Here is a 422,037-nt window from a genome sequence, read left to right as displayed (position 1 = left end):
AATAATGTTAAGAAAGGCCTACTTTATTCATGATATCAGTATCATGATAAGGACTTTCACAAAACAGTTTTGTCCCACTTAGTGGAATGGTCATCTTTCAGTGACAAACACATTCAGTTGCAATGAACTGAAATGTGACTTAGAGTACAAAGTAACCTGGGTGAACAACATAATTGTTTATTTCTAGATTACACGTGGATTTCCAATGTAAACACGCATCATTTTGTGGATAATAGGTATTATGCAGAAACTCTTAATTGATTTAACTATGAAACTTTTTTCATAGATTAAGTCATTTGCAGTAGTAAGGAGTAACACCCAATTATTCAAGTTAGCTCAACAACACATGAAAGGATTAAACGGGCAAATTAAACAGCTATGTACTTTTGGATGTCTTCCTTTGTCAATCTTTCTACTGATAAACAGGCAGACCCTTTTTGTTAAGATGTTATCTGCCTGATCCCTACAGAATTACATAGATTTTCCTATCTCCTGCTGAATATTCAGTTTGTCTCAGAAACAAAAAATGCTGGAAAAACTCAGCAGGTCTGACAGCATCTATGGAGAGAAAGACAAAGTTAATGTTTCGAGTCCATGTGACTCTTCTTCAGATTGTCTTAATGTCAGCAAAAGTGTCTCACTTTTGAAGATCTAATCCCCTTTAAAATATAGTCTTGCCTTTTTGAAGGTAATCAATGACAACAAGGAATGTTCCTTGAACAATACACAGTTCTGTAACATCTACACAGAGACATGCAAAGAACTACCTGTGGTGTTTAATTGGATTGTGAAAGTAGTTAATAGCTCAATGTTGCAGCATTTGGGCGATTTTGTTTTCCAGACACTTATGTCTGTTGGTAGTCAGCAGTATTGATTTGACTGGTATATTTCTGATATTCCCCAGGCAAGGACAGAATCATTTTAAATTTCCCAAGACAGTTGCATAAGACATTTTGATTGCAGTATCTCTCTTCAAAGAACCTGCACTTTAAACTAAGTAATCTAGTATAAAAACAGAATCAGAAGACTGTGAGCTCAGGGCACCTGCTAAATTGGCAGTCAGCGGCTTTTAGCTTCATAGAAACTTAGAAACTAGGAGCAGGAGAAGGCCATTCGGCCCTTTGAGCCTGCTCCGCCATTTATTATGATCATTGCTGATCATCCAACTCAATAGCCTGTTTCCGCTTTCTCCCCATATCCTTTGATCCCTTTTGCCCCAAGAGCTATATCTAACTCCTTCTTGAAAACATACAATGTTTTGGCCTCAACTACTTTCTGTGGTAGCGAATTCCACAGGCTCACCACTCTCTGGGTGAAGAAATTTCTCCTCATCTCAGTCCTAAATGGTCTACCCCATTTCCTCAGACTGTGACCCCTGGTTCTAGACTCCCCCACCATCAGGAGCATTCTTCCTGCATCTGCCCTGTCTAGTCCTGTTAGAATTTTATAGGTTTCTTTGAGATCCCCTTTCATTCTTCTGAACTCCAACGAATATAATCCATCCAATACAATCTCTCCTCATATGTCAGTCCCGCCATCCCAGGAATCAATCTGGTAAACCTTTGCTGCATTCCCTCTATAACAAGAACATCCTTCCTCAGATAAGGAGACCAAAACTGCACACAATATTCCAGGTGTGGTCTCACCAAGGCCCTGTACAATTGCAGCAAGACATCCCTGGTCCTGTACTCGAATCCTCTGGCATTTGCCTTCTTTACCGCCTGCTGCATCTGCATGCTTAACTTCAGCGACTAGTCTACGAGGACACCCAGGCCTCGTTGCACATTCCCCTCTCTCGCATCAACTGTTTATACCAGGCTTCAGCATGAGAAATAAGACTTCACAAAGCAGGCCCTCATACTGTTAGAGGCATTAATGCTGCCTCTGGAGTTGGGAAGGAGTTTCTAACAACAGATGCAAGTGCACAGGTGGCCATCAGCATGTTTTTAAATGTGTGCTATAAAACTGACTGCATTGTAAGTTAAGTATGCAATGTCTACTTTTATTATAAGTATTAAGTATATCCATAAAATATACACAATATATTGAACACTAAACTGGAATAATGTACCCAAAGTTTTATTTATCATTTTATTTAATTTGGCTTCAACCTGTAGCATTGGCACAGAAGAACTCCTGTCATACTGATTATTGCTCATTATTGACTAACTAGGGAGGAGTCTGCATTCTTGCACTGGCAATTGTATTTGTCTAACAATCACTTCAAGTTGGGGCGGTGGGTGGTACATGGGAATATGCAGCAGACTAGGGAATTTGCTTAAAGGTCGATAGTGCATCTGTCGCTTACTTTCAAAGGTAAGTAAGCCAGAAGCATGTATATCAAGAACAAAGAAAATCATCTAATTCACACAAGTTTATTTTCAGTTCCTATGAACCTACTTTTTTACATTCTGTTGGACCCTGGGGCAGTGTCCAAGGGGCTGCAGACCTCGCCAATCCTGTAACCACTGAACCACTGAAGTGTCTGCACCATCCCCACCCCCCCGCTAACCCCAACTTTATATGACAGGGTGATGAAGTTAGTCAACAAGACTGCTGAGAAAACTTGAAGTCCTGCAACTGGGCAGTGAAATCCACCGCCTCTCTAAGTGAAATGTTCAACTTCCAATAGTGGGCAGCTCCATCTGGTGGCCAAAACATTAACATAGTATCATAAGGCATGGTCCACATCACAGAGCTGCCCACACAACAGGTACATGACACATCATCAAGCAAGTACCAACACTACTTGCACTTTAGCTTCACCCACTAGGATGCCTGATTCAAAGATCCATTCAGTTCCTGGGATATTTCCGGTAAAACTGCTGGATGAAAATCAGTTTTACTGACCTAGAACTCCATTTCTCACCGATAGATACATTTGCCGAAGCTGGCTGGATGTATTCCAGGTCTCATCACAGGACCTACCCCCATGCTTCCAAAATTGATCACTTGCTATGTAAAGAGAAAAAAAGACTCGCATTTTTACAGTGTCTTTCATAACTTCAAAATGTCCCAAAATGCTTTCCAACTAATGAAGTACACTTTCAGTGTAGTTGCTATATTAATGTAGGAATGCAGCAGCAAGGTCCCAGTGTGATAAGGGTGAGGTCATCTGTTTCAGTGATGCTGGTTGAGAGATAAATGGTAGCCAGAGCAGTGAAAGATCGCCCCTCTTCTTCCCCATCCATCTTTGTGAAAAAAACCTCAGAGCAGTTGGATAGTGAGCAAACCCAATGGCATGATTGTTGATCACTGGTCTTTATCTCCCAATTTCAATATTTTTATAAATAAAACATACTGTGAAAATAACATTTAAAAATGTTAATGCCTTAATGATTTTTCTCCTGGGTTACTTGTAGCAGTATCTTAGGGATTAATCTTTAATTCATATAGATGCTAGGAAACCCTGTAGGGTTGCCAACAGTAACTGCCAAGGAAGTTGGGAAATGGTGGTAGGGAAAAGGGAGCGGATCTTTTATCCACTTACCTTGCACTAAAGCATTAAGGGGCATGTCAAAGGGAGTTCCCAGCCTATCCTACAAAATTTTACCTGATACAACCACCAAATAAGTTATAGAGAAACCAAGCTCTAAGTATGATTCTGAGCCATGTAAAGCCTGGGATATGTCTTGGAGATAAGGTGACCAAACTGAAAGATGGTTCAGCAGTTCTTTTAGGAACTGAAGCATCATACAGCAGTATTTCTGTTGGATGCTTGCCAGGTCACCATTGCTCCATTGCAAGTATCCATCAGGATAGCCACCATGGATCCACCTGCCCCAACCATGCCAATGACCCAGTCCAAGCAATTTGAAGAGGGGTTGGCACTGTGCTGAGCAGTTGGGCTGGTGGAAAGGAGCCAACAGAAATTTATGCATCACCTTTAGATGATACTGTTGAAGAAGTAAGTTTGGGTTATTTGGCACCGCTGTCATCATTCTCACCTTGTCATTATTTCATTTCATACAGTGTTTTGGGTGAAACATTTGGTGCACTGGAATACAGTAAAGGTCTTCACTCACATCACTAATATTTCCAAGAAAATTCTTAGTTCCGGTACAAAATATAACTTGCAAATGCTAATGGCATATTGGTCTTTATCTCAATGATTGTTATTTAATGGTGAGGAGTTGATGCATCAGTTGTACAGAGCTTTGGTCAGACCCAAACTGGTATATAGCACTCAATTTTGTGTGCTGTACCTCAGAAAACTGGGAATATTCTTGGAGTGGTACAGTCCAGATTTGCTGAAATGATACCAGGGTTTAAAAAATTAAATTATGAAGACAGGTTGTGTAAACCTGGCTTGTATTCCCTGGAGATCAGAAGTTTGAAGGGTAAGCTAATTGAGGTGTTCAAAATGATAAAAGGATTTAATAAGGGAGTTCTGAAGAAACAATTTCCTCTGCTGGGGGATAACCTTAAAACAAGAGGGGATAACCTTAAAATCCGAACTAGGCCAGTTAGTGAACTCAGGAAGCAATTTTTTTTAAACAAAGGATTGAGAAAATTTGTAACTCTCTCCCCAAATGGCTATAACAATTGAAAACTTTCAGACTGAAATTGATAGATTTAGTTAAGTAAAGGTGTAAGGGCTTTGGAGAGTAAACAAGTAAATGAACAGATTAATTATAATACAACAGAATGGCAAATCAAATTCGAAGGGATGAATGGCCTATTACTATTTTTTAGTGATTTACTATTTAATACATAAATGCAATGTGTAGCTTTGTTAATCTGCACTTGTCAAATACAGTCAACTAAACATAACAGAAAAATATAAGTAATTTATTGTCTCAGCAGCGAAGAATAAATGATCACATTTTCATTAATGATGTTGAATACAATTGAATTATACTTTACATTTTGATTCTGTAGTTTGTTAATTGTATATTAATTATACTTAATTGCATGGGAATTCACTTGTGCCCCTATAAATAAATAGACTAAAACAATGGTGCTTGGGATTAAGAGGCATAAATTATTGTAAGGTGTAACTCTGTAAATAAATATTTGTCAGATTATGCAAAGATTGGCTCCAGTTCTATCCTTCATCAACTAGCTTTCTAGGATATATAATGGTTGAGGGAATATAAAAATATTGGCCTATCCAATGACACCCACATCCCATGAAAGAATATTAAAAAAGTTAAAACTTTGGGATAGAAACCCAATGTTTTGGGGAAGAGATGGAAAGTGCTGTGTCTGAAAGTCTTCCTGCTCAAAGTACTATGCCCATTTCCATGAATGCATTCTGTGTTTTAAATGGACAATGGATCTGTGATGGTTGTCATGTTACAGATTTGCCTGAAAGCAAAAAGCCACCTTAATGATATCTTTAAAAGCCAATCCATATAAAAAAATATATCAACTTGTTTTGTAAATTTAAAGGATAAATGGCATGACGAGCAAATTTTGTTTCCAAAAAGCCTGATGTTAATACACTGAATAATAAATTTAAATGATTCCCTTGCTAGTTTGCACTCAGATTGTAGTGATGATACAGTCAAGGCTTAAAATAGTAAGACAGGATTTGAATCCTAAAGTCAGCTGAACTCTCATTCACATCACCAAATTGTGAATACAATAAATTACGTTATAAAATATATATTGTATTAATATATTAATTCACTACCCTGTAATAGTGAAAAATAATAACCTCATGTCATTAACGTACCTGCTGATCCTTCATCATAAAAAATACACTTTTTGTGTCATGTAGGAGCAGAAAAACCTTTTGGTTCTTCACTTGTGTGGTCATTCTTCACATGTAGGTCTAGGTCATGAGTAATAGTTATCTGGATCTACATTCAAAGATATCAATGCCAAGGTCAATCCTGTTTTTATCTAATGTACCAAGAAAGTGTTCTTTCGAATAGGATTTTCCGAGATTGTGATTAGGATGGGAAGTCTTGATTGATTATGTTCCCTTCCTAGACTGAGGAAATAGCAAACACCTTCCCGAGAAATTTAGAAAAAAACGATGTGTGACATTTCTTCCTTCTAATATGGACATGATTTTAATCTTATGATTAAAAGATTTAAGCATAAATGTTGGTGAGGCCTGGGACCTTCAATCTTATCTCCAGTCAGAACTTCAACTACCAACCCCTTACTCATTTTGCAATGGGAAAAATGGCTTAAAAGCTTAAAAAGTTTTGAATATAGAAAAACTCATAACATTTAAGAATAAAGCACAAAACATTCTTTATTTACTTGGGCTGAATACAACAGTAACACAGATTATAGTGGTGTAGAAGGGAAATATGTATATGCTGCTTGCAATACAATGATATAGATCAAAGAAAGGTGCCATTATTTGTAGGAAAAGAACCAAAGACAGTGGTAGTGCAACTTCCCAACTTGTACAAATATGGAAAACTATTGAAAACAAGAAGCAAACAATAGAACTGCAGCAGAAACTATTTACTTTAAAATAATAAAGTCGACAAGTTTTGAGGAAATGTAATCCATACTGCCCTTCATTAGATGCAGTGCAATGTATCAAATTCAATGAATCACGATGAGCATCAGCCTGTTCTTTTGTCCACCGTAAAGCAAAACTAAATTAGTTTTCAATATTATGTGATAATGTTCTGCTGTATCAAATTGTTAACAATTTAGATTTATAACACACCCACACATAAAAGAAATCATGGAGCATTTTCCAAGGAGGGGTGAAGATTGAACAGGAAGCAGAGGAGGAGGAGGATGAGGATAAAGGAAAGAAACCCAAGGCATTGTTGAAGAGAAAGGTTTTTTTTGGAGGCCTTTCAAAGTAGTAAAGAGACAAAGTCACTTCGGAGATGAATTTCACAACCATAAATGCTGAAGGATCAGTCATCAATGGTGGAAAGGAGGAGGTTGCGTTCAGCTGTAAATCAGAGTCAGAGGACTAAAGAGTGTGAGTTGCAACATATGATTGGAGAAGGTTATTAAAACAGAGAGTGATATGGCCAAATGATTTGAAAGTGAGGATGAAGATCTTTAAGTAAATTCACTGGGGCGGAATGAGCCACTAGAACTGGGAATGGAATGGATGATGAGCATACAGGCATTTCCTTTAGAAAGAGGACTCTGCATATAAAATTTTACAATAACTGAAATTTGTGAAGGGCAAAGGTTGGCAGACTGGAGAAGAAAGTATTGTAATAATCAATCCACAAGGGGACAAGACCAAGAATGAGGTTTTTGGCAGTGGAAAGATTGAGGTATGGGTTTAAGCAGGCAATATTCTGGAGGTGCATGCTAGCAGTGACAGCAACAGAGAGGATGTATGACAGAAAGGTCACCTCAGAGTCAGACTAAGGCTGCAAATCATCTTGAGAAAGCAGGTAGCAAGGTTGATGAAATTCACATTAGAGGCACATAAGAGAGACTGAGTGAGGCAGATTCCATTTTGAGCTGTACATTTAAACGTAAGCATTACATGATGCTGGACAGATGGTCAGAGAGATAACAGTCTTGGAATTAGGGTTGCTGAAAAGGAATGGCTAGGTGTCATTGTTACACATTGGTAACTAATTCTGGTTAGAAACTGCAACATATGTGTGTTTGATTTCCGAGGAGAATAAAAGAACTGCAGGATGAGCATGTGGTGAGATGGAGAAAGGGAAACACAGAAGTCCATAAGTTTATTGGATTTATTACCAGAGGTGAAAATGGAGAGTGAGGGTATTGTCAGAGGAAACAACTTATGCTGGAGATGTGTAGTTTGGGTTGTTCTTGCATTCCAAGGTCACCCTGCAATAATGAGAAGATTTAGCTATGAGAGGGGAAATTATGCTACTGCATGAGGTGATCAAGCTAACCATAAAATATATACATTCTGGCCCATGGATTGGAATCCATGGATTTGACTGTCATAGATGATAGCAGTGGGCCCCAGAGTGTCAGAAGTGGAGGCAAGGCAGTTTAATGGGAATTTGACATTAAATATTTATACCAGTGCAAATGGTGGGTCAAAGGAACAGGGGATGGGACCTACAGATAGTATGATTGTAGGAGTCAGAAGTGTATTTGTAGATGGTAGAAAGAGATCATGGAGAGAAGAGAGAAAAGCAGGAAGATGCATAGAAAGGAGATGAAGGAATTGATCGGAGAAGTCTCAGTTGGCCTTCCGCAAGGCATTGCTTCATAAGCTACAGTAGTAAGTGTGGGCATGCTTTGTTCCATATGTGGAGGGTAAAGTTGAGTGAGATAAGGAGACAGGCAGGATGAGGTTCGGTACTGGATAAAGTTACCAAAGATGACTCATGCAGTGCAAAGATTGTAAATTACAGGTTAACCAATCCAAGGCTCAGGTTTTAGCCTCACCCTTTCTAGAACTGCATTCCAGATTACAACCTCAAATGAACAACTCTTGCCACAACTAACAAAAAAGGCATTGGGTATTTTTCCAAAGTTCTAATACAGACTAATACAGGCTGATTTCATCAAAGACAGCAGCTAAAAGATAATCATATAGGTAGATAGAGTATTCAAATGTGATTTGCAATTGAATTTTGTTTAATTGAAACAATTTATCTTTGTATTGGCATACAAATATATAGCGAGATTAGAAAACAGTTACAATAGCAGATGTGACTGTCCTAGTCATCTGTAACATTATTTCTAACATCATATATACCAATGTTACTGCTTTGTAACAGAGAGAACCATGGAAATTATTGTACCTCTGTGCACAAAACACTACACAGTTTAAACTAAAACTCCAGGGTGGTATCTCTACATTTTCACTGCTCATCAGGGAGTGATTTTAATAATACAATATAATTCTAATAATTCAAAATCACTTTTTGCATGTAATATAAAGGAATTACCTAATAATTTGAATTAAGCAGCATTAAAAACATGACAAAGTGAGAATTCAGTGCAAACAATCAAATAAATTGAATTAAGCAACTTTTAATTAAAAAGATTACACTGTAATGCAAAGGTTGCATTTCTTTTTATGTTTATTGTTGAATCCAGTGTTTACAAGAATTGGATATTGAGAAGGGAAGCAGGAATGCAGTTTGTGGGGGAAATAAAAACACGTTACTACTTTATTTTCCATATTGTAAGAAATTGTCTTGCATATGTCTTTAAATTACACTATAAAATGTTGTTATCCTTAAAATAATTCCTATTACATTGGATTTCTCGGTAATAATGAATGGAAGAATGCAGGTTTGATCAACTCCTTCACTGAGTTCCCGGGACAAAACGTTTCGAGTGGGGAATGCCAAGCAGAGGCTGGGACATCTCCCAATGGGATGTAGGGGAGAAAAATTGGCTAGAAAATTCATCACCATACAGACAATTAAAGGAGCCTTTGGCAGAGGTTTAGAAGCAGGTCAGCTTCCCAATGTACTGAAGAATAAGTGTAAATTGTTTAATTTGGAAAAATCACAATTTAAAGTTTTAATTTTGATAGTTGTTTGGAATGAAATTGAATGTAGGACCAAGGCACTTATTGCTTTCATAGACTTGTCTCTCTTGATAATCTTTTCTTGATAAATATAGTTGTATAATGGTGAAGCCAGCCAGTACATCATTTGAATTTATTACAGCATATCCAATAACTTCAACCAATCTTGTCAAATTAATGACAAAGGATGTTATTGTGGACCATTAGACTTGTTACATTTTTGAAATCTATGCCTTCCCACATCAGGTATTGCATGGTTAGATGCTGAGTATTGCTTCTGCGACTCTGTCTCAAACACAATTATTGACCACTGGGTAGGACCAGTTTGAATTTTCCCTTGCCCCAAACCAGCCACCTGCACTTTTGCACCCAGCAAGTTAACTGTCTTGGTTGCACTGTTGTGAGAAGGCACTGGAATGGAGGTCACAAATGGCAAAGTAAAATGGAAGGTGGAGTAATGTTGAACCGCTCAAAAAGTTCCTCTTCAGTTCAGAACAGATCTTCTACTTCACCTCTTGATCAGTTTTGGGGTTTTGTACCAAGACACCAAAGAAAATAAACAGTATTTATATTAGACACATGCTGACATTTATATACACCCTTGACATTCTAGGTAATTTTGTAAGGCAGAGGTTCACTTATTAAACAGTCTTTTGAATTAAAGTTAGAATGCAATGGGAATTCACAACGGTAGTTTGTCAGTTCCAGAAATATGAAACTTCAATGAAGGGTTTTGGAAAGTCAGAAATCTCACCCTGAAACCTGCCCTTTATTACTAATCATTTTCAATTTATTCTGCAATTACCTGGTGCAATTCATTTCAGTTACAGGTGTTTAGGTTTACAGCCAAGTTTACCAACTCAAAGCTTTAATAACTTCAGTGCAATTATTCAGTTGCTTTGACGACTCATGATCCTTACAATGTGGTCCTCAGAGCCTAGTCTGTATAAAATGGATCAGTCCCCTCACTGCGTATAGGATATTAAAAATGATTCAGTTGCATTCTTAAAATAAAATATAAGTAGAGACAGCCGATAAGGTTTGATGAAGTAGGTTGGGAGGAGGCTCATATGGAGCACAAACACAAACGCAGACCATAGGACTGAACATGTGTCTTTGCTGTAAATTCTATGTAGTGTGTTTACTTGTTTTATGAAAGTGTTTTTAAAACTTGAGTATTTAGATCTTAAACAGAACCTTTCATTAAAATGCCAGGTACTATGTCTCTTGAAAATACTAACAATAAAGTCCAGTTTAACCAAAAGACTCAGTCTGCTGCTTGAAAATCTTTGTTAATTTACTTCTATATTTGCTCCATATTGCACAACACATATTAGCTGTTCAATAACTATTACCAAGCAACCACAAGGCATGCCCCAGAGACTCGAAACAAAAAGCATGACGCCAACATTGTGCTGATTGCCAAACACTGAGCACACGTTCACCGTGCAGCATAAAAATGGGTGGTCAACGTGATTCTTCACATTTTTGTTCACACAGAATACTAGCTTGACTAATTTAAAGAGTGAAGACAATAAATAAAACACTAACAACATTGCTTTATTAATGGTGTTCATTGATAAGCTGAAAACAAGGTAACTTCAAAATATTTAATACAGCTGGCCATATTTCCAACCCTTAGCTGCTCCAGCAGTATTATTCTTCTTTCCAATGTAAATTCCTTCACTGCATATTATTTTAAAAATTATATACTTCATGAAATCAGAATGCTAGTAGTTGCAACTATAAAGCATAGAGTGGACAGAGGAGAACTGAACTTGCAATTCCAGAGGCACCCTGAATGAGGCCTTTTTTAAACTGAGTACACTAAATCTAACAAATTAGACAAAGCACTGAACATACTGACTTCTGCCAAGTCTCCATACAATAACATCGGGCAGGTACAATACTTGTTGATTTTTAGAATTATATCCCTTATCTTATTACTAACTTAAGCTCCCATTATCAAAATAACCTACTTATTTATCAGGACATAGCAGCTACTGCTTCACTTGCAAGAGATTATGAGGCCTACTTTCCAATGCTTTGTACCCTGGAAACAACTAAGTTTTCAGCAGAAAAGCAGAATAGTATTAGGGATGTGTATTACCAAATATCCACACCCCATTTGCATTGCCTAGGGATTCAGTGGGTATTTCCTGAGAGGAATTAAATGGTGTCTAACTTTCATCTGTCAATGCTGAATGGATCACCATTTCCAGACCTCTGAAGTGGAAGTTCAACTTTCCTCTCCTCACTCCAGATGCAGTGTGCTGCAAGGAGTGGAGTGGGAAGTATAAATGGTTGATCTGCACTCAAAAATACAGATGGGCTCAAATCATGGCAGGCAGGGCACACTTTGGGGAGCAGTGGGACGAAAACCAGCCCTTATAAGTCCAAGTGTGCTGGAAATGCACAACAGGTTGATTAGCACCTGAAAGAGGAAGATTAATGTTTAAGTGGGTCTCTGAAATTAGAGCTGGGATTGCATTTGAAACAATCTTTCTCCTCTGGATGTTAAATTACCCATTGTGTATTTGCAGCATTTATTGGCTTTCTTCCAGACTTGGTGCATTAACATGCTTTTTTCATCTATAATGGTTAGATACAAATATGTATCTGGATGCAGCACGAGCAGAAATCATAGCGATTTTGCGCAATCATTAAGAATTTGCACTGCTTGTAGGAGGGACTTGCAGCAGGGACTACTGTGGTGGAGAAAGAGCTAAGCTGTATCATATAAACCATATCAAAAATAGAAAATGCATTCCAATTCTACAACAAGAACATGCTGATAAATTAAAAATGCAAATTAAATATTTGATTGAAGAAATGCAATTATCTGGGGTTAGGATATCAGATATATTATCCACTGTTCATTAATTTTAATTGCTTCATAATTACATTTTATCCTTTATGAACACAAGAAGTTATAACCTTAGGCAGTGTGAATTGTTGAGTTTACTTCATTGAATATTTAATTGTAATATTGAGTGAAAAGTGTTTAAAAAACAAAATATCATTCAGTTGTTCTATAAGCTGACTGCAAACTCACCATTGCCTCTAAAAGAATGAGCTGACAAAGCTATAAGAGGCTCCTTGCTTCCTGTAATCTTCATGTATCCTCTCTCATTGAAATGAATTAATACATTTAAAGCCTCGTAAGGGGAGGCAGTTGATTTATATCGAGAAAAGAACTATCTGGAATACAGATAGGAAAAAGTACTTACCTTATTGTATTCTTTAACTTGTTTAAAATTTAGTCTAAAGTGGTATATTCTATGCCTGGTTTCAACCGAATCTATGCTATATTTTGTACACATAAACAAATAGTCATTTTTCCTAACCAAACCAAATCAAATTTTCTACCAATTCTGAATCATATTAAACCAGGTCTTTGGCAGGCACACTGCAGCATCTTTTAAAGATTGTATCTCATTTTGAAACATGTAATTTTTTTTTGTTTTATAGAGTGGAGATATATTAGTCTAGAAATTATACTGTGCAACGTTATTGTATCAATTACTTTATGCACTATTTTAATAGAGACAGTAACCAATGGTAACTGCCCTGATTAAAATCGTGTGCCGAATAATTACATACAACCCCAACCTAAGCTAATCTGTCACAGTGCAATTTCTAGGCTATTAACTACAGATCAGCTGGGAATGATATGAAAACTGGCCCATTAATTCAAAGCATGGGGACTTAAGCATATGAAATAGTCATTGTATGGCTCTCTTAACGTCCCAAATGTACTAAATGAAAAAGGACTGACCTGGGAATCTTCCAAGTGACAATTCATAACATTAAGGCAAGTATGGCCACAAAAACAATGCGAAACTCACACAAAATACCCGAGCAATAACTCCACCATTCTTTGTTTTGTTTTCAATACAAATGAATAAAGTAACACATTAATGGCTGCTACAAAGCTAGATATTTTACCATTCCTTCACTAAGCTGAGCTGCTGACTTTGAAGAACATTTCTCCTTTCTTCATTTTTCTTGTATATTTTTCTCTGATATGACTATTGTGTATAGCAGTTGTACATAGACCCTTTTCAACTACAGCACACAGTGTAAAAGGTTTCAAGCAATAAAGTCCAAAGCATAACTTTGTACAAACCAGCTCCAAATTAATCCCCTTGTTTCCCCCAACCACAAACCCATGCTTTCACAGTGCATAGCAGAGAACACTGGTTGCTGTACTTTGCTTAGAGTAGTATGGCTAAATATTTATATCTGTTTCCAAAGCCCAGTATTCAAATTAATTACAAAAGAAAAGAAAGTCGTCCAACTCATTACAATATCCAATCTATTATAATTCTAGAAAGATCCGAGCAATTTATTGTTTAACAAGAGATGTTATTACTGTGGTTCATTTTATTAAGGAAATCACAATAGAATTCTCAGGTCAAAATCCTAGCAACTTTTATGTGGATATCAATTTCTCAGACCTCACACTGGTTACCTGCTGTAGCACAGGTATTTTTCAGAGATTTGTTTTTTGTTAACTTCTGGAACGCTTTTCCCACAAAATATTACATTGGTATTTAGCCTCTGCAGTCATCCCATTTCCAACATGCATTGTGTGGTTCAGAAGAGGCGAGCTTTCTTCTTAAGCTCATTGCGTTTCCAAAGTGGTAATCTGTTGAACTCCTGGATAGTCATATTAAACAGCTGGTAAAAAACCTCAGGAGCCAGATGCCGCTAAAGGAGTGAAGGATAAAGATAAAAGCAGTTAGTTATGAAAGTTTATTTGCAATTAAATCCAAAAATGCTGAAATCACATTTATTTATCTATAATTAGGGATTTACTTTGCCCCTTTGTTAATACACCCTTGCCATTATTTCCTCTCAAGTCACTGACTAACTCGGTGCCATTCTCTTTCTAAATGCCACTTAATCTGGTGAGAATGCATTTTAGATATTCTGTTCAGTCTTGGTCATCATGACACATTGAGTTGGGAAAACAATGCAGAGATGCACACAGTTGATCAGTAGTGTCAGAGGACTGAGTTCGGAGACAGTCCGGAAAAGGAAGTAGATGAGAGAGAATAATTTATTAAGCAGAGCTTAAAAGGGTTAATCCAGAATGCTACTTTCAGTTAGACCACAATTGCGGGAACAAGTAAAGATTGATATCAGGAAATATGCTTCGAATAAAGAATGATTCATATCTGGAATGATTTTCTTGCTACGGTAGAGAGGCAAAATCCCTGGCATAATTCAAAAGGCAATAAAAATGCTGTGATTTGGGTACTGCGGGTTTCTCCGCAAGTATAAGTAGAGAGACAGAACAGTTTTCTTCATTTTTACTTATCTTTGTGATACTGAACATTTAGTGTCTCACCCCGATGTGAAACACACGTGCTGAACTGAAGACATAAAACAGCACCAACTGCTTGCACGGCACCACCCATTTATTGTTTCTTAATAGACTCCAGTGGCACGAGATTTTCCCATCCAGGTGGTCACATGCTTGAAAGTCAGAGCATTACTCGTCAATTTATTAGTTTAGGATCAGATGCTCTTTCCAAGTCCCAAATAACACCTTTTATTTCCCAGTTCTTTAATGGGTAGACTGTGCTCTCACCTCCAGTCTTGTTCTGTCTACATCTCTTGGTAATTTGCTGCGTCCCCTGTTGGTCACTGAAAGCACTTGATAAGGGTAAATCTTTGAAGTGGAAGTAAAATTATATCATTAAGGAAAATTCAATATGATCGACTCATCTCCATTAAGTACATGTTAACAAGCATCTTTTTTAGGCCCTCTCATTATAACCTACACAATATGACACTGTTATGATCCCTGTAGAGACTGAAAACTTCTAGAAAGATATTAAAATTTCCAGTGGCTGACTGGAAGGATTACACACAAGATTTTACTGTAATAAACAAATAAAAAGCAGCATTGTCTAAACACTATTCTAAACTTCAGAAAAGGTCTCCCTTTTAATTTTTAAAATAACAGAAAATTCCCTTCTATGGTTTTACTTTACTCTGTCTCTTAAGTGAACACTACATCCTCCAGGAACCAGTCCAAAGTGATTCTTGGCTCCTGAGGGCTTTCTTCCTTTCTTTTCCTTTCCCTGCATGATAACCTCTAATACCAGAACTGGTTTTCATGGTGAGGGATGAATTGGAGATTTTTCCCTCTAGCCAAACTAGGGAAATCTTCTAATCTCGTTTAAATCCTCACAGACCTCGATCTCTTCAATTTGAGCGTGAGCTCCCACCCACATTTCACGTGGTGACTGACAGGGCCTGCACATTCTCTACTTAAGGCGCAGGACTAACTGCCACTATCTTTCTGCCCTCTCGCTCTCTCTCTCTCTCCCAGATTCTTGCAGACTGACTGGTCTGTGAGGTTCAGAGATATCATAAGAAAACCCTGTAAGCTGATAGTACAATGGTTTTCTTTGGCCTGTTCTACTCTCAAAGCCCATCTATGTAGCAAGGTGAATCACATGGACCTTGTATCTTGGTGGAAACACTGATTAGCTATCTTCTAAACCCCAAACTCCATTCTACCTTGGAATTAAATAGACAGTTTAAAAATAACAGCCTGACATTCCTAACACCTCCTTGTGACTTGAAGACTAACAATCTATCTACTGTCAGCATAGCTGCCCTGGTCATTGTGTGAATATCTTGCACTTTCCTCCCAGTAAAATAACTGGGCCCCCCTTTAATATTTAACAAAGGCTCATATTCGACTCGAAAACTTAACTCTGTTTCTCTATCCACAGATTGTGCCAGATTTGCTGAGTTTCTCCAGCACTTTGTTTTTATTTCAGATTTCCAGTATCCACTGCATTTTTTTTTATTTTAATGAGATTCTGAGTCTTGATTCAGAATCTATACAAATAGGAGACAAGCATAAAATCTACTAAGCTATCAGGTTATCCAAAGCCAATTTTTTGCCTACTTATATACTTAGGAAGTTATTTTACAAATCTATTTTCAACAGCTTTTCTCCCCTTGCAAACCGGTTTGTCCCCACTCATTCCCTGGCAGTGTGAAGGGAAAATGAATGACTATTTCTAAAAATGATGTACAAATCTAGCATACTTATCACTAGAAAGGGTGACATGATGATACATGTCACTGACACAATGGGAGGATGTGGGCTAACTGTCATTAGCGCTTTTTAAGTTTGAAATCTCGCCTGTGGTATCAGGAGAAGTTCTAAGCAGGGACTACACACTTTCTCCACAGGAAGAACAGAAAACTGGATGGAAAGTTATCCCAGTTGCTCTTGTACACCTAACAGCAGCTGACTCAAAAACAGCACTGATAATAATCTGGAAGGAGGCCAATTTGTCTGGGAAACGCTGTTTGAATTTTCTGTTTACTTTGGTTATTCTTATCACATGCAGGAAGCTTTTACTTCTTTATTTCTTATTTGTTCATAATTCCCGTTAAAGCTGATTTCTGTAGACTTGCCTTTGGCTCCAGCATGTTAGGCATTGAAACTCCCCTGTCCATTCTCGTTCCTTGCACAGTTCCCTCCTGTGTGGGCTGCGAGAAATAGAGAAAGATGGTATGTCAGTTAGAGTCCATAGTGCAAGCATCACTATATTGATACAGAATTATTCTTAACTTCAGGGAATTAAAATGCATGTGGTCTAAGATAAACATTGCAAAGTAAATTTAGGTAACAGAAAAAAAAAGATTTATCTAACATTATTCTATACAATCTTCAGTCCTTCACATCAGGTACAGTGTTAATTAGTTAATCAGAAAGATCAACTAATGCTTTGTTGTAGTTAATAATTAAAATGGCACGATCAGAATTGCTACAGTAGAACTGCAGCATCAATGTTAATTGAAGCTGTTTTGCAACATTCTCCAAGTGCAGTATAAATGTTGCAATTGGATCCCTTGATTATCATCAAGTCTCCATTATGATTTACGTTGATGTCAAAGAAAACATTAACTTCAATTGTATATCTTTTAGGAAAAAAAATGTGATTTTTTTCAGAAATGCTGATCTACATTTGATGAGGTTAATTCACATGATTCCCCTTTTTCCATCAAATAGGCCAACCTTCTGTACCATAGCTCATTTGAATACTGTACACTGAGATGTTACATGGACTGGCAGCTGGTCTACTATTACAGTTTTCATATTTAAGAGTAGCAAAATGTATGAACAAAATTATTGGGTAAAATCCAAACTTCAAAAAAAATTTTAAAAAACATTATGATGTGTATTTTTAAAAAAACAACTGCACTGACTGGGTATGTGTTTGGACTGTCAATTTGAGGAAAAATCAAAATTGAACTGACATACTCAATCTTTACTCTTATCCTGGCCTAGTCTCCATGAAGAAGGCATTGCATATCATAACTCAAATATAACATCAAAATATTGGTTCAGTTAAAACATTTGAAACATTCAAAATAGTTATGTATTTTGATTATACATTTGACTCATGCTTAACACATGCTTAACACATTTTAATAAAGAAATTGTATACATCATTGTTTTTCCCCACTTAAACTAAAAGGCCCTAATGAATATAAAAATGATTGGATTTCATTACAAGATAACCAGGCAAAGAATCATTCCAACTTATCCTGGAACAGTATCTAGATTATTTAAAATCAGATTTTTTCCGTTAGATTATACATTGCTTTAACATGCACAAAACAATGTCGTTGAGGAACATTAGGGCATGTAAAAAGGTAGCATTTCCCTTTTGTAGTCAACATATTTTTGATGTTCCTAAAAGCACCAACGTACCAGGGTTTCTGAAAAAAAGAAAAGGAAAATTATTACTGTGGTGCTCACCAGCAGCACACTTTATGTATGTTATTACTTCTTCTCTAATTATCCTGATGAAAATTTACAAATGAATGCATTAAATGAATGTATTACACTAACTCACTTCTGCTAACAAGGACCTATATGTCTCTATAGGTGGCTCTACCTACAATGGAATGGGTGGTGGCCACAGAGGTTCCTGCCACAATCACTATCAATACTGGTCTATATCCAACCAACAGGCTACAGCAAGGATAAGGAAGCCACACCAGCTTAGCAACACCTGCTTCTGCCAGGCACTCTGCCACCCAGTCAGGTCAAAGGCTGTAAAGGATTCTAAGCCCCAAAAGGTTTGGAGGCCAAGGGCCATCTGGTTCAAATCCAAGCATTCCACCTCTACTCAGCTGTCATCCAACCCGATGCTGGAGTAATTTTGATAAAACTCTTATCTCTTCTACTTCAGAAGAAAATGTATCCCTTATAATAAAATTGGATCAGTCATAGTCACATCAATTTATCAACTTGTAGTGCATTGTCATGAAAATATAATAATTTTCATAATATTATTGTGATTTATTGTAGAAGTGGGTTAATAGTGGGGTTTGGATTAGTTTCTCTGTGTGTGTGTGTGTGTGTGTGTGTGTGTGTGTGTGTGTGTGTGTGTGGGCGGGGGATTTAATTGAATTGGAGACAGCTGGTCTGGAGTTATCAACAAGAACCTAGGTTTGAAATGCTAAATATGTAAATATGGCTGAAGTTTTAAACTGTGGGGTGTAAGGAAAATTTGCATTTTTAGATAATTTAGAGTAGTCTGAATTTCAAAGAGATGGTAAGATGTTACACCTAGCCAGAAGAAGCTAAGCCAAACGATGTATTTGTTTTTCCCAAAGGTAACTGATAAAATTAGTACTATGAAAGATTTACATTATGAGACAAGTAAAGTTGCAAAGACATATTAGAACAACAGAATTTTCATTAAAAAGGGAGAAACATGTATTAAGGAGATGCGGCTGTACATAAGAGGAGAAGGCATTCTAAGATCTAACACAAGTGTGAAAAGCCTCCAGCCTCTGTGCATCAAGTTGCTGTCTCAGGAACTGAAGCTGAGAAAATGCATTTTGAATGTGACTGTCCAGGGTATTGTGTTGCTTTGCCTGGGTCTATTTAGCTATTTGTTTTTACTATTCCCTTAACGGGGGTATAACTGGAAGCCAGATTTATTAGAGGTTTTAGGAGTTATAATAGTAATTTGTAAAATTAAGTATGTGCTTGAAAACTTTTCTTTTGGTAATAAATGTTTAATTTAGTTTTCTAAAATCCTCTGAAGTCATGGTAGTCTTATTACTTCTGATTTCAAGGCACGCATCTCGAAATAAAATACAAATTACAAGACAGTTGTGACCACGTGATCAAGTTTCCCTCATGGATTTGATCCACCACATTATAACAGCAGGAAAGTTTAGGTATGTTTGTTTATTTTCAAAGTTCTAATAGTTCCTAAAAACTTGTGATTATTCACTGATAAGTTGCTTAAACAATGCTGGATCCCATTTCAGTTTTCCAAAGCTCTCCTTTTTTTCTCCTCTCCCCTCAGATCTGGCTAATTATGTCACATGAAATCCCTCTATTTATTGCTTAGTGGAGATATTAAACCATTGAAAATAAACAGTTTAACACCCTTATTAAAATAACAGACAAAGTAATGGATTAAGCAGTTGCACAATTGTTTTTAAAGAGCTCAATTTCAGATATTGATGTGTGAGTTCAGATAATGAGTACTGGTGGGCTAGTTGACCATGGGGTAAATTTTCTGTTGGTGGGGAGAGGTATTATGAATTATGAACAAAGAAGAAATAAAAGCTTCCTGCATATGATAAGAATAACCAAAAAGCTTCCTGAATATGATCTGAATAACCAAAGTAAGCAGAAAATTCAAACAGCATTTCCCAGACAAATTGACCTACATCAAGATTATTATCAGTGTTGTTTTTGAACCAGCCATAGTTAGGTGTACAAAAGCAACTAGGATAACTTTCCATCCAGTTTTCTGTTCTTCCTGTGGAGAAAGTGTGTAGTCCCTGCTTAGAACTTCTCCTGATACTAAAGAGCATTTTATAATGCTCTTCCCACCAGTAGAAAAACCGGTCTTGGGCTGACTGATTTTAAAAAAAGGCTGTCCTGCAGTGGTAATACACTCGGGGTGGCCTTAGCGAGCTTATAGTTGAACTTCTGCCCTCCCAGGGAAAGAAGTCCTGTCCTTGAGAACAGCAAGTCAATGCAATTGGCCAGCAGCTGAGTTGTCTCAGCAGTGCCAGAACTCTGGTGCTTTTGGGATCATGGAGTCTGAAGAACGAAGAGCATGAATGCTGAACTTGCAGGTAAGTCTGGGTTGTTGGTCGGGGAGGGATCAGGGGAGGAGGATGAGGAGTCAGGCTGGGGGGAAGGCACAAAGGGGGTATACCACCTTGGGGGAGGGGAGGTGCCCCCGATGGGTACAGGGCATCCGCCAAAGGAAGTATTCCCCTTCCTTCCCATCTTTTAGCTCGAGATCATGAAAGTGTGGGCTGGCCTTCTTCATTCCACCTTCCCCATTCATCGTATTATGGCATTATGGCGGTAAAGGCAGAATGAGGCTCTTAGCAGCCCATTAATTAGCCAGTTAAGGGCCTCAATAGGCTGAAGGGCAGGTGTGTGGCTAGCTGCTGCCTTACCCACCCACTATATTAATGAGGACAGGTCAGGGGTGGGTGGGAAGGAGGCGGGCCAGCCACCTATTCTATTTTACATTCCTCCCAGTCTGCAAATACGCTGGCATGGAGCAGGATAATCACAGCCAACCATAACCCAGTCCTCATCCAACATCTATGAGCATGCATGTTCCAGCAGGACTCACTGAATAGTGACCAAAGACAGGAATCCTGATTGATTTTGTTGTCCTTCTTCATCTACCTAGCTGGAAATCCTGTTATTCTAATCTCCTGTAACACTGAGCAGTGGCTATCATCTGTGCTGCTTCCAGCTGCTAGGTGGCAGTGCCAAACTGTGTTTAAAAAAAAGGAACTCTAAGGCTTTTACAGTGCATTCCAGGGAACTACAGCTACAGCTTTTGATACAAGCTTCAAGAATAAAATCGCACAAAATACTTTTTTTTTGAAAAAAGATTTTTTTTTTCCCTGCAAACCATAAGCAAGAAACTTTAAAAAGGCAATGTTACAAAAACGTGATAGGCATAAATTAAAATCTAGAAGCAATCACAATTTAAACTATAGGTTTTTATAAGTCAATGAGAATCTATGTGAAAATCAGGAATGTTAATGAAATTCATTTGTTACAGAAAACACAATAACATTTTCATTGGAACAATGTGAGGTACAGCATGCTGTTTGGATGGTGGGACTCAGATATCTGGGGCAACATCAAGCACTTTCTTGACAGGTTGGAAGGAAGACAGTAAGATATTGATTATCAATCAAATACAGAGTGCCACATGCTAAATTCTGGGACCCAGTTGTTTCAGACGTTGATGAGTGTGGAAAAGGAAATGACCATTCAGCCCCATCAAGTCCGCTTCTTCCCAAAACCTTCATAGATTTTAACACAGCTATTGAATCTTGAGGGGAAGTTAATGTAGAAAATTCACTATACCCCAAACATGACCAAGAAAATTCACTCATCCTCAATTGTCATTAAACAACTCTGGCTTCCTGTCTTTCAGGTAGGATTCCTCCCTGATTCATGGCATAGAAACCAGCAAGACCCATGAAATATTTAATCCTGTCCCTATTTACTTAATCTTATAATTACCAATCATATTCCCAGGTGCATAATTAACCAGCTCAGCTTTAATAACAGTGGTAGAAGCCCAGGGCAGACAGAGATTCCATTTTCTGCAATGATATTTGTGAGGAGGCAGGCAGCTGGGCTGGCAAGATGGTGTCACCCATTGGAACTCTCACTCCCTCCTGCCTCTTCACCCTGAGCAACCTAGACATGTCAACATACTGGTGTTCAGGTCAAAACAGCAGTGGGAATGATGCCCAGGCTGGACGTGTAGCCTGAAAAACACCCCAAAATTAAATTGGGCCTCAAAGGAAGGGGCCAATTAACAGAAGGGAAAAACAGTAAAGCTTGAAAATGACCAGTATTGGCTGAACCGGTCTTGTATAGCTGATTGAGGAACTCCAGCAGTATTGGTGCTAATGGTACTGGCTTTTAACAACTTTAAACCAGTTTTTCCTTCTGGAGGTCCTACCAGCTGCATGCACAAAGCATCCAAGCATTGCATTTTCCTATCTCCTCAACCTGGTAAGTACCAAAATCATGCCAGAATTATTCAAGTAACTTGACCTTGTCCTGACCCCAGATCCTCGAGTACGTTTAAAAACACAAATTAGCTACATGGTAACAAAGCAGTAGCGGGAGTTTTGGTCCCAATATAAATTTCAAATCAGATGGATCTGATACATGCATTGCTTGCTTCCAGTTTCTGAATAAATCAGACAATTGATAATACGTAGGTGTGCACTACACCATAATTACTAGCTTCATATGAACTAGCTATGGGCGGAATCGTCCAGATTTGCACAAAGTGTGGTAGCGGGCTGGTAAAAGGACGTTTTACCCACAGGCCACAATGGCAGGCTTTTGTGCTGCATCGTTCCATTCTCGGTGCATCCCACCTCATTAATAATGCATTCCCAGGAAACATACTGGATTGCCGGCAGGGCGGCCTCTGATTCACCTGCCCCGCCGTCACCTCAGGCCTTCACTAATCTAGGCACAATATTTAAAGGGTGCCCCTGCACAGAGCTCCCTCTTTCTTTAAGAGATTGGGGACTGCTACAAAGTCATGGCTACCAAAGTAAGGAAACATGCTATCCTCAAATTTGGCAATGCCTCCCTTTGGTGCCTACTGGATGCAGTGGTGGCCCACCATGAAGTCTCTACTCCCACTTGGGTGAAGACCAGCAAGCAAGGCGACAAATCAAGCATGGGAGGCAGTGGCAGCGGTGGTCAGCACCAATGACCTGCAAAACAGGACAGTCACCCATTGCCAAAAGAGAATGAATGATCTCCTTCGTTCTGCCAGGGTAAGTCACTCTTCTCATTATTCTTAACTCACACATGCACAAACCCATCACACATCCACAGGGATCTCACTCACTGCCAATTCAAGGGGCATCACCATTCACTTTCTCACACACATACACCTTCAACTGCCCTGTGGAACGTGTCCTCATCCTGTCCACGGCACCACTCACCACCCACACATGCCAGGCATCCTTTTTAAACTCTCCATTTGTATTCATGCAGGACAAGCTGGTACACAACAAAATGGAGAGGTCACAGACTGGTGGAGGAATGCCCGACATCAAGGTCCTCACAAACTTCGAAAATAGAATCATCCAACTGGCTGGTGACGATCTGGACCATTCCTGTGCTGATGGTGAGGTCAGCAGTGTTCAACCAAGTGAGGATCCAGCAGTGCAACATCCATCAGGCAATCATGCTGTGAATCAGCCCCGCTGTTCCGCAGTCCCCTGCCACGCACTAATTATCTCTCCTTGTTTTCTCAGGCACATCTGGGAAATAGCTGAGCCAGCTCCTCGACTTAAGCCCTAAAGACACCGGAGGAGAAGAATCTGATGACGCCCTAATTGCAGTCCTGTCACAGCACTCACCCACAACCTCCACCAGCACAGAGACACACACCTCAGTGGGACCTGGTTCTAGAGTAACCTCGGGGTCACAATCTGGTGAGCGCATTGTGCACTCTGATCCACAGCAGGCCAGCGTGCGGCAGAGACTTCCCAGGTTTCTAGGACTCAGAGGACTGCTGGAGGCCAGAAATCTGCTGAGTCCGAGTCAGATGAGGAGCCCCTGGACTCAGTCATACCTCAGTTGCTGGAGCTGCAAAGGCAAGCTCAGGAACATCAGGAAGGGATGTGCGCTGCACTCCTCAGATTGCAAGGCACTATGGAGGAGTCTGCCCGCCTTCAGTCTGAGGTGATAGCACCAGCATGCCAACGCTCCGAGGTAAACACTGGTAGGATGGCAGCCACCATGGAGACCTTGGTCTAGGACATTGATCCTGCACTGCTGCCCGGGCTGAACTCCATCGCTGATGCCATAGTTGGCCTCCAACAGTGTCAACATGAGATGGGTATAGGCCAGCTCGGTCTCACACCAGCTTCCCCTTCTCTTCAAGGAGTCAGCAGGGACCCTTGGGCACCCATAGGGAAGAGGATCAGCAGGTCTACAGCCTGGACCATCCACCAAGGTGACTCTGGGAGTGTCTAGCCCAACCAAATCCCCTCTTTCTGTGACCCCAGCAGCTCTAGCTCCAAAGGGTGAGGAGGATGCCACTGCCACACAGCAGGGCCCCAACTGCCCGCGGATTTCCAGGTCTTGGCCCTCCAGAGGATGCCCACCAAGGTCATCACAGACAAGGCATTGCAGTAGGCAGACTGCCTCCAATTCTGCTGTGGATGTCGGGGGCGCACCAAGACGTAGCGGCAGAGCTAGGAAGGTTAAGATGTAGTTGCACCGCCTAGGCATGGGTGTTAATCATGTATACATAATGTTCACCACGGTAAATAAACTCCCAAGAATGTCTCCTCCTATGGCTCTTTGTTATGATGAGCAGTGTTCTTGTCATTCAGATGTGAAACCTTGGTTCTTGCAAAAGAGGACAACCACCCAGTGTTGGAAGACGATGAATGATCTGCTCCGTTCTGCCAGGGTAAGTCACTCTTCTCATCACTCTCAACTCTCACACTCACAAACACATCACACATCTGCAGGGATCTCACTCACTGCCAGTTCAAGGGACATCACCATTCACTCTCTCACACAAACCTTCATCTGCCCTACGAATCGTGTCTTCATCCCGTCCATGGCACCACTCTCCACCCACACATGCCAGGCATCCTTCTCATTTGGCCTGGCAGCACGCTTCTTACACTCTCTCCATCTGTATTCATGCAGGGCAAGCTGGCATACAATAAAATGGAGTGCAGGAGCAAAATAAGGCAGGTTACTCAGTCCAGGGTTTCTTCACTGCGCAATGTGTTACCTTCAGACCAAAGTGATGGACTGGTTTCACACTGACTGGACACATTAGTGATGCCTGCATATCAATGGTGCTTGTCATTGCTGCCAGAATGTCGTGGGCAGGTGTCACAGTCATTCTCTCTGTGTGCTCTCAGCACCTATGAGGTGGGACTGGACCCCATTTCTTCAGCATCTGTGACTGGTGACGCCATGCTCAGATGGACAAAGGATCAGGTGCATTTAAAGTTTCACAGCTGCATCTCTATGATATGACCCTAATCACAGAGTGCAAGCAAGCTGCCCTCAGCCAGACAGTAGTCAGGCATTCAGAGACAATATGAAGATCTATGGACTATCCTCACTGCATGTCATCATTATCCTCCTGGAATCTAGCGACCATTAAGGCCTCCATTGTGTCTCCATGACATGAGCCTGAGCACAAAGGGCATGTGCGCTACCATCAGCTACACAGAAGTCAAACATTCACAGATGCAAGGTGAGGATGTCAGGACTGTCCTCAATGCACTTTGTCATCATCCTCCATGAATCTTGCAGCTATGAGGGCCTCCTGAGTGCACCTGCCTCATCTGGCCAGTGTGATGTCCTCATCACCAGCAATCTTGCCTTCAAGGACCTCATTATCATCATCCCCTTTGACATCCTCATCAGAGACGACGTGCAGCTCCTCCATCTCCTCCTCAGCCAGGTCCTTCTCCCATTGCAGGTTGCGTAGAGGGCAGCAAGCTATGATGATGCATGACGCCATGAGTGGGCTGTATTGCAGTGCTCCACCGGACATGTCGAGGCACCGGGACCTCATTTTCAAAATGCCTAACGTTTGCTCCACCAATGTCTGGGTCACACCAATGTCATGGGTCGTAATACCATCGCTCTACTGCAGTCTGAAGCTGCCGCACAGGCGTCATCAGCCACATCCTCTGTGGGTAGCCCTTGTCCCCAAGGAGCCAACTTTGCAGCCTCTGCGGACCCTGGAAGGTGTCAGGGTTCTGAGACCTGTTCAGGATGTAGAAGTCGTGAATGGTCCCTGGGAATTTTGCACAGACCTGTGGGATGTGTTTGTGGTGGTCACAGATCAGCTGAACATTCAGTGAATGGAAGCCCTTGCGGTTTAGTAGTTGACTGCTTGTTGCCAGGAGATCTAAGGGCCACATGAGTGCAGTCGATGGCACCCTGCACCTGTGCAAAATCTGAGGTCTTCACAAATCTCAGTGCTCTTGCTTCCTGGCTTTCCTGATCCTGAGTGAAATGCGCAATATTCTGTGCCTTTGCAAAGGTGGCATCCGTGACCTCCTGGGTACACTTGTGCATGGAGGCTTGTGAGATCACGCATATGTCACCTGTGGAGCCCTGGAAGGAGCCACTCTCATACAAATTGAGTGCAGTGGTTACTTTCACGACCACTGGCAGTCGATTCCCTCCATGTCCCTGTGGCGCCAAATCCTGAAGCAGAGGCCATATGCGACCGACCAGTTTCCTAGACATGCGCAGTCTTCGGCCACATTGGTTCTCAGTCATCTGAGTAATGACAAGTGCCGTCTATAGAATCTGGGTCTAGCACAGCGCCTACGAGCGACAGCTCACTGTGGATCGTCAACTGCATGAGCAGTAGACCCTGCCACCCCTTCATCTTGAGGGAGGTGCTCCTCCCTGTGCTGAGCCAGGCGCTTCCGCTGCTCTCTTCTTCTCTGGTCTCTGTAAGCCATACCGCTAAGATACCAGGCTCCATGATCCTGATGTTCTCCTCCTGCAGGATCAAAGAGAGAGACGTATGGGTTAGCATAGGTATACTAAGAATCTCTCTTGGTTAAGTCTGGAGGCCCCTTCATGCATGCAGATGACTGCTGGCCACCACTTTGATGTCATTGTGTAATGCGTTCATTGGTTGTCCAAAACACCACCCTCCACTGCCCCACTCCACTAGACTGATTGGCAGCAGCTTCAGCCACTGGACTGCATGCTGTGCTTTCAGCTCAGGCGCAGGCATTCTCCTAGCCCGCACTGCAAGGATACGCTGTTAACTTGAACCATTATGGATACTAGTCCACACCTTAATAAAAGCATTGCAAGGGGCTGTGAGTGCCTTGATCAGTGACTGCGCCATGGCCACCTTTTACAAGGGGATTGAGCAACTTACCCAGTCGGCCAATTGCTCTGCTGGCCCCAAAAACGCACATTAATTTGCAGTCTGTGCCCAAGGGATGAAATGTTCTGGAGCATTTGGTGGTACTTTCCTCCTTTTGGATTGCTTGTGTGGACAGAAAAGCTTCAGAGGCCCGACTCCAAGCATGTCAATGGAGCTGCAGCTGAATGGAAGAATGCTCACTTTTGACGAGCTTTCCCATGTGCATGGCTGTTTCCCGCACCCCTCATCCTCCCTGTCGCCATGGGCTTGACTATTTCCTTCAGTCTGTGCTGCCTTGCACCCCACCCCACACCCCACCCCTGACCCGCACTGCAGCTCTTGCCCTGGCACCGCACTGAAAGACCAACCGGGAAAAAGCGACTTGCCTGTGCCCCCCGCGAATGCACGGCAGCTCTTCCTCGACGTCCTATGGGCGATGCTCGCGAGCATTGCGCAAGGTTGCGTGCATTCACCTCTGTGTTCCCCTCGAAGTTCAGGTCGCCAGGTACACACCTTTTAAAAGGAGTTATGAAACACGCTGTTCTGAAGTCACGCCGACATGAGCGGTAAATTTGACATGGGGGGGATGATTCCGGCGAGCAGGGCTTATGTACATGCAAATGTATTAAATTGATGTTTCTGACTTGAGGCGGTGGGAAACGTGGCCTGCCGTTGACAGGCGGAGTGGACGATCGCAAACTGGTTTTACAATGGCGTAAAACCGATTTTTGGCCTTCTCGCCACATTGTCCCGCCACCGCCTGCCATGATGCCTCAGAAAATTAACTGATGAAAATAAAAAATCTTATATTTGTTTTTACTCTATAAAGCACTGAATCATTCTGATACTAATCCAGGTACAGCAGATGCATTCATTCTGTGCTGTAACAGCATTTGTTTACTGGAGAAACACAAGGTTTCAAGGAGTACGGACAGGTATATATCCACTTACTATGGGTGGCCTATGTTCAGAGTGATTTAACAAAATTCATACAGATGCTTGGAGTAGAAGTTGACCATGACACTTGAACTATTTTCTGGGAGAGTAGTTTAAACATATCAGCTGGACAGATATGTACAGAAACACAAGGTGAAAGGCATCCTTACCTCTGACGCCTTCGCATACGTCACTGTAGCTGTCATATTGTGTGAAATCTGTGGATTGTGGCTAACAAAACAAGAGGAAAACAGAATCAGCCTTTAAAGGTCTTAACAGATAATTTACCAGTTATTACAGATTGATTATTATATCACCGTACTGGACCATAAAGGCATACAAAGATAATACAGAAATAGTAGTTAGACCAGGGTTGTCTAATAAATTAGCCACTTATTCCTTGTGGCTAACTGCATTTGTGATTAGTAAATAAGAAATAGTAATAGACAGCATTGTGGGGCATGTGATCTCAACACTCATTCGCAAGATATTTGTGAGCGTACTTTAACTTTTTTGTGCATTTGTGCACAATGGCGTAAAACCGAGGTTTTACGCCATTTGTGCAAAATGGTAAGGTGAAAAGCCAAGTGAACGAATGCTTTTTTAATTATGTGAGTTTTACTTGTTTTTAAATATTTATTTGCTAGAATGCTCTTCTAACATGGGTGAAAATGCTGGTGTTCAGCACCATGGAAACATGGAGTGCGGAGGGGATGAGCTGGACCAATTGGCATAACCGAAGCCAGTAGAAGAAACAAGTCCATTCAATACTGAGAAGCTCCAAGAGAGCACTTAATGGCAAAGGGCAAGCAGCATCCAACTACATGCTGAATAGAAGGAGGGGAGGATATCTGGTGCATCTCGTTGCCCAAGTCAACATTCTCTGATAAAGTCAAAGTATGGATCACAACTGTTGAACAAAAACATACAAGCTGCAATAAGACACGCTGTGTCTGGTGAATTCAAACTGGAATTCCAAACTTCGGTGAAAGACTGCAAAGTTTTGCTCAAAATGGTGGTAAATGCTGGTTACATAAATATACATGGTATATACATTTACCTTTATTGTGTGTGTCATTTTCTACTCGAGATTGTGCATGTGCTAAAATGGTGTCTTCACAATAAAACCTGTGGCTAGTCAACTATTTGCTTTGGACAACAATCAATGAGGCACATGTCCAGCATCATCCACAAGCGTGAATACAGTGGGCTGCATTTTCCCTATCGAGACAGGAAACAAAAATCAGGATGGTTTCCAGGTCCCAAACCTGCTTCTGATGTGGGGGTAAGCAGACATTGGGATCTTTACAAAGGCATGGAGGCAGGTTTCCTGTCCAATTAAAGATGTCAAGTGAGCTCTTAAAGCTAGAGGGCCAATCAGAGGCCTTTCAGCTTGAGAGAAGCAGCAGCCTACAATAGATGGTAAGTAACTGAGACAGTGAGTGCAATTTAATGTAGGCGATGGGGATCTCGCCCACTGGTTGAAAGAATCGCCTCTTTTCAAGAAGGCCCGGTGCATTAAGTGCCCAATCAGGCACTTAACTAGGCAGTAGCAGGCCTTCCCCAGGATCAAGGGCCCTAGGGAGACATTATTCCCACCACGAGCTCTTGACCAATCAGAGCCCAGCAGCTCTTCATTGCACAGCAGTGTCACTGAGGAGGTGGTGGCTGCTTCTGGTAATGCACTCACCCGAGGCCCAGGATCGCCAAGGGACCCAGGCCACAGGTGAGTGACGGTGGCAGGGGATTGCAGGATGAGGATCATGAGGGAAGGGGGACAGGGTTGGCAGTAAGTGCAGTGGGTGGCTCAAAGCAGGGCCCCCTCCCCACCGATGCTGGGTCCCTCAATCAGGTACCTTTGAACATGGGTTGTCCCCACTCCTGCCGTGGAAGCCCCCAGACATGGCTACCCACACACCCATGCTACCCCTCTCACCCACCTGCCACCTCACCCAGCTATCTCTCTACCCACTTACCCACCTCACACACCTACCCATTCATTCACTCATTCACTCATCCACTAACATTCATTCACTAACATTCAACTGGACTTTTAAACTTACCATTTCTATTGGGACCTTCTGAACCCAGCTCTCAGAAATGTGCAGCTTCCCTTGGGGAACTCCATCAAAGCAGAGCAGAGCCATGGTAAGGTTGGACACTCCTGGGCGTGTCCGGTATTCCCATGACTCTTCTCCACTTCGATGTACTTACCCGAGGGACGCTGTGCATTTCTGAGAGAGCCGGACTCAGAAGGTCCCAGTAGAAATGTGCAGCATTGTCAAGTCAGGGAAATATTGATCGCAGCAGCAATCCCACGTTCACTGCTTGGAGGATCTGACCAATTGTGCTCAGAGAGTATAAGGTGAGGTTCAGCCAGATGCCAAATGACACCTTGTCTAATGTTATGCTCTATTGACTGTAACAGCCAAAAATCAAGAAGGGTGTAAATGGGGCAACCGACCTGAACGTAGCCTATTCTCACTGGCACATTAGGTTATTATTGGGCCTGGGCTTGGAATACAATTCTGCTTTTAGTCAGACACACAACTGAAGCTTGTTGGAGGCTGGATAGGAAATTTGCTTGTCCGCAGCACCTTTCTTGCTGAGACTGAAAATTCAGTGGCGTATCGAACTAGTCTGCCACCAAGATTGCCAGGTACTGATGCTTTGTTAAGGACTATGCTATTTAAGGATAGCAACACTGTGAGGTTACATTCTTTATTACTGATCAAGAGCCAGTTTAATATTTGATTTCTTTATTTTCTTTATGCATTGTGACACTATTTTACCAATCATGACAAATCACACTAGACCTGAGGAACAATTTTTTGTTTGAAATGTATAAAGCCATGACTGGAGCACGGTTCCTAGAACCACAGAAATTTACAGCACAGAATAAGGGCCCATTTGTGCCTTGGTCCCTGCCCCAGCTGGCTAAAACGTTGCTGGGGAGCCCACTAGGGGAACAATGGCTGACCTGCTGCCATTTAATGGTCAATTGGCCGTTTCTGCCCCTACAGCAGGGTAGCCGTTCTTCCTCGGGTGGGCTGCTCGCCAACTTTTTAGCCAGCTGGAGCAAGGACCACAGCACCAATGGGCTGAATAGCCTCATTTTGTGTTGTAAATTTCTATGGTTCTGGGGAAAGAAAGTCCCACTTGAGAGAGCTGCTGGCCAATTGGATGGCTGGCAGCTCTGTGGTTCCAGCAGTGCCAGGCGGGAGCAGTGGCCACTGCTGGGGCTACAGGTAGCCCCTAGTGGAGACCATTACTGGTGCCAGAAACCAAGGTACGTCATGGGGTGGTGGGCAGCGGGATTTCACCAGGGTCAGGCTGCATGGGGATGAGAGGGGTAGAGGGTCGGGTTTGAGAAGTTGGGTGGGGAGGGTAAAGGGTAAGTGTGATGTTGTGGGGATTGCCTCAATGGGGTCAGCGAACCCACAAAGGCGATTCCCTTCCCTTTCCTGACACCAGCCCACACAGCTAAAGTTGCCGGACTTCCCACATGGTGGCTACCCCCTGCCAAGGGTTAAATAGTGGCGGGGCAGGGTGAGGCCCTTAAGTGGCCGTCATTAGCCACTTAAGGGCCTCAATAGGCCAAAGGGTCGAGTGAGGACCCATCTGACATCTGCACCACTCCTGTAAAATTTGATACAGGTCAGGGACAGGCAGGTAGGTGGTGGGAAGGCCATGTACTGGATTTTACAAACTCTTCTCCTCTCCCCGCATCTTCAAACCCACCAAGAAGTAGTGCAAAATCCAGCCAAATTTGTGGCTGCGCTGGCCGAAATGGAGATCTTCAACTTAATCCCACTTTCCATCTTGGGCTCCATGACTTTGTAGGTTGCGGCACTTTAGTGCAGATCCAATGACTTTTTAAATGTGATGAGGGTTTCTGCCTCTGCCATCCCTCAGGCAGTGAGTTCCAGATCCCCATCACCCACTCAGTGAAAGCATTTCAACTCACCTCTAATCTTTCTGCCAATTACATTAAATCTATGCTCCCTGGTTTTTGATCTCTCTGCCAGAGGGAATAAGGCCTTCTTATCCTCTCTAGTTAGACCCCTCATAATTTTACACACCTCAATTAAATCTTTCCTCAGCATCCTTAGCTCCAAAGAAAACAACTCAAACCTATCCAATCCTTCCCCTTGGCTAAAATTCTCCAGTCCTGACAACAGCTTTGTAAATCTCCTCCTGACCCTCTATAGCACAGTCACATCCTTAAGAATTGAATACAGCACTCTAGCTGTGGTCTTTCTACTGTTTCAGAAAGCATGACCTCCTACTCTTATATTCCAAGCCTCGGCTAAAAAAATCAAAGGGTCCTGAATGCCTTCTTAACCACCTCATCTTCCTGACCTGCTACTTCCAGGGATCTGGGGACCTGCACTCCAATATCCCTTTGTTCTTCCACACTTCCCAGAACCCTATCATTTATTGTATATTCCTTTGCCTTGTTTGCTCTCTCCAAATGCATTACCTCACACTTCTCTAGATTGAATTCCATTTGCCACCCTTCCGTCCACCTGACCAATTCACTGACATCATCTTGCAGTCTACAGCTTTCCTTCTCACTATCATCCACATGACCAATCTTTGTATCAAGTGTAAACTTCTTAACCATACCCCCTCCTACATTTAAGTCTAATTCATTGATATATACCACAAAAAGCAAGAGACCCAGTACCGAGCCCCAGGGAAGCCCACTGGAAGCAACCTCGAATCACAATCAGTGACTATTACTCTTTGCTTCCTGTAATTGCATCAATTTTGGATTCAACTTGTACTTTCCCTTGAATCCCAGGGACTTTTACTTTGCTGGTCAGTCTGCAATGTGGGGACCTTATTAAAAGTCCTGATAAAATCTATGTTGACTACATCAAATGTACGATCCTCATTGGCCTTTTTTGTGACCTCCCCAAGAAATTCCATCAAGTTAGTCAGAAATGAGATTCCCTTAACAAATCTGTACTAACTCTCCTTGACAAATATGTGCCTTACAAATGCCCTCAGAATATTTCCAATAATCTTCCCACCATCAAGGTTAGGCTGATTGGCCTCTAATTACTTGGTTTGTCCATTTTTCTCCTTTAAACAATGGTACAATATTAGTAGCCCTCCATCTCCACACCTATAGCCAGAAAGGATTGGAAAATGATGGTCAAAATCTCCACTGTCCTCCTTTGTTTCTCTTAGCTGCCTGGGATAAATTTAATCCAGGTCTGGCGATTTACCTAATTTCAATGATGCTAAACCTTTTAATATTTCCTCTCTCACCATGTTTACCCATCCAATATTTCACAGTCCTCCTCCTTAACTACAATTATGCATGTCTGCCTCTTTTGTGAAGACAGTTGTACAGTATTGATTAAGAGCCGTGTCTAAGTCTTCTGCCTCCACACAGGTTACCTTTTTTGTGTCTAATAGCCCTGCTCTTTCCTTAGTTATCCTCTTGCTCTTTATACATTTTTAAAACATGTTTGGATTTTTCTTGATTTTACTTTCCAATATCTTTTCATGCCTTTCATTTCCATATGGCAGATAAAAAACAGGCAGTGATGTGAACCTAGAGACGATAAAGGTCAACTCTGAACTGGTCATTAGGATGCGCGTATTTCAAAAAATCAAGTGAGGACATCTTTCATTTCTCTTACAATTTTGGTGAATTTTTTTGCCTTTAATAATGCAAGGAATGTTGGCACTTGAGAAAAAAATGTTCGCATTTCAGACATGCTCTCCGCCATGTCAAACAATACAGAGGCAGTATGGACAGCTGCAACGTAAAGCTACCTCTACTTTTCCCAAAGAATCAGCCAATGCCCAAAGCCCAGATGACTTTTCCAAGTGCACTGGCAATTTATTTTTCCTCCTCTTAAGTCAACCAATGTTGTGGTTTCTCTGAGTGACACTAGTAATTAATACCAACATAGGAAAGTTTGATATGTTGGGATTAGGTCAACTCAATTTCCACAGTACCCTTTGCAGCATCCTACTGGGTATATGTTGCATTGAAACCAGGGTCCCAGAGCTGACACAACAGTGTGTTAATTAATTGCAGCACTAATTCCTCTTCTGTCTGATTTCTTAACACTAAATTGAAGTAAAGGATGACTTATCACTACCCAAGACTTTCATCAGAAGTCATAGGCTCAAATGCATAAGCTTTAAAATTATAAGTCCTATCAATTCAAATTCTAAAAACTGATTAGCTCACCTGGCAGCATATATTGGCCCAACAGAGAAAATGCACAATGTCTTTTACGTGTGGGATAGCTGCGATATGTCAGTGATATATTTTTCAACACTGTGTTTGAATCATCTCTCTCAGGACGGAAGTTTTCTTTTACAAAATGTAAGGATTTGGCATGATCTGGACGTGTGGATCCTAACCTGGGATATTTTTTAAAAGAAGTTCATAAGTTCACCTTGGAACTGTCAACAAGCAGGACTCTTCCAAGAAATCACCTGACCTCGAAGCAAATTGAGAAGGAATTTTTTTGTGTTGAACTGCAAAGAATTTTGGTTAATGAAGCTGGGAGACAAAAAGGCAATCACATGGGAGAGAGGAAGAAAATCTTAATTGTGAACCTTCTTGTTTTGAAGGCAGTCTTGTTGGAGAACAAGCTGAAAAAGCAAGGCTACCTTGACTGTCTCTCTCTCTCTCTCTACCTTGCCTAAAATTATGTATGGCTATCAACCTGTAGCCAGGGAACCCTCAACTGAGTGTCACTGTTCTGCATTTGGACCTGCAAAGCTGGGACCAGTGCTGAGAACTTCCAGGCATCCATCGGAACTAGTGGCCCATCTGTACATGAGAGACTCCAGGTCGACAGCATTGAGACCCTGCGGATTTTATCCTTTATTTTATAACGCCCATCCTCCAAAACCCATCATTGCAGAGAGACTCTATCTGTTTGTCCTTTGTTTGTCTGTGTGTGTGTGTGTGTGTGTGTGTGTGTGCGCGCGCACGCGCGCGCTGGGGGTATTTCTTTGCAAAAAGATAGTTATACTTCCCGATTACAATGTGTGTTAACCAGTACGTGCAACTTGTTAAAAAGACATTTTATTTTAAAATAATTTAATCATTCTGAGTTTTTAAAAGAAGCCAGGTCACAGTCTATTTTCTTCTGGGTACTAGAGGTATAGGTACACAATTGGACCATTTATTTCAGTGGGAAAATTAAACATTTAAATTAATAGTATGACCTGCAGAGTAGTGGGCTTGATAATTCGTGCACTCCTCCCAACCCTGTTGTAACAACTGTTATAAGTTTGTTTCATAAACAATGTAGTATATGTGTGCAAAACACTGTAAACTTATTTGTTCTAAAACTTCCCATAACAATCCATCCTTTAGTCAACATCTAGTTACAAATTTAAAGCTCTACAAACATGCTGCGGACAACTTGTCGCTAATTATTCCAAGCTGGTACATATGAAAACTCCAGAGTTTGGGTTACAATTTTAAAGTTAAAGCAGGACAAAACAAATGGATCAGTCAGAAACAAAGAATACTAGCTGACATTGTTGGCCATTTACATAGAGTGACGCATGCTAGTTTTGTCTTACCCTATGTAGCCCATTTCTTCCATAACCAGGGAGGGAGGATGTTTTGGAAGCAGAGGCATGCAGGGCTGAAGGGGAGAAATGTAAAAGCCACATTAGAACCTTGGAAAGTCAACAGGAGGTAACAAAAGTAATATATTTAAACTAATAGTCTATATTAATAATCTTGGAGCAGTAAAGGAAATAGACAATTCAATAAGAATATGTTTTAAAATTAAATTATATATATTATATATATATATATGTGTGTAGAGAGACAGAGAGAGAGAGAGATATTTTTAGATAGATATACATATATAGGAATGCACATAGGGACCGAGGATGAATTGTCTTTAAAAGTTGAAGGCATGGGTATCCATAGTCACACCTATGTACAGCTTATTCCCCTCAGTTTTTTTGTAGGAATCATAATAGTATTTTAAAAAACTAGTGTTATGGGACTGTGCCATCAGACTGAAAGATTGATAAGCTATCATCCAGAAATTTCCTTTTGGCTTAGGTAAATGTTACCTTTACAAATTATTTAACACAGTAAGATGCATCATGTGGGAGATGATGATTTTGCTGCTGTCAGGTTCAGTCCCCACAGCTGTCCTTGACCTGGACCAGCATACCATCATCCCACCTTGAAACAATTCCCAATCGAAGGCTGCCTGACACCTATCCCCACATTTTATTTAGCTGAGCCTGGAAAACAGTTGGGGGTCAGGTCAAGTCCCTGCAAAACAATGCACCACCTGACATACACTCAGGTGATTGGAGGATGAATTGGCCAAATAATCTTTTCAGTGCAATCACGGTTGATTAATTAATTATTTTTTCAAAGGTTATGGGTGTCACTGGCAAGGTCAGCATATGTTGCCAATCCTTCATTGCCCTTGAACTGATTGGCTTGCTAGGCCATTTCAGAGGGCAGTTAAGAGTCAACCACACTACTGTGCATCTGGAGTCACATGTAGGCCAGACCAGGTAGGGATGGTGTATTTCCTTCCCTAAAGGACCTTAGTGAACCAGATGGGCTTTTATGACATTCAATGATAGTTTCCTATAATACAAACATAGCTGGCCACTTAAATGTGGGACTACGTACAGCTAAAGCAAACTGAGTTGACCCAAATATTACCTAATCCAACAAAAGAACAAATTAAGATTTTCTCTAGAACATTATTTACTGAGCTGGTTCGTGTATTAAAATTCCTTACTTCCTAAATGATCTCATACATTTATTGACTATTTTAACAGGAAGTTATATTCCTGGGTCCAATGTTGCAACGTTAGCAGGAAACAATTTTGGAGGGTGGGTAGAAATTCAATGGAAATCTTTCAAAGATTGGAAGGAAGCATGCAATTTAGGTATTAAAGAACACTGTTCCTTACTGATCAGTGTCTTTTTCTCATGCAACTACTGTTTTCTTTTCATTAGAGGAGAGTACATAGGGCAGAATTTTCCCCTGTCGAGGGGGGAAGTTCAGGAGCAGGCGCGTGCAGGCGCACCTCCGATCGATGCCCCCGATTGGGGGGGCGCTGCCATTATACATGGACGGGCCAATTAAGGCCATCCCAGCGTGATGTCCGCCAAGAAGCACTATGCGCTCCCTGTGAGGGTGGGGGGTGATTCCCTAAGCTGAGATTGTGCTCTTTTGCGCATGCGCATGAAAGAGTGCACTCATCTCCCTGAGGCTAAGTGCTGCCTCAGGGAGATCGGCGCCAAATTCAAAAATGTTAAAAATAGAAAAATGAAATTTCCCTGATATGTCCCCTCATGTGATATGTCACATGAGTTGGGACATGTCTATCACTTTTAATTAAACTTTTATTAAATTTTTAAAAACCTACATGAAACCTCATCCCGCCCGTGGATGAGGTTTCATGCTTTTTCTGAAGCCCACCAGGGCTCCCAGCCTGCCCGCCAACCTTAAGTTAGACGGGTAGATCCTTTAACTAGTGCAATTAGTTTTTAAATGGCCTCAATAGGTCGTTGACAGGTCGGCGGGTGTACAGCTGAGTCGGCTGTGCCCTCACCGACCTGAAAAATGAAATGACGTGGGGTGACGCCGGGAGTCCCGCCTAACGTCATCCCACCCCTGCACGCCGACCGGGAAATCCAGCCCATAGAGTCTAAAGGCAAAATTAACTTTAGAGTTGCTATCTTATGATTATACGAGCTTTTTATACATATTATGTATAAACGCATTTTGGCTATTGAAAATAAAGTCAGCAGCATGCATTCCCTTCATGTGAAGACAATTTTCATTGTCATTATATTCAGGGATTACAGGCTTAAGGCATTAAACCAAAGTGTTTAATAACTGCATTATTTTAAACTGTGAAGAGAGGGAACAAAACCTAGCTTTCCATTATAATTAGAGGCTTAATACTTTGGTTTTTTTTGGTGGGGTTGTAATACTTCATAAAATCCTTTTACCAGTTCTCAGGGAGTTACATGGGGATTACTCACCACTACAACACTCTCAGAAGATTTCTAATTATCAGTGGTTTTCAAAAAGGCAACATGGAACTCTTCATGATGATTAGTATTTGGGAAAATAACAGTTGATATTATGGCTGCTATTACATCAGATACTCTCAACCTAGAACACAAAGCCTTCGGGAGGCTTTAGTTTATGCACTGAACATCAGCAGACATCAAGAAGTTGGCAGGTCATGATTAGGCCCTCTCACACCAACCAATTTATTGTTGGTAGGGTGGAGAGGCAACCTGCTCCAAAAATTCCTGTCAGTGCTAATGATGTAGAATGGCTTGGAGTGATTCAGCCTCTGTTTCAGTGCCATCTTGTGCAGTGTGACTAATTTGGTGTCTCCTCTTGACAGGCTGTTACAGATCACTGAAAACAGCTTAAAACCTATCTCCGCAGGAGTTTGTTTCCTAGGATGGAGCTTATTCAGATGTGGCGCACTGATTATAAGTGGGCATTTTTAATATTAAAAAATCTCATCATTGCCTGCTGCAACCTCTTTAAATCAACTTTTAATAAGGTCTAAACAGCTAATCAAAAAATTCCAACAGTACAAATACTTCTGATGCATTGAATGAATATTAAAATATTCAAGTGATATTAATTATCAGGAAGTGCTTTATATAAACCAAATTGCCTGGAACTATATAAAACATCACATGGGGCAGAATTTTCTGCCTGTCGGGTGGGCTGATCGGGAGTGGGCGCAGGCAGGCGCAGACCCGATTGGTGACCCAATCAGGTCCGCGCCGCCATTTTACATTGGCGGCCCAGCATGACAGGCACCCAGAAGTGCTATGCACTCCCTGTGCGGGGGTGTGGGGGGTGGAGGGAGGAGTGGGGGGGGGGGGGCGGGGCCTGAGCCGGGAGTACGCTCCTTTGCGCGCATGCACAGAGGTCCCTCAGGGAGATTAGTTTTAAGTCCAAAAAGTTTAATAAAGTGGTGAGAAACTGTCACATGAGCTGGGACATGTGCATTAATTTCAATAAAAGTTTTTTGTCAAAATTTAAAATCATTCATGAGACCTCATCCCGCCCGTGGATGAGGTTCCATGAAAAATGGGAAGGCCGCCTGGGCTCTTCGCCTTCCCGCCAACCTTAAGGTTGGACAGGCAGCCCTGTTAATTATTTTAATTGAGAGGTAAATGGCCTTTAATAGGCTTTGACAGTTTGGCGGGCGGGCACCCGAGTCGGCTGCATGCCTGCCGAACTTAAAGTCTGAATGACATGCCGTTGCGTCGGGACACACGGCCGACATCACCACATGTCATTTTATGCCTCGGTGAGCGGGCCTCGCCCCCACTCACTGAGCCAAAAATTCAGCCCATGATGTTTTCATGCAACTTTGTGATATAGTGAAGCTTGGCTGAAGATAAAGTATAAAGAATAGTAAGTCCATTTTTGTAAAGGCCCGGACCAAAGAATTAAGAATCGATAAAGAAGCTATTCATCTCGCACATTTAATGAAAGATTTATATTCTTACAGGCATTTCCTGCTGAATCATAACGATGTCTAAATTGGAGGTCGCCAGAAAGAGCATGAGAGGCTAAGCGGGCTTGCTTCTCCTTTTCCAGCTCTTCCTTCAGGATCAGCTTCCCAAGGCCTGACTGGATCTGGACAATTACAAAAGATAATTCCAAAAATAAACAAACCAGTATTTCTGAACAGTAACTAATGCAGCATCAGTGAGTCCGAGTTATTGTGCGGAGTTTAGCTAAACACTGCTTGGTTTTCCCTGTGGACGATGTCCCTTTTTGAAAATAATTTACTTTGAATTGTTTCAAGGAGCTGAGTACAAACATGAGCAGTGGTATGTTTTGGGCAGGAGTACAAGACAAACAATTCTATTTTGATTAAGAATTCATTTCCTTTCCATTAACCCAAGCAATACCGAAGGCGAAAATTAACAACTTTGGTTGGTGGTAGTCTGCAATGTGGCCTGTCTTATTAGATTCTCAGCTGTATGGAGGGAATCCTTAAATGAAAGGAAGAAAAAGAAAGCCTTGCGTTTATATATCATCTTGTATCTTTCATAACCTGACGACATCCCACAAAGCATTTTACAGCCAAAGAAGTAATTTTGAAGTGCAGCAACTGTTGTAATGTAGGAAACGTGGCGGCCAATTTGTGCACAAGATCCCACGTACAGCAGTGTAATAAATAACCAGATCAATCATTTTAGGTGTTGGCCAAGGGATAAATGGTGACCAGGACCACCTGGAGAACTCCCCAGTTCTTCTTAAAACAAAGCCCTGGGATCTTTTACATCCACCGGAGAAGGCAGACAATAAAGTGCTTTGGAAAATGCTGAGTTTGGTAGTAAATTTTCAGTAAAAACATCACAAGGAGTATACAAAAATATTAATTTGAACCACAGGAAGGGGGAGATGGTACTGGCTACAGATTGTTTAAAGAAAAATAGATAACTTAAAAAAGTGCAAAAAATACATACAAATATGAATAATATTCTTGAACTGAGATAATAGGATTAATATGTGCTGACAAATTGAAAGTCAGCTTAAATTCAGACAGGATTGTCTCATCAACATAACATCAATGGACAAAACAAACACATGCATGGACACAGATTAATGAATTATTAATATTGCACCAGTCACAAAAGATTAGATTAACTGTTATTGATTGTCATTTGCTTGTTTCCTTAACCTCATCAATGTTATGAATGGTAAATTTAGGACATAAAAATACCATTCTTTTAATAATACATTCTAACAAGTTGGTCATACTTTACTGAGTTGCTCCTCCTGGAGTTGCCTACGTCTGAGTTTTTCCTCATCTTCCTCTTCTCGCTCACTCCCCCTCCTCCTGTCCATTCCTAGTGGTAACAAAATACAACTTCAGAGGATTGTGATGATATACTGGCAGGGGTGCAGGCTTGTCCAGGTTTAAAACCAAAGACGGATGAAGCCAGCAATCAGCTTGAAGACTTAGTCCAATTGAGATGGATTTTAGAGAGGAACTAGATCCTAACTCTTAATAACTCTTTCTCCAAAAGAGAGATATATAGGTGGTGATTTTTTCTGATGCATTAATTAGACAGCTGGCAGGCACTGTCATCACACCACCCAGCCACAATTACACCGTAATCCATCTTGGTGATTGGATCTCATTAGCAAAGTGTGGAAAATGGGCTCTCTGAGGCAGCACACTCATCAGGGAGAGTGTGCAATATGTGGGCCGGGTAGGGGGGGCGGGGGTGGGGAATGTACAGGTTGAAGTATTTTCAAGGTGCCAGAGCAGCAGGAGTCTTCCTCCTGGTGTCACAAAAATAAAAATAGGAAAAAACAATCTGGTCCATTCTAAGAGCAGTGGTCCCTTTCAGGGCCCCTGGTTAGACTACTCCAAACCAGGGACTACCCCGAGCCAGGAACAAATGAATGGAACATGTGCAGGCATGGACACCCATTAGCCCATGAAAATTGCATTAAGTCCTATGGTGGGTGTAGAAGCACCATTTAAATAAGGCTCTTGTTTGATCCAGGTGAGAGTGCTGGCTTCCCATTAATTAAATTGTACTTGTCTTGGGCAGCCAATGGGCATAATTGCATTATAACATTTTTGTTTGCCTACTTCCCATTTTCCAGCATAAATGGGGCAGTAGGCATAAGGGAATCACCCATGTAGTGATCCTAATTTTAAAAAGAACACACTTTATCACCAAAAATACGTTAAACCTAAATAAATATACATACCTGGAATATCTTGTGTTCCCCTGATTTCTTCAGGACTTCAATGTTAGGTGCAAAAATCACCAGGAATTCATGAACCCCACCAAAAACACCCTCAACATGCTATTTAGTGGCATGTGCAATTAGAATATTGGCCAAGGGATTTGTGATGAATTTGTAATTAACTCAACTGGACATGTCTCACTGTGCTGAATTATTGTATTTTAGCTGCTCCACAGGTTTGATAACAATGTGTGCCAGGATGAGTCAAGTACAATATTCTCAGGTGTGTAAAGCAGCAGTGAGTGGCAATGTCAGGCACCCATTGAGAAAATGTCTTGTTAATGAAGATGGCAAAAAAAACAAAATATTTTTGTTCTCAAGTTACAGAGCACATCTGAAACAGTTTAAGAATTTAGAGAAAGACTGAGTGGCAGAAACTTATCCTTTTCCTACTGTAATTCTTCATCAAATATCTGAGCTAAAATCTAAAACAGAATTTTTTTAGCCTATACTAAAGACTCAGTAAAGAGTTTGGGCCAAGAGAAAACATGGCTTGTGTTTTATATAAACCTCACCAGTCTCTCTTTCCAACCACATTAATCAGCTGGAGAGACACTGCTGTCATATATTATGAAGGAAATCAGTAGTTTGAAGGAAGTTGGAAAAACTGTTAAAACCATCCCCCACCGAAAAAGTAAGAAACACATTTATGCATGAAGTATTATATTAGGTCAATTTACTGGCACCCAGACAGACTCACAATGATAGTGCTGTATGGAAACAGCCAACCAGATTGCTGAAGACTTTTGAGAAAAGCCTTTGGGCACAGCACACTTTCTGGAAGGCTAATTTTAGAGATATTAATTTAAGTTCCAATATTAAAAATCTTTAAATCCATCCACAGTGCAGAGTGTTGATAACTGAAACCTTTTATCTACACTGATAATGCGAAAACTGAGATGCTTCCTCTTTGAGGGAGATCTATTTGTAGCAGCATGCCTGATGTGAGCTGTGTTCACCTAGGAAGGAGAAACACCTAAAGGACATTAGAGAAAGGAAGGCTGGCCCTGAAACAGATATAATTAAAGGGATAAAAGCAAAAAATTGCGGATGCTGGAAATCCTCTCCGCAGATGCTGCCAGAACTGCTGAGTTTTTCCAGGTAGTTTTGTTTTTATAATTAAAGGGATATTGTTTACACAGAAACATTGTCTGACAAATCTTATTTTTTTTATAAATGCAAAGACAGATAAGTCAGAAGAACGTCATGTCATTTCCAACCTGATAGCATTAAATGCAAATGAAACATTCCAATATAAATTATATTTTTGCGTCAGTTGCATATAAATGGAAAATAGATCTGTCACACATTGCTTTTTGAACTGAATACCCCTTTTAAGTCAGGAATTTAAAAGAGGGGTTAACAGCAACACTCCATCCTGCAGTGCTCACAGATCTCAGCAATGAATTGCTGAACACTGTGTAGCAGTGCTTGTACCTGAGCCTGCACCAACATAAACAGTCAAAAGCTACCTTCAAAATGACCTTCCGCCTCCTGGATTTACATTCTGACAAAATGTCTCACCCAGTTGCTGCACTAATGGATTTCTGTCTTTGGTTGTTCAGCTCACAATTGCAATTGTGAAGCGATCAGTTTAACGAGCGATATTTGGCCAATGTAAGTGTATATTTTTATTTTGATAAATAGCACAGCTTGTACACTTTTAGCATACTGGGTCCAACTAAACTATAAATTAAATGACTATAGCATCGATTGCCATCTCAAGAGAAAGACATTAGAGTTCCAAGGCTGCTTGTCATTTGAACTCACTGGCTCGCTGAGGGAATCAACTGTATTTGGCCAAGGAGCTAAATTCAGTGACATAGGATAGCACAGGGTCATTGTCTGATTCAGCCTCCAGGATAATTAAGAGTGGCACTTTCCATTAAGAACATTTCTGGCTATTTCTTGTGATAGACACCACTTTTGGTCAGTCAGTTCTAATAAGAGCCAGCTAAATGAGAATTTGTTGCACTGTTGACTTCACCTACCTGCACAACATGACTTCATGACACATGATGATGTGGCAATGAAAATGTTGGTCGCAACAGAAAATCCTGTTTGCTAAGTCATGTGAGTTGAGATTTAGTTTTTTTATTCAGAGTATATTTTTTTAGAATGATTAGCATTATCAAAAACAAATGAGAAATTTTGAAATGCTGGAATGTCACCTCAAAAATTTTAGTTTTGGCAAGGTTATCCTGACAAACTTACAATGTTATCTTTTGACCTAAGAAAACAGAAAGTTTTAAAGAATCATTAATGAGCCGCAAGGCCCATTTGTCAGGCTTTTATCATACCTATGGTACCCGGACCTGGCCAGTAGTCAGTCTCCACCTCAGAAGTTTGATCGGGATCTGGAGCCTGGGCAGCTGGGAACTTGGATGACTTGATGATTTCCACGCCTGTCTTGAGTTGTGCTGCCATTGCAGCTGCATCTAGAGTGGCAACCAGTGGGAACTCAGCATGTGCTACTGTGTCTGAAATAGACTGGGGTTTCCTACTAGCCTGCTGTAGGCTTTCAGCACCCTCCGCTAATCAGTACAGCGTTAGTGAAATCTTTTCATCACAAATAAAAATCATATTTGTCTGGCATAAAGTTACTATACTTGGTTTAGCAATTAAATCTTCAGATTAAATACCTTAGAATGGGTTAGTCATAACAGAAAACAAAACAAGTAATTATGGAATGAACTATAGCACATTTATATGGGACCTAATATCGCAGGACTCACTTTTCAGTGCATAATGTGGCTTATATATTAGATTTAGAATTCCTAACACTCCTGTCTGCAAGCCTCAATATTCACTGTGGTTAGCATATGTGATCTTAATACTTTGTCTTAATTTAATTTAACATAGTCATTAATTTTGTATAGCATAAAGCATAGAATTTTTAAAAAATCAATTGACGTTAAAATTATTTACACAAAGCACAATAATCATTACTTTAAGATGCTGGCTGTGTGAAGGCAATTTTCATGTAAGGGAAATCCACTAGCGAAGAGATACACTTGAGGGGAGTGTAGATTGGAAAATCAATATTACAGTGTTGCAGCCCTATCTCCAATTCAGTTTCTTCAAACATGGTCCTTCATTGGGGGCTCAGGGTCAATGATCTTACCTGTTAATGTAAGTGTATTTATTTAATCTAACAAAAACAACAAACCATCTCCAAAATATATTACTTGCGTCCCATTATGTCCATTCCATCCTAGTAACCTATTCATTTGTTTTAACTATCATCTTACTGCTGCCAGGTCTGGCAAACTCCAAATTCTCTGAACTCCGCCACCATTTTTAGCCCTGATGGTGTCCCTCTCTAGGTTCTCTAGATCCATGTCTCTGCATTTAGTCTATCTTCTCACAGTTCACTTCCTTGACCTTGGAAAGCTTGAAAATTCTAGCCTAATCAATAAGCACCAATATGGTTTATGACATAGACATCCTGCTGGTGATCTTGTTGACTGACACATCCCTCTGAAATTCTGTTCTTAAGCAATTTGGTGAACCATCTGTCCTCATCTTGGGTCTCTTCAAAACTTTTGACAAAATCCGGCACTGTACCATTCTAAACAGGTTACTGCTATTTGCTCCTCGCACCAAAGGTATGTTCACGGTTACCTAATGTTAAATCCTCCAATCACAAAGCCATAACAGGAAATCATATTTGTGTGCTGGGGGCAAGGCTGCAGTGCTGATTTTTTTGACCATGCTCTCCTCATAGATAAAGCACTGGATTGGGAAATTTACCCTTTTAGTTTCCTCTTAAATTGCTCTACCTGTGCTGCAGTTGGTGGCTTATTTCCAGACTCTTTTCCAAGAGCTATTGGACTCTTTCCAACATCAGTACTTTATTGAAGTCAGGACTAATTTGAGTTTCCAAATCTAACTCATCTTTTCAGGACATTGAAACTACAGAAATCTATACTGCCCTCAGTACTTTTTTCCACTTAAAACCTTCAGACTTCCTACCTCCTCATCACATTTGCTGAATTAATTAATCTCTTTTTCAATTTTCAGCCTTAGTGGAATACTGTACTATGGGCCTTGGTTTCCAAACTTTTTTTAAAAAAGTCCTGCCAGCCAATTTCAAAACTAATCAAAGGTACATCTCAGTGAATAATGAGGAGTTCATCTGGTCATGAGTAAGAGTCAAAAAGCTTCTAAGTTCAATCTAACTGTGAGGTGTGACACTTTTGCTATGTTATGCTTGGAGGAAACAGGTATTGTTTAGAGCAGCTATTTTTATTTGATTGAGTTCATAATATTTCAAAAACAAAATTCTAGCTGCAAGCTTGGTAAGAGGTCAAAGTGATTGAATTTTGAATCGAAGGTTTCACAAATAGATGTCCGAGTATAAGAGTGAGTTTATCTGCTTGCACTGTTAATGCTGTCTTAGTGATGTGAGGACAAGGAACAGATTTCCAATGCCAATTTAACAGGTTACTAATGCCCCCTGGTGGCCCAGATGAAACACTGGGGAACATGTATGTCTCCAGCTTACAGCTCCATTATCCAGGTCTGTTTCTAAGAGTTTTGGCTACTGAAGGACAACCGCATCAGGCATTGTTTTATGACATAATAATCAGATTTAGTGTACGCAGTGCTATTGAAAGGTCAAGCTAGCAATAAACTGGGAAGAGTTAAAGGAAGGCAGGCTTGGTATTTGGGGGGTTAAGTTGGGAGCATTCCTGATTGTCCATTGTAATTTTAGCAGAAGATCCTCAGGAACCTCATCTGAATGGCATAAATGCTGGCATAAGAGACATGTTGATTTATAGTGTAAATAATAAATCCTTTGAGGCTTATAGTATTTCCACACCACTCTATTAGCTAAATAAGATAAAATCTGCTATTTTTATATTGTGCTGCCAACAGAGATATGTATTTTTATTTTATTGTGGTACAAATCAATCATTACTCTAGTACAGAATGCTGTTCAAAGGAAAAATAGTTGCTGGGAAAATAGGTTGGTTTATCAAAAACCTTTTATTCCTCAAACTGCATCGAGCAAGGTGGTTAATAGGTAGGTAACTGGCATGCCCTGCATCCACCAATACAATGCTGGCACTTGAGAACAGTGGATTTAGGAGGAGGAGAACATTTTTTAAAAATGGTTTTCCATACTTTAGGAGATTCATCAATCCCATGCTTCTATTGGAAAGTCACACCCAAAGGATGAAATCTTACCTCAGTTTTTAAATGAGGGATGGTACCATTTCTGGGTCCTTGACCCTGATGGTTTAAGAGGTCCGCCCGTCTGCCGATCTTTTGGAGGTGGCCAATTAACAGGCTGCTTCTGGGACCCCTGATCAATTAGGGACAGTGGAGGATCCACAAACGGGAGGGCCAATAGGGATGCCCATGGCTGTGGGTGGTCAGCCGTTTTGGCACATTGTCCCTCTTCTTTCTACAGATAAAATGCTAATTTTAAAATTGAATGGAAACTTAATTTGTATTTAGAACTGAAAAAGCCTGATTGAGGTTTCTTTTTAAATTCTTCAAATTACTTGATTTGTTTAAAAATAAATTAAATATTAACAACGAAGAGTTTATATTATTTAAACTTTCTAATAACAATGATTTGCTGCTATCTAAACTTGACAGAATAGAAGCATCTTCTTATTTGAAAGACCTGCAGTTTAAGGAAATTCACGAACAGCATGACTTCAAACAGTACTTAAACATTAATATGAGTGAGTAATCATGGCAGGCACATATTAATGGAAGGGTAAAGTAGAATCATGGTCATGAGCAAAACAATAAAAAGAATTATAAGGAAATAAAGAAATGTGTGTAGTATTTAGTAACTTTGAAGCACGAAATACATGGATGGAAACATGCACACTGAACAATTCTGGTCAAACATAAAAAACAGCTCTTGCACAGTCATTTTCCTCAAAATGTTGAATTAGATGTTGAGTGTTGCAGTTGGTTAATATACTGGACTTTCACCTATGCGACCAAGATATGCATCCAACCTAGATTGTAGGATGAAAATCACCTCCATCTGCTGGCTGCAAGTTCTTGGTGATAATAGACTGGAAACTTCAAACTGGTTCCTAGCAGGTCTGGGTCTAGTTCACAAACTGTCCATAATTGGGCATAAATTTGGACTGAATTAATAACCTCATCAAGGGAGACAATAAGGTAGCAAATGAATAAATGAATAAGAAAATTATCTGGTGCAATAGGGTGTTGACACTTGATCCAAAATGTAAAAGCTTTCCATTCTCCATTACTGATGAAAGCAAAAAAAAGAAAAATGCACTAAACCCTTCTCTTGCAAAAATGTTTTTTAAATTTAATACTCCACCCTGCCCACCATCACATTTTTCGCAGTGTCCTTACTAAATAGACAGTGCTTAGTAAGGCTATAGACTTCTCTAGAATTGCCAATATTACTTGACTGGTGAGAGGGTAGCAGCCTGAACTAAGCTGGATGAAAATATTACTCTTCATTGAAAATTACTGAAATTCTTCACACTAGATTTGACTTCTGGATACTTCTGGGATTTGGTCTTGCAATCATCTGATCATGAAACAAACCAGTTCAACTACCATCTTATCAAGCAGCTAAGATAGCAAGAGTTTCTTAGTATTCAGCAAAGCTAATATCTCAGGAATAACACATTCAATTAGCTATTTTAGTTATCAGAAGTCAAAAACAAAGAAGAAGGGAACTGTACCATATTGCTTGTAGATAGGAGGCTTTCTGTATATATTAGTTCCTTGGTCTGTGGAAAGAAAGTTGTACAGCTTTTTTAATTATTGCATAATACGTTTGAAAAAATGAATCCTTTTCAATAATACCAAGCAAAGCTGAAAAGGCATAACGATCTAATACAAGATGCAACACAAATAATAGCAAACATCAATGTGACATGCTAGTGTCCATCATAGGGGATACCAACAATCAGCTTCTGCAATAAAACAACAGGACAACTTGTGTAGGTACCAACACTGAAAACTGCAAATGCTTCAATATATGAATAATTAGCACAAGGATAATGGCAACAATTTGTGATTGAAATTTCCACATATCACATGAAACTTTATATGCCACAACGAGTTTCTGCTTCTAAAGTTTTTGATTCAAGTACATTCTCAAACAACATCTTATTTTAAATGACATTTATTGAGCACTGCCATTTCTCTGGTAGAAGTCAAAATAGAATTTAATTATGAACGATGCTGTGTAACCTATGCTCTGCATCACAGCTTGCTTGCCAAAGATTTACATAAATATCTTCAGGATTGTTGATGTAAATTAGATTATGAAGAGCACCATCATTATTTGAAATGGGATAGGATGCGGTAGGTTGGTCTACGACCAAGAGAGACTCATTATTACATTAGACAGAATTAAAACAGTGACTTGCAGGCTCAGTGTGTCACTGTGCAGGCTATGTGCCACACTAGATGGCCCCAGCACAGCATCAGGCAGGATCATTAAATGACTGTGCAGGGCTGGTACAACTCTAGGCAGATCCAGTATTGTAAAATGTAGGTTCAATATGAAGCTCGGAACTGTCTGCATGGCACAGGCTGAGGTTACGGCACTGCTGGTTAGGCGCAGCGCAACACAAGACATGGCAAAATTAGTGTGACATTACACCAGGTCAGTGTATCACCAAGCAGATTTAGTGTATCGCTGCGCAGGGATAACGTTATCTAGCAGCCATTGTGTCACTGGGCGGAGTGAGTATGACAACCGATAGCTCAGTTTTGAGGTTTGTTTAGACATTGTATTGAATTAGTCTACATCTTAATCATTAGTAAGTATATGACTGACATCTCTCAGGAGTTTTAGAAGGAGTGCTTGAGCACATCAAAGTCAACAAGCTTAAAGTAGAATGACACAAATCTTATCTTTCCAGCTTTAACTGGGAGAAACTGAGATCAATAAGATACATGATTTTGAATTATCAGTCTACTCTATATTCATTAATAGAAATCTCTCAAACTTGATTGTGAGGGATGTACTTCAATAATAAACCGCTTGAAGCAGAACACTGGATTATGGAACATTACAGCCTCATTGTTGCTGATGCGACAAATAAACATGAAACACACGGAAAACACAATGTGCCAGGAGAGATCTAAAACACCAACACAAGATTCTTTAGTGTGCCTTGTCATCCCTCCAGTTCATCAATTCAGTGCATGGATCTGCCAAGAACTTTGAAATTGGCTTTCAATTTGGAAAATGTATTTTCTAATAGGGAAGTAACTGTGTATTGGAATGGGGAAATACCTAAAGACTTACACTTATGGTCATTTTACGTCATCATTGCCATCTCAGACAGACCATACCCATTACTATATCATCATTTTATTATGTTAATTCATGTATTAATACTGCTGTCTGCAGGTAGAAATTGTTTTGATATCATGTAGTTATATTCCACCAGAAGATATCAGGGCAACACTTAATTTTCCTGAGACAGCCAGAAGAACTGGTCCTTTTGGAGGTCAAGATTTTCTATTTTAAAACTAGACTCTGAGGGATGCAAATTGGACACTATGGCACCAACAAACAATCCAGAGGCTCAACTAAGCCTGACTATTCATTATGTTTTAGTGACTCTGCTTGTAAAGCTGTTTGTTCTCACAGTTCCTTCCTTCAGGTTAAAGAGTTCTCAATTCTCTTGCAAAATTCTCTCCACGTAGAATAACTTTCCTGAGAATAATGAATCCTGATGCGGCTGATACATGTGTTGCCATTTTGGAACTGAGGCATGGAGATCTGAAGGTCCAGGCACAATCCCCAGTCTGTATTCAGGTAGCTCAACTCAATCAGGTGGGGCTAATGGGTGCCTGAAATAGTTTGTGTGCTCCTGAATTTGGGCAGTGACAACTCAGCCAAGATTTCCTTTCCTGAATTCTACCCAACATTTCCACTAGAGCAAAGGTTCCCAGTGGAAGATGCATGTGTGGGAATATCAGCTGAGGACAGGTTTCTACTTGGCCTTGATACCTCCCACAGGGGAATACTCTGCCAACGCTCACCATCTAAGCTCAAGCAAGAATGATCACTGAGAACTATCATGACAAGACAGGAAAATCAGAGGAACACAAAGAAGAATGAATCCAATTGAGACAAAATCTGCTTTCAACAAATAATAATCTGAGTAATATGAAAATAATTTATATGAATAGATTGTGATAGTCATTCTGTGATTTTTTATGGTGACAATAATATCTCATCACATTACCGTCAGGGTCTTAATTTGGAACTTGTCATGAAAATCTTCTCAATGTATAGTCACAGCAAAAAATACTGCATTATACCGAAAGACTATCTTGGCTTGTATTCCTACCTTAACTTCTCAAATAATTATATTTTGTTATACCAATTTTGTGCCTTGCTGCAGTGTATTCCCTTGCATTTTTGTTACTTGTATGATACAAAGTAAATCAGTTTTTAATGAGTCACCATGAGTCACTTTTCCACCACTTGTCCTACAGCTTTAATATCAGCTCCCTTTCACTTCTCTTTCGAGTGTCAAACCTTTCTTCACTACTGTTGTTCAGTCTTAAGCAACCAAAACTGAAATTAATTGTCCTATAGCAATATACCTCTTTCTACAATACATTTCTTTTATTCTTATTAATTATACATATATTAATAAATAATAGCCTTTTGCCATACTTTCTATGTTCATTCATGGAGTGGACCTACAAGAGACCAAAGCATCTGGTAGTCAGGCTACATTTAAATGTTACTGCGATCTATCATAACTGTTTAGTATCATCTGCTTTTCCTACAAACCTAATACATCTTCCCAGAATATATAAATTGTTTATAAATACCTAATTAAATCTGTGTAAACTCAGTTGACAGATCCAGGCCTTTGGAGTGGTTAACGTACAAGCATTGATAGATACTGCCTGTGTAGTCCATTATTTGTCTGATAGACATTGCTGCTATAGTTTTGCTTCATGCTGACCAAGCTCAGTAATATACTGTCAGGTGAAAACATGAGTCTTGAAGTAAAGCTAGACTCGGGGCAGAGAATAGGTTGCTGCTTTTTGCTATATCCAAAAAGGGACAGAGGTAAGATAGGGAATTATAGCTCTTGTTTTAATGTTTGCTGCTGAACATGCATTCAAAACTATCAAAATATTAACAATTAATGGCTGTCCATTACAAAACAAAGAATTGGATTTTTGTTCAAAAATGTAATCTTTCAAGTCCATTTTAGGAATCCCCAGACCAAATTGAATGGGTGTGAATTCCAATAGACATCGACATGCCTTTTACACATATCCATACTGTGAAAGCAGTCTGAGGACTTGTAAGCAACCCACATGTTCTATAATAGGTTAGTGAGTGCCTGTATAGGCTTGCTTCTTAAGTGTGAGCACTGATTTAAAAATTGCATCCAAAGAATCTGTGAGGAGAAATGGAGACAGGACATAGAGACATAGCTATAGCCTATACTGCAACACTGAAACTGGTGTGGTTTAACTCCTACCTGGAAGATGGAAATGTTTGGGGGCCTGAACATAAGATGGTGTTAGAGGCCTGCTCTCTGGGCGAATAGGGAGAGGGGAGTTCCGACCACTGGATGGCTCATTGCCTCCAATAAGAAAAGTAAAGGATAGTGAGAATGGGATAGATTTTTTTTCATTTTACATAGCAAAAACAGATGTGCAGTAATAAAGTAACTAAAATTACTTTACAGCAAAGTAGCTCCAGTTACACTGTAATGCTGTGTTACTTTAACTATCAAGTTTGATACATTCTTAAAGGATGTTACTTTAAAAACCTTTCACTGAGTAACACATTGCAAGATTTTGTTTCTAATAAAATACATACAAAGAAATTTATTTTAACACCAATGAGCCGAAGTGTTTAAACACTTGGACATTTTGGAGTAATACTATAATGCAAGGCTTCAACATCCAATTTGGCTATATAAATATGAAGCACATATTTATATATCAAAGTCAAAATGTATTATAATCTCAGATGGTTAAATAAACTACATTTTATGTGCAATAATTGAAGAGTTTTCATCATATGAATTAGAAGAGGTAATAATTTATAAACTGGATTATCTGAATAGAATGTTCTTCTTTCATTACTCTCTGAATATGCTACAGTTTTGAAAGGGCATCTCTTCAAGATAATTATTCAGTTGGTCTGTATAAAATTGAAGAAAATTAGAAGTCATAATTCGCTACACAAGAAATATTGTAAAACCTAATATAAAAATCTGTATTTGATTCTCATTGTCAGCCTACAAAGTACAAAAAGTTGATTATACACAACATAGCTTGTGAAAAAGTAACAAAGTTGACTTAAATACTGGATGTTACAAGTGACCTTACTGCATTCCTTAAAGAAATAAGACACCATCATGCTCAAAATAATACATAAATAATCCTGAAATCTAATTTAAAATGTCTAAATTAAAGATTATCCTGAGGCAAACAATTACCAAAGATGGGTATTTTTGCCATTCAAGGCTTCACCACAAACCATAGTGCAGATCCAAGGCCAAGCAGTAGAGGTAACTCCAAATGTACTAGTAGCTGCACTGACAATGTTTCCTTAGAGTTGGATTGTCTATTCTGCACTATACCAAGCAATTGCCAGAGAACACCAAGCCACATAAGGAAAAAAGTGAGTTCAAAGAAGTGTGTTTTAAAAGTTTCTTAAAAGAGGTGGAAAAGCACTGAATTTCAAGGAGGGAATTCCACAGCTTAGAGCCTAGGCAGCTGAAAGCATGGTCATTAATGATGGAGCAATTAAAATCAGGGATGTGCAAAAGATCAGAACTGCAGTACCACACATATCTCGGAGGGTTCTAGGGCCAGAGGGTGTTATTTATTTATGGAGGCATAAGGCCATTGAAGGATTTGAAAACAAGGATGAGAATTTTAAACATTAGGTGTTGCTAGGCCAGAAGCCAATGTAGGTCAGTGAGAATGAGAGTTTCAGCAGCAGATGAATTAAGTGTGCAAATAAGCAGGATGTTAGGAAATTATGCACGTGTGGCAACACCGTTCCTTATAAAACACTTACTCAGCATTAAAAGATCTATCTTCATCTTAATCCCTTAAATGCAAAACTGTTTTCCTTTTCAGCAGACATACCATGCAAAGACAAAATGCAACACATGGTTGTTATGTTTTCTGTGTTTGCAAGAATTTGAAAGTAAAAATGTAGGCAATGACATACCTATGTAGAATGGAAGAGCTGCAACAAATGATGCAATAGAGATGGATAAGCAAAATTGAAAAATAAGAATAAAGAAAGCATGCTGCAAACACAGGGTGAAGAGTAACATATTCTGGTTCTCAAACATTTTCTGTGAAACGATATCTAGAATCAGGGCTCAGTGGATACAGTAAATATTTATTCTTTGTTCTAACAAAAGTCCATTCAATCTTTTACATTAAAAACAAAAAACAAGTCTGTCCTGCAGAACGGGTAATTGGCAATAGCACATCATTTTAGAATGACTAATGTACTAACATCGCATATTATACGAAAACAAATTGCCTTCGGGGGTTAAAATTAATTGTACATAATTGGTATCATGAATGGAGTCAGTTGTCTGGCATCCTTAACATTCCTGTTCCAATGACACTTGAGGCCATTCTATCTACGGATCATTCACATATTATTTACAGTATTATACAATCAAACAGGGTCAAAGTCTTTTTTACTGGAGTTGCATGTCTCAATCATTAAATATATTAGATAAAACAGTATTATTATAATCTCTCCAGTCCAGAAATCTATTCTTCGGAAATACCAGTTGTCTGGAAATTTTTTGAGCAGATCCAAGCAACTCATGGTATCATTTTATACAGTACTTTGGGAGCAGAGATATGGAAGATACAGTATTTGGATAAATAAAACAATTTTTGTTACTGATTTATAATGTTTTATCACAGTTTTATGTTGCAGATAAATATTTGTATATACAGTTACTGGTTCACACTCTTATGGTTAGGCACTTTGATTTCCAGGGAATTCCGAAGTCCAGAAATGACACATGATCCCAAGCATTGCAGACTAGAGGGGCTACAGTGTATACGACATAGGGAGCAATGATCTGAGACATATAACTTTATTAAACAGAGTACATTTAGTCAAATTAGTTACCACATTACAGCTATTATCAACAAGACAACTCATTGATGATGCAAGAAAATTGAGTCTGCATTATGACCAGATCAAACTTCCGAATACTAAATTACGTGACTAAAGAATTGCAGTTTTTACAATCTGCCATCCACCTTGAAAATAGAGGCTCAGAAGAAAAAAAATAAGTAAATTGTTTATTTTTAAATCAAAAATCTGTGAGAATAGCAAGATTTGATTACGTGGGTTAGGAATATAATAAAAATTGTTTAAAAGTAATGAAATAAAAGGAAAATGGAAGAGAGAATGAGGAAAAGAAGGACAAAACCAACACGAATAAAGGGCAGGACATTCTGAGGCCCTTCATCATGGCACTGCTTATTGGAAAATCGCAGGTGCATTGTCACAATTGTCCTCTCATTAAACACCCACAATTTTTCAATAAGTTGTCCGCAATATTAGAGACACTGAATGATCCTGTCTTAGTGTTTAAATTTCATGCATTTTGTTTAGAAGTTCATTTTGAAGGTATATTTTAATGTTATAGTATTATCATAATAACAACACTGCACCTGGCATCTCCAGCAATATGTTGCTGCAATCGTTAGTGTTTGTTCTAGCGGCTCAGTGCATTGTCTAAGGGTTAAACAAGGCAGAATGATTCACTCTTGTAGCAAGCTTCATCTACTGTTGAAGATTCTGGATCACTGATGAAACTTTGGTGCACAGTTATATGATAACGTGTTAAAAGAGAAAATGCTGGAAATGCACACAGGCCAAATGCATTTGGAAGAGGAAGAGAGGTTCATTTTCTGGATCACAGCTGAAATTAAATCTACCTCTCTCAGATGCTGACTGCATTTCCTGATGAAATTTGTTTTTTTAATCTAAAGCAGGCTTATCCAACTGGCGGCCTGCGGGCCACAGAAGCCCCTCTCATGCGACCTGCAGCACTATTGTTCAAAAGTTGGGAAGACATCTTGGTAAGTTCAAAATGCAGGTAAGTGAAATTCAGGATTTTGGTGGGGGCTGCTTCTCCAATCATAGGCCGTTCCTATCCCTTCTGAGCCTAACAGCAGCAAATGAAGGAAAGAAACAGTCTCTGATTGGAGGAGCAGCAAACACCAACAGCGGTAAGTCTGCTGAGGGCTGAGGGAAGTGAAGGTGCAGCATGGCTGGAGCCCAGGGAGTGAAGGACCGGCAGATTGGAGCACGGGGAGGGCGAAGTTGCGGAGGGCCCAGGCAGGGTGAATGTTGCAGCAGGTCCAGGGAGAGAGATGGTGCCGTGGTAAATATGTGGGAGTGAGAATGTGTGTGTGTCTGTCTGTCGGTGTGTATGGAAGTGAGAGAGTGGGACTAAGAGAGTGAGTGAATGGGAGAGAGAGAGAGAGAGTGTGTGTGTGTGTGTGTGTGTGTGAATGAGAGAGTGAGTGAGTGTGTGTGTGAGGGAGTTAGAAAATGTCTCTCACAGGGTGAGAGTCTGTGTGAGTGATTGAGTGAGTGTTTGTGGGTGTGGGAGTGAGAGAGTGAGTGAGTGTGTGTGAGTGTGCATGGGAGTGAGAAGAGGGAAAGAGTCTGTGGGAGAGAGTAAGTAAGTGTCTTACTCCCACACACCAGCACATCCCACACCCGCTCAGCTTGTAAGGGTGAGTGAGTGAGCACCCTGAGACTGGAAGTGAGCCGGCACACACACACTGACTCTCTCACACCGGTCATTTTTATTAATTACTCTTCTTTAACTGAACAATTTATTGTCATGACATTGCTTTAGTTTTGCTGAGGAATTGTTTCTTTTCTTAATACCTCAACTTTTTTTTGGAAATTCACTTTATTGCTGTGCCAAACCTTATCTTTCTGAGGTTTGCTCCTTGAGAGAGAAAAAAATGCAAATGTGTCTCTTCTCCACCTCCAGCGAAAAGGTTGGACAAACCTGATCTAAAGTAATACAATCTCATCTTTGGAGATGAATTTTATGAAATGTTACTATTTTAAGTCACAAGTAAAAGAATAACCAAACAGTTGAAATAATATCAAGCCTAAACTCTCCATATACTTTTATTTGACAAAATTATTGCTCTGGTGTTATGGCCATTGGGGAAAGAAAATGTCAAAATATTATCTCAGGCAGAAAAATGAAAACATTATTAATAGTGGCAGCTTAATGTACAAAATAGCCATGATAATAACTTTTAACAGGAAACACATTCAGAAATGACTCTTCATGTTCTGCATCACACTGTCTGAACACTATAACAGTGCCATGCATTTCATACATGTCGGATACACTATACTTTAACAGATTAGAGTAAGGCTTCACAATGTAATAAAGGACGCTGAAATCCCTATGAAGTGCCTCAAGATATTTTACCATGTTAAAAGTGCTATAACAATGCAAGTTATTGTCACTGATATTCAGGTACTTGGCATGAGCTGTTGCTTTCAGTTGTAGGGTTGCGTTGGAAATTGGGAAAAATGTTGTGCTGAACGTGTAAGAACTTCTCTATAATGAAACATGAGCAAGTTTTAAAGGTCAAAACGTATATTTGATTACAACACGCTGAAATATAAGCTAATCTAGAATAGTATTGTTGCTACTTTGTCACAACTATGAAACCTACGGCTGGCAGGGCTGTATTGTTATTTGTAAATATTTTTAAATTAATAAATCTGCCAAAGTGTACAGAAAATTATGAGAGCAATGTAGCTGCAGTTAGAGTCTATTATCCCTGAAACTGAGTAAGTTAAATTTCGAATTAGAACAGCAATTACAGACTTGCATCAACCTGTTACATATTGTGTAATTCTCATTATCAGCTGGATGAACTGAAAATGCGCTCTGATTGTAAAATTAACTTGGATGCTGAAGTTTGGCAATTGCTTTTGAGTTAAAAGGAAACATGTACCTAATGAAAATGATAAGAGTCAAGGTATTTAATTCTTACGTTTACTCAACTGAATCAAGAAATAGAGCCAGGAATGTGCAATATTGCAAATCATTTCACACCCACTTTCTCTGTGTGCCTTATATTTAAATATATACCATGAAAGCTGCTGAACATCATAGACACAGAAACAAAAAAGAACCACAAACAGCATTGAAGATCAACTTATTCGCAGAGATTTACAGAGTTTGTTTCAGTATATGCCCATTGATATTAAATTAATTTAGATTGTAGTGTTGCATAAATTGTGTTGTGATATGTTGTGCATGCACCTTTAAGGCTGCATGTCTTAAACTACTGTCAATCATTACACGCCTTGACAGGATGTGTTCCGATTGTATAATTTACTTGGGTATTAGGACAATGATTTGTAGTTAGTCTGCAAGCAGCAGTGGTAGAAGTCAGGTGTACAGTGCTTAAGGCTCTGAATGAACACCTATATCTAGTCTTATCTTCAAATAAAGAACGCACAATACTGTTTCACCAATCCTTGTGTACGAATGGTACATTTATGTCGAAGAGAAGAACGTAACAAATTGGACTTGTGGTCCCTTAAGTATAGAAGATTAAGAGATAATTTAATTGAAGTGTTTAAACTTATTAAAGGATTTGATAGGGAAGGCAAAATAAAACTATTTCCTCTGGTGTGGCAGTGGGGTGGGGAATCCAGAACAAAGGGACATAGCCTTAAATTTTGAGCTAGCCAGGAAGTATTTCTCAACACGAAGGACAGTGGAAATTTGGAAATCTCTCCCCGGAAAAGCTGTTAAGGCTAGGTCAATTGAAAATTTCAAAACTGAGATTGATAACATATGTTGGGTAATGGTATTAAGGGAGGTAAATAGAATAAATTTGATTAAGTGGTAGTAAAGGCTCCAGGGATTGTATAGCCTACTCTTGTTCTTATGTTAGAAAAGATAAATTTGGGTATTTGCCAACATTTCAGAAAAGAATGCCAAACAGCATTAAATTTAATGTCAAGCAACTGTGAAATGTTGCTATGTGATTTCAGGATTAAGAAAGGATCAATAATCAGGACACCACTCTGGCTAACAAAACCCAGCTTTTACCTACATGGGGCATGACTTGGCCGGAATTTTACAGCTCCCTCAAGGTGGGTTGACAGGCCGGTTGACTGTAAAATGGGGTGCCATGCAATCGACACTGTTCCTCTGCATCTACCCGCCCATCCCCTCCAACTCTACCCATGGTGAGGGAGGTCTCAGGGCCCACTGATCCTTGGTTAATTGAGGCCCTTAAGTGGCCACTTGAGCACCACTTCCTACCAATGCTGGGATTCTACCCATGGCTGAGGAGGCTGGCACCAAGTATCCAGCACAACAGGTGAAATCTGGTGGACCAGTAGCCTGGCAAGGAGGATGCTCCTTTTCAGGTCCCCTCTACACCACAGCCCCCGCTAAGGTATTCCCCTGCCCCATGTTTCCCCTACCACACTAATTGCCTACCGTGGCCCCCACCCCCTTGCTGGGATGAGCTGATCAAGTGCATCGGACTCACCCCCCAGCTTTTCTGCTGGGAGTAGGGATCCTGTCCCCAGTGTAAAAGTCAGCTCCTTGTATTGAAATGGGGAAGAGTCATTTTGAGCAGAGCTACAACTGCTAGTGTGCAGGTACAGAGAACACTACACACCAGTAAAAAGCAGCCCTGCAGCAGATTAGGCCTTTGGGCCAATTAGATGAAAAGCAAAGACTGGGGGCTTATAAAAAACTGCTGAGAGGATCCCAGCGCATTGTAACACAATGCAGTGTCTTAAAATATGCTGAAGTTAAAGGCAACAATTGTTGACTGAAATAAATTGGTGGAAAAAAATGGCAAACTTACCAAACACATTTCCCTCACCCCCCGTCATCATTTTGTAAGGACCGTTCTCTCCGTGGCACCCTGGTCCACTCCTCCATCACCCCCAACACCTCATCTCCTTCCTATGGCACCTTCCCATGCAATCGTAGAATGTGCAACACCTGCCCCTTTACCTCCTCCCTCCTCACCGTCCAAGAACCTAACACTCCTTTCAGGTGAAGCAGCGCTTCACTTGCACCTCCTTTAATTTGGCCTACTGCATTCGCTGCTCCCAATGAGGTCTCCTCTACACAGGGGAGACCAAACGCAGACTGGGTGGCTGCTTTGCGGAACACCTTCGGTCTGTTCGCAAGCATGACCCAGACCTTCCTATCGCTTGACATTTCAACACACCATCCTGCTCTCATGCCCACATGTCCATCCTTGGCCTGCTGAAATGTTCCAGTGAATCCCAACGCAAACTGGAGGAACAGCACCTCATCTTCCGATTAGGCACTTTACAGCTTTCTGGACTTAACATTGAGTTCAACAACTTCAGACCATGAACTCTCTCCTTTATCTTCATCCCTTTTTTAATCCATTTTATAAAATTTATTTTTATTTTTTATTTACTTATTTTCATTTTTATTCGCTGATTCATTGCTTTATCCTTTTTTAATCCATCCTTTTATATCCTTTTTCCCCAGCCACCCCCCGAAAAGGGCCATTTGACATTTGTTCTATGTTGTTCTTTCACAGAGTGCTGCCCTTGTTCTGCTATTAACACATTCTGCCTTCTTACCTTTACGCCACTATAAGCACCTTCTTCAGTCTTCATCACTACCTTAACACTCCCTGAGTAGAATTTCCTGCCTGTTGAGCGGGCTGGCCCGACCCAATTTCTGGCGGGCGGGGAGCCAATCCCCGCCGGAGAATTGGGCCCCGCTGCCATTTTAAAGGGTGGGCCAATTAAGGTCCACCCAGCATGACGCCCACCGGGAAGCACTATGCACTTCCTGTGCATGAGGGGAGGGATTCCCCAAATGCGAGAGTGCGCTCTTTTGCGCATGCGCACGAAAGAGAGCACATCTCCCTGAGGCTAAGTGCTGCCTCAGGGAGATCGCTGACAGCTTTATAAACTTTAAAAATAGAAAAATAAAAAAATCCTTAACATGTCCCCCTCATGTGACAATGTCACACGAGATGGGACATGTTCATAAATTTCACTGAAACCTTAATAAACTTTTTAAAACCCTAATGAAACCTCATCCCGCCGGTGAATGAGGTTTCATGTTTTCTCTAGTTGCCCCTGGGGCTCCTGGCCTGCCTGCCAACTTTAAGGTTGGACGGGCAGGTCCTTCAATTGTTTTAATTATCCTGTCAATGACCTCAATTGGCCATTGACAGGGCGGCGGGCAGACAGCTGATCTCGCTGTGCCCCCACCTTCCTGAAGCTTTAAATGGGGCGGGATGATGTCGGGGGGAACCCTGACATCATCCCGCGTCATTTTCGTGTCAGCGAGCAGGCTCCGCCCCCTGCTTACCAACGGAAAATTCAGCCCCATTTGTCTTGTGTCCATGACATCTTGGTCAATCTCTCCGTAGCTCCTACCTATCACTGGCCTTCTATTCTGCTTTACCTGCTCCACCCGCTTTAAACAGTATAAATTCCATCACATTTCTACTTCTCTTTAGCTCTGAGGAAGTGGCAATATGGACTCGAAATGTTAACTCTGCTTCTCTCGCCACAGATGCTGTCAGACCTGCTGAGTTTTTCCAGCATTTTCTGTTTTTATTTCAGATTTCCAGCATCCGCAGTATTTTGCTTATAATTTACAGATTATCCTTCATTTTGAGCAATACAGCTCCCTGAACTATTATACCATGGCAGCATCCAGTTGCTACAGCAATGGACAAGTCTCAAGTGATGCTCATCCGGAGTTTCACATTTACATTTTTTGATAGTTTCCATAGTTCATCACTCTAAAAGATTTTGTACTTCGCTTCCCAAACTAGTTCCACCTGGGGTATAATGATGTCACAGGGACAACATTTATCCAGAGTGGATTTTGGGTGGGTGGCGATGGGGTTGGGGATGGGAGAGCTGATTGAGTGGGAAATGCACTTGATGACTTAAGTTTCAGGCATGGGGACTTACCACTCCCAGGCCTCAACTAAATATTGCTGGTCCACTTCCTGCCCAGAACAGAGGAAAGACGGTGCAGAGTGAACACCAGCAGCCCCATAGTTTCTAGGAAGTGGCAGAGAAGAGGTTTGGGGAGGGTCATGTTGGAGGTAATGGGGGTTGGGGAACATGATGTCTTGAGCAGGAACACATGCTTATTCTGACCCATAAAGGGCATTCTTTGACTAAGCTGGAGGGCTTTTGCATCCTTCCCACCAACTACTGACCTGATTCAGTTTGATGGGAAAGTTTCCCTGCTCAAGGCCCCAGTTTAAATACCATTGAGGTCCCCTTTAACATATTAATGAGGCATATGTCTAGGAAACCCTGCTAGCTTGTATCCGGGACAATGGTAAAGGGCCATGTCTGGGCAGGAAAATAAACTGCTCATCTATCCGGTTTCCACTGGGCAACTAGGGTTAAGATCAACCCCCATGTCTTTTTTTTTTGTTTACTTTTTGCATTGTTGATCAAACAAAGGTTACAGGCTCCTCCCTGAAAGTAGCCAATGTTATGCTTGTCCACATTCAGAGTGAGTACTCAAGAAAAATTAAACATCACACAACCCTTACATTATTATAACCCTCATAATTCAAAACAATTATACTTATTTTTATAAGCTAAGAGCTTTCTGGGAAGTATTTTAGGACTAAATAAAATGAAAGTAATACCACCAAAAAGCAATTTTCTATATTTGAAAACTCACATCATCATTCAATACACAGCTTGCCACATTATTTCTCAAACATGACAGTACAATAGCTGAGAAATACAAAAGTATCTTTCAAACCTGCAAGAAAGCTCACTGTGACTTGCCATTTAAAATAAACTTATCCATTCTTTTCAACTATTTTCATAATTTTATTTTCTAAAAATTTTTTTTTCCCATTTTCTATCGGTTTTAGAGTTCTGTGACTGGGTTTTTCACTTACCAGGTCTGTGAAAGTGCTGTGGAGAGCGGGCAACTGTGGGTGTATAACAGTGGCGATTATAGACAGGAGAGCTGATGGAGCCTTGACTGGAGGACCTATACATCATTCGATCCCGTGCATCGTGATACCCCTAAAATATATTAAAATATATTTCACACCCAGGTCCGACAAGCCAGATAATTATCTTAATTTTTTTTTTAAATGAGAGCATGACATATGCTGGAATGTTTACACAAAATTCCACAGTGGATTGAGTAGACAATAAAAATAGAATGGTGCAAATGTAATAAGAATGAAAGTTGGATGTGACATAGCCTGCAGTTGAATTCCCGATCCATCATTACCACCATATTTTCCAACACTTGCAGTCTAGCACAACTGGTTGCACCTTTGATGCTCATCATGTGGCATTTAAGATTCAATTCACAACATTATTTGGCACTCATGCTTCATTTCTGAGCAGAACTGTTCAGGCACCCCAGGCACCCCTGTACAAGAAGGGAATATTAGAGTAGGGAGAATTCCCTGAACTTCTCTGATGCATTGCCTACTGGCCAAGCTTTGATTAGCTTTAAATAAGGCCAGGGAACAGGTTTTGAGAAGACTCAAGAACTGAGAGGGGAATAAAAGGGTTCCACAAACCATATTTAAATAATACAAGAGTAACTGAAATGCTTGGGAGATTTTACAACCCATTCTTTTCCGCATAATGCATTTGTGTGTGTAATAATATGATATTAAGCAAAATGGAACAAAGGCAAGCAAATCAAGTTGAGAAACAGTTCAGCCATAATCTAATTGCATGGTGGAACATGCTAGAGGGGCTGAATGGCCCACTCCAGTTCCTAGGTTCTTATATATGCCATCCATCAATGTTTCATTTAAACAGTTCATGTTTCAGGGGCAGTGTACAGCTTTGTGGTAAAAGTCAGTATGATTCTCAGGTCCTATTTCTTGCTGATGATGCTCTAAGCAGCAAACGCCTTTTCACAAAGCAGATGGGAGTCCTGCAAGATTAGAATGACTACCCACAGCATGCAGTGATGGTTAATTACTGTGACTAGCAACAGGACACAAAGCGCTGGGTGCAGCATTGATTGTGAGCGAGCTGGCATGTATAGAGAGTGAAGAGAAGGCAAGGTGAGGTGGGAGGTGAAAGTTAGCCTAAATGCAGGACCAGGGTAGGAGAGCCAGGATCAACTGATGGGGAAGGGAGATGGAGAATGTCAGATTGAATTGAAGCAAGAGGATAGAAAAGTGACAGCTTGGAATGATGGGTAGGGGGAAAAGGGAAACCAGCTTGAACTATAGTTAGCGAAGAGATTCAGCTTGAACAGAAGACAAAAGTGTGTCAGGTTCGTAAACCGGAGAAGAATGTACGTGTGAATGAGAAGAATTAGTGACAGCCAGTGAATCGGGTGGGTAACTAGAGTTTATGAGATATTTTGCACCAGTTTTAAAAACATTACGCTAGAATCAGGGCCCACTCACAAAACTGGTCACATCTCTAGGTTGATTTAGCCACCATTGGGGGTTCCCGCCAATTGTGCCTGTTTGCAGATCTTTGAGAACATTCCAAAAATTAAACTGGATCCTTCAGCTGCTAGAACACTAACAGGCTCGATTTGAAAGGTCTTGAACATAATTTTTAGTTATTAAGAAACTGTAACGTAACTAGAAAATAGTTTGTATATTTTTAAAAAGTCATTTTCAATCATTTAAAATCAGTTCCTCCACAGGTGGCGAAATGACTGTAATTTAAAATGCTTATTTTTTGTGATAAACCCACTTTCAGCTGTATTAATAAAACTTTACCAAGTTACCACTCTTAAATCAATCAAAGAATATTTTTAAAGCAAAATGTTACAAAAATCAAGTTTTACAATGTTGCTTGATTATACCAAGTACCACTCTTAAATCAATCAAAGAATATTTTTAAAGCAAAATGTTACAAAAATCAAGTTTTACAATGTTGCTTGATTATACCAAGTTACCACTCTTAAATCAATCAAAGAATATTTTTAAAGCAAAATGTTATAAAAATCAAGTTTTACAATGTTGCTTGATTGTGCTGGACCATGGCAGATTTTGCACTCGGCGATGCCTACATCCCATGAATGAATTAAAAAAATATGCAAATGAAATAAAGCGGAAATTTGAAGAAAGCAGAACACTTTTCAAAGCTCAATTTAATTGCCTGTTAAAAGGACCCCCAACTACGATCGGCTCCCGACCGCGATTTCACGCTGGCTGGCCAATTAACAGCCAGCCAGCATGAAAGGCGCGCTCAAAGGCTTAGCACTGCTGGGATGGGGGCGGAAGTAGGGCGATCGCTGAAGTCAGCACGGGCATGGGAGAAGCATGGAATGAAAGTTCCCTGAAGGCAGAGAGCTGCCCCAGGGAGCTGAAGAATTTAAACGCGAAAAATAAAGATTTTAAAAACCGGAAAAAAATGCCCACGCATCAGAATCATTCACCGGAACATATATCAGATGAAAATTCTATCCAAATATTTTTAACTTTTTTATTTTAACAACGGAAACCTCATCCCACCCGTGGATGAAGTTTCCTGAAAAATGCAAAAGCCACATGGCCGATTCGCCCGCCTATCAACCGGAACGTTGGACAGGCAACGAAAAATCTCAAGTTATTTACTACTTTAATGGCCTTAAAAGGCCTCTTAATTGTCGGTGGGCACACTTCAGATTCTCGTGCGGGCCTGCTGGCCAAAATATTGCACAAGTGCGCAATGATGTTGGGTCGCTCGCTCGATATCCAATACCAGTGAAAGAATATTAGGAATCTCTACAATTCAATATCCCACTACACACACTATTTCACACTCGAGCGGGTCAGTCATGTGCCGCATGCTGAGCAAAAAGTTCTGCGCTATAGCTCTAACTGGAAAGATCCCACAAAAACTACATTTGAACTCTCCTATTTGGAATTAGGCAATTTCTTTTGAAATAAAGAGTAAAAAATAAAACCATTCCTCTCAATTATAGATCAAATGGGGAAAGAACATTTCAAATATAAATGATTAATTCCCATATGACAAATAGGGCATATTTTTCAGTAAAATTAAATAACTTGCTTTTCCTTTCTAGACAAAATACAAAGACCACGTTCATTGTAGATTTCAAAATACTGGAAAATGCATCACATCAAAAAGCAACATTTTCTGGGGGCTGCTTGTGCCTTCAGAACTAATATCCCCCTTCAAACATTCATGCATTTATGGTTTATTTTCTCCAATACCAGTGAAAGAATATTAGGAAACTCTATAATTCAATATCCCATTACACTTTTAGTCTAATTACTTTAAAAAAAAACATGTCACAGACTTACTTTCAGGTCTGTTTTTGAGTTGTTAGCTTTTTGGAAACTGTTGCTTTGCCTAATTCCCTAGGTCGGCATGCCCACAAATCTTAAATTTCATTTTTTAACTACATGCTTTTGACAAGTGTGAGTGACAAGGAAAACAGTAAACAGCTCTGTGAAAAATTCACAATTAATTATAGGCCCTAATTTCAATATGACTTTGGACATTTCTTTGCCAAACTGTCCTACTCATTTTTCGCAATCTAGATACAAACATCTGGAAACTTTAAGCTTGTATTTGAAATATGCAACAAGTCCCAGATGTTCGGGCGTTCCAAACACATGTTGTTTCAGGGAATCATACAATTTTATTATCACAAGATTCTAGTCCTGTTGCCAGCTGCAATGCTCTTCACCTAATACCACAGCCAATGTTACTCCTTCAGTTCTTGCAGCGGTCCCAAATGGAGAGAAACTACACTTGAACAAACAGCAAGACAAGTAGACGGATGAGTCGTTAAGCTTGTGCTATTATTTTGATTAAAATCTCCACTTGGCCAATTTGGGGTCTTTAAAAAGACTGACGATCTCATCAAATATTATTTTTAATTGAAATTCTGTTATTCAATAGTTTTAAAGCTATGGTTTGCCCTTTTGCAAACTCACAGTACCTGCAACCTCCACCCTCCCACCACCCCTGTGTAACCTTTTCACTTCCAAGTCCATAATGCTCCATTAACACTGAGTTGGATAATTCAAGAAAAGTAATGGCCCCTCAATACTCCCTTAACTTCTTTATGAGCTGAGTTTTTTGTCAACATTACAGAAAGGTAGAAAGCTCCAAGAAATACAGCATTTGTTCTATGTTGGTTAGGAGTCATTGTTATTTTACTCCAGTGAAAAGTGGAAGGATACTGCACAACAACTAGATTGCACTCTTGACCAGGCAAGGGAACACACCAAGTAAAAAAAAAATCTTTAATCAAAACTAACTCACAATGACTCATTTTTATTGAAAGAAAAGCCACTAACAGCAATAGCATTTAAATAGCTTGGAGAGCATTATAGGGCAGGAAGGTTGACACTGAGTAGGCAGAAAACCGGTGAAGCTGGGAGCAGAGGTCAAGAGCGAGGTGCAATGGCTTTGGAAGAGGGTTTCAGAGGGCAGAGGAGGTGAAAGCTTAAAGTCAGCTTTCTTGAGTTTTCCATTTTTTAATGCTACGAATATGTTTTAAACATAAAAGTGGAGCAAGACAAATGGAGTGTGCATACCTGGGTCAGTGAAAGAAAACAAAATGACTTCCTTAAGAGTGGAGGTCAATTTCTGATTGTGAGTGCACAGCTGGCAATGTTCTTCATTGTCTGAACCAAGTACTGATTGTATGATCTATCCTTATCTTTGATCATGTTTGCATTCGGACTGATTGTCTTGTGTGCATGTGGTGTTATGTCCTGAGTGATTAAAGAGGCAAAAATAATAGATTTTCTGTGGCACCTGGTATAGATTTCACAGACCTGTCAATATGGAATGAGAATAACCATCATTTAGACATGAAAACCTCTTAACAATTATGGAAGTCTGTGAAATAGCCAATGGCAGCTACAACCCACTGTGAGTACATGATCATGAACATACTCCTTCAGGAACAACTTACAGCACCAGAGTGATAGTGTGTGGACTCGTCCTTGTGAACCCTACCACCCCCATCAACAAACTACCGAGTCTCAAAGAGTCAGGAATCCAGCTGTCAGTGTTCACCAAATGAAGGTTGGCTTCTTCACATGGAGAAGAAAAAAGGGGAACTGGAAGGGGAAACATGATGCAACTTACTGTTTGTGGGATCTTGCTGTGCATAAATTGTCTGCCACATTTCCCTACATTATAACAGTGACAACACTTCAAGAATATTTCACTGCCTTGTAATTCCCAGTGGCTCATTTAACCATGCATCAACTCACAGTGCCCATCATGATTGTGAGTTTGTGCCTCTGAGTCCCCATATGGTGAGCCCTTAACATTGGATATGTTGCTTGAGAGAATGTTGAACAGAGGATAGGAAAACTGGTTGCAGTGTTCCATGTGCTGAATCATAATTGATTATGACTTTTTAAAATTTATTCATGGGACGTGGGCGTTGCTGCCTAGCCCAGCATTTATTGCCCATCTCTAATTGCCCTTGAGAAGGTGGTAGTGAGCTGCTTTCTTGAACCGCTCCAATCCATGTGGTGTAGATATACCCAGAGTGCTGCTAGGGAGGGAGTTCCAGGATTTTGACCCAGCGACAGTGAAGGAACGGTGATATATTTCCAAGTCAGGATGGTGAGTGGTTTGGAGGGGAACTTCCAGGTGGTGGTGTTCCCATGTATCTGCTGCCCTTGTCCTTCTAGATAGTAGCAGTTGTGGGTTTGGAAAGTGCTGTCTAAGGAGTTTTGGCGAATTTGTGCAGTGCATCTTGGAGATGGTACACACTGCTGCCACTCTGCGTCGGTGCTAGAGGAAGTGAATATTTGTGGATGAATATTTGTAGCCAATCAAGTGGCTGCTTTGTCCTGGATGGTGTCAGGCTTCTAGTGCGTTGTTGGAGCTGCACTCAGCCAGGCAAGTGGAGAGTATTCCATCACACTCTTGACCTGTGCCTTGTAGATGGTGGACAAGCTTTGAGAGTCAGGAGGTGACTTACTCGCTGCAGGATTCCTAGCCTCTGGCCTGCTCTTGTTGCCACAGTATTTATATAGCTAGTCCAGTTCAGTTTCTGGTCAATGGTAACTCCCAGGATGTTGATAGTGGGGGATTCAGCAATGGTAATGTCCTTGAAAGTCAAGGGGCGATGGCCAGGTTCTCTCTCTTGGAGATGGTCATTTGCTGATACATGTGTGGCACAAATGTTACTTGCCATATATGGTCCAGGTCTTGCTACATTTGGACAGGGACTGCTTCAGTATCTGAAGAGTCATGAATGGTGCTGAACATTGTGCAATCAATAGTGAACATCCCCATTTCTGATGCGTATCATTGGGGAGGGGAGCTAAAGAAAGGAGTTTTAAATAAGAGTTAATAATCATACAGTCCCTTAGGAAATACCTTAGATATTAGTAGTACGAGCATGACAGTGTTTATTTTAAGAGTTTGAAGGTCTAGGATTCATGAATGCTCCAAGCAAAGAATGGCAATGTCTATTCCATGGAGACTTATTTGTTTTAAAAATAGATGAGATAAAAAGAAAAATCACAGTGGTACTGAAGTAATGATTCTTTGAGAAATTATAGGCAAAGGATCTTTACTCCCATTATTATTAATGGAGCCATATCACTTCTAGAGCCCCAAACAAAGCAATGACATGCCAATGATACTTTCACAAATGTAATATATTTCACTTCAGTGAAAATATAAGATACAAGTGCTGCAAAAACACAATGAAAGTGCACAGGACTATATGGAATATGATGTGCTCTAATTAATGGGAACTTTGTTGTTAATGGGTATCTGTTTAATGGATTAGTTCCTTCTCTAATTGTTTTATTAAGCCACACTCACTAGCAAAAACGTCAGTCACACAAACTCAAAAAGACATTCGGCCATCACTAACAATTAACTTTGTTTCATAAGTCTTACAACAAAGGATAACATTTTCTCTATCACACACAGAGGTTATAATGAAATGATAAAATACTAATTACAACAAAGACCTCCTGATAACTTTATTTAGAGACGATGTATTGAAAAATGAGGCAACAGAAAATTGCAGGAGTGTCAGCATTTGAAAGGCAAAAGGCTGCTGAAAGCATTGAGTTTCAACCTTTCACTATAATCCACCTTTCCCCCAAAATCACAGAAACTTTATAGTGCAGAAGGGGGCGATTCAGCCCACTAAGTCTGTGCTGGCTCCCTGAAAGAATATTAGTCCCGCTCCTGTGCTTTATCCCCAAAATCTTGCACATTCCTTTTTTTTCAGATAGCAATCAAATTCTCTTTTGAATACCTGCGATCAAACCTGCCTCCGCCATCCTTTCAGGAAGTTTGTTCCAGACTACAACCACCCTCTGGGTGTAAAAACTTTTCCTCACATCACTATTTCTCCTTTTTCCAATTATTTTGAATCTGTGCTCTCTAGTTCTTGATGCTCTCTTGAGTGGGGACAGTTACTCATTATTTACCTGTCCATACTCCTCAGGATCTTAAATACCTCTATTGAGTCTCCCCTCAGCCTTCTTTTCTCCAAGGAAAATATTCCCAACCTCTCCAATCTATCCATATATTATTATTTTATCTTGTCTTTTCTCTTTCAGATGCTGTTGTGCATTTCCAGCATTTTATGTTTTTATTTGAGATTTCCGGCAATGACAATTTTTCTTTCCCCTCTACCATAAGATTGTAAAGTGGGAGAGGGTTACATTTGGCTATAATGCAATGTGTTTTGTTTCAGCATCCAGTAAGAACTGTTAGACCAAACGTCATAATTCTACTGGTCTACTGAAGCCTACACCATTGCATGAGGCAAATGAAGACCATGAAGAAGAGCTGAGAACTGAACATGAAGGGATTTACTGACCTCAGTGGAAGGTGTGGGGGAAAGTGTCCTTGGCGACTGTGAGATATTAGAAAAGAAAAAAAAACATGTAAAGCCATTTTCCTGGTAACATCATATAGAAACTGATTGTATATCTCAGAAAATGACTCACCAAGAACCTCTCAATTTGTTTTGAGGGTATATATTTAGAAACACAAACACTGTGATGAGAAATGCTACATTATAATAAACAAGATGTCAACATTTATGCAATAATGAGATAGATGCAAATCAGCAATGCTGGAGGACAAAGTACATCAATAAAGCATGAAATATTAAATAAAATATTGTGTATATGCAAACAGAGCTTCAACTATGGATGTGCACAAAGCAATAGCTTTCTCATTTAACTGTGTAATTTGATTAATTCAGTTAGTAAAGGGGATTTGTCAAAACACATTTCTTGGAAAAATGCATTATTCGACTAGTAATATGCCTTTTTCTTGGTTTGGATCAGCTGTATTGCTAGTCTGAAACTATCATCCACATTAAAATGAATGGGCTTGATCCAAGATGCAAGCTCCTCCTTCTCCCAGTGATGCCACCAAAGCAGCCAAATTGAAGAAATACTTAAAGAGCCAGGAAATTGCCCATATTGTATAAAATGATAAAAAGTATTTTCATAATTATGGATTTTAACATAAGCATAGGTGAGATATTTTGAATAAATACAAAAACACTCCTGAAAACATTACCTCCCCATTGAACAATAAGTAAGTTCCTGTATTCTTTCTTGTTAAAGAAATCAAAGCTGTATCTTGCTGTATCTTACATTGTTAATTAATATATACTCTTGTGATAACTGTATAAAATATATTTAGAACTTGATTCATAATCCCAATGGATCTTCGTCTTTAGAATCAGTGGGTAATCCTGGGTAATTGAACAAATGATCTGAATACACTCAAACTAGCATGATGCATTAAATAAAAATGGTCTTTGGCAGCTCACCAACATTTCAAAGTAAACATGAAAGCTCATTCACCTTCAAGAATTTCAACACATAAAATAACCTTTTGTCTCCTTGCTCATCCTCTCTACAAGAGGGAATTAATAATGGAGATATATAAGAGGGAACTAACAATGGAGAGATGCAAGAGGGGGTTTTGACATGGAGCACAATAGCAAACTGGTGTTTCCCCTTAGTTAGAAGAACTACTCTGCTCCCACTTCAATTCTCTTTTAGAACATGCAGCATTTCAAAACTAAATAGTTGGTCCAATGGTTGTGTTGCTTTCACTGTACATAAAGGCTCTGCTGTGTGCCATATAAAGCAGGAAGTTCACTGGCTTCAATCAGTACTAAGCCAGCTGAGCTCATATTGTAAGCAGAGTGTTACAACTGGCCTCAGCACCCTTGGCTTAGAAGAGGAAAAATAAAGATCAGCCAAAGTTCTCAATCATGATTGCTATCTAATAAATCTTGTTGAAACTCGTCATTTGATGTTGAATGACAACAGGACTTAGCTGAGCTAAGATGGCCCCTACAATTATCTAGTTTGCCAATGCTCATTATTAAAACCTCCACATGGGGCATGATCACTTTGGCGAAGCACAGAGATCATATGACAGCCGTGGAGCTACATGTTGGTTAGTTGGTTGCCTATGAACTCTGGAAGGACTCAACCAAATATTCTTTCCCTGTGCCTTGCCTTCTTATATTCTTATAAATTTTGATCTTCTGTACTGATACATATGCCTGATAACTTGCTGTGCATTTTGAATAACATAGAGGTTATGTAAAAAATTGTGCTTCGTCTTTGGTAACATAAATTTAAACACCACTAAATGTCCATTTAAAGGTACTTTAACATTTCTGCATGGCTCCTGGAGAGCACTGCTCAAGTGGAGAATCATCAATCTTCCTTTTTTATTTTGTCAATATGCCACTGCTGATTAGGAGCCAAAATGGACATCAGCTGATTATGGGCCACACTGGACGTCCAGTAAGGAAATGCTTCTTTCCCACATCTAGAGCATCCATTATTCTGACCTATGGAAATGTGAATTCTTGCTGCCACTAATATCAAGGAGTTTGGGTCCCATATTTGGTTCTGTGATATCAGCATCAGGCCTTCCACTTTCAGCGTAAATCTGCCATTGTCTTACTATTGGAGTGAACTTAGTATGGGTTCTATTCTTAAGAGAATCCTGGGTAACTAGCACCTCACCACTTCAAATACCAGTGTCATATTAGTACAAAATGTGACTCAGAAGGGAACTACAGTTTCAGGAGACAAGTGCACTTGTTCACTGTATATTTTTGTTCCTGGTATACATTACAAAGACATAGCTAATGCAGATAAGTTAACACATCAGAAGAAATGTTTTTTGACTATTCTTTAAGAAGAGGAACCAATGCTGGGAGCATATTACAGAACTGCTTCTATTTGAAGTGGTTCCATAAAACATTGGAGGTCCACTGCTGCACAGTTTGGACATCCATGATATTATAATCATATAGAATCATCAAATCATGCAGAACAAAAGGATGCCATTTGGCCCATAGTGCATGTTCTGGCGCTTTGAAAGAGCTTTCGAGTTAATCCCATTCTCCTGCTCTTTTTCCATGGTGCAAATTTTTCCTTTTTATATATATATCCACTTCACTGTTGAATATTATTATTGAATCTGTTTCCACCACCCTTTTAGGCAATGCTTCCAAATCATAACAACTCGCTGAGTAAAAAAAAAGTCTCTTTGCTTCCCCTCTGGCTTTTTACCAATTCTCTTAAATGTAGTTAGTGCCCACCTGTTGGTGGAAACAGCCTTTGACTTCTGACTGCAGAATTTTTCTGTTGGTTGATAAAAGTGTGTAGAAAGCATCAAGTGGAAAACCACATCACTGGCATCTAAGGATACACTAAGCACCTGGCCTGTCCACGGTCAGATACAATGGTGACTAATGGTGTCAGCAGCACCTGTTAAGGGGAAGATGCTTCTTGACGTGATTCACTGCCCCTCTTGAGTCAATAGCAGTGTCTCATTTACATTACATTGCTGCCACAAACGTTGGGACTGCTATATGTGATAGGGTTGATTGTGGCCTGTATTTTTGTGCTGGCAGCAAATGGCTTTAAGTGGATGCAAAACGTTATGAAGACTGGCAGGTAGTAGGAGCTTCCAGTTCCTTTAGCGATGGCGCTAGGGAGCTACAGCCAAGGCTTAGGATGGACAATTGTATGTAGTAAAAATGGTAGGTCAGGGGGAGAAAACAACATCTTACCCACAGACTGGGGCTAAGCTTAAAATTGCAAAGTAAATTTTGTCCAAAGCACTCCCAGCAAGTGAAGCTCTGGAGTGCTAAAGAGCAAAATTTACTCCTAGAATATCTCTAGGTGTATAAAAGTACGTGGGGCCTACGTAGAGTCAAGGTGAAGGACATATTTCCCTTAACAGAGAGATCAGTAACCAGGGGACATAGATTAAGATAATTGACAGAAGGTTTAGGGAGGAAGTTGAGCAGAATTTTTTTTAACCCAAGTTTGTTGAAGTGTTGAACTCACTTCCTGAAAGACAGGTAGAAGCAGAAACCCTTTTCTCCTAATTCATTCATAGAATGTGGGCATCGTTGGCTAGGCCAGCAACTATTCCCCATCCCTAATTGCCCTTCAAAAGATGGTGGTGAACTGCCTTCTTGAACTGCTGCAGTCCATGTGGTAGGGACACCCACAATGCTGTTAGGGAGGGAGTTCCAGGATCCTGACCCAGCGACAGTGAAGGAACAGTGATATAGTTCCAAGTCAGGATGGCGAGTGGCCTGGAGGTGAACTTGCAGGTGGTGGTGTTCCCATGTGTCTGCTGTCCTTGTCTTCTAGATAGCAGCGATCATGGGTTTGGAAGGTTTATCACATTTAAGAAATATTTGGATATGCTCTTAAAGTGGCGTAACCTACAGGGCTACATACCAAGAGCTGGATAAAGGAATTAGTCTGGATGGCTCTATTTTGACCGACACAGAAAAGATAGACTGAATGGCCTCCTTCTGCATTGTAAATTTTCCATGTTTCTATGACAGAAAGGATAAGCAGAGGAAATTTACACAAATGCACTTACATCACTGAAAACAGCAATCAGAGGAATTCTCCCCCTCCCTCCATAAGTTATCAATTAGAACATGTCAAAACTGCAAACCAACCACAATGTGTATTTTTCACAGACTAAGAAGAACTCTCAACCTTCCAATAGATTTAGTTATTTTTTTTTGTAATGTAACATTGACCCACATTCTTTCTCATAATGATGTGTAGAAAACAGTCATTTTAAGTACTTAGCTTTTCTCCATTCCTCACACAAGCAACATTTGCCTCGAAGCTGGTGAATTGTGACAGGTATTAGCAACAATCATAAGGATGGTAAAAGCTACAGGTACCCACATTCAATTACAAGTCATTCTGGGCCTGATTTTTAGAGCATGCATAATTATAACCCAGGTCATGCAGCTATTGTGTTTCTGTAGTGAAAATGTTTTAGCTATTTTCAAAAGCCTGAGGTTGATTTTGAAACTGATTGTGGAGTGATGTAATAGGAGTGAGTGATTATAAGTATATGTTACATCTTACCTATCACTGCACTCCTACTACTTCCTGGGGAATTTGCAGTGGCAGGTGTACAGTGCAAGCCATGACTTGGAGGGTTAAACAATGTTAGAAATGATATAAAGTGTTTAAAAAGTGATCCAGAATGCAGATGGAACTTGGCAAACATCTCTTTAGACTGAAAACTTGCTTTAAAAGTGAGATGGTTTTAACAATTGGGAAAGCTCTGTTAGTGTATTGTTTCAGGAGGAAACTCCCCAATCGGAAATAAAATGCATTCTTAAAAAGCAGGCTTTTGTTTTATTTAAGCAGTAATCCTGTTGGCAGGGTCAGTAGAAAGATGCTTCACTTTTTCTACGGGACTCATAGAAATCTGCAGCTCCCCACTTATTTCAAGAGGCCAATTATGCCCATCACGGAAAGAGCCAATTTCAATTATTAGATAGTTTGTGCCCATGTTTTAGACGAGAATGTGAAGATGGAAATGTTATTCAGGTTCCTGCAGATTTCTATTGACCATACCCATCAGGCTTAGAAACTGGAGAAGGTTAATCAAGTTTCATTGTTTTGCACAAGAATTCTTGTGCAAAACAGTCATTTATCACCAACTTACAATTTCACTTTGAATAAGCGAGCCGTTGTCACTTCTTGCGTATTGAGACTGTCAACAAAGAATCAGTTTTTAACATTCGGCATTGAGTGTCAGTCTATACTACTGATCTCTTTACTAGTCTATGATTTCAAGTGCATAGCTTTAAAGTACAGAGATTCCTTTCGTTGACACATGTTCTATAACATTTTTATTAAGCTGCTTTTTCTCGATTTGGCAACCAATGAAAATTGAGCAATTATCTTTGACTCTCTCTTATCAAACACTCATTACTTGTTAATGAGTGTGAGATGTAAAGGGGCTGATTATCATCTTCTTACCGCCCATGTGTGTACAGGAGGCCTAAATAGCCAAGTGGTTATGGTACTGGGCTTGTAACCCCAAGATCAAGAGTTCAAATCTCACAATGGCAAACTATGAAACAATGTAACTTCATCTGAATAGGAACAGATGGAAACGTGTTTGTACTCGAAAGAGTTACAGGAAAGTAATGGCACAAAAACTGTATCAAAAAATATCATCCACTTAGCACCCACCTGACCATTGCTGCTTCCCCAACCTGCCCACAAACCATGGGTGGTAGGTTTTCTGCGGTACTTAAATGGACCATAAATTATGGTCAAGTTAAGCTGGAAGGAAATCTGGAAATGACTTTTCCTTCATTATTTCTGAAGCTCTTAAACCTTAACAGATCCATTAAGTTCAACTATTTGCCACTTGGTGAGCATTCTTTACATTTCCTGAACAATTCAATCTACTGTGTTGTCCCCTCACTTGTTAGGCCCATCCAGTTATGGGGCTGCAGCAAGCATACTACAGTCTGTGCCACGCCAGCCTTCCAGCCCTACAAAATGGCAAGCTGCCCACGTGCAGCACAATTAGTAATTACAGTTTACCTCCTATATTGAAATAAGCCCCAACCATGAAAATGGATCATCATATGACAGGTGGAGAGGACATCTCACCCATCATCACCCATTATCCCAGGTAAGCCAGAATTGAAAACTGACCCCAAAGTGTTTAATGGCACAAATACAGGACAATGGGGAACATTGGGTGGAATTTTACGGCCCCTCTCACCAGCAGGATCTTCCAGTCCCGCCAAAGTCAATGGAGTTTTGAACAGCTTGCCACATTTTCTAGCCCCATTCCCGCTGCGATGCGGCCATAAAATTCCACCCATAGTGTTTGAAACTGACATATTAAGGGCAGTTAGTTGTACTGTACCTCTCCCATACTATGACGCTCATGTCTATCCTCAAAAGTAGCACCAAAATATGGCTCATAAGTGATTAGGTCAGGGCGTTCAATATCATAAATGGCTTTGACTTTGGGAATGGCAGCCAGATCCTTGTAGTCAAGAATCTCATTGTCCACTTTTGCCTGAAAGATAAAAGACAAGGATAATAGATTAAACAGTGTTATGTACATGGTCACATTTCTCAAACTCAGGTAAGGGTATGAGATAACAGTCATCTCATGTCTAACAAAACAGTAATGAACATCATAATTTCAAATGGAATAGGCTATATGTTTTTGTTTTATGCTTTTTGGCTGTATTTTACTTGATCAGTGTAGCAAAGGGACGATGCAAAGTGAAGCTCTACCCACTCCACCCCAACCACTTGCATTCCAGCCAATCTCAGCCTAAGAAGACCACCCTCAAGAGTTGACGTGATGTTGAGTCCATGGCTGGGGAGTTGGAAAAAAAAGTGGGTTTAAACAGCTAAATGGACTGCTATTTTCCCATATATCCGCCAAGCATTGTTTCTTTTTCCACTCATTGGCAACTTGCCTTCAGGGAAAGAAGAGCCTCGTGAAAACATGCCAAATTAGCAACATTTTGCCATAATATTACTGCCAGTAAAGACAGAAACAACATCAAAAATAAAATGTACTAATGAGACATGTCAAATGAAATTGCAGGCTTGTTACTGTTTCCACAGTGTGCAACTGCTGTTTAATTTGCTGTCTGGAAAATCATCTTGCATTTTTTTATTTTTATTTTTCACATCAGCCTTGGCTCAGTTGGTAGAACTCTCGCCTTGGAGTCACAGATTCCATGTTCATATGCTGTGGCGAGGCTGAAAATAAAGATGATGATGTGTTGTTACCTAAACTACCTTCTCACACCCCCTCCTCATCTTATAATCTCTTCTGTTGTACAAACTAGAAATGGTGTCACTACACACCTCCTGCCTTCCTCCTAACTTCCCTCAACCCAGCATTAACCTTTTGCCTTTCTCTTTTCAGAGACCCAAGAACTGGTGCCTCACCAGGTGCGGGAAGCCGCAGTCCATGAAGACCAAGAGAGTAAAGAAGAAGAAGCAAGGTCAGCTGATCTGACACTCACAGCCACCAGCTCAGATACTGGCACAGCATAGCGTTTAGAGGTTAGAATAGAGGCAGGATCTATACATGATGAGTCACTGGGCAAGAGGACTGCAGCATAGGGGGAAAGGATAGTGCTTGTGTCACCTCCCCGCAGGCTGAGGTAAAAGCTGAGTTCTGCTGCCAAGGACTCAGATGCGGAGTTCAATCAGGCAGTGTATAGACAGCGCAGGGTAGCCAGAGAGCTGCTTGTTACTGTCAAAGAGCTGGCTCCAACTCAGCACAGGGCTTCACGTAAAGTTTGGATACCTCCTTGCCAGTGTGGAAATGGCGGCCAACTACATGACAACACTTGCAGACCCAACCATAACGCAGTTTCTGATGACCAATGTCCCAACTTCCACTGCAACACAGGCAGAAGTGACTCAATGGCAGGGTGATGCAGTAGAAGCTTAGACTGAGGTCATGAGATCTCTGCATGTTGCCATGGAAGCCCAGCTTGGTGCCTTGCAGGCTCAGACTACTGCTATCTTGTTTGTAGATACTAGTGCTCAAAGGGTTGCACAGGTTCTCACAGCAATCCCTGCTTAGGTCACTAGTATTTGCTGAGGCACTGCCCTGAGGGAGTTGCATGGCTCCATGGTGCATAAGAAGGATGGTATTATTTGTGCTCCCACCACTGCCACTTTGCCAGTAACCCTGTTATTGCCTCTCAGCCAGCCAGCCCAGACAGCTGCTATCCTTGGCAAGGTTAGGTGTAATCTGAAAGCGGCTTGAAGGTGTCCTGCAAGGCCATTCACAGATGCCCCCATGGAAAGTCATCAGCCTTCCAACAGCCTATCATGTCACTATCGCGCTTCTTAACAGGGTGAGCGGTGCAGGCATGCCAGAAGTTGACAGCGGCGGTCTTCGTGCTGTTTCTTTGAACTCCAGGCTCCTGTAGCCCTGAAACCAATGAAGCTGTGGGACCAAATTTTGCGGCCGAAGGCTGTTAACCAAGTTCAGTCTTATGACACGAGGGAAAAAAAATGAAAAACATACAAAGGATAACAGCTGAGAAATTTCCTCTTCATGCACTATAAGGGTGGTGGATGGAATCCAGTCAGACATATGACAGTCATCCCAAAAATTTGTCAGGATTGAGTCATATGAAATCTTTTAGCAGCTGGCAGCAAGGTTTCTACCCGTGTCATAGAGCCAGTCACAGTGGGGAATAGAAAGTTCTGCAGCAATCTGACAGCAGCAGCAGCTTTAAGGGCCATCCTCTTCCAGCAAGGGTAAAGATTCCAGTTGAAGCAGGTGAGTGATTGCTCTCTCCAGCCAGTTTTTAAAAATTATTTCATGATATGCAGGCATTGCTAGCAGGGTATGCAGGCATTGCTAGCAGGGCCAACATTTGTTGCCCATCCCTAACTGCCCTTGAAGTGAATGGCTTGCTAGGCCATTGCAGAGGGCAATTAAAAGTCAACCACATTGTTGTGGGTCTGGAGTCACATGTAGGCCAGACTGTGTAAGGATGGCAGATTTCCTTTCCTGGAGGACATTGGTGAACCAGATATATTTTTTTTTACAAGAATCAATGATAGTTTCAAGATCACTATTACGGAAACAAGCTTTATATTCCAGATTTTATTAATTGAATTTTTAAATTCTACCAACTGATGTGGTGGGATTTGAATCTGTGTCAGCAGCCTGGGCTTCTAGATTACTAGTCCAGTGACATTACCACTCTGCCACCATCTCAACAATTTTTAAAAGACTGCTGCTGAGCCCTGGCAAGACTTGGTGTACAAGGCATTCCCAGTATCTCGAGCTGTGAAGTAATGACAGAAAATGTGACGTATAATATTCTGGTATTCCAGCTTCACTTAGCTATATGGACCTCTTTTTGGCTGATGGCTTCACCTGTGCTGTGCTGGAAAAACTGGTGTAAGGTCAGATGAACATCTTCCGTAATACTTTTTCTTTATTAGAGGTTTGAATTCAAAAACAAAGAAACGTATCCTAGTTACTCACATAAATTGTGTGGCCTGGTGAGCCAGGTATGCTAGAACCAGGTCTGGAGGAAATACTTTCAGAAGAAGATCGTGTTGGCTGCAAATAAAAAATGAATTAAAAAGAAAAAAAAAATTAGTTTTCTGAAGGTTAACAATTCAACACTGTGTGACAAGACAATCAAGCAATGAAGCATTCTACCATGTAATGCTTTAAAGCACAAATGAGGACAGGTATGCAAGTTGCAGATGTTCAGTATGTTTAATATAAGAACATAAGAAATAGGAACAGGAATAGACCATTCAGCCCCATAAGCCTCCTCCACCATTCCATAATATCATAGCTGATGTTCTTGTGTTGCGATATCCACACCCAACCCCAATAACCTTTGATTCACTAGCCTAAAAAGAAACTATCTACCTCTGCCTTAAAAATATTCAATGACTCTGCCTCCACTACCTTCTAATGCAGATAGTTCCAAAGTTGCACAACCCTGAGGAAAAACATTCTTCTAATCTCTGTCCTAAAAGGGCGACCCCTAATTTTAAAACAGTGCCCCTAGTTCTGGACTCACCCATGAGAGGAAACATCGTTTTGACATCCACCTTGCCAAGGCCATTCAGGATCTTGTATACTTCAATCAAATCACCCCTCATTCTACCATACTCCAGTGGAAACAAGCCCAGTATGTCCAGCCTTTCCTCATACGACAATTCACTCATTCAAGATATCAATCTAGTAAACTTCCTTTGAACCACCTCCAATGCATTTACATCCTTCCTTAAATAAGGAGACCAAAACTGCACAGTATTTGAGGTGCGGTCTCAACAATGCCTTATATAACTGAAGCATAACATCCTTACTTTTATGTTCATCCCTCTTGTAATAAAGGATAGCATCCATTAGCCTTCTTAATTACTTGCAGTACCTGCAAACTAACTTTTTGTGACTCATGTATTAGAACACCTAGGGCAGAATTTTCTGCCTGCTGGGTGGGTGGGCCCGACCCAATCTCCAGCGGGCAGGGAGACGATCCCCGCTGGAGAAGTGGGCCCCGCCGCCATTTTACGTGGGCGGGCCAATTAAGGCCCGCCTAGTGGGATGTCTGGCAGGAAGCGCTATGTGCTTCCTGTGCAGGCGGGGGAGATTCCCCAAAAGCGAGAGTGCACTCTTTCCCACATGCGCACGAAAGAGCGCACATCTCTCTGAGGCTAAGTGCTGCCTCAGGGAGATCACTTACATATTTAAAAAGATTAAAAACAGAAAAATAAGAATTCCCTAACATGTCTCCCTCATGTGACAATGTTACATGAGATGGGACATGTTCATAAATTACAGTAAAACTTTATTAAACTTTTTAGAACCCTGCATGAAACCTCATTCCACCCATGGATGAGGTTTCATGTTTTATCTGTTTGCCACCGGGGATCCTGGCCTGCCCAACAACCTTAAGGGTGGACGGGCAAGTCCTTTAATTGTTTAAATGATCCTGTCAATGGCTTCAATTGGCCATTGACAGGTCAGAGGGCGGATAGCTGATTTTGCTTCCTGAAAATTAAAATGTGGGGGGGGAATGACATTGGGGGTTCCGCCCAACGTCATCCTGCGTCATTTTCCACGTCGGCAAGCGGGTCCCAGCCCCTGTTTGCCAACGGCAAAATCCTGCCCCTAGATCCCTCTGCACTTCAGAATTATGCTGCCAATCTCCATTTAAGTAATGCTCTGATTTTTTGCTCTTCCTGCCAAAGTTAACAACTTCACATTTTCCCACGTTAACTCCATTTGCCAGATCTTTGCCCACTCAGTCAACCTATCTACATCCATCTGCAACCTTTTCATGTCCACTTCACAACGTACTTTCCTACTTATCTTTGTGTCATCTGCAAATTTAGCTACCATGTTTTCACTCCCCTTATCTAAGCCATTGATGTAAATCGTAAAAAGTTGAGGCCCCAGTACAGACCCTTGTGGGACTTCACTCTTCACATGCTGCCAATCAAAAAAATACCCATTTGCATACTCTCTGCATTCTGCCAGCCAGCCAATCTTCTATCCATGCTAATATGTTACCCCCCTACACCAAGCTCTTTTATTTTCCTTAATAATCTTTGATGTGGCACCTTATCAAATGCTTTCTGGAAATCCAAGTACAGTACGTCTACAGGCTCCCCTTTATCCACTGTGCATGTTACTCATTCAAAAAACAACAATAAATTAATTAAACATGATTTTCCTTTCACAAAACCATGCTGACTCTTCCAGATTACCTTGAGGTCTTCTAAATGCCCAGCTGTAACCTCCTTAAGGACCGATTCTAATAACTTCCCCACGACAGACGTCAAGCTAACTGGCCTATAGTTTATTGTTTTCTGCCTACCTCCCTTCTTGAATAGAGGGGTTATATTTGCTACTTTCCAATCTGATGGAACCTTTCCAGAATCAAGCAAATTTTGAAAAATTAACACCAGCGCATTGACTACCTCATTAGCCACCTCTTTTAAGACCCTAGGATGTAGTCCATCGGGACCCGGCGACTTGCCGGCCTGCAGCTCCATCAATTTGCTCAGTACCGTTTCCCTAGTGATTTCAATTTCACCAAGTTCCTTTCTCCCATTCACCTCCTGATTTGCAGCTATTCCTGGAATGTTTTTTTATGTCCTCTATAGTGAACACAGAAGCAAAATATTTGTTCATTTCTTCCGCCATTTCCTAATTATCTACTATTAACTCCCCACTGAGATTGAGTCAAGCTAAAGATCTTCATAACACCCTTTTTCTTTCTGACTTATCAACACCTGAGATGCTGTCATTCAGCATTCCTCAGTGGCACTGGCGGGCGCACTCTTGGCAGCAGGGATCCAGCCAGGTATGGATAATTAGACCTTCAGCCCAGGAAAATGGGTTAAGGTCCGGCTATGCCAGGGCAGGGTGGCTGGAAGTTCCATCCTGCTGGAACATTGCCGCAAAGAAGAAATCTAGTCCATCATGTCATTCAGTGAGTCTGATCAGTAAATTGAAGAGCAGCCTGAAGCTGATAACATCCTTTAAAGAAGATAGAAACTGCTAATTATTTTGACCAGAAAAGTTACATTTGTAGTATGCAACCAACATTGCTTTGACTTTGGCACAATTGGCAGGTATGACTTTAGTGCTGGGCAAAAACGTTTTAATATTGCCATGAAGTAGAGCCATTGGACTTTCATTACATTGTGCTTGATTAGAGTATTGAAGCTTAGCAGTGATCACATTAAACTGGATTAGACCAATGTTCCAAATCCATTTGCTGTTGATAATTTGTAGATCATCATAATAACTAAAGGAAGTATTTGCATGCAGCCACTTCATGCTGCAACCTTCCTGCAAAGGTATCACTAGCTGTCAGTGGTGTGGAGCCACAAGTATTTCACTTGTGGAACAAGGGCTCGTTCTTTTAAATTATTTACTGTCAATCCAGATACTTTGACCACCTGACAGTGTATTGTGAAACAGAAATACATGGCAGAATTTAGTTGTGGCGACAGTGGTCCCTCTTGCTGGCTGGGGAACATATGAACCTGCGAATTAGGAGCAAGAATAGGCCACTTGGCACCTCGAAACTGCTCCGCCATTCAATAAGAACATGGCCAATCTGATTTCTTCACATTTCTGCCAACCCGCTCTAACATTTCACCCTCTTACTTATCAAGAATCTATTTACCTCTGCCTTCAAGTATTCAAAGATGCTGCTTCCACCACCTTTTGAGCAAGGGTTCCAAAGACTCACGTCCCTGTGAGATAAAAATGCTCCTCATCTTTGTCTTTAATGGGCGACACCATATTTTTAAGTATTCTCCCACAAGAGGAAACATCCTTTCCATATCCACCCTGTCAAGATCCCTCAGTATCTTATATGTTTCAGTCAAGGCACCCCTCACTCTAGTAGATACAAGCCTAGCCTTTCCAATCTTCCCTATAAGACAACCCACCCATTCCAGGTCTACTAAACTGTCTAGAAGAAGCCCCACATCTCCTTTCCGCTACTTAATCCCTGAACCATTTCATTCTGATGGGCTCAGGGATAATTAATTTCAAGTGGCTCATTAAAGAGCCTAGTTGCCTTGCTTCTGTCAGTGGGCATGTTTCCCATTTCAGGCCCTTGCTGCCCCTCACTACATGTGGGGACAGCTTTTGCAGTGCCAGGAGTTGGGCAGGTGGCCTCCTGCACAATTCTTCAGACCTGCCCACCATCTTGCCTGCTTCAGTAGGCTTCATTGATATCCACCCGTGGTTTCCCTTCGTCACTTTCCTTCCCTCCTGCTTATCTAAAAGGGTCTACTTTAATTTTTTTCCCTCTCTCATTTGCAATCCTGCCCTTCAAATGAAAAGGTGGACATTTGAACTGCTCACCAGTTGTTGCCAATTGAATTTTGCTTCAGATATTGTCAGAAAATGTGAAATGTTCCTGGATGAATCACTGTCCCTTCAATTTTTCAGCCATCCTTGTGAAGGAAGACTAATCTTTCTCTGAAGAAGGGTCATACAGACTCGAAACGTTAACTCTGCTTCTCACTCCACAGATGCTGTCAGGCCTGCTGAATTTTTCCAGCATCTTCTGTTTTTGTTTCAGATTTCCAGCATCTGCAGTATTTTATTTTTAATCTTTCCTTTTGTTCATCCTTACTGTGGCAAGGCCATGCAGAACTTTAAAAAATTCTGCTTTTTAAAAACGCCACATAAGAAATGTTTAGAAAGGACCAATTGACCTATTTACTGCCACAATTAAAAATGATCTCCACAATTTGCATAGGTTTCAATTGAGACAACTGTAGCGTTCTGCACACATTAATATTTTCAATTGAAACAGACTGTTGAAAAAATCAGAAAATTTGGCACGTGGATTCCCCTTTATGTCAATTAAAACATCAGCTTTCATTTAAACTCTTTGAATTCATGATCAGTTACCTATGCTCAATTATACATTTATCCGGTTAATTACAATAATAGGTCCAAACAAAACAAATTCCAGCTGAGTGTGGCGTTGGCTGCAATCACAGTGCTCTCTTGCCAAATGTTTTAATGACTATAAAACAAACTGTTCTCCTGGCAGACAATTTAGATGTTACTGTAATTTACTCTGCACCACATTGTCAATTCCCCTCGAGATTGTTGCATACTCACGCAGTCTTCACAGCAATTGAGTAAAACATAGTGAGGTATAAAATCAGGTTTGCATGTAAAATCTAATGTATTCACTTTATATGTCAATAAAAATAATAAAAAATATCAACTCCAAACATATGTGCACACCTAATCTAAACAGAACTCTAATGCATTGAGTCATTTCCTCTTTATAAAATCCTTAAAGCTAGCCTAAAAAATATTGAATTATTTATGTTTCAAGTGCTCCACACACTGTAATTATTAGTTTAGTGCATGCCAATTACCTTTCACTCATAATCTTTGTACAATAGTGTTCAAGATAGATTCAGACCCGTAAAACTAATTTAATAGCCTGAGGTGTAAGATTATATTGCTCTGTTGTCAATAAAGTTTTCGCCCATTTAATTTGCTATATAACAGCTCATTTCTTTGCAAATAGATAGCATCATTAGGCCTCAAAGACCTCAATTAGAAAAATTAGCCCTGTAGTTTTACTTTGAATGAGTAATCTTGTCACTGAAAGTTATTGGCAAAGATTTTCAGTGATATATAAATCAAAATAATATTATCGCTGACATGTTGAGTTTACTTGTGTCACTGCTCAAATTTATAGGAATTATGTTGTCTTTTAAAAAAAATCAGTAAATTGACAATTCCCTGACAAGGTTTGCAACACAGCAGAGATTTCATCCATTACTGTATGAACTGTCCTGAAGTCTTACTGGAACTCAAAAATTGAGTTTACAGAGCAGCTTGTCCAGGAACTGAGGCTAGTCAAAACTTATCAACAATAAGATTCTACTACTGTTAATGTAATAATTAATGTCGCACTAAGATGGGTGAAAGAAAAAGGGAAGCAACACTAATTTTGCTACAAATGAGCAAAAATGCCAGATTATGTCACGAATATAAAATATGTGAAAGATATTCAGAGCCTGAAGAGCAGAATAGAATTGGTTCACTTTCTTTCCCCTGTTTGGAAATTAATTTTTGTCTTATTGCTTCTGGCAGTAAAACTGATGGACAGGAAATTGCAATGGAGCTTTGCCCAGGGAGCATTAAAGATTACTGAAAATAGCATTTCAGTATCTGAATAAACCTTTATGTTATGGAATTCTACATGTACCAGTTTCTAATCAAGTGTTCACATTTTTTTGGAGCATTTAAATATACCTTTCACTAAAGCGTAATTTTCAAAAAATTGAAATATGATAAAAGGAATATGGTATGGTGCATACTGACTCTGACTGATATTTTATACAATCTAAGTCCCCATTACATTCACTGGTTTTCTCTTCTCATCCTCGCTTGCTGAATCATTTGGGGGAGTACAACCTGTGACACTTCAACAATGAAAATATCAGAGCAAGGTAAATGAATTATCTAGGAAACTCATCAGTGGATGAAATACTCTGTCACAAAATGAGAGAATCAGACTTAACAATGACTGCTTGTTAGCTTAGGGCTGGCGGCCCGCACTAAGATGAAGCGAGGAAATGTGAACAAGCAAACCTGTTCAGATTGATTTGACTGCATTACTTAGGTGTTACCATTTAACCATTTTCATAAATGAATAATTATTTCAAGACTCCCCTTCCTCCCATAAAAGAGACAAGTAAAAATAATTTGCAACCAACATGTGTTGCTGCTCACAATCCAGGTGGCAGAACAATTTGCTCAAGTTAACCCCTAACTATCTGAGTCAAAGTAGGTAATGTCAACCTGCAGATTATGTGAAATTGGCTGGTATTTTGCATTGATTCATCAATGTATTTTTTCTAAATGGTTGGTAACTCTTGAAGAGGTTTTTTGGCTTCAACAAGAATTAGGAATGGTGGCACTTAGGCAACTTCTCAGGGTTTTTCAGAAGGTAAAGAGAATAATTGGTTCTGTAAAAGGTTCATTGTGAACAAGGGGTGGGTCAGCTAGTGCAATATAGATTTTCACACTAGGTCAACCTGGATAACTCCTTTTTTGAGGGAAACTCAGCTTTGATTAAGGTTATTAAGAGCAGGGTTCATTGCTGTGATCTTACTTGGCTCAGCGTGTGAGCATTTATTTCTTGTTTTAAGATGGCCACTAATGAATATTGAAAACGTACTAGTATTAAGGACTTATTGCCCACAGATTGTAAGGGGAACATCTTGCCCATAAATGCTTTATCACATATTAATCAAGAAACCAACATACCAATGCTCTTATCATAGAAACAGGGATTTAACTTTTGCCAATCAATATGAGTAATAAACATAAGTTGATTAAGTTTTTACTTAATTCTTAACCTGTACTGTGCATTGAGGTGCTAAAACTGTATTATCAGTGCATCTCAAACTTTGAAAGGCTCTAGGTGACTATTCAAATCACGTTCATGGTAGTGCCATCTTGGGCACACAGAGGCTTCTAATGTGGTCCACTGCCAGGATCTCTCCTCTTTTGGTGCTGAGTACCTGAACCAGAATTGGTCAGTCTTGCTCCATACTGGAAGGTTGGCTTATTAAAATATTCTGGTGGAGTTCCTGACACTGAGTACTGGAAGCTGCACATGTGGTGGGGGTCAGAATTTTGTGCGGCAGCAGTTAGTGAAGGCTGCTGGCTACCAGAGCATTGCCATCGCTTTCTTATCTAGTGCAGCCCACAGGGAATTAAGTTATTAAGTTAACGCTGAGTGGTCCTTTATTAATGAACCCAAAAACACACTTCCTCTGGCCTCCCTTAAAGCACCTGTTGGAAATGGGCATTCAGAAACTGAAGTGTTGCCTAGGACTCTTAAGCAACAATCTTTGGGGTCTTAAGAGTGTGGTGCACAATTGGTGCACAGGCAACCCTCACGCTGCTTGCAGTTTGCCCAGGCTGGGGCATGGAATGCCTCACAACCATTGTAGGCCTCAGCACTTTGTGACCAGCTACATGCAGAACCAGAGCCTAATGCACTTCAGCATGTTGGTTCGGCATTCAATTATATTCTCTCCATTATCTTGTCAATAGTTCAATTCTAGAGACAGCATTTGCTCATGCCTCCAAAGACTTATGTATTTGAACAGATAATTAATTAGGTCACCGGTTTCACAATGTTATGAGTTAGAAAGCTTTCACTAACAGTTGTGTGTAATCAAAAGAAAAAATGATCATTTAAATGGTAAGAAGCAGTTTGTGACTTTTACACTTACTCGTTCTTTACCATTCTGAAGCCAAATCATGTTGTCAAATAGTTACTCCTCTTGCATAATTTGAAGCTCTCTCTTAAATTAAATCAAAACCATGCCAAAAAAAAGCCTCATTTGTTGTTTTATTAAAATTCTTTCATTTATATTCCTGGATAATTGGAATATTTGCCAAGAAAATATGGGAGTAGGCATTATATAAAAACATTAATGACTCTGTTAAAATACTGGTCAGAGGAATTTTGAACAAAGACATGAATCCATTTGCATGCTGAGACAAGATAGCACTACTTGACAAATCTGATTAAAGTTTATTTTCCTGTCCCTGCATCACCTCAACAGAAGGACAATGTGGCACAATTTCTTTGTTAGTAATGGAGGATGTGGATGGATATTAAAATATTTTGAGTGAACAGGGCTGCAATTTGCATCGCAGAGCAAGTGCTATTTAACAATGTTAGTAATGGAATTCATTTTTGCCTTTATTGTTTAAAGAGGCTACATATATTTAAAAGTGTGAATGATCTGAACAATAATTAAGATTCTAATTAAAGAAACAATTTGGTTCAGTATTCAGTATGAATCTGTGTGACAGGCCAATATTATTTTGTACACTGTTTCATTGTAAGCTTGTTATTATATTGCTCTATTATGACTTTAAAGCAACAATTAAGTGGCATAAATAACTTGCTAGTTCAGCTTTAGAATTCGGCTGCCAACTGCAGCTTCGATGCTAATAGCAAGATTTTACTGCAGATTAATTTTGTGTCTGCAAGCTAACTGGAGCCTTTCACCTCCATCCCAATTCAATAAAGAAAGCTGGCAAATTTTTAATAGAATATTATCCACGTTCTCTGAAATCTTTCCTACGCGGTTTTTAAAATTACATTTTACTAGTTCCTTTGATTAACACATATTCCTTCTTACAGGACACGTTTATTCATTTTGCAAATTTTATGAGCTTCTTCTCTCCTGTCTGAGATTCATATACAGGTTCTATATCTCAAATTAGGCACCCTCAGGACCAAGGCCACGCCGGATTTCGGATATTGCCGGATTTCAGATAATGCTGGATTTCGGGTCATGCAGTTCGGGCTATGAGCAGTTCTGGTCATGCTGGGTCAGGCGGGGTCAAGGGTCATTTGAAGCACAGGATAGAGTGGCGCACAAAGCCTGAAACTAATCTAACACTGTGCCAATGCAGGGCCTAGCTGAATTGTTCAGGTAAGTTTTTAAAAAAATTTTACTCAGTTAAAATTGATACGTGGAACATTATAAAAATGTCCTGCTTTTGTACACACCAGTTTTTGAATAGCCGTATATCAGATAACCTACCTGTACCAGTATAATTACCATGGAGATACTAGTATAAAACGAGTGACTTTAACTCAAGTACAGATTTTTTTATTCATTCCTGAGATGTAGGCATTGCTGACAATGCCACCATTCATTGCCCATTCCTAATTGCTCAAGAAGGTAGAGGTGCTGCAGTCTCTGTGATCTAGGTACATCTACAGTGCTGTTAGGGAGGGAATTCTAGGATTTTAACCCAGTGACAGTGAAGCAACAATGATATAGTTCCAAGTCAGGATGGTGTGTGACTTGGAGGGGAGCTTGAAGATGTTGTTGTCCCTATACATCTGTTTCCCCTGGTCTTCTTGGTGATAGAGGTCGCATATTTGGACAGTGCTGTTGAAGAAACCTTAGGGAGTTGCTGTAGTGCATCGTGTATGGCATACACTGCTGTCAATCTGCATCGGTGGTGAAGGGAGTGAACGTAAAGGTGGTGGATGGGGTGCTGATCAAGCAGGCTGCTTTATCCTCAATGCCTAGAGCTTTCTGAGTTTGAGCTGCATTCATCCAGGCAACTGCAGAGTTTTCCATCACACTGCTGACTTATGCCTTGTAGACGGCGGACAAGCTTTGAGACGTTGTGAGCTACTCATGCAGCCTTCCCAGTATCTGACCAGCTATTGTAGCCATAGTATTTATATGGCTGGTCTAGTTAAGTTTCTGGTCAATAGTAACACCCAGGATGTTGATAGTGGAAAATGCATCAATGATAATGCCATTGAGTATCAAGGCGAAATGGTTTGATTCTTTCTTGTTGGAGATGGTCATTGCCTGGCAGCTGTACGACGCGAATGTTACTTGCTAAGTCTGAATGTTGTTCAGATCTTGCTGCATGAGGACATGAGCTGCTGAAGTTTACAACTGCCCCTCACCTCAACATGTATTACTTTACACACTGTTAGGGCATTAAAAAATCCTAAATCTGCACATTGAACACCCATGAGAGGGGGACTGCACACCCCTGCAATTCGGATGAGGAAAGCAAACATTTCTATATCAGTGTCACAAATATCGGAGTAAAATTCCAATATATCTCTTCCAAAGAAAATAGAAAGTTAGGAAGGCTGGAAAGAAACTGTTGAAATGCATAGTGTTACTTCTTGGTGTGACCATGATTTCAGATCAATCCCCTTCCCCAAATTGGGCAGCTACAGTTGAATTGTGGTGAAGTGAGCTTTATTTCATTAACACTGAAGGAATTCTAATTCATTTATTTAATTCAATTCTCAAGACGATGTGGAACAGCCTTAAGTAGGCACTGAACCAAGTTTTACCATTGAGTTAGAGGAGGGCACACCTTTTCTTGGCCACAGCCAGGTTCAGGATAATGAGTTTGAGTCATTTCTGTTGGGTTAAGCACTGATCCCTAGCTGCCCTCATGCTGAAGCTGATAAATCACACTTTTGCTCCACTTTGAGGCCTCAGCCTGCTACCAATGCTAAATCAAAGCTGTAATCAAAATCATAGTAAGTAACAGGGTCTCAAAATGTAGAGGAAAGGTCGCTAATCTCCATCCATGTCTTATGAACATTAATGGCGCTCTACTTTGAAATACCAATGAAATGTTAGCATCTCCTTCTTGTCCCTTGCCATGAGATCCATATTATCTAGTATTGCTAGATAGCCAGATAAAGCTAATTCCACGTTTGGGAAATGACTGTATAAACATGAAGCTGTAAGATGACACTTAAAGTCTAAGAGGAGCTGATCAAAAGTAAAACATTATGGTAACCCTTGCACAACACTTTTGATATTGCTGCACATTGGTGAGTTCAAATTGATCATGGTTAGTATCAGGTTATTCCTTTACTGGAAGGCAAATGTTTTCAAAGTAGAAAACAAATAATTGGAGACTTTTTTTTCTGATAATACTTTCTCCTCATTCCATCTAATAAAATCATGGACCCATTCTATTTAACAGTTTTAAAATGATGTTATGTGCAGCATGCAGAGGAAATTTTCCCTGCTTGAAATATGGAGAAGACAAATAGGTTCAAAATAGATGTAAACTGCATTGTGGTTGTCATCATAAATAAATAAACCAGATTCAGCAAATTCATGGAAATAGGATAATGCACACGTATATAAATAGCACTCAGACCATTGTTTATTCTCATATGAGCTCACCCTTTGCTTTTCTTCAGCCCTGGTAGACTTCTTACAGTCGGGATGCCAAACTGTAGAGCCTGTTATGGGGAAATGAATGGAACGTGAACATGAAACTTTACAAAGCGAATGATTAGTTCCAGTAACTGAGCTACATTTGCACTGTGCATTGCATTATTTTACTCTTAGCTCTGTTTGAAATGTTAATACACAACAGAGGAATGACTTATGCAAAAGAAAATGAACCTTACAACAAAACATAAAGTATTTGATAAAAATTGTAAACCACTGTCACCTCAATCATTAAAACAGAGCTGAAAACAAAAGGCTATTTCACTGACATAGAAAATAAACTCCAGGAAGAGCTGACAAAGGTATGAGTGTGGCAGCTATGATGACTGGACTCAGAGAATCTAGAAAATAAACATTGTATTTAAATGACAATTACTGAGTTTAATGTCCTTAGTTTGGACCGGCATTGCTACTGGAGGTTCTTCTTTTTGTCTGGTTGCAGTGCCAAGTATCCTCTGGTCATGTATGATAGGAATTGGTTAAACATCATCTTTTTTGCCAATCTAGAGATTTCCTGATTGAAAAACAAAGGCCCAGATCTTCCAGTCTCCAAAAGATGCGCTACGGGACCCTCGGAAGTCCCAACACAGGGACTCTGCTGGAATTGCCCCAGAAGTTTCAACTTCCAATGGGCAATTCCCCAGCTCCCCAAGACCCTCTAAAAAAAATCTCCAACTCTGAGTTAGAGTCAGAGACTTTAGAGGGTTCTGACTCACTTACCTGGTTAGTTACCCAGAAAATAGTAGACAGAAATAAAAGATGTCTAACTCATGGGCACCTATACAACTGACCACACCGCATTCCCCTCCCCCTCCCCCTCCACCCCCTACTCCCCACTGACTCCCCCTGACCCTCCAACTTCCCCAACCTTCTAACTCCCTTCGACCCTCTGACCCCACCCCACCTCCCCAATCCCGACATTCCAAAGCCCTCCTAACCCTCCAAACTCCTTTGGCCCCGACCCTCCGACTTCCCACTTGATCCTCCGACTTCCCCCCGACCCTCCGACTTCCCCTGGACCTCACCACCTTACCCACCCTGCCACCCTACCAAGCTCGCACCCTACCCATCCTACCACACTCTGTCACCTACCCACCCTGCCACAAAAGAACATAAGCAATAGGAGCAGGAGTAGACCACACAGCCCATCGAGCCTGCTCCACCATTCAATATGATTATAGCTGATCTTGGGCTTCAACTCCATCTTCCCGCCTGCTCCCCATATCCCTTAATACCCTGAGAGACCAAATAACTGTCTATCCCAGCCTTAAATGTATTCAACGATGGAGCATCCACAACCCTCTGGGATAAAAATTATAGATTCACAACTCTAAATGATCTGTCCCTCATCTTGAGACTGTGCCCAAGTTTTAGATTCCCTGACCAACAGAAACAATCTCTCAACTTCCACCCTATCAGGCCCTTTCAAGAGTTTATAGGTTTCAATAAGATCACTTCTATTCTTCTAAACGCCAGAGAATATAAGATCATTTTACCCAGCCTTTCATCATGGGGCAACCCCCTCATCCCAGGGACTAATTTAGTGAACATTTGCCTCCAATGTGAGTATATCCTTTCTTAAATGTGGAGACCAAAATTGTACACAATACTGAAGATGCAGCCTCACCAAAACCCTTTGCAACTCTAACAAGACTTATTTATTCCTGTACTCCAATCCCCTTGCAATAAAGGCCAACATGCCATTTGCCTTCCTAATTGCTTGCTGCGCCTGTATGCTAACTTACCTACCCACACTGCCACCCTATCCATCCTACCAGCGACCACCCTTCCCATCCTGCCACCTGTCACCCTACCCACTTAGTCATTCACTAACACAGTGAAAAACTATTTAAATATCCTAAAGCTTTTCAGTATGTTAGTGAATGAAGACTTACCAAAATATGGCAGCTAGTGCCTAAAAAAGGGGGAGTGGTTCGACTTTCCCTGATGATCTTGCCCAACGAAGAAGGACTCCAAGAACAGTTAGGCTCTGCATTTCCGAAGAGGCCCGGTTTGGAAGTCCAGGTCAGAAATGCAGGGCTCCACCCCAGTGTAAAAAGAATTAGGAGCGGCATGGCAATCCGACAGTGATTGCCACTCCTCGAATGATTCAGCCCATGATAATCTGAATGCTCTGGTCAGCTAATTGCCAAATTTAGGGCAGTTAGAATTGTTCTGTGACATCATGGAGTCACCACTGACCTGAGCTACAGAAAGACCACTGGCAACTGGGAAGATGCAATGATAAGTCTCGGTTGCTCCTGCTCAAAAATGTTTTGGCACACTTATGCTAATTTAGTTGCTGGCTGCACCATTAGAGCCAGCGTCTGATGAACACTAAAGCAGAAACTGTAGCTGCATTTACCTGAATTGCTGAAATATGTTATTAGTTTTTGTTTTAGATTAGTAGCAGTTTGACTTGGAACCAAACCTTGGCGAATATTAGAGTTGAAGGTGGCTGGTATCAGAAGAGGCATTCAGTCACTTTGGATTGAACTCAAATATTAGGAAAATAAAAGCAATGGTCTGTGCTATGACTTATGTTTTCTTACAATGTGCTTCACAATGAGAACTTTCCTTTTGGCATTAGAAACTATAACCATGCCTGTTCAGTATCTGTTATGCCATGCATTTGTGTTTAGGATCTCTCACTAACACAGCTAGGGCTGTTTAAGAAAGACAGTGTGGCATGTATACAGTACTTCATCAAATATAACTCTGAGGCTTCTCGATACACTTTAGATGCAATGAATTACTTTAAAATACAGTGACAGTTATAAAGACAACTGTGTAGCAGTAAGCGCCTGCCCCACAGAACTCATTTCTTGCTATCTTGACTCCATTCTCTCTCCACTTGTCCAGTCCCTTCCCACCTACATCCGCAATTCCTCTGACACCCTACATCATATTAACAATTTCCAGTTCCCTGTTTCCAAGCGTCTCCTCTTCACCATGGACGTCCAATCCCTCTACACCTCCATCCCCCACCAGGATGGTCTGAGGGCTCTCCACTTCTTCCTTGAACAGAGGCCTGAACAATCCCCATCCACCACTACTCTCCTCCATCTGGCTGAACTTGTTCTCTTACTGAACAATTTCTCCTTAAACTCCTCTCACTTCCTCCAAATAAAAGGTGTGGCTATGGTACCTGCATGGGCCCCAGTTATGCCTGTCTCTTTATGGGGTATGTGGAACATTCCTTGTTCCAGTCCTACTCCGGCCCCGTCCCACAACTCTTTCTCTGGTACATCGATGACTGCTTCGGTGCTGCTTCATGCTCTCGTCTGGACCTGGAAAAATTTATCAATTTTGCTTCCAATTACCACCCCTCCATCATTTTCACGTGGTCCATCACTGACACTCCCCTTCCTTGATCTCTCTGTCTCAATTTCTGGTGATAGACTGTTCACCAATATTCATTACAAGCCTACTGGCTCCCACAGCTACCTTGACTACAGCTCCTCACACCCCACTTCCTGTAAGGACTCCATCCCATTCTCTCAGTTCCTTCGCCTCCATCGCATCTGTTCTGATGATGCTACTTTCAAAAACAGTTCCTCTGACATGTCTTCCTTCTTCCTTAACCGAGGTTTTCCACCCACGGTGGTTGACAGGGCCCTCAACTGTGTCCGGCCCATCTCCCGCGCATCCGCCCTCACACCTTCCTCTCCCTCCCAGAACCATGATAGGGTCCCCCTTGTCCTCACTTATCACCCCACCAGCCTCTGCATTCAAAGGATCATCCTCCGCCATTTCCGCCAACTCCAGCATGATGCCACCACCAAACATATCTTCCCTTAACCCCCCCCAGCGGCATTCTGCAGAGTTCATTCCCTCCGGGGCACCTTGGTCCACTCCTCCATCATCCCCTACACCTCAACCCCCACCCACGACACCTTCCCATGCAACCACAGAAGGTGTAACACCTGCCCCTTTATTTCCCCCTTCCTCATCGTCCAAGGGCCCAAACACTCCTTTCAAGTGAAGCAGCATTTCACTTGCACTTTCCTCAATTTAGTCTACTGCATTCGTTACTCCCAATGCAGTTTCCTCTACACTGGAAAGACCAAACGCAGACTGGCTGACTGCTTTGCGGAACACCTTTGTCCTCCCTGTCACTTGTCATTTCAACACACCACCCTGCTCTCATGCCCATATATCCGTCCTTGGCCTGCTGCATTGTTCCAGTGAAGCTCAACGCAAACTGGAGGAACAGCACCTCATCTTCCAACAAGGCACTTTACAGCCTTCCGGACTGAATATTGAGTTCAATAACTTTAGATCATGAACTCCCTCCTCCATCCCCACTCCCTTTCTGATCCCCCTTTTTTCCAATAATTTATATATATTTTTCTTTTCCCACCTATTTCCATTATTTTTAAATGTATTTCCATCCATTATTTTATCTCTACCTTTTAGCCTATTTCGATCCCCTCCCCCCACCCCACCCCCACTAGGGCTATCTGTACCTTGCTCGTCCTGCTTTCTACCCTTAATGTCACCTATTAGCTCATTTCTTAGCTAATATCACCACCGTCAATACCTCTTTGTCCTTTTGTCTATGACATCTTTTGGCAATCTCCAAATCTATCACTGGCCCTCTATCCAGCTTTACTTGTCCCACCAACCCTTACACCAGCTTATATTTCACCTCTCTTCTATTTTTCCTTAGTTCTGTTGAAGAGTCATACGGACTTGAAACGTTAACTGTGCTCCTCTCCACAGAGACTGTCAGACCTGTTGAGTTTTTCCAGGTATTTTTGTTTTGGATTTCCAGCATCCGCAGTTTTTTGCTTTTATGTTAGTGCAGCAGTAAGATCCTACTAACAGCAGTGAGATAAATAGCCAGTCAAAATATTTCTGATAGTGCAAGATGAGGGACAAATGTTGCCAGGAGAAACACTCCTCCCGCCGGTGGGATCTTTCTGTCCCGACAATGTGAATGGAAATTTCAATGGCTCACGCCGCCACCACCACCACCGCACACCCCCTCCCCACCCCCCACCCCACCACCCCCCAACCACCGGAGAACTCGCTGAGCGGGGCTGAAAAGTTCCGGCCTCTGTTTCTCTTCAAATAATTTCAACACAGTCATGAATCCAGCTGAACAGAAGGACAATGCTTCAACTTAACATCACATCTGACACTTTAGCACTCCCTTAGTATGACTCTAAAAGTCCCAATTTTAACTTGGGGAGCAGTTGTGCAGATGTGGCTTGAGACTGACAAATTGTCCAGTCCTCCAAGTGAAGACACAGTACCCTACACTCGGGTAAGTTGTTGGGAGGGGATTTTGGAGGGCTTCATGATCAGGGTGGTGGGGCGGGTAGGGAGGTGGGGAGGTGGTGTGGGGTGGATGGCAGAGCTGGGGCAAACAAGGCCTAACGTTTCCTTGTGGGGCCTAGAGGAGCTGTCTGCTTCACCTGGCTGAAAAAGGGAAGAAAAAGAAATACCACAACTTTTTGGGCCTCTCCTGTCTCCTCTTCCCAACATGTTGGCCTAGTGAGGAAGTTGTGATTCCCCTGCCCAGTTTGACCCTGATGATATCAGTGGAGTCCGATATGAATATTTAAAGAAGGGTCGTGTTGGCTTCTGTTCAGGAAGTGCAGGATATGATTGGAACTGATGGGAAGGTAAGGGGATTGGTGCAGCTAAAATCCGCGGCCATGTTATCTGACTACCCATCCAGTTTCTGCCAGTGAAACAGTGCTAAAATTGGCCCTAAGGGGTCAGCCTAGATATTTTGCTCAAATCCTGGAATATGGTTTCAACTAGTTTAAATATAAGAGTACTACTAACTGAGACAAGCTGTCAATATTTTCAATACACAAACAGTGAACTCTTCGGCTTTTGGGTCTTTCTGAGCCCCTAATCTGATAAAGGTTCCTTTTGACTTTCCAGTAATGGAATACCTGTTTATAAAACATGTGACTTTATTCTACTTTGTTTTAAGAAGTAGCCCACTGTATTTGCTCCTAGTCCTATTCCCCATCTCAGTAGGCCAGGGGCCATAGCAACCTAAAGTTTACCATTTTGGTTTTATGAGTGCAGCCTGAAGCAAAGCACAATCTAATTTTTCTCTCTCCATACATCAGTGCTACAGCTTAGCAAGCCATCATGTCATCTCCACTTTATAATTCCTTTTGAAGATGGTTGTAATTATATTGTTCTAAAAGGAGTTCTACTCCATTTGAAGATTTGATACAAGTTAATAGGCAACTATATGCATGTTTGGTCCCAAGTAACTTAATTTGCTTACCCACCCTGTTTAATGGAACAGGAATCAACTGTCCTCCATGAAATACCATTGGCGGTATTAATCATGTACTTAGTCAGCTCGTGCCATAAAACAATGATGCATAGATTGTCACTCTCAATTAGGGATGGCTGGGAAATGAAGCAAAACAAAAGTGGCATTGAACTAAAAGAACTACTCTACTAAGGTTGTGGTGCTGTCTTGGGGTGGCGAACACTGAGCCTTAGTCTGCAACTTGTCATGATATATCTGACTTGAAAGTGCTCAATTCTGATACTGGGTGACCCAAGCAGGCAATTATTTAAATTCCCAGCACTACTATTCCTTTCCTTGATGAGAAAAAATATTCTTCACTTAAGCATTTTGAAAGGAGCAACATCTTACCTTGCAGGTACATTTCTTCCCCTTCTGTGAACATCTGATTGCATTTGCTGCATCGTGCACAACTCGGATGATAATGTTTGTCTCCTGCCTAGGTGCAAAAGATTGGTCGTTAGCAATCATGTATGAGAAATGTAACATAGGGCAAGGCATCCAATCATATTGGACAAAAGAAGAAGCCATACTTAGGAAAGTTAAACAGTGCCATCTCTCACTTTGATTTATTCAGCAATTCAGGGATGAATGAGTTCATTTCTCTCAGATCTTAAAACCATTCTGTAATTGAAATCACATCGCAGACAACACTTTCCACAAAGAGCTGGTGATGCAACATCTTAGCTGTTCCGCCAATTTGCACAATTCAAACAGACAAGTTACTTGCAACTACAATCTCTTGGCCTTATTCCAGGTTTCAGCTTCATGTAACCATGACTGACAACGTTATGATGAATTAATTATCAACGTGATGCGGTTAGTTGGCTTAGGAATAGTTAGGTGATGAATAAATTTCAAACATAAGCAAAGTTTTAGTCATAGTAACAAACTAAAACTTTTTTGAGGTTTTAGGGCTGATGTGATAAGCAATACAGGGGATGCCAGATGATTTAGGATATTGGTTAGAAGAAAACAATTTTCAGGAGCAACATGGTAAATGCAGAGCTTATTAGGAGCTTAATGAGTTAAGCATTTAAAAAGTTGACAAATCCAGGTGTCCTGTTAGTCCAGAATGCAAATATGGTTCTGATGATGGATCACTGACCTGAAATGTTGGGCTGAATTTTCCTAGCTTTGTGATAGCAGGCTTGGAGATGGGAGTCTGGGAAAATAGGGGGAAAAGCACAGGAAGGCACCCTGATGCATTCCCGCTATGGGAGAACTTTCCTTGGGGTTGCTGAGAAGAGGATCAAATGCCTGCTCCACGGAGGTGGGCAGCCAATTAAAGCTGTTATGGCCCCAATTATGGGCAATTTTGCAGCCTTGCTGGAACTTTACTGTGCAGAGGCCGCCAGCTCAATGAAAGTGGCCTCCCTGTGGCCATCCAGGAGGCCATCCAAACCTGAGGCTCCAGGCCCCAAAGAGAGGATTGCGGACAGGGAAGGCCACACCCGCATCTCCAACCGATCCACCCAAAGGGTTTCCCCTCTGCTCTGAGTTACCTACCAGCTTCACCTCTCAGATTTTATTTAAATACATGCTTCCAAAGGCGTCTCCATGTTGAGGCACCATTGCAGTCGCTGACCTGCCTTAGCAGCGTTCACGTCTCCTGGCGGGGCTGCTGAGCCTCTAGAAGCCGCCAACTCTCTGATTGGGAGCCCACACACCATCCTTAATACAAGAGTGATCCTGCAAGTGGACAATGAGAGGCCACTACCCAGAAGGCTGCTGAACCGTCTTGTTGCCAGCAGGTGCAGGGGTCCCCCTTTTAGTCCTGACCTCAGGTCCCCAAGAGCTGGGGAAAATCCACCCCATTAAATCTGTCTCTCTCCTCACAGATGTGCCAGACCTACTGAGAATTTCTAGCATCTTTCATTTTTATTTCAGATTTCCAGCATCCGCAGTATTTTGCTCTTGGTGGTATGGAGTCATATACACCAGGCAAGGCCTGTGGTTCAACCCTTGATCTGTGTTGAATTACCCTATCTCAACTGGGGCAATAGTTGAGTTGCTGCAATTGACCTCATTGTCTTGGGCTAGACAGGAATAGCTAAACCAGACTTCTCGCTCCTGATCACCATCCAATGATGCCAGCTGACATCTGCTCATGTATGCATGCCATGTGAGATCAGGACTGGATTTGGCTATAATGCTCTTTGCTAATGCCCACTGTCCAGCCTCAAATATGAAGATTGAGCCTTTGTTGAGGCATAGAAGCCGAAAAGACAATGCCTTCAGGTGAAGAGAGAAGGGACAACCAAAAAGGAAAAAAATGGCCCATTTGCCTAGTGAAGCACTGTCAGATACACTGAGGAAAGAGATGTGGCATTGAGTAAAGCAAACACCCAACAGATAAACTGGATGAAGAGATGTGGCAGTGAAGCAATCGTGTCATGTGCTACAAGCATTTTGTTGTCTACAAAACTGAGCAAGTCTTCAGGGAGGGGAGGGAGTCATATTGACCAGCTGCTTTCTGCTCATTCCACCCACAATTAAATTGTGGGCAGGGGTGATGAACTGCAGTGAAACAGCAATTGAAAGAGTTTCAGAAACAACAGAAATACATTTACCAGAATAATTGTGGTAGAATTGCTACTTACAATCCTTATGCCCATCAATATATGCCACTTCTTGGGACTATAGAGGCACTGTATTTACAGTCATGAGTTGGCTTATAGCACAATATTGTGCAGAAGTGCTTTACCCCCATCCAACTGTTGGTCCTGCCTAATGAACCTGCTTTGGGGATAATATAGAATCGAGTTGATTTACTTGCATTGGCCTTTCCAACATCTGTCACTGTCACATTAATGCAAATGTGAATAGGACGCTGTAACTGGAAGCAATGCAAAAACAACATGGGGCATGTCACATATCAGATATTATGATCTTAGAATGTAAATCCCTAAATTATCTTCTAATGTGTTCATTCAACTCTTCCCCTCACATCCTCCTTCCTCATTACCATCTCTGTAACCTCTTCCAGCTCTGTAACACCCCCCAAAGCTTTCTATTCCTCTGACTCTGGACCTTTTGCATCCTTCCCACTGATGCCTTTTGCTGTCTACACCCTCAAATTCCTTCCCTGAACCCAGCTATTTGTCCATCTCACCCTCCTCCTCCTTTAAGGCCTTCCTTAAAATCCAAATCATCAGCTGAGCTTTTGATCACCCAACCCTTCACAGTGTCCATTTTCATCATTCCTCTGTAGAGCAGATGAGGCATTTTTCTACAGTAAAGGCATGTTGTTGTAAGAACATGCAGAACAGATAGAATAGACACCTGACTGCAAGCTACTTTTGAGATTACACAGGAGTATGTTACAAAATACTGAGAGGTGCAATGTGTAAAAACCATGATAGCAAGCCTCAACGGGTCCATCAATGCCCTCTCAACCTCAGGTTACTGTATAATATACTTAGAAACATTGATTTCTGTGTTTTCCTACTTTACAACAGTGATGACATTTCAGTAGTACTTATGAAGTACTATGGAATGACATAAGGTTTGGGAAGTGCTATAGGAATGCATGTATATTCTTTTTTCTACAAGTAATAGTATACCCAATGTATATTAAGATATAGCGTAGTTTGAGCATACAGAATCTACTGTCCTGAATCGCTGACGTGAGGAAGTAAGAGGACACTTAGAAAATCATAATGTGATTGCATGGAGTGAACATGGATTTATGAAAAGGAAATTGTGTTTGATAAATCTTTTAGAGTTTTTTTGAGAGTGTAACTAGCAGGGTATATCAAGGGGAACCAGTGAATGTAGTGGATTTGGATTTTCAAAAAGCATTCAATAAGGCACCACACAAGAGATTATTACACAAAACGAAGGCTCATGGTATTGGGAGGAGGGGGGGGAGGAATTTATTAGCATGGATAATGGATTGGTTAACAGACCCAAAACAGAGAGAGTAGAAATAAGCAGGTTATTTTTGGGTTATCAGGATATAACCTGTGCGGTACCACAAGAATCAATGCTTAGGCCTCAGCTATTTACAATCTATACCGATGACTTATAAGTGAGACGGTGGAATGGAGTGTAATCAAGTTTGTTGACAATACAAAGTTAGGTAGGAAGGTAAGCTGTGAGAAGGATGCAAAGAGGCTGCAAAAGGATTTAGACAGGTTAAGAGTGGACAAGAATGTGACAGACGGAATATAAGTGTGAAGCTATCACATTGTTAGGAAAAATAGAAAAGAGGAATATTTTTTTAAATGGTGAGATACTGGGGAATGTTGATATTCTGAGAGACCTCAGTGTCCTTGTACAGAAACCACAGAAAGTTAACATACAGGTACAGCAAGCAATAAGAAAAGCAAATGGTATGTGCGCCTTTAGTACAAAGGGATTGAAGTACAAGGGGAATAATGTCTTACTTCAATCAAAAAGGGCTTTGCTAAGACTATATCTGAAAAACAGTGTATCATTTTGGTCTCCTTTAGAGGGAAAGTTCACTAGACTGATTCCTGGGATGAGGGGATTGTCCTATAAAGAGAGATTGAGTAGATTAGGTTTATATTCCCTCGTGTTTAGTAGATTAAGAGGTAATCTCATTGAGATGTATAAAATTCTCAAGGGGCTTGACTTGGTGGATGCTGGGAGGATGTTTCCCCTGGCTTGGGAGTCTGGAACTAGAGGTCACAGCCTCAAAATAATGGGTTGACTATTTAGGATGGAGATGAGGAGAAATTTCTTCACCTAAAGGGCTGTGAAACTTTGGAATTCTCTAATCTAGAGAACTGTAAATGCTCAGATGAGGAGTGCATTCAAGACAGTAAATCAATAGATTTCTTAATTGCATAGTATTACATAGGATATACTTCACAGAAACCAGCCATTCAGCCTAAGCAGTCCATAACAGTGTTTATGCTTCACTGGAGCCTCCTCCCAGCTTTTCTTCTTTAAATCATTAATTTATCACCCTTTCACTACTACCATTTTGGCCACTATTACTTGTAAACCAGTTTTGTGCTACTCCTCTCCCTAATCTCAGCACTCGTGTGAAGAAAGCTCAGTTACCCATCAGGCAGTAGATTTGTCGTGTCAGGTGCTAAAAATCAAACATACTACAAAATTTCAGAACAGCGAATCTCAGCTGTGGTCTATCATTAATAAACTATCACATTGCACTACAATCCAGTGAGAATCAGCAAAGCCATTCTCCTTATCTGAAATTTTACCTTCTGGCTGTGAGAAAACTCCCACTAAAATCAGGCAATGTTCATTATGAAAGGGGTTTGTAATGATTGGCCTTTGCTGCAGCATCATTATTAAACAGCCCCAAACATGCTATTAAATGTCCTCACTGATAAATCCTTTATAATACTTTCTATAAACGTAAAATGCCTGAACCAGCTCTTAGGCTGTTGCTCTGGAAACAGTTCAGCTGATTGCATCACTTGTGGCTTTAAACTTAGAAAATATAATAACAGGGTTAAGTCAGGAAAGGCGTTTGCTCTCATTAAAGCAAAGTTTGCTGGCAGCAGGCGTGGCTGTGCTTGTTCTCACTCTCTACAATGTATCATGCTCTCAGCTGTGAGAAAGCTTCCCGCAGCTTTTTTTCCTCACTGCATTTGGAGCAGGCCACTTTGATCCACAGCAATCAGCGCCAAAACAGAATTTCCATTCAGTGTGCACAAAAATATTCATTTAATCTCTTCACTGCACTTAGATAAGGAAATAGAAGTACACTGAAAGGAAGCATTTGAAACCTTCAGTCAGCCATATCATAACACAGATACAAAATAAAACATCCAAGGTCCTGTCCACCAAGTGATAGGATCCCACGTTACCCTTGACAATTCAGTCTAGACAGATGCATTAGAAGAAGTTGACTGAGTACCTTGTAAAACACATTGCTGCTTCTGGTAGATACAGACTGCCCTCGACAGGCTTTTGTTTCACCTTGCATGCCTATTAAATACATGCACCTAATAAAACTCAGTTACCAATGCATCCTTGCTGCCCAACAGTTAACATTTAACTGATTCAAGCTCAGATTTCCCACCTTTGCCCCACTTGCCTTTGCTGAGAGTGAATACTGCTGCTCTCCCATTGATAATCTGGATAAACTACTCCAGGACTATCTAGTCACATGATTGAAGACAAGGGAGACTTAAAGCTTGTTTGTTCACATTTTCCGACACTGACAGAGCTCTATTGACACTGCACATTGCAGGTGTTGCCCTTAATATGCTGGTGGCTTTAATCCAATTGTGGAAATAATTATATTCCCCAGAATCATAGCTCTGTCATGTCCCTGAAATGTAGACTCCAAGCAGCTGCTATTTAGTTTTTAGGTTGACACTATTGTCTCTTGAAAATAAATATTGAAAGAGTAACCAATGTGCTAATACATTTATAAAAGCTGTTTTACTTTTCCATTTTTGTATGCTACCAGACACTCCTGATCACCATGAGCAGCTATAGAATGGACCGAGTTCACATAATGTCTACTTCACATTTCTTTTGCACTTTTAATTAATTTACAGGATGTGGGCGTCACTGGCTAGGTCGGCATTTATTGCTCAACCAAATTGCCCTTGAGAAGGTGATGATGAGCTGCCTTCTTGAACTGCTGCAGTCCCTGCAGCGTAAGTACACCCAAAGTGCTGTTAGGGAGGAAGTTCCAGAATGTTCAGAATGTGGCCAAACAGGGTTGAGTATCAACTTGTAAATCCTTCCAACATATGCCAATGCCAGGGCGGTAAGAGCAGGAGATATTCCTGGTCAGCCACGTGATGGAAAGAAAATTGGAGCCTCTACCATCACTGTCCAGGCTACGACATACATGTAAAAGCGCAACTCAACAACTCGGACTCCTCAGCAGTGGCAGGGGTGGCAGTTGGTGTGAATCAGATTCAATACAGAGTTCAATTCCCGTAACAGATGGGCAAATTTGGGACCTGTGTTTTTGCCCTAGCTGTAGGGGGATCATGGTGCTTTGGGTCGGACCTGCCTTCAGATAAAGAACTGAAAAAGAAGAAAATGGTACATGAACCTCAAACAAGGAAAATTAAAATGTGAGTATCGAAACATTGCTGTCCGAATTGCCATTAGTTTCACAAAAGCAGCAGCCTTAGCCTCTGGTTTGTTTTAGGAACTTTCTGCATTAATTAGTGCATTTGTACATTCAACCTGTGACAGAAAGTTAAGTTTTGTCATTACAAATATAACCACCTATCTAAAGTTGTGATATATGTTCATGATTGTCAATCAACCCCTCTATTTAAAAGTTAACTATGACAAGTTTAAAGACCCATTCCATCAGGCTTTAATTTTTACAGGAAAGTTCTAATAGGTGTCAAACTTTAAATTATTCTCCCTTTCTGACTTTTTTTCTCTCTCTCTTAATCCAATCTTTCTTCCCATTCTTTGTTTCTCCTTCTGTGCCCTGGTTTGGCATTAATTCATTCCCTTTCTCAGCCCTTCCAATCTTTATTTCCAAGTGCTTAAATCTCATTGGTTAAGGAGATAGCCCATTAGTTGCCCCCACTCAAATCCTAGGTGCCCCGTTTCCCTTACTGCATTATTTTTAGCGTGCACTTTTAGTAACTTAGTGAGTAAAAAACTGAGCTGAAGACTGCAAAGGACAGATGCCATTAGATGCCCTGTTCTAGCAACATCTGGCCCATTAATCTGAAAGAAAGGCAAGACAGAACAGCATATTTAACACTGGTCTGTTCCACAAAACAGCATTTGAGATGACACGCTCAGTTTAAATTTCTGACATGTTCAAATCATTTTAAAAGAATCCTTGGAAGCATTTAAGGACAAGAAGAATTTTGAAATGACAACTGTATCACAGACATGCAGCTGGGGTAAGAAACTATTATTTTTGTATTGGGTAACCATGGCAACATTGTTTCTTCTATGATGTAACATTGTGCTAATGTCAGCCAAACAGCATCTCAGGCTTGAGAGATCTTCCCAAATCAAACAAATCTTTGACAGTAATACCAGAAATCCAATAGATTCCAAAGTACAAACATGTCTGGCCCTTTTACTTCTTGCACAAGCTTATAAAATAGCCTATATTAACCAATTTAAAATACTGAAGAGATTACTTTTCAATAGATTATACATCTTAGGAAAACGTTATATATAACAGGCAAGATTGAACGTACAATATTCTCTAGAAAAGATAAGGCTGAATGAAAGGAATTGATAAGGTAGATGTACAGATGTTTCCACTGTGGGGAAAATAAAGACTAGGAACCATAAATATAAAATAGTTATGAATAAATTCAATGGGTAATTCAGAAGAAACATCTATAGTAAAGTGGTTAAAATGTAAAGTGCTATAGTAAGGAATAGTTGATGGATAGCATAGTTACATTTAAGGGGAAGCTAGACAAACACAAGAAAAGGAAAGGAATAGAAAGTTATGCTGATAGGATTAGATAGAGATGGATGGGATGTATGTCATATGGAGCAGGTACTAGTTGGGCAAAATGGCCTTTTTCTGTGTTGTACATTCAATGTAGTTCCACATAATATTGTGTTGCCTAATTAATTAGCAATGAAGTACACATTGACAGTAAATCAACTGTTTTATGAGAACAGATGTATTATACATGTCATACACAATATGTTATTAAACTGTTAAGGTAGAGTCGTGTTTAACCTGATTTATCCCTTTTAGCCACACAGCCCAACTGTGGTCTGAGTAGCACATCGTGAGGTCAATTAGAAATGAATTCCTTTCAATGAGGAAACATTTCCTGTTTGACAGGTGTTTGTAAATTTATAGTTCCTGCAAGGTGATGAGCATAAAATACCTGCCTTCTTATTTTTATGCTTCTAACACTTTGAAGTGCAGAGTCTGAAGTGTGAGGGACACAGAGGGCTAAGTTGGATAGCCTGAAAAATGGTGTGGAGATAACGCTGTGCAATTAATCTGTGCCCATTGTTTGAAATGCAGGCAGCACACCATCTTTATGCTAATTAGCATGATTTCTGCATGTAACCAATGCTAAGCTGCCTTTCATTGGCTGCAAGCATCAAGAGCAGGCCCAAAATCCTAACTTCCTAGCACTTCTTAAAGCTAGAGGTTCAGTGACCTCAAGAGTGGTCAAGGTCTGTGAATTCTGTTATGATACAGCAGTTTTTAAAGGCTGAGTTATTTAAAATCCCAGAGGGAAACTTTAAACAACTGTCATAACCTATATTTTCAATTGGTATGTTTTGAGTTGCAGCTCTAAATTCAGGAATAGGACCACCATTTCTTGAGTGTTTTTTATATCAAACTAAATGAGACATTTATTAATTTACAATAAACTAAAAACATACACATGACTACAAATTACTACTATCAAAACTTTTTAACAAATTCCCAAATTAATCTCCACCAAAGCAACAATAACCAATAGACTTAAACACCAGGCAAAGCGTTTTTCACCTTACGAGTTCAAAGTGAGGTTCCTTTTAATTTGTTCCTTCGCAGACATAGTGGTAGGCTTATGTCTTACATGCCTCTGCCCTGCAAACACAAACTCCTTTCTGTTATACCTTGCATTCCCCTTTGAATGTAAATTCTCATTGTATCATCAGGCCCTTTGAATCTCTTTTATAGTAGCAATTTTACTAACAATATAAACTTTGCTTGGCGTCTCCTAGCTAAGTGCAAGATTTCACTCGCACTCTTGAATGCTCTATTTAACAAAATGCAAATGTACCCTCTACCTTACTGTTTACATCTCAAACTACTATATATCAAAGCACCCAGCCTAGCTGACTTTAATCCAATTAACACACACACAGACTAAACCTCTATTTTAAAAAAATAATTTCCAATAACATTATATACATTAATATCTCTTCATGACAATTCAAATACCACATCCTATAGCAACTACCTCACTAATATTCTTTCAAGGGATCTGGGCATTGCTGGCTGTTGCCCATTCCTAATTGCCACTGAGAAGGTGGTGGTAAGCCATCTTCTTAAATCTCTGCTAGACATCTGATGCAGGTACACCCAGAGTGCTGTTAGAAAATGAGTTCCAGGGTTTTGATCGAGAGACAGTGAAGGAATGGTGATATAGTTCCAAGTCAGGATGGTGTGTGGCTTGTAGGGGGGCCTACAGGTGGAGGTTTTCCCATTCATCTGCTGCCCTTGTCTTTCTAGGTGGTATAGGTCATGGGTTTGGAAGGTGCTGTTGAAGGAGCCTTGATGAGTTGCTGCAGCGCATCTTGTAGGTGGTACACACACAGCGGCTACTATGCGTCAGTGGTGGGGGCGGTGAATGTTTAAGATGTGGATGGGGTGCCGATCAAGTAGGTTGCTATGTCCTGGACAGTGTTGAGCTTCTTGAGCGTTGTTGGAGCTGCACTCCAGGCAAGTGGACAGTCACACTACTGACTGGTGCCTTGTAGATATTGGACAAGTTTTGGGGAGTCAGGATGCACATTCCAAGAGGACACTTGTGATGCAGCCTTGATGGCCCAGTTCTCAACTCCCTTTGCAGTACAAGTAGCTTCCACCAAAAGCCTAAGTGCTGAACTGGAAGCTCAGATTGAAGTCACGCAAGATCAGATTGCTGCCAATATGGATGTACATACCAGTGTTCAAATTGATTTGCAGGCCCTCACAACAGTCCAGCTATCTGTCCTCCAACAGATTACTAGGAACACAGAGGCACTACAATGGACGAGTGTCAGTCGCTCTATGGAGCATGAATCTGCTCCTCTCTCCCAGGTTGATAGCATTCATCCTCCCACCTCTGCCACTCCTCAAATGTCCTTACTATTGCCTGGCAGCCTGCCAGCCCAGACTGCTGTCAGCCATGTCAAAACAGTGCAGTATGGAGCTGGGTCTTCATGGATCAACGCTACTCGAGGTCATCTTACAAGGCAATCTACAATCTCCTTCACTAGGAATTAGCAGGCCTCCATCAGCCAAGCTGTAGCCACTGAGGTAACATCATGGTGGAGCAGTAAGACAGGCAAAGGGGGAGATGATGGTATTGTAGTAATGTCACCAGAAAAGTAATCCAGAGGTCCAGACTAATGCCCTGGGGACCCCTTGTGCCACCATGGCAGCTGGTGGAATTTAAATTCACTTAATTGAAAAAATCTGGAATTGAAAGTTAGTCTCAGTAGTGGTAATCATGAAACTATCATCAATTGTTATAAGAACACATCTAGTTCACTAATGTCCTTTAGGGAAGGAAATCGGCCATCCTTACCTGATCTGGCCTATATGTAACTCCAGACCCACAGCAATGCGGTTGACTCTTAACTGCCCTTAAGGGCAATTGGGAATGGGAATAAATGCCGGCCTTGGCAGCAATGGCCACATCCCATGAGTGAATTTTTAAAAAGGGCACATGGAAGACAAGTACGAAAATGATTAGTTTTATAATGTATGGAATATGGCATGATGTGGTTTTCAATACTTATTCTGTGGTGGCTTTTGTTTTTGCATTATGGCCATGAGGGTGATCTATTCATCAGTAATCAGGGGAAGGTAAGGAGTGTGGGACTGTTGGTGAATGAGGAATTGGAATTGTAGTTACTGGTAACACACTTGAATTAGTTCTTCACGGGCTGTCTGAATGGAAAGAGGCTACTGCAGTTGGTGCCTCACTCCTCACCTCAGCTGCTTATCATATAGCAGGTGGCAAGGGATGGTCCCTTATGATGTTGAGGTTGTGCAGCATGCGCAGACCAGCACAAATCCTGACATCTGCTCTGAGGAATGCTGCAGGCTTCCTCCAGAAAAGTCCAGAATTATTGTTACAGCAAGCCAATGGTCTGCTGTATCGCACTTTTTGTGATGGCATGGCTCTCACTGATTGCATTCTGTGCATATGCGCATGGGTTGAAAACTGGAGCTGTGTGGTCAGTGGTTAGCCCTAGTTACCCAGTACCCACCCTTTGGTAGCTCAAATGCAACTGGCACAACAGATTACCGCAGAATGAAGGCAACATGATTGCTGCCAGGATACAGGGTACTGGTCTGCGTGATTCTCTCCGATGGTCAGATAGCAGCTAGACATTGAGGGAGTAGAATCCCTTTCATTCTGGTACTTAGTAAACAAACTAATATGCATGCAGTCAATGGTATTCTGCACTACGGGGAAGCCTGTAGTCATAGGGAATTCTTGTGCTTGTTTCACCTACTTGTCTCTGGCAAGGGAGATGAAATGTGCTTAGCACTTTTTGAATTGGCATCCTCAGTGACTTTCTTTACTGGATGGCAAACTGAAGGCTATTGCTAATATATCCTAATCCAGCCTAGCAGGAGCCAAACGCATAAAATGTCATCATAATGGGCACTTGCCCACGGTCCACTGCCCGCTGTGAGGTTGCAGTTGTGAAGCAGGTGTCAGACTTCAGTGAGGACATCCTTCCTGAAGCACAAATGTCTCGCACATTGTTCTTCATTAAGGTTCAAGTTGGAGAATTGCTCCCTGAACACACTGGGTGGATATGACCTCCTGCTGAGTGCCCTTCTCCCTCCTCCTCCTCCAGCTCCCCTTCTTCCAACAACTTGTCCTGCTTTTCATGGCCTCTGCTCGTGCTCCCATTCATGCTGTATTCCAAGGGAAGACCTCCCTTGTCTGGGAGCAACTGATTTGTGCAGAAGCCTTGAAGTCAGTAAGAAGTCCTTCAGCACCTGCCACATCATTCCCTGTAGACTTTTACAACTTGAAACAACTATATAACACACCAAACATTTGTAGAATTGTAGCAACATCCAGAAGAGAATCAACCAGTAAATAACCTGTGAGAATTTGTTAATCTCTTTAAATAGTACTGGCGAGGAGTCTTTCCGGCAAATTAATGCATGTTCAGCTGTGTTAGTGTTGTCAGCTAATTGATGCCATAATCTGTCTGCTCTGCTTTCAATAGTTTGGCAATTAAAACAATTCACGACAGAAGTGTGCGCACTCCCAGTGGACGCCATTTTCGTCCCTGAATTACACCTGTAGCAGCCAAACAAGAGACACTCCTGAGCCCAATTTTGTACCCACAATCTTTACTTATACACTAGCATATCTCCCACTGCATAGTTCACGGAAAAACAGAGCTTACACTGGTGCAGTGAGATTAGTTGTTAACCAATGTAAGAACTAAGTACTGTGGATGCTGGAAATCTAAAATACAAATAGAGTATGCTGCAAAAATTCAACAGCTTTCAACATCTGGTGAGAGAGAAACACAGCTAATGTTTCATGTTTGAGAGATTTCTCAACAACCTTTTTATAGGAATCTTAACATTTTCACTGTATAATGCCATAATGTTCAGCATATACTGCTCACCATGTACAATGCAGAACCACAACTGATGAGGGGTCACCAATCAGAAACACTGTCTCTGAATTTTCGAGCAAAGAAGGCCCACCACCAGGACCAAAAGCGAGAGCTGGCCCATGGGATCCTCGGGCAGTATTTTACTGGTGGCGGCCAATTAAGGGGCCAGGCTTGATGGATTGGCTGAACTTTTCCTGTCTGTCAATTTTGTAAGCTTGTATGGTGCTAAGATCCTCAGAGATATCAGAGGAAGGAGGGTCTCTAGGTTAATTTGGTTGCATTGAAACCAATGTCTCAAATGTGAAAGGGCTGCATCTTAACCAACTACACCACCCAATGTACCAGCTCAGACTACAATCACACATCTGAGGCTTTCAAAGCTATCTTTATTGCAAAATTAAAGTACAGCCAATGTCAACAACAAGATAAAGTTCCTTAATGTTACTTTCTGATATTTCTTGAATATAACTTCCAGATTTGCAAGCCAAAAATTCTCAATGGTACACCCTTTCTTAGATCACCTTAAGATGATCTTGCTTTGCTTGGATCTTGCTTTGCTTGGCAGTCAATGATGAAAGTGCTGATAATGAAAAAGGTACAATTGTGATACTCAAAATGGAATGTGGGCAAAAACTGCAAAACATCCCCTGCATGTTTGAACATGCTGAGAGAATAAGAAAAAATAATAACCAACACTCTAATGTTGTAGCTTTGCACTGACCATGGCTTTGTTCACAAAGCATTAAGAGAAGCCTGATGGCAAGGTTTAAAGAACGCAGAGATCATTTCCTAATTACAATTACCATTCATTTTCTAGATATTGGTTTCTGAGCCTCACCTCAAGCAGCAGCATAATCATGGACTTGATACTTAACTGCTCCCTGGTTACAGTAATCTATTCTACCCTAACCATTCTCATGAGGCATTCGCTTAGGAACAAGATTCACCATTTTCTTAAATCAAACATTGTAAGAAAGAAAGGCTAAAGGAAGCTAAGTTAATAAAAAAGTAGATATCAAGGGTACACAACTCCATTATCAAACTTGTAATGATCCTTTCAATTAATATACATTCCAACTGATAGAATTCAAAAAGGACAATCTATTATTTTACTGCATAAAGCATTTTCCTTACAGGTTCTCAGAATCTGTCTTACACACCTGGGACAGACTTTTACAGCCACTCCCACTAGCAGGATTTTCCATTCCCGCCGAAGTCAATGGAGTTTGAATGGCTCACCGCATTTTACGATCCCGCCTCTGCCGGGACAGGGCCGTAAAATTCATCCTCTGGAGTATTTACAAAAATTGCTAATGTATTATGTAACTTTCAAAAGAAAAATCAAAATTAACGAGTTCCTTAGTAATAACAATCATTGAAAGATTCAAAATGTTCTTTTTGTGCTAAAACAGAGAGACAGAAATGGCTTTGCATTTTCTTCCCTCCCTATTTCAGGTTTCCTTGCATCATGGGCCATGCCACAACTGACAGGACAGGTGGGGGTGCTGTTCCAAACCTCTGCAATGCTGCTCTATATTCAATCATTAAGGAAGAGCGAGAGAGCCCAAGGGAAGCTTGGCCTGAGATCCTCACTCCTGCCCAATTGCTGAGCCCCATAGCTTAAAGTGCCAAGTCTTTGTAGGGTAAAGGTTTCCTCTGTGTGCTACATGCAAGAAATTCTAAAGAAGTTTATAAAAAACAGATTCACAATTTCACAACACAGAGGAAAATCTTTCCCCTGAGGATAATCTTGTCCTTCAATCTTGTCACACACATGATGGAACAGAAATGAGCTTTGGCTTTGGGCCACATGCTTCTCCTGGCACGTGATTCTGGAGTGAGCAAGGTCTGAAACAATCACAAACAATGGTGGAATTAACATTATGTGATGTTTTCCTATTTGTGCTGGAACTTCTCTTGTCATTTGCATTTGTTGATATCATCACTATCACCAAACAACTAGTTTTTTTTAGAACTTTTTCCAAACCCAATTGCAAACAGTGTGGCAGGTATGTAATATTTTATGCAACATGATTTCCATAATACCAGGCAGATGGATAAAGTAACACTTCACACTACATTCCCAGTCTATTCATGCCCACAACCATTTTAACTCCTAGTTTTTGGGCAGTGAGAGATCACTTGACTGATTCGGGCAAGAGACTCAGGATTATGGAAATGTCAGGGTCTGATGGCATCAATCAAACTCTGCCGAGGTTTTATGTGCCAATCATGGCAATTACACCAGTGCTCATGGTTAGAAGAGGCTAAATACAATAAGATTTTAAAAAATCAGGTTTCCATGTAGGTCAAGAGTGTGCCTCCTGGCCTCACAAGGAAATTTTGGGTGTCTCCTGCTTCAGGCTTCCCCTCCCCTTCCCATGAATACAATTGCTTGAGACCCACCACTTATTCACCTCACTGGAGGCCAATGCCTTTGGTCTCTGGTGGGGTGGCCTGCTGTCCTACAATTTCCCACTCCTGTTCCTGACCATCTGACCATTCTAATCTGCTTTGAGCACAGGTCCAATGTGAAAAATTAAGGCATAGGTTTTAAAAAGGCTAAGGCCTCATGTCACTTGGTCAGGGGTGCTTCCCAGCCTCCCTGGCCTACACACGCCACACTCATGCTCCAACTACCTAGGCTGAAACTCCAGCACAGTATTGAGGGAATGTTGCACTGGTGGAGGTCCTATCTTTCAGATCAGGAGTTAAACCAATGTCCCATCTGCCCTCTCAGGTGGCCGGCAGGATTTCAAAGACGTGTAGGGGATTTATCCCGTGTGTCCAGGCCAAAATCATCAATCATCATAACAAAAACCGATCTGGCCATTATCAGATTGCTGGAGTGTGCTCGGCACAAATTGGCTGTCATGTTCTTGCATTATAACAGTGACGACACTTCAAAAGTATGTCATTGGCTGTAAAGTACTTGGAGATGTCCATTAGTTGTGAAAGGCACTATATAAATGCAAGTCTTTATTTTTTTAACCTTAAAACATTTGACACAACTGAGTTTGATTCAGTGTGATCCATCCCTTTAAAAACTGCTAGTATGCAAGCACACAGGCAACTTGCTGGATGCTCCATTCTGTTGTCTATTTGGGAGGTAGCTAGTGCTAAAGGAGTTATAAGCTAGAATTGACAGCTGGAAGGGAAAGCCTGGGCAGATTGAAGTGGATTACAATTTTAATTATTGTATTCCCAGTAAAATTTCCTAGAGTTACAGTGAATGATGATGCCAGCTGCCTATACCTGGGTGTACCCAGAGGTTTAACTACAAAAATGAAAAGAAAACTTGGAGAATGGCCTGCAGAACAGATGTGAAAATTCAATTCCTGTCATAATATTCACTAGCCAAGATTAAAATACCCAGACAAGCGGTTGGAGCCAAATGTAGAATAATCTGATTCAATATTTCAGATCTAATCTGTCTATACGCTGCTGTTGGGTTAATGCTTCTAGAATTGTAGTGTTAATCAGGGAATGATGTGTATCTATTCTTGGTGACCTGTGCATTGTCTCTGGTCACCCTTTATTTGACACTTCAGGTTCAGAACACTCAGAATTTGAATGTTGCGACTGTGAAACATCAATATCTCTAACTTCTCATTCCCAGTTTGTGATCTATATCCCTACTCCAAAAATTTCTTCCCTACAACCAACCCACCTCAGCTCTTAACTCACATTCTCTCCCTCCTCTATAGGTCCCTTAATTACCCTTTTGGGTCACTCATTCCCTCCCTTCCCACAAAACATCTTTATTTACTGAAGTAAGTAATTAATTAAATGATGACAAGAAAAAACATGAAACTTGGTTTATGCAGATCTATTTCTCTTTGCACGTAGAGTTTTCATTTTAGAATAGAATAATGCATGTAATGCCACTCCAGTTACACAGTAAATGCAGATGTGTGTCTGAATTGTCTCTGAATGTGCCAACATTCCAGGGAGCTTACTATGACCCGTAGCACGTTAACCCAACAGCAGTGTATAGACAGATTAGATCTGAAATATTGAATCAGATTATTCTACATTTGGCTCCAACCGCTTGTCTGGGTATTTTAATCTTGGCTAGTGAATATTATGACAGGAATTGAATTTTCAAATCTGTTCTGCAGGCCATTCTCCAAGTTTTCTTTTCATTTTTGTAGTTAAACCTCTGGGTACACCCAGGTATAGGCAGCTGGCATTTCTTGTCACCATCTAATTCACCTTCTGCTGATCAACCCCATAGGTTTTTTAGGCACTAGACGACTCAATGCATAAGTTATTCTGCCTCCAATCTAGCTGGCAACAGTGTCATCTCTAAGACATCATGGCCAGGATTTTGCTCTCATCGAGCAGGCTCGGCAGGGGTGGTCAGGTAGCCGAACGCCTCCTGTGATTGGGCCGTGACTGTGATGCTGCAGCGCTGCCTGTGTGTGTGTATGTGTGTGTGTGTGGGGTGGGGGGGCGGGGGTGGTGGGAGGATGTTGAGCAGGGAACTTCACGCATGCACGCGAGTGCGCATAGGAAAAGCTCCCTCAGGGAGATGGCGATTTTAAAAATTAAAAATCAAGTTTTTTAACATTTTTAAATTCACGTCCCCTCATGTGACTCTGTTGCATGAGCGAGGACATGTTATTAATGAAATGTTAACATTTTTATTTAATTTTTAATTGCTGTTGTAAACCTCATCCTGCCCGTGGATGAGGTTTCCTAAAAAAATCCAAAGGCCGCTTGGCCTTTTTGCCTGCCCGCCAACTGTAAGGTTGGATGGGCAGTGAAAAATTTAACTCAATTATAACTTTACTGGCCTTAATAGGCCTGTTAATTGTCTGCGGGTGCGTTGCTGACTCCCGCACCTGCCCGCCAACCAAAATATCGCGTGAGTGCATGGTGACATTCAGGTTGGGCGTGCACCCACTCAATGAGCGAAAAATTCTGGCCCACGAGTTAGGTGAAAAAAATATAAATAATCCCTTCAGTCAGTTTCTTATAGAGCTATTATTTCTGTGAAAATACACGTATGTGTGTTTTATAAAATTCCCAAACTGAATATTTAAGATCAATGCCATATATCTGCAGCACCATTAATTCCGCGACAGGGATATTTAAATAAACTGAAAACACTTTGCACAAAATACTAAATGAAGGTACATCTTAAGTGGAATGCTTGAAGATGGTGTAAAAGGCTTCTTCAAATACTGTTGTTGCACAAGTTAAATCACATCAATTACCAACTCCCTAGTTTATTTTGAAATAAGTGGTGCTTTTGCACATACATTTAGCTTAAAGATATATACAGTACATTCCTTTTATCTCATTCTACACCAAACAACTATTAATTTCTGTCAGCATTCGTTTCAGTCATCTTCCCCCTTTTGCAAGGCGTTTCCATGGTAGCTACACTCTCCTTGGCGCCGAGCTGAGTAGATACACTGTTGTGTCATGTAATCAACTCAAGCTGGTGGGAGAGGAGAATTTAGGATTGGGAGGGGGCACAGCATTCAGAGACAGCTCGTCTGAACCTTCCATCGTCTTATCTGAATACTGAAAAAGGCACAATGTGTAAGCAGCGTCTGAACAATCCCAGTAATAAGACTTTCTGAATTCAACATCACCTCAAATTATTTGTATCAGCCATATTTAATAAAGAGGGAGCTGAAGGTTCCACATTATTGGAAAGGTTTTAGCCTAGCCGATAAGCATATGCAATCTTTCCATGACAACTAGGACTTTTTTTTGTTGTTGGTAATGGATTAAAAACTTTCCAAAATAAAACATTTTAAACTAGCTATTGTATTGACTTCTTATAGAGGGCAAAAAATAGACTGTTCATGGGCTTGCAATAATCTTTACAGTTTGCACACAGAAACACAAAATGTTTCTTTTTCTGCTGAGAGAAAAATAAAATATCTGAATCATACTCAGAATATAAACACTTGGAATACCCGACACTTACCCCTGTGAGAGCCCTGGCCTGCTAATATCTCAGATGTAAATCCCACCAGCTAGTATCGACTTGTTTTGAATCCAGTGTACCGAAATGACTCACAGATGTTGATCAGCCCCCAGCCTATACATACACACCCCAGCTTCAACAATTAGCAGTGATGTGTTCTCACTCTATTAGATGATACGGGTTTGCTTTATCAACATAGATTTTCAAACCAGTTCCAGTAAACATGTACCAACATTTGCTGGAATAGTCCACTTTAAACAGAGGGAGAGTTCAAATCAGGTAGGGAAAGTGTTATTCTTTCATGTAAGGAAAATGATCATACTTAGTACTATGAAAAATAAATTGACATCTTCCCAACAAGCCTCAGTATTACCTTTTTATTATTCAAGTTAAATTTAGCATCAGGAAAAGCTCCTCATGTGAAGGATATTAAACAAATCAAACTTGCCTGTAATAAACAGGTGACATTAATTCTGTCGCTAACCACACAGATAACTGACCACAATGTGAAAATCATTAATGTAGAACATATCTTCGGGTCTCATTGAGCTAATAAGCTCTATCACACATTGCTCTAACTTCTCCCAGTTTTAAATCTGTCCACCCTTGCTAATTGGAAACAAATTCTGCTCTGGAATTTCCCAACTGGTTTTAAATCTGCACTCATGTCTACAATACCTCATGCCTTGGACTTTCATGCCTGATGCTGGAATAAAGAGTTTCACTTTGTCCTGGGATTGAATTTTTCACTGGAAAAATCAGAGGAAGATGCCACACACTGGCATTTATTCATGAACCTGTCAAACTTCACCAATGGTGAAAAGGAGATCTATGTTGTTCCCCACAGAACAATTGAATTCCTTCAATTAGTGGTGGGATGACTCAGCAAACAAGAACAATCATAAGAAATACATTTCAAATCCAGTTGATAAATGTATACGTGATCCAAACAGAATTTCAGCCACAACCTATACACTCCATTGTAAAGAATGTACAACACATCAATGTAATGTCCTCATCCAAGAATAAAACAAGTTCCAATTATCCAACTTAAAATGTTCTGCACAGCTAATATAATCAACCCACTGCCAGGTCTAAACTGGAGGCAACAGTACACTTCAACAATTTGATCAGCTTCCTGTGAAATGCAAGGTTTGTTTCTCTTTATTTCTGGACACTTAAGTGATTAAAAAACTGGCTATTTCATCTCCAGTTTACATAAACTCCCAACCAAACATAATCATAATCAAACAAGTTATACATTCACTCGCACTGGGATTGTTCAAGGGTTCTTTTAAATTGCAATCATCTCATGTTTAAAGTATCACATTGGTGACTTGTAATATCTCATTCTGAAAAAAGCTGTGAGAGCCTACACAAAAATGGCAAACTTGTTTCACAGAAGTCACGTTGTTGATAACCTGCTGCACTTGCTGTTCACAGCAGCAGGGTCGACAGAAGCTACTGGGCATTTCCACATTCAATTAGTCAACAAAATAAAATTGTGTGAATTTGGATAGAAAAAATCCATAGTCAGTTAAAAACAGTGAAACAATAGGAAATTGTATGACATGACAAAGTACCTACAGCACAGAATCAGGCCATTCAGCCCACCAGCTTCATGGCCACAAGCTGTGCTGGTAGGAGCTCACATTTTACAAGTTAAGATAATTACAAAATATAAGTTTATATTCAACTCTTCAAGATCTAAAATTTCTCTCCATTACATTTTTAAATGGAAAAACCATGCCTCAGATGGGATAAAAGGATAATAACCTTGTAAAGCCATTAATTGTATACCAGGTATTTATATGCTGAAATCAATTTTCCAACTAAATATAAAATGAGGTCAAAATCCACTGGGTCTTGTATCTTGGAATAAATGCATCTAAGATACTGCCTAACTCCAGAGGCCAAAAGTAGTAGTGAAGAGTGGCTGGGTGTTTGTAGGTGTTGCCAACCCTCCCCACCTCCAGAGAGAGAGAGCAGTGACTCCATTGACTCTTTGCATTGGGCCTACATTTAAGCATTTTTCAAAAACGCTCTCTGGTTTTCATATGGGTAGGAGGAGCAGGGAGTCCCAGAAAATTGGCCCTTAGGTGTGCCCCATAACCAATTGGCGGCCTTGTATATGTAGCATGTTTATAATGGCTGCCCATGATATGCCCAACCCCATTGGGGTTAGGATCATAGGAATTCACGGTCTTGGGCGGCAGTGCCTTGCCTTCACTCACGGTACTGACTTTGTAAAGGATGGATGAAGAGTCTGTCCCTTACAAAAACCCATAGGTTCCCCAATGCATGGCCGGGACATAGGTATCCAGATCCCAACCTAGCTTTTAGGGAAACTACAGTCCCAAGAAGGTCGAATTAAAATTGGATCCATTATATGGAATAATTGCTAAACTGAATTCGAACTGACTGCATTTCATTTTTGGGAAGCTCACAGTCCAACCTGCCATGGTGAATGCTACAGAATTGCAACCAATATCCCATGAAAAACCTTTACTACATCCAGGTCACAGAGCTGACAGTCACTGTGAAAATGAGGCTTTGCACTCAGCAAAGATTTCATTTATTTCCTCTTAAGTTATTAAGCTGCCATCAATCATTTAAAAAAGGCTTTTGCTTTCTGCCTGGAGGTAATTTTTCTCCTTAAATGTCCGAGCAATCTTCTAGTTTTTGTGCACAGCGTTAGCATATGGACAATGGCTGTCTGCTTTGTTACAGAATCAGATGAAGATGAATTTGATGATATACTACAATGATGAAACAATAATTCAGAACCTTCCATGATTTTCATCACTATTCACAAGCCATTAATGCACTTTCAGCACAGCATCAATTCACATCTTCTACCATAAGTAATGGTTATTTTCTGTTTGGAATCGAAGCACAAAGAAAATTAAATAGGGAGAGGGTGTGTGGTGATCTTTGAGCACCACAGTTGGGTCTGCTTTTAAAACCAAAGATAAACAGCAGGACTAAATGTAGCTTGATATCACCTGTTAAAGATTAAATAAGCCACTCATGAAGTTTAGAAACCAACTGTCAACCTATATTGATTTATGTGTGAAAAAATAACTCACAACTTTCATATCAAATCTCCTGATTTTTAAGAGTTTGTCTCTTGATTTCTGAGACAGTGGGACTGGCATTACAGCTCCTGTACCTATGTCCCTTTGGAAGACAGTGGACCTTTGAGAAGAGAAGAGCACACAGTGACTGTTCAGACAGCTTTTACTTGTGACAATATGGTTGATATGCTGAATGATAAATGCAAATGTTATTTATTTTTCCTAACTTTTAAGATAAAACTGATGAAACATCACAGACCTGAAACATTAACTCTGTTGCTCTCTCCACGGATGCTGCCTCAGTATTTCCAGCAATTCTGTATTTCTTTCAGATTTCCAGCATCCATAGCATTTTGCTTTTGTGATTAAAAAAGGATTTTAAAATTAAACAGAATGTACTATTCTTAATGTACTAATTCTACATTTTCCCCTGAGGATGCCATTTGGAAGGAATGCATACGAATCTAACTTTACTGTTGTTGCTCCTCGTGCTTATTGCTATTTCCATTCTGAGCAAATTCCCTACTGAGTATCAAACAAGAGATAGTTTTATGGTCTTATTAGCACTGAGAAGTAGAATTAGACTGCGAGAAACTTATTTCACTAATAGGCTTAGATTACATAAAGACAGGAGGCTGGATTTTCCATCCTGAATTGGGACGAATCAGAAGAGGGATGCAAAAAAAATGCATTGATGGCCACTGTGCACGTCTGCTACCTCCGTTCCTCAATCTGACAATTTTCCCGAGGATGAGGGGAGAGCAGGCATACTGGTGGTAAAGTGAAGTTGCCTGTCTCATTAATTAGGTAGCTTGAGGTCATCAGGGAGCTCGTTAAAGCTCGCTTTCTGTCCTCTTGAAATTTTCATGGGGGTGGGTAACCGTTAGGAACTCTCTGAAGCTGACCAGATACAGTCTGGTGCAAACGGGAGCAGTAGTGCTAAAACAGTTTCACTTAATACAAAAAAGTGAAAGTTTGGCCATCAAATTACTGTGTAGTAATAAATTTTAATAACAAACCTTTCCTTATCCTGAGTCCCAATTTTCCATTTGCCCTAGCCACTTTGAAGATGAACATCATCCCCTTTTTTAACACTATGCAGAGATGGCAGCCATTGCAATGGCTGGTGATTTGGGCCAGACCTTGGATCATTTCCCTGGTGTCCTCTCCCCTGGCCACTAATTGGGCAGCAGACCTATCACTAGGATCATTATGACCCCCAACCCCTTGAAAATCACACTTCATGGCAGGTTAGAGATGAAAGCAGGTTTGTGACGCAGAATTTAACCCGCCTCCCAGTTCCTGTCTTCAATGGGAAAATCCAGCCCTGGCTGTGGGAGTGGGGAGCGCTTAAACAGACCAGCAATGTGAAAATCACATCACCAGACCTTGCAAGCTGACTGTGAGATCACCTCTCCTCTTGCCAGGGTAAAACAGCAGCCTTAGCGCTAGAGCTACTGCCAGTGACCATTACACTTGGCACAGGTGGGTCTAAGGATCCTCAAGGGTTGACAGTGTTCTCTCTGAAGATATTAATGCAGCTTTGCTTTTACAAGCATGAAGCTTGATGAGAACATCATGCAGTGTGGGTTCCTTTGGGGATCAGGTTGGAAATTTCCTCACTCCTGCTGGTCTGGACTATCCGGGATAAATCCACCCAGCTGAAAAACTTACCGTTATGTGAACTATACGCATTTCAGATGAAGCTTGTGTGGATTTGCACAATTGGAGACATTGACTTTACACATAATTCTGTAAACTGTGTTGGTGTGTGGGAGCTAGGCTGGAAAGATGGGTTCTGTATTCCATTTATATCTAGTCAATAGGTTTTGGCTAAATAGGATGGAGCTAGGCAGTATAGAAGTCTATTTCCCCTAACTCTGGCAGTGTTTAATAGAATCCATGGCAATCTAGTAGAACTTTCCCACACAAATACTGGCTTATTCAAAATTTTGATTTAAACTGAGATGCTCAAATATAGCTGGAAACTGAACCTCACCTTTAGTACCACAACAGTGCATTCTAAAACCTGACTTTATTAAGGTACATACAGTTAGGAATTTTGGTAATCTTGGGAATGATGTAGTTTTTTGCTCAAATAACTCAGAATATTTCATTCTTCTCTATTTTTTCCATCCTACTGTAATGTGAAAAATAATCAGTGTATTTGTTAAATTGATCAGTTTATTTGTCTTTATAAATATTGCAAGCATCAGATGTGGTGTGTGTACTATAAAGTAGAACTGTCCAGTATATTGCTGGAGGTTGCTTGGTAAAGAGATAACTAACTTCATTAAAAAATCAGCAGGGCCATTAATTCAAATTTCCTGCAGTTACACATCAGTCAATAAACTTTACTGTGCTCATAGCATCATAAACCTTTTTTGTCGACAATCACAATGGATTAAATCAGCCTGGATAAATAATGATGCACACTGTTATTAATGAGAAAATCAACCAACAAGATCAGGGCATGAAAATGAGTTGAGAATCTCAAGAATTTATGAGTTGATTTATGCCACTCCACTCTTTACTTCACCAAAATGGCATCTTGCTCTTAGCATCCCCATTATTTTTAAGAAATTGCTAGAATGCACATTAATTGTTCCTTAAACTCACTGGAGAAAGTTACGATTCATAATTAATTGCGTGAGTACCCTAACAATGATGTGATAATTATTTAATGCCAATCAACCTCTCCAGCTCAGAAAGGGAACAATTTAAACCACTGAATCTTATTCCTGCATGTAGCAAATTCTTCTTGAGATTTAAGAAGTCTTATTAATTTTTTCTTACTTTTCCTACTCCTTTTTTTCCTCACTTAATCTAAACTTTCTTTCTCTTCATTTCTCTTGCTGTACTGATTTGACTCTAATTCTTCCTCCTTCTCAGTTGCTCCTCTGTTTCTTTCTCAATCATTAAATCTGACTTTTTTTTTTAAGGAGATACACTGTTAATCCCATTCTTCACTAGGGTTGCACGTGCCCCATTGTCCATGTCATGCCATTATCAGTTTGTATTTCCAGCAGTTTATGACATAAATTATAGTTTATCTGAACAATGCACACCCTTCAGTCAAAGAGAAGGACGATAGAAGACTTGATGCTGCTATTCAAAATCATGCGGGAGATATAGGGAGAAACTGTTCCCACTGAGAGGGCACAGATTTAAAGTAATTAGCAAAAGCGATATGAGAAAAAACTTTTTCAAACAGCGAGTGGTTATGGCCTGGAATGCACTGCCTGAGAGTGCGGTGGAGGCAGGTTCAATTGAGGATTTCAAAAAGGAATTGGACAGTTATTTGAAAAGGAATAATGTGCAGAGTTACAGGGAGAAGGCAGAAGAATGACACTAAATGAAATACTCAAAGAGCCAGTGCAGACACGATGGGCCAAATGACCTCCTTCTATACTGTAACGATTCTGTAATTCAGTAAGATCCAGCCCATTAAGTGATAAAGTAAATCCCACCAAACACTTCATGTCAATCCTCAACTTCATATATTATATTATTATATATTATATAATATCAGAAAGCATAATCATCATATAAATCTTGGTTGAAGGAATGGAAGTACAGAGTATTTCTTAAGTGGTGAGAGATTGGGAAGTGTTGATGTCCAAAGGGACCTAGGTGTTCTTATATGTCACTGAAAGCAAACATGCAGGTTCAACAAGCAGTTAGGAAGGCAAATGGTATATTGGCTTTTATTGCAGGGGATTCGTGTACAGGAGTAAGAATGTCAAGTTTCAATTGTATAGAACCTTGGTTAGACTGCAACTAGAGTACTGTGTACATCCTTATTGAAGGAAGGATGTACTTGCCATAGAGGAAGTGGTTCACCAGACTAATTCCCGAGATGGGGGAATTGTCCTATGGGGAGAGATTGAGGAGACAAAGTCTGTATTCTTCAGCATTTAGAATAGGGGTGGGAATCCCCAGCTCAGGGGCCAGATGCATACATCACCTTTACTGAGTAAAGGTTAAGAGTCACTGTGGGGCTACTTTGTCGAAATACGCAGCCAGAACAGGGGAAGTGCAGCACAACTGGTTCAGGCAGGAGATTCAAGGAGGACAGTGTCCCCCTTCTTATAAACGATATCTGGGTGAGAGGTGTCCCGGGATAGTCCCGGGTGAGAGGTGTGCCAGTCTCTGTTGCTTACCTATCCAGATGCTGTGATAGGCAGGAGGTTTTGGAAGTGGCAGTAATGCAGACCGAAGTACCAGTCATTGTGAATGGCGTAAAATCTACAATAACAAGGCTCATCAAGGAAAAGCAAACTCAGCCATCACATTAAAGCAGTGAACATTTCTGTATTCTCTCTAAAAAGAATTAAATTAAGTTGGTTTTTATGTGTGGCCCGTGACTGATTTTATCTATGTGTGAGTGGCCCTTAATAAGAAAAAGGTTCCCCGCCCCTGATTTAAAAGAATGAGAGGTGACCCCATTGAAACTTTCAAAATTCTTAAGGGGCTAGACAGGATAGATGCAGGAAGGACATTTCCCTGCCTGAGAAGTCTAGAATAAGGGGACACAGTTTCAGAATAGGGGCAAACCATTTAGGACTGAGATGAGGAGAATATTTTTTTACTCAGAGGGTTGTGAATCTTTGGAATTTTCTGCCCCAGAGGGCTATAGAAGCTTAGTCATTGAGTATGCTTAAGACAGAGATCGATAGATTTCTAGATACTAATGACATCAAGGGATAGTGTGGGAAAATGGATTTGAGGTAGATGATCAGCCATAACCTAGTTGAATGGTGGAGCAGGCTTGAGGGGCTGAATGGCCTACTCCTACTCCTATGTTCCTATTTCCTATGTTCACCACTCGAGCCTGCCTTCCACCTCAAATACAAAAATGTTTGCCATATTCAATTTTGCAGAGAATGCAGATTCAAACAAAGGGATAGAGTTTTCACTTTGAGCACAACTAGTGATTCAGATACAAATCATGTCCAAAGGTTAACCATTTTAAAATGCTTTTCCCGAGCTTTCACCTAAACTTATTTGCATATTGTCAAACACCAAATCTGCCATTAACTAGAGCAATATTGCAGTGCTTTAAACCAATCTTTAAGAAAATATTGCTCTAAAAATATAGTTAAGAGTGGTAGCTTGGTAGATGCAACTGAAAATGAGTTTATCATAAAAATTAAACATTTTAATTCACAGTGCCAATCCACCACCAGTCATTAACCCAATTTTATATTCCTGAAAATGACTTCTAAAATATATACAAAACTATTCTCTAATTTGATTGGGGTACAATGGCGAGTTCCTTAGTAAATTAAAAGATAAATTCATTCAAAAGCTTTCAAAATGTACTTATTACTGCCCTTATGCCAAAAAAGGCCAGTTTTTAATTTTTGGGGCCTCCTTAAAGGTCTACAAATGATTGCAATTAGTTTTCTGAATGGGACCTGCTCCTAGCATGATGATTTTTAAAGCCAGCATTAAAGATCATGGAAACTTCAGCTGTGCCAGATGTAGTTTGCGCTTGAAATTTCGCAATCTTTTGCGTTGATTCTGCCAATAGCTGGAGAACTTCTTTTTAAATTTTTAAGTTGTTTTCCTTAGAACAGAGGAGCCCAAGGGGTGACTTGATTGAGGTGTACAAAATTATGAGGGGCCTAGATAGAGTGGACAGAAGTTATTTACCAGGGGACACAGATTGGTACAAGGACTAGAGGGGATCGTAGGAAAAGCTTTTTCATCCAGAGGGTTGTTGGTGTCTGGAATTTGCTGACCAGATTGGTGGTTGAGGCAGAAACCATCAACTCATTTAAAAGGTACCTGGATCTGCACCTTAAGTGCTGTAACCTGCAAGGCTACAGAGCAGGTGCTGGAAGGTGAAATTAGAATGGGCAGCTAGTTTTTCAGCTAGCCCAGACACGATGGACTGAATGACCTCTTTCTGTGCCGTGACCTTTCTATGGTTCTATGGTTCTAATTGTGCCAAAACAAAAGTAAAGTTGAGGGGAAACTACAGATCATTATGCTCAATTGTATTTTGTCAAATATAGCTTCAAATAATACGCCCTGATTGAAATGCTAACTCCAGCTGTTTTTACTATGAGATATCATTACTGTGTATCTCAGTTATTTATTAAGATAATTGATGATAAATAGAGGACGATTACAATTCCCAGTTTAAAACACTTAACAACCCAGTTAAGAAGTTGGGTCTATATAATTTAGAGAAGTGTAGACTTAAACCAGGCCTATAAAATAATGAAGGAACGAGATTGTTGGATATGCTGACAAATTACTTCAGTCTGATCGGTTGGGAAGACCAGGGTTATGCATATAAACTAAAGAATTAGGTTAAATGTTCAGTTTCTTTTCCCAGAGAATAGGAGATCTGTTGAACAGAGTAGCAGCTTGTGCGGTGAGTGATGATTCACTTTGTATGTTTAAGAGAGAGCTGGACTGATTCCTGGCTCAAGCAGAGATCAAGTCAGCCAAGATGTAAATCGTGATTAGTATAAGTTGTGGTCAATGTGGTTTACCAAACTAGTTTTAATTGCTGAGAGGGTTTGGAGAAGAACTTTCCAGATTTTTCTTCCCTAGCTTTTTCTGCAGGTTTTTGATCTGATTTGTTGCAATAAGACACTACAATTCTCAGGGACAGGCCAGGTGAGTCAGTTAGTCTTCCTCTACCCGAACTTAGCTTGAATGTTTCAGCATTATATGCACACTGGGCAGAATTTAATGAAACTTGCCAAAGCAGTTGTGGCAGGAGGGGCCATAGATTTGCACAGGGACAGGCAACTCAATGAAATGATCGATGGGAAGGCAGTGAAGCAGTGAACCCGGATGAATGTGGCAGGAAGCCAATTGAGACTAGAATTGAAGATCAATCTCCTGGACACTGTTGCATGCAGCCCTGGAGAAATATCAAAGGGATGTTAAAAAAAGATAAAAGCAAAAAAAGACAGTTTTTTTCCCATTTTCTTTGAACATTTCTCTTTACTAGATATAAAAATATTCAAAATGAGAAAAAAGGCTTTTGGCTGACAGTCAAGCATCATCCATTTGGGTAATGAGTGTTCTTGCTCTCCGATTGGTGTAGAAGGCAGTGTGTCCAAAGGGTGGATTGTTGGCTAGAGCATGGGGCAAGCCATGTGATGCAACCTCCAGCAATACACTGGCAGCCCTAAGCAGCGAGCGAGGATCACGAGCCAGTGAAAGCTTGTGGTGTTGAAGCAAGGTGTTCCTCCGAAATGGAAGATCAGCCACAGGTAGACCGGAGGAGTTTGGAAAGTTACAGTCTGAGGGGCAAACACTGGAGTGGGAGGGGTTAATTGTACAGGCTGAAGGGCAAACACGAGAGGGGGAGGGAATGATTATACAGGCTGAGGGGCAAACATTGGCACTTTAAATCCAGGGGCAGAACCTGCAAAAGGGTTAAAATCAGATCGATGGAGATCACATCCCCAATATGGTTGGGCACGGTGGAGCAGCAATGTTGAGGGAGGCGTGCATAGGCACCATTATCCTGGAGGTGCAGGAACAGAGGGATTGCGGTGTGTACGAACATGGGTCATTGAAGATGGTAGTGTATGTTGAGAGAGCAGTTAATAAAGCATGTAGAATCTTAGGCTTTATTAATTGAGGCATTGAGTACAAGAGTAAGGAGCTAATGTTGAACTAGTATAAGACACTAGTTAGGCCTCATCTGGAGTACTGGGTCCAGTTTAGGGCGCCATACTTGAAGAAGGATGTGAAGGCATTGGGGAGAAGTAGAGAAGAGAGTCACAAGAATGATTCCAGCAATAAAGAACTGTAGCTATGAGGATAGATTGGAGAGTTTGGGTCTCTTTTTCTTGGAGAAAAGAAGACTGAGAGGAGACTTCATAGAGCTATTCAAGATCCTGAGGGGTATGGACAGGGTAAATAGTGAGAAACTGTTCCCACTCAAAAGAACATCAAGAACTAGAAGACACAGATTCAAAATAATTGGCAAAAGGAGTAAATGTGATGTGAGGAAAAGATTTTTCACCCAGAGGGTGGTTGGAGTCTGGAACAAACTTCCTGAAAGGGTGGTGGAGGCAGATTCGATCAAGGTATTCAAAAGGGAATTAGATTGCTACCTGAAAAGAAAGAATGTGCAAGGTTACAGGGGTAAGGCAGGGGAGTGGGACTGGGTGGAATGCTCTTTCACAGAGTCACTACAGACTCAATGGGCTGAATGCCCTCCTTCTGCACTGTAAGGATACAGTGAGCCCAGGACTGCTCTGGTGAAGACATGACCCTGAAAATCAAGAAAAGTGCAGCCTCCGTTTCAGTGATGCATCCCTGGAATACCTCCTGAATGCCGTGGAGACCCATCACAATGTCCTCTACCCCAACTCTGACCGCAGGTGGCCCATCAGTCTCACCACTCTGGATTGGGAGGCAGTGAGTACCATCCGTGATTCCTCTGACACCTTATGTCACATCAACAATTTCCAGTTCCCTGGCCCCAACCGCTTCCTCTTCACCATGGACGTCCAATCCCTCTACACCTCCATCCCCCACCAGGATGGTCTGAGGGCCCTTAGTTTCTTCCTCGAACAGAGGCCCGAACAATCCCCATCCACCACTACTCTCCTCCATCTGGCTGAACTTGTTCTCACGCTGAACAATTTCTCCTTCAACTCCTCTCACTTCCTCCAAATAAAAGGTGTGGCTATGGGTACCCGCATGGGCCCCAGCTATGCCTGTCTCTTTATGGGGTATATGGAACATTCCTTGTTGCAGTCCTACTCCGGCCCCCTTCCACAACTCTTTCTCCGGTACATCGATGATTACTTCGGTGCCGCTTCATGCTCTCGTCAGGACTTGGAAAAATTTATTAATTTTGCTTCCAATCTCCACCCCTCCATCATTTTCACGTGGTCCATCTCTGACACTTCCCTTCCCTTCCTTGACCTCTCTGTCTCAATCTCTGGTGATAGACTGTCCACCAATATCCATTACAAACCCACCGACTCCCACAGCTATCTCGACTACAGCTCCTCACACCCTGCTTCCTGTAAGGACTCCATCCCATTCTCTCAGTTCCTTCGCCTCCGTCGCATCTGTTCCGATGATGCTACATTCAAAAACAGTTCCTCTGACATGTCCTCCTTCTTCCTTAACCGAGGTTTTCCACCCACGGTCGTTGACAGGGCCCTCAACCGTGTCCGGCCCATCTCCCGCGCATCCGCCCTCACGCCTTCTCCTCCCTCCCAGAAACATGATAGGGTCCCCTTTGTCCTCACTTATCACCCCACCAGCCTCCGCATTCAAAGGATCATTCTCCGCCATTTCCGCCAACTCCAGCATGATGCCACCACCAAACACATCTTCCCTTCACCCCCCTTATCGGCATTCCGTAGGGATCGCTCCCTCTGGGACACCCTGGTCCACTCCTCCATCACCCCCTACTCCTCAACCCCCTCCTATGGCACCACCCCATGCCCACGCAAAAGATGCAACACCTGCCCCTTCACTTCCTCTCTCCTCACCGTCCAAGGACCCAAACACTCCTTTCAAGTGAAGCAGCATTTCACTTGCATTTCCCCCAACTTAGTCTACTGCATTCGTTGCTCCCAATGTGGTCTCCTCTACATTGGAGAGACCAAACGTAAACTGGGCGACCGCTTTGCAGAACACCTGCGGTCTGTCCGCAAGAATGACCCAAACCTCCCTGTCACTTGCCATTTTAACACTCCACCCTGCTCTCTTGCCCACATGTCTGTCCTTGGCTTGCTGCATTGTTCCAGTGAAGCCCAACGCAAACTGGAGGAACAACACCTCATCTTCCGACTAGGCACTTTACAGCCATCCGGACTGAATATTGAATTCAACAACTTTAGGTCGTGAGCTCCCTCCCCCATCCCCACCCCCTTTCTGTTTCCCCCTTCCTTTTTTTTTCCAATAAATTATAAAGATTTTCCTTTTCCTACCTATTTCCATTATTTAAAAAAAAACCCCACTTGAGCTATACCTTGAGTGCCCTACCATCCATTCTTAATTAGCACATTCGTTTAGATAATATCACCAACTTTAACTTTAACACCTATGTGTTCTATTGTACTACTGTCGTTGACATCTTTTGATGATCTGCTTCTATCACTGCTTGTTTGTCCCTACAACCACACCACCTCCCCCACCTCTCTCTCTCTCTATCTCTCCGCCCCCCACACACACACCTTAAACCAGCTTATATTTCAACTCTTTCTTGGACTCGAACTCAAGTTCTGTCGAAGGGTCATGAGGACTCGAAACGTCAACTCTTTTCTTCTCCGCCGATGCTGCCAGACCTGCTGAGTTTTTCCAGGTAATTCTGTTTTTGTAGTGAGTACCAATGCTGCACACAAGAGTTCAGCCATCCAGTGCAGAAAACAGATGAATGATCTCATCTGCGCCGCCAGGGTGGGTCAACCATCTAATCGCTCTCAACTCACCCACTCATAAGCCCATCACACATTCACTGGCATCTCAGTCACTGCCAACTCAAGGGACATCACCACTCACTCTCTCACACACACCCTCACATCTCCGTCTGCCCTCATCACCTTTGGAGATAGCTCCTCATCCTGTCCATGGCTCCACTCAGCAGACATGCACTCCTGGTATCCTTCTCATTTGGCCTGGCATGTGCCTTTCTCACACTCTCTCCATCTATCTATATGCAGGACTCGATCATGCACAATCACTGGGAGAGGTCCCAGACTGGGAGTGGAGTGCCGGACATCAAGGTCCTCACTCTGTTAGAGCTGGCCGGAGAGAGCGTGGATCGTTCCTGCGGCAACGGTGAGATCGGCAGCAAACACCCAAGTGAGGGTCCTGCACCACATGATCCCTCTCTCAATGCTACTCTGAGTCCACTGCTCTGTGTTCAACATGGCTGCCAAGCACTAATAATTTCCACTTTCTCTCCTAGGCACATCTAACACATCATCCTCAGGCAACCTTGACCCCCGGCCCCAGCGATGAAGACTCTGAGGGCAGCGTGATTGAAGCTACGTCTTGGTACTCACCCACACCCTCCCAACTGCACAGCAACACGCACCTCAGTGGGACCTAGAAGTGGAATAGCCTCGGGATCACAACCTGGTGAACACAGCACACAACCTGTACCATAGCAGGGACATCCTTGGTCGCCGGCACTCAGTCAACTACTGGAGGGAAGGAGCCTGCCGAGACCCAGTTAGATGATCAGCCTCTGGACTCAGTCCTCAATCAGTTGGTGGAGCTGCAAAGACAATCATGGGAACCTGAGGAGCTGATGCACTCCTCAGATTAGGACAATGGAGGAGTCCGTCCACCTTCAGTCCAAGGTGATAGCGCCGGCATCACAATGCACCTAGGTCAACACTGGCAGGATGGCGGCCTCCATCGAGACCTTGGTCCAGGACATCGGTCCTGCAGTGCTACGCAGGCTGAACTTCATCGCTGATGCCATAGTTAGCCCCCAACAGCGTCAGCAAGAGAGGGGTGCAGGGCAGCTCGATCTCACTCCAGCTTCCCCTTCTCCTCAAGGAGTCAGCTAGGTGCCATTGGGCACCCAAAGGGAGGAGGACCAGCAGCTCGACACCCTGGGGCTATCCACCCAGGTGGCTCCAGGGATGTCCGGCCTATCCAAATCCCCTCTTCCTGTAGCCCCCACAGCTCCAGCTGCTGGCCAGGAGCAAAACATCCAAAGCAGTCCAGGGACTCCAGGCCTCAGCTCTCCAGAGGACACATGACAAAGTCATCACAGACAGGGCATCACAGTCAGCAGGCTGTCTCCATTACCATGTGGATGTTGGGTGAGCATCAAGACGTAGCAGCAGGTTTAGGAAGGCTAAGAAGATGTCACTGCACAGCCTCGGCATTGGTGTTAATCACATGTACATAATGCTCACCATTGTAAATAAACTCCCAAGAATGTCTCCTTGCCTCAGGTTCCATGTTATGATGAGCAGTGTTTGTGTCACTCAGATGTGAAACCTTGGTTCCTGCACAAGTTAAAGGCAGGCATATCAGTCCAGGGCCTCTTCCCTGTGTAGTGTGCAACCTTCAGACCAAAGTGATGGTCTGGCTTTACACTCACTGAACATATTAGTGATGCCCGCACCTCGAAAGTGCTAGTCAATACTGCCAGAATGTCGTGGGCAGACGTCACAAAAGTTCTGTCAATCTTACTGTTTGCTCTCAGCACCTTTCAGGTGGGGCTGGCCGCCCCCTCCCCCCCATTGCTTCAGTATCTATTACGAGTGATGCTGTGCTCCTGAAGGGGACAGGTGTTGAAGGCTGACAAAGGATCAGTTGCATTAAAAGTTTCACAGCTGCATCTCCATGATATGACCCTGATCACAGAGCGCAAGTGAACTGCGTTCAGACAGACAGGAGTTGGACGTTCACAGAGGCAATGTAAAGATCTATGGAGTGCAAGGTGAGGATGTCAGGACTGTCCTCTGTCCTTACTACATCCCTCATCATCCTCCATGAATCTTGCGGATATGAGGGCCTCCCGAGCATGCCTGCCAATGCAATGGCCTCACTGCAGGCATCCTTGCCTTTGAGGACCTCATCATCGTCATTCTTTTCGAAGTCCTCCTCATTGGAGGAGACATGCAACTCTTCCATCTCCTCCTCAACCAGGTCCTCCCCCTGTTGCATTGGCAGGTTGTGTAGCAGGCAGCAAGCTATGATGATGCATGACACCATTGGTGGACTGTATTGCAGTGCTCCACCGGACACGTCGAGGCACTGGGAATTCATTTTCAAAATGCCTTCCATTTACTCCACCAAAGTCTGGGTTGCAGCATGAGCCTCTGCTGCAGCCTGAGGCTGCCTCAAAGGCATCATCAGCCACATTCTGCATGGGTAGCCCTTGTCCCCCAGGAGCCAGCCCTGCAACCTCTGCACCGCCTGGAAGAAGTCAGAGATCTGAGACCTGCTAAGGATATAGGAGTCGTGGACGCTCCCTGTCTAATAGTGAGCAGACCTGTAGGATGCATTTGTGGTGGTTGCAGACTAGCAGAACATTCAGCAAATGGAAGCCCTTGTGATTCACGTAGTTGACTGATTGTGGCCACAGAGATTTAGGCGCCACATGAGTGCAGTCAATGGCCCCCTGCACCTGTGGAAAAACTGAGATCTGCGCAAATCCCAGCACTCTTGCTTCCTGGCTTTCTTGATCCTGAGTGAAATGAACAAAGTTCTGTGCCTTTGCGAAGATGGCATCCATGACCTCCTGGATACACTTGTGGGTGGAGGCTTGCAAGATCCTGCACAGGTTGCCTGTGGAGCCATGGAAGGAGCTACTGGCGTACAAATTGAGTGCTGTGGTCACTTTCACAGCCACTGGCAATGGATGCCCTCCATGTCCCCGTGCAGCCAAATCCTGCAGCAGGTGGCATATGTGACCGACCAATTACCTAAACATGTGCAGCCTTTAGCGACACTGGTTCCCCGTCACCTGCAAATGCTGTTTATAGACTCTGGGCATAGCGAAGCACCTATGAGCAATAGCTCGCTGTGGATCTTCAGCTGTATGCGCAGGAGGCCCTGCCACCCTTTCATCTTAACAGAGGTTCTCCTCCCTTTGCCGAGTGCCTTTGCTGCACTCTTCTGCTTCTTTTCTGCTCCCTGTAAGCCATGAGGAATACCGCCAGGTCACCAGGCTCCATGATCCTGATGTTTTCCTCCTGCAGGATCAAACAGAGAGAAGCCATTTGGATGGCCAGAGTGTAATGTGCTTCATGGCTGTGCTTTTAGCTCAGGTGCAGGCATTCTCCTAACTTGCACTACAAGGCTGCACTGTTAGCTTGAACCATAATGGACACTGCACCTTAATAAGGACATTACAAAGGGCTGTGAGCACCTCCATCAGTGACTGCGCCTTGGTCACCTTTTGCAAGGGGTTTCTACACCAATTCTAGTCAGCCAATTGCTCTGGTGCCCCTAAAACACACGTTAATTTGCAGTCTGCGCCCAAGGGTTGAAAGGTTCTGGAGCACTGGGTGACACATTCATGCTTTTGCATTGCTTGAGTGGGCAGAAAAGCTTCAGAGGCCTGACTTCAAACTTGAAATGGAGCGGCTGCTGAACGGTCTCAGCTACAGGAAAATGTTCACTTTTGACAAGCTTTTCCAAATGTGTGGCCATTTCCCTCACCCCCCTCCCCTCACCACCACCCCAGCATGTGCTTATGTACTTCCTTCAGTCTGTGCTGTCTTGCCCCCCTGCAATCTCCACTCCACCCCCTCAGCTTCATCTGCACTGAAGCCCTTGCCTTGGCACTGCACTGAAAGCCAGTCAGGAAGAAGTGACTTGCCTGTGCCTCCCCAAATGAGTGGCACCTCTTCCTTGTGCCCTACGGGCAATGCTTTTGAGTGCTGTGCAAGGTTGTGTGCATTTACCTCCGAGTTCCCCTCGGAGTTCAGCTCACCAGGTGCATGCCTTTTAAAGGCAGTTGTGAAACACACCTTTCTGAAGTCACACCGACATGAGTGGTAAATTTGACGTGGGGGTATGATTCCGATGTGACGGCACAATAATGAGATGCCTTAAAATTAAGTTCGCAATGTTGGATGGCAGGAAATGTGGCCCGCCATTGACGGGTGGAGTGGGCGATCGCAGACTGGTTTCACGACAGCGTGAAACTGATTTTTGGCTTTCTCATCCTATTGTCTGCTCACGCCTTCCGTGATGACTGTCGCCAACAGGACTGGACAATTCCGCCCTAAGTCTCAATTAACAATTTTTTGCTGGGCGCTGGTATGTTGAGGCAGGGTTTTCTCTGCAAATTATAACTTTCTCTTCATGAATCCAGATTTGCCAACTCTAGATTGCTGAGCAGCTCTCTGATGCCAGACTTCTGCCTGAGTCAGAGGAGGTGTGGAAGTCCTGCCTCCAGCCAAAAATGGCTGAGGGTCTGCCAACAATGAGATAGCTTTTTCAGAACAGGAGATTCTGGAGAACAGTCATATTTGATTTGAAACATTACTCTGTTTCTCTCTCCATGGATGCTGCCTGACCTGCTGAATATTTCCAGCACTTTCTGTTTTTTATTAAACGGGAAGTGGAGCCTGCCATAGCACATTGCTTTGTTGAATCTGGAGCTTGGAGCCTGAAGCTGCCTTGTTGCCCTTGCCTTGCCTGCAGCCTGAATCACAGTACTGCAACTATTCGGGAGCTATGAAATACTATTATGACAATAGCAGCAATCAATTCAGTATCAACTCATGTAGTACTACAAATTGCAAGGAAACAACTAGTACTACATTTAATAGCTATCACAGATTATTACTGGGGTTAACATGCAACTACTATGAACTCAGAAAATGCTACTGCAATTAAAGCAGCAATCAATCCACAACTTAAGCACAAAGATTGATTTCTAACAATGTTATTACAAACTACTGTTGGAATTAATAATTAAAGCAGCAATCTACAGCACTATGAATTACGCTTGAGGTTAACTACAAAGAACAGCACAACCAAAGGTACCAAGAACCAAGCAGCAAGCAACTCCAGAGACCAGCACAACTTCAACTTCAGGCCCAGGTGCCACATGTCAGACTCCAGGGAAGACTCTCAGACATACAGCAAAGCAGCTTCAGACTCCAGACTTGAAATGTGCTTCGGTAGGCTGCATTTCTGGTTTTCTCTGCAGTCAGCTCTCTGGAGTGTAGATGCTTGAGTGGCCACAGCTGATTGGGTGCACATACCAGAAGGATAGATTTTTAAAAACTTGTGAGGTTTCAGAGCTCTCTTATGTAATCACCAGTGAGACTTCTCATTCATGATCAAGGGCATATACATGTATTAGGTTCCTGCTGTTTAGCACAAAGCGGCAAAAGGAAATAAACATTCATTTCCGTAGTCTGTCCAAATATGAGTTGAGTGAAAATTTACAGATCTTCAGTAGAGACAGTGAAATGCTCACACAGCAGATTTCTGACTATCAAACTTTAAGGAAATATCTCCAAACACGACTTTTCAAAAGTTCTTCAGCTTGCTGCACCTGCTGGTGATTGACATGTCCAGCTTCTCTTGGACTGTTGCTTAAAATGTAGGAATTTTAAAATATTTTAGATATTTTTCTCATCAGCTCACTGCTTCAGCCTTCATTTCCAGCTGCATTAACAGTGGGTTCTCCCACAGGAGTTGGAAATTTCTCCCAACCACTGCAAAAATTTGCCAACAAAGCAAACCTACTTTAAAACTTCATACTTGTGCCAACTAATCACAACGAAGAATACATAACTCCAGCCACACTGCTCCAGTAAATCTGCGCAACAAAGTGGAAAATTGCCCAGGTATCTCCTGACCAGAAAAAGCAGAACAAAACCAATCTGGCCAATTACTGCCCATCAGCCCATTCCCAATCATCAGCAGAGTGATGGAAGAGGCATTTACTCAGCAATAAGCTGCTCACTGAAGCACAGTTTGGGATCCGTCAGACCTCATTACTGCCTTGCTCCAAACATGGACAAAAGACATGAATTCCAGAAGTGAAGTGAGAATGACTGCCCTTGACATCAAGGCATCATTTGACTGAGTGTGGCATCAAGGAGCCCTAGCAAAACTGACGTCAAATGGAATGAGGGGAAGACCCTCTATTGGTTGGAGTCATACCTCACACATAGGAAGATGGTTGCGGCTGTTGGAGGTCAATCATCTCAGCCCACTGCAGGAGTTTAGAAAAGTGAGGGGTAACTTGACTGAAGTATATAAGATCCTGAACGGTATTGACAAGGTGGATGTGAAAAGGATGTTTCCTCTTGTGGCTGAGTCCAGAACTACGGGGCACTGTTTTAAAATTAGGGGCTGCCCTGTTAGGACAGAGATGAGGAGAAATTTTTTCCCTCAGAGGGTTGTGTGACTTTGGAACTTTCTGCCTCAGAAGGTGATGGAGGAGGGGTCACTGAATATTTTTAAGGCAGAGGTAGATAGATTCTTAATAGGCAAGGGAATGAAAGGTTATCGGGGTTAGATGGGAATGTGGAATTCGAAACACAAACAGATCAGCCATGATCTTAATGAATGGCGCAGCAGATTCGAGGGGCCAAATGGCCTACTTCTGCTCCTATTTCGTATGTCCGTATGTAATTCCTCAGGGTAGTGTCCTAGACCCAACCATCTTCAGTGCTTTATCAATGACCTTAAGGTCAGAAGGGGAGTAAAACCAAACCAGAACTTCAATGAGTGGTAATTTCATAAAAATAATTTCACTAACTTAATTAGGGAAAAAAATGATTGAGACAGTTCATGGACAATTCCAACAAAAAACAAATGTTCCAATTTTGTTGTATGCCTGATTTTGGTCAGGAATATATGTTGAATACATTGTGGCTATTACTTCTTACAATATTAATTCTAATTGTACTAATAAATTGAACTTTACTACATTAAAACATTCAATTTATTAATAGAGTTGGTTTGAATCATGTCATTCCCTCAAAGTTGTGTCACCTCAATCTATCCAGTTGTGCTTTTTATGCCTCACAACACTTGTGATACTTTAACTTCTATTGATACAAACTGTGCAACCCTGTCAGAGATTGCTTACAAAGTAAGGCTGTGGGTGACCAGTAAAACAGGTACTACAGATTTAAAAAATGACCAAACTGACTGCTGATATTTCAGGATACTGGAATTATAGCTGCAGGAAACAATGCTGCATTAATTGCCTAATGATTCAGTGAAATATGAACGAAATACATCATACTCGAATCTTAGCAAAGTCTCTGAAGAACAAAGATCATAGTTGCTAAAACATTGCATGGTATAGCAGTGCTACCTTGTGGTTATCTCCTAGTTTTGTTTTTCTTCATATTAGACTATCCGGATGTGGCAAAAATAATAAAATCAGGGCAAAGTAAAGCCAGTATTGTCTTCATTTAATAAATACAACCCTGTGATTACAAAAGAAACATGAAAATGTTGAAGCAGCTATATTGAAGAGAAGATTAATCTCTTAACTTTTAATCTTAACCTTTTCAATGATTTTTAATTAAGAATGCTCCCAAATGAAAGGCTAAGTAATGCTAATGCCAACATAGTGGATCTCTTCTGAGAAGCTCCTTTTGTTATTGACAATTATTTTGTGGTAACCATCACAGGTAATTAAATACTGTAATAGATTTGTAAGAAAGACAAAAGAAATACTGGAAACTCACTCCATATACTTCTCAGCATCTATTAAGGGAGAATATTAGTTAATGCTTTGGATGGAAGTGCTTTGCCAGAATAAAGGTTGCAGACTTTTTTAGTTTGTATTTGAGATTATGTAGCTGTCTTTTTATTCTATTAGATTACTGATAGGCTTCTATGGCAGAATGTTATTATTTCACATCAGTCATGGATTTTTCAATCGATCTGTGGGCTAATTAATGACAAGACAACTGTTCCATATTGCCGGGTCACAGCGAAACAGTGGGCCACATTCTGGATAACTGTCTGTTCAGACCAGAAGAATGGGTTACATTGTGGAATACAATTGATTCAATGGGCCACATGCTGGAACACAAAACTCTTCACAACAATAAGCAACATGTGGGATCTCTTCCTTTCCTCACACAATGTAATGATCTGCTGATAAAGCAAATGCTTAAGGATACAGAAATGAAACGTTAGGGTGGGTATTTGATAAACAGCTCTATTATTAGGGGAATACAACAGCAAGTTTTGTAGCTGAGGTATATCGTGAGCTTTTGGCATTCGATGATTACATAATAGTCAATCCCATCAATCAACTCTGAGTCTTAATTGATGGCAATGATTTCAATGTAAAATATCAAGCCTACACCTGGTCCAAATTAAAGCTGAAGTAAAGGTTTGGTATATTTGTAATTGAGAAAGAGCATCATTCTAATTATGAAAAACACTTGGGCCATTAAGTTATGAGAACAGAGAGACAATAAACCTTCGTGTCGACATCACAACCTAAGTATATGGTACTGGGTTTGTAACCCCCAGATCAAGAGTTCAAATCTCACAATGGCAAACTATGAAACAATGTAACTTCATCTGAAACAGATGGAAACAGGTTTACTCAAAAAGAGTATCACAACCTAAGTACAAAGTGGACCCACCTGAAGCCCCTGTTACTCACCCTGTCAAAGCACATTGGTTCAGAGAGGAGCTTCTTAATTACCATGGCAATGACAAGAATCAATGCCACTAGGTGTGTATTGTAGGTGCCCTATAGGACTAGATTTTCCCAGCAGCTTAGTCATCCCACCACCAGTACTGAAGGCAAGACGTAAGCCTAGGCTGCTGTTGGGACCCAGGACAGCATTTCACCAATAGAGGGGGCCACTGAGGCTGCAGAAAGGAGAAGGCGTCTCCATTTTGAGGTATCCTCAAAGACAAGTTTTTTTAATCTGGAATCTGCAACATTGTATACATCACTGGAAGAGTTCTTACCTCTGTGTTTCCAGGAAGATTGTAAAAAAAATTCTAAAATTGAATTTGAAAGGGGATAAAAGATAACAGGGAAGCTGCGCCTCGGAACCAGGAAAATTACTTGAAAAAAATTCTGTCTGTTATTACAGAAGCAGAGAATATGGGGAAACTTCTCATTGCAGGAACTACCATGGGACCTCTCTCTGTAACAATAGCCCTTTAAAATTATTGACTATTCCTGCTATGGTCAGTGCAATTCTACATTCAGGATGTTTATGCTGAATGTTCCAGCAGTTTTATGCTGGAATGGCAGCAGTCTGCTGACTAAAGCCTTATTCAGCTTTAGGATTTACAAATGCAGCATAAAACACACTAGAATATTTATTATGACTTTTAATGGGTAAATGAAATAACTGCTGAGGTCCAGTACTTAACTTGCTCTTATTATTTAGACTTTTCTCACAGCAACAGATGTTCTCTCATCACTTATTGATATGAAGTCAATGAAAAAGAAATTTATGGGCAATGTAAGATAGGGTGCCGATTCACAATGAACACATTTCATTGGCAATGGTCAATTAATTATCAAATAACTTAATTAAGTAAAATCACTTAAAACCACACTGAAAGAAGTTAGCATCATCCTGTTGAAACTAAACGGAGGCTAGCAGCAACCATGGGAAGGATTTTCCATGCGGGTTTTTGAATCCACCATCAGGCTGCGCAGTAGCCCACACTGCTTGAGAAACAGTGACTCTTTGTGATTTTCCCCAGGGAAGCTAATTAATGGATAGAGGGGCAGGCTCATTGTCCATTTAAGGACAGTGGGCAGGCTCTTGAAGCTGGTGGGCCAGAGGTCTTTGCAGCCTGCTGCACCTTTCAACTTATGTGAGGAAGTAAGGGACAGGGTGTTTCAAAATGGAGGTGCCCTCTTTCCAATTTTTAAAAAATTTAAATAAAAAATGGATGTTGCAGCCAAGCCACCACCATGCAGGGTGGGCAAAGGTGTGGGGGCATGGGCGGCTAGACCCCCTACAGGGTGCCCTACAGCCCAGGCAGACAGGGGGGCCTCTGGGCCCACTTAGAGCTTTGGCTTCCTGGAAGATGAAAGGCGACTGAAAAAAGCCAGTCAGCCTCTTTTAGTGTGTGCCCACCTCTGATCCTGGCCCAGGCAAGGGCTAAAAATCAAGCCCCATGTTTTTGTAACTGTCCTTGTCATGTTTCACTTCCCTGTGTCTGGCAAGCTGTTATAAAAAAACCTTTCACAGCCAAATATATCAAGGCACTTGACATAATAGATTGCTGTTTGAGGTTCATTTGACTGTCGATATATTGGTTACTGACATTGCACAAATAGCCATACCAACCAGTCAGTCTACTTCAGAAACTGCCTTACAATATAAATGGACTGCTTCACTAGCAGATGACTTATTCCCTGTGCTCAATTCTGCTTTCAATCCAGCTGTGTAGTGTAAACCAGCTATGAAAAACAATACTGCCTTGATTAAATAACCGAGTCATTAATTAGTAGCAATATCTTCTATGTAGTGGATTATATTATCGATATTTCCTAAGTGAAATGAATTGATCATATGCTAGCTTGTTTTAAACAATAGTTTAGATGTTATATTTTACTTGACAAACTGCAGAAAACCTCTTAATGCAAGGGAAAATAGCACAATGGGGAGTAACGGTTTCACCACAAAGCTGTCATGAATAAACGACATAATATATATTTTTACAGTATACATAATGTAATGCTTTGTGCATTTAAGCACTTGTTTCATAAAGAGCTCCTTTGAAAGTATAAATGAAATTCCTCAGATTCACTGTAACAGAATATATAAATTTGCACTCAGTTGGGATTTATGCGAGAACATATCTTTACAGGAAAGATGACACCCTGTCTATTGACACAATATGTTAAGAGGCAAGTAGTCCCTACCTCCAAGACCTTTCCTGTGATGAATTTGCCACAGTCTTCGCATTTCACACCAAAGAGATTCTGATAATCCTGTTCACAATAGGGAGCACCATCCCTGTCAGAGGTTTATGGGTAAAAGGGAGAAAGACAAATGAGAACAATATAGAAAAGTAATGTATCAGATTATAAATGACATTTAAAGTTATGCTTTTATGAATTTATATCCTAATGTGATTTAGTATGATATACAAAAGGTTAACATTGATCTCTTAAATGTCAATACCATCAATTTTAACAGGACACACATTTACAAATATTAACAGAAGTTGTTGGGGCAAATATTAAAAAGTGAAGCTTGTGTCCAGTACAGTTTTACTCAAACTTTTTAAAACAATAAAATTAATTTGATCAAGTTATTTCCTTAAAAGTGTTCACAAGACCACAAGATAAATATGGATAAGGAAATCCATTGGTCCATATTAACTCAATTGCATCTCAAAAGGTTTCTGCTTCACTCTATGGAGAACCAGTGCAGGAGTTGACTGTTCCTTGGATGAAGAACAATTTGCTGACAATTTAACTCTGCCAAGTGATTTAGAAAGACCACTGTGTAATACTGTAATTTTTATTTAATGATTTTTTATTAATCTTCCATTCCCCCCATTGCTTCAGTATCTGTTACGAGTGACGCTGTGCTCCTGAAGGAGGCAGGTGTTGAAGGCTGACAAAGGATCAGTTGCATTAAAAGTTTCACAGCTGCATCTCCATGATATGACCCTGATCACAGAGTGCAAGTGAACTGCCCTCAGACAGAAAGGAGTTGGACGTTCACTGAGGCAATGTAAAGATCTATGGAGTGCCCTCACTGCATGTTGTCATCATCCTCCTGGAATCTAGTGACTATTAGGTTGTCTGCTGCGTCACCATGACATGAGCCTGAGCACTGAGGGTATGTGAGCTGCCAACAGCCACAGAGGAGTCAAATGTTCACAGATGCAAGGTGAGGATGTCAGGACTGTCCTCTGTCCTCACTACATCCCTCATCATCCTCCATGATTCTTGCGGATATGAGGGCCTCCCGAGCATGCCTGCCAATGCAATGGCCTCACTGCAGGCATCCTTGCCTTTGAGGACCTCATCATCGTCATTCTTTTCGAAGTCCTCCTCATTGGAGGAGACATGCAACTCTTCCATCTCCTCCTCAACCAGGTCCTCCCCCTGTTGCATTGGCAGGTTGTGTAGCAGGCAGCAAGCTATGATGATGCATGACACCATTGGTGGACTGTATAGCAGTGCTCCACCGGACACGTCGAGGCACTGGGAATTCATTTTCAAAATGCCTTCCATTTACTCCACCAAAGTCTGGGTCGCAGCATGAGCCTCTGCTGCAGCCTGAGGCTGCCTCAAAGGCATCATCAGCCACATTCTGCATGGGTAGCCCTTGTCCCCCAGGAGCCAGCCCTGCAACCTCTGCACCGCCTGGAAGAAGTCAGAGATCTGAGACCTGCTAAGGATATAGGAGTCGTGGACGCTCCCTGTCTAATAGTGAGCAGACCTGTAGGATGCATTTGTGGTGGTTGCAGACTAGCAGAACATTCAGCAAATGGAAGCCCTTGTGATTCACGTAGTTGACTGATTGTGGCCACAGAGATTTAGGCACCACATGAGTGCAGTCAATGGCCCCCTGAACCTGTGGCAAAACTGAGATCTGCGCAAATCCCAGCACTCTTGCTTCCTGGCTTTCTTGATCCTGAGTGAAATGAACAAAGTTCTGTGCCTTTGCGAAGATGGCATCCATGACCTCCTGGATACACTTGTGGGTGGAGGCTTGCAAGATCCTGCACAGGTTGCCTGTGGAGCCATGGAAGGAGCTACTGGCGTACAAATTGAGTGCTGTGGTCACTTTCACAGCCACTGGCAATGGATGCCCTCCATGTCCCCGTGCAGCCAAATCCTGCAGCAGGTGGCATATGTGACCAACCAATTACCTAAACATGTGCAGCCTTTAGCGACACTGGTTCCCCGTCTCCTGCAAATGCTGTTTATAGACTCTGGGCATAGCGAAGCACCTATGAGCAATAGCTCGCTGTGGATCTTCAGCTGTATGCGCAGGAGGCCCTGCCACCCTTTCATCTTAACAGAGGTTCTCCTCCCTTTGCCGAGCCAGGTGCCTTTGCTGCACTCTTCTGCTTCTTTTCTGCTCCCTGTAAGCCATGAGGCATACCGCCAGGTCACCAGGCTCCATGATCCTGATGTTTTCCTCCTGCAGGATCAAACAGAGAGAAGCCATTTGGATGGCCAGAGTGTAATGTGCTTCATGGCTGTGCTTTTAGCTCAGGTGCAGGCATTCTCCTAACCTGCACTACAAGGCTGCACTGTTAGCTTGAACCATAATGGACACTGCACCTTAATAAGGACATTACAAAGGGCTGTGAGCACCTCCATCAAGACTGCGCCTTGGTCACCTTTTGCAAGGGGTTTCTACACCAATTCTAGTCAGCCAATTGCTCTGGTGCCCCTAAAACACACGTTAATTTGCAGTCTGCGCCCAAGGGTTGAAAGGTTCTGGAGCACTTGGTGACACGTTCATGCTTTTGCATTGCTTGACTGGGCAGAAAAGCTTCAGAGGCCTGACTTCAAACTTGAAATGGAGCTGATGCTGAACGGTCACAGCTGCAGAAAAATGTTCACTTTTGACAAGCTTTTCCAAATGTGTGGCCATTTCCCTCACCCCCCTCCCCTCACCACCACCCCAGCATGTGCTTATGTACTTCCTTCAGTCTGTGCTGTCTTGCCCCCCTGTAATCTCCACTCCACCCCCTCAGCTTCATCTGCACTGAAGCCCTTGCCTTGGCACTGCACTGAAAGCCAGTCAGGAAGAAGTGACTTGCCTGTGCCTCCCCAAATGAGTGGCACCTCTTCCTTGTGCCCTACGGGCAATGCTTTTGAGTGCTGTGCAAGGTTGTGTGCATTTACCTCCGAGTTCCCCTCGGAGTTCAGCTCACCAGGTGCATGCCTTTTAGAGGCAGTTGTGAAACACACCTTTCTGAAGTCACACCGACATGAGTGGTAAATTTGACGTGCTGACAATTTAACTCTGCCAAGTAATTTAGAAAGACCACTGTGTAATACTGTAATTTTTATTTATTTTTTATTAATCTTCCATTCCAAACACTTGCCATTCAACATCCAAATAATCTTACTGTTAGCAATGCTAGCATTATAGGACATCAAATTTCAAAATGGAATAAAGAAAGTTAGCCTTTGGATTCTGTGCACCTCAACACAAAGAGTAGAATTAGCACTTACTTGCTGATGTACTCCCCAGTAAGGACCTTCCCACAGGCCTTACACTTGAAGCACCCCAGGTGCCATTGTCTCTCAAGAGCCAGTAAAGCCTGTCCATTTTTAATATCTCTGCCACAGCCTGCACAATCTGAAAGCAGAAAAGAGCCTTTGTGAGAAGCAATTTTGAATGGTAAAATGTGATCTTCATGCAGATGTCTAGACCATATATTTGAGTATCTTACATAATCACCAAAGTCCCTGTATATTTTTCCTGAGAAGTTGAATGCGGAAGAATACGAACAATTCATACATAACTGCTTAACACACTTGTCCTATAATCCTTTGAGCATTATTTTTACGCAAGAAATATCATTCTCATCCAGCTTGTTGGGAGAAGAATTATGGATTTGGGAGGATGTCATTCATTCGGAAGGCTTTAAACTAAACAAGAAGGGTGAGGGATAAACCTTGGGTAGAGGTAGCAATTCAAATTGTAGAGTCGAGATAGGCAAGCAAATTAGTAATATGAGAAATGAGGGTCAGAGAATGACAGGAGTGGACAGAGAGAAAAAATCTAAGAATACATCAACAGTCAAGGCTAGATGTTACAAAGGTAACAAAAAGACAAAACTGAAGGCTCTCTATCTGAATGCACTAGCATTTATAACAAAGTAAACGAATTGATGGCCCACACTGAAGTAAATAAATATGATCTGATAGCAATTATGGAGACATGGCAGCAGGACGACCAAGATTGGGTCCTTAATATTGAAGGGTACATGACATTCAAGAAGAATAGGAAGCTAGGAAAAAGTGGAGGGGTAACACTGTTAATCAAAAAGGGCATTTGTGCAATAGTTAGAGATGACTTGGTTCAGGAGATCAGGATGGCTTGGGTGGAGATGAGGAATAGTAGGGGAAAAAAGTCATTAGTGGGGATGGCCTACAGGCCCCTTAACAGTAGCCACAGTGCAGGACAAAGTATTCAAGAGAAAATATTGTGTGCTTGTGATAAAGGGACAACAATAATCATGGGTGATTTTAATCTAAACATAAACTGGAAAAATCAGATTGGCAGTAGTAGCCTGGATGAATGAGTTCTTAGAATGCTTTCGAGATTGCTTCTTAGAGTAGCATGTTCTGGAACCAACCAGAGAACAGATTATATTAGACTTGGTGTTATGTAATGTGACAGGATTAATTAATGGCCTCAGAATAAAGGCACCCCTAAGTAGCAATGACCATAATATGATTGAATTTTACATCCAGTTTGAAAAGGGAAGAGCAGGTCGAAGACTAGTATCTTAAACTTAAATAAGGGCAACCATATCGGGGTGAAAGCTGAGCTAGCTGAAGTGAACTGGGAAACTAGGCTGGAGGACAGATCAATAGAGAAGCAGTGGCAGACATTTAAAGAGATATTTCAGGGTATTCAGAATAAGTACATTCCTACTATAAAGAAAAAGTCTAAGAGGAGGACCCATCACCTGTGGTTAACTAGAGAGGTTAAGGAAAGCATCAAACTTAAGGAAAAAGCATACAACTCCTCAAAGATGAGTGGCAGGACAGATGATTGGACACATATAAAGACTGACAGAGAATGACTAAAAGGTTAATCAGGAGAAAGAAATTAGAGCATGAGAGGAAGCTAGCTAGAAATGTAAAAACGGATAGCTAGAGTTTAGGTATTTAAAAAGGAAAAGACCAAATAAAGTGAGTACTGGTCCTCTAGAGTGTGACAGTGGGGAGTTAATAGTAGATAATAAAGAAATAGCGGATGAAATGAACAAATATTTTGCTTCTGTATTCACTATAGAGGATACAAAAAACATTCCAGTAATAGCTGCAAATCAGGAGGTGAATGGGAGAAAGGAACTTGGTGAAATTGAAATCACTAAGGAAATGGTACTGAGCAAATTGATGGAACTGCTGGCTGGCAAGTCTCTGGGTCCTGATAACTACACCCTGGGTCTTAAAACAGGTAGCTAATGAGATAATTGATGTTAATTTTCCAAAATTCGCTAGATTCTGGAAAGGTTCCATCAGATTGGAAAGTAGAAAATATAACCCCTCTTTTCAAGAAGGGAGGGAGGCAAAAAAAGGAAACTAAATCCAGTTAGCTTGACATCTGTCCTGGGGAAGTTATTAAAATTGATCATTAAGGAGGTTATAGCTAGGCACTTAGAAGTGCTCAAAGCAATAGGGAAGAGTCAGCATGGTTTTGCAAAAGGAAAATCATGTTTAACCAATTTATTGGAGTTTTTTGAAGGAGTAACATGCGCAACGAATAAAGGGGAGCCTGTAGACATACTGTACTTGGATTTCCAGAAAGCATATGATAAGGTGTCACATCAAAGATTATTATGGAAAATAAAAGTGCTTAGTGTAGTAAATAACATTTTAGCATGGATAGAAGATTGGCTGGCTAGCAGAAAGCAGAGAGTATACGTAAATGGATATTTTTCTGATTGGCAGGATGTGACGAGTTAAGTCCCACACGGGTCTGTATTGGGGCCTCAACTTTTTACGATTTACATCAATGACTTAGACAAGGGGAATGAAGACATGGTAGCTAAATTTGCAGGTGACACAAAGATAGGTAGAAAAGTATGTTCTGGAGAGGACATAAGAAGGTTGCAGATGGATGTAGATAGGTTGAGTGAGTGGGCAAAGATCTGACAAATGGAGTTTAATGTAGGTAAATGTGAAGTTGTTCACTTCGGCAGGAAGAACAAAAAAGCAGAATGTTACTTAAATGGAGAATGGCTACATAATTCTGAGGTGCAGAGGGATGTATGTGTTCTAGTACATGAGTCACGAAAAGTTAGTATGCAGGTGCAGCAAGTAATTAAGAAGCTAATGGAATGCTATCCTTTATTACAAGAGGGGTTGAACATAAAAGTAAGGATGTTATGCTTCAGTTATACAGGGCATTGGTGAGACTGCACCTCGAATACTGTGTGGAGTTTTGGTTTCCTTACTTACGGAAGGAGTAAATGCAATGCAGGCGGTTCAAAGGAAGTTTACTAGATTGATACCTGGAATGAGTGGATTGTCTTATGAGGAAAGATTGGACAGATTGGGCTTGTTTCCACTGGAGTTTGGAAGAGTGAGGTATCTAAGATCCTGAACTGGCCTTGAAAAGGTGGACATTGAAAGGATGTTTCCTCTTGTGGATGATTCCAGAACTAGGGGGCATTGTTTTAAAATCAGGGGTACGCCCTTTTAGGACAGAGATGAGGAGAAATTTTTTCTCTCAGAGGGTTGTGTGACTTTGGAATTCTCTACTTCAGAAGGTGGTGGAGGCAGGATCAATGAATATTTTTAAGGCAGAGGTAGATAGATTCCATCTCCCGCACATCTGCCCTCACACCTTCCTCTCCCTCCCAGAAACATGATAAGGTCCCCCTTGTCCTCACTTATCACCCCACCAGCCTCTGTGTTCAAAGGATCATCCTCCGCCATTTCCGCCAACTCCAGCATGAAGCCACCACCAAACACATCTTCCCTTCACCCCACTGGCGGCATTCCATAGGGATCATTCCCTCCTGGACACCCTGGTCCACTCCTCCATCATCCCCTACACCTCAACCCCCACCCATGGCACCTTCCCATGCAACCGCAGAAGGTGCAACACCTGCCCCTTTACATCCCCCCTCCTCACCGTCCAAAGGCCCAAACACTCCTTTCAAGTGAAGCAGCATTTCACGAGCACTTCCCTCAATTTAGCCTACTGCATTTGCTACTCCCAATGCGGTTTCCTCTACATTGGACAGACCAAACGCAGACTGGGTGACCACTTTGCAGAACACCTTCGTTCTGTCCACAAACATGACCCAGACCTCCCTGTTGCTTGCCATTTCAACACACCACCCTGCTCTCATGCTCACAAGTCCATCCTTAGCCTGCTGCAATGTTCCAGTGAAGCTCAACGCAAACTGGAGGAACAGTACCTCATCTTCCGACTAGGCACTTTACAGCCTTCCGGACTGAGTATTGAGTTCAACAACTTTAGATCATGAACTCTCTCCTCCATCCCCACCCACTTTCCGATCTCCCTTTTTTCTAATAATTTATATATATTTTTCTTTTCCCACCTATTTCCATTATTTTTAAATGTATTTCCATCCATTGTTTTATCTCTACCTTTTAACCTATTTCAATCCCTTCCCCCCACCCCCACTAGGGCTATCTGTACCTTGCTCGCCCTGCTTTCTACCCTTAATGTCACCTATTAGCACATTTCTTAGCTAATATCACCACTGTCAACACCTCTTTGTCCTTTTGTCTATGACATCTTTTGGCAATCTCCACCTATCACAGGCCCTCTATCCAGCTCTACCCGTCCCACCACCCCTTACACCAGCTTATATTTCGCCTCTCTTCTATTTTTCCTTAGTTCTGTTGAAGACTTATACTGACTCGAAATGTTAACTGTATTCCTCTCCATAGATGCTGTCAGACCTGCTGAGTTTTTCCAGGTATTTTTGTTTTTGTTGTAGATAGATTCTTGTTTGGCAATGGAAGGAAAGGTTATCAGGATTAGATGGGAATGTGGAAATCAAAACACAAGAAATTCAGCCATGATCTTATTGAACGGCAGAGCAGACCCGAGCGGCCGAATGGTCTACTCCTGCTCCTATTTCTTATGTCTGTATGTAGTTCCTCAAGATTGTAGAAGAGCTACTGAAAATAAAAATTAAATTAAGCAGCAAGGCTTTCTCACAATACAGGTAAAATAATTCTTAAAGGCTTAGCAATGGCTTAGTAAGTAAATTCTGTGAAAGTTGAACCTTACAGACTAGGAGAGTCCTAATTCAATTAATTGTCTGTACTCGTCTGAATTCAGCCGGGGTGCCAGTAGAGGTCACAGTGCCCTCAGTTAGGAAGTGTAAATTGCCCGTGGTTCTCTGGTGAAAGTGGATATTGTTTATGGAGAGAATGAAGCTTGGCTGAATGATGCCACCCAAGAAGAACAATCAACGTCAAGACCTAATCACAAACTCTTTAGGGAAGAATCTTCTCCCCGTTGGGGGAGGAGCGGGTGCGGGCGGGCACACAGCCGATCGCTGCCCGCAATCGGCTGCGCGCCGGCATTTTACGTGGGCACGCCCAGTGTGACGTGCACCTGGAATCACTGAGCGCTCCCTGTGCGGGTAGGGGCAATAGGCTGAGTCGGGGCCTGCTCTCTTTTGCACACACGCGTGAAAGATCGCAGAAATCTCCCTGAGGCAAAGAGCTGCCTCAAGGAGATTAGTTTGACTTTCAAAATTTTAACAAAGAAAAAAAATATTTAGGGCATATCCACTCATGTGGAAGTGTCACATGAGCTGGGATATGTCTATGAATTTTAATGAAAATCTTTATTTCACTTATAAATCATTCATGAAATCTCATCCTGCCCGTGAATGAGGTTTCATGAAAAATGCAAAGGCCGCCTGGGCTCTTCATCCGCCCGCCAACATTCAGGTTGGATGGGCAGCTATGTTAAGTGGTTTAATTGGTTGTTAAATGGCAGCTGACTCCGGTACACACCCACCGAACTGAAAATTGGAACGACGCACGCCCGACGTCACCGCGCATCATTTTATGCATCAACGAGCGGGCCCTGCCACCACTTCCGAGCTGAAGATTCTGGCCTTAATTTTTCAATTAAACTTTGGCAGGGATGAATAATGTAGATGGAACAGAGACATAGTTTACCTCATCACTAAACCACATGCTGTGAAATTGAGACATGGTCATGGAGGTTTGAGAGACAGACAAACGGACAGACTAATACAGAGAGAAAGAATGTGCATCTGGGTATATACAAGCGTGTCTGTGGCTGCCTTTAACTGTACATAATGGCCAATCTATGAGCACCAATGCAAGTAAATGCATGTTTGGAAATGTACCTAAGCTCAAGCATACACGTGTGTGAGTGCATCGGTTTATGTGAGTCTATCTACACGGTGAAAGTGCACTCAAGTCTCGGCAGTGTGTCTGTTTGGAGTAAGCAGCAGAGCCAAATAGCAGATATCAAAGCAGATCATTCTCAAACCTCTGCAGACTGGAGATTCAGGGATTAGTCCCTGGCAGTGCTACATAAATGTCTTAATATTAATACATTGTTAAAAAACAGACAGCTTCTAGACCATTAATTCATCTCCAGTGGACAGTGCAAAATCACTACAAATCAAATGTCTTGTTTAGATTGGGTTGGATTTGTGCTTATTTTGAACAATAATGGATTCACTCATGCATTGTCTTGCCAAAGTGATTACAAGCTGGATACAGTAATTAAGGAATGAGCATGGAGGCTGAGTTCAGCAATCTTGCAGTCCATTCTAGCTCTGGCAAGGCAGAAAGTGCACAGCTCATTCATTAGGAGCCACTTAATCATTCCTTCATAAATTTTTTTCCCTTTTTTGTTATTATAAACATTTTCTTTTCAATACTCTGCCAGTTAAACAGCTACACTGCCCATCTTATAGGTACTATGCAGTCACTAATCCAAGGAAAATTGTCTTTCGTGCCTTTGAGAGGGAAGATGGGGAGAACATTAGAAAAAAAATTGAAAAGATTTGGTGACCCGATCTCTGGGCTTTGTCATAATTTACCGACACAATGTACCCTGGAGTGGGTTTGTGAATTGATTTACTAATGATTCCCCAAACTTAGCTTACCTCATTGCCAAACATACTATCTACATTGAAAATGAAGGATAATTTAGGAAATAGCTCTCTGGGTTTGTGATATGGCATCTTAATGATGTCAGTCAAATAAAAATGTGACATTATTAAACATTAGCGAATACCCGAAGCCTATATACATTTCATGAGATCCTTAAAGAACATTTAACTTTGGTCATCATGCTAACATCTATATATGCAGCCCAAAATGGAAAGCAGACATAATGAATTAACTAACTCATCACTGTTTCTCAACTATTTTGGATAGACTAAAAAAGAGTTACGGTAATGACATGCCTGCATTAACAATTTGAAATCAGGCATTTTCTATCAAAATTGAGTTGTTGAAATCTTGTTCTAATCATTACCATTTATGAAGCCTGTTCACTTTAATTAAACCAAAAACTGCTGAGCTCTGGTAAACTAATAAGTTTTTAAATTCTATCATTCTAGGCTGTCATTGGTCTTAAACTGGTACTAAATGGTATGAACTTGTATATTTTAACTTTTAGAAATTCACTGTCAAGACCATCCTGTAATGTAAATACCTTTGATGAACTAGCCTTTCTAGGGATCAATAGTTATGATAATGTTGGTATGTCTACTGGAAAAATAGTTTTAAAAAAATATTTTTCTCTCCATACCCTTCAGGCATGACTGGCTTCGACTGATTAAACTAAATGCAACATTATAAAATATGCAATCAATGGATTCAATTCATTTATCATCTTCAAATATCTAGATTTATCATTTGGTGCCATCTATTATTTTCCAAACTTTGCTGGAATCTACTCAGCTATTTACTGATTTCCTCCATTAGATATAATCAATAACAGCATCCTGCACTTAACTGGCACCTTTAACATTGAAAAATGTCCCGGGATGCACCTTCAAAACAAAACCAGACTAATGTGGTTATTGTGTCAAAGGAGGAGATATTAGAAGGGGTGATGAATCAACGGCAAACAGTTTTAAGCTCTGTTTTGAGAATTGCTGTCATTCCTCCCAGACTAGAATCGTCCTTAAGTTCTCTTAGTTTAATGCTTAGCTTAATTTCTACGCAGTGGGTAAACTATTTTGACTATTTCCCTGTCTCAGTTACAAACAGCACATTATTGTTCAGAGAACTATAATTAGTGAATTTTTAGGCTTATCTTTTTTTACTCTAGCATGTGCCATTATGCACCTTTCCTGGGGAACATAACGAACCAAATGTAACATTTATCTGTCAAACTCAAAGCAACAGATCCATAACTGGTTATGTCAATGTCTGCACCAAAATCATTTATTATGTGTACACTAATTTGAACCACAGAGATTATAGTACAGACTATTTCAATGAGAAATGTTTCGTTGTAACATTGAGTATCCAAGACATATTTTAGTGTGATGGTAAAATGAACTCCAGGTCAACACAACTGTCTTCAATATATGGGCAGTAATGTAACAGAGGAAATCAACCATTTTTTATAGAACTCATCCAACTCTCATCCCATGGATCTCATGAGGCAGAACTTAACTCATCCCCACTGATGCCAGCTCAACCATTTAACACCCTGAGGAACATTAATCGGGTGAAGGCGAGGCCTCCGCCCCTTACTCAGGAGGAAATCTCAGCTCAGACAGCTGATGGCCGTAATCTCAGTAGCGCCACCAGGAGTGGGTGTCTTGCGTGTGAGGTCAGAGGAGCGGGAGCGCTTGACGGGGGGAGGGGGAGAGGCGGTCCTCCAATCAGGAAAAGGGGCGCCTTTCCTGTCCAAGGCCCGAGCAGGCTAATCTGCCGTACTTCTCCCCCTTCCCTGACATCCTCCCACTAGTTTCAAAATTGAGGCCAGGTAGGAAGCAGCCCTTAAGTGGTCATTTAAGGGCCTCAACTGCGGCAAGGGTGAGCAGGCTGCCCTAGGACTCGCCCACCCAGACCTCCCCCCCAACAATCCCCATAAAATTGTGGACAGGTTGGAGGTGAGTGGGGCAGCAGCAGATAGGCCACCCATGTAATTTTATGGGCATGCCAGCTTGCAACCCACTTGTGAGGGAACTGTAAAATTCTGCCCTTGGAAAATAAAGTGCAGCAAAAAGGTATCAGAGTAAAGTGAGGCAGAACATTGCTCAAATGTCACATGACATCACATTATGCTATACCTTGGGCAATAGGCATGTTTTAATACTCAGCTAATGCAGTGTTGTGCATTAAAGTTCAAAAGGTCAAAGGCATAAACTAAATTGACAAGAAATAATTCCAAAAATGCTAGTAAATAATTTCTGTATCTAATGGGCTAACCTACTTTCTCCCATAACTAGCAATCTACATGAAATGATCTGAATCGTACCTACTCAATCACTCTACTGCTACCTTAAATCAGATGTATACTGGAGATTGACACATGCTCTAAGGTAAACTATTGCCAGAGGTAAGAATCGGGTAAGTGCAGGCTGATTGTAAAGCTTTTAATGTCACATGAAAAACAGGATAAAGAGTAATTTTCCACATTTCTGCTCCTGGCAGAAAGCATCACAAGCTGAGAATGCAGGCTGGAACATTGGCCTCACAGGACATTGAGCAGGCTACTACTGAAATGTGCTGTTAATGATCATGTCCTGTGCAAAAAGCTGTGGACAATATATTAGGCAACTCACAAACTAGTTATTCATTATTAAATTCATTGCAGAAGACTGGGTCACAAAAACCTCCTGATGGTCTGGTGGGTAACCTCACTACCAAGTGTAGTGCTGAGCCCAGATCCAGTTTAGATTCTGCTGTCTTGGCCGATATCAGCAAGGTGGCAGCGAGAACAACACTATCGGCTAAAGTGTGCCTGGGCCAAGAGAAGTAGTTGTTAGAAGGCTTCCCATCACTGATCAATGGTCTGTGCTGTAAAATGTGTGCATGCAGATATTGGGCAATGATAGTATATTATTGTGATGTCCTCCATGGTCAAATAAGCTGTTGGAACTCACTGTTAAGACCCATCCATTAAAGAAATGAGCATTTGGGTGGAATACTTTAGGAATGACAACAACAATAGAGCTATGCCCCAGCATGGGAAGGCCCTTCAGGAGAAGAGGAAAAATAACTGGACCATATAACCACATTATTCTATACAACAAAGAGCCCAACAAATGGAAAGCGTCACACTATTCAGAAGTGACAAGAAACAGTCAAGAGTCACCTCAAGTTGCAGTCAGTCACAGTTTGGTGCCAGGTAACAGAGGAATAATTTTGAGAGCAGGTCACCTGGCTGGCTGCCTTCTGTCACCAAATGGTAGACAAGTGCGGCCAATAAGAGTGGAAGAAGATATAGACCTGAAAGGTTGGGTGGAATTTTCCATTTATGAGACCAAGTGCGGCAGTGGGCGGTTTCAGCAGCGCCCACCCTGCTGGCCGGAATGGCGGGAACTCGTGCCCAATTCCGCGCTTGGAAGCTTATTAATGATGCACAGGCAAGTATCGGTCCAAAACACCTGGCGTGTCAGGAACTGATTCGTCCACCTGCCGTCAGCTGGTGGGGTCGAAGGTCTGGACACCACATTTAAATGCCAGTCCAAACATAATCTCATTCTCTCCAGCCCACATGTCCCCAGAACACGTGCAGAGATGTCTTCCAGCACAAAAGGTGGCCTCAAGAAGAAGGCTGCACCCTGCTTCAGCCACCAGGACCTCCGGGCCTTGATCAGAGTAGTGTGGGTGCACAATCATGTCCTGTATCCTAGGGATGGCTCCAAGAAGCACACCAGCGTCACTTGCGCAGCAAGAGGATGAATGACCTCATCCACTTCACCAGGTCATCCTTCAAATCCCTCCAATGTCAAACTCTCATCATGGCATCATATGCACTCAAATGACTACTCTCTTTAGGGATCTTACACAACCATTAGTGGGGGACACATATCAACACTCATTCTCTCACCGAGACTTTCACATCACCGCCATCCCATCTATCATATTGCTCACACTCCATCCTCTGGCCCTTCTAGGGAAGGCTCATCACACACAGGGGACATGTCTCTCACCCAGCGTCTGCTCCATCCCTTCTCATCATGTGCCTTTCTTTCTTCTTCATACAGGCTAAGCTGGTATACAACAGGCGTAAAAGATCGCAGACTGGGGGAGGGATGGCCGACATCATTGTCCTCACTGAGTTTGAGGAGGCTGCAGCTGAGCGGGCTGGGAAGGACAGGAATCGCTCCTGTGGGGAAAGGGAGATCGGCCTCTCCCAGCAACCCAGTACGGATCACAGCTCCATCACTTCTTCAAATCCTGACAATCACAGTGACTCACATGCAGTCTTATATGGCTCATGCTCATTAAATGAAACTCTATTTTCTAGCCACGAGAAGATGGAAGCCCACAAGCCAGTCGAGCACCAGTCCGAGCCCCCAGACCACGTCTGAAGAGGAAGCTTTGGAAGAATCGTCACGGCAATCACACGCACCCTCCACCAGCTCAGAGACATAGCCGGTGGGGCACAGCTCTAAATTAGGCTCGGGTTCACTTTCTGGAGAACACCTCACTGACACGTCCCTGCAGCTGTCGGAGGCAGGGACAGCCCAGGTCTCCAGCACTCGGAGGGCTATTGGAGACCAGCCACCTGCTCAGTCCGAATCTGAAGCAGCCGCCAACTCAATGCTGGAGATACAACGACAAGCGGCGGAACATCAGGCAGGGATTCGACAGTCAGCAGACTAGAGCAAACGATGGAGGAGTCTGTCCGCTTTCTGTCTGATGTCATCACTCCGACATGCGAGAGCCTCAAAAGTCGCCATGGGAAGGCTGGCGACCACCAAGGAGACCTTAGTCCAGCAGGTCTTGCCGAATTTGCACTCAGCCCTGCACTCCATGGCCACACACCCTGGTAGGCACAACCAGGATGTAGGTGATATGGGGACGAGGCACCTTGACCTCCCTCCAGGTGCACCATCTCCTGCATGAGTCAGGGCTGGGCCCTCAGGCACCTACAGCGAGGGTGAGCTTCATCTGGACACCCCAGGGGCGTCCTCTCAGGACACTCCAAGGGTGTGCATCTGCTCACAGCCCCCTCTGCCTGTGACCCCATCCACTCCAGCATCTCAGGCTGCTGAGGGTGCATCTGTCCCTGAACAGGTGACCCTTATTAGGCTGGAGCCCTCCAGAACTCAGGCCACAAGAGGACGTCCGCCAAGGTTATCGCAGAACCAGGACATAGCAATCAGCAGGCTGTCTCCACCTCTACAGCGGATGTTGGGGCTGCACCCAGGCGTAGCAGTAGGATTAGGAAGGTTAAGAAAAACTGATGTCACTTTGGGTCACAGATATGCTATGCATGTAAAGAAATTGCACTTTTGTGAATAAATTTGATGGTTGTGAATATTTTGGACAGCTGAAGGCATTGTGATTTTGTACATTGGGATCCTCTTATGTTGAGGTTTATCCAACCTCCCACTCAGTGATAGTGTCCCACTATGAGATTACCATTCCTGTGATGTCAACCTCAGTAGAACTAGTCTCCACACCCTTGTGAGATGTCAGGGAGATGTATTTAAATCTTTATTTGAAGTGTGTGATGTAAACGTTTCTAATCCTTCTTCCTCAAGGAATATCATTGAGTGAGGGCAGCTCATCAGCATTGTTCTTCCAGCAGCATTTGTGCATCCTCAGTGGTAGTAACAGAAGACAAGGCATGCATGGGAGGAGGAGATCCCTAGGCAGATCCACATCTCAGTCACAACAAGTTTGCATCATTAGATGGTGACAAAGCCTTCAAGTCCTCTCTCGCATCGTTCTTGTTCCTCAGTAGTCTCTCAGTTCCCAGAGTGAGCTCACTCACAGGGCCCCACGGACCAAAGCAGAGATCAAGGCCTGGTGATTCATGAACGCACAAGTGTGAATGCAGGACTTGTTCTGGCTGCAAATGGGTGGACATCCCCTGAGATGAAAGAGAATGGCATTGAGGGCTAGGAGATATGTGGTCATATTCCCTCACTTAACTTTACTCTTCATGGAATCTGTCAGCAATTAAAGTAACACAGGTATGTCTCCCACACCTTCCTTCCTTCATGCCATGACCACGCTCATACTGACCCTAAGCAGCCTCCTGACATTCCTGGGCCTCTGGATCTTCATCCTCCGATGAGCTCGCATCCTCCTCCAGTTCATCCTCTGGCAGGGGTTCACCTCTTTTCATTGCCTGATTGTGAAGGGTGCAACACACAGTGATAATGTGGAACCCCTGTCGGGAGTGTATTGGAGTGAGCCACCTGAGCAGTCCAAGCATCTGAAACATAGCTTCAGAAACCCTATGGTCTGCTCGATAAGGGAGCATATGGAGCTGTGAGAAAGCGTTGTACCTCTCCTTGGAACAACTCTGAGGGTGACACACAGGTGCCATCAGCCAGCGTTTCAGTGGGTACCCCTTATACCCAAGCAGCCATCCCTGCAGACATAATGGCCCCTTGAAAATCTCAGACATCTGGGAGTGACTCAAGATGTAGGAATCATGGCAACTCCCAGGGTACCATGCACAAATGTGCAGTATGTGCTTCCGGTGATCATGCACCAGTTGCACGTTGATGAAATGATAGCCCTTGTGGTTTATAAACATCAGGACTGCTGCCATGGAGCCTGTATAGCCACATGGGTGCAGCCTATTGCACCCTTCACTCTTGGGAAGACTGAGATGGTGGCAAAGCTGGCAAATCTTGCAGCCTGGCTAACTTCATCCAGAGCAAACCTGACTTAATGATGGGCCTTCCTGTAAAGGGCATCTGTGACCTCCTTTATGAATCGATGTGTTGTGGACTGAGAGATATCGCACAGGTCCCCTTTTGATCTTTGGAAAGGCCCAGAAGCAAAGAAATTGAGTGCTGTGGTCACCTTCAAAGCTACTATCAGGGGATACCCTCCAACTCCACCTGGCATCAGGTCTTCATGAAGAATATGGCATATGTGATGTACCAGAGCTTGGGACAAGCACAGGCGTGCATGGTATTGTCTCTCACTCATTTGCATATAGGAGACTCTTCTACGATAAACCCTAGGTCTGGCGATTCGCCTCCATTGTCTGTGTCTCTCCTCCTGACCCTCCTGATCATGCTCTGCCTCCAGTTGACCATGTCACTCAGGGTGGCCTCCTGCTGAGGCTGAGTGCAGTCTCCCTCCTTCACTTCCTCCATTGCATTAGGATCCTGACAATGGCAGTATTGAGCCCTGGATCCATATCTGCTTTTGCCTTCTCTCTGAAAGGAAACATGGATGGCATTAATGACTCAAGAGGTAGAAGTGAAGTTCAGAAGATGAAACACATGGAAACTGTAAGGGTCCATAGTTTTTCCTGTCCTACTTGCATTGTGGCTGATGCCACCTTGTCCCTGAAACACTAGCACACACATCGATAGCATCGCAGATATGTAGCATCTTGAGCGCTGCGTGGGATGCTAAAGTTTAATTGAGATGAGTGACCCAACCTAGCTCTCTGCTCCAAGCTCTAATGTGGCATATTAATGACCAGTCAGTTGCTCATGGTCAATGAGTGGATGCCCTTTAGCCCGTTCGGAGTGTCAAATCTGGTGAACACGTGACAGGCCTTCACTGATGGAATTCCATATATGGTATAGCCTGCATTCCCAAATTCTATATTCCTATGTGTTACTCTTGAGATGCAGCAACTGTGATGTGAAGCCACCGAGTTCTGAGTAGCCCCTTAACAGTGCTAATGAAGCCATTGGCTTTCAGTGGCTTTCATCGTAAGGGGGTCTTCCTTCTTTCTTTCTAAGCACAATCCTGTTCACTCTTGTGCCAACAACAAGTTAGAGGGCAACCCCAGAAAGGCCCACTTGTATTTGCCCTTCCCCCTCCCTGCCATTCCACAGCCTTCCATCCCCATTACCCATCTTGTGTTCATCATCCCCACCCTCGCCTCACATTCCACCCCCAGTTGAAGTGCTAGTTTTGAAAGTGTAGTTCTGCCTGACTACCACTGCACAGTGGTGTTCTCATGGACAAGGGTCTCAGCCACTGGCAGAAGAAGACCCCTGCATCCCCCGACCCTGGCCGCAGTACTGGCCACTGTCCAAAAGTTGAGACTTGCATGAGTTCTACAACACAGTGGTGTTCTTCGGGACAATGTAGGCAAACAGCAGACTAAGCCTACAACCCCAGCAGTGTGGCGTTCATTGCAACAAGACTGGTGCAGCACTATGGCAGGTAGGCTACTTATGTCGTATTCAACTCGAAGCTACAGGCAAACTGAGGCTCGATTTGTGTACGTCACCCTTTTCAAATGGGTTTGAGGCTGACATAATTTCCCAATGGTGTGACACAAGATTGGAAAGCGTGGCAAGATTCTGGCAAGCAGCTGTTTTAATGAGTATTCAAGAGATATTAATGAATGTAAATAGCGTTCATGCCACTAATCGGCAGGATAACCGACCTGCCATCGGGAAAATTGCACACTGTTTTCATGCTGGCAGATTTCCAACTTTTTGCCTGCCGCTGGATTCTCTGCTCCCGCCTGCCATAAAACCTGCCATGAGCAAGAAGGGAAAATTCTGCCCGACAACTCTGCTTCTCTTTCCATGGATGCTGCCTGACCTGCTGAATATTTCCAGCATTTTAGATTCCCAACTTCTGCAGTGCCTTGCTTTTGCAAAACCTTGGTTCTGACTCTAAGAATGGCAGGATCTCATGGCCAAACATCAGGGTCCAGCAACCTTCCTGAAATTAGAAATTCAATTTTCCACATAATGTCACTTTCAATCCCTTTGTTTTTCTGCATCAATACATTCAGTTTACTGTTGGTTCTGAAAATTACACACTAGATGGCAGTCTTGGATTATAGGACATAACAATTCCAGTTAGGACTGTTAAAGACAATCGAGGTGAAAGTGGCAGCTCATTCTATACACTGCCCAATTTAAATGGAAAAGAAAATTGGGAAGAGTTCACAACAAGCTATTAATGTGCCATTGATAATTTTGCCCTAGACAAATTTCAACTCCCCTCCTCCAGTCCACCTCACCCCTCAAGCTTTGTTATATGAATCCAACAGAAAGGAATCACGGCCATTTCCCCTTGTGGAATATTTAATTTCTATGTTGAATCAATCTGTTATTTTCCAATTGCAAGAGTTATTTGTAGATGATCAGGAATTGGGTCAACATAATCTAAATCTGGATCATAAACATGTACCATAAAATCATGAATTTTACAACAGTTCAGGCCATTCAGTCTATCATGCTGGGATCTGCTCTCTAAAACAACTTCCACTTAGTTCCTGTCCTTTCCTCCATTCTTTTAACTTTTCTTTTACCAATATTTATATACTTCCTTTTCAAAAGCTATTTTTCATTTTTTTAATGATTCTAAATTTTATGTCCTTTAATTATTGACCCACTAACCAATGGAATCCCTATTTACCTTATCGACAAATACATGAATAGAATGGGAATAGAGGGATACGGACCCCGGAAGTGCAAAATGTTTTAGTTGATGGTCAATATGATCGGTGCAAGCTTGGAGGGCCGAAGGGCCTGTTCCTGTGCTGTACTTTTCTTTGTTCTTTGTTCTTATCAAAAGTTTCGGCATCTCATTCAGATCCCTGCCTCTTAACCATCTTTGTTTTAACATAAAGAGCTATGGTTTCTCTAATCTCTCCTGAAAGCCAAAGCCTTTCATCCCCAGTATCAGTTTAGTGAAATTCTTCTTACCATCTCCACAGTCTTGACATCTTTCCTAGAGTTGGACACCCAAAACTGGACAAAAGATTCTAACTGTAGCCTAACCAATGATTTTTATAAATTTAGCATTACATCTGCTTTTGTACTCTATAACCCTGATTATAGCATTGGATGTGTTTCTTCAGCACAGAGTTCTACTCCAGTTTCCATGTCTGTACATCAACTCCGTCCATTTCCTCTTCCCCACTTTCTCATCCTCTTCCTGTGGACCTACAATCCCATGGGTCAGCTCCTCAACTTGCCACATGCTCACGTCTCTTTGGATGGCAAAACTGTGCAGAAAGCAGCAGACAGTGATGATTTTCGAGACTTTGTACAGACTATAAAGCAATACCCTGACTAAGGGGTTCAGACAACAGAATCAACAACAGTGTGCATTAAATAGTACCTTTAACATAGTAAAACATTGCATTATCAAACAAAACTTGACACCCAGCCACATAAGGAGATAGTGGGGCAAGTGACCAACAACTTGGTCAAAAAGGTAGGTTTCAAGAAGTTCCTGAAAGAGAGAGAAGTAGAGACGCATAGAGGTTTATGAAGAGTATTCTAGATTCTAGGGCCCAGGCATCTGAAGGCATGGTCACTCAGCAATCAAAACCAGGGATGTGCAAGGGACCAGAATTGAAGGAGTGCAGAAAATCTTAGAGGTTAGTAAGGCTGGAGGAGGCTACAGCAATACAGTGAGCCATGGAGGGAAATTTGAAAACAAGGATGACAATTTTAAAATTGGGGCGTTGCTAAGCCAGGAGCCAATGTAGGTCAACAAGCACAGAGGTTATAGGTGAATTAGACTTGGTACTAATTAATATACAGACAGCAGAGCTTTCGATGAGTTCAAGCTAATGGACGATGCTGGCCGGTCAGTAGAGCATTGGAATAGTTAAGTTTAGGGGTAACAATGGTATAGGATGGGCTTTCAGCAGCAGATGAACCAAAGTAGCTGCAGAGATAGATGATGTTCATTCGGTGGAAGAAAGCTGTCTTGATGATGGGGCAGATCTGTGGTCAGAAGTTCATCTCAGGGTCAAATAGGATGCCAAAGTTCCAAACATTTTGGTTCAGCCTTAGGCAGCGATCAGGGAGAAGGATGGAGTCAATGTTTAGTGCCAATGACAGCATCTACAAAATGACTCATATCTTCTGCCTTAACTTTTCTTTTAAATTTAATAAGTTGACAATATCAAACCATCGTTAAGCATATTTTGAATACTGTTATTTAAGGTATCTTGCTAGGCAATAACACTTTAACCAGAACAACTTAATTCCAAAGATAGAAAGTGTTTCTATACTTTCAAAAAGTTACAAATGACAAGTAAACATATCATAAAAGATCAGGGAGGAAGACAGAAACACGGCCTTTAAAAAAACCATCGGTCCAGGAGATGGAAGATTGAAAAACAAGTATAACCATAGGACTGGCGACAGTGAAAAGTGCAGCTAATGGATTCAGAATGTGCACAGCTAAGGGGGAGTGATAACAAAGCACAGTGCAGAGTACAGGGAAGACAGGGGACAAAACACAATGCAAGGGACTGGGGAAAGAGTGGACAAAATAGGGCAGGAGACTGGGCAGAGAGTAGACAAAACAGGGCAGAGGATTGGGGAGAGAGAGGACAAAATACAGTGCAGGGGGTTGATATGGCAATCACCTTTTAAAGACAATTGCTAGTTAAATAGGTGATGAGCATTGATTATCCCATCTAAATAAAATAAAAAGATACAGCTGGAACACTTTGTGTGGAAGCTATTTGGAAGTCAGTAACACTAAGGAGCTGTATACAAAATAAACCAGCTTGAACCAAAAGATTAATTATTTCACCACAACCTCTTATTGTGAGTAACACAGGGAATTGGGGAGTGAGTGGACAAAACACAGTGCGGGGGACCGGGGCGAGAGAGAGGACAAAATACAGTGCTGGAAACTGGGGAGAGAGAGGACAAAACACAGTGCAGGGGACCGGGGAGAGAGAGAGGACAAAACACAGTACAGGGTTCGGGAAGGGAGTGGACAAAACACAGTGCAGGGGGACCAGGGAGAGAGAGAGGACAAAACACAGTACAGGGTTCGGGAAGGGAGTGGACAAAACACAGTACAGGGTTCAGGAAGGGAGTGGACAAAACACAGTACAGGGTACAGGAAGGGAGTGGACAAAACACAGTACAGGGTACAGGGTACAGGAAAGGGGTGGACAAAACACAATACAGGGTACAGGAAGGGGGTGGACAAAACACAGTATAGGGTACAGGAAGGGGGTGGACAAAACACAGTATAGGGTACAGGAAGGGGGTGGACAAAACACAGTACAGGGTACAGGAAGAGGTGGACCAAAACACAGTACAGGGTACAGGAAGAGGGTGGACAAAACACAGTACAGGGTACAGGAAGAGAGTGGACAAAACACAGTACAGGGTACAGGAAGAGGGTGGACAAAACACAGTACAGGGTACAGGAAGAGGGTGGACAAAACACAGTATAGGGTACAGGAAGAGGGTGGACAAAACACAGTACAGGGTACAGGAAGAGAGTGGACAAAACACAGTACAGGGTACAGGAAGAGAGTGGACAAAACACAGTACAGGGTACAGGAAGTGAGTGGACAAAACACAGTGCAGGGTACAGGAAGAGAGTGGACAACACACAGTGCAGGGTACAGGAAGTGAGTGGACAACACACAGTGCAGAGTACAAGGGGGTAAAGAGAGAGAGAGACAGAGAGGGAGGACAAAGCACAGTGGAAGGGACTGAGGAGATAGATGACAGACCACAGTGTAGAGGATCAAGCACATCATCGTCATCATCATCAGCATCCTTCCAATGAAAGATGATGGACACGCAACAAAAAATCTGTTTCAGATGGGGTGTCTTCATATGGCGCACCTTTGCTGATGGCTGAAGAGGCCAATCCTCAAGAGGCAGATTCTGCAACAAGTGTCACATACGAAGCTGTCGAGTGTTCTTGTGGTTTATTGTTTTCAGTGTTGGCATCTGTTGCCAACTTGCTGTAGCCACAGGTCATTGTGGTAGTGAACGCCAGTCCACAGGAGGTTTTGCCATTTTCATTTTCTTTGGAGCAGAATGGCATGGATAGTTGAGCAAAGAAAAACAGTATACTACTTAAAGGAGAGAGGAATCTAAAGGATCAGGGTAGAAGGGAAGTCTGGAGGAAAGTAGGGGAAAAGAGGGAAAAGCACAGCTCACAGAACATATATGAAAAATGGAGGGAGAACTTTCTGGAAGAGAGCCTGGGGAGAGAAAGATATTCAGAAGATTGGAGAAAGAGAGAGAAAACCAACAACTTGTGGAGATTGATGATGTGATGAGAAGCCCACAACAGTTTTAGAGAAACACACACAATGAATCAATGAGAGAGTGATATATATAATGTTATTATTTGCAAGATGCTGAACTTCATTCCCAGCCTGCTAAAGCAAGATAGTAACTCACCCCAGGGTGTTTCTGAATGGGATTTTTCACTCCGAACACTATTAGTTTTTCATGCAATTTAAGTTAATCTTGCTGTTTATTGAAATAATCTATCAAGACAGTGTGAAATGTTACCTTATTCATCTAAAGCTAAAGAATAGGTTCTTTTTATAACTAATGTGCAGATTAACAAAAGAATCTCTTTTTCACAGCTATTAGCTTAATAAACAACTGTGAAACAATACATTTAAAAGGGTTTGTCTTTGCTTGTTCAGTGCACAGTATTCTCTAATAAAATGATTGATAAGTTTGAATACATCTTGTATACACATTAAATATTAATTTCCATGAATAATGCATGCTTGGTAGCAGTGTTTCTTTCTTCTCTTTTATGTATGATGGTGATGCATTCAACTAAATTTGCTTTTCATTTGCAGGGTAGTATTCTGGTGTCAATGATCTGCTTAACGTGAGGCACATTAAAATTTACCTTTGCATGTGGATTACACCATAAGGCTCCTCCACTTGTCATGTCTGCAATCTAACCTGTAAATGTTTGATGCGCTACACTCCACAAATTGATCACTCCTTTGGAGCTGAGGAAACCAGTTTGTCCCACAACAGCTTGTGCAGGAATGTTAGGATGCCTGCTGGCAGTCTTTTGAACCACCCCATCAATAGGGAACCATTCCCATGTACCATCACTCACAAGTGACTGCATGAACAGCATTTTTACCCTACCACTGATGTCCTGAGTTTTCTATTTTAAAGCAGTTCCTCTCCAGGGGCTAGCACTTCAATCATATACTTTATGTTCCATTTGTTTGTTTGGCAAACTGCCACTATTCTGAAAAAAATATTCCCTGCATTTGCTTCATGAAGAATGGGTCTAATTCTGTGAGAAAAAAATAAGTCTTTGTCAAAACAATGAAGTCAAAATGACTCCAAAGAACATTTCAGGGAACAGAACCTGTAATACAATTGATCGCTCAGCTACAGTGAGGGGTGGAAAGGACGCAGCCATGTTTTGTGTTCTTTTCCAGTTGCTGTGTTTTCAGCTATGTGTTTATCTCTGTATTTTAGTGAGGAGAGAGCATATTGGCTGAGAAATTAGTTTGCACTTAAGTTCCAGCAGGAAGTGGGCAGTGCACCTGGAACACACACCCAAAGACTCTGCCTTAAGGCTTGGTCCAAATTAGGCCTTAGGCCTAAAAAAACTGCCAAGCAGTGGACATCAATGGGATGTCCAAATGAGGTCTTTGCAAAACCGACTGGCAAGGAGGCCAAGCTGGCAGGTGGGTAGGTACTGGGATGGGTGGGGAGCCAAATGGGAGATGATGATCCCAGGCCTGTTTATGAAGGTAGGAAAGACACTTCCACTACACGGGTTAAGGTGCTTAATTGGGGGAAGGCTTATTATAACAATATTAGGCAGGAACTGAGGAATCTAGACTGGAGGCGAATGTTTGAGGGAAAATCAACAACTGACATGTGGGGGTTTTCAAACATCAGCTGATAAGAATTCAGGACCGGCATGTTTCTGCTAGGATGAAGGATAAGCATGGCAAGTTTCAGGAATCTTGGATAATGAAGGATATTGTGAGATTAGTCAAAAAGAAACGGAAAGCATTCGTAAGGGCTGGAAGGCTGGGAACAGATGAAGCCCATAGAGAATATAAAGAAAGTAGGAAGAAACTTAAGCAAGGAGTCTGGAGGGCTAAAAGGGGTCATGAAAAGTCACTGGCAACCAGGATTAAGAAAAATCCCAAGACCTTTAAACATATGTAAAAAGCAAGAGGGTAGCCAGGGAAAGAGTAGGCCCACTCAGGGACAGAGGTGGGAATCTGTGTGTGGAGCCAGAAGAAATGGGAGAGATACTAAATGAATACTTCTCATCAGTATTCACCAAAGAGAAGGACTTAGCGGTCGATTTGTCTAGGGAGGAGTGTGTAGATAGCCTGGATCATGTTGAGGTCAAAAAAGAGGTGTTAGGCATTTTGAAGAATATTAAGGTGGATAAGTCCCCAGGGCCAGATGGGATCTACCCCAGAGCACTGAGGGAGGCAAGGGAGGAGATGGCTGGGGCCTTGACAGAAATCTTTGTATCCTCACTGGCTACGGGTGAGGTCCCAGAGGACTAAAGAATGGCCAATGTTGTTCCATTGCTTAAGAAGGGTTGCAGGGATAATCCAGGAAATTACAGGCCGGTGAGCCTTACGTCAGTGGTAGAGAAATTATTGGAGAGGATTCTTCGTGACAGGATTTACTACCATTTGGAAGCAAATGGGCGTATTAGTGAGAGGCAGTATGGTTTTGTGAAGGGGAGGTCGTGTCTCACTAACTTGTTCGAGTTTTTCGAGGAAGTGACAAAGATGATCGACAATGGAAGGGCACTGGATGTTATATACATGGATTTCAGTAAGGCAGACTGGTACAGAAGGTAAAGTCGCACAGGATCAGAGGTGAGCCGGCAAAATGGATACAGAATTGGCTTGGTCATAGAAGACAGAGGGTAGCAGTGGTGCTTTTCTGAATGGAGAGCTGTGACTAGTGGATTTCCGCAGGGATCAGTGCTGGGACCTTTGCTGTTTGTAGTATACATAAATGATTTGGAGGAAAATGTAACTGGGCTAATTAGTAAGTTTGCAGACGACACTAAGGTTGGAGGAGTTACAGATAGTGAAGAGGATTGTCAAAGGATACAACGGGATATAGATCGGTTGGAGACTTGGGCAGAGAAATGGTAGATGGAGTTTAATCCGGACAAATGCAAGGTAATGAATTTTGGAAGGTCTAGTACAGGCAGGGATTATACAATAAATGGCAGAACCCTTAAGTGCATTGATGGGCAGAGACAGGTCACTGAAAGTGGCAATGCAGGTGGATAAGGTAGTCAAGAAGGCATATGGCATGCTTGCCTTCATCAGCAGGGGTATTGAGTATAAAAGCTGGGAAGTCACGCTGCAGCTGTATAGAACCTTGGTTAGGCCACACTTGGAATACTGCGTGCAATTTTGGTCACCACATTACCAGAAGGATATGGAGGGGTTGGAGAGGGTGCAGAAGAGGTTTACCAGGATGCTGCCTGGTCTGGAGGTTATTAGCCATGAGGAGAAGTTGGAGAAACTCGGATTGTTCTCACTGGAGCAACGGAGATTGAGGGGCGACTTGATAGAAGTTTACAAAATTATGAGTGGCAATGGACAGAGTAGATAGTCAGAAGCTTTTTCCCAGGGTGGAAGAGTCAATTACTAGGGGACATAGATTTATGGTGAGAGGAGAAAACTATAGAGGAGATGTGCGGGGCAAGTTTTTTACGCAGAGGGTAGTGAGTGTCTGGAATTCGCTGCCAGAGGAGGTGGTGGAAGCAGGTACGATAGTGGTGTTTAAGAGGCAGCTTGACAAATACATGAATAGAATGGGAATAGAGGGATACAGATCCCGGAGGTGCAAAATACTTTAGTTGAAGGGCAATATGATCAGCGTAGGCTTGGAGGGGGGAAGGGCCTGTTCCTGTGCTGTACTTTCCTTTGTTCTTTGTACACATTAAGGCGAGTAAAATAAAAAATTCCTACCTTTCCATCACCCCTAGCAGTCCCTTTAATTCTGATTAGTTCGCAGTGGATTCGAAAAACTTGACTAGTACATTCATGAACCTCTTCATACTGGCATCCTGGGCACTCAGAGGTCACCAGCTTCCAAATTAGCAGCAGCTGTCGTGGCGGGGGGGGGGGGGGGGGGGGGGGGGGGGGGGGGGGGGGGGGGCAGGGTGGTGTTTGGACATGGAACACTGCTGCAAACAAAAAAAGTAACATGGGTGGAACTTTTAGGCACAATGAACAGTGCCTTTCCTTTATTAAAAGTAAAAGTAAGCCCCATGTTTGATAAATATTGCTAATAAGCAAAAAACAGTATGGATGCAAAGCTATGCCTGGTTCTTTTAAAAGGTATAGTGTGTGCATAATGTATTGTATAATGAACTGAGGGGTGAACTGTAAACCTGTACAGCCAAGGACTGGACTACAGTAGGTACACAGGATACAGCTTGTGTAACACAAACAATGAGCTGAAGTTTATGGGGCAGCTGACTGGTTGTCTACCATGGAGTGAAAAGCAGCCTTAACAAGCTGAGGCTTGCACTTCCACCCCTCACTCAAAGGAAGTCCCACCCTCGAGAGCCGTTGGCCAATCAGTACCAGCAACGCAAGAACTGAGTAGTGGGTGATGCTCGGACTGCAAGGAGTCCCCAGGATGAAGAGGATATGGCCACCGGAGAATGGTAAGTCTGGGGTTTTGGACGGGGTGGGATTGGGGGCCTAGGGAGCAGGATGAAGTGAGGGGGGCCGGGGGGGTAGACAAGTTTTGAAGGCTAGGCAGGGAAGCACACAGGGAGAATTCTAAGTTAGGGTGGGGTGCCCCCAATGAACACAGAGCATCCCCTCCCCCCAAAGGAAATAACCCCCTTCTTTCCCAACCTTTCACCAAGTTTGATAAAAAAAACAGCATGCCCATTCTGGACCACCTTCCACTGGCGGCAGAGGTGGACTTAGACCCTTAAGTTCCCAATAACTGGTCTAAGGGCAGGTGGCCTAGGGGGCACAATTGCTCCCATATTATAGGGACTGAGTCTGGGATGGGCAGGAAGACTCTGGGCTGGCCACCCAATTTATTTTACATGCCCCTCCCCCCACCGAAAACAACTGGGGAAGGGGAGCAAAAATCCAGCCCAATGCTTCTGCCTTCAGTGTCTCTAGTTGAAAACAGAACTGTGAGCGAGTGGGTCTGAACACAGGGGGCGATATCGTCCCAGATTTGCATTAAGCATAGTAGCAGCTGAGAAAAAGGACATTTTATTTGCCGGCCACAATGGCAGCTTTTCACACCATATTGTCCCATTCCCACCTCATTAATTTGCAGCCACAGGAAACACGCGGTCTTGCTGGTGGGTGGCCTCTGAGTCACCACCATGCCAATACCTCACTGTTTTATCACTCTGGGTGCCATATCTAAACTGCAGCCCACACAGTTCCAGTGAAGACATGACCCTTAAAGCCAAGAAGAGTTCAGTAACCCATCACTGGAATGCCTTTTGGAGGCGCAGCATGAAGTCCTCCACCCCCGTTCGGGCTGCAGGAGGTCTGGCAATCTCACCACTCCAGCTTTGGAGGCGGTGGCAATGTTGGTCACTGCTAATGCTGCACACCAAAGGTTGGCCATCCAGTGCAGAAAGAGAATGAATGTACTCATCCGTGCCGTCAAGGTCAGGCGGCCATCACTCTAAACTCTCACACTCACAAGACCATCAAACATTCACTGGTATCTCATTAACTGCCAGCTTAAGGGACACACCACTCAGTCTCTCACACACGCCCTCACATCTCCATCTGGCCTCATCTGCTCTGGAGACTACCTCCTCAGCCCTCACCATCTTGAGGCCACTTGCACAGATTAACATGTGCCCCCACACACAACCTGAGATACCCACTTCCCCAGTGCAGTCCTTGTTCTGCAGCCTCTTCCCTTGCCTGAGGCCATTTCTCCCCCTTCCCCAAGCAAGCCCTAGCCTTGCAGCTGTTGAAAAGCCACCCCTGTCTTATGGCTGGTTTGGTAGGTAGAGACCTGCCCACAAGCATCCCTAAAAGTGATGTGGTGCTGCCTGCTAAGCCTGGGGCTATGACCTGAGTGCTCCACGAAGCAAGGTAGGCAAACCAACGTCGAAGTTCCGAGTGAAGTGCAGCTCCCCAGGTGCATGTTGCTTATATACAGTTGTGAAACATGTCATGTGCCTGGATGAAACATTTGTTCCAATTATGATGTTGCACTTCAACTGGTATCTTAAAAAAAAATGAATCTATCAAAATATTCAGGTTATAAATTCTAATGTGTGAATGCATTTTACACAAATGACATCCAGCCAAACCTTATTATTTCATACTCAGTGTCTCGACAGATCTGTCTAAGTGCAGCACCAAAATCACTATACACCACATGTGAGCGCACTGAAAGATTGAGTGCCTCCCACTGCTGACTTGACTCACATGACATGGTGGGGGCAAAGTACAATGTGTGATAAATCTTATGATGAGCGTTTTTAGTTATTTTGACCTTTCTGATAATTATAAGGGAAGAAAAGTCAATGGGAGTTGTTTTTGTTCAATTACTCCCTCTGTCCAATTAAAAATAATAGACATGCCGTAATATTAATGTCATTTTGTAGAAATGTCAACTTAATTGCCTCCTGGAAACTCGGTTCGTTCTCATTACAAGCCCAAACCAATGACACCGCCACCCCCATAATGTGGGTCCTACAGATAGGAATGGGGGATGGGCAAGTGGGTGTGTTCAACTAACAGACTTGGTAGTTATTTGAAAGCTGACCAATACCAGAAAATCAGCTGGCCAATCAGCATCCCCTGCTACAAGTGTGATCTCCTAGGGTTGTGCAATTCTGGGTCAACTGTCAATCAATTGGTTCCGAATTTGAAAGGTTACTGTTGCCATTTGAAGCTTCTCTTTGTTAAAAGGCTAACTTTAGAATGCTGAGTGTTGCATGCAGCCTAAAGTATGATCATTTTTTTCCACAATAATATCACAAATGACAGATACACATGAAACTCATTTTGATAGCTAAATGTTCTGCAAGTGTGCTTCTCTCTCTGTTGAAACCCCATGTGTTAATAAAATTTGCTTATGAGTCATAGAATAGTTACTGCACTGAAGGAAGCCATTTGGCCCATCATGTCCATGCTCACTCTTTGCAGGGGCAATTCATCTAGTCTCATGACCCTGCTATTTCCTATTTTTATTATTATGGGCTGCATTTTACAGGTAACAGTGGTCTCCACTCCTCTGGCTAAAAAGTCGGCGTGGAACCCACCCAGGGGAAGTACGATATCCCACTGTCATTTAACAGTCAATTGGCCATGAAGAGGCTGGGGGTGGGATTTTTGCCCCTCAGGAACAGGAAGTCCCACCTCTGGGAGCTGCCAGACAATCAGAGGGCTGGCAGCTTTGTGGTCCTAACAGTGTCAGGCAGGAGTGGTGGCCACTGCTGGGACTACAGGCAGTCTCAAGGGAGACCATCACTGGAACCAGACACCAGTAAGTGGGGAGGATTTCATCAGAGTCAGGTTGACAGACCCCAGTGAGGGGGCGGGGGAGGTGGTTGACGAACCAGGTTTGAGAGGTTGGTGGGGGTAAAGGAGGAAGTGTGATATTGGGGGCAGGGATGCCTCCGATGGGCACCGGGGATCTGCAAAGGAGATTTCCCCTTGCCCAACACCAGCCTGTGCAGCTGAGGCTGCTGGGCTTCCAACATTGGCCACTTAAGGGCATCAATAGTCTCAAGGACAGGCTGGTCATCTGACACCTCCATAGTCCTGGTTGGGGGTACGTGGATGGGTAGGCAGCAGGAGAGCCAAGCACTGGATTTTGTGACTCTCTCTCCCCTTCGAACCCGGTGGCAGGGGAATGTAAAATCCAATCCTATGTGCATTACATTAACAATAATTAATTACAATGACATGAAGAATGTGCAAAATGGAATACTCTTTAATGCTATTATCATTGGATATTTGTTAAACAATGCTCCCCGTATCCTTTCTACAAAAGATCTTTTTCTTTATCTTTTTTCTGAAGGCAAAAACTCCCACTGGGATACAGTTCTGTGGACACTGGTTTGCCTCTGCCAGATCATCTAACTGACCATTTGTCATATGCAACATTAGATACGGAGTGTCAGTAGGATATTAAACACAGAAAGCATTACACCTTGAGCCCAATCTCATCCTCTCCCAGTATCTGCTTTCCTATAGAAGTCAGGACAATGATAAGAGATTGCTTTTTAATTATCTATTCATGTTATTGTTGCTATGAATAATATTCTGTGTTGGCTCTTATCAAGACTCTAACATGATCTGAATTCTGTTTCCTAACACACAAAACAACTAGAAAGTAATAACAACAATTTTCACTATTTTTAATGTTGTTCCATTATTCACACAAAATGCACTGTTCCTGAAGTGACACAATGTGATACTAATATATTTATCTGAAATTGATATTGCTGTTGCTTTACTGGAGAAGTTTACTGGTTGGATGATCCAAACGTCATGCACCAGTGTCCCACAGAGTCATAATGACTGGTGATTGAAAGCTGCACATTGAATGCCGTAGAGAGAAAGAAAGCGAGATACTGAGATAGAAAGGCAGAGGCAGAGGGGCAGAGGGGCAGACAGACTGAGTCATAAAGGTAGTGAGTGAAATTCATCTTTTAATGAGTGTATAAGATTTAGGCCATGTAGGTCTACAATCACAATTGTTTTGGACAAGCTTTTTTTGTAGCAGATAGTCAGATAGATACTGTGCGTTATCTGGCAAATGATTATTCCTGGGCCGGTACTAAAACACATATATGATATTTTCCATGTTTCATACTTAAGTTATGTAAATTGACTGCCATAATTCCTTACTTTATAACAGTGATAGCAGTTCCAAAGTACCTCACTATTTGGGAAAAGTTTTGGAGTGTGCTTCGGATATGAAAGGTGTTATATAAATGTAAACTCTTTCTTGTAATATTATGGAAAATTTAAGTTGTAACATTTCATATTTTCACCATTAAGGGGTGCAATTGCCTTTCATGCAGTGCAACTTCAGAATGATGTGAAACAGAGGTTTGAGTCAAAACTTATGTTCTGTTTGTGAACAGATCCCTCTGGAAACTTTTCTGGTGTAATATTGAAAATTGTCAGTTGGCAACTGTGCGCATACAGACTGGAAAAATATTTTATCCAATTTGATTAATAGAGTGAAGCTAATTCACAAAGAAGTGACTTTATGGGCTTTTACCCTCACACATCTGTCTTGCCTTTCTCAAGAGTTAACTGCATAAAGGAAGCTCAAAGGTGTCCCCCAACTGTGATAAAAAAAATATGCAAAGCTATCAGCTACACTTCTCCATACCAGTGCATGCTCAAGAATTCTGGCCAGGGTGATTTTGGTATTAGTAACCGAGATTGTGAAGCAGTCTTATCCTATATTTACAAATGGAGCTTGGCTGAACTTCTTGTATGTTGTGATGCAGAAGAGCACACTATTATAATTCACAGGCAGATGATGACATTATATCTGATTATTTAGATTATTTTGTTTATAAAAATATATACTGTTCTTTAAAATTATGCATCTCTGTTTTGTGAATACATAAATGAGGCCCTTTCTTCATTCTGTGAAACCACAAAGTTCCTAATGTATGCACAACTATTCCAATGTATTTTCATTGTGATACCATACAACAAAATTGTCCATTAATTGTACAAGAACTTCTTTAGGAAAAGATAGCATGCACTTATAAATAACAGTAAATGCTGGAAACATTCAGCAGAACAGGCAGTATCTCTGAAGAGAGAAATAGAATTAATGCTTTATGTCAAAGGCCTTTCATCAAAAGTTCATGAGAGATTATTGACCTGAAACATTAACTTGGTTCCTCTCAATAGATGCTGCCTCACCTGCTGAGTGTTTCCAGCATTTTCTGTTTTCATTTTAGAGATCCAGTATCCATGGGTATTTTGCTTTTTGTTTTAGAGTAGGGACTTTCTTCTGTTACAAAGAAAGGAACAGGAGCAAATTTTCTTGAAAAATTAACTAATGCAGCTAAAAATTAGATTATGTTTAATAGAATTTTCAATATGGAATAGATATTCAGATAAAATTTTAGTACATGACCTTGCCCTAAAGCCATCTGTCCCCAACAATGATTTAGTCATTCTGATTTTCATTTATTAGCCTTATCAATGTAAATTTTACATTGTAAGTTGTAAGTTTCTGGTTTGAATATGATTGATTTAGGTACAGTAGGGTTGGGATTATGCCATTGGGCTGCTAATCCAGAGGCCTGGATCAATGATTCAACAAGTTTAAATTCATCACAGCAGGTGGCGAATTTAAATTCAGCTAATAAATCTGGACTAAAAAGCTAGTATCAGTAATGGTGACCATATAATACTGCATGATTATAAAAATCTATCTGTTTCACTAATATCTTTCAGGAAAATAAATCTTCCATTCTTATCCAGTCTGACCTACTTGTGGTTCCAGCAATGTAGTGACTCATAATTGCTCTCTGAAGTGGCCTAATAAGCCACTCAGTTAAGGGCAGTTAGGGATGGACAATAAATGCAGGCCTTGCCGGCGGGGAGGAAATTAGAAATTGGTGACCCATTTCACTGTTGAATGTGGACTATAAGATTCTGTCCAAGGTCTTTGCCAATCAGGTCAAGTCCGCTCTGGAATTAGTGATCCACCCTGGCTAGACCTGCACTGTGCCGGGCAGGAAGATCTCTGACAGCCTCGCGCTGCTCAGGGATACGATTGCCTATGTGCAAGACAAGGGTGTGGACACCTGCCTCATCAGCCTGGATCAGGAGAAGGCCTTTGACAGAATATCGCACACCCTACTTTTATGGTGGATGTGCTCTCCAAAATGGGGTTTGGGGAGGGAATTCGCAATTGGACTCAACTGCTCTACACTAACGTCAGTAGTGCAGTCTCAATCAATGGGTGGGAATCAGATAGCTTTCCTATTAAACGTGGAGTCAGGCAGGGCTGCCCTCTCTCCCCTGTCCTTTTTGTGTGTTGCATAGAATCCTTTGCTGAGTCCATCAGGAAGGAACTGGGCATAAGAGGAGTGACAATCCCAGGCAGTGGAGGCACTCAGGTCAAAGCCTCCCTGTACATGGACGATGTCACCGTCTTCTGCTCAGATCCGCTGTCGGTGCACAGACTGATCCACATCTGCGACCATTTCGAACTGGCCTCGGGAGCCAAGGTAATTCTTGGGAAGAGTGAGGCCATGTTCTTTGGGAACTGGGCTGACCAATCCTTTGTCCCCTTCACCGTCAGGGCTGACGACCTGAAGGTGCTGGGGAGTTGGTTCAGAGGGACCGGGGCGTGTGTTAGAAACTGGAAGGAGCAAGTGTCTATGGTGCAAAGAAAACTGAGCATGTGGGAACGACGCTCCCTCTCCATTGCGGGTAAGAATCTGGTCATCAGGTGTGAGGCACTCTCACTGTTGCTGTACATGGCGCAGGTCTGGCCCATTCCAGACTCCTGCACGATGGCAATCACCCGAGCCATCTTTCGCTTTATCTGGAGGTCGAAAATGGATCATGTCCGCAGAGACGCGATGTACAAGCCTCTAGATAAAGGGGGAAAAAAATGTGTCCAACATCGCCCTCATACTGATGTCCACCTTTGTGTGCGGCTGCATCAAGCTGTGCATAGACCCTCGGTACGCAAACACCAAGTGTCACTACGTGCTGAGGTTCTACCTGTCCCCGGTATTGTGAAGGATGGGTCTGGCCACGCTGCCGCGGAACGCTCCAAGTAGTTGGACCGTGCCATACCACCTGTCCCTCGTGGAAAAGTTTATGCAGAGAAACACCTTCGACCACAAGTCCATCAGGCAATGGTCAGCACGTAACGTCTCAGAGGCCCTGCAGAAAAAGGAGATGGTGGATCCTGTGGGATGGTACCCCGAGCAGACTGTCAAAGTCATTTGACAGAATGCCTCATCGTCAGAACTTTCCAACAAGCACCAAGACATAGTTTGGCTGATGGTGAGAAAGGCCCTCCCTGTCAGATCCTTCCAACACGCCAGGAGTATCAACCCCTCTGCATGTTGCCCTTGAGGTGGCTGTGGTGGTGACGAGACCATTGTGCACTTCCTTGTGGATTGTGCCTTTGCAAAGAAGGTCTGGAGAGAGATGCAGTGGTTTCTGTCGAGGTTCATCCCAAGCAGTTCTGTGATACAGCTCTATGGGCTGTTCCCAGGAACACACACCAAGACAAACATCAACTGCAGCTGGAGGATCATCAATTTGGTGAAAGACGCTCTTTAGTTTGCCCGAAACTTGTTGGTCTTCCAGTGCAAAAAGTTGTCCACGACCGAGTGTTGCAGACTGGCACATTCCAAGGTCCAGGACTATGTGCTGAGGGACACACTAAAGCTTGGACAGCCGCCGCAAAGGCGCAACGGGGAAAGGTCGCTGTCTAGAACCTTTCTGCTACAGTGCACCGAGGGACTAGGAACTGTTGAGAGCCCCTTGGGCTGCACAGCTCAAAATGAATGTAAGCATTGAATACTAATTGTATTATAATTGTAGTGAAGCTCCTCAGAGTGCAACTTGATGTATGTTGACAACTCCAATACCATTGTCTGATTGTCTGCATTGACCATATTGAAATGATTGTAATATTCATTGATTGTATTAATGCACCTTGTGATACATGTGTAAAAGTTGAATCTGATTGTACTTTTGTGATTGTGATTTTGAAATGTTTTGGAATGTTCTTCCAGATATTTTATGAATAAAGTATATTTTTCAAAAAAAATAAATAAATAAATGCAGGCCTTGCTGGCAATGCCCACATTCTATGAATGAATAAAAAAATAGGCATACTAAACGCTTTATATATAATTGGTATCTAGTATTTACTTGTTGAGAAATTGTTTCAACAGGATTTCAAAAATAACAATTTGAAATTTTGCAGTATTTGGTGTTTATACAAAGTCAATTGGGGATGGGCAATAAATGCTGGCTGAGCAATGCCCACATCCCATAAACGAATTTAAAAAAAAAATACAAGGTCAGAAGTTCCAATAACTAGTATCTGGGACCAAAATCTACTGGTTAGTGAATTAATTCAATGACCAGGCAGCCATTGGTTCCCACTGATCTAAGCAGCATTTCCTAATCTTCCTGACTAAATTATGGATAAGGTACTGAAAAAACAAAGGAAACAATTATTAAATCACCACTAGTCAGCAAACACTAATCTTTTAACTCATGTACCTGGTACCACTGAGAATGAGGAACCTGTTCAGTTCATAGAGTGAAAGCTGAATATAAGTTATCAGGACAGCCAATGAATGTTGCATCTAACTGGCTGGATGCATTGCCATGGATTTCCCATTGCTATCTGAAGCTTTGGTGAAATTCTCCCCTATGTGTACTCACTGTTGCTACTGACAATTTCCTTGGGACTGGAAGACTTTGGCTGGGCACAGTGCTCACACAGACAGTCTTTTCCATTGAAAGTCACACGGTCCCCTGCTGGAAAAGGGCGCCTGGAAAACAGGAAGAAAAGGCATTGTTAATTACTGAATAACAGTGTGCAGCTAAATAAAAAAGCAAAAAAATTACTTCCTAAAAAATGTGCTACTCAACAGAAATAAAGATTTACATTTATATAAAACCTTTCACATCCTCAGGACACCCCAAACTTCAACGAAGTACTGTTGAACTATTAAAACTGTTGTAAAATCAGAAATGCTGCAGCCAATATGTGCACAGCAAGCTCCCACCAACAGCAATACGATATGCCAAATGATTGGTGGCATTGGTTGAGAGACATATCGAGCAGGGCACCAGGGAGAACTCTTCTTCTAAATAATGCCATTGGATGTTTTGCAATGAGACCAGATGCAGCATTGCATCCAATCCAAAAGATGGCACCTCCAAGAGCACAGCACTACCACAGCATTGCAATGAAAAGTCAGTCTAAACTTTGTGCTCAAGCCTCTGAGTGGAACTTGAACCTGCAACTTTTTTGGCTACGTACTGAGCCATAGGTGACATGACAATGAGCAAAATACATCACCATTTATAATGACAAGGCGGGGTTCTGTACTGGTTTCCCAATATCGCAGCAAAGAAAGACAACTTTCTGATATAACAGCGTCAGCTAAGGACTTTATTTCCCAATACTTTATTTCCCAATACGAGAGAAAGATACTATACTGCAAATAAGGACAGGAGAACTTCACTATCACCACTGTATGTAAGAACAAAAAGTTAATTCATTGATCTTCTTATGTTGGACAATGAGACTATAATGAAACAATTAGAATTTTTTTTTAAATGGTACTGTAAAAATTTGAACTGCTTGCTGAAAATTTATGATGGGGGCTTGATTTCAATTAAAAACAACAGGTGCAATGAACTGATGTGCCACAAGTCTACTGATTTATATTATCGAATAAAACTGACTTTTCCCAATGTACACAGATGAACCTAGGGCAGCCCGCCCACCCTCTCCCCATTTGAAGCCCTGAGGTTAAGATCCGCTTCCCACCCCGATGCAATTTTGATGCTGGCAAAAGGAGGTCAGGGATGGGGAGGAGGAAGCATGGCAGGTAAGCCTGCTTGGGCCACAGGCGGGAAGGGAGGGAGGTGCTTCCATCATTGACCTCCTTTCCCAATCACCTCCCCCCACCCATCTCCCCAAAGTCTGCCCCCTTGCCCCCGAGACGCCGGGATTTACCTTTGTCCTGGGCTCCCTTGCACTTAGAATCTGGGGACAGCCTGTAGTCGCAGCAGCGGCCAATCCCGGTGGCACTGCTGGGACTACAGAGCTTCCAGCCAATCAGATTTGCCAGCAGCTGTCTGGTACGTCTCCAGCCAATTAACACTCCGAGGAGCATTAAATGGCTGCAGGGCTACCGACATTGGCAGCGATAAATTCCCCCTTGACTTTTTTGGTGGCAGGACAGGGAAACTTCAACATCTGAAATATCCTGCCCATGCAGTTTACTATAGCAAGTTCCACTGTGATTGGGAAAATAAATTAGTGAATCTTACAGAATATTTGGAGTCTGATAATATTGTACTGAGCATTCTAGATACCAACTGTATATAAAGCAACACTTGAAAGTTAGTGTTGCATATAAATCAATTACTCAGTTCCATGATTGCAATTTAGGTTAAAAAACATGTTTTATCGGTATGATTTGTTTTAATAGAGCATAAAAACCTAGGGGCAGAATTTTGTTCTTGTCAGCAGGCTCAGCGAGATGGGCTGGAACGGTCAGAAAGCCGACCGCTGCCTGCGATCGGGGCTGAACCGCAATTTCACGCTGGTGGGTCAATTAAGGCTCGCCCAGTGTGAAACGGATGCTTCAGTGCTCAGTGGTGCCTGTGTGGGGTGGAGAAGGGGAAGATGTCAACAGCGCAAGTTTGTGCATGTGCGTGGGTGCACGCTGGAAAAGCTCCCTGAGGCACAGAGCTGCCTCATGGAGATGAAGTTATAAAACATGTCCCCTTATGTGACTCTGTCATATGAGCAGGGATTTGTTATTCAAGAAATGTTAAAAGTTTTATTTTATTTTTATTTGCTGTTGGAAACTTCATCCCGCCCGTGGATGTGGTTTCCTAAAAAACGCAAAGGCCGCTTGGCCTTTACGCCTGCCCACCAACCATAAGGTTGGATGGGCAGTGAAAAATTTCTTTCAACTATAACTTTAATGGCCTTTTAATTGTCGGAAGACATGCTGTTAGCTCCTGCACAATCCTGCCGACCAAAATATTGCATGAGTGCGCAATGACATCGGGATGCTCGTCCAACATCATCGCACGTCATTTTATGCTCGTTTGGGTCAGGCGCACATCTGCCCGACGAGCATTCTATTCTGGCCCAGGTGTGTGCAGTTCATATACCAGATGGACAGCAGTTGTAGATTATATGCATACATACTCAGAAGAGTGACAGAGCTTCAAATATATTGCCTGGTTCAACATGTACTAATGGGTAAGTTACATATTCTTTACTGACTGGATAAATCCAACTGATTTTAACTTATGTCATATCCCACCCAAAGCCAGTGAAAAGAGACAGCTAGTTAGTGAGGGGGAGGGGTAAGACAACGGAATATTGGGCAGTGGATGGTCCCCATCAGGGATCGCAGGAACAGTCCTCTGTATCCAACTAGGTGGCTGGAAAGAGGTTCAGGGCGACCTCACAGCCAGGAGCCCAGGGAGGGGAGGCCTACATTTTCCTTGGGCCCACAGGGAACATTGCAAAAAGGAAATTGGGTTATTTTTCCAGCCTTTTTCTGCCCCGGCTCCTCCTCCCGCTAGATGGTCTGTTGCTAAAATCAGAAACCCACAGGAAAGCAGCAAGTAATTCCGACTGATGATTTTAATTGCCCATCAACTCACTGGCATTTTTGAATATTCCATTACAGGCAGGGCATTAGAGAGCTGTGGATGCTGTATCATTGAACGTATTCAAAGCTGAGTTGGACAGATTTTTGGTCTATAAGGAAATCGAAGGTTACGGGGGACAGGCAGGAAAGTGGAATTGAGGCCACCACCAGATCAGTCATGATCTTATTGAATGGAAGAGCAAGCTTGATATGCTGAATGGCATATCCTGCTAGTTCTTACAATCCTATGAACTGTTGATAGAGTAAATAGGGATATCACTTCTGTTTGAACAGTCAGTGACTGAAGACCATCAATTTAACGTTATTACCAAGAGTGAGGAGAGAAGTTGGGAGAAATTTTCTCATGCAGTGTTTTGTTAGAACATGGAATGCCTTGCCACTGGGAACAGTTGAGATTGCATCTTGAAGGAAAATTTGGATAACTATTTGAAACAAAGCAAAACAGGGCAATGGGAAGACAATAGGGCAGTGTGACTTGTTTCAGATTACTCTAAGACAGAACTGGTATGTTGGCCAAATGGTCTGTTTCGGTGCTGTAAATCTCCATGGCATTATAGTTCTAAGTAACAAGACTATTTCGGAATGAAAAACTCTGAGATTTGCAGATTTTTCCTTTTTTTTTCAAGTATTGTAGTAGTCTTACTTGCATATGGAGCAAACAAAGCATTTAGGATGGTAGGTCTTCCCCAGTGCTGTGACTACCTCCCCCTCCACAAACTCTCCACAGCCCTGGCAACGAGTTCCATACAGCCGCTGGTAGTCCAGGGTACAAAGGTAATCACTGTTCTTCATGAAAAATCCACCTTTGGCCAAGTCACAGCCACAAACTGCAAAGCAAATGCAAATAAAATGGATGTTAGATGAATGATCTTTAAGCCAGCAACTTCAAAAGAAACAAACCTGCATACGGGGCTCCAGTATGTAATATGCCAGTCATAGTTCTCACCCGAGTTTGACTCCAGCCTAAAGAAAGTGATGAAACCTTCTCTCACTGATAGCTGAGAGAAAGCTGTACACCACAAAACAACCTAAAATCCAATCAATGTGTAGTTATTCTCGTATTGGAGATTTTCAAGGTTACAAAATAACCTGCAGCCCTTAATGACATACCTACATGGAATAGCCCCTTAGAGAAGACTATTGATTTCGGGGTTAATTGGCCTATTTATAAAGGCAGCTTGATCGATATCTGTTCAGAAGGGGAATCAACAGTTATACATATACTAAGAGTACTGCTTTTCCTGATGTGGAATTCCTTATGTAGCCATAATAATATCACATGCTGTGCCAATACCTTACTAATTAACAGTCAGATAGGGCAGGTTTTACTGGAGAGTGAAGCAAGTTTTACTGCCAATTAATGCTGTTACTCATTTTCTCATTCAGCTCTCATTTAAAGAATGGTGTAGTGAGGGTGAGGAATGAGTTTGCTTTACTTCGGATTTCAGAATTGTTCACCACTTAAGTTATTGATAAACAGAGTAAACATTATTCAGCAACGATCATACATTTAAATATTAAGTATTGAGCCATTTTATTGTAATGCCAGTGTAACACTTGAGTACATCTTTCAGTTAAGAAAGTATTTATGGAATTCTGGCAGAAACACCATTGGCTGCATTACCCAAATGCTGAATTGCCTTTTATCTTGACAGATGCTGGCTGACCTGTTGTATATTTCCAGCATTTTTTGATACAGATTCAAAGGACTGGACTGACTGAATCTCAAATGATGTACAAGTGATGGTCTGTTTTATTCTAAACTAATTCACTGGTTTATGAAAATAAATCTCATCTTTAAAAACTATTAAATAAACCTAACAGGAAAGCGGAGGATTCTTTCTGTTAACAATGACTAATTAGTCATATAAAAGCATGTTACAAAATTCATTTTCGTCACGGATGATGCAATAATATATTTTTTAAATCAGTTGTAACATTAGATTTAGAAATATGTGTTTTAAATGCTTAAGATTGGTTTTATTCCACAGTAGATTCTTGTTTTATCTTGCTGAGGTTTTTTCTGTTGTCACATCAATGCAAGTTACTTTAAATGGTAACAGTGTATCAAGAGAGGGGCCCACTTTCCCTCACCCAATGATGCCATGAATAATAATCAATCAGTAGGTTTCAGGCAGGAAGCGGTCGTGACTTTATAAGATTAAGCACATATCATAGTATTCTTTCTAAGTCCACTGGCCTCAATACTTATTCATTTAATTGTATTGAATGACAATTTTAATAAATTTTCATATTTATTCTCAATAAATCAACCTGCCTTTAGAATTGTACAATACTGTTATAATTTTAAAATAATGCCTCCTTCCTGAGACAACGCCATTAGAAGAACCTGTTCAATGTACCTACACGAAAGAGATGGCGCAGAAGACAATGTTGAAGGACACGGAGCCTAATCCTTGGTACGTACTTCCAAAATGGGCTTCTGAGGATAGTTCTGCTGTTGTTTTAGTTGTGTTGGCATTACAGACTAATACCCAATTTCCACCAACATTTATATGGGTAGCACTAGTTAAACCAGACCTGATCTGCTGAGATGATAGACCTGATAATGAAAACTTTTAAATGGAGGTAGTCTAAAGATGAATCATGAATATTTCAAGTGATAGGGCTGTGACTATTTCCTTTTGCAGCTTGTTCCATTGTGGGACTGTCCTTGGGAAAAAAGATTGTTGATGCACTATCTTGGAAACAAATGGTCTTTGTAGTTTGTGTGGATGGCCACCTCTTGATTTGTCATTGCCCGAGGGCACCAAGTACTTGTTTCTGTCAATTCCCACCAGTCAATTCCATATTTTATAAAACACGGTCAGTCTATTTTTTCCCTTCTTTGCTGTAGTGATTCCCATTCCAAATCTTTGAACAAGGATGTGATGTGTATTTCCTATACTGATTCATGGAGAGTCGTGCAGCGCTTCTTCAGATTACTTCAGTCTTATTTATATCTCTTGCCATTTAAGGATCCCACATACAAATTGCATACTCCAGGAATGGACAAATATATGTTTGGTTAAGCTTTAACTCTGATACTTTTTCTGCAGTATCAAAGATGCCTTCTCAGAAATCCAAGAACCCTGTTTACTTTGGATGCTATCTCTGCTGAATGTAGAATTCCCATTGAAGAAAGTTTTTAAGATGAACCCCCGGTATAGTTGTATATCCACCTGTTGCAGAAATTAGAGGGATTAGGCATTGCAAGGGTTAAATGGCTCTCAACTTTTTGTTTGAATTGCTCTTCCTCAAAATCCATAGCTCTCAAACTCAGGATTACATATAATCATAAATGTCCTTGCCAAAAATTAATTATTATTGCTAAGAGAGAGCCATGAACTGTGTCTACAGCAATTTCTCTTATCTCTCCTGGCTGCGGAAATGCACCATCTTTGGTAATTTGTTGAAATATAATCTAATATAATCCTATTTTACTATTGTTCAGTATTAAACTTTGCTCAATTGTAACTTAATATTAGGTTTGCTTGCACACAGTTTTCTCTTTTTAGTTCTTTTATTAGAATTAGTGAAGAGAATGATGTTTAATTTAGGATAGCTTTACAGTTAGAACTCTTGTCTTCAGGTTTCTTGGATTGTTTCACTAATGGTGAAAACAGAAAAGGCAGAGAAGGGAGGCCTGTGCCTGGACACAGAACTTGCTGTACCTAAGACTGGATGGAGTTTTCCATACTTTTATTTTTTGGGGTACATCCTCGAGGCAAGGGGAGAGTGGATTGAGCCATTCTCAGTGTAGAAGGCCAAGCAGGACATCAGACAAGTGAACAAACATATGCAAGTAAGTGGTATAAAGAAAGGGGCCTCCTTCTACACAAGGATGTATAGAGTAATGTAATTCTCAGATGTTCTTTGTAAACAGCTACTCAGGTACTGTAATGTATAAATTCTCATTTATGCATAAATAAAATCATAACTGCTGCCAAGATGGAGTCAGCTGTGAATTTTTAGATAGACAGTCTAAAACATTACACAATGTGTGTTGAGATTTAGGCAGAATCTTCCAAAAATCAGAATTCTGGCTCATTTTGGCTCATTTTTGTCTGTTATAGTGACTGCTATTAATATGTTGCTGGGTATAAATAACCAACATTCATGCTTGGAAAATAGATATAAAACTGAAAATGCTGGAAATATGAAACAAAGGAAGAACTTGCATTTATATAGCATCCTTCATGACCTTAATGTGGCCCAAAGCACTTTGCAGCCTACAAAGTACTAAAAAGGTGCTGGAAATCTGTAACAGATTAGTCAACATTTGAAAGAGAAAAGTTGAATAAATTCTGATCCAAGCCAACTAAGGAAAACATTAACTATTCTTTTTGAGAAGCTGACAGACTTGCTGTATGTTTTCAGCATTTTCCGTTTCTGGTTACACACAGACCTACAGTGTGTTGTTGATGTGACAGTCCCAACATTGCATGTTATGGGTAGCTTCATCCTGATTCTCATTAATGAAAGTTCCACTGCCCTTGGCCATCTGACATACCAGTCATCAAATGTAATGGCCCTAATATCCTCTTTTTACTAGTGGTTAGATAGTCTGGCAAAGATTAGTTGAAGCAAATTATGAACATGGACATTATACTCAATTGTTATTTTCATTCTAACAAAACTCACATTTGGGCTTCACAAACTCTAGTTTGAAACAACCTTTATACAGGGCTTTATTAAACTATGTTTCCATGGTTACAGTGAAGATCCAAAGGCTAATCATGAATATATGTTTATACATATATCAACTGGTTAGCCTTTAACTCAGATTAGGTTTACTTAGCATTTCTAACTCACCTGGATTATCCTTTTGTTCACTGAAGGTCAGCTGGGAAAATTCCACCCAGAGACTTTTTATTTTAAAGATACTGATTCCAGCCTTGGTCAAAATCCTGAAATCTCTCCTTAACAGCTCTGTGGTCATACCATCGTCAATGCGTCAGTTCAAAAAGGTGACTTATCACCACCTTTTCAAGGGCTATTAGGGATTGGCAATAAATGCTGACCATGCCAACAATGCCTAAATCCTGCAAATAAATTTTAAAATCCTCCCTCCTCACTTTGCCAGGTGCAGCACTGGCAGAACAATTCTAGTGTGCACTCAGTATCCAGGCTACCACAACGTCATGTCGCTGAATTCGCCCACCATCCAACCCCCTCCTCCACACCACAACTCCCCCAGGCACTATAGGAACTTGCTCCAGGAATCGGGGAAAGAATTGGTCGCACAAATCCAGGCCTCAGAGGCAGACCTGGCTGCAAATCTGAGCACTTTTTGGTGACAGTTGAAAACAACAACCAGAAGATCTCAAGGTTCAAAGATCAGCTGGATCCCTGAACAGGAAAGTGAAGGACCTGCTGACCCGTACAGTAAGAAGTTCATCAATTTCACCAGGGCAGGAAAGGTAACATACCAGACACTCTATCTTATCTTGCTTGCCCAGTATAATCTTCACCCACTTAAAGCAACACTTAAACAACTCGACTTTGACAATGCACTCTGGTTAAGGAGCTGGGTGGGCTCTATCTTGGCAAATTACACTATAGTTCACCAGCTACTCTAACAGAAACTACTTTCATCACAACCTCAAAACCACTTCCTCAACTTTAATAGGCTGATACCTCCCACATCATTTACTTCAGCTGATACACCCACTTCAAATGCTAGCCTTTTCTTCACATATTCAATCTTCCTGCAGGGCAAAATGATGTTCAATGCCCATCAGAGGAGACCACCATCGCATTTTCCTGTTGTCATGAGAGATGCCAAGGTTGGTAGCATATTGCCAGCATCAGGTTAATGACAAAATACCTAAATCATTGCGCTAGAATTTGGTGAAGTGCCACACAGAAACAACCTTCCCTCATCTTCCCTGACTCATTAATCCCAGAGAGTAAGGCTCTCTGTGAAGATCTTTGGTAACACATAGCTGGTTCCTGCTTTTCTATTTGGCAGTTTCCAGCTCATTCACCATGTTAATTGCCTCTCAACAATGGAATATCATTTCCTCTCTCCTCTATCTTTTCACTCTAATGAGCAGCTTGATTATATTTAAGTTTAAGGTCTGAAAAAACAAAGTCAACAAGCAGAATGTTCAGCAGATTTTCCACTTTCCAGATGCTAAGAAACCTGCTGCATGTTTCCAGGAGTTTCTGATTCTATTAATATTTTCAGCATTTGTATTTTGTCCCTTTTTGTATAAAGGGCTGAACAATTGGAGCCAATATTATCAAAATAATTGAAGCAAATGTAACCAGGTTTCTTTCCACATTTTTCTGTAAGACAAGGTACCATCTAAAACCAATCAACATCAATCTCTAGAGAAGATTAAATACTCAAGCTGACTCTCCAATTTAATGTTCTACAAGCCCACAGATAAAAATGGCAGCTGATGTCTTTCACATTTCTGCAGAACATCTACAGGAAGTGTGATGATGAGGGAGATATTTTCATATCTGACCAATATAGGATAGTTTTCTTTCCTTAGCCTTGTCTAACTGAATGAAATAGGTCTGAATTTGTTGTGCGCAATTAAGCCCATTCCACTCAACAGAATGCTGTTGAGGAATGACTGTTGAGATACTGGAGACAAAACCTTCACTGGGAGAACAGTTGACACAGTATCCCATCGTCCAGTTGTGTGACATACATCATGAAAAAAAAAGTGATTGTTAGTGATGATGCTCTCCTAATCTCATCTTCCATCAAACACTAATTAGCCTTACATGTTGGACTGAGAAATAATGTCGTGCAGAACATATACCAGCGCAAAATAGCTGGAGGGAAGTTGCCCCCTGGATGATTGTGGGGAAACTGTTCAACAATAAAGTTTAACAATAAAGTGAGTTCACCTCACTCTTGGGAAACAAAACAGGAGAAATAATGTCAAAAGCTTCATTCAAATTTGCATTCATGATTTCTACAGACAACTCAGTTGGAATGCAAGTGCTGAATCTCCTGTGCATCTTTATGTCACGTGTGGGTACATCTACAGTGCTGTTAGGAAGTGAGTTCCTGCCCTTGTCCTTCTAGATGGTAGAGGTTGAGGGTCACAAAACCATGTAACAAATAAATGCAACCACAAAATGTTTTAAGAACAGCACACTGATTTATTTGGGGGGAAGTTTTGTCCTCTCCTTGATCCCGCTTTCTGTTTGAAATAGGAAAGATAGTGAAACCAAACTCCTCATTCCCACTATCTTCCCACAAAAAGCCAAGCAGCAATCAGCAATAGTACTGAAGACTTGTGCTCCAGAACTAACTGCAACCCGAGCCAAACTGTTCTAGTCAAGCTACAATACTGGCATCTACCCAGAAATATGACAAATTGCCCAGTCTTATTCACAAAAAACAGGACAAATCCAACCCAGCCAACTCGTGCCCCAACAGTCTACTCTCAATCATTAATAAAGCGATGCAAGGGGTCATCAACAGTGCTATCAAGCGGCACTGACTCAGCAATGACCTGCTCACAACACTCAGTTTGGGTTCCACCTGGGCCATTTAGCTCGTGACCTCATTACAGCCTTGGTCCAAACATGAACAAAAGGGCTGAGCTCAAGAGGCAAGGTGAAAGTGACTGACCTTGACATCAAGGTAGCATTTGACCGAGGGTGGGATCAAGGAGCCCTAGCAAAACTGGAGTCAACTGGAATCGGGGAAATCTCTCTACTGGTTCGAGTCATACTTAGCACAAAGGAAGATGGATAATGTTGTTGGAGGGCCATCAGCTCAATCTTGGGATATCGCTGCAGGGTTCTTCCATCATCAGGTCAGAAATGGGGATGTTCGCTGATAATTGCACAATGTTCAGCACCATTCACGATTCCTCACATACTAAAGCAGTCCGTGTCCATTTGCAGCAAGACCTGGACAACATTCAGGCTTGGGCTGATAAGTGGCAAGTAGCTTTCACACCACACAAGTGCCAGGCAATGAGCATCTCCAACAGGGGAGAATCTAACCATTGCCCCATGGCACTCAATAGCATTACCATCGTTGAATTCCCCCATTATCAACATCCTGGGGATTACCATTGACCAGAAATTGAAATGGACCAACTATATAAATACTGTGGCTAAAAGAAGTCAGAGGCTGGGAATTCTGCAATGAGTAACTCATCTCCTGACTCCGCAAAGCCTGTCCACCATCTTCAAGGCTCAAATCAGGAATGTGATGGAACACTCTCCATTTGCCTGGATAAGTGCAGCCACGAAGCTTGACACCATCCAGGACAAAGCAGTCCACTTGATTGGCACCTCATCCATCATCTTAAACATTCATTCCCTCCACCACTGACACACGGTGGCAACAGTTGTACCATCTACAAGAAACACGAAAGCAACTCACCAAGGCTCCTTCGACAGCACCTTCCAAACCTGCAACCTCTACCACCTAGAAGGACAAGGGCAGGAACTCACTTCCCAACAGCACTGTAGGTGTACCCACACACAGGGACTGCAGCAGTTCAAGAAGGAAGCTTACCACAACTTCTCAAAGGCAATTAAGGATGGGCAATAAATGCTGGCCGAGCCAGCAATGCTCACACTCCGTGACAGAACATTAAAAATAAAATTAAAATAAACTAGATTCGAAATTAGTGGCCAATGTGCAAACTAAAAGAGGGGTGGAGCTTCACTGGTCAATGCAAACCAGGTCCTGGAACGTAGATAGCTAGGTCCACCTTCTGGCTCGAAGCAGAAATCAGTCGAACCATTACTTCTTAAAGGAATCCCTGGGACCTGCTCATAAAAGCAATAAAGCCAACATAGTTCATGCAATATTTCCTGTGGAAAGAATCTTGCATTTATTTATCTGTAGTGAACAGTATCTCTCATCTCACTTTACAAACAAATAATATGATCTGTGAGTGTCAATTTGGAGTGATGATGATGCTGAGTCAGTCTTGAGCTATTGTAGAGTTTGTGATAAGCCAAAAGGTGTTGGATGTACATTTTAGTTAATGTATTCTGCCTGCCTCCAATTCAGGTTTCCAACAGCCTGTTAGCAGATGCTAAACTATAAATCTCAGAAAAATACTGATCTTCAATACTATCAGGCCCTAGTATCTCTCTATACTAATGCGGCCAAAGATTCCCCAATGCTACTGGATATTCAGCCCCAAGCTACCAGGAACCTGTCTGTGTTCGCACAAACTCCTATCCTGCCCTCCCATGCTCCTTCACAACAGAACCAATCCAATGTTCCCACAGCTCTTCCCAGTCCTCCCTAATTCCAGGGGCTTGCACTCAATTACCCCCCTATCACAGGTCACTCCTCCTAATGCTCTCTGACCCATCTGTACCCAACGCACCAGACCCCAGCACCCTCCCTCCCAGTTCTCTCTCACTTTAGGCCTGTACCCAATGTTCCCAGCCACTGGTGACCTTGTTCATCAGTATTCAGAGAAGCCAGGATCAATTTTCCAGTGATCCCTGATCTCAGGACATGAGCCAGTGCTTTTCAGATTCCTTTGTAGTGCTCTCAGATCTAGAACATCCTTCCAATGCTCACCTTGGACCCCTCAAAGTACTACAAGATCGTAAGCTCACATCCCAATACCGCCAAATCCCAGACTGCTAGCCAATGTTCCCAAATCCCATGGTCACTCTTAAAATTGGTGCTTGATAATACACAATGCCCTTTGTCATTTAAATTAATCAACTCACTGTGAGTTACACCTTGGGATATCAGCTGGTACATTATAAAGTCTTGCAAGTAGAATGCTTCTATCATGTGCAAGATGCGACACTCCAGACATCAAAGCCTGGGTCCTTCGAGTCAGGGGCAAACCTGCCCTATACCCCACTCTGGTAGGTAGCTCTGTAGCTACCTATTTAATGGCCATTAGGATGTTAGTTTGTTTAAGGTGGGCCTTCTGCCCCCACCTGGGCAGGAAGTCCTGCCTCTAAGAGCTGCTAGACCATAAGACGCAGAAGTAGAAGTAGGCCATTCAGCGCATCATCAATGAGATCATGGCTGATCTGATAATCTTCAACTCCACTTTCTTGCCTTTTCCTTGATTCCCTTACTAATTAAAAATCTGTCTATCTCAGCCTTGAATATACTTAACGACCCAGCTTCTACAGCCCTGCCACAGATTGACTACCCTCTGACAGAAGAAATTCCTCCTCATCTCTGTTTTAAGTGGACAACCCCTTACTCTGAGATTATGGTCCTAGACTCTCCCTCAAGAGCAAACAACCTCTCAGCATCTACCCTGTCAAGTCCCCTAAGAATCTTATACGTTTCAATAAGGTCACATCCCATTCTTCTAAATTCCAATGCTGACCAGAGTTTTGGCAGGGCCAGGCTGCAAGGTTCCAGCAAGTGGGGCCAGTGGGGAAGGGAGCCAGTTAGTGGGAAGATCCAGGGAGGGGGAACACTCCCATGGGCCCAGGGAGCCCATTAAGGAGAATATCACCCTGTTGCCTGCCACCAGCCCACGGAATGAAAGCTGCTGGGCTGGATGCTTGGTGTGGGCCTCTTCCGCCACTGGTTAAATCGTAGCTGCAGCATTCATTATTTGGTGGCACAGTGCCCATGTACCCCCCCTCATTGTCCTCAACTGCTATCAGCTTTAGTTGCAAGTAGCTATGTAATTTCCTGAATTGCCCCAGGAAATATTAATGTAGTTTTCTTAAAGGAAAAGGCCAGGAGAGGAGCTAAACAGCATAACCCTGCTCCGTACCAAGGTTACCAGTAATCAGAACTGTGAGAGATCTAAGAGGCATATTTCACATTTTACTATTCCAAAATCTCAGCATTATATTGGAAAGGTAAGACTTTCTTAAGGCTTTTGACATATCACCATTTATTGTTAATGAAATATAGCACTGTGCTGGCCTTGGACAGATCACATTACCTTTTTGATCATGGTTTAGCCTCTATTTAATTTCTGCTATTGAAATCCTGGAACAAGAGTTAAGAACAAAGATCTCTTGCATGGTATTTCTCAGTGACTGATCACACTGATCACAGAGGAAGCTGGAAACGGTTGTGGAAATGGACAAATCAGATTTTCCAAAGCAGGCCATGATACTGAACATGGATTTTCTTCTAAGTAAACTTTCTGGGCAGGCAATCGTTAAAAAGCACAGCTGAAAACTTGCAATATTTCAGCACTTATTATGGATTGGAATGCTGCCCCATGAAAGAATTTGTGTGATTTTATCCATGAGATCTCTAAAACTAGCAGAATTTTGTTCCAAACAGGTGTCAACAAGTAACATCTCTCACATGCTGTGTAAAGTATTTGAACTTAGATACCATAACGTACTTTTATGTTTAGTAATATCCTGCAGGTTTCCTAAAGAACTGCATAACTGAGAAATCAAAAGAATTTCACGAAATATAGATAAGCCTTTTCCAATTCTGCAACTGAAACAATGTGCAAACTAAGCTATTCAACAACTCGGAATAAAGTGACACATCAATTACATTTTAAAAGACATATTTTTGGCTCAGAACATTGTAAATACCAGACCAGTTACTGCTAATTGAATTAATGAAACGCATTACGAGATTTTACAATCCCAAGTTTTGTAAGGTTAGCAGTTTCACAGTGACATCCATTTAATGCTTCTAAAGGGCATAAGTACAGGAAGGAAAAAGGAATAGAAAAATGCGCTGATAGTGTTAGATAAATTAGTATGGGAGGAGACTTACGTGGAACATATACACTGGCATCGGCCAGTGGAATGGCCCAATTCTGTGTTTTAAATTTGATGCAATTCCACATGACTGACCTTTTAATTAAATATGTCAAAGATTCCCACTAAAATTTCCTCTCTTAGGTATATTGTACTAAGGTGAACATATATAAACATGTACTTTTTCAAAAAAAGTCTTACTGGATATGATCATAATGACCTTATTCTCAAGTACTCACTTAAGTTTAAAAAAAAACCTATTAAACGGCAGCTGCACTCCCAAACCAGGTATCATCGGCATGGTGTTTTCAGACTAACTCCAAAACCAGAACATTTCTTAGGCTAAAACAAAAACAAAAATGAAAATAAAAATACCTGGAAAATCTCAGCAGGTCTGGCAGCATCTGCAGAGAGGTACACAATTTATGTTTCGAGTCCGTATGACTCTTCAACAGAACAGTTCTGTTGAAGAGTCATACGGACTCGAAACATTAACTGTGTTCCTCTTCGCAGATGCTGCCAGACCTGCTGAGATTTTCCAGGTATTTTTATTTTTATTTTTATTTTTGTTTTGGATTTCCAGCATCCGTAGTTTTTTGCTTTTATCTTAGTTCTTAGGCTAGTTTGGGATGAGACACTTCAGATTGAAGAAGCTTGGGAAAGGATTAAAGCTTTAAAACGGGGAGGTGATTGTTCCCAGGGAACACCAATTACCTTCCTGAGGTTCCGGAATGGTTCATTTTGGAGCAGCAATTTTTGTCTTGGACACAAAGGCTGCTGTGCGCTGCTTTGACTTTCAAAAGCAGGTATTGTTGAGGCACGCTGGTAGTTGGCAGAAGCTGTCCAGTCAATGCTCATGACCAATATCTGCAATTTGGGAGGTGGGGTGGAGGGGGGGCGCAGGGGTCAGGGGTCACAGTCCTCAGACCGCAGCACACTTAGGTCCCACTTTGCTGTAAGCACTCAGCTGAAAGCTATCAGAGTATCAGGTTCTCAGTCTTCAAGGGATGATTAGTATAGATGATGCATTAGTACACAACTGTCCATATTCATACCCACTCAGAGCGGAAGTCTAATGTTAGCTATGGTACAAAACACGCAGGCTTCACATCAATACTTTAAGGCATTTCAGGTACCTTTTAAAAATCCAAAATTCCCAGCTTTCTTTTCCTGGCTAAAACTTAGCTCAGTGGCCTGCACACTTCACATTCACAATGCCAATGTGGGATTCATGGGATGCACATGTTGACACAACAAATGCAGTAGGCACATATTTCCTGATACTGTTTTTGGTAAAGCCATGCGAAATTGTGGGCATGGTTTCCCTCAATTTCAGGAGGACAATGGTCTCTAATGACTCATCAACTGAAAACAATCTGAGAATTTATCAGGGGAAATGGATAAAAGCTCTTTTCAATATCCTTGAGTATTGCTAGAATATTTAATTACATATATCTTCTTTATGCCCTGCATGATAACTGCCCTATGATTCACTGCCCATTAACACCAAGATTACATTCTGTTCCATCTGTGATTAATTAGGAAAAATTATTTGCCTTTAGTTCAAGAATCCAAGTTAGCAATTTCTTAGAACCATGAAATATTCATTAGGCACAATGGATCATATACACAAATCGAAGACTGGAAATATTATCTGTAGAAGCTATCATATGTTGAAAAATACTGCCTGGATTTCAAAAGTACAAACCTCAAGGTCACTAGTCCACAAGTTCATTTCAGTTCTTTGTACTGATGTGATTTGCTGACATTCCCATTGGGGTTTATGGTCCCCAGTTGATATTGCACAAGTGTGCAGAATGGCTGGGGACTGTGGCAAGTAACATGACAACACAACAGTGAGTGAATTAAAGTACTGTATACTTCAACAAATAGATCTTATTCATTTGACAATCAGCCATTTGCACAGTTCAATAAAATGGTTGTTTCGTGTTCGTCCTTCGAGGCGAAGATGACCATGTTCATCATCTGGGGTGTTTGGTAGGGTTTGCTAAGGTGAATGTTAAGGCCAATCTGCACCAAGAAAGTTCTACTGCAAATAGGGCAGGATGCCACAGACAACTGAATTTTCAACGAGTTGCTGGCTCGGGATTTCCTCTCCTTGCATTTTCTTTCTGTCTCTGATATATGATTGCTTTTGAAAGAGACCACACCCTTTTTTTAATTGGTTGTGCCATGTGCAGAGATCCTGGATGAGCTTCCCCCAGGACACAGGGCCAATATCAAAACTCCAAAGCAAGGCCTTCAGGTTGTCCTTGTAACGCTTCCTTTGACCACCATGACAGCGCGCCTCAGACTCGAGCTCTTTATTCAAGGTTTGCTTTGGTAAACAAGTGTCAAGCATTCCAGCTACATGACCAGTGCAGCCATTGTCTCAAAATGGTGTGGATGCTTGGGTATGCCAGCTTGGGTAAGCACCTCAGTGTCAGGTGTTTCGTCTTGCTGTCAGAGATGTGGGCATTGCTGGCAAGGCCAGCATTTGTTGCCCATCCCTAATTGCCCTTGAATTGAATGGCTTGTTCGGCCATTTCAGAGGCCAGTTAAGAGTGAACCATACTGGTGTGTATCTGGAGTCACATATAGGCCAGACCAGGTAAGATCTTGGCAGATTTCCTTCCCTAAAGAACAACAGTGAACCAAATGGGCTTTTATAACAATCAATGATGGTTGTATTAGTCACCATCACTGAGACTAGCTTTATCTGCTAGATTTATTAATTGTATTCAAATTCCGCCAGCTGCCGTGGTGGGATTTGAATCCATGAGCATTAGCCTGGGCCTCTGGGCTACTAATCCAGTGACATTATCGCTATGCCATCATCTCCCCCCTGTCATCTGATCTTCAGAGGGCAGCTCAAGTGAAAGTGATTGTGTTTCTTGGCATGATGCTGGTACATAGTCTCCCTGTGTAGAGTGGGCAGGACTATTGCTCAATAGACATTCAGTTTGGTAGGCAGACCTACTCCTCTTAATTCCCAGGCTGATGTTTGAAGTCAGTCAAAGGCTATTTTTGCTATGGCAATTCTTCTATGTGTCTTAGTATCTATATAGACAACTCAAGAGACTGTGCTTCTGTGATCTTATCCACTGCAGATAGGTTCTGGTCATGAACCCAAACCTTGGGCTTGAGTTGGGCTTTCCTGGAACAGGCTGGTACATAACTCCAGTTTTCTTCCTGCTGATCGTGAGGCAGAAGTTGTCACGTGCAGTGAAGGACAAGTCCATGCTACATTGCATGACAAGCTCTGAACCACCAGCAGCAGCAAACAGGAGATCGTGAAGTATGTCATTGGAGAACCTGATCTTTGCCTGGAGTAGTCTGAGATTGAGTAGCTTCCTGACCGTACGATATCTGATTTCGATGCCAAAATCGCCATCATGGAAGGCATTGGACAGCACAACAGAGAAAAACATGCTGAGGAGGGTTGGAGCTATCATGCAGTCATGTTTAACTCCATTAGTGACTGGGAATAGGTCAGAAGACTCATCATCGTCGAGGACACACGGAAGCATGCCATTAATAAAATTATCAATACAAAAAAGCTTGGGTCTATTTGATCTCAGCTGAGTGAAATAGACAAATTTAGTGTTTAAAAAAAAGTATAATTTTTTTAAGATGATAGTCTAATCTGAACATGGTTTAAGTAATTGATCCAAATAGCTCACTACCCTTGTTCAATTGGGTCACTCACATTGTTCCTGTTTCCCTGTTCAAATCCGGTTTGAGTTATATCCCACTATGATCCAGCTATTTGCTGCTTCAATCCATTTCCATTGGCACCAGCACTATCAGCAGAAGAGTGCACACTGTATCTAGGATCGTTTGTCTATTTTCAAAGTATTTTTCTCAAGTCTTTATTTAAATCAAGAACTTAGCCAACTATTCACATTGATCAAATAATGTTGTGGTGCACAATCAGCTTATAGCTCCAACCCTCCTCAGCATGTTTTTCTCTGCTGTGCTGTCCAATGACTCCTAATCCTTCCAGAACAAGCTGTGAAATTGAATCCATTAAATCTGGAAAATTTGTGGGCTAGCATATAAAAAAAACCCCTCAAAAATTGTCAGATTAATGCAAAAACTCTCAAATGACCTGAAGGGAACTTGGCAGCTCTCCAGGGTTCCCAACACTGGTTGGAGGCCTGATCACATGATGTCTCATCATATGATTAAAATTTTGACCTGCTCCCTTTGAAATTACATCTTAGTCCCTCTCTCTCTCTCTTTAGTCTCCCTTCAATGACAACATGCCCTGGATCCCATGGTCTAATCGCCATCTATTTAACAACCTCATCCCTTTGTTAATTCAATCTTTAGCTTCCATTTTTCCGAATTCCCCATTTGTCTTTCAGTGGAAATAATCTTTCATTGTTTATCCACAGTTAGGTCCCAGCTTTCACTTATCCTTTTAACTGGTTGTTCCTTTCTCAGTGCCAGTCACACTGCCACTTTGTTACTACTGCTCCCAGCTCTGTGAGAAGTCCTGGGACCCACACCAACCTCATTCCCCAGAATTTATTCCCCTGTCTCCATGTCTCTCCGAGCCCCATTCCCCAGTCTCCATCTCTCTCCAAGTCTCCATTCCCCAGTCTTCATTTATCTCCCCACCCTCAGTCTCCATCTTTTCCCTTGCTTCCAGTCCGTAGTTTCCCTTTCTTCCAAATCCCCATTCCCATAGTCTCCTCTGCCTCTGATCTTGCAATTCTCAGTCTCCATCTCTCCCCTAGTTTCAATTCTTGTTTCACTCTCTTTCTCACACTCAAAGCCCCCTAATTTCAGGGCCACCCAGATTTCAGAGACCTCCTCCACTACAGAATTTCAGACTCCACAATTTCAGAAACCCTTTGCTAATTTCAAAGTCTGCCTCCAGATCCCCTTCTGCCCGGACCAGTTACATGTCTCTGCAAGTACCAGTTCTAAGCAGCAGCCGATGCCGAGCATGGAAAAGGCTGTTTAAAATTAATGTAGTTTAATCCCATTCTGACGCCAGGCTAACAGTTAGTCATTATTTACAGTGCCTCACAAAAGTATCTGTTTCTCAAGTGAGCGTGCTGTGGCTGGAAATTCAAATCATAAATCTCCCACGCTGCTGGAGGCAGTGCTTAGTATAGGAACCCCCTTATTCTGGAAAAATCCCAGTGGCTCTGGAAGGGTTTGGAACCCTGATCCGGTCTGAACTACATCTATCTGTAGTTCATGCTGTCCTTTCTTTTGACTCTCAACTCCCTCTGAAATGGCCTAGCAAGTCCTTCAGCTGTGTAATAAATGTAAAGTAATGTGGATGTTGGAATCTGAAATAAAAACAGAAAATGCTGGAAAAACTCAGCAGTTCTGGCAACATCTGTGGAAAGAGAAACAGAGTTCATGTTTCGAGTAAAATATGACTTTTCTTCAGTTGTATAGTTGCTACATTCAGCGCGATTAAGGCTTGGCAGAAAAGGTGGCCATGTCAGTGTCACCTACAACCGGAGAACAAACAAACACAAATGTATTCAAACATTTAAACACATTTTCTACATGGAACCAGTCTGTGTACAGATGGATAAACTAGGCATTTGTGAAGGGAATGCTGATCACATGCTGAGTCAGGCATCTGGTGCACAGCTTCAAGTCAAACTTCAAGCTGAGACAAACATTACCTATGGAAGTCAATATTTCTCTTTTCATATAAAAGGAGATAAGGGAAGCAGAAATTTAACATTTTCACATTAGGTCCTTACCAATTCTGCTCACTTAGGTGTTAGCAAAACAACAGAACATGATGATTCTTATGTTGCTAACGTTTAAATGAGAAGTATTGTTATAACCAGCAGCAGTGCAGCTCACATATTTAAGCTACCTGTATACTGGCACTCTCAGTTTAAAATATTGCCATGCTGGCATTTGTGAGTTGGCCCTTGGTGTTTATATTGTTAAATCCAGTTCCCTTATCCTGACAACAGACTTGTACACATAAGAAAAACTGGGTCACAGAAAACATAGACATAGAAAATAGGAGCAGGAGTAGGACATTTGGCCCTTCAAGCCTACTCCGCCATTCATCATGATCATGGCTGATCATACAACTCAATAGCCTGCTCCTGCTTTCTCCCCATATCCTTCGATCCCTTTCGCCCCAACAGCTATATCTACTCCTCCTTGAAAATATACAATGTTTTGGCCTCAACTACTTTCTATGGTAGCGAATTCCACAGGCTCACTACTCTCTGGGTGAAGAAATTTCTCCTTATCTCAGTCCTAAATGGTCTACCCCGTATGCTCAGACTGTGTCCCCTGGTTCTAGACTCCCCTATCATCGGGAACATCCTTCCTGCATCTACCCTCTCGAGTCCTGTTAGAATTTTATAGGTTTCCTTGAGATCCCCCCTCATTCTTCTGAACAGAGGGCGCTGGTGGGAAGTGACTGAAGCATTCTGGGAGAAGTCACCGCAGCCACTGTGACTCAGGAGGGAATCGAGGAGAAGAACTCTTTCACTCAACAGGAGGAAGAGAATCCAACAGAGGGTGCTGGTGAGAAGTGACAGAAGCATTCTGGGAGATATCTATTGTCTGATTGCCTGTAATGACCACATTGAAATGATTGGAATATTCATTGATTGTATTGATGCACCTTGTGATACACGTTGTAAAAGTTGAACCTGATTGTACTTTTGTGATGGTGATTTTGAAATGGTTTGGAATGTTCTTCCAGATATTTTATGAATAAAGTATATTTTTCAAAAAATAATTCTGGGAGAAGTCACCGCAGCCACAGTGACTCAGGAGGGAATCAAGGAGAAGGACTCTTGCACTCAACAGGAGGAAGGGTATCCAACATAGGGCGCTGGTGAGAAGTGACTGAAGCATTCTGGGAGAAGTCACCGCAACCACCGCGACTCAGGAGGGAATCGAGAAGAAGGACTCTTGCACTCAACAGGAGGAAGAGCATCCAACAGAGGGCGCTGGTAAGAAGTGACTGAAGCATTCTGGGAGAAGTCACCACAGCCACAGCAACTCAGGAGGGAATTGAGGAGAAGGGCTCTTGCACTCAACAGGAGGAAGAACATCAACAGAGGGCGCTGGTGAGAAGTGACTGAAGCATTCTGGGAGAAGTCACCACAGACACCGCGACTCAGGAGGGAATTGAGGAGGACCCACTGTCAAAAAACGGAATAGCCCCAAACCTTACATCGCTGTAGTGTTTCCATCCCTCCCTCCTCCTCAAACCTAAAAAAAAAAGGAGAGAGAGGAAGAGGCAGTGCCTTCAGGAGTGCACCAGACCTGCGAGGTACACTCTTCTGAAAGTGGATTCTAAAGAAAAAACAGCTGATTGGTGAGTAAATCCTGGGAGCAGACTCGGAGGGAGGAGCATGGGAGGCGTGAGTATAGATCTAGCTTGCCTCGGGGATTCACAGCCTTGTCTCCAGGGAGCAGACTCGAAGGGAGGAGCACCAGAGTGGTGACCTCAGGGCAACTGAAGCCAAAACTGAAAAAGTGACATCACAGGAAAGTTGTGACCTGATTGGTTGGTAGGAAATCTGCACCAATGTAAAAAAAACACTGCAAAGCTAATTAATAAATTAATTATCTAAGTCGAGATGGCTGGGCAGGTGATGTGCTATAGCTATATGATGTGGGAGCTGGCAGATCCAATTGCGAGCCGCAGTGACCACATCTGCAGCAAATGTTGGTTGCTGGAGGAACTGTGGCTCAGAATTGATGAGCTGGAATTCGAGCTCCAGACGCTGCGGCACATCCAGGAGGGGGAAAATTACCTGGACTTTGTTTCAGGAGGCGGTCACACCCGGTAGATTAAGTACCTCAAGTTTGGTCAGTGGTCAGGGTCAGCAGGGTGTGACTGCAAGTGAGGCAGGTAGAGGGATCCTGTGTTCAGGAACAGAGGAGCCTCAGCTCTTGACCTTATCCAACAGGTACAAGATACTTGCTCCCTGTAAGGATGAGGAACAGGACTATAGGGAGGATGAGCCAGCTGACAACGGCACCGTGGCACAGAAGGCCATTCAAGAGGGGGGAGCAAAAAGACAAGTGGTAGTTGTAGGGAATTCTATAATTAGGGGAATTGATAGCATCCTTTGTAAGCAGGATTGAGAGTCCCGCATGGTATGTTGCCTGCCCGGTGCCAGGATGAGGGACATCGCTGACCGACTTGAAAGGATATTGGAGAGGGAGGGGCAAGATCCAGTTGTTGTGGTCCACGTCAGGACAAATAACATAGGTAAGACTAGGAAAGAGCACCTGTTTGGGGTTTATCAGGAAATAGGAATTAAATTAAAGAACAGGTCCTCAAGGGTTATAATCTCCGGATTACTACCCGAGCCACATGCAAATTGGCATAGGGACGTGAGAATAAAGGAAGTAAACATGTGGCTAAAGGAGTGGTGCGGGAAAGAGAGGCTCCATTTCATGGGGCAATGGCATCAGTATTGGAACAAGAGGGATCTGTACCTTTGGGGCAGTCTCCACCTGAACCAATCTGGGACCAATGTTCTAACAAAAAGCGTAAATAGGGTGGTCAACAGGACTTAAGCTAGAAAGTGGGGGGGAGGGAAGGGTAAAACTCCAAGAAGTATGACTAACCGGAAACAAAGCAGCAGGTTAGCGTGTGGGAGGGGGTGGATTCAACTTCATGGAAAATTATGAAAAAACTGAAAAGGAAGGAGAGCCCAGGAGAGGCTATTAAAGTCCCCAGAAAACAAAATAGGACAGAGTGTTTGGAAAGGGCTAGGAATCTAACTTCAAGCACATCAGATAAAGGGACGACAATGAGAAAGGGGACGGGAAATACAGGACTGAAGGTGTTGTATCTGAATGCACGCAGTTTACGAAATAAGGTAAATGAGCTTGTGGCGCAAATTGAAATTGGCAGGTATGATGTGGTGGGCATCACGGAGACATGGCTGCAAGGGGATCAGGACTGAGAGCTAAATATCCAAGGATATACATCCTATTGAAAAGATAGGCAGGTTGGCAGAGGGGGTGGGGTTGCTTTGTTAGTAAGAAATGAAATTAAATCAATAGCAAGAAATGACGTAGGGTCAGATGATGTAGAATCTGTGTGGGTAGAGTTGAGGAACCGCAAAGATAAAAAAACCATAATGGGAGTTATGTACAGGCCTCCAAACAGTAGTCAGGATGTGGGGCACAAGATACACCAGGAAATAGCAAAGGCCTGTAAGAAAGGCAAGGTTATAGTGATCATGGGGGATTTCAATATGCAAATAGACTGGGAAAATTAGGTTGGTAGTGGATCCCAAAAAAAGGAATTTGTGGTATGTCTACGAGATGGCTTTTTGGAGCAGCTTGTGGTGGAGCCCACTAGGGAACAGGCAATTCTAGATTTAGTGATGTGTAATGAGGCAGATTTGATAAGGGAGCTTAAGGTGAAGGAACCCTGAGGAGGAAGTGACGATAATATGATAGAACTGACCCTGCAAGTTGAGAGGAAAAAGCTGGAATCAGGTGTAATGGTATTACAGTTGAATAAAGGCAACTACAGAGGCATGAGGGAGGAGCTGGCCAGAATTGATTGGGAGATGAGCCTAGCAGGAAAGACAGTGGAACAGTAATGGCAGGAGTTTCTGGGAGTAATTTGGAAGACGCAGCAAAAATTCATCCCTAGGAAGAAGAAGCATACTAAAGGGAGGACGAGGCAACCATGGCTGACAAGGGAAGTCAAGGACAGCATAAAAGCTAAAGAGAAAGCATACAATGCGGTGAAGAGCAGTGGGAAACCAGGGGATTGGAAAGCCTACAAAGACCAACAGAGGACAACTAAAAAAGAAATAAGGAGGGAGAAGATTAAATATGAGGGTAAACTAGCCAGTAATATAAAAGAAGATTGCAAGAGTTTTTTTTAGATATATAAAGGGTAAGAGAGAGGCAAAAGTGGACATTGGGCCACTGGAAAATGACGCTGGAAAAGTAATAGTGGGGAACAAAGAAATGGCGAAGGAGCTGAATAGATTCTTTGTGTCAGTCTTCACGGTGGAAGACAGACACGAGTAACATCCCCAAAGTTCAAGAGAGTTGGGGGGCAGAGGTGAGTATGGTGGCCATTACCAAGGAGAAGGTGCTAGGAAAACGGAAAGATCTGAAGGTGGATAAATCACCTGGACCAGATGGATTACATCCCAGAGTTCTGAAGGAGATAGCTGAAGAGATAGTGGCAGCATTAGTGTTGATCTTTCAGGAATCACTAGAGTCAGGGAGGGTCCCAGAGGACTGGAAAATCGCTAATGTAACCCCCCTGTTTAAGAAGGGAGTGAGGCAAAAGATGGGAAATTACAGGTCAATTAGCCTGACCTCGGTCGTTGGTAAGATTTTTAGAGTCCATTATTAAGGATGAGATTTCAGAATACTTGGAAGTACATGGTAAAATAGGGCAAAGTCAGCATGGTTTCATCAAGGGGAGATCATGCCTGACAAATCTGTTAGAATTCTTTGAGGAGGTAATGAGTAGGTTAGACAAAGGAGAGCCAATGGATGTTATCTACTTGAACTTCCAGAAGGCCTTTGACAAGGTGCCGCACAGGAGGCTGCTCAGTAAGATAAGAGCTCGTGGTGTTAGAGGCAAGGTACTAGCATGGATAGAAGATTGTCTGTCTGGCAGGAGGCAGAGAGTGGGGATAAGGGGTTCCTTCTCAGGATGGCGGCCAGTGACTACTGGAGTTCCGCACGGGTCAGTGGGGACCACAACTTTTCACTTTATACATTAATGATCTAGATGAAGGAACTGAGGGCAACCTGGCTAAGTTTGCAGATGATACAAAGATAGCTGGAGGGACAGGTAGTATTGAGGAGGCAGGGAGGCTGCAGAAGGATTTGGACAGGTTAGGAAATGGGCAAAGAAGTGGCAAATGGAATACAATGTTGGGAAGTGTGAGGTCATGCACTTTGGTAAGAAGAATAGAGGCATAGACTATTTTCTAGATGGGGAGAGAATTCAGAAATCTGGAGTGCAAAGGGACTTGGGAGTCCTAGTCCAGGATTCTCTTAAGGTTAACTTGCAGGTTGAGTCGGTAGTTAGGAAGGCAAATGCAATGTTGGCATTTATTTCGAGAGGACTAGAATATAAAAGCAGGGATGTGCTGCTGAGGCTTTATAAGGCTCTGGTCAGACCACATTTAGAATATTGTGAGCAATTTTGGGCCCCGTATCTCAGGAAGGATGTTCTGGCCTTGGAAAGGGTCCAGAGGAGGTTCACGAGAACGATCCCAGGAATGAAAAGTTTAACATATGAGGAACGTTTGAGGACTCTAGGTCTATACTCGATGGAGTTTAGAAGGATGAGGGGAGATCTGATTGAAACTTACAGAATACCGAAAGGCCTGGATAGAGCGGACGTGGGGAAGATGTTTCCTTTAGTAGGAGAGACTAGGACCTGAGGGTACAGCCTCCGAGTAAAGGGAAGACCTTTTAGAACAGAGATGAGGAGAAACCTCTTTAGCCAGAGAGTGGTGAATCTATGGAATTCATTGCCACAGAAGGCTGTGGAGGCCAGGTCATTGAGTATACTTAAGACCGAGATAGATAGGTTCTTAATTGGTAAGGGGATCAAAGGTTACTGGGAGAAGGCGGGAGAATGGGGTTGAGAAACTTATCAGCCATGATTGAATGGCGGAGCAGACTGATGGGCCGAATGGCCTAACTTCTGCTCTTATGTCTTATGGTCTAACTGCAGTGAATATAATCCTAACTGCCTCAATGTCTCCTCATATGTCAGTTCCACCATTCTAGTAATCAGTCTGGTAAACCTTTGCTGCACTCCCTCTATAACAAGAACATCCTTCTTCAGATAAGGAGACCAAAACTGCACACAATATTCCAAGTGTGGTCTCACCAAGGCCCTGTATAATTGCAACAAGACATCCCTGCTCCTGTACTCGAATCCTCTCGCTATGAAGGCCAGCATACCATTTGCCTTCTTTACCACATGCTGCACCTGGATGCTTACCTTCAGCGACTGGTGTATGAGGACACCCATGCCTTGTTGCACGTTCCCATCACTCAATCTATGTCTATGTTTTCCACTAGGATGAGAAAAGTCACAATGCATTTCAGGGAAAGTTAATTAAGTACATGAGGGAGAAAGGAATAGAAGGATATACCATTTGGGTTAGATGAATAGGGTGGGAGTTTGTACTCCACCTGAAGTAGGGTGGAGTACGAACACCAGCATAGACCAGTCAGGCCAAATGGCCAATTTTTGTGCTATAAATTCTATATAACTGGCATAGCAATAGAAACAGTGGAAGCCAGCTGAATGCAACTAGTCTAGTGGATTGAAATAAAAGCACCTTAACATGAAATGAGTGCAGCGTATTGCAGATACATAGTCCTTCTGTATAAATAGCAGGATTTGTAGACCTACATTTACAAATCAACCATGAGATTAAGGACTCCTTTTCCACCAAATTGGGCAAATAGTTACTTTTATGTAAATTGTATTTGCGGACAGATGAAATAGCATCTGGCCTTTGTGACTCTGGCACGTTTACTGTGTGGCAACTGTTGGTTCCCTGAGATATACATGCCAGGAACGAGGAGCCAAGGAGTGCAAAGAAAAACACCTATGTGTAGTTGGAAGATACCACCAGATGGAACTGAAGAAGAAAAAAAATCTCTTCTCAGATAATAAGGTGGTTAAAAAAAATTGCCTTACTCTTTACTACCATTGGGTGTCACCATTCTGGTTTAGAAAGCATAAATACAATATTTAAAACCTAACCTTAAGCAGAAAAACTATATCAGCATTCAAAGTTAAGACTTAGTAATAATTTTTGGCAACAGTGCATTCAGTTATAATTGACTAGCTAAGAATTACACATCTGTATATTTGGTTAACAGTTTTGTACATTTACAATAATCCCAAACTAGAAAGTGTTCTGTTTGGTTTAGTTGCTTTTGGCCTTTTTCATTTTTAATAAGATTAAAAAGAAAACTCCGCTGACTAACCCCATAAAAAATCTTTTCCTTCAGTGATGCTTAATGATTGCCATGTGTTAGCCTTCAGAATTTCTGATCATTTTGTTTCGTCACAGAGAAGAACTTAGGATTGGGATTTGGAGTGAGCATCAGAAAGAGATTGGATTTCTCCATTGTAAAACTCGCATTTACATAGTTTCAGGCATCTCCCAAAAATATCTCAAAGATCATCACATACAACGATTTAACCCAGGAAGGCTTTTTCACTGTACGATGAAACTACTAGAATGAATGCATTGACCACGAAAATGTAAGGGTGGATGTCAACAGGACTGGTAGACAGAAGCACAAAAAACACATATTTGAGATAAAATAAAGGATATATGTGAGATATGAAAAGCATTAGAAGCTAAGAATGCAAATATGAAAAAAAGTAATCCAGTCTATCCAGCCTGTCATATTTTGCGGGCCTTCTTTCACACTCTATTCTGTCCATTCTTCATATTAAGTAATATTTTATCAACTCTTTTGCGATCTGTTGTTTTCTTGCAAATGAAGTGGAAATTCAAAGTGTCTGCAAACCAAGACATTATAATATCATTTAACAAAATAACTTTTGTCAGTCTTTGGTTTTCTCCAATAGAGTTCACTTTCCAAATGGCCTGACATGTCAAGAACAGGCATGAATCCTTTTGGCCATAGGTGTAAAGTGAATTCTAATTAACACAGGAAACAAAGAACAGCCTTTCCAGCTGTTTGATCTGATACAGCTCACACTGACGGCTCTCCTCTAAACCTGGCTTTCCTGTTCCAACAGAACAATACTGTTTACTAATAGTGGATTGAGGTCTGCCAAGAAACAGAAGCAGCAGCCAAAACAGCACCTAGTTTGTTCTTAATTCATTCTCGGGATGTGGGTGTTGCTGGCAAGGCTTTTATTGCCCATCTTTGATTGCCCTTGAGAACTGCTACTTGAGTCCACGTGGTGAAGGTGCGTTCAAAGTACAGTTAAGCAGAGAGTCCCAGAATTCTGATCCAGCAATGAAGGAATGGTGATGTATGTCCAAGTCAGAGTGGTGTAAATTGGAGGAGAACCTCAAGGTGGCGATGTTCCCATGCACTTACTGCCCTCGTCGTTCTCGGTGGTGATATTGTGGGTTTGGGAGGGGCATGACACCAGTAACATGCTGCTTCAGCATTGAATAATTTCTACCTTAAAGCAATGTAAGGTGTTCAGGGACAGTTGAATGCTAGTTGCTTATTTTAAATGATATCACTTGTTTTAATTGCCTGCTGGCACTGCAGCAGTTACACGGAGGGATTTGAGGCTGACTTCAAATGACAGTCAAACTCCTGCCTAATTGTGACTAATTCATAGAAAATGACTACTGGGTTATTCATTACAGATCAGAGAGACTATTGGGATTTGTTGGAAAAATACCCTGCTGAGGAAGCCAACTATGGAAGGGTTTGGTATTTACATTGATTAAGTACAATTAAGAAAAAGGTAATCGATATCTCACAGCACAACACAAGGAACCAAGACCAAGGAAGAAATTATTACTTAACTGACCAGCAAGGATAGGGTCAGTCAGAAAGTCATGGGGAACTTGCAATTCACAGTGGAGTTCTATTGATCAGGGAGAGGGAGGGGTGAATGGTGACTAATTGAGAGTAAGGATTGATTGGGAGGTTTGATCGAGAAGGGAGGACCAGGGTAGATCAAAGGGTTTGATCAGGACGGCAGGAGAAGGAGCCAATCGTGGAGGGATGCGGGGGGTGGTTTGCTGATTACAGGGGATTGATTGACTCCCTCTCTGGGGAAACTGAAGTTTGGAGGCATTGGAATTGGTGTAGATCAGAGGCCTGGGGATGAATCAGACACCTCAGGCAGGGAGGCTTGGATGCCTCAGGTTGGGGTGGGAGGGGTTGTCAGTTTTTGGATGGGCATGGGGGTTGGTGGCCTCATATCGGGAGAGATTTCGGGGCTTGGTGCTGTGGAGTGGGAAGTCAGAGATCTTGGGGGGGATGGTTGGTGGGGATGCGCCTGATCATGGAGGCTCCTCAGGAAGACACCTAGGTCAGGAGGTAGGTGTAAGGGCATTCACCTCCTGAATCCACTGTCTTCACCGCAATGAAGCTGCTGGGTTTCCCAATGTTCAAGAACTCTGGTCAACAACAGCTAAAATTGAAAACCTGACTGATAATGAAGTTCACAGCCCAAAACCTTGGAGTTGGCTGTCACCCACATGGCTTCCAACCTCAGTTAAAGCTGGAAATAGGCAGGCTGGCACAGGAAATAGGTTTTATCAAATTTTAGCTTTAAAAACTTACTCCCCTACTCCCCACCTTCCTCTCCCACTAAGAGTAGTCTTCAAGTAAAGGTTAAGGCTTTGGGATAATTGGACCAGCATGAATTATTTGTGTGTGTAGGACAAGAATAAAGAATGGAAAAAGTTGACAAGGTGCAAGCTGACATATGATTGTAGTGCTGATCAGTTCACGTCTGATGGTGCTGGGCATTCAACGCTAAGTACAGTTGGAAGTTTAAACAGGCTCCGAGATGATAATTGTAAGAGGGAAGGTGAGATAAGTGACAGGGAAGGTGAAGTGGAGAAGGAAGAAGAGAAAGGAGGGGAGCAGAGTAGAGGGTACAGTGGTTGAGTAAGTAGTCCAAAGGTGGAAGGGAACAGAATCCTTTTAATATTTCTATTATCCCTTCCCTTCTATGCTCCGCACACCTGTCCTCCTGCTCTCCCTCTTGCCTCCCTTCCTATGGCAGGGTGGAGGAATACAGAATGCATGGTAGATTAGGAATATGGCACTTACCCAGAAATGGGGCATTCTCCCTTGGAGGAAGGAGATTCAGATGCATGTTGTGCTCAGTGGGAATGAGATAGGGTTACTTTGGATACGGTGGGTGCTCTGGGTTACACACCGGGCAGTGCCAGCAGAGGGAGTGAGTGGACCGCACCAAAGATGATCCCTACAAGGAAACACTGCAGACTAGGTCTCAGGCCACAGTGGAGCTGAATAAAGATGCATTGATATGCAAGATAGATGGGTTGGTGGAGTGGGCGGTAAAGTGGCAGATGGATTTTAACATAGAGAAGTGTGAGGTCATACATTTAGGGAGGTCAAACAGTTACAGGGATTACAAAATAAATGGGAATATACTAAGAAGGGTAGATGAAGTGAGAGATCTTGGCATACAAGTACACAGGTCCCTGAAGGCAGCAGTTCAAGTAGAGAAGGTTGTAAAGAAGGCAAATGGAATGCGCTCCTTCACTGGCAAAGGTATAGAATATAAAAGTAAGGACGTAATGTTGGAATTGTATAAAACACTGGTGAGGCCACAACTGGAGTACTGTGTGCAGTTCTGGTCACCACATTACAGGAAGGACGTAATAGCTCTGGAGAGAGTGCAGAAGAGGTTTACAAGAATGTTGCCAGGGTTAGAAAAGAGTAGCTATGAGGAGAGATTGGATAGGTTGCAGTTATTCTCCTTAGAACAAAGAAGGCTGAGAAGTGACTTGATTGAGGTATACAAAATTATGGGGTGAACAGATAGAGTGGACAGGATAAAATTGTTTCCCTTGATGGAGGATTCTAGAACCAGGGACATAGATTCAAGATAAGTGGCAGAAGGTGTAGGGGGGACATGAGGAAGAACTTTTTTACGCAGAGGGTAGTGGGTGTCTGGAATTCGCTGCCCAAGTTGGTGGTAGAGGCAGAAACTTTAAACTTTTAAAAAGTACCTGGATCTGCACCTAAAGTGCTATAAGCTGCAGGGCTATGGGCCGGGTGCAGGAAGGTGGGATTAGAAAGGGCACCTGGGTGTCCTCGGGCTGTCATGGACAAGATGGACCGAGTGGCCTCCTTCTGTGCTGTAATTTTTCCATGGTTCTATGGTTTCTATAACTCACAGGAGTAAAAAAATAAGCCTGCATCTATACAGCCCTTTTCACAAACTCAGGATGTCCCAAAGAAATTCAGTCAATGAAGTCATGTTGCAGTCTAAGGGAACATGGGATGAAACATGGAGTCCAAGGACAGGAACAGGAAGAGGGATCAGTAACATAATTTTTCTCAAATAATGTTGCTAATTAACCCATGCATGGGCAGTGAGCTTGCTCAGAGTTGTTCTCCCATGCTGCTGTTCCACAGCAGTGGAGTGGGAGCATTATCAAGCATTACCACATACAGAATAGATCATTTGAAATAAATTACTTATGTGCTAGTTATAAGCAATAATCTATAGCTCATGCTGATGTTTACTGATTCAGTGATGTGCCTACATAACAGTAACAACACTTCAAAAGGTAGTTATTTGAGCAAAGTACTTTGAGCTGCTTTCAGTTTGGCCATCATCAACAGGAATAATATAACTCAATTCACTGATTGTAATACAAACTGTGACAGCACAGTAAAAACATTATTAATCACAAACCTCTCTATAGCACGAATCACCTGAACAAGAACTTCAGAACGTAATGTTGTGCTAGTTCCACCTGGGTAAACACCTCTACTTCTTAGTTACAAGTGACTGTCTACTTTAGTTTGAAAGCAGCTCCAGATGGTATATTTCCCTTTGTTTTCTAAATTTAGCAAAAGTGTAGATGCAAGCAGAAAAAATAGATAACACGCTATACTCACACATATCTTGTTCTAAATTTATCGAAAGGAAGGAAATTATGGCTTTCTCAGAATATTACTTTATTTTATTGTACATCAATCAAAATTATATGAGGTTTCCTTGTTGCATTTAATGCATCTTTCAGCTAAAAACATATTATTGCATGTTTTCAAGCTTTAGCTGAGACTCAGTTAGCAGCAACCTCTAGAGTCAGATGGCTATGGGTTCAAGTCTGACTCCAGAAACTTGAACACAAAAATCTAAACTGACACTCCAGTTCAGTACTTGAGGGAATGCTGTTATGTTGGAAGTGCTGTCTTTCGGATGAAATATAAAACTGAAGCCTGGCCTACTTTCTCAGATGGATATGAAAGATCCCATAGCACTATTTCAAAGAAGAGCAGAGGAGTGCTCCCTGGTGTCCTGGCCAATATTTATCCCTAAAGCAACATCGCAAAAGTAGATCATCTGGTCATTAGCACATTTTTGATTGTGGGATCTTGCTGTTTGCAAATTGGCTGCAGGTTTCCTACATTTACAACAATGGCTACACTTCATCGGCCATACAATGCTTTGGGATGTCCCGAGGTTATGAAAGGCACTACATAATTCCAAATCTCTTTTATCGAAGAACAGTGATATTAAACTCTGAATTCTTCTGAAAAGTTCTAACTCTGCAGCTGATTGGACCCAAATTAATAGGTTGTGATTAAATTAGTAGATAGACTACATTCAGAGGAGTATGTTATAATCAACAGTCTGCAGAAAGAGAACAATAACTCTTTTCGTGACATTCTGCTGTTAAAAGAATCCCTTTGTAGCTTTCATGAGAAACTGCTCACAGAATATCAAGTTTAAATTGTGATCTTCAAAACATGAAATAGAAACAAAAAATGGAACTGTGGACAATCAGGGAAGGGAAGGATTTGAATGATTTGAAGTTACCCCAAGAGGGAGGGGGTTTTGCTGTCACATTCTACTGATCAGCTGAATAGATTCGAACATGATTTGAAGCTTTATCTAAAGCATAACGGAAAATGGCAGGAAGTAGCTGCAAAGGGAAGTCTGCAAAACCTGTGTCTGACCTGTGTCAAACACAAAACTAAAATCTTAAAAATTTACTGAACAAGTGGCTGCCAACTAGAACACTGAGGCACATACTATGACCACAGCAACACATATTTCATTTGATCAGTCAGCTAACTAATTAAACCAATAAGCATTTTGGCTGAATGGAGAAGATACAAGTTTTACTCTCTGGTAACTGTTTGACTCCTTTGAAAATGTATCCAAGAACAGCTCAGACAGTTGGCATCCAGCACTATTTGGAGGTCAGCACAGTGCTGGGGATAAAAAGTCACCTCCTGTGTCCAAATATGCCATGAGGGCCAGACACAACATAAGATTTAATGGATTGTGGCCTCAAGGAGACTTCCTTGTTATCTCAGTGAAAATGTAAATTAAGTGCCTCAATCAGTAAAGGCTCTGGCCGACTTCCATAACACTGTCCTCACCAACTTCCATTGGTTATCCATTCCTAATATATCACATTCAAAATCCTTGTCCACAAGTTCCTTCATAGCTTCAGGAACAAACTCAGCAAGGGTGTTAACGGTGTTGTTAATTATATTCTTAAGATACACAGGTGAAGGGCATGTTTAATTAAATACTCTGAACACATAGCTGATTTGAGTTGGTCCAAGTCAAGTGGAATGCCTGAGGCAGTGGCTGTGGCTGAGGGCAGTGCATCCCTCAAGACGTTGAAGCAGTTGCTGACTAGAGTCACCAAGAAGCGGAGGAAATCTCACAAGCAGAGCTATTCCACTTACGTATGCCCAGGTCCACCCTTCCACCAGGATCTCGCCGAAGACCATGAGTATTATGAATTCCTTTGCTGTTGACATTTTCATGACATGCTGGCATCGCCTCCTAGGCCTCGCACCTCATTCACTACAACAAGCGCCACAACGTCTCGGCCAGGGGGATCCAGAGTGCCATCCGCCTCATGCTACCAGGGGAACTGGCCAAACATACCATCTCCAAAGGCACGAAAGCGGTCACCAAATACACCAACTCCGTTTAGGTCGATCATTCTAAATATTATAAATAGGGGATTCTTTGGCCACCCAGTGTGGAGGGAAGCACACAGGGAGGAGGATCTCCTCGTAAGCCTACTCAAGTTGGCCATAAATAGGTTCAGGCAGCGGGTGGTTGAGGGGGTTGTCTGGTCCATCTGTCTGCCCCTCTACTGTGACTATGTTTGTGGCCAGGTGGCCCTGGAGAAGGAGCACATGGTGTCTGCTGGTACGCCAGAGGCCTTCTTTGATTTGTGGGCACTGCAGGAGCTGGACTGCATCATCACCCCTGGAAATGACATTTTGATTTGATTTTGTAAGTTTCCTTTCACATTTTTGTTTTAGTTACAGTGCCCCACCAGGGGCTATTACTGCTTTGATTTTTAGTTTAATGTATTGATTTTGTTTTACAGAAAAAGAGTCTATATATAGGTAATTCTTTGGCCACCTAGTGTGGAGGGGAGCACACAGGGAGGAGGATCTCCTCATAAGCCTGCTCCTCAGCCTGGGCAAGTTGGCCATAAATAGGTCCAGGCAACAGGCGGTCAAGGGGGTCCTCCAGCCCGACTGTTTTCTCCTCTTCTGCAGCTACGTTCGTAGCTGGGTGCCCTTGGAGAGGGGGCACACGGTATTCATTGGCATGCTTGAGGCCTATGAGGCACTACAGGGGCTAGCATGCATTATCAACCCCCAAATGGCATTCCTTCAAATTTTTTGATTTAGTTACAATGCCCCTTAGGGGCTATCAATTGGTTTAATTGGCTTTTTAAAAATTGGCTATTGGGTTAATCTGTTAAATCAGTACTCTAAAGGGTATAAATAGGGGACACTAGGTGTGTGGGGAGAGCAATAAGATTGAACAAAGTCAATAAACTCTCTCAGTAAAGAACAGCTGTGTGCCTTGGTTTTGACTTCACCATCTGACTTGGGTTCTATTAACAATGGTAGCACGGAATGGTTTGCCTAAAGGTGAGAGTTGTGAACTTATTTTCAGTCAGGAGGTTGTACTTGGGGCTGCTTTGGAGAAGAATGGCTGAAACTAAGTGTAAAGTATCAGAGTATCATTTTCCACTGTTGTTCTGTGAAGCTGAAACTTATGACCAATGGAAGAATGAAGTGGACATATGGACACAGGTTATGTCCTTACCAAAGTAAAAAGCAAGGTATGGCCTTGGCACTTTTGCTTCCCAACAGGAGTAGGATCAGGTGCAAGTATTTCTGGATTGGAGGCTCATCATTTGTACAGTAAGGAAGGTTTAGATAAAGCTTAAAATTTATGGACAAAATTTATAAGGAAGGTGATCTATTAAATGCATATGAGGCACGGTCAGACTTTGATAAATTTAGAAGGATAGACGGTTATCCCACTGGACACATCATGGAATTTAACAGGTTATATGATAGAGGAAATTCTATTTGACAATCCCAAATTCAATGCTTGCTTTCAAATTGTTGGACTGTGCTAAAGTATCAAACATAGGTAGTTTCCTGGTCTTGACTGGAGTTAGATTCTCAGAAAGAGATATGCTTCATGTCTGAAGCTTTAAAAAAATTTCTGGGGAAACAATCATTTCCAGCCACTATCATGGCACTAATGGAACATTCAGCGGTAACACAAAAGATGGAGGACTCAATGTTGGCAGCATTTCGAGAGCGTTTAGATATGTGGTGTAAGTGTCAATATGAAAGAAGAACCACACACAAAAGGAATGAGGATAGAGACCCTTTTGGCAACTCTAACAGGAATTGGATAACTATGACAAGAGAATGAACCCCAGGAATAACCAAGGAATGGGCAACAGATGTTTCAGGTGTGACTTGAAATGTCATTATGCAATGGATTGTCTGAAACAGAATAACAGGGATTTTTAAATGACACGCAACAAGGAAGAATTAGAAGGGGAAGAGGACAACGCTGATCGGTTAGAAGAAATTGTACTGGTCACTAGAAACTTTAGTCCAGTAATGGGTGTTCTAATTGTGGACTCATTCAATTGTGCTGTATTAAACAGCACATCCACAGTATGTGGAGTGAATTGGTTCAAGTGTTACCTGGATTCTCTAAATAGTAAATGCCAAAGGTTAAGGAATATGAAAGTTCTATTTCCTTCAGGTTCGGAGATGATAACACGTTAAAGTTACTAAAGAGGGTGGTGATTCCGCGTAAAATAGCTGGGGTAAACCATTTGATCAGCAGAGATGTAATATCCAGTGAAATGCCCTTACTTCAATAAGCTGTCGACAAACAGATGACATTAAATATGGAATGTCATGTGGCAATTGATTTTTGGAAATCTATAGATTTACAATTTACATAATTGGGACATTATTGTATCCTCTTAACAAGACGTAACATTTCTAATCAGTGTTAAAGAAGTGTTGATGACATCAGGGGTTAGGAGTTTAAAACAATAAAGGCAAATAGTTTTAAAACTACATCGGCAGTTTGCCCATCCATCTTGTCATAGGGTAAAAATCCTACTGAAGGATGCAGGGTAATGGATAATGAATATACTAAACTTATAGAAGAGATCAGTAAGAAATGCGATATGTATGTTAAAAAATATAGGAGGATGCCATCACGGCCTGTAGTGAGTCTTCCATTAGCAAGAGGCTTTAATGAAATTGTACCAATGTACTTAAGGTATGGGATAAGGACAGAAATATTTTTCTTTTTCACTTCATAGACATGACAACTAGATTAAGTCTGTCAACAATAATATATAGTAAAGCTAATTGTGGACAAGATAATTAAAAAGTGGATAGGAACTGGCCTCGGAGCACCGGCTAAATTCCTAACTGACAATTGTGGGGGCGGGGGGGCATGGTGATTTCGCCAACAATTAATTTAAAAGTATGTGTAAAAATATGAGCATCATAGTAATGAACACAGCAGAGCAAAGTCCTTTTAGTAATGAGGTTTGTGAAAATGAAATGCTTCACAAAATCTTAGCTGACCAACTGAGCTGTAAACTGACATCTGTCCTGGAATGGGCAGTCGATTCAAAAAACTCAATTCAAATTGTTGAGGGCTACCGTCCCTATCAATTAGTTTATGGATGAAATCCAGTAAAACTTTCGGTGATGTGGGATCATCCTCCAGCCTTGGAAGGGACTACAATGAGTTCAATTTTTTTCTGAGCATTTGAATGCCCTGCATGCAGGGAGAAGGGCATCTACCAAGGCTGAGATTTCAAGGAAAACTTGGTGAACCTTATGGTACTGCATAAGGCCATAAATTTTAATCCAAGAGACATGATATATTACAAAATGGAAGGGCAGAAAGAGTGAAAAGGTCCAGGTAAGGTTTCGGCAGTGAAGGAAAAACAGTAATACAACATGGCAATCAAACCTTCCTTGAGGCTAATTGGTACTGATTATACATTTACAGAAGCTGAACACGTAACAGAAAGTGAAGAGGCACCATGCACCTCACATACACATAATGTCGGTCAATTACGAGAAGCAGATCATGGCAGATAAAGGGCTGATTGAATATGGACAAAGTGATGCTGCAGCGCAGGATAAGGTAATTTATCCCAAAAGGCAACTACTCAAAATTGGCATTCAAGTAACACACATGCCAGTGGGGACCATTGAATGAAAGGATGCTACCATTATAGGGAGAGCAGGAAAATCTACCGACAAATACAAACATTGGCTTGATGAGGCACAGGAGGTAAGATCCATGGATTGGCAAAATGAGGTAAAGCTGTGGAAGGCCAGAAAATGCAGTCAGAGTTCTGAAAGTGGGCCTAGGAGTGATCACAGCCCTGGGAAAAGATCATGGACTTGCGAAAGGAACTTTGAGATCGTGTAGCTGTTCCAGAAAGAGAGAGGCGAGTGAGTGGAGGTCATGGTTTGACGAGAACAAGGACCATAGGGCAGGCTAGGAAAGCGACATGAAGTAGAAGCCCTTCTGATCGAGAAGTTTTAGTGGCTACTAACAAATTAGAAGATAAGTTGATAAAGGATGCTAAACAAAAAGTTAGAAATTTGGGAATAATTTGGTGTATACTGTCATGAAAATATAATAATTTTCATAATATTTTTGTAATTTATTGTAAAGGTAGGTTTATAGCGGGATTTGATTAGTTTCTCTGTGTTTAGGTGTGTAAATGGGCGTTTTAAATGAATTACAGACAGCTGACCTGGGTGCTTTGATGTATCAGAAGGGAAACTAGGTTTGAAATGCTAAATACGTAAACATGGCTAAAGTTTTGGAATGTGAGATGTGAAGAACATTTGCATTTTTAGATAAACCAGCGTAGCGAATTTCAAATAGATGTAAGGTGTTACACCTAGCCAACAGAGGCTGAGCCAAACAATGTGTTTATTTTTCCCAAGGATTAATGATAACATGAGTACTATGAAAGATTTATATTATGGAAAAAGTTGCAAAGACATATTGGAACAATGGGATTTACATGAAAAAGAGAGAAACCTGTATAAAGGAGATGAGGTTATTTGTAAGAAAGAAGGCATTCTAAGATCCAACAAGTGTGAAAAGCCTCCAGCCTCTATGTACCAAGCTGCTGTCTATATGAATTGAAGCTAAGAGAATTCATTTTAAATATCACGGTTTAGGGTATTATGTTCTTTGCCTGGGTCTGTTGAAATCTATGTTGTTTTACTTAGCCTTAACAGAGGTGTAACTGGAGTTAGGTTAATGAGGGGAACCAGGAGTTATCACAGTAGTCATTTGTGGATCTATGTATGTACTTAAAATCACTTTTTTTATTAATAAATGTTTCATTTAGTTTTGTAAAAAAAAAAAAGCACCTCTAAGACTTGGTGGATTTATTACTACTGAATTCAAGGCATGCATCTCAAAATAAAAATACAAGGTGCAAAAACAGTTGTGGCAGCTGTTTCAAGTTTCCCTCTGGGATTTGAGCAGCTCAGCATTTACCATCCACTGTGTCATAACAATACACTGCAATACCAGATAGGCAATAGCTAGCCTTATCACTGTGGTGGATATGCACAGAAAAAGTACCTTCTGATGGCACAGAAAAGGTACTTTCTGATGGCACATATAAGGCTAAAGCCAGACTACTGGCTCAGGGTTTCAAAGCAAAACTTGGCAATCAAGGTGTCAGAGTGGACTCCCCCACTGCAAGAAAAGTGAGCTTGAAGATTTTCTTAGCTAAAAGCAATGTATATCAATTGACATAAAAGCTGCATTTTTGAAGGGTGAGAAATTTCAAAGGGAGGTGATTTTGAAACCAACTAAAGAAGCTGGCAATATCGAAGGGGAAAATGTGGAAATTAAGCAAATGCGTTTATGAGTTTAATGATGCATCAAGGGTGTGGTATTTCTCAGTTAGGTCCTGTTGAAAATGGGTTGTATTCAACTAAATGCAGACCCAACGAGGCTTTGAAGAGTTTGAGGAGGAGCAGGACAGAGATGAACCCAGTGGGAGGGAGAGAAAAAGAGAAAGCAGACCCAGCAGGGAGGAGCAGAAGAACACAGACCCAGACCCACAAGGAGAGAGGGTTCGGATCCGGCGGGATGGAGGGGATGGGGGGAGAGAGAGAGAGAGAGCTCAGGAGCAAGAGAGAGAGAGAGAGAGAGAGAGAGAGAGATGGAGAGAGAGTGAGCGAGCGAAAGAACCCGATGGGAAGATAGAGTGGACCAGGTGGGGAGGAAGAGAACAGACCCAGCAGGGGATAGAATTTGGACCCAGCAAGAGAGTTTAGGGAGGGTGTGTGAGCAGCTTGAGCTGAAGCTCAGTCTGTCGACTGGTACATTCTGTGAAAAATCAAAGTGTGGTGTCACTAAACAGGTAAGTGATTGATTGTGAGCATTTTGCTATTATCTTTCAAAACACACATACTTTATTAGTAATAGTAAGGTTTTATTAGTAGTAGTAAGGTTTACTTAGTAGTAAATCTTATTGGGAGTAGTAGAATTTACTCTTTATAAATTAATTAGGAAAAAATTAATTAATTAACTTAAAAACACTTGGAGAGCAGCGGGAAGGAGCCAGAGCTGAGCGGGGCATACAAAGTGACGGAGAGAGCAGGTCTTCACTTGGAGGGTAGCAGAAGGAGTAGGAACTGAGTGAGACATAAAAAACAGCAGAGAAAGAGTGACTTAACTTGAAGAACAATGGGAAGCACTCAGAGCTGAGCGGAGCTTAAAAAGTGGCCGGCGGGTGTGATGCACATACAGAGTTCAAAACGTGGTATTTCTAGTCACCATCTTATAATAATCATTCTGTAAATTAAAGTTAAGGCATGACAGGGCAGCTCAGCCCTGTGGAACATGCATCTTGTGACATGTGGGAAGTTGTGGATGTTTCCTGTGGCCTACACGACCATACGTGCAGGACCTGTCACCAGCTGCAGAAATTGAGCTCTGGGTTTTGGAACTTGAGCAACAACTGGTGTCACTGTGGCTTTTCCACAAGGCTGAGAACTATGTGGATAGCACATTTAGGGAAATGGTCACACCACAGGTTAAGAGTGCAGGCAGAGAGTGAACAGATAACTACCAGGCAGTCTAAGATGGCCAAGTAGATAGTGCAGGAGTCCTGTGAGTCCATCTCACTCACTAAGCAGTTTTCCATTTTGGATACTGGTGAGGGTGATGGTTCCTCAGAGGAATGCAGCCAGAGCCAAGTTCATGGCATCACTGGTGGATCAGCTGCACAGGGAGGACAAAGAGCAGAAAAGCAATAGTGTAGTGGATTCAATAGTTAGGGGAACAGAGAGGCGTTTCTACGGCCATAGATATGACTCTGGGGTTGTAAGTTGCCTCACTGGTGCCAGGTCAAGGATATAATTGAGCGACTACAGGACATTCTTATGGATAGGTTGAACAGCCAGAGGTCGTGATCCACATCGGTACCAATGACATAGGTAGAAAGAGGGATGAGGTCCTGAAAGCAGATTTGAGAGAGCTCGGAAAGAGAATAAAATGCAGAATTTCAAAGGCAGTAATATCAGAATTTCTCCCAGTGCCACAGGCTAGTGAGTACAGAAATAGGAAGGTAAAGCAAATGAACGTATGGCTGGAGAGATGGTGCAGGATAGGGCTTTAGATTTTTGAAGCATCGGGATTCGTTCTGGGCAGATGGGACCTATACACCTTACACCTTAGTAGGTCCTGGACCAATATTCACTCAAGATTTGCTAGTGCTGTTGAGGAGGGTTTAAACTAGCTTGGCAGTGGTGTGGAAACTTGAGGAGGAATTAGATAGAGAAACAAAGCTGGTTGGAAGAAAATTGTAAACAAGATTAGAAGGCAGCAGAAACAAAGGCCAGTATCAAATAAAGTCAAAATATAGAAAAATGTCAAAAGGGCAAAATTAAAGTCACTCTGAATACACACAGCATTCGCAACTTGCAATTGAGGAAGAAGATCAGCCATGATCTAGTTGAATGGCGGAGCAGGTTTAAGCGGCTGAATGGCTTACTCCTGCCCCTATTTTCTATGTTCCTTTGGCTTCAGCCCTCCCTCCTTTCACAGCTTGACATACATGTACACATGTCACGTTTTTCGATAAGGCCTCCTTTACAGTCCCAAACCCTTCATACACCTTGGTTCCCTACATTGTTATTGCACTCCTTAAATTTCTACAACTTGCTCCCTCTCTCATTCAAGAGCCTCCCCAAATCTACTTCATTGACCAATCCTTCAATCACTTTCCCTCACAGCATCTTTTTGATGCTCAGTCTCGTCTCCATGAAATGTTTTGGAGTTTTTAATGATCATAATAGATGGTATGTAAATTCATATTGTCATTGTAACCTTGTTTTATCCTGTGAGGATGGGAGCGTACAACCCATGCCAGCGAAACAGGAACTTTATTGTATATGGATTCCTCAGTAGTTTGGTTAGAAGACAGGCGGACCGTGACATATTTATATGCATTTCTGATACCAAGCTGACCAAACATAAAGAAAAATCAGATTAGTAAACATTGTTCTTCAGCAACACCTTGCGTTATTTAGCTGGATATGGTATAGCTGTCCTAATGCCTCAAATAATAACCCACTTTGAACTTTGATATAAAATAGAAATACTATAAAATGAGAATCATATTTTAATGGCAATGTAAAAGTTTGCTGTTAGTGGGAAATGCGGGGTTGCTGCTTCACCAGAGGCAGGAAGGGATCTTATTTTTCCTCCCAGAGGCCCTTATGAGTGTGTGTTCTTGTTCTCCTACCAAGGCATTGTTTGTACATTTCCTGTCAATCAATGTTGGCCCATTTGGGTCAAGAGTGATTCCTTAAATTTCACTTTCTGCCTGGGGATTAATAAATCATCAGCAAATACATTTGGAAAGACAGAAGTGTAGCCCATCAATGATGTGCTTGCAACCAATCCCAAGAAGAAAAACAGATTGTTTTATTGTTGAGGTTTGCAGCTAAAAGTTTATGAATTCAAGTGCATGACACCACACACAGGGCAGAATTTTGCCGTCAGCAAGCAGGGGGCGGGGCCCGCTCGCCGACACATAAAATGACACAGGATGATGTTGGGCGGAACCCCCGAAATCATCCTGGCCCATTTAAATTTTCAGGAAGGCGGGGGTGCAGCAAAATCAGCTGCGGGTCAATTGAGGCCATTGACAGGATCAATTATACAATTAAAGGACCTGCCCATCCAACCTTAAGGATGGTGGGCAGGTCAGGAGCCCCGGCAGGGAATAGAAAAAACATGAAACCTCATCCACCAGCGGGATGACTTTTCATGTAGGGATTTAAAAAGTTTAATAAACTTATAATTTAAATTATGAACATATCCCATCTCATGTGACATTGTCACATGAGGGGGACATGTCAGGGAATTTTTTTTTCCTAATTTTCAAATTTTTAGAAGTGTAAGCGATCTCCCTGAGGCAGCACTTTGCTTCCGGGAGATGTGCGCTCTTTCGTGCACATGCATGAAAGAGCGCAAACTCGCTTTTGGGGAATCTCCCCCACCTGCACAGGAAGTGCATAGCGCTTCCTGCCGGACGTCACGCTGGGCGGGCCTTAATTGGCCCGCCCGCGTAAAATGGCGGCAGGGCCCATTTCTCCGGCGGGGATCAGCTCCCTGCCCGCCGGAGATTGGGTCAGGCCCGCCCGCCCGGCACTCAAAAAATTCTGCCCAGAGAGTGGACAGTTGGAATTTTTATGGAGTCAACCATTGTGAATCGCTGGTAAAACAGAGTTCTGCAGAAAGCCTAAAAATGAAACTCCACCTCCCAGACTGATTGCTTACTCGAAATAATTTTCCTGTTCATTCCACAGTATTCCAAATGAATCCACTGACTAATTATAGCCAGGCTTTTCTGCTGATTTTCTTTTCACTGTGTACTGGGTACCTGAGGAGAGTAAACAGCCCCACCTATGGGAGTTCTGATGGCATCAGGAATTGGAAGAGTGAAGATTGATTAGTTTTCAAATGCCATTGGAATTCTGTAGAAGACAATTACAGAATGGAATATGGAATCTTGCAGCGCAGAAAGAAGCCATTCGGCCAATCGTTCTTATGCTGGCTCTTTGAAATTTAAATCCAATTTAGTCTCTCACCCCAGTTTTTCCCCATAATGCTTAACTTTATGATTTTGCTCTAATACCCACTATTATCTGTAATATCATACTTAAGTGCATAATAGTTCAATAAAATTAAAACAACACTATTGACAGCTCATGAAGTCTGTGATGAACTATTGTAATGTCATCAATGTAGGACAGTTTGAACACGTGGTTTGTAAAATAGAATACTGCGAATAATGGATGGGAGTGATTTGAAGAGAAGAATCTAATTCAGTGATGACATCAGCTGTGAAAGTGAAGCTCAGCAATTTGCTGCCAACTGAACACCAATAATTTTCACTTTTGTCACTCCCCTGCATACACTGTTTCTTTAATATAAATATTAAAAACATTCAGATTATTTATGATCTCATCACAGAGGACTTGATTTACTCTTTCATTGCTGTCAGTAATTTAATCTGCAATGGGTCGTTGGAAAATAACACTTTTCCAAATATGATAAGGAATTAACCAGATGATATGCATGATATATGTTTATAACATTTAGCAGTCAAATTAAAAATATTTACATTGGAACCTCACTTATCCAAAGTCCAAATAGCAACAGAATATTTTGAGACAAAGCTTTAAATCAAAGTTATGTAATTATTCTTTCATTGTTTGTACTGCCCTTGTCTTTGCTCCCATAACTAGTTTAATGTCACACCATATGTGCATAGGTAAACTTTGAGCATCTTAGCTGTCAGCTATCATGTTTGACTTGGACACCCTGCAGTGCCTACTGCCAGTGATTGTTCTAACTGTGCAAGAATTCTGTTTTGGAATCTTACTGAATTGCCAATCATTCAAGCCTACAATTCAAATAATCTTCATATTAGTGCCATTTTACTTGGGAGACAGGCACCCTTAGCCAGCTCTTAGTGCTTCCATGACTGAACTGGTTCCCTTAACTTGACAGCAGTTTTGTAGATTCATGAAAAACTAATTTTGACCTGACACACTGACTCAGAATGAGGTGGCATAATGAAGCTTGGTTGTGCTACAGAATTGTGTTGTTTCCTATCTGGATTATTAAAGGGAGATGGATTTCATAATTTTAGTGAGATTTGCAAGTTGCTGAAAAATGGCTTTAGATCCCAGCAACCTTTGAATAGGATCTTGTTAAGACTGTTTCTGTGAATGTTTTCTTTTGTTGAGATTTTCCCCAGCCTGTAACTGCATTCCTCAGACAGAAACTGGTCCTGTCATTTGTGGTGGTACAAATCTTGTTTTTAAGTTCATTTACCACAAAACCTATCTTGGGAGAGTGCCCTCAAGACTTCATCCTTTCACTTCTCAGTCAGATGCCAGTTGAGCTGAGCCCCACTGTGTATTACAGAGTTACAGCTGCTTAAAAGAGTGTAAAAGTGATACTGGTTTCATGTATTTACTTAAACCAGCTCCCCTAATTCGTTTTCATGGGACTATGATAACACTGGATCACCAAATTGGGATGTCCATGCTATGAAGGGAGGGAGACCTGTTGGCTCCATTTCTGTAATATTACAGCACGATTTGGTTTATTTGCCTCCCATGTTAGCTGTTCATTACTGCCAGCTTCTCCAGCAAGACTGGGTCTGGGGTCCTCCATCCCTCACTCAATAGCAACCTATAATTAGCAGCAAAGGTGCCCTCTCAATGCCACTATCAAGTCACACACATACACACACACACACTTGACCTCACTTCCACCAATTCAACCCTGACTATCCTTGTTAACTTAAGTATTCAGCTGCTGAGTGACTGCAATGCCTGCATATCACTGTTTGCGAAGGCCCAGACTTCTTTGGGATAAGTATTGCTATTTCTGATTCCGTGGCTCCTTATCAGCTCTTGAATATTTTATTACTGTGCCATAAATAGGAGCAGAACAGCAGCAAATGCTGCCCAGGCATCAGCTGCACATTTATGGTCCTGGAAGGGGACAGAAGATTGAGTATGGTGGTTCTCAGAATACATCAGCCAGGGGGATGGATCTTAATGGAATTTGACACTGATGATGCAGGAATTATAATTAAGTTAAGGGAGTTGGGAAAGTGTACACAATGAATCACATACATAATAACTAAATTCACAACACGTGAGTGAGTAAACATTAGCATCACCATCATTGCATATTATTCTACAGAATTATTAATGCAAAGTCTCAAGGTTAGAAACAACATTTAGGCCAGGCCAGTTATGCCTGTCTCTTTATGGGGTATGTAGAACATTCCTTGTTCTAGTCCTACTCAGCCCGCCTCCCACAACTCTTTTGTCAGTACATCGATGACTGTTTCTGTACCACTTCATGCTCTTGTCTGGACCTGGAAAAAATAATCAATTTTGCTTCCAATTTCCACCCCTCTATCACCTTCACATGGCCCATCTCCGACACATCCCTTCTCTTCCTTGACCTCTCTGTTTCCATTTCTGGTGATAGGCTGTCCACCAATATTCATTACAAGCCCATCAACTCCCACAGCTACCTTGACTCTAGCTCCTCACACCCTGCTTCCTTTAAGGACTCCATCAGTTCCTTCGCATCTGTTCCGAAGATGTCAGTTTCCAAAACGGCGCTTCTGATATGTCTTCCTTCTTCCTTAACCGAGGTTTCCCACCAACTGTGGTTGACAGAGCCCTCAACTCTGTCTGACCTATCTCCCTCGCCTCTGCCTTCACACCCTCCTCTCCCTCCCAGAACCATGATAGGGTCCCCCTTGTCTTCACCTTTTACCCCACCCAGCCTCCGCTTTCAAAGAATCATCCTCTGCCATTTCTGCCAACCCCAACATGATGCCACCACCAAACACATCTTCCCCTCACCCTCCATGTCAGCATTCCATAGGGACCGTTCCCTCCAAGATACCGTGGTCCACTCCTCTATCACCCCCAACACATCATCCCCTTCCTACAGCACTTTAGAGCCTTCTGGACTTAACACTGAGTTCAACAACTTCAGACCGTGAACTCTCTCATCCATCTTCACCCCCTTTTTATCCCTTCTTCCAAAATTCATTTTTTTATCCACTTATTTTTATTTTTATTCATTTCTATTTTTATTCATTTATTCATTGTCTTATTCCCTTTTTTATTCCTCCCTTTTTATCCCATTTTTGATCCTTTTTTCCCCTACCATTGCCCCCACCCCCACCCCACCCCACCCCCACAAGGCCATATGTTACTTACTTGTGTTCTTTTCAGAGTGCTTACCCCTGTTCCACTATTATCACATTTTGCTTTCTTATCTTTATGCCACTATCAGCACCTTTTTTAGCCCTTACCGCTACCATCAACACTCCTTTTGTCCATGACATCTTGTCAATCTCTCCTTTGCCCCTACCTACCGCTGGCCTTCTATCCTGCTTCACCTGTTCCACCCACCTTGAGCAGTATAAATTTAATCACATTTCTGCTTCTCCGTAGCTCTGAAGGCTCATACAGACTCGAAGTGTCAACTCTGTTTTTCTCTCCACAGATACTGTCAGACCTGCTGAGCTTTTCCAGCATTTTCTGTTTTTCTTTGGAAATATTCAGCATACCCATTCTGATTGACTTTCCATACTTTCAGGTGTGATTAGTTAATTTGATTTTCTTTCCTCATCAATCCAATGCAACATTGCATTTTTACATAAATTTATCAATACACTTAGCTCTTCATAATTATTTTATAAGTATAGGTTACTTGTTCTATTAGTGTTTTATCACAACATGAAATAAAGTGGGAACCTCATAAAGTGCTAATTACATGTGTTCAGTTAAGCTATAGTAAACAAAAAATCTACACTGACTTTTTCCTATGCTACCAAAAAACACAGCCAACTGACTAATCATCGTATGAGAAATGGCGCACAGAACCAAAAATAAGTGTTCCTCTACATGTTGGTGCAAGATGATTTTGAGTCTAATGTCAAAATATGCAAGTTATATCTTTTGATAGCTAACCAAAAGCAAACCATGTTTTGAACCTGATTTTACCTCATCAAATACAATATTTGATCTGTGAACAACAGTACCTGAAATGTTGCACCACATCAGGTATGGCTGGCTTGCATTATTTGATGCCACCTAATTATTATTGTTGTCATGTCTTGCTGGACATTTTCTCAAAGGTTTGATCTTGATATTTGTTCATATGCTGGAACACAAGAAATAGGAGCAGCAGTGACCATATGGCCTGTGGAGCATGCTCCACCATTCTATGTTTGCTCTTAATTGGAATTAGCATAGGTCTAAGCTCATAGCTGACCTTGGACTTCAACTCCACTTTCCCATCCGATCCTCATAGCATTTGATTCCCTGAAACACCAAAAATCTGTCTATCCCAGCCTTAAATATATTCAATGATGGAGCATCCACAACTCTCTGATGTTTGATCATGTGGTATTCCATCACTTGACATTTGATCATGTTTTCTGTGAACATGTGAGATTCCATCATGTACCATTTAATCATGTGACATTTGATCACTGTTTGCAAATATTATTGCATTTACTTTGTGAAGGGTTAGGGTTAGTATCACCAACAGCCAAATAAATATTTCAGTTTTTTGTTTTTCAATTAGAAGATTTTAGTGAGATGAATTACAAAATAGCTTACAAATCAAATCAAGTCTGGGTGACCACTTCTTCAGCAGTTTTTGGGTTACTACTGAACTTTTTTCCTTTATCAGGAGAGAACCTTCCACCATTCTAAATCCTTTTACTTCTCTCTGTTGCTGCCTTTTGCCTTTGTACCTTATTCTGACCTGTCCATCAAACAATTGTCCTCAAGTGACTGATTTGGACCAATCCTTTGCTCAGGACTCCTTTTGGGTAATTCAAACTGAAGGGAAAATTAAAAACCTGCAGGGTCAAAGGCTTATACCCAGCCATACAGAGCCTTTCCCAATCCCGAGATTATCAGCTGGATTTTACTACATTTGTCACAATATTTCCAAAGTTTTCTATGTCTTGGGTCCACCTGAGGCTTACAGGGGCCAGGTTTCGCTTTTCTCCCGGGTTTCCAGCAGTGGTATCTGGGGGAACAAACTTGAACTCTGGGAGAAACCCAGATAATCTGGGAGGTCTGGCACCCCCGTGCATAATGTGGATTACAATATTGTTGGAATTCAGACCTCTGCCCACTAAGGCATGCCTTCGTTCACATTAAGGGTAAACATGGTTTGGCAAATGTGGCTCAAGTGCCAAAAAGCTCCTTTTTAAAGCATTCATTTCAAGGGAAGTCCATATTAAAAATCTGCTCTTTCCCCTTGGATGTCCCTCTCCTCTACTTCGGCCCACTCTTCATTAACTCTGGCTGCAAGACCTCCACAGGTCAGTACATCAACAAGGCTTGTATAAAGCTTATTCAACTTAACTTTTGAAATTTTCATGACCCCTTAAACAAAACTAAATTTGATGGTTGAAAAGATTATGAAATAAACCTCCTCCAGTTGATTCAATCTCCATATGCACTAACCTAAAGATTCCTGTTTGTCCACCTTTCAAGGGTTAAAAGAGTGTTATTACATTATTTAAAGCTGCTTGTCAGCTGAGGATTTTCCTGATTTCAGCAGCCACAATATAAGACATGCCATACCACCCAAGCAGTCATTTAAAGCAGTGGGAGACTGGAGAAGCTGTTTGTCAGCAATTCTGGTGTGCACTGGAGATGCCAAGGCAGCGTAAATACAGTTTCTCTGATTAAGAAAGATTTGTATTAATATGGCACCTTTCATGACCCCAGGATGTCCCAAAACACTTTACAGCAGGTGAAGTAATTTTGAAGAGTAGTCATTGTTGTGAGGTAGGAAGTTACATTAATCTAAATGGTGAAAGCGCTTCTTCAAAAGAATGGGAAAGGAGAGAAACAATTCATAGCAGCTGCAGACCCACCTGAGAAACAATTGGTGCAACATAGGAGGAAATAGCAGAAAGGGTGAAGGCATCCTCGGATGCTCCGCTTTCACAGGAAGCAAATGCATTATTCTTGAACACAAAAGGCAGTCAAGGTAATAATAAGAAATTGCGAACAGACATAGGTTTCTGGGTAAACTGTCACCAAACAGACTTAAGTTCTGCAAATAAGTAGCATTTCTGTCCATCTGTGCTGTATTGGCCACTGCTGGCTTTATTAAGGCTATTAAGTGGCAACGCAATATAATCAGAACAACTCCTGCATGGACAGCACTTGACAAATAGCACAGCTGCCCCCAACAGGCTTTTCTGTTTGTGTCATGACTTTATCGTTCATTGTTCGCATAGAACGCCTCTGCCTGGCACATTGATTTTTCAGAAGTGAGATTGTATTTTAAAGATTCCTGTGGAACCAAGAATCAGATATTTTTGCTGTACCAGTTAGTTACAATTTTAATCTTACTGCAACAGATATGAGGCAGGATGCAACTCTGTGGAAGAGCACTTATGTAATTTCAGTCAGTGTCAGGTGGCCAATCGCATTCTAGCAAACATTTGTCTTTTTCACACTTTTTTTAAAGAAGAAACAGAAAGACTAAAGGCACTGAATGATCACACAGCGTTCCACTTTTCATCTCACACAGCCTTGTCCTAATGTATGGAGCAGCTCACCTGCCAATCAAGTAACAACTCAAGCAGATTGCAGCCTCTGTGATAGTATTATTTTACATTGGGTTACCAACATATGGCTATGCAATGAACCTTAGAATGTAATAGCTTTTAATTTAAATATTATCCCATCAGCAACTTAATAAGCCTAAACGCACATCATTAATGCTATAGCAGCCACAAGCTACTTCCTCCAAACAAATTGGCAGTGCGTGAAAGCTACTCTATACTCCAAACATCACTGCTCTCTCTTATGGAAATAGCATAGCAAGTCAACATAACAATAGTAATTTCCAGGCTTCTGAGCTAACTAGAAAGGAACCCAATATCAAGACGATCACTATTCCTGATGCTGCCTGATACATTGTCAATATTAACCAGCTCCCTCCCCATGTTGGATGTGTTTGGGTTTTGAAATGCAACAATACTACATGTCCTATCTGGCTTGCTGTAGTCATATGACATCTGCTATGAGGAAAGCTCTGTAAGCTGCCATCTTACAATCAATTTAAGAAAGACCTACAATGAGAAAGCATTGCTGTCTTTGAACTTGAAGTATCAGGAGTGGAATTAAAATAAGAGTTTAAAACACTGGAACTTCTGCAGAGAAGACACGGTCAGAATTTTCCCCTCGGCAATTGGGGGCAGGGCCCGCTCACCGAGGGGAAAATTACGCGGGATGACGTCGGGAGGAGCCCCTGACATCATCCTGGTCCATTTAAATATTCACAAAGGCAGGCAGACAGCGAAATCAGCAGTCCGCCCGCTGACCTGTCAATGGCCAATTAAGGCCATTGACAGGTTAATTAAGCTTATTAAATACCCTGCCCGGCCAACCTTAAGGCTGACGGGCAGGCTAGGAGCCCCAGCGGGCTGCAGATTATTAATGAAACTTCATCCACTGGCGGGATGAAGTTTCATGTCCGTTTTTAAAAATTTAATAAATTTTATGTGTTTATTATTAACATGTCCCATCTCATGTGACATTGTTAATAATTTTAATATTTATATATTTTTCGAGTTTACTTACCTCTCATGAATCTCCCTGAGACAGGACTTTGCCTCAGACAGCAGTGCGTTCTTTCGCGCGCGTGCGTAAAAAAGCGCACTTTGACAGATGTGGATTCCCTCCACCCCCCGCACAGGAAGTATATAGCACTTCTGGTCGGGCAGGCTGCTGGGCAGGCCTTAATTGGCCCGCCCACTCAAAATGGCAGCGGGCCCCGTTTCGGCGGCGGGGTTCGGCTGCCCGCCCACCGCCAAGCCAGTGGGGCCCGCTGGCCAGCCAAGGGCTGAATTCTGCCCCACAGCTCAGAAAGGGACACAGAAATGTTCAAATCTGCTAATAACTGCTGAAAAGGAATAAGGAAAAGCAAATGCAAATTGAAGGCTACAAGTAAAATACTGGGTGAATTAACATGGCTGTAAACTTCCCCCTCCCATCTCCTGTAAAAATGAAAAATAACATGTGGCAGAACTAGTTGTTTTCCACTTGCAATGGTAAAACTATGAGCTTGCAACAGATTCAGTTAACAAGCTGGAGCAGATACGAGTAGCCAAACTTCTAACACTGCTGGGGAGGAACTGCTACAAATTGTATAGCACCCGAAATTTAATCAATGAACAAAGAAAACAGACAGCAGGGATTTTGAAAGCCTTGAACAAATGCTTTGAACCCCAAGTGAATGTAACTTATGAATGCTATGTATTCAACACTAGAGCTCAAGGGAACGCATTGAATAGTATGTGACTGCAGAAACACAGTTTGCAGAATCATGTGAATTCAGACAGCCAGAAGATGATCTGATTAAAGATAGAATACTCTTAGGCATCCGAGACCCCTCAGTGAGAGAAAGTCTGCTAAAAGAGAAACTTATGCTCAGGAAAGCGATAGATGTGTAAAAATGCGGAGCTTCTAAAAACATCAGCTAGAGCACATGTATGGCAGAGCAGACCAGGAGATACATTATGCTGAGGAACATTCCAGGCCAAAAGAGCAGAGCAATCGCAGACAAAGGGTGGGATGCAAATACTGCAGAGGACATCATACAAAGGAAAAGAAGCATTGCCCAGCATAAGGAAAGCAATGTTTTAACTGCAAGAAGCAGAATTATTTCACACACAAGTGTTTGGTGGGAAAAAAGCAAAACAAGCCTATTCAGATTGCCACTGAAGAGCTATCAGCAGAAGAGTCTAATGAAGAACTATATACCATACAATAGGTTGGTTATGTCAAGTCTATGGGAGTCAAATGGGAACCTAGAATGAATCCTGTCCATACAATTTCACGTGTGCCCACCGTTCCCCACCCGTGCCGCCCCAGAATCTACCGGGGAAGCATAAAATTCTGGCCCTGTTTTCTTTGACAACTCATATTACAAATGATGAGACTGAAACATAGGGACAACTCGATATATTTTTCTTTTTTTAGATGGTTGTGGGTAGCATCCCAATATTTACAATACCAACAATGCGATTAGAGGAAAACCTCTCCAGGAATGCTGATAAACAACTCATCAGCTACTAAAATGTTTTCTCGAAGAGTACTTTGCAAATAGATATGAGCTGAACACTGGCAGCACTCAGCATTGTTCTGATACAGAAATGCAGTCCTTCAGGGAAAGAGATCAAGGTCAACAAAGTCTTTGCAAAGTTAAGCCTCACTATTCAATATGTGTTGAGAATAAATCTAGTTTGACTATTCCACATCTCCTGAGCATTTGAAATCTTAAAGGTGGACAACCAAAGGTGGAAGGCGCTAATAGTGAGAATTATGATCCAACTTAGAGGAACTCCCTTGATCTAAATTTGCCATTTTTAAAGGGTTAGTTTAAACAACATTTATATATTTCTATATGAAGCCATTTCAGGCTATGGAGTAGATGTGCTAGAATGATATTAAATAAGGTTTCTCCTTGCAATTTCTTCTTCTTCTTCTTCTTAGGCGATCCCCTGGGACCAAGGATGACTTTCTTCTACTTCAGGATTGAGTGTTCCGAGGTGACTAAAAAGTCCAATACTGGATCTGCACACTCAGGTGGGGCAGGTAGTGTTTGATGAGGCAGCTGGGTGGGATGGTCGGATTTTGGTACAGTCCTTCCGCTGTTTGAGCTTGGCCTCCTCCTGGGCCTGTCGGAGATGTTCAAAATGGTTGGCACCTTCAAGGATGCCTCTTCCCCAGTTTGGGTAGTCTCAAGCAAGAGATTCCCACATATCGGTGAGAATGTTGCATTTTTTCAAGGAGGCTTTGAGGACCTCCCTGAAACATTTCCTCTGCCCTCCTGGTAACCACTTGCCATGATGGAGCTTGGAGTAGAGATCTTGTTTTGGGAGCTTGTGCCATGGTATGCGGATGATATGGCCCACCCAATATAGCTGATTAGCCATATCCAGTGCCTTGATACTGGACATGTTGACCTGAGAGGACACTGATATTGGAGCACCTATCCTGCCGCTGAATTTGCAGGATTTTGCAGAGGCATCGTTGGTGATATTTCTCCAGGGATTTAAAGTGTCTGCTGTACATTATCCATGTCTCTGATGCATACAGGGGGGCATGTAGTACTGCAGCCCTGTAGACCATGAGCTTGGTGCCGGGTTTCAGATCTTGGTCATCAAACACTCTTTTCCTCAGTTCGGCCAAAGCTGCACAAGCACACTGGAGTGAATGTTGAATTTCATCAACAATCTGCCCTCACTGAAAGGTGGCTCCCAAGGTATGAGAAATGATCCACATTGCCCAATGATTCACTGTGGATCTTGATAGTTGGGGGGCAGTGTTGCGCAGCAGGAGCAGGCTGGTAGAGGGCCTTTGTCTTCTGGATGTTTAGCCTAAGGTCTATTCTTTCATATGCCTGCGTGAATGTGCTGACAATAGTTTGGAGCTCGCTCTCGGACTGTGCGCATACACATGCATCATCAGCTTACTGCAGTTCAATAACGGAGGTTGGAGTAACCTTGGTTCTGGACTGGAGGCGGCATAGGGTAAATAGTTTCCTGCTTGTCCAGTAAAGTAGCTCCACTCTGGCAGGGAACTTCATAGAGATGGGGTGGAGTGTTTTAGCAAGGAAGATGGAAAACAGGTTGGTGTGATGATAAAGCCTTGCTCGACCCGAGTTTGAACTCATATTGTGGCAGATCATTGCTAAGGATCACGGCTTGCATGTCATCATGCAACAGGTGGAGGATAGTAACAAATTCTTGCGGGCAGCCAAATTTGAGGATGCTCCACAATCCCGCCCAGTTGATAGAGTCAAAGGTCTTTGTGAGGTGAAAGGAACCATGAATAGAGTATGCTGCTACACTCCGCATTTTTCTTAGATTTGTCTTGCTGTGGAGATCATGTTTATTGTGCCTCTTGATGGACGGAATCCACATTGAAACTCTGGTAGGAGCTCTTGAACTACGGGCAGAAGGCAATTGAGAAGGACTCATGCAACAACCTTCCCTGTAGTGGATAGCAGAGATAACTCTCTGTAGTTGCCACAGTCGTTCTTGTCTCTTTTTTTGAAGGTGGTCATGATTACGGCATCTCAGAGATCCCCTGTCCCCTCTCCTCCTTCCAGATGAGGAGGGTGAGATCATGTATTTGTGCCATATTTTATTTTCTCAGCAGGGATTCTGTCTGTGCCGGCGATCTTATTGGCTCTTAACTGTTGGATGGCCTTTTCAATCTCACGTTGGGTTGGGATTGTGCTGAGGTGGTGCTGTGTAGCATGCTATGGAGTATGGTCGCGTGAGGACTGTCGTCTCAGTTGAGGAGATCTTGAAGCTCTCCTTCCAATGAGTATTGACTGCTTCTCTGTGCTTGATGAGAACCACTTTGTTCTTAGCTCTTACTGAGGTAGGTCCTTGGATGCTTGGCCCATAAATGGTCTTGACAGCATTGAAGAACCCATGTATATCATGGCTGTCGGGAAGTTGCTGTATTTTCTGTGCTCTTTCCATCAACCATCTGTTCTTCACTTACAATCATTTGGGGTCAGTCAATTTCATCTCTTCATCAGCAGTTGTTGAACAGAGACAGAAGAAACTTTCAGTTAGCCAGAGACCAATGATGACCTTTATTCTCTCTCACTTTTGATATTGTACAGATACACAGCAAGGAGATCATCTTAAACCATAACTCGAGTGTATGCACACAATTTGTGCTGCACGAGATGGATGGAGGTGCCCAGTAAATGGCAAATCTTTAAACAGAGGGTCAATTGCCAACACAGTATCTAACAGGTATTTTAGCACTCCCTTTAAAAGATATGATCCAGATGGTTAAATGGTCAATTCTACCTTTATTTGATTTGCAACTGGATAATTCAAAATGGATCCATAGTCATTATGTGTTCATTCCAGTGATAAACCAATACATGACTCCTCCACCTCCCACCACAGATCATTGATTTTCTATGTCAGCTTATTTCTCCTCATGGTGCAAGCCTTAGTGATAACATTTCAACTAAGATTGGGGGAGAGGCTGCTGTAGTGATGACGTCACTGGACTAATAATCCAGAGGCCCCGGCTAATGCTCTGGGGGCATGGGTTCAGATCCCACCATGGTAGCTGGCGAAATTTGAATTCAATTAATAAATCTGGAATTGAAAGCTAGTCTCAGTGATGGTGGCCATTGCCGAAATTTTATGGCCCCATCGCAGCAAGGACAGGGCCATAAAATGCGGTGAGCCATTCCAAACTCCATTTACTTCGGCAGGAATGTAAAATCTCACTGCCTTAAAGTTCCACCCCATGAAACTATAGATTGTTGTAAAAAAATCATCTAGTTGTTCACTAAAGTCCTTTAAGAAAGGAAATGTGCCATCCTTACATGTGACTACAGACCCACAGTAATGTGGTTGATTCTTAACTGCCCTCTGCAATGGCCTAAGAAGGCACTAGTTCAGTCATGGCCGGGCAACAGTAATGTCCACATCCAATGAAGCAATTTTTTAAAAATCCCCAGCTCTGAGTCAAGAGGTGCAAGGTTAGAGCCCCACTCCAGACAGTCCTGGCTCTGACTTCTGAGTTTACATCCAGTGGAATACTGGCATCCAGTGGGTGTGGGCTGTGGGAGCCCATTAAATCCTCCTGCTCTATATACTATTGACTGGTATAAAGGTGCTTAGTACCATGGAAAAAGCATTCATCTAATAGCCTGTCAAACTGTTGATCAGCCTTTAAAACCTTCCACTACCTCCCGTTCTGCTGCCAGGTGTCAAGCACTTCATCCAATTGGCCTTGTTAAGGAAGTTTGGGTCCAAGTATTTACCAAATGGACCCTTTATTTAAGTTTAGCACAATAAAATGAAAAATGGAAACAGAAAACATTACACCAGCACCAACCGATTACTGAGAAGTTTCATCGGAAATAATAGAATAAAAGCTCTTCCAAATTAATGATGGAGAGCTTTGTTCTGGTCCAAACATTAAATTGCCATAAAGACAACAATTATGCAATAATTTATTGATGCCCAAGAATTTGACTTCATTACACTTGAAGGTAAACTCACCAACTATGTGCACTTTTTTCCCTTTGGATCCAAGCCCAGTATGAACTCCAATTAAATTGTTTTTTTTTGTTAAGGCTGTTACAGACGGCAATTCATTCCATCAGGCTCTATTGCAGTGAAGCCCAAACTCCAGAGGTGAAAGGGGAATGCATTTCACTCATTGCACCATCCAGTTCTTTCCCTTCTCCAATTTTGTAATCCAAGATTTCTGCAGTGGATGAATTTATGCTGTATTGCAGATTTACGCAGATGATGCCACAGACGTAATCATTTGCTATTAGGGCAAACAAGATGTGGGGACAATTCCCACTGTGGCAAAGCTGGATAAGTTTTAATAGAAGTTTTAAAATTATTAAGGGTTTTGACAGATTATTTCCTCTGGTTGGGGAATCAGCGATGAAGGGTAATCAATTTAAAATTGTTCCTAAGGAGAGTGAGGAGAGAGGTTGAATAAAATTTCTTCCTGGAGTGGGGTGTGAAACATGGAATATTTTGCCACTCGGAAAGGTTGAGGCAGAGACCATTGCATCTTTCAAGGGAAAATTGGATAAATAGTTGATTCAGAGGAAGATCTGGGGGATCAGCAAGTTAATGGGATAGTTCAGGATTGCTCAAAGAGCCTACATAGGGTTAAATAGCCTCTTCTGTGTTGTAAATATATTTGATTTGATGGACAAAAATTTATTTAAAAATCCCATTAGCTGTCAAGTAGATTTGTATATTTTCCTTGGCATTCAAACTTTAAACCTGATACGTTAAATATCTTGCCTCTCAAAATAAATAGGCAAATTAATCTAACAATATCCTGCTGCAGGTTAATTTAGCAATCAATGCGTTGCCTCGTTCATAAAAGCACCTCCCTTTGGACACTGGGAGAATGATCTGAGGACAGTGAAGAACACAGCATCGTCAATGTTGTGAGGGATCATTTGAATCTATGGGCAGACCAGATTTGACCAACTAACACACAAACAACTATATCAAGCTTGGGACAAATATTAAATACCATCAGTCTCCAATTTATGTTTAACTTATTTCAAAAAAATATATAAATAGAAATCAAACAAAAATAAGTACAACTAAAACATATTGGACAGAATTTAGCCCTTGGCTGGCGGGTGGGCCCCACCGGCTCGACAGCAGGCAGGCAGCCAAACCCCGCCACCGAAACAGGCCTGCCGCGATTTTGAGTGGACGCGCCAATTAAGGCCCACCCAGCAGCCTGCCCGACAGGAAGCACTATGCGCTTCCTGTTCCGGGGGTTGGGGGGACGGGGGGAATCCCCAACTGTCAGGAAGTTTAGTGAAAAGTAAGTAAAGTCAAAAAATAGAGACATTTTAAAATTATTAACATGTCCCCCTCATGTGACAATGTCACACGAGATGGGACAAGTTGATAACAAGCTCATAAAATTTATTAAATTTTTACAAAACGGTAATGAAACATCATCCCGCCAGGCCGCTGGGGCTCCTGGCCTGCCCGCCAGCCTTAAGGTTGGCCGGGCAGGGGATTTAACTATCTTAATGAGCCTGTCAATGGCCTTAATTGGCCACTGACAGGTCAGCCAGCAGACAGTTGATTTCGCTGTCTGTCTGCCTTCGTTAAGATTTAAATGGCCCAGGATAACGTTGGGGATTCCTCCTCACGTCATCCCACGTCATCTTACCCTCTGCTAGCAGGCCCTGCCCCCAAATCACCAAGGGGAAAATCCTAGCCATTGCAACAGTTTTGTAAGTGAAGCACCTATTTTAGATTAAGTAATGAGATACGCAGTGACATTTTTCAAAGCATGAGAAATAAAATTGTTCTGTTTATTTGTCATGACTGAGAACGGCAACTGCTTCAATTCATTAGTTTAAATTACTGCATATTTCTGGCAGAGCTATGATAGATAATTTATAGAAAAATGAAAACTAAAATCAGGACTGTATCTCGACATCATTCAACTTTAAGCTTTGTCATTCATGTTGCAATCTCCTCATTTCCTGACTATTACATATGAAATAAATTGAACTGTTATTTTTAGCAAATAAAAATATTGTTTTCAATGGGTAAAATCTTGTCCCCTTTAAAAATAATCATGGGGCAGGACCATTTCCAGGTACCGTCCCACATTTGCCCAACAAGCCCACCAGTGCGATCTTTTGGAAGGGGCCTCCTAATTGGCCGCCTCAGGGACCTCCCTCCAATTAAGGATGGTGGGCGGGTTGTTGAAGCTGCAGGCTCCATCAGAGAGCGTTGCCATTACAGGATGGGAATGGGAGGGCATCTCCATTTTTAGGTGCCCTTTGAAGAGGTTTGTATTTGTTTAATAAAACTCTGGCTACAGCTGCAAAGCCACCCATGAGGTGGGGCCCACTGATGGCTGTGGCTCTGATGAGGGGGGTGATTGTAGGACGGTTCGCCGGGCCCCATTGGCAGCAAGCCACTCCAGGCACCTGCCGGAATGGCACCTGTGGGGGGGTCCCATCCCAGCAATATGCTTCATCAACTCATATGGGCAATTCATCATTCAGATTGACTACCCACCACTGCCAGGTGGGTAATCTCTGCCAATGATGACCTGTCTCCAGGAAAATCATGCATAGGCAGGAACTCATCGGTCCACTGACCCGGTGCCAACTTCTGTGGGATTCCTCCTGGTTCTGCCTTCAAGTCTGCCCACAGCAAGATGAGGAAGATCTGCCTAATGTGTTTTGTCATTTACTGGAATCCCCAGCCTGATGTTAGCACTGTATTTTTTTAAACTTTCACACATACGCATCAGGATAAATATGAGCCAAATATAATGGGCAGAATTTTGCCATCGGCGAACAGGGGCTCGCTCGCTGACGTGTAAAATGATGCGGGATGATATCAGGTGGAACCCCCGATGTCATTCCACCCCATTTAAATTTTCAGGAAGGCGGGGGGTGCAGCAAAATCAGCTGTGGGCCCGCCAACCTGCCAATGGCCAACTGAGGTCATTTACAGGGTCATTACAGCTATTAAAGAACCTGCCCGTCCAACCTTAAGGATAGTGGGCAGGCCAGGAGCCCCGGCGGCAAATAGAAAAAACATAAAACCTCATCCAGCAGTGGGATGAGGATTCATGCAGGGTTTAAAAATGTTAATAAACTTATTCTGTAAATTATGAACATGTCCCATCTCACATGAGGGGGACATGTTAGGGAATTTTTTTTTTCTATTTTTAAAAGTGGAAGCGATCTCCCTGAGGCAGCACTTAGGGAGATGTGCGCTCTTTTGTGTGCATACGTGAAAGAGCACACTCTCGCTTGGAGGGAATCCACCCCCTCCCCGCCCGCACAGGAAGCGCATAGCACTTCCTGCCAGACATCACGCTGGGCGGACCTTAATTGGCCCGCTCACATAAAATGGCTGTGTGGCCTGCTTTGCTGCCGGGGACCTGCTCCCTGCCCGACAGGCAGGAAATTCTGCCCTATATGTTGTTTGATACTGGAACAATGCATTTTAACTTTATGAATTACAATCAAATACTCAGTGGATCTGATCTCTCTAAACAAGATAGCCTTGGAGAAGTAGCAGAGGAGATTTACTAGAATGGTACCAGGGATGAAGTACTAAAGTTATGTGGAGAGACTAAAGAAGCTGGGATTGCTCTCCTTTGAGTAGACAATGTTATTAATGGCAAAATTTTGCCCTTGGCCTGCGGGCTCGGATGGGGCGGTCAGGGTAACTGACTGCGATCGGGCTTGGAAGGCAATTTCACGCTGGCGAGCCAATTAAGGCCCGCCCAGAGTGAAATGCGAGCTGCAGCGCTGAGAGCTGCCTGTGCGGGCAGGTGGAGGAGGGTGAGCGCGACCTTCGCGCATGCATGTTACATAATCTCCCTGAGTCGGCTCTCTGCCTCAGGGAACTGAAGAAATAGGAAAAAATTTCATTTAAAAAATAAATATATAATGAAACATGTCCCCTCATGTGACTCTGTCACATGAGCAGGGTCATGTTATTAATGAAAAATAAAGTTTTTATTTGATTTTGGAAACCTCATCCCGCCCATGGATGCGGCTTCCAAAAAAGTGCAAAGGCCCCTTGGTTGTTTCTGCAGCCCCCTAACCATAAGGTTGGATGGGCAGTGAAAATTTTCTTTTAATTAACTTGTTAATGGCCTTAATAGGCCTTTAAATTGTCGGCGCCCACTGACCGAACTATCATGCAAGTGCACGATGATGTCGGGACGCACACCGGTTGTCACCGCGCGTCATTTTACGCTCAGTTGGGTGGGGCATGGTTTTAATAGAGGTGTTCAAAATTATGAGGACTTTTGATAAAGTAGATTTGGAGAAATTATTTCCACTGTCATGGGGATTGGCAACCAGAGGACGGGTTTAAGGTAATTGGCAAAATTAAAAATCCAGGGGGAAAATGAGCAGACATGTATGTACAGTATGCAGTGAATTGTTATGATCTGGAATATACTATCTGAAAAGATGGCGGAAGCAGATTTAGTGTTCACTGAGGAGAAGCTTGCAGTGCTATAGGAAAAGAGGACGGGAGTGGGACAAACTCCAAAGCTCTTTCAAAGAGCCGGCACTGACACAATGAGCCAAAACGCCCCCTTCTTTGCCGTATAATTTTATGATTCTTCGTAAAACAAATGGAAAAGTTATTTGTAACTGTTGTAATTCAAGTCTGCTGTAGATAACTTCTTGAAACCATTGATGTCGATTGTTCCCATAATGGGGTGGACCATTTAACATTTATGAAAGTTGACTCATGCTGCCCTTTGTCTTGTTTCTTAACAATATAACCCAGCAATGTAACGGTTATATCTACTGTGATTATACCAAATATTTATGCTTTTCAAATTCCTACTTTAATTGCTTTGATGGGGAACCAAGCGAACACTCGGGGAGGCAAGGCTTGATATGTAACATTAAGCTGCTTTACTTTACAATGAATGAGCATACGTAAGAACATAAGAAATAGGAGCAGGATAAGACCATATGGCCCATCAAGCCTGCTCCACCATTCAATTTGATCATGGCTGATCAAATCAACTCTATTTCCCACCTGCTCCCCATACACCTCAATTCCCCGAGAGACCAAAATTCCATCTATCCCAACCTTAAATTTATTAAATGATGTTGCATCCACCACCCTCTGGGATACAGAATTCCAAAGATTCACAACTCTTTAAGTGAAAAAGTTTCTCCCCACCTCAGTCCTAAATGATTTGGTCCCTTATCCAGAAACTGTGTCCCACCTTCTTGATTCGCCATCCAGGGAAAACAGGCATGCAAATGATTAGATTCACTTTACTTCAATCTGTACAATTTATCTTTGCACAATGATATGAAATATTAAACACGCTATTCTCCCCACGTTCCTTAGTCATCTTACTTAGTGTAAGCACATTTTTGTAAACACCCTTCCACATTTCTAATTTTGACACCTTTCCCAGCTTTGTCCCATCTTTCCCTTAAACAAACTGATGCGCCCTCGCAGCCTTCCTATTTTTTTCCAAACCACTGCCTGAGCCTCTATTTCTTTTTTGTAGAGAGACAGAGACCAAAGGGCTTCTAGGTAAAGTGGATGGGATGAGCTTCTTGACTAGCCAGCCAAGCTAATAAATTTCCTACCCTTTAAGTCTCTGGGGAAAGCAATTCCCATTCAGCATGCTAACTACCTTTCATCTAGGTCCCTTTAAAAAAAAAATCAAAGTAGAGATTGCTCTTCAAAAAATATTAAAAGTAACTTTTTTTCCTCAATCCTTTCTGTGGTAATATTGTCTTAAAGACCTGAAACATGAAAGTAACCATAGCGATAAAGGATTTTATTCCATTTTGTTAAATTTCAATGAAATGGGAAAATAAAACTCCATGACCTTCACCTTTGTCAGTCAACTAACTAGACTTGTAAGGCGATAATCTCCCTCACATGTGCAGGGAAGGGTTATGTTAGGATTATCAGCAAAATGGGTGAAGTTATATTAACGTTAGTACATTAATCTTTTATGTCAGCAAAAGATCATCAGCTCCGTGCCTCAGGGAAATTGCTGTGCTCTTTCGCGCACATGCGCGACAGAGCGCAGGCCCCGACTCTCCCTCCTCTCCCCGCCCGCACAGCTGGTGCTGAGCTCTACCGGCTGTGCATCACGCTGGGCAGGCCTTAGTTGGCGTAAAATGGCGGCGCATAGCCAATCGCGGGCAGTGATCGGCTCTGCATCCGCCCCGCCCAGTCTGCCCGTCATAGGTAGGATGCATGTCAGAGGATGGCTACTATAACGTTAGAGTTCTTTCTTTATCATGTCCACAGACAGTCTATACATGGCCCAGCCAGAACTGGACACATTTTTGCACCTTGTTGTTGAATTCGGCAAGATGTGCAACAGTGCAGGGTTCCTCTAGTGATAGGCATTGCAGGAGATGTTGCATAGTCTGTGGCTCAGCTCCACATTCACAAGTTGTCGGGCTGGTTGTATATCCCTATTTACTTAGTGACACCTTTGAACGACCTACACCAGTCCTAAGTCTGTTAAGGCACTTCCAGGTTGCCCAGTTGCAATTAGCTTCTGGGGGAAGGCTTTCATCCGGTAGAATTTCCATCACTGGGGTTTGTTCGAGACTGGCAAGCCGGTCTTTCCACAAGGCGATGTGGACTTCAGATGGGTTCGATTGTAATGGAACAACATTGTTCATGAAGCTCTTCCTTGACTTTAGGCGGCTGGGTGTAGGTGTATGACTACGTAGAGGATGCTTCTCATCTGATGTTTGACGGAGTCACTCTTTCTTACTGTCTACCATTCTTCTTATATCAATGTTAGAGTAAGAATTCTAAATTAAATCCGTGAAGATTAGTCACAACAAAACATTTAAATTCATCAGAAATGAAAAAAGTAGTGATGTTCTTAATGTTTCTAGAAATGTAGTCTTGCAAAAAAGTTAAGCAGACAAGATCCTTTTATCTGAACTGTGATAGGTAAGCTAAATAAATACAGTAAAACTAGTTGCCAAATGTTGTCTCAGTCCCATTCTCCCAATAATTCCGCTTTAACGTCTTTGTGTTCTCTAATAAGAAAAGGATTTACTTTATATTGGAAAAAATTATACTCAGCTTAGCACCCTTGTATTTTTCATCTACATTGATTCTTACAGTAATACAATCTTATGCTAATTCGGTACAAGAAGTTCCCTCCAGTTAAATACATATTTGTAATTACAGGCACTTGTATGAATAAAATTGTTACACTGATTAACTCAAGTTTTCCAATAAATATGATGAAATTGGGCTTTCGTTTTGTGAAATACCCATTTGGAAAATTTGCTACATGACTGTTTGTTTAGTTTCCCATCAGTTGGCACTAACTGTATCTCTAATGCTCTTCCAGAATACTTTAGAAAAAAAATAGGGCTATTAAACAGAAACCTGTTGCCCAGTACCAAAGTTTCATTGCTCGGAACTGTCTTGTTGCTAGTGATTATGACTTGAGATTATACTTTTAAGTAATCTCACTTGCAATGCCTTTCAGGAGCAGGATATTGCAAAAGAGTTATCTACTTCGATGGTCAATGTCTGAACAGTAAAACAGTAGCTGAGGCTCATCTGCACAGTGTATTTTCAAGCAATCTATTCCACTTCATTTGCACTTCTTCCTACAGTTTAAAAAACTCTAGGAGACTTAGAGTTGTCTTCACTTAATTCATTACTTTGTTCCTGTTTTAAGGCAGATCTGTGGCTTCAACTGATGGTTGATTATTGTTGGTCAGCATACCTATGCACCTGAGAAACTAGGCACAATGTGATGAATCCTTACCCTAATTTCAAACGAGCGCAAATCAGCAGAAGCCTGCAATTCTGACCTGGAAGCGCCGTCAGTTTTGTGGATGGGGCCTGGTTTGGACAAGGATTCTGTTGATGGAGCTTAAAAGATTAGAAGTAAGGTGGTTATGTGGGTAACACACCCACACTTAAAATTCTGTCATCCTTTGTGCTATTTGATCCATCCCAGATTAAATCATGCAGAAATTCCATGGCAGCAAGTTCCACGTCTGCTAAACACTATGAATAGAGAAAGAGTTGCTGGGGTTTTAAAATGGTCACAAAAACACATTCCCTTGGTTAAGTACAAATGCTGGTTTCTTGCACTTACATTTTATTTGATTTATCAAGATCTCAATCCCTTTAGCAAAGTCCTTTTGCCAGCAGTTAATTAGATCAGACCTGCTGATTTATGGCTTTGGTAACAACAGTACGCAGAGCAATGAAACCTACATATCGCTGGTTATACTTTACAGACAAAAATACAGAAAGGGATCAAATGCATATCAAATTATTCTGCTAATGCGAACATGATACATCATTAAATTATCAAGGACTGCAATGTCCTGTCCTGTGGTGGAGTGAAAAAGTGAATAAGAGACAAAGGCTATGGTTAAGGTCACTGCTGGAACCTCACAGGACAGGAAAGACATGAGCACTTGGTCAAACTGAAAAACTGAGTAAACTTTCTTCTAACTTGCCACCACTCACAGTATTTTAATATTGTCTCACAGAGTGGCAGTCATAACTGTCACATCATTTGAAAGCCTTTTCCTCTGATGTCAGTTGCGTTAGATTATAAGCGGGAGAAATTGCTATGCATGGCACACAATTTTTAGGTATAAAATTGGCACTGCACTGATAAGTCTAGCAGTGGGGCATTCAACCTACTGCTAAATTTATTGGGCCCATTAGCTCTTTAACTGTTGTTTAAAGCAATTTAGGTTACTTAGGGGCTCAAAGCTTGTCGAAGAATTCCTCTTGTTGATTGTGATTCAGTTGGTAGCACTCTCACATCTTGAACCAAAGGTACTGGGTTCAAGTCCCACTTGAGCACAAAAATTAAAGCTGGCACTCCAGTTCAATACTGAGGGAGTACTACACTGTTGGATGAGACATTAAACTGAGGCTCCATCTGCCTGCTTGGCTGGATATAAAAGATCCCATGCCACTGTTTTCAAAAAGAGCATGGGAATTATTCCTGGTGTCCTGGCCAATATTTATCCCTCAGTCAACATTACAAAAAAGAAACAGATTATGGTCATTATCACTTTGTTGTTGTGGGGTTTGCTGTGTACAAATTAGCTGCAGCATTCCCTAAAGTACAACAATGACTACACTTCAAAAGTTGATAATTACACTTCATAAGTTCAAAGTGCTTCGAGACATCCAGTGGCTGTGAAAAGTGCTATCTAAATGCAAATTTTTATTTTTTCTTTGCCTGTAAAATTTGTTTTTGATGCAATAATACATTTAAAAAAAACCTTTCTGTACAGCCAGACAAAGCAGGAGGCTCTGTCGGCTTCACATGCACCATCATCACCCTCGCGCATCCCACCATAACCCACTCTAACCCCGTTCTGAACGCTTACCATCAGGTCAATGCCAGTCAAGTAAGCAACCCAATTTTCAAGAGCTGCAATTTGTGAGCAGCCTGTGAAGGCACGACAGATGCTGACATCATACACATAAAATTATGAAACCCAAAGCCTAAATTTGGGCCTGATTTGGGCCTCTAGGTTTGGGCTACGAGAAAGCTCTACCCATAAGGCAGTTTATTGGTGCTTCCATGCTGGTAATTGGACTTCTCTGCAGATAACTGCAATTTCCCACAGACAGATCATTATTTTTCTATGCTAGGCATGGAAAGTGGGTCATTTATAAATAGATTTTCTAAAAGGACAAAACATTAAATTTTACTGCTCATTTTTTTGAAAAGCAATGCTGTTTATGAGAGTTAGGTAGCTGTTATGTGGATGGCTTAGCTTGGTAATGTTATTTAATGGTTTGAATTTGCACCGCTCCTCCCTGACCTTGTTAAATGCCTTATGAAGGAATCAGCTGCTGGTTTGATTTACTTCACTGACCAGTTCCCACATCAACACTCCGCATAGTAGAAAAAGCAACTGTAAAGCGAGTTTAACAAATTCGAGTTAAATCAGACTTCATCATGATTACTGTGTTTGGTTCTGGGCACCAAATCTTAAGGAGGAAGAATTGCCCTTGAAGTGGGTGCAACACAGATTCATCACCTTAATTCCAGGGCCAAAATAATTAAATTATGAGGACAGGCTGAATAAACTTGCCTTGTATTCCCTTAAAAATACAAGAGAGAGAGGTGGCCTAATCAAAGTATTTAAATTGTTAAAATGTTTTGATGGGGTTGTTGTGGAGGAACTATTTCCTCTGCCAGGGAACCAAGAACAAGGAGACGTAATTTTAAAATTAGAGCTAGGATATTTTGGAGGAAAAACAGGAAGAATTTTTCACACAAAGGGGTGTAGAAATACAGAATTCTCTCCCCCAAAAAGGCATGTGTGCCCTGAAAATTGCAGCTTTCATGACAGAGGCTTATAGATTTTTGTTAGGCAAAAAAGTATTAAAGGGGAAGATGCTAAGGTGGGTAAATGGAGTTGAGGTACAGATCAGACATCCTCTGACTGATTGGCAGAACAGGCTCGAAAGAATAATGGCCGACTCTTGTTCCTATGTTTCTATGAATCTTCCCATGAGATGTGCTTGCTTCAATGTGATTTTTCTATTGCCCTTGTAATAGCATCCATAGCGATCCCCAGGCAAACAAGTATTCTTGTCCTCGTCCCTTTCGGAATTCCAACCATTCATCCTTCATTTGACTGCTCTATTACATCAGGAACCAGTCATCCAAGTTCAAAGACTTGCAGCTGAAAAGATTTTTCTTCTGCGGATGCAAGGTTAATGAGCTGTTGTATCATTGCCAGGAATTATAATTCTGTTTTTAATGTTTTCTGCTAGTTTTTGTCATTTTTAATTAACAGAGTTGTACATTCCCAATCCTATTATTATTAATGAATAAAATATCATATGTCATGGTAGAAATGTCACTTGAAATTTTGCAGGAAAATTTCTTTCGAGGTTTCTCTCACGTAAAATGCAAGATAAACCATCTACCAATACAGAAAGCCATCAACCACCTATTTCCCTCTGGTAAACAAGTGGATTAAATTTGTTTTACTACAGGTGAACTTACAATTAAAATGATACCAGAAAATTAATCTCAACATTAGAGGAATGAACTGAGGTTGAGAAATATTTTGTGTTCAGAATATTGCAATTTGGTTTCTCTTGATAGAACTAATAATAGCGAGTAAAAGAACCAACATCTGAACAGTTTGAACATTCTTAACTGTTCCATAATTTTTCCCTTAAAACGAACTCTAAGACTTAAGGCAGGTCCTCAGTCATCCTCCGTACAACATACAAAAACTGAGCCTGTTCATCGGCCAATGGTGTCAGCTATTTGTATTACATCTGTTTTCATTTCAATGTAAAGGGAGCAATTTTCTCTAGATACTTAGGAACATACAAACAAGATTAGCCCCCCCCAACCCTGTTCCACAGCCATTAAATGAGAGACCATGGCTGATATGTGATCTAATTCCATATCCCTTAGTTCCAAAAAATCTGTCAATTTCAGATTTCAAATTAACAACTAATCTAGCATCAACTGACATTTGCAGAAAAGAGTGCCAAACTTCTATCACCCAGTGTGTGTTGAAATGTTTCCTAATTTCAATATTTTCAGTGCTAAAGGGCTTCATAGGTGGCCAGGTTGGGGTCTTGAGCTACAACACTGGTTTAGCCCAACATTAGCTCAAGACAAGGCTTGGTAAAGAAGTGCTGCATTAAGAGCAGCTGCCTGGAGGACCATTAAGGGTCTCACTGACAATTAGTGTTCATGAAGGAGACTGCACGGTACTTTGGTGGCCAGTGCTTCAACTAATGACCTCGTCTGTCAGTGGGCAGCCGAACTGGGATAAAGAAGTTGTTGCTGAGGATTTCAAATGTTCTTTAAAGCTATGCTAGCTTTTACTGTTCATTTTATGCTGGACCTTTGAAGATGACATCACCAAAACTCTAACGACATTTAGCCTTGAAATTCTCTGAGGACTCTACCTAAAAAGATTAAGTCCTGTGCTATAGTACCTCATCAGACATCTAAAAAGGGAGTGCTTATTTATGGACAAGCTCGCTCTGGATGAGGAATGGGTGGAGGACTTAAGAGATAGACAGGAGGGATAGGGGCTACGATTATGGAATCTTCCCCATCACCCCTTCCTCCCCCACTACTCCATGGATATAGAGCACTCCTCTGGACCTCCACCAAGACCACTAGTGCTGTGCCTGGAGAACTTGTACCCCCTCTCCATTAGTCCCTGAGCTAACCTGTATGTCAGTCAGGGCACTCCACATCTTCAATGGAAGTGGGTGCATGGAACCTTCATATACTGCACAATGAGAATTGCATATAAACAGTCCTTGAGTTCTAAACCTGTAAGTGTCTGTTTTAGCACCTGTAGGCAATTTTAACTCATGGTAATCAATAATTAGCCCAAGAATTTCAAAAAGGGTGTCTTTCTAGCATAGCACTCTCTTAGTGCCTGTTTTCACCCTTTCACCAAAATAACTTCCTAAATATCTCAAAGGTATTACACCAAGATGTAAATACAGTAAAGGCGCAAAATGGGGATCAGTAGCATCCATTGTTTGGGTGCTAGAGGTGCAATGTGGTGACCAAAATGACGTCCAAAGCTCACGCATTTTTGCCACAAATCATGCCAAATGCCAAACAAGAGGCATCCTTTACCTACATTTGAAGCAGCCATTGGTCCATTGGCCTACCACCTGCTCCTGGTTGCTGCTGTAACTTTCGTTTGCCCTGAGACAACCACTGCCAATGCTGAAAACTAGCACTCAGCACCATGAAGTTAAAAGGTAAGTACTTACATTAATCAGCAACACTCAATCACCTACTCACCCTTCTCCCACCTCATTGCTGTCTCTGACCTCCACGGACCCCAATCTCCATACCCCTCCGCCCCAGCTCCAACCACCTGGCCCAGCCAACTGTACATCCAAACTCCCACAACAGTGTTTCTAAGATTTGCAAACTACCTAGCTACCAACCACAGCACCCCCACCCTCATAAGTACACCCGAAGCCTGTGATCTTCCGACCCTACAAACTCCAAATCATGAATTCAAAGGCCTGCCCATTCCTCCTCCCACCATGCAGCTCATGCCCCTGGAAACCGGGAAACCACCCGGTGCAAGCTCCTCTCGCAGCACCATCAACATTATGTCAGTCCAAGGCCCAAAATCTGGGGCTCCCTGAACTCACATATTTGAATACGAGTTGTTAACCCTGTGCTGCTAAGTTGCCCAAAATTAGTCCTCCTGCCTGGCAGAATTAGCAGTCTCCATTGTAGCTTATTAAGGGGTAATTTCTTCAATTTAGTTTTTATATCATAATGTTAGCGAGGACTCTTGGGGTCAAGAGTAAAGAAATATTAAAGGCATCATGTGTAGAGTGGAAAATTCGACTGTGTCCTTGGCACCATTAACATTCCTTTACCTATGATTCCCAGGGCTCATCTGAAATGAGATTGTGGAAAGGATGAACAGGTCTTCTAAAATGAGTGTCAAACAGATTTCATGTCTATGCTACATATTTTTTTATTTTCAAACTTACAGCAGCTAAGATAAAATTCAGCAAGGGCAGACACAAATACAAGCCAACATTTTACAATCAGTTCTTATAAAAAAGGTATCAAACGCTTGCTGACTGTTTGGCTATGAGGTGTGAGGTCTCCCACCTAATTGTGCAGTGTTTTGGAATCTGCTCGATGAAATTATGACAGTCTCATTGAATTGATCTTCATGCTGGATCCACAATAATCAGCAACTAGGACCAAATTAGTGTGTTAAAACCAGACTTTCAAACTGGCATGTCTTTTCACGACAGTGCCCATTTAGCCATTGTTTTCATCCTTACATAAAAACAACCCCCTAAAATAGAATTTGACAAATCATCAACCTGGCTGGAAATGCACTGGGTACTATGTTGAAGCCACATCTGACAAGAGGAACTTAAAATATTTTTCTCGGAAACAAATCATCATACTGTGAGCACATGAAGCTCTATCCATAACATACAGACCTTGTGCTTATTTTAAAACTTCGGAGTTCAAAATGGGAAAATCCAGAGTCAAAGATCATTATTGATGTTCTTACCTTTGCAGGTGAAACATTTGAGGTGAAAATGTCTAGACTGGACACGTAGCACCTGTCCTTTACATGGGTCTCCACATTTGAAACAGTGGATGGCTGGCTTTTCAGTAGGCTGGTGGGGGTCCTGAGGGTGAGCCACTGCAAAGAAGAAGAAAGAATGGGCACACCAGGTCAGCAACTCTGATAATCCAGCATGTATTTGCATCTCCAACATCATTTGGTTATAAGGAGGCAGACAAAAATAGACCCTGTGTCAGCATCCAGGCAGAAATGGCTAAGTGGTATATGTTATTAGTTAGATGGTTTTATATTGAGCTGATGCAGTGCTCAGACTTTCAAATCATTGGGGAATTGAGTATGGAGACAACCTAAGTTTAATAAATCGTTCAAATCTGAATTCACATGTGCAACACTAGTTGGGATGTTATTGTCAAATCCTGCCTTTTACTTCAGACAGGAGTTTAAATCAAACTTCCAAATCTAAAAATGAGAGAGAGAGAATGATTACAGAATGGAACAGAGATGAACTTTTTTTTATTTGTTCCTGGATGTGGGTGACACTGCCAAGGCAGGGTTTACTACACATTCCCAGTTATCCTGAGGGCATTAAGATTCAACCACATAGTCTGGGACTCGAGTCCAGAGTGGTTAAAATGGCAGGTTCTCTTCCCTGAAGGACATTATGAATCAGCCGAGTTTTTACAACAGCCAAGCAGCTTTCATAATTATTATCTGATATCAACCTACAATTCACCAGGTTTATTGAGCTGAATATCACAACTTGCCATGGTGGCTTTATAGTCATGACCTCTCAGTTGCTGGTCCAGCGTCAAAACCACGAGGCTATCATAACCTTAAAGAATCTGAATATTGATGCTTGTCTCAAAAGGCAGTCACACTGCATTCCTACAAAAATTGTTATGCGTTACATCAATTGATGAATTGATATTGAGACACATTTGTGGTTTCTCGAACAGCGTGAAAATATCTGGATGAGGTAGTCTTCTATCATTTTATGTTGAAACCTGTTGTTTGCGAAATACAAAGTTTAAAACATTAGGATAGTTAGTTCTTTTCAAATGGCAAGTAAATCAAAAACAGCTTGAAGCAGCTGAGTAGAGCTCTGTCCTGCATTTAAATACATACACAGAGCTGTGTGCCTGGGTTTACATACATGCATACATACATACACAGACACAGGTTTGTGCAGGTGTTTAAGTACACATACATGGATCTTCCCACATGCATTTAGGATGAACTTTGTTTAGCTAGTGAGAGGGCTGTACAAGCAGATAATATGGGATAAATTTTCCAAACTAGCACTCCTGACACAGCCTGACACATGTTGAGAATGCATATTGAGAATTTGGGTGAGGGAGTCAATGAAATCTGTATGATTTTCTGGTTATTACTGTTACTGGATGGAAAATTGTGAGGGCTGTACATGTCTGTGTCTGAATTCCTAATTTGTATTCCTGTTGTATACAGCTCAGAGCCATTTGTAAAATCTGCCTTGCAGCTCCACATCATCCATTTGTTTATGGTTCTGGTGTCAAACAGAGATGTCATGTAACAATTTCAGTTATTATTCAATTATCTAATCTAAAATTATGCTAGTCTCTGGCACCATACTAACAATGCAGGCAAAAATAGTAATTAAAGGAAAAGTAAAATTTATCGTTGTGTTTTACAATGTAACATCAATATGACCAGGACTTTTCGAATGACCTACTGTATACCTACCATCCAGGTAATGACAAAGAATTGTCATGGAATGTAAGATGGGAATATATTTATATCAGGCAAGCAAAGCAACTGGCACTATATTGTCATTCCTTCACTGTCGCTGGGTCAAAATCCTGGAAGCCCCTCCCTAACAGCACTGGACTGCAACGGTTCAAGAAGGCAGCTCATCACCACCTCTCGAGGGCAACTAGCGATGGTCAATAAATGCTGGCCTAGCCAGTGACGCCAACATCCTGTGAAAGAAAAAAAAATGTGGTTCCAAGTCAGAATGGTGTGTGACTTGGACGGGAACTTGCAGATGGTGGTGTTCCCATACATCTGCTGCTCTCGACCATCTAGGTGGTAGAAGTTGCAAGTTTGGAAGATGCTGGCGAAGGAGCCTTGGTGAGTTCCTGCAGTGCATCTAGTAGATGGTACACACTGCTGCCACTGAGCGTCTGTGGTGGAGGGAGTGAATGTTGAAGGGGGTGGATAGGATGCCAATCAAGCAGGCTGCTTTGTTCCGGATGGTGTCAAGCTTCTTGAGTGTTGTTGGAGCTGCACTCATCCGGGCAAGTGGAGAGTATTCCATCTTGACTTTTGCCTTGTAGATAGAGGACAGGCTTTGGGGAGTCAGGTGATGAGTTATTTTCTGCAGAATTTCCAGCCTCTGACCTGCTCTTGTAGCCATAGGATTTATATGGTTGGTCCAGTTCAGTTTCTGGTCAATGGTAACCCCCAGGGTGTTTTAGTGGGGGATTCCATGATGGTAATGCCATTGAATGTCAAGGGGGGGATCCTTAGATTCTCTCTTACTGAAGATGGTCATTGCCTGGCATGAGTGTTACTTGCCAACTCAAGGTTCAATAGCTAGCAAACTAGCACAATCGGTCTCAAATTTGCTGGATTTAATTTTTCAAAGTGTTCCAAGGTTAGCCAGTATATACAATTTTTAATGGAAAATTCATCATGCTCCATGGGCATTGGAATGCCCACAGGGCAGCCTATGTATTAGTGTGTTACCATGCATTGAAAAGAATGTTTGGCAGTTTTGAACTGTTACTTATTATGAGCGCAATAGAATATCATTATGTTTAGCTCTGAAGCCACTGTGAACTGGACATGAAGTAGACAGAAGAGAATTATCAAATGCATTGAACCAGAGAAATCTCTAAAAAGGATATAAATGAGACAGTGCCTATTGGTCTAAACCAGATAAGAATTAGGAAGTAGGGAATTATTTATCAGTCTGAACAGGGATCAATTGCACAGCATAAAGTTACTTATTTTGCTGAAGCGGATTTGTCAAAACATAGGCACTCCAATCAGCTCAATGCAGAAAACCAGCTAAGATGACTATCTGTACTGATTCAGCTTCAAAATAAATTAATACAGAACACATTTTCCTATGAAGTGCTTTAATCCTGGGATAGATCAGAAGATAAAGCTAACTACAAAATAAGTTGACTGTTAGATTTCCAACATTTATTGCTGCATTTTTTATTCGACATGTGATCCATCTTCAGGGTTTGTTCTCTAGATTGTATGTGAACAAAGGGTAAGAAATCTCTAGACTGTTAATTGCATTTTAAGAGGCACTCTGTCCATCTCATTCATTTTTAACTGATATGTTATTTTTAGAAAATTCTAGGATCATATCCTCTAGAGATGGGCTGGTTAAATATCAAAGAGCATATGTCATCTTTGATTAAATCATCTATAATGATTAACTTTAGCTATGAATATGGGTTTGCAGAATGAATCTGCTAATATCATTGCTTGCTTGAGTTCTTTGATTGATTTCAAGCATTTCATGTTCTGTAAATTACTTCTCATTTACGAATTATAAAACCATAGCAATCTCCTTGAGGAAGGGATTATCTAGTCTCCCGCACCTATACCAGGTCTTCACCAGAGCTATCTACTCCGTTCTCATTGATCTACTGTGCCAATGCCAGCTTGCCAACCAAACCCATTTATTCTTATCCCATTTCCCAGTTCTTGCCCTGATTTTTTTTTAAAGTTCCTCCTTCAAATGCTTATCCACAAGATTTTTTTTGTCTTTTTCATCAATTTTATAAGATGGGAAATCATGGTGGTTGAGTGTTGATATGTGTTCCTGGTATGCGCTAGGAAGGTCCAGGCACCCAGGACAATATTCCATCTATTGTCAATAGCCGGTCATGCAGGAAATGTTGATCTTTGCCTTAAGTTGTAATGCTTTTTCTGCATCGGGAATGCTAGTATGGAAAATCTAGCTGTTAATTAATTATTAAATATTCAAGGTTGACTTGGTACACACCATCTCTTGCTAAACGACTGATGTCAGTCCCTGGTGTGTCTGCTCAGAAAGCATTCTCAGCATGAAGGGAAGAAATAACACCTACTGTTTCATAATAGGGAAGTTGTGTGACACAGTGGAGCATCCCTACCTCTAGGCCAGAAGCTCCAGGTTCAAGACTTCTTCAAGACTTGATGGCCACAGAAGGTGCATTCAGAACATGGCCAAACAGGTTGGTTATCAGCCTGTAAATCCTTCCAATATGCCTGATGGCAAGTGAGAAGAGCAGGAGAGTTTCCTTGTTAGCCATACTGCAGAAGGCAACAACAAACCACTGCAGTACTTTGCCAATCATGAACCAGCCCACGGAAGTCCATGATCACCAATGCCTTCTTAGGGCATGGTACCTGAAGGAGAACAGGAGGTTCATCATAGTGCAACTGTGTTTAAAGAGCTAAGGATTAAACCAAAGCGTGGTTACAGCATTTGGAATGGGTGGTGGGGGAGTGGATGAGGAAAGATGGGACATGTCCTATGCCTAAAAGATTTGAAAGGACATGCCCAAATCATTGACTCCCACTAGTGCTGCAATCTATGCTGTATTGAGTATACTTATTTTACAAAAATTGGAAACATTCCTAGAACATGATGCTGAAGTAAGCAGATATAAAAATAAGTGATGGGAATAAGAATTTGACAGTTGTATTATTGAAAATAAGTGGTTGTAAAAATGACAAAACTTCCCTACAGAACAACAGTCATTGCATTTCAGAAGTAGCTACAAGTGAGATTTCAATATAAGGTACCTGATAAGTATAACAATAGAAGTACTCCGTTTCAATAAATTAAATTGCATGATCTTTATTCCTAATTTAACTAATGTTAAAGATGTAATACAATGCCCACAGAATTCAAAAAAGCCCTTCTAAAAACATTTGCAGTTGAGTATGGGCACCTCATGCTCAGTCCAAGTGCTTTGCATAGCTGAAAGTGCAATCACTTCCTCTTCAAAGCTTTTAAACACTACATCATATTGTTCAGTTTATCATGGCAGCATTGCACTTGCCAAGGTCCTGACCAGTAAATGATGTGCTTTCCTGTTATTGCTTTGTTGGCATTCTTGGTCGGAGTGTAATGTGACATTGCTTTGCCCTTGTCTGTTTTATCCATTATCTGAAACATGCACAGCTTGATGTGGTCCTTCCTTCAATAGAACCAAAATATTGATTTATTACTCATTGAAGTGAGTGCTTAGAAGAAACTAAGTAAAGTGCAACCAGTTTGAATTACAGTTTGTGGAATGACAGACCCATGGCCTTTACAAAAAAGTTATTTGCTTAAGAATCATTAACACCTGTTGCACTTCTATGCAAACTATTGGGATATGGACCTATTTTCTGAAATTATTTTTGTAAAGTAGAAGTGCAAGTTGTCTTCACATCTCCCTCACTCTGCATTAGGAAGTGCTCGAAGTGAAATGAATATTGCACTGTTTCCTATCCTGCTTCCCCTGTTTAAAAATATTACTTATTTTGCTACATCCACTTGTGTTCCACTCGTCATTCACTATTGTGTCCTTATGCAGAGTCAGGATTCTGAATATAATTTTTATTGAAAGAAATATGAAGGAAAACATCTGTTTCCTAAAAAATGAAAGGCTCACAGGCAAGTAATTAAAATGAAATAACCTTAGCAACTGTCACCACCTTAGTAAATAAACTTGATAATAATTATTTCAAATTTGATTTCAGTTGGTCTGACTTTTGGCAGATAAAAATTCACTTATCTGCTTGTTCAGGTGAATCTAAAAGGTCACAGGACATAACTTGAAGGAAAGCATGGATAACCTATCCTCTCTCTTCAAGTGCCACCAATACAGATTATTAGTTTATCACATATGCTGTTTGTGGGACCTTGCTGTGCACAAATTGGTTGCTGTAGTTGTCTGCAAAACAACAATAAGTAGATTTCAAAAGCATGAGAGAGGGTACAGAAGGGATTGACAAGACTGTTGTCAGGAATGGAGAATTTCAGCTATGAGGAAAGACTGGATAGCCTGGAGTTGGTTTCTTTGGAATAGATAAGGCTGAGTGGAGATTAATTGACCAGCACAGTTTTCGCATGGGTCATCTACTTTACTTTCTACTGAAGGCAATGTAGAGAAAAATCAAATGGGGTTTAAAATGGCAATCCAACCCAGTCCTATTTTTTTCCCCTCCGCCACAAAGCACAAAATTGAATATTGCATAAATGCATTAGCAGAGTTTGGGGCATTTCAGCTTGCTAACAGCCTCATTAGCTGCTTAACAAGTGTCCCAGCATCACGATTACAGGTGCATTCTGATTGGTCTACACTACAACAGTGAACCTAGATTCAAAAGTATACAACATTGATTTCAGAGTGCTTTGAGATGTCCTGTAGTTGTGCTAGGAGTTATGTAAATGCAAGTCTTTCTGTTTGGTGGAATTGTTGTTCATGATTTCTGATTAGATCAATTTTCAGGAAACTGTAATATCCAAAAGTCTCTTCTGTAGGTTATTCAGTCATAGTAAAAAAAACAATTCTATTACTTTTTCCCCACTGCAAGAGGCCTTTTATTAATTCACTCATGGGATGTGGGCATCACTGGCTAGGCCAGCATTTATTGCCCATCCCTAATTGCACTTGTTCAGAGGGCATTTAAGAGTCAACCACATTATTGTAGGTCTGGAGCCACATGTAGGCCAGACCAGGTAAGGACGGCAGATTTCCTTCCCTAAAGGACAGTTGTAAACCAGATGGGTTTTTACGACAATGGTTTCAAGGTCATAATCAGACTTTTAATTCCATATTTTTATTGGATTCAAATTTCACCATCTGCTGTGATGGGATTCGGACCCGGGTCCCCAGAGCATTACCCCGGGTCTCTGAAATACTAGTCCAGTGACAATACCACCGCCCCCACCCCTATTAACAGAGTTTGGGCTATGCCACTACCTCCCCTTTTACTCCAATTATGTAAACATTTAAGACTAGTTTAATATGAGTCTTTGATCAATAGCACTACAATATCCAAGAGCTTGGCCTAAATAGCCAAGTGGTTATGGTACTGGGTTTGTAACCCCAAGATCAAGAGTTCAAATCTCATAATGGCAAACTATGAAACAATGTAACTTCATCTGAATAGGAACAGATGGAAACGGGTTTGTACTCGAAAGAGTTATAATATCCAAGAAATGACCAACTAGAAGTTAGCAACGGACACTGATTGGGGGCCAGTCTGAGATGGTTGACTGGTCTGACTAACTGCCAAAGCTCTCCATTCTCACACTTGTTTGATTAAACAGTTTCAGTCATTAAGAAGGAATCCTGCTTTACTTGCCAGTTATGATCGATGAACAACTATTTCTAGTTTGAGCAAGATTTAACTGGGATACACTTGCATATTAACCCTGACCCAAGCTTGTTTATACAAAGCATTCGTCAAGGCCTACAGTCAGAAAAAAATTAGAACCTTTTCCCCTAAGTGCATGATTTATAGGTTGTATGAATATAAGACCATTGATTATATTCTTTGAATCATTAATCCTTAAGTTCTTAAGAAAAATTACCTTAATCCTGAAATTGCAAACACATTTTCCTAAATTCCTCTCTCCTATTTCTGTGGAAAATTAACTTATTTTGCAGCATATAAGGAGCCAATTCAGCCTATCCTGCCTGCGCTGGCCCTCTGAAAAACAGTCAGTTAGTTTCATTTCCTCGTCCTTTCTCTTTCAATTTTGGATTGACTGCCATTTTCAAAGCTATTACACCCCACTGTTTCTGGTAAGTCAGTCTGTGTCCAAACAATCCTGCGGCTAAAAACATTTCTCCTAACCTCTCCCTTTATTCTTTTGGTAATGAGCTTGCATTTACATCCACTTGCCATCAACTCACCAACCCGATGAAACCGTTTCCCCCTATTATCAAAACCATTAAATATTTTGAACAACTCTATCAGAATCCTTAAAACTCTTCCTTCAAATCAAGAGAACCCCAATTTCTCCAGTCTCACACTATTAACTTCAGTCCCAAATTTAGTATAATTTTAATGAATTTCTCCTGATGTCTCTATGATCTTGATGTCCTTCCCAAAGTATGGCATTCAAAATTGAGCACAATATTCTAGCTGTGGTCTAACCTGTGATTTGTAGAGGTTTGGCATTACTTATTTACTGTTCCACTATTAATCTTATTTATCTAACTACAAATCCCATTTCATTCTTTAATACCTTTAACAACTTATTCTGCCACTTTTAAGATTTATGTATCTGAACACTTATGTCTCTTAGCCCTTCCTCTCTTTTAAAGTTTTATCATTTAGTGTATAATCCCTCCCCTTATTCTTCCTCCCAAAATGTCACCTCACACTTCTTTGCATTGAATTTCACCTGACATCTATATGTCCATTTTACTAATCTGCGTCTTCCTGAATTTTCTATGTTTTCTTCATAGTTAACCATGCTGCCTACTTTTGTGTCATCATGAAATATTGATAATGTGTCATTCCAGATCATTTATATATATTGAAAAGAGGTCTCAATACTCTTTTACTAATTATTTTAAACCTTCGATTACTGACCCACTTGATAGAGGCACAGTTTCTTCCCATCTACTTTAACAAACCCACATTATTTTGAATACTTCTATTAGGCCTTAATATTTTCTGCTTCACATTAAATGAGAACAATCCTCAGATTTTCTAATTTATCCACAAAACTGGAGTTCCTCATCCCTGGTATCATCCTGATAAACCTCCTCTGTACCCTATCCAAAGCCTCCAACATCTTTCCTAAAACGTGCTGCTCAGAATTGTACACAATACTCCAGTTGAGGTCTAACCAGTGATTTGTAGAGTTTAGTATGACTTCCTTGTTTTTTCATTCAATGCCCCTATTTATATAGCCCATACACTTTCTTAACCACCTTATTAACACAGTATTACCCGTCACTTTGAATATCCATTCCCAGGTCACTCTGCTCTTGCACCCACCGCAAAATCGTACTATTTAGTTGATACTACCTCTCCGTGTTGTTCTTCCCAAAATGCTTCACTTAAAACTGATCCACATTAAATTCTATCTGCCTTTTGTCTGCCCATTCACTAGACAGTATATGTTCTTCTGAAGTCTGGTTCTATCTTCCTCACTATTTACTACATTCTTGAGTTTTAATCATTGGCAAACTTCAACATCGTACATCCAAGTCCAAGTCATTTATATACTTCAGGAAAAGCAGTGGCCCTAATATCAATCCCTGAAGGGCCCCTCTCCATGTACATTTCCAGTAAGAAAAACATGGTTGTGATATTTCCCATGGTGAATAACCTGATACCTCTCACGATCAAGTTGGTTAGTCACACATGGAGGATGGACGCTACAATTTGGTAATACAGGACGACAGATTCTAACAGAAACTTACCCCAGCAAGAAATCAATATCTTCAGGGGAGCAGAAAAGGGCAGTAAATAAGAAAACAAAGAAAAGAAAATGGACAAAAGAAACGTGCTTCTTTTACCACTTCTGTCTGCTGTGCAGCCAATTGTCTGGACTTTTCTTTAATAACAATGGTGAAGCTACCAGCACTCACTGTTATTACAGGATAAATCTAACAGCAACTTCTGGCATCGACATATGCACAGTTAAGCATGGAAATCCAGAAGCTACTGTCAGTGATACTCCACTCCTCTATAGACTGCACTGTTGCAGTCTTTGACAATGGAATCTATACAAATATCAATATAATGGCAGGAATCGACACTAACTGTCCACTTGCTGTATATTAATGACTGAAAAATTGAAGGCTGCTACATCAGGAGAAAGTGAGCTTATTGCAGTATAATAAGTGATATTAACTGATAAACAGCCACTCTAGCCCTGAAAAATTATTTTACAAGTCTGGAGTCTCATCCTCTGAAAAGAAAATAAATGATGCATATTTTTTAAAAATATATACTATTATAGTTTTTCTGTTTTTTCTCTTTCATCTCCATCCCTTAACCTCGTTCTTATTTCACTTCCTGTACAATGATTAATATATAATATATATGTTTTTAACTTCCTGTTTTACTGTCTGCAGGTCTCAGTAAGGATTCTTCAATCCAACTAATAGAAGAGCCTCTCTGATGCTTTTTCTGTTCGTAGACACCACAGATCCTCTGTAGAGGGTGCTACTTTGAAACATACACTTGATTAGTAAAAATCTCCACTGCCGAGCGCACAAAAAGTTGTGTCAACTGTACGTCACTGAAAGGAAAATCTGGACCAACAGCTCTCTTTCTCCCATAAATATTTTGTTCATATTTTTACATTTATTTAATGCTGTATCTGACGGCAATTTTATTCAGCAAATTCGTTGTAAATCATAGAGCTTCTGGTGTTTGGAATACAACCTAACCAAATGCTGAGTCGTGTGGTAGCTGTAAAGTGGAGGCCTTCTCAGGGGCAGGTGAAGTCGCATGGAACAAAAGCATGTGCTAAAACAAATAGTTGTATTGTTCCTCAAGAGAAAATGCAGGAATTATATTATTATTACTGTTGGGACAGATGTTTATACAAACGCAATAGGCCATGGAATCAACTGACCAATCATAAACTATGTAGTGAATAAACAGATAAAAGTAACGATTGAGTTACAAGTCGCTGAGGCTCTTAAGAATGCTTAAATATGAGTGCAATTTGAGGGTTTTAATTTCAGTGAGAGTGAACGGAACACAATTAGTCAGTGTCAATGAACCTAAGGTCAAATAATAACCTCCTTATTTTAGATAAATCACCAACTTGACAGAAGGGTTTTAACAACCAAATAATAAAAGTGAATAGCCCCTATGAAAATAGACGTATTTGAAGTTATCTTATACTAAATTTGTTTAAAAAGAGAAAAAGTTGTTTGAAAAAGCTGCAATGTTATTGTGGAAACTGTGTGTAAAGCAATGGTCCAAAATAAAGAACACCACCGAGGCTGCAATTCTAATAGGACAATTAAAAGTTGTATTGCACCAAGCCTGGAGAAACCTGGGCCTGAATTTTCAGCTCAGTGGGCGGGCGCGATTGCCGGGCCCGTGAGGGATTGGGAAATGGACTGCCAACCACAATCAGCCCCCGACTGCGATTTCACACTGGCTGGCTATTTAACAGTCAGCCTTCGTGAAGCGCTTGCTGAAAAGCTCAGCGCTGCCAGGATGGGGGTTGGAGGAGGGCGGGAAATGACATGAATACGGGCAAGCGCTGACAGAAAGCTCCCTGAAGGCAGAGAGCTGCCTCAGGGAGCTGAAGACTTGAAACCTAGGAAATAAACTTTTAAGATCAGGAAAAAAGTGTCCAACCATCACAATCAGGCACCTGAACATATAGATTATATAAAAACTGTCCACAGGTTTATATTTTTATTTTATTTTGTTATGGCACAGCCGATGGTAAATGCTGAGTTGTTCAAATCCCAAAGGGAAACTTGAAATAACTTGTTTTGCAATTTACATAAATTTTGAGATGTGTGCCCTGAATTCAGTAGTTATAAGACCACCAAGTCTTCTAAGTTTTTACAAAACTAGATTAAACATTCATTTATAGAATAACTTACTTTAAATACATACATAGATCTACAAATTACTCCTGTGATAATTTCTAAATCTGCTAATCAACCTAATTCCCAGTTACATTTTCGTTAAGGCAACAGTAAGGAGCATTAATTTTAAAAGACCCAGGCAGAGAAACATGGAACCCTGAACAAGTCAGCTTACAAGTGAGTTTTCTTAACCTCAGTCCTTTGAAGACAGCAGCTTGAGGCATAGATGCTGAAGGCTTTTTCACACACTTGTAAGATCATAAAAATGCCTTCCCTTACACACAGCCCTTGCTCCTTCTTTATGCAGATCTTTCTCTTTGAATGCAAATATCCATTGTTTCATTGTGCCTTTGGGCTTTATCTCCCTGACAATAAAATCCTCTCATAACACTAAGTTTTACCAGTAATCTTTCGGAAAAGTAAATACATTGTTTCTAAATTTCATCCGGCTAGGTGATACATTTCACCCCTTCTTTGAAAACAGTCTAGTCTGGTTTATTTCAAAATGCAAATGTTCCCTTGACATCTATGTTTCTAAACCTCCCCACGTTTATCTAATTAACATTTCAAACCTAACCTCTCTCCTTAGATCAAACTACCCAGACTAGCTGCCTCTAATTCAATTAAATCTCACGCACACATAGATACATATAGACACCTCCCACTATTACTCTATTTTACAATAAATTCCTATAGCATTATGAAAATTATATCTTCTTGACAATTAGTAACAGAAACTTCATCCCACCCTTGGATGAGGTTTGCTGAAAAATGTAAAGGCCACCTGTCCGCTAAACTTAAAGTTGGATGGGCTGCATAGAATGACAGACAACTGCACCGTTAATGGGCTTAATTGCCATCAGGCACGCTTCTGCCTTTTGTGCGCACCAGCTGACCGAAATATTGCGCTCACGCGATGTTTATGTTGAGACACTCGCCCGATGTCATCTCACGTGATTTCCTGCCCGACCGGGTCGCCCATTCAGCGTAAAATTCAGCCCCTGCAGATTGAGGGAACATGGAAAAATGAAGGAGATAAGGAGTTCCAGGATCCTTCCACATTTTTCATTACTAACCACAGATTTTTAAAAAAAATGATGGACATTATTCCAAATTGATTCAAAATGGACTAGCTGTACTTTAGAGCTGTACTTTAAAAAAACAAAGAGTTGAATTTTACCATGGGCATTGGGACCACAACATTAAGGCCAAAAGCTAGTCCCAAGCCCATTCACTGTCAATGGGACCTGCAGGTCCAATTAAGGACACAGACGGGATCCTGATGCTGCCAGCCCTGAGAGCCAGCAACTCTGAAGTCTGAATGCCAACGGGAGAGGTGGGTGCTGCTAAGGCAGGTCAGAGATCTTGAGGGTGCCTCAAAATTGAGGTGCCCTCAACTTGGTATGTAAAAATTAAAATTAGGGGGCTGAGGGCAGTAGGCTCAGAGGGGTACCCCCTCTGGGAGAACAGTGAGACCAAAAGGGGCTATGTTTCACGCCCGTTATCTCCTCTTTGGGTCATGGAGCCTCTGGCTTCGATAGGCCCCAGACTGCTGAATGGAGGCCAAACCCATGAAGCTGGCAAAATGCCACCAGTATAGTAAAATGGCCCCCAATTGAGTCCTTAATTTTGAAAGTAGGCTGTCTGGCTCTGCAGAGCGGGCAGCCCTCTCCTGCCCACTGCTTAGCAACTTCCCCAGTGGAGGACTGTGCCATTGTGGCTGCCCGCTATTTTACGAGCTCCTTGCCTCCGCTCTAGCCATAGTGGACCAGTAAAATTCAGCCCAAAATGTCTCTTTCCGCATTTCCAACAGCATTTTCTGTTTGCAATGGTATTTGTTGCTGAGAGGATCTGTCACCAGGAGGGCTTTTCCCCTACCCATTGTTAGTTCTGTGACTTGCAGAGACTTTTAGAGTAGGTTTTATTTTAGAATATGACTTTTTTTTAGGTGGAGCCCATTCCTGACGGAAGCTTCAAACAAGTGGTCCCTTGTATACTCAAGGAGACACAAAGGAGGGGGAGGGAAGGGTATTCTTAAATAACCAAAGTTAAACCTGGAGAATGAAGAAAAGGTAAACAGTGCCTAGAGTGTCAACAGTCATAGAAAGTGTTCAAATAAGAAGCATCTGCATATTACAAAAACACAGCATCTATGGAAGAAGGAGGTTGAAACACTCACCCGAAAACACTAAGCATCCTTCAATAAAGATTTCTCATCCTTTGTGCTATTTAAAATATAAGAGAGAAACTGGAGGTAGCACTCATTCTTAACAGAAACAAAAGCACTCCTAGGTAAGGTTATGTTCACAAAATCACAAGAGAAATTGGGATGAAGAAGTCCCTCTAGCACATTTGCTGCTCAGAATAACAATTCTCACTACAGTACATTGCTGTTTCTTAAATGAGTGCAATATCCTGTTATCGATAAATCTTCCTGGCAATCAGTTCCAGCTACTGATCACCCAACAATATTTTAAAATAGTAGACAGGTGTCCTATTGTCTTGTTATTCCTGTCTATGTGAAAGTATTATTATATTTCCTTTCTCTGAACATAAAGTTCCATAAAGCTCCCCTCTGAAATATCCCTTTAAGAGACTGAAGGCACCTAGCTCATCAAATTATTCTTTGGAACTCTTCTTTCTGACACAAAGAATCAGCCTTGCGACTCTCCTTTACTACTCCTATGAGCTGGATTTTCAGCTCGGCATGTGGGTGAGCACCCGACACACAAGAGCGTGAAATAGCGTACGATGATGTCGGGCAAGCGTCTCGACATCATCACGCACTCATGCGATATTTCAGTCAGCAGGCATGCACAAGAGTCGGCAAAGGCTAGCCAACAATTAAGAGGGCTGTTAAGCCCATTAATAAATTAATTAAAGTGAATTTTTCCCTGCCCGTCCAACCTTAGGGTTGACAGGCAGGCAAAATGACCAAGCGGCCTTTGGATTTTTGAGGAAACCTCATCCATGGGCAGGATGAGGTTTCCAATGTTAATTAAAAACAAAACAGAAATTTTTCAATCTCATTTCATGTTTATCTTAATTTTAAAATCTTTATTTTTAATGTTAGAAATCTTCAGCTCCCTAAGTCAGCTCTGTGCCTTCAGAGAGCTTTCACTGAGTGCACCCGTGCTCATCCACTGACTTGCAAACTTCCCCTCGTCCCCGCACCCCCGCCCAGGCAGCACTGAGTGTTTCTGCACGCGATTCACGCTGGCTGGCTGTTAACTGGTCAGCCAGTGTGAGGTCAGGTCGGGGCCTGGTCGCAGGTGGCAGTCCGTTGCATGACCGCTCCCGGGCCCGCCTCCCAAACGAAGGGAAAATCCTCCCCTATGGCTTGATTGCCTCACTCGTGGTGGGCAACCAATTTTCCAGATGTAGCCTGACCAGGCCACTTGAATTTTAACAGATTTTTACTCTCACGTTATTTACAGTGGTGTTACCTGACACCATCAATTTGGTGAGTAACGAATTAACTAACGTCCCATGTAATGTCCCTTCCAAGATTTCTCTCTTGGTGAGTTCTATTTCATTCATGAAGCATACAAACAGCATAGTTTTACTTGTAGTATGTAGTACCTTAAAAGTGTCCCATTGAACATCAGTTGCCACTGTTAGCCCAGGTACAAACCCAAATTTTGTGCTTGATGCCATCTGAAAATCTAACTATTTTCCATTCAACCAGCAATTCTGGATCATTTATGTCTTCCAGGAACAGGAGAGGTTCCACAATGGACTTCTAGAGCATTCCTCATTTCTTTTAGCCTAGTTCCTTTTTGACCCCCCCCCTCTGCTTCCTTAATTTAGGCCAGTCACTAATCCACATCCCTACTTTCCTTTGATATCCACTAAACTTAATTTATAAAGATATCTCTTATATAGTACTCAGAAACCTAGTTATACTACAGGAGACAGATCTCCTTTAATAATTTGTTATGACATCTCCTCAAATAAGTCAAATAGGTCAGGCAAAACTTTCTGAAGCTGTGTTGGATGTCATTTATTATGCTATTTTCAAACAGGCAGTGGTGTGGTGCTGCTGGAGCTCACTCGAGCACGGCTCTGGCACCTTCTATTTAAAGCAGGCTTGTTCAACTCAAAGCGGCTAGCCAGACTTGCTGGACATTCAATATTTTTTAAATGCCGCAAAGCTGCTCATCCAATCACTAGTGTGCCTATCAGTAGCAAATGCAGGGAGGAACCAGCCTGTGACTGGACAAGCAGCACAAAGTGGGAAGGTAAATTTTTAAGTTAAGTTCCAGGGCCCAGAGTGTGAGACAGCTGGAGCGGAGTCCAGCTAAGCCCGAGTGGGGCGTGAGGCAGGCAGGGGAGGGAGGGAATGAGTGGGGGAGGGGGGCGAGAGAGTGGGGCAAGAGAGTGGGGGAGGGGGGGGGCGAGAGAGTGGGGGAGGGGGGCGAGAGAGTGGGGGAGGGGGGCGAGAGAGTGGTGGAGGGGGGGGCGAGAGAGTGGGGGAAGGGGGGCAAGAGAGTGGTGGGGGGGCGAGAGAGTGGGGGAGGGGGGCGAGAGAGTGGGGGAGGGGGGGCGAGAGAGTGGGGGAGGGGGGGCGAGAGAGTGGGGGAGGGGGGGCGAGAGAGTGGGGGAGGGAGCGAGAGAGTGGGGGAGGGGGCGAGAGAGTGGGGGAGGGGGGGCGAGAGAGAGGGGGAGGGGGGCGAGAGAGTGGGGGAGGGGGGGCGAGAGAGTGGGGGAGGGGGGGCGAGAGAGTGGGGGAGGGGGGGCGAGAGAGTGGGGGAGGGAGGCGAGAGAGTGGGGGTGTGGGGCGAGAGAGTGGGGGAGGGGGGCGAGAGAGTGGGGGAGGGGGGCGAGAGAGTGGGGGAGGGGGGCGAGAGAGTGGGGGGGGGCGAGAGAGTGGGGAGGGGGGGCGAGAGAGTGGGGGAGGGGGCGAGAGAGTGGGGGAGGGGGCGAGGGAGGGGAAGGGGGAGAGGGAGGAGGAAGGGGGAGAGGGAGGGGAGGGGAGGGGGAGAGGGAGGGGAGGGGGAGAGTGAAAGAGAAAGTCTGATGGGGAGAGAGTGGGGGAGGGAGGGAAAGATAGTGGGGGTGGAGTGAGTGAGTGGGAAAGAGAGAGAGAGTGTGTGGGGCGTGGGGGATAGAGAAAGTGTGTGGCACGTGGGACAGTGAGTGAGTCTGTGGGGAGGGAGAAGGAGAGAAAGTGAGACTGGCCAGGAGAGAGGGGGATGGAGCGATTGAGTGGGAGGGGTGAATGAGTGGGGGACAGAGAGAGAGAGAGAGAGTGTGCAGGGGTGAGAGAGAGAGTGTGCAGGGGTGAGAGAGTGAATGTGGGGGTGGAAAGAGTGACAGAGTTGGGTAAAAAGAGTGTATGAAGTGGAGAGAGAAGGTGTGTGTATGGGGGGAAGAGAGAGAGAGAGATTGTGTCTGGGGGCAGAGGGAGTGAGAGAAAGAGAGAGTCTGGGGGAGAGAGTGCGAGTATGTTGGGGAGAGTGAGTGGGAGGAGAGAGAGTGAGATAAGAGAGAGAGAGAGAGTGTGGACAGAGAGAATGTGTGTGCAGGGGGAAGAGAAAGAGAGTGTGGGGGGAGGGAGAGAGAGTATGTGGGGTGTGGGGGAGCGAGTGAGTGTGTGGGGTGTGGAGGAGAGAGTGAGTCTGGGGGAAAGAGAGAGAAAGAGAGTCTGGCGGGGAGAGAGCAGGGGAGGGAGGGAGAGAGTGGGGGTGGAGTGAGTGAGTGGGGGAGAGAGAGTGTGTGTGCAGGGGTGAGATAGAGAGGGGGGGAGTGAGAGAGAGGTGGAGAGAGAGAGAGAGAGAGGGGGAGAGAGAGAGAGAGGGGGAGACAGAGAGAGGGGGAGAGAGAGAGGAGGGGAGAGAGAGAGGGAGAGGAGGGGAGAGAGAGAGAGGGTGGGGAGAGAGAAGGGGAGAGAGAGAGGGTGGGGAGAGAGAGAGAGAGAGGGGGGGAGAGAGAGTGAGAGGAGGGGAGAGAGAGAGAGGGTGGGGAGAGAGAGAGAGAGAGTGAGGAAAGAGAGAGAGGGTGGGGAGAGAGAGAGAGAGAGGGGGGAGAGAGAGAGAAGGGGAAGAGAGAGAGGGTGGGTAGAGAGAGAGGAGGGGAGAGAGAGAGAGAGAAGGGAGAGAGAGAGAGGGTGGGGAGAGAGAGAGAGGGTGGGGAGAGAGAGAGAGGGGAGAGAGAGGAGGGGAGAGAGAGAGAGAGAGGAGGGGAGAGAGAGAGGGTGGGGATAGAGAGAGAAGGTGGGGAGAGAGAGAGAGGAGGAAGAGAGAGAGGGGGAGAAAGAGGGGGAGAGAGGGGTAGAGGGGAGAGGGAAAGAGAGGGGGAGAGAGAGAGGGAGAGAGAGGGGGAGAGAGAGTGGGGAGAGAGAGGGGGAAGAGAGAACAAGAGAGGGATGGGGAGAGAGAGAGAGGGCGGGGAGAGAGAGGGCAGAGGGAGATAGAGAATCTGGCGGGGATTGAGTGGGGGAGGGAGGGAGAAAGATTGGAGGAGGAGTGAGTGAGGGGAGTGAGTGAGTGGGGAAGAAAGAGTGTGTGTGCAGAGGTGAGAGAGAGAGTGGAGGAGAGAGTGGAGGAGAGAGAGAGGGGAGAGGAAGAGAGAGAGGAAGAGAGAGAGAGAGAGGAAGAGAGAAAAAAGGAGAGGAAGGGAGAGAGGAAGAGAGAGGAAGCGAGAGAGAGAGGGGAAGAGAGAGAGAGAGGGGAAGAGAGCAAGGGGAGGAGAGAGAGGGGAGGAGAGAGAGAGGGGGGGAAGAGAGAGAGGGGAAAAGAGAGAGAGAGGGGAAGAGAGAGAGGGGGAGAGAGAGAGAAAGTGGAGGAGAGAGAGAGAAAGTGGAGGAGAGAGAGAGAAAGTGGAGGAGAGAGGGAGGAAGTGGAGGAGAGAGAGGGAGAGGGGGGAGAGAGAGAGAAAATGTGTGCAGGGTGGAGAAAGAGTGTGTGTCAGGGGAAGGAGAGAGAGAGAGAGTCTGGCGGGGAGAGAGCAAATATGTTGGGGAGAGAGAGTGGGGGGAGAGAGTGAGTGAATGGGGGAGAGAGAAAGTGAGTTTGGCGAGAGAGAGAGAGAGTGAGTGGGCAGAGAGCGTGTGTGCACGTGCTGGGGGAAGAGAAAGTGACTGTGGGAGGAGGGAGAGAGTGTGGGGGTGAGAGAGAGATAGAGAATGTGTGTGTGGGGAGGGAGAGAGAGAAAGAGAGTCTGCAGGGGACACAGAGTATTGGGGGGAGAAAGAAAGTGTGGTGGGGTGGGAGAGTGTGTGTGTGGGAGGAGAGAGAAAGTGCAAGGGGGAGGGAGAGAGTACACGTTGAGGGGAGAGAGTGTGTGGGGGAAAAGGGAGAGAGAGAGAGAGTGAGCGTGGGGAGAGAGAGTGAGTGTGGGGAAATGGGAGAGAGAAAGAGAGTGTATTGGGAGGTGTTGGGGATAGAGAGAGTGTTTCACATTAATTCCTTGGCTGTCATGGCTTGAGGATGAAAAGCGGTAGTGTTTGTCTTCCCTGCTGGCAGCCTTACATGGAATTTACAGCACAGAAGCAAGCTATTTAACCCACCCCATTTATGGTGGTGTTTATGTTACACACTAGCCTCCTTCCACCTGTCTTGATCACACTATCAGGATAACCTTTAGCTTCTTTGTTCTTCAAGTGTTTATCAAGTTCCTTTAATGTATCTATACTAGAATCACAGAATGGTTACAGTACAGAACAAGGCCATTCAGCACACTGTCTCTGTGTCAGGTCCCTCATGTCAAGTCCCTGCAACAGCAACTCAGCTCGTCCCACTCCGCCTTTTCCATGTAGCCCTGTAAAATCTTCTCTTCAGATAATTATCCAGTTCCCTTTTGAAACCTGCAATTGAATTTGTCCCCACCACACTCTCATACAATGCATTCCAGATCCAATTTCTTGTTGCACAAAGAAATTTTCCTCACGTCGCTTCTGGTTCTTTTGTTAAGCACCTTAGGGTTCCCAGACTTGTATCCACGGGAACAGTTCCTCCCCACTTATTCTATCCAGACCCTTCATGATTTTGAACACACCTAACAAATCTCCTCTTAATCTTCTCTTCTCCAAGGAGAACAGGCTCAGCTTCACCAATCTATCCACGTAACTGAAGTCATCCTTGGTACCATTCCTGTAAATCTTTTCTGCACCCTTTCTAAAACCTTCACATCCTTCCCGTCGTGGCTGAAAAAGTGTTTTATGAAGGTTCATAACTTTACTTGTTTTTGTACTCTATGCCCCTATTTATAAAACCCAGGATTCAGTATAATTTACTAACTGCTTTCCCAAACTGCCCTGTCACCTTCAATGATTTATTCACATATACACCCAGGTCCCTCTGCTCCTGCATTCCCTTTAGAATTATACCCTTTATTTTGTGTCGCCTCTCCCAATTCTTCTGACCAAAGGCTGGGATTTTCCGTGCCTGCTGGCGTCGGGCATGTTCGGTGGCGTGAGCAGCAAATATGGCGAGGATGCCAAATATCGGTTTCACAACGTCATGAAACCAGTTTGTGATCATACACTCAGCCTGTCGATGGCAGGCCACATTCACCACCATTGGACATCGGGAGCCACATTGTAATACTTCAGCATAAGGCCAGCCTGCCAGACTCATCCCTCCCTCCACTGGATTGTCCACCCACATTGGTGGGAAACACGCTGGTGCAGAACACATCTCAATGACTGACATACAAAAGTCTGGTTCTACCACCAGTGCCTTACTCACTTTGTGAACATCCAAAGAGCAGAAGATGCTGGTTCCAGCAGCAACAGGATCCTGGATGAATGGCCATGGCATGCTGGTGGATTCTCATGGACATTTCTCTGCTGCGAAGCAGCTCACAGAAGTTGGAAAGTCACCGTCAACGCACACAATGGATGATGGTCAAGGGGGTGGGAGAGGAAGGGGTGTTGGGGGGGGTGTGAAGTTGGAGGGGAGAATGAAAGAAGGTGTTAGGGGGGTGAAGTTAAGGGGGAGGGAGTATGGGGGAGAAGGGAGTGACAGGGGAGATGGCGGCAACTGGGGAGGTAGGTGTAACCAGGGTGGAAAGCGTAAGGAAAGGAGTTTGGTATGGGGAAGGAGTGCAGAGAGCGGAGGAAGTCCAGGGAGAGGAAGGAGTGTGGAGAGAGGAGGGAGTCTTTGGGGAGGAAGGAGTGCAGAGAGGGGAGACAGTCTGGGGGGAGGAAGGAGTCCTGGGGGAGGAAGGGAGTGTGGTGAGGGGAGGGAGTAAGGGTGGAGGAAGAAATAAGGGTGGAAGGAGGAGCCAAGAAGGGGGAATGAGTAAAGCTGGAGGAAGGAGTCAGGAGGGAGGGGAAGGACTAAGGGTGGTGGAAGAAGTAAGGGTGTCTGTGGGAGTCAGTAAGGGGGAGGGGACTAAGCAGTGGGGAGTCCAGGCAGGTGAGAGAGGACTAAGGGAGCAGAAAGGGGTCCAGAGGGGGGGAAAGGGTCTGGAGGGGCTAGGTCCAGGTAAACATGCAACGGAAGGGTCCGATGGGTCCATGGCTGCCTCCTGGGTGGGCGTGGAATGAGGGGATGGTGAAAATGACTGAGGGCAGAGTGAGGCAGTAGGGTGGGAGGGGAAGGGTTCAATAGTAACGGTAGAAGGGACAGCGAGGGTGGTTGGCAACGAATCGGAGGCAGACACTGACTCTATTGGAGGGAAGGAGGAGGTTGGGAAGGGGAGTGTGGATGGGCTTGGAAAGAAACGGAAAGTGCACGTACACCTTGGCACCTGCAAAGGCAAAGGGTTGGGACTGGTAGGTCATGGAGGGAAGGTGTAAAATGATCCTGGGGTGTCAACTGTGATGGCGGAAAGGAAATTGGTGACTGGGGGAGGGGAAAAGAACGCGAAACCCAGCAGGCAGTACTCAAGATGCTCAGGACATTGAGGTGAGTGTGATATGTGAAGGATCGGCATGCGTGAGAGAGTGCGTGCACAAGGCTCCGAAAGGCTTTGCCATACACACACTTCTCCCTCCAGAATCACTAGGAGCCAGTTGCTTCCTCTGCGGTGACAGAGGATGAGGTTGATGGGCTCAAAGGCAAAAAGGACTCAGAGCGGAGGACAGCCTCTGAGATTCCTGAGTGGATGACCCAGGGGTGGCCTGCTGCCGCTGCTCCTCCCTTCGGGTGCCCGGAGGCCCCAGCCTGACTCCTTGAGGGGAAGGAGCACCTGAAGGGGCATCAAGGTGCCCGTTTATCTCTCGCATTGCCATGGCAAGAACTCACCCATGACTCCCACGATGGAGTGCAGGTCTGCACTCATCTCTGCGTTCTGCTGGACCAAGGTCTCCATGACGTCCGCCATCCTCCCCATGGAGACCTCCATACACGCACATGTGGGCAACACTTCATCAGAGAGCAGGCAGATGCACTCCTTTGACTCGCGTGCCACTCTCCTGAGGGCTTCCAAAAGCTCTGCATGATGTTCCCACACCTTCTGCTGACTCTCCAGGACAAATTGGAAGGCCAAATCTAGAGGCTCATCATTAGACCCAGACCTCACAGATGCCTGATATCTAGCAGTCCTCCGAGCACCAGGGAGCTCGGCCAAACCTGCCTCCTCTTGCTGTGGACATGTGTTCATGCGGTGACCACCAGACTGTGAATGTGACCCTGCTCTATACCTAGGTTCCACCGGGGTGTGTGTCGCTGTGCTGGTGCAGGGAGTGGGTAAGTGCTGTGACGGCTTCTTATTTCCAGCTCTTCATTGGAGGAGGTGTCCTCTTGGCTGGAGGCAAGGATGTGGATGAAGCTGAGGGAACAGACGGCTGAGAGTGTTGCTCGCTTGTGAACCAAAGTAGAAATAAGTAATACATGGCAGCAGAGTCAAAAGCAGAAGAGAGAGCATTCACATTTAAGTTGAGAGAGGCTTGATGTGATGCAGGATCCTCACGAGGGTATTAGCCACCAACCTCACCGTCACCACAGGCATGGTCCATGTCCTCACCAGTCAGTATGATGTGAGGGGCCTAATGTGGGCCACTCCACCCCCAGTCTGGGGCCTCTTCCTGCTGATGTGAGCAGGCTTCTCCTGCATGATAACAGATGGACAGAGTGTGAGCAGGATGCACGGCACTGCATGGTATGTTTGTGTAGTGAGTGGAGCCATGGACAGGATCAGCACATGAGCTTGAGAGGGTATGAGCCTGATGGAAATGTGAGAGTGTGCGAGAGAGTTAGCAGTGTTGTCCCTTAAGGTGTGAGATCCTGGTGGATGCTTGATGGGTTTGAGTGTGTGAGTTGAGAGTGATGAGAAGAGTGAATTAACTTGGCGGAACAGATGAGACCATTCATCCTGTAGCAGCACTGGGTGGCTGTCCTCTTTTGCAGGACATTGGTGCTGACCACCGCTGCCACCACCTCCCAAGCAAGATTGGTGCGGTTGCTGCCTATCCTGCAGCCAGAGAGGGGGGTAGAGGACATCACGGTGAGCCTCCATTGTGTCCAAAAGACACTCAAGGGATGAGTCAGTAAACCTGGGGATGCAGATTTTTTGCCCTTCAGGGCTATGTCTTCTTTGCAATACTCATGGGTTGGAAGCACTGAGAGGTATGCACGCAGCTGGACTTTAAATATGACGCCTGGCATGATGAAGCGCAAAAGTGATGCTATGGCAGGCGCATGAGAGCCCGCCCGCCTTGGAAATGGCGTGTTTCCCGGGAATGCACAATTAATGTGGCACTTTTAGGATGATACAGTGTGAAAAGCCGCCATTGCAGCCAGCGGGTAAAACGTCATTTTACCCGCCTGCTATCGTACTTAGTGCAAATCCACCCAAAATGTCGCACTTCACACTTCCCAACATTAAATTTCATCCACCACGTGTCTGCCCATTTCACCAGCCTATCTATATCCTCGTGAAGTCTTTCACTGCCCTCCTCATAGTTCACAATACTTCCAAGTCTTGCATCATCTGCAAATTTTGAAATTGTACTCCCAGGTCTAAGTTATTAATATAAATCAAGAAAGGCAGTTGTCCCTCTATATCACTCTACATACCATCTCCCAGTCAGAAATAAAGTTTTCTGTAATTCATGTTTTTAATAGGCTTGAATTAAATAATTAAACAGTTGCATAATGAAATTCTAGCTATGCTAAAGACTAATGAATCTAAATACCACATGGTTCAAAATAAAATGCCTACCAACACTAATATTTTTCACTTAAAACTTATTTTTGAGGATTCAAATGATTAATAGATAGGAAGACAACGTAATATTAGATTTAGAAATGATATGGCCAACACTTTTTTTTAAAGTGCTCCTGTACCTCAAAATTTGCCACTACACCACTGTACACACATCTTTCCATTTTTCTCAGCACTGTTGATTTAATTTATTTTCTATATTGAAGTCGGGCTAATGGATTTGTAGTTACCAGTTTTATTATCATTCAATCAAATATGGAAAATTTATTGCTTACTTCCAGCCTGATGAAACCTCCTTCAATTATTCCCTTAAAATGCCTATTAGCACTTCAAAAATGTCTTACCTTGTCCCACAAATACTCTGGGATATATTCATTCAGGTGAGATGAGAGTGACTGCCCTTGACACCAACACAGCATTTGACTGTGTCCCATCAAGGAACCCTAGCAAAATTGAAGTCAATGGGAATTAGGGGAAAACTCACCACTGGTTGAAGTCATACCTACTGTAAAGGAAGGTTACTGTGGTTACACAGTATCACCAACTTCGACACCTATGTGTTCTTTTGTTCTGCTATCTGTGACATTTTTTGACGATCTGCTTCTATCACTGCTTTTGCCTACAACCGCTCCACTTCTCTCCCCCCACCACCTTAAACCAGCTTATATTTCACCCCTTCCTGGGATTCGCCTAGTTCTGTCGAAGGGTCATGAGGACTCGAAACGTCAACTCTTTTCTTCTCCGCCGATGCTGCCAGACCTGCTGAGTTTTTCCAGGTAATTCTGTTTTTGTTTTTACTGTGGTTACAGGTCAATCATCTCAGCTCCAGGACATCACTGCAGGAGTTCTCCAGGGTTGAGTCCTAGGCCCAACCATCTTCAGCTGCTTCATCAATGATCTTCTCTCCATCATAATGTCAGGAGTGGGGATGTTTGCTGATGATTGCACAATGTTCAGTACCATTCATGACTCCTCAGATACTGAAGCAGTCCATGTCCATATGCAGCAAGACCTGGACAACATTCAGGCTTGGGCTGATAAGTGGCAAGTAACGTTCATGCCTCACAAGCCGGACAATGACCATCCCCAATGAGACAGAATCTAACCATCTCCCCTTGACATTCAATGGCATTACCATTGCTGAATCCCCCACTATCAACATCCTGGAAGCTACCTTTGACCAGAAACTGAACTGGACAGTCTTATAAATACTGCGGCTACAAAAGCAGATGAGAGGTTGGGAATTCTGAGGTGAGCAGCTCACCTCTTGGCACCCATAACCGGCCCACCATCTACAGGGCACAAGTCCGGAGTGTGATGAAAGGATCCCTAGTTGCCTGGATGAGTCCAGTTTCAATAACACTTAAGAAGCTCCACACAATCCAGAACAAAGCAGTGCCCTTGATTGGCACCCCATCTACCACTTAAACATTCAATCCCTCCACCACCACTGCACAGTGACAGCAGTGTGTACCATTTACAAGGTGTACTGCAGAAACTCACCTTCCAAACCTGTGATCTCTACCAGCTAGAAGGACAAGTGCAGCAGATGCTGAGAAGACCACCACCTGCAAATTCCCCTCCAAGATACACACCATCCTGACTCAGAACTATATTGGCGTTTTTTCACTGTTTCTGGGCCAAAATCCTGGAACTCCCTTCTTCAAAACACTGTGGATGTACTTGCACCAGATAACATAAGAACTAGGAGCAGGAGTAGGCAATTCAGCCCCTCGAGCCTGCCCCGCCATCCAATACGATCATGGCTGATCTCATTTCGGCCTCAACTCCAATTTCCCACCCTCTCCCCATAATCTTTCAACCCATTACTAATTATGGATTGCAGCAGTTCAAAAAGGCAGCTAACCATTACCTTCTTAAGTGCAATTAGGGATGTGCTACAAATGCTGGCCTTACCAGTGACACTCTCATTCCATGAAAGAATAAAAAGATAATTCTAGGGAAGTTGTCTCACATATCTGAAACCTCTAATGTCAAAATATATTCCAAATTATATTCCATTGGGAAAATTTCAGGCTGGTTATTGCAGTGTGCAAATTACAAAAATAACAACCATTTGCATTTATATAGCATCTTCAATGTTAAGAGTTCTGAGGCACTTCACAGGAGTGTTATCAAATGAAATTTGACACCAAGCCACATAAGGAGATGTTAAGAAAGGTCACCAATATCTTAGTCAACGAGACGGGTTTTAATGTGTTTTTAAAGGCTTTAATGTGCAAAGAGAGAGGTACAGTGACAAGGGTTTAGGGAGGGAATTCCAGAGAATAGGGCCTAGATGTATGTGAAGCTATGGGTGGCAATGAAGGAATGATCAAAACCAGTGCTGGGCAAGAGACTAGGATTGGAAGAACACAGGGATCTTAGAGGGTTGTAGGAGGTCACAGAATCGATAAGGATGAGGCCAGGAAAGGATTCAAAACAAGAGTTAGAATTTTCAGATCGAGGTGTTGCCAGACTGGGAGTCAATCTAAGTTTGCGATCAGAGGCATGGGGCTTAGGGAGAGGTAAGATATGAGGAGCGGAGTTTTAGGTGAGCTCAGTTTATGCAGCTTGGAAGATGGGCAGGGTCAGCTAAGATTGAAAAATTAATCTTTAATCATCCACAGTCATGAGACGTACGCAGTGAATGAAAATATAGTTATATGCTAACAATGGACAAATTTTGAATGAAACAGTCAATACAGTAACACCCACCTGCTAATCGCTTATAATAAATCATTTTCATTTATAACCTGAAGCTTGCACTTCCTTCTATATGGTCTAAACTGCTGGGTTTTGAAACTTGTTTTGTGCCAACCTCCTCAGTAGACCTAGATAATGGCTTGCTTGTAATTAAGGTTTTGTGCTGCTATGTCTTGCACATTGTTTGGCCAGGTGTTGTAAGTTTAATGTTACAGAACTAATATGCATATCAAGATCGAGGAATCAAAATTCTTGTCTTTTCACACCCTCGAGCTTTTAATTTTAAAAGTTGAATATATGTGTTGCTTCCAAAACATGTCACCCAAGATACTTATAATCCTGCCCCACCATCATAGCTGCAGCTGAGTAGGAATCATGATCAGCCAGACTGAAGCGATCCTGATCACAGTAGGTTTCTGAGCTTAGGACATTTGAATGCAATAGGTAATCACTAGCGTCAACATGGGCAAGTTTTGGGCACACGCTTGGAAGGAATGCATGAGAACAAAATATGTTGTTGCTGACCTGTGTTCTGTTCAAAGCCAGCAGGACCAGCTACAACATTCTCAAGATCTTCAGCAGAGGGACGATTGCATTGCAACTGCGTTCAAACCAAGATGCAGTCCTGTGGGGCCCTTCTCCACCATTCATAAGTACTATACACCATTTATCCAGCCTCCCAAATGCTCAAGTGACATTGGTCCATTTATCTAACTAGTACTCAACAGTGGGTGATGCTATTCCATCAGCCCCACTCCTTTTCACATGTCAAGCATCCAAGGGGTAGACAGAATTCCCACCCACCGCTAATCAAGCAGGAATTCCCTGGCTATGATCCCTGGTGCACAGCCCTGGCATTACTGGGACCCACCAGTCTATCGTTGGATTTCTGTCCCAGGTATGTTGCTAGCCTTGAGCAAATGTATGGCTTCTTTATGATATTAAGAACACAATACACAAATACTGCTGTCTCTTGTTTTGAAATATCTTTTTTCTCTTTACAAAGGCCAACTGACCTGTCTATTTGCAGCAATTTCTGTTTTGAGTATCTATCGAGACTTCAATGGAGGGGCACCGTAAAATAATCTAATTTAATCTTTGCTGCTAAATGAGTTCAATGTTACAGCGATCAACCTTATAAGGTGCAATTTGTTCTCGTTCATACTTTATGTTGTCTAGACTGATTAATCGTCACAGCAGACAATATAGCTGCCGAAATATGATAACACTGCTCTGTAAAGTTATGTGAAGTATCCTGAGCTTTGCATCTTGCACTAACTGTTGTGCATGTGTTTCATATTTAACTAGTCCATTAATGCATGTACTCAAATCCAGTTGTGTTGACTAATGGTTGAGATAAATTATACTCAGTATCCTCAAACTGAAGTTAATGGCACAGGAACAGAAAGAATCTAACAGGAATAAGTAAGAAGTGGTTTCTTATAAAATAAGTCGAAGTGACAAAGACCCATGTAGTCTGCACTCTGCAGGGGAGGGTACAGGTATCAATGCAAAGACATATATAGCAAACATTGCCCATTACACCTTGCCTAATATTATATGATGCACTTTTTGTGTGTGTAAAGTACAAAAGAGCCCGAGACTTCAATTCAAAAATGGTGGCGCAAAACCTAGTTCATTCCACACTTTCACTATGTATCAATCACTATGGATTACTGTTTCTCATAGTCTGGGGCGAGACTGCAAAGAAAATTCAACAGAAAATCTTTGGAGCGGGTAGAGGTAGTACTGTATACTTCTTGCTTCCTGCAACTCAAGTCCTGCATCTTATTGAGGTTACTATCCTTCTCCATTCTGTTCTTGGGGGTTCTTCAGGTTAACACCAGCAGCAGCCGGGTAAGGCCCTTCCTTACGTGGGCATTAATTGCCCATTTAAGGGCCTCAATTGATGGCTGGACAACAAGGCCATCCACAGGCCCTCACACCATGGACTTAACTGGATCCACCACCCCACCTGATTAAACGCCTCCATGGCACCAAGCTCGCCAGGGGGTGGTCACAAGGTTCCACCCACTGTCTCAGAAAAAAATTACCAAAATGATAGCTTAGTAAATTAACCACTGACATTAATCTATTACTTACTATACACTAGTACTAGAAACAATTATCTTATTACCTTATTACCTCAAAACGCCACTTGAAAAGATTCCAAGGGGGTTAATTTTACAGGAGATGTATTGCTCGTCTTCCCTCGCCCTACTCTCCTCTCTCTCCTCTGGTCAAAAAGTTGGTCGGCACCATGCCGATTTTAAATCTGGCTGCCTTGCAGCGACCATATGCTGGGAGCAACCTTAATGTGGCAAGAGTGGGACTTCCGCCCCTCAGGCACAGGAAGTCCCATCCACAAGAGCTGCCGGCCACTCTGACTAGTCCCAGCAATTAGTGGCCCTTGCTGGGATTACAGGCAGTTCCGAGAAGAAGGAAGATGTCTCCCAGACTTAAAGCTAAGTCTGAGGATTTTGTTCGGGAGGGCAGCGGGGACCCTAGCAACGGGGAGTGGAGAGGCCGGAGCAGAGGCACAAGCGAAGCTGGGGGGGTTGCCCCCGATAGGCACAGGGACCACGCCACCCCCCCCCCACCCCCCACTAAAAAGGATGGAGTCCCCCTTTCCTACCCACCTTTTACCCTCTAGCTGTTAAAGTTGCAGGCTGACCACTTTCCTTCCATCTTCCCCATGTTTTATTGCAATGGAAGCGGAATGAGGTCCTTAAGCGGCTACTAATTGGCAACTTAAGGGCCTCAATTGGCCTACAGCAGGTAGGCTATCTGATGCCTTACCCGCGCTCCGTAATATGGGGGACAGCTTAGGGGTAGGCAGGAAGACGGTGGGCTGGCTACCCACTTTATTTTACGCACCCCCCTGATCTTCAAATATGCCAATGGGGGAGGGGTGTAAAATTTACCCCAAAGTATTTTAACAGATAATAGAACTTAGTCAATAAACTAGAACATGCTCTGCTGGTAATTGAAGAAATTGAAACTGTTTATACTGAGTCAGGATACAGGTTGAATGGAGACAGGTGCAGACATTCTTTTTTTGTTAACTTAGTACATCCTTTAATTTAGATTCTATTGTATCAGTTACCTGGAAGGCTGCATAACTGATGCAAATGCTGGGAGATGGCTCATCAATATATGACTTCCAAGCCCAACATATGAGGCAGGGCTTTCCAGTCCTTGCTGCCAGCGCAAACTTCCGGTCCCACCAAAGTCAATGGACTCTTGGCTGGCTTGACACGTCTGTCACAGCCAGAAAATCCTAGCCTAAGTTTTTTTTAGCTCGTACCACATGAACAAACAGAAAACCAGTTGTGATCTGATTTACTTAGTTTAATCATTACAACTTGTCTTCACATAATAATACAAGATAATAAGCACTCTACTCCCCCACATAAATGGATCATCTTACTTGACTTGATCAAAATGACTCTTATCTACTCCCCTACATAATACTTCTGAGCCTGACCAATGCTTGCCATTCCAACTTATACTAAATCCAAAAAGTTCCTTCCCTTGACTTAGCTAAGTCTTCCATCTCTAGTATTTTATCATCTTCCTTTACCGTGAAGGTGGATACAAAGTGCTCATTTAATAAGTTTGCCATTTCTTTATTGTTGACTACAGTATCACCGGTGGTGGTGTGTTACAGTTCACTCCGGGAGTCTGGTTGCTATGGTAAGACGCACCTTTACACACATGTTATAGTCCGGAACTATAGATAGTGATGGTAGAAGCTCCAACATTCTTTCCATGACATAGTTTACCAAGAATCTCTCCTGCTGTTACTGCCTGCTGTTGACATGTGTTGGAAGGATTTGCAGGTTGATCATCATCCTGTTTGGTTGCATTATGAAAACACCTCCCTTGATCATCAAGTCCTGGGTTGGGACTCAAACGCAGAGCTTCTGACTCAGAAGCAGGGACATTACCTCCAGTGTCACCTACAGTTGTGTTTAATCCCCATCATCACTCTCTTTCTCTTTATTTAGCTATTAAAACTTTTATTGCTATCCCTTTGATATCCCCTGGAAGTTTCATTTTTGCGATCCCAATCTGCACCTCTTAATACTTTATTTGTATCCCTCTGTTGCTTTTTTGAGATCTCATTTGAATTTTGACTTTTCCTTGCATTTGTGATAGACTTTTCTTTAAGTCTGATATTGTCTCTCACTTCATTTGTTGACTATGGTTACTTAATTACACAAGTGAGGCTTTTGACCTGGATTTTAGTCTGGAGGTGAGCTCTGTACTTGGCTGTTGTGAAGTTGAGAAACTCAGAAGAATGGGTTTCCCAAATGTCCTAAAGAATCTTATTGATAGGGGAGCAGATGGTGGTTCAAGGGAGATCCCTTGGGGGGACAGGGGGGTGCTGCTGGTGTGGAGCAGACAGATTGTGGGAAAGGGTTGGTGTTTATTCAAGGGGATGTGGGGGAGTTTATTGGGTACTTTGTTAAATCTGGAGGTAGCACTCCTCAACCAGTGCTATAAAAAGGTAATCACCTCATAGATTCAGCCAATCTTGCCTCCTTTAGGATGCTACTTTTCCCGGAGCCCGGGAAACCCAGTTGCATATGATTAAAGATAGAATTACTATTAAAATTAAAGTGCACAGCCTCATTATAATATTTAAATAACCACCCCACTTCCTGCAAGTGGATTGGTCGCCTGTCCATCAACAAGCATCCATTAACACCTGAAATGTTGTCCAGACTTTTTACATTTTAAACATGACTCCATCCCAAACCACCCTTTTTAGGGAATTAAGGTTCAGCCATTTGTCTTTTAGGTGATGTACTGATTTTTTATTGTACCAAATGATTCTTTGATTACAGTGGTCAATCTATGTCTCAAACCTTCAAAGTTTACCCGACTTAAATTTAAAACCTTAATTTATGATTCTCCCTTCTCCCTCTCAAGCTAAATGTCAAAATGTTCCTGTCAATAGCATCAATACCCACTCTGTGATAGCCAGACCATCCAAACATTTAACAAGATATTTAAAATATTCTTTCTAACTGGACATTGTAAGCCAAAGTAAACATGAAATAAATGGCTATATAAAAAAAATCAACCTTTAACTTTGATAACGAAACAGGAAATATAGGAAATGACTCGAAAATATGTTGTCTGTCAAGCGATTTGTCCTGCTAATCAGTGAAATCTTATCTTTAGACACATGTGCAAATTGAAACACAAAAGGAGAACAGAAATATTCATTAAAAAATTCAATGCTGAGATACCCATTGAAATATATAAAAATACTTTATAAGTTTGATATTCTGCATGTTTTTGTGAAAGAACAGATGGAAATGGATGATCTATTTTTGTCATTTGACTTTTTTGTATCATCACTTTAAGGGAAGGCAAGGTGCAATCAAAATGAGGAAGTGGTTAGTAAAGGCATGCAATCTCAGACAGATAAGGCTGTTGATCAGCAGTGATCTCTGCAGAAGTTCCTCAGGGAAATGTCTTAGCCCGAACATCATAAGATCAGTAGTGGGGCTGCACACTGACAATTTCACTGCTCCATTCGAAACTCCACTAACTCAATAACTCACCAGGTTATTACCACTGAGAAGGGCAAGAGTAACAATGTTCAAGTTCCCCTCCAAGTGACAAAACATTCCAGAATCACTTTGCAGGAGCACCATCGCCAAAAACTTCACAGCAGTTCAATGATATGGTTCATAACTGCCCTCTCAGAATATAACTAGAATGAGCAATAAATTCAGCCTTTCTAGCATTATCCACATCCCAAGAACAATTTTTTTTAACAAGTCAAATATTGTTCTTATTGCAGGGAATTCCTGAATTTTTAATTAAAGTTAGAAATTTTGTAATACAATTTTTACATGAAATAATTAACCAATGACTTTGGGCATAATCAGACACTGGGAGATGGTGCAAGGGTTAATCACAAAACCAGTCATCAATGCTGAGCTGAAAGGATGCAGAGGAGAATATTACTGTTCACTCCCATGCAAACCAGCTGTTCTGTTTTAGTTATTTTTAGAAGAGTGGAATGCCATGTCAGAAGATTAAATGAGATTAAGATTGCATATTTACTGGCGCTAAGAAGTAGTTCCCATTTACTTCACGACTGAAAAAAAATGAGGAAGAGAAGGGGCCAATGATATATCCTTGGGGGAGCTTCAGAGGTAATGATGTGGGTGCAGCAATAAAAACCATTGCTGGGGATAAGAGTGGAAGCAGGCAAGAGCTACACAATATACGCAAGACACTGGGGGAGGAGGGTGGGGCCTACAGTGTCAAAGGTTGCAGGAAGGTTGAGGAGGATAAGGATGCAAAGTACACCTTGATCCAAGAGAATGTCAGAGGTGACAAGAGTTCATGGGTTTAGGAGAGGAAAAGAAGGTTGGTGTTGTGCTGACAGGAGTCAAGCATGTATCTTTTAAGGATAGGTTTATGTCAGCAGTTTTTAAAGGTAGGGAGACAGCACCAATGGAGAGAGAACTGTTTATAATGTCAGCTAGTATGGAACAGTGTGATTGCCACTTTTAAACCACTTCCCCCAGCTTCATTACTAATTTAAACAATTCTACTTAGATGCCTCGTAACTCCCTGAGCTCCTGTAAAAGTTTGAGTTCTCTTTCACATTCTCAGTTTATTTCACTCTTCTTGTATTACAAAAGACTTGTAAATGCCTCTGTTGGTCTTGAATGAATTAGCAGACAACGCGGCCGAGTTTAGCATCCAAACAAACATGCTGTTAATAGAAAAAAAAAGATAGCTCTCAAAAGAATTAGACATTTTTTTCAGAAAAAGGCTCAAGAAGATTAATAGCAGAATATTAAACACGCGATGTAAAGCAAAACAAAAACCACAAAACCTCAAACCCCTTTTCAGAGTTCCATTGCTCATAAAGGAATTATACAATTACATAGAAAATACAAGTGGAAATAGGCCATTCAGTCCTTTCAATCCACCTTGTTGTTTATGACCCCCTTCTAACCACCTAATCTATTACGTAACATTGATAAATCTCTGCCTCAATCGCTAACTCCTGTAGTGCATTACACAGCCTCACAATCCTGTGTAAAAATGGTTCTCTTGTTCTATGTCCAAAATGTCTTGCATCTTATATCTAATGTGCCCTTGTTTTGGAACCTTCGGACACTGAAATAAGTTTGTTTCTATCTAGTCTATACCATCCCTTCATAATTTTGCACACTTCTATCAAATCACCCTTTATGCTATGAAAACAATCTCAGGACATCATCAAGGACAGTCTGATTTACTGTCAACCCTACATACCGTGTCAAAGACAGTACAGCTCTGCCTGCAAACTAAGTAACAAAATGAATTGGGTTTCATCTGCAGGGCAATTATAAAGTAACATCTGGAGGCCCATAAACAGGGTCCACAAACACACACAGTGACCAACACCATCAGAAAGTAGAATGGTTTTTCCATATTGTGTGCCTCAGAAAACTCTTTCAGTATTTCTGTTGATAATTATCTGCACCCAAATCAGCCTGTAACTTTTGTGGAATTCCAGAGAGATTTATATTCCTGTTTTCTTGAGAACAATCACTGTTTCTAGATTATGCCAAAAGGGCAGAATTATATTGCAATATCACACTTCTTTTTTTGAGAGGGAAACTGGCAAGCGAAACTGACCTGCTGGGGTTCCTTCCCACAGGTTCTGATGTTAACCTGCTCTTCTGGGAAGGCGTGAAAGAACACCAGCCAGAAACTGATGATGTCCCTCTTTAAATATTTAGATTGGGTTCGGATATGTTATTGAAGCCTGGCTACTTTTTAACTAGAATATAGCCCTAAATTGTGGGCCTGACCTGCCCATGATGACCCCTCTTCCCACCACCACCGATCTTAAGGCTATCCCTCCTTGTAATTCAACCATCTACCCACCCCCCTCAGAAACTTAGCTTAGTACCAGCAAAGCTCCTTTGGACTATGGTAGTGGCCTCCCCCTGTCCAACTTTCCACTCACGTTGCCACTTCATACCTGTTTCAAGTGGAAATGTAACTAAGCATATCCAGATAAGATACAGGAGTTAAGCTGCTGAGGTTGCAGCAGTATATGACCCTGGCTTTTAGCACTTTGGCCCCATGTTCTGAAACTACCTCCGTAAATCTGTCATCTCTTGACTTTGCCCTTTAAAGTTCTAAGATCCTCCTTACAATCCACCTCTTGGTTTGAATTTTTGATCATTTTTCTTAATATCCCTTTTCTTTTAGTGTCCATTTTCTTCCAAATGCTTCTATCAAGGGTCGCAAGACATTTCTCAAAAGGTGCCAGATAAATGCAAATTGTTGTTCCCTGCCTATATGCTTCTCATATTGGTTTGTTCAATACTAAGAAAATTTATTCAGCTAACTTATTTGCAAAGGGCTACTACTCTGCCAGCTAGTTTTGTGATGGCTGAGAGTTTTAACACTTGGTTGATAAAGTGCGAAGTAAAAAGCTCTGGAATTTCCTGACATATGATGTGTACCAGTGGCCAGAACATCAAATAGCTAATGTTTGCCACAATAAGAATCTGATGGAAGGGGAAATATCTGTAGGACTATTGGGGAAGGGCAGGAGAATGAGACTAATTGAATGGCTCTTTCAAAGAGCTGGCACAGTCACGATGGGCCAAATAGTCTCCTTCTGTTCAGTGTCATTGCATGATTCTATGATTTGTGACCATTCAATACCATGGTAAACATTTTCTGTTGAACAATTTGTAAAAACTGGTTTATTGCATGGTTTTCGGAGTCACCCATCGTGACTGTGCCAGATCTTTGAAAGAGCTATTCAATTAGTCTCATTCTCCTGCCCTTCCCCAATAGTCCTACAAATATTTCCCCTTCCATCAGATTCTTATTGTGGCAGACATTAGCCATTTGATGTTCTGGCCACTGGTACACATCATATGTCAGGAAATTCCAGAACTTTTTACTTCTCAGTTTATCAACCAAGTGTCAAAACTCTCAGCCATCACAAAACTAGCTAGCAGAGTAGTAGCCCTTTGCAAATAAGTTCGCTGAATAATGCTGCCTTTATCTAGCAGAATTATATTTAGTACAGTGAACCGTTCGTTAAAACAGAATGGCTAGTAATAGCATGTGTGTCTCTACAAAAGTTTTATGGAAATAAGATCATTGTGATTCCACACCAACAACCCATTCAATATCCTCTAACAATTTTATATCTCCACACTTAAAAGTCTGTATTATCAGAGGTGAACTGCATGATCTCAGGTTTCCTTCCATCCATATCCAGGAATTCCTTCCAAACTCTCAACAAAGCAAGTGTGAGTAAATAGACTCAGTCAATCCAGCTGTTTGTTTTAAAAAGTACAAACTTAACGTAAATGAGCTTTATATTTCACCTATTTCGAATGTTACAGCAGAAGATACTTCTAGGTGTTCCAACCGTTCCTACAAGCTATTCCTCCATGCTATTTTTGGGAGTTTATCACACCAAGTAAATGTGCTGCACAATTCCACTATTGTACCACAAAACAAAATAGTAAACTCTTTTTGTTCCAGACATAATTTTGAGTTAAAATGTAGTAGGTATGATCAATGAAGTTGATTGAGCAACCTGCACACATGGCTGATTCCCTAGAAACCGTTACTGTTAATTAGGAATGGAACTTTAGCAAATGCTTCAAGAAGGGAGGGTCCCTAAATCATGAGCCTTAATGAAGTAAGTACACAGTTCACAAAACAGAATGATTAAACAAGTTTAGAACATATACTATGCACAGAATTAAAACGCAGAATATTAAAGCTATTTAGTGCCTGTCAAGACAAAAGATTATAGATGATTAAATGCTGAAGTAATAACAGTCTTTTTAATGAAAATGGGCTGGAGCTAAACAAGAATTAATAAAATTGTACCTTTTTCATTCACCATGACCATTTCATCAGCAGTAGCTCCAGTAAAGACAGTAAAACTAGATTCCCATCTAAGAGCACTTCTTGAGCAGGCAGCAGTGCTAATATCACTAGTTTCCAGTTAACTGTAGCTGAACAGCAGCCTCGAAGCAGTTCTGACAGCCTAAAGCAGGGTCTGAGAGTGACTAGTTGTCAGGAATTGCTGTGCATTCCCAATGTGGACTCTGCCCTGCTGAAATAACCATTCACAGCTGCTATGCAGTGAATACAAATTCCAACGGGTCTATGTCGTCCTGCCCCTTCAGTGACACAACAACACATTCTTTAACAGCAGACATCAGAAAAGCATAGGGGGTGGGGTTGCCATCACTGCTGCTATTTTCAATGTCTGACCTCCACAAAACATACAAAAACTGCTGAGGGTGGAGTCATTTTCACAGCTGTTACCCTTGCATGAGAAAATGTAACATGTGCGTCATCTTTGTTTAAGATTTGAAAAGAAAGATCAGGGTTCTATGCTCAAGGTGAGGCATAACAGTGCTAAGCAAGCTTTTTGCACAGTAGCCTTTCCTGCCTAATTTATCATTAAAATATTACCACAATCATCACTCCTCCGAAATGTCTTCTTTTGCTCCTACCAGGTACAGCAGTTTTGTTTTGAATTTCCAGCATCCGCAGTATTTTTTGTTTTTATAACAGCAGTATAATGGTTTGTTATTGGGCTTATAATTCAGAGACCTGGATAAATAATGTAAAGAATGTCAGTTTAAATCCCACCACAGCAGTTTGAGAACTTGAATACATTTAAAAATATCTGGAAATAAAAATCTGCTATTAGTGACCATGACCAGGACCTTTAAGGAAGAAGACCTACAGTCCTTACCCAGTCTGACCTACATGTAGCTCCAGTCCCACTCCGACATGGTTGGCTCTGAGAAATAAAAATACCTGGAAAAACTCAGCAGGTCTGACAGCGTCTGCGGAGAGGAATACAGTGAACGTTTCGAGTCCGTATGACTCTTCAACAGAACTACGGAAAAATGGAAGAGAAGTGAAATATAAGCTGGTTTAAGGGGGTGTGGGACAGGTAGAGCTGGATAGAGGGCCAGTGATAGGTGGAGATTGCCAAACGATGTCATAGACAAAAGGACAAAGAGATGTTGACAGTGGTGATATTAGCTAAGAAATGTGCTAATAGGTGACATTAAGGGTAGAAAGCAGGATGAGCAAGGTACAGATAGCCCTAGTGGGGGTGGGGTGAGGGGTAGGATTCAAAATAGGCTAAAAGGTAGAGATAAAACAATGGATGGAAATACATTTAAAAATATTAGAAATAGGTGGGAAAAGAAAAATATATATAAATTATTGGAAAAAAGGGGGATCAGAAAGGGGGTGGGGATGGAGGAGAGAGTTCATGATCTGAAGTTGTTGAACTCAATATTCCTCAAAGCGGTCACCCAGTCTGCGTTTGGTCTCGCCAATGTAGAGGAAACCGCATTGGGAGCAGCAAATGCAGTAGACTAAATTGGGGGAAGTGCAAGTGAAGCACAACTTCACTTGAAAGGAGTGTTTGGGCCCCTGGACGGTGAGGAGGGGGGGGGAAGTAAAGGGGCAGGTATTGTGGACCAGAGAGTCCCGGAGGGAACGATCCCTGCGGAATGCTGCTGGGGGGGGTGGATGTGAAGGGAAGATGTGTTTGGTTGGTGGCATTATGCTGGAGTTGGCAGAAATGGCGGAAAATGATCCTTTGAATGATCCACTTCTCCATCACCTCCTACACCTCAATCCCCTCCCACGGCATCTTCCCATGCAACCACAGAAGGTGCAACACCTGCCCCTTTACTTCCCCCCTACTCACCGTCCAAGGGCCCAAACACTCCTTTCAAGTGAAGCAGCATTTCACAAGCACTTCCCTCAATTTAGTCTACTGCATTCACTGCTCCCAATGCAGTTTCCTCTACATTGGAGAGACCAAACGCAGACTGGGTGATTGCTTTGTGGAACACCTTTGGTCTGTCTGCAAGCATGACCCAGACCTCCCTGTCGCTTGCCATTTCAACACACCACCCTACTCTCATGCCCACATGTCCATCCTTGGCCTGCTGCAATGTTCCAGCGAAGCTCAACGCAAAGTGGAGGAACAGCACCTCATCTTCCAACTAGGCAATTTACAGCCTTCCGGACTGAATATTGAGTTCAACAACTTTAGATCATGAGCTCTCTCCTCCATCCCCACCCCGTTTCCGATCCCCCTTTTTTCCAATAACTTATATAGATTTTTCTTTTGCCACCTATTTCCATTATTTTTAAATGTATTTCCATCCATTTTTTTTATCCATACCTTTTAGCCTATTTCGATCCCTTCCCCCCACCCCACCCCCACTAGGGCTATCTGTACCTTGCTCGTCCTGCTTTCTACCCTTAATGTCACCTATTAGCACATTTCTTAGTTAATATCACTACCGTCAACACCTCTTTGTCCTTTTGTCTATGACATCTTTTGGCAATCTCCTCCTATCACTGGCCCTCTATCCAGCTCTGCCTGTCCCACCCTCCCTCCTTAAACCAGCTTATATTTCACCTCTTTTATTTTTCCTTAGTTCTGTTGAAGAGTCATACGGACTTGAAACGTTAACTGTATTCCTTTCCGCAGATGCTGTCAGACCTGCTGAGTTTTTCCAAGTATTTTTATTTTTGTTTTTGTTTTGGATTTCCAGCATCCGCAGTATTTTGCTTTTATATTATGGTTGACTCTTAATTGTACTCTTAACTAGCCTCTGTAAACCACTCAGTTCCATCAAACCACTATAAAAAATAACAAGAATAAAACTAGACAGACCATACAACTGCGACCTAGGTAATGGATCAAGACACACACAGGAGCGAAGTGCTAAAGACTTGTGCTCCAGAACTAGATGAGCTAATCTAGTACAGCTACAACATTGGTAATTATCTGACAAAGTGGTAAATTGCGCAGGTATGCACTGTCCACAAAAAGCAGGCCAAATCCAAACCAGCCAAAGAATACTCAGTCAATTCACCCCCCAATCATCAGCAAAGTGATGGCAGGTGTGATTGACAGTGCTATTAAGCGGCACCTACTCACGAATAACCTGCTCACTGATGCTCAGTTTGGGTTCCACCAAGGCCACACAGTCCAGACCTCATTACAACTTGGTCTATGTATGGACAAAAGAGGTGAATTCCAGAGGTGGGGTGAAAGTGATTGTCTTTCAAATCAAGGCAGCATTTATCCCAGTGTAGCAACAAGAAACCCTAGCAAAAACAATAGGAATCAGCAAAAATGATCCATTGGTTGGAGTCAAAACTGGTACAAAGGAAGGTGGTTGTGGATGTTGGAGGCCAATCAGCTCAGCCCCAGGACGTCACTGCAGGAGTTCCTCAGGACAGTATCAGAGACCCAGTCACCTTCAGCTACTTCATCAACAACCTTCCTTCCAATTTAAGGTCAGAGTGAGGACACATGCTGATGATTGCATAGTGTTCAGTTTCATTCGCAACTCTTCGGAGTGAATCAGGTCATGCATGCAATACCTGGGCTACATTCAGACTGGGTTGTTAAGCACAAATAACATTTGCATCACACAAGTGACAAGCAATTAATATCGGCAACAAGTGTTTACAACTACCTCCCCTTGACATTCAACAGAATTACCATCACTGAATCTCCCACCATCAACATTATGGGGATTACCATTGACCAGAAACTTCACTGAACCAGCCACATGAAAAGTAGGGTGCTGTACTGTAGTATAGTCATCGTCATGCTACTAGATTAGTAATCCAAATGTCTGAACTAATGATTCCAAGCCATGAGTTCAAATTCCATCATTATGGCTAGGAAAATTTGAATTCAATTAATGAAATAAAATCTGGAATTAAAAAGCTAGTAGTAATGGCAACCATGAAACCAATGGATTGTTGTAAAAACCCATCTGCTTCACTGACATCCCTTAGGGAAGAACAATTTGCTGTCTTTACTTATTTTGCCTATATGTGACTTCAGACACTCAGACCAGAATTTTCTAGCCCCGCCCACTGGCAGGATTTAGTGGTGCCGCCAAAGTCAATGGACTTTTTACTGGCATGCTGCATCCCCTGCGGCAGGACCCGCTATGGCGGGGCCAGAAATCCAGGCTTCAGTAATGTTGTTGACTCTTAACTCCCCTCTGAAATGACCGAGCAAGATATCCAGTTGTATTCAAGAAAGTTTCCCGAGGACAGTTAGGGGTGGGCAATAAATGCTTTGCCAGTTACACCCACATCTTGTGAATGAATAAAAAATCAACACTTCCAGCCCTATGGATTCTTCAAAGTCTCCGTCATGAACATCTGGAGACTGGACCAAAGTTGGCAAAGTTGTCCCACAAACTAGACAAGCAATAAGCTGGTATAGTCATACTCTAGAATACTTCAGCATCTGTAGGTACATTCTGTTCCACTGGCAGGCAGACCTTCCAGAGCTTGGGATATAGTGGTATATAGTCGGATGGGAGTAGCACTCAACATTGTCACTGGGCCCCATGAAGTATCATGGCTTCAGGTCAAAGCTGAGCAAGGAAATGTCCTGCTGATAACTACCTACTCCCCACCTGCAGCCTGATGAACAAACATTCCTCGATGTTGAACACCAGTTGAAGGAAGCACTGACAGGAGCAAGGACACAGAATAGACATCCCAAGATTGAAGATAGAAAGATCTTTCACACTTTTGCTCCTTCCTGCATTCTTTACCGTATTGAAATCAGGATTTATCACAGCATCTCCCACTTTAAGTCATATACTTTCCCAGGATCGCAGACCTTTTTAACATGGCACAAAGCACCAGGTTTGGCTGATTAACAAATATATACAGATGATTGAAATTGAATGTAAAGTGTCAAGAGGTAGAAAAAAACACTTAAAATGGACCTTTGCAGCAGCCAAGCTGACTGAGTGCTAGCAATTCTATATTCTTCTCTGCAAGACTCTCACTTTAAAAACCAAGCATACTACCACAGGGCTTGTACAATGTAGAAACTGCTTTAATCTGTCTTCCTCCATATAAGCTACAGGCTTTCACAACCCAAACTACCACTTCTTGATTGACCTAGTTCTCTCTTCTTCTGTTTAACCTTGGTGGTGTCCTACTCTGAAATGTTACCCCATTCTGTAGGTTGCTGATTTTTAAAAAAGATCTGTGCTAAGTACATATGTCCCCTGCTGCAGGATTTGGTGCCAAGGGACCATAGAGGGCATCCACTGCCAGTGGCTGTGTAAACAATCATGGTGTTCAAATTTTACGCCAGTGGCTCCTTCCAGGGTTCCACAGGTGACCTGTGCATGATCTCACAAGTCTCCACCCACAAGTGCATCCAGCAGGTCACAGATGCCACCTTTACAAAGGCATAGAACTTTGTGCACATCAACAGTGATCAGGGAAGCCAGGAAGTAAGAATGCTGGACAAAAACAGAATTACCTGGAAAAACTCAGCAGGTCTGGCAGCATCGGCGGAGAAGAAAAGAGTTGACATTTCGAGTCCTCATGACCCTTCGACAGAACTGATTGAATGTTAGAAGAGGGGTGAAATATATGCTGGTTTAAGGTGGGCGGGGGGCGGGGGGGGAAGAGAAGTGGGGGGGGCGGTGGTGTGGTTGTAGGGACAAACAAGCAGTGATAGGAGCAGATAATCAAAAGATGTCACAGACAATGGAACAAAGAAGTGTTGAAGGTGGTGATATTATCTAAATAAATGTGCTAATTAAGAATGGATGGCAGGGCACTCAAGGTACAGCTCTAGTGGGGGTAGGGTGGAAAGACTAGCCTGGTATACAAGATTTAAAAATAATGGAAATAGGTGGGAAAAGAAAAATCTATATAAATTATTGGAAAAAACAAAGGAAAGGGGAAGAAATGGAAAGGGGGTGGGGATGGAGGAGGGAGTTCAAGATCTAAAAGTTGTTGAATTCAGTATTCAGTCCGGAAGGCTGTAAAGTGCCTAGTCGGAAGATGAGGTGCTGTTCCTCCAGTTTGCGTTGGGCTTCACTGGAACAATGCAGCAAGCCAAGGACAGACAAATGGGCAAGAGAGCAGGATGGAGTGTTGAAATGGCAAGCGACGGGGAGGTTTGGGTATTTCTTGCGAACAGACCGCAGGTGTTCTGCAAAGCGGTCGCTCAGTTTACATTTGGTCTCTCCAATGTAGAGGAAACCGCATTGAGAGCAACGAATGCAGTAGACTAATTTGGGGGAAATGCAAGTGAAATGCTGCTTCACTTGAAAGGAGTGTTTGGGTCCTTGGACGGTGAGGAGAGAGGAAGTGAAGGGGCAGGTGTTGCATCTTTTGCGTGGGCATGGGGAGGTGTCATAGGTAGGTTGAGGAGTAGGGGTGATGGAGGAGTGGACCAGGGTTTCCTGGAGGGAACGATCCCTACGGAATGCCACCGGTGAGGTGAGGGGAAGATGTGTTTGGTGGTGGCATCATGCTGGAGGCAGCATGCTGGAGTTGGCGGAAATGGCGGAGGATGACCCTTTGAATGCGGAGGCTGGTGGGGTGATAAGTGAGGACAAGGGGGACCCTATCATGTTTCTGGGAGGGAGGAGAAGGCGTGAGGGCGGATGCACGGGAGATGGGCCGGACACGGCTGAGGGCCCTGTCAACGACCGTGGGTGGAAAACCTCGGTTAAGGAAGAAGGAGGACATGTCAAAGGAACTGTTTTTGAAGATAGCATCATCAGAACAGAAGCGACGGAGGCGAAGGAACTGAGACAATGGGATGGAGTCCTTACAGGAAGCAGGGTGTGAGGAGCTGTAGTCGAGGTAGCTGTGGGAGTCGGTAGGCTTGTAATGGATATTAGTGGACAGTCTATCGCCAGAAATTGAGACAGGGAGATCAATTTAAGGGAAGGGAAGTGTCAGGGATGGACCATGTGAAAATGATGGAGGGGTGGAGATTGGAAGCAAAATTAATAAATTTTTCCAAGTCCCGACGAGAGCATGAAGCAGCACCGAAGTAATCATTGATGTACCGGAGAAAGAGTTGTGGGAGGGGGCCAGAGTAGGACTGGAACAAGGAATGTTCCACATACCCCATAAAGAGACAGGCATAGCTGGGGCCCATGCGGGTACCCATAGCCACACCTTTTATTTGGAGGAAGTGAGAGGAGTTAAAGGAGAAATTGTTCAGTGTGAGAACAAGTTCAGCCAGACGGAGGAGAGTAGTGGTGGATGGGGATTGTTCGGGCCTCAGTTCGAGGAAGAAGTTAAGGGCCCTCAGACCATCCTGATGGGGGATGGAGGTGTAGAGGGATTGGACGTCCATGGTGAAGAGGAGGCGGTTGGGGCCAGGGAACTGGAAATTGTTGATGTGACGTAAGGTGTCAGAGGAGTCACGGATGTAGGTGGGAAGGGACTGGACAAGGGGAGAGAGAAGGGAGTCAAGATAACAAGAAATGAGTTACGTGTGGCAGGAACAGGCTGACATGATCGGTCTACCGGGACAGTTCTGTTTGTGGATTTTGGGTAGGAGATAGAAGCGGGCCGTCCGAGGTTGTGCGACTATCAGGTTGGAAGCTGTGGGAGGAAGATCTCCAGAGGAGATGAGGTCAGTGACAGTCCTGGAAACAATGGCTTGATGTTCAGTAGTGGGGTCATGGTCCAGGGAGAGGTAGGAGGAAGTGTCTGTGAGTTGACGCTCAGCCTCTGCAAGGTAGAGGTCAGTGCACCAGACAACAACAGCACCACCCTTGTCAGCAGGCCTGATGACAATGTTCGGGTTGGACCTGAGAGAACGGAGTGCAGTAAGTTCAGAGAGAGACAGATGAGAATGGGTGAGAGGAGCAGAGAAATTGAGACGACTAATGTCACGCTGACAGTTCTCAATGAAAAGATCAAGAGAAGGTAAGAATCCAGAGGGAGGGGTCCATGTGGAGAGAGAATATTGGAGGTGGGTAAAAGGATCCGTTGAATGCGGAGAGGACTCATGCCCAAAGAAGTGAGCACGGAGACGAAGACGGCGAAAGAAGAGTTCAGCATCGTGCTGAGCCCAATATTCATTGAGATGAGGGTGCAAGGGTATGTCCTTTGCTGAGCACTGAACGTTCAGCGTCGGAGAGGGGAAGGTCAGGAGGTATAGTGAATACACGGCCGGGGCTGGGATTGGAAGATGGAGTGGGGACGGGGGCACAGGCAGGGGTGGAGGGTCCTAGATGGGTGTTGGTGTCGATGAGTTGTTGGAGCTTGTGTTCCTTAGCACTTGAGAGAAAGAGAAAAAGTTTCTTGTTGAGGCGTCGGATGAGACGAAGAATAAAATGAAACTGGGGGCACGCGCAGCTTTGAAAAAGGGTGCGGTGGTGCTACTGGAGGGAGAGGTCGAGTGTGTTCATATGGCGGTGCATGGCACTGAGTGTGGATCTCAGAATGTGACAGGAATAGCAGTCTGAGAAACGTTTTAAGTAAGAACGCTGAGATTTGCAGTGATATCTGGTTTTCCACAGGTGCAAGATGCAACGACTGCACTCACGTGGCGTTGTGATCTCCAAGGCACTAAGCAGTCCAGTATGTGAACCGTAAGGGCTTCCACTCTCTGAATGTTTAGCTGGTCTGTGACCACCACAATTTCATTCTGCAGGTATGCGCGTGATTTCCAGGGTGCATCCACAACTCCTACATCCTCAGCAGGTCTCTGATCCATGACATTTTCCAGGGTCCACAGAGGCTGTAAGGTTGGCTCCTCAGGAGTAAGAGCTACCCACAGAGGATATGGCTGATGATGCCCATGTGGCGGCATCAGACTGCAGCAGAATGACAGTATAACAAGGCTCATGCCGCAACCTGGACTTTGGTGGAGCAAATGATTGGCATATGAAAACGAGATTCCGGTGCCTCAACAGGTCTGGTGCAGCATTGCAATACAGTCCCCAGAGGGTGTCGCGCACCATTATAGCTTGTTGCGTACTACACAACCTGATGCTGCATCAAGGGGAGGACCTGGCTGAGCAGGACATGGGAAAGCTGCACATCTCCTCCAATGAGGAAGACATTGAAGTGGGTGAGGGTGATGAGGATGCCAGCAATGAGGCCATCACACTGGCCAGGTGAGGCAGGCGGACTCATGAGGCCCTCATAGCCACAAGATTTGTGAAGGAAGATGACGAAATGCATTGAGGACAGTACTGACATCCTCACCTTGCATCTGTGAACATTTGACTTCTGTGTGGCTGATGGCAGCACACATACCCTCAGTGCTCAGGCTCATGTCATGGTGACGCAGTGGAGGCCCTAATAGTCGCTAGATTCCAGGAGGATGATGACAACACGCAGTGAGGACGCTCCATAGATCTTCACATTGCCTCTGTGAATGTCCAACTCCTGCCTGGCTGATTGCAGCTTGCTTGCGCTCTGTGATCAGGGTAGTACCATGGAGACGCAGCCGTGAAATTTTAAATGCACCTGATCCTTAGGCAGCCTTCATCACCTGCACCCTTCAGGAGCACGCTATCACAGATGCTGGAAAGACGGGGAGGCCACCCCAACCTCAAAGGTGCTGAGAGCACATACAGTGAGAATGATGGAACTCTGTGGTGCCTGCCCACACATTCTGGCAGCAACAACAGCACTATTGAGGTGCAGGCATCACTAACGTGTCTGGTGAGTGTGAAGCCAGACCATCACTTTGCTCTGAAGGTTACACACTGAACAAAAAGAGGCCCTGGGCTGAGACACTTGTCTTTATCTTGGGCAGGAACCAAGATTTCACATCTGAATGACATGACCACTGCTCATCATAACAAGGAGCCACAGACAAGGAGAACTTCTTGGGAGTTTATTTACCATAGTAAATATTATGTAAAAGTAATTAACACCCATGCTCAGGCTGTGCAACTGCATCTTCTTAACCCTGCCACTGTGTCTTGGTGCTCCTCCGACATCCATAGTGGAGGTGGAGGCAGCCTTTTGACTATGCCCTGTTTGTGATGACCTTGGCAGACATCCTCTGGAGGGCCGAGACCTGGAGGCCCTGGCCTGTCTTGGCTATCCTACTGTGGGCCAGGTACACCCTCCTCAGCCTGTGGAGCTGGAGGTGATGGGGTCACAGGAAGCAGGGATTTGGAATGGCCAGACGTTCCGGAGTCACCTGAGCGGATGGCTCCCGGCTGTTGAGCTGCTGGTCCTGCTCTCTATGGGTCCCTGATGACCCCTGGCTGACTCCTTGAGGAGAAGGGGAAGCTGAATGAGATCGAGCTGCCTCGATCGAGGCCAACTGTGGCATCAGCGATAGAGTTCATCCCACGCAGCAGTGCAGGACCAATGTCCTGGACCAAGCTGCCATCCTGCCAGTGTTGACTTCAGTGCATTGACATGACAGCGTGAACACCTCAGAGTTAAGGTGGACGGACTCCTCCATCGTCCCTTGCAATCTAAGGAGTGCACCAGACATCCATTCCTGATGTTCCTGTGATTGTCTTTGCAGCTACAACAATTGATTAAGGACCTGGTCCAGAGGCTCATCATTTGACTCGGACTTGGCAGATTCACTGCCTCCAGCAGTCCTCTGAGTGCCAGCGACCTCGGATGTCCCTGCCTTTACCTGCTGTGGAACAGGTTGTGTGCTGTGCTCACCAGATTGTGATCCCGAGACTGCTCTGCATCAAGGTCCTGCCGAGGTGTGTGTCACTGCACTGGTGGAGGGTGTGGGTGAGTGCGGTGAGAGGTCTTCAACAACGCTGCCCTCAGGGTCCTTGTCCGAGGTGCTCTTGCTGCTGGAGTCGGGGCCAAGGTTGCCTGAGGGTGAAGTGGCAGATAAGCTGAGGAGACAAAGTGGAGATTATTAGTGCTTTGCAGCTGTATTACACACAGTGGACTCAGAGTAGCGTTGACAGAGGGATGATCTGGTGCAGGATCCTTACGTGGATGCTCGCCACCGACCTCACTGTCGCTGCAGAATGGTCCACATCCTCTCCAGACAGCTCCAACGCACGGCTCAAATGGAGTGAGGACCTTGATGTCCGGCACTCCACCCCCAGTTTGGGGCCTCTCCCATTGATTGTGTAGAACAAGATCGTGCACAAGGACAGACAGAGAGAATGTGAGCAAGGCGCACGCCAGGCCAAATGAGAAGGATGCTCAGTGTGCGTGTGTGTTGAGTGGAGCCATGGACGGGATGAGGAGGGTATCTCCAGAGGAGATGAGGGCAGATGGAGATGTGAGGGTGTTTATGAGAGAATGAGTGGTGATATCCCTTAAGCTGGCAGTGAGTGAGATGCCAGTGAATATGTGATAGGCTTGTGAGTGTGTGAGTTGAGAGTGATTAGATGGTTGACTTACCCCGGCAGCCCAGGTGAAATCATTCATCCTTTTTTCTGCACTGGACGGCTGACCTCTTGTGTGCATCATTGGCATTGACCACCGCATCCCAAGCCAGAGTGGTGAAACTGATGGGCCTCCTGCGGCCAGAGAGGGGTCAGAGGGCATTGCCTCCATGGACAGGCGACAGAGGCCTCCAAGGCATCCAAGAGGTGTTCCAGGGATGCGTCACTGAATCGGGGGCTGCACTCTTCTTGGCTTTTGGGGCCATGTCTTCACTGAAGCAATCCTGGGCTACACGCATCGAGAAGTGTGCGCACAGCTGCTGTTTAAATATGGCGCCCGGAGTGAGGAATCAGCGAGGTAACGGCACGGCGGGTAAATCGGAGGCTGCCCGCCAGTGAGACAACATGTTCCCCGTGGCTGCATAAATTATGAGGCAGGAAGGGGAAGATATAGTGCAAAATCCGCCATTGCAGCCAGTGGGTAAAACGTTGTTTTTCACACCTGCTACCACAGGCTTGCAATTAGTGCAAGTCTGGGATGACTCCGCCCATTTAGTCCAGCATTTTTTCAACCTCATTGTGAAGCCAGTCAACTTCAGATAATCTCACCACCACCAGCAACCGCCACCCCCACCATCACTGCTCTTTCAGTAACCTTCCTTTAGATTTTCATTTTGTATATCATCGAGGCATATCACTTATAGGCCAATTTCCTATGTAAAACTGAGCACCAGAAGTGTCCAATAGTGGAAAGCAGGGTTGGCCCTGGCAGCTGCATGTCAATATGAATGCAGCATTAAACATTAACCAGTAACTAGCATTTTATTTAGGCACAACTCTGACAAAAACTCCAATGAAAAGGATGATTGATGGTGTAATTTGCTGATAAAATGGCGTCAAGTTCTCGAAGTTCTTAAATACTTCACACACTTGAATTAACTATTTATGCCTTCAGCTAAAAGACAGTAAGGGCAAAATTGGATAGCCTCTGAAAATAGCCTTGGGGATCATGATGCACAATTAATCCATGCCTGTCTGATGTGGGCAACATGCAAATGTCATGCTATCTTCTCATTTACATGAAAGCTCAGTGTAGTCCTGTGCTAAACATGCTGTTGAGTGACTACATCTCAGCAGAGGTCCCAAGCTTGTGCGAAGCTAGCACCATTTAAAGCTAGCCTGCACCACTTAAAGCCAGTCTGCATTTCTTAAAGAGGAGACACATTCTGGCTGGAGCAGGTGCCAAAAAGGGCTGGGGAAGAGAGTCTGATGTCCGAGAAGAGTGACCAGTGGCATAACAAGGGGAAGACTGTGACCCAAGGTTCTCAGATGCAGCACTGGAGGCCTGGGTGCAGGAGGGGAAGATGAGGAGAGATGTCCTCCATCTATAGGTGGACCGGGGACCCTCCAGACAAACTTTCAGAAGGCAATGGGAGCAGATATTCATGGAAGTAAATGCAAGCAGTGTAACCCAAGGACCCGAATGCCATTCCCCAAGAAGTTCAATGTGGTCAAAGTCAGTGAATTCATCTTAAATACCATATCCTTACACACAAACCACTAGTTTCAGACACTGCTCAGTTCACCAGCAACAGCCTCTAGCAACGATAACACATACCACAATTCTTCACCTCACTCTTACAGACTTAACATACTGCAAGTCTCGCACCACATCTCACAACTTGGACACACTGCCAGCTATTCAACCAAGACAGTGACATCAAGCAAACACATTGACCATACCCACTGACACACATTCCTCTCCCTTGCAGAAGAAGGTGGCATAAGTTTTCTTTCAAGGTTTTATTTCAGGATTTTATCCAAGAATGAGAAGGTAAGGTGTGTGACTGTTGGGTGAGTGGGGAATTGGGGTTGTGTTCACTGGTACGACAGTCAGGTGAGCTGAGTATGGACAGTCCAGTCAGAAAGGGGGTGTACTGGTTGCCTCCTCCTTTCCTCTTCCTCAGCTACTTGCCAGAGCCTGGTCTCAAGGACCCTTATGATGGAGAGGTGTGCAGCATGCAGCAGACCATGACCAATCATGTCACGTGCCCTGGGCACGTACTGCAGAACTCCTCCAGTGCGGTCCAAGCAGCTGAAGCATTGCTTAAACACCCCAAAGATCTGCTCGATGTTTTGTCTGGCAGCATGGCTCATGTTATATATATGCTGCCCATGTGTGTGGTTGTTACACATAGGAGCCATCAGCCAAGAGCAGATTTTGTCACCCAATAGTCACTCCCTGGTCTCTCACAATGGCACAAATATTGATGGTACAGCAGACTGGTACAGAATTAAGGCCTAGGATAGCAGCACGATGCACTGAGTATGATCGGACACCAGCTGCAGTTTAAGCGAATGGAACCCTTTAAGGTTGGGTACATGTCTGAATTTAGATGCAGCAACCACAAAGTACCACATGTGCAATCAATGATACCCTGCACCTTGGAGGAGTCCGATAAACTGTACACTCTGCCTCATTCATTACATTATACAGCAGTGGTTAGTGAAGTGCGAGATGCTGCAGATGTCCTTTGCTCCAAGCTAGAAAGAGCATGGTGTTAAGAGGTTATGGCCAGTCACCTTCAGCACCACTGACAATGCCAGTAAAGCTGCAGGTCTGCCTGCAAGCGATGGCACATTTCAGTGAGCGCCTCCTTAGTAAATCAGAGATGTCACACACATTGTTCTTGCCTTAAGTTGAGGTAGGTGAAAAGACCTTGAAGACCCTTGGTGAATACGTTCTCCCGCTGATAGCATTTGTATCTCTCCTCCTCCTTCCTCTTTGAGCAGCCTGCCCTCCTCTTTTTTGATTTTTCTCTTTCTTCCTGTCATGTTGCAGGCCAAGAAGGATAGATCTCCTTACCCGGGGCCAAGTCTGAACAGAACTCTTGAAGTCAGAAGTGAGACCTTCACCATGTGGCACTATTCCCTGTAGACTTCACTGACTTTAAATAGCAGTGCAAATCACCAAATATTTCTACTAACTCAGCAACAACCAGGATAAGTCAATTAGAAACCAATCTGAAATAACTGTGGCAGAGGGTCCTTCCTGCTGCTGAATGTATGTTCAGCTTTGCAAGGTTAAGAGAGGACATTGGCTGGATCGTTGAGGTTGAAAATGGCACCACTGGCATCATATCAGTGTTACATGCTTGACTGACATCACGATCTGCCTACTCTGCATAATTCCAGTGTATACTCCCACCTGCTTCCAGCTCATGACCTCACCAAAATGGATCCCAGCCCGATCAGTGTGAGACAAGCTATTTTGTACCTGAAACGGTACCTGTAGCGCTGAAAATATGGATGCATAACACTCGAATTTTGTAGGCAAGGCTTCTTTATTATGAAGAAACAAAGCGTGAAGTTTGAAACTTTAATTTACTAGCTTCCACATTATGGCTTATTAGTCTTCAGTTTTAGTACATATTTAAAGGTGCATTTTACCGTCAAGAAACAATATTGTTTGAAGCAGCTGGACATATCCTTCACTCAGCATTAGTGTTACAATTTTCAGAATTGCCTAATTGCCCTTGGATTTGAAAGTCAAAAGATGTTACATGTACTGTATATATAATCCCCGATAAATATTAGATAACATCTTAAGTATTTCCAACTGCAAGATTTGGGACACAGACAGGAGAGTATGCATTTCAGGCAATTGCACGTTGCAGTGTCTGTTACATGCTCAGTTCAGGCCATCCCACTCCCCACTCTTTGTAAACAGTACCTTTCATGAGCATATTATTCCAAAAAGTTGAATTTTCTAAAACAATAAGCAGGGTAGAATTTATGAATTCATGAATTAAATATGAATGATGGAAAGTCGTGCAACAGAGCCCACTGGTATTCGTGCCTGGATTGCTAATATGACGTGACAAAAAGCTTCAAAACAAATGTGCATTAAGTGCTCCCAATAAGGAAAAATAGATTTTCTACTTTTCCACGTTCATTTAAAGCAGACATTTCACTTCCTACCATTACACATTCTTTTCACCTTCTAGCTATTGCTACCAAAACTGCAAATTCCAATCATGTTCTATTTAGATACAATAAGAGCAGGGCAGTATCTTTTGAAACCTAAACATTAAACAACTAGTGGCTGCACACACACAACATGATCCTGAGACATTTTGTGGGCAAAGGTGGTCTGGTACAATGAATGTTGTCTGGGAGTTAAAGGAGGATCATTTCCTTATGACCATTTTTTTGACGAGAAAAAAACACCCTTTTGAAAGTTGTATTTGAAATATGCAGTATTAATAGTGTAATTGCAAACGCTTTGATAATTAGCTTTACTATGACTCACTTGTGACTTCATCAGTCATGAATTAGAACTCAGGACCACCATGGCCGATCCTTCACATGGAATGTTATTAAAATAAGAAATACATTCAAGTAGCTGCGAAGCTGTGTGGCTAGATGTACCACATGGTGTGGCAATAAGCCATGCGGCCCAGAAGATCCCCGTTTAATTTCAGCAAAAACAGGGTTTCTGTCAAATTTACACTTCAGTCAAAGAACCCTCCCTCCTGCCCTAAGGTAAATTCAACTCTCAGTCTCTGATAGATAAATTGATCTTATCCAGGGCAGTGGTAAGTATGTTACAATCAGCTGTTGTATTGTTGGTCTAGGAAGGGAGGCATAAATAACATTATATATGGTCCCCCACTCCCTTAAATCCAGTTACTAGCACTGAAAAGTATGGACTTTTGGCAAGGACAGGATAGAGGTGGACCATGACACCCTCCACTGCCAAATAACATGACAATACTCACTGTCTAGACACATGCATGAACAATCACTTGGCTGGGGTAGGGGAGAGCTGCTGGCATCATGCAACACTTCCAAGCGCCAGTCATCATGGTCAAGGCAGGAGGAACATAGGACTTAGGACCAGGAGTAGGCCATATGGCCCTTCGAGCCTGTTCCACCATTCGAGAGGATCATGGCCGATCTGATTCTGGCCACAACTCCACTTTCCTATCTGCCCCCAATAACCCTTGAGTCCCTTTATTATCAAAAGTCTACTCTACCCAACCCAGCCTTGAATATATTCAATGACCCAGCCTCCACTGCTTTCTGAGGAAGAGTACTCAACAGACTAACAATCCTAATCTCCTGATCTCTGTCTTAAAAGGGAAACCTCTTATTTTTAAACTACGTCCCCTAGTTCTAGCTCCCCCACAAGAAGAAACACCCTCCTGGTATCCACCTGATGAAGTCCCCTTAGGATCTAACATGTTTCAATTCTTTTAAACTCCAATTCTCATTATTCTAAGCTCCAATGAGTATAGACCCAACCTGTTCAACCTTTCTTCATGAAATAAGCTCCTCATCCCAGGAATGAGTCAACTGAATCTTCTCTGAATTACTTTTAACATATTTAAATCCTTTCTCAAATAAGTAGACAAAATTGTACACTGTAGTCACCAAGGCCCTGTACCGCTGCAGTAAAACTTCCCTACTTTCATATTCCATTCCCTTTGCAATAAATGCCAATGTTCTATTTGCCTTCCTAATCATTTGTTGTATCTGCATACTAACTTATTGTGATTCGTGCACCAGGACACCCAGATCCCTCTGTACCACCGAGCTCTGCAATTTCTCTCCATTTAAATAGTGTACTGCTTTTCCATTCTTCCTCCCAGAGTGGAACAAGTTCACATTTTCCCACATTATACTCCATCTGCCAAATTTTTGCCCACTCACTTAACCACAATTGGAAATATGAAGAGGGGACTTGAATTCTGACAATGTTTGTGATTGTTCTGTATAACATGCATAGTTTCTCCTTTATTTAATATTTTACAGCCCAAGGTGCTTTATTTTGCAACAAACCAGCAGCTGACAACTTGGCATTTACAATGTATATCAGATTGGTTCTTGGACCGATGCCAAATCAATGCATTGCTATAAAGCTTGTTATGCCGCTGGCCATTCAACACTTTGAATTATTGGCACTCTCAGTCAAACTGACATGAAAAAGGCAGAGTTATTGCTGAAGTACAAATCTATTGAAACTACTTTGCAACTGTGCAAAAGCTTCTGAACCGGAGCTGTTCCTGAGTAAAGCAAGGCAAAATAGTCAATAATCAAGATGACAGCCTTTGCAGGTGCCAACTAGGCTCAATGGTAGCATTCTAGTCTCTTGAGTCAGAAGGTCTTGTGTTCAAATCACATTACACAGACTTGATGATACAATCCAGGCTGACACTTCAGTGCAATGCTGAGGAGGTCAGAGATTCTGCTTTCCTGCTGAGATGTTAAACCAAAGTCCTGCCTGTCCTGTCGAGTGGATATAAAAGGCCCCATGGCACTATTTGAACAAAGCAGAGGAGGTCCCTCATTATCCTAGCCAATATTAATCTCTCACCCAACATTTACTAAAAACAGATCATCTGGCCATTATCACATTATACTTTGTGAGAGCTTGCTGTGTACCAACTGGCTCTGCTATTTCCCTACATTTCAACAGGCATTACACTGCACAAAGTATTTCAATAGTTGTAAAAGTTCTTATGTAAATGTAAGTTCCTTCTTTCTATCCTCTTTTCACAAAATAACATTCAATGCTCAAAAGGTTAAAACGGATCATACAGTAAAATAATTGAAGAAAAAGATTCAACATCATGCAATCTCCCATCCAGCAAATGATAAGCAATGTGCTGTATGGTATCCAGCTCCCTCAGCTGACTTTTCACTGATTAATGCCTTTGCTTCAATGAAACTGCATTTAATAGCCACTTTTTTTTAAAAAGAAGCTGCCCACAGATCTTGTCCTTTCATCAGGGTGGCAACTAGCCAAAAGCACATTGAAAAATCAAGCAGGCTTACTTCATGCAAGGAATCACTCATGGAATAGACAAGGCTAGGAAATAAAGAGCAACCAAAGTATTTTCAGCCTTTCATCATCCCAAGGTTTAATTATTCATTTGGTTTCGGACACTTGTCAAGAAAGCATCTGTGCTTTCAAAATATGAATAGATTGACAAGCTGTGTTAGCTCAGAAGTGAAAAAGAAAACCGCAAGTACAGAAAAGCTAAAATAAAGACCGACCTAAAGAAAACGATAGGGTAATATTTTGGGTGTGGTCTATCATCAGTACAGTTGCCAACTGTGATTAAATGTATTCCTGGAGGTTTCATCACATGACTTGTCCCTATGCTCCAGCCATTCATCAGCCAACACATCCACACTTGTGACGTACTACCTTCCTAAGCCAATTGGAAAACAAAAAGGCTCATTACCTAATTGGATGATGCTTGACTGTCAGCCAAACAATTCTTTTATTATCCATTTTCAATCTCTTTTTATCTAGTAAAGAGAAATGTTAAAAGAAAATGACAAAAGGAACAATTTTTTATATCCTGATGATTGTTCACCAGGGTTGCACACAGCAGTGTTCTGGAGAGTGATCTTCAATTCCTAATTCCAGGTTAATACTGGAGGATTAGAAACCCTAATCATCAGAACTGGCCTGGTCAGGCTAAAGAAGCCCTTTTTAATAAGTCAAGGACAAATTAGGACATGAAAGAAAAAGAACGGAGGGAAGAAATTTTATGTAGGCAGTTAGTAGATTGGAACTTCAAGCTTTTAGTTATTCTTCTCTCCCCCCATTTCTTTCTTGGTCACATACGAAATTGTCCTGAATGGTTAAGGGCCCCAAATTCTGGGAAAATTTATGCTGTTTCTTTATGCTCTTACAGAACTCACTTGAGAGTACCTACAGACATTTCACCTCAGAGCATTACACTGAGCAAAAGAGAACACTTGCACTCAACTCTCTTGGTTGGATTCAAGGAAAGGAATAAAAGGAAAGTGCTCTAAAGCATCCCAATCAGCATGAAAAAAGTGTACATTTTAACTCCAGTCATTCAGGTTTGGATGGGCAAGATGAAAACACACCTGTTGGTCAAATTGCCCATTGAATCTCCCAGTCTGACACATTGAATAAAATATTTATTTGGGGCCAAGTTTTGACCAAGCACTAATACCTGTACCCAACAAATCCTCCTCTTCAGGAGAAGATGGGAGAACTTTGGATTTTTCTTTAACTAGCTCACTGATAGGAACATGGGAACTTTTCAGGATGCTTGTGTGTGGCTACTGCAGCTGGCATTCCCATTAAGTACACATACCACCCAACCACTGCCAAGACCTGTCATTAACATCACACTACTGCTGGTTTCATAGCCTCGGCATTTCCTTGATCAGGAGAGCTTTAATCGGGAGCCAAGGCAAACAGTTCCTGCACACATAGAAACAATCTCTCTCACTGCTTGAAATGCTGCAAAGACTGTTAACACAGTTACAGGAGATTGAAAACAGGTCAATTAAGTTTTTGGGTGGATGTCCAAACTACAACCTGCAAACCACATAAGGCCATTGAAGCCTGGGCAATCTGATCCGTAAAGGTTAGACAAAGCAGTTCGATTTCTGTTCATATTTATTGCTGGTTTGCCCTGCTAGAATTCTGTGCACTAGAATGCTTGCAAAGGATTAATGCTAGTGCAGTTGCCTTATTAATGGGTAAATCTTAAATCAGAACACCAATATCGGTCAGTAACAGTAGCCTTAAATACATATATTAATTTAAACTTGCTGTTAGATTTTTCTACATTACATGGCCCACAAGGGTCCATAATGTAGACCTAAGTGAACCTCAAAGGGCAATAATCATGGTCACTCACCTTTAGGATCATCCACAAACATATAGGATAAAAATTTTCAAGAAAAGCACAAAATGCAACTAAAAACATAGGGCGGAATTTTCTGCTCCCACCAGCAGCGGGAATTGTGGTGGACAGGAACTAAATTTGGCGTGAATGAAAATGTCAGTTTACGGCCAGCGAAAAAATAGTTTAAAATTTTAATCTTCCCAGGTTAAAGGTTAGGTCGAGTTCCCTGCTGAGCTATGTCAGGAAGCACATTTGCATTCATTTGTATCTCATGGATGCTCATTGAAAGGCCAAGTCGCCGGAATTATGTTCCCCCTCCAAATTAAATGCTCCACCAGTGGATAATAGAATGATCTATTTAACGACTGTACATAAGTGACGCGTGCCTTGCAAGCTTCAGTTCATCCTTAACTTGGAGATCAGTAGATGCTGCTTTCACCCAGCTTTCAGACCATAACTGTGAAATATCAGGTACCTATAGCACAAGCTGCTCCAAGGCTAGGCACGGAAGCACAACCAGCAAGGAGGAGTGAGATGGAGGCAAGACTGGGGAAGACATGAGAGGGGAGGGGTGAGAGGGAGGCAGGACTTAGAGAGGAAAACACAAGAGGTGAAGGTGAGATGGAGAAGGTCAAGGGGGAAATATAATCAGGGAGAGGTGAGATGGAGGCATTAAGGGAGGGGGACCACGAGAAGGGTGTCTTCTCCCAGTCCTGCCTCCATCTCACTCCTCCTTGCTGGTTGTGCCTCCATGCCTAGCCTTGGTGCAGCTTGTGCTACAGGCACCTGATATTTCACAGTTATGGTCTGAAAGGTAGGTGAAAGTAGCATCTACTGATCTCCAAGTCAGGGATGAACTGAAGCTTGCAAGGCACACGTCACTTATGTACAGTCGTTGTGCACAAAATGGTGTCTAGGGTGTGGCCAGTCACCGAAGGCATTTGGTCCTGGGGGTTCAATTCATGGAACTGTGAGGCAGAAGGCACAGTAACGTTCAGGGGAGCATCTGGATCCTGTATGTTGGTAGCTGAAAAGTCATAGGTGGGGGAGGTATTGGATGGTCTCATTGTGGGGGGTTGGATCCCGAAAAGTAATTGTGTGCATGTGGCCTCGAGAAGGGGAAGGGTCATGTTGACAACCGGCATGGGGAGGCATCCTCAACTACCAAAGTCTCAGAGCTCAAGTCATTCTTGGGTGTGGTAAATTATTATGGTCGATTCCTACCCAACTTATCAATGGTCCTAGCTCCTCTACACTCATTGTTAAAGCTAAACCAAAGTTGGTCTTGAAGTCACCTCAAGAAGAAGCCTTCGCAAAAGTTAAACAACTCTTGCACTCTTCAAACTTGTTACTACACTACGAGCCGACAAAAGAATTGGTGCTAACTTGCGATGTCTCCCCCTAAGACATGGGAGTGGTACTATCTCACAAGATGGACGATGGTTCAGAAAGGCTAATAAGCTATGTATCCAGAACCCTTTCTGCGGCTGAGAAGGGTTATTCACAAATTGAGAAAGAAGGATTGTCGATTATTTTTAGAGTTAAAACATTCCATAAGTATGTACATGGCCGACACCTTACCATAGTATCTGATCACAAACCACTCTTGGGTCTGTTTAGCAAAGAAAAAGCTATCCCTCCCGTTGCTTCTGCAAGAATTCAAAGATGAGCTTTGATTTTTCAACATATGACTGTACTTTTACGCACAGACCAGGGATGCATATAGCCCATGCAAATGCCCTAAGTCGCCTTCCTTTGCAGGAGACCATTGTCATACCACGTAGAAGTGGAGGGCTGGATCACCCGAAAACATGTGGATAATTTGAGAAGAAGGGGGATACCCCAACAAACTGTTGTTCCACCTGTAAACATTGTAGAACATGTGATGCCTGTTGTGATTGATCAACCAAGAACAAGCATACCAGATGTCTCTGTCGGAGTGGATAACAATAAACTGCCTGTGCCTAAGGAGGTACCCGGCGTTGCTGCAGTTCCAGAAAATGAAGGTTCAGTAAGAGATTCTAAGGTCGTGGAGCTACAACGTTCACCTGGATCAGGGAACCACCTGAGAGAATGAACTTATAATTTCATAACCCGTGTATATATTTGTAATGTCATGAATGTAGTTGTTCTTGTAAATACAACTTGTAAAAAAAAAATTTAAAAGGGGAGGAACGTAGTAACTGTAGCTTTAAGGAACGTAGTGACTATAGCTTTAAGACTTATTGTACTGCGTAGAAGCCTTGTAAATAAAGTTCACTGTTTCTTATGAGAAACCTGCCTGAAAAATAAAGTCTATAACAGCAGTCATTGTTGTAAGGTAGGAAATACAACAACCAAATTCTGCATAACAAAATTCCACAAGCAGCAATGAAATAATCAGATAATCTGTTAGAGTGATGTTGTTTGAGGCATAAACATTGGCTAGGACACCAGGAAGAAGTCCTCTGCTTTTCTTCACAATAGTGCCATGGGATCTTTTACAGTAGGGGTCAGATGCACAGTACCTTAAACAAAGTGAAATCAGTTTGTCTTCCTTGCCAAATCCAAGATCCCTCTGGGCTCTGAGTGAGACTGACAAATTTTGTCAGAGATCAATTTAAAGACAAAAGTATATTTACGGAACAGAAATCAACTACAACATATCTCAAAGTCATGGAATGATTTCACAGGGCTTCATGGCGGGATAAGTTTATAAATATATCCAGGTTAAAAGCCCATCTAAGGTTTAAGAAGTTGATGAGAAAGGTACAAATTGCTCTCCTGCTCTCTGGGCTAGACTGACAGAAAAGAAACATTTACAAAAACATTCTTGGTCCTACAGTCAGACAGTAATTTTAAATTTCAAAAGTAGAAAAATGGAAATTATACTGATAGATGGGCTCTGTTAATAGTTTAATGTCTATTTCCATTACTACTCCTTTGTGTTAAGTCACTGTGCACCTTTCAGATTGATCCCACATTCACTGCTACCCATTTTGAAACTGATCAATATTAATTGAATACTAAGACGGTACTGTTGGTCTAGATGCTAATCCTTGGTTTATCACCAGAATTGCATAAGATAACCTTCTTGAGTCTGTCACAAAATTATTATAAATTATTCTTTTAAAAGTTGATATTAGTGTCTTTGTACAAACTCATTTTGTATGAATTTTGCATACTATTATGGAAAAAAATGACAAACACACGCCTGTTAACACTTGAAAGCTCAAGTCCCCTTTAAGTAACAACTGCAGGAAATGATGTTGGAAACTATGATCCGCTTTTGACTCCAACTCTTTTATTTATCACTAATTTATATGTGCATGTTTCCACTTCAAACAGACAGTGGAAAGCCAAGACTCTGTGGATATAGAACTCCCTTCTATTGACATACAAGAGCCACTGTCAATCTGAAGTTCTGATGAACCTAATTAGAGGCAATGCAATCCTCTGACCAGTTCTGAAGTGAGTTGTATGATTCACTTTATTCCAAACCCTGTAACTTTGTACTCCAGCTTGTCTGACATTCAAATCTCTTCAATTAGTTGCAGAATTTCAACAGTTCCTTGGTGAACCAGAAGATACCATGAGGAAGCAAGGCTCTCCAGAGGATAGATTGACACTCCTTCAACAGCAAAGCAACCTAAAAGAGGTGTCAGCCTTTAAGTCTTGACATCAGTGAGACAGCCTCTCCAAAACTTGGTATGGATTGGGGACCTGTAGAATTGAACGTGGAATAAATCTGGGGGAAAAAATCCTTCAGTTTCCTTTAAAATATTTAAAACTCTGGGGGCAACTACAGTGGATCTATTTTATTTAGTAAGCACACCAGTTTTGCTAGTTGCCATCCCAATTCAAACATCTGTACCTACTGGGATTGTTGTATTATGTGTTTGGTTATTGTAGCTCATTGACGAGGAGGTTTGTATGTTTACACATGAACCCGTTATTGTTATTCATTAACTATTTACAGATCCCAGAAATTTTCATGCATGGTGCTGCTCACAACTCAGGTAAGCTGCTTCGAGAGTGTTCTCTCCAGACTGTTCTGAATCTATTAACATGTAACTCTATAGGTCATGCTGTGGGTGGTGCTATTTTCCAGCCCTACATTAGCCTTACTCTGCCGAGCACCTTTACATTACAATGGCATGCAGGCACACACAACATCCTACAACAGGGATTACCTGTGCAATTTTTTTCCTTGGTGACTTCTACAGGGCTTCATATCTTGGCAATGCCTTTTACTTCATGATCAATTTAAAAATGGCCAATACTTTAAAATGAAGCCAAAATCAAACTGCATTATTTTAACCTGTTTAAGTATAATTTCACCCAAGCAATGGAATTAACAGGAAGCAATTGACAACTAGTGTGTAGGTCATGTTACAAACACAAAGCAGCTCCTGTTTGCCCTCTGTAGATAACCTGCAAATTCTCAAAAGTGGCCCTTGACTTTCTTTGCATTTTTTCCTTGGTTTCATTTTCCATGAAAGCACATTGAAAATGATAATAATTCATTCTCAGAAACCCTTTATTAAATATCATTGGACATCAGCATGTAAAATTATCTTTTAATAAATATGTTACTTTAAGAAATGTTTTGCTGAGTCAACACACTACATGGTATGATATTGAGACATACAATAATAACAACTTCCTCTCTTAGCAAAGTAAGTGTCCCAAGGCGTTTCAGAGGAACAACTACCAAACAAAATTTGATACCAGACTACATAAAAAGATAACAAAACTGATGGCCAAAAGCTTGGTCAAAGAGGTTTCAAGGGATGACTTAACAAAGAGGAGAGAGGTCATAGTGGAGAGACTTAGGGAGGGAATTCCAGAGCTTAGAGCCCTAGACAAGGCACATCTATGAATGGTATAACATATAAAATCAGGAATAGGCAAAGGGTTAGCAATTGAAAGAACATAGATCTCAGAGGGTTGTAAGACTGGAAGAGGTTATAGCGAGGGAGGAATCTGAAAACGAGGGTGAGAATTTTAAAATTGAGGTGTTGAGGGAGCCAAGGTGGGTCAACAAACATATCGGTGATTGGTGAAACGAACTTGTTATGAGTTGGAAAACAGATGGCAGATTTTTGGATAAGCTCAGGTTTATTGAGAGAGCTTAAATACTAAAGTCCCAGGCTCAATTCCTGGTCTGTGCTGTAAGTTGGTGTCATATTTGTGTTATATTGATCCATGGGATAGTAAGTGAAGTATCAGGCAGGCCTTTTGCTCCAGCTTGCTATTTAGTAGTTCCTGCTGAGAGTCCATGTGCACTGGAAGAGAATAGAAGCAGGTTCAAATGGGATATTCACTTTGATTGAATAACAATCACTTGGGTGAGGTATCATTGCCGTGAGGACCCATTAGAACCATACCCAAGCAAGAGTCGCCATTTTCAGAAGGGAAGAGGTGGGGGTGAGAGAAAGTTAGAAGAAATATAAAATGGTGAGAGTCAGTGAGCATGCAGAATCTTTCAAAGGTATAATTAGAAGTTCTGACTGGAGACATTGTGGCTAGCAAGTTGAAAACAGCATAGAAAAAGCATAAGAAGAAAAGCATAAGGAAGGTCAAATTACAGAGTTTAAGGACGTGGAAAGGTTTAAATCATGAGTGAAATCATTAAAAAGTACAGAACAATACATAATTATTTTGAGAAAGATTTCAAAACCAGTCTAATAGGATGAAAAAAATTGGATCCACAAGTTGTAGCTGAATAAGTCTGATCAAATAAACTAACTGAAAACTCTCTTACAAATAATTGGAAACTATTGCTTACGGGTGTAGCCATAAAACAAGCCAAAAACATTAAAAATAAACTGATTTATGTCTTGAATTTCAATTCTTGTTTCGATTGTATTATCTTCTAAGATATGATGCAACCCCAGATGGCACATGTTTAAATGAAGCAGTTTAGCAGCAGTGCAGTGATTGTTTTTCGTGGTGTTTTGTAGACACAAAGATAAATCACCAGGTGAAATAAAATGGACTCTCGCTAGGTATTCAGGTGAGCTGACTTCTGAATAATTATCAAAGGCTAACTCCTGACAAGATGCTGACAGTTTGATACAGCCCGATCTATTACCCAATAACATTGAATATGTAAGAGATGGCAGCTTGTTGCAATAACAAACAACCATTATTCTCTAGTTATCTGGAAAATGTATTTGAAAAGAGGTGAGGAAAAGGAATAAATAATGTTATGATATATGGAGATGAAACATGGAGATGCACTGCATTATGATGGAGGCAAGTTATCCATCACCAGATCCTCACATTTATCCTTTTATCATCCTAACATTAAGATGACATATTTTCCAGTCAGTGGTTTTACATTTTTTAAACAAGTGTGCATAAATATAATATCTGCCTTCCATATATTTATCTAATGGCAATCCCACAGAGCGAGGAGGATGCTTGCCGCACAGTCCTAGAGTAGAGCAAACAGTAGGCAGGAGAGAGAAAAAGGGGAGAGAAAAAGAGAGAGGCTATAGGAAATTGGCATGAAGTCAAACAAGCTAAAGGAGGTAGGGAAGGGAAAGTAAAGGGCTAAGGGAGAAATAGCATTAAAAAAAATTCAAAACCCACATTCAAAATCGGCAGGCAGTCATTTGTCAGTTGGTTGGGCAGTCCATGGTCGATGAGGGATTGCGTGCCTTGTTGAGCTGTCTTCTTGCTCTCGTGCCTTCATCATCCGCCCTGCTTTAAAACAAGGTACACTTTGGTGAAGCAGGGCTCACTATCATGGACGGTCCAGTGTACTTTCTTCCCAGCTGTTGAGGTCAATCTTCTTCAAGTAGGCTTTCAGGGTAATCTTTGAAACATTTCCACTAACCACCCTCTGATCTTTGACCAGTCGTGAGTTGGGAGTAGAGAGTGCACTTATGAAGGTGAATGTTAGGCATTCTGATGCAGTGGCCTGTCTATTGCAGTTGCTGCACAACAATGGTCACCTCTATGCTCAGGATGCCTGCTTCCTAGAGGATGCTCACATTCATTCAGTGATCCATCCAGGAGATATGTAGGATCTTCAGTAGGCAGTAGGTATGTCTGAGCTTTTGCAGGTGTCAGTGATATGGCATCCAGGTTTCACAGCCATACAGCAGCTTCGGGAGGACCTTGTAAACTGTGACCTCTATGTCCATCTGCAAGTAATGATTAATGAAGACTCATCTGAGCAGCTTCCCAAAGGAGGAGCTCACACACTGGACCCTGTGCAGGGTCTTCAAGCCTATGGTCACTGATTGGGACATGTGGCTACTGAGATAGCAGAAGTGGTCGACTGCCTCCAAGTGGCTCGGTGGGGTTTGGTACAAGCCCTAGTTTTGGCTGAAGGAGGACCTCTGTCTTATTGGCATTCAGATGCAGCCCTAGTACTTGATATGTTTCTTTGAACAGGTCAAGGGTGATCTGCAGGTCTTCTTCTGTGATAACACAGTCATCCGCGTACTGGAGGTCGGTTATGGTTGTGTGCGAGACTTTGACATTGGTCTTCACTTTCAGCCTTTAGAGGTTATAAAACTTCTCATTGAACTGTACTCAATTTGGACCCTGGGTGGAATGGCATCCTTGACCATATCGGAGATAGCTTCTGGGAAGATGGAAGAAAGGGTGTGCACAAGTACGTATCCTTGCTTGACACCAGTTTTGATGGAAAACGCATCTGGAGCCAGTCCATTGTAGAGAATGGTGGCAGTCATTTTGTCATGGATAATCTCGAAATATTTCCGCAGACAGCCGATCAAGAAAGTTTCCCAGTTGACTAAGTTAAAGGTCTTCATTACAAAGTAAAACTTTTATTTTCTACTGTGTTGGCCTTATAGAGAAAACTGGGCTACCTTATTGACTGTCTGGTAACACATTTCTGTAGTTCAATCAAATTACCCACTATCTACTTATACAATAGTTAATCCAGGAGATGTAACAATATGTCCTCCTTGTTCATTTGACCTGAATAACATATCTTTCACACATACCATCATGTGCATTTTTCCAATTATCTAGCAAGCAGAACTAATAAGCACATTGGTGAGATGGCAATAATTTAAAGTCAAGAAGCTAATTAATTTTTCAAAAGGCACATGACTGAATTGGAAAGTATTTATCTAACACCAAAACCATACTACCCTATCCCAGAAGCAGGAAGAATTTGCAATTTCAAATGTTGCTTTCTCTCCAGCCTCTAACACTGAAGGCCACAGTTTAATTTCAAGTCCACTCAAAAATTTGCCAATCTTAATTGTAACCTGACTGACTTTGAACATTGTTTTTTTCTCTCCTTTTTATTTCATACCAGAAGTAGTCAAGGGTCAGGAGTGGGGCGGGGTCTGTCATCTGACTTTTTCCCCAATCAATGATTCACCAGTAGCCTGTTCCTAAAACCAGCTGCCCCCCACACTGCTGCCACCTGCACCCTTCCCCCCCCTCCCCACTCTCCCAGGGTCGCAGGGGTGGGGGGAAGAGAATTTTGGCAGATATCAAAGTTGGGTTCAAATAAGAAGAATAAACTCAACAATAATAGCTGTGGGTGTTTGTTGAAAAGTCTGAAACATACGAACATAAAAATCTTGGACAGGAAAGCAGCTGGTACCCCCAGCTACTCCCATACAATTATGATGTCTTAAGCATCATGATGCATGCAGTACCTCCTCACTTGGAGCTATACAAGCTCCTAGGAGAGGCAAATAGAACAAGCCAACTAAGGGAAAGAATCTGGAAAATTCTTATCCAACCCTTTCGCTGACTAAAATTAGTCCAACAGTCCGGACTGACCCTTATATCATAGGCTGTCTACCTCTTGCACAACATGATCTCTACCCCAGCCACAACTAGGTCCAGCTCTTGAAACAACGGAGCAAAATATTGTCCTCAGTTTGAAATACATCCCCAGTGCCTGACTCTAACATAAAAGTTCTTCACATGTTGCAGTCATTGAGATAAAGAGAATTTTCAACCTATTTGAACCCACTTTCATTTAAAACGCATCATTCAGATGTTACTTCCAATGACTTAAATGGTTGAAAATCATGAAACATAAGCAGCATAAACTGAAACATTTCAGAATTTCTTAGAGGAAATAACCAATTCCCAGATTTTTCTGTTTGTAGGTACAAAGTAAACAACTAACGGACCAGAGAGACACCTGCTTTCAGACAAAATCACTAGGTTGGAAGGGTATTGCTGATAAAAATGCCAGTATTCATAACAGCCTCTATAAATGAACTCCATCCCTGGAGATAAAGTATATAATTCCCATATAAGTATACAACTTTTACACAATGTACTGCATTTCTCTAGACATATCTATCAAGATTAGTTCTGTTCTAGACAGATATTTTAGTCAACGAAAAATCTTTTTTTAATTTTAATGCATATTCACAAGTTCTGATCCAAGATAAAGAATAAAGATCACAAATTCTTTTGGAACAAATGCAGATTGCACCAAATTCAATATTTTCTTAATCCCTTTACATTTTTATAGAGACAATTTAATCAGCTATCTTTTGAAAATATAGATCACAGTATAAGTGCCTGTGAACATGAACCAAAAGCACATGAGAAGCTTAATTTTAAATCAGTCATAAGGGAAAAATAAATCATCAACTGTATCCATTTGGCATAATGATATATGTATGTATGCACTTCCAATATCTTTAGCAGTAAATAGCTGTACGATAATTCCAGCCTTTACATGTCCTGCATAGCATTTCAGAAAATGGTGTAAAAGGTACCTTCCAATTTTCCTATTTTCCCTTCAAGGAAGTAACTGTCATCTCGGCTTGACAACTCCCCCACGGTACAATTGAGATCAACATTCTCCATTTCAAAGTGGAAAAAGCTCACAAGTGGAAAGGTTGGAATGAATTCATACCATTGTTGCTGTACCAAGTTTCCTGAATGAAAACACCAGCTATTGTATTGCGGAACTACAAGAGCTTAGAATTGTATTTCACAATTAAACAAACAGGAAGCAGAGTCCAGTAAGTTTCAACAGATTTCAACCGTTAAAACATCGTTAGTGCATAAGAAAACACAAAGTAGTTCATGACTGCCTTTTCCATCAAGGGTATTCTTTTGCTATTTAGTAGGCTAATAGAATGTTTTATCAGAAGCAACCATTTGGCCAATCATGGCTCTCTGAAAAAGCTGGCCAGTTTAGTCCCAAATCCCAGACTTTTTCCCCCCATAATCCTGCAAATTAGTCCTCTTCAAACACATGTCCAATTGCCTTTTAAATAATCCTATGGAATGTGATTCATTCATCCTTCCAAGTAGTGTATTCCAGATCTTAAAACCATACTCTGAAAAAATTGAATGGTTCAAATACACCTTTCAATTGCTAATGACCTCATCAAGTTTGGTAATGACACATGGTATGGTATGTGCAATCTCTTGTAGTTATTCACACTACAAACAGCAGTACATTTTCATATTTTTAATTGTGAGTGATTGATTAGGTGACTCTGAGATCCAGTACATCAACCATATACTTGAGGACCTGCTTTTTATTGTTTCCAGTTATACATGATGTGCAGATTTTAAATGAGTTCTGTTGCTGCACTAATTGCCTCACACGTCACTGGATTGTAAACTGTAGTATGCAGTATGATGGGTTAATTGATGGAGTGACATCATCAGGCTGCCAGTTTCAATTAAAAATGCCGAATTAAAAAAAGGGACTGTGAGAACTTATGATGCAATACTCACATGGCAGTTTTCAGCAATGTTATAAGAGCTAATTTAGGAACTTGGCCTGAAGAAAACTCATAGACCCAAAAACAACACTTACTAATAGTGAGGAGTGGGGTATCATCAGAAGGAGCATTAGCTCAACTGTTGCAATGAAATCTGTTGAAAGTGTCAGTTCTCCTTTAAAACCAACAAGAACATACTTTTGAAATGAAAATTTGTCAATTGTCCGAGTTAACAATTCATTCCCCCTGAGCATAATGGGTAGATACACCCTCCTGCTGAGAGCCCTTCTCCCCCTCCCTCTTCCAGCAGCTTGTCCTGCTCTGCATGAACTCTATTCATTCTCCTAGCCATGCCGTATTCCATGGCGGATGCTTACTGGTGCACCCATGTCCAGGAGCAACTGGTTAGCGCAGAATCTTTAAGTTAGGAACAGCTCCTTCAACATCTGCCACACCACTCCCTGTCAGCTTTTGCAAATTGAATTCTAGAAAGCACTAAATGCTTAAAGAATCAAGGTAACAATAAGTGAGGAGGAATGAACCAACAAGTAACCTTTAAGTAGTTGATGATCCCTTTAAATAATGCTGATGGATGGCGTTGTTCACCAGGTTGACACCTCATTTTTAGGTATGCCTGGTGATTCTCCTGGCATGCCCTACCGCACTGTTCATTGAACCAGGTTTAATCCCCCAGCTTGATGTTAATAGAAATGTAGAAACTAGGAGCAGGTGTAGGTAATTCAGCCCTTCGAGCCTGTTCCATCATTCAATACGGTCATGACTGATCCTCTATCTCAACATGGTACTCCACTCTCTCTCTATACCCCTTGACACCTTTAGTGTCGAGAAATCTATCTATCTATGTCCTTCTTAACTATATTTAGTGACTTGGTCTCCAATGGTCGAGTGGGGGAATAGGCTGGGCCACAAGGTTACAGATTGTGGTTGCCTACAATTCTGCTGCTGCTGGTGGCCCACAGCACCTCATGGATGTCCAGTTTTGAGTTGCTAGATCTGATTGAACTCTATCCCATTTAGCACAGAGGTAGTGCCACACCACACGATTGAGGGTCTCCACAAGGACTGTGCAATGGTCACTCCTACAACGTTGTCATGGACAAATGCACCTGCGATAGGTAGATTGGGGACAACGGCATCAAATAGGTTTTCCCTCTTATTGGTTCCCTCACCACCTGCCACAGACCCAGTCTAGCAGCTATGTCCTTTAGGACTCGGCCAGATCAGCCAGTAGTGGTGCTACTGAGCCACTCTTGGTGATGGACATTGGAGGCCCCCACCCAGACTACATTCCATTCCTTGCCACCCTCACTGCTTCCTCCAAATGGTGTTCGACATGGAGGAATACTGACTCATTAGCTAGGGAGGGGGTTGGCGGGGTGGTAGGTAGTAACCAGCAGGATGTTTCCTTGCCCATATTTGACCTGATGCCATGAGACTTCATGAGGTCCACAGTCATGTTGAGGGCTCCCAGTGCAACTCCCTCTCAACTATTTACCACTGTTCCACCATCTCTGGTGGATCTGTCCTATTGATGGGATAGCGCATACCCTTGGATGGATGGTGGTGTCTGGGACATTGTCTGTAAAGTATGATTTTGTGAGTGTGACAATGTCAGGCTGTTGCTTGACTGGCTAATTGTGGGACAGCTCTCCCAATTTTTGCACAAGCATCCAGATGATAATAAGGAGGAATCTGCAGGGTTGACAGGGCTGGCTGTGCCATTGTCATTTCTGATGCCTGCATTGATGCCAGATGGTCATTCCGGTTTCATTCCCTTTAGGCTTCGTGGTGGTTTGATACAACTTGAGTGGCTTGCTAGGCCATTTCAGAGGGCAGTTAAGAGTCTATCACAGTTCAGTGGGACTGAAGTCACATGTAGTCCAGGTCAGGTAAGGACAACAGATTTCCTTTAGTGAACCAGACGGGATTTTACAATAATCATTTCATGGTCACCATTAGACTAGCTTTTAATTCCAGATTTATCAATTGAATCCAGTTGCTGTGGTGGGATTTGAACCTGTGTCCCCAGAACATTTGGATTATTAGTCCATTGACATCACCACTAAGCCACTGCCTCGCCACAATGTGGTGGAGATCAATTAACCATCATTATCTGACTAATTTCAAAGCAAACTCAGTGTCAGGAATAGTACCACTGAACATGACATTTTATTCTTTTATGCCCCACATGCAGGATGAATTGCAGCAATTTTTCCGAATTATCATTAAGTCCTACTGGTCAAAACAAATTCAGCTACAAATATTCTGCACAACCAAAGTATATGAACACAGAAACATAGGAACATAGGAGCAGGAGTCGGCCATTCAGCCAATCGCGCCTGCTCTGTCATTCAATACAATCATGACTGATCATCCACTTCAATGGCCTTTCCCCACACTATTCCCATTTGTCCCCAAAACTTAATATCATCTTGGTGGTGAAAACCCAGCTTTGTTCAAGTTCTACCAATTGTATGACAATCATGCTGAAGACACCTATCATTTATACATACTGGCTGAATCAGTGGTGTGGAAAGGGAACAAAACTCATGTGGAAATAGACTTTGTTCTTTTCTTCAATTACAATACACAAAAGAAAAGGTCAACTAGACATTAATGTAAGCCTTGTGTATCATTTTACGCTCAATATTCAGTACTGAGTGCAAAAGTATTTATTAGACAGACAATGAAAGAATGCCTAGAACATCATTGACAATGTCAGGGACTCACAGGGAAGAAAGAACTTACACTTATGTAGCACCTTTCTATCCTCAGGATGTCCCACCTTGCTGTCAGTGAAATGTTTTTAAAGTGTAGTTATTATTGTAATTTGAGGAAAGACAATAACCAATTTAAACATATCAAAATCCTACAAATAGCAATGAGATAAATGACCAGATGATCTGTTTTAATGGTGTTGTATGAAGGATAAATTACAGCCAGGATAACTCCTCAGCTCTGCTTCCAATCGTGCCGAGGGATCCTTTACATTCAGGTTTCAATTTAATATGACAGTGAAAAGTTAGCACCTCAGACAGCACAATACCCCCGAGCGCTCCACTGAAGCATCAGCCTAGATTATATCCTAAACTCTCTTGAGTGGTGTTTGGATCAATGACCTTCTGAGTCAGAACTGACAGTGCTACCCCTGAGCCAAATAATACTGCTTCATTGTTATTCTTTCAGCAGTTTACCCAAAGAAACCACAACGTGAATGGTATGATATTCTTTTTCTAATGGTGAAAACTTTTGTTTCTGTCTAAATTGTTCCCAAATGCAGTATTTCATGTTTATCTTTTATGAGAGAAAGAAAGAATTTGCATATGCCTTTCACAATCCTGACATCACTCCTGAATGGCCTAGCCCCAACTTTAAGGTTATGTGCCCTTGTTCTGGATTCTTCAATCAAAGGAAAATAGTTTCTCTCTATCTATCCTATCAAATCCTTTAATCGTCTTTAACACAAATAACATCAAAATGTTGATAAGTCCCCAAGACCTGATATTCTACAACCCAGGTTGCTGAAAGAGGTAATTATCGATTTAGTGGATGAATTGGTAATCACCCTCCAAAACTGTACAGATTCTGGAATGGTTCCTGTCAATTGGAAGGTAGCAAATGTCACCCCACTATTAAAGAAGGGAGGGAGAGGGAAAAGAGGGAACTACAGACCTGTTAGCTTTACATCAGTAGTAGGGAAAATACTAGAATCCATTATAAAGGATGTGATAAATGGACACTTGGATAATAATGATCTGAGTGGGCATTATCAAAATGGATTTATCAATGGGAAATCATGTTTGACTAACCTGTTAGAACTTTTTGAGGATGTGACTAACGGAATTGGTAAAGGGGTGCCAGTGGATGTAGTGTACTTGGATTTTCAGAAGGCTTTTAATAAAGTCCCCCACAGGAGGTTGGTTAGCAAAATTAAAACACATGGGATTGGAAGTAATATACTGGCACAGATTAAGGACTGGCTAACAGGCAGAAAACAGAGAGTGGGAATAAATGGGTCATTCTCATGTTGGCAGGCTGTGACTAGTGGGGGCTCTGCAAGGATTATTACTTAGGCCCCAGCTGTTCACAATATATAGCAATGATTTGGAATTGGGGACCAAATGTAATATTTCCAAATTTGGGGATGACACAAAACTAGGTGGGAATGCGTGTTGTGAGGAAGCTGCAAAATGGATTCAATAGGATTTGGACAGACTTAGTGAATGGGCAAGAACATGGCAGATGGAATATAACATGGAAAAATGTGAGGATATCCACTTTGTTAGGAGGAACAGATATGCAGAGTATTTCTTAAACGGTAAGAGATTATAAAGTATAGATGAACAAAGGGACCTGGGTGTTCTCATCAATAAGTCACTGAAAGCTAATTAGGAGGTGCAGCAAGCAATTAGGAAGGCTAAAGTTAGACTTTGTCGCAAGAGGATTTGAGTACAGGAGTAGCAAAGTCTTGCTTCAACGGTATAGAACCTTGGTTAGGCTGCACTGGAACAGTGTGTGCAGTCTTGGTCCCTTTACCTTAGGAAGGATATAATTGCCACAGAGGAAGTGCAACAAAAGTTCACCAGACTTGCTCCTGGTATGGTGGGACTGTCTATGAAAAGAGATTGGGCCTGTATTCTCTAATGTTTCAAAGAATGAGAGGTGATCTCATTGAAACCTACAAAACACTTAAAGGGATAGACAGGGTAGATGCAGGTAAGAACAAGGGGACACAATTTCAAAGGAAGGAGGAAGCCACTTAGGACCAAGATGAAGAGGAATATTTTTACTCAGAAAATTGAAAATCTTTAGAATTCTCTACCCCAAAGGGCTGTGGAAGCTCAGTCATTGAATATGTTTAACATAGAGATTGGTAGATTTCTAAATACCAATGACATAAAGGGATATGAGGATAGTGTGGGGAAAAAGACATTGAAGTGGATGATCAGGCATGATCATATTGAATGATGCAGCAGGCTCGACGGGTTGAATGGCCTACTCCTCCTCCTATGTTCCTAAGTTGATCTACCTTTGGTGACAGTGGTTAAGGGATAAATATTGGCCAGGGTACCACCCTGCTCTTCTTCCGGTGTCATGAAATATTTTACCCAAACAGGATCATAATTTAAAATCACTTCTGAAAGGCAGCACCAGCAATGTTGCTGCACTCCCTCAATACTGCACAGAAGTGTCAGTCTAGACTGTGTCCAAGTCTTGGAGTGGGCATGAGGCCATGATCTTTTGACTCAATAACAAGAATGTTACCACTGAGCCAAGGCTTATATTCGTAATGTGGCTATTGTTAAACTAGGAAATTTGTGTGAAATAAATTTCTTGAAACAGCCAGTTTCAAAACCTTAGCTGAAGTTCCAAACATGGCCAGGACTTGAAGCTTTAGCTGCTCAATTTTGGTCGTCTAGTATTAAAGCTAGAATGAATTCCACGGATAGATGCAGTCAGTGATACAGAGATTATCACATCACCAAATAGTATCTTTGTGGTAAAACTTTGGTAAAATCTGTGCTAAACAGGCAGTCAGCAGCACCCAGCACCTAACATCAAAGGAGAAACATAAGTTCACTGATTGGTGAGAAGCTGTAGTTAGGGAGTGCCGTCAAGAAGCAGAGAATTAGAAAAGCACATTCTTGTTAAATGAAGGGGCGACTTACATTTAAGTAAGAAACACAAGCAATAGGGAAATAAAGTTAAGTCGAGGCCAGGCAAAATGAAGTTGTATAACTAAACCAAAGCAAAATAAAGTTAACGCAAGGGAAATAAATTGAAGCCATCACAGGACAGCTCAGTCATGTGTCTTGTAATATGTGTGAAGTTGTGGGTGCTACCAGTGTCCTAGACGACCACATATGCAGGAAGTGTCACCAACTGCAGAACCTTGAGCTAAGGGTTTCGGAGCTGGAGCGGCAGCTGGAGTTACTGTGGCACATCTGCGAGGCTGAGAGTTACATGGATAGCACATTCAGAGAGGTGGTCACACCACAGCTTACTGATACAGTAAGTGATACAGAGATTATCACATCACCAAATAGTATCTTTGTGGTAAAACTTTGGTAAAATCTGTGCTAACCAGGGAGTCAGCAGCACCCAGAATCCATGGAATTCATTTTAGCTTTAATGCTAGATGACCAAAATTGAGCCTAGAGGCAGAATGGGAATGGGTGACTGCCAGGCATTCCAAGAAAATAAGGCAGGTACTGCGGGAATCCCCTGGGGTCCTGCTTACCAGTTAGTTTTCTGTTTTGGATACTCAGAAGAGTGCAGTTAGAGCTAAGTTTGTGGCACCATAGGCAGCTCTGCTGTACAGGAGGGGAGAAAGAAGAGGGGAAGAGCATTAGTAATAGGGGATTCATTGGTTAGGGGAACAGACATTTCTGTAGGGTGTTTCTGTGGCCGTAGACATGACTGAAGGATGGTATGTTGCCTCCCTGGTGCCAGGGTCAAGGGTGTCATGGAGTGGCTGCAGGACATTCTTTTGGGGGAGGGTGATCAGCCAGAGGTCGTGGTCCAAGTTGGTACCAATGACTTAGGTAGGTAAGGGGATGAGGTCCTGAAAGCAGACTTTAGGGAGCTAGGAAGGAGATTGAAAAGCAGGACTTCTAAAGCAGTAATCTCAGGATTACTCCCAGTCCCACTGTATAAAATTAGGAGAATTGAGCAAATAAACATGTGGCTGGAAAGCTGGTGTAGGAGAGGGGGCATCAGATTTCTGAGGCATCAGGAAGATGGGACCTGTACAAGCCAGATGGTCTACACCTGAACAGGACTGGGATGAATATCATCGCAAGGAGATTTGCTAGTGCTGTTGGAAGGTAAGGGGTGAGGGGGGGCACGCGGGGGGTAGGCAGTTGGCAGGCAGATGGGAACCTGAGGGCAAATTCAGGGCCGGGAATGGGAGATGGAGAATTAGTGAGTAACTCTGAAAGACAGAAGCAGCGCAGCTGAAAAAGTGTCCAGCACAGGAATTTGGCAATGTTAAAAGGTAAATGCAAGAAGCATAGTAAATAAAGCCGATGAGCTGAGGGAACAGATAGACACATGGCAGCATGATGCGATCTGTAATGGAAACTTGGCGTAAGAAGGGACAAAAATGGCAGCTCAACATCCCTGGATATAGATAAAGCCAAGATAATGCAGAAAAAGAAACACAAAAGAGTCACAAAAGACTCAATACTGTTGAAAACCTAGAGAAGTATAGAAAGTACAGGGACAAAGTAAAAATGGAAATAAGGAAAGCAAAGAAAGGATACAAAAAAAATTAGCAGGTGAAATCAAAGAAAATCCTAAGAAGTTTTACCAGTACATTAAGAGCAAGAGAATAAATAAGCAAGAGGTAGGGCCTAACTAAGATGTACATGGGAACTTGTGGGTTGATGCAGCAGATATGGGCAGGGTTCTCAATGAATACTTTGTCTCTGTCAAGACTAAGGAGAGGGATGATGCAGACATTCCAGTTAAAGAGGAGGAGTGTGAAATATTAGATACATTAAAGATAGTGAGAGAAGTAGTACTAGAGGGACTGGCAACCTTGAATGTGAATTAATCACCAGGGCAAGATGGATTGTATCCCAGGCTGTTGAAGAAAGCCAGAGAGGAAATAGTGGATGCTCTGAGGATCATTTTCCAATCCTCACTAGATACAGGTGAGGTCCCAGAGGATTGGAGGTCTGTGAATGTTGTACCATTATTTAAAGAGGGTATGAGGGATAGGCCACAAAATTATAGGCCAGTCAGTCTGAAATCTGTGATGGGCAAATTATTGGAAACGATTCTGAGACACAGGATAAACTGTCATTTAGAAAGGCACCGGTTGATCAGGAATAGGCAGCATGATTTCTTTTTCATTCATTCACGGGATGGGGGCTTCGCTGGCTGAGACAGCATTTATTGCCCATCCCTAGTTGCCCTTGAGAAGGTGGTGGTGAGCTGCCTTCTTGAACCACTGCAGTCCATGTGGTGTAGGTACACCCAAAGGGCTGTTAGAAAAGGAGTTCCATGATTTTGACCCAGCGACAGTGAAGGAACGGCAATATATTTCCAAGTCAGGATTGTGAGTGACTTGGAGGGGAACTTCAAGATGGTGGTGTTCCCATCTATCTGCTGCCCTTGTCCTTCTAGCTGGTAGGAGTTTGGAAGGTGCTGTCAAAGAAGCCTTGGTGAATTCCTGCAGTGCATCTTGTAGATGGTACACACTGCTGCTACTGTGCATCGGTGTTGAAGCGATTGAATGTTTGTGGATGTGGTGCCAATCAAGTGGGCTGCTTTGTCTTGGACAGTGCCAAGCTTCTTGAGTGTTGTTGGAGCTGCACTCATCCAGGCAAGTGGAGAGTATTCTATCGCACTCCTGACCTCTGCCTTGTAGATGGTGGACAGGCTTTGGGGAGTCAGGAGGTGAGTTACTTCATTGCACAGTTCCGAGCTTCTGACCTGCTCTTGTAGCCACAGTATTTATATGGCTAGTCCAGTTCTGTTTCTGATCAAAGGTAACCTCCAGGATGTTGATAGTGGGGGATTCAGTGATGGTAATGCCATTGAATATCAAGGGGAGATGGTTGGATTCTGTCTTGTTGGAGATGGTCATTGCCTGGCACTTGTGTGGTGCAAATGTTACTTGCCACTTGTCAGCCCAAGCCTGGATATTGTCCAGGTCTTGCTGCATTTAGACATGGACTGCTTCAGCATCTGAGGAGTCACGAATGGTGCTGAACATTGTATAATCATCAGCCAACATCCCCACTTCTGACCTTATGATGGAAGGAAGTTCATTGATGAAGCAGCTGAAGATGGTTGGGCCGTGGACACTATCCCGAGGAACTCCTGCAGTGATGTCCTGGAGCTGAGTTGATTGACCTCCAACAACCACAACCAAGTTCCTTTGTGCTAGGTATAACTCCAACCAGCAGAGACCTTTCCCCCTGGTTCCCACTGACTCCAGTTTTGCTAAGGCTCCTTGATGCCACACTTGGTCGAATATGGCCTTGATGTCAAGGGCAGTCACTCTCACTTATGCAGCACAGGAAACATGTTTTCTTGCTGGTGGGCGGCCTCCAATCTGCCCGCCACGTTACCTTGCTGCTTCCTCATGCAGGGCGCCATATTTAAACTGCAGCTGCATGCACACTTCTCAATGCTTGCAGCCCAGGACTGCTCCAGTGAAGACATGACCCCAAAAGCCAAGAAGAGTGCAGCCCCCCCGATTCAGAGACACATCCCTAGGACACCTTCTGGATGCCATGGAGGCCGGTTGTGATGTCCTCTACTCCCGCTCTGGCCGCAGGAGGCCCATCAGTCTCACCACTCCAGCTTGGGAGGCAGTGGCAGAGGTGGTCAGTGCTAATGCTGTACACAAGAGGTCAGCCATCCAGTGCAGAAAACGGATGAATGATCTCATCCGTGCCACCAGGGTAAGGCAACCATCTTATCACTCTAAGCTCACACACTCACAAGGCCATCACACATTCACTGGCATCTCAATCACTGCCAGCTCAAAGGACATCACCACTCACTCTCTCACACACATCCTCACATCTCCATCTGGCTTCATCCCCTCTGGAGACTGTCTTCTCAGCCCTCACTATCTTGAGGCCAATTGCACAGATCAACATGTGCTCCCACACACCCTGGAATACCCCACTTCCCCAGTACAGCCCTCGCCCTGCAGCCTCTTCCCTTGCACGAGGCCACTTGTCCCCCTTCCCCAAGCGAGCCCTAGCTCTGCAGCCATTAAAAAGCCAACTCCCCCTCACAGCTGGTCTGGTAGGTAGAGACCTACCCATGAGCACCCCTAAACGTGATGTGGTGCTGCCTGCAAAGCCTGGCACTATGACCCTGAGTGCTCCCCGAGGTAGGCAAACCAACCTCGAAGTTCTGAGTGAAGTGCAGCTCCCCAGGTGCACGTCGCTTATATCAATATAGCAGTTTCAGTTTTCAGAAAGTGGTGTGTATCAGCATCTTTCGGTTTGATTTTTTTTTTTTAGTAATTTTAGCTTTTGAAACACCTCTCAGGGATGCTGCACAGTTCCAAAGAAAGATATTGTGGGTGGGGATCAAAAGAAAATTTCAATGGACCACAGTAAAATTAAACAAGGGATGCTTTGATAAAACTGATTATATAATTCACTGCTAGATTAGTACAGTATTGCTGCATTTGTACTGTAGCCACTTGTGCCAGCCAGACAGTACCCCATTCACAATGTACGACTGGAATTCTGGAGTTTCTAGCACACTCCTCTCCTAGCAGGGTTCCTGTCAGTAAATGGGATTCAGGTTTATTGGAAATTGACTAAGGGAATACTGTGGATATGTGGGCTAGATAGATTGAAGGGCTTATCCTGCCTAAAACAGTTGCTAACTGTTAGCATGAGCAACATGATCTGTGCTGCCCAAACACTTAAATTAATTCCAGGTGTTTCAGAATTGTCCTAAATAGTTTTTAAATTGGTTCAAATAGACATCATCAGCACTTTTCCATCTGATTTAACATGGACCTGGAATTATACTCTATGTTATGCCAAGTCAAGTGAAAGGCAACCCTCTCCAGGGAGTCTTATACCACTTCTCTGGAATCAAGTCAAACCCTTACTCTGGACATACAGGTGTGAAATACAAATCATTTTTGAGCAATGTCAAATTGCAGTGTAAACCATGGCGTAGGCATGGGGTTATCCAGGATGTTCAAACGTTCCTGCCAAAAGTTTTACGACTTATTAAAAATTGGATGACTCCTTCTTTCAAAATAATGTGCCTTAGGTCATGTGATAGAACACAGAGATAAATGATGATCTTCCAAGATTAATCAGTTCCACAATTTGACCAGTGAAAAATCAGTTAGCAGAGTTTGTGCTTTTAATGTCACAAGAGTATTACAATGAATAGTAGCAAAGTCATTAATATGCTAGCAACATATAACCATCACTTGGCCCTTGAGCTAACTAAGTTCTTGCCCATCAAGACAGTTCCCTTTTCTCATTCATTTTATTTGAATTGTTAGGTCAATGAAAATAATTTTATAATTAAAATTATATTACCAAAAATAAGTTTTTTCAAGTCATATCCAAATATTTCCTACCTGCCCCCACCAAAGAAATCTCACCTGTGTCACCAGGAATAACAACATTTCATCAAATGTATTACTCATAAAATGCATGATTCTTGTACTGTTACATACCAGAAAGGCAGCAAACAGCACGAACCCCCATCTTACCATTAAAAACATTTTCCAATGCTTGCTCTCACCACAATTTGTTGTTAACCAAAAGAAACAAACCAATTTGTAAGTCTGTAAATTCTTCACTAAATTCCAGTAGGCAAGACTGATTTTTAGTTAATATATGATAAACCATGCAAAACAATCACTTTAGTTTGCATTCCAGACTATAAATCACAATGAATAGAATTACAGTTCAATCTACCTAATGCTTTAGGCAGCTTATTGTAAAATAAATGTTGTATAATTTCCCCTAGGTCAAAGCATATTAATGTAAGGTTTAATGAGCTGATTTAATGTAAAATCACTGATGTGGAAATGAGTTCATCTGCAGTCCAATTACCCATCTAGTTACACTCCTAGACCAGCCAACAAGGCCTGAAGAAATGTCCAATATCCTGGGAGTATCTCCATTTCATGGTGTAAAAATTACAGTTTTGGTTGTTTTATGAACTAGATGTGTTCTGTGACATTTTGGTGATTGTCTTGACTCTGGGAGTGAAAACTGTGCTGGGATTGCTAATGTCTATATTTTGGAGAAAAGCAATATGACAGATAGAATCAACGCTAGTTACATTACTCATCACCCTTTGCTCACTGATCCACATTGACTCCCAGTTAAGCAACATATCAATTTTAAAATTCTCATCCATGTTTTCAAAACCTCTGTGGCCACAAATCTCCCTATCTCTGTAATCTCTTCAAGCCCTTGAACCCTCAGATATCTGCACACCTCTAATTCTGGCACATTGAAGATCCCAAATTGAATCGCTCCACCAATGGCAGTCATACCTTCAGCTGCCAAGACCATAAGCTCTGGAATTCTCTCTCTCTTTCCTCATTTGAGACATTCCTTATAACCCACCTCTTTGACCAAGCTTTTGATCATCTGTCGTGCTATCTCCTTATGTGGCTCTGTGTCAAATTTTGCTATATAATGTTACTGTGAAGTGCTTTAGGACATTTTATTACATTGTATAAATATATAAATACTACAAATAAATACACTTTGTTGTTCTCCATTGCTACATTTTTGAAAAGGGAACAAAAATAAATGAACAAAAAAAAAAATTGAGCTAATGAAAAAACAATTCAAAGGATGTCTGAGACTCCTCCATCCAAAGTGTCTGTTTTAGATTCATTCCTAAAATGAATCTTGAATTCTACCCCTTCACATCTCTCTCACACAAACTCTAACTGCGATCTGAAAATGGGACACGTAAAGGTTAAGGAAATGTATTTTATTCCATAGGAATCAATGGCTGACCCTCATACAAGGGGGAAAAAAAGGAAAGCATCTGAAAAATCTACTGGTAAATAACAGTCAAAATGTAAACCTGCTTAAAAACATACTGCACCACTGGGAATTCACATAAAATATTTCCTAAACCATAAATGTTGAAATAATAATTAAGAAACAAAAGAAAGTTAGGAGTAGGAAAATTCAACTTGACCTGTTTAATTTAAAGTCCATTTGCCCCCATACCTCCCTCTCCTTGAGGGAACATCCTCTAACCCCACTTAAAAAAAATTAAGCAGTATCTCTCTATTAAAAATGTTAATTAACCTCGAATCAACCTTCTCTGGGAGGCTGTTCCATATCCTCAGCAGAAAAAACTTCTGATCATTTTGTTCTTCTTTCAGCTATATGAGTAATAAAAAAATTCTGCTTTTAATTGTTAATAACCATATCAAGAACTGTCAGGAAAGTTTTTCAGTAAGGGCTGTGTTATATTGTTGGATTTGGAAGGGTCAAATGTTGGGTCAGTGTCAAAGTTATCTTCATCATATTGCTAAGTGATAGAAAGGCTGGTTTTAACCCTGCCTGGCTGGTTATGGTAGTCGTAGAGTACTTAACACTACTGCATTCCTGACACACTCTCATTCACCCACCCTCATCTTAAACACGAAGTATTTTGAATCTACCAAGTTGCCTGCCACAGGCAGGTGGGTCCTCATCGATGCATATAAATCGGGATCCTTTAAGTAATGTGAATCACAATACCACTTGTTCATGAAATTGTTTCAAATCAGGAGTAAAACCTAACAAAATTGATCTCAGATGTCCTGAAGCTAATCATGCTGGAAACATCATTGGATCGTTCTGCTAGTCCATCCACCCATTTCTTACTTGGAGTTAAAAATCAGTTTTAAAGGCTCAGTGCTGGCACATGGACACAGAAGTCTGAGCACTGAATTGTCTTGCATTCTACTGGTGAGGTAGACACCCTCTGTAATGAAAACAGAATTACCTGGAAAAACTCAGCAGGTCTGGCAGCATCGGCGGAGAAGAAAAGAGTTGACGTTTCGAGTCCTCATGACCCTTCGACAGAACTTCAGCTCAAGTCCAAGAAAGAGTTGAAATATAAGCTGGTTTAAGGTGTATGTGTGGGGGGCGGAGAGATAGAGAGAGAGAGAGAGGTGGGGGGGGGTGTGGTTGTAGGGACAAACAAGCAGTGATAGAAGCAGATCATCAAAAGATGTCAACGACAATAGTACAATAGAACACATAGGTGTTAAAGTTAAAGTTGGTGATATTATCTAAAGGAATGTGCTAATTAAGAATGGATGGTAGGGCACTCAAGGTATAGCTCTAGTGGGGTTTTTTTTTTACATAATGGAAATAGGTGGGAAAAGGAAAATCTTTATAATTTATTGGAAAAAAAAAGGAAGGGGGAAACAGAAAGGGGGTGGGGATGGGGGAGGGAGCTCAAGACCTAAAGTTGTTGAATTCAATATTCGGTCCGGAAGGCTGTAAAGTCCCTAGTCGGAAGATGATGTGTTGTTCCTCCAGTTTACGTTGGGCTTCACTGGAACAATGCAGCAAGCCAAGGACAGACGTGTGGGCAAGAGAGCAGGGTGGAGTGTTAAAATGGCAAGCGACAGGGAGGTTTGGGTCATTCTTGCGGACTGTCCGCAAGAATGACCCAAACCTCCCTGTCGCTTGCCATTTTAACACTCCACCCTGCTCTCTTGCCCACACGTCTGTCCTTGGCTTGCTGCATTGTTCCAGTGAAGCCCAACGTAAACTGGAGGAACAACACCTCATCTTCCGACTAGGGACTTTACAGCATTCCGGACCGAATATTGAATTCAACAACTTTAGGTCTTGAGCTCCCTCCCCCATCCCCACTCCCTTTCTGTTTCTCCCTTCCTTTTTTTTCCAATAAATTATAAAGATTTTCCTTTTCCCACCTATTTCCATTATATATAAAAAAAACCCCACTAGAGCTATACCTTGAGTGCCCTACCATCCATTCTTAATTAGCACATTCGTTTAGATAATATCACCAACTTTAACTTTAACACCTATGTGTTCTATTGTACTATTGTCGTTGACATCTTTTGATGATCTGCTTCTATCACTGCTTGTTTGTCCCTACAACCACACCCCCCCCCCCCACCTCTCTCTCTCTCTATCTCTCCACCCCCCACACACACACCTTAAACCAGCTTATATTTCAACTCTTTCTTGGACTCGAACTCAAGTTCTGTCGAAGGGTCATGAGGACTCGAAACGTCAACTCTTTTCTTCTCCGCCGATGCTGCCAGACCTGCTGAGTTTTTCCAGGTAATTCTGTTTTTGTTTTGGATTTCCAGCACCCGCAGTTTTTTTGTTTTTACCCTCTGTAATGATCCAATGACCAGTTAAGAAATAATGCGCTGATTGGAAACAGAACTGATTAAAATATGTTTAGCTGAAGGGTGTGCGTGCTCAATTTCTGACTATATTAATGCAATTTAATTAAGGATAGCTTACCAATATAGTGCTCTTTTGATGTTGCATTAGATTCAGTCACACAATAAAAAACAGTCCAGTATTTGATAAACAACACAAAAATTAATACAAATTCTGGAACTCTCCAAATTTAAGCAAAAATGATAAACTTAGTGTGTATTATCCTGATAAAGGTATAAGATGATTAGCTTGAACTTCAATCAAGTTATTATTTAACAATACAATATGCATTGATCGTTATTGTTTAATCATAACAGAGGTTCCTGACTGTGAAGATACTAGATTTTTATTGAGCTAAATAAACAATAAATATTAACAGCATTTGTATTCTTAGAAATACTGAGAATTAACTAAATTACTTTTGATACATCTCCAGAGTTAATGAGACCAGATATTCTAATGCAGAGTCAGAGTTCCTATGGAGGTTGATATATTAATGTATTCTGTCCAATTACCATAACGGTTTAGACTAGGCATTTGTGTTCTATGATTTCAGAAGCATTTTAAATTACTAATAACCATCAGCTTTTGCTTACATTTTGCATACAAGTCCCACACAGAATCAACTTTTCGTTTTTCAAACAGAATGGGGCCAAATTTTATTTTGCACACATATCAGGAGGTTAGCTCTACCCACCTGATGCAGTCACTGGGAGGCCCAATCAATTTTGTAGTCGACCCTTATTCACACCGAACAAGAGAGCTCTCATTCCTTCAGTTATGGGTGGGGGGAGAATCCGACAGGATGGCTGATACTTCAATGTAGCCTTCAGCAGTTCTTAAAGGTACACTGTTAATGGAGAGGGAGTAGCTGAAGCAGCCTGGAAGAGTTCAGCCAGGGCTCCTGATTTTCCAATGCAGCCATTAGAGGTAGTTGCAAGTAAGAAAACTAAAGACTTCCATTTACTTGTCAGCACTTGTCAAAATCAACAGGTGTTTCAAAGAAGTTTATACCAATGAAGTACTTTTTGAATTGTAGTCACTTGTAGGAAATGGGACAGCTAATTTGTGCACAGCATACTCCCACAAACATAACTGTGATAATGACCAGATAACCTGCTTTTTGTGATATTGATTGAAGAATAAATATTTACCAGGACATCAGGGATTACTACATCCACCCAAGCAGGCAGATGGGGGTATCAGTTTAATGTCTCATTTGAAAGACAGCACCTCCACTCAGTACTGCACCGGGGTGTCAGCCTTGATTTTTGCATTTAAACTCTAGAGTGGGACTTGAACCCAGAACCTTGAGATTCAGAGGTGGAAGCACTACCAATTGAGCCACAGCTGACACTATGTAAACAATAAGATGGAAGACCTGTTCCCCTCCATGAGGAGTGATGAGTGCCGTGACCAATTAGTCTGCAGTCTAGAACTTTCTAGATGACAGTGAACAGTAATAGTGAAGGTGGCTTCCCAAGTGCATCAGAAACTACCACTCACATATGTGAGGATGCTGTTAACAAGCAGATCAACCTGGAGCTCTATTCCTCCTGTGTTTACCTTTCCACGTCCTCTTACTTTGACTGGGATGATGTTTCCCTGCGTCACTTTGCTGAGTTCTTCAAGAAGCAGTCACATGAGGAACGGGAACATGCTGAGAAACTGATGAAATTCCAGAATAAACGTGGAGGCTGAATCATCCTGGAGAACATCAAGAAACCAGAACAGGATGAGTGGAGCAATGGTCTGGAGGGAATGCAGAGAGCTCTGCAGATGGAGAAGAAAGTGAACCAGAGTCTGCTGGATCTGCACAAGCTCTCCTCTGGGATCCCTGACCCTTATCTTTGTGACTTCCTGGAGACTCACTACTTGGATGAGCAAGTGAAGAGGATCAAGAAACTTGGAGATCACATCACCAACCTGAAGAGACTGGGAGCCCCTGAGAATGGCATGGGAGAGTACCTGTTTGATAAGCTCAGCCTGGGGGAGAGTGACTGAATGCAAGAGCCCCTGTTCTGTAGGTAATGTTGGTTTGTGCTACTGGAAAAGGAGTTGAGGCATAGGTCTTAATGTGAAGTGCAATATTAACTGTAGATAAAGTGCTCAATAGTGGACTGAAAAAAAAGTAATGGAAAGTGGTACCTGATGAAACTGTCAGCCTCTGTACCAATATCTCTCATTCCACAACTGTGCTGTCTGCCTGTGTTAATCAATTCAAGTGAGCCTCAATTCAATGTCAGAGGACGCCCATAATAAGCCTAGTGCCAGCAGGCACTTTGGACTGTTTCCTTAGTATGCTAAGCAAATTGGACACTGAGCAGGTCTCCGGCTACAACACCCATTAACGCAGGGAGTCAACCTGGATCAGTGCCACTGGCAACAAGCATCTCACTTTACTTTGTACGACATGGTTATTTTGAAATTAAAGACCAGAATTTCAGTTGTAAGTCTTGCCTCCCAGTGAAAAGCCATGAATTAAAAAGGATCATACTTTAAATTAATATGAAATTAACCAAATTTTAAAATCATCTTCAAACATGCAGGAGTTTTAAAGATAAACTTAGTGATATAAGCAGTGCTCTTAACATGATAAAAATTTGCCACCTTCAAAATTATATTGGAAGGAGAAAGTTGCTTTCTTATTTTAGAAATATGCAGTACTAAATTTACAGATCATATACCCATTTGACATTCACTTGGTTTTATGCATATAGAGTTTCCTGCTTTGGAAAATGAAAAACAATGTAATACCAGCGATTAGGATTTAGAAAGCCCAAGATAATAAATCACAATTTCAAAATCCTTTGCCTGGCAATATCAAAACATGCGTATGGTTTCGATGACCTAGAACTGATTCTGTGCATTCTTGATTCCAGCTACGTCTTTTAAACCAAATCTGAAGAAACCAGCACAGAGCCAGTTGTTAGTTGGGATTTCCTACCCTTGCTGGTTGAGGTACATTTCCAAGCGGAGCAATACTTCCACTGCCAAGGGGAGGCACCCCCAACCTTGGCTGATCTTCCAACCTGGAAGTCATTACAATTTAGAGGAAAACTCACCGGTGGCCACAATGAAGTAACATCAGATTAGGGGTCAGGTTTTGCTAGGACAGACCTCAGGGGCCTGGTACAATTTAGTGATACAGGCAGCTTCAAAGTTGTCTGCAAAACATTGAAAAATGCCCATAATTTATCCTTAGCATTCCTCTTCATCCTGTGCAAGGTTATGCTCAGTCAGAGCTTGCACAGGTGCAATGCCAAATCTTGCACCAGGATCCCAGCATTACTAAGCCCAAAAGACAACCATTTCATCCAGCATTCAAAGGATGCAAATAATAGCTAGTACATCCAAGATGTTGTTTCTTACAGCTGCATCTAATTACAGTCCATATTGTAATTATGGACCACTATCTGCCACGTGATCCGTTGAGCAAGAAATGAAGTGGGGTGCAGAAGAAGTTGAGGACAAAGTAGAATACATCTCCTAGCAATTTTCCAGACTTGCTTGCCCCAGGGCCATCAAAAATTAAGAAAGTGGCAAGCCAAAGATCTAGGCCAATATCTTCAAATTCATGAACTATCATACTATTGAGCCCAAGAGACGACACCTCAAATGGTCTTAATTCCAAAAAATCGTGGAAAGGCTACAGGACAGAAGAAGGCCATTCGGCCCACTGTGTCCATGCTGGCTCTCTGAAAGAGCAATTCAGCTGGTCCTCTGCCCTGTCCTTTCCCCAAAGCCCTGCAAATTTCCTTTCTTTAGGTGCTTATGCAATTTCCTTTTAAAAGCCACAATTGAATCTGCCTTCACCACAATCTAAGGCAATGAATTCCAGTTCCTAAATGCTCGCTGCATAAATAGTTTTTCCTCATGTGGCCTTTGGTGCTTTTGCCAATCACCATAAATTGGACTTCTCTGGTGCTCAACCTCTCTACCAATGGGAACAGTTTATCTACTCTGTGCAGACCCATCATGGTTTTTTTTAAGATTTATATCAGTTTAATTTTCCTCGATAGAAAACATGAAACAGAAAAATTACATTTTTCTCCAGTCAGCTTTTGCTCAGATCTGCACTTCCATTACCCTTCTCTGCAGGGGGAGGGGGAGATCGGGAGAGACGGCTGTTGCTGGTAATGTGCCAGCGGTGGTGAATCCCTTTACAGGCCCAGCTTGGTCCTTCTCCAGCATCTCCTCTTGGAGCTGTACCTGATCTTTTAGCCAATTTTCACGTGAATCCACCGCAGAATTGGTCAGTTTTGCTTCATCTACTTCGCAAGGAATCACTTGATCCTGAAGGTTTTGTGGGATGGCATGGCTGACCCTCCACTCCAGCTGCCTCAATGGTGAATTAAACACCTTTATAAATCTCTTCTCAATTTATTCTCCTCCAAGGAGAACAACCAGCTTTTCCAAACTTTGCATGTAAGGTTTTAAATAAACCAAACTAGCTTGAATTCAAAGCAGAAGTGAAATGTTTCACCTAGCCACGAGAAGTTAAGAAGCAGTGTGTTTATTTTTCCCAAAGATTACTGGTAAACTTGGTACGATGAGAGATTTTTATTATTAAAAAGGTAAAGTCCAAAGATATAGTGAAACAATGGGAATTCACATTCAAAGGGGAAAATATGGTTAAAGGAGAGAAGGTGTATGCAAGGGAAGGCCTTCTAAGATCAAAAACAAGTGTGAAAAGCCTCCAGCACCTAAGCCTCAAGCTGCTGTCTACAAAGAGCTAAAGTTAAGAAAACTCACTTTGAATTGCATTGCTCAGGATATTGTTTTCCTTTGCCTAAGTCTTTTAAAATCTATGTGTCTTACTGTTGCCTCGACAAAAGTTTAAGTGGGTGTTAGATTAACCAGGGGATTTAGAAGTTATCATAGTAGTAATCTGCAGATCTATATGTGTGCTTAAAATTATTTCTTCTATTAATAAAGGTTTAAGTTAGTTTTGTAAGAAACCTATAAGATTTGGTGGTCTTGTTACTACTGAATTCAAGGCACACATCTTGAAATTTATACAAATTGCAAAACAGTTATGGCAATTGTTTCAACTTTCCCACTAGGATTTGGGCAGCTCAGCATTTACCACCGGCCGTGCAATAACATAATTGCCCTCGAGAAGGTAGTGGTGAGCTGCCTTCTTGAACCGCTGCAGTCCATGTGTTGTCCCAACACCCACAATGCTGTTAGGAAGTTCCAGGATTTAGCCCAGTAACAGAGAAGAAATGGCATAGTTCCAAGTCAGGATGGTATGCGACTTGGAAGGGAATTTGCAGGTGGTGGCATTCCCATGCATCGGCTGTCCTTGTCATTCTAGGTGGTAGGGATCACAGGTATGGAAGGTGCTGTCGATGGAGAGTTGCTACAATGCACCTTGTAGATGGTACACGCTGCTGCCACTGTGCTTCGGAGGTGGAGGGAGTGAATGTTGAAGGTGATTGATGGGATGCCAATCAAGCGGGCTGCTTTGTCCTGGGTGGTGTCAAGCTTTTTGAGTGTTATTAGAGCTGCACTCATCCTGGCAAGCGGAGGGTCTTCCATCACACTTCTGTCTTTATACCTTGTAGATGGTGAACAGGCTTTGGGGAGTCAGTGGGTGAGCTACTCTCTCCAGAATTCCCAGCCTCTGACTTGCTCTTGTAGCCGCAATATTTATATCGCTGGTCCAGTTCAGTTTCTGGTCAATGGTCAGCCCCAGGATGCTGATCGTGGGGGATTCAGTGATGGTAATGCCAATCAATATCAAGAAGAGCTGGTTGGATTCTCTCTTGTTGGAGATGGTCATTGCATGGCACGAATGTAATTTGCCGGTAATCAGCCCAAGCCTGAATGTTGTCCAGGTCTTACTGCACTTGGACACTGACTGCTTCAATATCTGAGGAGTCTGCAGTCCCTCATCCCTGGAACCATTTTTGTAGATCTTTTCTGCATCGTCTCTAAAGCCTTCACATCCTTCCTAAAGTGCAGTGCCCAGAATTGGACACAATAGGCAGGATTTAATGGTTTCAGCGGTTGGTTTGTCCACCGGCTGGAGAACTGGTGGAAACCCTGCCATGGCCATTTTTGGGAACACTGTAAGGATTAAGACCCAATTAGGCAACCCATCAGCTACCGCGGTTCCCAGCACTAATGGGGTTGACTACCCACTGAACTTACTGGTGCAAGAAATATATCCTGATCCAAAGAGCCGCTGGCCATTTAAAGGCTAGCAATGGGGCCTCGTAGAAGGTTCGTCGCTGGAACCCCTGGACCAAGGTCTGCAGGGTGGGATTGCCAAGGCCAGTCAGGGAGACCCCAGTGAGTTGGGGGAAGGGGTCATTGTCAAGAACAGTGTGGTAGCTTCCCAAGGGTCCCTCCAGTTCTGCTGGCAGATACCTCCATTGGGCTCAGAATGGTCTCCACCCTGCACAATTCCACCCCATTATGTAGCCCCCACTTGTGCCTCTCAGCCCACCTAAGTGGGGAGCATTAAATTCTGCCCAATGTTCGAGCTGAGACTGAACCAGTTTTGAGATAAAAATTCATCATAATGTCCTTACTTTTATGATCCATGCCTCTATTCATAATGCTCAGGATCTTTTATGTCATTTTAACTACTTTCTCAACCTGTTCTGCCACCTTCAAAGTCACCCTGTTCCTGCAGCCCCTTCAGAATTGTACCCTTTATTTTATATTGCCTTACCTCGTTCGTCCAACCAAAATGGATCACTTTTACCCAATAACTCTGCAGGCTAGATTTTAGGCCACTCAATATAAAATCCCAAATTCCAGAAAAGCACACAAAAGCAACGCATCCTTTCAAGCAACAGTAATTTACAAACGAACTGAAGGTCTTGTGTAACTAAAAAAAACACATGAAGCATTTCCCTGAGCTAAGTTACAAGTCACATGCTTGCATTTACCATTGTTTTTAGGAATGGATTGCTGGTGGACGAACACAGGGTTTCAGTAGGTTAGATAGCTGGATCTTGTGCAATGTATGAAGAGATTCTCCACTCCTTTCCTCATGGAAAGTGCCATGGTGAGATTTTTAAAAATGTGGCGGAGGAGAAAACGGGCTGCTGATTCAGTATTATCCATTTTGCATTATTGTCCACCATAATGCTATTCTCAGATACATACCTGCATCTACATAGCTCCAGTGACATAACAATGTGCTTGTAATTTAATGCAAAGGTCTGGGCCAATGCTAACAGATGTTTTGATGTTGACCTAAGTTCAAATGCTTGCAATTAACTATAAATGTAAACAGCATCTTTCTCTAGCATTGTTAGCGTAACTAATGCAACAAGCTGACATTTTCTTATGATGCTGACTTGAAGCCTGTAATTCTGTCAATGCAGCCATTCTCTACTCACCTTCACTACAAATAGCCTGTTGTTACTGTAGGGATACATACTACTGGCTGAAGCATTTGAACCATATTAATTATTCAGATATAGATATAATCTGCTGAGCATTCATAAAGCAGCTCAAGGCCAATTTGAAGTGCGAATAGCTCACTTACTTAGATACCAGAAAATACTGGAGTTTAAGAAAATAAATGATGCAATTCATATGGCTGCAATGAAAGTTTAGAATTGTAAGGAAGATTAAAAAGTAATTTCAACTCAAAGATAGTGGGTACAATTCAAAAACTTAATTCAGCAAAAAGAACTGCCTTAAATAACTGCATTAATTCATAGAGCATTTGTAAATTGTTGTATGCATGAGTGGCTTTTAACTCTTAAGTTCTAGAAATGTGCAAGTGTAATATTGAACAATATTAACCCAACATGCCTGCCAGGAAATGAGCAAGACCGGGTGGAATGCTGGGTTTACACCTAGCCTGGTTTTGCTCTCTATTGAAGTCAACAATGGATATCAGGCAGGCCAAGTTCCACCCAATCCTGGGGGTTTCTTGCCAGGTGGATTAACTTAAACTGTCCTCTGTCAGGTTTACTTTTCATCTTTTCAGTCAATAGAAAAGTCTCCTTTCCCAGGCCTGTGCCTGCTGTGTCAGCCGTGGCTCAGTTTGTAGCATTCATAGAATCACAGAATCACAGTGCAGAAGAGGCCCTTCGGCCCATCAGGTCTGCACCGACACATGAGAAACACCTGACCTACTTACCTAATCCCATTTAGCAGCACTTGGCCATAGTCTTGAATGTTATGACATGCCAAGTGCTCATCCAGGTATTTTTTAAAGGATGTGAGGCAATCCACCTCCACCACCCACAGGCAGTGCATTCCAGACCGTCACCACCCTCTGGGTAAAAACATTTTTCCCCTAAACCTCCTGCCTCTCATCTTGAACTTATATCCCCTCGTGACTGACCGTTCAACTAAGGGGAACAGCTGCTCCCTAACCACCCCATCCATGCCCCTCATAATCTTGTACACCTCGATCAGGTCACCCCTCAGTCTTCTCTGCTCCAACGAAAACAACCCAAATCTATCCAACCTCTCTTCATAACTTAAATGTTTCATCCCAGGCAACATCCTGGTGAATCTCCTCTGCACCACCTCCAGTGCAATCACATCCTTCCTATAACGTGGCAACCAGAACTGCACACAGTACTCCAGCTGTGGCCTCACCAAGGTTCCATACAACTCCAACATGACCTCCCTGCTCCCTGCTCTTTCCCTGGTTATCCTCTTCCCATTGATATACTTATAGAATATCTTGGGATTTTCCCTACTTTTACGAGCCAGAGCTTTCTCATATCCCCTCTTTGCTCTCCCTAATTGCTTTCTTAAGCTTCACTCTGCACTTTCTGTACTCCACTAATGCCTCTGCTGATTTGCTTCCCTTGTACCTGCATTACTTGCCCGAGTCACAAGGTTCTGGGTTCAAGTCCCACTCCAGGGCTTGAGCACAAAAATCAAGACTCCAATGCAGTACTGAGGAAACGTTGCACTGTCAGAAGGTGCCTCTTTCAAATGAGATGTTTAAACCAAGGTCCCATATGCCTGCACAGGTGGTTATAAAAGATCCCGTGACACTACCCAAAGAAATGCAAAAGAGTTAGCCCTGATGTCTTGGCCCATTTTTATCCCGCAATTAACGTAATAAAATAAAAGATTGTCAGATTGACTGACAGCGCACAAAGAAATAAAGAGGTACGATTTGATAGTCATTACAGAGACATGGCTTTATGAGGACATGGACTGAGGTCTGAATATTGAAGGCTACAATACATTTAGGAAGGACAGGAAATAAGGAAAAGGTGGAGAGGTGGTTCTGTTAGTTAATGATGGTATTAACATAATAGAGAGGGATGACCTAAGTTCAGGAAACCAGGATGTGGAAACGTTTTAGGTAGAGATAAGAAATGATAAAGGCAAGAAGTCACTTATGGAAGTCATGTGACAGGCCCCCCTAACTTTTTTTCTCCATTCACAGGGATGTGGGCTTCACTGGCTGGGCCAGCATTTAATGCCCATCCTTAGTAGCCCTTGAGAAGGTGGTGGTGAGCTGCCTTCTTGAACCACTGCAGTCCAGGGGTGTAGGTACACCCACAGTGCTGTTAGGAAGGGAGTTCCAGGATTTTGACCCAGCAACAGTGAAGGAAAGGTGATATATTTCCAAGTCAGGATGTTGAGTGACTTGGAGGGGAACTTGGAGGTGGTGTTCCCATCTAACTGCTGCCCTTGTCCTTCTAGGTGGTAGTGGTCGTGGGTTTGGAAGGTGCTATCTAAGGAGCATTGGTGAATTCCTGCAGTGCATCTTGTAGATGGTATACACTGCTGCTACTGTGTGTTGGTGGCGGAGGGAGTGAATGTATGTGCATGTGGTACCAATCAAGCAGCTACTTTGACCTGGATGGTATCAAGCTTCTTGAGTGTTGTGGGAGTTGCACTCATCCAGGCAACTGGATTATTCCATCATACTCCTGACTTGTGCCTTGTAGATGGTGGGCAGGCTTTGGGGAGTCAGGAGTTACTCATCACAGGATTCCTACCCTCTGACCTGCCCTTGTAGCCACAGTATTTATATGGCTAGTCCAGTTCCGTTTCTGGTCAAAATAACCCCCAGGATGTTGATTGTGGAGGATTCAGTGATGGTCATGCCATTGAACATTAAGGGGCGATGGTTGGATTCCCTCTTGTTGGAGATGGTCATTGCTTGACACTTGTGTGGCACGCATTTTACTTGCCACTTGTCATCCCAAGCCTGGATATTGTCCAGGTCTTGCTGCATTTATACATGGACTGCTTCAGTATCTGAGGAGTCGCGAATGGTGCTGAACATTGTGCAATCATCAGTGAACATCCCTACTTCTGACCTTATGATGGAAGGAAAGTCATTGATGAAGCAGCTGAAGATGGTTGGGCCGAGGACACTACCTGCAGAGATGTCCTGGAGCTGAGATGCCTGACTTGCAACAACCACAACCATCTTCCTTTATGCTAGGTATGACTCCAACAAACAGAGTTTCCCCTGATTCCCATTGACTCCAGTTTTGCTAGATGCCACACTCAGTCCAATGCTGCCTTGATGTCAAGGGCAGTCACTCTCAACTGACCTCAGGAGTTAAGCTCTTTTGTCCATGTTTGAACCAAGGTTGTAATGAGATCAGGCGCTGAGTGGCCGTGGTGGAACCCAAACTTGACATCAGTGTGCAGGTTATTGCTAAGTAAGTGCCGCTTGATTGCACTGTTGATGACCCCTTCCATTACTTTACTGATGATCGGGAGTAGACTGACAGGGCGGTAATTGGCCGGGTTGGATTTGTCCTACTTTTAGTGTATAGGGCATACTTGGGCATTTTCCACATAGCCGGGTAGATGCCATTGTTGTAGCTGTACTGGAACAGCTTGGCTAGCTTGGAACAACACGGCGAGTTCTGGAGCACAAGTCTTCAGTACTATTACCGGAATATTATCAGGACCAATAGTCTTTGCAGTATCCAGTGCCTTCAGCCGTTTCTTGATATCAAGTGGAGTGAATCGAATTGGCTGAAGACTGGCATCTGTGATGCTGGGGACCTCCAGAGGAGGCCGAGATGGATCATCCACTCAGCACTTCTGACTGAAGATTATTGCAAATGCCTCAGCCTTATCTTTTGCGCTCCTGTGCTGGGCTCCTCCATCCTTGATGATGGGGATATTTGTGGAAACTCCTCCGTCAGTGAGTTGTTTAATTGCCCACCACCATTCACGACTGGGTGTGGCAGGACTGCAGAGCTTAGATCTGATCCGTTGGTTGTGGGATTGCTTAGCTCTGTCTATCACTTGCTGCATATGCTGTTTGGAACGCAAGTAGTCCTGTGTTATATCTTCAACAGGTTGACACCTCATTTTTAGGTATGCTTGGTGCTGTTCTTGGCATGCCCTCCTACACTCTTCTTTGAACCAGGCTGATCCCCTAGTTTGATGGTGATGGTAGAGTGGGGGATATGCCGGGCCAAGAGATTACACATGCTGTTCAAGTACAATTCCGCTGCTGCTGATGGCCTACAGCACCTCATCGATGCCCAGTCTTGAGTTGCTAGATTTGTTTGAAATCTATCCCATTTAGAATGGTGGTAGTGCCACACAACACGATGGAGGGTATCCTCAATGTGAAGGTGGGACTTCTTCTCCGCAATGACTGTGCGGTGGTCACTCCTACTGATACTGTCATGGACAGATGCATCTGCAGCAGGCAGGTTGGTGAGTATGTTTTTCCCTTTTGTTGGTTCCCTCACCATCTGCAGACTCAGTCTAGCAGCTATGTCATTTAAGACTCAGCCAACTGTGTTGCTGCCAAGCCACTCTTGGTGATGGACCTGCTTATCAGTTAAGTGATGCTGACTGGGAATTTTCAATATACAAATGGTGCTTTTACTCAGTTGCTTGACTCAGCATTTTGCTGCCCAGAAAAGTGGATCTAAAGCTTATATCTTTTTTGATTGATCCGAAGTGCCTAATTCAGCTTGGAGATATCAAGCTTTTAAGTGAAAAATAGGAAGCCAATCAATTTCATTAATGATGCAGCGATGAATTCCCTGTTCAAGAATATCTAACAATGTTGCACTGTACATATTTATATCAAAGCTGTGCTACTCAGATTCAACCCATATTATGAAATTACTTAGTCACTAGTGGGCTGAAGTTATATTTTGCATCTGTACATAATTAATCAATGAAGGTGAACGAGGCCACATAATTCACCCTTCCACAGAAAACTTCAATCCCCCAGCACAACAACTAATTTTGTTACAGATAGGAATGGCCTAGTTTGGACAGTGCAAAGATCTCAGAAGGTTTTAGACTGGAGGAGATTACAGAGATAGGGAGGGCAAGGCAATTGGGGGTGGCCGGGAGGTTGGTGGAGGTGGAGTGCGGTGTTTAAAAACTGCCCAGGCAATAAAGTTGCAAATTCCATCCCCCTGCCACCCCAACCTGCCAATGTGTTAAAACTATCACTCTGAAGTCTCATTCTACTCCCTTATGGCTTGAACATAATTCACTAAATCTATTTCCATTCCTTCATACAATGGGCAGAATTGAATGCCCCTCCTGTGGTGAGTTTGGAGGAAGGGAGGGCATTTGATTGGGTGGGACCCCACCATCTTCCCACCTCCACACGATTAAGTCCTGGGCAGGAAAGCACGTGGATGGCCTTCCTGCCCAGGCACTAATTGAGCCCCTTAAGTGGGAAATTGAAGGGAAGATGTAGTGTAGTGGTAATGTCACTGGAATAGTATACCAGCATTCCAGGTTAATGCTCTGGGGTCACTGGTTCAAATCCAACATGGCAGCTGGAAGAGTTTAAATTCAATTAATAAAATCAGGAATTGAAAGCTAGTCTCAGTAATGGTAACCATTAAACTATCATTGATTGTCATAAAAACCCATCTGGTTCACTCGTGCCCTTAAGTCATCCTTCCAAGGTCTGGCCTATATGTGACTACAGATCCATAATAAACGTGGTTGATTCTTAACTCCCCTTGGAAATGCCTAACAAGCCACTCAGTTCAGGGGCAATTAGGGATGGGCAACAAAGCAATGCCCACATCACATGAAAGGACGTTAAAATAAAAATTCTTAATGCCCACAAGGGCCTCATCCCTCTGCCACTGTATTTACTCAGCAGCAGGTGGGGGATCAGCATGCAGGGACCCCAAAAAGTAAACCAAGTAGAGTGTGTTTGCAAGCCTCCAGCGGGGACAACGGGGAGGGGTCCCTGATCGGGGAACATGGCACCGGGAAGGGGGACCCACTGAAATCCATGCCCCCACCCTTGCCTTCAAACCCACTTGCTCTCCCACAACCTCCATCCTGCCTTCATTCACCTTTGGCTTGGGGTCCCTGGTTGATCATGGGCCTCTGGTGGTGGCATTACATTCAGCTGCCCCGCTACCAGTGGTGCTGACAGCAATGGAAAGCTCCTGGCTTCTGATTAGTTGGGAGCTCTCAGTTGGTAGGATTTCCATCCCTCTGATCCCCCACCTGCTGCTGAGTAAATACAGGAGTCCTTAATCCACGGGAAGGCCCGATGTTGGCTACTGAAATGCAGCATGGGTACTGAATACCAGTGGACCTTCACCAATGGAGGGGACACAGGGCTCCACAGGGTCCTTCAGCTGGCAAGCAAAACTCCAGTCACAAACATTACCCTAATTGTTACCATCTCTAGTGCTCCCATCACCACACACACAAACGCATGCATACAGCGCATATTTGATCTAGACCACCAATTAGAACATTTGCAAACTACATGCCAACATTTGGAACCATTTGGAAACTCAACACTGAACTGTTCCCCAACCAGATTGGCATTATCCAATTAAAAAGCTGCAAGATATTTAATACTTATCACTCACCAAACACTGGCAAGACTGTCAGAAAGAACAGATACATACCATCACTACATCATCAGGGCCCATACCACACAAATGTCAGGGATACAGGCTACCTCCCGTTCTCCTCAACACTTCAACATTGACTACAGTTCAAAAACTGCAAACAAGATAGAGTCTTTCCTTAATGCCTTGGTTTCATTCACAACTGCCAGGTGACTGCCTTCCAGCAACATCTGAACCCAATAATAACCTAATTGTTGATATCTATGACTGAGGCAACTAATGTGCCTGTCTTGCAGACATCCAGCTAGATAAGGTCCCCAGACTCTAATCAATAATCATATTTTTTTTGTCTGAATTAAAGTTTTGGCTTTCTGGTGCAATTATGAGGCGCATAAGATTATGATGTTTTGGACTGGGTCTTTAAATTCAGGATAAAATGGAGAGGGTCATGTGACTATTCCAAATCCTGCCTGACAACAAGCATGGCTAAGTCAAGGGACCCACTGAGCAAGGTTCAAAGTTCTCACACCTGGGAACAAAAAGCAAGGACAGCTGTGCTAACAGTAAATAGACTTGTCACCTCAAAGCATTTGGACAGAAGAGAAAAGAGAGCAAAGTAAAAAAAAAGCAGTCAGCATGGTCAGCAGAGAAGCTGCTGCAAGTTTTTTGCGAGCTGGATGCAGCAATGAAATAGTCTCTAGTCAAAGAGACACATTCCGCAGCCAACTAAGAAATCCATAAATTTAATCCTGGCATGGCCAGGGCAGGGCAGGGATGGGGGGAGAAGAATTATCAGAATGGGTTTTATTGCTGGCAGTTGATTTGAGAAATTCTCCAAAAACTGAGGGAAGCACCTGGAGACAATGGGTGGAATCATCCCAGATTTGCACAAATTGTGGCAACAAGTGGGAAAAAAGCCGTTTAACCGCCGGCCGCAATGGTGGCTTTTCACGTCTTATTGGCCCATTTGCACCTCATTAATTAGGCAGCCACAGGAAACAAGCCATCTCATTGGCAGGCAGTGTCTGATATGCCCGCCATACTGTTACATCGCCACTTCCTCACACAGGGCACCATATTTAAACTGCAGCTGCATGCAAACCTCTCAATGCCTACAGCCCAGGACTGCTCCAGTGAAGACATGGCCTCAAAAGCCAAGAAAAGTGCAGCCCCTGGATTCAGTAACGCATACCTGGGACCCCTTCTGGATGCTGTGGAGGCCTGCCGCAATGTCCTCTATCCCTGCTTTGGCCGCAGGAGGCCCATCAGTCTCACATTCCAGCTTGAGAGGTGGTGGAAGAGGTGGTCAGTGTCAATGCTGCACACAGTGCAGAAAACTGATGAATGATCTCATCTGTGCCACCAGGGTAAGGCAACCATCTTATCACTCTAAACTCACACACCAACAAGACCATCACACATTCACTAGCAGCTTATTCACTGCCAGCTCAAGGGACATCACCATTCACTCTCTCACAGACACCCTCACATCGCCATCTGGCCTCATCCCCTCTGGAGACTGCCTCCTCAGACCTCACTATCTTGAGGCCGCTTGCATAGATCATAAACATCCTGGGATACTCTCCGTCCCCAGTACAGCCCTTGCCCTGCAGTCTCTTTCTTTGCCTGAGGCCACTTTGCCCCATTCCCCAAGTAAGCCCTAGCCCTGCAGCTGTTGAAAAGCTAACCCCCTTACGGCTGGTCTGGTAGGTAGAGACCTGCCTGTGTGCCCCCCTAAAAGTGATGTGATGTTGCCTGGTGTTGATAACCACATATGCTGCCCAAAGCAAGGTAGGCAAACAAACCTCAAAGTTCCCAGCGAGGTGCCACTTGCCAGGTGCACGTCACTTATGTGCAGTTGTGAAACACATCGGCGTGATCCGGATGATCCAGCGTCCAGTTAGCGGGGCTTATAATGAGATGCTAAAATATTGAAATTAGGTTCCTGACATGCAGCAGTGTGGACCACCATTGACAGGCAAAGCGGACAATCGCAAACTGGTTTCAAGAAGGCGTGAAACCTACTTTTGGCCTTCTTGTCATATTGTTGCCCAACTCCCCCTGCCTGCCACAATGCCTGATGCCAACGGGGCTGGAAAATTCCGGCCTTTCCCCCGAAGTTGGTATTCGGTGAAACTGGAAAACAATGACACATCAGAAGCTGGAAGCAACTGTGGACTGTTTGCTATAAAGATTATAATTCTTTGGAGAGTGAGACATGTGATAAGTACAAAAGAGGAATGTTCCTTTCTGTGGTTTAAAATATAAAATGCCTACAAAAATAGTATTTTATGAATAGTGTTTTTAATCATTTATTACAGTAAAAATCTTAAAACATGAAATCTTGTTGTGTCATCCTTTTCAGCTATTAACTGAAAGCTCAAATTTCTTTTTAAATGTTAGTGGATTGTAACATTTGTCAAACAGCAAATTGCAAACTGCCACAATAAAAGACCTTTATCCAGAGTAGGGATCATAGTCCCGAAATTGAAAGGTTGGAAGATTCAGGGTGGAACATGCATTTGGGGAGGGACACTAGGGAGGGCTGACATCAGTTAAAAATTGTGAAATGAGCCTCCGCCCCGCTCCCCCAACCACCCCCCCCACCCCCCACCCTCCCCCCACTAATTGTAAAAGGCCCCCAGCTCCAGTACAGCAGGGACAACAGTAAATAAAACCGCCCAAGAAATTGATACAAAAGCTTAGAAAATTTGCAGAAGTGGTGGCTTCCACATCAAAAGTAGCTAATAAAGTAAGGGGATTGGAACAAAGTGTCAATACTCTAACCAATCTAATGATACAGAACTCACTCACACAAAAGAAACTTAAAAAGAGTAAAATTGAAGAGAATAGTGCACTTTACAGGTTATAAACAAAAAGAATAGTTCATAATTCACATAATTGTCTTGTTCTGGCAAACAGGCCTGATGAAGAACGAAACAAAAAAACAAAAAAACCTGGAAAAACTCAGCAGGTCTGGCAGCATCTGCAGAGAGGAATACAGTTAATGTTTCAAGTCCGAATGACCCTTCAACAGAAGTAAAAATAGAAGAGAGGTGAAATGAAGAAGATATCTTCACTCGTAAAGGGTAGTTTAGGTGAACGCAACAACTGAAGTCGTATGCCAAAGTTGTTTCAGGATTTTCTTGAAGGGACGGACTTTTTAGAGGTCTGAAAGTTAGCTGCTTATAGTCTCATTACCAGGAGGCCAGTTTGCTGTATTGGTGGATCCAAAAAGGAACAGGCTTGAAGACTTTGCGATGTTACAGTCTCCGGTTCTTTTAAGGCAAAGGTGTTACTGTCTTTCCTGTTAATGAGTCTTCCTGAAGACAGCATTTAAAAGATTACAAATGTTCATTAATGGCTGCCTTACCATGTGATTCCTTACACTTTTAGTTCCTTTTCCAAATATGGTGGTGGCTTTAGGTGATTAGCTATATCCTGATTTATTGTTTTAAGACACTCACCCTGAGGAGTGTTTCAAAAGGACCCATTCAATTCAAAAATATTGTCTGATGTTTCAGGATGGGTACAATTGACATTTCCTTTCTTTCCTTTGTATGTATCCTTTTGCCCTTGTGAGACAGATCTTGAATTCACAAGCCAGGCCTTATAACCTTCAGAAGACATCTTTGCAGCACATTGGTCACTTTTAAACAGAAGAGCCAATTTCAGACAGTCCACATTGAACAAAGTCCGTACCTTGAAGGTCAGGAATATGATATGTCATTACTGGACATAACACCTTATTAATCACTTTGTCATCCGGCCCTTCCACCTTCAATGATTTGTCCAAATGCAACCCCAGGTCCCTCTGCTCCTGCACCCCTTTTAGAATTGTATCCTATTGCCTCTCCTCGTTCTTCTTACCCAAATGTATCACTTCATACTTCTCTATACTGAATTTAATCTGCCACTAGCTTTTCTCTGTCCTCTTGAAGTCTGCCGCTATCTTTCTCACAACACTTCCAAATTTTGTGTGATCTGCAAATTTTGTAATTGTGTGCTGCACACCCAGTCAAGGTCATTATTGTAGATCAAGAAAAGTCCTAGTACACATCCCCCGAGGGAACCCCACTGTATACCTTCTTCCAGTCCAAAAAAAACACACTAAACCTCTACTCTCTAAGTATTCAGTTGTTAAGACTGACAGTTATTCATGTTGAACATATTAGAATTAGATTAAAAGTCTATCTTTGATTATTAGAATTTCTACTTTAGTCCTGTATAAATATGGAGAAATAGGCCATGTTTTAAAGATCCCATGCATCAACTTCCACAGGCTGTTGGTAGATATGACATGTCTGATTATTGGGTGCTGTATAAATGTGTGTGAAGGCTTCATGAATAGAATTTACCCTGGGATTTTTTAAGTGAATATTAGTAGCTTTAATGTTTGATGTTTGGCTAGATAATGAGGGTTTGCGGGGGGTGGGGGGGGGGAGGGGGTGGCAAGGGTGGGTGACCTTCATGGACAGAGCTTACTAAGCAACATGAAACTTGGTGTGAGATCTCATTAAGGGTCTGACCTTGGCTGGCAGTGCAGCCTGTTTATGACCCATGTTTTTTCTGCATAAATTGCAGGCACAGTAATGTAAATCCCCACAAACGGCAACCTCCTGCAGGGGCCTCAGCACAAAATTGGCCCACGTACCAAATAATTGCCAAATTGTGGTGTGACTGCTAAGGATTGCATAACTGAGAGAAGAACTCAGTCATGCAATGTTATGGCTAGCAGAGCAAAGGCCAAGCCTCCATGTTTCTGCAGGATATCCTCCAAGGGATATCAGCATCCATGGAACAAGTCCAACCTCAATTTCAAAGTACACATAAAATGTTCCATACTCATCAGTCTCCCACAGAATAATTTATTTAACATAACAACTTGGTTTTACATTCAATTTGTATTTTTCAACAGGATACAAAGGGAGGAATAATTAGCACTGAGATTTTTAAGAATAAAATTTTCATGGTCTTTTTCACTGGCTGAATAAACTACATTTTCATTACTCTATGTATTTCACCTTCCATTTGCTTAATATTAATACATTTGAATAGCATCGAACTAATTAGTCATTGATCATAAAATTACAAAAGATAACACTCATTTACATTTAATTTCCTGCTACATCACCACTTATTATGTCTTGAATGATTTACATGATAAAATTGATTTTTTTTCCAGTACTACATTTTGCTAACCTTGAAACAACACAGGATAATGAAAGACCTACAGGAAGAGAAGTTTAATAATTAGATTTCCCAAGGAAGGAGCTGAGCCTGATTGTCTTTCCCTAATCTGCTGTGCTTGGAATTTTTGGTACTAAAGCAGGGATTAATTCAGTAGGGCTAATGTTATAAATTTACTGGGATACAGTAAATAAGTGAAACATGTGCAACCTGTAATGTTTAACATCTGCTGTTTCAACTTGTCTGCTAAAATATTTATTTCTTTCAAAAAGAACGCAGTCGGTTTGATAACATCTTTAAAAAGATGGAACAAGAAAAGTTAAACACACATCAAACCAACTTTTCACACACACACATAGGTGGAGTTTTATAGAGCCCACAGAACAAGAAACGTGATTTGCGAGGTGACTTAATTATACAGGATGGGAAATTTTGATTTCCAGAAGGCAGGCTGAGATGCAGAAATGAAGGCAGCGGCATGTTTGTGGTGTGTCAAGCCTCACGCCAGCCTGTCAAGCATTATGCCAGTCTGTGGCAGGTGCCTACTTAAATACATTTGCATGCCATGAATACTCACTAGTGTAAATTTCTTTTTTTTCAAATTACGTCCTAACATCAAGATAAAGTCAGCAGCGCACAGGAATCTCATAGCACCTGGCTCACAATCATTTAAAGATGGCGTACATACAACTGCACAAAGCTGACAGGTGTAGGGTCAACACTATGGCACAAGGGAGGGGAGTAGTAGAATGGTCTCTTGCCTGGTGGCTCAGGGCCAGCAAAGGTGAATCAGTGGTGAGGGGGGTCTTGGAATGGGCTCAGGGGAATAGAAGAGTGGAAGAGGGATCGAGGGGAGGGCCGGGGGCATGGAGGAGTGAATTGGGAAGGGCCTGATGTCCTGAGTGTGGGGGCGGGTAGGGAGGATTGTTGGGGACAATCAATCATTCAAGTTAAAAAAAATGGGGGGCCTATAGGGCAGTGTCAGTACTGTCCAAATTTTTCATTTATTTATTCGTTCATGGGGTGTGGACATCGCTGGCTAAGCCAACATTTATTGCCCATCCCTAATTGCCCTTGAGAAGGTAGTGGTGAGTTGCCTCCTTGAATTGCTGCAGTCCATGTAGTGTAGGAACATCCACAATGCTGTTAGGAAGGGATTTCCAGGATTTTGACCCATTGCATTGAAGGAAGGTGATATAGTTCCAAGTCAGGATAGTGTATGACTTGGGGGAACATTCTTCCATCAAACATGCGTCCATCTCAGATGGTACTAGAAAATATATCTGCATATCAAGCCTACTTTTCACACACACAGGTGGATTTCATGGGGCCCATAAGGGCAGGAAATGTGTCATGCAGGTGGCTTAATTAGGTAGGATGGGAAACTTCAATTTCCTGATGGCGTGTGGAGATGCAGAGATAAAATCGGCAACATGTTTGTGGCATGTCAAGCATTATGTTGGCTGGCAAAGTCCTTACAGATTTAAGTTCACACACAACATTTCAATTAACTGCACTGAGATTACTCTCAAATAATGTCTTTTTCAATGCCTGGAAGGGAGGGCCAGCTGATCCTGCAAGTTCAGTCATGTCCTACAGAGTGGTGAGTACAACACTAGACAATAACATGAGCATTCAATAAAGGGCAGAATCATCCCAGAAGAGCAGTTGCGGGCGGGAAAAAGGATGTTTTACTCGCTGGTCGCAATGGCGGGTTTTGGCGCCATATCATCCCATTCTCACGGTGTCCTGCCTCATTAATAAGCATTCATGGGGAACATGCCAGACCACTGGCGGGCGGGCTCAGATTTATCTGCCCCACCATGATCTCAGCGCTTCCTCGCCCTGGATGCTATAGTTAAAGCGCACTAGAGTGCAGCCTACTTCATGTCTACAGACCAGAACTGTTCCAGGCGACAGATGGCCCCGAAAGCAAAGAAGACTGCAGCCCCAAATTTAGTGATGCCTTTGGGGCGCTTGCTGGACACAGTGGAAGGCCACCATGATGTCCTCTACACCTGCTCTGGCCACAGGAGGTCCAAAGTCACCAATCTGGCCTGGCAGGCAGTGGCAGCAGTGGTCAGTGCCACTGGAGCACAGAGGAGGTCAGCCATCCAATGCAGGAAGAGCATGAATGCTCTCATCCGTTCCACCAGGGCAAGTCAACCACCTAATCACTCTCAACTCACACACTCACAAACCCATCACACATCCACAGGGATCTTATACTTCATGGGACAACACCACTAACTCTCACACAAACCCTCACATCTCCAACAGGCTCATATCCTCTGGAGCTCGTGTCCTCATCCTGTCCCTGGCTCTGCTCGCCAAACAAACATCCCATGCAGTGCCACTCATCCTGCTCACACTCTTTCTATCTGTTTCCACGCAGGAGAAGCCTGCTCACGTCAGCAGGGTGAGGTCCCAGACCAGAGGTGGTGTGGCCCATATTAGGCCCCTCACTCACTATGAAGAGTGTGCCATTGCACTAACTAGTTAGGATGTGGACTGTGCATACAGTGACAGTGAGGTCAGCGGCACACACCCTCATGAGGATCCTGCACCACATCATCCCTCTCTCAACACAAGTGTGAGTGTTCTCTCACCTGCTTTTGACTCTGCTGCCAATCCTTAATTATCTCCACTGTGGTTCACAGGGAGCTCTGCCAAGCGACTGATGCCCTCAGTCAGCCAGTCTCTCAGCTCCATCCATGTCCTCACCTTTAGCCAAGAGGACTCCTCCTCCATTGAAGAGTTGGAGATAAGCAGCCGGGAAGACCATCACAGCACTTACCCACACCCTCCACCAGCTGAGAGACACACACCTAGATGTACAGTAGGCTCAGGTTCACAACAGGAAGTGGCAGGTTCAACCAAGCTCCCCAGCACTTGGAAGACTGCTGGGGAAGAGGCATCAGTGAGATCCGAGTCAGATGACGAGCCCTTGGATTCGGCCTTCCAACTCATTGTGGAGAGTCAGCAGAAGGCAGAGGAACATCACACAGAGTTACTGGAAGCCATCAGAGTGGCACACGAGTCAAAGCAGTGCGACTGCCTGCTCTTTGATGAAGTGGTACCCCTATGTGCATGTATGGAGGTATCCATGGGAAACATGGCAGATGCTATGGAGACCATGGTCCAGCAGAATGCAGAGAGACTTGCACTCAATCATGGTAGCCATGGGTGACCTCCTGCAGTGGCAACACGAGAGGGAAACGGAGCCCCTCAACAGCCCACCAGGCGCTCCTTCCCCTCAAGGAGTCAGGCTGGAGCCCTTGGCCACCCGAAGGGAGGAGGAGCAGCAGTTGGACACCTATGGGTCATCCACTGAGGGATCTCAGAGGCTGTCCTCTCCCTCTGAGTCTGCTTTGCCTGTGACCCCCTCAACCTCGTCCTCGGTCACCACAGAGGGAGCAGCTGGCCCACAGGAGGACGGCCAAAGCAAGCCAGAGCCCTCAAGGCCTTGGTTCTCCAGAACACCCACGCCAAAGTCATCAGAGGCAACAGGGCCAACTAGTTGCACAGGCTGTCTCCAGCCCTGTTGTGGATGTCAGGGCAGCACCTAAAAAAGTTAAGAAATTCTGATCGCAAGTGGTTTCATAGGTGAACACATTTTGTCATTTTATAATCTGAAAATAAATTCACTTTCACTGAATAATGTGTAATGGTATCTTTCAGCTTCATTTATAGACTTCACAAGTCCTCCTGCTACATTCTCCACCGCAACCCCACACATCCCAAACTAGCAGTTGCTGCACGCAGCTTGACCACAAGCGATTCTGGAGGAAGAAGTGTGTGTGTGGCAGGACCTTTTGGAGCCTTGTGCGAACACTCTCCTGTGCATGCAAAGCCTTTATCCATCCTGAGCATTTTCAATGCTGCCTGCTGGGGTTCTCTTTCAGCTGTCCATCTGAGCTGACCTGCATCTCCGCCCACCCATGGATCTCACTCCTATGCAGCACCTGTGCCCATCAAACACGAGGCTCTGCTTACTTTCGATTTCAACAGCCATCTTAGTCAGTAAGTTTCTGATCAGCTGCCCCATCCTTTTCCCTCCCCCAGTCACATGTCCATTCCCCCATCACTGTTGACCACCTTGGCATCATCTTCCACCTCCTCATTGTCACCTATCAACCCAAACTCTTGTCTTTCCAGGATGTCCAGGTGAACGTACATATTCCCTACCTTCCTGAGAATCCCATCCACATCCACTCTGACCTCCTCCTTCCCATTCCCAGGATCCATTTCTGCCTCCGAATCATTACTAACCACCCTCACTGTCCCTTCTACCACTACCATCGCACCCTCACCCTCCCACCCTTCTGGCTCCCTCTGCCCCCTCTCATACTCACCATTCCCTCCCACTCTGCCCATCTTCAGTTCGCTCCCCAGGAGGCAGTCATTGAATCCACACACCCCTCTCTTGCATGTTCATTTGGACATTACCCCACCCACCCTCCATTACTCCCTCCTCCACTCTTACTCTCCTCTCCCCCCAGACACCTTCCCCGCTCCAACCCCTTCTTCCCCCAGCCTCCAGAATCCTTCCCCACTCTGAACTCCTTCCCCGCCACCTCCCGGACTCCTCCCCTCTGAATTCCTTCCTTTACAGCTTCCTCCCCCCATTACACTTAGCTCCCCATTTGCCACATTCTCCTCTGTTATACCATCCTCCCCCCTCCCAACTCACACCCACTTGACATCTTCATCCCCCCCCCCCCAATCTCACATCCCCGACACTTTAAGACGCCCCCCACCCTCCCAACCTCAAACCCCCCCACCAACCCCCCCGCCAGTACACCTTCCTCTCCCAGTCACACATAGACCTTCCTTTCCCACCCACTCCAATACACCTTCCTGTCTCACTCACAGCTGGACCTTCCTCTCCCACCGCCCTTGCCGCAACAGTCCATGGCTAAGACCATGATGTTTTGAAGCAGACCCAAGACATTAACAGAGACATCTCACTTTCTGTGAGCTACTTTGCGGCAGAGCCAAACCCATGAGAATCCACCCAGCATGCAATGCACATACTCCTCCAGGATCCAGTAGCTGTAGGACTCCAGCATCTTCTGCTCCTCGGAAGTCCACAATCTGAGCAAGGCCCTAATGATAGGTCCTGACTTCAGCACGTTACAGTTGTCCAGACGTGTTCTGGGCCGGCGTGTTTTCTTGCTGGCCTAATGGTGAATCTGGCGTGGGGGGATGATCCCGGATGGGCCTATTTTGCATCCCATTAGCAGGTTTGCGCCGGCCTCTAGCGGGATTGGCATTCCACCATGGCAGACACCATTGGGTGATCGCATTGTGCTTTCACGCCAGCATGAAACTGATTTATGGCCTTCTCACCATATTGTCGCCACTCTCCCCCACTCGCCATGGGGCCAACGGGGCCGGAAAATTCCAGCCAAAGAATGAATGCAAAAAGATGATATTGCTTCTTCCACAATAAAGGATATTTCTCTAATTCCCGTATGTAATGTGTGCCAACCATAAGGCATGCCAGTACATTTGGCTCGCCTACTAAGTGACTTTCAATTAATAATGATGATGAACACATGAATAAATCAATGTAATATGAAATATTTACATGTTTGATTAAATTTTGAAAAACACCCGTGCCACTCCTATGCTCTCAAGTCTTACATTAATGGCACTGTAGCTGGCAGGAAAGTTGTGGCTGCAATGCAGAGCCTCCCTGTTTGACTCGGAGCATAGGCTGCCTGCAGATGCAGCATTGTCAGCTCAAAGCGGGTTTCACCAATGATAAGTTTCTCCTGCTGCTAAATCGAACATGTTTTGCATATATGCCGCTGCCACTTAAAATTTTAATTATAATTATGTGGGAAACAGCAAAAAGAGAGAAAGTAGTGCTCAGTTCCTATTATGACATCGAGAATGACACACTGTTGACAAACCTTTGGCCACAATCTCATAGTTCATTCGTTCGTTTTCACCATAGACTTAGTGGGGCCGTTGGCATCATCTAGCCTCTTCTCTGGCTTTCTTCAAGCCTCCCTTAGTCCAATCTCAATGTTATCCACCCATCTGATTTTTCCTCTTCTGCTTTCCCCTTAATTTCTCTTTCAATCGTTGGCAGAACAAGGCTGTTGGGGATTCATTTCCAATGTCTGTAACTGGCTCTCTTTCTCTCTCTATTTGTACTTAGCAACCCTTTTGATTCCTGAACTACTTTTGATCTAACCCACTCATTTGTCTTGCTGTCCATCCAGGGATATAGTGGTGATTCACAAACTCCTGGGGCATGGAATCAGTTTCCACCCAACATTACTCATATAAATATGAAATGTATTTCACAGGGGTACAAAATAGCTTACAACAACATTAACAGATGCTTTTAAATTTATCAATTAAAATTCTGAATTAGCACCAGCCAAATGAATAAATTATTATGCACGTCTTTCTTAATATAATTTGTGCTTGAAATATCAAGGGCTAGAGAGCCCACAATATGTAAGCGTTGGATACCAAGGAGAGGATTTATTCATTCTGTAATACAAATAATAAATCTGCTATAACTGGTATATGTCCTTTAGCACTTTAAATCTCGACAGTTGGCTCGATGCCTAAAAAAATTACTCTTCACTATTCTTCTGTTAAATATTCAAATGAAATCCCTGCAGTATTGAAAATATATCGAAGTAATCTCTTTGAAACAGACATTGATGGTACTATTAAAAATCTGCATTCCATGGAGCCAGGCCATGATAGTCAAAGCTGGTGTGAACGTTAATAATAACAGGTATCCATATGTGTGAGTTATTTGTGCCTTATGCTGTAACACATTTCAGAACAGCAGAGGTAACTTTCCAGCTAGGCAGTTTACATTCTTCATCATCATTATATCAATGTCAAACAGACCCATTGATATACAGATTACCAATAGCAGTCTTCTGCCTTATCTGTTACACAATCTAGCTTGAGTGACCCTTCAATTTTACTGCCTCTGAGTCAGAAGGTTCAGGCAGTCACAGTGAATGCAGAGCAGAGCTTCAAATTCTGGGGCGACATCTATTGGGACACTCAAGTCTAGACCCTTTATAAAGGTTTTGTGAGACGTATAGGACTAGCCAAACTATCAACTACTATAAAGATGGTTATAAGCACAGAACGAGCACTCATGTTGCAGACAGAGTGACTGTTAATCAGCCAGTAAATCCTTTACTGTATTACCTGGAAAAACTCAGCAGGTCTGGCAGCATCGGCGGAGAAGAAAAGAGTTGACGTTTCGAGTCCTCATGACCCTTCGACAGAACTTGCGTTCGAGTCCAAGAAAGAGTTGAAATATAAGCTGGTTTAAGGTGTGTGTGTGGGGGGCGGAGAGATAGAGAGACAAAGAGGTGGAGGGGGGGGGTGGGGGTGTGTGGCTGTAGGGACAAACAAGCAGTGATAGAAGCAGATCATCAAAAGATGTCAACGACAATAGTACAATAGAACACACAGGTGTTAAAATTAAAGTTGGTGATATTATCTAAACGAATGTGCTAATTAAGAATGGATGGTAGGGCACTCAAGGTATAGCTCTAGTGGGTTTTTTTTTAATTTTAATATATAATGGGAATAGGTGGGAAAAGGAAAATCTTTATAATTTATTGGAAAAAAAAAGGGAAGGGGGAAACAGAAAGGGAGTGGGGATGGGGGAGGGAGCTCACGACCTAAAGTTGTTGAATTCAATATTCAGTCCAGAAGGCTGTAAAGTCCCCAGTCGGAAGATGAGGTGTTGCTCCTCCAGTTTGCGTTGGGCTTCACTGGAACAATGCAGCAAGCCAAGGACAGACATGTGGGCAAGAGAGCAGGGTGGAGTGTTGAAATGGCAGGCGACAGGGAGGTTTGGGTCATTCTTGCGGACAGACCGCTGGTGTTCTGCAAAGCGGTCGCCCAGTTTACGTTTGGTCTCTCCAATGTAGAGGAGACCACATTGGGAGCAACGGATGCAGTAGACTAAGTTGGGGGAAATGCAAGTGAAATGCTGATCCCATTCTCTCAATTCCTTCGCCTCCGTCGCATCTGTTCCGATGATGCTACATTCAAAAACAGTTCCTCTGACATGTCCTCCTTCTTCCTTAACCGAGGTTTTCCACCCACGGTCGTTGACAGGGCCCTCAACCGTGTCCGGCCCATCCCCCGCGCATCCGCCCTCACGCCTTCTCCTCCCTCCCAGCAAACATGACAGGGTCCCCCTTGTCCTCACTTATCACCCCACCAGCCTCCGCATTCAAAGGATCATCCTCCGCCATTTCCGCCAACTCCAGCATGATGCCACCACCAAACACATCTTCCCTTCACCCCCCTTATCGGCATTCCGTAGGGATCGCTCCCTCCGGGACACCCTGGTCCACTCCTCCATCACCCCCTACTCCTCAACCCCCTCCTATGGCACCACCCCATGCGCACGCAAAAGATGCAACACCTGCCCCTTCACTTCCTCTCTCCTCACCGTCCAAGGACCCAAACACTCCTTTCAAGTGAAGCAGCATTTCACTTGCATTTCCCCCAACTTAGTCTACTGCATCCATTGCTCCCAATGTGGTCTCCTCTACATTGGAGAGACCAAACGTAAACTGGGCGACCGCTTTGCAGAACACCTGCGGTCTGTCCGCAAGAATGACCCAAACCTCCCTGTCGCTTGCCATTTCAACACTCCACCCTGCTCTCTTGCCCACATGTCTGTCCTTGGCTTGCTGCATTGTTCCAGTGAAGCCCAACGCAAACTGGAGGAGCAACACCTCATCTTCCGACTGGGGACTTTACAGCCTTCTGGACTGAATATTGAATTCAACAACTTTAGGTCGTGAGCTCCCTCCCCCATCCCCACTCCCTTTCTGTTTCCCCCTTCCCTTTTTTTTTCCAATAAATTATAAAGATTTTCCTTTTCCCACCTATTCCCATTATATATTAAAATTAAAAAAAAACCCACTAGAGCTATACCTTGAGTGCCCTACCATCCATTCTTAATTAGCACATTCGTTTAGATAATATCACCAACTTTAATTTTAACACCTGTGTGTTCTATTGTACTATTGTCGTTGACATCTTTTGATGATCTGCTTCTATCACTGCTTGTTTGTCCCTACAACCACACACCCCCACCCCCCCCTCCACCTCTTTGTCTCTCTATCTCTCCGCCCCCCACACACACACCTTAAACCAGCTTATATTTCAACTCTTTCTTGGACTCGAACGCAAGTTCTGTCGAAGGGTCATGAGGACTCGAAACGTCAACTCTTTTCTTCTCCGCCGATGCTGCCAGACCTGCTGAGTTTTTCCAGGTAATTCTGTTTTTGTTTTGGATTTCCAGCATCCGCAGTTTTTTTGTTCTTAAATCCTTTACTGTGTTTTTCAAGGCAAGGGCGTAAAGATACAAAAAGTACAACAGACCAACTTTCTGTCATCCATTGTCACTTCGATACTAATTTACTAATTGGATAAAGTTCGTCTATGCTAGATTCTAAGGAAGGGCAGCAAAGAGATTTTTTGTTTGGGTTAAGCAAACTGTGTAAACCATAAGAACAAGTGAAAATCAAGGTTAATCTGTGATTCAAGTAATGTGGTCATCCTCTCTCCATGTGTTGTGACAGTGTAATAAATAGCACATTCAGCCAATGCAACGGCTGTTGACCCAGGGTATTTTGCTTTACAATGTTTTCATAACTTTTAAATTGAACATATTCAAGTAATTGTTCAGTATGTGTATGGAAGAGGACGAGTGATTAATGCGTGCATAGCGCAGTTGTTCACATGCATTTAATTTTTTGAAAATAATTTTTATTTATTCATTCATGGGATCTGGGCTTCACTGGCTGGTTCAGCATTTATTGCCCATCCCTAGTTGCCCTTGAGAAGGTGGTGGTGAGCTGCCTTCTTGAACCGCTGCAGTCCATGTGGTGTAGGTACACCCACAGTGCTGTTAGGAAAGGAGTTCCAAGATTTTGACCCAGCAACAGTGAAGGAACAGCAATATGTTTCCAAGTCAGGATAGTGAGTGACTTGGAGGGGAACTTCTAGGTGGTGGTGTTCCCATCTATCTGCTGCCCTTGTCCTTCTAGGTGGTAGTGGTTGCGGGTTTGGAACGTGCTGTCAAAGGAGCCGTTTAAGGAGCCTAGGTGAATTCCTGCAGTGCATCTTGTAGATGGTACACACTGCTGCTGCTACTGTGCATCAGTGGTGGAGGGAGTGAATGTTTGTGGATGTGGTGTCAATCAAACTGTGTCCTGGACAGTGTCAAACTTCTTGAGTGTTGTAGGAGCTACACTCATCCAGGCAAGTGAGGATTACTCCATCACACTCCTAACTTGAGCTTTGTAAATGGTGGACAGGCTTTGGGAAGTCAAGAGGTGAGTTACTCATTGCACAATTCCTAGCTTCTAAACTGCTCATGCAGGCACAGTATTTTTATGGCTAGCCCAGTTCAGTTTCTGTTCAATGGTAACCCCAGGATGTTGGTAGCAGGGCATTCAGCAATGGTAATGCCATTGAATATCAAGGGGTGATGGTTGGATTCTTTCTTGTTGGAGATGGTCATTGCCTGGCACTTGTGTGGCACGAATGTTACTTGCCACTTCCCAGCTCAAGTCTGGATATTGTCCAGGTCTTTCTGCATTTGGGCATAGACTGCTTCAGTATCTGAGAAGTGTGAATGGTGCTGAACATTGTGCAATCATCAGCGAACATCCCCACTTGTGACCTTAAGATAGAAGGACAGTCATTGATGAAGGAGTTGAAGATGGTTGGTCCAAGGACACTACCCCAAGGAACTCGTGCAGTGATGTCCTGGAGCTGAGATTATTGACTTCCAACAACCACAACCATTTTCCCGTATGCTAGGTATGACTCCAATCAGTGGCGAGTTTTCCACCTGATTCCCATTGACTCCAGTTTTGCTCAGGCTCCTTGAAGCCACAACCGGTCAAATGCTGCCTCGATGTCAAGGGCAGTCACTCTCACCTCACTTCTGGAGTTCAGCTCTTTTGTCCAAGGCTGTAATGAGCTCAAGATCTGAATGGCCCTGGTGGATCCCAAATTGGCAGTCAGTGAGCAAATTATTGCTAAGCACTGTTGATGACCTCTTCCATTACTTTAGTGATGATCGAGAGTAGACTGATGGGGCAGCAATTGGCCAGGTTGGATTTGTCCTGCTTTTTGTGTACAGGACATACCTGGGCAATTTTCCACATAGCCGGGGTAGATGTCAGTTTTATAGCTGTACGGGAACAGCTTGGCTAGGGGCTCAGCAAGTTCTGGAACACAGTCCTCAGTACTATTGCCGGAATATTGTCAGGGCCCATAGCCTTTGCAGTATCCGGTGCCTTCATCCATTTCTTGATATCACATGAAGCGAATTGAATTGGCTGAAGACTGGCATCTGTGATGCTGGGGACCTTTGGAGGAGGCAGAGTTGGATCATCCACTTGTCACTTCTGGCTGAAGATTGTAACAATCTTTTGCACTGATGTGCTGGGCTCCCATCATTGAGGATGGGAATAAGAAAATAATATTTGATTAAGAATATTTGTGGAGCTTCCTCCTTCAGTGTGTTAATTGTCCACCACATTCATAACTCTGCAGGACTGCAGAGCTTAGATCTGATCTGTTGGTTGTGGGATTGCTTAGCTCTGCTTTTCATGTGCTGCTTCTGCTGTTTGGCACACAAGTACTCCTGTGTTATAGCTTCACCAGATTGACACCTCATTTTTAGGGATGCCTAATGCAGCTCCTGGCATGCCCTCCTGCACTCTTCATTGAATCAGGGTTGATCCCCTGGCTTGATGGTAATGGTAGATTGGGGGATGTGCTGAGCCTCGAGGTTACAGATGATGTTTGAGTACAATTCTGCTGCTGTTGATGGCACACAGTGCCTCATGGGTGCCCAATCTTGAGTTGCTAGATCTGTTCAGAATCTATCCCATTTAGCACTGTGGTAGTGCCACACAACACAATGGAGGGTATCCTCAATGTGAAGGTGGTACTTCGTCTCGACAATGACTGTGCGGTGGTCACTCCTACCAATACTATCATGGACAGATGCATCTGCGGCAGGCAGGTCAGTGAAGATGAAGTCAAGTATGTTTTTCCCTCTCGTTGGTTCCCTCACCGTCTGCCACAGATCCAAGCCTAGCAGACTTGTCCTTTAGGACTCGGCCAGCTCAGTCAGTAGTGGTGCTATTCTTGGTAATGGACATTGAAGTCCCCTATCCAGAGTACATTCTGCACCCTTGCCGCCATCAGTACTTCCTCCAATGGTATTCAACATGGAGGAGCGCTAATTCATCAGCTGAAGGAGGGCGGTACATGGTAATCAGCAGGAGGTTTCCTTGCCCATGTTCGATACCATGAGACTTCATGAAGTCCTAAGTCGAAGGTGAGGACTCCCAGAGCAACTCCTTCCCGACTCTATACCTCTGTGCCGCCACCTATGCTGGTTCTGTCCTGCCGGTGGGACAGGACATACCCAGGGATGGTGATGGTGGTGTTTGGGACATTATGTATAAGATATGATTCCATTGGTATGACTATGTCAGACTGTTGCTTGACTAGTCTGTGAGACAGCTCTCCCATTTTTCCAGTGCCCCCAGATGTTAGTAAGGAGGACTTTTCAGGTTTGACAGAGCTGAGTTTGCCGTTGTCGCTTCCAGTGCCTCGGTTGATGCCGGGTCGTCCGCCAAGTTTCGTTCCTTTTTTGAGGCTTTGTACCAGTTTGGTAAAACTGAGTGGCTTGCTAGGCCATTCAAGAGTCAACCAAATTACTATGGGTCTGGCAAATTTCCTCCCCGAAAAGACATGAGTGAACCAGATAGGTCTTTAAAACAATCGACAATGGTTTCATGGTCATCATTAGACTTTTTAATTCCAGATTTTTATTGAATTCAAATTTCGTGGTGGGTCCCCAGAGCATTACCTGGGAAAATTATCTCTGTATTATGAGTCCAGCAGCAACATCATTATGCTATCGCCTCCCCTCTACCTTTTAGATTATATACAAATTTACCTTCTAGTCTCAAAATGATTGTTTTGAGTATTATAACATATGAAAATAACAAAAACTTGCATCTAAGCCACTTCACAGATAGACATTAGGAAAATAGATGCCAAACCACAAAGGGAAAGATTACGAGGAGTGACTTAAAGCTTGGGCAAAGAGAATGATTTTTAGGAGGTTTTTTGCTTACCCCCTCACAATGCAAATATCAAGGCATAGAACTTGTGAAGCATCATCCACAATAACTTTGGTGATAGAGCAGGAGAACCCTGCAGAAATATATGGTGCAAACACTCTCACGGAACATATTCTTTGCAAACTGTCGGCAAAAAGGACAGGGCAATTTGAAAGACCAAAACTTCAACTAAAAATGTTAGAAAACTGCATTAACCAGGCAGTTGAGACACCTATACATTCCTCCTCTCCCCCACTCCACTTTCAATCAATGGCCATCTAAATTTCAGGCAAGAAGTAGGCTGTCAGGCTTGGAATTCAGAGCTAAACTAAAGATTGGCATCTTGGGAGTTGGAAGCCAACACACACAAATTACATGTGTGAAATAGAAACAGAGCTAGAAATACACAAAAAGTCCATCAGTGTCTGAAAAGACAGGTTACTGTTTTCAGTGTAAACACTTCATCGGGTTTGTATATATAGTGTTCTCTCATCGCTTCTCTTTTTAGACACTGACAGATCTACGGTGTATTTCCAACAGTCTCTGTCCATATTTGCAGGGGGTGGTGTGGGTTTTATTTTCATCAAGCCCATCTGTTGACTGCTGATTGAAGGATGGATAAGAATCAGTGGAGGTTATTTGCAGAAAAACAGGATCCTGCAGGAGCTGGAAATCTGAAGAAAGAGCAGAAAATGATGGAAATAATCAGCTGGTCTGACAGCATCCATGGAGAGAGAAACAGTTAAATTTCCTGATGAAAGGTCATCAAACTGAAATGTGAACACTGTTCCTTTCTCCAGTTACTGCCAAACCTGCTGACGTTTTATATATATATATATTGTTGGTCTGTTGCTGCAGCTGAAAAGGAGGAATTAAGGGTGAGAAACTACACTGAAAAAATTATACTTATATTTCAATCTATACAATTTGACATGGAAATTTTCAATATCTTATGAGACTCAAGTCATAAGTTCTTTTGACACAAACAACATTCTGCCTTGTAGGAAATTGCACCTAAAATTTTTCGATAATGGGCAGTTACAATGTAAAAAATAAATCTCAGACCTTTGCCTTCGCAACAGCTAATCAAACGTTAGAAATTGAAAAATAAGTTTTCTTACAGACAGGCCACAGAACACGGTAGAGAACAAGGGAAAAGGAATGGATTCAGCAGTAGGTACCAAGTGCTCAGGAGACTTAGCAGGTAAAATTCAACTTCACTGGGGCACAAAACTGGCAGTAGCAGATTGGCCACATATTATACACCCTGCCCAACTTTCCCTCCATGAACTGAGTGGTAATGTGGAGAAGCAGATCGGATGGCCTCATCCAAATTTAATTTCATGAAAATTAAAGCAAAATACTGAGGATGCTGAAAATCTGAAATAAAAATAGAAAATGCTGGAGAAGCTCATCGGGTCTGGCAGCACCTGTGGAGGAGAAACAGTTAAGGTTTCGAGCCCCAGTGGCTCTGAAGAAGACTCATTAAGACTCAAAATGTTGACTCTGTTTCTCTCCCCACAGATGCTGCCAGACCTGCTGAGTTTTTCCAGCATTTTCTGTTGTTATTTAATTTCATTAATCTGACCTATCTTTGCTCATCCATCCAGAAATTGTGATTTTAACACTCATGCCCCCCACCTCCACTCCCCATAGCATCCAGTTATCTTATAAATGATTCAAGGAATTTTGCCTTTATTGTTCCGTTTATTTCAGACATCAATCGCTCAATTTTTGAAAAATAACTCCTGATATCACTTCTAAACGTTACCTCTCACAAGTTTGAATAGATGTTCCCCTAGTTCTATTTCCACAGTAAAAATTGAAATTAAGATTGTTCATATCTCCATAACATAAAATTTGCCAACTTTTTTTCACTAAGCCCTCCCCTGCTTTGTGATTCACACCCCATCCACGTGCCCCTCTATTTTTTTAAGAAACAGTGGGCAGTTGAAATTAATCTTCACAAAATGACCAATAGTAATAGAGTTATAGAGGTTTACAGCACAAAGGCCCTTCGGCCCATCGAGTCTGCGCCAGTCAAACATGTACCTAACTATTCTAATCCCATTTTCCAGCATTAGGCCCATAGCCTTGTATGCCATGGCATCGCAAGTGCACATCTAAATACCTCTTAAATGTTATGAGGGTTTCTGCCTCGACCACCCTTTCAGGCAGTGAGTTCCAGATTCCCACCACCCTCTGGGTGAAAAAATTCCTCCTCACATCCCCTCTAAACCTCCTGCTCCTTACCGTAAATCAATGCTGGTTATTGATCCCTCCACCAAAGGGAAGAGTTCCTTCCTGTCTACCCTATCTATGCCTCTCATAATTTTATACACCTCAATCATGTCCCCCTCAATCTCCTCTGCTCCAGGGAAAATAACCCCAGTCTATCCAATCTCTCCTCATAACTAAAACTCTCCAGCCCAGGCAACATCCTGGTAAATCTCTCTGCACTCTCCCTAGTGCAATCACATCCTTCCTATAATGCGGATTCCAGAACTGCACGCAATATCCTAGCTGTGGCCTAACCAGCGTTTTATACAGTTTCAGCATAACCTCCCTGCTCTTATCTTCTGTGCCTCAGCTAATAAAGGCAAGTATCCCATATGCCTTCGTAACCACGTTATCGACCTGTCCCACTACCTTAAGGGACCGGTGGACATATGCACACTAATGTCCCTCTGATCCTCGGTACTTCCCAGGGTCCTACCATTCATTGTGTATTCCCGTGCCTTGTTTATCCTGCCCAAGTGCATCACCTCACACTTATCCGGATTAAATTCCATTTTCCACTGATCAGCCCATCTGACCAGCCCATCTATATCCTCCTGAAATCTAAGGCTATCCTCCTCACTATTTACCATCCCACCAATTTTCATGTCATCCATGAACTTACTGATCAACCCTCCTACATTCAAGTCTAAATTGTTTATATATACCACAAACAGCAAGGGACCCAACGCCGATCCCTGTGGAACCCCACTGGACACAGGCATCCAGTCACAAAAACACCCCTCGACAATCACCCTCTGCTTCTTGCCACTCAGCCAATTCTGGATCCAATTTGCCAAATTGCCTTGGATCCAATGAGCTCTTACCTTCCCATGCGAGACCTTATCAAAAGTCTTGAAGTCCAAGTAGACTATGTCAAATGCATTGCCCTCATCTACACACCGAGTCACCTCTTTGAAAAATTCAATCAAATCAGTCAGACATGACCTCCCCTTAACAAAACCATGCTGACTGTCCTTGATTAATCCCTGCCTCTCCAAGTGTAGATTAGTTCTGTCCCTCAGAATTGTTTCCAACAGTTTTCCCACCACTGAGGTTAGACTGACTGGCCTATAGTTCACTGGTTTATCCCTTTCTCCCTTCTTGAATAACGGCGCCTCATTGGCTGTCCTCAAATCCTCTGGCACCTTTCCTGTGGCCAGAGAGGTATTGAAAATTATTGACAGCGCCCCTGCTATCTCCCCCATTGCCTCACTCAACAGCCTGGGATACATTTCATCCAGGCCTGGAGATTTATCTACTTTTAAGCCTGCCAGGCCACTTAGAACCTCCTCCCTTTCTATGCTAATTTCTTAATTATATTACAATCCTTCTGCCTGATTTCCATAGCCACGTCATCCCTCTTACTTGTGAACACTGACACAAAGTATTCATTTAGAACCCTATCTACGTCTTCCGGCTCTACACACAAATTATCACTATGGTCCTTAATGGGCACTACTCTTTCTTTAGTTATCCTCTTACTCTTAATGTACTTGTAAAATAACTTTGGATTTTCCTTTATTTTACCTGCCAATGCTTTTTCATGCCCCATTTTTGCTTTCCTAATTTCCTTTTTAAGTTTCCCCTACACATTCTATACTCCTCCAGAGCTTCCGCTGTTTTGAGCGCTCGGTATCTGTCATGAGCCTCCCTTTTTCTCTTTATCCAATCCTGTATATCCCTTAACATCCAGGGTTCCCTGGATTTGTTGGTCCCACCCTTTGTCTTTACTGGAATATGTTGGCCCTACTCTCCCTATTTCCTTCCTAAATGAGTCCCACTGCTCTGACTCAGATTTACCTAAAAGTGGTGGCTCCCAGTCCACTCTGGCCAAATCATATCTCATCTTATTAAAATCGGCCTTCCCCCAATTTAGAACTCTGATTTCTGACCCGTCCTTGTCCTTTTCCATAACAACCTTGAACTATCGGAGTTATGATCATTATCTGCAAAATGCTCCCCCACTGACACCTCTACCACTTGCCAAGCTTCATTCCCTAAAATTAAGTCCAGGACCGCTCCCTCTCTTGTAGGACCTTCTACATACTGGCTTAAAAAGCTCTTCTGGATGCAGTTTAACAATTCCACTCCCTCTAAACCTATCACACTATGACTAACCCAGTTAACGTTGGGGAAGTTGAAATCCCCCATTATTATTACCCTATTATTTTTACACTTCTCTGAAATTTGCCTACATATCTGCTCTTCTGTTTGGGGGCCTATAGTACACTCCCAGCAAAGTGATTGCTCCTTTTTTGTTTTTAAGTTCCACCCATATGGCTTCATTTGAGCAGCCTTCTAAGATGTCATCCCTCCTTACTGCTGTAATTGATTCCTTGCTCAATATTGTGATACTCCCTCCTCCTTTACCTTCTTCCCCGTCTCGCCTGAAGACCATATATCCTGGAACATTGAGCTGCCAATCCTGCCCCTCTCTCAACCATGTGTCTGTGACAGCAATGACATCATACTTCTAAGTGTTAATTTGTGCCCTCAACTCATCTGCCTTATTCACCAGACTCCCTGCATTAAACTAAATACGATCCAACATTGCCAAACTCCCTTGTGCCTTAACTGGCCGATGATTTCTATGCCTTCCGGACTCACTTGCTCTCTCATCTAATTTTGACTGCATCCCCCCCCTGTTGAACCTCCTCTCAGGATCCCATCCCCTGCCAAGTTAGTTCAAACTCCCCCCAACAGCACTAGCAAACCTCCCATCAAAGATAACAAAACAAAAACAGAATTACCTGGAAAAACTCATCAGGTCTGGCAACATCGGCGGAGAAGAAAAGAGTTGACATTTCGAGTCCTCATGACCCTTCAACAGAATTGGGTGAATCCAAGGAGAGGGGTGAAATATAAGCTGGTTTAAGGTGGGGGGCGGGGGGGGGGGGGAGTTGGGTGGGGGGAGAGAAGTGGAAGGGGGGGTGTGGTTGTAGGGACAAGCAAGCAGTGATAGGAGCAGATAATCAAAAGATGTCACAGACAAAAAAACAAAAGAACACAGAGGTGTTGAAGTTGGTGATATTGTCTAAACGAGTGTGCTAATTAAGAATGGATGGTAGGGCACTCAAGGTACAGCTCTAGTGGGGGTGAGGGGGCATAAAAGATTTAAAAATAATGGAAATAGGTGGGAAAAGAAAAATCTATATAAATTATTGGAAAAAACAAAAGGGGGAAGAAACAGAAAGGGGGTGGGGATGGAGGAGGGAGTTCAAGATCTAAAGTTGTTGAATTCAATATTCAGTCCGGAAGGCTGTAAAGTCTCTAGTCGGAAGATGAGGTGCTGTTCCTTCAGTTTGCGCTGGGCTTCACTGGAACATTGCAGCAAGCCAAGGACAGACATGTAGGCAAGAGAGCAGGGTGGAGTGTTAAAATGGCAAGCGACAGGGAGGTTTGGGTCATTCTTGCGGACAGACCGCAGGTGTTCTGCAAAGCGGTCACCCAGTTTACGTTTGGTCTGTCCAATGTAGAGGAGACTGCATTGGGAGCAACGAATGCAGTTGACTAAGTTGGGGGAAATGCAAGTGAAATGCTGCTTCACTTGAAAGGAGTGTTTGGGCCCTTGGACAGTGAGGAGGGGGGAAGTGAAGGGGCAGGTGTTGCATCTTTTGCGTGGGCATGGGGAGGTGCCATAGGTGGGGGTTGAGGAGTAGGGAGTGATGGAGGAGTGGACCAGGGTGTCCCGGAGGGAACGATACCTACAGAATGCCGCCGAGGGGGGTGAAGGGAAGATGTGTTTGGTGGTGGCATCATGATGGAGTTGGCGGAAATGGCGGAGGATGATCCTTTGAATGCGGAGGCTGGTGGGGTGATAAGTCACAAGGGGGACCCTATCATGTTTCTGGGAGGGAGGAGAAGGCATGAGGGCGGATGGGTGGGAGATGGGCCGGACACGGTTGAGGACCCTGTCAACGACCGTGGGTGGAAAACCTCGGTTAAGGAAGAAGGAGGACATGTCAGAGAAATTGTTTTTGAAGGTAGCATCATCAGAACAGATGCGACGGAGGTGAAGGAACTGAGAAAATGGGATGGAGTCCTTACAGGAAGCAGGGTGTGAGGAGCTGTAGTCGAGGTAGCTGTGGGAGTCGGTAGGCTTGTAATGGATATTGGTGGACAGTCTATCACTAGAAATTGAGACAGAGAGGTCAAGGAAGGGAAGGGAAGTGTCAGGGATGGACCATGTGAAAATGATGGAGGGGTGGAGATTGGAAGCAAAATTAATACATTTTTCCAAGTCCCGACGAGAGCATGCTTGTCCCCCTTGTCCTCACTTATCACCCCACCAGCCTCCACATTCAAAGGATCATCCTCTGCCATTTCCGCCAACTCCAGCATGATGCCACCACCAAACACATCTTCCCTTCACCCCCCAGCGGCATTCCGTAGGGATCGTTCTTTCCGGGACACCCTGGTCCACTCCTCCATCACCCCCTACTCCTCAACCCCCACCTATGGCACCTCCCCATGCCCACGCAAAAGATGCAACACCTGCCCCTTCACTTCCCCCCTCCTCACCGTCCAAGGGCCCAAACACTCCTTTCAAGTGAAGCAGCATTTCACTTGCATTTCCCCCAACTTAGTCTACTGCATTCGTTGCTCCCAATGCGGTCTCCTCTACATTGGAGAGACCAAACGTAAACTGGGCGACCACTTTGCAGAACACCTACGGTCTGTCCACAAGAATGACCCAAACCTCCCTGTCGCTTGCCATTTTAACACTCCACCCTGCTCTCTTGCCTACATGTCTGTCCTTGACTTGCTGCATTGTTCCAGTAAAGCCCAACGCAAACTGGAGGAACAACACCTCATCTTCCGACTAGGCACTTTACAGCCTTCCGGACTGAATATTGAATTCAACAATTTTAGATCTTGAACTCCCTCCTCCATCCCCACCCCCTTTCTGTTTCTTCCCCCTTCCTTTTGTTTTTTCCAATAATTTATATAGATTTTTCTTTTCCCACCTATTTCCATTATTTTTAAATCTTTTATGCCCCCCCACCCCCACTAGAGCTGTACCTTGAGTGCCCTACCATCCGTTCTTAATTAGCACATTCGTTTAGATAATATCACCAACTTCAACACCTCTGTGTTCTTTTGTTCTTTTGTCTGTGACATCTCTTGATTATCTGCTCCTATCACTGCTTGCTTGTCCCTACAACCACACCGCCCCCCTCCACTTCTCTCCCCCCACCCAACGCCCCCCCACCCCTCACCTTAAACCAGCTTATATTTCACCCCGCTCCTTGGATTCACCCAATTCTGTTGAAGGGTCATGAGAACTCGAAACGTCAACTCTTTTCTTCTCCGCCGATTTGCCAGACTTGCTGAGTTTTTCCAGGTAATTCTGTTTTTGTTTTGGATTTCCAACATCCGCAGTTTTTTGTTTTTATCTCCCATCAAGGATGTTGGTCCCATTCCAGTTCAGGTGCAACCCCTCCGTCTTGTACAGGTCCCAGCGCCCCGAGAAATGGTCCCAATGTCCCAGGAATCTAAAGCCCTCCCTCCTGCACCAACTCTCCAGCCACGCATTCATTCCGACTAACCTCCTATTTTGATACTCACTAGCACGTGGCACCAGAAATAATCCAGAGCTTACTACCTTTGGGGTCCTGTTTTTTAATCTGTTTCCTAGCTCCCTAAATTCAGCTTGCAGGACCTCATCCCTCTTTCTACCTATATCGTTGGTACCAATATGTACCACGATCTCTGAGTGTTTGCCCTCCCCATTTAGAAAGCCCAGTGAATCTGTCAACCAGTTTAATATGTGGAAAATTTTCTTTTCCATTGGAGTAAATGGATAAGAAAAATGGGTATGGTGTAAAACAGATTGCCAAAACTATATGAACCCATTTCATGTTACTGTCAAAGACCTGTACGCTCTCCCCCAACACCAATCGTATTTTTACGTAGAATGAGAATAGATTAACAATGTATTGTTGATGGTAGAAAATAAGTGCAGTACCAATACTGTGCAGCTGAATAAATTTCAATATGAATAAGTACTTGATGACTCACTCTTATCTCAGTGAGTCAGCCAAGCCTGTTTACAAGCATGATGAAAATGTTGCAGTTTTGACCTTGCAAAGAAAGGTTGCATTCATTGAGCTTACCAAATATCTTAATCAAATAGCCTAGTGAAACCTGGAAGAGCTGATGGAAACAATGGTGAAGTGGTGATTCAGATTCAATCAAAAGCATGATTCAATCAAAATCATGCAGTGCCCCTCCCCGAGGGGTCAGTGAGTCAGGAGCAGACGAAGAGGAAGGCTGGCTCCGTTCATCTGGAGTCCTGCCACTAGTTGTGCCGCTGAGGGGCTGAGACCCAGGGAAGCCCAGGAGACATGGTAGCTCCGTGCTGCTAAGTGTTGAGGCTCAAGGAAACTCAAAAGCAGCATTTGTTTGGTGTAGCTGAACAGATTGGAGCTCAGGGTAGCCCAGAAGCAGTGTTGGCAGCATTGTTGCTGAGAAGCTGGGACCTAGCCTGTGTTTAGATGCTAGAGAGCATAGACTAGTTAACACAGGGGGATGCGATCTTGGTAGTAGGTCAGCTCATCTGGAAAAGAAGATCAAGAAGGCTAGACCTGGAAGGAGATCCAAGAGAGATCTGGAATGGTATGCCTTTTGGTGAGGATTGTACCATGGAACTTAGGTGGAGCTGGGCTGCTGTTGGCTGGGGATTAGACTAGCTATTTGAAGGAGAGGGTCTGAAATTCCTCATGAGGAAGGGAGAGTCTTAAAGATTTTTTTGTGACTCACAGTGATGACTAATGTCTGGGTGGGTTGTTGAGAAAACTTGGGAGACCTGTCTTGGTTGTGTTTGCCACCTAATGTGCAATTTCTGGCGTGCCTGACCACACCCTGTCTGTTCATTCATGTTTACTTCATATTAAACGAGGGCAAGGATTGCTGGAAAAACTCAGCAGAGAGAGACAGAGTTGGCGTTTCGAGTCCGTATGACTCTCCTTTAGAACTCTGGGGGGGAGTCATGCGGACTTGAGGTGTTGATTCTGTTTTTCTCTCCATAGATGCTGTCGGACCTGCTGAGTTTTTCCAGCAATTTTTGTTTCAGATTTCCAACATCTGCAGTATTTTGCTTTTACCTCATATTAATTCTGAATGTTAGAATATAGATAGATAACATTAACTGTTTGCTTTGTTGACTCGTGTATACTAACATTTCTTCTGTTTGTTCAAAATTGTAGAAGCCTGTGGCTTTATTCTCTTAGCACAATTCCAGCAGAGTTTGCTGGATTCTAATCAGAATTGATTTTTCTTTCCATTTCCCAAGTCCTGGGGCACTCAGACCAAATATCACCACTCTGGCTAAGATCTGCTCACTCAGCATAGACCAGGGGTCAAGTCTGCTGCCTGTCTGGCTCTGTGTGGCTTTCTCCCCTGATCCATTAGAGGATATCTGTTCACTTTTAACTACAAATTTTTGCATCAGGAATTCTGGGAATCTTGAGTCATCAGTGAGGCCACAGCTGGAGTACTGTGTGCAGTTCTGGTCGCCACATTATAGGAAGGATGTGATTGCACTGGAGGGGGTGCAGAGGAGATTCACCGGGATGTTGTCTGGGATGAAACATTTAAGTTATGAAGAGAGGTTGGATAGACTTGGGTTGTTTTCGTTGGAGCAGAGAAGACTGAGGGGCGACCTGATCAAGATTATGAGGGGCATGGACAGGGTGGATAGGGAGCAGCTGTTCCCCTTAGTTGAAGGGTCAATCACAAGGGGGCATAAGTTCAAGGTGAGGGGCAGGAGGTTTAGGGGGGATGTGAGGAAACGTTTCTTTTTACCCAGAGGGTGGTGACGGTCTGGAATGCACTGCCTGGGAGGGTGGTGGAGGCGGGTTGCCTTACATCCTTTAAAAAGTACCTAGATGAGCACTTGGCAAGTCATAACATTCAAGGCTATGGGCCAAGTGCTGGTAAATGGGATTAGGTAGGTAAGTCAGGTGTTTCTCACATGTCGGTGCAGACTCAATGGGCCGAAGGGCCTCTTCTGCACTCTGTGATCCTGTGATTCTGTGACTGAAACTTTACCAGGAGTCAGCCATCAAGCCTTGGTGCTGATATATATCTATCCTTTCAGCTGACAGAGAGTTTGTTTGAAACAATCTTTCAGTTTATCTTGGAGTTTAGCCTCCAAGTGCCCTTTTAGTTTGCTTGGTTTCATACCACCCTGAACAAGAACTTCAGCAGAAACAACACTATACAATTGAGGATTTCATTAAAACCAGTGAATGTATCTCCCAAATCCAAGTAGGCAGGATTCCTTATATTTTGTTTCCTTGATGCTACTTGATCCTTCCACAGAATTGAGATCCTCAACTTTATACCTCAGAAATATTTAATTCCTTTGCAATTATTGAACACCAAATGACCCAGTCACATCAGTTGCATTGTACTTAGAAACTGGGGGCGCTGGGTTATTGAGAACACTTTCATTTATAATGGGAGGTCAGTACAGATAACAATTCAAACAAGGGTCCAGGGGACTGGAAGTAAATGAGAATATTATGAAAAGACACTGCCTCACTGGTGGGTTTGTGGAGCTGCCTAAGTCTTACCTTCATGCTTTACTATATGGTAGACTGGTAATCAAAAGTCTGCATTTTTTTTCAATTGATGAAAAATTAGCTCATTTACATTTCAAATCAAAGATATACACCAATGCAGCACCACACAGAGCAAGTTCAGGATGTGGGGAGGGCGGGGTGTTTGGATTTCTAAAAATGGATATTGGATCAATTGGGGCTACTTCTGTTGTTTTGCATTTGATTAAAGAGTGTGGCAAGAGTTCATGGAGAGATAAAAGGGAGAGAAAATTGGGGAACTAGAGAAAAAAAGACAAGGGATAGGCAGAATGAGAAAGAGAGATCAAGGGATCAGAAACAGCAAACCAACCTGAGGTCGACAAGCATAACTGTTTTGGCAGGGAGGGCAAATATCCAAAGAGGATTGAGAACTAGCCAGCAGGAGACCAGAATTTTTTTGTGGGGCCTGGAGGAGGAACAGCCTTGCTTGGAGGAGGAGCAATCTTACCTGGAGGAATTTTACTCCTCCTGGCCCCACAAAATCCCATTTGGAGAAGCATCCAAAGGGCCTGTAGGTTAGGCCTCTCAGCACATGAAGTATGCAATTCACCCATTTCTGCATGGTGTAGGACCCCAATTTGGGTGCTTGGCACTCATTCAAAAGACAGCCTGAAGAGAGCACAAGAGCCCACTAAAAATTTTCCCTCACCGGCTGTCCATTTCCCAGCAAGAACCGATCAACAGGAGTTGAAAATCCTCTCTAGGCTACAGGATAGATTATTCGCAAACTTGCCACTATAACTATCTAGCACATATTGATGAATGCACTTTGTTGAGCAGCCACTGAAACCTATCAGAACAGTAAGTTACTTTTCAGAAATGAATTCTAATTCAAAATAATATACATTGTTTAATAAGGCTGAAAACATTGTGAAACCAGAGTTGTCAAGATGTACTATTAATAGTCATGCAACCAAAAATGATTGCATTTCATTTCCATGACAATCATTTAATAATAACTACTGAACTGAATGAAACAAAAACTCAGGTCAGCTTAAAGCAGATAGCTATCTGGCAATGAGTGTTAAAATATCAGGATTTAACCAAACAAAATTCAGCAGGCTTGCAGGATGCCAGACTGTTCAACAACTTCATCCGTGTCAATCAAAGCTAGGGCCAGGTCTCATCACTTCTATGTATCACTTTCCACCAACATCATGCTTCCCCCTCCCAAACTTACTTCCTTCAGTATCCGCCCTGGGAAAGGAAATACACTCCCAATTAATTTACAGCTTTACTTGCAAAGCTCTAATAATCTAGCCTTTGGTCCTCCATTCAGAAATATTACTTAGTAATCCAAATTGTTGGACTATTTTGAGAATGGTTTTTGATGAACATTTCTGCAGCTACTGATTTGCACAACCACACTCTCACCTCCACCTTTGATGCTCTAGTCCCAGGCCTGGATTTTTCACTCCCAAGGCGGGTGCACAGATTTGGAAAAAACACCCGCCTTGGGAGAAACAGCCCTGAATGGCTGGATTTTCATTCACTCCGTAGGGGTTGGGGCAGTGGGTGGGTACTGGAGTGGGGCCCTCCGCCCCCGGAAACAACACAGAGGCAGTCACAGGGTCTGCCAAATGCTGAGGCAGGCTGTTTAAAAGGCTTGCTCCAGTTCTCTAGGGCTTTGTCCCAGGTGTAATAAAAGTAGTTATGTCCTCTATCCCTCATCCTTCCTCAACCCCCACCCATTCCCCATGCCCTTTGCCAATTCATACCCTACCCATTTCCATTGCTCCATATACCCACCATGTCAATCTATACCCATCCACCCAGCCTCCATGGGCTCTCATAGCCTCTATGCCAACTTCGTACCAGCCCGTGACCACCACCCCCCAACTCATTGCTATGGCCCCTAATGGCCTTCTACCAACTTCATGCTAACTTATGTTACTCATGCCTTTTAACCATCATCCTTACATACTCTTATACCCTCCATGCCAACTCACCCAGTATCAACCATGGGCAGATCTCAGGAACCATACTGAGATAAAATAAAACCAGGTTTTATAGACTTCACTATATATGAAGAAAAATTTCATTGATAAAAGCCAATTCAGTATATTTAAATCCCTTAAAATGCTTAATCCCTTATAAAAACAAACATTTCTATTCATAGCCCCACATCAAAGACAGCTAATCACGTAATAACTTCTCGGAGCTGTCAATCAAACTATGAACTTATAGGGGCCCCACACCCCCACCCACCGCATAATGCAATGATAGTTTGTGGAAGCAGTCAAGCAGCACCGATATGATAAAAGTAGACCTGAAACTCATGTCAACAAACATCTACTGAAACTGCAAGCCCTGTTTTTTTGAAACTGACAGACACAGCAGGCTTTTTTTTTCAAAATTTAAAGAGCAGGGATTTAAATAATTCGATAGCTTGATAGTTCCTCAGTCCTTTATCCATCTTTTATGCACATTCACCATCTACTCTTAAAAATCGTAAGTCACACACTGCAAGGAAACGGACCTTGGTCTAGCAAAAATGGGGTCTATTTGAACACAGCATTGAAGTTAAATGGTCCTTCTGGGTTCGGCTTTTCCCCATGTGTGAATCACATCCTGCCCCCATTCACCTACCAGTAATGTCGGTTCTGTCTGAAATGGGGGCAGGACTTCCAGATCTGGGTTCCTGGCACCATTTCGGTAAGGTGCAGAATCACCACCACATCTCAAAAATCCAGGCCCCAATCTCTCACCCTGGCCAATCCCCCAATACAACTCTTATTTCTGCTCCCCTAAATCTAAAGGGCACAGAGTTGAATGGATATAGTGGGCAACTAGTTTAGCCATTCATCGCCTGGCTTGGCTGGGCCACATAAAGCACTATTGGGTCCTGCTGCCATCTTCCAAACAGCTCATTTTTCCAAGAAATGCAAAGGTAACCAGCCTCAGCTCATCTGCTGCTGAAACTCACATTGGCTTTTATTACCCCTAGACTTGATTATCCCAAGACACTCCTGCATTCTACGTTCTATTCACCCAAGGCAGTCAAACCTCTGCTGCCCATATCCTAATTTGAACCAAGTCCAGTTCACTCATCACCATTGCACATGCTGACCTACTTGGCTTCTGATTAAGCAACACCTCAATTTTAAAATTCTCACCTTTGTTTTCAAGTCCCTCCACGGCCTCATCTCTCCCTATCTCTATAATCTCCTCCAGCCCTACAAACATCTGAGGTATCTGTGCTCCTCCAATTCTTGCCGCTTGAGCATTCCCAAATTTAATCCCTCCAGCATTTGCGGCCGTTGACTTCAAATCTCTGGAATTCCTTCCCTAAACCTCTCCACCTCTCTCCCTCTCTTTCCTCCTTTAAGATGCTCCTTAACACTCACACGAAGCATTTTGGAACATTTTACTATGTTAAAAGCACTGGATAAATACAAATTGTTATAACAATGGACAATGGTCATTCAGTAATTCATGGTGATTAAAATGTATTCCAAATGGGAAACAGTTTTCTTGAAAATAAAACAGAAGTAGCATTAATTTGTTCAATAGCACCACATATATGAGCATGAGATGATTTATATATTCCTTAACTGAATTAGTTATATTAAATGGAACCCAAAATTTGTATACCCTACACTGTGAGAGAGACAACTTTTCCTCAAAACATGTTGGTAAACTGTTCGTCTTCCACAAGATTATTTCTGTGGTTCGCCAGAGAGTTGCTAATACTCATGTCAGATCTCCATTAGTATACCAAAAATGCAAGTTCTCATGCGATGTCATCTCAATATTGTACATTGATCCAAAATATTAGTGCAGAATAGCAGCTGTAAGTTTTTACAAAGAACATCATGTACTTACTGAAGCATCTTTGGGGAAATGAGGCACATTTATTTTTGCACAGCTTGTTACTATGATCTAGAGTGTACTGCCAGAAAGGGTGGTGGAAGCAGGTTCAATGGTAACCTTCAAATGAGAATCGAGTATAAACTTGAAAAGAAAAATTTGCAGAGCTAAGGGGAAGGAGCAAGGGAGTGGGACTAGTTTGATTGCTCCTTCAAAAAGCTGGCACAATGAGCTGAATGACCTCCTTCTGTGCTGAATGATTCATTTGGACAAGTGTTATTATCTGGAACTCAGTTTGCATAAGATTTGTTTAATTTACAATCTGTTCTTAAACCAAAATTTTGGAGCAGGCATTTGACTAGGAGGTAACTGTCACATGTTGGAGCCTTGCACAAATCCGACAAGTTTCACTGTGCAGTACTCTTAGCAACCACTAGCATTAATTTTATAAAATACTGTCTTTTTCACAGTTGTCTTTCCCCTCCCTATCTCTGTAATCTCCTCCAAACCCCGAACCCTCCAAGATAATTGTACTCCTCTACTGCTGACCTCATGTGCATCCCCAATTTAAATTGCTCCACCATTGGCTGTCATGCCTTCAGTTACCTAGGCCCCATGTTCTAGAATTCCCCCCCCCCAACCCCGCCAAAGCTTTTCCACCTCTCTATCTCACTTTCCTCCTTTAGGGCACTCTTTGATCAAGACTTTGGCCATCAGATCTAATAGCACCTCATATTTGGCTTGGTGTCATACCTTGTATTTTAACGTTCCTGTGAAGCGCCTTGGGACGTTTAATTAATTTAAAGGTGCTATATAAAGTTGTTTTTGTTACCTACAGGAATGAAAGGTTTGCTCCTTCTTGCTACCAATCCCCAAAATAATAGTTAGAAGTTAAAAACAAACTGAAGCTTGATTACTACAATCTTTAAATATAAGGGAGCATAGAGGGAGACAATTTGATATGCTGAGTCTATGCCAGTTCTTTGCTACAGCAATCTAAAACTAATCCCATTACCTTGCTGTGTTTCCAATCTCCTGTACCTCCTTTCGCTTGAAATGGGTTCTATGATTTAAATAATGCATAATGAATAAATGTATATGTTATGATCCCTGTGGCAGCACTGTAAATCAAAATAACCAAACTTACTAAATGATCTTCACCGTCACTGGGTCAAAATCCTGGAACTCCCTCCCTAACAGCACTGTGGGTGTACCTACACCACGTGGACTGCAGCTGTTAAAGCCGGCAGCTCACCACCACCTTCTCAAGGGCAATTAGGGATGGGCAATAAATTCTGACCCAGCCAGCGAAACCCACATCACATGAATTTTTAAAAATCCCCAAATGAAGAAATTACCAAGATTTCACTTTCTGTAACTTTTACTTTAATACAAATCAGAACCGATGCAAATTAAATATGAATTAAATGGCAAATGAAACTTGAAATAAAAAGATAAATTTCACTTTAAACATTGGATACTATGAAGATACATAATCACACACATTCCCCTTCAGCATGTATGGCATTACATAGCTACAGAGTTCCACAATATGCTGTCCTTTATTCATGAAATGTCGACTATCACTAATACCAACCAAACTGGTTTCCATAAGGGGCGCACCACATGTAATCAAGTTTGGGCTGTCACCCCTTATACTGAAAACGGCTTCCAAAAACAACATGAAGTCAGGCATAGTGCTGCTGGACCTCACAGCTGCCTTTGATACAGTGTGGCACACTGGCCTGCTCTTAAAGCTATCCAGAATGCTTCCAACCTGGGTTGGGACAGTTTTGAAACACTGCTTCACAGTGGATGATTCAGCTTGGGCAATGGAGAAGACAAGCCAACCACAGGGCTCAGTGCTAGTCCCAATCCTTTTCAAAGTACATACAAATGGCCTGCCAACAACCATGTCCCAAAAGCTCGTCTATGCTGACGACATCTGTTGTGCCACCCAAACTCCTTCTGCACTCTGGACCAAATCCTTAAGGATGTTACAAAGTTTATAGACCACTGCAGCACAATGCGTCTCATATTAAATGCCTCTAAAACCATATCCAGTGGTATTTCACCACCACAATCTCAATGCCTAAAAAGAATTGCATAGCTATATGGTTGGCCAGAGACAAAAGCATGATCCCAACTCAACATACTTGGGAGTGATTCCAGATATAGGATCTTGTCCTTCTAGGGACATTGAAAGAAAACAGCAGCAAAGGTCAAAACCAGGAACAACCCACTAACCAAATTTGCTGGATCTATGTGAGCACTGCTGACACAAGACTCCTCAGCACTTGTCCTACCATGCTCCACAGTAAAGTACTGGGCACCTGTCTGGCAAAGGTCATCACACACATACCTTGTAGACATTCAATAGAATGCAACTCCGTGCATCATAACTGAAACTCTCTGCTCAACACCCCTCCCTTGGCTTCTTGTCCTTGCAAACATCACTTTACCACACATCCGCTTACTGACGAAAACCTGCAAGCTGGTTGAAACCACCTGTGCTACACCTCACTTGCCACTCCATGATGATCTGTTCAACCCACCTAATGCCCACCCTCCATCTCAGCGCCCCCTATGGAGCACCCTTCCTGACCAAGATCTACCAGCAGATATCCTTTAGATCAAGGAATGGGAAATCCGGGAAGTCACTAGCAAGTTCCTTGTGACAAACCCCATCTGTCGACTGGCAGGCTTTGAACTGCCACAGCGACAGTGGTCCTTGCTAAATAGATTCAGGACCCCTGTTCAACCAACATCCACTACTGGAGTCTCAGTACAAACCCCTTATGCACTTGTGCAAAGCCACAAAAAGTGCTGCACATTACCAAGGAATATCCTCTCTACAGACTAAGTCGTGGATTAATCATCTTAAACTCAGCAAATGAGGAAGCTATCTGGGATTTGCATTCACTAAATAAACTTGTGCGTGTAGGGTAGGTCAGGTGTCCTATCCGACAACAGCTTTGATCCCCAAGTTTCACAGGTATGATTATCACCAGCAAGGCACACTTCTAAGAACCCTCTCTCCCTCAGCTCACGACCATCCTGATGGTGTAGCTTACCAAAGTTCCTTTTCAACCAACCAATGACATCCTGGTTCATGGTTTGGCCACTTCTGTGAATGCACTCAGCTTTAGCACCTCTGAATTATTCAGCTTTCCAGGTTTTAGACCTTTTTAGCCAGCTTGCACATTGTCTCCAAAAGCTCCTGTCTCCTTTTCTTCCCAAAATAAATTTTGACCACTTTCTGAGAGAGATTTGTTTCTTCTCCTCACAAGAATTTGGTGTGTTCTTGTTCTGTCTCTGTCTGCTTTCACTTTGTGTCTGTATCTGTGCCTTTACCCTCCAGCTCCTCTGCTTGTAGCTCTTCCTTGTGTCTACCAGCCACATGGCTTCTTTCTTAACTGCCTTCCTATTGACACTGCTTCCAGGTCAAGTGTCAACAGGTCAAATGGAGCATTATTTCTTATTATTCAAAAAAAGACATTTGATCCTTTTACAATTGTTGCAAACTCTTAAATGTCATTCTCAAACATGTTTAAAAACAATACAGATTCCACAGACCTTTTAAAGAAATTACAAATTTTCCTTAATGTACTGCTTCCAGGTCAAAGGTCATCACAGTATAATTCTGGCTTCTCATCACCACATCATCAACAGCTGTGGTTTCAGCTGCCTAGGCCTAAATCCTAGAATTCCCTCTCAGCTACTCTCTCTCCCTTAAAACCTACCTGCTTGACCAAGCCTTTAGTCACCTGTCCTAGTATCTCCTTATGTGGCCTAGGGTCAAATTTAGTTTGATAAGGCTCCTGTGAAGTCCCTTGGGGTATTTTACTACATTAAAGGCGCTATATAAATGCAATTTGGTGTTAGTTAGAGTCATTAAAGATTACAATAAAGAAAAAGAACACGAATAAAATCATAACAGAATGTAAGCATACTTTTATAAAACAAATCACTAAAAATAACTTCTTCTTCTTCTTCTTCTTAGCCAGCCCCTCAGGACAGAGGATGTCTTTCATCCACTCTGGGATTGTGGGTCCTGAGGTGTCTAAAAAGTCCATTGCTGGATCCTCTGCCACAGGTGGGGCAGGAAGTGTTTGATAAGGCAGTTGAGTGGGATGCTCGGATTTTGGTGCACTACTTCTGCTATTTAAGCTTGGCCTCCACCTTTAGCCTATTTCAATCCCTTCCCCCCAACCCACACCCACTAGGGCTATCTGTATCTTGCTCGTCCTGCTTTCTACCCTTAATTAGCACATTCCTTTAGATAATATCACTACCTTCAACACCTCTTTGTCCTTTTGTCTGTGACATCTTTTGGTTATCTCCACCTATCACTGGCCCTCTATCCAGCTCTTCTTGTCTCACTACCCCCACCCTTAAACCAACTTATATTTCACCTCTTTTCTATTTTTACTTAGTTCTGTTGAAGGGTCATTCGGACTCGAAATGTTAACTGTGCTCCTCTCCACAGATGCTGCAAGACCTGCTGAGTTTTTCCAGGTATTTTTGTTTTTGTTTTGGCCTCCACCTGGGCCTGTTGGAGACATTCAAAATGGTTGGCACCTTCGTGGATGCTTCCTCTCCAGTTTGGGTGGGCTTGAGCAAGAGATTCCCATCGGTGAGAATGTTGTATTTTTCAGGGAGGCTTTGAGGACGTCCCTGAAATGTTTCCTCTGCCCTCCTGGTAACCGCTTGCTATGACGGAGCTCAGAGTAGAGAGCTTGTTTTGGGAATCTTGTGTCATGGTATGCGGACAATGTGGCCCACCCAACATAGCTGCTAAGCCATAACCAGTGCCTTGTTACTGGGGATTTTGGCCTAAGAGAGGACACTGATATTGGAGCGCCTATCCTGCCACTGAATTTGCAGGATTTTGCAGAGGCAACGCTGGTGCTATTTCTCCAAGGGTTTAAAGGATTCTGCTCTACATTATCCATGTTTCTGATGCATACAGGAGGGCAGGTAGCACTGCAGCCCTGTAGACCATGAGCTTGGTGCTGGGTTTCAGGTCTTTGTCGTCAAACACTGTTTTCCTCAGTCAGCCAATTTGATCACACTAAAGGCGATGTTGAGTTTCATCATCAATGTCTGCCCTCACTGAGAGGAGGTTCCCGAGGCATGAGGAATGTTCTACGTTGTCCAATGGTTTGCCGTGGATCTTGATAGTTGCTGGGCAGTGCTGCACAGTGGGAGCAGGCTGGTAGAGGATCTTTATCTTCCAAGATGGCTCCTGCTGGGCTGTTAGCTTCCTAGGGAGCTCCTCACCATGCCTGTCTATCTGCCATCCCTAGCTCCATTGCTCCTCTAACTCCTCACTTCTGCTGATTAAATTCCCCTGTTTCTAACTGTAGGTGCATTTTAACCCAAGCTTCAAGTTAACTGTTATTTTAAACAGCCTCTGCCTAATGTCCAAAGCCCATCCCCTGACCTACCATGTGAGCTTTGTTAAAGATCTGGAAAAGACCTGGCTGTGGCTTTTCTCTCAAATTTGGCTTTAAAAATAACTATCTATGCAAGCACTGAACAAAAAAAAAGGTTTTTAGAAACATGAACAGGAAAATTAATGGCATATGGCACTGTCTGACAAATCCAGAAGGAAAAAACATTTCAGACCAGAACTCTCATTTCCCAGTTTTTATTGGTGTTCCATTTTAAGGTACACAAGACCAGTTTGGACTAGTATTCTTATTTCCCAGTTTTTACTGTCTTTTCGTTCTGGGTATTAAATGATCTTAAATGTTTGCTTCCCGTGGGATTGTAGATATTTATTTATTTGTCAGGCTGTAGAGTTTTAGTGTTTTACTGATTTCGAAACAAAAGGATGAAAACTGAATAATATATTTGGAACTAAAGTGGTCCTAGTTTTAATCTATTCAGATTAAAAGAACGTGGGTCAAGTTGTGAGAGTCTTGGGAATAAAACAACAAACTCCAGGAGAAAGCTACAGCTCCCACACACCAGTTGTCCCAAAGTCTTCAGTGTGGTAAAGAATCGATGAAGCAGCCTGCTGAACAAAGCAATCATATATTGAGCTGCTTAAGGGAGGATGGCAGATTGCAGAGCATTGTAAGATGTCACTGTTACTGGAACAGTCTGCGCCTTATGTTTTCCAAGCCAACACTTAATTACTTTGTGTTCTCAACTATACAATTCACCAGCACGAGGGGGTCGATTTTTAACTCCCTCCTCCCTGCCTCGTGGAAACCAGTAAGGTAAGTTCTAAAATTTGTTTCTTCGTTTTCTTGCAGGCCAGCAGTGGGGTTGCCAACTGCAATTAAATGTATTCCTGGAGGTTTCATCATATAACTTGCCCCATACTCCAGCCATTCGGTGGCCAACCCATCCATCCTTGTGATGCACCACCTTCCTAAGCCAATTGGAAAGCAAAAATACTCATTATCCATTTTGATGATGCTCGACTGTGATCAAAAGTCTTTTTTTCAATATTTTAAAATTTGGTCAAGAGAAATGTTCAAAGAAAATGAAAAAAAAGTCTTTTTTAATGTCCCCAAGATTTTCCTCCAGGGTTTTGTATGCGGTGTCCTGCAGATTGATTTTCAATTGCTGGAGACTCCAAGCCGATCTTGGAGGGTTGGCAATCCCAGCCAATAGAAGTAGTAGTGCTTCTGCCAGCCCCAAAGAAAATCTTGAGCCTCCCTGCCCACACTTCCCCACTCCTCTTTTAACCAGGTTTCTCTCCAAGAGCGGTTACATGGGGCCAGGGACAGTTCCCCAGGGTCCCCGGTGGCAACCTCATGCTGTTTGATTTTAACAGCGGGGCAGCCAGTTCCCACTGGCTCTCCGGCTGTTTTGGTCAGGAAGTCAGAAAGCAACGTGTTAATGAGGCCCAGCTGTTAAAATCATCCTAGCATCTCTGCCAGCTTCTTGAACGGCCAAATGCTTGCTTTGCCGCATTAATGCCCAGGAGTTAAAATTGAGATCTTCATGTTTTGTCAATATCCAATTATATTCACAGACATGGTTCTACACAATTCTGTAAAGTGTCCCCTGAGGTACTTTAATGGCAATGTCCATTTTAGGTCCCAGATTGTAAATTCTGCTTTAGAATTGTTTTGACGTGATAATATGCAACATAAATGCAATATTATTTTCATACTATCAGAATTACATGGTTTGTGCTGAGCTGAAAAATGTGCACCTTTGTGAATTGTGGTCATGTAATGTGGATGCAAGGATACCTCAGGCAGCAATTATGAGATTGATTCCATATGAGCTTGGGTTTTTCATAACTGCAGTATAACTCCAGTTTGCCAAGCACATGTTATTCAGAAAGTTTCTGTTTGGGTATAACAACAGCCTTAAAATAATCCATTGGGAAACAATCATTGAAAAAACAAAGACAGTTTCTACCAATATTAGGCAGCAAAAAATTGATTGTTACTAAGTAAGCACAATGGCTCCAACAAATTTCTGCTTCCCTTGTGCAGAAATGTAGCATGAGAAAGCAATGGAGTGGATTCTATGGGCCTCATTGTTTACGTGTTTTGTGCTGTTATCAAACTGCTAGGTCAGGCATTTTCCTAGAAATCCTGCTGCTTAGCAATATGGCTGTAAACACATTCCAAGGAATGTCTGTAAGGAAAAGCCAGCCTCAGTCTCCTGAAGCGAAAGTCAGCTCCCACCTCTGCTTCCAATCACTGTGAACAAATAGCCTATATGTCAAAGTGCACTGAAAGCCAGAGCAAACTTTAAACGTTTGAATGCCATGCTATGGAAAAGGTAGCAAAATATTTGAATACCATAGAGATGTGGAATATAACAAGGTTTAGAAAGGTTGTATGTACTCCATATTGCAGGAGCTAAAGAATTTGATAGGAAGAAGTAGTTTGGAATAATGGGGTATTAAATTTAGTGAAAGAGCAATTTCAGTTCAACAGAATTATACAGCACAAAAGGATGCCATTCAGCCCACTGTTCCTGTTAAAGAATTACCTAATTAGTCCCACTTGCCTGCTCCTTCCCCATAGACAATTTTTCCTTTTGATGTATTTGAACAGGTTCCCTATTGCATCTGCTTCCACTATCCTTTTAAACAGTATATTCCAGATCACATCAACTCACTGCATAAACAAAAAGAAACTCCTCATCTCTGGTTCTTTTGCCAATGATCTCAAATCTGCATCCTCCGGTTACTAAACCTCTTGTCAGTGAAAACAGTTTCTCCCTATCTACTTTGTCAAAACCCTTGATAATTTTGAATTTAATTTAATAATTTACAATACTTACGTTGTCCTTCAAAATTTTACATGATACACATTAATCTCCAGTGAATCAAGTTCAACAAACTAATGTGGAACACATCAAGGATTTAAAATATTTTTGTGAAAGAAGTTCTGAATTTATAAAATAATCCTGATTTCTAGTCTGCCACCACTCCCCTCCACCCTTGCTTGAACCTTTATGCACTCTACAGGAGTTAAAATTCCCTGTCACTGCTGTAGCTGCATATGCTCCATACTATTGCAGCCAGTGAGGGGAAAACAGGCACTGATACCTAGAGAATTCCTATTGTACTTGCCAGGAAAATCAGGGCCATTGTGGTGTAATTATAGTTCACTTCTTTAGACAATCAAAGTAAAAATATCATACAATAGTATTGCAAACAGTAATGACTGCCAGCATTAAACACCCCAGGAAATTTGAGTTTTCATGGTTAATGTTATTTATTTCCAGACCAACTACAGATGTACTTAAAGCACTGGACCAGGACAATTTACTCATTAATATAACAAAGAGCTCAGGGGATAAATGTGTAATGTGGTGTGATACTGAGCCTTACAGATGACATAGGTCCCTGATGTGTGCCGAATTAGCTGGTATCTGTGAAGGCAGCTTTACAATTGTCTTCAGCATTCCCGTAGGAGGGAGAGGAAAATTATCTGGGGATCCACCTTTCATTTGCTGGATTTATAATTGTGGGAATGCCAGTTAAGGACAACAACAACAACAACAACAATGATGGCCCCAACAACAATTTGAACATATGTGGCACCTTTAACACAGTGAAGTATCCCTGGGCACTTGAAAAGATGGCAATGGAAATTCAGACCCTGATCAGGATTGTCAAAAATAAAAGTTTGAGCAACTGACAGAATTGGCCTTGCCTGTAATGTCCACCCTGAGCTTAAGTAACCGATCAATACTTCTACAAGAAAAATAGCCACTTGCACAGGAATCTAGGAAACTGTGGAATCATATAGCAGCATGTGCCACCATTTTCAGTACAGGAAGGTAAGAGAAGGAATCCAGTGGCAAAAGGGAAGGAAAAAATGTATTTTCCTTTATATTTTCATTGTCACTGACCAGGCCAGCATTTGTTGCCCATCCCTAATTGCCCTTGAACTGAGTGGCTTGCTAGGGCATTTAAGAGCCAACCACATTGTGGGTCTGGAGTCACATGTAAGGACAGCAGATTTCCTTCCCCAAAGGGCATTAGTGAGCCAGACAATTGATGATATTTGTCATGGTCACCATTACTGAGACGAGCTTTACATTCCAGATTTATTAATTTAATTAAAATTCCACCAGCTGCCTTGGTGGGATTTGAACCCATGTTCAAAGCCAGAGGATTAACCTAGGTTGAGACCTAGGTTACCAGTTCAGTGACATTACAACTATGTCACCATCTCATTGACACTTGAGCTCAGTTAATAATAAAACTTCACACTGTTCTAAAGACCAAGTTGGAATCATCACAGATTTGCACTGAGCGCAGTAGCTGGCGGGAACCTGATGTTTTACCTGTCAGCGACAATAGTGGCTTTTCTCGCCATATCATCCCAATCCCGCCTTATTAACCATGCATTCCCAGGAACATGCCGGTTTGATGGCAGACGGGCTCTGATTTGCCTGCCATGCTGTCACCTCGCCATTTCATGCCAGGCGCCATGTCACCTCGCCATTTCATGCCAGGCGCCATATTTAAAGTGCAGCCGCGTGCACACCTCTCAGTGCTTTCAGCCCAGGACTGCTGCAAAGCTGACAAAAAGCCAAAAAACTACAGCCCCACAGTTTAGTGAAATGTCCCTCAAGCACCTTTTGGGCACCATGGAGACCCACCCTGATATCCTCTATCCTCACTCTGGCCACAGGAGGTCGAGCAATCTCACCAGTCCAGCTTGGTAGGCGATGGCAGTGGTGTCAATGCTGCACAGAAGAGGATGGCTATCCAATTCAGGAAAAGGATGAATGATCTCATCCGTGCCGTCAGGGTATGGCAACCATCTGAACGCTCTAAACTCACACACTCAAGCCCATCACAAATTCAATGGCATCTCTCTCACTGCCAGCTCAAGTGATATCACCACTCACTCTCTCATACACCCCCTTACATCTTCATCTGGCCTGATCTCCTCTGGAGACTGTCTCCTCAGCACTCGCCATCTTGAGGCCACTTGCACAGGTCATCTTGTGCCCCTCCACACACCCTGGGATGCCCCCTTCCCCAGTACAGCCCTCGCCATGCAGCCTCTTCCCTTGCCTGAGGCCACTTTTCCCCTTCCCCTAGCAAACCCTAGCCCTGCAGCCGTTGAGAACCCACCCCTGGCTAGTCTGGTAGGTAAAGACCGGCCCCACAGTCCCCCTAAAAGTGATGTGATGCTGTCTGCAAAACCTGGCACTGATGACTGTGAGCGCTACCCAAAGCAAGGTAGGCAAACAAACCTTGAAGTCTGAGCGAAGTGCAGCTCGCCAGGTGCATGTCACTTATGTACAGTTGTGAGACACATCGGCATGTTTTCCCACCAATGTGGGCAAGAAGATCCAAAGTGGGGGAATGATTTCAACGGGCTGGCATTACAATAATTTGCAGATGGGTTACAATGAGGTTCCTGATGTCCGATGATGGGAAATGTGACCCAACATTGAAGGGCAGAGTGGACGATTGCAAACTGGTTTCACGATGTTGTGAAACCAATTTTTAGCTTTCTTGCCATATTGTCTGCTCAAGCCGCCAAACACGCCTGACGCCAGCCCCAAATTCCGCCCCAACCTTATGTTGACAATGATGGTTGACGGAGAAATCACAGGGTTGCATACGGTTGATCAATTATGAACAAAGAGCCCCCTTTCATTGTTTATAACTATGTATTTATTATTTTGTTTGATCTTTCCTTTCCCGTATCATCCATCATTTTCTGACTGTGAGGATGTGTAATTAATCACCTGCTACAAGCTGCAGACAACATTGTTTTTTAGTTAGATTCTAAAGGTACATCATAGCCTCATGAATGACTCAATGCTGATTTTCCATGCGCCCCCTCCTCTTAGCAAGGAATTATGAGGTCATTTCCATCTTACTATTTCAGGATGCAACACATTGGGATGCTTTCAAAAAGCTGCCCCCTTAATTCTGCATAATAATTGTCTCCTTTTAAGGGAAGGGAATGGAAGAATCTGTGCACACCAAGTATGAACCTATCTTTCAAACTGAACCCAATGGATTTCTGCTGGGGTAAATCACACTGCCACTACACTCGTTGTAACAATTAAAAACTGCATTCAGTAGGTCCATGTCTTCAACGGTTATGTCATACTTGTTCTGAATATACCATCCAATTTAAACACAGCAAGATTCCATTAACAGCAACCAATGAGATTCAGGCAAAATACTGCAGATGCTGGAAATCTGAAACAAAACCAAAAATTGCTGGAAAAACGGAAGAGTCATATGGACTGTCAGACCTGCTGACTTTTTCTAGCATTTTTTGTTTTTGAAGCAAATGAGATTATTTTTTTAGTGATGTTGGTTGTGCGATAAATATTATTCACTAGCCCTGCTAGTGCTTTGCGACTTTTACATGTACCTGAGAGGGCAGACAGGCATCCAACAGTGCAGCATTCCCTCAATACTGCACTGAATGGTCAGCTTAGATTACATGCTTAAGTCCCAGGTGTGAGACGTGCATCTACAACCTTCTGATGCTTGGCCTAAATAGCCAAGTGGTTATGGTACTGGGTTTGTAAGCCCAAGATCAAGAGTTCAAATCTCACAATGGCAAACTATGAAACAATGTAACTTCATCTGAAACAGATGGAAACAGGTTTACTCAAAAGAGTATCAAGAGTTCAAAATCTCACAATGGCAAACTATGAAACAATGTAACTTCATCTGAAAAACAGATGGAAACAGGTTTGTACTCGAAAGAGTTACAACCTTCTGACTCAGAAGCAAGAGTGCTACCACTGAACCAAGGTTGACACCTTAAAGGAACTCTGGACTCTTTCACAGCTGCCTTTAGAAAATTAAATAAATATATTAAATAACAACAATTTTAATATAAGGAGTTTTAAAGAACTTTACAAATTTATGTACAAAACAATGGATGAATGTTTATGTATCACTACTGTCAATTTCAGACATCAAAATGTATTCAATGTCAAGCATTTTGTAAATTAAAATAACGTAATACTATTCATTGTCCTGAAAATGTGGGTGACAGATTTTCACACCGCTTTGATTGCAAACAAGTTTCAGAGTCTTGAATTGTAGACAGGAAGGGAAACTGACCATATGGTATATGATACCATATAATCATGTTGTCAACTGCAATCAAATCTGTTTCTCACAAATATTCTATGGCTGGCAAAGTAACCACCATTAAGAGTTGAAGCCGAAAGTCAGCAGACAGAGGTGGGAAGGCAGGGAACAACATAGCAACCAAAAAAAGTGCAAATAATTAGAAACTGATAGAAGGCTGCTTCTTTTTACATTATTATTTAACGGTAAAATTAAATACTTTTCACCCAGCCTTTTGCTGGAAAACAATTACAATGTCAATTGGCTGCAACACTGAATTAACTTTCAATTGTTCACTACCAGCCGTACATTATGAACAACTGCTAAGGGCTTGTGATCAAAAAGACTTTGTGATTGTTGCAGTCAAGAGGCATCATTGTACATTGAAAGCTGCAAAGTTCCTTCTCGAAATGAAGTACAGGATTTAGCTGGATTGTCCTTCAACATTTTAGATGATCTGTTAATGGGACCATCAGTAAACGATCAAATGAGTTTGGATATGATGACGCATACAGTAAACGGTTTGAAAAATGTCACTGTAACTTCAAATGCTCACTTGCAAAATTACAGCATGTTTATAAGATAAAAACATGGTCTTAGATTTGATTCAAATTTTTTCATATATTGCACTATGATGGAAACTTGTTCAAATAATTTTGCTTATGTAAAACAAAGCCCAGGGATTTATTTAGCAGTCAAAATCTTTCATAAGATTCTTTCCAGCCTACTCCCATGACTCTGCACCATCAATTTATCAGTATGGTCTTTCACATACAGCTTTCGTATATAAAATATCCAGTTAAAAACTTTTTTGAATAACGCCCAAGGGAAAAATTAAATCTAATTAAGTGCTCTCTTTGAGTGAGGAATGGACTTAGCTATAGCAAAATTTATACAACAATTCAACTTTATTCACAATCATGATGCAACCTAAAAGATATTGAGGACTGAATTTTTGTGCAGACAGAGGGTTCTCCATCTGCATGAAAATGCTGATAGGGGCCTAAATCCGGAAGCCTTGCCCTGTCAATTTTTGCGGGGCGGGGTTATACGGGGTAGATTAAAAATCGCACATTTTTTATTCTTTCAGGGTAAGTGGGCGTCGTTGGTTTGGCCAGTATTTATTGCTCATCCCTAATTGCCCTCAAGAAGGCAGTGGTGAGCTGCCTTCTCCAACCACTGCAATCCATATGGTGTTGGTACACCAGAGTGCTGTTAGGGAAGGAGTTCCTGGATTTTGACCCAGCGACAGTAAAGGAACGTCGATATAGTTCCAAATCAGGATGGCGTGTGGCTTTGAGGGGAACTTGCAGTGGTGGCGTTCCCCTGCATCTGCTGCCCTTGTCCATCTAGGTGGTAGAGTTTGTGGGTTTGGAAGATGCTGACAAAGGAACCTTGGTGAGTTGCTACAGTGCATCTTATAGATGGTGCCACTGTGCGTCAATAGTGGAGGGAGTGAATGTTCATTGTGGGTGCCAATTAAGCTGGTTGCTTTGTCCTGGATGGTGTTGAGCTTCTCCAGTGTTGCTCCTGACAAGTGGAGAATGTTCCATCACACTCCTGACTTGTGCCTGGTAGATGAGGTACTTTGGGGAGTCAGAATTCCTAGCCTCTGACCTGCTCTTGTAGCCATAGTATTTATATGGCTAGTTTAGTCCAGTTTCTGGTCAATGGTAACCCCCAGGATGTTGATAATGGGGGATTTAGTGGTGGTAATACCATTGAATGTCAAGGAGCGATGGTTAGATTCTCTCTTGTTAGAGATGGTCATTGCCTCTCACTTCTGTGACTTGGCACTTATCAGTCAATCCTGAATGTAGTCCAGTGGTGCCAGAAGCAGCTGCCCATATAAATCAGCAGATGCCTCCACTCACGTGATTTTGGTGAGGTCAGTGTCTGAAACTCAGTGTGCAGATTGGACCGAGTAGGAGCAGATCTGAACCTTGTGCATGCTTGGTTAACCAGAATACCCTTTGGGAGAGGTAAGGCACCCTTTTGGAGAGATCAGGTGTCCTGTGGGATTGTTAAAGCAGGTGTGATTGTGTATGAAAAGTGCATGAACTCATTGGAACTGTCCAGCTGTCAAAGAACTGTCAAAGCTGTCAAATAACTATCAAAGTTTATTGTTAAAGCAATTAATGGATTTAACTCTTTTTTTAAATGTGAGGAGTTTAAAAAAATCAGTGCCTGCTATTTCATTCTGCCTTGTGATCTGTCTGTTAACATAAGCCTGAGAGTTATCATTGTAAGATTTGTGCTGCATGACTGATTTTACAATCTAATATATTAGTGGGGTGCCTGTTATGTGATCAGTTTGACTGACAGCTCCAACTGATTATAGAAGCGTTTGTTTTCATTAGAAATTAATTAATTAAGCAGTGTTTGTTTACATAAGAAATTCGTTGAAGGAATTTCAATGTATTCAATTTCTTTTAATGAGAGGGTTTTTAAAATAGTGATGTCATCAATAGAAATAACTTTATTTATGTCAGCATGGCTCCTGAGGTTTGCCTATGGTCAATAATAGGTGAGTTGGAGAGGGTAAGGGTGGTGGGTGGGGGGTATGGATTGGCATGAGTTGGCACTAAGTTGGCATTGGGGCTATAAAGGGTGTTGGGGTGGGTAGAGGGGCATAGCTTGGCAAAAGGAGTATAAGGGGCCATGGGGTGGGTAGCATAAGGTGGCATAGGGTTTGTAGGAGGGTGAGACTGAGAGCTGGAGGTCTGTTGTCGGGAAGATATAATAATTCTCATAATGTTATTGAAACTTATTGTTAAGTAGAGCAAAAGTGGGGTCGGTGTCTATGGGTCTATGTCTATGGGTGACTTAATTGAATTAAAGGCAGCTGGTCTGAAGGCTTTGATGTGTCAGAAGATAAGCTAGGTTTGAACATTAAATAGATAAACATGGGGGAAGTTTTAGAATGTAAGAGGTAAAGGGAACATTTGTATTTTAAATACACCAGATTAGTTTGGATTCAAAGAGAGGGAGTGAAATATTACACCTAGCCAGGGAAGTTAAGAAACAGTATGTTTATTTTCCCAAAGATTACTGGTAAATTTGGTACAATGAGAGATTTTTATTATTAGATAGGTAAAGTCCAAAGACACAGTGAAACAATGGGAATTTGCATTCAAAAAGGAAAATATGGTTAAAGGAGAGAAGGCTGTGTGTAAGGGAAGGCATTCTAAGATCTAAACAAGAGTGAAAAGCCTTCAAAATCTACACCTCAAGCTGCTGGTTACAATGAACTGAAATTAAGAAAACTTACTTTGAATTGGATTGTTCAGGGCATCATTTTTCTTCACCTGGGTCTTTTAAAATCTATGTGTCTTACTGTTGCCTTTACAAAAGTATAATTGGGAGTTGGAGTAAATAGGGGATTTAGAAGTTACCATAATAGTAATTTGTAGATCTATGTGTGTATTTAAAATTATTTCTTCTATTAATAAAGGTTTAATTTAGTTTTGTAAGAAACCTATAAGACTTGGTGGTCTTATTACTACTGAATTCAAGGCACGCTTCTCGAAATTTATACAAATTACAAAACAGCTGCGACAGTTGTTTCAAGTTTCCCTTTGGGATTTGAGCAGCTCAGCATTTACCATCAGCTGTGCCATAACAGATGTTTTTTGTTTTAATCATTTTAATAGCTTCAACAAAGTGTCGGAGCACAGAAGCAGACCTTCCACCTGCCTCCGCACCCATTACAGGGACTGCAGGCCCGACCCCGGAGCGAAATTCCAGGCCTTACTGTGAGGCACACTTTGCCCTCCTGCCAAAAAAGTCTTCAAATCAAGCTGTTCTTTCAGTTTGACGCAGACCAGATGCTTTTTTAAACAGGTTAAAGAATTACAGACTGTGCCTGCTGTGTACCTACAATGTATGATCCTTAAGGGGTGCCGAAAAGGAACATCAGATCACCAGTTCAGTCCTGAATTTATCTCGGCATGTTACAAGAAGACATGCTGTGGTTCTGGCTTGTAACTCTGCTGGAGGTATGCCAATGGAAATACTCAGATGCCTGGAATGTCCCACTGGACGTGTGAAAGTTTGTTGCACAAGATGTTTGATAGTTATTCCAGGCAAAACAAACCTTTATTTAGTGTTCGCTGTACACAGGCATTTCTGGCTTTGTTTTGACATTCACAGCTGTTGTCACTTTTAAATTAAAACCAAATCAGGGTACATAGGCAGCAATGATTATTCTGTATTTAACCTGCGGACTGTACCTCATACCTCCTGAGTTCTTCAGAAGATTAGTTATGTCCTCTGAAGTCTATTTTCCTACTACAAAATGTTTACTGCTTTCTAACAGCTTTTGTTTTCAAACAAGCAAATTTAACTCTTTATAATTATTATTCTATTCTACATCCTATATCTTGCAACATTAGGGGCAGCACAATGGAGTGGATGGCAATTTTTTTTAAATGTGCCACACACCAGACTTAAAATATCTTGCAGTTTGTCCAAACTCAGTGACTGAATTTTACAGCCAACCACACCCCCCCCCCACCAACACCTCCCCCCACCCCCCACCACCACCCCCACCCCCGACAGGTGTGTTTTCAATGGCAGGGACACATTGGATATGAAGGGTGGCTAGCCCACCACCTTCCCACCTACCCCTGACCCAATCCCCATAACATGAAATCAGCAACCTGCCCACCATTTTTAAATAAATCATTAATGGCCAATTGACCCAAGTAATGTGTTGCCCACGCCATCAAACAGTTGGCGTGGGTGGATGGGTGAGATTCAGAAGGCTGTTTTTTAAATAACTTTGTGGAAAAGGCAGGTAGGAAGGGGGGGTACATCTTTTGGGGGGCCCTGTACACATCAGTGGCACTCCCCCAAGATATCGACCCCCCCACCCCCTGCACTTCTCCCAACCCTCACCTGGCCTTGTAAACCTGTTCCCCCAAAACCCCTCACAGCCTCTCCTGAGGCTTTCCAATCCCTTCCTGTCCTAAAAGTCCAGGACTTAACTTAGTCAAGGATCCAGCAATCTTCTCCATGGGCCTCACTGCAATCTCAGGAGCACTCGCTACCAAGCTCCCTGCTGCTGGGGCAATCAGATTTGCTAGCAGCTCTTGAGAGTGGGACTTCCTCCCACTGAGGGGCAGAATTCTGACCCTCAGCTGCTTCAGGCCACCAGCAGCATATTTTTGCTGCCGAGCGGCCTTGTTGAGTGTCGGTCACTGCAGCACCCACTTTCCTTCCAAAGGGGGCAAGCAATCCGCCCCCACAGCTCCATAAGATTCAGGCTGAGAGCTTCCTTGGCTATATTGTGTTTCAGCATCAGCTCAGGAACTGATCACAATTTTACTGCCACCTTCGTGTTGAGGTGGAGTCAAAACCAATTCACTTGATGTGAAGGAGGGAGTTTAACTGCCACTTGAATATCAGCAGGACATTTGATCATGAAAGACAAGACAGCTGAGCCCAGTCCTGTATTCACCTGCAGTAAACACAGTCCATATTTACAACAAGGACCAATGCATAAAATTCAGGAGTGTGAATCCTGGCCAATGTTCCATCTCCATTCTTAGGATTGCTAAATCCCAATGTAGAACTTTCGCTACCACACCAACCTGGATAAGCAAACGCTCTGGATTGAGCCCAAGTCCTTCCTGGACTTTTCCTTTCAATGCTAAAGATACAGTGCCTTTCCCCTAATAAGAGTATAAGAAATAGAAACAGGAATAAGCCATATGACCGCTTAAGCCTGGTCCACCATTCAGTTACACTATGGGTAAACTTCCACCTCAATTCTGCTTTCCCACCCTATCGTCAAGTTCCTTAATTTCCTTTGCGCTGAAAAATCTATCTCTCTCAGTCTCAAATATACTCAATGGCTGAGCAATCACAGCCCTGTGGGGTAGAGAATTACAAACATCTGAGTGAAGAAATTTCTCCTCTGACCCATCATGCAAACCATGTTCATTTTCTAAACCAATTTTAATTTGAACACTTTACACAATAAAAATAACTGACATTACGAAAAGTTTAACTCCTAACAAATACAAAAATTCGTTTTTGGAAAAGAACAGAAGTGCACGTTATCCCATTGGAACTTAATAGAGTGTTAATCTCAAGGACCATGTTAATTTTGGCAAATTCCTCTTCCTGATTTAATATTAGCTTCCTAGAGATTTCCAGAATGTTGATCTCTTCCTCTACTATAAATATTGGCACAAAGTAATTATTCAATCTGTCCACCACTTTCTTATTTTAATTGACTATACTACCGTTATTAATTGTCAAGGGATGCACCTACTCCTAATCACCCATTTCTTCCAGCTTAACAGTAAAATATTTTGTGTTGATTTTGCTGTCCCTTGCAAATTTCTTTTTGTAGCTCTTCTTTTCTACTTTGTCACTCTTTGATGTTCTTTGCACCTTTCTCATTCGCCAAGAACATATCTATTTTTTTGATATTTTGGAGGTTTTCTTTTAGCTTTATATTGTCGCTTACCTCTTTGGTCATCCATGGCTTTTATTTGGCAAGTAGATCTCTTTGCCCTTTAGGGGTATAAACTTGTTCTGTATCACATTAAGCTCTTTTTGAATACCCTTTGCAAAGCAAATTTACAATTAATAAGCTTCAAGTGAAACTAGAGCTTGGAAGAAAACAATTCACCTCCCACAGTAGTGCAAATGTGGACTAGACTTCAAAAAAAAAAGTTTCGGCAAAAAAAAATGTGGGATGATTCTTACTAAGCATAGGTTTAGACTGCACATGATGGTTCTCATGCTTTTAGGACCTGGGGCAAAGGGTTGCTGCAAACAAAGGATAACAGTTGAATGGTGGATTCTTGGATGGATATTGGTACAGCAGAGGCATTGAGATGAAGCAAATATGCAGGCGGTGCTAAATATTACACAGAGCATCTAGCCCCATGTCATATCAACTGTCTTTGGAAATCAGTAAGTATTTGTACATAATTTTCCCCTGGAACATTAAATGAGTAGGGTAGAATCAATGATAAGGTGGATTGTAAAAGTTTCTGAAAGGAGAGCATTTAATGAGCTGAAGACCTTCATTTATTCTAATCTTCCTTATGTATCATTTAAAGATGAAGAATTGCTTCACATTCTTTGGAGGTATAAACAATTAACAAAATTGTTTTGTTTTTAGGAGGAATGAATACTTAACATATAACTGTACACAAACTGAGTATAGAAATATCTTTGCATCAGCATTGGGTTTATGTTTTTATCATGACAGATTGGCAGCTTTAGAAATGACCCAAGCCAGGAAATGCAACACGATACATAACACTTACTCAGCCTGGCCAAACAGCATGACGTTATTGGTTTTAATTTACTGTTCTGCTGCAGCAGCATATTCCGAAGCAGAGGCAGTAAACTGGTACAATACCAAAGTAAATAAATACGTGCACAGTGCAAAAGCAATACCCACTGTGCCCAATGCTGGACCACACAGAAAGATAATGAACCTTCTCCAGGAGACTTGCTTGCCCCATCTCTGCCAATGTTTGTCTGCTGTATTAATGCCCAAGATATCCAAGTTTATTACTTCAACAAGTATATATTTTTCTGTACAAAAGCATGTTTTATTTTTAAGAATTTTTTATACTAGGCATAGCATAAATGAAGAATTAATATAACTGTCATTCACAAGGAGGCTGATGAATTTAACCATATAAGTAACAAGAAACAACAACTCTCTACAATCAAATATGGAACTGAACAAGTTTCCATGCAGGACAATAGGAAAATACTTTGTTAGCAATCATGTCTAATGCATGGTCCATTAATTTTCCCTTTCAAAGAAGCTTGATGATCATGATGGTGAAGTCACAACAAACTAAAAGCACAGTATCAGAGTGCACTTTCATGCTGAGTTCTTCAAATGCTATTGTCGCTATCACCTGCTAGATGTAACCAAAGCAGTGGTTTTCCACGATACATTTTTATGAGTTGAGTAAGATGGGATAAAATTGGCTTCAGCTTGTGGTAGTTGAAAAAGAGTTTTAGCATGATGGTCAATATTAAGCTACTTGCATATATTAGTACACAGCCAATCTTTATGGTTAGGATCACTCAGAAACCAATTAAATAAAAATCTGCAAATTGGCTGGACAATCCTCCTTTGAAATGCTAATATATGCAAATCCACAGGCTGAGGAAAGCAGATTAAATTAGTCTCTAATGGCTGAAACATTAAGAGAGCATTTGTTTTAAGAGGAACCAGTTGAAAGTTGTTTAAAATAAATTACATTGTGTGGAATCTAGTCAGGATGTGATTTGAATTGTCTGTTGTCAAAAAATGGCTATCGGGTAACAAAATACTCTTGTTCATTGTTATTCACTTAATTGTTAAAAATAGATGCTAACTCAATTGTCCATTGAGAAAATATCATTTAATTATCAAAGGAGCCTGCTTTAACATCAATTAAAAGAGACATGCTGTTGAAGCTTTGCATCTTGGACTCATCAGGACAGACACAAGAATGCCAAATTTCAAAGGGAGGGACAATTTATACTGCATGAGAAAAGGGTGCTGATTGGTTGGTAAGTCGATCCTGATTGGTCAAGGGATTGTCATGGAGAATGCACCAGGGGACTAGTGTCCGTGTACTTTTGTTTAACTCACAAATGGTGCAATCAGCGCCCTCTTCACATGAAGTATAAATTGTTGCTCTTTTGAAATTTACCATTCTTGCAGCTGTCCTGATGAGCGCAAGATGAAAAGCTTCAACAGGATGTCTCTTTTATCAGCAATACTCAAGTTCTGTACTACCAAGTGACAATCAAATTAAAAGCAAACACTGAACTAAACTGCAATCCTATGGTTTCAGTTCCCTGCCTCCCACTGCATCAGGGACAAGTGGGGTTAATGAAGGGTTGATACAAGTTCAATCTCCTACATATACTCATATGAGACTCCATTAAAAACTACTAAAAAGAATTCCAATTATTTTGATATAATTTACGTATAGAGGCAAGTCAATCTAGTAGATTTATGACTTTTACCGTTTCTGTATAATTATCATAGGAGTAAAGAAATCCAGCTAATAAATTAGGCCTGAAAATGACAGTTTTATACTGCAATATTTTTTGCATCTGGAATAGGCAAGAGAAAGTGAGAGACATCCTTGTTGTAACCAGTGTTTTGTACCATTGCTAAGGATAGTTATTAATTCAGTGTCGTGCATTCGTAAATAAAAGATGCAAGATTTTGTTCATAAAAGGCTTTGTCTGCTAATGGAAAGTGTATTTTTGCTGTGAATACAAGTTATAACGAAAAAAGCAAAATCATGAAATGAACTCCTGCTACATTGTAACCAATGACAAATAAATACTAAGCACAATATTCAAATCGTGCCATCCCTTTGTTTCCCTTAGAAACTATTGTAACTGCTTGTAGTTGGAGGTGATACTTTTGAAGTTTGTTCTTTATTTCTGATGTGTGATACCATAAGAGTTATTACTTCGAAGTAATTACCTTGTGGGATATGCCAAGTGGACACAGGATTTCATTGACAACCTGCTGGAAAATGTTGTGGCCCGAAACCTTTGTGGGCTGTCCGTTGTGAAGGCTTTGCATAGGTGACAGCCAAATCCAGGGACTGGATTTTCATGACTTGAATCAAGTACAAATGGAGGCGAGCATGTTGATATCCTGTCTCTGTTCTGGACAGCCGAAATTTTCATGAGGGTAAGGCAGCACGGGCCTACAAATTCACCCACACTCCTGTTGAGTCCAATTACGCTTTTTAAGGGGCTTGTTAAAACCCCAGCTTTCTACAGGTTTCTAAATTTGGTGAAGGTGCTGTCTGCCCCACTAGGAGCTCACCTTTGAACCTTTCCGACCTTTCATGGGGAAGGGTGACATTCAGGAGCTGCCTGCCTCAGACTAGCTGAAGGTAGGCGTGGACCATGTCGGGGATGAGTCAGGGAGGCCAGAAAGGTTTCTGCAGCAAAGTCTAATGACTAATCTTAGGTGAAAGGACTTACCCCTTTGAAGGAAAAGTTGCAGCAGCCTATCACAAGTTAGGGGAGGAGTCAGCATTAAGGGCTTTGCCAGTTCAGGGGGTCATCACCCTTCTGGCATTGTGTGGGCATCAGAGCAGTGGGCAAGGCTGTTTGGACTCCATCTGAGCACGAGGAAGGCTGCCGCTGTCAATGGGTGCTGCATCCTCAGAAATTAAGGCCAATGGAGATGAGGAGCAGCAGTCTGCTGTCATACCCAGTAAAGGCATATCATATTCATTACTTTAAACAGTTATATAGAATTATATATATATAATAGAATTTTCTGGAACTACAAGTTCTTTTAAAAATGGACATTAAAAGGCTGCTAAGATGGCCACAAGGCTTAGGTCACTTTTGCAATTTCTGCACAGATTACCTCAAGTCTATAGAAAGTTCCTAATTGAACAACCATGAGTGGGGTGCCCCCTTGAATGGATATGCCAAGACAAAACCCATCTGGGGATTCACACCTTCTATTGTTTGTGGACTTATCCAAAACTCAAAATCAATGGAATTCCAGACTTTCTGTTTCCGAATGAAACTCAACAATGAGAGCTGTAGAGAAACCAGGTCATCATAAGTAAGTGCAAGTAATTCCCATCCATTCCCCATTGTGTAGCAGTGGTGTCTAACATCAGATCAATCTGGATGGACAATACAAGTATTGGTCATGTGACTAAAACTGACTACAGATAATGAATCTCATTACCCAAGAACCAGTCAGTCAGTGAACAACCACTGCAGAGACAACAGGCAGAAAAAGGCAGTAACAGCTATGCCTTTAAAAATTGGAGAATGCAATATCTTTAGGTCACCCAGCCTGTTCCTTTTCAAGTCCACTAGTACAGAAAACCGACCTCCAGGCAAAAAGAGTAAAGTAACTAAATTTGTGACCTGCTGAAAATGCATCTCTTCAAGGGAATCTTGTAACAATTCTGATAAACAACTCCAGCTACTGAATCCACTTAGACGACCCTTCAGGAGTGAAAATGTCTTATTCACTAGGTCTGTAACATATGTTTTTCCAAAAACAAGCCAAACACATGAATTACAAACTATCCTTTTGTTTATGGCTTGCAGAAGTGTATTATTTTCTTAAATTGTATTTTTTCGTGCGCGTGTGTGCATGCATGTGTGTGCCAAGTGAATGACGTAGTGTTAGACTTTCGGGGTGAACGTGTAAATAAATAATCCTCTTTATTTAAACCCACACAAACTTGCTGGTGGTTATTCAAATTGACTACATACTCAGGGTTTAAGAAACACACACATCTTCTTTTCAAAAACACACCGATTACTGATTGTAAGAGAAAAGAACTGGGATTTCAGTTCTCTCTTATCTCTGTCCAGAACACTGCATAGGGAGGGCGGAGCTCTGGGCATTGAAGGCCAAAAATGAGAGATGAGAGGCATAAAGGGGAAGGTCACAAAAGAAGACTCCTTTGGCAGACCTTTCATACTTTATACAGCAGGTGGAGACCCGGAGAGTGGGGTAGGGTAAGAACTTGATCATTAAAAAATGTTTTGACTTTACCTACGGCAAGGTAGGGCCCCTCATGCTCCACTAAGTCTCTTCACTGCCATTTATAAATTGATCTTCTCCATTCAAAATGCAACCAAGCCTGTTCTCTCCATCCTTGAAGGGATCTGCATTACATAGTTCCCAAAGGCTGCCCGTCCCCTGAAAATTGGAAAGATTTAAAGACGAACTCCTAATGAGCATCTTAAGTGTCTCAATGGACCTGACCATTGCTGAAGGCAGATTCACTCACTCACCTTCCCCCCTACTCTCTTCCCACCCTCACAAAAATCACCTGCGTCTAGAACAGAGATGGCAAACCAGCATTGCAGGCCATCAGCACCATTTTTTGGCTGTCCATCTCCATTCTGATCTGCTCTTAGCAGTGAAAATCTGGCCCATGTGTCTGTTGCCAAAGTTAAATTGGAGGCAGGAGAGAACCCCAACACAAATCACCTCCACTGTCATACTTTGTGCCACTTGAAATTCTTTCTCACTATGAAATGAAGCTCATGATAGTTGCAATATGAAATTAAAGAAAGAGGACATAATCTTCAAGTTGCCATAACATTTAAATGCAATGTAACGTTGAATTATGCCACCTGTGTCTAGTTGATTAGGTTGCAGTTAATTACACAAAAATATTACTGACTGCTTTCCAAATGTAAATGCTTCTGGTCATAAAGATGAATTTCCACAAGGGTTCTGTTGTTCATCTACTGGAACTCCCTTGCAAAAGCCCGGGAAACCTTTAAAAGCTGCTTATCTGGGGTTTCCAAGGCTATTCTGCTAGTTATACTGGACAAGCAATTTTATTTAATGGTGCCGTGCAGTGATCACCTGCGAAAAATGTCTGCCAACAGTGGCTGTTTTACAGTTAATAAACAGAATCAAAAACTTTAGAAATACCAACATATGACACAAGCTGCAGGAGAAGAATAGTCTGCCTGGTACCTCTATGAGTCGCTACTTTTCATTAAATCTCTAAATTGAAGATCTGGTCAATAATAGATTTGCATAAGAAAGAAAAACCAGTTAATTGACATTTTACACAGTAAATAAAGCAGTACCTAAATTACAAGAATGAATTTCAGTGAGATTATTGGACATACCAATGTTCTCCTCCTCACTTTCACCCCACATATACAATTAGGTTTTAAGATCACTGCTTCTGCACTTTGCATAGAAGGAAAGAAACTGCTCCGGTTGATTGAAGGGTTGAGAACCAGAGGTAACTAATTTCAGGTGACTGGCAAAATTACCAAAAGCAACAGGAGGAAAAACATTTTACACCACGAGTATTTAAGATCCTGAATGCGCTGCCCAAGAGTCTAGTGGAAGTAGATTCAATTGTGGCTTTCAAAAGGGAATTGGATAACTATGTTATGTTACTCTTGCAGAGAGCTGGCATGGACTCGATGGGCCAAATGGCCTTCTTCTGCACTGTACACATTCTATGATTCTGTAATTGTATTTTTTATATCGGGAAACATAGGTCAAGGATTTTGTTTTATTGGATGGATTTTGCAGTCCAATTGTTAAACTTCATAAACTTTTTAAAAATATAGCAATACATAATTTAAACCAAACACAGAAATGAAGCACAATTTAAGGACAAGAATAACTTGTATTTATATTGCATTTTAAACATAATAAAAGATCCAAGACACTTCACAGAAGATGAATAAAATAATGATTGACTCATAGGAAATATTAGGCTATATTTTCACAGAGTTGTAAGTATTCCGGAGTCATTTAAATTTGGTAGATGGCACCCAATTCCGAGATCGCAAACCTCACCCCCCCCCACCCCCCCCCGCCACACTCCATTCCTAGCACCCCCAATTTTTGGGATTGTGGGATAAGTGGCAGTCCCAACCTGGCCAGCTCCATTGAGGGGGTAGACATCTCCTAGTACCACACAATTTCTGTGGAATCATGCCAGGTCCTCCATGATCCGTGATTCACAACCTCTCAGAGGAGTCATGAACATTGTCTAGATTCGGAAGCCTTTTGAAAGGCAAGGTCAAAAGGCCTTATCCATGTCCCCCATGTCCCTTCCATGCCAACTCATGTCTCCATCCACACACCCCATGACCTCTCATACCCTCCATGCCAACTCATGGCACTTCCATGCCCATTCACCCAGTATACACTGTGCAGAACCAATAAACTGTACAGTCACAATGGCATGTTTGCAACTGTTTAAAAAAACACTCATTCTTAATTTTCTTAAATAAACTGCTGTTGCTACAACCGTATAAAAGTGTCAATTAACTAGACCTTAAAAGTGTCAATAACGGAAGCTATAAGCATTTGACACCTTTTTACTTAGGCAAATAAGCACTAAGTCATTGACAAAAGAGATCAAAGAAAAAATAGCTTTTTTATTCTTTCACAGAATGTTTTGCATCACTGGTGAGGCCAGCATTTATTGCCCATTCCTAAATGCCCTTGAGAAGGTGGGGATGAGCACCTTCTTGAACCACTGTAATCCATGTGGTGTAGGTGCACCCACAGTGCTGTTACGAAAGGAGTTCCAGGATTTTTGACCTAGCAACAGTGAAGGAACTGTGATATAGTTCCAAGTCAGAATGGTGCATGGCTTGGAGGAGAAATTGCAGTTTGTTGGATTCCCGTGTGGCTGTTACCCTTGTCTTTATAGGTGATAGAGGTCACAGGTTTGGAAGGTACTGTTGAAGGATCCTTGGTGAGTTGCTGTAGTGCATCTTGTAGATTGTACACAGTGCTGCCACTGTGCATTAATGGGGGAGGGAGTGAATGTTTATGGTAGTGGATGGAGTGCCAATCAAGCTGGCTGCTTTGTCCTGGATGGTATTAAGCTTCCTGAGTTGGAGCTGCACCCCTGCAAGTGGAGAGAATTCCATCACATTTCTGACTTGTGCCTTGTAAATGGTGGACAAGCCTTAGGGAATCAGAGAGTTACTTTCCACAGAATTCCCAGCCTTTGACCTGCTCTTGTGGCCCAGTTCAGTTTCTGGTCAATGGTAACCCCGAGGAAGTTGCTAGTGGGGGATTCAGCAATGGTAATGCTATTGAATGTCAAAGGGAGATGATAATATTCTCTTTTGTTGGAGGTGGTCATTGCCTGACACTTGTGTGGCATGAATGCTACTTGCCACTTATCAGCCCAAGCCTGAATGTTGTCCTGGTCTTGCTGCACATGGACATGGCGTGCTTTCGTATCTGAGGAGTCACGAATGGTGCTGAACATTGTGCAATCATTGACGAGCATCCCCAATTCAGGCTTGATGATGGAGGGAAGGTAATTAAAAAAGCAGTTGAAGATGGTTGGGCCTAGGACATTATTTTAAGAACTCCTGCAGTGATATCCCGGGACTGAGATGATTGACCTCCACCAAACACAATCATCTTCTTTGTGCTAGGCATGACTCCAAACACTGGACAGTTTTCCCCCTAATTCCCACTGACTCCAGTTTTGCTGGGGCTCCTTGATACCGCACTCCATCAAATGCTGCCTTGATGTCAAGGGCAGTCACTCTCACCTCACATTATAATATCATAAAGCTGTCAGTCATGTAAAATCTTCTCTTCTCCCCAGCTGTAACAAACAAATTAAAATGTTTTATGGGAGACTGGGCTCTCAGCCAAGCATGCATAATAAGGAACCTCTGTTGAAAAGACCAAAATGGCGTGCGAAGTCACACATAGCTCAGGTGTGATGCTTGTGAGTCATGAAAGTGCACAGTTCAGGTTTTCCCCGAGTCAAGAGGAAGATTTGGCCCAAGGCAGCAAAATCAAAATGTTACGAAGAATTATAAACAACTGAAACAAAGTAATTTATTTTCTTCTACTGATTCATTGATAATTTTTGTTTAAACTGGCATATCCCCATAACATTGCTCACATTAAGGTCTGAATTTTTGCTTCCAGAACGGGAGCACAGAATCAAGACAATTCCCGTTTCCACAAACCTGACCCAGTAAAAAGTGCCCTGGAAGTTTGGATTTTCATTCCTGGGGTGGGGGTGGGGGGTAGGGCACAGCGCATGGGGGAGGCGTGTGCGCAGTGTGAAATGAGACTCAGGCCTGCTATCCCGAAGTCAGAGGCTGTCACTAGAGCTGTCGGGTGCGGAGATGGGTTCTGGAAAAGGCCCACCTCAGTGCTCTGGCACTGTGATAAAAAGAATAAAACAAAAAACAGCCCTCCAACCCTTACTCCCTCACTCCTACAACTCCCCATGCCAACCCATGCCACCTCCTATCCCTCTACCCACCCCCATGGTCCCAACACCCTCCATGCTAACTTATGCCCCTCCACCCAGCCCATGATACCTCATAGCCCCTCTGCCAACATTGCCAAATCATGCCAATCCCTACCCCCAACCACCATCTTTTGCCCTTATACCCTCCATGCCAACTCATACCGTATCTACCATGGGTAGACCTCAGGACCCAAACTAAGATGAAATGAAGTTATTGTGTCAACTGATGAATTCACTATTTTTTAAAAAAGCACTCTGATTGGTAAAAAAAACATTCACTACATTTAACTTCCTTTCATTCCTTATAAAAACAAGTATTTGTATTCATGGTCCCATGTCAAAAGAATTTATAGTCACCTGGAGCTGTCAATCAAACTGAGTTGACAGGCACCCAGTGTGATAATGACAGGTTATGAAATCAGTCATGTAGCACTAATCCTATAATGATAACCCTCAGACAACCTCATTAGGCAAGCGTAAAATAGCAAGCACTGATGTTTTAACACTGCAGTTTTTTCAAACATTTGAAGAGCAGGAGATTTAAATTCCTTGACAGCTTGACAATTCCCTCTGACAATTCCTTTGACAGCTCCAATGAGTTTGATAGTTCCAATGAGCTTATGCACTTTTTACACATATTCGTGCCTAATTTTAATAATCTCAAAGGACACTTACTTCTCCCAAAGGGCACTTGACCTCATCCAAAAATCACCTGATCTCTCTCAAAGGTGTCCCGGGACCATATCCAAAGGGGTACCGTACCTCCCCAAAAGGGTATCCTACATTTCCAAAGAACTCCGATAAGTTTAGATCTTCTCCTACCAGGTCTAAAACAAAATCGTGTTTTGGACATCCCACTAAACAAAATCAGATCTTTCTGAAGCCAGCTACACTTTAACAGGTGCAGCTACCTCAGTAAGCCACAGATGTGCAAAGTACAATAAAAATGCAAAAATGGTGGGGCCTGGGTTCTGGGGCGGGCCTCCAGTGCCATTTTCACTACAACAGAGAGCCTCTCCATCTGCAGTAAAATTCAGGCCCAAGTCAGACAATACTTCAAACATGCAGAATAACTGTTTGTTCAGGAACCAAAATGTCTGTGCACTGAATTAATAAACAGTATTGATGTGGCTGTTATTTTTGCAAAGTATTGGTCAAATCAATACATGCAATTTGAGATTGATCGTCACTGAAATACTAAGAGCTGGTTATAAGTCACCAGCATATCTGTAAGCAATTTCAAATTTCATTCTAATGATTTGAGCTAAAAAATCTAGGCTGACATTATATTACAATGCTGAGGAAGTGTTACACTGTCAGATATGCCATTTTTCAGGTGACGTTAAGCTAAGATACCTTCTACCCTCTGAGGTGGCATAAAAATTCAATGGCACTATTTTAAAGAAGAGCAGTGAAGTTATCCTTGGTGGCCAGTATTTACCCCTCAATCAAAATCATTGAAACACATTATGTGGTCATTATCACATTGCTGTTTATGGGAGCTTGCTGTGTGCATATTGGCTGTTGTGTTTCCTACATTTCAGTGGCTTTATTTCTAAAGTACTTCATTAACTGTAAGGCACTTTGGGACATCCTGAGGCCATGAAAAATGCTATATAAAAGCAAGTCGTTTGTTATTTCTTCATACTCTCTGCCAGTTGCAGTGACAGCTCATGGCAGGTTCTTTCCTGATACAGATGCTCCAAAATTCACACCGGTTGATAATTTGTGCAATGCAAACTGCCCACATCGACGTAAAAAGAACCACCTTTTTTTTATTCATTCGTGGGATGTGGGCTTCGCTGGCTGGGCCAGCATTTATTGTCCATCCCTAACTGTCCTTGAGAAGGTGATGGCAAGCTGCCTTCTTGAACCACTGCAGTCCATGTGGTGTAGGTACACCCACAGTGCTGTTAGGAAGGGAGTTCCAGGATTTTGACCCAGTGACAGTGAAGGAACATTTCCAAGTCAGGGTGGTGAGTGACTTGGAGGGGAACTTCCAGGTGGCGGTGTTCCCATGTATCTGCTGCCCTTGTCCTTTTAGACGGTAGTGGTCGAGGGTTTGGAAGATGTTGTTGAAGGAGCCTTGGTGAATTCCTGCAGTACATCTTGTAGATGCAGGAGAAGTCTTTGTGCCAGAATTTTATATCAACCATGACACACAATGGAGCTCTGAAATCTACAGTTAAACGTATTATCAGCAGACTGATATATGTAGTATCAGCAGACTAATATATGAACTGGTATAGAATGATTCAGGCCATTTTTATCACAAGGAAGTAAACAAGAAAAGTGCTGATTTCTTCATCCCATTGCCAAGTGTTTATAAGCATTTTTTTTCCCACAGCCAGCATCTTCAGCCACAAATCCCCAGTCGATGATCCAGCTCAGCCTCCTCCTGAGGTCCCCAGCTTCACTGATGTCTGAATCTTCAGCCAATTCCATTCACTCCACATGATATCAAGAAATGGCTGAGCACACTGGATACAACAAAAGGCTATGGGCCCTGAGAATATCCCAGGTGCAATGCTGAAGATAACTAACCATATCTCCAGTCAAGCTGTTCCTGTACTGCTACAATGCTGGCATCTACCCGACAAATGTGCAAAGTTGCCCAGGTATGTCCTATCTACAACAAGCAGGTCAAATCTAATCCAGCCAAATACTGTCTCATCAGTTTACCGGCATCTAAGTGGTGGAAGGTGTCAACAGTGCTATGGTGCAGCATTTAGTCACCAATAACCTACTCATCGACACTCAGCTTGGGTTCTGTCAGGAACACTCTGCTCCAGACCTCTTTACAGCATTGGTCCAAGCATTGACAAAAGAACTGAATTCCAGAGGTGAGGTGAGAGTGATTGCTATGGACATGAAGGAAGCATTTGTCTAACTGTGGAATAAAGGAGTATTAAAACATGAGTCACTGTGAATCAAGGGGAAAACTCTACCCTGGCTTGAGTCATATGGAGCACTTAGGAAGATGGCTGTGGTTGCTGGAGGCCAATCATCTCAGCCCCAGGGCAATCGCTTCAGGAGTTCTAAATGTATCAGGCATCCTAGGCCAACCATCTTCAGCCATTTTAGTCAACGACTTTCCCTCCAACATAAGGTCAGAAGTGATGATTTTCATTGATGATTGGACAGTGTTTAGTTCAATTCACAACTCTTCAGTTAATGAAGCAGCCCTTGCCTCACATGTAACAAAACCTGTACAAGATTCAGGTTTAAGCTGATAAATGGCAAGTAACATTCCCAGTAAAAAAATTGCCAAGCAACGACCATCTCCAAGGAGAGAGAGTCTAACCACTTCCTTTTGACATTCAAAGGCAACCATCATCCATGAAGCTATCATTGACCACAAACTTAACCAGCCCAGCTACAAAAACACTGTGGCCCCAAGAGCAGGTCAGAGACAGGGTGTTCTGCAGCAAGTAACTCACCTTCCTGACTCTCAAAGCCTTTTCACCATTTACAAAGCACAAGTGTGGAGTTTGATGGAATGCTTGCTACTTGCCTGGATGAATGCAAGTCCAACAAAACTCAAGAAGCCCTATTCAATCCAGGACAAGACAGGCTACTTATTTGGAACAAAAACAGAATTACCTGGAAAAACTCAGCAGGTCTGGCAGCATCGGCGGAGAAGAAAAGAGTTGACGTTTCGAGTCCTCATGACCCTTCGACAGAACTTGAGTTCGAGTCCAGGAAAGAGCTGAAATATAAGCTGGTTTAAGTTGTGTGTGTGGGGGGCGGAGAGATAGAGAGACAGAGAGGTGGAGGGGGTTGGTGTGGTTGTAGCGACAAACAAGCAGTGATAGAAGCAGATCATCAAAAGATGTCAACAACAATAGTACAATAGAACACATAGGTGTTAAAGTTAAAGTTGGTGATATTATCTAAACGAATGTGCTAATTAAGAATGGATGGTAGGGCACTCAAGGTATAGCTCTAGTGGGTTTTTTTTTTTATTTTATATAATGGAAATAGGTGGGAAAGGGAAAATCTTTATAATTTATTGGGAAAAAAAAAAGAAGGGGGAAACAGAAAGGGGGTGGGGATGGGGGAGGGGACTCACGACCTAAAGTTGTTGAATTCAATATTCAGTCCGGAAGGCTGTAAAGTCCCTAGTCGGAAGATGAGGTGTTGTTCCTCCAGTTTGCGTTGGGCTTCACTGGAACAATGCAGCAAGCCAAGGACAGACATGTGGGCAAGAGAGCAGGGTGGAGTGTTAAAATGGCAAGCGACAGGGAGGTTTGGGTCATTCTTGCGGACAGACCGCAGGTGTTCTGCAAAGCGGTCGCCCAGTTTACGTTTGGTCTCTCCAATGTAGAGGAGACCACAAAAAAATTCAAAGTTAGTATGATATGTGACTTTTAGGGGAACTTGTGGGTGATGGTTCTTATATGCACCTGCTGCCATGGTTCTTCCAGGCAGAGGTGCATTTGGGAAGTGCTGTTTTTTTTGTTTTTATCTCTGTTTTTTTATCTCTGTTTTTATCTCTGTTTTTATCTCTTTTTTTTACTTATTTGGAACCCCATTCATCACCTTAAACATTCACTTCTTCCATCAGTTTCTACGATCTACAAAATGCACTGCAGCACTCACCAAGGCTTCTTTGACAGCACTTCCCAAATGCACCTCTGCCTGGAAGAACCATGGCAGCAGGTGCATATAAGAACCATCACCCACAAGTTCCCCTAAAAGTCACATATCATACTAACTTTGAATTTTTTTGTCATTTCTTCATCATGCTGGGTCAAAATCCTGGAACACTCTACCTAACAGTACCAAAGACATACCTATCCCACAAAGACTGCAGTGATTCAAGAAAGCTGATCACCTTCACCTTCTAAGGGCAACAATGGGCAATAAAGCCTGGCCTTGCCAGTGACCCCCACATCCCTGGAATGAATTAGAAAAATAGCATCTGCACTGAAATGGTCAAGTTAATTCAGAAATCAATATAACTATCAATGTGTATATGTGCATATGTAATCCATGTAATTGGGGATGTTGGAAGTAGGTTCAATAGTACCTCACAAAAAGGGAATTGGGTAAATACTCTTACAGGAAAATGATAGAGCTAAATGGAAAGATTGTTGGAGTTTGGCTAAATGAATACCTCTACTAAGGAGCTGGCACAGTCACAGTGGGCAGCGAATGGCCTCCTTCTGTGCTGTATCACACTGAGCCCAGATACTGTTGTTGTGATTTGAACTGGATTTTTTACCTCACCCTTTAGATTGTATCATTTTTGCAGAATGAGTTGCTGGAAGTGTGAATTGATAACAGTGCAGCAAGGTCAACAGGGCATCTAGAGCCTTGGCACAAATAGTCTAGTCCCTTAACCAATTAAATGTAAGGGAGGAGAAAGAAACGGGAACAAGAGAGAAGAAAATAGGGTGATGTAAAGCCAAGTTAGATACCAAAAGAGAAATAAAGAGAGCTGGAAAAAGTTTTATTGTTCTCTTTTTGGGTGTCCATGATTGACCGGCACATCAGGATCATAAATTGCATAATTAGCAGAGTTCTTACGATGTGAATTACCAGCCCTGAATGGCTGCAACAAGATTCATTCATATTATTGGCTGAAATCCTGCAATTTCATGACACACAATGTGAAAGGCCACAGTGTGATGGCAATTTTTTGAGTTTTGGTGACACTAACAGCAAAGGCAAATTACTCAGTAATTTGTAGCAAATTAGAATCTTTGTCTCAAACTGGGGGGGGGGGGGGGGCTTTATCCATTAATAATGGCAGGCAACATGAACTCACCATCATTTTTCCAGCAATACTGGATTTTGTCAGTACTGCCAACATTCTATTAAGTTCTAATATGGCCCATGAAAATTTTTAATGTCAAATTGACTAAGACTTCTATCACCGCTGTTATCTTTGATAATCTGGAACAGGTTGTGATTATTGAATTTCCACTCTTGGCATACTCCGTGATTTCTTTTTTAATTTGATTAAGTGTGGCATGGCAAATAAATCCCTTTGAGTTCCGAGCAAGGTATTAATGTAGCTTTGCTGCAGTTAACAGAAAATCACATACTGCAAGATTTATGCAATCCATGGTGTCAAAATTAAGCTGCTTTGACACAGACGATTCCATCTGTAAGAATATTATGCATAGAGATAAAAATGGACATCTCTTGCTTGGCCATATTAACCATATCGCATTGTGATTCATTCAAAATGATAAAGTTTAAACCCAGACTGCTGACACAAGTCAGAAGTTAATCCCATTGTGCGGTCATTGACTGACTAGGATATGTCAATAGTGCAGATTAGTTGGGACAATGGGAAAGCAGGAACAAGCAGACAGGCCAGCAACATCACAGGTTGTGTAGGAGGTATTCCATGTGAGGTTAATGTCAGATTGACCAGAACAATGGAGCCACCAAATAGGACATAGGCTAGCTGCAAGTTTACTTTAACACCTGTGATGGTCTTAATTTCCTCAGGTGCTCCTTTCAAATACCAGGCAGGTAACAACACTTAAATAAAAACAGAAAGAAAAGTCATATTGGACTCGAAACATTAACTCTGTTTCTCTCTGCACAGATGCTGCCAGACTGGCTGAGTTTTAAAGCATTTTCTGTTTTTATTTCAGATCTCCTCTTGACATTCAATAGTATTACATTCGCTGAATCCCCCACTATCAACATCCTGGATGCTACTATTGACCAGAAACTGAACTGGACTAGCCACATAAATTCTAGGGCTACAAGAGCAAGTCAGGGGCAGAGAATTCTGCAGAGAGTAACTCACCCCCGATTCCCCAAAACCTGTCCACCAGCTACAAAACACAAGTCAGGAGTGTGATGGAATACTCTCCACTTGCCTGGATGAGTGCAGCTCCAAAAACACTCAAGAAGCTCGACATCATCCAGGTTAAAGCTTGATCGGCACCCCATCCATCACCTCCAACATTCACTCCCTCCACCACCGATGCATTGTGCCAGCACTGTGTACCATCTACAAGATGCACTGCAGGAATTCACTAAGACTTTTTCAACTGCACATTTCAAACCCAGGACCTCCACCATCTAGAAGAACAAGGGCAGCAAATGCATTGGAACACTACACCTGAAACTTTCTCTCAAAGTCACACATCATCCTGATTTGGAACTATGTCGCCGTTCCTTCACTGTCACTGGGTCAAAATCCTGGAACTCCCTCCCTAACTGTGGGTTTACCTACACTACATGGACCACAGTGGTTCAAAAAGGCGGCTCATCACCACCTTCTCAAGGGCAATTAAGGATGGGTAATAAAAATGCTGACCTAACCAGTGACACCCATATCCCATGGAAGAATTTTTAAAAATCTCCAACAGTATTTTGCTTTTATTATAGGGAACCACACTTTTTGAGTTGATCAGTTGTTAAACAAAGAGGATGCCCATTATTTTTGAACAGCAGTGCCAACTATTGTTTTGATGGTGCAGGAGATAAGAAGGGTGTGTTGAAAAGATAAGAAAGATGTGTTGCTCGGGTAATTGGCTCTCCAGGAGATCACTTACTTGTTCTCTGGGTTTTAAAAGCAGAGCCAAGTTTGCAGGTTAAGTTAAAAGCAAAAAACTGTGGATGCTGGAAATCCAAACCAAAAATAAAAATACCTGGAAAAACTCAGCAGCATCTGCGGAGAGAAACACAGTTAACGTTTCGAGTCCAAATGACTCTTCAGCAGAACTAAGTAAAAATAGAAAAGAAATTAAATATAAGCTGGTTTGGGGGGGTGGAGACAGATAGAGCTGGATAGAGGGCCAGTGAAAAGTGGAGATAGCCAAAAGATGTCATAGACAGAAGGACAAAGAGGTGTTGAAGGTGGTGATATTATCTAAGGAATGTGCTAATTAAGGGTGGAAAGCAGGATAAGCAAGGGACAGGTAGCCCTAGTGGGGGTGGGGTGGGGTAAAGGGAAGGGATCGAAATAGGCTAAAAGATAGAGATAAAACAATGGATGGAAATACATTTAAAAATAATGGAAATAGGTGGGAAAAGAAAAATCTATATAAATTATTGGGAAAAAAGGGGGGATCGGAAAGGGGGTGGGATTGGAGGAGAGTGTTCATGATCTAAAATTGTTGAACTCAATATTCAGTTTGGAAGGCTGTAAAGTGCCTAGTCAGAAGATGAGGTGCTGTTCCTTCAGTTTGCGTTGAGTTTCACTGGAACATTGCAGCAGGCCAAGGACGGACATGTGGGCATGAGAGCAGGGTGGAGTGTTGAAATGGCAAGCGACAGGGAGGTCTAGGTAATGCTTGCGGACAGACCGAAAGTATTCTGCAAAGCGGTCACCCAGTCTGTGTTTGGTCTCTCCAATGTAGAGGAAACCGTTAAGTTGGTTAAGTTGTAGGGTCAGCACTAAGGGTCACACCAGGAGATTGTGAAGTCAAGGCAAAGGAGTGAGAACATAAAAACATAAGAAAAGTTCAGCTTTATAGGCAACCAGCCAACAAAGCATTGGGTCCTACCCAGGTTAGGAGCAGGTCATTTTAATTCTTGCCCTATTCCATTGACTTCGGCTTAAATATTGCATTTATTTTTTATTCATTGACAATAAAATAGCCCCCATAAACTGTATTGGTATCAGTCTCAAACTACTCAACATTTCCTCTGTAAGATAAGAAACCATTTTTTCTACCATGCCCTGAAAACATTTCAGTAGGATGCAGCACATTAATAGCATGTAACTTTTTAACAGTTTCCACTGCACACCAACCTCAGCCTGAAAAAGAACACTTAATTTGCTTCTGGTTATCAAGCCAATCACTTGACTTTTCCTTTGCTTACTTCATGAAATTTATACGCTGGGCAATTTTTATCAGGGTGCAATTCACAATCAGCAAATTTATAATATCGAATTTGTATACGAGTTCTCTGTCAGTGCAGCGGGGCTCAGGAACTTCCAGGAAAAGGGGTTTTGTACTGGATGCCAGGGTCACTCATGTGTCCATCTTTGCTGGAATGTAGATGTGTCTATCTTTGTTAGAATGTAGGGAAATACATCCGTAGGCATGTTTTTCTCATTTATTCATCATCGTATGTTTGCCCATTTTCAGGTGGGTATATTATGGGATTTCCCCGGAAGTGCCAGATTGTCAATGAGGTTAAACTCTGGCAGATTCCAGTCTCCCTGCTGGGATTCACCATGGAACTTCCCTTCACAGCCTCAGGAATTTCAACCTCACTATGTTTTGCACAGGTAAAAATAGATGTGCAGTGCACTATTAATGGTGCAACATTTCACTTATTCAGCTCTATCTACCTCTTACATTTAATGGGAATCAACAAGGCCAAGGAAAACATTTACACAGCCAGTGCAGGTTATGAAGAAAAAAGAAACATATAGCAGAGAATCAAATAAGAAAGTAGGAAAGAGTGAAAAATATTTGTCCCTTTTTGCTAAGTCTAAGGCTGTATTGAAAGAATCACCTTGATGCTTTTAGACATGTTTATGCTTTTGGCAAAATTTTAAACCTGTCTTAATCACAGTTCACTAAGGAATTTCTCACTGCAATAAATCAGCCTTTTTATATTGATGCAGTTAACTGCCCCTTGGCAAAGCAGCAGTGAATTTGTTGTCTGCATCCATGACACTAACAGGTCATTTTTTGACACTTATCATACATCAAGTATCACAGATGTAGATATAAACAGGTATTAGTATCCATCACCTTGCAATGGATCATGCTTCAGGCTTGGTGAAGTCAATGGGAGTCACTGTACAATACAGAAGAATATCCTTATTGACACAGAGCAAACTTACCATTTTAAATTTATAGGACTAATATTGTGGCAAATAAGAAAGAAATTTACTGATCTCCAAGAGTTATTAAGGTTATTAAGGTAAATGTGCTCATATTTTGCATAATTTTTTATTGTTGGGGAAGAATAGGGACAGCTTTATTATGTACCTGGCTCTGTTATGCATGACCTGTTATGCAGAACTAACACTCCTTAACTCAAAAAGCACAAAAATGAAAAAGAACAAAACTACTTGAAAAATAACCACTTAATTATGTTGCAGTTTCATCTCTATCCAGGCATACTTAATACAAACCAAGGGTAAATTGTTTAACAATTTATCATAGTGCTCAATCATCTTTTGTCAAGCACACAACTAATTGAAGATTGAACAGGAGCAATCATCCTAATTTACAAAATTTCAAGATTAGACCAAAAGAGATAGCTATTCAGACTTACCAAACTTGCAATTGTTGCTTACTCTTCAAAAAGAAAATAATCAATGTGGTTGTGAGTGTGACACTGTTTTATCAGTGCTCTTACAGACACATTTCTAAGACCTGAGAGACAATTATGTGGAAAACATAGGCTCATCCCATTCTAACTGTCCAATCCCTCTGACACCCACACTATTAGAATTTTATACTGGACAATGAGATCAGTCTTGTTGCAGATGTTTGAGAAAGTTCGCCTTTCTATTCAATATTTGGGGCCAAAAAATGTACAAACATTTGCCAAATTCAGAAAATCAGCTTCTACTTCAACAGTGTGGCATTTTTTTTCATTAGACCAGCCACCCTTTTGATCTAATGGAGCCTAAGGGACTAAGGCACTATCAGAGAGAATATACTTCCACCCCATCACCCTGCACTGGATATGAGTCAGTGTTAGAGAGAAGAAAGGAAAATCCTAGCCCAGTGGATGTGCCAGCCTCCCCCGATCAGCCAAGTTCTAGTTTTGAATCATATTTTTTGCATTCGAGAAAGTGTTACTACAACTAAAAGAACCAATTCACCCTTGGATTCATTCATTCATGGTTGAATTAATATTATTGCATAGCTGCAATAGACTAAACAAAAATACAACATCATCAGAAGCTGACCAATTTTTATATATCTGGCTTAAACTGGCCAGCAAAGTTGTAATGAAACAGCACATGTTGACGATCAATAAGAGGCTCTTGGCAATGTCTGAGTGTGGAGAACAACTCAGAAGCAATGACTCATTTTTATCCTATTGACAATATGCACAAAGATGCGGTGATGCAATTTGACATGAATTTTGTCCAACTGTTCAGCAAACAAGAACAGCACTTTGATAAGGACTACACCCCTTTTCTTCTATCGTGATTGCACAGCAGCAAGTGACCAAGTGATTTTTATAGTGACAATTTATTTTACTAAAATTGTAAACTATTATATTAGACAGTAAAACTACATACATAGGAGTCTGATTCATGAAGTGCTCATAGTTAAAGATATGTTATAGTTTAAGACAGAAGTCCTTGCCTTCAGAATTTTGAAAATTTATTTGCTAAGGGAATTTCAACTGTTTGACTTGTGAATGCAGAATAACGCGTTATTAACTTCAAAACTAATATGTGCACAAAGTGACAGATAGCTGCAAATACATTTTAAGAATTAAGTTTAAAGTTCACTTTAAATTTCATGTGCAATATTTATTTTTCAAAGGTGCTATTACCTTGAAAAATAATTTGGAATGCACCAATATACATTATCTTTTGAATCCTTATTTGGAATTGTTGTTTCTATTGTTGGTGCTTGAGAAATGTTAAACTGAAAAGCTTTCTTTTGTTTTGTTATAGGAGGGGTGTTGTCTCTTCTCCAAAGTGGCGCATAAAATGACACGCAGTGACATTGGGCGAGCATCCCGATGTCACCATGCGCCATCGCGATATTTAGGTGGGTAGGCGGGCTATGTTCTTCAATGTGCGCCCGCCATTAATTAATGATCCACTTAAAGCCCTTTAGGGAGCAACTGTCAGGGATTTTTTGGGTCCCGTGCAATCTTCAAGGGCACAATGGGCAGGCGGGTAGGCCACATTTGTATAAGCCTCATCCACGGGCAGGATAAGAGGGTTGAGTGGGGTCACAAGTATTACTTGTCAGACATTTAATTGTTAAAGTTACTGATGTTTGCCTGTGTGAGCAAGGATACTTCAAAACTCAAAAGTGTTAAACATCACGCCAAGTGGTCATGAATTAATAGTGGGGCAACTTAAAACCACCAGTGAGAAACCCGTGGTGTGCTTAAGGTGCCTTAATTTAGGCTTGCGGGTGTTACGTTTAGATGCTCCCCCCTCGCTAGCACTGGCAATTGCGACAGCTGCTCACTGTGCTGGCCTGTTGACCTTGATAACCTTGGCAGCCGTCCTCAGGGCCGTGAAGCCTTTGATGGCCCCACCTGGGAGGGAGTGGCCAGTTCCACAGATGGCATCTCCCCAGTCGCCGCAGCCTCATCAAGAAGGGAGGAAGGGATAAACCAGGGAACTGCAAGCCAGTCAGTCTAACCTCAGTGGTGGAGAAACTATTGGAAGCAATTCTGAGGGACCAAATTAATCTACACTTGGAGAGGCAGGGATTAATCAAGGACAGTCAGCATGGTTTTGTTAAGGGGAGGTCATATCTGACCAATTTGATTGAATTTTTCGAAGAGGTGACCAGGTGAGTTGATGAGGGCAATGCATTTGACGTAGTCTATTTGGACTTCAGCAAGGCTTTTGATAAGGTCCCACATGGGAGACTGATAACGAAGGTAACAGCCAATGGGATCCAAAGCAATTTGGAAAAATGGATCCAGAATTGGCTGAGTGGCAGGAACAGAGGGTGATGGTCGAGTGATGTTTTTGTGACTGGATGCCTGTGTCCAGTGGGGTTCCACAGGGATTGGTGTTGGGTCCCTTGCTGTTTGTGGCATATATAAACGATTTAGACTTGAATGTAGGAGGGTTGATCTGTAAGTTCAAGGAAATTGGTGGGGTGGTAAATAGTGAGGAGGATAGCCTTAGATTACAGTGGTAAATGGAATTTAATCCAGATAAGTGTGAGGTGCTGAACTTGGGCAGGGCAAACAAGGCACAGGAATATACGATGAATGGTAGGACCCTGGAAAGTACCTTGGATCAGAGGAACCTTGATGTGCATGTCCACCGGTCCCTTAAGGTGGCGGGACAGGTAGGTAAGGTGGTTAAGAGGGCATATGGGATATTTGCCTTTATTAGCCGAGGCATAGAATACAAAAACAGAGAGGTTATGCTGGAACTGTATAAAACACTGGTTAGGCCACAGCTAGAGCATTGCATGCAGTTCTGGAATCCGCATTATAGGAAGGATGTGATTGCACTAGAGAGAGTGCAGAGGAGACTTACCAGGATGTTGCCTGGGCTGGAGAGTTTTAGTTATGAGGAGAGATTGGATACGCTGGGGTTATTTTCCCTGGAGCAGAGGAGATTGAGGGGGGACATGATTGAGGTGCATAAAATTATGAGGGGTATTGATAGGGTAGACAGGAAGGAACTTTTCCCCTTGGTGGAGGGATCAATAACCAGGGGGCATAGATTTAAAATAAGGGGCAGGAGGTTTAGAGGGAATGTGAGGAAGAATATTTTCACCCAGAGGGTGGTGGGAATCTGGAACTCACTGCCTGAAAGGGTGGTAGAGGCAGAAACCCTCATAGCATTTAAGAAGTATTTAGATGTGCATTTGCAATGCCATGGCATACAAGGCTATGGGCCTAGTGCTGGAAAATGGTATTAGAATAGTTAGGTATTTGTTTGACAGGCACAGACTCGATGGGCCGAAGGGCCTTTTCCTGTGCTGTAGATCTCTATGACTCATTGGATCCCACTGTTGCTGGCAGATGGGCGGAGGAGGTGCTGCCCTCATCCAGAGCGCCCTGAGAGGAGCCCACAGAGATGACAGGCAGCTGCTGCACTGAAGTGAGGTCGCTTCGGACCTCCCTGCTCATTGTTGCTGGATGGGCAATGAGCTAGGATACTTGGTGCCCAAACCATCTCCCACACTGGCACTGACTAGCTGAGGTCAATGCCGCTCTGAGGGCTTGCAGGTCCGAGCGCAACTGCAGGAGGCCCTGATTGCTCTCCTGGAGGAGCCTCTCCACGAGAGCCACCACTCTCTCCATGAAGGAAGCATGGCGCTCAGCCATGAGGCTCACTGCATCAGTGATGCTCCGCGTGGACTGCTCCAGCATAGAGATCATGCCACGCATAGCCTCATGTATCTCCGCCAGATCCTCCCACATACCCTGCTGCACTTCCCGCGTGTGCTGCCTCACAGACGACTCCAGAAGCACATCATCAGCCACCAACCGAGCATGTGCCTGGTCCCCAACAGTCCTCCAACTGCCAGAGCCATGGGCACTCTCTATCTCCACTCGCACCTCAAGCGAGTGTGAAGTGCCCTCACTGCTGTGCCCCAGGACACTAGCCAATGATCTAGTTCCCACTGAGGTGCTAGTATCTGTGCTGGTGCCTGCCTAGCAGAGATGGTGTGTCACTGGTGAGTCCAATTGTTCAGGGGCCTCAGTTGTGAGAGGTGGCCCCTCTGCCTCATCCTCCTGGCCCTGCTCCAGTGATGCTTAAAGGAAGAACAAGGACATTTGATTAGTTAAAGTGGTGACAATGTCAATGTGCATGCCTGTCCCCCGGATCAGTACGCGCTCATCCTTCCATATCAATAGTCAATCCATGTTGCAAGCTTTAATCACTGAGCATTCAGCAGTGCCATGACTGCGGGGACACACATGGTGACCTCAGTGCTCAGCAATCATACCTCCCCGTCGCACCCCAGCCTCACCACCATTGGTGGCGCCTCTCCAGATCCATTGCCTCCTGCTCGTATCTAATCACGATGGCCAACAGGGCCTGGCCTCCGCCAGTCCGCATCCGCTCAACGGCATTGTGTGCAGTATTCTCCTGAAAAGGAGATTAGCAATGCTTAGTCCACCCTGTGCTTGGATTCCCATAGCATCCCTGCTACCCCAACCAGAGTGGGATATTGCAGGGTTCCAGTGCTTTGTCACCCTGCAGCTGCCGCACACTCACACAAGGAAGCCAGGGCTGACCCTCCCCCTTTGCCCACATGCTGCCTCCATCACATTTGGCACCACCTTCCTTTAAGCATCACCAGAGCTGGGCTGGGAGGAGGAGGCAGAGGGGCCGCCTCTCACACCTGAGGCCCCTGAACACGGTCTAACCTTGCAAAGCAAAGAGGCACAAGCACATGGAATGCCAAGGGCAGCAGATGGATTGGTGCCCCACTATCTGGAAGCTCCTCAACCAGCATGTTAGCACCCTGACTTTGACATGTTTCACAGTTCCAGCACTGTGCCTAGGTGCAGATCCTTGAGGTTGCCCCCAAAACTCTACTCTGCGTATCAGTGTCACACATGCTGCGGGTGCAGAATCCATCTCAGCACAACCCTCTCAGAATGAACTAGGCATGGGCAATATCTGCTGAGCCACCTAGCAAAGGAAACATGCCGTGAAGGAGTCAATACTGTAACTGCACTCAGAGTTGGGGGGGCCTTGTGGTGGGGGGGAAGCTACCGGCTGTATTAAGTGACCTCTGCCAACATGGTACTCACTCTCCTGAGTACAAGAGGTCATTGAATTGCTTGCAGCACTGGACCCACGTACGTCGCATCACGTCATGGGAGCTGACTATCTCTGCCACCTCCTCCCAGGCATGTTTGGTCAGGTGGGGGAGCCTCCGCTTCTCATCCCTCGGAACAAGGGCCTTCGGCTGTGCTGCCACCTCCTCTAGGAGGGCAGCTGGGCATTCATCGGAAAACCGAGGGGCAAACTGCCCCGCTGCCCTACCCTCCGACCTGGCCTGCTCTCCAGCAGCGCTCTGGTGAGCCCTTCTACTGGCCATTATGATCAGCCTTTGTAAGGCTGCCAGCGCTTCAGGCCGCTGGGTCACCATTGGACCCAGCAATCATTGCACTCCC

General features: G+C 42.4%; 1 protein-coding gene and 2 pseudogenes across 7 annotated transcripts; 1 reads left to right on the top strand and 2 right to left on the bottom strand.

Moving 5' to 3' along the window:
- Positions 1 to 6,193: 6,193 nt before the first annotated feature.
- Positions 6,194 to 285,770, bottom strand: ablim1b (actin binding LIM protein 1b). Of its 7 annotated transcripts, XM_041209206.1 has the most exons (24): positions 285,533 to 285,770; positions 249,231 to 249,365; positions 181,917 to 182,100; positions 178,287 to 178,396; positions 145,475 to 145,601; positions 142,187 to 142,280; positions 98,923 to 99,010; positions 92,232 to 92,290; positions 80,473 to 80,550; positions 77,353 to 77,508; positions 76,129 to 76,176; positions 70,961 to 70,996; positions 63,090 to 63,219; positions 54,319 to 54,336; positions 48,815 to 48,862; positions 44,423 to 44,560; positions 41,118 to 41,206; positions 39,854 to 39,983; positions 35,896 to 35,960; positions 28,494 to 28,554; positions 18,171 to 18,178; positions 16,868 to 16,942; positions 15,015 to 15,095; positions 6,194 to 14,128 (listed from the first exon to the last, which is right to left on the bottom strand). In XM_041209206.1, the coding sequence occupies exons 1-24, from the start codon at positions 285,552 to 285,554 to the stop codon at positions 14,015 to 14,017; spliced, it is 2,094 nt and encodes a 697-aa protein (XP_041065140.1). In that variant the 5' UTR covers positions 285,555 to 285,770; the 3' UTR covers positions 6,194 to 14,014. The 7 variants fall into 7 exon arrangements, with proteins under 7 accessions (XP_041065140.1, XP_041065145.1, XP_041065141.1 ...); XM_041209211.1 differs by lacking the exon at positions 44,423 to 44,560; XM_041209207.1 differs by lacking the exon at positions 54,319 to 54,336.
- Positions 285,771 to 332,574: 46,804 nt separating this feature from the next.
- LOC121289655 lies at positions 332,575 to 333,132 on the top strand (annotated as a pseudogene).
- Positions 333,133 to 335,291: 2,159 nt separating this feature from the next.
- On the bottom strand, positions 335,292 to 335,447 carry LOC121290105 (annotated as a pseudogene).
- Between the last annotated feature and the right edge of the window lie 86,590 nt (positions 335,448 to 422,037).

Source organism: Carcharodon carcharias, chromosome 17, assembly GCF_017639515.1.
Source record: "Carcharodon carcharias isolate sCarCar2 chromosome 17, sCarCar2.pri, whole genome shotgun sequence".
Classification (NCBI taxonomy): Eukaryota; Metazoa; Chordata; class Chondrichthyes; order Lamniformes; family Lamnidae; genus Carcharodon; species Carcharodon carcharias.
Note: the sequence above shows the minus strand (reverse complement) of the source record. Positions and strands in the feature narration are given on the sequence as shown.

Excerpts from the sequence above, each read along its gene's own strand:
- ablim1b (XM_041209206.1), bottom strand. The coding sequence starts at position 285,554 with ATGGTCATGGTGAATGAAAAAG. Across the intron at positions 76,177-77,352 it reads AGCGTCATAGTATGGGAGAG|TCTCAATACGCAAGAAGTGA; the intron begins GTACAGTACAAC and ends CTTTGTTGACAG. Across the intron at positions 44,561-48,814 it reads TCCTATCTACAAGCAATATG|ATGCAGCTGCAATGGCAGCA; the intron begins GTACAGTTCCCT and ends TTGCCACTCTAG.